General features: G+C 50.4%; 17 protein-coding genes across 45 annotated transcripts; 10 read left to right on the forward strand and 7 right to left on the reverse strand.

Annotated features, from left to right (window-relative positions):
* The first annotated feature begins 11,470 nt into the window (after window positions 1–11,470).
* Window positions 11,471–14,386, forward strand: ARSI (arylsulfatase family member I). The gene is made up of 2 exons (XM_050905469.1): window positions 11,471–11,806; window positions 12,947–14,386. Exons 1-2 carry the CDS (start codon window positions 11,487–11,489, stop codon window positions 14,346–14,348), a joined length of 1,722 nt encoding a protein of 573 aa, XP_050761426.1. The 5' UTR covers window positions 11,471–11,486; the 3' UTR covers window positions 14,349–14,386.
* A 7,066-nt stretch (window positions 14,387–21,452) lies between these two features.
* CAMK2A (calcium/calmodulin dependent protein kinase II alpha) lies at window positions 21,453–52,381 on the forward strand. 5 transcript variants are annotated; one of them, XM_050905512.1, is made up of 18 exons: window positions 21,453–21,514; window positions 27,291–27,385; window positions 31,273–31,332; window positions 35,289–35,343; window positions 35,675–35,740; window positions 37,273–37,345; window positions 37,726–37,828; window positions 38,417–38,500; window positions 39,141–39,235; window positions 39,655–39,777; window positions 40,563–40,646; window positions 42,032–42,078; window positions 43,944–43,974; window positions 48,276–48,308; window positions 49,399–49,447; window positions 50,772–50,847; window positions 51,677–51,771; window positions 52,149–52,381. In XM_050905512.1, the coding sequence occupies exons 1-18, from the start codon at window positions 21,453–21,455 to the stop codon at window positions 52,379–52,381; spliced, it is 1,464 nt and encodes a 487-aa protein (XP_050761469.1). The 5 variants fall into 5 exon arrangements, with proteins under 5 accessions (XP_050761469.1, XP_050761468.1, XP_050761471.1 ...); XM_050905511.1 differs by having other exon boundaries at window positions 42,032–42,074; window positions 43,934–43,974; XM_050905514.1 differs by lacking the exon at window positions 48,276–48,308.
* An 8,734-nt stretch (window positions 52,382–61,115) lies between these two features.
* Window positions 61,116–74,365, reverse strand: SLC6A7 (solute carrier family 6 member 7). Its single transcript, XM_050905273.1, has 14 exons — window positions 74,333–74,365; window positions 68,538–68,718; window positions 67,698–67,829; window positions 66,886–67,120; window positions 66,215–66,353; window positions 65,800–65,934; window positions 65,003–65,106; window positions 64,309–64,433; window positions 63,810–63,922; window positions 63,596–63,727; window positions 63,171–63,270; window positions 62,704–62,804; window positions 62,305–62,472; window positions 61,116–61,322 (listed from the first exon to the last, which is right to left on the reverse strand). The coding sequence occupies exons 1-14, from the start codon at window positions 74,363–74,365 to the stop codon at window positions 61,116–61,118; spliced, it is 1,905 nt and encodes a 634-aa protein (XP_050761230.1).
* Window positions 74,366–81,181: 6,816 nt separating this feature from the next.
* CDX1 (caudal type homeobox 1) lies at window positions 81,182–94,066 on the reverse strand. Its single transcript, XM_050905525.1, has 3 exons — window positions 93,640–94,066; window positions 81,597–81,742; window positions 81,182–81,388 (listed from the first exon to the last, which is right to left on the reverse strand). Exons 1-3 carry the CDS (start codon window positions 94,064–94,066, stop codon window positions 81,182–81,184), a joined length of 780 nt encoding a protein of 259 aa, XP_050761482.1.
* Window positions 94,067–102,675: 8,609 nt separating this feature from the next.
* PDGFRB (platelet derived growth factor receptor beta) lies at window positions 102,676–137,035 on the forward strand. Its single transcript, XM_050905110.1, has 23 exons — window positions 102,676–102,921; window positions 116,744–116,821; window positions 118,359–118,655; window positions 119,055–119,324; window positions 119,611–119,738; window positions 120,060–120,234; window positions 120,826–121,018; window positions 121,231–121,346; window positions 121,899–122,025; window positions 122,186–122,397; window positions 123,153–123,247; window positions 123,539–123,671; window positions 124,097–124,201; window positions 124,311–124,421; window positions 124,802–124,955; window positions 126,376–126,542; window positions 126,805–126,923; window positions 128,123–128,245; window positions 129,669–129,780; window positions 130,068–130,167; window positions 130,287–130,392; window positions 130,899–131,137; window positions 131,646–137,035. The coding sequence occupies exons 2-23, from the start codon at window positions 116,773–116,775 to the stop codon at window positions 131,794–131,796; spliced, it is 3,282 nt and encodes a 1,093-aa protein (XP_050761067.1). The 5' UTR covers window positions 102,676–102,921; window positions 116,744–116,772; the 3' UTR covers window positions 131,797–137,035.
* A 3,423-nt stretch (window positions 137,036–140,458) lies between these two features.
* CSF1R (colony stimulating factor 1 receptor) lies at window positions 140,459–162,188 on the forward strand. 2 transcript variants are annotated; one of them, XM_050905544.1, is made up of 22 exons: window positions 140,459–140,837; window positions 141,204–141,404; window positions 146,430–146,675; window positions 147,490–147,774; window positions 148,322–148,458; window positions 149,227–149,386; window positions 150,265–150,454; window positions 151,529–151,644; window positions 151,916–152,036; window positions 152,716–152,906; window positions 153,504–153,616; window positions 155,710–155,836; window positions 156,326–156,430; window positions 156,763–156,873; window positions 157,142–157,304; window positions 157,893–157,993; window positions 158,136–158,254; window positions 159,024–159,146; window positions 159,268–159,379; window positions 159,693–159,792; window positions 160,407–160,512; window positions 161,036–162,188. In XM_050905544.1, exons 2-22 carry the CDS (start codon window positions 141,356–141,358, stop codon window positions 161,165–161,167), a joined length of 2,907 nt encoding a protein of 968 aa, XP_050761501.1. In that variant the 5' UTR covers window positions 140,459–140,837; window positions 141,204–141,355; the 3' UTR covers window positions 161,168–162,188. The 2 variants fall into 2 exon arrangements, with proteins under 2 accessions (XP_050761501.1, XP_050761500.1); XM_050905543.1 differs by having other exon boundaries at window positions 140,823–140,863.
* Window positions 162,189–163,210: 1,022 nt separating this feature from the next.
* Window positions 163,211–184,351, reverse strand: HMGXB3 (HMG-box containing 3). Its single transcript, XM_050905240.1, has 20 exons — window positions 184,213–184,351; window positions 183,355–183,502; window positions 182,761–182,935; window positions 181,768–182,331; window positions 181,024–181,122; window positions 178,722–178,853; window positions 176,220–176,632; window positions 175,684–175,859; window positions 175,287–175,384; window positions 174,645–174,743; window positions 173,924–174,073; window positions 171,934–172,235; window positions 170,318–170,445; window positions 169,565–169,696; window positions 169,108–169,292; window positions 168,285–168,504; window positions 167,053–167,186; window positions 166,539–166,655; window positions 165,894–166,106; window positions 163,211–165,307 (listed from the first exon to the last, which is right to left on the reverse strand). The coding sequence occupies exons 1-20, from the start codon at window positions 184,319–184,321 to the stop codon at window positions 164,837–164,839; spliced, it is 4,065 nt and encodes a 1,354-aa protein (XP_050761197.1). The 5' UTR covers window positions 184,322–184,351; the 3' UTR covers window positions 163,211–164,836.
* A 19,268-nt stretch (window positions 184,352–203,619) lies between these two features.
* LOC127022113 (neuropeptide Y receptor type 2-like) lies at window positions 203,620–204,798 on the reverse strand. Its single transcript, XM_050905542.1, has one exon. It carries the CDS (start codon window positions 204,781–204,783, stop codon window positions 203,620–203,622), a length of 1,164 nt encoding a protein of 387 aa, XP_050761499.1. The 5' UTR covers window positions 204,784–204,798.
* Window positions 204,799–224,499: 19,701 nt separating this feature from the next.
* On the forward strand, window positions 224,500–231,146 carry LOC127021915 (zinc-binding protein A33-like). Of its 18 annotated transcripts, none has more exons than XM_050905264.1 (7): window positions 224,500–224,528; window positions 225,281–225,555; window positions 226,171–226,266; window positions 227,937–228,170; window positions 228,579–228,598; window positions 229,376–229,491; window positions 229,600–231,146. In XM_050905264.1, the coding sequence occupies exons 2-7, from the start codon at window positions 225,283–225,285 to the stop codon at window positions 230,142–230,144; spliced, it is 1,284 nt and encodes a 427-aa protein (XP_050761221.1). In that variant the 5' UTR covers window positions 224,500–224,528; window positions 225,281–225,282; the 3' UTR covers window positions 230,145–231,146. The 18 variants fall into 18 exon arrangements, with proteins under 18 accessions (XP_050761221.1, XP_050761205.1, XP_050761207.1 ...); XM_050905248.1 differs by having other exon boundaries at window positions 224,502–224,603; XM_050905250.1 differs by having other exon boundaries at window positions 224,502–224,598.
* A 4,544-nt stretch (window positions 231,147–235,690) lies between these two features.
* Window positions 235,691–296,174, forward strand: FLT4 (fms related receptor tyrosine kinase 4). Of its 2 annotated transcripts, none has more exons than XM_050905186.1 (30): window positions 235,691–235,748; window positions 257,891–257,987; window positions 264,187–264,461; window positions 268,731–268,843; window positions 269,724–269,886; window positions 270,134–270,273; window positions 270,975–271,143; window positions 271,934–272,051; window positions 272,701–272,852; window positions 273,599–273,761; window positions 275,620–275,764; window positions 278,376–278,484; window positions 279,578–279,937; window positions 280,187–280,333; window positions 280,996–281,127; window positions 281,413–281,519; window positions 281,823–281,958; window positions 282,767–282,871; window positions 284,403–284,516; window positions 284,755–284,843; window positions 285,140–285,287; window positions 285,863–285,957; window positions 286,304–286,426; window positions 286,855–286,966; window positions 287,339–287,438; window positions 287,885–287,990; window positions 288,940–289,079; window positions 289,775–289,895; window positions 290,681–290,766; window positions 292,147–296,174. In XM_050905186.1, exons 1-30 carry the CDS (start codon window positions 235,691–235,693, stop codon window positions 292,364–292,366), a joined length of 4,143 nt encoding a protein of 1,380 aa, XP_050761143.1. In that variant the 3' UTR covers window positions 292,367–296,174. The 2 variants fall into 2 exon arrangements, with proteins under 2 accessions (XP_050761143.1, XP_050761144.1); XM_050905187.1 differs by having other exon boundaries at window positions 235,702–235,748; window positions 292,150–296,174.
* Window positions 296,175–299,324: 3,150 nt separating this feature from the next.
* On the forward strand, window positions 299,325–349,794 carry RNF130 (ring finger protein 130). Of its 2 annotated transcripts, none has more exons than XM_050905314.1 (9): window positions 299,325–299,767; window positions 299,842–300,132; window positions 309,585–309,779; window positions 323,065–323,315; window positions 326,771–326,842; window positions 328,689–328,771; window positions 335,590–335,686; window positions 337,665–337,869; window positions 348,665–349,794. In XM_050905314.1, exons 1-9 carry the CDS (start codon window positions 299,695–299,697, stop codon window positions 348,772–348,774), a joined length of 1,377 nt encoding a protein of 458 aa, XP_050761271.1. In that variant the 5' UTR covers window positions 299,325–299,694; the 3' UTR covers window positions 348,775–349,794. The 2 variants fall into 2 exon arrangements, with proteins under 2 accessions (XP_050761271.1, XP_050761272.1); XM_050905315.1 differs by lacking the exon at window positions 348,665–349,794 and adding exons at window positions 339,944–340,037; window positions 342,962–343,145 and having other exon boundaries at window positions 299,691–300,132.
* Window positions 349,795–357,190: 7,396 nt separating this feature from the next.
* TBC1D9B (TBC1 domain family member 9B) lies at window positions 357,191–380,312 on the forward strand. The gene is made up of 22 exons (XM_050905034.1): window positions 357,191–357,308; window positions 360,001–360,111; window positions 363,074–363,192; window positions 364,274–364,502; window positions 365,138–365,396; window positions 365,943–366,150; window positions 366,283–366,495; window positions 366,659–366,820; window positions 367,433–367,583; window positions 367,989–368,203; window positions 368,958–369,075; window positions 369,792–370,077; window positions 370,748–370,877; window positions 372,059–372,157; window positions 372,987–373,055; window positions 373,851–374,091; window positions 374,468–374,533; window positions 374,688–374,759; window positions 375,177–375,227; window positions 376,316–376,363; window positions 376,816–376,922; window positions 377,848–380,312. The coding sequence occupies exons 1-22, from the start codon at window positions 357,191–357,193 to the stop codon at window positions 378,538–378,540; spliced, it is 3,765 nt and encodes a 1,254-aa protein (XP_050760991.1). The 3' UTR covers window positions 378,541–380,312.
* An 833-nt stretch (window positions 380,313–381,145) lies between these two features.
* On the forward strand, window positions 381,146–384,994 carry MRNIP (MRN complex interacting protein). Of its 2 annotated transcripts, none has more exons than XM_050905035.1 (7): window positions 381,146–381,205; window positions 381,292–381,351; window positions 381,613–381,710; window positions 382,892–382,961; window positions 383,269–383,405; window positions 383,668–383,770; window positions 384,262–384,994. In XM_050905035.1, exons 1-7 carry the CDS (start codon window positions 381,146–381,148, stop codon window positions 384,865–384,867), a joined length of 1,134 nt encoding a protein of 377 aa, XP_050760992.1. In that variant the 3' UTR covers window positions 384,868–384,994. The 2 variants fall into 2 exon arrangements, with proteins under 2 accessions (XP_050760992.1, XP_050760993.1); XM_050905036.1 differs by having other exon boundaries at window positions 383,668–383,755.
* A 480-nt stretch (window positions 384,995–385,474) lies between these two features.
* On the reverse strand, window positions 385,475–390,147 carry SQSTM1 (sequestosome 1). Of its 3 annotated transcripts, none has more exons than XM_050905292.1 (8): window positions 389,922–390,147; window positions 389,600–389,695; window positions 388,536–388,765; window positions 388,261–388,417; window positions 387,700–387,786; window positions 386,921–387,165; window positions 386,450–386,657; window positions 385,475–385,787 (listed from the first exon to the last, which is right to left on the reverse strand). In XM_050905292.1, the coding sequence occupies exons 1-8, from the start codon at window positions 390,097–390,099 to the stop codon at window positions 385,630–385,632; spliced, it is 1,359 nt and encodes a 452-aa protein (XP_050761249.1). In that variant the 5' UTR covers window positions 390,100–390,147; the 3' UTR covers window positions 385,475–385,629. The 3 variants fall into 3 exon arrangements, with proteins under 3 accessions (XP_050761249.1, XP_050761248.1, XP_050761250.1); XM_050905291.1 differs by having other exon boundaries at window positions 387,700–387,789; window positions 389,922–390,146; XM_050905293.1 differs by lacking the exon at window positions 387,700–387,786 and having other exon boundaries at window positions 389,922–390,146.
* A 7,308-nt stretch (window positions 390,148–397,455) lies between these two features.
* On the forward strand, window positions 397,456–450,367 carry MGAT4B (alpha-1,3-mannosyl-glycoprotein 4-beta-N-acetylglucosaminyltransferase B). The gene is made up of 15 exons (XM_050905431.1): window positions 397,456–397,577; window positions 433,794–433,973; window positions 434,666–434,806; window positions 435,652–435,785; window positions 438,674–438,720; window positions 440,842–440,955; window positions 441,389–441,464; window positions 441,842–441,956; window positions 442,720–442,850; window positions 445,821–445,928; window positions 446,888–447,081; window positions 447,479–447,557; window positions 448,022–448,109; window positions 449,121–449,233; window positions 449,341–450,367. The coding sequence occupies exons 1-15, from the start codon at window positions 397,481–397,483 to the stop codon at window positions 449,362–449,364; spliced, it is 1,641 nt and encodes a 546-aa protein (XP_050761388.1). The 5' UTR covers window positions 397,456–397,480; the 3' UTR covers window positions 449,365–450,367.
* A 991-nt stretch (window positions 450,368–451,358) lies between these two features.
* Window positions 451,359–458,974, reverse strand: LOC127022090 (leukotriene C4 synthase-like). Its single transcript, XM_050905506.1, has 5 exons — window positions 458,917–458,974; window positions 454,540–454,639; window positions 452,590–452,660; window positions 451,782–451,863; window positions 451,359–451,506 (listed from the first exon to the last, which is right to left on the reverse strand). The coding sequence occupies exons 1-5, from the start codon at window positions 458,972–458,974 to the stop codon at window positions 451,359–451,361; spliced, it is 459 nt and encodes a 152-aa protein (XP_050761463.1).
* A 6,580-nt stretch (window positions 458,975–465,554) lies between these two features.
* On the reverse strand, window positions 465,555–486,864 carry MAML1 (mastermind like transcriptional coactivator 1). 2 transcript variants are annotated; one of them, XM_050905237.1, is made up of 5 exons: window positions 486,496–486,864; window positions 475,318–476,730; window positions 472,710–472,979; window positions 468,692–468,806; window positions 465,555–466,546 (listed from the first exon to the last, which is right to left on the reverse strand). In XM_050905237.1, exons 1-5 carry the CDS (start codon window positions 486,862–486,864, stop codon window positions 465,555–465,557), a joined length of 3,159 nt encoding a protein of 1,052 aa, XP_050761194.1. The 2 variants fall into 2 exon arrangements, with proteins under 2 accessions (XP_050761194.1, XP_050761195.1); XM_050905238.1 differs by having other exon boundaries at window positions 475,318–476,727; window positions 486,496–486,843.
* Between the last annotated feature and the right edge of the window lie 723 nt (window positions 486,865–487,587).

A 487,587-nucleotide genomic window follows, 5' to 3' on the forward strand; every position in this document is an offset into this window, starting at 1 on the left:
GGAGTCTCATCCTCCCCCTGTCCCAGGAGGCCGGGGCAGCGGGTGTGGGCTTGACGGCATCTCCGGCCGTGAGCTCCAGCCAGCTCCCTTGTAACTTCGCCTGCCGCTGGGATGGGAAGAGTCTGCAGTGCAACAGACAGGAGGGTGGCTCTGCCAACCTCTGATCTTATCTGCTGGTGAGAGCGGCTGTCGGGCGGGGAGCTGGCCGGAGCTCCCTGGGAAGGACGGGCTGCCTGGCCGGAGAGCCGGGCACTGTTTTCCCATGGAGCATGGCTTCGTTTTACCTCTCATTCTGTTGCAGGAGCGTGTGCGTGCACCAGTGCGTGTATGGGTATGGTACATTGGGATGTATACTTGCAAATCCCCTCGTTCCCATCTGTTTCTTATGCTGTTATTGATAGAAGGATGAGGGGAGAAAGGGGTGATTGCACCCCTGGGTGCTTCGGGGGGTGCCCGTGGGCCAGGGACATGGGGTGCTGGGGTGCAGCCGTGCAGCGTGATGTGAAGGAGGGTGTGTGTCCGGGTAACACGGGCTCTCTTCTTGCAGCTGCAGCTTCTTCACTGAGTTTATACTCCAAGGAGATTCTTCTGTTTTCTCTTTAAAGACTAGAAATAATTAGATGCTGCTTATGAGTAATCGCTTGGGCTAAACAGTCTGGTTTCATTTAAGTGGTCAGTATGAAATGCCTCATGATTTGGTAGGGAAAAAAGTAAGAAAGACTCCTTCTCTCTCAGGCTCCCAGGAGCTGCCGTGGAGTTAAACCCCACCTTTCCTCGCCCACCTGGGACTTGCTGTGAAGACCTCCTGGAGGGAAGAGGGAAGGGCGGTGAAGATGGAAGAGGGGCTGGTTATGCTGAAACCAAGGGGGCTGTGGGGTTCGGTGGGGAACGGCAGATCCCACGCTTATCTACAGCCCCACAGCAACACGCAAAACAGTCTGCTGCCGCTTCCCAAGCCAGAACTGTGAAAGCCTAAAGCCAATGTTAACGACTGGCTTGCAACACGCTGAATTTTACAGTCCTCGGTGAAAATTGTGACAGTAAATCTGCCTCGGGCTTCAGTCGTTAAGTTGCCCTCAATACCACAAAAATCCTTGCAAATTTCGTGTTGACTTTGGCCGTGCGAACACCACGCTCTGTTGCAGTGTTAATGGCAAAAGAGATTTTCGAGGCCTTGGACGCGGCAGCGCTGGTTTGGATGAGCCGGCGGCGGGGAGCGGATGGAGGGAACAGGCTCTGTTTGGTGCGTTCAGCACATTTTATCAGCTTATCCGATCCGTAGGCAGATGAAACAGCACAAGTCAGGCGGGGTGAGAAGAGATTTCCCAACAGGGTAAGCAGGCATTTGGAGGCAGGAGGAGTGTGGGAACAGCAAGGGAGAGGAAGTTTTGGGACCTGGGGCTGGGGAAGGCTCTGTGCCCTCCCTGCCCGCAGAGATCCCGGGCTGCAGGGCAGGACCGCTCAGACCCGGCCGGGCTCTCCAGCCGTGCCCGGCGTCCCCCTGGACAAGCTCTGTATTTGCCCCGTTCCTCGTGCCGCCTGGATGTGGAGCCATGACGTGATGCATCTCAGAGATGCAACGCTGAGGAGCTGGACTAGGGCTGGCCTGCGCAGCCGTTCCCACGTTATCCTTGCAGCCCTGGGCTCCGGTCACCTAGTAACTGTGCGTCGGATCGCACGGCAGCATTAAATAGGACCGTGAACCCTGCCGGGCCCCGCATCTGCATCGCCGCGGCTGGAGGCTTGGCTCTGGCAGCTCTGTGGTTGCCAGCCCGCAGCCCGTCACGTGCCGCCAGGGCAGCTACGGAATCCGTGCTCGTGCTTCCCCCTTCCCAAATCCCCCCCATCATCCTGGATTTAAGTCAGTCCTGTGGCACCCGGTGCATTGGGAGTTGCTTTCAGCCTGTTCAAGAATCAACTTCTCCCCGCTTTAACTTGGATCCTGGGGCTGATCTACATCCCCTGCTTTCATTTAGCTCAGTGTTTAGGGGAGCTGAATATGGGTTATACCTTTCCATTTATAGTTTTAGCAAAGTGTGATTGGATTTTGTTCCAGTCATTTTTTATCTTGACTAAAATGTCGGTTTTGAAGACCTATTATTAGCAATTTTGTATAGCTTCTGGATTACTGCAGATAATCATGAATCACCCTCTGCAGTATTGATATAGGTACTTTAAGCCTCCCAACAACCACCCTGTAAGTTATGCCTGCAGCTGAGAGCAGAAAACCCTTGATGGTAACGGGTGGGCTTGAAATACGGGGATGGCGCTCCAGATCTGGCATCTGCAGAACACATTTGTCTGCTGTCCTTGCGTGCGACAGGAGTCCTGGTGCACATGCCGTGGCTCAGCTCCAGCTCCCAGCACCAGCCCGGGACTTCCAGCCCCTTCCAACCCCTTCCCCACATTTTTCCTGCTTGGTGCCCACGTTTCCTTGCAGGGTCCCCCTGCACTGGGTTGGGTGCTTTCTGTTTGGGTAACCGCATTTCTTTGCTCGATCTGGTGGTTTTACTGGTGCCTGGTGGGCAGCTGCCTGTGCTGGAGTAAATACAGCTTGTCCTGACCCACGGCTCCAGGAGGAGGCTGCTCCAGGCCCCTCTGCTTTGAAATGAAGTTGTTTCCACGTATCAATCTCACCCTGCAGAGTTTAGCTGCAAATGCAATGTGCAGCCCCCAAAGAATCACTCCCTGAGTTTTCCATTCAAGTGAAATACTCCAGTGTGCTCCCCAGTAAATTCAGCTGACGGAAACTGTTTTTTCTTATTATTATTTTGGTTCGTTTCCCATTCGGGAGGGAAGAGTCCAAGCTCCAGAGTTTAATCCTAGATTTCTCTGCTGATGGAGCTCATTGCACAGCTAGGAAAGGAAGCTCTGGTAGGCTTTGGGCATGACTGATGCAGCAGCACGGTCATCCTGGACATCTTCCCTTCTGGTTTAGGTCCAGAAGTCAGACAGGTCTCTGGGTTTAAACAAGGACCTTCTGGTTTGATTCATCTTGGGAAGCAATAGCAGCAACAAGGCTGGTGCGTTACAAACCCAGGGCAGAGGGGAACGCGAACGCTGAGCTTTCGAAGCTCCATCCCTTCGTATCTTGCTTTCCACCCTGATAAAATGGCTGTGGGCACCCTGGGCCTTCGAAGAAACTTCAAAGGAGGCAGCACACCCTCTCCTATTAGCAGTGAAGGCTGATGAATAATAGAGTGGACCCACCCACCTGTGCTTTAATCTGTCATGTTCTATGGAAATTAAGCCTTTCTTTTACAAGAAGGCAATTTGTGCTCTTGGCATCCTCAGCTAGAAAGAGCTCTCATCTCTCCTGCTGGATTATTGATACCTTTTGTATTAAGTAATGCAATGTCTAATTGGGCTTTTTGCCTAGTCTGAACCGCTCGCCAGCCAGCGCTCGACAGAACTGAGACCTTTTGAGGTGGCGGGAGTGGGTGCTGCCAGCACCCGTGCCCAGGGCTCACCGCTGCCTGCGGAGACGGGGTGGGCAGGGGAGAGCCGCAGGCGCCCGGGGTCTGGCCGGCCGCGCTCCCTGCCCTCTTCCAGCTCCAGCGGCTCGGTTGTGGCCAGCCTTGATGCAAAACCCTTTGAAATGCCCCTCCTGAGCCTTCTGCCTTCCTCTCCTGCCAAGATGGAAAACAACCCTTGGTGCTGGAGGAGAAGCAGCCCCTCCACGCCAGCCCCCCGGGGTGCTGAGGAAAGGTGTCCCCGGTAAACAGGCGGCCGTTCGCCCTGCTGGGTTACAGGTGGGAGCCCGGCCGGCGCGGGCAGGTGTGTTTTCCTTGCGCTGAACCAGGGTTATAAACAAGCAGGGCGCTCAGGCCATCCTGCCCTGCCCTGCTGTGAGCTCCCTCAGCGAAAAAGGGCTCCTTGTCTGGGGCAGGCACCCGAGCCAAGGCGGGGAGCGCCAGGCTTCATCCTCCTCCTCCTCCACGCCTTGACTCAGGGCGGTGGGGCAGAGCTCTGGGCAGGCGTCCTGCCCACCGGCCGTCGCATCTCCTGCCAGCCAAAACCCACCGGCTGCCTTTGAAGAGGTTTCACCTGAAAGGGGAGATGGAAGCTAAGGGCAGACAGGAGCCAGGAGGCTGCCCAGCCCTGGGGAGCGGGTGGCCGGTTCCCCGCTGTGCTGTGGCTTGGGAGGGGAGCCAGGACCCCGTTGGGGTGTTAGGAGGAGGTGGAGGGGTTGGGGCTGCTCCCCTGGACGCAGGAGCGTGCCGGGTCCCTGGGTACCTGCCTGCCACTGCTGCTCCCAGGAGGAGAGCAGCCTTTCTGGGGGCAGCGATGGTGCTTGTCTCGTGGTGAGGGGGCAACAGCCCTCGCCTGTCCGGGGGCTCTACCAAAGGCGCCGGGGTGCAGCCCGGTGTGGCTATGGGATAGAGGGATGTTTGCCAGGCGGGTGCTGGGAAGAATTGCTCTTTCTTCCCCAGCCCGAGTGAGGCTGGAGGTGATGCCAGCATCTTGCATACTTTGAGGATTGAGGAGTTTCTGTGTATCCCATGATAAATCGTGTCAGGAATGAAGGTGGGGGAGTCCAAAATCAATAGGCTGGGGAAGCCAATGTCAGGGTCACACAACAGCGCTGCCAGAAACCAGATATGCTAAATGCTTAAATCCTTCCTTCCGCCGCCTTGGGACCTTCTCTGCTTCAAAGAGAGCCCTTGGAGGCCAGGGAACCGCTGACTCTTTTTTTATATATATTTTTTTTTTAGCAAAGGTCAGTCCTTCTGGAAGGTGTGTGTGTGCTGGGGGCAGAGCAGTGTCCACCCCAGGAGCTTGAACCATGAGAGCCTGATGGGACCGGGCACAAACCCACCCACCCAGCGTGCTCTCTAGCTTTCCATCAAACGCTGCCGCACGCAGGCAGGTTCCTCGCCTCCAGCCCGTCCTGCCTGTGAAGTTGGCAGTTGACTCGAGTTGCTTCCCCTGACGTCCTCTCCGAATCCTGTGGGGATCCACGTCGCAGTGCATCCCTGGTTCACATCAACCGGGAACTCTCCAGCCAGACTGCCAGGCATCACGCGAGCTCCAGGGCTCTGCCGGGAAGCTGCAGCGGGGAGCGCCTCGCTTCCAGGGGGGGCTGGATTTGGGGCTTGGGAAGGGGGGGCAGGATGAGGAGGGAGAGCACCCAGACGATGTGGAAAGCTTGCCATAAGGCATGGGAAGAAAGGAGCCGTGCCAAACCCATGGGCTCCTCTCCAGCTCTTCAAAGCAAGCACGCCAGTCGTTAGAGAGAGGAGAGGAGAAGGCGGCGAGCTGCAGTTTCCCGGGAGGTGGGGAAAGGCGAGGGGAGGAATATTATATGAAGGAAGGGGAGTCGATGGACTGAAGTCTCCTGAATGAAGGGGAAGGAAGAAAACAAACGTGAGCAGGAAGGCGTAGAAGTCATTTCACGGGAGAATTTGCAGAATCATTGAGATGTATCATCAGTGACCAAAAACGGAAGAAAAATTCCTTAGCCTAAGAGACAAACTGCTCTTATTTAGGGCTTTTATTTCGTATTATGCTAGTGCTGGGCGACCGGGAGAGGAGGAAGGGGAGTAGCAGTGTTTTGATCGGGAACAAACCCCGGCCAAGCCCAACATGTGTTGTTAGAGGCTATGGTTTACATTAGAAAAGACTCTAATATTGTGCTACGGCTTCTAAGTGCGTTTTGATGATGATGATTATTTTCAACTGCGCAAATGGCATGAAATACAGTCAGAGTCTTGAAAAAAAAGGCCTTTTGGCTCCAAGAACAACATCCACCAGTGCTGCCGAGCCCTTGTCAGAGGGACGGCTGATGCTCTCCTCTCTGCCCCATAACATGCTATCCCCCCGTGGCTTTGGCATCCTACGTCATGGCTGCTGCTGCAATGTTCCTCGTTCTTTTAATGATGATGAGGGTTGCATAAGCAGGAACTGATGCAGATTTGCTGTTTCCTCCTCCCCTAGCTCCAGCTTCCAGAGAGCGAATTATGGTGTGTTCAAAAACCTCTGAGTTCCCCCAAACCAAGCCCCATCCCTGTAATCTGGTCGAGGTCTTGCCACAGCGGTTGCCGCTAGAAAATCGGCTTCTACCCACAGGGTCCCTGTGGCTGGAGACAGGGAGGTGCTGGGCTCGGGGTAGGGAAAATGAGGTCCTGGAGTGGGAAAATGTGATTTTGGGGGCTGGCGGGGAGGAGGCAGGTCTCGGCACTGCCTGGCAGAAATGCTGCCTGCCCGCTGTGCACCAGGGAGGGGAGACGGTCCCTGGGGATATCCCTGGAGGATAAGACACCAGGGGAGCAAAGAGCACTCATGGCAGGGAGAAGACCAGGATAAGACCATGATCCATCCCCAGGCCAAGGACATGACAGCCAGGACCTCTTGGAGGCTCCCAAAGTCAATGGAGAGGCGTTCGCCTCCAGCCCCATCCTCTGCTGAGCTTGGGACCGGCGATTCCTCCAGCCTCCTTCCTTCCCTGCGAATCGCCTGGCTGCCCTCTCCTCTCAGCCTTTTTTCCCCCCTTCTAGACAAAATAACAAGCTCTCTCGTTCCCGGGACTGCTCCCTTCTTTTCCAGGCTTGCCTAGGCTCTTTCATCGTGCCAATAAAAAAGTAAATGCATCACACGTTGGCCAGGGAGAGCGGAAACCCTTAAACATCTAAGAGGCGAGAGCAACGCGCTGTGTTTTTTCAAGGCCAGGCTCGGCTCCCCGATGCCCTGTTAGGTCAAATGTCTTGCTCTGAAGAAGGAGAGAGGGGACTTATTAAAAACCTTTCATATGTCTTATTTTTAAGGTCCCGTGTCGGCAGGCCGGAGGCCGAGGCGTGAGCGGGGCTGCCGAGGGGGAAGGGCACCGAGCCGGCAGCGTGCAAACAGATTGTGCAATATTTGCCTTGCACAGAGGTCCCATTGTAAAGCCTGGGAGTTCTGCTTTCAATAATTCCCCTGCCATAATGCCCCATTGATGGCGAGAGAAAGGCAGTATTGAGGGCTGAAGGGGCTCCGGCCCCGGGAAGGGTTAAAAAATAAAGAAAAGAGGGGAAAAAAAAAAAAGATTTGAGGCTTAGTTTTAAACTTTGCTGTGTGGCCCTCATGGCAGATCGCAGGCGCTGAGAAATATGCGGAGCCTGTTTGCATAACCCCGTTTGCAGCGAGCGCTTTCGGAGCCAAAACGCAAGTGCGGCCGGAGCCGGGGGGCGGTGGGGAGAAAAAAGCAGGAAGGGCTGTGATTATTTTCATTCTTGCCCCAGGCCACATAAAATTAATAAAAAAAAAAAAAAAAAGAGGTAATATTCAAATATTTGGTTAGAGAACCAGCTGTGCAAATGCGAGGAGCTGTGCCAGCTGCAGGGACATGGAGGGACCTGGCCCAGGCACTGGTCAAGGTTTGCTGCCTCTCAGGTCATGCTGCCGGGTTGAAAAGCACCAAAAAGGAGCATAACGGGCTTTGGCTGATGGCTTTACCCTGGCTGCTCTGTGATTTCTCAGTGTGGGGGACTTGGTCCCAGCTGGAAAGGGTCCGCAGGCATGTGGAAGTGCTGGGCTGGGGTGCGGGTGGGTGATGCTCTGGGTTGGGGAAGCTCGGTTGGGGTGCGGGTGGGTGATGCTCTGGGTTGGGGAAGCTCGGTTGGGGTGCAGGCGGGTGATGCTCTGCTCACAGAGCTGCTGCCGGCCCCGCAGCCGGCACCTGGCTCACTCAATGGGGCTCCCCATCACCTTGAACTGGTAAAACCACTGCGGATCAGGCTGGGAGCGAGATTCAGTATCTTTTGTTGCGGCAGATGATGTGACGGGGAAGAGCGGGGGTGCCTCGCCTGGGCAGATGCAGGACCGAAGCAGGCAGGGTCTGCCGGCTGGCTCAGCATCCATGGCCAGGCCAGCTGCCAGGGGAAACCTCCCCATTGTGCAATGCACTGGAGCTCTCCAAGGAAGCTCCTGACTCTTGAGACATCTTTGAGGGAGGCTGGACGAGTGACTGCCTTGAATTAAGAGTGGTTGGGGGGGTGGCTGCAGGCCCTGAGTACTTTTTCCATCCTTAGACCTTGTGATGCATTAATCACCGGCGGTGCAGCCGGCTTAAATCATCCTGACCCTGAAACTCCAGAGTTGTCATTTCTTCCTCTTCCTCCCTTTCCTCCTCCTCCTCCTTCCTCCCAGCTGCTCCCACCTCCTGCCTCCCCATCAGATGGTTTCAGCGGGGCTGGTTTGAGGGTCCCATTGCACCCCATTTCTCCTGGGATCTAGAGCGGTTTCTGCATACCCCTCGCTGCTTTTCACCTTTTTATAATTTCTTGGAGGAGAACCCAGGCTGTGCATCCCCCTTGCCTGGGAGGTGTCCGTGTGCTGCTGGGACCCAGCCAGCTGTCCCCAAACCTTCAGAGCAGGGTCACTGCCAACAAATTCACTATTTGTTCACCCTTCGGCTCTTGGAAAAGCTCCTTGAGCTGAGTTAACCCTGATGTTTCCTCCCCAGACCTGGGGCCAGCTCGGACCCGCCACTGATTTCCCTGAGCTGGCTGCCCTGGCCAGGCACAGAAGGTCCCCTCCCCGTGCCAGCACGTACCCACATCTCTGGTGTTGGCTCGTTCCCTCCTTTCAACCCTCTGAGCTCTGCCCATCCACAGCAAATTAAATTCAGGGCGACTGTCCCAGCCTGTGCTTCCTCTGCTGAAGAAGTGAGCAGGATGCGACCCACTATGTGGCTGCAGAAGCTGCTGCAGCAGCAAATCCATGCACCCGGGAAGTGCTCAGCTCTGCTTTTACTCCTTGGAGGTGGGCTCCAGCCCTGCTCCTGCGGTCGGCGCATCCCTTCTGCTGCCCCCCTCCTGCACCTCCCTCCCTGCTCAATCCTCCAGCCCCAAACAAGACGCAGTTTATCAGCGGTCTGTGCTGCCTTAAACACACTTTCTCTGCTGCATCTCAGCCCTGACATCTCCAATTTCCTCTGTAATATTCACCCAAACTGACTATTATTTATTATTTGGAAAGAGCTGTGATTATAATCCCTGGCAGTAACTCTGTCTCCAGTCCGAGGTATGCGTGGAGACATGTGTACGGGGCTGCAGGTCGGGATGCTCGGGGAGTCCCGCAGCTCCAGGTAGCTCAAGGAGGGCACAGAGAGGTCTCCCCAGGCTGCAGGGATCCACCGGGAACAGTGGAGGAGCACACAGGACCCAGGAGCTGGGGGTCCTGAACACACCCCACCTCTATTCCCCTTCAGTCAGGTCCGTTTTTTTCCAAGAAGAGGGAATTGTTCAAAACTAAAGATGTCAGGGGAGAAGAGGGAGACGTGCAGGAGGCAAGCGAGCAGTGGGAAGGAGCCAGGGGAAGCGGGAAGAGGAGCGGGCAGAGGAAATGAGTGATGAACCCCCAGGGATTAATCAAACCTCGCTGAAGGGCTCGACCCAGCCCTGCCGCGCTCCTTCGAGCGAGCAGGGGTTACTACCAGCAGAAAAAGGCGCAGAAAACAGCTATCCATCCCTGCCTCCCAGTCCTGTCCCACCGCACCCCTCCCTGTGCTCCTGCAAACCCCTCGAGCCCCGGCTGAAACGGGCTCTCTGCCTGTCCCTGTCCCTGTCCCCTCTGCCTGTGTCTAAAGCCAGGAGGGAGAAGCCCACCCTCCCTTGGCCTTTCCTGGGAGTCACCCCTGTCCCTGGGCGTGGGGAGCCTTGTGCTCCCTCCTGTCCACTCCTCCACAGTGCCTGGGGTCCCGTGGGGCAGGGGGGAGATGTGGGGCGCGGGGGCTGGAGGTGTCAGGGGAAGGGCAGTGCCTGGGGCAGAGAGTGGGGGGGGAACCCAGGGAGGGGATCCGGGAGAGGGGACATGGAGGGAACCGGGCAGAGGGAAGCCTGGGGTTTGGGACCCGGGGGGAGCCCCAGGCAGGGGGCCGGGGGCCCAGTAGCGGGAGCCATCTGGCTCAGCTGCTCCCCTGAGCCAGCCCTTGCCTAAGTGCAGGCAGAGCCCCCAGCGAGCCCCCGCCGCTGCAGCCCTGTGGTCCTAAAGGCAGGCAGGGTGCGCGGGCAGGGGGGGCTCTGTTGGGGGTCCCCTCGGGTCCCCATCAGTACACTGCAAGGGACGGTGCGGTCCCCAAACAACCACAGGGCTCAGCTTCTGGCTCTGCCAGGGGTGGGTGAATGTGGGTGGGTTTGTGCTACCAAAATCCCCCCTCCTGGACCAAGTCCTGCCCTAGGGAAAGTCGAGGGGGCAAGATGTGTGCCAGGCGTGATGGCTTCCTGATGCCTGATGAATGCTGGCCCTGCGAAAGGAGTTACACAGGACCATCGCTCATCTCTCCCAAAAGCTCCCCTGAAGCATCAGAGGACCGACCTGACCCCTTGTCCCAGTACCCCAAGCTCAGACCAGTACCCCTGCATTGGCAGAGGTCTCTAGTTCACACCAAACCTTGCCCCTGGCTGGCTGTGGCCATGGCCAGTACAAATGGCCCCTCTCTGCCTCAGTTTCCCCAACTGGAAAATGGGTGCAGCAGCACCCGCCGCACTCTGTAGTACTCTGCATGCCCCTGGGTGGTCTTATTCAACACTGGGGGTGTCCCAACAAGTTTTTGCAGCTTCCCCTTGCCCAGGATTTATTTGGATGGTGATTCTGGCAGCACGGGCAGCTGGCCCCAGCAATCCTTCCCGGGCACCCAGCCCTTCCTGCTGCCCTCCCCGGCTGGATGCTGCGGGGGCTTCAGCTGAGCATCCCACCAGGGCCCTGGCCCACGTGTCACACGTCTCGGGGCAAGCAGGGAGGAAAGCGTCGGCAGCTCGGGGAATGCCACGCTTAGGACCCTGCACGCTCCGGGGCTTCCCAGCTTTTTCCTGGAGCTGCTGAGCTGGGAGGGGCCGAGCCTGCAGCTCCCCATAAACCTGGCGGCGTAGCCCACGTCCCGGGCAGATGTTGGGACTCTCTCCCTTGGAGCGGAGGGTGGGAAAAGGAGAGGGCGGCTCTTCCCCGGAGAGTGAGGAGGAGAGCTCGACACCTCTGGGCTTGAACTTTAGCACCCTCTTCCGCAGGAGTTTAAAGAAAAGGATCGTCGTATCCTGAGTGAGCCGTCCGGATAGCCAGGCAGGCGCAGGGCTGGAGCGGAGGAGAAGCCAGCTACTTTTCTCCAGCGAGGTTTTTATGGGGTTCTTCATAAAGAAATAACACCAGCGAGAAAGCGCCAAGGAGCTGGGGAGTGTTTCTAGCGCTCGGGACGCTTGGTGAGCGACTCTGGGGCTGCCGTTAATCACTGCGAGGAGCCCGTCCTGCCGTGCAGATGTGTTTGATTGGAGCGGCGCGAGGGTTATTTTCTTTTGACTGAAGGCAACCCAGCCCCGGCGGATTAAGCTCTTTGTGTGCGCGTGAGTGTGCCTTCATGGGAGCTGCTCCCGCAAAACCAGCTGCAGGGGTTTTGGGGACCATCCCCTAGGTCGGGGGACTCTCCCGGAGGAGGGGGAGACCTCCTGTTTCCGTTGCTCTGAGATGATGCCGGGACAGTAGTTCCCTTCACAGGCAGCGCAGCGTGCTCCGGGATGGCCGTCTATGCCCTCACGGGCTTCTCGCTCGTCAGCCTGCTCAGCTTTGGCTACTTATCCTGGGACTGGATGAAGCCCAGTTTGGTGGCCGACGTGGCCACGGACCCCATGGAGAAATTGCTGCCTCCCGCCTTCGCCAGGCCACCCCACATCGTCTTCATTCTGACCGATGACCAGGGCTACCACGACGTCGGGTATCATGGCTCAGATATCCAGACGCCAACACTGGACAGGCTGGCAGCGGAGGGCGTTAAGCTGGAGAACTACTACATCCAGCCCATCTGCACCCCGTCCCGCAGCCAGCTGATAACTGGCAGGTAAGCCAGCGCCTGCTCACACCCCACTCGTGTCCCCCCTTCCGTCCCTTCCTTAGCTCTGCGAGGCTTAACCCCAGCTCGCTGCTAGACAGATGCCCCGGTGTATTGGCAGATGATGGAGATCCTCCAGAGAAAGGCATCTTGCTGGCTTTCTCTAGAAGGCTCTCTAGGTAAATGGTTGATTTTTGCATGAGATAAATAGCGGCACATGGTAAGGCCAAAAATGCGGATGCCGTTGGGTAACGGACGTCACTTTGGGAGAGGGTGGTCCCTCACGAAGAGCTGTGTCCCCAGGGCAGTCCCATGTTGCTGTCACACTGGCCCTTGGGGATTTGCTGCCGGGCTGTGGGGTCGAAGGATCATTCTCCCCTGCGTCTACAAGTCCCTTGGACCGTGCTTTTCCTGTGTGCACGTTCAATGCTGCACTGGCCAGGGCAGGCTGGATGCTGGTCCATCACCCTTTTCCATGGAGGCACAGCCAGATCTTCCCTGATCCTGGGCCCTTCTGCCTCTTGGGACAGATGGGGCTTTCCCTGGAGCAGGGCTGGGAGGTCAGCACTCACCGTTGGAGGCAGAGTTCATCAGATCATCTCCTACTGAGGAGTGGGCCCCGGGGATGTGCCTATGGATGTGGTCACCTACTGCCTGGGTGTGGTGGAGCCCACTGGGGTCCAGTCAAAGGTCCTCTCTTCTCTCCTGGTGGCTCTAGAGGGATCCCAGGCATCTCCAGGGTGTGCAAAGCAGGGGAGGGCACCCAGGTGGGGCACTGCAAAACCCTAGGGATCAGTACGCAGCTCTTGCTTGTGCTGCCCAGCCCTGGCAGAGCCCAGCGAGCTCCCCTGGGCTGGCAGCAGCGGGGCCAACTGCTGGTGGCATCCTGGGAGAGCAGCCCAGTGGGCTTTTGAGATGTCTGCTGAGCCCCCTCTCTTTTTTTTTGCATCTGCTTTTGGTACTTTTGGATGGATGAGGAGCTCCCTGTCTCTGGCATGGAGCCAGCATGGAGAGCCAGCTCCGTGGGGTTGGGCTGGGTGACACGGAGAGCTGCATGCATTTGGGGTCTCCGGTACATTAAGTGCCACCATGTCCCCACCCAGCACTGCTCCCCATCACCATTGATTCCTCCTGGCTCTTCCCTGGCAGGTACCAGATCCACACAGGGCTCCAGCACTCCATCATCCGCCCTCGGCAGCCCAACTGCCTGCCCCTTGACCAGGTCACCCTGCCCCAGAAGCTGCAGGAAGCTGGCTACTCCACGCACATGGTGGGCAAGTGGCACCTTGGCTTCTACAAGAAGGAGTGCCTGCCCACCCGTCGGGGCTTTGACACCTTCCTGGGCTCCCTGACAGGCAACGTGGACTACTACACCTACGACAACTGCGACGGGCCGGGCGTCTGCGGCTATGACCTGCATGAAGGGGAGGACGTGGCTTGGGACCAGAGCGGGAAGTACTCCACCTTCCTCTATGCCCAGCGCGTCAGCAAGATCCTGGCATCCCACAGCCCCAAGGAGCCCATCTTCATCTATGTGGCCTTCCAAGCGGTCCACACACCTCTGCAGTCACCCAAGGAGTACATCTACCGCTACCGCTCCATGGGCAACGTCGCTCGCCGCAAGTATGCCGCCATGGTGACGTGCATGGACGAGGCGGTGAAGAACATCACCTGGGCCCTCAAGAAGTACGGTTATTACGACAACAGCGTGATCGTGTTCTCCACTGACAACGGTGGGCAGACCTTCTCTGGGGGAAGCAACTGGCCGCTACGGGGCCGCAAAGGGACGTACTGGGAAGGGGGAGTGCGTGGCATCGGTTTTGTCCACAGTCCCCTGATCAAGCGCAAGCGCCGGACCAGCTGGGCGCTGGTTCACATCACGGACTGGTACCCAACTCTGGTCAGCCTGGCCAGGGGCAACCTGAGCAACGTCCCAGGCTTGGATGGCTACAATGTCTGGCCTGCCATCAGCGAGGGCAAGGAGTCGCCACGAACCGAAATCCTGCACAACATCGACCCCCTGTACAACCACGCCAAATACGGCTCCTTGGAGGATGGCTTTGGCATCTGGAACACAGCCGTGCAAGCCTCCATCCGGGTCAGGGAGTGGAAGCTCCTCACTGGTGACCCAGGGTACAGCGACTGGATCCCCCCGCAGACCCTGACCAACTTCCCGGGGAGCTGGTGGAACCTGGAGCGTCTCACCGATGGCCTGAGGAAGTCCGTGTGGCTCTTCAACATCACTGCCGACCCCTATGAGCGCTACGACCTCTCGGACCAGCGCCCAGATGTGGTCAGGACCCTCCTGATGAGGTTGGTGCACTACAACCGGACAGCCATCCCAGTGCGGTACCCTGCGGAGAATCCCCGGGCTCACCCAGACTTCAACGGAGGCGCCTGGGGACCTTGGGCCAGCGAGGATGACGGGGAGGAGTGGGAAGGCATCGGGGAGCCCCTGAAAAGTAGGAACAAGAAGAAGAAGTGCAAGATCTGCAAGCTGCGCTCTTTCTTCCGCAAGCTGAACACCAGGCTCATGTCCAACCGCATCTGATGGGAGACTCCCCCAGCATCGACCCAGCCTGGCCAGGGTGGAGCTCCGGACGGCAGTGCCGTGGGGTGGGAGCGAGGGAGAGGGATGGACAGGGAAGTGGCCAGCACTTTCTTGCTTTCCCTTGCTCCAGGGTTCACCCCAAAACACCTCTCTTCTCTGACTGGACTGGTGGCCTCAGGGATGTGGTCCCAGGGGGCAAGGAAGGGTGATGCGGGCTCAGCCGCACTGCTCGGCGGTGGTGTACAAGTCTGCTGAGCTGGGCTGGCCCATGCACAGGCCATTCCAAAGAGAGAGACCTTTTTTCTCAAGGACTCTGCAGGCAATCGCAAGCTTTAAGTGTTGGCTGTTGCAACGGCAGGAGGAAGCGCGGGACCCTGGGGTGGCGATGCAGAAGGGCTGGCCAGCCTCCGCAGCTCTGCCTGCAGGTTGTCCCTCTCATTTCCCTGTATATACGTGCTCCTGACTTTCTGCCTGCTGCCAGGCAGCTGCCTCCTTTGCTCTTGCTCTGGGAACTCAAGGGCCTCCCCCAAACCCAAGACCACGGCGTTTCCCTATTATACTTCTTTGTGGAAGGATAGATTCCTGACCATGGATGTCAGACCTGAGACCACCATGGCTGGACTCAGCCTTGCTGCTACAGCGACCTCACGGGGGGCCATGGCTTCTCCTCTCCACTGCCTTGGGGGGCTAGGAGCAGCCCTGGTGAGAAACTACGGCCCACAGAGACTTGGTTGGATGCACTCAGAGGACAGATGGTTCTCCACGGCCCCCCATTTGGGAGGCAGGTTTGCCCCAAGCTCTGGTGGACTTCACGTGGGTCAGCCACCCAGCAGACCCTTTCATCCACAGTTCTGCCTGGCCGGACCCACCATGTGCATGGCTGTAGGCACCCATGTTCCTCCCCATGCATCCTACGCATCCGACCAGCCAACCACCCCCAGCTGCCCCTTCCCAGTGCTGGGGCTGTCCCCACGTCTCTGCATCCCCACTGTTGAACCTGGGGCAGAAGGAAGATCTCAAGAAGGTCTCTGCAGAGGCTGATGTGCTGCTCTGTAGCTGCAGGACATCGAAGCCGTGGCGGGGGGGGGACACGATGGGGATGACTCCCGCCTGCCAGCGCCGCACCGCGTCCCCTCGCCGCAGATGGGTACCGCTCTCCCAGCAGCGCACGCGTGGGGGGGAAACACCTCCCCATCATCCGCCTGCCATGGGGAGCCAGCCCATGTGATTGCCAGGGGCCAGGCAGCTCGGGAGCCGGGGCAGCCAGCAAAGCGCCGTGCCCCCGCGCCTTCGGCGGGGTGCGAGCGTGCATACGTGCGCTCGGAGGAGAGCTGGCGAGGATGAAAGAGGGTAAATAGCTTTAAAAGCGTTTTGGATGCATGGTGCATTTCCATTTACACAATGTGTTTTACATTTCTCCCCACAGGTTTCTCTTGGTGCAGCGTGTGTAGGCGAAGGCCCTGCTGTGAATTTTGAAAATAGTTATTTTTGTCTCTGGAAAATGAGGCCCGTTAGGACTTGTCAGCTCTTGGATGAGCAGTGTGGGCTTTCTTTTTTTTTTTTTTCCTTCCCCCTCTCTCTCTCCCTTGCAAAATAACATTCATTTAAAATCTGTCATTGAAAGATGTGACAATTGGCAGCGTGCACACTGAATACCTTTCAGTGCGCTTTCAAGCCCTGTGTGTGAGAGAGGGACGGGGACGGGAAGAGAATGCAATGACACGTTTGTATTTTTTTTTTTTCTTCTTACTCTTAGCTGGATTATTTGGGGGAATTGGGATTTTCTACAGAAACAAAGAAAAAAAAAAAGCTGACAGCAAGGCAGAATAGAGGAGGCCTCTTGTAGAGATGGGAAGGAGTTTGCAAAGCCAGAGCATGGCAGTGTGTGCGCCGGTCCCAGCTGCTCCGTGCACGCCCATCACCGTACCATCCCGTCAGCCCCCCGCATCCCTACGGGCACGTCCCCTGCAGTGGCATCAAGGACAGGTTTCAGAGGGGGACTCAGCTCCTCCATCAGCCCCGTCTCCACCCCCGGCTCCCTTAGCACATCGCTCCATGGGGACCGGTCCCCATGGCATCACCTCCGCTGAGGCAAGCCCCGGGAGGATGCTGCACATCCTCGAACTACCTCAACTGGCCAGCCTGGTTCCCTGGGATGCGCACCACCGGTGTGCCCGTCGGCAGCGGGGCTGCAGCGCTGGCTGCCATTTGGCAAAGCCAACCGGTTGCTGAATATAAAGCAACGCTTTGCTGAAGAAGAGGAGGCTGCTGCAGGCTGAGCCGGAGCTGAAGGAGGGCAGGGGGTGATGGCTGCGGAGGGCTCAGGCACGAGTCATGGCAAAGGGGGAACCCATGCCAGAGGGAGCAGGACAGCGGGGCTGGCCGTGGGGCGGCGACAAGGCTCGGGAAACGGCTTTCATTTCCATATTTATATAAACGCATCCAAGTTTAGTTCTTCTTTTATTTTTTTTTTCCTTCAAAAATGGAAATTTCCATGAAAACATGTTCGATTTTTCTCCCTTCAGTTTTACTAATATCGCCACGGAAAGGTTCATCTGGTCTTGCTTCATTTCCAGTTTCTGATCTGCTGGGCTGATGCCGGGTTCGCGCAGTCAGCCTAGCCATAGCGTTGGATCTGCATTCTTTTTTTTAATTTAAAAAAGTTGCATTCTGAATTTTTACAAAAAGGAACAGTTGAAGGAAAGTCTTAGTCCCCGACAACAAAGAAGAAAAGTAGTCAGGAGCATCTCTGGGTGCTTGGTGAGTGCAGAACCTCCAGCCTGAGGACAGCAGTTGTCCTTCACCGCTGTTTCCAGTCCCACTGTATCTGAATGCTGGGCTGGGAAGGGGCAGGCAGTGGCTGCCACATGGGCTCCCCGTCCCACCACTGCTCATTAATGGTCTCTGTGGGGAAAAACGCAGCAATGTGCCAAAATCCCATGTTTTCACACAGTTCAAGCCCCTTGGGAGTGCCTGTGCGCTCTGGCTGCCAAGGGGTTAATGCAGCTGGTGCTCAGGCAGCGGATCTCCCTGCCCGGCCCTGCTGCTGCACCCAGGAGATGTGTTTGCACAGACAGGCTGAGCACTCCCCTCCTTCCCAACCACCCTTCAAAGAGCCGTGCAAGCCCAAGGCTGCTCCAGACCCCGGGCAGGAGCTGGGTGCAGGATGGGGCCCTGCGGAGGGGATGGGGCAGGGGGATGCATCTGGGGCCATCAGGGCTCTGGGCTGGGAGGAGGCGAGAGCAGGGTGGGATGGAGGGGTAGTGTCTGCCTCTCCTCTCCGTCGGGATGGACTGCTGCCTCCACCCTGCCAGCTGGAGGGAGTTGGGATGGGGATGGGATGGGGATGGGATGGGGCAGGCAGGACTGGGGGTACCTCGGAGCCTCTCCAGCCCTACAGGTGTCTTCCACCTGAGAGAGGGAAGGGAAGAAGCCCAGTAGCAGGGAAGGGGATGGACATCTCAGCAAACGGCCGTGGTGGGAGGGCGGCAGGGCACCCTGGGCACCTCATGCTGGCGAGAGGGTGCTCTGGACCAGGGGCTGTATCTTATGCCAGGCAGTCGCGTCCTTTCTCCTTCCAGGGGTCCGGGGACGTGTGGTTTTGCAGAGGTTTCTCCCCACGCAGAGCCAGCGCGCGGTGGCCCCATGGAGCCGCATAGCACCTGCTGGGGGTCCCCAAGTATCCATGGCCATGTCCGCAGGAGGGTCCCTGCCCATGGACCCTGGTGTTGGGGAGAGGGTGGCCCTGGGGACACCCTGTCCCAGCCAAAAACAGTTTCATGTGGCCACAGGAGCGAGCACTGGAGCCCTCAGGGACAGGGCACATTTGCAAACACAGCCCCAAATGTAAATCATCTCTCCTTACCATGGTATTTATAATCTTTATCTAAAAATAACCCCAAATTCAGCTTCCCAGAGGACAGCAACTGAGCATCCCCCAGACCCCAGCTTGTGTGTGAAACTGTCCCAGTAATTTTGGGATCTCTGCAATATGTAATTCGCAGTCCCACTGGTTTTGCGTGCGAGGCACTGCTGCAAGCCTCCCTGAGGCCCATGCAAGCCCCATCCCCTGGGAGGAGGAGGGACCTGCTGCAGCCCCCCACGGACACGCTGGTCCTCCTCAAGCCCCGTGGGGCAGCTGCCCATCCTGTGTGTTTGGGGCTCGGCATCAGACCTCAGGTGCCCGTCCTGGGGCAGTCCCATGCTGGGATGCAGAAACTAAATATCTGTAGTTAGAGCTGGAGCAGGCATGGGGAGAGCAGGAGGCATTTCTGGAGAGGCAGCCCAGTGATGGAGAGGAGACGCTGGGGATGAAGGTCTCCATCAGGCGGCCAGACCCGAGCACGGCAGCAGGAGAGCAGCTTGGCTCTCCAAAGCCCGGCAGGAGCAAATCTTGGGGTGGCTGGGAACAGAGATATCGGCTGAGGAGAGACATCCGAAGAGGATCCTGAGGCCTCTGGGAGAGGGCTGGGACTGCTCCCCTTCCCCAGGAGCTGATGGGAGAGCCCCCAGCCCAGAGGGGGAAGGTCCCACCCAGAGCTCCTGCTCCCCATGGGTTGTCCCCAGGCACTGGCGAGCGGAGCCACGCAGCAGTTCCTGCTCGGGAAAACATCATCGGCAAAGCAGAGCATGTTCAGCACCCAGGAACCTGACACCCCCTCACCCTCAGAGAGGGAAAAATGCCAAGGAAGAGGGAAAAAAACTGAATAGAGAGGACAGCAGGAAGGGAGAAACCCTTCCTGGAGAGCCATGTCTCTGCCAGGCAGGAGAAACCTGGGCAGGGAGGCAGGGACCTCACTATGGGCTTTGCCATCGCTCCCTGCCCCGGGCGAGGGGTTCGGGGCGCGGGGGTCAGGGGTGCAGCGGGGGCCCTGGGGGGAAGGAAAGGACGGATCCCTCCTCCTGGCTACAGGAGCACAGAGAGTTACGCGTGTGGGGCTGAACACGTGTGCCAGCATGCGGGTGGGCATGGGAAGGAGGGGCAGGTCACACTGTGACACCCATGGGGACACGTACGTTAGCGCAGGCGGGAGCAAAGTGGGGGCACGCAGCTGCCCACGGGCATCCATGGGTCTCTGGCTTGGGGGGCTCTTCCTCTCGCCCTTTGGCTCCGAGGGGCTGCGAGGGGCTGGCAGCAAAAAGCTGGAGGAGGACAGCACTCCCCTGAGCATCTGGCTGCACTAGCCCCCACGGCAGCCCCCCGCCTCCCGGCACAGCCTCGGGGGTGGCGAATAAAGCCCCCTTTTGCGTGGGAGCGGGATGGGAAGGAGATGTGCATGGGCAGGGAGGTGTTTTGGGGACCATCGTATCCCCAGGGCACAGATTACGTGCGTGCGTTGCCCTCACACCAACTGAGGGTGCCCAATGTGCTCTGCCTACGTGGTGGCATTGCCAGGGTGGGTCTAGAGGCCACCAGCTCTTGGGGACCACGGCTCTGTCCCCTTGCCTATGGGTGGGAATCGGGTCCCTGCCCTGCCACCAGGGCCACAGGGTCCCCTGTGGCTGGGCCACGCGGGAGCAGGAGGCTGGATGTGGGGATGCAAAGTGGGGATGAAGGTGGGTAATGGTGCAATTAATGGAAAAGCCATTAGACCTTTCTCCTCCTCCCCCTCTTCTTCCTCACTCCGCCACTTGCTGTCCTCCTCCACTTCCACCTCCTTTCTTCTCTCCCTCTCTCCGCTCCTCCTTCTCTCTCTCCTTTCAAAGATTTCTCCCTATTTTTGTCTGGTTAGAGCCTTTTCTTTTCCTTTTAACTCTTCCATGGCAGCCTGAAAGGGAACTCAATCCATCTCAGCTGCCAAAGGCAATGCTCTTCTGGCTGGCAGCGGGAGCCTGTTCTCCTGGGGCGGCGGGGGCTCCTGCTGCTGCAAAATCATCCAGAAACGGGACAAAAGCTTAGAAGAAAGCTCTGCTGGGGGGTCAGAAGGTGGGAGGGTGCATGGGGTGGTGTAGATGCAGGAGAGGGTGCTGGGTGCCCCGGGAGTGCTGCCAGGGGTGCCAGCAGCAAGGTGGGCTCAGAGGGAAATCTTTCCCCCACAGTCTTGGACCTCGTTACTCTACTTGTATTGCCCTTTTTGTGCTTTTTTATGTTAAACGCAGTGGAGAGGTGACTTGGCAGCAAAAAGCTCAAGGAGGGGGGCAGACTTTCCTCCTACCCCCACTCTGAAATCCCCTGTTTTTCTGCTCCGGCTTGGGCACCGCAGGGAAACAGCAGCCCAGGACCCAGCCTTTTTGCCCCCGCTCTAGCTGTGCTTTAGGCCAAGTCGCTCACCCCACAACAGGGGGGACCCATGGGACCTGCTCCCCCGGCAGCCCTGGGGCCAGTGGGGAGAGCCGGCGGGCAAAGGGGGGAGTGGGCAGCAGCTCCCTGGCGCAGCCAGCCCTCCCCTGCAGAGCGATTGGGGCCAGCCCCCCCTGGGGAGCCCAGCTGATGGCGGGCCGGTTTGGGGACCTGGGGACCTGCCATGGTTTCTCCAGCCTCTCCTGACACACTTCTGCTCCATCTGCTCCCACCCGCCCCAACCCGCCCCAGTGTGTCCCCCATCCCGCAGCCCCCCAGGCCCCGGAGGGATGCTGCTGCAGGCACCAGCAGGGCCTGTATTTTGGGGGGGGGGGGGAAAGCAGTTGCCGGGGTGACAGCATCCTCCTGCAAAATGGAAACCACGGTTTCCATGGAAACCCTTTTTGCCCCAATTATTCTACCACTGCCACGTCCTTTAATTTGCCTTGAATATTTGCATTTTAGACTTCCCCCCCTCCCTGCAGCAGCCAGGTGACCCCCGGGCAGCCCCCGGGGCCGGGTCCCCAGCAGGGGCCTGGTCCCCATGGGCGGGTGGCGGGTTTGGGAAGCAGTTGCCCCGGCAACAGAAACAGGGCGTTTCTGGCAGCGGTGGTCGCCATGGGGACGAGGATGCTGACGAAGGCTTGTGAAGCTGAGAAGACAAATTGCCCTCATCATTATCTGCGGGCTTGTCAATCAAACATATTCCCTTATTTACCTCGGCGAGGAGAGAGCCCCGGGAGCACACGGAGAGGGAGGGAGCGAGAGGAGAGCTGCTTGCCCCAAACTCCGCACTGGGGAGGGAGCATTTCCAGCCCCTCGGGATGGCCACCATCACCTGCAATCGCTTCACCGAGGAGTACCAGCTCTTCGAGGAACTGGGCAAGTAAGTTGGAGACGGGGCTGGGATGCTTGGAGTGGGGCTGTGCCCTGGCTGGGGAAAAGCCTCAGTGGTGCTGGGAACCACCAGAGACAGGGGAAAGGAGAAAGGCACGGAGCAAACGCTCCGGGGAGTGGTGGTGGGGACTCGGGTTAGGATGGGAGCTGCCAGCCCCAGCCCTACCCGCTCCGTCCCTTCCTGAGTTCGGGTGGCTGCTGATGGGTGCTCGGCCAGGGGCTCGGGTAACCCCAGGGGGCTGGAGCTGCCCGGGGAGGGGGCGGCTGCCCCTCTTATGGAAAAACTGCTCCTGAAAGAGGATGCTGCCGACTCCCCCGGGAACTTCTCCAGCCGGGAGGAGGGACGGGACAGCGGAGAAGGAAAGCCAAAGCGGTGGGCGCCCCTCACATTTCTTTAGGGAATTTCTCTGTGTGGATTCACCGGGGTTTGGTTAGTCCTGCAGGAGACCTAGCCTGCTTGGCAGCCCCCGGAGAATCCCGGCAGCTCTTGGACAGACCCGGGGTCTCTCCCACTCCTGCCCCTGTCCCAGCGTGAGTGCCCCCCGGCTGAGCCACAGCCCTGCCTGACCCGACTCTCCTGCTGGGGAGGGCTCAGCTCCGCAGGTCCGCCTGTCATCGCGTGTGCCTGGATCAGGGTGCATGTGTGTGTGCATGTGTGTGCAAACAGAAATGCCCATGCACAGCGAGGCGATCCTGGGGGCCACTGAGCATCCCAGGGTAGAGCAGGAGATTTCAGGTCCTCTGTGCGGGGCAGAGGGATGCTCTGTGTCTCACCGAGCATGCGGCTGTAAAACGGGTGCAGAAGTGAGCAGGCATGTGCCTGTGTTTTGGTTTCTGTGCCTTTCTTTGGAGCTGGTGTGTAAATCTGGGGTGTGTGGCCACGTTCCCCTCGGAGCGGCTCGGCGGCGTGGTGGCGAGCTCGGGGTGCCTGTGCCGGATGGCTGGTGTCTGTGCTTCAGCTGGGCGGCTGTGTCCATCCGTAGGCAAGAGCACTTGCTCCAGCCCCGCAGCCCCGCATCGCCCGGGTGCAGGGCAGCCTGCGCCTCAACGTGTGCCTGCACGCGCGTGGGCGTGCGAAACGGGGGCGAGGGAGGAAGGAGAGGACAAAGATGGAGAAATCAAGAGGCTGAAACAGAGGAGGACTTTGTGCCAGGCTGAACGCTGTTAATATTCCCCAGCCAAACCGGGGGACCAGGTTGCTGCTACAAAGTGCAGCTCCTTGGAGGCGAGCAGACACCCTGGTCCCAGGACATGCACGTCCATCCCCTTGGCATCGGGGTGGCTGCGAGGGGCTGGCGGGGAGCAGTGGGTCGAGGAGCAGGTCCCTGCAGTGGGGACAGTCCCAGCTGGCACTGCGGGCAGGGAGCTGGGCACCTGCTGGGGAGCTGGTGGCAAGATAGGGTTTGGGACCTGCTTTTTCCAGAGGTTTCCTGGCTTCTCTGGGCTCTGAGGCTCTGTGGTGGTGGCAGGGGGTGGGCAGGGGGTGGGCAGGAGAGGCAGCGGCTGCTGGGTGCCTGCGGGGAGGCTGCTGAGCCCTGACTGGGCAGACGTGGCTGTGGGGATGTGGAGGGGAGCTTGCAGGCCAGGCACGATGGGGGAGGACCAGGAGGGCTCCCGGAGGCGTCTGGGGTGCGACACTTTGCTAGGTGGGTGCCAACACAGAGGGCTGAGCACCCAGACTAGGGGGCTGCCTGCACTGCCCAGCACCACGGTGTAAAACCACCTTGACAAATGCATTTTAACATGTTCACAAATAAAGGAGCAAAGCTGGTGCAGTGGCTCACCAGCGCCCTGCGAGCATCGCACTCCAGCCCACCCGACCTCCCGGGGTGATGCAGAGGCAGCGTGGCTCGGCCGGCAGCTTGGGGCAGTGTCCCCAGCTTGGAGCATCCCACAGCTTTCCCCTCCACTCCGGGGGGCAGGTACCACCGCAGCACTGAGGCGTGTTCCCGCGTTAGGGGCTTCACCGGGCTGGTCAAGGCACTTTGGAGCCGGTCAGGGATTTTCCAGTGGGATGGTTTCCGGCACATCATGGCACATTCAAAAATCCGCAGTTTCCCATGGGGAAATTTCCGCTTCGTGGGCTTAGAAAGGGAAATCGGGACGAAGCGCCGCACCTCTGCTCTGCTGCGGCAGCCGCTCATGGTGGGAAGTGGGGTTCCTCCTCCAGCGAGATGCTCCCGGTGCCGGTCAGGGTGGGGGCATCCCGGCAGGGGCGAGGCAGGGTGGGCAGCACAGCTCTCCCCCACCCAGACCCCGAAGGGGAGCAGCATCTGAGCAGGGGCTCGGAGCAGAAAGGCTCCGTCTTGAGTTTGCTGTCCCCAAGGGACTGGGACAGTCTTCTGGGGGGGACACTGGGTGTCCCCAAGCCTGGCTGGCAGGAGGGCAGGTGCTGGGTGCCAGGCTGCTGTGCCCACTGTGCTCCTTTGCCATCTCCTCGGCTGTCACCCATCCTGACACCCAGGCAAGCCAGGGGTTTAAGATGCCGCACACCTAATGGTAGCACCACGACAGGGCTTTGTGGGGAGGCGTAGATGGGGAGGGGGGTCTGCAGAGCCTGTCCCGTGGGGCATGAGCCCTTGGCACAGGGAGGACATCTGTCCTGAGCGGGGGACATGGAGCTGGGGAAAACCCGCTCCTGCAGCAGCCCTGGCAAAGCCGAGCAAGTGAGGGGCTGCTCCGATCCCCCCCACCGCCCCACGCTTGCAGGAGGTGACCGGGGCGAGGGCGGGGGGCAGCAAGGGGGGACACGGGGAGAAGATCCTGCCCACGGCCCCCCGGAGTAGGACAAACATGAAGTGCAGCTCCATCGGCGCCTCCGAATCCGCCCCCGCGGCAGGTTCAGGGAGAGGCTGGAGACAATTACCGCGCCGAGCGGTACGATCAGCCCCTCCGCTCCCGGAGCTGCAGGAGAGGGGTTTTATTAAAAAGGAAAAAAAAAAAAAAAATAGAGAGGAACAAAAAATCCCCAGCCCACACTCTTCTCTCTAGAAAGGAGATAAAATGCCTCGGAGGAGGAGGAGGTGTTGAAGAGAGGGAGGGCGACAGCAGCGCAGCTGGGCGCTGGCAGGGAAGGTGTGAAAAAGGGAGAAGCGGAGCATCCCGGTGGCAGAGCCGCTGCTCGGGCTGGCGGGGGGAGGCCGTGGGGACAAGGCATGGGGTCATGCCTGGCCCAGGGGACCAAGGGACAGGGGCTGCAGAGACCCAGCAGTGCCAGGTCTTGGGTCTGGAGGGACAGGGCTGGCTGCTGGGCTGCAAGTCCAGCATCACCCTGAAATGGCAGCCGTCAGGCACCCTACCCATGGCCCTGCGGGTGATGTACCCATCCAGTGCTAAAACTGGGACATGCTGTCTCGTCTGGGATGAATGCCCCATCTCCGAGCCAGGCAGAGATGGGGGCCCCTGGGTGCCACCGGGGTTGGGGTCAGCCCCATCCAAAGAGCCAGTGCCCTGGGAGGGAAGGGACCCATGCCGCTGCCCACAGCCAGGGAACAGGACATATCTCCTTCCAAAGGGGTTTCTTGCACCAAGATGGGGCTGAGCTCCCTGCCTGGCACTGCCTGCACTGCCTGCACTGCCCCGCGAACGCCCGGTGCAGGGGGGGATGCCTGCATTTGTGGGGAAGGAGATGCTGGATTTAGATGGAGCCAAGGTGGGATTTTTCCCCCAGGCTGGGAAGATCCCACATGGGGCTGGGAAGCGCGGGAGCAGCCTGGCACGGGGAGCAGAGCCTGGCTGCTGTGAAACAGCCAGCGGGGTCAAACACCCAACATGGGGTGATCCCAGCCAGCACAGACCCCCTGAAGGACCCAACTGGGAGTGGGACAGGGCTATGACAAGCGTGCTGTCCCCTCCACCCTCCGGGCTCACAGGGTCTTGCTTGTGCTTCACGGAGCACAAACAGACATTTGGTTTTTGTTAAAAAGGCCCAGAAGAGCCAAAAGCCACGAATGCAGCCGGGGGTGTGAAACCCTGCGCTCTGCCGGTGCGGCACATCCCGTTCCCAGCCACTGCGTCCCGCTTCCCTTGGCTCCCCCTTCCCCGCCATTCAGTTTAGCTCGAATAAATGGATGAGTGAGTGGTTGTGGGCACTGGGACCAGGAGTGGCGGGGGGTCCCCAGCCTCCAGGGGGTCCGGGACACCTACATCCCTCCAACCCCACATCAGGTCCCCCAGTAAAACCCTGCGGCTGGGGTAGAAACCGCAAGCTGGGGCAGTGGGCGCGGGGGCTTCCCTGCTTGCCGCACTCACTGCTGTAGACTTCCCTGGCACTGCAAAAGCAGCACACGTGTCTGTCTTTAGGAAAAAAAATAGGAAAGATGGGTCACAGGGAGTCACAGGAGCCCCCAAATCCCGGGCTGTGCGGGGTTCCCGGCAGGATGGGGAGAGTGGCACTGCGGGGCTGGCGAAGGCTCCGGTCTCCCCCACCCATGGCAAGCTGCCTACGAAGCATTTTGCCCCCTCTTTCCAATTAGTCCCCCCCAGACTACAGGGATCTTAACAGCTCAGCTCTTCCAGCAACTAGGATTAAATGGCAGGATGGGGAGGCTGGGAAGCGCCGGGATGCTGTTCCCCTGGCTCCTGCCCGGCACGTGCAGTGAGCGATGCTCTGCGCGGCGGTGCTGGGTGCATGGGCTGCCGGCTCCGCTGGGGCTCCAGCCCCATCCCTCTGCACCCCGCCGCTCGCCTGTTCTCCTAAAGATCACATTCAGACTCAAATTGCCCGTCTCCACCCGCCCCCACCGGTAAAATCAATTATCCGCCGCCACTCGCCAGCCTGCGGCCTTTTATTCCTCGGCAGGGAGCGGGAGCGGGGCGACGGGGAGCGGGGAGAAGGTGGGGCGGGAGGTGGGATTGCTTTTGATAGTTGTTATTTTAGCGATTGGAGGGGTTTGGCAGGAAAGGGAACCTGGTTGTGCTCAGCAGGGCTGGAAGCGTGCGTGTGCGTGTGTGTGTGTGCAATGCCGCAGCTCCCAGCATCATGCCGGTGCGCTTTCAGTGTAACGAGCTAGCAGGGCTCGGGGTATGGGGTACGGGGGCAGAGGGACTTCTTTGGAGCATCCCAAGCACCCGTGCTCGTTTGCCTCCCAGGCCCTAGGAGACCCTTGCACGTTGGCTCACACGTGTGCAAGCTGTAGCAGCATCAGTCCCAGTCCAGCTCGGCTCCAGTGGTCCTCGCTCGCAGGGTCCCCTGGGCTGTCCCTGCCTGTGTGACAGTTTTGCAGCCGGGGGGACCTTGCACCGCTCACCTGCACCCACAGCTGGTGCTCGCACCCGCTTCTGCAAAGTGCTGCTGTGATTGCAAGGTCTAGAGCATGCAAAGCCACACACACGGACTAAAGTGAAGTGGCCGAGTGCTGCGTGGCAGCTGCAGCCATCCTGGTGTCCCTTGGGAGCCAATACGCCTGGTAAATCACTGCCCCTTCTCTCCCTGGGGGTAGGTACGGCAGAGCCTGGGAGGGAGAGGAGGAAAGGTGCACGATGCCTGGGGTGTCCCAGGGAAGCACGGAGGGGGGAATCCTGCATTCATCCCCAGGTCTCCCTGCGCCTGCCCCCATCATTCCCCAAGGACAGCAGTGCAGGGAAGCCAACTGAGAGCTCTACATATTTTCTCCAAGCCCCTTCCCCAGCCAGCACCCATCCCCATCCCCAACCTCATCGCCATCCCTGTGGCTGCCCCTCACCCCGCAGGCACGTCAGGGCTGAGCTGTGCCCTTGCCCGCACCAAGCCCTTCACCTCTCCCTCTGGCTTCTCATCTTCCCAGGGGTGCTTTCTCCATCGTCCGGAGATGCGTGAAGGTGTTGGCAGGACAAGAGTATGCGGCCAAGATAATCAACACCAAGAAGCTGTCTGCTCGAGGTAGGTGCTGGGGGTGTTTTCGGGGAGGCGAGAGGCGAGCAGGGTTTGCGGAACGGGAATTTGTCCCCTCTGCACAGCGCCAGGATGATGCCTTCAGTGTGCGGTGAAGTGGGAGGTGTTTGATGTGCGGTGGGGGACCCCCTTATCCCACCCTGTCTCCACTGCGGTACACACTGAGCCCCTTGATGGGGCGAACATCCCGAGGAGATGTCTTGGTGGCTGCTCATTGCATCCCATCCGATCACAGGGATGCACCCACAGCCTGGCTGTGCCAGGGCTCTGGGGGGCTCCCGGACCCCAAATTGCCTGGAGGAGCCATAGGATCCCATTTCTCTCCCTGAGACCGCCCCCCCCCCACCCTGCACACCATGTTGCAGCAAAATGATGGTTACAGCCTTGCAGCAAGTCAAACTGCTGCCAGCCTCGGGCGCTGGGTAGCACAGTTATTTTGGGAGCACCACCTTCCCTGAGAGGGCCCTCGCTGTCCCCTCATCCCCGCTCTCAGGGGCTGCGGGTTTCCTTACTCGTGTACCTACATCAATGAAACGGGAAGGTCCTTCAAGTGGGGATTTGATTTCCTTTCTACCTGGAGATGGGCCCTCACCCCTTGCTGCTGTCTAATTAATCGCTCCGGTGGAGCACGTTGGCTGCTTTGCTGCTGGAAGAGGTGCTGGCAGGTCTGTCCTGGCTGCTCCTCGGGGCAAGGCTGGGCTGAGCCAGCACAGAAAAACTTCAGCCAGCCCTTGCCCCGAGGCAGGGACCCCAGGCATCTGGCAGAGGAGCTGCAATGAGGAGGATGGAGAGGATAAGACAGCAGCTGCCATGTCCCCAGCTCCGGCTTCTCCTGGCTGGGTGCGTCAGGGAGCACAGGATGGGTGCTGGGAGCAAGCACCCTGCCGGGAGGGTTTAATTAACTCCCTCCCTCAGTTTCTCTCCCTGATGCCACTGCTCACCTCCGAAGGCAAAACTGAAACACAGAAAACGGTGACAAACTTCTGTCTGACCTCAAATTAAACCAGTGCTTTGCAATCTCCCTCCCACAGCGCTGCCAAAGTGGCACAGCACTGATGCTGAGCCTCCCCCAGCTCCCCCCAACGCCGGCCCCTGCCCCTCTCGGGGGATGCGGACCATTCTCTTCCTCCGAGGCTGAAGGCTCCCAGCCCGGGGCAGCCGGCCGAGCTCTGGGCAGGGTGTGCGGTGCTGGCCTCAGCACTCAGCTCCTGCCTGCGTACCCCAGCTGGCAGCGGGGCGGGCAGCAAACGCCCCCCAGTTTGCAGGGCTGCCTGGAGGAGCAGATTGAGCTGCCTTCCCTCTGCTCCCTCCTGCCTCCGCTCGCCTGCTCCTGCAGTTTGCCCCTCTCCAGCCTCTTCTGGGGTTTGCACTGTCCCTGCAGCGGCTCTGTGTCCGTCTGTCCCCTGGAGAGACCTCGCCGGGGTTATTTTCCCTGCTCTGCCAGCTGAAATCACCAGCTGCTTTTGCTAAGAGTCTTGAAACCACCATTTCTGCAATGCTAGCGTGGGGAATGACGCTTCCCCAGGCTGGGAGCAATCCCCAAAGGGGCACGAGGAGCCACTGTCCCACGGGGATGTGCCGCTGGCTGTGTCACACGCAAAGGGCAGGAGGGCAGGTGTGCACACTGGGATGTGCCGTGGGGAAGAGCCGGGGTTATTCGGGGCTGCGTCCCCAGGTGCTGCAGCCTCACGGGCACGGCAGCCTCCTCCGCACCCGCACGGCTTCGCCCTTTGAAGGCCAGCTGGAGGTTTTGGGGTTTGCCCTGCCGGGGCATCACTGCTGGGGACTGCCCAGGGGTCGCTGGGCAGGGGTCCCTGGTCCTCACCCCGTAGGGATGAGCTCCTCTCCTGGGTGCTGCTGGACACCCACTGCTGTCTCCTTCCCCTTTGGAGGGACACCATCTCTGCCCCCCTTTAAAGTCCCTGATCCACTTTCCATTTTGCCTGGTTTTCGTTGGTGTCCCACCCCCTCCCCGTGCTGTTTGTGGTTTATCGAACATCACCAGCCTCCCGGTGTTCCCCGCCAAGCCGCCTGTGCCGGGCTTTGCCTTCGCAGGCGTTTTGGTGGCGACAGATTGCGAGGGTACAAAGAGGGGGGCAGCGGCTGGGGGGGCCGCATGGCGCTGCTGCTGCTGCTGCTGCAGCTCAGCCGGGGAGCCGGAGCCGAGTCGGATGGCTCGTGGCAGGGAAGGGATGGGGCAGCCTCCTGCCCCCCGCCAGCGGCCACACTCGCCCCTGTGCAGCCGAAGGCTCGGCTGGCAGCGGCATGCAGGCACACGGAGCGGTGCCGGGACCCGCTCCATACTTGGGGTCACATTCACCTCCCTTTCCTGTGATCTCTGGCCTCTTCTAAGCAAGCAAAGGAGCTTTACTGGACACCAGCAATGCTGGGCTTCCCCACAGGCCGTTTGGCCCCGGCGTCCAGGCTGCAGATGGGGAAACTGAGGCAGAGAGTGACAATCAGTGACTCACCTAAGATCACTGTCAGGCAGGAGCAGAAGAGGGGGCAGAGAGCAGCTCCCCCGTTCCCCAGAGAAGGGCTTGCCCCACTGGTCACACTGTCCCTCCATCCTGTCCCTGTCCTCCACCCCACAATGGATTTTGGTTGTAAAAAGCAATAGCTTAAACCCCGACCTCTCCCTGTCACCCCGTCCCACCCTGGGGAGATTGTCCCACGCTGGGCGAAACACCGTGGGGAGCTGAACAAGGCCACCGAGGCGGTCCCAGCCTTCAGCTCCTGGATCCCAGCACAGACTGCAAAACTCGCCCCAAGCCCTGGGGTGACTTGCCCATGCCGAGCCCCGCTGTCGCTGGACGGGGGATATTGAGCCCTGGGGAAGGCTCCAGCCCCCGCAGGGAAGGGGCTGTGTCACCTTCATGTCTCAGCGGTCGGAGACACCCAAGGTTGGTTTGATGCAAAGCAAGACTCTGGGGTGTGAACCTGCAAGGTAACAGCGATAGTGCTGAGAGACGAGCAGCCCTAATTATATCCTCGCTTCTCCCGGCTGCTGGGTTCCTGCTAGCACGAAATGCCTCCAGACAAGGCACCTCCGTGCAGGGTGGCTGGGTCAGGTATAAGGAGGGAGAAAAGTGCAGAGACAGGGAAAAAGAAACAAAATTATTTGAAAATTCATTCTGGGCTGCCCCAGGGTGGAGGCTTTTTTGGCTCAGCTCAACTTGTCTTGCCCAGAGCTCCGTTGTCTCACATCCCCGAGCCTGGGGAAAGCCGGGAAGAGGGACCTGTGCTGCCTGTTTGGAGACAGGCACCAGAGCGAAGCAAATTTTCAGAGCCAGGGTTTTGTGATGTAGGAAAGCAAAGACCCGATGTGAAACGGCTGGGGATGGAGAGGGGGAGCGAAGCAGATAGCCCCATTTCGGCTTGACATCTCTCACTGGTTGGCTCTATCTTCGACTGTTCAAATTGCACCATGCGGGGCCAGAAACGCCCTTGCTGTTTGTCTGTGCTTGGCTGAATATGAGAAAATGGAACAGGTACTGCTGGCAGTGATAACTCAGGCAGCTCCGGGGTTTTCAGCAGGTGATCGGGGGTTGTTGAGCAACAAGAAGGGAGAGAGGAGCGTGAGGGATCATCCAAAGCCCAGGACTGCCCATGGCATTGGTGCCTGGGGGCTTGGCTGGGGGCTGCATCCATGCTGGGATACCGCATCCATGCTGGGATACCATCCATCAGGCCCTGATGCTGAACATATCCCTGAACTCTTTAGCAAAAAAAAAAAGGATGGGTTTGCTCCTTGCCAGCTGCTCCATCCCCCCAGGTTTGCTGTGCTGGCAGCTCCTCTGAGAGAGCATAGCAGGAGCTGAGAGCGGTTTATTCCCTTTCCCCAGACCCTAATTTAGGGCCATTGCCTCTTTCAGATCACCAGAAGCTGGAACGAGAAGCCCGGATTTGCCGCCTCCTGAAGCACCCCAACATCGGTAAGCGCACCCTGCTCCTCTCCAGGTGAGGAGCCGGGCAAATCTGCTGATGCTCCATGCCCGGCTCCACTGCCTGCCTGCCCTCTCGTGCCCCCACCAGGGCTGGGGGGTCCCCACCAATAATTCAGCCCTACCTGCAGCAGCGCAGGCTGTTTGTCCTTCCCTCACGCTCTGGCCACCGTCCCAGAGACGGAGAAGGGGCTCAGTGGCAGCCTGCTCTGTTGATCCGCAGAGCCATCCCTCCTCTTCCTCACGGGAGGCAGCATCTTCAAACAGGGTCATGGGAAGAAAGGCCTCCACCGAGCGCGGGGGGATTGAAGTAGGTCCTACCTAACCCACTTGGCCATAGCTCCCTCAGGGAGAAGCAGGGCCCCAGTAGTCTGCAAGGGACTATTTTTACTCCTCTCCCCCCCCTCGGGTGCTGTATTCCTCTGCATGCTCCAAAAAGCGGCTGCAGCTCCGAGCAGCAGCAGCGCAGGGCGTGTAGGAGGAGCGATGGCGGGGGGAAGCGAAGACTTTCCCACCGACCGTCCATCTGAGAGTAGCCTCCTTCAGAAAAGCTGTTTCAGGAAAGCTCCTGAGCCCCTGCAAAAGACAAAAATAGGCCAGAAGGAGAGAGAGAGGGGAGGGGAAAAAACTGCAGTAAGAAAAATCCCAAACCCCAGCCCTGAGAGTGATGCTGATGCAGGCTGTCAGTCTCCTGGGATGGTCCAGCAGTGGGAGTGGGGATGAACCCCCTCTCCCCTCTGCTGCACCCAGGGATGTGCCAACCCCAGTGGGATCCTGCAGCTTTTGGGAAAGCATTTGTGGGTAGGACAGGAGCTCTGCAGCCCTCGCATCCCGAAGATGGGACCTGGGAGATTTCCCCTTTGGCTGAGCTCCTCCCTGGCCCCCTCACCGCTCCCGGTGGCCTGGATCTGTCCCTCGCCAGGAACTGCTGCAGCAGAGCCAGGGAGCCAGACCCAGGGCCACTGGGACCAGCCACGTGGCTCCCACCCCATAAATATTTCAGTTCGGAAAAAGCCTGTCAGCTTCCATCTGTCTCAGGCACACAGCGGCATGGCAGGTCTCCCCTGCATTGCCGGGGCACCAGACCATGCAGGATCCGGCCGCTGTCCTTCCCCCTGCCTCTGCTCCGGCCGATGCCCTGCACAGGAGCTGCCCTGCCCGGGTCCCGGCGGCAAGTCCAGCCTCCCTCGGTCAGAGCAGCAGCCGGGGCCTTTCCTCTGCACCAAAATACACGTGAGGATTGCTGAGACCTGAAGGAAACGCACTGCAAAGTGCGTGAATAGCAGGAAATGCTAAAAACGGAGGAACCCACCCCAGGAGGACTTGCAGGATGGTAGCTGGGCCATGCAGCCGGAGCTCCCTGGGCTCCCTGCCTGGCCCCAGCTTTTCCCTACCCCTGTCTTCCTCCCTTCTTCATCACCTGCCCGTGGGGCTGGCAGGGTCTCCAGGGACAGAAACACCTTGTCCTGCGGTTCAGCCCTCCTGTGCCTTCTCCCCCATCCCTGCACCACGCCTCGCTGTTTGGCCGTGACCTGCAGAGATGGCAGGCTTCGAGCAACCCTGCTGCACAGGGCTGGAAGGGGTTAACGGCATGAGATCCTAACGAGCCCAATCTCGCTGCTATTTATACCCAGGAGGCTCTTCTCCACCCCCCCACCCCACACCCTCACCCCCCCCACTGCTCCTGCTGCCTGGAAACTTGGGCTCGCAGCTTCCCTTGCATGCAGCACAAGCCAGCTAATTACCCACCCAGGAGCTGGAACGAGCTGTGCCGCTGCAGACCAGCCCTAATGAGAGGAAGAGGAGCCACCGCTGCCAGGGGCATGGGGAAGGGGAGGCAGAAAACCCCTCTCCATCCCTCCTTGGGAGAAGCACCCCAGCTGCCGAGGGGCTTTGCTGGCCCCTCACTCGTTTCCTGCAGCGAGGTGGGTCCCTCTGTCTCCCGTGGGAATGCCGTGCTGCAGCTGTGATCCTGGAGGAACCAACCTGTGCTTTGCACCGTGCCTGCAGGAGAGCCTTGTGTAGAAAACCATGCATGGGTGGTGGAGGGCAGGTCCAGGTCCCCAGGATCCCACAGCACATCCACGGCACCGGGTGATGTATTGGGGGAGCTGCCGTTTTCCAAAGCTGAGTGTCCTTGCAGGGAAGTCTTGCTTCTCAGGGGAACTTTGGCTACACTCAGCCCTGGAGTTTTAACTCCAGGCACCCATCGTCTTCGGACCCTCAGTGCCGAAGCTGTGTCCCACTCCTGCCTTGGCTGTCGGCGCTGAGCTGGAGTGGTTTGGCCGTCGCGGCTCTTCCTGACTATGGTCAGTAACAGATACTTGCAGAACCAGGCTATATTTAGAGCAGCTGCTCCTTCTTATACCTTCTTAGCTCCTGGCAGCCATGGGCATTGGGACTTCCCCAAGCAGGGGATGTATCCGGACCATCTGCTTATAGTTACGCTGGCCCTATCCACACCGAACTTGCCTAATCCTCCTTTGAACACTTTGGCTTCTGCACAATCCCAGGCACAATATCCCCAATCCCTCTCGGCTGAGACGAAACAGGAGGAAATCTGTTTCTTCCAGCAGAGGAAGGCAGAAAAGCTGGGATTATGTGTCAGAGAAAAACAGGGAGCAGATACCAGTGTCAGAGCACAGGGGATGTCTATGGAGACGGGTAGTGGGGAAGGATAACCAAGGAATAAGATGAGAAAATTGTGTCAATAGACAAGACCATGAGAGAGACCAAGAGGAAAGATGCCGTCCAGCTCAGCACACCTCCTCTGCCCCTTGCCCTGGCCAGGGTGAGGCGATGCCGCTGGCAGCTTGCTCTTAGCAGCGGCTGGATCTGCCCACCGAGCTTCGAGGGAGGGGTAGGACCAGCAAAGCAGCGTTTGCTGGCCTGCGAGATAAAAGCGATGCAGCGCAGCGTCTGCACTCGACGTTGGGGCTTGTTATCTACCCTGGCTCAGACTCGAGTGTGGAGGATGTTTACTGATTTAGCTGCAGTAAAATGGGCTAGGAGCAAAAATTCCCACAAAATTCACTCACCTGAACGTTTCTTTTTCCTCTCTGGTTTCCAAAGATCTCAAAGATGTTGAAAGTTGTATCGGGCTGAAACCAGGTGAGCAGAGAGGAAGGGTTAAATATTTACAGCCTCAAGGAAATCAGAATAAAATATGATGTGGAGGCCAGAGGATGCTGGACCAGTCTTTATTTATACATCCTACCTGTTTCTGTGCCTGTCCCCTCGCTGCACAGCTGCCTGCTAAGCTGTGAGCAGGGATCTAAGCCTGAATAACCAGAACCCAGCTGCAGGGTGGCAGGTTTGCACCCGGCTGTACCTGGCAAGACATGCCCGAGGGGAGAGGGTGCCCCTCGGCATGATGAGTGGGGCGAGATGCCAGCCCCATGGGAGGAGACAGGGAGAGCGCTTCCTCCAAAGGAAACACATCCCACGATGATTCCTGGATATCCCTGACCTGAGACCTCCCAAGGAGAAAAGGAAGGTCACAAGCAGAAAATAAAAAAAAAAGCCCCATTGGTGCCAGGGCTGGCAGCCCAGCGCCCTGGCTGAGCTCTCCCTGCGCCCGGGCACCTCTCCTGATGGGGCAGAGGGTAGGCTGGTGGCACCCGTGCCTGCAGCCTGCCCAGCGCCCAAGATAGCCCGGCAGCTGCCTGGGACCTCGGCCAGGCACCAGCCCCAGGCAGTCCCTGATTTGGATGTGACCTTTGAGCCTTGCACCGCTGCCCAAGGCTGGGGCCATGGCTGGGGTCCCCTGTTGAGTGGGGACCCCCCCCACCCAGCCAGCGGCCATAGCAAGAGGAGGAGGAGGGAGGAGGAATAGCCCCGCTCTGCCCTTCTCCAGCTCCTGCTTGTGCCCAAAGGGGAGCAAAGGCATTCCTGGGGAGCAGGGTGGGAGCCAGGCGTACCCCGTAACCCTTCTGTCTCTGCTGCAGTGAGGCTCCATGACAGCATCTCCGAAGAGGGCCACCACTACCTGATATTTGACCTGTGAGTAATGGTTAAATGCGTCTCTTAATCCACTGGCAGCTGCATGCTTCCATCCCGGGGCGATGCGCCCTGCACCCCTGCAGCCCCCCCGACCTTTTCCCTGTCCTCCACCTCACCCAAGCCTTTCCTGCAGGCTGGGTTTGAACCGAGCTTGGGTCCCCCAAGCCGGGCAGAGGGCAGGTCCCTGCCCTGCACCCCCAACGCTCCCCCCGCGCACGGTGCAGCGGCATTTCGGGGGGGTTTGCCAGGGCTGAGTGTGCTGTAAATCAATCCAGCTCCCTTGCAAGCTGCGCTGAGATGGCCGAGCATGACTCCCCCCGTTTTCTCGCAGGGTCACCGGCGGGGAGCTGTTTGAGGACATTGTGGCCAGGGAGTACTACAGCGAAGCGGATGCCAGGTGAGCACAGACACACGCCGGGCTGCGGAGGGGACAGCAGTTGTCCCCTTCTCCTGCGAGCTGCTCCCTCCCAGGGTCCTACACATCTGGCTTTCTGCAGCATAAGCTCCTTCCATGCTGGGAGGTGTTTTACAGCCGCTCTGCAGCACGTACTCATAAAACAGATGTGTAGTGCAAAAAAAAAAAAAAAAAAAAAAAGCTCTTTTTAACTCACTCAGCTCCTGTGCCAAGAAGTGCGTGTGTTACCAGAGAGCTGGTCCCCGCCTCGAACCAGGCAGCTGCCAGCCATTGCCTGCAGCATCCTCTTTCCCCAGGCTGATGGCATAGTCCACATCTGACCTCCCTGTAAAGGAGCAAGGCATCGAGGCTCCCTGGGCTGGGGGCATCGGGGCTGCCCAGGCAGGGGACAGCGGGGCTCCCCAGGCTGGCAGGGAGGAAGCCCAGCATCAGGCTGGTGCCCCAGCCAGGAGCGTGATAGCACAGACACCCCACAGTCCTCACCCTTGCCCCTTGCAGCTGCATTACAGTCATTTGCAAGTGTTCCTCTGGCATTTACCACTTGAAAGTACTACGGAGGAGCAGTCAAGACAGGCTGGGTGGGAGGATGTGCTGGAGCTCCACTCCCTCCCACGCTCCCGCTGGCACTTTCCAGGTACCCTGCTGCAGAGGCAAGGGGCTGGGTACCATTTCAGCCACCCCTTTGGTCCTTGCAGCTCGGCCAGGGGACAACATTAGCCTCATTTTTTTGAGGGGACATGATTTGGCCCTCTCCAGTCTCCAGATATCACTGTGCCTCTTGGCTTTGCCCCCAGGGTAAGCATAGCCCGTACAAATGTCCGAGGGGGTGGTAAGCTCTACGCTACCTTTGTCTGCATGGAAATATCCCTTATTTCTAGGCAGAAAGCAATCTCATTTAATGGACTGCCCGCACTTACAACCCATCCACTTATTAGTGTCATACAAATAAAATAAACTACAGGTAAATAAACACCTTCTGCCTTGCACACAGCTGTTTTGGAGCAGAAGTGATCATCGCCTCAGTCTTTTTCCCTTCCTTCCTCATGCATGCAGCAGAGCTGGGGTTTAATGAATTAGATATATAGAGAACAGACACAGTAGGAGCCACCCGTGTTAGAGGAGGCCAGGGAAATGGGGCCAAAGCGAAGGTTACCTCTATGTCTGAGGAGAACATCTGCTTTGCCTGGGTTTGGAGACCAAATCTGGGCTGGCATTGTGACTCCACTGCTGGTCTCCAGCTCCCCCCCCGCAGTGTTGCTTCTGTGGGGACCCCATGGGCTCCTGCTTGCTGCAACTGGGCGTCCAGCAACTCTGGTGGGGTCTTACTGGGTTACAACTGCTCTCCATGGGTGTGTGGCTTTCGGTGGAGGGGGACGCTGAGCTGTGCGGCAGGGCTGCTGGTGGGAAGCGTGATGGGGAGAGGGGCAGGGGGGATGAAATGCAGCCGAGTAGAAGTGTCTAAGGAAACTCTGCCTTGCTGGCCACTTCTGTGAGCTTTCTCCTTTCTCCTGCAGCCACTGCATCCAGCAGATCCTGGAGGCCGTCCTGCACTGCCACCAGATGGGGGTGGTCCACCGGGATCTGAAGGTAGGAGCTGCAGGGGAAGGGCCTGTGGGAGGACGTGGGGATCCCATCTGTGATGCAAAACCCTGTGGAGCAATGCCCCGCGTCCTCCAGAGCAGCTGAAACAGCGGGCAGGAACACCATGTAGGGCTTCTGGAAAGCCACAGACCAAAGACCAGCTCCGGGGTGAAACAACACAAGGGAGAGGGGGTAGGGAGGTCCTTGTAGTCCATGGTCCTCTAAGGATCCGGGGACACCGGGACACACAGCATGACAAAGCAGTTGAGGAGCACATCCAGAGCCCTGGCCTTCCTCCGTGCTGTGCTGGGAAGCACCCCCCACCCTGTGACAGCAGAGCCCCCGGGGGGCTTTCGCTCCTCGCCAACCCCCGTCTCCTCCTGCAGCCTGAGAACCTGCTGCTGGCATCCAAGCTGAAGGGTGCTGCTGTCAAGCTGGCTGACTTCGGCCTTGCCATCGAGGTGGAGGGGGACCAGCAAGCGTGGTTTGGTGAGTAGGACTGGCCCGAGGTGGGGCATCCTCTAGCCCTCATTGACATGTTTGTTCAGGGGGGGTTCCAGGAGGGGCACACATCCCCAGGACCTGAACCCTGGGTTATGGGAGCATCCCAGCAGCACCAGCCCGGCAGCACCAGCCCCGGCAGCTGGCACAGCAGATGAGAAGGTTGATGGCTCCAGCTGGAAACAGCCCAGTGTTGATGCAGGGCACAGGCAAACAGCTCCACAGGGACTCGGTTAGTCACTGAGATGTGCTGGTGAGCTGGACAAGCCGGCAACAGAGGCAGACCCCAGGGGAGGAATGCCTCTTCCAAGTGCTGGAGGTGCGCGTCAGAGCACTCCAGCCTTATATCACTATCCTGGGGCTTGGCTGCTGCCACTGGCAGAAAGCCACGGTTTGCTCTGCTCTCGGGAGTCACAGAGGTTTCTGGAGGGAGGGTGCCAGTCCCACCGGGTCGCTGTGTGCCAGGGCCAGGGCTCTCGGCTTTTGTGGTGCCTGGCCGGGCACCAGGCACTGCTGGTGAGCTGTGCGGGGATGGGGGCTGCCTGCCGGCGGTGCGTGACAGGCTATCTGTCCCAGGTTTCGCTGGCACCCCGGGATACCTCTCCCCCGAGGTGCTCCGGAAGGACCCCTATGGCAAAGCCGTGGACCTGTGGGCTTGCGGTAAGTCAGACCGGGGCTGAAAAGCTGGGAGTGGACTGGGCTGGGCTGCATGGGATGAGGCAGGCTGTTCATCCAGCATGTCCTGAATTGCAGTCACTAGACACGTCTCAGGGAGATCAGGGAGAAGGATTTACCCGAGAGGGAGGTGGCACAGTACCCTGGGCTGTCCCCTGAGCAGCACCCTCTTTCCCAGTCCAGTGGCACCCTTCTCTGAAGGATCAGCCTCCTTGCTATGCACCCAAAGCCCTCAGGCAGGGGAGATGATGGCCCTTTTCCCCTGTGGTGCCCTTGGAGTCAGGCAATGGCTCCACGCAGCTGCAGCCACAGGGGAGCCTTCTTCCACCTATGATGGGGAGGAGGCATCGCCCAGCCCTGCCGGGGCACCCGGCTTGAGGCTGTGCACGCTGGCTGCCAGAGCCATGTGTCTGGATCAGCCACATATCTCCCCAGCCGCTGAGCACATCAGCATGGAGCTGGACCCACCCGCAAGCCTTTTGCTTTTTAATCAGGGAGCAAATCCTCCCGTTTCCCTAATTTCTCAGTTTCTCTGCTTGAGTTGGGCCAGTCCCCAGGCTGGGTCTGCTCATACCTCCAGCAATGAACTCTCTCCCACTGATCCCACGTCTCTTCTCCCGGGCAGGCGTCATCCTCTACATCCTGCTGGTCGGGTACCCACCCTTTTGGGATGAAGACCAGCACCGACTCTACCAGCAGATCAAGGCTGGGGCTTATGATGTGAGTGGGTTTGTCTTGCTCACCCCCTTTCACAGTCTCGCCTGTCTCCTGCTGTCCCTACCTTGCAGTCTGCTGCTCCAGAAGAGCAACCAGGACAAATTCAGTCAGACAGGAGCAAGTTTCTTTCCTCTGCTCTGGTCACAGGGTTGGCCAAGCTGCCATGCCCAGGTGCACACACTGGCGTGTTTCAGGTCCACTTTGCAGGACAGATAGGTCTTGTCCTGGGCCTTCCACCTTTCTCCCTCCAGCTCTGCTCTCCATTTTTCCAGCTGGCAGCTCTTTCCAGTTGCTACTGTCTCTCCAACCTGTCCCATGGGCAGGAGCAAAGGGTTGCGGGAGAACCAACCTAAGTGCAAAGGGGCTTCTGTTCCTTCCGTTGCTCCCTGCAATCTCTCACCCCGGTCCCTTTGCTTTGGCAGTTCCCCTCCCCTGAGTGGGACACGGTCACTCCTGAGGCGAAAGATCTCATCAACAAGATGTTGACCATAAACCCGTCCAAGCGCATCACGGCAGCAGAGGCTCTGAAGCACCCCTGGATATCGGTGAGTTTGGTGGCACTCACCAGCTGGGGTCAAAGGTCTAGACATGTGGAGGTTCACAAGGGGGGAACATCTCACTGGGGAGCACAGGTTATCAAACATGCTGTCCGGCTCTTTTCTCCATCCTGGGAAGATGGTTTCCTGGCATGGTTCCTCCCAGTGCTCTCAGAGCAGCCTTTTCCCCGAGGCTTTACAGCAGAGAAAAGCCCAGACTGTGAATGCAAACAGCATGTCCTAGGGGAGCTGGTGATGGGAGGGACACACATGTTCCCAGCCCTGGTGGGGACAGGCTGGTTTCTTGGTGTCATGCTGCACTGGGGGGGGGGCCTTTCCTCAAGGATGGTGGGAGCAGGCTCATGTTTATCCATCCATACACCCCAGCAGCAATCCCCCCCACCCCTCGCTGCACCCCACTGCTCCAGCTGCCGGTTCTCACTCTGAATCAGCTCCTAAAGGCAGGAGGAGTCCCCGGGCTTAACCCTGGGACCCCACACCACGTGCAAACCCTGAGCACACTGCTAAATGTGGCCGGTCAGTTGAGAGGTTAACTCAGGGGGGAGCCAGCTCTTCCTGCAAACCCCACCACCACCAGCACAGATCCTGCTGACTCCAGAGCTGCGATCTCCCACTGCCTATTAAAGTTTTATCTGCTGCTGCTGCTGCAGGCAGCTCTAGCCCATGCCTCAGCCGCAGGAGACTGCACACGTGTGTGTGTGTGTGTGTGAGCGGAGCCAGGGGAGCCCCTTCCCCCTCGGCACCTGCTCTGAGCTGTATCTCTCTCCTCCCAGCACCGTGCCACCGTGGCGTCATGCATGCACAGGCAGGAGACGGTGGACTGTCTGAAGAAGTTCAACGCCCGGAGGAAGCTGAAGGTAACTCTCATACTCTCCAAGCTGGCTGCAAAATGCATGATCAGGTCATTCATGGGTTTGTTCCCCGTGTGGGAAAGGACAGGGTGGTGTCTCTGGGTCAGCGGTATGGGGGTGATGGACATTTGGGGATCCCCATTGTGAAGAAGGGAAAAGAGACCGAGTGGGGTGGTGGCTGCATCTGGCTGGGGTTCCCAAGTGCTTAGAGGAAAGCCATGGTGAAGGAAAGCACTGAGTCACACAGCTGCCCTGGACACTGGGGCAAGGACTTCCCCACTGGAGTCAGTGTCAACAAAAGCTCCTCTTTGGGGCAGGACATGGATCTGAGAGGCACAGTGAGACCTCTTCGCCTGATGACCAAGCCACTTTGCAGCCAAGGAACAAAGTGATCCATAGACAGGCAAAAAGCTCTGGCTCACCCACACCAGCAGCCCCACAGGCTTTCCCTTCTCAGATGCTGCTGTGTGCCGCAGCCTGGACCCCCTCTGAAATCACCATCTCCCCAGGCTTCACTGTCGAGCTGGAGCATCTCCCTGAAGCACCCATCTCCCGGGTGCTGCTCAGCCTCAGCTGGCAGCACGGCGCTGGGAATGGGCTCTGGAAATTGCAATGCCTCCTCCAGAGCTGGAGACACAGAATGGGATGGCGCTGATCTGTGCCGCAGTCAGAGCCATCAGCGCTCCAGGCCTGAACGCGATGTGGCACAGAGCAGTACAGCTGCAGGCTACTAACAAGATTATCAAGAAAAGAAACTGGCTATAAACTATTATTACTTTTCAGCTAGACAAGTAATCAAATTAGTTCAGGCATACACTTCAAAATAGTAATCCATTACTGTAAGCAATTAGTCCAAAGTAATCTCATTATCTGCTGAGCAACTAGTTAGTAGAGTCAGCTGGAAAAGGGGAAGCATCTTTATGAATGTTATTTTGCGGTGGTGATCTTTGCGTGGCTCCCATGAAAAATCCCTGCCTGGCTGCTCTTAGCTGGCACGGCTTTAATTGCAATTAAATCCGGTTCCGCTCCCGGTGGCTCCCCTTGCCGCCAGCTGCCAGCCCCGGTCAGTGGAGTCGTGCTACATCTAGGGCAGGGTAGAATGAGACCGAAATGCGCCCTGGGGATATTTAATATCCCTTTAATCTTGGAGGGAAGGCAGTTTCAGAGAATGCAACCCAACGCCCTGGTGCTGGGGATACGGAGTCGGGTACCGAGGGCTGCTTTTGATGGCAGGAGGAGAATATCAGCCCGTGGGCCAGTTTCCTTCCAGCGAGGTGGCTGGGGGACAGGTGATGAGCAGGGCTTTCCTCCCCCAGGGCTGGGGGGAGCGGCAGGGGTGCGGGGGGCCGGGGCCCAGCACGCCCTTTCCTTCTGCTTTCTGTGTCTTTCAGGGAGCCATCCTCACCACCATGCTGGCCACCAGGAACTTCTCCGGTAGGTGCCGTCTCTGGGGTTCATCTCCTTGTCTTACAGGGTGCCCAGGGCAAAACCAGCACACCCATAGGGTCCCTGGACAGCCGGCTTTGCCTCGGGTGTCACAGGGGGCTGAAGTTGCAGCCTGGTGCCTCTGGGATGTGTGGTATTGGGTGGTGGTCCAGACCAGGTCACCTGGCACCTCCAGGCTGGCTGCTGGCTTGGGGTGCAAGAGAAAAGGTGTCTGGCTGAAGCACAGCAGTCCCCAGAGCTTTAGGTTTTGGGGGTTTGTATGTGCCCAACCATTTGGCTTGTGCCGGGGTGGGGATGCGGGTGCCGGGGACAGCCAGGGCTCAAGGCAGCTGGTTTTGTGTCCTCCTGGAGATGTTTGTGGCTCAGGGAGAGCATCCTCTGCACCATGAAAGTGTCAGAAAGGTCCCTGGGTGCCACTGCAGCCAGATGGCAGCAGGGTCCCTCAGGTCTCTCCCCAGGCAGGAGGGCGCTGATCCTGCAGGGCCCCTGACTCTCCTCCTGCCTCCCTACATCCCGAGGGCTGCACGGAGACACAGGAGCAGGGACAGAGTACGGCAGCCCAGCCTGCGCACCGGGAGAGGTCTCGGTGCAGCCACAAGCCTCCCTGCCCCAGTGCTCTTGCCAAGAGCTGTCCCCTCTGGGGATACTCTGCTGCCTCAGAGCAAGCCTTGTAGCTGGGATTTCACAGGCAGGGATCAGCGGGTCCCAGCGATTCCCAGGCATGGAACCAAAAAGGAGCCAGGTGACTGCAGAGCTCATCCGCTCGCTGTCACCTCCAGCCCTCCTGAGTGCTGGGGACGGCCCCGGCAGAGGTGCTGCAGCGGTGGGACAAGCCAGCCGAGCCCGGCATGCCGGCTGAGCGGGCTGGTGGCAGCTGCTTGGTGTTAGATGGGTGTTTCGGGGTGCTTTGCCGAGGCACCCCAGGAGTCAGGTGTAGCAGGTGGGCAGGGAGGAGATGGGGGCTGCTGGCCCAGCCAGGTGCCGAGGGAGAGGGCTGTGGCCAGGGTTGGTATCTGCATTTGTCGTGGGGGGATCGTGCTGACACATTTAGCACTTGTGGGCAGCGTGCGGCAGGGCTGGAGGAGTCCAACAGCTGGGGGGATCCGGTGTCAGGCCCCGCACCAGGAGACGCGGCGGACACAAAGCATCAAAGGGCAGGAAATTCAAAAGCATCTCTCGTAGTGCTGCCCGTCCCACGCACAGCCCAGGGGCTTGCCAGTCCCCCCTGCCCGGCAGCACGGCAGGGCCAGCCGGTGATGGAGTCCCGCATGGGGCTGAGCCCCACCGATCCCACCCTGCTCCGGGGGTGCAGGGGGAGCGGGGTGGCTTGCGCAGCCCGGGGGCTGGGGCAGTGCCGGCAGCGGTAGGTGGGCACTGGGGAAGGCGTCTGCTTTTCATCATTGTCAAAATGTGGGCTGCAGCTGTCGGGCCGGCGGGCCGGCAGCACATGATCCCGGCAGCATGGGGCTAAAATTAGAGGGCGGCAGGCGGGCAGCCCATTCCACCGCGCTGTGCCGTGCTCGGTTGCCAGCACCCCCGGGCCGGAGCCCGCCTGCCGCCGGACAGCCCCGCCGGCCCCCTCTGAGCTGCCCCGAGGACTCGGCGTGACATTAGGAGACGGGTCATGCCCCTGGCCGAGAGCTGCTGGGGCAGGACGGGACGGTGCCGGCGAGGTCACCCCTGAGCTCGTGGGGATTGCAGCAGCGGTTGCTGGAGAGAGGACAAAACCCACTGGCCGGTCCCGCGGGGTCTTGCCGCTCTGCCACCCGGCACCATGCTGCTGATCCTCGGCCTCCTGGTCTTGGTGCCCTGTCTGGCTCTCTTAACCTCCTTCCTCCTCTCTCCAGGAGGCAAAAGCGGTGGCAACAAGAAGAATGACGGCGTGAAGGTAAGCCCCCTCCCTGCTGCCCTCTCCTGCCTGCCCCTCCGCTGCTGGGGTGGCGGTGGGGGTCTCTGTGCCCTGCCGGCGGTCCCTGCAGCACCCTGCGCTTTAAAGGGCAGCTGTTGGCCTGGCTGTCCCGGTGTGTCCCTGTGCCACCAGCCTGGCTCCTGCCAGGACAGGCAGTGCACAGGAGGCTTTGCAGGGCAGCGAGCGAGGGGAGCGGGCTGGTGCTGGAAGGGTGCGTGGGGGGAATTCGCTGCTGTTTCGTTGCCTGCAAAATGCGCTCGCTCCTTGCAGCCCCCAGCGAGGGGGAGAGGCTGGACCAGGAGAGGGGACAGGGGACAGGGGGAGGCAGCTTTGCAGCCCGGAGCCACGGTTTCAGCCTGGCAGCAGCCGTCCGCCGAGATGGGCGGCTGCATCTCCCACTTGCCCCAGCACGCGTCCCACTGCGGCTGGTGGGGCTGGGCTTGTCCCCCAGCTCCTGTCCCATCCCATCCCCAAGGCCTGGTGTGCTGCTGGGTGGCACACGGGTGCCTTTAACCCTCTCAGCAGCACTGCTGGCCCCCCGCGCCCTGTGCAGACAGAGCAAACGAACTTGGTGATGCTTGACGGAGCAAATGGCTTAGTGATGCTCTAAAAACAAGCCAGTGCTTGGAGGACCTTGTTTTTTGGGCTGCGGAGCCCTCAGGTTCACCTGCCTCTCTGAGGTGGGGCCACAGCTCTTCTCCAGGACAAGGTGGCTCCCGGAGGCAACAAAATCCTGCTGCCGAGCAGCTTCTTCTGATGATACAGAGATGTGGTGGTTAACAGTGGCTAGCGAGCTCTGTCAAACTGCTCCTGCAGGAAGGAAAGGCCCATGTGAGGGTCTTTCTCTCCTTACCGTGTTCCCTTCATGAATACAAGCGATCACTCAGCAGGGGAGAGCTGGTGTGATCACATCCCCCATCGCAGGGCAAGGTGCAAGGTGTCAGGCAGAGCTTTGGGAGCCCGACTGCAGCATGGCCGCTCTTCTTCCTCTGGCCCTTTCATAGGCACCCAGGTGTTGGGCTCTGAGGGGCACAGGGTTTTGGAAGAGCAGAGCCCTCAGCTGGCTTCTTCCCTCCTCAGTCCAAATGGTCAGTGGAGCCACAGGTCTGGGGATGGCTTGTCTTTCTCCCACTCCTTCCAGACCCAGTGGCTGGGACAGGCCAAGCCTGCAAGGTTTGAGCCCGTGCACAACCCTCCAAATCTGGGCTCAGCTCCACAAAAGACCGTTCTGGCCGTGCAGCGTTATTCTGCAACATGAAGCTGATGGCCTGCATTGCTATGAGTGGACGTTGCTTTGAGCCATGGTGTCACGTGTATGTCACGTGGCTTCCAGGACAGGATTGCTAGTTTTGGACAACAGTGCTGGCACAGAGGGGACAGGTCCCACGGGAGTCACAGCAACTCATCTGCGAGCCACTGCTGGCCTGTCCTCTGCTGCTCTGAGGTCCCAGCTGCTTCTGGGAGTCACCTGAGAAGTGACACCACAGGTAGAGCTGACTTTGTAGGACTTGCTGGAGCACAAGTGAGGGCAATCAGATGCGTTTTTAAGCTGTAAAAGGAGAGATTGGAGGATGGAGAGGCTTCATCAGGCACAGTCCTGAATCTAATTTTCCAGCAGAAAGGGACGGCCTTGAATTTCATCTCTAGCATCGCAGGGATGGTGTGGTGGTAGAAGACCACTTGCCAGCCCAACTTGCTAACGATGCTCCCTCTTGGTCTTCAAAGTAGCTTTGAGGATGGATGTTGTCCTGGGAAGAGGGGCACTTGCTGTCGTAGCAAAATAGCTAGTTTGGGTAAACAGCCTTCTGGCCCGTCACTGAAACTCAGCAAGGAGAGTCTGGTTTCAGAGCGGGATCAGAGAGACTGGTTTGTATCCCCAGTCCTCAGCCCCTCGCTGGTGAGAGGGGAGCAGTGAGTGAGGCTTCATCCTGAGTGCAGTCTACCAGCCAACACTCAGCTCAAGAGCATGTACAAGATCTGGAGAATGAGTTTGCTTTCCTATCACCCCCTTTCCAACAAGTGGAGGTAAGACAGCCTGGCTAGATGGCCAGGAAGGTAGACGAGGAGAAGACAAAGTAGAGGAAGGCTCATTCCCAACAGGTTGCTTGTGTTGGCCACTTTCAGCGTTACCATTCCCACCTCTCACTCACCTGCTCAGCCTAGGGGGACTTGCAGCGTAACCCCCTCACAGGCGCAAAAGGACGCTGAGTGCTCTGGACAAAGCTTTAATGGCCACCGTGGGCAGGTGGTAGGTGCCAGGGCATTGCTGGGCAACATTCATCTCTTTCTGTCTTGCTGGAAAAGCGAGGCAGGAGCCTGGAAACCTGCCTTGGGTGGGTGGGAAGGTGGGAAGGGAACGGTCCTGCCTGCTGAGAGCAGGGCTGTAAGTCAGGCCACGTGGTGTGGTTCATTGTCGGAAGAGTTGGGTCCCCATTTGGAGAAACCTGCTGGACTGACTGTCCCCATGAGAGCAGGCAGGTCCCAGGCAGCCACCCCTGCCGTTCCTGCCCAAAGCTACGCAGGTGGGCAGCAGATAGCTGGTGCTGCCCTCCAGCCTGCCCGCACAGCCCTCCAGCACTGGGATGGTGCTAGCCCAGGCTCAGAGGGCTCAAAACTCACCCTCCCAAGGAGGTTCCTCCCCTACTAAAAGCATTCATGGGACCAAAAATCCCCCTCGAGCCCTGCTCTGGGGTCTGTGGGAGGTCTTCTGGTCCCAGCAGCTATGATACCTTCACTGCCCTGTGTAGTGTCACATCTCGTCACATTGTAAACTAATGAAATCACTGCCCCATGTCGCATCCTGTCCCGTCCTAAATTAATGACCCACTGCCCCGTGTTGCATCCTGTTACTGTATGTCCAGACTCGACGCGGTCACTGCTTTGTGTTGCATTCTGTTGCGTCTGAAATTTCTGCAGTTTACTGCCCCGTCTCATGTCCTTGGGTAGCAGAAGCTGTCAGCCCTTCCTGCAGACAGCCCGACTCTGGCGGCTCCGTTTCCCATGAGGTTCCTTCTGAAATACCGCAGCTCACTCTGCCCTTTAGGACATCTGTTGTTTCGGTGAAGGAGGGGCGAGGATTAACGTAGGACCTAGCGAGGGAGGGGAGAGCTACACCGGCAGAGGGGGAAACTCAGTGACGATGCTGGTGGGAGCCAGTTAGGATGTGAAAGGAGCAATGAGGGGGAATGGATATCAGCAGTTTTTGTACTGCAGCCCACCCATGCTCCCTAACGGGTCGCTCCATGGACTTTTCCAAGAGATTTGCACTGTGTGTGCTGCTTTTCCCTCTGCAGGGCAGGCAGAGCCGGTGCCTCGTTAAATACGCTGGTAAAACACTGTGTTATTTGGCAGTGCAGCTTCTGATTCCTGCACACTGGTGTTCCCAGTCGCTCGCTGTGATTCATCCTCTGGGAGCTGGAGGTGGAGAAAGGGCATGAGGCCGGTGTGCACATCCCCCATTCTCCTGGCTAGATTAAAGATGGAGATGGGGAGCAGAGCACAGCAAGGAAGGAGAGTCCAGAAGTAGTTTGGGATTGCAAGCAGAAACGTGGCTATGGGGTCATCCAACCCAAAAGCCTTAAAGCCTAGTGGTAGTTGTCAAGGATGGAAATAAATATGTGCATGCATAAGGTCTTCTCTTTGGAGGAGACTTGTCCTGATTTAAAGCACTGGAGCTGCGCTCAGGACAGCTTCCCACACAGCGTGCCTGCCTTGCAGGGTCAAGTAGCAATAGCCATGCTGGCTTTAAACCAGCCAGCTTAGTAGTGGTCTAGGTCCAAAGCTAATTGAGCATCTCCACACTAGTCAGCAGCATGGGCAGATGCACCCAGAACAGCTCCAGAGTCTGTAAACATCAGTACGGCATTCACACCGGGCACAGGGCTGTACAGATGGTGGAGCTGCCTTAGCTTTTCAGTGTCCCACTCCTGTTCCTGTGAGCTTGCTGGCCTGGTCACAAAGCCACCAGAGTGGTCATTGGCTCCTAGAGGACTCCCTTTTGGACTAGCCAGGTCCTTGGGATGAGCAACACCAGAGATTGTGGCAGGTCAGGAGAGAAAGGTGCCAGCAGGAAGGTGGGGAGGGAGCTGGCATGGCACCACCAGCACCACAGCCAGCGGCATGTCCCTACAGGAGCACCAGGTTGCCCCCCAGCGCCTTTCGTTTGCCCCTCCACGAGGACCACGAAGGGTGGCTCAGGAGCTGCTGCCTCTCACGTGCTGCTCTCTGCCTTTCTCACTCTGTGTCTCTTCCTGTTCCATCTCTTCTCCTTGTTTTTCCAGAAAAGAAAGTCCAGTTCCAGCGTTCAGTTAATGGTGAGTGTCCTTCGTCTTCCTCAATGCCGATATTGCTGGGCCTCTCCACATGTTCCAGCTTCCCCCGTTTTTGGAAGTTACCTCGGGGTAGGGAAGAAGGGACACCGGGGTTGGAGGGAACATCCTCAAAGCCGTATCACCCACAAACCCCATTAACAGGGTTGGTGCAGGCACTTGCTGGCCACCAGCTGGTGGGAAGCCAGCCCTGGTTCTTGCTGATGGGTTCTCATGCCGTTTCTCCCAGTTCTCCTGACTCAGGTCTGCAGGCTGCATCGGTCCAAGGAGCCTTGGAGAAACACCTTCCATGCCTCTGCGGGGACTGTATGGTCATGGGACACCTTGCCAACCTACATCGGGGTATTATGGGTAATACATAAGCAAGGCTCTGCTGGGAAGAGCTAGCAGAGCCATTGCTCTAGCTCCGCTAGCAGAGTCGCCTTGATGGGGCTCCTGCAGAGAAATGGGGGGTCAGTACCCCCCTCCACCCCAAATCTGTGTAGTGCTCAGCTGTTTCTTGAAAGAGCTGTGTCTCAGCCTTCGGTGGTCCATGTGGGTCTTGGAAGCACTCTGTTTTATTGTACATTTCTCTCCCTACTCTGCGGTCAGTGTGGTCTCTCTCACTCCTGCACAGTCCCCTCTTTCTCATCCCAGCTCCTCCTCGCTGTTAATTTGTACATCTCTCTCTTTATCGTACAGTCAACATGGTGTCTTCCACCCCTGCACAGCCCCTCTCCCTGCCCCTCCAGCAACGCTCCTAGGAACCCACCAAACCCCCCCGGACCTGCCCCTGTCTCTGTCCCCACAGGTGTCGGGTAGGAAAGGCAGCGCCGTTCCTACGAGACCCTCCACAGCCCAGCTCTTGTGCCCTTGGCTACAAGGGGTGGAGGTCAGGGAGGGCTCTGCCAGCGCTGCCCTAGAGCTGTGGTTGAGGACGGGTTGGACCTGCTGGCGTTTTCCTTGGTTTCTGTCCGTTGGCACAGTCGAGCGCTGTGGGGTCGGACTCGGGGGGCTGTCGAACACACGAGCTCTGTCTGGGGTGGGGCGAAGACCCCTCTCACCGTCCTGTCTCTCCTTTCTGTTCTTTGCTCAGGAATCATCGGAGAGCACCAACACCACCATCGAGGATGAAGACACCAAAGGTACTGGCAGGGGCACCCAGGGAGGTGGGCAGGCTGTTTCGGAGGGGTGCCCTGGGGTCATTAGTCTGGCCACCCCTAATGAGATATTGGCTGCGGTGAAACCCACCACCATTGAGCTGCCTTGGGGCCCTTCAGAAGTTGTGTTAACTCCTTAGGTGGTTTCACTGCTGGGTTGCTGCCACAAGCAGCTGGGGCATTGCTGGCGAGGCGGGGGGGGGGGGGGGGCTCCCAAAACCAGGGATGTTCCCTGAAAGCAGGTGTGGAAATGGCAGAAATCTGCAGGGATAGCAGCCCGGCTGCCTGCTCCTCCAAAATAAATGGCCCTTTGGGAAAAGCCTCCAGGGGAAATCCCTGCCTCCCTCCCGCCCGCCTGCCAGAGCCAGCTTTCTAAGAATAACTCAGGGAATAATTTATTGGTGCTAATTTGTAAAGTCTCTCGATGGAGCGGTCTCAGCACAAAGCAAGATGGACTTTGGCCTGACGTGAGACTTAATGGGACACTTGTCCTCCTGGGGAAGGGCTCCCTGAGAGCCGACACAGAGGCAGGCAGTGCTCGGGAAGTGATGGGGGTCCCTCTCCTCCTTTCTGAACGACTCTCAGGAATGTGCTCCCTCTCCTTTCATTAGCCACAACACACAAAAAAAATTAAGCCAAGCATGACACCGATTTGCATTTGAAGCAGAGCCTTGTTAATAAGCCCAGGGTTACCTCTGACAGCTCCTCCTGCATCCCGGGGAGCCAAACCCGCTCTCGCAGCCCAGTCCCTTCCCAGATGAGCCGGCAGTGCCCAGGGTGCCCAGCAGCAGACACACGGTGCCGTGCCCTTCGCGGGGTCCCTCCTTGTGTCTTCTGGGGTGGCTGTCCATGTCACCCACCTGTCCTCCTCCCAGCTGAGACTCTCTCCTCCCATCTCAGAGGGAGGTGAGAGCATCCTTGGTCCAGCTTGCTCTGGCTGGCCCCTGCTGTGAGTTTACGGGCTAGAAGGTCCCAGCTTGGCACGGCTTTGCAGCCAAGACGAGGCTGTGCCGACTTTTGGGCCGAGGGCGACTCACCACTTGGGGATTAACCCTTTTGCTCTTTAGGAAAATACAAGGGTTTTCAGTTTTGCCCTGACTTGGGAGGTCTTTCCTCTCTGGGGGTGAAGAGCCCTTCCACACATCTCTCTCCCAAGTCGCTCTCCTGCTTTTTCCCTCGACAGTTTCCAATGTCCCCCAACATCCTGCAGTCTGTTTCTAATGAGAAAAAGATGTCTCACCGATACTGCAACACCAGCACTTCTGGTTTGTTTTCTCCTTTTATTTTCTTTTTCTCTTTAAATCAACAGTACGGAAGCAAGAAATCATAAAAGTCACAGAGCAGCTGATCGAAGCAATAAGCAATGGCGACTTTGAGTCCTACACGTGAGTGTGCGCAGTGCGGGTTTGGGCCAGGGTGGGGGCTCAGCCTCCCGGAGCGGGTGCTCTCACTGTGACAATGCAGCCCGGGAGGTCTTACTGCTGCTCAGGGCAGGGTGACCAGGTTGACATGGTGGTGGGGCATGGAGACCATCCAAGAGAAGCAGGGGACATCAGTTTCCAAACCTGATGCTTCTCTCACACTAAACTGACCACATCTCTCTGGTCTCATTGTCATGGGTGAGCCTATTTTCTGGTTTGCAGAAAGATGAATAACTGTAAACGTGATTTGTGGTGGAAAAAGGAACATTGCATCCATGGTATCCATTACATCCAGATTGCCACAGGCTGCTTGGAAGTGTAACTGCTTTCTACTCGCTGAGCTGATGCTCTTCAGAGTACACTTCTTCGGTGTCCAAGGCCTATTTAATTAGCATGTCTGAGCAAGTGCAGGTCTTCATCCCTGCCTCAGAGAATTGCAGCAGGGATATTTTGATATAGAGCAGAGAATATGAGTTTTTCCCTGCTGTTTTTCTTTCTTACAAAGAAGGCGTCAGTGTTTAGGGTGGTTTAATTGGAGACGGTGACTGATGGAGAATTCACCCTGCCTCGTTGGGGTCCTGGCTGCAGTCAGTGGGCTGGAGGTGAGGTGGGGTGGGCTTCATGCAGAGTGCAGGGATGAGGTCAGATTTCTGCTTTAATTACTTGCTGGTGTAGAGGTCTCCTTGGTCTCAGGCTGACGGAGTCATCCCGAGCACGAGCTGTTTGGGTTTTGCAGGCTCTCATGCCAGAAGCAGTGAGATAACTGCTCCCTTTTCTGTCCCTGCCTCCCCAGGAAGATGTGTGACCCTGGGATGACTGCCTTCGAGCCCGAGGCTCTGGGCAACCTTGTGGAAGGCCTGGATTTCCACCGATTCTACTTTGAAAACCGTAAGCAGCCCCCTTGCCTCCCGAGGGACCCTTCCCACCTCCCATGGGCCCGGCTGTGTCTTGATCTCCATCAGCTTGCTGGAGAGAGGAGGGTAAGGGTGGCTTTGGGAGCATCTCTGGCTGATCTGGAAGATCCCAGCAGGAGGTGAATCAAGCCTGTTAGGTCAACTGGGGCCGGGCTGTACTCAGAGGAGTTGTTTGGTTAGCTACTTTCTAGGTGGACCCATCCTGAACCTACCTGTGTGGCATTTACTCAGCCCCTCCAAGCAGAGAGCCTAACCCAAGCATCTCCCCTTCCCGCATTGCTGCCGCCCTGGGCAAGAGCCACCCAAACTCCTTCCCCTGCCTAAAGCCACTTGTACTTGTCCCCTCTCCAGTGTGGTCCCGGAACAGCAAGCCCGTGCATACGACGATCCTGAACCCCCACATCCACCTGATGGGAGACGAGTCCGCCTGCATCGCCTACATCCGCATCACGCAGTACGTGGACGCGGGAGGGATCCCCCGCACTGCCCAGTCTGAGGAGACCCGCATCTGGCACCGCCGGGATGGCAAATGGCAAATCGTCCACTTCCACAGATCCGGCGCGCCCTCCGTCCTACCGCAGTAAGCCCTGTGAGGCTCCGGGGATGGGGCATGGCGGGCAGGGAGGGGACGGTGCGGGCTCCTTGTGCCGTCGAGGCTGCAAAGCGGGTGGGATCCTGCCCCGAGGATCCGCGGTGGGGAGGAGATGGCCGATCGCTGTGAGATGGCAATGGGGAGAGGGGATGGTCTGCCAAAGGGATGGTCGAAGCAAACTCCCTCTCTTCCCGGTTTGTGTTTTGCAGCTGAAGCGCGGTCCTGCCCGTGTCGGGTTTGTCACTGACTGACTACCAAGGGGAGACCTCCTCCGACATCTTCACCTACGGGACTTTGGCTGTTGGCTCTGCTGCTTGGTTCCCGCTGGAATAACCCCTCGCTGCTCACCGCACACATGCAACGGCCCCGCCGGCGCCGCGCAAGCATCCCATCGAAACCCCCCCCACCCCGCCGGGGCCATGGCGCTGGGCCCCCTTCCTGTGCATGAACCAAGAAAAGAGAAACCATGAACCTAAACCCGAGCATCTGGCCGGTGAGATGACGCGTGCTGGGGTAAAGGCCTCCCACCTTGGCTGCATGGCGTTGGTGGGACCCCCCACTACCTGGCACGTCTCCTGAATTGGGCTCGGACTCATCACCCGCCTCCATCCCCACCTCTGCTGGGAGGCCCCCGAGGAAGAGGAGGGCAGGGGGGCAGTTTTGAGCCGCTCTCTGCCGCACCCTCTCTGCGTGCTGGTGGATTTTGCTTTGCTGCTATCAAGGTCCCCATCTGCCGTTGTGGCTCCCGCCTGCTCCCGACCCAAGCTCCCGCTTCCTGGCAGCCTTGGCCAGGGAACCACGATTTAAACCCTTTGTAAAGTCCATATTCCACGCGCCCCCGGGCGAGGAGGGCAGCGTTCGGATGGGTGAGTAAAGGCTATCTGTTTATTTTCCCTTCCCAGGAGCGTAGGCTGGCTCTTTCCCAGGAAAGCGAGTAGGTTTGCGCCTTGGCTCTGGGCGGCTGCCGTGTGGAGGGGGATGCTCTCCCACCTTCCTCCCTTCTCCCTTTGGAGCAGGGACCGGCGAAGCTGGGAGAAGAGAGGAGGAGAAAGATGACTGCTTCCTGGCACCACATCGGCGCAGCCGGGACCAGGGCTCTCCCAGCCATGCCGTGGCGGTAGCATCACTCCTGCGCCCTCCTCCCCACCCGCCACCCAGCCTGAATCCTTTACCCCAGCACCCAGCCCCGCCAAGCACCCACCCCTGCCCCTCGCATGCAGCACCCGGCGCTCCCCCATGCCCGGCTCCCAGGCTAGGACGGGGACGGCTGAGCTGGCCACCAATTTGGGGTGCAAACCTCCATCGCCCACACGACTCCTTCCAGCGACGATGAGGAATGCAAGCTTTATAAAGTAACAAAACTCTGCAGAATCTGATTGTGCTTCGAAGAAAACAAACAAGCCTTTAGCTGTCTTCTACTTTGAGTGCATGCCTTTTTATAGGGAAAAGAAAATAACCTACTGTGTATTTCGTAACTTGATTTTGAGTATTTGCCGAAATGGATCTTTATGTAATAACTAGAAACATTCAACTGTTTAGGGCGGGGAGGGTGGGGGGGATTTTGGGGGGTTGCTGTTTTTCGTTGCGTTTACATTTGGAGAGGGGTTGCGCTGCCATGATGCTCCTACCAGGGGTCCCGCGGCTGCCAGCCCCCACCCCACGCCACGGTGGCTCGTCCCATCTCATCCCATCCCATCCCATCCCACAGCACCGGGCAGGTGAAGGCACCCACCTCCCCGGGGCACCCACCTCCAGGGGCACCCCCCTGCCCCGGGCGCCTTCCCACACCCCACGGGTCTTCCTGCAGGGCAAACCCAGGCGGTGGCTCTTGGGGAGCCACTGGGACATGACTTTCAGGACAGAAGACATGGCCGGGAAGGTGAATTTTGGTCTCACCTCTTTGCCGTCAGGTAGAGGTCCGAGGGTGGATATTTTTCCGGCAATTCTTCTGTTTCTTGTTCTCTTTTTTCCTGACTGGAACCTCTTTGCCCGTTGATGTGAGACTCCTGCAGCGCTGCTGCCCTGGGGGACTTTCTGGCTGCACTCTCTTCATCTGCATGGCGTTTAACTTTCTAGACGGTGCGTGTGTTGAAAAACAAAGAAATGAACAAAAAACCGCTTGTTTTGGACATAAAAAAAAGGAAAAAAAAAAAAGAAAAAAAAAAGGAAATGTTTTCTCCATGTAAATTCTGAGCGTGTATTTTGCCTTTTCTGTGGTTTTGAATGCTTTGCTCTCTGTTGAGGCAGGGACGGCTGCCGTGCGAAACGCAGCCACATCCTTGCAGACTGCAAAAATATTTTCCCACTGGATGGAGGGAAAGAAATCCAAACTGCTGGGGTATGAGCAGGCACCGAGAGGTGTTTCGGTGTGTCCCGCTGTGCCGGTGGTGCAATGGTTCTTGGTGGTGTGTGTAGGAGATGCCTTTTTGGGGGCAAATCACACAGGTGCTCCACGGGTGCAAATGTGCGTCCCCATGCCCTTGGTGGACCTGTGCTGTTTGACCATGGAGCTGCGCTGGCTTGCAAGAGATGGCCCCAAAGCAGGGAAATCCATGCAGGGAGAGGATTAGCTTTTAGGGTAGAGTTTGGGTGTTTTTACAGATCCGTTTTTCTTCCTGTAGTCATGTAGTGCTGAAGTTTTTTTCATTTTTAAAGGAAGGACTCAGCTCTTTCGCAGTTCTCTCTCTCCCTCTCCAGAGCTGGCTCTGAAGCCAGCCATGGTGAGTGTCTCATCCACCTCCTGATGCCCAGGCTCTCCGGGTGGCAGGAGCATTTTTGGGGATCGGTATGAGATGGGTGAGGAAGGAGGAGGTCACGGCAGGGCTCTGCATGGGGGCTGTAGGGCAGACGCCATTTCAGCCTGGTTTTGGAGCTGCTGATAGCTGTAGACCCCGAGTGGGCTGTGAGGGTGAAGCTGCTCCAGCAGCCGCTACTGGAGAAAGGACTGGGACAGGGGGTGTGGTGGGGTTTGCTGGGGATGACGGATGAGATGCTGGGGTAGATACAATCTCCTTTCAGTGAGAGCCCACTTTGGGCAGGCACTGCTAGGGAGGAACATCTTGGTTTCCAGGAGGGCTTTGAGGTGTCTTCTTGGAGGTGGTTTCTCCTCCTTGAGGTTTCATCTCTCCAGGGACAGGTTCCTCTGGAGGCAGCTGGATGTCCTTGCAACACCTAAAATGCTCCCGATCCTTTCCAAGGGAAACAGAGTCTGGGATTTCAACTCCTTCTAGTCTTCCAGTCAAGCTGAAGCCTGACCAAGGAAGACCCAACTTCCCAACCTGCCCACGCTGGCAGCATTAAGCACCTGCACTTTAGGGGTCTGTTCTGCCCGGTTTCTCTTCCCCACCTCACCCTGCTTCTCCAGAGCTGCTTCCTGTATCCCCAGAACATCTCTGAGCAAGCACTGATATACCACCACCCTTTCTTTCAGTAGCCATGGTGAACAGCTTCTGTCTCTGTCTTCCTTCACATTTCCTGATTTCTCCTAAACTTGCAGGAAAACTAAAAAAATAATCAACTGCCACCGTCCTTCTTTGGCTCGCAGAGCCGGGGATGCTGCCATTACGTCTGTACTTTTAAGCTGTTGGCACTGTCCCTGCCACATGCTAACTGGCATCACCCCAACAATCCCACCGTGGTTCTAGGGATGACAAGGTCCAGGGCATGTTCCCAATAAGCAATATGGACAAGGCCACCTTGTTGGGATGGATTTTACCACCACGGACTTCCTATCCCCATCGGCCTCAAGGCTGGAGATCAGGCTGTGGCACATTTCATTTCCTGGTACAGACAGAGCCCGACTCACCTGGTCGCCTGGCCGTCTGGGTCAAACCAAACTCAGAAGTCCTCCAAACGGATCATCTCTTCCACCTCTCACAGACCACAGGGGATATCCGAGTGGAAGCACTTGCTGTGGTGGTCTCAGGCTCCCAGCTCCATGGGTGGGCTTGGGAGTCACCTGTTTTCCCTTCCTGGCTGCCAGGGTCCAGCTGTAACATCATCATTTCTCAGGTCTTGCTGCTGCGTCCACTCTGGAAGAAGAAGAGGCCACTCCTGGGCCTCTGCTCTTTGCTGGAGGAGCAGGCGCTCCGCTCCTTACCCCAGCCAGGCACAGCTGGGAGAGCTGTCTTTCCCCGCCACCCCAAATAAATGCCCCTTCCACCAGGCACCGAACCCCATCTGACCCCAAACCTGCCTCCCCTCCCTTTGCCCTCCACAAATTGATGCCCCCATGGAGCCCCAGAGGTTGGAGCTGCAGCAGCAGCCATCTGCTCCTGCTTTGAGCTCACCATCTGCTCTGCAGCCCATGGCAGGATCGCTGGGGAGGACCAGCAAACAGCAGTGCCGTGTCTGAGAGGGCAGCCGCACAGCCCCATGGACCAAGAGGTGTCTGTCAGCAGAAGATCCCATAACCATCTCCTCTGATCATCCCAGGAGCCGGGCTAACCCTTCTTCCCCACCGCAGGACACGTCTCATGGTGTACACCACTCTCTTGATGCAACAACCATCCTCCTGCTAGCAGGGTAGAGACCTCGCCGTTACCCATTTCCAAAAGTGCAGGTCCCAGCCCATCCGTACCAGACAGGGAAACCCAGACGTGAACAGGCTGTGGGAACATCAGAGGAGGGGCTGGTGGCCCCTCTGCCATCCGTCCCCCAAAGGCCACCCACCGGCTCTCTGCCCCTCGGCTGAATGTCCTTCCCGCCTGCAGATCGACAGGGAGTGGGAGAGGGGGTGGTGGAGGGGACTGTATCGAGTGGCTCCTTCCTTCTTTGGGTTGTTGTCCCTTTTTTCTAACTGTTGCACAATTTTAGGGCTTTTGTAACATTTTTTGGACAAGCAGGGAAAATATGTTAACAGTGGTTTAAGAAAAAAAAGAGATATCTCTCTTATATACTATATATATAAAAAAATATATATACTTACAGGAAATCTCTATGGAAATATTTATTTAAGATGATTTCAAAAAATATGTTATAATTAAGAGTATACCAAGCTTTGTCACGTAACAAAAAATCAGGCCCCGGAGAGGGGTAGCTGCCTGTCCCCTCGTGTCTGTCAGTCCGTACGGTTGCAGCTGAAGCCTTTCTCTTATCTTTTTGTAAGTGCACTCGGACTGCTGAGCAGTGTGACCGTGTTGGATTCAGCGGGAGCTTGAGGTGGGGGGAGGGACTGATTTTGTTGCCTTTTCCTTTGTTTTTTTGGAACCTGTGGCTGTGAACAGAATGATCACTGCTCAAATCGGATGCTCTATTTGGGGAGGGTGGCAGGGGGACCGGGAGCGGGGTGGGTGCGGGAGGGAGAGCAAGTGTCAGTTTTATTCTTGGTGTTCAAGTGCAATAAATAGCTACCAACTTCTGAGCATGGAAACGGATGATTCTCCGTCACTGCAGTGACTCAGACCGTCTGCCACCGCCTTGTCCCTCCGTCACCGCGCTCCTGTCCTCGAAAGCATCACGGCTGGGATCAAGCCTTGGGCGGGGGCAGCAGGCAGCCGGTGCTTTCCTCCTGCCTGCGGGATGCTGGTACCCTGGGCACTGCCTGCCCCTGGCCACCATCATCATCGGGGCTTCGGGAGAGCCTGGGGCTTGATGTCACCCCCAGACCTGGCTCACCCTTTCCCCAGGGAGAGGAGTCTGGGTGCTGCAGGTGCCTGGGAGACCCCATGAGCTGCCCGGGGCTGGCTGGGAGGTGGGGGCCGAGCTGTCACCCTTGCCCACTGAGCAGCAAGAAGAGTTTTGGGGGAGCTGATGCTGCAGGGTGCGGGGCACAGAAACCCCGAGTCGAGCCCAGGATGGGTTTGGGGGCCTCCCAGGGGCAGCTGCCGGGCTTCGCCCATGCAGGCAGGCTGGTATCCTGGGGGGGCTGGGGACGGGCTGCGACAGTCCCTGTCCCTGCCCCGCATACCCCAGCCCCAGCCGCGGTCCCGCTGCTCGCCGGGGGTGCCCCCGTTGGGACGCGGGAGCGGCCCCCCCCCCCCCCCCCGCCCTGCCATGTGCCGCGGTCCCAGCAGGTGTCAGCACCAGACCGCTCCTGCCGCCGCTGTCACCCCCTTCCCCAGCTCGGGACAGGCAGGGCGAGGGGCAAAGACCCAGGCACCCCCCGGGACTGCCCCTGTCCCCCGGCCACCCCTCCCTGCCCACCACCACCCGGCGGTGCCGAAGGGTCTTGCGAAAAGCCTGGGAGAAAGCCCTGGGCTCTCCGGGAGAGCAGCGGGACACGCTGGGAGACCAAAGCGGCAGGAGTGGAAGGGGGTGCCCATCTCCGGGGATGTGGGGAGGATGGCATCGGACCCCAGGCCATGTTGCAGTGTAGGATACGGATGCACCGCCGGTCCCGGGAGCAGGGCGTGCTGCCACGAGCGAGTCCCACGCCTCTCTGTCCACAGCCACACACGGCCCAGGGGACATGTTCTGTGGCTGTGCCACTGCCCTGGCACCTTTTGCCCTTGGTTTGCCCTCGCCGCTGTCGGCTTTGCTCCCCACCACATCCCCGGCGTAGTCTCTGCTCTGTCCTTCCCGTTGCTCTGCAACACAACACTGATTGATGGCAGCTGCCAAGGGAGAGCCCAGAGGATCCCGGGATTACAGGGGGGATTTGGGGAATGTGGCAGGGCCCCATGCAGGTAGGAAAAGGTCACAGACATGCAGAGACCGCACCAGCTTGGTCAGCCCAAGGCACCTCCATCTCCGTGCCGTGGGAAGGCGTCAGGCTCTCCTGGTTGCTCTGGCACATTGTGGCCGGCAGCGACATCATGAAACACCCGAGTCCGTCACCCACTCCATCACACCATGCAGACCCCCGTGTGTGCCCCTCCCAGGGCCAGCCCAGGCTCCCTGGCCAGCACCCACAGTGATGGCTGGGCAACACCGTGACCTCCCGAGGCCTCCTGCTCGGTAAATAGTGTCAAGGTTAGAGCGAGGGATTCATTGGGGCCATAAATGTTTATGGCAGGCCCTCCCCGCTCCCCAGCCGCCACAGCCTGAACTTTCCATCAGCGACACTTTTATGGCCGGCCTCTAATGATTAACCCGGGGGCTAGCGGCTGAAGGTGCTTTGCAGCGCGGTCGTGCTGCCAGAGCCCCACGCGCCCGGAGAAGCTGGGGCTGGGGGACCCTCATCATCCCTGCGGGCTGCAGCCATGGTGGGGTATGGTGAGGAGGACATGGAAAGCCATCAGTGGTCCTGCAGGGAAAAGGAAAGGCAGAGCTGGCTGGGGAGGGAGCTCAGCATCCCCAAGCATGGGGAGGTGGGGAGGCAGGAGGAGAAGGTGTTGGAGCTGGCCCTACGCTCTCAGAGGGGTGAAGGCAATAATTAAATCTCCTCCACTGTAGGGAAGGCTTGTTAAGGAAAAACCACAGCCTTGTACCAGCATTCACCCTGGAGGCTCAGCCCACGGCACTGGACCTAGGGCTACGTGGCCCATAGGGTTAATAGCCCAGTGCACCGGGGCCACATGCATAATCCAGATATAAACCCTATTTTTTCTGTTTGTCTTGGGTTTTTGGCTTTTACCTGACCAGGACAGAGATTTGCAGGACAAAGCCCAGGGGGGCTGTGCCCCCCCATCCTTGGAAGCCCCTCTAGATGTGCCCTTCTTGCATGCTGAAGACCCCCGAAATAACCCACGTAGAGGCTGTGTCACACACTGCTTTTTAATGGCAAGCCGACGGTACATGGGAGAAGGCGCACACGACACCGGGGTGATGGGGACTGGCAGCGTCGGGTCCAAACAGCCCCGTCCAGGAGCAAACTGGCACCCCCCAGGCCAGCAGCGTTGGCAGGAGATGGGGTCTCTGGGACGTGGGCCCCGGGCTGAGCTACCCCAAAATCACACGCGGGCACTGAAACTCAGCTCTTCACTTTCCCTGGGAAAAGCAGCACCCAGGGCTAGGGACAGCCCTCGGATCCCCCTTGGGGATGGAGACAGGTCCTCCTTTGGCACTGGGTCCAGCTGAGACCTGTCCCTGACCTCCTGCAGACATGGGGAACAGGTCACCCAGCCTCTTCCCTTCCTTCAGCTCGCCCCAGCCCTGCCAGGCACCACAGGGAAGAGCTGCCCTGACCCACAGAGGTCCCTGGGGGATCTACAAGCTTGGAAAGGCCCAAGCTGGTTTGTTTATAAAGCTTTTTTTTTTTTTTTCCCCTTCTAATTGTTTTTAACTGCTCATTTATTAGGTCAGATTTCTTCAGCAGGATACTGATTTGTGCTGGTTTTGCTGGAGTATCTCCGTGTGAGCGGAGCGCACCGATACACACTGTCCACAGGGCATGGAGGATATTACAGTCCTTTCTCGCACGTGTTTGTGGGTTATTGGAGTTAAATACACAGGAGCAGAGAACAGACCAACGCAGAGGACCTCCTCCTCCCTCCCGCCTCCTGCAGCCCAAGCATCCCTGCAGCCTGAGCATCCCTGCGCGGGGAGGGCAGGGCCGGGGCCAAGGGTGGGAGCGGGGCAGCCTGGACACTTGAACCAGACGCTGTCACACGAACGCACAGACTCGTCACACAGCTTGCCACACTGAACAGAAACACCTCAGGGACACGGGGACAGGCAGCAGCTCTGTCCTGGCGGGGCTAGGGTGGTGATGAGGAGGCCGGCAAGGTCGGCAGCTCCCGACTGCTCCCCGAAAGACCCCCCACGAGCTGTCCTGAAGTGCCGCAGTGCAACCTGTGCAAATTGGGGGGGTGAGCCCCCCCCAGCCCGCAGGACGCTGGGTCCCCTCACATCATAGACTCCTCCTCCTCCATCTCCCGGTCCACCTCGATGGCCGTGTTCTCGTAGCTGGTGATGCCCCCGTATTTCCGCATGTGGACCATCAGTGGCTTGGGGGACTGGCTGCCGGCCAGGCTCGCCACGTACATGCCTGTCCGGTTCTCCTCCAGTGACGGGCCCCAGTCCATGGTGGGCCGGCTGGCTTGCTGGACTCGCTGTGAGGAGACAGGCAGAGGGAGCACGGGCACCCTGCACTGGCACCCCCTCTGCTCTCCCGCTAGCACCCCCACCCAGCAGCTCACCCACCCCTCCCAGGGGACAGTGTGCTCTGCCAGCCCTGAGGGACTGGAAGAGCCCCCCAATGAGGATGGGATGGGGCCAAAAGTCTGTCCTGAAGCTTTTTGGGAAGGCAGCTCTGTATAAGTGCCCTGCTGGGGTCTGGGGAGGTGTTCCGGTCTGCGGGTGCTGGTGGGGAGGGCTTGCAGGGGCTAGAGGTTATTGTAGGGCTATGGCCCTGTGGGGGGGGGTTAGAGCCACCCAGGCAAGGGGTTAGGCTCCGCCAAGGTGGTTCCTGGCCATGCCACCGTGCCCACAGCTGTGCCAAGCCAGGTTGCAGCCAGCAAGTGCTCCAGCCGGCAAGTTGCTGCCTGGGGAGGGCAGCAAGCTCTGCTGCCTCTGCTTTTAACAGCCTGGGGAGAGCAGCAAAGCCCAGCTGGGGCTGGAAAGGCTGTGAGCAGCCAGCAGCTCCATAACCTGCTCCTGGGTGAAGCCTTGCAACAGAGGGGTCCCACCTGTGCTGCCTGGGTCTGCCTGCACAGCCCGGCAGCTGCCCTCCTTGCTCTGTCATTGCTCCTGCAAAATGGGTGCAAAGTCCCGCGTGCCCATGCCCATGCCCACCCCACGCTAGGGACAAAGTACTTCCCCACAGGGCAAGGCATAGCAGGCTTCTTTTGGAGGGGGGATGCCCAGAGGGCTGCCCCTTGGGAAGCAGCATGACACAGTGCCTGCCTGGATGGAAATGCCCTGGGACGTGCCATCTCTCACACCCCATGGGCGGCAAGGCGGGATGGGGACACACACCTCCAGGAGAGAGGATGCAGAAATTGCGGGAGGATACAGGCTCAGCAGGGGGGCCGTGGTCACCCCCACACATTTCTGGGGTGCTTCCCAGCAATGCCGGGCCCCAACACCGCCTACCTCCCACAGCGTCCCTTCTTCTCGGAGCACGGCCACCACCATGCCCACGGGAATCGTCAGGCAGGAAAGGACTCCCATGAGGATGCCTAAGACCTCAGCCCAGGCGGGGAAGCGGTAGCTGCCGTACTCGGAGGGCTGGTACTTGACGATGTTGTACACCAGCAGAGCCTGCGGAATGGGAAGAAAGTGAGGACAGCCCAGAGCCCTCTGAAGGTCTCATGCTCAAAAAAGGCCTGGAGATGATGAAGACCTCCCAGCAGACCCAGAATGGTCCCTGGGACAGGCAGAGACCAGCAGGAGATGCCAGCAGAGTGACTTGTCACAAGGGGAGGTCACCTAGGGATGCTGGCACCACTGCGGCTCTCCAGCACCATCCAGCACCTCAAGCTGAGCAGTTACCATCATCGTTGCTGGGGACAGGACCATCCAGCAGGCTCTGAAGTAGGGCCCTGGTCTGAAGCCCAGCATCATGTGGACATCTCGGCAGAACCTCTTCATGCCTGGAGGAGGGAGAGGGAGAAGGACTCAGAAGCAATGATCACTCCCTCAGAGCCTGGTGTCTGTGCCAGGCTGCCCTGCACTGACCAAAAGCAGTGGTTTGCATCCCCTACAGCAAAGAAGCATCTCCCCTCCTAGCTGGGAGATGCAGGAAGGGGGGCCCAGCTGGTGCTGTCTGGGGGACCAGGCTCAGCACCCCAAATATCTCCGGAGAGGTGAATCCAGTGATGGCCAAGAAGAAAGAAGTGGTTGGAGCAGACGTGTTTCATGCTCCATTGCGAGGCTGCTGGCTCCCCTACCCTGTAAATCCCTCTCTCATACAGACAGCCCGCCCTTCCCCGTGTTCCTGTGGGGACAGACCCCCTTACCATAGACACGTGTCACCACGAGGCAGGTTGTGATCACCACCACCATGAGACCAAAGCCAGCGCTGTAGTCATCCAGTAGAACCAGCCAGTACATCCCACCCTGTGGAGGCAAAGCACAGTGGCCAGCATCTCCGCAACCATCGTCTCAATAAACCCTCACCCATGTCCTCCTGTTTTTGGGGACACATCCCCTTAGCCCCTTTGTGAGCACTGGGGAAGACAGCGGTCAGGCACCCTCAGGAGACATCACTCTCCTTCTGGGGTTGGTGCAGGGACAGGAATAACGCTGTGTTGCTCCCCTTGGACCCCAGGCTCATCAATTGTCTCTCTTCCACCTTGTTAGCTGATGTGAATACACATGCCTCTGCACTCTGTAAAATGAGGCCCTAGTCAGTCCCCACGATGCATCCAGCCCATACCCTTACCTCTGTTGTGAGGATGAGCCCCATCAAGAAGAGGGAGATGCAGATGACAGCTGAGAAAGAAGCTTTCTTTGGCCGCAGGTAGTAGGGAAATTCGTCTGTCACTGCTGTAACGATGGTCTCCATAAAGGCAAACTGCATGCAAAGGAGAAGAGGGTCCCCTGAGCCCCCCGGGCTGCCTGGGCACCGTGGCTGGCTCGGTGGGCTCTGTCCTTACCTGGCTGTCCAGGCCCAAGGTTAACAGCATGAAGAAGAACAGGAAAGACCAGAATGGAGAAAGGGGGAGCATTGTCATGGCCTGGGGGTACACCACAAAAGCCAGGCCAGGACCTAGGGGAGGCAAAGGACAGCAGGGTGAAACGGGGGTGACAGTGCTGGGCATGGGGGGATGGAGGAGAGGAGAGCTCAGCAGAGCAGCACCACGGCGGGGACTTGCCAGGGCTCTTGCAAGGCGGGCAGGAGGGGTCCTGCAGCAGAGGGTGGAGAGGTGCAGGAGAACCAGCCTGCTCCTTGCTCAGACCTTTATTAGATATCACTTGGTGTTGCTCAATGTTTGCATGGCAGGAACTGGTCTCCCCCCTTCCCTCCCCCTGGCCAGCTGAGCGTACATCTTCATCCCTCATGATGACACCCTCGGATACCTTCCATCTGGAAGGGATGCTCCTCAGTGCACCCGGGCAGAGGGTGAAGGAGAAAGGGTTTTCGTTTGGCCTCACCTGCTTTTGCCACCTGGTTAACAGGGACCCCAAGTTCCTGGGACATGTATCCCAAAACAGAGAAGATGGCAAACCCTGCCAGGATGCTGGTGATGGCATTGCCCAGGGTCACTATGAAGGTGTCCCTATAGAGGAGAAAGAAGATGCTCTGAACATGCTTGCTCCTTAGCACCCACGGCAGTGCGTGGTGGCTTTGCCAGCCCTGGGTGCCACAGTAAGGTGACCCATGTGATTCTGCTCCAGGCCCTCTCTTGGTATGTACTTTCCAGATGCAAAAGGAGCATATATCTAGTGACATGGGTTATTTTGGGGTTCCTCCCAAGCTTGCTTTCCCCTGTGGAGGGGATCAGCCCAAATGTCCAACACCCAGGCTCCCCTCTCTGCTGGTGACCTGCAACAGATGCCGGGGACAGGACAAACATGCATAACTCTAGCCTCAAATATCCTCGGCCTTCAGCATCTAGAGCCCAAAACTTCTGAGTCAGTTGCTGTGCCTTGATGCTTAGGAGAATTTTCTTCCACAGATGCCTCTGTCCCTCTCGAGCCTGTGCAAGCTGCCAGGTGCTCGGGCAAGGAGCAGTGCTGGGTGACTGTGTGCTGCACGGTGTGCTTCTGCGAGCTTTGAACCCATCAGCAGAGGTTTTCATGGCTCCCCTCAACCCGTGATTTTTATGAGACAGCAACTGGCTCCCACCTGTAGATATTCTGATGGAAGGTGTTGTACGAGGCAAAGGTGAGGAGGCCCCCAAAGCCTACTCCAAGGGAGTAGAAAATCTGCAGAGCTGCCTCAATCCACACCTGGGGAAAGGAAACAGGTCTGAGGAGAGCAACGGTTTGGAAACCTCCTCCTGAGGAAGAGAGTTGGAAATATGCTTCCCCAGAGCCCCTGGCACAGCTTCCCCAGCCCTCCAGGCACGCAAAGCCCACGGGGTCTTTGCCTTTCCTTGCTAACATGCTCACCACTCATAGTGGGTCAGCTGGGTAGTGGAAGGGCTAGTGAGAGTGTTTTAGAGCCAGCCCAACGTGGCATTAAATGCCCTTGTAAAACTAGGTGGTCTCTGCTACCAACACTGCTGACCCAACGAAACTCCCTGCTCCGCACACTGAGATTGTTTGAGAAAAAAAGAACAGCCAAATCCACCACGGGCACCCATCGCCACCCCCCAGCCCGTCACAGGGGCTGGGCTAATCCTGCCCACGGTCCTGGTACCCAGGGGAGGTGGTGAGCATGCCGTCCCCTGTATGGAGAGCCAGAGATGCAGGCACGGGGCTGGGCCAGGCGGGAAGACCATTATAGACAACGTGTGGAGCAAAGACAGATTGCTGAAAGGCAAATACTTTTGGTCTAGGAGCAACCAAGAGAGAGGACTTCGGGTCAGGGGGTTGCCAGAAAAGACACCCGAGTAAGTGAACTGCCTCTGTTGCATGCTGGAGGTGGCAGGAGAAGGTTCATTTTTGTGTCCTGAAAAAATTGCACTAAATCCTGCTCACCTTCGAAGACAGCAAGTGATCAAACTGGGGTGTGAGGTAAAACTGGATCCCCTTCCATGCCCCCTCCAGGGTCACGCCACGAATAAGCAGCATCACCAGGATGAGGTACGGGAAGGTGGCGGTGAAGTACACAACCTGCGGGAGAGCAGAGCCAGCTGGGAGAGCCAGGAGCAAGAGCATACACGCTTGCTCCCCCCTAGCCCCATCCCTGGGATGGGACACTGCATTACCCAGCATCACCCTGCAGAGCTGGGATCCTTGGGATGCAGCAGGACCAGTGGTGTCAGCCATCCCCAAAGTGGCCTGTGTCCAGCTGATGGTGTCTATGGGTCTCACTTTCCCAGATGCGCAGAGAATCGCAGGCACTGGTGAGCATCGCTATAGATCCCCCCAAAAGAGACTGTCCCCCCCTTACCTTGCCAGAGGATTTGACTCCCTTTAGGATGCACAAATAGACGATAGTCCAAGAAAGGAGCAGGCACAGACACAGGTTCCAGCGGATCCTCCCAGGATCCCCGATCCCAGAGCTCCCTTGGATGTGCAGGACATACCGGCTAGGGCGAAAGGAGAACCGCTAATGAGCGGCCACGGGCACCCCCTGCCTTCTTTCAGAGACCCTCTCTGAACCTAGCAATGCCTCTGCTGCAAAAAATAACCTTGTCAAAAATCCCAGCAACGAGACAGCAACAAGGCGCTGGCAGCTATTTCCCAGGGAAAGGGGAGCGGTTGGTGTGATTTCTCCACCGTGCGTTAAAGAGCCCAGAGAGGATGCCTGGCAGCTTGAGAGCAAATTACCAGCTGGTCCAGGCATGGGATACATTTCAGTCTAATATATCTCCAGGCCAGCAAAGCAGCACCAGATTATGGACACCTCCCACATCCCAGGGACATGATCCCTATGGCTAAACTGAGGTATCACCCACAGCTGACTCCAAGAGCCCATCACTGCACCCACAATGCCCACCATGGGTGTCCACCATGCCATGAGACGTGCAGCACAGACCTTCACCCCTCATGCCATCCCCATGCTCTCCCCGGCTGGATGCCAACCATGTCCCCACGGCCAGGTCGGGCTGACCTCTTTACCTCCAGTACTCCTCGCTGGGGCTGACGGTGTTGGTGATGTTGACGGGGAAGGTGGTGTTCCCCGCCTTGATGACGTGGTGGTCTAGGCACAGGTCGGTATTCCACCAGTTGCCGCAGTGCTGCCAGGGCAAGTCGCTTGTGAGGGATGCAAAGAGGTAGAAGAGAACGTAAGCAATGATCATATTGTAGTAAATGGCCACCAGGGAGACGATGAGGATCGTGCCCATGCCAACGCCTGGAGGAAGGAGAGGGTAAAGAAGGAGTGAGCCATCTCTCTGGAGCAGAGCACATCCAAAGCCAGGGTCAGACACTGGATCTCAGCAGCCAAATGTTTAACCAGTCAGACGTTCACCTGGTGGGAGGACCGTCTTATTGCCATTATACCCTCCGGACATGCCTTCTCTGAATTGATGATCTATTGCATCATACAGATGATCTTACTCCAACTTAATGTTGAGAGTAAAAGTATTTGATTTGACCTTTTTTTGAATGCCTTATTCTTACCTTTGTCTTTAACAGTCATTGCTTAGCTTTGATGCTGTATTTTGTACACTAGCTGGCTTAATAATTTTCATACAATTTCTAGAGCTGGTCATGACATCCAGAGCCTCCAAAGACTGATAGATCTCATATGTATCTTGCAGCTAGTAAAACAGCTAACCCAGAAGTCCAGCCTGCTCCACCTTCCTCCAGGATTTAACCTTTGATTCTAACAAGAGCTTTGAGGATCATGGGACCCTGCTGCTGGTCCATGTCCTCATCAAGCAGCTCTTCCAGAGGCCCCACAGAGGCTCTGGACTTCACTCACGCACCTTTAAAGAGAGGGCTTATCTTCCAGACAGCGAGTGGCCCCAGGCTGGAGAACTGGCCAAGTGACAGCTCCATGAAGAAGATGGGGATCCCGCAGATGGCTAGCATGATGAAGTAAGGAACCAAGAAAGCTCCTGCAAGAAGCAAGGAAAAAACCCAGAAAATAACACAGAGCAAACACCTAAAGCCCATCTATGACAGGGAATAAAGTTCATTCAACATCTGTGGCCCTGAGGGATCTACACCAAAATCTGGAAGGTAGCAAGGGGTGGCAGCTCACCATCAGTGCAGGAGGAAGGGGCTGTGATTCACCCGGTGCCATGCTTCCCCCCCTACCCCCGAGTCTCTTTTCTCCTTGCATCTTTCACAAACACCGTGAAATTCTCCAGTTATTATTGCATGTGACAAGCAATTAATCTGGGAGTAGTTGAACAAGCTGGGCACTTTGCACCATCACACTGGGCTCGTGCATTGCAAAAGGCTCGCTCCCCTCCTTCAATACCTGGGAAGCATCTGCTGACCCTGCTGAGTCCTGGAGGACACCAGGCTGAGAACCTATTGGAAACCAAGAGGGATGCTCAGGTGGTACTCAGTCCAGCATGGAGCTGGGGATGTCTCCAAGGCCATGAGTGCAGACATGAGCTGGTGAGTCCCTTCCACGCATGGGTACAGGTGGTTAATGCCCTACAGCAAGCATGGGGGGCAGGAGGAGGCTTCACCCCACAACAACGAACACTACTTCCCAGCCCCGAGAAGGTGAAGGGGCATCTCTTCAGAGACACGTCCCACCAGCCCAGCTCAGTGAGGGGGAGACATGGCTACTCCAAAGGATGCCCAAGTACCTCCTCCATTGGTGTAAGCCCTGTAGGGGAACCTCCAGACGTTTCCGAGGCCCACGCAGTATCCGATGCAGGAGAGGAGGAAATCCAGCCGCCCCGTCCAGTTCCCTCTGTCTTCCGGGCACTCGGAGCCCAGGTCCCCGTCCTGGCTGCTGGGGCTCACCAGGAGCTCTGGTGTCACCGGCTGAGCAAGAGAGTAGGGGATGGGACAGGGCAGCCGAGTGTCGAGGGAAGGAATAAAAACAGGGGGGAAGAGCAGGAGAGAGGGATGGAGTGCTGAGAGCTCGGGTGTGAATTTGTGACCCCCAAGACATTTGTCCCTTGGGGACACCCTGTCCCAGCAGCTCTCTGTGCACCACCTCAGCTGACATCCTGCTCTGCTGCTGAGCAAGGAAAGGGGATAAATGCGATCCCACATGGCCAGAGCTCCCCTGGGAAAGGCAGGATGGCCCCGGTTCACCCTGGGAGGCCAGGACCCATCTTGCAACCCCAGTTTCCCAAGAAATCCTTTCAAGGGGTCGCGATAAACTTTCCTGATCTCCTGCAGAACATGGGTGTGAGGACAGCAGGGGAAGAACCACCACCAGCGTGCCAGGGAGTGCGACACCCCAGCCCCACGTCCCCCCTGCCATCCGGGGCACTTGGCTGCCATTAAATGCTCCATGCGTTTTTCACGCTTCTCCAACTGCCAAAAGCCTGCACTGTGGGGATTTAGTGACGCGCTCCCAGTTGTCCCTGCTGAGAGAGCTCCTTCCAGCTTTCCTAATCTGCCCTGGATCAGCGAGGCACAGGCTCTTCAGCAGGCAGGGGATTAACCCATTCCCTTCCTCCCCGGCTGCCTCAGCTCTGCAAGAGGGAGGTGCGAGTCCTGCAATACGCTTAGGTTGGGGTGATGCACCGGGAGGGCTGGTGTTTGTGTCTGTGTTTACATCAAGTCTGCAGTGAGATGTTTGGTCTGTCTGAACTTCCCCAGCCTCCTGACCTTGGGAGAGTGGGGAAGGCATCCCCGCTGGCTCCCATCCCACCAGCAGTCACCAAAGATGAAAGCCTCAGCCAGGAGCTGAGATGAGTGAGGATGGTGAGATCCCAATGCAGATATCCCCTCGGCAAGACTGGGCAGCAAAAAGGAGTGGGATGAGGATCCTGCCCCTGTGCCACTGCGTGTTGCTGTGCTCCTGCCTGGGAGTATATCAGGTTCAGCTGGTATTGAGGCACAGAGACAGAAGGGTGCTGGGGTCCCTGGTGACAAGGCACCAGGACCAGGGCAGGAGGAACCCATCTGGGAACCTTCCCTTCTTCTTGGGCTCTCAAAAGAAAAAAGCAGCCACCTCCATGTCCCTGAGTTCACCGATTGTAGGGAACAAGCCCATGGGATGTGGCTGAGGGAGAGAGGCCTGGATTTGAAGGGATCAGCCAGAAGGAGTTGTGGGTCCCCCTGTACCAGTGTGCACATGTGCTCAGAGCCCACAGCACACCTCCATCCCCCGGGAGATCAGAGCTGGTTGGTGAGCAGAGCCCAGCGCTGCCCTGCCACAGCCCCCAGGGAAGGTGGCAGCCATCTACTCTCCTCCTCATCCTCTTCTTCCTCTCCAGCTGGACCACAGGATGCTCTTGCTGCCGGTTCCCATGGAGACGAGGAGCCGTGTTGCCGATGGCTGCAGGCTCCCACCCTTCGCAGGGTGCACCCCGCTCCTCCAGCCGCCGGCACCGCACACGTGCTGCTCGCAGCCCGAAGGCACCAAACACGGAGGCGAACCCGTCCCCACCCGGAGTGCAAACCCCTCGAGGGACAGGACGAGCCGGGGCAAACTCCTCCCAAAGCCAACCTGAAATGCACAGCCCGAGCAAAGATGTTACACTAAAACCCACCATTAAAAGCCCATCCCTGCTGGATGCCGTCACAAGGCAAGGGCCAGAAGAAAAAGCTTCAGAAACACAGGCTGAAAAGTCAAAACGTGACCCAAATATAATACTGCTGCCATAAAACCATTGCTACCTGGCAGCCCTCCTGCAGCTGTTTAATACAGTTGTCTGGCTTAGCAACTTCTCCAAACCATGGCCATGCCTGCTAATTAACCCAGCGCACACAGCAGGCATGACTCGCAGCAACCTGTGTTTGCAGGTGATGGACAGACTGCTCTGCAACATCCCTCCCAGAAGTTTCAGCGGCTAAAACCTGTATTCACAAAGGTTCCTGGCAGGCAGTGACAGGAGCTATGGGACCATCACAGTTTGGTCTTGCCCAAAAAAATACTTCCCAGTCCCTCATACTGCCTGGGGAGCTCTCACTTTCCAGATTTGCATCACAGAAAAATAGCAAGCAGGGATGCTGGGAGATCATTAAATCCTCTCACCTAATTCCTGCACCTCTGCCTGAATCCTAAAAAGCTGCAAGAGGGCACCGGTGGAGCTGCGTGACCTGATTAAATGCGGGTGTCCATCCATCAGATGTAGCATGGGAATCAAAACAGAAGCAACAAAAAGAAAAGAAAGGAACCAACCGGGCCTTTTCCAAACTGTACATGGCCTGGTCCCCGTCTCAGTCACCCTTTTCAAAGGCCATGGGATGTAGTTTGTCACCCGTGTCTTGGTGATAACTGCCCCCCTTATTAATACCTTTAGCTGGAGCTCTGCAGGTTAAATTTGGGACCCCAGGACAGAAAGCAGAGTCTGCTCAGGAGTCAGATAGACCCCAAGGATGGTGACATTGCAGTCCCCATCGGGCAGGCTGGGGAGGCACGGGCCAAGGATGCTGCTGGAAAACACACATGGAGGCTGCTCCATGACTGCAATGCCCAAAAATGCCCCGAGTCATAGCCTTTCCATAGAAATCACAGAAAACCTGGCCTATTTGCCTGACTTAAAATGAATTGAAAAATGCAATATTTAAGGATTCCAGCCCATCTTTGTCCCAAATAGCAGAGAGATGCATACCTCTCTGCTTCAGGCTGCTGGAAATCTCACACACCAGCTCGATTCTAACCCTTTTTTTAGGATTATTGCTCCCTTTCAGCCTTTGTCATAACAGGAATTTTCTTTTTCAGCAGCAGGTGAAGTGCTCTAGTGCTACAATATTGCTCTAGTGCTTTCCACTGTCAACTGCCATCTTTCAAACTGGGCTCCCGTCTCACGGTTATAAACAGACGGGGACTAACAGCTCCCTTGGCAACCACGTCCTCTTTGAACACAGCATCACTTTCCGTTATTCACCAGAAGATGCTCCCAAAGAAGTCAGCAAAGCAAAGGTCACCAAGAAGAAAAAGCACTTTAGTGTCTGTCAAGATAAGAGCTGGCTTCCATAATGAAATTGCCTTGTGCTAATTATTTTCTGTAAACCAGTTTACTTAAACCAGTGCAAAACTCAGCTGCATACGTGAAAAGCCAGCCAGACTAAAGTTACTTTTTCATCATATTTTGTCTCCTTTCAAACTGGCATTGTAGGGTTATTTTGTCAGTGTTTTGTGTGTGGACCACAGCCTTTGATTGGGAGAAATGCCACCCGACACCAGATTTCTCCCCTGCGGATCCGAGCCATGTGCGAGCACAGTGCATCTGTAAAGTGTGAGTCACTTCAGATTAGTTTGAATTGCTTGTTAATCTCTTCGAGGAAAAAAAAACAGCATAAAAATTAATTCAAATGTAATATTGCTTAGGAAGTGAAGTAAATAAAGCATCTCTGTGGTGTGGAAGAGCCCCTTGAAGGGATGCACTAACCCGTTTCCCCCAGCACATGCCAGGAGAGGGAGCAAGCGATGCTGGAGCCAGCACAAGGGGTTTGGGGGCTGGAGATTGCTGAGGCTGAAGCAAACTCATTACAGCGATGTCTAGAGCACAGGGAGTATGCACAGCTGCAAGTGCTTACAGTCTTTCATCCGAAAACCCTGGGGAAGGAGCGGAGAAGGTTTGAGGCAGTTTGTGGCAGGCAGAGGAGGGCAGCGGCTCAGGCAGGAGGATGCTGCTCGGCAGCCTGGCTGGGTACGGGGAGGGACAGGCCAAATCCTGGTTCTCACCGCTGTCCTCTGTGGGCTTTAGCCTGTTTCTACCAAATAACCCCCAAAGCAAATAAGTAAACAAATAAAAACCATTCGCTCAGCTCTTCTGGAAATACTGTTATGCAAAAGCCAACCTGAAATCCTTAGAGCCTGAGAAAGATCTTCTCTATTAAAGAGGAATTTCCATATGTCTAAAACACATCTGGTGAGAAGGCTTAAACCTCCGGCTCACCAATGGGAAGCGGATCATAATGAGAGGGAGAGGAGGCTGTCGGGGTCCCGGGGCAGGAGCTGCAGCCAGGGCTGTGCAAACTCCTCCATCGGCTGTGGCCAGCTCTGGGCAAGCCTGATGCCAGGCCCTGGTCCTCCATCTGGAGCTCAGCAAGAGTATTTTTGGGTAATGAAGGACAGCAGGGCCCTGAGCAGCACTGGGAATGGGGAAAATAACTCCAGGGATATCTGCTTTCCATTCCAGCTGATCACTGTGGGACTAAATGAATTCCTCAATAAATGTTGAACAGGATCACCAGCAGCAGAGAAATTAAAGTATCTCAGAAAGCCTTTGGAAGGCACAAAGACAACTTTTAATGGATCTTGCAGTCACAATGTCATCTGAAAAAGCAATTTGTAGGAAAGAGGAGGAGAGGGAAGAGCCAGAAGATGCCTCCAAACAACAGCGGAGAAAGGTAGGCAGCCCTGAGGCTGCCAGGGCCATCAGATAGCTGCTGGCTTTCACCAGGCCACTGCTGGCTTTTTTACATCATGTCCCAATATCCTAGGAATTTCCTGGCAGGGATGAAAGTCTCCTGGGTTTTCATTCATCTGAAGGCCAGCACAGGTTAGAGTGACCCTGCCCTGTGGTTAGTGGGCATGGTTTGGCAGAGGGCAGAGCCCAAGGGGCTCACAGCCCTGGGTCGCTGCCCGGGATGCTCTGGGAAGGGCTGACCCACCGACAGCAGCAGCGTGTCCCCATGAGGGAGCTGTGGCTGCCAGCCTCTGCTACCCTGCTCCACCGTGTCCCCATGCAGGACGGGCACGAGAAGGGGCTCAATCTCCGACGCGGGGAGAGATGGGGACTCAGAGAGCCTGGTAAGAGCAAAGCGGCAGTGGAGGGGAGCCTAGGATAGGAAAGCCCGAAAGCTAGGTTTAAAAAGGGTGTCCAGCAGGATATAAAAAGGGTTTCTAGCTCTGCCAGCTCTGCCCTGAACCCAGAGTTCAGGGTCCAGCACCACCCAGACCCCTTTAAATCCTACAGAGGAGGAGGAGGCAATCCAAGCTGCAGGTGGGAAAGCCACTGCCCAGCTCCCTGTGCTCATCCCGGAGGGGGGGAACCCCTCACCACCCCTGCCCGAGACCAGGCAGTCCCCGGCACTGGTGGGAGCAGCGTCCCCGGGGTGCCACACCGCGGGGAGCCAGCTCTGCCCCCGAGTGCCCACCCACAGCCGCCCAGCCAGACACAACATGAATCCTTGCCGGCAGCACCTGCTCGCAGGGGAGGGATGGGAGAGAGCATCCATCCAGCCGGAGCGGGCAGCAGGCAGCTCTACCCGCAGCGCAGGGCCTCCGTGGTCGACTAATTGCAGCAAGGTGGGAGTGGTGGTTACAAAATGCCCCCCATCCCTCTCCCCATGATCCCACTTCAGCCCCACGCACGTACACGATCCCCGTTTGCAATCCCTGCCAGGGAAAAGTCTGCTGGCTGTACACGGACACTCCCTGGGCAGGCGATGGTGGGGTGATGGGCATGCCTTGTCCCCACTCCCCGGCTCCCAGCCCTGGGGGGCACCCCCGCTTCCCGGCTCTCACCTCCCGGAGATGCTGCTGCCGAATCTTCTTCATCCCAGAATCCTGTTGCTATGCGCTCTCCGCTCCGACACTTTTTCCTCTCGCTTTCTCCAGCGATAGGGAGGGAGCAGGGGGAGCGGGCGAAGCGATAAGGGGCAAGGAGGGGTGCCACTTCCCTGCCCGCTGGGCTGGTGGGGCAGAAGGAGGTGGGGGCACAGGGGGAGCAAGGCTGGAGGAAAGGTTTGCCTGGAGTTGAGGATGGCTGCGTGCTGAGCAGGGAGGGAGGAGGGGATGGCTCTTGGCAGGCTGGAGAAGGGCTGTCTGTCAAATGCACCCCTGCGGGGAGGGAGTGGGGGGGTGGTCCGGGACCTCGGCCCCCCGCCGGGGCAGCAAGGAGGAACGGCTGCTGCCTTACTCATGCCACGAATGCGTCAGGTCTCCCTAGGGATGGACCTGACTTTGCAGGCGCCCTGCTACTGGGCACCCCGGGGGTCCCACATGCCCCAAGCAGCGGTGGCAGCAGTGCAAGTGCAGATACCGAAAGCTCCCAGCATCTTTCTGTCTGGCTCTGAGCTGATTTTCCTATGGCAGGACATGGCTGGAGCCTGAGCAGGTCAGAAGTGACTTCTCCCCATGCTGCCCGAGCCCAGTCCCCAGCCCAGGGGAGGGGGATGCTCAACAGCCATCGCTCCCTTTGGGTAGGACCAGTGCATCTCGCTGTGCCGGGGGCAAGAGCAATCCTCAGGCAGGCTCCAGGGTGAGCAGCTGAGTCCAGCATATCGTGGGCCCAATGCTGGAGCACAGGTCACATCTCCAGGGTTCAAACACCCCTGTTGAGTCAGCAGTGGGATCCTACAGCCCCAAAGCCCAGGGAGATGCCAGCTTTTCCTCATCGTGCTCAGTCAAATCCCCAATGAGGTGGCAGAGAGCTGACCTGTGGCTTCTTCTCCCACTTTCATGGTGGGAAATGTCCCCTGCGGGACTGCAGGAGGGGACAACCCCACATGCCCCAGGGCCAGTGTGGTACCAGGAGAGCTGCTGTCTGCCTCAGGACCCACAGTAATGCCTCTTTCCCTTGATAATATCCTCTTGTCCTTCACTTTCTCCCTGGACTGTGCCCAGTCCATCAGGGTGTGTGTCCCTTTTCCTTGCAAATGCCTTGCTCCAGCCTGCCCCAGACCTGTCCCCAGCTGCTTTGCTCAGGTTTAAGGCTGAGCAGGCAGCACTGGGGATGTGGAGGACAATGACAGGGCTGGGACTGAGAGGACCCAGCCTGCCCGATGTAAGAGCAAATCTCCCTGACATCTAATGGCAGTCATGCTCCTACAGCCCTCCAAGCACTCCTGAAAATTTTCCCCAAAAGGAAAGGGATCCCGAGCATAAAGACACATTTCTGCAGAACCCCACATGATGAAGTGGCTCAGTGTTTGCACAGTGGGTCTTTCAGAGCTAACATTTACCCAGATTTCCCAGCGGGAAAGGAGGAAGGAGCAAACTATATAACCCAACAAACATCTATTTTCACACACTCACAACTTCCTCAAAAAAAAAAAAGTCTTTGGGAACTCACTCATCCAGGTTTTACCTGCCTTGTACTTACGCATTGCTTCTCCCTTTCCTGGGATGCTGGTGGGGAACGCTGAGCCCAGAGCTGGCCAGGCTGGTGGCTGGTGGCTGCGGTGGGCACTGTCCCAGCCTCACCCTTCCTGCTCAGGGCAGGGATGCTTTGTTTGCCTTTCGTGCCTGTGTGATCTGAATCACCCCTTTGGCTTTTTCCCTCGGGATCCACCTAAAGAGAAGTGTCCCACGGCCACCGCCACGGCATAGGAGGGGAGAGGCTGGTGCCACCTCGTTACAGCTGCCCCAGCCCCGTGTCACCAGCATGGACTGAGCCCTGCACAAACCACCCAGCCTTCCCTGGGCGGACTTCAAGCCCCCATCTTCTTGTCTCCAGAGCAGTATTTGCCAGCAGAGACATCCAGGGCTGACGCTACCCTGAAATGTCCGTGTTGATACCGCTGCTGGTGGGATGCTCTGTATCTGGAACTTCCTTTTCTGGTTCAGCTGGTGCCGCTCTGGTAGCACCATCAGCTCTCCATCGCCTGGGACCGCCAGGGAGTAGACATCCCACCCCAGGCATCTGGGGTGCTCCAGCATCTCATTGCAGAGCTGGCTGGAGTCTTGCATCGCCCTGGAGCCGACAAGAGACCCACCTCATGGAACAGCACCCACCAGAGGCAGTAGGAGCCAGAGGGGTGTTTCTGTGAGGAGCAGTGCAGTCCAGGGACCCCAAAAACCCCAGGAGAGCTCAGGCGGAGGACAGCAGTGTCCCACAGCTGTCCCCATGCCCTGATCCCTGAGGCCCCAGCACTAGGGAGCACACATGGGGCTTGCAAGCATTTTCTAGCAAGCTTTGCCTTCTCCCACCCCCACCCCTGAGCCACCCCTGGGACATCAAGCAAACCTTTCCCTTCCCATGGGCTGAAGCACGGGCGGAGCGGGGTGGTAGGGCTGCAGGAAAGCAAACACGTGTCTCTCCATCCCGATGCAGTGCCCGACAGGCACTGGCACTGCCCACACTGCCTGCCATCAACAGGAAAAGAGAGGGCAGCACACAGGCTGAGGAAACACCCTTGCCCACCCTGCTCGGGCAGCCCACCCGCGTCCCGGCGGCAGCCGCCCAGGAAGAGGCGAGAAGGTGGCTGACAGCAAGATGGGACTGTGCCCAGATCCTCTCCGCAAGACACGAGGAAGGCGACAATGGCAGCGGCACTCTGGTTAGTCACCGCTGGGAAGCGTGCCATGCCGGAGGCTGCTGGCAGGCTGGCGGTGTTTTTGGCCACCTGGTGTGCGTGGCCTTGTTTTGATGACGATTTCAAGATTTCTCTGAGGAGGGGTGCAGCCGGGCAGCGGGAGCTGGTGGGATGCGCAGAGGAAGGAACAGGAAGAAACTGCGGGGGCTTGTTGGGGACAGTCCCCACGGTCCCCTGGCCATGGGGCCAGGCTGTCCCCGTAAGGACCAGGCTCTGTGTGGGGCTGTGCAACTCGGGAGGCAGCTGCTGCAGGTGCTAAAACTGGGTGCCTGTCACCTGCCGGGGTTGCAACCGTCAAGGTGACACGTGTCCAGGAGGTTTGGACCAAAGATCTCAAAGCTGGTGGGGACATGGGGTGCACCAGCCCCTTTCCTGGCACGGGGGGGACCCCGCAGGGCTCGCCCATCCCTGCCCATATGATGGCTGGAGGGAGGCAGGGGAGGACATGAGAGCAGGGACGCAGCAGATGCATTTCGTCACCTGGCCAAGGGGCACGTGTGTGTGTTGGGGGAAGGGGTGGCTGGGTGTGTGGGCGCATTTATTGCCTCTTCCCGCCAGCGCTGGCTCCCTGTGCACACACGGGCAGCAGGGACCCAAGGGCACAGCCCACGGCTTGCTGGACTTTTACCCTGCTGTGCAAACAGGCAGGCGCCAGATTAGGGTATCAGTTGGAATTTCATCCTGTCAACGGCACCCACAGCCTCTCTGGGCGGGTGGTGGAGCATCTTCCCTCTGGCCTGGCCCCTCGCCCACCCACTGGCACCCCAACGCAGCGGGTGAATTTGGGAGATGCATGTTTCGTCCCCCCCAGGACTCTGTTCCCCTTCATGCTTCCCCCTTGCAAGCGATGGTGATGCTCAGGGCAGGGGTGCCACCACCCCATCCCCTTCCAGCGTAGGATCCCACCAGCCGGTCCCCATGGGGCAATGACAAAACTGGATATCAAAGGCAGGCGAAGCCTGGCGAGGGAGAAGGATGCGTGTGGAGGAGCCAGCCCCTGGCGTGGGGACCACTCTGGAGTCTCCATGCAGAAGTGGCCCCCGTTTCCCCAGTCCAGCCCAGCTCTTTGGGCAGGTGGTCCATCCAGTCGCATCCCTTTTCCCATATGGCACCAGCTCCTTTGCCTTTGCCTCCCCCAGCCTGTTTTAGCTCCTGATGCCCCACGTCCCCTTGCAGCGGTGCAGGGAAGTGGTGGTCCCACGCCAAGGGCAGCCGAGGCACCGTGCTGGTGAGCGCGGGGTCACCAGGGTGCAGCGGTAGGTGCAGCTGCTGTTGCAAGGTCAGGAAAAAACCCTTTGCTCTGTCCCTCTCTCTGCAATGCCACCTCATCCTGCCCCTGCTCCTCCATCTCCTCCACCCACGAGGACTTTATCCTGCATCAGGTGTCCCTCCACAGCCACCTGCCCTGCCTGGGCACCTCGGCACGCATGTCCCCACCTCTTCCCAGGCAACGCTTGGCACATTTTGGGGCTGGAAGAGGCATTTTGGGCAGGGATTTGAGGGCAGCCCCTTGCTCAGTGCCCTGCAGGACCAGGGGGACGTGGCTGGAATGGAGAGAAGAGAGTGTCGGGCACCGATGCCAGCTGTCCCAGGCACTATCTCACATCCTCGTTCTCTGTTTGCTCTTCTTGGACAAGGAGGATATTCAGCCCATCAACAGCCATAAAACAAGATTAGAGGCCAGGAGGCGCCAATGGGAGGCTGCCACGTCTGTGGGCAGCTGGCCTTGTTCTTTGGCCTCCGCCAGCCCGAGCCCAGCCTCACCCTTTCCCCGGCTGCCCCCGGGGCTGCGAGTTTGCAGCCGCTGGGCTGCCGGGCACGGCCAGCCCTCTTGGTGGCAAGGGGATGGGATGCGGCCGTGCCACGCCATGGTGTGGGCCATGCCACTGCCAGCAATGCCCCTGCGGGATGGGCATACCGCGTGCTACAGGGGCAAGGCTGCTGCGTCAAGACATCCTTCTGCACCCTTTTCAGCGCAGCTGGGCAGGACCCCTCGCTCCTGATGCTGGCTGCACTCGCAGGCATCGGTGCTGCGGGCATCGGCGCCGGTGCGACCCCAGAGCTGGCATCCCTCCCCTGCCGCAGCACCGCGGGCCAGGAGGAGACAGCAACAAACCCGTGGCGCGCGGGATTCCTGCTCGCTTTTATTTTCACCGATGCCTAAAAAATAAAAAGCAAAACCAGTTCTGCCTTATATACAGAAAAACTGAGCCAAAGTCCCGAGCCAATGCAAACATTCGTCCTGCACCTGAGCGCAGCTGGCAGCAGTGGCCGAGGGAGGTGTCACCAGCCCCCGCGGGAGGGAGACCCAAATCCTACAAGGGCTGGAGCAGGGCAGTGGGCACAGTGGGATTGCAGAGACCCACTTGTAAAAGCCAGAGCGTGCCTGGGCACCTTGTTTTCTGGGCCAGGAGGGGCTGGGATTAGTGCAAGGCTGGTGGTGGACATGGTGGCTGAGGGATGCGATGGACAAGCAATATCGGGTGTGATGCGAGGGCTCAGCCGGGCGCTCTGCAGGCAGCAGGGGACATGTCTGCTGCTCCACCTTTCTGGAGCTTGAAGAGATGGTGCTGGGAAAGGCCATGCAAGCCACCATGCAAGGCTCATGCTCCCTCATCCCTGTCTTGGTCTTGGGAAGCCGCTGCCCAGGAGCACCCGGCGCAGGCCTGAGCAGGAGCCGCAGACCCTCCTGTGTCCCAGCTGTGCCCAGCTGGCCTTTGGGGCGTCTGAAACTGGGCTCTAAGTTAACCCAGGCCAATACAGTAGTCAGGACTCAGCAGGATGAAGGGACATTTCAGTTGCAGTTCACCAGCAGGAAAAGAGGGGTATTAGTTACTGGCCTAGGGCACACAGCGGGCAAGAGGTGGTGCAGTGCATGGAGGAGGGGGGAGACAGGGAGAACAAAACCTGGAGTCCTTTGGGTTTTGAAGAAAATAGGAAAAAAACACTTCTCTTTTTCTGGAAACCACCTCTACATCACCTAACACCAGCCTACGTGCCAGCCTTTCCTCTGCCTGAGATGGCCCCTGCCCACCCTGGGAGCAGCTCCCGGTGCCCACGGCGGCTGCACTCCCTTGGAGCAGCACCCCAAAGCTCTCCCGGTATTGGCCCTTCTGGACAGCCTGGGGCTGGTTCTTGCACCCTGTCCCGATGGCAAACCTTCTTGTTCTCCTCCCCTTCCCCATGGGAAGGTGGTCTCAGGGTTCAGCAGGGTGGTCTGTCTCCCGTGTGCCTGTGCCTGGCTCCCTTCTCTCCTCTCCCTGTGCTCCAGGTGGAGGATGGCTGCAGTGCCGCCTTGCCATGGCACAGCCGGGGGCACCGGGGCTGCCGGGCACGTCTCCGTGTGGCTCCTTGTGGCTGCAGGGCCAGAGCTGGGGGTGCAGGAGCAGGTGCTGCCGGGGTGGCTGGGGAAAGTGGGTGGGGAAGTGTGGGGACTTTTGCCAAGGACGTGCTCCAGCTCGCCACCATCACCGTGGTTTGAGGGAGTCCCCCCTCGGGTCCTATGGCTGAGGGTCCTGCCTGGCTCCCGCAGTCCAAATCGCTCTGCCTTCGGCACACCTCTTCCCAGCATGGCAGATCCAGGAGACCAGCTCAGTGGAAGTTTGTTTTGCCTTGAGTCCAGCCAGGTCTTTTTTCTAGTTCAGTCTTGTTCAAACTGCCCCAAAAGCACCAGGCAGCTGGATTGCCAGGAGGACCGAAGGAAGCGTCCTACCAGCCCCACCTGAAGCACCGTAGGAAAGCCATCCTCCACCACCACCCCCTTCCTTCTGCTGACATTAGGACCTTGCTTTGGGCTACAAATACTAGAGACCAGACCGGTGCATCTTTCCTACAGGAGAGCAATACTACCTAACCTATGGTTTTTACGTAGGAGAGAGCCCACCAGCCCCTTGGGAAGGTCCCGGTGCCACCTCGCCCAGCCTCGCTGGCCACCTCGTTGGTTGAGCCGGGGGCCATCGTGTCTTTGGGAAGGGGCTGTCACTCTTCAGAGCACACGGACCGGCTGGGCTCTGCTGCATAGTGCTTATCTCTTGGTGTCTATAGCTGGTGAAGAGGGTTAAGGCATGAATTCTTCCTTGATCGTCAGTGGAGATGAGGAGACGAGGTTTGGGGCACTGCTGCTGCAGAGGCCTCCGATGGGTCCCAGCGTGCCGACAGCTGGTGGGGTTGGTGTGGTGGTGCTGGTGGGCTGGCTTTGCTGCTGCATCTTCTTTTTGTTCACCTTCCTCTCCTTCGCCCTCCGATTTTGAAACCAGATTTTCACCTGCAGAAAGACAGAGATGGCGATGCAGAGATGGGGACGGATGCAGCCAAGGATGAAATCCTCAGGGTCCCCTTGGGGCAGGGAGGGCATCCCAGAGTTTGGAAGAGAAGGGAGATCTGTGGAGCAAGGTGGGACCACTGCTGCCTGCTTGGGCTGCAGCCCTTCCCCTCCCCAGCCCCATCTCCACCCGGGACATGGTTTTCCTGACCTGCCGTTCGGTGAGCCCGAGAGCAGCGGCCAGCTCGGCCTTGCGGCGGATGGTGATGTAGCGGCTGTAGTGAAACTCCTTCTCCAGCTCCAGGCGCTGGTGGTCCGTGTATACCACCCGGTACTTGTCTTTCGTCCTGGTCTTGCCTGGCAGAGAAAGCAGAGCAGGGGTGAGCTGAGAAGGGATGAAGAGGAGCAGTGGAAGGGCAGGAGCATCCCCAAAGGCATGGAGAAGATACACAACCACCTGTGGAGAGCTCAGGATAAACATGGCGATGCCCTGGGGACCAGTGGAAAAGAGAGTCGTGAGGCTCCTGCTGGAATTAATGCCCATCCTGCGTAGCACCAGGGTGTTTCTCCGTGTTGAAAAGTACCTGGGCTTTGGGGAAATTGCTTGGTGGAAAGAGCAGGAGGGATTCAGAGGCATCCTGAGAAGATGGACCATAAATCCCATGTGCCATGACACACTGTCCCCGAGAGGAGCAGAGCTGCAAGCCCTGCGGTGGGCTGAGGACAAGGTGCCTGCAAAAATACAGCCTGGGAGTGCTGAGGGAAGCCCAGTTCTTTGCCAGGAATCCCAAACCCAAGGTGCCATCACTTGAAGGCACACAGATCAGGACAGGAGAAAGACGGAAAACCCAGGGATGATAGCATTTTTCTGCCACCAAGAGGATTATTTTCCTTCTCCCTGTACCGAGCTAAGACGGAGGGCAGTGCTTATTCATTTGGTGCAGTCTTTAAAGATGCACTGGAGAAAGCCCACATGATGCCCAAGCTCTCCTGGGGACTGGCTCCACGGGCCAGCGGTGTTTGGCCAAAGCCAGCCCGAATCTCGCCTTGGTCCCCCCCAGATATGGACAGAGCTCGGGGCCATCGAGCCCCACATCTCTGTGCACACAGATGCACATCCCACGGGACTGCATTTCCTGCATAGCAGAAAAATACAGTCAAAAATAGCCCAGCCGTCTTCTCCATTAGCTCCTTCGTTAATCCACACACACATGGGGCGAGCTGTGGAGCAGGAGCCAAGGGCTTGAACTCTGCCTGGGCTGGGGCCCGCGGCGGGTGTGGGTGGCACTTCGAGGAAGGACGCCCATGCCCGGCAGTTTGCTGACAAGTCCCTGGTGCTTTCCTCTGCAGAACAGCCCATGGGTGGGGAATAAACACAGATGTGAATATTTGCTTCTCCACCCAAAATAACAAAATCCTGTCCCGGGGCGTCAAGAGGGACGGAGCCGTGCTTTCAGCGGAGCAGCCACCGTCCTTCCAACTGGGAACCCAGCCATTTGTTTGCCTGGCAGACACGTTTGCCCATCTTCTCCTGAATTTCTGCTGGTGAGAGCAGTGCTGCCACGGGAAGGTGCAGGAGCAAGCCCAGAACAGCTCCGTGGATTTCCCCAGGGCTGCCCTGCGTGTACCAGCATGGACAGGATACTGCCCATCATTGCTGCAGATGTGCAGGGAGGGATTTCTAGTGACCCAGCAACCCGTATAACCTCACTTGCAGCCTGCTTCCCCCAGGAAAGGGGATCTCTGTGTGCCTGCCATCCTGTTCATCTGTTCCCCCTAAGGAGTCCTTGGCACATCAGCCAGTTTGGGCCAAATCGGGTGGACATTGAGAAGTCTCAGCAATATTATTAAATTCTGACCATCCTACTGGAAGCAGGAGTTTGGGTGGCGCAGAGCAAAATTGTGCTTCAGAGACTCCAGAGTGGACTCGACCCTAATCAGACATCAGAGAATCTCCACAGAGCAAAACCCCAACCCCCAGGCTGCAAAGCTGTTTCTCAAGTAACTCCATTTTATTTTTAAGAGTGTCTCTCCCCTGCTTCTCCATTGCAAGGAGATGGGAACTTTCCTAAGGCACTTCTTATGCTGAAAGATAAATGCAAAAGAGCGTCAGAGACAGGACAACCCATGACCATGGTACGCTGCGAGTGGGAGAGGGGCTCCCTGGGGGTCATTTCCCTCGCAGCATCCCATGGGATGCAAAAAGGCAGCTGGTTTTCTACTAAATAAGCAAGAGCCAGCAAAGGTCCAGCTCCTGCCATCGGCCACTGAGCAAACCACGTGTGGAAGCATGGTGGTGGAGGATGGCTTTCCTACGGTGCTTCAGGTGGAGCTGGTAGGACGCTTCCTTCGCTCTGCTGGGACTTGACCCTGGTGCTCCCAGGCACAAAAGCAGCAGCCCCGTGATTCAAATTATCACCCAATTTCCATGACTATGTCCTCCTGCCATTGCTCCTGGAGGTGCTGGCACAGGCTCAGCACAACGTGAGCAGGGTGATGGCCGAGGGTTCCAGCGCGGTCCCCAAGAAGCATCAAAGGTCTCCAGCGATCCACAGAGGAGGGTAGGAGCACAGCAAGGCTGCAACGCAGCCAGGAATAGAAACCAGACTTCCCAGCACCAGGGCTGGGCTTTAGCCACTAACTCATGCTTGAGAGATGTGATGAATTCAGTTACCGCTTTTAGAGGGCGGGGAGCCCAGCTCATCCCAGGGCTGTTTGGAAGCAAACACTTAATCCCTCCTCACCACCACCGAGAGCAAACCTGCCTCTGGCCACACAGGGTGACTCTGCAGATAAAAACAGGGTAAAAAAGGTAATTTGATTGAGCAAGATGTGTATGGAGATGTCTGCAGACGCGCGGCTGAAACGCAGCGATTTAGTGTGCGAGGGGTCTACGGCAGCATTGCTGGGCGTTTGTCTCCTCTTTGGCACACATCTGCTGTGGTGGCTCGAAACAAAACCGACCGTGGCACAGTGCCGGGCTGGAGCGATGCCGGGGCACGTGGCCCACGCAGGACCCCACGCTCTCCCCTCGCTCTCCCACGGGGCCCCTGTCCTTCCCGTGGGGTCGCTGCCGCCTCTCGCCACCCCGCAGGTGAAGGGTTCATCGGCATGAGAAGGACTTCTGCATCCCAGCCCAGGAGGGACCTGTGCTGAATTTGCAAACACAGCGATTCCCAGGGAGTTACAGAATAAACCAGGTGCGCCGGCCGAGTTTTATGCGAGGTTTAGCAGCTCCGTGAGAAACCGGGCTCCCTCTGTCTGCTCCAGGCTCAGGGACTCCTACAAGTTTTTTTCTTTCTCATATAAATTTATCTTTTTTTTTTTTCATTTGAAAGCAAAAACCTTTCTAAAGAGATAATGACTTTGAAATGATCTTATCTGCAATATTACTATTTGAATACCACTGCTTGGTGAAAAAACAGCTGGAAAGCAAAGGAATTGACAAATAAAGTAAAAAAATAAATTAAAGAATAAAGAAATAAGGCAGTCTGTGAATACCACATATGCCATGAATTTCAGCAGGAAATATTATTTCCTGCTGCAGCTCTAAATAGATCCATCACAGTTTGTTCTTTGTTATTCCCTCTTTACTGTTCATCCTTGATGAAGCCTCTGCTTTGCCTCAGGTCTGGCAGGTACCCGGCTGTGCTGGTGAACCGTCGCTGTGTGAGCTGGGCACCAGTCTCTCGCTGCCCAATATCAGGTAGCAAAGACTCAAAGCAGAGTGCTCACGACCAAGCCAGAGATGGAAAGTTATTCATCTCGACTAATTGCTGGTTTCGGCGATGTTTGCTGAATTCGGGAATGTATTGTGGGTGATTCACAAGGAAAAGAAAAGGATTCGCAAGAAATACTATTGACAATGAATAATGCAACTGCCTTGAATATGAATGCTGGGTTACACTTAACTCTCTCCTGGAGACTTTTTATGGCTCTGTGAAAGGAAAGAGGAAATTCAGGACGAGCCAGCCCGGCTCCTTACGGGGAGCCCTCATACCTACAGGGAAAGCCCGGTGCCGCAGCCGGGAGCATGGCTGAGCAGAGGGATGGAGCTGCTCCTGCATTTCCAGCGAAGCCCAGCGGAGATGGATCGGGCTGTCCCACAGCCGGGATAGCCCAGAGCTGCTGCTGCTGCTGCTGCACCGGGAGGGAACGCGGATGGGGTGCATGGGGTGCAAAGGGGGTGCTGGTGATGCCTCCTAGCATGGCCTCTAGCCCCTTCCAGCCCTGCTATGCATTTAAAGTCCCTTCTGCTTGTCCCCAAAAGACCAGGCAAAGGAACTGCTCTGGCAGCCAAATGGAGCCATTCGCAGGGCCAGTGGGAATGGTTTCGGCTTTGGGATCAAGGCAGGGCCAATGGCTGTGTGGGGAGAGGGTATCGTTACTACTGTTAATGTATAACCCTAATAGCACTCACCTGAGCCGTGATTAGATAAGGGAATAGCTTTAATGTGCTGTGCAAACCCCAAGGGACACACTCCTGAGTGTGCACGCACAAGCACTTGCACCCACGCGGGGGGACGAGGTCCTGACCCCCAGCCCGGATCCGCTTCCCAAGGCAGCCCTGCCCCGGTGACAGGGATGCTGGAGCTCCTGCCCTGGCCTGGGTCAGGAGCCTGGCAGGGGAAGGGAAAATCAAACTAGATCCCTGTGCCCACCATCCCGGGCTCTGCACCCTCATGGCCACAACAGAGGCTGCCAGGGAGGTGGTAATTCACCCTCTCCAGCCCTGGCCTGCCCAAAGGATGGCTTTCAATAAGAAACCGTGCCCCAAACACCCTAACAGATAGGCAATATGGGATATTTTGAGGCTGGTGTTGAGCAGCTCTAAGAACAGCTGGGAAGGGGCTGGTTCAAACCAGGGAGGAAAGAGACTGCGGGGTGGCAGTGGCACCCTGGGAGGAGGTGGAAAATAGCGAAGGAGCAAGAGCTGGCATGTGTTATATGGAACTTGTCTTTTCCCCAGTCCTACAGAGCAATGCACCCAGCACGGTGTGCCCAGCACGGCTAAGAGGGGATCAGGCCAGGTCCAAACAGAGGATCCCCATCTGCGGGACACAGTCCTCCCAGCCACGGCAGAAGCAGCACAGCTGCCAGCAGCGAGGAGCATAAACCTGCACAGTTTTCTAAAGGTCTCTATTTCACAGGTCAAAGCAGCTCAAAATTGCAGCAGTGGCAAACCCTGGCTCCGTGGGAAGCCGCTACGCAGCCATCAGGGCTCCGATCAGGGCAGCCGGGGTACGGCAGCCCCGACCCACTCGCCGGAGCCGCCAAGATGAGAGCCCACCGCGGTGCCGGCTGTCGCGCCCCACCGCAGAGGTCCCGGAGGCCTGGGGACATGGGCGCGTTGCATGGTGCTTTGCACAGGAGGTGCTGGCGTGAGGGACGGAGGTGTTGCTGCCAGCCCTGTGGCTGCTCGGCGGCTCTGCACGCCCCGCTGCGCGGCGGCTCCTCGCATGACTGGCATGAAAAGCCTGGGCAGCGTGCTCCCGGAGCCACCCTGCGTGGTCTCACCTTCCTGGCGATGCTCTGGCCATGCACTGGCTCCATCTGTACAGCCTCGTCTGCCCGTCTGTCTCTACTGGGTGCCTGGTTCCACACTATCTGATGGCACTACAATATTTTAATGCTGAAAAACATCAGGTGTGAAAGTCCCATCACCAGTGAGCAGCAGGGAAAGAACTTGTCTGCACTGGAGTTAAAGTGCAGCAAGATGGGGTGCAAGGCTGTCCCCCTCGGGTGGGTGCTTTCTTTCCATGATAAAGCTGCTTTATTCTGAATGAGCAGCATCTACTTGCAAAGCAGATAAAATCCTCTCATCCCAGAAGAATCAGTATTCTATCAGGATTTGCCATTCCTCCCCAGGGAAAGCATCAAGGAAAACTTTCCCTTACCCCCAGCATAGCTTAGGCAATGCTACGGACAGAGAAACTGAGGCACAGAAGCAGTTTCAAACCAGAGTGGAGTCCCAGGGTCAGCGCCGTGGGCTCTAATTGCTGGTGGGACTCCCTGGGCAGCTTAACCCCCGGTCCTTCTGCAGCTCCATGGGGGGAAATCCACCCCCCCACTGCAAAGAGGGGGGCAGTCGGCAGAGCAATGACTCATGACAGAGAGGGCTCCTAACGCTCAGGAGCCTCCAAGCTGGCTGGAGCCATCCTCATCTGGCAGCCAGATGTGCTCCAGCTGCCTCTGTGCAGAGGGGTCGATGCTCCCTCTGCCGAGCAGCAGCGACGGCAGCCGCGCTGCGCAGCGGTGATGCTGATGCTCGGGACAGAGAGCCCAATTCATTTCACTGGAAATAGGAACCCCAAAGTCTGCACCGACAGCAGCAGGGGCTGAGCCGCCTGACCCCCTCCCTCTACCCCCCCTGCCCCACACTTGCTTGCTCCCCTCCTTTCCCCTCCAGCTCCAGCAGCCGCCCCAAAGCACCCGCGCTCCTCTGTGGCCGGGGAGGGGGGATAAACCTGAGCCCCCCACCCTCCCCGAGTGCTGGGAACCAGCAGGTCAGGGTTTTCACAAGCCTTCCCCTTCCCGTGCATGCTTCAATATCATCAGCTATTTTTCCTCTGCCACAGGAAGCAGAGGGGTGATGGATGGGACGACCGACACAGGGCGAAGGACCAGAGCCATGTAGCTTGCCTTATTACAGCCAGCAAGAAACGAACCCCTCCGGAGGGCAATCCTTCCCGAGATCCCTGCCTGAGATCATTCCTCTGCCAAAGGGCATTGGATTTAGAGAACTGCCGGGTGTCAAAAACTGAGTGAAAGGAACCACCCCCCATACATACTTAGTGTCTCTGTGCTGCAGAGGGAGGGGATGCTGGATGAATCCGCACCCGATGGACCCTGCCGAGGCTCCCTCAGCTCTGCTCCGGGTTGGAGAAATGGGCATTTCAGCCATCAGGGTTGAAGGCAGGACTCATCTGTGCCCAAGGGCGCTGGGGGCCCCTCCGAGGAGCCCAGCCACCCTCCTACCCCCAGGGTAGCTCCTTGCACGGCTGTTCACCTGACATTGACCCAACCTGGGGATTTCTTCCTGGTGCCAAAGACTTCAGAGCAAACAACCATGCTCCCATGGGCACCCACTAGCAATAAAACCTGATTCAGCTTGGTACATCATGCACTGGAAATGTTTCACTTACAAAACCGCGCCACTTATCCTGATGGCTTTCTAGTCTCCTGCACACAGAGGATCGAGCTCTGTGCTTCCAAAAAAGGCTCACAGCTTTGCTATAAGTGAATGTGTGTGGCTGGGGGTTGCTTGCCTGAAGGTTATGGGACTGGCAGAGCCAGGAGGCAGAGACCGGAGCTCGGCACACGGCACAGCCACGCAGGGCTACCTGGCTGCTGGGAAGTGGCAGAAACACGTGGGCAAAGAGCCGGATTCGGAGAGCGCAAACCGGTGCACAGGAGAACAGGCTGGTCCCGGCTGGGCTCCGCGCTGCCGACACGATGGGACAGGGCCAGATCTGCACCCGCACCCACACGCGTGGGCGAAGGCACCCCTCCTGCAAGCCTCATCTTCCTCCCAGGAGGTGCAAACCCCAAGGGGATGAGGAGCAGGTTGCCAGTGGTTGCAGCGAGCCAGCGGTTCCCCATCACAACCCCACATTCTTGGACAGGGAGCAACACAACAGGAGATGCTTCAACTTGGGGCAGCAGCCTGAGGCTGGGTGTTGGGGCAAGCATTTCCCAGCCCTGCCGTGATTCAATCCTTTATTTCGGCAACTGGCAGATTCCTTCAGTTGCTCCCATGGTTTTATGAATGCCAAGCCAAGTGTCGCTAGCCAGGCTCCCATGCCGGGTCAAAGACCGCACCAGCGCGGGAGGGCGAGGATTGCATGCGGGCTGGAAACAGCCCGTTTCAGAGCATTGCCTTCACGCCGGCCCCATGGCACTGAACCCGGATCCAGCTCATCCAGATCTGCCACCTGGCTGGATTTGGCCCGGCTGTGGCAGGAGGAGGAGGACGGCGAGGTGGTGGTGGTGCCGCCTGGACACTGGGACTCCTCTCCCACTTCACAGCCCCATAGGGCTCAGCCCATCCTTACTGTGGGGCAGCGCAGGGGAAGGATCCGGCCCCTTATCCGGGCGATCGCAAAGCTAACAGCACTGGAGTGGGCGTCCTTGAAGGGTCCCCTGTAGGAAACATCTGCCATTGGCCAGAGGTTTGAAGTGTCCCTCTGCTAATCCCGGGGTATTAGCCAGCCAAGCCCATCACGTAGGTACCGCCAGTGCTCCAGGGAAGCCCTTTTTGTTCAAGGAAAGTCAATTCTAGGAAAGTTTGAAAGGCCTGTACCTTGGCCAGCAGGCTAAGCAGTCAACAAACCCCAGCTGGGGCCAGGAGCAGGTTGTGGGTTAATAATTCAAGGGGAGAAGACCGATGGGGCCCGATGCACGCACACACCGAGTGACCCGGGGGAGCAAAGGGTCTCATGGGGAGCGGCCATGTCCTAAAGAGGGGTCCCTCATGCAGGGATGGACCAGGGAAATGCATCGTCCTCTGGCCACCACCATCACCCCAAAACGTACCATGCATGGCATGAACCCCGCCTGTCCATGGAAAATGTTTCTCTGTCTCATTAACAGGGTTTTTACTCTTTCCTCCAACTTTCATGGACTTGACTAGGGCTGAACAAATAGAGCTGGAAAACTGAGCTGCAAATAGTGAGATGGAAAACTGCATACCCAGCAGATTGCCACTCGCCCACGCTCGGAGCATCACTGTTTGCTCTCCATCACCCCAAAACCTACCCAGGCACCACGGGCACTAATACCATATGAAGCCCCGAGCACGTTCACCTCCCCGAGGGATGCCCCAATTGCACTTTCACTTGCAATATTTAGCACTGTGGCCCCAGCTCGATTAGTGACCTAAAAGCCAGACCCGAGGCAGTATCTGAGGATTTGCATAACTAACGAGCAGAGGGTGAATTTCAAAGTTCAGCCAGTCACTGTTTCCAGCGACCTTCCTGAGCTTTTTATAGAGCCGGGGTGCAATTCACAGGGAAGTTTGCAAATAATTGTGAATTAGGAGGAAGCATGAGGCTCTGACACGCTGCTTGCTCGTGAAGATTTTATGAGCAGAAAAAGAGGTGACATTGGAGAAAGAAATGAGGCCTGGGGACGTCTTCCAGCTTGGTTCCCTTTAACTCCCGATTTCCAGCGACCAGCCCTCTGGCGTCGCAATCCCTTCTGCGGGGTTATCTTGGCTCAGCTGAGTGAAGCACGCACGTATTTAGCAACAGGTATATAAAATCATCCCCCTGTAAAGCCTGACTCTGCAGTGAGTCACTAGGAGATTTCGCATTGATTTTTCTCGGGCTCTGGATCGTGTTTGAAGAAGCCCCCAACACACTCATATTCCCTGTGTAACATTTTCTCTTACCACCGCACAGCTCTTTCCCAAAAGCTTCCAAACTATGGCCAAGAGCTGTTTATACAAGGCAAGACAGAGAGGGAACCTTAATTTACAACCCTCTGAAGTATTATGATTTATAGCAGTCACAGTGAAACTGTTGATATTTATAGCAAAAATGTCTGCGTATTCATTTCCTATTCCCACTGCGGTGAGATGGGTAGTTAATCAATCCAGACTGATTAAAGTCCAGTTTATTGATTTCAATAAAACAATTCATCTAAGAATTTCACCCTTATCTGTGTCAAACCCATCTCTGCCCTGCTGTCTTTCAAGCTTAATGGAGAAAGGCTCTTTTTTTATTTAAAGGGCAGCCCTGGAAAACACGGGCTGCATCCCACCATCTCCCAGCACACGATCCCACCATGGCCGTATCCTGCAGCCGCTTAGCACCAGCAGCGCTGGGCTTGGACCCAGCAGAGACACAAGGATAGGTCCTTAATCTGCAAGTGCCTTAAAAAGGGACCTTGCTGGTCATCCGACCTGGGGAGCACCACAAGAAAGGGGCTTTCACCCCAGCACCCATCCCCACATCGCTGGGGCTGAGCTGGGGCAGCTCCTCCTCTGCATGCAAGGGGAACAAGGCTGATTTATTTCTCCCTTTGTATGTATTTAATCTAAGAGATACAAACTAAGCAACTAATGATATTTTTCCAGAATTCAATCAACTCAATTGTCGTCTAACTCAATCAAAGGCACTTTCAAGCCCCTGTTTTATCTCAGCCCCACTGCTGGGTGTAAAACTATGCCCTTGATCCAGAGGAGAGGTGTGCTGATGTCTTTCTCCCCTCATTAATTTTCCCTCCCACCTCTGTCCTCAGAAGAAACCGAGATGTTCGGACCTACAAAACCTGCAGAAGTGGCGGGGTCCCAGCTGCATGGGAGGGCTGCAGGATCACACCCCCCTTCCACCCCAGGGCAGAGGGAAGCCCTCAGCCCTGGCACGCCTGTGGATCTCCATCACTGGGTATGGAGGGAGGCATTTTTCCTAAATAGGTATATTCAGTGCTTAAAATGGGCCAGGAAATACCAGCCTGCCTCTCCCCTCCTCTTTCCAGACCGGGGCCGTTTTTTTCCATTTATCGGGATGTTCTGCCTGCTCCACTGCAGCCACTGGTCCTGCTGGGACAGCCCCATCCCCGCCACGCGGATCCGGCGAATGTGAGGAGCTATTTTCCATGCTGAAAGACCCCAGGCACCTCTGCATGAACCCCTTGCACGATGGTCTCTGCATGGGGCTTGGCCAGCGGGGAGCCAGAAACAAGCCTAAAATTGGAGACACTTTGCAAACTGGGAGCCCTGGCCCCCATCCCGGGGATATGGGGCGGCGGTAACCAAAAGCAAACTCGCCCCCGAGAGATGCCCAGAGCCACTCCTGTAGTGAGTTGGGCCCCAGCAGGGCTCTGCGGAGCTCAAGGCCAGCACAGGAGAGGGAGAGGGGTGGTGGGTCCGGGCAAGCCCGGTGGGCAGAGGGTCCTGCTGCGGGCAGGACGGGTCCAGGCTGGGCTGGCAGCGGCAATCGCAGCCTGGAGGGGAAGATGAAAGGGCGCGGGCAGGGCAGGACAAAGGGCCCCGCACCTCACCTCGCTGCCAAAGGAGCCGGCCACCATCTCCATGACAAAGCGAAGCCCTTGTCAATTTGGGCTGGCCCCAAGGGGGGATCTGCCCACCGCCTTTGAAGTGGGCAGCAGGACCCCCCCGCCCAGCGCGGGCAGGGGGCTGGGGTCACCCAGACGCTTCCCCCCCACACCCCACCCGCCCCACCCCCACTCCCAGGTCAGGAGTTCAGCGGGGACAGGACCCCGGGGACAGGGGGACAGGACCCTGGGGACACGGCGACAGGACCCTGGGGACAGCACGAACGCTCGGTGCTCACGCCAGCGGTAGGCGCAGGAGCGGGGGCACCCGCTCACGCGATGCACGGCACCCACATGCTGTGCACACGCACACACGGCATGCTGCACCTGGAGCACCCACATGTACCCTGCGCGTGGCACCGTCCCCAAACGCACCGCACTTTGCACACACACTACGCGTGCACACACACACTGCACCTTGCACCATCCTCAACACACAGTACCTTGCACGCGCACATTGAGTATGCAGCACCTCCTGTACACATTCACTGACACTATCTGTACAGCAAGCCCCATATACACATTCTACTTAGGGTACCTTGCACATGCATGCAGAGCCTATAGCACCTCACGCGCACTGAATACACCTTACATACATACACACAGCACATGCAGCACCTTCCCTCCACGTGTATACATATGGCACCTTTCCTGCACATATATACACACACACTACACATGCACGCAGCATAAGGCACCTTGCACACACATATGCACCCCCCCATACACGGGCTCTCACACGCAGCCGCACGCTGGCTTACAGCCGCAGCCCCGCACGCTCACCCTCACACATACGAGACACCCCATCCAACACCCCTCGGGGCCGGCAGGTCCCCGGAATCCCATGGGTCTCTGGCTCTGTCCATCCTACCCGGTGGTGGCAGGCGAGGGCAGGGGTGTAGGGGCAGAAACTGGTCGGGGAAAAGGACTTTCCAACCATATAACCCCGGCTGCCAGCAACACGGAAGGACGGTACTCTCCCTGCCCATCCTCGGCCCCTGCCACCTCGGCAGTGGGGTCCCCCTGCTCTTTGGGGACCGGGTGCCATGCCGAGGGCAGGCCAAGCATGCTGTCCCTCCCGGCAGTCCCCATGCAGGGAGAGCCATGGAGCAGGATCCAGCCCCGTGGGACTTCAAGCCCAGGGATCCTCTGCACTGAGGAAGGCGCAGGGGTGCAGGGCTGGGAGGTTTCCTTACCACTGCTGCTGGTGCTGGGAATGCTGCGCCTCATCCACTCGTACGGGGTGCGTCTCTGGGTGTTAGGGGAGAGCTGGGGGACCGAGCTGGTGATGGGTGGAGGCAGGAGTGCAGAGCCCGGGGGCTGGATGGGGTTAAAATCTGGGGGGCTGAATCCGAACTGCCCCGGGCTGGCTGTGGAAGGCATAGCAGTGGTCCCGTAGGAATGCCAGTCCTCCTTGGCAGGGGTGTAGGGAGAGCCCCACGCGGCTGCCGGCTGCCCATGGTGTGGGTCGTTGTTAATCCCCGGCACATGGTGGTAGCTGGCGAAGTCCGAGTACTGGGGCGGCCCCGGCACATAATTCTGAGGGTTGAGGTTGAGGCTGGGATGCCGGACGGAGCTGGGATACATGTTGGTGTCCTTATCCAAAAGATAACCTACATACATCTTCCCCGGCCGGCTCCGCACACATGCTGCGCTGCCGTGCCGCCGGCTGCGGGCCGGGTTTGGTTTGGCGGGGAAGCGGCCGCCCCTCCTTCGCCGCCGCTCACCTGGGCGCCTTGGGGAGCTGTGTCCCGGGGCCAGGCACCTCCCTGCCCACAGGCTTTTATTGGGCCCAACCTCTCGCAGCATTTGCATTGAAAGGCAGGTTTGCATTTCAAAGTGCAGGAACCCCAGCGGGTGAGGGGGGCGAATTCAAACCTCCTACCCCGGCTGCAGGGGGGTCGAGGCGGTGGGTGACCCCGGGGAGCACCAAGAACCCCCTGTCCCCTCCGCTGTCACCACCCCACAGCTGTCCCCATGCCATGCGCCATGGTCTCTTTGTAGCAGCCGGCTTTGGGGACACTAAGGCATCGCGGGTGTCGCCCGTGAGGATGCCCCAAGGGAGCACATCCCATCCCTGCAGCCATCTGCACCCGAGGAGCAGGGTGCCTTGGGTTGAGCCCTCATATTAAAGCCTGGCTGCAGGCAGGGGACAATCTGGGCTGTGCCTGCCATCAGCCCTGTCCCCACATTGGGGGACACCAAACCCTTGCCCTGGGGTGATGCTGTCTGTGCCCAATGCCAGCATCTGCCTGATTCGGAAAGGGAGGGCTGGTGGGAAGGGAAGGCTCTGGGTCTCCCTGTGTTTACTCCATCCAGGAGCAAACTCACCCCTCCAACCCTGACAGCAAAGCTCAGCTCGGCCCCAGAGAGCGGGACAGACGGACAGACAGAGCCAGCTGTGTACAGGGGGAATGCCCCCACCATAGACCCAACAGGGAGTCTCTGGGTTTGGACGTGGCTCCGACAGGCTCACAACCCTGCGGCAAGAGGAGTTTCTCGTCTGTTTTCTCTCTTAAAGGAGCAAAAACATCCCCATATGTTTTCTGATAGGGAAAACCAAGCAGAAACGGGACCCTCGTGAAGCTGTATCTGCCTGCAAGGAGGTGGCCACTGGCCAGAAACACCCCCCAGCAGAGATCGCCCACTCATCACCCATCAGGCCAGTCACACCTCCGCTCCGGAGGGGGACGAGGGACAGAGGACCAGCGCTCTGCCATGCCACCCCCATCAGAAACCCCCATCATCTGCAGCCGGGAGCTTCCTCCCTGCCACCGTCCCCCCTCCCTGCCAGTGTCACACCCCGGCTGCGCTGGCCACCACCGCGTAGTCACAGTTGTCATTTGTAGGCTGGCTTTTTCTCCTCAAACCGAAGCACAGCCCCGCAGAGGCCCCAGAAGGGTGTTTTGCCACCTCCCCAAGGCCACCTCTGCCCTTTTCTCCGCAGCAGCCCCTTCCCCTGCTGGAAACATGAGCGAGGCGAGGACTGGTCAGTCCTCATCCTCCTAGGACAGAAACAGCCTGGAATTTGACAATACGAAACAGAAAAAAAAAGCAGGGGAAAAAAAGATTTAGGACGAAATTGAGAGGAGGGGATAAAACAAGAGACTTTCAGAGCTTTTCCTGATAGCAGATATGAACCTGGGAGGTGTTTCCAGTGTGGGATTGCCTCCCAGATTTGTGGGGTTAAAAGGAAAATGGTAACAAAACCAGCAAAGCCTCTCTGACTTGAGGAGCTTAGTACATTTGATGCACAGCTGTTTCTTGCTTTCCCCCCCTGCAGCCGATGGCAGATGTCCCCAGCGTTAGCTGGTGGGTTGGGGACGGCACCTGGCCACCGGTGCTCCCTGGGGCCCTGCTCGCTCCCACGCCAGCCCATCCTCCCCATGACATCCTGAGCTCTCCCATGTTCGTGGAGGGATCGGCGCGTCCCCGAGCCGCCGCAGCACTGCTGTCATCTGTTTGCTCAAGGTGGACTTTGCGAGAGCTCGCCGTACCCACCTTGCAGCCCTCCCGGCTGCAGCCAGGCCAGGCTGCTGCCATTCCCACCCTGCAATCAAGCACGCCGTGCTGGAGCCATAATGGGGCAGCACCCCCAACCCTGGAGCTGTGGACCCGCAGCAGCTCTGCATCAGTCCTGGGCACCTCGTCCCATTGCTCCAGCCCCAATTCCAGCTGAAACTGGGTGAAAATATTACACAGATGCCCCTGTGCCACATCCACTCCCTGCAAGGACATGGGAGCCAGGATGAAATTGAAGGAAGATGGAGTGAGAGGTAAGGGATCTGGTTTGCAAGAAGGGAGCAGAGTAAAACCCCAGCAATGGGAAATCACCCCCAGAGCTGGCATCACCCAGGCTCTGCCTCCCGAGACCTGGCATGGCCAGAGGTACCATGAAAGGTGAGTAATTTGCAGCATCCTCTGCTCCCCTCCCTGTGCCACCCAGCGTCCCCGGCCCGTCGCCCAGCCTTGTCCTGGCTCCCTCCCTCGTGACAAAGGTGACTGTCATGACCATCCCACCAGCTGACAATCTCAGCTCACGCCACAGCGCAGATTGATTGATGCACCATATAACCCCATTTATCCTGGATTTTTCCCAAGGTCTCAGCACAGCCATGGCTTTGCTTCAACAAGAGAGCCAAGGCCGCCTTCTTCCTCCTCCTCCTCCTGCCAGCAAAGAGACGCTGGCTCAGGGAGTGGGAAAAAAAGAAGAAAAGAAGAAAATCCACCCTTGAGCGGATGGTGGGAGGTACGGAGGAACACAGGTGGCTGCTGGGTCCCGGCTCAGGGACGGCTGCATTTCAGGGATGGGAGATGCTGGGGTTATTCCTGCCGCTGGCTGTTTCCTGCGGGCAGTGACAGGCAGCCCAGGCCCCCCTTTCCCTTTTCCCAGCCCATGGAGCCGAGGCCAAGGACTCAGGCAGCTGCTGGGGACTGGGGGGGGTTCAGGGGTCCAGGGGCAGCACCCCACACCTGCATCCTCCCCATGGCAGGTGAAGGGTTCAGCGGGGCACAGCATCGCCAGGTGCCTGCTAACAGCCGTGCCACGAGCTCCCTCGGCGTGGGGCAAAGGGGGCAGGGGAAGACAACTGGGCCATAAAGATTCACTGACGATAACTTCCCTCTTTTCCTTTTCTTTGGCCTGTTTATTGCTGGTGGGGATTATGGTTGGCAAAATTTATGGTGGGGAAGAGCCAGGTGAGGAGCCCTCCACGGGCTCCCCTCCATGGGCTCCCTGAGCAGCATCCCAGCTTCTAGAGTGGAGCTGAAGGGTGCTGCTGGGGACCCCCGGTGCCCTAGGATGCCACCCGCACCGGAGTCCCATGGGTGAGCAGGTCAGGGGCTGCCAGAGCCCGCGGGGTTCCCCAGCCGGATGAGAGGAGGTGGCAGTATCCTCTCCATCCACCCCAGAGACCCCCAGCACCAAACCCAGCCTGGGGAGCTCCAGCTAGTCCTCCAGACCTGAGATTCCTGGTGGAAACCAGGCAGATGCAGCAGAGAGGGAGAGCAGCCAGGGTTCCCCCGACGCTCCCTGGGGCTCGGTGCTGCTATCCGTGATCGAGTGATGCCATCTCCTGGAAGCAGGAGGGCTGGGGAAGGGAGGGCCGGGAGGTCCCAAGGGCCAGGCTGCAAGCAGCTATCACAGATGGAGCAGGTTTGCAGGGGAGACCACCCCACCACCTCCTCCTCCCATGGAGGAGGCGCTCACCCCGGGAAACCAAGCCCTGCCTTGTCCCCCGGCTGGCTCTGAACCCCCACCATGGTTTCAGCAGGACAGGGAGATGCCCGCAGGGGGTCGAGTAGGTGCCTCCCCTCGCTCCCCTTTCCCCCCAGAGCCTCCTGCCCCACCACCTCCCCAGCAGCCCCATGGGCCCATGGCCTCCCCACTCCACCCAGCCCCTGTTGCTCCCGAAGGCAAACCTGCGGCCTCAGACCAGCACATCCCAGAGCTGTGTGGCCCCACGCACACAGCCAGCACCTTCCTCCCATTCCCCAGCTTCTCCTGCTGCCCTCCTGCAGCAGGAGGAAAAGGAGAGCAGAGCATCTCTCCTATGCATCATTCCTGCCATACACCTTTGGAGCAGCATCCCAGAGAGCAAGGGAGGGATGGGGCAAGCACAGCTGCTCCACCGAATGCCCCAAAAGCATCCCCTCCTCTCTGGCAACGGAGACATCAGCACAACCTTCTTGCAGAGGACAACACCCGGCCCCAGCTCCATCAGCCCTGCTGCAGACTCCTGCGTGCCCTTTGGCTTTTCCCAGATGCCTGAACCGCGTCTCTGCTGGCATTTGTGTCCCAGAGCTGAGGAGGGCTCTGCAGAGCTGGTCCCCAGAGAGATGGGTGCTGGACCGGGATAGCCCAAATCAATGTGCTGCCAGCACTGATGTATAGCCCCCCTCTCCCCTCCTCAGGGCTCAGTGTCGCTCTTCGGGATCTGGATCAGCTTTCCTGGCAAAATGCAAATGCCACAAATCTTGGGACTATCCTTAAGAGGTCATTGGGGACAGGGACACATGCTGGCATCTCCTATTGCTTTCTAGCATGTGTGGGGCCCCCGCTTTCATGGGGTTGGTGATGTGATTCCCGCTGCACCAGCACAGAGCTGGGTGCTCACCGTGCAGCCGACGGGTGCTGAGCACATCTCACCCACCCAGCCTGTGACGGGAGATGTGGGGTCCCAAAGGTGGCCGGGGCCTGGCGGGGAGCGTCCTGGCCGTGCTTTGCTCCTTTGACGCATTTCAGGCACTGCGTAAGCAGAGGGTTAACGATTCCCACATTAAGTGGCTGCAGATGTGTGGGAAAGTCTGGGGCGACCGGACGGCATCGCTATTAGTATTCACCCAGGAGCCTGCCGCTGCCTCCCGGGGCTCCGCGGAGCACATTTAATACCAAGGCTCATCGTGGGGGTTAGGAAGAGTGCGTGGGATGGGGGCGGAAAGGCCCTGAGGCGGGGAAAGGTAACGGGCTAGCATCCTCTGCCGCTGGCTGGTGTCTCCTCCAAGCGCCCGAACCCAGGGAATGTAGGGGATGGGCCAGCATCTGTAGGGACACAGCACCGTATGGCATACGGCTCCGTGCTACCTCCTGACACCACTGTCACCCTGCGGTGTCCGTGGCCGATGTTCATGGTGCTGCAGGATGCTCCCCAGCCCGGGATGCTCCCCAGTGCGTTGTGCTTGGCTATATGGTCACTTTGGAAGGAGCCCAGCACTTTCTGCCTCTCCTTCCTCCCTGGGCACTGCTGTCACCCACTGCCACCCTGGCAAAGCAGGACCATGCACAGGGTAGCGGTTCCTCCGGAGGCCAGGGCAGAGCTCTGGAAAGGGCTGGATGAAGCCTCCTTGCAGCCCTCCCCAGGGCCCAAGAGCTGGATCCAGCCAGGAGCAAGTGCTGGCAGCTGCCGTGCCGGATGGGTTGTCCAGATGTGGTGCCATGCTCCCCGGCACCCGCCGCTCCTCTCTTGTGGTTTGCGGCTCGACACCACATCAGAGCGATGCTGAAATTTCTGGGCTGAGTTGGAGTTGATAGAGGCTCAGAGGAACCGAAGCCAGGGGCGAATCTGGCCCTCGTTAAACCTTCGGAGAAGTGGGAAAGGCTGACATCTGCTTCTTCTTTCATACCTCCCTCTCACCTGCTGGCACATGGGACCTGTCGCTGACTCCAGCACGGCCATTCCAACCATTATGTTGGGTCACCTGGCTCTGGCGTCTCTTCTCCACGTCAGGCGTGGGATATGGGCTTTTCCCTGTGGTCCCAGCTCCGCCTGGGATGGGGCAGGAGGCTGGAGAGCTGCTTTTATCCAGGTGATGCCAGAGCAGTCCAAATATCCTGGAGTGTCCCTGTCTCAGTGGCTGCTGTCCCCACCAGAGACACTGCACTACATGACCCCAAGCCCCCGCTAGCACTTAACGATGCTTATTCAGGCTGGAAATCTCAGCCGAGAGCAGCTCTGGCAGCCCACATTGCAGCTGTCCCAGCCCTGGGGGAATCACTAAGTCCTGCAAGCGCCACGAACGGGGGTGCAGGCGCCAAAAATAGAGGTGAGCAACGAAGGGGGGATGAGGCAGAGGTAGCTGAGCTGCTCCCTTCCGCCCACGCGCTCGCACAAGCGAGTCCCTCCGGCTTTGGTGCTTCCTCCGAGCTGGCCTTTCCCAGGAGCTGCCGTAACCCTGATGTGCTGTTCCTAAACAAAGTGCGTGGCCCTGGATGCTCCCGGGGGACATACAGCGCGGGCCGCCGAGTGCTTGCCGGGATGCTGTGGGCTTTCCAGGTCTCTCCCAGCATCCCAAAACAATGAACCCTGGCCTTTGCAGACTTCTCCTGGGAGAGGGTTTTGTTTGCCCAGGTTGTCCCTGCTCCCAGCCCAGGAGTGAGCATTGGGGTCATCCGTTTGCAGGGGGGAGAGGAGGGAATATGTCCCACCTTGGGATCAGGATGCTCTGCCCTCAAGCATGGTCCGTGCTAGCTTTTCCACCCCCTGCTCACCCCAGGTAGCCCATCCCCGTAACAAGGGGCCCAGCAGGATTGTACCAGCGGGTTTCTCCCTCTCCCGCTGTGTTGGAAGCAGTGATGCTGTCCTTGGAGGGGGGACGCTGCTGGGAAATAGCTCTGCTGAGCTATTCCCAGCAGCCCGCATGTCCCCGTGCAGGGACTCGTCAGACACATCTTTATCCCTTGGGAAAAGTGTCGGGAAGAGCCATGTGCGCAGCACATCCTCCCTGCCGCCTGCCCCCCATATGAGCCGCTCTCACGCTCGCTGGCTCCTCTTCTGCACGACAGACCGTCTCTGCTCTGGGGGGGCTGCCAGGGCCCCCCAACACGTGGCCGCCACCACATCTGGAGTCAGGGAATCCGGCCAGCCCGGCGCAGGGGAGCAGTGGGGTCTCACCCAGCCATCACCACTTCACCCCCCCATGCAGCCCGGTGTAAGAGCCCCTCCAGCTCCTGGGGGGCCGCTTCTCCAGCATCCTTCCTTTCCCCGGCTTCCCTCTCCTGCCCGGGCTTAGCCAGGCCCACACCTCCCCTGCCCTGCCTGCGGCTGTACCTGCCTGGCTGCCAGACCCTGCCAGGCACGGAGCCAGCATGCGAGCCCCACGCAAAGTGCCGCTCGTTGGGTGCGGATAACCGGGGGTGCCGCAGCCTGGCTCTCCTCACCCTCCGCGGCTGCACAGAATAAAGACCTTCCCCTTTGGTTTTTCATTGGTGTGAAGAAAACATCGAGATAATGGGCGATAAGCGGCAATCTCTTGGGTTCATCCAGCCAGGGAATCATTAGCTGTGCCCATTGTGCAGGCGTTCATTAGCAAGGCAGGAGGGGATGAGTCTACCTTGCAAACAAGCCAGGAACACAGATTTCAGCGGTGTTGTCTTTATGGGAAGGGCTTTTTCATTCTTGGAAAGGAAAAAAAGAAAGATAGAAAGGTATCTTTTCAGGGGAGTCTCCTTTTTCAGGATAGCCAGTGCATTTTTGCAGCTTCTCTTGTTTGGATCAGACAAAAGCACATCCCCAAGATGGAAACAGTGGCAAGAACTGATGGGTCAAGAGACAATTTTGATCCAAAGGCCTTCTGCACCTTGTTACAGTGCCGAAACAAATTGCAAAAAAAATCCCCGTTTGGACAAACGATAATGTTTTGCCTACTGAGAGATTCTCAGAAACTTTAATTGAACTCATCAAGGTGTGGGGAGGATTTAAAGCAGGTTCATCAGCTGGCTTCCACCCCCCCCCAGGGCAGGAGGGGTGCAGGACATCTGAGATGATGGCATGGCCGAGGTGGAAACTCCTGCCGCATCCCCCAGCTCTGTGCCCCTCAGCAGCCCAAACGGCCTCGAGTCCCCAACCAAACCCACCCTCTGCTGCAGCATCCCAGTTGCACAAGACCTTTTATTCTCCTTTCAAAAAAAAAAAAAGGACTGGGAGGGTGCGTTGGTGGTCCCTGAGCAGCCACGGCCGGCCGGGGGTCAGCGGGGCAGGAGGCACAGTGCCGGCACGGCCCGGCCCGGGGAGGCGTCCGGGGGGAATACGCGGAGTCGGTTCAGTACAGGCCTTCTTTAATAAAAACATGAGTCAGCTGCTGGCGTGGGCAGCGGATTTTCTAAACATCCCCTCATATCCTGAGAAAGGGGAAAAAAAAAAAAAAGAAGAAAACAGGAGGGGGGGGCTTGAGGGGGGGAAAAAAAAAAGAAAAGAAAAGAAAAAGAAAACAGGGAAAAAGGCCAGAATTGAAAGCAGACACAGGGAGAGAGCAGCCCCTTCCCTCCGGTTTAAGGAGGCGAGAGCCGGGCGGGTCCGGGCTCCTTTTGTTTCCCGTTAGCCGGGCCCTCTCCGCTCCCCCTCATCGGCAGCCTGCGGCAAAACTCCCCTCTCCTTGCAGCCACTTGGGCCTCTCCTCCTTTTTTAAAATTTTTTTTTCCCCGCATCGCGCTCGTCTGCCGGGCTTTAATCGCAAGTTTTGCTCTGCAAAGGGTCCCGCAGAGGGTGGAGGGAGGAAGTCGGAGGGACTCCGCTCCTCATTGGCGAGGCAGCCTCCCCCTTCTCCTCCTCCCGAGGTCTCTTTTATTTATACACGCACACACACACACGCGTGCACATCCCTCGGCCCCGGGGCTTTGCTCCACGCTGGGGCCCGAGGTGGCCGGACCCCCTCCCAGGTGGGCCGGGGGCTGCCCAGGGCGCTGCTGAGATGCACTAGAGGAGCAGGGCGAGGGCTTGGCTGCAGCCCAGCCCTGGCACAGCCTTGCCTCTCCTTTTCAGTTTATTTTATTTTTTTTTCCCCTCCTCCCCTCCACTTCATTTCTTCCCTCTCTTTCTCCTTTAAGTGGAAAAGCCTTGCCAGCTGGGGAAGGCTGGGAGGGCAGGGAGAGCCTCGGCAGGCAGCAGATAAAGAGTGCGGAGGAGGAGAGGAAGGAATTTCGGGGCGGCCAGCGCCCGTGGGACGTGCGGCACAGGCGCTCGCCCGGTGGGACCCTGCCCAAGGTAAGTCCTCGCGTCGCCCACCCGGGTGCTGGCTCGCCCTCCCGCTCTGCTCTGGCTCTCCAGCTGGGAAACCTCACGCTGGAGGTGGTACGGACCCCAAGGACCCTCTCCTTGAGCCAGCCCGGTTGCTCTGGAAGGGGCTTTGCTCCCCTGGGACTCCTGTTTTGGGCTGGCACTCCAAAACGCCCTGCCAAGCCCTGGGGAAGTGATGTTTGGTGAAGAGCGGCTGAGCTCTGTGGCATCCCATGGGAAAAGCCATCCCGTCAGCTCTCGCCAGATCCTGGACTGGGATGGCTGCGGGGAGTCAAGGCGACGCTGTGGCTGTAGGGCAGGAGGGGGGACCCCGCTGCAGCGGGAGCGGGGCCCAGAGGATGTCTGCTTCTCCATGGGGAGCTCTCAGTCCTTCCCTGGATCGGGAGGTTACCCTGGCTCTCCCAGCCCGGTGGCTGTGGGAGGGCTGGGATGTGTGTGGGGAAGGGGCTGCTCACCGTCCCCAGCGAGACATCTTTTAGAGGCGTGAGTGTGCCCCACTGCAGAGCAGCGTCACTGCAGCATTAGACCGTCCGAACACATCCATGGTCATCCCTAAATGCAGGGTGCTCCTAGGACCACGCCGCTTCGGTCTGTGCCCTTGACGAGACTCCTGTCCCCGTGGGCCAGGCCAAGGTGGAGAGGGACGTATGCAAGCCCTGCTCAGGGCCTGTGCCCTGGTGTGCTGGGTACTGGAGGAGGGAGAGCCTGGTAAAACCCTTCTAGGCATGGATGTGAGCAACCACTCTGCTGTCCCAAGAGCCCAGGAGCTGAGGGCCTCCAACAGGCTGGAGCTGGTCTGGAGTGAAGCTGTGCTGACTCAGGCAGCCCCGACAGCCCGGGACAGGGGGTTGCATGACCTGCGGGGCTTCGGTGCTCACACTGGGACCATTGTGGGCTCAGAGCATCCAGCTCCTGCACTCACCTGCCGACAGAGAGACTTTCAAAGCAGGACTTGTGGTGGAAAGGGATGTTGTGCTGCTCCATCCTTGTGCCAGAGCACCTGGGGCTTCTGCTAAAGCAGTGGGCAAATAGCTAAAAGTAGTCAGTTTGGCATGCAAACCCTGTTTGCAGGGGCTTGGCAGTCCCAAATCTTTTCAGAGGGTCTTCCATCGATGACAAGGACCAGCAATGTTGAGCCCCAGTGCTCCCCAGGGGCCATTGAGCTGTTGGTTGAAGGGTCATTTCCCCCTCAACTCCTGCAGGACAAGGTGTCTGTGCACCCCATGCTCTCGGGAAAGGGGCACGTTTCATTCAGGTAGCCGGAGCCAGTGGCAAAGACGCGGCTCTGCCTGGCAGAGGGCACTTGCTGGGCTGGCTTGGAGGGGGAGCCACCAGGTAGGCACCCGGTTGGCAGCCAGCCCTGGGCACGGTCAAATCACTCCTTGACATTGATGTCACCCAGGCTCAGGTGTGCTGTGGCCCCCGTGGCAGTCACCAACCCTGGGCAGTGTCCCTGGGTGCAGGAAACACCCCCAAGTCAGGCGGTGCATCAAGAGGGGTCAGTGTTTTGGAGAAGCATCAAGTCCCAGCGACCCATTTGCAGCATGCAAAGGGCTTTTCTCTCTCCCTAAAACCAGCTGTCCCTTCCTCCAGCTCAACAGCATGGAGGGTTCTCGCTGAAGGAGCAGGCGGAGGGACCGCAGCCACCCAATTACCTGCCCTTGGCTCATCTCCCGCATCCCCGCACAGGGCTGGGGGTTCAGGGTGCCCGCAGTCTGAACACAAGCACAGCCAGCTGTAATGCTGCAGCCACGGAGAAGTTAGCCATGGCTTGTTGTCCAAAGTCCTGGGCATTTCTAGCGGAATCCTGCAGGGCTCTGGCCTGGGCTTGGTCCTCTGCAATCTCTACATTAACTGCCTGGGCAACAGACGAGCGCACACACTAAACTCTGGGCTGGCACCAAGCTGGGTAGGCAGCTGGTGTGCGGGCAGATCGGAGCACGGGAGGATCCCAAGGGCACCGGGAGGAGTCCGGCATCAACCAGGCAACAGGAAGCTGTGACAGCATGCTGCTGTTAGGAAGGAAACGTTAAATGGCTGTGCGTGATTTTGGGAGCTAAGAGCCCAGGCAGCTTGTACAGCGGGAAAGGATCTGGGGGCTATAGTGGACACAAACCAGATTGCAGCGTGGTGCGGGGAAACCCGTAGCTCTTCCCGTGGGATGCGCTGAAAGGTGCACAGCTGGAGGCAGCGTCAACAGGCAGGGTGGAGGGACCGGGCCGTCCACAGCAAGTGATGCCGAGCGCTTCAGCAGGGATGCACACGGAGTGGAAACGCTCGGGGAGAGCAGGGAGGGTGATCAGAAGCCCAGAAGAGGCTGCAGAGGACTGGCGGAAGGGTTGATGGGGCTCGTTGGTTATTGGTTGTTGTGGGGAGGTAGCACACACTCTTCATGCATGGGAAAGGTCATTGCAAAGAAAAAAGTTAGCTTTTAGGGGAAATGTCTGTAGGTTTAAAGACATGAGGCTGGGTGCCTTCAGCCCCACAGGTTTCAAAGGACATGTCAGGCAAACCTCTGGCTGGGGAGATGTGGGCACTGCAGCAAGGCAATGACCCCATGATTTCTTTCAGCCTCATTTTTGATGGCTCTGTGACAGGATTTCCAAAGTCTTCAGAACAACATTGTTAGGAAGAAAAGAGCACTGAGCCCTTCTCCAAGACTAGGGCAAGACGAAATTGTCTTAGTGAGCACCAGAGGAAAGCTGAGGTTAAGAAATGCTCTCTAGCTGCGAGAGCGATGCCGTGCAAGAAGAGACCATGTTGGCTGGCCGTGGCATCACCTGAATGACGGACAGGTATGACCGGCCGCTGCCGGGGGATCCGGGCAGGGACTTCTGCGCCCAGCTCCACCCTGGGGCCAGGCAGTCCCCCAAGGTCTCATGCTGAAGCGGGATGGGATTGCAGTGGTGTTCATAGGGTCAGGCTCCGGCGAAGCGTCTTCCCGGGATGCAGCAGCAAAGGGCAGGGAGCAGAGGACCCGCACAGTGGCCGAATCCCGTGGGAGCGCAGCTGCCGGTGCTGGGCCCTTTGGCCCAGAGCTGAAGGGAGCTGGGGACCATGCGAGCTCGGGGCTGGCTGGACACATCCTATCCCTGTGAGGGAGGATCCGAGCTGAACACTTCGTGGAGTTTGTTTGTTTGTACTTTAACCAAGGGAAAGAAATCCCCTGGAGAGGAGCTGCAAGGGGAGGGTATAGACCGGGTATTGTTTCCTGAGAGGCTGGAGCGGCTCCAGGAGGCTCCTTCCGCTCCGCCAGGCAAATTGGACATAACGAGGCTTGTTTCAGGGGTGGCTCTTTCCCCTCCTCCTCTCCCCAGTTGCCTAATTAGGCTCCCCGAGCCAAGTGCACCTCTGCCCTGCTCCACTCCCACTGGGACACCTCCTCCTGGAAGTAAAGTGCTTTCCCGGCACCACAGGGAACACAGAGCAGACCCAGCCGGGAAAGGGACAGGGACACGTGATGGGGATGCACAGAGGGGTGCTGGGATGGATCACGCACTGAGCAAGGGGGTCCCATGGGTCCATCACCCCGCTAGCCTGGTAAGCAGGAGACGTACAGCGATGCGCTGCCCCTCACACCCTGCTTTTTCATTGTCCCTGGGCGCACACCCGGGATGCAGGCTGTGGCATGCCCTGGTCTGTGTTTGTACCCTTCTCCTGCAACCACCGACTTGCAGAGCCAGAGGACCGTGGTGTGGAGAGCCTGTGCAGGGAGCAGGGAGCTCACAAAAGCTCCCACAGAAAGGCTGCTGCCAGGAAAGCCAGGTTGGTGTAGTGTGAGTGGTGTATGCCCTGCACCCATGGATGGACTTGTCCTCTCCAGGGCATGCCTGCAGGGTCACCAGCTCATCTGTCCAGGTCTCTGCTAACACCCATCCTATGCTCTTTCCCAGGCTCAGCGAGAACCAGTGTGTGATGGGGCTTGCAGGAGGCTGTGGGGTGCAAGAGCAGGAGCAGGGAAGGGTTGGAACGTGCAGGGATATAACCAGGGCGCTGCGCTGGCTGTCAAACCCTGGGCTGCAAACCAGGAGACAGATGGAGTAGGAGGTACCTTCTCCCTGCTATGGAAGGGGACTTCTCAGCACGTCCCCGTGGGCAGCACCAGGGCTGCTCGGGGGGACGAGGCTCCCAAAGCAGGCAGGAGACAGGCAAGCCTGCCCCTCAGTGCGAGGCCCCATCCTGCCGTCCCTCTGCCTTCCCCCTTCTGGCCCGTCTACCATGCAAAAGAGTCTGTGACTGAAATCTTAATGCTACCAAGACACAGTAATTGGCACCAATTAAATTGCTACATTCATGTTTGAATTGCTTTAACTGGCGAGACACACTGTCTTATTTATACAAAAAAATATGTTTGCTTGTGGGTTTGTCTGAACCAGGGCCAGCAGAAAATACACCATTTCGAGCCCCGCTCTCTGCAAGCGCATTCTCCGCTCGCAAACTGGAAGTCACCTCGGTTTCAGCCTTTGCTGAGCAAATGGTTGCAGAACAGAAACCCCGCTTTCCTCAGGGCCGAGTGCTGCCGGCATTGCGAGAGGGGTCCCCTCCTCTCTCCCTGCAGGCAGCTGCCAAGTTTCCCTCTCCAGCCTGGGAGCTGTTAAGGAGAATATGGTCTGATTCAGGAATTCCTGGTGTGGGGAGCAGGACTCGGTGCCCATTTTAAAGCTGCGCTCAGGGGAGGGCAGGGGGTGCTGGCAGCTGCCAGCCCCGGCGCCGCGTCCTGCCTCGGCTTCTCCTCCGGAGGATTTGTGGGGTTCTGGGGGCAGGGGCTGTTTGCAGAGCATGGGTGCAGAGGGGTACTGATTTTTGCTCCATGACTGAGGGGAGAGGAACCGCTGGAGGTTATAAAGGACCCTGCATGCAGGATGGCAAGCACAGCTCATGCTGCCTGGCCAGAGCACGTAGGAAGAGGTTATCCAGAAGGGAGGCATCCCTTGTGCAACCTGCAGATGCACAGGGAATGTGTTGGCTTTCTGCACCCCCTGCTCCAGGAAAGCTCCATCGCTGCCCCCAGGTCCTGCTGTTATATGGAGGTGGGGGTCAGACCCTCGCCATGTGCGATTGCCTGCTGGGGGTCTGACCCCAGATTGCCAGTGGGCAGGAGGGGAGGCATGGGAACGAGGGTGGCTGTCGCCAGCACTGCAGTTCGGCTGTCTTTGCAGTCCTGGCGCTGGGTGCCAGCACCCTGGTCTTCCTGCCCCACAGGTGAGCTTATGGAGGAGGGGGCAGGATCAGCCCCCGGCACCAAGAGCTGCACTAGCAGCTGCATTTTGCTCCCTCTCTGGAACCCAGAAGTAGCAGGGCCAAATCAAACACAGCCCCCCTCTGAAAGCAGCCTCTGCCCTTTGTACCCCAGTACTACCTGGTCCCATCCTCTCCCACCCTGGCCACAGTGCCAGGCTCCTATCCGGGTCCCACAGATGGACAAAGGGTGCCCTGACCGCAGAGCTGGTGAGCGCCTAATCCTGGCCACGAGAGCCTAAAACCCCAGAACAAAGTGATTAAGCTCGGGTCCCTCGCAGGCAGCCGAGAAGAGAAGAGCCGATGCATCCACGCAGATTATCTCCTCCTCCCCGGCAGATCCATGTCTCAGGAAAATTTTCAGAGGAGGATCAGATTGCTCATCCTTTGCTGGGATGTGGGGCTGGTAAGACCACAATGCTCTGACTGCTCCTGGGGCTTTGCAAAGCCCCTACATCCTACTAGGGCTCAGGATGGCTCTTTTTCTCCTCCTGCCTCCATCCCCCTCCCCTCGCAGCGGATGATTAGCGGTTAATTAGAGCCAGCCGGGACCTTTGGCTCCAGCCCTGGCCCCACCATAGCAGCCACCCTTGAATAGCAACCATGAGCAGGTGAAGGAGATGCCGACGTGCTGGGGACTGTTTTCCTCCTCGCGTATACCTTAGCAGAGTGCTTCCTTTGAATCGCTGTGGGAAGGCAGACACGGCTTTCTAGCAGCCGCGGCACAACAGCGAGGAAAGCCCTGGGGGTGCCAGGACATGAGGTGAGCAGCCAGGATGGTGCCCGACCCTTGGTCCCACATCCCCTGCTTCCCCTCTCCACTCTGGGGGGCGGTGGGAAAAAGCAGCAGGCGAGCGGATGGGCTCTGCTCAGAGAGGAAAGCCCCATCCAGCCCCACATGCTCGGGAGCTGGGACCCTCGAATATGCCAGTTTGGGGGTGGAGGGGCCAGAGAGCTCTCTGAGTCACTGCTGCCGGCCAGCCCTGAGGCTTTGCTACCCGGTTGGAGGGGCAAGCGGTGAAGCGATGCAGGGAGCTGCGTGGGTCCTGGCCTGTGGTTTGGGTGCCCTGCAGCCACATTCATAACTCGCATTGCTCACATGCTCGTGAAGCAGCGTGGTGTGTTCTCCCGAAAATGTCATTGCTGTCAGGGGCAATGGAGAAGTTGGGGGACGGTCATGGGCAGCCCTGGCTGGGCTCTGTTGCATCCTTTAGAGCATCCTGCTGGAGAAGGGCACTGGGAAAGGCTGAAACGCTCCCAAGGGGCACATTTGTGCCTCCCCTGGGTGGTCATCACACTGCAAGGGGTGAGCCCCAAGGCTGAACAGAGCCCTGCTCCCCCCCCCCAGCGTGAGCATCCCCAGTTGTGCACACCAGACTTCAGGGCTGCGCTCCAAAACACTGGCCAGCCCTGAGCACCACCACAAACCAGTCCCAGCACCACCACAGGCCAACCCCAGCATCACCATGGCTCTCGCACCCATCAGCTGCCCGAGGGAGACCAAGGTGGGCAGGATTTGGCCAGGGCGAGGAGCGGGGTATGCAGCAAGGGACAGCCAGGCGCCGCATTGGCCTTGCCCAGCACGTGGCAGCCATGCCTCCCAACACCCCCATCCCTCCTTCCCTGGCCCCAGGTGAGCTTTGGTTCTCGCCCAGGGTTTTCCCACAGCCCTGGCCAGGCTCTGGGGAGCAGCGCCGCCGGCCCCGGGGCCCGGCCTTTCCTCCGAAAGCGGAAGCGGGGGAGCATGCGCGGCCGAAAGGGCCACGAATACCAACACTCGGGGCTGGGGGATTATTTATAACGCTGGCACCTCTCCAAACAGATGTTTCGTTTTATTTTGAACTTGCACTAAATAGGTCACTCGTTTCCTCCATCTCCCATGGGCTTAAAATGGAGGGGGAAAGCGGGGGGGATTAGGGGTGAGAGAGCGGGGCTCGCCATGGTCCCACGTCTCCCTGTGCCCGCTCATCACAGTGATGCGTTGCGGAGAGCCCATGGCTGGAGGTTTGCTGGATCACATGCGTGGACGTCACAGTCCCCCTGTGCTCGGAGAGGGAGGATGGCCACAGCCGAAATGGGGCTGCGTGGGGCTCACCACCCCACCCCATTCCTCACATGGCTGACCCCAGGGCTGCTGAATCATGCCACTGGGGCTCAACGTGGACTCGTCATCCTCCCTGGCAGCCTCCCCCCCTGCTTCGGAGTCACGGTCCTCATTTTTGGCTTTCTGACAGATGCTGTCAAAGCCCACGATAGCCCGTGGCAGGCTGGCCCAGAGGAGGCTGGCTGTGCTAGCTTATGTCCTGCTGACTGCTGCAGGACCAGCGCCCTCATGACCACACAACCACCTCCTCCAGGTGCCACCGAAGCTGGGGACCAGGATCTGGGGTCCTGGGCAGGGGCTCCAGTCACGCCAGCCCCGTTCTCTGCAGCAGAGGCAGGCAGGAGAGCCATCCCCACCTGTGGGCACGGTGGCCCTGAGCTTGTACTGCCCCAGAGGTGGCATCTGCCCCTGCTTTGACCATCTCCTAGAGAGCTTGGTCCACACCAGGGTTGTGGCTTTAATTACGTCTTCACAGACCAAGGAGCTCTGGCAAAACCGCTCAGAGGGTTCAGGCATTTGCAACGCTGCCTGTGAGTGCTTGTAAAACCTCACCTCTGCGTGACTAAAAGAAACCCCCAAACCCAGGCATGCTGCAAACTGGCACCCAGGGCTCTCAGCATCCCTTGGTCTCACCAGCGCCTCGGTAAAGCCTCAGGACCCCCTTGGCGCTGGCAGGTGGCCAGGCGAGGAGGGTTTTGCCCCCAGGCGTTCATCCCTTGGGCAGGGATGGCCTGTGGGACCCCGGGGACTCCCCAGCCCCTCTGCTCCTCAGCCTGGTTTCAGATTTCCTACCTCTGCGTTTTATCAGCAGCTGTTTATGGGCCTTGAGACGACAGGCTCCCCATGTGTGTGCCCTGCCTAATTCTAGCCATGTGCTGGGAAAAAGAAAAAGGGCTCTGTGATGATAATCTGGCCTGTGAGTAAACGCGGTGTCATGGGAGCCAAGGGACCCCAGAGGAGAGATGTTGCAACTCCGGGCGGTTCCAGCCGAGGGGAAAAAAAAAAGAAAACGCTCAGTTTTATTTAGATTAAAGGGTGGGAAAGAAGCAGTCGCGGAGGCCGGGGGGAGGGTGGCAGAGGAAAACAGGACAGGCCAAGGAGTTTCACTGCCGGACAAGCAAGGTTTGGGTTTCAGGGGTCGCCAGCCTTTGCTCAGGGAGCTCTTTGCCTTCAAAAGCGGGGGACGGTGCCCCCCTGGCCAGGAGAAGCCCTTGCTCCCTGGCTGCGAGCGGCATTGATCATGGGATCCATACGGAGCTTTTTTTATTGCATACGGGCACCCATGATCTCACTTAATGACTCAGATGCGCTTAGACAAAGAAGAAATAAAGTATATTTTACTTCCCGCTAATTTGCACCAGATGTCCCTGGCCTGCTTGGCAAGACAGCGGGGCCGGCAAGCATTGTGGGAGCGCCTGGAAGCGCAGCCCCAGCAAGAAAAGGGGCTAGAAATAGAAAGCCAGAGGAAGAGAAAGGACCGGCGGCTATGTGAGAGGCCTGGCTTCGCTTCTCCGCTCCTTCCTTCGCCATGGTCGTGCTGCCGCCAGCCGAGATGCTCTCGCGGGCTGGGCCGGCGGCCAGCACCTCTGCCCAGCATCGCCGGAGCAGGGAGGCTCAGGCAAGGGGAGCACGGCCGGGGGAGAAGAGCAACATGGGGCAATGGATGCAGGAATTGCCCCTGGAAATGCAAATGGGGTTTGCTGAGAGGAGGCTGTGCACCCCGATTTCCAGCAGACAGCACATCCCCTTGCTGGTGATCGATGGTCTGTAGGGACCAGAGCTCCTTCCAAGGTGGCTGTTAGGGCAGTCATGGCTGTTCTCCCCCTCCCCGGCATGCTGAGCCATCCCCTTCCCTATGCACCAGCTTTGCAGGCTGGTTCCCAGCTCCCACAGCTCTGGGGGTGCTTGCGGGACCCCCATACTGGTTCTCCGCAGGGTATTAGTGGTTGTGGAGGAGAGACGAGAAACGTGGTCTAGGCAGGCTCAGGAGGAGGTCAGTGGATCAGGAGGGTCTCCTTGGCGTGGATGCCCATCTGTGTAGATCTCCCCTGGTTTAAGGCAGTTGCAGGGCTAGAAATGGCCCCGTCCCACATGACCAGTGCTTGGGGATGGGCAGTGCCATGTGATGCTCGTGCCAGCAGTGGCTGCCACGCATGCCAAGATGCTCTGCCGTGAGCACTGCACTGTCCACATGCTGGGAGCAAGCGTAGAGGGAAGGGGGCTCAGAGGTGTGGCAGGGCACGCCGAGCAAAGTCAAAGGAAATTCTTGCCTTGTTACCTAATAATAGTCAAGACTGAGCCCACACAACATATTTTGGGCATTAGCAAAGGCATCTTTGGCTTACTAGCATCCTTAAACAAGAGATAGGTCTGGAGTGGGGGAACAGTAATAAATCAATAAGGTTTGGTGATGCTTGAGCTTCTTAGCAAGGCACTGCAAAGCGGGGAGGAGTGGCAGAGATGGCTGAAGGAATGGTCCTCCCTAAATACAGGTGGGACCATCCCCAGCAGAGGCTGGATGCAGCTCTTCCTCATATCCAAAACCCTGGGCGTAGCCCTGCTCCCGCTGCAGAAATTCCTGTCCAAGTTCATCAGCCACAGAGGCATCAGTCCCCGGCCGCTGCTCGCAGCAGTGAGCGGGGGAGTGGGAGAGGAGGCGGAGGAGAAAGCTCAGCTGTCATCAGATTTGGGATGCAGGAGAAATGGGAGCGGGCTGCTCTGGAGAAGCTGTGAAGTCATGAGATGGGGAATCATGAGACTTGAATCCCGGTCCTGGCGCAGCCGTGGCCCAGCCGCGTGGCCTTGGCCGTGCCGTTTGACCTCTCTGTTCTGGCCCTCTCGCCCGTGTCTTGCCTGTGAGAACACGGCTCTGTGGGCCATCAGAGCCCGGTGTGCCCTCTGCACGGCGCTGCTGCTGCTGAGGGATGTCGGGGTGCCCCCGTTTATCCCATCGCCCCATGCAACGTGCTGCAAAAGCACGAGGCTAGAGATGCTCAGGCAGGCTTTCAGCGGTGCCTGGCCCCAGCCAGCTATGGGATGCTTTCGTTTCACCAGTGTGGCAGTGGACTGGGAAACCCGACAGCCCCGGAGCTGGCTCAGCTCTCCCTCGTCTCGCCTGCAAATGCCGCTCGCTGCTCTCAGCGTCCGGAGGAGGAGAGGCCACCGGGGTGCATTCCTACAGCCACGCGTGCAGCGCGCCGGCCGGGCTGATGTGATTACAGAAGAGAGATAAGGACAGACAACGTGGCTGTGTCACCAGGCAGAGACGGTCGCCTGTATCTGTGTCTCGTTTGGACTCAAAACCCTCCCAGACGTTCACGGTCCCGTGGTGCCCAGCTCCTGGCCTCGCTGGGCAGCAGCGTGGACGCGAGCAGAGACGCGGCGTGCGAGCTGGCGGGGAGCCGTCCTCCCCCGCGGTGCTCAGCAAAGGCCCAGTGTGGCCCCAGGGACCCGAGCCCCCAGGAGAGCGCAGCCACCCCACGGGCATGTGGGGCTGAGTGTGGGTGAGGGGCTGCATCGCCCAGCCAGCCCGGCCTCTCTGTGAGCCAGCTGACCTCCTGTCTCCTCTCCCAGTCAAATTCCTCTTTTAGAATAATAAACAGTGCGGCTCAAGAGAAAAGCTCCCTGCCCTGCTGGGCCAGGGATGGCTTGCCTTCGCATCACGGTGCTGGGGAGGGACAGAGGGAAGGTCTGTACCCGTGCTGGCGGGGAGGAGAGGATGGTGAGGGGTATAATGTGGGGATGGAGAGCTGGGATTTCAATGCGGCGGCTGCAAGGTGGGAGGCTGCCACAGAGCTGCAGGGCTGAGTGAAGGGCGCTGGATGTGGCATTGCTGCAGGACCTTCCTGGCCTCCAGGCATGTGCCAGGATGGATGGAGGCAAATGGTCCCATGGCTTGAAAATGTTCAGGTCCTGGCCCGTGGGAACGATGTAGGAGTCTGAGGGCTCCGTGGCACCCTGCTCACCCATAGGGCTGGGAGGAGACAATCCAAGGCAGCTGAGCATTGTGTAAGTGCCTGTGTTTGGGTCCCTGGGTGGGATAACGTCTGGGCGCCTGCTTTCGGATCACTGAGTGGGGCTGCACCCACCTCAGCTCCTCTTTGTCTGGCACTCATAGGGTGCACCTTATTGCTCTTGCTGAGAACAAAAGCTGAGATTGAGGAGGGAAACAACAAGTGCTCTGAAGGCTGGCAGTGAGCTGGATGCGTTTGCATCCCTTGTGAAACGCCTGTGTGCACCCACATGTGCAAGCACACATGTCTCTGTGACAGGGAGAGGAAGGTTTGTCCTTCTGCTAGCCAGGCTCTGTGTGCGTTCTGCAGGACAGGCAGAGCTCAGCATCTCTGAGCGTGCCTCTTGCCCTGGCCAGAGCAGACAAACAAGGGAGAGGTCACCACTCTTTCCGAGACGTTGCCACCCTCCCACTCTGCTTGGGAAGCATCTCCAAGAGAAATGCCTTTCTGCAAGACCAGCAGCTTTATTAAAACCAGCTATGAACACAGGGGAGGCAGCCAGAGGCAGCAGGCGGAGGCTGCAGGGCTCTCACTGCTCGCTGAAGCAACACCCATGCTAGCCTAGCACCAGCACCCACCCGCGTCCGGCTCCTCGGCTCTGGCAGAGCAGTGGTGTGCCCCATCAGTGATCCTGTAGAGATCACTGGTGGAGTGAGGGACCTGTCTGTGTGGGTAGGGGAAGCCAAGATCTTGCCTGCAACAGAACTAACAGTGACAGCCATGAAGTTGGACAGGCAGCTAAAAGCTGGGCATGAGCTTGGGAAGACCTTAGCTGCTGGCAGGCAGGTATTTGGGGTGGGATGGATGAATACAGCCTGGCTTGTGCATGCAGGCAGGGAGGGGTGAAAGGAGAGGATCCCAGTTGTCCTTACAACCTTGACCATTGAATAATGGATGAATCACACACCTCTGTAAAGGAGAATTGGGAAACAAAGCTAATTGTTCTTATGGCAGTGCCTTGGGGGGCAGCGAGATTAGGTTGTCCATCCTCCTCCTCTCTCCTGCAGGCTCGTGCTCTCTGAGGGTGGGTACAATGAGGTCACATTCATTTACAGCCTGAATTTCAGCTCGATCCTTTCATCCTACCCACCCCCAGCTCTTCCCCATAAGTGCTCTCATCCCCTCTGGCAAATGCAGAAGAGAGAAGGAGTCACGGATGGGTTTTCTGGAGGGGGGAGAGGGAAGCTGCTGAATAAGCTGGAGACCTGGAAGGATTTGCTGGTAGATCAGACTTTTGTTGAGCCAAAGCAAGAGAATAATAAAAACATCTGACAAGCGCACGTCATTTAAAAACCATTTCCTCCTTAACATCAAGCAGACCAGGAGGCCACTCCAGGGCCAAGAGGCAGCAGAGCCGCTCAGTAAGAGACGGTGCCTGGGGCCAGGTCAGCAAGTCCAGATTGCCACTAGCCGTCCTTGTGCCTGGTGAGCAGCTCCCCAGAGCACTGTGCGAGCATCACGGGGTCTTCTCCTCAGGGTCTGCCTTGGGAGCAGGTTCAAAATGCCTCTTGCGCTGGGAGAGGGGAGGTGGCCCAGTGGCAGGGCAGGAGCTCAGCCCCAGATTGCAGCGTGGCTGAGCCATGAAGTTCAGCTCCATGCGGGAGCATCCCCAGGTTCAAGACTACTGAACTCATTTCCCCCCCAACTTTGTCCAGGCACAGAGGAAACCTTTTGCCCTTACTCTTCCTCTTGTTAGCTTCTTCATTTTGTTTTTCCAAAATACTCATCCTCATCCCTGCAGGTGTGATGTTACCCCATTATACGGGGGACAGACCCCACTGCTCTTAGGGAGCTCTGGCCTCATCTCTTCTGGGCTCTCGGTTTGCACTAGGGAGGGCTGAAAATGCTTGGTGGAAAAGATTCCTTGAGAAATATTGATAAAAGGGTTTTTTAACTAAAAAGCCCTCTTAGATATTCCCTTAAATATATATATTTAAAAGTTAAATGCAATAAACTCAGTTTTTTGTGGAGTTTCTTTGAGCTTGTTTTACTTCATTGGAAGGAGCAGAAAATGCGGGAGGATCTGTTTTCTAGCAAGTTTTATTTCACTGGGACTGAGGGAAGCAAAAACTAAGGGAAAAAAAGGCAAGCAGTAGAGCAGAGGGAGGGAGGAAGGCAGGGCTCTGCAGCGGAGGGAGCGGCATTTCAAGCAGAGATGAGCAAGAGTTGATACAACTGCTGGAGCCTCCAGCAAAATCCCTGTTTACCAGTGGGAGATGCCTTAGAAACAGCTCCTTCTGCAGATCCAGCGTGAGGGGGAACCAGCCCCCCCGCCAGGAGGGGAAGGCTGAAAACTGGAAAGAGGTGGGAGTTTCTGAGGTGGAGAAGGGAGCCTGGGGCTCAAGTGGGGGCTCGGGGACCCCCCTGCCCGGGGTGGCCAAGGGACCCCTCCTCTGCCGGCAGTGCTGCGCTCATCCCGCTTTGCTCTTGGCAGGATACGGCCACCGAGCCACGGAGCCCGCCATGCTGCGCCCCTCTCTGAAGACATCTCTCTGGCTCCTCATCGTCACTGGTGAGTGCTGTGGCTGGGGAGGATTGGGCCCTACGTGCAGGATCGGGCCGTGCGCGGGGATGCTGCCCTGGGATGCTCACTCCAGGGCAAGGGGGAGGAAAGGGGCAATGCCGTGGGGAAGCACAGGGGTGCACAGCGCGCTCCAGGTACATCTATGCCTCCTAATGACTGGGGTCCATGGGCTTATGCCGACCCAATCCTATGGCGGGGTGGATGTAAAGTCCCCACCTGCTTCATGCTGATGCACAGCTGGGTGGAAGAAGGAGGAGACCTTTGCAGAGGGAGCACTGCCCCGTGCGCTCAGCCCTTAGCAGAGACCCGAGAACCCACCTTAGCTGGACGTTATGGACACCCCCACAGCAGGAAGGATTCGGTCAGACCACATATATACAACAACCCCCCACAGCAAGGCAGCAGGGCACCTGGCTGCATCTGGGCTGTTTACAGCATTGCTGCGAGTCCCTGGGGGCTGTCCCCAGCTGCCCTGCCCACCCATGGGGACACTGGAGAGGAGCACATGTCCCAGCCCCACTGGGACATCTGGGCAAAGGGTGAAGCAAGGAAGCTGGGAGAGACACGGGGAGCCATTCAGGAAGACCTTGCCTGCTCTATTGCTTCCAAAGGATTTCCTGCAAGGTTTTGCTTTCATTCTTTTTTCACTTTCTTGTAAACTGACATTGTTTCAGCCTAGTCTGTGTCCCATCTGACACTGTCCCTGTGGAGAGGCAGCCAGCAGAGCAGGCAATTGCCTCATCTCCTCCTCTCCCCTTGCCCGCTAAATGCATGGCCTTTCCAAGCCTTTGAAGGTGCATCTGAGACCTACCTCTGCCTTTACAGAGATAGGCTCATTTTGGGGTCAGCAGTACTATCTATACTGTCAGCTCCCCAGGCCATCTAGACCAGCTCACAGGATGCGTAAAAGCCAAGAATGTGAGCAAATATGTGGGGGAGGCCTAGGTCACCCCCATTTCCAGCCCTGTCCTCACCAAGGATGCCCCTTGGGCTGGTGCAACAGCATCGCAGCATGGCTGCCTCCCAGCACAGCCCTGTTCACACCCACAGTTTCAATGGGTGCCCCAAATCCCTCCCAAGCCAGCCTTCTGCTCCTCACCGCCCAATGACACTGGGCAGCACTGGGTGGCACCGAGGGTGCAGTTACCTTGCAGAAAGGTTGGACGGGGGTACACATAGTTAAAGCATAAAATGGGGGGTTCTCCACCCAGCATTGCCACAGACAACATGGGCAACTTTGAATATTGCTAAACCCCGTGATGTCTTATTTCCTGTGCAGTAAGGGTTTCAGGAGGTACAGGGAATGAAGGATGACCCACCAAGGTCTAGGTTGACAGGACATTTCTGAGGAGAGCATGTGTTTGTCAGTGGTGGCTACGCCAAGGAGGACAAATCCAGGAAGGTTATTTTTCAGTGTAAAGGCTGACACTACAAACCAAATATATTGGCATGAGGTTGTGCTCCACTGTGCTTCTCCTTGGATTTCAGAGGAATCCAATTTGATCTCATCTCCCTCCTCTCCCAGGTCTGCTGGAGGTAACGTCCGGGGGCAGCAGGCTGCACATCGAACCCGAAGACACTGAGCTTGTACTCGGCCTCCACAGCACCTTCTCCCTCTTGTGCTATGGGGATGGCGCTCTGGTCTGGGAACGGGAGGGTCAGCCCCTCACCGCCTCGCTGGAGCACAGGGATGGTGTCTTCATCAGCAATCTCACGCTCAGGAACGTGACGGGCCGTCACACTGGGGAGTACACGTGCACCTACAGCCCTGACCAGGCTCCAGAATCAATGGAGAGGAAAGCCCTGTACATCTACGTTCCAGGTAGGGGACAGCATGTCCTTGTCTCTGCATTTCCACAGGGTTTAGCAAACAGGAGAAAGAGTGCTTTGAATTATTGTTCTGTCTCCAAGCACCCAGCCTCCGAAAATCCTTCCTCCCATTGCAGGAGAGCCCTCATGGCAGGTCATCTGGCTGTGGCATGTCATCTGGCTGTGGCGTGTCTCTGGTATGCCTCATCATGGGAGAGGCCCATATGTGGTGTGTTGGGACAAGTGGTGGGGGAGGCAATGACAGCTCTACTTTGCCATGGGGAGTAAGGGAAGAAGCATCCCACCTGTCTGGAGACGTAGCCCTGTGTTGGAGCAGTCCTGGAGGAGCACAGAGCAGCCCTGGTTCAGCTTCAAGCAGCTTTCTGTAACCAGTGTTCCCTCTCTCCCACAGATCCCTCCCTAGTCTTCCTCCCCACAGTCACCTCCGAAGAGCTCTTCATCTTCATCACGGGCTACACAGAGGCCGTCATCCCATGCCGCGTGACCAACCCGCAGATGCAGGTGACCCTCTATGAGAAAAAGGTGGAGAACCCCATCCCAGCTGCTTATGACCCACAACAGGGATTCAAAGGCTTCTTTGAGGATAAGACCTATTTCTGCCGGACAATCGTGGATGACCAGGAGATGGATTCAGACACCTTCTACGTCTACAGGATCCAGGGTGAGCTGCCATTGTCTTAGCATACCTGTGTACCTGCTGTGGTTGTTCCTTCAGCCCAATGGCAGGAGACAGCAAAGCTCTCCCCCTGTCTCCCTAGCGATGCCCCTGATCAATTCGGAGGCTGGATTTAGTCCTGTCTCCATTATAGAATGGGTTCTGCCATAGTGTCAGCTCCATCCCTCAGGGAAGAGACTTTCCAGTGGACCAGTACACCCGGGATAAATGGGCTGGGTGCCCACTCATCCCTTCCTTCATTATTCATTCCTTTCTTTCACCTTTCCCACAGTCTCATCTGTGAACGTCTCCATCAGCGCAGTGCAGACCATAGTGCGTCAGGGAGAAAACGTTACCCTGATGTGCACCGTGAGCGGCAATGAGCTAGTGAACTTCAACTGGGATTATCCACGCAAGCAAGTGAGTGCTCCAGCCCCAGCCCAGATATCCTATGGCAATCACTCGTCAATATCCTAGGTGAAGCTTCATAGGAAGCTTCACCCCATGGCAGAAGCTGTGGGATGCTGCTGTTGCCACACAGGGAGGCTTGATGGGGACATCCTTGGGTTAAGGCTGGCTGTCTCAGTGGCCTCTGATCAGTGCATGTTCCCTGTCCCTATGGCAGCCAGACTGGGGTCCTCTACCCCCTCCTCCTCCCTCCCTGTGAGCCTGGCTTTGTAGCTCCAATGGCAGAACATGCTCTTGACTTCTCAGACCATATCTCCTGTCCCCGTTGTGCAGGCAGGGAAGGCTGTGGAACCAGTGACCGACTTCCTGCCCGGATCCACCCACGAGATCCGCTCCATCCTCATCATCCAGAACGCGGAGCTGGAGGACAGTGGGACCTATGTCTGCAACGTCTCCGAGGGCTACCATGAGAAAACAGACCGGAAAGACATCACAGTCCATGTGATCGGTGCGTTGCTGCCCACGCGCCCAAAGCCAGCGAACCACGTGGGCGTCCAGGCAGGATGCCCCAGGGTGACATCCTCTTCTCTCTGCACGGCCTCCAGCTCTCTCCCCTCCTCGCCTCTGCCCTAACTGACCATGGCAAAAAGCCAGCCCTCACCCCATGTCACCCCTGCCCTCTTCTTGGCTTCAAAGCATCCCAAATCTCCTGCCATGGCTTTTGTGACCCTTTTAGACACTTGCGGGTATGGGTAAGAGCTCTTTTGCACTGTGCAGGGCCAAAGCGATGTGAGGTCATATTGTCACCTCCCATCTGCATCTGTCCTTCTTTCGTGTAATTTGAGGGAACCTGCCCCATCTCCACAAGATAACAGCCTTTTCCCAGCATGCTGCCTGCCCCATGAGCTACTCTGCTCCAGTGTGGCTCTGCACCCACTCTCCCCTCGGACACAAGCCTGAAGCCTTGAGGGACGGGTCTGGGGCTGCCCACCACTTCTGGGTGTTTGGAGTGTTTTGTTCCAGATCCATGTTTGTCCAAAGGGCTGGAGAGGGGGTTGTTTCTCTTTCTGACCCCCCTGTTCCTCCTGCCCCCTCTCAGAGCATGGCTTTGTGCGCTTCCACACCCGCCTGCCCAGCACGGTGTACGCCGAGGTCCACAAGAGCCGCACCATCCAGGTGGAGGTGGAGGCCTACCCACAACCCAGCATTGTGTGGCTGAAGAACAACAAGACATTGACCATGGAGAGCAGCAGCGAGTTCACCATCACCAGCAGGAACCTGTCAGAAACCAGGTGAGGGCCCATCATTCCTCACTGGGGTGCAGGGAGGGGATAATTCACAAAGCAACCTCTAAATTGCTGGTCGGACATGGCTGGTGGTTGAATGCCTTTCTGTGAGTGGATTTCGAGCATGCCTCAGATGGGTGGGAGCTGGTTGCCTCTGAGCATTGTCAGTCCCTAGGTACCTTCCCACACCCATCACTCTGGGACTGTGTCTCCTCCAGGTACCAGACGGCTCTGGTGCTGGTGCGGGTGAAGCAGGAAGAAGGAGGATTTTACACCATCCGGGCTTCCAATGAGGATGATGAGCAGGAGCTGTCCTTCCATCTGCAGATAAATGGTGAGGATGGGCATGCAGACATGGGGCTGAGGAGTGTGGGGGCAGTCTCAGGGGATGGCTCCATCCTTTGCCACAGGACCCTCAGGCTGAAGCCCTTGTGCCTCTGACTACAGCTCCGGAGCGGTTTTGATTAAAGGAAGAGCATTCAAGCAAGAAACATGCTCATTGGAAATATCTCACACTTGGTCTCAGAGCAAGGGGGACAGGGAGGCAGTGCAGACACCAGCAGCTTGGCCAGACACCAGGGCATGAAGCCCTGGCCCAAGGTAGCAGATGCAGAGATGACTGCACAGCTCTGATGTCCAGGACTTTCCCCTGTGCTCACCTGTGCTCTCCAAGCAAGCTAGATGGGGGCAGGTGTCCTCCATAACCCCCTCAAACCTTTCTCTTTTTGCTGTTAGCTTTCAAAAATAAAACACAATTGATGTGGCAAGTCCTACCTCACTGTCTCCTCACCCCCAGGCCATGTTAGGGGTACAGTGGAATCACATTCCCCTTCCATCCTGCAGTCAGAAAGGAGGATTAATTCTCATCACTGTCTCTTGGTTTCAGTGCCAGCCAAAGTGGTGGATCTCAAGGAGAACAGCAGTGCCAGCAGTGGGGAGCAGACTGTAACATGCTCTGCTGAAGGCATGCCCCAGCCGGAGATCAGCTGGTCTACTTGCAGCGACATCAAATGGTAAGTGGAGTGATGGAGCTCATGGGAACAGCTGGACTTACATTTATTAGAATAATAGACTATTATTTTATTGTATTCTGCTGGCCCACACGCCCAGGCATCCCATGATGGCGTGTGGTCCCAACTGCCTCTCAGGTGCCTTTATCCTCCCCTGGACCAGGTGCAGCACCAAGGGGCAGCCCACCCGGCTGCTGGGGAACGAGTCCACAGAGATCGGTCTGCAGACCAACACCACGTACCATGCGGAGTTGCAGGTGTACCGTGTGAACAGCACCCTGCAGCTGCACAGGGTGGACGAGCCCCTGCTCCTGAGATGCACCGTGCAAAACTTCCTGGGCACCAACTCCCAGGACATCACTCTGGTCCCACACGGTGAGGGCTGAAGGAAGTGTTTGAGCCAGTGGTGTGGAGCTAGACTTTTCTCTCCATGTCTCCAGCCTGGAGGTGCTGAGAGCCAGGACTGTCCTCTGATGACTGCAGTCCTCAGAGGCAGGAAACCTGGGTATTTCTGCCCAAAACGAAGCCTCCTTTGGGTTGAGCAGGAAAGGCTGCTCCAGGAGGAGTCTGGAGCCCTTATGTCCACTGGCCATGGACATCCTCTTCCCACCACTGGCAGGGTCATGCCTCCAAGGAGGCAAGATGAGAGTGCCTGAGCAGGTCCCCAGTGTCTTGTTATTAGCCCGCGGGTCACTAGATGGTGCCACGGACTCGAACATCCATACGCTGAACATCCCAAATATGAGGAAGGATGGTCTAAGCCCAGGCCCAGAGCTGCCAGCTCTCCCCCAAGAAAACCAGCCCCTCTAGCTCCTTACACCCTCTCATGGTCAAGCCTCTCCCAAGGCAGCAAGCCCTTCAACAGGCTGTAACAACCCATCACCCCGTTATCCCTGGGGTGCTGGCCCTGCAAGTGCTGGGCAGGAGAGGACAGGGACTGCCCCCATCCAGAGGAGAGCTCAGGGTTGATGTCTGGGGAGGGAGGCATGTAGCAGGAGGGCGACAGTGGCTAGAGGAGAGAAGGGGAAGGGTGCAGGGACCCCTCTGCGCTGCTGTCCCCTCCTTTCCCCAGGGTACTCAGGCCATGCAGAGGTGGAGGAGTCTGACTGCTGTCCCTGTTATCGTTGTAGCCTTGCCATTCAAGGTGGTCATCATCTCTGTCATCCTGGCCTTGCTGGTCCTCACCGTCATCTCCCTGATCATCCTGATCGTCCTGTGGCAGAAGGTAAAAGAGGAGAGTGTTCCCAGGCTGCCACAGTGGTACCCCTGTGTTAGGGTGGCTGGGAAGAGCAAAGCTGTGAGCTCCTGCTGGCATGGGCTTGATGATGTCCCACCCTGCCAGGGTCCATGGGCCTCCATCAGTCTCTGCATGCCCCTGGCATCTGTAGGCAAGATGGAGAATGAGGCAATGGCTGCAGGGACCAAAGACTCCCTAACAAAGCCCATCCACATCCCCCATGCCCTCTCTGACCCTCAGCTTCTCAGATATCTCTTTTCCCTTTGCTCCCCTTTCCAGAAACCTCGTTATGAAATCCGCTGGAAGGTGATTGAGTCAGTCAGCTCCGATGGGCACGAGTACATCTACGTGGATCCCATGCAGCTCCCTTACGACTCCAGCTGGGAGGTGCCCAGGGACAAGCTGGTGTTAGGTAAAGGCTCCGCAGATCCCGCTGATGGACTCCTGGGGTCCTGGCTGTCTGGGGGTGATAGGTTTGGGATCTCCAAAAGAGACCAACCCAGAAAAGGCACAGAGATCCCTGAAGATACGATGTGGTCCTGGGACAGAGGGACCATCTGGGACCACGGTGGGAGGCCAGCTGCCCCTTTGGCATGAAGCACTGGGTTATTCCTGGCTATCCTTTCTTGCAGCTGGCAGCTCCTTCCCTTCCCAGTCAGATGGAAACCCCAAACATCAACCCCAAACATCATAGCTCACGACCACCTCCATGCCCACCAGGATGACTGCAGCAAGGCTGGTGTGGTTTCAGACAGGGGACTTGTCTTTTCCAAGCTCCTCTCCTCACCTCTCCTCAAGGACCATCACCAGCTTTGTCTCCTCACTGTTTCTTTGCAGGACGCACTCTCGGCTCCGGCGCCTTTGGACGTGTGGTGGAGGCAACAGCCCATGGCCTGAGCCATTCGCAGTCCACCATGAAAGTGGCAGTCAAAATGCTCAAGTGTGAGTTGTCCCCACACCATACCTTTCCCCCATCCCAAAGCTGTGAGGCCAAACAGTGCCCATGTGCTCCCCTCCTTGCCCTGCCGCTAACACTGGCTCTTCCCAACAGCCACTGCCCGGAGCAGCGAGAAGCAAGCCCTCATGTCCGAGCTGAAGATCATGAGCCACCTGGGACCTCACCTCAACATCGTCAACTTGCTGGGGGCCTGCACCAAAGGAGGTAGCTGAGCCTCGGGCGCCTTGTCTCCTCTCCCTGCTGCCCTGCGCTGTGCTGAGGAGGAGAACTGTCCTCAGAGAGAATAATTCCTGTTTTCTGGTTCAGAATGATTCACCCTTCCCCTAGGAAAGCCTCATGGGTCTCTGAAAGCCTTTCTTTCCAACCTGATTGAAACTGAGAAGGCATGTTTCTGTTAATCCCCACCTCCCTTCCCAAACACAAATTTCGAATCCCAAAAATGCTTGGTACCAGAAAGATGGCTTTTCCCCCTGGCCCTGCCTAGATGTCCTGCAATCTGGTAATGTCCCTGTGGGATGAAAGTTGCTGCCCTGCAGAGCAAGCGGGGCCAAGGCAGGGCTGACGCAGGTGCTCTCTCCCACCAGGGCCCATCTATATCATCACTGAGTACTGCCGCTATGGGGACCTGGTGGACTACCTGCACCGCAACAAGCACACCTTTCTGCAGTCCTACGGCGAGAAGGCACGGCGAGAGGCAGAGGTGTACGGGAACACCGCCAAGGAGGACCATGTGCAGAGGTACCTGGAAAGCAGCACTCTCCTCCTCCCTGGTGCCTACCCCATCCTATCCCCCGTCGATGAGGGAGGCTGGTACTGCCAGGAAGGATACCTACATTTCCTCCAGACCAGTAAAATAAACGCTGGCCCAGCACTGGGACACAGCTGGCTGCTCTGTTACCTTGTGAGACCAGCCCATGTGCCAACCAGCCACCTCCAAACAGCTCCTGGCAGACAGGGAGCTAGCAGAGGCAATCTGTGTGTCCTGGAGGCTGAGTTTGCTAGCACACATGCTGGCTGCTCCATGCCAGTTGGGAATATTCCCTGGCATCATTAACTTTATTGGCATAACCATAGCTACACATTGAGTACAAAGACGAAGGCTTTTCCAACATGTCTTAACCCTTGGAGACCTCAGCTCTGCATTTTCAAGGCAGGTTGCGCTGCTACCGAGCCTAAGGGAGAAGTGCTAGAAGGAGTGCAGTTGCACAAGAGGTGCTACAAGGAAAGGGAAACGGTCCTTCGTCCGGTTGCAAGCTATAAGGGATGCAGGCACATCAGCACAGAAAAACGGTCCCATGGGAACTTAGAAAGCAGCATTTCCTTCCAGCACACCAAAACAATAGTAGAATAGAGCCGTGTTAGGACATCAGCACAGCTGCCCTCTGCACTTTCTGCTTGAAGGCAGCTGAGATCCTCCTAAGCACTAAGCACAGTCTCCCAAGCCCCTGGGGACATGCCCCACAGCTCTGGCCATGCAGCAGGTTTCCATTGCCCAGTGCTGGCACGTGGAAGGCCTCAAGATGCTGCTTCCCAGATGCAGTTGTTGCTCACTCAAGGGAGAGGTGCTCAAGGGTGCAGATGTTTGCTGATCCAAACTGGGAAGGTTTAACTGTGGACAGAGGTTTGTGTCCTGCCTGCTCAGTTCAGCCTTCTCCAGGCCAGTCCTGGCCAGCCTGGGAACACGCACAGCCAAGGTGGAGGGTTTTGCCTGCCCACTCTGGCTTGAGTCTCATGATCTTCTGCCCTGTGGGCGCCTGTGGAGCTGCGTGGCCCTGGCTCCCCTTCCTGCCCTCCCCAGTGCCAAGCTTGTGTGCTGAGCCAAGCCTGTGCGCTGAGCTAAGCCTGTGCTCTGCCAGGCAAGGTGAGCATGAGAAGTTTCAGCCTGTGGGCAAGGACACCTGGAGACCTGCAGGGGAATATGGCAGGCCTGTTTAAAGCTAGCGCTGAGGACACCTGAGCTGTTAGGTGGTGGAAGGAGGTCTCCAGTGCCATTTGCTCTTCTCTGCATGCATGATGCAGGGCTTCTTTCCCTGCTGTGTGGGACATTTCAGTGCTGGGGCTGAGAGTTCAGGAATTGCAGTCCCACAAATCATTGCCCCCATCCCCTCCATCTCCTCCTCTCCTCTGGATCTGAACAGCCTCTTTGCTTCCCCCCCAGTCACCTCTCCTTGTCTGTTGAGAGCGATGGGGGCTACATGGACATGAGCAAGGACGACTCCCTGGATTATGTGCCCATGTCTGACATGAAGGGTGAAGTCAAGTACGCTGACATCGAGTCCTCTAACTACGGCACCCCATACGAGCTGGACAGCTATTCCCCGTCAGGTAACAGCACAGCCACAGCGGGAGGGAGAGGTGCTTGCACTTCGGGGGCTGGATGCCTTTGCTTGCAGAGGTGGATGGTCCATATGGCAAAGGTCACCTTTGGGATGAGTCCAGCAGTGGTGGCAGATGCCCTCGTGATGGGAGCTCCCGGCTCTGTTCCTTTGTTGCTAGAGACAGAGCAATCCCCAGTGAGTCCTTCCACTGGCAGGCAGCCCACGAGTGTGCTGAGTAACGCCAACATCCATCTCTGCTTGCCCTCCAGCTCCTGAAAGAACAGACCGGGTGACGCTGATAAACGAGTCTCCACTCCTCAGCTACATGGACTTGGTGGGCTTCAGCTTCCAGGTGGCCAATGGGATGGAGTTCCTGGCTTCCAAAAATGTACGTATGCCGGCTGGTCCACAGTGCCTGCAGCACTGGAGGCCAACAATGCTCTGCTGTGTCCTGTGGTCAGCTTCTGCTCACTGTCCCTCTGTCCATGCCAACCTCCTCGTGGGAGAAGTGGCCATGCAATTGAAGAGCTGCTGACCACTTCTCTTTGGAAACACAGCCCTGGGGATCAGCATGACTATATTTGCATGTGACAGCTAACCCTGGCTTAGATCGAGCTTCAGACCTCAAATTCCCTGACTCTGATCTCCTCCCAAGCCATGTGCAGCACAGCTGTGGTGTTATATCATCCCTATTTACCAGGATGACCAAACAGTGATAACCTCCCTGTGCTAAAGCACAAGCAGAGCTACTGCTCTCTATGGACACCCCTATTGCGCTACATGCTCTGAGCCCCCCAGGCCTCATCAGAAGTGCTTGTTTAGTGGAAAGTAAGCCACCACAGAGGACTAGGCTCTGGGATTTCCTAAGGTTTGGCTTAGCCCAGGGCAGGCAGTAATATAGTTGGACCATGTGAAACATCACACAGGGCAGGGCTAAGAGAAGGGGTAGGGATGGCATCAATAACGTGCAGAGAGAAATTCCTGGCTCTATGCCTCCAGCCAGACAGTCTGATCCCCAAAAGTGCACGGTCAGTGGTCCCCTGTGGAGCACAGAAGAGGAGCTCACAGCTTCCCACAGCTTCCCACAGTCACGCTTTACAGTGGCATAATATCACCGTGCTTGCTAGTAGTGTCTGGCAGGGTCTTGAGCAAACCTCAGGAAAACATCCAACATGCTGGCAAACCAGGAAGCACAAGCTAGGCTGGTGTAACTCTGATGTCTTCAGACTGCTGGATTGGATTGTCCAGACAGAGATGGAGACATCCCCTCCTTGCCAGTCCACCAGCCCCCTTGCTTGGTCCGGCCCTGGCAATCCCCTCTCTGCTGGGTTGTTCAAATTGCCCTTGCTGGATTTGTATGCCTACTGCTGTCATGGAGGTAGCAGTCCAGGCGAGCAGTGAAAATGTGGTAGCTCTGCTAGTGGCTTTGAGCCATGGTTGTCCCTAGAGGTGGAGGAGATGCCTCAAATGATGTGAGGTGACTCCTGTCCCTGAAGCCCCAGAAATGGGCTAGTGCTGGAGCTGGGCTGCTTCCTTGGGCTGTCTGGGGGCCCCTCACAGTGACAGTGCCCTGCCTCCCCCCTACAGTGCGTGCATCGTGACCTGGCTGCCAGGAACGTCCTCATCTGTGAGGGGAAGCTGGTGAAGATCTGTGACTTTGGCCTGGCGAGGGACATCATGAGGGATTCCAACTATATCTCCAAAGGCAGCGTGAGTACCAGGAGCCATGCAAGCCCCTTCTTCCCGGGGCTCTGGGCCTGGCACCCTCTACGTGCTCCCCCTGTGATTCACTTGTCCATCATTGTGCCCAGGGGTGGTGACAGGGCAGGACTCCCAGGAGACGGTGTCAACAGCCAGCCGTCCTGCACCTGATGTGCTCTGCATGCTGTGGAGTAGTAGAATTGCATGCCCATATCTCCAGGCTCTTACAGAAGAACCTGGGCGGCAGCAGCAAAACTAAGGATTGTCCCCTGTACAGCCCATCACTGGCAGCAGTGCTGCATCCCTTCCCCGCACGGCACTGAGTCCGGTCCTGAGCTGCAGGCAGGAGGAGTGCAAGGTTAGGCAGCTTGACAGTGCTGCAGTGAGTCACTGCCCACTCTGGGAAGAGGTTCACAGACTTCTGCTCTAACCACTAGACCACAGGGTAAGAGGAAGTGTTTTCCTGCGAGCAGCTACTTTCCAGAAAGACGTCTCCAATCTTTCGAGGCAGGAGAGGATGAGGCTGTAATTGAGCTTCCTCAGAACCTCCCCTGTGTCTTCAACAACAGCGTGTCCACTCCAGCCCTGGGGCATTTGGGAACGTGCAACCCCAAGCACAGGAGGCCATGTAATTCCGAGAGAAACTGAGGCTAGGGGAGCTAAGAGTGGAGCCAGGCCCCTCAAACCCCAATCTTTATCTGCTCTATCAACTGCTTAACTTCGCTCGTGCTTTCTCTCATTTGCATGGGATGGCAGACAGGCACTCAGTGCCTGGGCAGGCAGACCCTCCTGCAGAGGGGCTGGGGTTTTCCAGTCCAGCCTTGGCATAGCTGCTTTTCCTTCCAAAACGGGAAATGAAACCGGGCCCCTTTGCAATCCTTCCTGGAGATTATTTTAGTATTCATTGTGCAAGCGAATCCCAGGAACAGCACAGCCAGTGCTGCATACAAAGCTGGTCAAGTGAGGCTCCTTTTCGTGTATCACTCTAAGTAAGAGCAGGAAAAAGCTGGATGTGTCCTTCGGCTCTTTTCTGGTCACCCATAGCCCTCTCCAGCCTGGTCTCAGGTTTCCAAAGTCCAGATAGGCACGGACTCCCTTCAGGAGTGCTGTGGTCATGTTGTGCAAGTCAGTGGACTCCCCAAGAACTAGGGAACAGAGAATGCACACCATAACAGCTCATCATGGCAGACAGTGATGGAAACGGATGTAGCACACCCACTCTCTCCTCCTGCCTGCTGGTTTCATCCTGCACAAGGAAGGAGGAAAGTGGTCCCTCTGAGAAGTGGCTGACAGCAGATGTCAGCAGATGTGTTGGGTCGACAGGCAGCTCTGAAGGATCTTCTCTGGTAAATTGGGTGTCAAGCTCTCATCCGTTGAAACAAGTGCTGTAGATGCTGCTGACTCTCTTCTTGTTCCATTTTTTTCCTCTTAGACCTTCTTGCCCCTTAAGTGGATGGCTCCAGAGAGCATCTTCAACAACCTCTACACCACTCTGAGCGATGTGTGGTCCTTCGGGATTCTCCTCTGGGAGATATTCACTCTAGGTAAGTGCCCTGGAGATCATGGTGGTATCTGTAGGTCTGATAACATGTTAGCAGGATCCCTTCCCAGAGACAATAGAAATCCACTTCTAATCCCCAAGTCCCAACCTTACCAGTCAGAGTAGCACTTCATTCCCTGTCTCCTTCTTTCCCATGCTGACGTTGCCATTTGAAAGTGAAATGAAACAGGAAAGGTAAAGAAAAAAGGAAACCTTGGTGTGAAATGCATGGTGGCATGGGGGTGGCCGGCAATCCACCAGCCTGATTTCCTGCTCTCCCTTTACACCCAGGGGGGACTCCATACCCCGAACTGCCTATGAACGAACAGTTCTACAACGCCATCAAACGTGGCTATCGGATGTCCAAACCCACCCACGCCTCTGATGAAATGTAAGTGCTGCCCATACACGTTTGCCCTGGGCCTGCCCTACACAAACTACAGAAGCATTTCTGCCTCTGTTTTCCCCACCCGCTAACTCACCAGAGTGCTCTCTCTTCCCTCTTGTTAGCTACGATATCATGCAGAAGTGCTGGGAGGAGAAGTTTGAGATCAGACCATCCTTCTCACAGCTGGTGGTGCTTATGGGAAACCTCTTGGTGGATTGCTACAGAAAGGTATGTTCAAAGGACCCTGCTGGAGGGACAGAAGAGGGTCCGTGCTCTGTGGAGGATGCTGCCTTGATTAGGGCCCTCAATCAGGGTTTGGAGATCAGTGTTTAGTGCTGCTGTGCCAGAGGATTTTGCTGTGACTAAGGCTGCATTAGTTTGAACAGCCAATGAAGGTGGTTTGGGCATCCTGGGGACATTGCTGAGACAACTGGCATTGCCAGACAGGCAGCTGGTATCTCAGCAACTGCGGAAATCAGAACTGGCAGGAGATCAAAAACCTGCCTCCAACTGTTTGGTATTTTGGAGCTGTGGAGTTGTGCCCCTGATCTCTCCCTTAGGAAATGTTCATGACCTGTCTTTGGTGGAGTCAGGGTAGCTGAACCCAGCTAGAAGATGCCAGCCCCTCTAGCTAGAAAAAGCCTAGCAGACAGGGAAAGCAAATACAACACAAGTGCATTTTCTCCACTCACAAGACCTTCCCGTTTCTTTGGTAACCTGCCCTGCGAGAGCAGAGGTACCAGCAGGTGGATGAAGAGTTCATGAAGAGTGACCACCCCGCTGTTGTCCGCACAAGACCCACAATCCCCGGGCTGAACAACGCCAGGCTCACTGCCAGCTCCCCCACCAGCAGCATCCTCTACACAGCCGTGCACCAGAACGGGGGCGAGAATGATTATATCATCCCTCTTCCTGACCCCAAACCCGAGGCAATCTGCGATCTCCCTCAGGAGGCCTCCATCAGCCGGGCCAGGTAAAAACATTGCTTCTGAATGTTGTCCCTTCCCCTGACTGCCCAAATCTGAAAACAGGGGCCTCAAGAGGAAATGGGGATGCTCTGCTGAGGGATAGACCAGGGGTGGGTTTACCAGCAGAGAAGGAGGGCAGTGTCACTGCCATCTGAGGTGCTGTGACCTTGCGTGAGCCCACAGGGATAGAGATGAACCAGAGGAGCTGGGACATGAGCTAAGATAGGGGGCCATGTCACATCGTCGTACGTCAGACAGCACAGCTCGGGACAAGCGACCCCACTCACAAGGAGGAGGGCACACAGGGGCCCACGGTCTGCAGAACCCAGCCAGCTGTTTGTCGTTTGAGGGCTGAATAAACCCAACCGATATTGTCTGTTCCCCTGTGGAAAGCTACTCAGATAGAGTGGGGCTGCTGCGAGCTCAACGCGCTTCTCAGCTGTTGGGAATTCTCTCCCACGAGGAGACTTGGGACAAGGCACTCATTTCTCTCTCCCTCTTGTGTCCCTTCAGCTCTATGCTGAACGAGGCCAACACATCGTCTACAATATCCTGTGACAGCCCTCTGGGCCTCCGGCAGGACGAGGAGCAGGAATCTGACCCACAGCCAGGCTGCCAGGAGCCGACCGCAGGGCACCAAGAGGTGGAGGAGAGTTTCCTGTAGTCAGAGCTGGGCTGACTCTGCATCTCCCTACGGAGAGGCCAGCTGAGGGGCTGACCCAGACGTTACAGAGAGCCATGCTTTGCGCTTTTACGTCGGGACATCCCCACCTGTCCCAGCATTCCTCCTTCCCTCCTGTCTCCCAGTGTTGCGTGGGGAATTAAAGACTTTTCTCCATTGCCATCCCCTTCCCCCTTACAAAGAGGTGGCTCCGTGCAAGCAACCTTCCAGATCACTGCCACATCCTCCTCAGTGATCAAACCACTGCAGGAGGGAGACATCTCACAGACCAACATCTTCTTTTCAAGTGGAAGACGTGGGTTGGATCTCCACAAGAGACGCCACTTTCGGCATTGCTAAGATGATACTCCAGCCTCTTCCCCCTCTATGGCAATGAGTTTCATCTCCTCTGCACCAGCACTTCTCTGATGGTCTCAGCACCAGCCACACCATGGTTCTGTGAAATGCCACCGGGACAGATGATTTGCTTGGAGCCCATTGCTGGGGTGTAGAGAACCTGCAACACCAACCTTCAGCTGCTGGAGATCAAGAGTACATTGGGTAGATTCTCCTCCAAGCACAGCCAAGTCCTGGAGAGACCAGCCAGCGTCTCAGAGATACTGAATCACCGTTTTCCTTTCTTGACAGCTCTTCCACGATGGATAGAGCGTCACAAGCACTACAGGTACCCATGGCTCTGGGGCACAGCTCTGCACCCACCTAGAGGTGCTGTCACACCCTGAACCTTTTTGTGCCCAGCATGGCACCAGGAGCCCCAAGGGCATGCCAGGAACTCAAAATGCTCTCACAATGACTCTGTTGTAGTAACAAAGAGGGCAGTCCAGTGTTGTTCGTGTCATCTGTGTGGACACTAAGCTAATTATTCTCCGTTGAAGATTTAAAGGGAACAAATATATTAATCCACTAGCCAGGGCCAGTATAAGGAAGCAATATGGCTATTCATTAATCTACTGCCACTAAGCCCAGCTCATCTGCTGGGAAATCATATAACCCTGCCAGCTGCAAAATCTTTGTGCCTTACCTTTGGGAAGCAAGGGCTCCCTTTTGATAGACTGTTCATCCGAACACCCTTTCTCAGGATGGGAGGTCTCACCAGTCCCTCCTGAGTCATAGCAAGACTATGGGGAGCAATAAGGATGCCAGAACACCCACCCAGGGACATCTCAAAAGAGAGAGAGGGAGAGAGGCTGGGAAGCTGAACTGTATCTCACACCCTGCCACTTTCTGGGGGCCAGGCATAGCCACTTGCAACCTGCCAGGGCTGCGGATGAACTGTCATGGGGAACCAAGCAGAGCAAGAGGAATCAGGGAGGCTTCCTCTCTCTTGGAAACTGTTTTGAAGAATAAAAGGGCAGAGACCTTCCTCCTGCTTCTCACCTCCTTCCTCGCTTCTCACAGGCAGGCCTGGGACTTCTTGTGCTCTCAGCTGGCACTTGAATGAGGAGACTCAAAGCAGGAGGAACACCAGGCTTTTGAAAGCAGTTGTGAACCCCACGTCTGCAGAGATGAAAGCTGGACCCCAAAAACTACAGGTCTGACACCACAGAAACTAGCAGGGTGTTTTTCTGAAAGGAGAAGTTTTGCCTTGCACTGAGCTCTGTTCGCTGCATGCCCCCCACTCCCATTAACCCCTTCATTGCCCTACTCATGCACATCTCTGTGCATCCTACAAAAACTGCACAGGCAGGTTTACAAATTCAGAAATTCAATCAGCATCTTGCTGGGCTTCTGCCACCTCAGAGCCACTGAGAATTTTGGTTTTTTTCAAAATACAAAACTTCTGCCAGAAATCCCCAGAAAAACAGCTTCTGTTTTAAGTTGTCTATTGTTGCAATGCTGCCATTTATGCAGCTAAAAGAGGAGTGGGTGTTTTGTGGGCTGATGTCCTTGGTAAAATGTGAACATAAGAAATAGCACTTTTATTGGCAGCCGGTGGAGTATATTTTCAGCCCGTGTGGTTAGATTCCCCACCATCCATAGGAAACACACTGTGAATGACAACTGTTTTTCCATGTTCTGTTCCTCCTGCTTGTAATGAAGGAGCCATCTTCTGTGGCCACAGTTCATGAAATGATCCTAACCGCAGAGAAGCAGTAACTTATGAGATCCTTGGGGTCAGACCACTTCATTTTTCTAACATGTAAGGTGCTTGGTAGGATCCGTGTCACTGCAATTTGAGCCCATAGGATGGCACATCAGATCATCCTAATAGCCCCTGTCCGCACCAGCTCCATTTTTAATTTGTCCTTCTCTATCAAAGGTGACCAGAAGTACCCAGTACTCCAGGTGAGGTCAAATCTAGACCTCACATAGGGCATTAATAGTTCTGGTCTGTACTGGATTTGACTTGCTTGGTGCAGCTTTGAATAATGTTGGCCTTTTCCCAGCCACAACATACTGGTAGTTTGGAGTCATCCTCTGACCAATCTAAGCACCTACGTCTTTCTACTCTTGCAGCATTTCTAACCAAGATACTCCCCGCTGTTCCAGACATTGGGTCATCAGCACATTTTGTAACAAACTGTTATTTTTGGGCTGGACTGACTAATAAAAATATTAAATACTTCTAGCATCAAGAGCAACCCTAGAGAGCTACTTTTACTACCTCCGTCCAGCCCAAAGATTTCTGCATCAATTAACCCCTTCTCACCCTCCCTTTGGCCATTTGCTTATTTACTTTACAAACCCCATACTAAACTCCATCTTGTACAGATTAATTACTAATTAAATTACTAATTTCGCACTATCAAATAGTTTCCACAGACCTGAAAGAGGAGATCTATTTCTTCCCTCAGGTATCCTGTCCTATTAGCTGGGCATTAGCTACACTTGGATGCCTATTGTATTTTGTCCCATTTGTAGATTTATTGCAATTATTTTTTGGATCAAAACCTGTTCTGGCTGCTGACAGAGTGCTAACCCCACCTCCCTCTTCCTTCTTAAAGTAGGTACGCCAGACTTTTTGCAAAATGGTACCATTCTCCACTCCAGAGAGATATGACCAAATATTTGCCTTTGGCCCTGTGATTGCAAGGGCCAAGTCTTGCACTTTGTGGTACTTTCCTGTCCTTACTCAACTATTCCCATCACCATTTAGCGAGGGCATGCACACCTGCTACAGCGAGCAGATCTTCTCAGCCAGGGACAGGCTGGCAGCTGGGCAAAGCCAACGTGTTTTGCTAAGCAACCCTGCAACTCTCCTCAAAGAGAGGGCTTGGCAGGGCTGAGGCTTACAGCAGCTCCCCAGACAAGCTCTCTCTGTTCGGGGAGCCAGCTCCAGCCCCCCGCTCCCTCTCTCTCTGCTGCCGACATTCCAGTCCCTGCGTGGCCCGGCGGGTGAGGGCCAGGAGAAATGGTCGGCTGTTCTGGGCCCATCAGTTTTGTAACCGTAATTTCTCCAGTGTGACTCTGAAGGGAACCGGTCCCTCCGGGTTTTTAGTTTTGATGATCAGTATTTTTGTTTGGGTGGTTTTTTCTGTTTAGAGGTGGACCCAAACTGAGCCCCCCAAAAAGGGACACATGCCACAGCTTGGGCCCATCTCTAGTGCAATATCTTTTATTTGTAGATTATATTTTACTCTACAGCTGTTACATCGTTATCAGCACCAGTATATGCATAATCCTCCTGCCAGTCACTATTTCATACATACCTAAGTGTATCCCAGAAACTAATGCGACACTCTGGTGTCTCTTTCCACATTTAAGATGCTTCTCAGACTGATGTGTGCGCAGGTTTTAATCCTTTTGTCCTTCTCGGTTTGAGAGTGTTACTATTTTTTTAAGCGAGAGTGTCACGTTTAGTGTTTGTTTGTGTCGTGTTAAGAAATCTAGAGCACAGCGGACTTTACTTGTAACTAAATTGTCTCTGTTCACCTGCCAAGGGGACTGTGGCGGAGCCCCATGGGGACGGGAGGCAGAAGTGCAGCGCAGATGTGCAGCCAGGAGGAAGTCAGCCAGAAGTGAGAAACGGCTCTTCCCCTTCTTCCCAGTCAGGGCTCTGGGCTGGGGGAGAGACAGCACCACAAATACAGGGTACTGGGCAGTGGGTTAGGTTTTGGCTGTGGGGAAGCCCGAGGCCTGCCTGTGTAAAGCTGGGCAGATCTGGAGAAGGGGATTTCACAGATGTCTCCTTTTGGGGGCTTTTTCTAAAATGAGATGTCAGCTAATGTGCTAAGGAGGCAAACCCCATGCTCCAATGCACAGGCGCAAGGAAGGGCTCTGGTCGGGCTCAGTGCTTAGCTCAGGTCCCAGGATCGGTGGTGGCCAGTTCACAATGCAAACCACAGGATCTCCCATGCAGACAGGAGAGCAGTGGGCTGCCAAGCAGCCCCAGGGAGCCCAGATGCAGCCTGGCTGCGCTCCCACTTGGAGAACGTGAAGGTTGCCCTTTGGCAGCCCTCGGCAGCCTTTTGGCAGCCTTTGCCCCGCCTGGTTGCACAGGCAGAGAGCAGCCAGGGCAGCTGCAGGTCCTCACTGGGCGCTGGGCAGCTCCTGGGCCATGCACAGATCCTTCCCACAGCACATATCCCAGCCCTGGCTAGATGCTGAGCAGCCAGCACTGACTGTAACAGTGGAGGCACCATGTTGTCTGCAGGACTTGCCCAGGCAGGCCAAGTATTGTTAAAAAATCAGATTTCATGGGCCAGCACATGGGCTGCTGGGCTTCCAGCATAATTCTCTTGTTTCACCCGAAGGGCTGAAGTCTCTGGGACATGCCAAGATGGATCCAGTTGGCTTTGGCAAAGGCAGGGGAACTGCTTCAGTGTAGCTCCAGCAGCACTTTGGAGAGATGCCTCTTGCAGGGGTGGGAGGAGGCAGGGAAGCCAACTCATGCTGGGAGGCCTACAGCGTCCCATCGTTCCCATCCTTTCCTCCTTAATGGATTGCACCAGAACTGCAAAGCTTGCCCAAAGCGTGCCCTCTGCCCTCTCCCCCTCCTGCTGTTGCTGGCATCACGCTGTTACTCTGCAGCATCTCTGAACAGAAGCAGCACCTGCCTCCATGCTATCTGTTGGAAACCATCCTGAGGGCAAAGGAAAAAACAGAGTTCAGAATAAGGTACCAAAGAGTTAACATTTTCCTAGGTTTACAGATATATTTGTAGGATTTGTACTATGTCACATCTATAGCCATGAGATATTATTTTTATGCTGTAAACTTTTACAAATACATTTTTAAAGAAAGAGTTTAAAAATAAAGGTGTTTTTCTTTTTGCAAAGTTCCATCTCTTCCTTTGTTTGCCTGGTTTTGGTTGCTCCCACTCAGATGGGGCTGGGAATACAGCTTAACCATGTCGTGGGTGAAGGCTAAGCATGTTAATACGCTGTGCATGACCCCAACGCTTAGTGAAAGCCAAGCTGGGAGCCAGGCAGAGAGAAGCACAGCAAGGCAACAGCTGAGCCCAGAGACATGGTAAGGAAAAGGGGCTGCGAACAGGGCAAGATCTGCCCCGTCTCTGGTAACTGGCTAGCTTGTGGGTCGTGTTGCACTGGGAGGAGGTGGGTAGAGGGAAGGACACTGGGAACAGTTCCCATGTGTATCCCCAGTGCCTGAGGTTTGGGCCAGCAGCCCCAAACAAGGGCTCAACATGCTCCTTGGGACCATTGCTGGGTCTGTGCTCAGATCAGGGTAGGGATGCGGGAGATGCCAGACTGAACAGTGCTGGGCTGAAGGAGATCGGAGACACCACAGCGCTGTTGATTTTTCCATATAGTTTAATAGCTCAGGGCAGTGGGAGAGGCTGGAGGTAGCAATGGGGCAGGGCACCAGCAGGAGCCACACTGCAGTGCACAGGGCTCCCCATGTCTGGCTCTCCTCCAAGCTGGGTTCTCCTCCCCTCCCTCTGGGATGAGGAATTCGCTGATACTCTTTAAAGATGCAACCCCAAAATACTGGCTCCCCACACTACCTCTCCCTCAGGTCCACAAGTCTCCCTGCTTTCCTCCTGCTCCCCTCACCTTCCCCCAGTCACCTCTCCAGAATTGCTGGGATCCCCCAGCCCCATGAGAGATGGGCACCTCCTGAGTCCAGCACAGAGTTTTCTCCTCCCTCTGGCTCCAATGAAACTGCTCCCCCCGAAAATGACCCCAGGCTGCTGAGAGAAGCTGTTTGCAGCCAGCTCTGAGCCACATGCTTGGAAAGCCCAGGGTTGCTGCGAAGAGGGGATTTTGAACTGAGGTTCAAATATATCAATGTTGACCCTGTTTTCAGGCTGCATGATGCAGCCCCGCTGCAAGTGTCCACTGGCAGCAGTCGTGCCTCCCTCAGCTCCTGGAAACCCCTTGTGTACCCAAAGGCCCAAGGCACTGGCTGCAGCAGGAGACAGGTCCAAGTCCCAGCAAGGCTCCCCTTTCCAGCATGGCCTGTCATGGGCTCCTGTCTTTGCTCAGTTTGCCAGAGAGGAGGTTTGCAGGCTCCCCGACCAGCTCAGGCTGATTCTCCCTAGATACGCTCTGAGTCACCTGGCACGGCTCAGCCACGACAGGCAGACAGGTCATTTTTCTCCAGAAGCTGAATCAGCAGGGAAAAAAAATCACCTCGTCTCCAGAGAGGCTGCAGCAAAGGCTTGGGGGAAGCAGGGAGGGGGAATTGGTAGACCTCAGCCCTGAACCCAGCTGGCTCCAACTGCCTGATCCCTGCCTGGCAGGCCTTTTGCATGTTGGGATGCACCGAGGAGGGGTCATGGGGCTGGGAATGAGCAGGCAGATATGGGGACCCAGCAGAGCATTTTTCCCACCTCAAAACAAGTCTCCTCTCCAGTGATGAGACAGGCATCTTGTGGAAGAGCTCAGGGAAGCAGAGAAACTCAGACCGCAGAGACAAACCCTGGCCTGCTGCAACCAGGGTTTTTAGCTGTTTGGGTACCAACAGCTCACTCGGGACATGGGTGTTTCATGTGTGTCCCTGGACTGCTGCAGGGCAGTTCAGGCAGGCATGACACTATGGTCAGCTGTACTCAGTGCAGGGGTCCTGTAGGGCTGGAATGGCCCAGCCCCACTCCCAGCCTGGGAAACAGGTCTGAGCTCCCAATGCTCCCAACCAGGGCTCACAGCAGCCTCCGCTCTCCCCTCCACAGCCAGCCTGCGGCCAGCCAGGCACTGAGCAAGTCTCGTGCCATCTCCCAGCACGCCTTCCTGGCCATCGGGGCCTCCACAGACATTCCTGGGCTTCAGGTGACTCAAAGTAAGGCTGCAGCTCCTCTGAGAGCATCCCTGCCCCTTGCTCAGAGCTGCTTGGGCACATGAGCCCCAGCAGCATTCCTGTGGCTGAGCTGCTGCTTGCAACCACAGGATTTGGGGTGCAGCCTGCAGGCAGGAAGAGATGGCCACCAATGAGGGAGGAACCCCAGCAGACAGCTTGTCCCACTGAGCATCCCCAGGTGTGCCCAGCCCAGCTTGGGGATCCGTGCGTACAGGCTGTGACTTGTCACCTGTGGACCACTGCCATCAGAGACGCTCTGCAAGTGGCCTCCTCAAAGAGAAGAAGGGAGGCTGAGAGATTGTTTCCCTTCTCTGTATTAAACCTGTCTGGTTCAACAATTTTTCACAATGGTGAGTCAGTTCTCTCTGAGCTGGCATTTGTTCCTGGAAAAAAAAACCAAACAAAAATTAAAAAGAAGAAGGAGGGAAAGAATAATCAGGCAGACGTCCTCAAAAGGAGGAAAGAATAATCAGGCTGACGTCTCCTGTGGCCCAGCCGCTCAACAGCCCCCCAGCTCTGGGCAGGAGCCCCTCAGCACACCACGCTGCCTCTACTTCATGTTCTTCTTCCCCACATCCTGCCAGGAAAAACTGCTGAGAGAAAATCTTCTCTGTCCAAAAGCTGCCTTTCCTTCTCTCTGGACTCCCTCATGCTCTCCAGCCATCCTTCTGGCCAAAACCAAGAGCTCTCTCCACGTTCCCATGACTCTTAGTCATTTTCACCACAGTCAGCTGTGCTCTCATCTCTTGGCCCCAAGACTTTGTCTTGCTGGTACCTTGCGAATTGTCTGTCCCCTTGGAGAAGCCCATTCCGTCTGGTTTGTGGAGGCATGAGGGGCACTCCTCTGCCTGGCACCTTTGCGTTGCAAGTGCAGATTCAACAGCTACCTCTGTACAGATATTTTGGACGAGCCCATCTCTTTCTGCCCACATTTCGCAGCCAGTGTCCCTGTCACCTCCCTGCTGATGGGACTGCAGCTGGGTGCAGCTAAGGCAGAGTCCTCCGGCTTGCCCGGGGCAGGATCTTCCTCCCCTGTGCTTCCCAGTGCTGTCAGGTGGTAGCCGTAACTTCCCACCCCAGAGCTGCCATGAACTGTCATGAACTTCTGCTGCAGCGTGAGGTTATCCAGAGATAAAGTGGAGAGCAAGGGGCACCCTGTGTCTGACTTGACCTGCTAACATCTTGCTGACTTGAGCATCCCTGGGAGAGCTGTTTTGCTTTAAGCCTACCCTCACCCCCTGTTTTGGAAGAGGCATGGTCCAGGGGAGGGTTAACGAAGTGCCTAATTACTGCTCCCAGGTGCCTGCCAGGTTGTCAATTAGAAAACAGCTTCAAAAAGCCTCCCCACCAGCAAGGCAGGAGGACTGGGTGGGATGGGGTTCTGGGGAGGAGGGGTCCTTGCTTGAGCCCTGTGGTTGCCTGATGGTGGCAGGGTTGCTGTGAGCCTCAGGCGTGGAGGTACTGGGAGAAGAGGAGAGCTGGGGTTCCCATGTGTCCGCCATCCCAGCTGGGGACAGGGAAGAGTCTGCAGCTGGACCCCAACATGTCTCCATGCTGGGGAGGGTGGTGAAGGCTAGCCTGCAGCTGGCTGGGCTTGACCCTGCCTCTGCACGGTGCTGGAGTGGGGCTTGGAAGTGCTTCCCTCTCTGCACCAGGGATCATGCTCTTGGTTAAAACAGAATAATTTGTCATCTTCACAAGCGTTTTCCCACCTGGGAGCTGCCCCAGGCTGAATCACCTTTGTGGGCCTGTTGTGGGGGAGTCGGCCATGTTCCTGTGTGGGCCCTCAAGACCTGAAGCCAGCAAGAGCCACTGGGCCTGAGGTAAAATGGAGTCCCCTGCCACCAAGGTGGGTCCCAGCCTGGCTCTTTGTGTCCCCAAGCAAGAGTGCAGCAGTCCCTGGGGGTTTCGGTGGCAGTAGCCAGGGCAGATTGGGATTGTCCTGAACCCTGGCATGGTGCAGTGGCCCCTGTCAGCCCTGGGGAGTGGTGTGGGGCTGAACCCCGCTCTGAGGCAGGGTCTGTGGCCACCCTCGCTGAGGGTGGCCCCAACAGTGAGGGGGGGCCTGCAGCAGGGTGTGTGCATGGCCCCACCTCTACCAAGGGGGTTTGTCACCAGTGACGTCTCAAAGCATTGCTTTCTTTTTTTTTTTTCCCCCTCCCATTTCAAAAACAAACAAACAAAAAAAGGGAATTTCTTAACTTGTGGTCAACTCAGAAAGGAGAAGCTCCTGCCGAGGGAGCGCTGGGGACGGTGCTCGTGAGGAGAGGCACCCGCTGCTCGAGAGGATCCTTCAGCCGCGTCCCCGCTCCACGCTGGGCGCACCGCAGTGCCTGGGGACATGGGTCCCACTCTCCTCCTGCTGCTCACCGCATCCGGCGTCTGGCACGGTAGGTCCACCAGCCCCCCCCGAAGCCCTACTGTGTCTCCAAGTCATTCTGGAGCAGTTTTGGGATGCAGCAAAGGTTTTCTGGGTGTCTGGTGTGAGTGCTCCATCCCTCCTCAGGCGAGGAGGGCTGACAGCCTTGGTGGGGCTGGGGACAGGGCAATGCTGACGTTTGGACTAACGGGCACTCGGCTCACGGCAGTGGAGGGTGAAGCTGGGCTCCCAATTGTGTCTACCAAAAGCCTGCTGTGGGCTGGGACACTCCCTGCTTCTGGAGGCTGCTGCATGAAGCAGCCACTGCTGCTGTGAGCAGATTCAAGGAGCCTCGGCACAGGTAGGGAGCGGGCAAGAGAACTTGTCTGCTCCTTGGCACGGCAGGGAGAGATACCAGCTCTGCATTTAGTGCAGACTTGGCTATAGCAGCTTTCTGAAGACCATCGAGAGCTGGCTGTCATTATAGAGGGAGGACAGTGGTGGAAAGAGGGTGCGTTGCTAGTCTGTGTTGGCTCTGGAGCCCAGCTGTGCTGAGGGCTTGCTCCTGGCTGCCTGCAGCACTGCTAGGGTAAGGCTACAGGGTATGGAAGGATGCACATAGCATAGGAAGAACCTCGGCAGTGGAGAGATGGGAAAGGGAAACTTCCCACTGTTTAGGTCTGGGCGAGGGTTAGGAGGAAGGAGAGGTTCAGCAGAAAGTGTGTCCTGGGGAAAGCTGTCTGAAATAACCGTTTGCCCAAACGGGGCAAGAGCTGGAGATGCTTGGCCTGCAGGTGAAAGAGTTGGGGAAGTTGGCTGCATCAGCACCTTTCAATGCACCTTGTGTCTGGTTGGAGATGTCTGAGGATTGCTGTTTTCTGGTGGTGCTGGCATACACAACAGGGCTGTAGAGCCAGGATGTGATGGAAACAGAACTCAGGCAGCCAAGAAGGGAAAGGTGAATACGCCTGGTTTTTGAGGCTGTGGAGATGGCCAAGAGGCAATAACCCATCAACCTCAAGAAAGAGTCACTAAGCCTGTTTTGAGGTTTGCAACCAAACAGACAGAAACCAGTGTTACTAATCTTACGTCTTAAGTGCTGGCAGCCTCTCAGATCTTGTGTGGCACTTTCCTTCATTTTCCTCTTGAGCTTGCTTGGGGACACAATGAGACTCTGGTATGAAGTCCCCCCCTGGAAGGGGGCAATCTTGGGGGAAAGCATTCAGCATGTAACAGGGAGGCAGCATATTGCTATTGAGCCACTGCAGTGTTCATATTTTCAGCCCAGGAAGTTTGCATCCCTCTTGCTGTTGCACTGCATGGTGTTTCACTTCAAGTCACATCTTCGACATGCTGAGCAGGCTTTTTCCAGGTCTGCTGTGCTGGCAACTGGGTTGTGAAGGCTGCAGGGTTTTTAATTTCTGATCTTTTTTTTAAGATAATAGGGACTAGGCAGGTCTGATATAGATTTGTGAGAGATCGTAACGATATCTGTCAGGATCTCTCCGAAGGCTCCTTGAGGCACTGGGCAATGCAGGTCGCCAGCTGTGACATCCTCATCAGGCACTGTCTGCCATGGCAGGGCATTAGACACACATTTGTCTGAGTACCAGCACTGTTGGCCATCTGCAAAAGCTGCAGCATGCCAAGGTTGTCCAAAGCAATAGCCTCAAGCTGGAGCCAGAGCTTAACTTCCTTCTCCTACGTCTTGGATTGCAAGTGCATCTTCTGAGAGTACCCAGGGCTGATGTGGTATGACCATTGTGATCTGGGCTCTTGCTGGGGGAGTGTCAGGGGCTCAAATCCCAGCTTCAGATCAAGCAGAGGAAAGGTTTGAAACCTGATCAGCTCACATCTCTGTTCTTGGCCATCTTGAGAGGTCTTCCTGGGTTTCCTTTTCTTTTCTTGTTGTGGATGAATCTAAACCTCTGAGGTAGAAGCCCCAAGCAGAGACATGATGAGCACCCTTTTCCCCACCCCCTGCCCCCCAGATACTGTAGGTGACTCCGGGGAAGGTGTCCTCAGAAACCAAGCTTTTCCTTGGAATCAGTGAGGGGGCTCAGGCCTGGTATGGGTCCCTCCCAGGGCCAGACCTTATCCTAGTTATCCCCCAGGACCAAGTCAAGGTCCTGATGACTGGCTTCTGTGGCAAGGTTCTTGAGCCTCTCTGTCTTACCAGCCTTCACTTCTCCTTCCTCACCATTTCCAAACCCTTAGCAGAGGAAAGTAATGTTTTGGCTGGCATGGGAGAGGCAGGGACAGAGCCTGCAGCTGTAACTAGAGGTCATGGTTACACAACCCAAGTGTGGTAAAACCTTTGGCCAGCAGTTACTGGCAATGCTGCGGAAGCTGCTGGAGAGCAGCAGAGAGACATCCTTGGGCTTCGTGCAAGATTGCACACTGGTCAGCAGGGAGAAAGCCTCCCCCACCAGCCCTGCTTCCCCATTCTGGAAAAGGACCCACTGGTCTAAGTCATCCCCAGCACACACAAAGGAGTGGACGCTTGGGTGGCCTTCACCTGGCATTGTCCTGCATTTAGTGTCTCTGCCCCATCTGTCCTCACTCCACTTGTGTGGTGGTTGTGCTATTGACAGGAGTCTCCGGTGATAGCCTGAAGGCTGCTGGCTTCTTCACTGTTATGGAGAGCACCTACCCTGAGCCTTTTCTGGTCATAGCATCTCAGGAGTAACTGGAGGCTGATGACAACAAGGACACAGAGTGACATGACTCTTGTCTGTCTTGTCCTCCTGCTGTGGCCAAACCAAGGACCAGTTACAACATGGTCTTTCCTTGAGCCAGTTTGAATGCAGCTATGAGTCAAAGAGCTTGGCTCCCCCATTAAACAGTGCTGAAGCCTTGGACGTGGAGGGATAGCTGAAGCAGAGAGTAGGTGAGGGAAAAGCATCCAGTGATACAGAGTAAAAGCAACAGAAATGTGTCAAGCCCCGCTAGAAACACACAGCTTAGCAAAAAGGGAGGAAAGTCATACCTCAGATACGTGGAAAATGTGGCTTTGCAAAGGATTCTGGGATATATTTTTCTCTGCTCTGGGAATAAATGAGGCTTCTCCTCTTTCCACAGCAAGATAAAAACATCACTGAAAAAAAACCTCAGGGAGATAAAATGTCAAATATTCCGTGTTCTGAAGCTCCCTGTCCTCTGCTTCTTCCCACAGGGCCAGCGAGTTTGATCCAGGCCTTGTTTGGGTTTCCGCCGGGCAACTGCATCATTGTCACGCACCAGCAATGCCCTCCAGGGCCTTGAGTCTTGTATTCTCAGCCCTTCATTGCACAGAGGGAGGCATCAGCTCAAGACTGCTTAAATGATGCTCTTTGAGCTCTGATGAATGGGCTTTGGTGTTACAGCCCTGAGCGCAGCTGGTAGCACAGGACACACATTTGTACCTCGGACATAGTCTTCCTCACCAGATGAGCTGTGAGCAGGGGTGGATGAGGATGGGTGTGTGCTCCTTCTGCTGGCTATGTTACAGGGACAGTGTCCAAGGCAGCACCTGGGAACAGATTTGCTTTAAACTGTCTTTTCTACCCATGACCATGAGCAGCCTTCTCTTCTCTTCTCCCTGCAACAAGGGCTGTAACATCTGGCCACTACTCCCCTTTCCCCTGAAGGATATGCAAGTGTAGCTGGACTAATGGCGCCATTATAGGGTGCTTTGCCCTCTCCCACTTCCTGATGAGTTAGGGTGTTTATTTTCATTTGGACAACAAACCTTTCAACTAAAGAGCTCCTGTGAGTCCAGAGCAGTCTGCTGCAGAGTTTGAGGCATCACAAGACCAAACTCAGCCCTTGTTTCTGCTGCCACCACCCCGGAGGAGCACTGCCTGCAGTGACCTCCTCTACAAAGAGCAACAAATGGATAAATTGGGCAGCTACCTTTATGCTTACTATTATTTGAACCTGAGTGTGTGTCCCTTTAAGATGTGAGGGTGGGTTAGCAACCGGGAAGGAAAGCAGAAGTGGGAGAATAGCCCTGGATAGGGGCCGGAGTGGGGTGCAGAGCCCCCCGAGCACAGATAGCCATTTGCAATGTGTTTCCTGTCCTCCCCAAAGGCCTGGCGTGGGGGTGGCGGTACCACTTCTTCCCTAGCCCTGCGGCACTGATTCATTTCTCACTTCCCCCCACCCTAAATATAGGTGGTGACTCAAAGAACTCGCTGATGCGGCAAAACAGGGAAAAAAATATTTCCTTCTGACACTAAGGGCTGGAGTGGGACCCTGGTTCCCCTTTATTCAGCCAGCAGAGAAGCCATCTTCAAAGTAGAGACGGCATAAGAAATCCAGCTGGATTGCAATGCCAGTGTCAGCATGGCCTGGTGTGCTGTATGTACAACTGCAGTTTTGGGCTTTCATGAGCCATCTAGCTTTTCTGTGCCTCAGTTTCCCATCCCCAAATATGAATAATAATACTGACTCACTTCATAATGTTTTGATGGTATCTGTGAGGAAAATGTACTATGTGACTCTATGATAAAGCATAAGTAGGTGTCTTTCGAAATCCAGTACCCAGCAACCAAAAAGCCAGTCTTCCCAGAGGGCATACACTGACCTCCTGCTCTGCCGAAGCTTTCCAGGTCTGTTCTAGCTCGTCACAGCACCAATGCAACAGAGAGCCCCATCCACTAGACTTGGCTTAAACTTCACCAAATGGTGTTATGGGCTAACCAAGTTCATATAGTAGCTCCAGCTCTGCCACAAAAGGAAAACTGTTGCAAGAAGAGGCAAAACCCAACAGGAGTAATTTCCAAGGTAGCAGCTGGCCTAATCAGCTCCAGATGATTGTTTTTTCTGTCCCAGTGCTCTAAATGTTCACTTGTGGGGTTTTCTCTCTTCCCTGAAATTCATTCCTTGGAGTATCAGGCCGTATTGATCTGGTGGGATGGAGAATGGCCGGAGTGATGCAGGCCAAAAAGCCAGTTTGAATCCCAAGCCTAGCGTCTTCCTGATGCTGAGCTACTCCACGCTCAGCAGTGTGAACTCCAACAGAGCATCTTCAGGGATCATTTTTGCATCCTCATTCTTTCTCTTTCCTTTGTAGGCTCGGCATCCCCAGTGATCAGTCCTGACCTCCCTGCTCTGGTTGTCAGCACAGGTGATCCAGTCATCTTGCACTGCTCAGGAGAGTCCGAAGTTAAATGGACAAGCCGAAAGGATACATTCAGCAACCACACCAGCAGCACGCTCAGTATTCCCAAGGCCACTTACAGGGATACAGGCACCTATAATTGTGCTTATGTCAACAGCAGTGACAAGGGCGTTGCAACTGTGCATCTGTTTGTGCGAGGTAACCATGCTTCCCTCTTCCCACATACGCTGGCAGAACGGCCTCCTTTCAGGAAGCACGGCCATTAGACGGGTCCTCTGTGTGGCTCTGGTTGTGTGTGTGTTTGGGGAGCAGTGCAGGCTCCTAGTGGGGCAGTGGCTCACTAACAACCATGTGAGCCCACATAAAATGGGGCCTGTGGCTGAAGCACTGGGGTAGAGTACAGAGCTGCATCTCATGCATATGTGGGAATGGCCTGGACCTCTCCCTCCATTTACCTTGGCTTCCCTTGCTGAAAAAACAAGGATGAAAGTCTATTCAGTTTTGTAATGAGCAGTGAGATCTGGAAATCAGAGAACCGTATTGCCATTACCCCAGCTAAGGGCGAGTATCACATGAATCGCATCCTCACAACATGACCTGAACCCCAAATATTCTTTTACCCCAGAAGAACTTATGCTGTGGTAGCTCCACCACTTGAGTTCACCCCTTCCCTTGTACCAGAAATACTGTCCTGGACAGGGAAGCTGGAGGTCTGATAAATAAAACTAACACCGTGGTGAAAAGCTTAATTAGAGGTGAGTATACTTCTCAGTCTCTCTTGCCTGTGTACATTTGTGAGTTGATTGCTGTGCTCTCCTCAAATGCCTTAGCTGGAATTGGGCTTGTTGTGTGAGTTTTTGGAGACTGAGTCAGGCAGGCATTGAGCAGGGCTGCCCCAGCATCGAACTCCCATTGGGCAGCAATGCTGGAGACTTGCCTTTGCTGGAATGTGTTTCTCAGCTTCGATGCGTTTTCTGATCCCATTCTCTGGCCTACCTTGTCTCCTCCGCAGATCCCAATAATGTGTGGTACACCCCAACTTTTCGGATCTTCGTGACCAAAGGTGGTAATGCTGAGCTCCCCTGTCTCATCACGGCCCCCGAGTATGGATCCAGCGTGACTCTGATAATGGATGACGCCTCTCATCTCTCACCCGGGACCAACTATTCTTTCAGTACTGAGAAAGGAATAACACTTTACAATGTGCAAAGCAAGCAGAAGGGCTTTTACCGATGCCAAGCAGTGATAAATGGAAAAATAGAGAAGTCATCAAGAATAAGACTGATTGTGGAAGAAGGTAAAGGTTTGGGGTTGCTGCTGTCCTCAGGGAGACAGCAATATCTAAGCTGGCCACAGCAGATAGTTAAGGAAAAGCTCCTCTCCAGTGATAGGAAAGACCTTCTGAACCTGCAATCTTTAAAGGGTATTTAATAGAGGCAAAATTCCATCAGCTTCTGGCAAATTGGCTCCTTCAGGCGGGTCTCCATGGGTTCAGCAGTATTCAAATCTTTGCAGGCACTATCACAGAACAGAGAAAAAAGTCCACCTATCTCCCTGATGTTCTGCAAGTCCTCAGGCCCTGATGCTCAGGATGTAACCATGGCAGAAGGTTCCCCTTCCCTTTCAACCCACAGTGCTGACTGCTGTGCTCTCCTCCACCTGTACTGCTTCCCATAGACACAGGCACAGAAAGGAGTGATGATCCCTAGGGAAGGAGAAGGTCGGGGGTAAAGAGACTGAAGAGGTTGGAAAGGAGAAGTTCGCCAGGCCCTGGGGAGTCTCCAAAGCACACAGGGTCATGGTACCATCTGACGTTGAATCTTTCCCTGCTTGCCTTTGTATAGCACTGGAGAAGCCTGTATCAGTGATGATGGACCCTATAGACCATGTGCGAATCGTGGGCGAACCTTTCAAAGTCACTTGCAGAGTAATTGCTCCTTCCCACAAGTACGACATCAGATGGGTGACAGCAGCAAAGAGCGTAAGTTGAAGTGTGCAGCCTCAAGGGGGTATCGGGCTTTTCTGGAAACCAGCAGGCATAGGGTGGTAAAAACTGTCCAGACCCAAATCACCTGCAGCAAAGCCTTGAACTGCCCAACCAAAGCAGCTATTCAAACAAGCTGTAGAAATCTGAATATGGCCATCCTTTCCTTGGGATGACACAGGGTTAAGAAACACCTGCCCATTGTCAGGATCTTGCTGCAAGAGAGAAGGAAAGTATGTTGTTTCGGCTGAGTTCATTGAGCAGGAGCCACAGTACCTACTAAGGCAACGTTTCTCCAGCCAGCCCTGCCAGGGCTTATAAAGCAGCAAACATGTTCAGGGGACACAGTTCCCCAGAGAAAAGATGTGGGTGAAGAAAGGGAATGCATTTCAAAATCTCTGTTGTGCTGACTTTTAACTGCTAGATGGTTAGATAAGGTTTGCTAGAAGTCCTTATTATATCTGATGCCTTTATTAAGGAGTTGAAATAACATGCAAGATACGTTTGGATCATACAATATAAGGCCAACTTGCAGTCAGAAGGTTGACAATAGCTATAAGTCTAGCTGCTGTGGAATATCTGCCCTGAATACTTAGGTTTAATATGCCTCTTGGTCTCCACACAGACGGCTTTCAGTGGCAGGGGCTCTTTAACAAAGCTCAGTAGCCCAGAATGGGGAGCGGGGGGTGTATGTTTGTCATAAATATTCAGTTCCATCCTCTGCCCTTCCAAGAAAGTGCCTGATGTTCCCTCCCTGCCTGACAGGTCAGGAGAACTAAAAAGCCTAGCTTTGAAAACGAGAACTACTTCATCAGCGACACCCTGTCCGTTCCAGCAGTGACCATGGAAGATAGTGGGAAATACACTTGCATAGCTAACAATTCAGCAGGATTCAGGAATGCCTCGACAATGCTTCAGGTAGTAGGTGAGTGCTCCCCCAAAAGGCCAGGAAGGTGTTGGCTGAATCACACCTAGCCTTGAGTATTTGCTGCTTCTGCCTCCATCTTGTTCCTAGTATTGTTGTTGGAAACATCATTCTTGCTTGTGCCTGAAGGCTCACATGAGAACTGTGGAGCTGCTACGAAAGGAACTGGTGTTCCCTTCACGTCTTGAGGGGCAGGAAGAAATTTTTTTGATTCTGGATGAAAAATCAGAAAGCTCTTCTCAGTTTATGTGTGTTTATAAACAGCTTTAAAACAAAAAAAAGAATTGGGCAAGGTTATGCTGAAGACCAGTAAAGGCTGGCTGGAAGGAAGGGCAAGCCACATGAGCAGAGTATGGATCTTTGTCTCTTCCAGTAACAGATCCACATAAAAGGATTCAGGTCTATTACACACTTGTTTGTATCTCAAGACGGAAAACTCATCCTCCCAGCTCGTAGGCTGGGGTTTGCTGATGACCCAGAGCTGCTGCATACCATGGCTCAGAAAGAGGGCTTTGTCTGAGTTGTTTCCAAGTGAGAAGCCAGGAGTTTAGCTAAGGGGCCCATCTTCTATAGACGATCAGGAGATACAGTTTTAGCCTCATCACTTATTAGGACACAGCATGTAAAATCTCTTTGCCCATGAGTTCACTAAGATTTTCTAGCTCTCCTCAGGCAGAGTGTAATCCAAGCTGCCATGACAAAGCAGCAACTTAAAAGTACTCCTTTGGCAACATAATCTGTGTAATGCCTCATTCCCTCCTGCAGTCTCCCAGCTGAGGCTGCCCTTTCCAATAATGGTCCATTTATGAAGCTGGTATAAGCTTCTTTCAGGTCTCTGGACATGCCTGCTGATGGTCATGCTCTCTTCCATCCTGCAGAGAGAGGTTATGTGTTCCTGACCCCAGTGCAAGCCACCAGCCAGGAGGTTGCTTTGGGAGAGAGTCTGAAGCTGCAGGTCCACGTTGAGGCTTACCCAGAACTTCTCCACTGGGGCTGGGAGCACACAAACCCCTTGAAGAACTCTGGGACCACCACATTCAAGGGCCAAATGATCTCTGGAAACAACTGGTATGTATGTGCTCTCTTCTACACTGGCCATGGCATGTTTCCGACAATGCTTTCCTTGTGAGACAGGCAGACTCCATGCTACTGGCTGACAGAAAACTCTCTGGTTTTAAAGAGGGGAACAGTTCTGCCTTTCTGTCTTCTCTTTCCAGTATTATTAGCAAACTGCAGTGAGCAGGTCTGATCAGGTCAAGGAGGACACCACCTTGGTGTCTAACTTGGCAGCCTTCTCTTTAGAAAACCTTGTGGAAGTCAGTATCACATTTGTGGTCTGGTTGTTTAAGTTCGCGCTCTCCTTGCAGGAAGGAATTGCAGGGGTGGATGAACAGTACAAAACACTGAATTCCCTCACTGGTCCTCAGACCTGTCCCATGCTCTGCGGTCTGGAGAGTGCATGTACCGAGCAGCACTGTATGCCCCATGTCAAGAGAAGCCAGAAACATCATTATGTGGATAAGAACTAATCGAGGGCACAGGCTTGCTCTTCCAAAGCCTACAGCCAACTGAGGCCAAAAGGAGACTGCAAGAAAGAGAATCATTCCATTTGTTGGGGAGTTTTGGCAATTCCCCTTTCATTTTCTTAGAAACCCAAAATAATCCACAAGAGGAACTGTGCCACTCAGCAAGCATGACAGTTTTAGGGCGACTCTTTCTTGCATCAGGGTCTGAGAAATAGGCTTGGGGCAGTGGGCAGTAGGGACTGTGACTTGATGGGCTAAGAAATGGGAGGAATAACTCCTTCTGTCAAAGGCAGAAGGACCAGCATCCTCTGGCCCTTCAAAGGCAACGATTTAGATGTTAAACTCTTCTTTCTGAGCATTCACCCACCTGTAGCCTTTCAGAAGTGCTGTGCGCTTGGTGGCAAAAGGTCTTCCTCTATGGAAGATCAGACCCTCCCTGCTTCCCCTGAAGAAGCAAGTAGCAGATTCCCCTCATGTGCTGGGATTAGTGCTGGAAAGTGTTCACCCACTCCTGGGCACAGGAAGCAGCTGCGTCTTGCTGAGCAAAGACTGTGTGAGTGCTTCAGTTTCCTCAGCACAGCTTTCTTCATGGTACTTACTCTCTCTGTGTGAGCAGGTATAACAACACGCTCTTCCTGAACCGCCTGCAGGAAGGAGAGGGAGGTCTCTACACCTTTTATGCCCTCAACAATGAGATCAATGCATCAGTTACCTTCAGTATTTCTGTGAAATGTAAGTGCTTGGCATTGCCTGGTTTTTTTCACCCTGCTTGCCCTGGGGCTGCTGCCCAGCTGGCAGCAAGTATGGTGGGGTACCAGGGTGCTTCCAGCCTGACACCCACAGGACACACAGCCAGACTGCGTCTGGGACCCAGCCCAAACCTATACGTAGCACAGGGGTTCCTGATGGTTTATTGTTGCACACACGGAAAGTAAATCAGAGCACAAGGCATGTGCTCTTCTTCTGGTCGTAGCACTCACTGTTTATCTGCCTTCCCCAACAGCTCCTCCAAGGGTCTGCAAAATCAAGGTGCCAGCCAATGACTCCAGCATCCTCCAGTGCATGGCCATTGGCTACCCTGCCCCACGCATGGAGTGGTACCAGTGCCCCATTCACTCTGACAGGTAAGAAGTGCCCAGGAGATTGAGCACCTCCAAGGTGTGCACTTGCCCTTGCTATGCTGGCATTTGCTGAGCAGCACCATGTGGGCTTGCTTACAGAGCCTGTTCAGTAACAGCAACAGGGATGTTGCCCTGCTAAAAAAAGAGATTCTTGAGGACTGTCTGAGGAGAGGGGGCAGGTACTATTCCTAAAGTCCTGAGCTTGAAGTGTTTGGCCACCTGTGATTCATGTTCTCCCAATGTTTGTCCGAGGAACATGTGGGTCCTTTGGAGAAGTGCCTCAATGTAGGTTGCTGTAGAGCTCCATCCTGGCTGGTCTCAGTCATCTTTCTGAGGCCTCCACAGGTCTGAGGCTCTGCAGAGCACAGGCTTACTGAGCTACAGTGTGATGGGAGGCAGCTGCAGCTGCCTGGACAGGGGTTGTTGTGTCTCAGTACCAGCCCCATTCAAGGAGGGAACTGCTGCCACAGCTGTAGCCACATAAAGGCAGTTAAGGCTCTGTCTATACAGGGCTTTGATGTTTGGGGAGAGGTCTTTTAGTTGGGCAGTGAGTAACATGTCTCATAGAGCTGCAACCCTAATTCCCAGTGTCTCCTCTCTAGTCTGATACAGGCACCAATTCACTTATGAGCAAGTGTGCTGCAGAGGAACACTTATTCTCTCCTGCTTGGTGTCTCTGCAGATACAACGAGGACTATAGGTTGCTACTGAATGACTCCAGTCCCCAGGTGGTGAACATGTTGCCCTTCCGAGAGGTGGAGGTGGAGAGCGTTGTCCCGTTCCAGGAGCTGGGTGCCAATTTCACCTTCTGCTGTGTGGCCATTAACAGAGAGGGGAACGCTTCTGACATGTTTCACTCGCTCACCATCACCAGTAAGATACAAACTGGTAGCTTGGCAGAGTGGGGGAGAATTTGGGGGCTTTTGGGGGCCCACCTTCCTATACATATATCCCTATTCTCTTGCAAGAGAGGTGGAATAGATTCCACAAGCCCTCTGTCCTCACAGGAGGTGGGAGGCTTTGACATTTGGCAGTCCTAGGAGCCATGTGGGAATTGCTGGCTGGGCATAGCGTGGTACCAAAGGCTAAGCCACGCCATGAACACCTTATAACTGCAGGACCTAGCTCCAGGGTGCAGCGCAGCCAGCTGCTGCTCAGCCCACTGGGGTCCAGTCGTTGCATCTTTTGATGGGACTGTTCTTACTGGACAGATCTTGGTGTCCAGTCAGTCTGACCTGCACCTGGTGCTGTTTGTGTGGAAAGTGGGGTGCACAGGAGGAACCACTGCAGCCTTGAGTTTGGCATCAAGAACTTCCCTCAGTTGCTAGCAGCTCTTTTGGGTGTCTCTGAGGCCAGCACCGGGTTGCATTGCATACGGGGGAAGCCTAAGTGAACAGCTGGGCAAAATGCTCCCAGAGATCGGATTGAAACAGGAGTGTTTTACTCATCCCTGTTTTTTTGCTCCTCCAGGAAATGTCATGGCCCCCCCAAACAAGCTCTTCAGCCCCATTCTCTCCACCTGCATAGGCACATCGGTCCTGCTGCTCCTCCTACTCCTCTTCCTCCTCTACAAGTACAACCAGGTCAGATTCCCTGTTGCATAGCAAGGGCTGCAGGGCCGGCCCAGCCTCAGAGACCACACGGCCTCTGCTGGCAGCCACAGGCAGGGAGCATTCAGCTTGGAGGTACCAGGCAAGCTACCTCCCTCATCTCCACTGCCTCCCAACTTCACCCAGGAGTTTCCTGCTGCAGGGCAAGGCTCATGCACCAAACCCAGTGTGTTAGCACCTCTCCCACCCTGGTCCTTCAGTCTTGTAGCCCAGAGGTCAATGTGAATATTCCTCAGTGCCAGACAAAGGTGCTCATTCTGTGCTGTCAACTGCAGCTGATTTTGCTCTGGTCACCATGAATCCACAGACCGAATTAAGGAGAAAAGTGATTTGCAACTTGCATCTACTTCTTATTCTCCTCCCTGCTTTATAAAAAGCAGTCTTTATGGGGAAACAGGATGATGTTAGAAGGCGTTTGTCTCCAGGAAGACTTGGTCACTATTTTTATACAAGAACTTGCCCCATTTTCTCTGCAAGACTCATCTTCAGCATTTGGATTCCTTCTCGGTTTTTTCCATAAACTGTACCAATCAATAGCCACCTCTGCTTCATCAGTGGGTGAAAATCTCCTGTTTTTCAGCTCTCCCTTTGGCACTCTTCCTTTGACAGCCCATCAAGGCTGCAAATTTTGCAGTGGAGTTCTGGTGCTGGTTGTCAGAAGATCCAGCAGAGCCCTCTCCCAAACGAGCACCTACAGCTTTACAGGCAGAGCTGTCTTTGGCCAGTAGTCCAGAGAGAGAGAGGTGGATGGATGTGTAAGCACAACTCTGAAGAAATAGCTTTCAGGAAGGTCTTGCAAGCCAAAGAGAAGCGGGAAGTGTTTATAAATAATCTTACCTATCTGTCTCAGCCATGGGCTTCTTGAGTTGTGGCTGATTGCTGCAGTGCTAGGTGAATTGTGGAGCAGAAAGCAGCAGTGCTCACCCTGGAGCAGAAAGCAGGCATCAGCAAATACACTGAGTGCATGTGGCATTCTTTATGAGGGACCTCCACCAGAAACTGTGCTTCTTGGAGCATCCTGTCTGGCCCTTTTTGGACAGCCTGCATGGGCACGGATGTTCAACTCTCAGGCAAAGGAAATAGAAGCAGTGTGGGGGAGAAAACAAACAGATGCTTTGCATCAAAACTGCAGGTGTTTTTGCCTCAGTTTTTGTCCTTCATGCCTGTGCTAACCTAGCTTTGAGCATCTACCGATACACTGCATCTTTCTCTGCATCTGTCCAGGGGAAGTGGTGAGGGGAAGCATTTCAGCACACACCTCCCAGTAGCTGGGACATGAGGCGATTCATCGCAGCCATGGACACTCCACCCATGCTTCCTTGTGCCTGCCTCGATGGACCTGAGACCACCTTTGCCACACTGGGGTGCAGGTCCTTGCCTGTCTCCTTGTACCGGAGCAAACGCCATGCACAGTATTCTCATGCCAAGCTATTTCACTGCCTTTTCTGTATTTGTGCCTCCAGCCTGGCTCCCTAGGCCTCTCGACATGAATGACACCACCTAGCACAAGCTGGTAACTGCCTCTGCTCACAGGCTCCAGCACTACTTCTCTCTGCCTTGCATGGTTACTTCTGCCATGAGATTCATGGAAAAGAGAAGAAATTCTTACTTCTCTTTCTCCATTTCTTTTTTTCCCCTATAAGGGAAGCGGGGCTGGGCCAGCTCCACCGTTCTGCTGTGCTCAGCAACCCAAGGTAGCAAGGAAGGAGATACAGTGGGGACATCTCCCTCCAGCACCAGCTGGGCACTGTCAGCTACTGGTCTGGTGGGACATGCTGGCTTTCCCAGCTCTGCCATCCCAAGTGAGGGCAACGGGCTACTTTAAGTGGAAGAGGCAAGAGAGCCTCCCTCAGTCATGGGTGGCGACTTGGAGGGACTTTAACAGCAAAGGGACTGTCCAGACAAAGCCTCTCTCACTCAGTCTAGGCTCAAAGCAAGAAATACTTGGTGGGCTGAAACCTAAGTCTTCCCTCTATGCCTACAGGGTGAAAGCTAGAGTGCATGCTGGGACTGGGGAACCCTCAGGACTTTGGGAACATTGAATAACTGGAGTCTCTTCCTTACAGAAACCCAAGTACCAGGTGCGGTGGAAGATCATTGAGGCCTGTGAAGGGAATAACTACATCTTTATCGATCCCACTCAGCTGCCATACAATGAAAAATGGGAGTTTCCCAGGAATAACCTCCAGTTTGGTAAGAAACCTTCCTTGCTGTTCGCCTGGTGGCATGCAGCTCACCACAGAGCTGAAATGCTCCGAGGGACAGAGCCAAAGCAACTGGGCAATATCCAAAGCTGCATCCGGATATTACAGCAACATCCTTAACCAGGCCTCGCTGCCCTCTTCCACACAGGGTGGCGAATGTTAGGGTACGACCTCCCTCCAGCCCTCCATTGCTCTGAGGAAGGTTGAGAGGATCATGTCCCTCCTCCTGCATCTGGGGTCATTCCTAATGCATCGAGCTGGTGAGCCCATGTTTGGACATGGCCTCTTTCATACCATCTTTGCTCACAGTTGAGTTCCCCTCAGATATTAACCAGCTCCTGACTAAGGGATGTGTCATCTTGTCTGGGTTCAGCAGGAATCCCCTCCCACCCGACATCCTCCTCAAGGCTGTGTGCAGGACAACTGCTCAATCTCTTTCTATAAAGCATCTTATAAGCACTTTTTTTTCCCTCTGCAGGAAAAACTCTTGGAGCAGGAGCCTTTGGAAAAGTGGTAGAAGCCACCGCTTTTGGGCTGGGCAAAGAAGATTCGGTCCTCAAAGTGGCTGTGAAAATGCTAAAGTGTAAGCCCAGAGCAACTTGCAAAGGCTGAAATCCCCCAAGCCCCTTTGGGCAGGGTGTAGTGTGTGTGTTCACCGTGTGTTGGTGCTCCCAGGCTGCAACACCTACTTTTTTAGATGTTTCTGTGATAAGTATTGGGTGCTGAAATCACGCTGCTGTCATTTTTGTGGACACACGTGGCCAGAGGCACAAACAGAGGACACAATTTCCTCTCTGAGTGTGTCTCCTCCTTTTGTTCCATATCTCTGTGTACACCTTTTTCTGTCCTCCCCTTTAATCTCTTCCTTGTCCCTCCCTCACTCCTTCACACAGCCCTTCTCCTCTTGTCTTGCAGCATCGGCAGACACAGATGAGCAGGAGGCTCTCATGTCTGAGCTGAAGATCATGAGTCACTTGGGACACCACGAGAATATTGTTAACCTGCTGGGAGCATGTACCTATGGAGGTAGGATCCCACAGCCCTGCTTCCCCCATGGACCCTCCCATGGCCCGCTCCTCTGAGGCTCTTACCTCTCCTCAGTCTCACAACAGAGATAGCTGATGAGCTCAGCAGTCTTTTTTGAACCTGTAACTTTGCAAGGGCCTGAGGGCTGGCTGTTTCCAGACGTGCTTATGTGCAGTATGGGTTCTGCTGCCCTTCCCACGGAAAGCAATCCTCAGGACAGGTCACAGTAACGTCATTTCTTAATGAACCCTTTCTGCCTCTCTCCCAGGCCCAATCCTTGTCATCACTGAGTACTGTCGCTACGGAGATCTGCTGAATTTCCTGCGGAAGAAGGCTGAATCCATAATTATCCAGGATTCTGCCCTGGACACCTCTTTAGACAGTGCTGCTGATTACAAAAATATTGACCTAGAGAAGAAATACATCCGCAGGTAAGAGCAGAGCTCAAGTGGCCACAGGGCTGAGCAGTGCAGGGCCTGGGTACTTGCTTGGAGAAGTGTGCAGAGAGCTGCACTTGCTGGAGGTGGGGAGAGATTAAGGCCAAAGGTCTGGGGACTTGCAGAGTACCAGGATGTAAAAGCCACTGGGGTTGCATCTGTTTAGACTTGGTTACAGTTCCAAGTTTTTCAAAGTCTTTGACAGCAGTCATTGAATATCCCACAATAAATCCAGGTTTCAATCCAGTCCGCCCTCCCACAATCTGGAATCAAAACTTTTTGGCTTCCTGCACTGTTGGGCAGGTGGGTTTTGTAGGACAAGAGGCTGAGTGCTCCCCATCAGCCAAGGGCAGTCCCTTGACAAAAGCGGAGCTGTACTTGGAACCCCACACCACAGGGCACGTAGGTCACCTTTCCGAATCAGTCTAAACGTTGACTTTCCCTTTGCCCTTAAGCCTCTAGCTAAGCCACTTCCTGCAGGCAGGGATGTGGTTTCTTCTCTCGGTGGATGTGGAGAAGGGCAGAAGGTACGGCTGGAGGGTTGCTAACAGCCTGCCTCCATCTCTGTTGCTTCTGACTCAGTGACAGTGGCTTTTCGAGCCAGGGTTTGGAAACATATGTTGAAATGAGGCCTGTGTCATCATCATCATCTTCAGCGTCATCAGATTCTGCGCAAGCCAGGGGTGAGTTAAAGGCTCATTTCTGTGTTATGATTTCTTTATTCTGGTGATCCTGTCCGGTTTAGCCCCAGGGAACCAGGATACAGCATAGCTTGCATTATTCGCCAGGTTTGCAGCAACTCTAAAACTTCGCTTTGAATTTCAGGGAAAAGCTCAGAGGAAGAAGATGAAACCAGGGAGGACCTCCGTCCCCTCAATCTCTCGGACCTGCTACAGTTCTCCAGCCAGGTGGCCCAGGGCATGGCATTCCTCGCATCAAAGAACGTGAGTGCCAAGAGGACAACTGCCCCCAGCACCCCAACTGGGAAACGCCAGTCCAGCCAGCAGGCACCAGCCATCCTGTCTGCATGAGGCTCGGGATGTTTTTGGATGGGGTGGCCAAGCTCAAGCAAGCTGCTGCTGGAAATGGGCCTCTCTGCTCCATTTGTTGGGTTCAGACATGCTGGGCCATGGTGACTGGTGTTCTCTTCAGAGCCTTTGTCTCCCATGGGCTCCGGGCAGGCCATCACGGCAGGGCAGTGTTACGAGCGGGAATCCAGGGCTGTGCATTGTGCTAATCTCAACATTTTCTCCCCAGCTTTTACATGAGGTCAGGAACTTTGATGTGAAGCTTTCTCGCATTGGCAGCTTCCCTGCTGCCCCAGGGACAAGGAACTGAAAGTGGCCGTTGAGCTGTCTGCCAGAGCTGGCGCATTTAGAGTATCAGAGAGTAACCGTATGACTGTTTCAGAGATGAGGACACAGTGTCAACAGACCCTGGTTCTGAGCCTCCTCCCATGGGGAAGATGACAGCTCCATGAGTGATTAAAGGACATGGCATGAAATATCACAATATCTTAGCATTGCAAATGAAGTGCAAGAGAGCCCGTACTCCTTGTACATGACACAGTGGCTCTTACACGGGCTTTTCAAGCAGTACATGTTCCCCTTGCCCCTCTAAGTGTTGTTTCAGTGACAGGCCCGGGCTGTAGGGAATTAGTTGGGACTGCTGGGGGATGTTGGCTGGGTCTCAGTTGTGCTCTCTTCTCCCCAGTGCATCCACCGTGACTTAGCAGCCAGGAATGTGCTCATATCAGATGGACGAGTAGCCAAGATCTGTGACTTCGGCCTGGCCCGTGATATCATGAATGACTCGAACTATGTTGTAAAAGGCAATGTAAGTAATTAAAATAGAGACAAGAGAAGGTACAAGGGTAGGGTGCGGCTGGAGCACGAAGGACAAGGTGTAGCATAAGCTGCCAGCCTGTCCCAGTCTGCAGGACTCTCTGCTCTTCCAGGCCCGCCTGCCCGTGAAATGGATGGCCCCAGAGAGCATCTTTGACTGCATTTACACAGTGCAGAGCGATGTGTGGTCTTACGGCATCCTTCTCTGGGAGATCTTCTCCCTTGGTAAGAAAGAAGCAAGCTTGCAAATCTTTTTTGTTTTCCATGGCTTACCACTGCTCTAATGTCTCTGCAGAAAAGTTCCCAAGAAAGGAGGAAAGTTGACAAAAATCTAGGTTTTATCAGGGCTATAAAACACTGTTATGCTTCCAGAGGGACCATTAAAAACAATGGATCCTGGATGATTTGCTCTCAGAACTCCCTGAGAATGAGTAGCACTGGCTGAGGCGATGTTCCAGGCTGCCTCTTCCCACCCCACAAGGCTGGAGTGTTAAAACCCCTGATCTGAGAGCCACCTCTGCTCCTGTTGCTGTCACAGGTAAAAGTCCATATCCCGGCATGGTGGTGAACAGCAAGTTCTACAGCATGGTGAAGCAGGGATACCAGATGGCCAGGCCCGACTTCGCTCCCTTGGAAATGTGAGTGGATGCGCTGAGAAGCACACAACGGGTGACAGCATGGCTGGAGCCGCTTCGTGGGGAGCAGGCAGGGAGATGGCACAGGGACCTTGCTCACAGGTCTGCCTGCTGCTCCCAGGCGTGTCTGCCCTTGAGGTTCACGTTGGATCCTACCAGGCTGCTCCTCGCTCCTGTAGGAAAGCAAGACCTGGGGCAGTCTGTTATGATGCTCCATCCAATATTTCCTGTTTATGGACAGGAAGATGGGAGAGCTCATGTCTACATTCCTGAACTTTGTGGATTTTTCTCTTTGTCTGTCAGCTACTTTTGACCCTAGGACTGTGAGAAGACAAGCCGGAGTAGGTTACAGGAGGGGAATGAGTTTAACCTTAAAGAAAAAAGCACTGGAGGCACAAAGCCCCTTATCGATAGATGCTCTATCCACTTCTGTGCTCACCTGTCCCTGGCGCACTGCACATGCACTGACTATGGGTTTTATAGAGAGGAAGACAAGGGACTGCTCAGTACTGTGTGCCTGAAATACAAAGCGCTGCAGGGAGAGTCTGGGGGTGCAGACCCTCCAGCAGCTTTGCAGCAGCACAGTGTGACCGCCCTGTCCCCGTTTGGCTCTGCAGGTACAGCATCATGCAGGCATGCTGGAGCCTGGAGCCCACACAGAGACCTACCTTCGACCAGATCGGCTGCTTCATCCAGAAAGAACTGGAGGTGCATAAGGAGCAGGTGAGGACCTTTGAAGAGAAGGGGGAAGGGAGATATGCTTTCCCCCTACATGAACATAGCTCCTGGACAACTTTCCTGGTGATGTCCCTTACCTTTAACTGATGGGAGCAGTTTAGTGTTGGTGGAAAGTGCAGAGAGGCATTCTGATTTCCCCATGCTGAAGGGTTAAGTCACTCCCCACCATGACCAAAGGAGGCTGGACAAAGAAATACAGCTGCTTGGCAGCAACTTCTATGGGCAGCAGTATGGGTAGCCATACGACTACCAGTGCAGCAGCCCTGCCCCATTCCCCTGGATCTGGTGTGCAGCTGGACAAAAGGTGCGCTGCCTTGTGACTAGCTGTCCTGCAGCTCCACAAAAGCATGGGCATGCCTGTCCTGCCAGCTAGCCATGCCCTGTGGGCACAGCAAAGGCTAGTGTTGAGTTAGCATCCCCAGCTGGTCATGCATGCAGAAACAGATGTCTTAATCATTGAAGGGACTGAAACACACTTGGGGTGGGTTTGTTTTGTTTTGCTTTCAAGGACTACACCAACCTCCCCTCCACTGCTGAGGAAGACAGTGGCTGCGATACCTCCGGCTGCTGTGAGGAGTCCTGTGAGCAAGAGGAGAGCGGCCAGCCCCTTCTCAAGAGCAACAACTACCAGTTCTGTTAGCTGGTACCATCACCCTGGGGTAGATCCCTGTCCTCCCGGCTCTGCAGAGTGCACAGTTCTGTCCCGCCCTAGGACACAGACACCTTCTGCTTTGGCTCTCCTCTCTGTGCTTTCTGAAGTATGAGTGTTACCAAGGACAGCACTGGAGTGACTCAAACCAAGACTCACCATTGGGTTCCTAAGGTCTCATCTCAACTGTAGCATACAGTTGTTAGAGATGGAGCGTGTTATCATCCTACAAGGTACAGAGAGGTCCCTGGCACCTGCCTCCCCACCTTCCCCTGGAGGAGGCTGTGGGGTGTTTGGTTTTTGTAGTCTTTTAAAATGCAAGTTGCAGCCAAGTAAGATATTTCCAAAAGCCACTCTCATGACTGAACCCTTGTGTTTTATGAGCACATTGTGAACTAAGTCCTGAAGCTGGAACTGTTCCACACACCAGAAGCAGCCCGCTTTCCTGGTGGTCCTGCTCTCTTCCCTTTGTCAGTCTGACCCTGGATGTTGCAGAGTGAGTGCTTAGATATAGGTAAAGCCTCTACTTAGCATTAAATATGCATTAACCTCTACATTTCCTCATGCAATCTACCTCTCTGCAGCTGATGCTTCTGCAGGGAGTGTCTGGAGTTGAAGCAAGCCAAGGAGACAACCCCAGGGTTATGTGAACTTGTGCCCCAGTAACAGGACAGAGGGGCAGTTATTTCTCAGGTAAAATACAGAAGTAACCAGTGCTCTTCCATGTGAGCACTGCACACAACCCCAATCCAGGAAAGAACGGCAGCTTAAACAGATATGGAAATGATCAACATAACACATATCCTACAAAACTTCTGAATTATTAAACATGTAGCAATCACTGCCTTTGTCATGATCACAGATATGCTCTTGTACATATTTTCCTGAGTGTATTTTTAATAGTAGAGCTGAGGTAATTTTTTTTTCATAAGCTAGGGCCTAATGCCCTTAAACTTACTTCTCATCTAGCTCTTGTTCAGGGTTACTAATGCCACAGCCACCTGGTCCTGTGAAGCTATCAGAAGTAGCTAAAGAACCTTCTTAGCTTCACCTGACTTGGTGGGTAAAGGATCAGTATTCCAGGTACAAGCACTGACAGGGCTCAGGCAAACTACACTGAGACACAACTACTGTGTGGCAGGTGGCCTTTGTCATACTGTGAGCAGTTAGTTACATTGTAGGCCACTTAAACCTGGTTTTATGCTAACATCAAGTGATTCATTCCTCCTTACTAAATAAAAAGCTAATGTATTTCTATCTGTCAGCATTATAAAGAATAAAATGTTTAACAAAATGGGTCTCTTCAAGGGCTTTAAGGACTGTTCTCAGAGGGGAACAGATCAGAGCACAGGTGGTGCACCAGCCCATCCCCTCACACCCTGCAACTCTGCTCCAGTTCCTCAGCCACACTTCTCATTACCAGTTCTCAAAATCATTCAATCTTGTGTAATGCAAAAACTTATTAAAAGCAAGGTTTTAAAGCACTTTGCTCTGACTGGCCCGTCTGTAATTGGGCAAAATGAAGTAGTCCCTGTGCATGGATATAATGGGGGAGTAATTTCAATTGTGATGATGGGACATCCGACAACGGTCACTGTGTTTGCTCCTGTAGCAACAGCTTAGATGGAGCAGGAGCTCCAGCCCAGGCCCTTCAACACATCCCAAAGAGAAGTTACTGTCACCTGCTGCAGGCTTTCTCCTCTGAAAGTCACCTCAGGAGCTGCCCTGTGCAGGGAAATGCAGAACAAGAGCAGGTAGACCAGGGGAGTTGACCAGGGGAGCTACTTTCTTGCCACTTCGAAGAACTATACCTTAGCTCTATTTAGCAGGATAACTTTATTTGACACTCTGGTGAGGTGGCCCAAGCAATTTCTTGAGCTGCTCCTCTCAGAACGCCTTGCTTCTGAGAATACCAGGCTTTTCCCCACCACCATGGCAGTGCGGACTGAAATCGTGGTGTACATGCACACTGTGTTTGTGCCCTTTCCCACTGCAGTCCTCCAGGTCTTGTACACAAAAAACAAGTCACTTGGCCACAGTTTCACCCCAAAAATTGGAGATAATTTATTAAACTTTATCACTGACTGAAAAAAGTCACTATGTCTCTTATAATAAGTTAATGTTCTTAACAGAAAAACCCCAAGCCATAATTACTGCATTTGCTCAGACTTAATACATTTACTTTAACAGTACGGTACTCAATAGGTTCCCCTTCACAGAAGGGAGTTTTCAACCACACCGCAAGCCTCTGAACCTTCCCCACTGTTCACTCAGACAAAATAAACTCCCTGGATGGCAACTTAGCAGTCTAGCACCCCGCTTCTCTTCTCTGCGGGTCACAGCAAACATCCATCCACCTTCATCACCAGCAACAGCAAAAGGGAGCTAGCAGCAGACAACGCACACAGCTTTACAACCGCAGCCCAAGATGTTCTTCAGACACGCTGTAGGGGCAGAGGTCTCAGCCCGACTCCTCTCAAGGAGCTGATAAAGCAACCTGGGCAGCATAAGACTTCTCTAACCCACACAGCGCTGTGTGGACACAGGCAGGGCAAATACGACACCTGACAGAGTGCTGAGATTGCACACGTGGACACAGCTCTCCCAGCGCCTCCTCTGAGGGCGGAATACCGAACCCTGCTCGCTCTGGTGACGCTGCATTCATTGTTCCTCCTTGATCCCACGGACAGTCTTTGTGATTCTGTTCTAAGGGCAGGACAATAGAAATGCAAGTCCTTGAACAGAATGAAACTGCTAAAAAAAAAAAGTGTCCAGGGGGACAGCACAGAAATTTTGAGTGTCCTTCCCCTTTCCGCAGCCACCGCCTTGCACAGCGCTCATAGAGCCCTCCAACAAGCTTGGTTCCCCTGGGGCTCGCCCAGCAATTCTTACCTACAGAACATACAGAACGATTTTCACTCACTGTATGTTTCAGCTTCTAAATTATTCGTGCTCATGTGAAGGGACAAACAATTCTAGAAACTGTCTGCAGCTGAAGCACCCTGGAGTGCACCCTGGACCCACAATCCTGGACCCAGGAGTGCAGCCTCCAGGGAGGCTCCCCAGATACAGCGTGTTAAAGCTGCATGCCTCCTCCCCCTCCTCAACTGAAGACTCCTTGCAGCCAATGCATGTGAGAGCTCTGCAGGATTTCCAAGTAGGAGTCAGTGCCCTGAACTAATCTATTCAGAACATTTTGGGGGAAATCTTCTTAGCTGTCTGCCTTTCATGCCTGCTCCCACACCCCCAGCCCTGCCACCAATATGCACAAAGAAGTCAGCAAGCAAGATTCAGAATTAAAAAACCTGTGCGCTTGACCATGCACACTCCCCACTACCAGAAATGCCTCTCCCTTCTCCACTCGCCAGCTGCAGGGAGGGCCACGTTTCACACCACTGAGCCGTGGGTCCATCGCACACCTCGGGAGGCACTTGCAGCCATCAGCAAGGGGGGTGACAGACCCATGCTCGCAGCAGCTATCATAACACTATGGAAGCACACAGCTCTTTGGTCATTAACAGCAGTCAAAGCCACCAGCATCGCATCTCCAACCTGTAAAAATAAACTCTCAAGCCAGACAGCTGCCCAAACCTTGCAGATGCTGGCCCAGCCCACCCATCCACACGATCAGAGAGAGAAACCAACATGTTGTTTTGTTACTCAGCAACCTCTATCATCCTCCTGCTTCCCCTCTTCATCCTCTTCTGTTTCTGTTTTAATCTGGGCCACTCCGAGCCGGTAGAGAGCATCGCGAATTACCACCTCCCCAGGCTGGCAGCTCTGTACGATCTCCTGGATCTGCCGATTCACAATTTCCCTGCTGGTGAGGAAGTCCATGAGGCGGTTGTACAGGTAATAGTGCGTGGCGTTCTCGAAGGTGATGGGCCTTTGGCGGATGTTGCTAGTTTTGCTGTCATTGATAGCAGCGATGATGGCACTGTAAGGCTCCAGCTCTCGGCACAGGGAGATGCAGTGATGCCGAGCCGTTGGATCTCGGTGGCTGTTCTGCTCCGAACCCGTGTGAACAATTCGGCGTGCCGACGACTTGGTGATGGGGTGCTGAACAGAGTGCTCAGCCACAGTCATGTCTACGCTGTAGTGCTGGTCTAGCAGTTCAGGGCAGGACACATACTGGGAGAGAGAGAGACACGCACCAAGTAGAACATGAAGCAACTTCCCGACAGCTAAGACGACAAAACTACCATTTGGCTGAACTCCAACCAGCACTATGACCCAAAACAGTGGAAGGCTAACTGATTCAGCCTTCCCCTAAACACCACAAAGGTGGTTCTGTACACTCGCTCCCTCATTCGTATGCCCTCAGAGATAATCCCAAGGCACTAGCAACCCTCTTCCTCTCCCATTTCTCAAGTAATAGCAGTAGTTTGAGAGAAGTGAGCTGCTGTGTCAAAATAAGCAACGTGCTCCAAAGTTCATGATTTGAACTGTTACAATGCACTTCCAGCACAGCTCTTCCTATTAAGGAGCATGAACCTAATGCCCCAAGCAACACGTAACCCTTTCCGCTACGCTCAGAAGCTATGCACTGGCAAAGCCATGAGTCAGGAGACACTTATCAGGTCAAATTATCTTGAGGCACAACACAGGTTACATATACTTTTTTTTAATTTTTTTTTTTTTTTTTTTTTTTTTTTAAATCTCACGTGAAACTTTTCCATATTGGACTGGCATGGCAGAGTGCAAAGGCGGACATAACTAACCGTTGGGGATCCATGGGGTCAGAGAAGCAGCCCTGGTTTTTCCCCCACATCTGAGAAGTCAGGCCAGGACAGGAGATGTCTGCACACAGTGCCACTGAAGAGGCTGTATCAACAACATACACTGGAGGCCAGTGACGTGAGGAAACCAACAAGTCCACATGATCTCGGGCATTTTCTCCTCTTACTATGTACTTTGAGCCACACACAACCTGGAAAGAAAAGGATTAACACCAAACAGCAGAATAAAAATGAAAACTTATCGAAAAAAATATAGTCTTATAAAAATTAAGCTTCCTTTCAGGTATTCCAGACAATTCAGTAACCAGACAGTTACTTTCTCTAAAGATATTCTGTTTCCTCCTCACTCCTCATACACATTCACTTCATCTTGTTCAGGAACAGGTGATTTTCAACTCCACCTTAGCAGCAACATGAAAACCAGACTTCAGACCACTAGTCGATCTTGAAATCTCCTGCAGGACTGCTCATACTCCAAGCCCCCGAGGCAGTGTGTTTCATTCCCAAGGCTCAGAGAGGCCCACTCCATTGCTTCCATTTAATGAGGGAGTTCCACACTGGTAATTCAGATAATAGTGAATAGCAAGGTAAGAAAAAACATTGCTGACTCCAGCCTTCCTTACCTGATGTGGACACACTTTGTAGATTTTCCCTCCTGTGTGATGAGCCGAGGCTTGTGTGATGCTTGTCCCATTCTGTACAAACTCATAGAGAGCCAGGAGGGAGTAGCAGAGCTGGTCCTAGAAAAGACAGGTCTCAGAGAAAGTCTGTATGTGGCTAAAATTAATGGATGCCTCCAGAGAGGGAGAAGGCTGCAGGCAAGGTCTCCCAAATCTTAATTTGCACTTCATCCCATAACTTCCTAATCCCACACTCAGTGCCGTGAGGATGATAAGCAATTACATGATGCTGAGCCTGTGACAAGGTAATTACAGGCTTCCTTTCTTCTAGCCCACAAAGGTTCATTTAGCTCACCATGTGTAAGTTATCCTGTAATCTGCAGGCACTCAATTCTAACCCATTCTTGCCCTTAGTGCAGTCAGATGAGAAGTTAGCTAGGATGGCAAGTGTGAATGAGGGAAAGACAGTGAACACCTCCACTCCTGCAGGCTTGTACGTGGGCAAACAAGCCATTACCTTTGTATCTGAAGCCTCCCAGGGGATGCCACACTGTGTCAGAAAGCTCTGCAGCTCTTCCTCACTGTAAGAGCTTATCAGCTCAAGCCTGAAGATTTCTTCCTGAAGGAGCCTCACCAAGGCACTCCCATTACCTGTAAAGGCAGGAAACAAGCCTCAGCACTCATTCTCAGGAAGGGAAGTCACCAAAATAATTTCTTCTGAAGACTACAGAAGCGGAGACCACACAACCAACTGCCAGCAAGAGAAAGCCATGAATAGGCGTATTTCCAAAGCGTGACACAGCCCACACTTCTCTCGAACCCTTCGCTAGTGAGGTCACCACTCTGAGCCCAGCAGAAGTGCAGACTCCATGAGCACTTGCCTATCCTATTGTTTGTAACCTTTAAATGACTGGTTGGACTGACGTGAGGATAAACAAGTGACAGAAGAGCACAGAGAAACGTGACTGCAGCCTTCGGACTGAGCAGCTCCAGGCTTACCCTTCACATCTCCTCCCTGGCTCTTTCTCCGGAGCTCCACTTCCACGAAAGCCCATGTAGCCCTTCTGCAGCTCAACTCTCTAAAACAGCTGCAGCCCTGTCTGCAAAGCCAACTCATACACTTGTTAAGCTTGCACAGCCAGTTTTCCTTCTTATACTTAATACCTAAACTGTCAGGGGAACTATGTGCTAACTAAATTTAGCTCTCATACATCTGAGCTTATTCATCTCATGGTTTCTTGTTACATGCAGTCAATGCCCTGGATATACTGAATGTTGACAACACTGATCAGGACTAACACATCCATCTCCTAGTCTTTTTTCAAGTTCTGTAAAAACTTATTCACCCTTTATTGAGACGGTGATATTGAGATACCGAGCACTGCCTGCAGCTTTCACAGTCCAAGTATCAGTCTAACATGAAACAAATACTGACTGGCATTCAAGTTGTGCATGCATCCCTCTGCAATCAGACCATATCTCATTTGGGGTGCAGTGCTCTCATGTCCCCCCATGTCTCAAATGCATCAGAGCACACCCGTGCATTCAAGCTTCACTGGGCAGGCCAAAGCTCAAGCTGCTAAGTATCCTGAGAACAGCTGAACTCACCCCAGCATTCTTGCCTTCTCGCAGCAGACATAACTTTTAAAGAGTCACGCAATCATCAATTCTCAACTCTAAACATCACCAAAAGACTGAAGTCACTGCCACGTAAAGCACTCCCTTAATAAGCACAACCTCAGCAGTTACCTGGGACTGGCTGTGCATCCAGGTTCTTGTCCTTCTCAGTATTGATCACCATCGCTCCTCTCATCAGTGGAGGGAAGAAAGGAGCAACAATAGAGGCATCAAACTTTGTGATGGGGATGCTAGAAGGAAAAGCCACTTGCTCAATCACCTCTGTCTCCATCGTGGACCAGAAGTCTTCTACATTCACTTCACTTGATGGCAAGAATTCTGGCCAAGTAAACTAGAAAGAGCAAGAAACACACTGGTCAAATACAAATAACCGTAGTTCATTTGACAGTTTTGTGTCGGCCTCACTCAAGGCCTGAGGACTACGCAGGAGAGTGCTCAGCCCAAATATAACAAGACGACTTCGGGCTCCTAGAGTTCCCCACAATCACTTTTCGTTGGGTGAGAGTCAAAACCATTTATTTGACATAAAAGCCAGACATGCTGCATACTACTAGTAGGGCTTTTTTCCCCCATTAGAGAAGACAGCATCTCAAGGAAACTGCTTGAGTTTCCTTGAGCAAAAAGAATGCCTTCATGTCAAAGGAAGAAGGCCAAGTTCAGCAACTTTCATCCAAGGTCCCTACTGTCACAGGCTGCTGGACAAAAGCTGTGGTCCAGGGACAGAGGATCTTGTTTTCCCCAAACCATACATCAACACCTCTAAGAGGAAGTGCAGGCATCAACCACTCCAGCCACATCCTCTTGCCAGGCATCAGCAGAAAACTGCTTACAAAGGTCTCATGTAATTATCGTGCATTATGAAGACCAGAGTCAGCAAAAGTCATTATGATCTGCTTTGAACATGAACAGGATGTGAAGTTTGTGAAAAGCCTACCTCTGTATTTTTCAGTGCCAGGACATTTTCCACATTCCTCTGGGCTATTTCCACCTTGGGGGTTATGCCACAGATTCCACAGATCATATCATTGTAATCCCGGACTGTTAGGCACTCAAAGGCCCAGTAGCCATTGCACAGAAGTTCCTGGAGCTGAACCTGCTCTTCAGGGCTCAGGCTTTTTTCTGAAAAGAGGACATGCCACTATTACAGCTTTCACTTCCTAAAGTCAGTGGAGAGGTAATAGAACTCTCCTACGCAGAATAAAAACAAACCTGTCCTCCAGAGAATTGTTACAAAGAACTGGTCGCAGAGGTACTGTTGGATTTAGGAAGTGATTTAACAGAAACATACCACACTGGAATAGGTGAGTTTTGCCTTTTTATAACCTAACAATCATCAGCAGGTCACAGTTTGGTGTAAGTGTTATGGTAAAAAAACAAGAAAGAAAACCCACCAGTTTGCTCCTGAACAGAGTCGAGAATATTGCCAACAGCCACCCTGGGATCCTCTCCAAGTTTAATGTGGTTTCGGATTGCAAAGAGAAGATCCAAGCTCACTAGCAACTTGTTACCCACATTGAAAAGGCCTGCAGTTAAAACCAGACAGTTATTGTCTGTAGGGTTCCAGATCTTCGTCACAAGAAATGTATTGCTTACTGAAACGCGACATACTCATACGAGTACGGCTCAGAAAATAATGGAAACATGTGGATAGTGCTTCTGGGACTGTTCCCTCTGCACATTAGCAAGATTAGCTCCTTTCACAGACTTGCCTTTAAATTTAAAAAGCTACAAGGAACAGCAGCCAATCCATCTCCTCAGCTCCACGCTGCCTTGCAGGAGGCCCACAGTTACTGCCACTCAAGTCTCACTAGTCAACACTGAGAAGCAGCACTCTGCAGAGATGTCTTTGACTGTGATCTCAGGGGTCGCCTTGCAGAACTCAACATTTACCACTTACACAGAGGAGACCTACACCGGCAAAGCAAGGCACGGCCTTCCTCATCAAAGCATTCGTATGTGTTTTTCCTGACAAATACAGTTTTACTTGCAGAAGAATAGTGCAAGTCAAAATAATTCCAGTTTAATACAATGGGGCAGGGAATAGACTTTTCTGTGCAAAGACAATGCCCTGATACAGTCCCAAGGCTTCTGAAGGGTTTAGACTGTAGTCATGCTGTAAGTTGGCATGCTTACATTTTTCCTACCTGTGTAAATATCAGTGAAGCTATGGAGGGCCAGACACTGCAGGTTCAAGCACACTTTGACCTGAGCTGTAACCACCTGTAATCTATTAGCTGTCAGCAGCCAGCACTCCTGAGGACCAGCAAGGGAACTGTAACAGACAACAAAAGACGACTCAAAGTGTCAAGCCAACAGGTTTTTCAGTCCAGTCCTGCAGTAACTTAAAATGTTCTAGTTGAGATCAGTTCATTAGTATGTCAGTCTAAGCCAGTTCACATCATTTCACACCAGAAAAAAAAAAAATGTTACATTTTAAAACGGATTCCCCTGGCAGAGTCAGGTCACTGCTCACATTCTTTTAACAGCACTACAGCATCTCTCCAGCTCCACACATTGGGCGCGTAGTATTTGAGAGGTGGAGAAAATCTACAGCCCCAGCTGCCCTGGGAGAAGCATCAGCCCTATTGCTGTGGGGCAACAAAGAGTGACTAGTAACACATTCTACCTGACAGCCTGTCCCTACACACACAAAGATTCAGAAAGGCCCGCTCCTCTACAGTACAGCTGCTGAGGAAGAAGTTCAGACGGGAAAATGCCAGTTGTGCCCTAGTGGCAGAAATATAGCTGTCCACCTGAGAAAATAGGAATCAAAGTCAAAGCGAGCTCCCTCCCGCTGGCAGGGATTTAATTAGAGCCTACGCAGGTACACGTGAGAGTCCCACACTCAGAGCATTGCGTTCAGAACATTGCAAAGCAGCTCAGCATTGAAGCAAGGATTTACAACGCACAGGCTGGTAAAGTCACAAGGTGAGGGACAGGGTGCAAGACAGCACTGTTCTGCAAAAATTACTGAGTATAAAAAGTATCTCCGCTGAAAAAATTTCAATTAGTACTAGCCTGACCAAAGCAAACATCCTTAATTGGTATCAAGAATATCTTTTTGGTTGAAGAAAGAAACATAACAGTAAACTACCTGACATTTTGCTGTGGGAAACATTTCAGCTCAGGCTTTTGGCAAGAGGAGGATGTTTGGCAGACTCAGTGAGGAGATATCTTACGGGCTTTTACACAAATCTAGTTAAGGTAATCTACCCTCTACACCGGTAATTTCTGAAAGTCCTTCAGGTTTCAATTTGAATATTTATTCCAAAAAAGAATTCACTCAAGCCCACGCTAAGCCATGCAAAGAACAAAAACATCAAAAGCAAAAAGATCCACACAGGAAATATTCAGATCAGGAAGAGAGAGAAAAGGGAAATCACATAATGCACAGCTAAATCCCACAATTTTGCCTCTGTCAGCCTCAAAACATCAGACTGGGAAACAAAGAAGGGATGACTAATGAAAACATTCCGTTTCAAGGAAAAAAAAAAGATTACATCTAGACTTAGCAGTCACTCTTTGATCAAGCTCTCCTGCTGTATGGAAATGGTAACTATGACAAACTACACTGCACAGGAGAAACAGAAACAGCTTATCACTAACCAGCTAAACCCTTTCCACATACTTCTAGCTTATTCAGTGTCACTTACACCAGCTTCAGTACCAGCGTCTAAAGCTAATATTATTTCAGGCACGCTTGTAACATAGAATATCAGCACAAGGTTGAAAGAGTCACAAGTCTAAAACAGAATCTTACTTCTGTCCCCCTTTGAACAATGGGCTGTTACAGAGGAGGCACTGCGCAGACGGAGACTCATAGTAGTTTGACCAGGAGGTCTGCTCTATGGTGACTGTCTCCTCACTCACGTTGGACAGGATGAGCCGCGAGCTGTTGAGTTCATGGATGAGCGCGAAGACCTCGGCCAGTTCCGATTCATTCTCTGGGATCTGCATTACCTTGCGCAGCAACTGCAGGGTGGATTGACGCTGGATCTCTTTCTGGGATGGGGTTAGGGGCTCGCTGGTGTTCAGCACATCAGCCTGACCTGGACTGACCTCCTAGAAAGCAAGTCAAACACTCACATATTCAACTAGGCAAGCATGGGGATGAAATATTAAGAAGCCCAAAGAAGTCATAAAAAGTGGCAGAAGAACAGTAACCTTTGTACCCAGTAGACTTGACTTCTACTCCACTGCTCAATCATCGACTCCAAACAGTAGCTTCAAGCCTGTTACTTCACCAAAAAAACTTTATTACAGCCCAGCCTTTCAAGAACTCCTATAATACTGCTAGATCATCACAGATTTGCCACTAAACCGGAGTCTTAGTACAGAGAGGGAGGATCAAGAGGGTGAGGATAACCATCAACAGGTATATAAACACTTCAATAATCCTGGCAATAGCCACTGCCTTTCTCCATAGGTTATCAAGCACATTCTCCTGTATAACATGCTCAGACAGCCATGGCAGTCTGCACACCTCTCCAGAAGCTAGAGAAGACAAGTGCTAAATGAGAGCTAGGGGCTGCGATGTACAGAATACACTAATCAATTACAATTCTTCAACTATAGTCCTCGGACACACACACCCCCCAACACACATATGCTATCATGACAAAAATGCACAAGCACAGGAGAATCAAACTCTAGGTGGCTCAGAAGAACAGCGAGAACGCAAACAGGCTAATCTGTTTAATCACTTAAACTCTTCTGCCAACATTTCAACCTGTTTTTCTGTCTAGTCTAGCAATGAGATAAATGATCAGTCCAAAGCCCAGAGACAACAATGAACTGTGTGATAGGAATGTTAAACACATCTAGAGCCAGAAAACAAGAAAAAACTAAATGAGGAAGAGACAAGCCACATGCCTCTCAAAATGCAAGCTGAGCTAAGCGCACTGCTGTTCCTTACACAGCTGCTTATGTGTGAGTTTCACACAGGCCATTTCTGTTTGTTTGTTTGTTTAAAAAATACTACACAGAGTTATGTTCTTCAAAAAAAAAAAGCAGGTGGAAGAGTCATATTACCACATAGACTAAAATGTAGTCTGTCTACATGCTGAGTGGGCATTTCAGCTAAGAACAGGACAGCTCCTTTGTTTTGGTTTTTTTTTTTTAAAAAAACAAAATAATTCTATATGAGAAAAGCTAACTTTTGAAACTTCAAATGCAAAAAACCCCAAACAAAACCCAGAATTCATTATTTACTTCCATGTAGAACAGCAGACAACTGAAAAACATCTTTCTACAACAGAAAAAAAATACTACATCCAGAAATAAATTTAGCCTGGAAGTAAAGTTGCACTACAAACCCCTAAAAATAGGAAGCTCTAATACAAGATGTACTAACTTAATTGACATTAGCCACAAACTGGTCACAAAGCAGAGCATACTTGGGAGTTTCTTGATGAAGTCTGAAGTTCAACAAAGCTGACACAACAAATGTGACTTTAGGGGTGATTTCCCCAGCATGTACTGACACGCCATAAGCATTTTTAAGCTACAGAGACATCCAGTGGTAGAACTGAGTGCACTTAGTCTCATTCTCAGCCTGAAGCACCACTGTTGCAGGAGCTGGACAGTACAAACATCATAAGTATTTTCAATAGGACATTATTCTGTTAGAAAAGCTTACCATAATGAAAAAAAAAAAAAATAACATGTTCCCATGGGCACTTGCAAACTAAGGTACTTCCCTGCCCACCCCACAATAGCCATTTGATAAGACAAACTATTCTGAACCTTACCAGGGATTTTGCTGTTTTCTCAGCTCTGTCTTTGGCAAGATTGTATCCGCAGCTTGGACAGATTCGTGGCTTGTGCCTGTTTGTATACACATAACTACAAGATGGGTTCTTGCATTTCCCTCTGCCACGTGATGTTGCCAATCCCAAATCCTGAATGACACAAAAAAGATGTTTGATAATCTTGACTTTTAGATGCCTCAGACTTTTAACGGTTGGACTCGATGATCTTAAAGGTCCTTTCCAACCTAAACGATTCTATGATTCTATGCCAACAAGATTCTAGAAAAGTCTGCTTGAATATCATATGCTTTTTCCCCACTTTAAACGAGGTGTTATAAAGGTCAAGTAGCAGGCCCTGTCACTTTGCACAGAACACTTTAACTGGCACTCAAACATTCTGGGGCCAGTTCTAGAGACCACAAACACTCGCACATTAAATTCATCCAGAAACCACTGATCCTCCTTGCTGAACTCGAGGAGGGGATGGGGATTATGCTAGAAACATGAAGAAAAATCCAGTTCTTAACAAGGTCCCAAACATGACTGCAACAGAGTACAGTCACCCTGGATTAGGTCAACAGATGACATACAAAGTACAGATTGTCTCACATTAAACATGAGATACATTTCTGCAAGTCAGTAAAACGAAAGTCACAGAACCATCTCATCCCAGAGATGACACTCCCCACGGCATAAGTCAGACCATCTGAAAAACTCTCACCAAAGTTACAGTGCAGCTGTACTTGTAGGAAGGGAATACGTCTGGTTTGACCTCCACTACTTTAACCTGAGATGCCCTGCTGGTCAAAGCACTGTGGAGCTAGAGATTGAAAGCAGAAAAAACAACATCCATGAGACACCTACTACTGAATACACACATCCTGTAAGCAATACCTATTAGCATTTCCCCCCCCCAATAAATTAATTAATGTTCATTTAATATCAGAAGACTACAACACGCTGTCTTGCATACTAAGGCATTACAATTCAAACAGAAGTACTGCAGCATCTTGGCATACTCAGTCATATTTCACAGGTGAAGGACTCAGTACTCAGTATCGCATGTCAGATTATCAAAGCACTAGCAGATCCTCAAAACATCTTCTGGAAGTAGCTGGGAGGTTCTCAAAGCAGCCAACAGAAGGATTGTCCAACAGCATCTCTCAGTTCAGTTCCTACACTCAGCCATCTAGCATTCATGCACCTTCCGAGCCGTATCATAAAAACTGTCAGTCACAGATCTCATCATCATAAGGCTGCTACATTTTTATGTTCTATTTCTCACCACTCAGGTCATATCCCTCATCTGGGGAAAAAACAACCCAGGAAAATAACACACATTTGAAGAACAAACCATAGGTACCTTTCTCTCCTCGGCACTTGGCGGCTGCAGAATCGACTGGCCCAATTGTTTCAGCGTACTGGGCTTCAAGCCTGATGTTCTCACAGGGGAATGCTTGTCTTGGGAGAGGGAAAGGGATGCAGCAGGTTAGATATGAGAAAACAGGTCCTGTTTCATTCTGAGATCTTTGGTAAATGCCACCATAGTCACGTGAGATTTTTCCTCTGAACGTGAAATGACCCAAGCAATTGTTTCATGGCCCATTTACCAGCACTCTCAGTTAGAGAGAAAGAGTGTTTTTTTTCTAGCATAGGTCACTATCTCCCTTCAGACATATCTTACTATTTGACAAAGACCACTTCAACATGGTGAGGAAAGACAATCGCTCCCAAAGCATACCAGAGAATACTGCTTTTACCGGTATTCGCAAAGGCCTGTCTGTTGCTAGGCTGCTCAGTGCTGGCTTCTCTCCCCACACTGGCTGGTGCGGGCAGAATGGCTCGCATGGGCCTTGCTGCGGCCAGCAAGGAGGTCTTGGGTCTTGGTTTACTCTTTACTTCTTGTCCTTTGTGTGAAGCAGCTGGAGCATCAATCCTGAAAGACAAGATCTACAATTGGAAAAAAATTCCATCGATTCCCCCTCAGCCTCGATTTTCTTCTCTTCCCTGAACTGTGCTTTATTAGCACAATAATCACAGCTGTTGCAGTAGAAAGGAGAAATAGTGCTACGGATATATCTGCCCTGTGATTACAATTTAATCGTCACTTTAAAAAAAAAAAATTAGCTCTGATGGACAAAATCTCAAAGGAACAATCCTGAACTGGCACAGAACAGACAGCAAACAGAACAGGTCTTACAGGAAGCACTGCCAACAGCCTTCAATTTCTTGGATTAGTCCCATCAGCATACAACAGACATCATACACTCCCATAACATATGGAAAACCGACTCACCCCATTGGCTTTTTTGCAGAGGCATTTGGACTTGGCACCTCAGAAGACGGTGGCATCCCCAGCCCTACGCTGTCTTTTTCTGCCTGCTCTGAAGAAGAGTCTCCTTGCCGTTGGCTCTCTTGACCCAGCATCACTCCAACAGCACTCCCTCTGTCTTCAGCAAGCACGTTGTTTGCAAGAATGTGAGCCTCAGAGATGATCACTTCCTCCCACTCCGTCTCCTGCATTTGCCCTCCAACAGGTACAGCATTCAGCAGCTGGCTAACAGCTTCAGAGCTTTCCAAGGCAGACTTGGAGGTACTCTCGCTAACAGCTGCCGGTTCTGTGAATACCGACTGTTGACCTCTTTTAGCTGCCGGAGTTTTAAGAGAGGTGCCTGAATTTGGCTCAGATTTGCTTTTTGGTTGCTTTTCCTGGAAACAAAGAGGTAGCCACATTACAGAGCTTTAGGCTTTCACAGATAAGTAAGTTCCCTTCACATATGCCAGGTTTGCCATGGCCTACTTAATGCTGGATCAAAACAGCAAAATCCTAAGTGTTTAAGCAGTGCGTTGTACGAGAGCAGAAAGATATCATCTCCTACGACAGCAAAGTCCTTGTTAACATTTTATCTAGCCTCCTGGCCCTTCATGTATTATTTTTAGACACTGTTTACTTTGAAGAATCAGTCTTTCTTAAACTCCCTTAAATATCACCATTAGCATCAACATCACAAACTCACCCACCACCCTCTGTAACAAGGGCCCACCTCCTACGCTCCCCTTTCATAGCTTCTGCTCTCTGATGCTGTCTGTTCTTCCACACTATTGAGGAACCACAGGGAGCTAGGTAGAAAACTTGTATCTTTTGGATACATCCATTCAGAAAAGCATGCATTTGAGCGAGTCAGGAAACAGAAGTACTTAGGAAAGTTTTTTGACTTTAAGAAAAATGTTACCTTCAAGACTAAGGCTACATAAGCCATGTATTGGGGTCAACGAAGGTACAATGGAACACTGAATCGGTAATATGCAAAAAGATATCAGAAATGGAATCAAGAGTTTCTGGCATGATAAACACATTAATTCTAAGCTCTCTACAGAGTTCATACTCAGAAGGATAATCTAGGTTTTTAAAAACAAGACATCTTATAACCTAGTCCCTTTCCTTTCTAAGGAACAGGAAGGTATGTATACATTTAGTTTCAGTTCTACTGCTGTTATTACTGGTTAAAAAAACCTGCTGGTGCGTGTTTTTCCCAAGGCATGACACCATAAAAACAAGTGGAACCGTTTATGCAAATGTGTTCCCAGAAGAGAATAAAACTGAAAGACAGAAAGAAAACTCCCTCTAAAACCTTTCAGTTCTAACCAATGTAGGATTTAACAGGAGCAGGCATGCCATATTCAGGCAGAAACATGTTTTTTTCAGTTAGCCATCTATCTACTTCAGCAGGTTTACAGAACAAAAGCTAAGATGCCATCATCACTATTTGTATCCTACCACGCAGGAAGCCCAGCCATCAGCTCAGACACTACAGAATTTGTAAGCTGCCTAAAAAAGTTCTTGCCCCTAAACATTTAATGGATCTAGACACAAAACAAAGGAGGTTCAGAACAAATCCACATAAAGCCACTGAATGTCAAAGCAAATTTTCACACTGAGAACATCCTTTAACTTGTGCCTGAGGAGCCTTGTTTCAGACAGAAATGTAATGAATGCACATCTGTTCAGAACTGACTAATTACCAGGACATTGCCAAGGTTTAAGGAGCAAGCGTTTTTTGCTGTATACAGCTAGTAGAGATGCCAATAACTTACGCAGAGTAGGTATCATACGGAGAAAGACTTTTCCACTCAAACAAACTTCACAACTCCACCAACACCTGGCAATTTCCTTTCAGCCAAAGGTCAGAACATCATGAATAAGACACGCAGCCATGAGTCAACAATACCCAGCAGCACTTCAGCTTCCACTAGATCAACTTTATTAGCTAGCTCCCAAAGGATCATATACCTACTATAGTTGAGAATTGTTCCTCCTTTCTGTTGAAAAAACAATGCTGAAAGACCACAGAAAACCTCAATTTGTAGAAGAACTTCAAACGCAGATAAATTGCCACAAAACAAGTGGTTCAACGAAATTCCTGAGCTTAGCTAGGGCTGTAGCAGGAAGAACAGGCAATGCCTTCCAGTCACAGGAACTATAATGCAGGCAGAGGACCAGAAGAATGTGTATCCTCTCAATGAGAGTTACCAAATGCAGCCCCATCTATTCCAACTGACACCATTACAAGTGGCATCTTTACCCAAGGCGTGGTGATTTCGGGTCGGTCTGTCTCACCTTGGCCAAGTGTCCTCTGCAATGATGACCTGCTCCAGCACAAGCATTGGAACACAAGTGCAGGGATCAATTCTGGCATATCTGACCTCCTGTGCTAGATCTACAGGTCTAGAAATATCACAGGCATTCACTAAAACAGCACTTTCTGTCTGAAAATCAGGGAAGGAAAGGCAAATTTACCTTTGGGATCCATTTCCCTCCTAGGAAGTTCCCACATGTCGGGCATTTTGGTGGCTTATGCCTGGTGACGTAAGTGAAGGAACAGCCAGGATTGGTGCAATTTCCATGTCCCCTGCGAGTATAGGTGGTTGTCTGAAACAAGAGTTGTCAAGAATTTCTCTACAGAGCTGAAAAACACAAAGCTGTTGTCCTGGTTTCAGCTGGGATAGAGTTTATTTTCTTCTTAGTAGCTGGTACAGTGCTGTGTTTTGGATTTAGTGTGAGAATAATGTTGATAACACTCTGATGTTTTAGTTGTTGCCAAGTAGCACTTATCCTAAGTTAAGGACTTTTCAGTTTCCCATGCTCTGCCAGCAAGCAGGTGCACAAGAAGCTGGGACGGAGCACAGCCAAGACAGCTGACCCGAACTAGCCAAAGGGATATTCCATACAATAGAACATCATGCTCCATATATAACAGAGGAGAGTTGGCCAGGAGGGGCCGATCGCTGCTCAGGCATCGGTCAGCAGGTGGTAAGCAACTGCATTGTGCATCACTTGTCTTTTCTTGGGTTTCATTTCTTTTTTTGTTGTTGTTATATTCCTTTTCATTACAATTACTATTACATTTTATTATTCTTTTTAGTATTTTATTATATTTTATTTTACTGTAGTTATTAAACCATTCTTATCTCAACCCACAAGTTTTACTTTTTTTTCCGATTCTCCTCCCCATCCCACTGGGGGTGGGGGGAGTGAGCGAGCGGCTGCGTGGTGCTGAGTTGCCGGCTGGGGTTCAACCATGACAGCTGTGCTCATCGCTCCCTTTTTCCTCGTAAACACTTTACAAACGTTATTCAGCAAATCACCAGCCCTCCACTATTATTCCTTTTACTGATCAACCACCACACAGCTGGATCAGAGTGAGTCAGCACCATAACTACTCTGAGTCTAAATGCTCAGTCTATACAAGAGCCTTCAGTATTATCAGAATTTAGATCAAATTGCAGAGCAGAGATGAACAATGCATATAACCTACTGGAGAAGTTAACCGTGCATTTACAGTGATGTAACAGTTCTCTTATGGATATGAAAAAGTCATAATAAGATGGTATAAAAATGATTCAAACAGTAGTCCACAGTGAGGCAAGATGTGATTAATAGACTCATGTCAATGGGGTGACAAGACTTGAAGACAAGCACTCATGACGTAGAGGCAGTTTTCATCAGTAATTTGTTGTTGTATGCAGTGGTCAAGTACTCCCTGGTGCTTTACTGTAACTTGCCATAAACTACTGTAACACCAGCAGCACCACCAGGCACTATTTATAAAGACAACTAAAGCAGAACCTGTCACCTTTGCCAGGACAACTGCATCTACACATTGAGTTTTTGTCAGCGCAGCACTTCCCAGTATTCTGTACTCAACACTCCCGAGGGAGCTGTTGTGCCGTAAGTCCCTAACTAGGTACATTTTTTTCTAGAAATGCAAGTGCTGCTGTCGAAGAAATGGGACAATTTAAGCTAGGTACTTCTCAGGAACAAAAACCTGTGGTATTTCCATTCTCCCTAAGACACCTAGAGGAATATCACGCTATGCACCACTATAAATATGTGCAGTGTTCCACCAGCTGGAAGCATAGAGGACCTGGAAAACAGGATTTGATGCTAGCTTATACAACACAAGGAGCTGCAGTGCTGACTGTACAATGAAGTCCTACAATGACTACAGAAATACAGGTGGTTGGAGTGGTTAGTTAGAGAAATAATACTATTCTTCCTCATGCAACGGGCCACGCAACCTTTTACATGGCTTCTCAAAACCTTAGGTCACTGCTCCTCTCCTGCCATGTGGCCAAAGCGACAGCCATCCATGAGACTGGGGAGCTCATGTTTTACCATCACAAAAGCACATTCTTGCCCTCAAAGGGATGGACACTGGCATTTTATGAAGACAAATATGCACCCAGGTAGAGGATGTGGATGGCTACACAGACTCTGCAAAGGGCAACACAGAAACTGATGTGGGCCAGATGTGTTGTGATAGCATTATCTACTCCATTTGTTTCCAAGAACTCCTTGAGGAAGAAGGCAGGAGAAATAGGCCCCTATAACACACTCTAGGAAGTCAGAGACCCCCATCAGCATACATAAGGCATAAAACCAGGGACAAGAAATATATCAACTGACATGATGACTCCAAATTGGATTATCTTTAAGAACTGAACCATGATCAAACCCGTCCTACTCTAACATCTTTAAGACAAACCTATGGTAATATATCCATACCTTAAAATACCATACAAGACTCTGAATTTCTTACCAATTTAATCGACGCTGGGTTCTCCACAACAGAATGAGCTGGCAAAGGTAACATAATAAACTGTGTAGCAGGTGTGGAGGAGCTACTCTCTTCAGTATCCTAAAATGAAGTCAAAGGGAAAATACATGCAGAAAACAAGAGACATGGTGACCTGTGTCCCACCCTCTCATGAACACTACCATTGAACATATGTCTTAAGGACTGATGAGACCAGAAAGCAGGAAAGAGGAGCAATCATTTCAAAAGCAATGGCCTTACCAGGTCTACTCTGGAAATTACCAAACTCTTCACAGCTTGTAATTTAAAACAGCAGATCCAGTTCTTCACAGAATAACGTTTTTTGTAACCGATCCCTAACACCTCAACTTAAAAGGACTCCCTTCTACCTCTCTGCAACCAAGAAAACAGCTATCAGGAGCACAGAGGTAACATTTTTTTCTCCCCAAAATCTTGTAGTCCAACTGCGGAACCCACCCTAAGTACTGTTATAACAGACAAAAAACCTCAAGGAGTCACCTTAAGACACAAGTGATATCAGCATATGGCAGAGTCAATCTGCAAGCAGAGATGCTGTAATCACTGAGTTACAACAGCTGCTGTTTCCCTCACCACTGAGCATAAGCACGCTGGGCAATACAGGATCTCCTGCAGCCACCAAGGATCTGAAGTAAAATGCATTAAACAGCACTTGGACATTTCAGGTGAGACTCTGGCAGGAGTCTGAGTGTCACTAGAAAAACTTACCCTCCCAGTCACCACGGTCACCACAGACACGCCATCTGAAACCTGAGGACGGGCCACAGCGATGCGCCCGTTGGAGATGTCTGTGGAGCTGCTAACTAGAGTCTCTTCAATAACTACCCGAGCTGTCTGATACGGTTGCCCTTCTATTTCCAAAGAAGCCTCATCCAAGAGGATATCTCCAGCCACTTTCTCTGTCACGGGCGCAACATAGTGAGAGAGAACCTCTGACGCAACCACTTCTTCCACAGCATCTGGCTGACCAAAGGAAGCAGTCTCTTCTGCTAGTCCTTCAATGGCAATGCACTGCTCAGAAATGCCAATATGGCTCGAGTCCACAGAAAGGATGTTTTGCACAGCATCACGGGAGACATTTGTGACATTACTAGAAGCCGTTAACCCTTCGGACGCTGCCTGACCCTGTGTCACACACAGTTCCAGCGATTGCCTGCTCCTGTCTTCTTGAAGAGTGGTTTTGGGAATAATTATATAATCCGAGCGAGGAAGAATCTTACGGAAACCTGGAATGTCTGGAACTACTGCAGTTCGAGTGGACACCTTGGAGTTCTGTTGGCAAAAACAGAGCATGGAATAAATGAAAACAAGAAAAGGAAGAGATTCAGTTCTCAAACCTGCTATCTTAGTGCCTAAAGTTCAAATGGTTCCTGAAGTAGTTTGCTGGGAATTTCTCCACATGACATAGCCTGCAGAATCCCTCTCATCCCTAGATTTATCATCCATTTTACCATCAATCACCCTGATGACATGACACAACAATAACTACCATCCCCGTCAGCAGGTACTAGACATATGCATCTTGAATTTCAAAACATTATCCCTCGACTGAACAGAAGGCAAAAGCAAGAGGAATACAAATACTAAGCAGAAATACAAACTGGAATCTGCAGTTAAATGATCCCCCCACACACAGTGCTGTGTAAGCAGTTAAGTGCCTCTCTCTTCACGTGGCAAAGAACTGCCAGAAAGATGACTTACCGGGTCCAATCCCTCTTTCTCTAGCTTGGCTTTCTCCAAGTAATAGCTTTTTTCAGCCACACTGAGCAACCTCCAGCTCTCACTGATCTTTTTGTTGATTTCAGATTGAGGGAGGTGGGGGAGCTCTTGCTGTACTTTCAAGTAAATATCATAATAGTAGAGGAGGTAAGCAGATCTGAAACACAACCAGAGACTGAAACGTTAATGTCATTCTACATAAATTCCTTTGGAAAAAGAAATCCACAAGGTTTATGTCTGTCTCAAGGTCAAATAACAAGCATGTTACATTCAACCCTACTTGTAAGTGCATTTTTTAACCAAATGAAAACTAAGATTCTGGGGAGAACCTCTGAAGTAAGAATAATTTGCCTTAGGCTTTTTCTCTGAGGGTACACAAACTTTAGATGGAGCAAGGGTAGCACCTGTAAAGACAAGGATGTCAGAGCAGGCCCAAAGTGTCAAGCTAATGTTTTATATATGATGTTTTACACTATGAAGCATTCCAAGTGTACTGCAAAGTTCACTCTTATCAGAAACAAGGAAAACTGCTCCCATACCCTACACAGGAGCTAAATGAAGACAGAAAGAACTTACCTAGGCTTTTTGGCTTTTTCTCCATGATCGCCAGTACTCTTATATTTCTTCTTCTTCTTAGACGGCACTGGTGATGCGTAAGTGTAAGTGCCCTCTATTTCCTCCATTACCACAGTTACTTCAGTGCCATCATATGGAGCCTCCATTGCTAAAAATACATATTTTATGTTACGCACTTGCCAAGTTATACAACATTTCTCCCAACAAAGACCGCTCTTAATCACCTTTGTAAACTGACATCATCACTGGCATGTAAGTTTGACTTTAACCAAGATAACTGCGTGTTAGCTATTTATCTATTTTTAGAAGAAAACACCTTTATTACTATGACCTCAATACCATCAGTTCAGTGCAGACACACTGCATCTGCACTTAAAAGCTGCAATTCCCCAGGAACCTCTCAGATAAGTTTAGTAATCTAGAGCAAGCCTTACGCCCAGCAAGCAGGTGTCCAGCTACCAGATATCACGGCCACGCTCACAAAAGCAAGGCCAGAGGCTGAATAAGCATGGAAGCCTCATAATCCTCTTACCCACTAGAAGATCTCTGGGGCTCCTCGCTTAACACCGGTGACAGCTCCAGCCTCCGGGGCGCTGGGAGGCAGAGAGGACACAAGAAGCCTCCGGAGATAAAGGGCAACACTGCCTGGGTTCAGGTGCAGCCCACGCAGGACCCGCACCTCGGCCCCACGCAGTCACTAACCCTGGGCAAGCCAAAGCCCGTTAAACCGAGGTCCCGCCTCCTCCACAGGCGACGCGGAGCGGCGGGGCCCCCTTCGGCCCTGTTAAACCTTCCCCCCCGGCCCCCTCCCAGCTGCCCCCCCCCCCGAGGAAAGGCCCTGGCGCCTCGGCCACTCACTGGGCAGCACCGGGGACGAGCGGTCGGACAGGCAGCGAGCTGTGGTCACGTCCCAGCCGGGGCGCAGCGGCGCGGAGGAGGCAGCGCCGGCGCTACGGGCCAGCCGCATAGAGGAGAGCGGGCGGACGGGCGGGGCGAGGCGGGCCGCCCCGGCATGCTGGGCCGGCTGCCAGGCCGGGCCCGGGCCGCGGGTCGGGGCGGGACAGCACCGGAGCCTTCGCCTCGGCGGCCACTCGCCGCCGCCGGAAGTGTTCGCGGCAACAGCATCCGGGTCGCGGCGTGACGGCTGGAGGGGGCGGGGCCACGCCGGTGGGAAGGGCGGGGCCGGGCGCTGGGAAGGGGCTGGCCGGGACGGTGGCCGGGAGGGGTCAGTTTTCGTGCATGTGCGCGGCGTCCCCTCGCGTTGTGGCGGGAAGGAGCGCGCGGGGCTGGGGGGAGAGGAGGTGCGCGCGGCCCCTGTTCCCGCCAATTCTCCTCAGGGCGGCGTCTCCTCAGGGCGGTGCGGGGAGGCGGGAGCTGGTCGCGCCGGGAGCGCAGCACCATTAGAGCGCAATTAGCAAAGGGCTCAGGCCGCTGGACGCGGGGAGTGCTCTCCGCCTAAGTAGCACCATGTTCTTAGGGCCTTCAGTGGTGCTAGGCAGGCTTTCGGTCTGACTTCCCACAGCTTTTCTCCCTCCTGGTCTCCTCGGAGCAGCAGGTACAGGCTTGGCCCTTCCCCTCGTGAAGCCGGGAGGCGCCAGGGCGAAGCTCTGCTCCTTGGCTCGGATAATGTCAGCCCGCCAATGCAGTCGGTCCCGCTTCCCGTGCGCGGTGATGAGGCAGATGAAGTGGCAACCTGAAATTCAGATCCAGCTGAAAATCCAAGAAAGCTCAGTGCCACTCGACTAAGGTGGTGGTTGTTCCGCAGCCAGCTGGTTGTAAGGCCAGCGCTGTTCCGCCACCTCGCCATGAGAGCCGCCAGAGATCTTCCTGTCAGGAAACGTGGTATCGCCCCGGGTGCAATAGCCACTCCAAGTATTCATGGGATCCCAGCATTTCTTTATCAACATTTCTCTCTGAGTTTTGAAGAATAAATGTTTCCGTACACAACAAAGTAATTGTTTTCTCGGTTTTCATGAACACTAAAAATTAGCGTTTTACTCCCCAGGGAATAAATAGCCCCAAAGGGCTCTCTATCCGGAACCCTCTTCCTTTGAACCTTTTGGAAAGCGGGGTATTGTGCAGCTATTGCTTTAACACGTTTTTCAAATTACACATTTTGGCTTTTTTTTTCTATTCATGTCTATTTCTGTGTTTTACATCATGACTTCTAACTTTAGAGAAATGTAAACCACATCTATCTCGTGTCTTCTCAGATCTCGGAGGAGCAGAATAAGGGCTCCTCTTGTCTAGTAAGTCATTAATAAAACCCACAAAGCAGTGATATGACAGCCAGTATTAAATCTGCAACCCGTTATTTATTCTCCTGAAGTCCTGCAGCCATTTATGTGCTCTGCTAGTGTTTATGTGCAGTAATTGGTGGCAAACTGTCTGTTCTGTGTCAAACGCTGCGCGGCTTCATCCAACCCCTGTACTTTCCCGAGGCTCCATGCTTTTATTCGGATCAATATGTGACTGCTAGAATTTTGTTGAAATTATTACCTAGCCAAGTATTTGGGGAAAAAAGGGCTCATTGGCTTTACAGGACTAATGAACAACTGAAAAAATAATTTAAGAGAAAAAAAACTTGAAGGAAAGCAGCTGTGTTTCCCTCGTCGTTCATGGAGGAGTTTCTCACGGCATGTATGCTGTCGATGGCGTTAGAAACTCAAACTCTTTCCTAAATTGGACATTTTGACTTTTCTGTGGACATACAGCTTTATCTCAGAAAAATGATATTAACAGCATGTTGTCGTGGTTTAACCCCAGCCGGCAGCTAAGCACCACGCAGCCGCTCGCTCACTGCCCCCCCACCCCTGGGATGGGGAGAGAATCAGGAAAAAAAACTCGTGAGTTGAGATAAAGACAGTTTAATAGGACAGAAAGGAATGAAAAACAATGATAATGATAATAATAATAATATGACAATAGCAATACTAAAAGAATTAAACTATACAAAGCAAGTGGTGCACAATGCAATTGCTCACCACTCGTTGACCGATGCCCAGTTAGTTCCCGAGCCGCGATCCGCGCCGCCCGGCCAACTCCCCCCTGTTTATATACTGGGCATGACGTTCCATGGTATGGAATACCCCTTTGGCTAGTTCAAGTCAGCTGCCCCGGCTCTGCTGCCTCCCAGCTTCTTGCACACCTGCTTACTGGCAGAGCACGGGAAACTGGAAAGTCCTTGGCTGAAGATAAGTGCTACTTAGCAACAACTAAAACATCAGAGTGTTATCAACATCATTCTCACACTAAATCCAAAACACAGCACTGTAACAGCTACTAAGAAGAAAATTAACTCTGTCCCAGCTGAAACCAGGACACATGTAAATTATTTTAACTATGCTATAATAGTATTTTGAGGAACGGGGGAAGCTGCTGTGTAGCGGTATCTGTTGTAAGCCCAAGGAAGGTTACAAAGGAGTACCTGCTGTGTCAGGAGGGGAAAGGCACTCTCCTGCCAGGACACTTTATGCATCAAGAAATGAAAGGTAACGGTGGAGATTACACAGGGATCTCCCTCTTCATTTCCCTGATAAAGTACAAAGGCCACTTTGAAGGAGTTCAAAAGACAGCCAGGCACACTGAACTACAGCAGGTACCAGCGTTTACTTTTGAAGAGTTGACTTCAGAGTCTGCTTAAATAGATGAGAAATCGTAGCAGATTATTGTTAGTTTCATCCATCTCCAGCTCCCTCATCTGCAAAGCCTTCCAAGGCTCAATCCCTTCTATTCAATCAACACAATGTTGTCATGCAAGCAATGCGGGGCTGAGGCGTCTTTTCTGAGTGCGATTTGACATCATCTCTGTGTCAGCCCTCAAACAGCACCAGTTTCCAAGAGGCTTTCATGACACCAGCCCCTGAAACAAAAGCTATGTGAGGCTGAGACAGCGCGGCAGCGAGGAGGAAAACACTGCCAAGAACTTCGGAGGGTCATTTTCACAGTGGAGGTGGAGGGCTTAAAACCCCGATGGGACCTACTCTGAGCTTTGTCTATGGTGAGGGAGGCATGCAGGGGATTTAGGAGCAGTCAGGTGGACCTGTTATCAGCTATAGTCACCAGGGACGGTTTTCATTAGTCCTTCTAAGTCATTTTAAACCTCCCTGAGATTTGCTAGGACACTACACTGGTGACCATGGGCTCATGCTTTGCTTTGAGAGTAAAAACACACTGAACTAGTTCCTCTGTGGCTCTGCACACATCTGCTATAGCTCCCACTTCACCCTGCCGTCCGTGGTCTTTGTGCTGATAGTGATGGCAACAGCATGATCGAGCAGCAGTCGGAGGACTGGAGACAAAGAAGGAGCATCTGTCTGTCTGTAGAAGGGTAAAGGAGCCCCTTTTCCCTCAGAAATGTTGCAATGAAGATGTTACTATTTTTAAAATGGCACCAGTGGAAAGGCAAAAAGGGATTTGTTATATTTCTGATGAATTCTGGTATGTTTGGGAGCTGTTTGCAAGAACAAACATCAGGGATCTCAGAAATGTTAACATTTTCAATGTTTCTAATTATATACACAGGTTTCAGGGGGGCGGGGGTTACAAAACAACAAGACTTTGGCTCTTAAATGTGGCTGTCTTTATTGAACAGGTAACTGACAGCACGGAATTATCGAACAAGAAAAGGGACCAAAAGTGATATACTTGATTTAGGTAGCAAAAGGTATCTTCTTGTTTTATCCAAAACAAAGCAGCCGTTAAACTGATAGAGTTATTGTACCAACCTCTCATTTAATCTTCCAGGATCATAAAAATTTCAATTTCTCTGCGAGGCTGCTATAGCCACATGTAGTACTTGGGGTTTCTGTGTTTATAAAACAGAACCTGCCTCTCTTCTTTGGAATTGCTTTGGTTTCTGAGTTGCCGTCCAGCCAGTCTATTCAACAGCAGTCACACTAGCACATATTTTACAGTAAGTGAAATATGTTTCTTTCAAAAAGGTTACATAAAACATTTTCAAGACATTTATTCAATGTTTCCTGAACAATAAAATAGGAGCAATGATTCGTATTACTTCTCTGTTCTAGTTATTTCAATAAAATTGTTAACAAGGCTTAGAGGTGACCTTCATATTTTAAACTAAAATTTGATCTCTACACGGTTTTCTACTAAATGAGGTATAAAAGTGTTCTATGTTAAGTGATGAAAATAATGAAAGCTATGAGAAGAGGCACAGTTAAAAAGACTGTCTGCAGAGTTCATGAAGGAGAAGAGAAACCTAGTGATACATCTGTGTAAAGTAATGAACAGTACAGAACAGGCTAGGCAAGCGTTCCCATTCCTTCTTTATTGGCAATAAAGAAAAGGGGATAGCTTTTGAAATTGAGAATTCTAATTTCATTCAGATTTGGGAAGTGAAATTGAAGCATAACCATTCAAAGCTCACAGGAAGAAATACCTCCAGCTTTGCTGCCAGTTGATCACAGAGCAGCACAGTACATCAGCAAGTATCCAAAACCCACTAAAGCTTCACACGGATAGTGCACCCATCTAGAAAACTGCCAGGATAAACGAATAGGAGCGTAACGACTTCCTGTTTAAAGAATAAACTCACCACTACCTACAGGACTAGGAAAGTTCCCCCAGGCCCCTTATCACCGTTAAGAGTCTATTAGAGAGGGTTGAATACAGTGCTGGTGGCTATTAAAGGCACAGTCTTGACTAGGTCTGACGCTTTATAGGGTCCTGAATATATTTTCTTTAAATACACATTTCTGTCCTACTCATTTCTTTCCCCAGGAACATCAGGAATAATGTGTCATTGTCGCTGTTTTAGCTGGAGTTCTCCCCAGAGAGCCAGAAAAATGGTCTTGCCTCAAGAAACAGATTCTGAGTTTCCTCCCACTATCTCTAAGTTGTGTTCACTATTTACTTGCAAAAAAAACCCAGTGGAGCCCTGAGATGCTGCACGGTCTTTCTGTGGCACACTCATGACAGCGCCCAGGCCCTGACGCAGCTGCGGAAGAATCAGCCTGGCAGAAAGCAGGCGTCCCGGACAGTGCAGCGGCTCCGCAGTCCCTTCCAGAGCAGGCAGGACTGCCAGCCAGCACAGGGGCAGGCCGTGGCGGCACGGCGGCTCTGTGCTCCGACAGGAGCAGCGCCTGTGTGAGAGGAGGGAGTCATTATCTTCATGGTAGGAAATGAAAGTACGAGACGGAGCCAGCACAGGGCTGCACGCCGGGCCTTACAGCTCATCCCCAGAAAGCACGTGAATGCTGTCCTTCCTGCCGCTTGCAGCTGCAAAGTGTTACTATTTTCCAGTGTTTGTGCTGTGCTGCTCTCTCTGACAGGACGTACTGCTGTATTTCATTACAGTTTTGTTAAGTAGCGCATAACATTTTTCTGAAATCAAGATAACAGCCTCCTTTCTTTAATGAACATGTTAATAATTTTGATCCATGTTGGGTTTTTTTCTGTTGTTCCCAAAGCAGTGTGTTTGCTCAGATCCTTTCACAGCTTGTGAAGTACAGAAATGGGTTTCACTGAATGGTAAATACATTCATTAATAAGGAGCTGCCCCTTATGGAGGCATCACCTTATGAAACCCGTGTCCTTTGTGCCGAGCCTGTTAAGTATGACAAGCTTGACTTGGTCTATGTGGTTCGTGAAGGAAAAGTTACTCAAAGACTTGGCATTTGGGGCGGCAGCTCTAATATGACACCTTACCAGCAACAGTAGTGCAACCTACTCGACAGCAGTAATTAGGTATGTGATGTGAGGCGAGTAAACACCGCTTCTCACTCCCCATTTCAATGATGAAAAAACTGAAGCGCAAAGAGATGAAAAAGAATACCTGAAGACTGATATCTCACAAACCCACTGAAGTCACTCACTGGCTGACACAGATCGTTGATTCTAACCCCACCTCAGTCAGTTTGGGGGAAAAAAAAAAAGCAGTCCCAGGTTAACAAACAGGGAATGACCATATAATAATGACATTTGTAAAGACTTTCCCCACCTGTATCCTACAGCTTTCTGCACACCTGCATCCCTGAGAGTTCAGAACAGTCATGGGTGACTTTTGGGATGCCCTAAAATATTCTCAACCCAAGACCGGTGAACTGATCCAGATAAACATCTATTCCTATCCCTGTGAAAGGGCACCTTTCAGCACCGCTGCCCGTAGCCACAGCCATCTCCGAAACAGCAGGACACTAGGGTGGCCCCGCACCGTAACTTAATTCTTTCTCAGAAATGCACAGCCAGCGAGGAAGGGGAATCTTCGAGTCAAGGTCTTGGCCCATATTTTCTGGCTGAGACTATCTGAAGTCTTTGTCTACGATGCAGACAGAAGACCCACATGTCATGCACACGGCTGTAAATTAGCCAGCATGGGTAGGGATTTGGTAGCTGTGTAGCTGCAGCAGCAAGCTCCGCTGAGTTGGGTAAGATTCCTCAGGAAGACTGAGCCTCACTGTGTTGCAGCAGTGCTGGTCCTCATCCCTGCTAGATTAAAGCTTACTCAGAAAGGTTGAGAGAAGCTATGGCCACACTTTTCACTGCAGCATGGACATAGAGTAAAAGGCAGCACGGTGGCAGGAGTGAAGGCAAGAGCCAGCAGCTAGCTTCTCTCCTGGCACAACACAGCTGGTTGCCTGCAATAAAGGGTAAAGCTTGACAGGGCGAGAGACAGCAGAGCCTTCTCGGAGCTGAGCTGGGATTGCAAAACGAGCTCCCTCAGGAATAAACTCCACTAATTTCTGGTCCCAAAGCAGCGACGTTCTTTTCTTAATCTTGCCTCTTGGAAGATAATTAAATACATATTTTTTAAAAGATAGCCACCAGAAGAAGACACTCCTTGCACTCACATCTTCCCCTAGAGATACAATGGGAGAATGAACAACAGGAGAGATGTGAATCACTTAGTGCTATATTGGAAAGAGCTCAGATACTGGTACAGTTAGTCTGGGATATATATGAATCCCTCCATATGATCCATATGATATATGTGAATCCCTCCAGAGCCTTGCTCATTCTCCTGCTCTGCAGTGTACATGAAAACAACAAGGATCTGGTTTGCTCTCTGATGTCACGTTTGAGGTACGTCTGGGATGCTGACAGTGTGTACCACTGCTGGATCTTCAGTAGTATGACTAGGAAAGAAATCCTCCAGCTTCCCCTTCAGTGGTAGCTGATGGCTGACGCCACACTGGTGCTCTGTGACAAGCACTGAAGTGCCACGCGCCCCAGCAAGGAGGCAGTTTTCTTGAATATAAAAAGCAGCTCCAGCTGTCAAATACAAAAGGTGCAATCCTGGTCTCTGTGATGTTAATCTGGTTTGAAACAGACCAACTGAGTGGTGAATCAAGTACCCTGACAGTTCATGTTTTCACAGTGACATTCAGAACAACTGCATCTCCTGGTGTTTTGAACAGGATAATACCATTACTGAGTGCAATACTGTTAATCTTGTCTCCACTCTCCACTGAAGGGGAGAACATCAAAGCTTTAACATCTGCACCTCCTACCTGGTATCTATCTACTGTCTCTGCCCTCTCCCCTCCCTGTTCCCTAGTCCATTTTGAGCTGAAACCCTTGCCTTATCACATTCAGCAGTTGTCTGTTGATTACAAGAATTAAAAGAACTTTGAGCTGTGGCTCAGCATGCACGACAGAGCATTTCTAAATGTCTGTAAGTCTCTGGCAAGCAGAACTCGGTGCCAGGGTCTCTTTTCATATAACGCCTTGGAGTGACTTGGCATATTCATCACTCTGGAGGGTCGCTGAACAGACCCTTAGCAGCGCAGTTCACGTGCAGAGACACAGTCAAGCTGCCTCCAGCCTTCAAAGCTCCAGTGTCTTCTAGAGGTTTTGTGGAACTGTAAAGTAGGATGATATCCAGGAATGAAGTCACATCCCCATGCTTCCTTCTAACAAGTGCTGGCTTGTTTATCTGATCCCCTCTGATAATATACCGCAGGAAAGTCCCAGCCAAAATCATTTCTTTGTCGCACTGTAGGAGCTGCACCTGTTTGTTAATGCCAGAAGGCATCTGTCTCATATTTATTAGTACAACCACATGGAAATAGAAGGAATGAGTTCTGTATAGCATCGTGCTAACCATGAAACTCAAGAAGTCCTGGCTATTATAAAAGGGCTACAAATATCCAAGCGACAGTTTATTAATACAGCAGGTTGAGCTAACCTAATGCCTACAGTACAATAGAGATAAGAATTTTTAAATCAAAGTACACTGATAAAAGAGTGCATATCCTTGCAACTCTGGGTTGAAAACATCAAATCTGCACTGAGTTACAACCACTGCAACAACAAGGATATATTAAATTCTGTTTAGGAACCTCATTTTTAACTTGCTTTTATAAATGACCAGTCATCTGAATGCATAACTGAAGAATTTTTGCCAGAGAAGTGGCATTCTGGTTTTTGAGTGGGCACAGTGAAAGGTGTGTGAGGAAGGAGGTTATTCATTTATTTCTCCTAAGATGGTGCAGGGTACCAGAAATATCAGAATACATGGGGGCACAACCAGACCTGATGAGAAGACTGTAACGAAGGGGAAATACATGCTGAGAAACAGAAAGCAGCTTCTCAGAGTAGGATCCATTCATCTATGGAGTGGCCCTATGAGGAACCAAGGGGAACCCTTGACTTGAAACAGAACTCGAAGAGACAAAACAGTAACGAGTGCACTGGAGGGAACAAGGAGATTCTGCCCCAGCTTTTCAATTTGACAGGACTCCCGTGCGGCTGGTGCCATGCCCGTTAGTGCTTGTTAATGAGAAGTCTCAGCCAGAGCTCAGACTTGTGGTTTGTCTTTAATAGTGGAGAATTAGGTTAAAAATTCTGGGGGGGACACACAAGAGCCTCTAAGGAAAAAGAGAAGAAGGGGCTGCTAACACTCACGTAACTACTGACATCTTTTGGGGTGTCCTGTGGTGAAGGGTAACTTTAAGATACAGTTCCCTAGAAAGCCAATTACCCTTATGCCCCATGGCTCCAAAACTCATGAAGTGCCCATGGGGTAGAAAGCCCCATTGAACTTTTAAACCACTTGATGAATTTCAACAAGGTTTGACAGAGGGGTCAAGGTCTCCACGATGTTGTATTTGAAAAGTTTTGTGCAAGAACACAGCAGGTAGAGAGAGCCACTTGGGTGAGCTGACACATTATTAGACACCAGAGAGACAGGCAGCAGGCATAAGGCCATTAGGAAACCTGGCTTTCCTTGTTCTGTGGCTCACTGAACCAGTTGCAAATATATTTGTTATGAGTGGCAACTCACACTTCCAAAAGGAGCAGTTCAAACACTTCCCAGGGTAGACTCCAACCTCTGAGGAACGTGAGCCACTTTGAGACCCTTGAATAAAAGGGTCGCAAGTAGGGGGTGGGGTGGGGGATTATTTTGTTAAAAAAAAAGAGAAATAAATGTCTCCACTAATAGTTACATGACAGATTAGTGAAGACATGATCTGATCATAAAAGCCATGACAGCAGGTTGCTTTCTAGCTTCCTAATCTGGCTGTGATAGATGTTCTGCCTCAGGAGGTCACCTCCACGCTGCTCCTAAATTTAATTTTTTGTCTTGCTGATTACTGGGGTATGCACACAATGTTGTAAATTTGCTTTGTAGCCAGGGTGCCCCATCCTTCTCTTCAGGCTGTTCACTGATGCTGCAGCCCAGAGCTTGTAATCTTCCAAAGTGGTTTCAGCAGAGGAAGCTCCTTCTTCCAGTTGCACACCTTAGCAATCATCAGGGAGGGAAGCACAAGACAGCACAAGACGACAATAAGAATTGGCTAAAAATTGCTTTTTTTTAATTAGCTTCCTTGGAACAGAAAACAACCGTGTTGGTATTTCTTTAGAATCATTCTTGTCCAAACAATTCAGAAATGCTTATCAGCAGTGGAGCAAAGCCTGTGGTCATCCTTCAGTCAATGCTCATACTCCACATTGAAAGCAGTAGATGCTGCTGAAAAATTCCAGGCACTGTCGCCATTAAAAACCCTCCCACACCTGGATTCACAAATCATTACTTTTTTGAGAGTCTGGAATCTATATTTACCCCTGAGATTTCAAAAGTTGCTTTTCTCTGAGTATTTAACAGCGCTTTCCAAGTAAGGTCCTTAATACACAACTGATGGAAACATAATTATTGTAAGATGTGTTCAATTATGCTTTTTACTGCAGTAGCGCTATTCAGCACATACGACATGTTTTACAAGCCTCTGGGTGCTGCACTTGTCCTGTTTCGTGGAAGAGGAAAGCAAGGCTCAGCAGTTTAAGATCAGCTCATCTAGGATTTGACAAAGCTGAAAGAGAGAACTAGCTGAAAAGAATTTTACTTTCTATCCACAACACAAGGAAATACAATGTAAGTGCTGTTCCTTGAGGCAAAGTGGAAGAAGTAGCAATTAAAGGTCCCCTGAATGGGGCATACCAGGGACAGTGAGAAGTCAGCACTGCCCTGTGTTGCTGGTCTGCTGGCAGAGCTGTTTGCTCAGGCATCTCGGTGGGGCTGGGGACTGCAACCTCTTCCACCAGTGTCACAGGATCCAAGAGTTGGGGTCCAGCCACAGCCTGAAGGTTCCCTGGGCCTGTTTGGAAATGAAAGGGGGTAAGGAAGTGACTGCTGAGCTCACAGCGGTGATGAGGAGTGCAGAAAGCTGCCAGGCAGCACAAGAAATAGTCCTGAGGTTGACTCAGAGAGAGACACATTTGCAAGGCACCAGGTTCCTTGGGAAAGGCAAGTTTGGACGTGATGACTGTGGCCTCCTGTTGCTTGTGTCCCTGTGTCCTAGAGAGCAGGGCCGCATGCATGGTCATGCTATGGACATACCCAGAGCTGCACACACGAGGCAACACCCACAAGGTGCAAAACTCCGCGTGACTGATGCAACTTGTAGGGAAACTTTTGCCTCATAGTTGTTTTCACCTGTGAGGGCTTGAATAATGCTGCAAAGTGCTGCTGCTTTTACCCGTGTAGAAACAGCCGTTGATGAGTCAGAACATGGAAATAGCTCTGCTGACAGCGAAACAAAGACCCTGGTCGCCTGCCATAGTGTAGAGGCAGTCAAACTGTTTAGAAAAGAGCAGTTCCCGATTGTGCATTCCAGTATACAGAGTGATTGCTCAGGGAACCTAACATTTCTGCAGAACCTTTTTACCTCCTTCAGTCCTCTTGTTTACCTGCAAAACTACTGGCTGTTGAACACAGAAAGTCCAGAGGAGAGCAGCAAGAACAGAGGTACAGCAAATGAGCCCTCTGAGGAAGGACAGAAAAAAATGACTTGGTTTAGTCTGGAGGGGGTGGAAGATATGCATGATAATACCCTCTAAATATGTAAAGGTGGGGTATAGAAGGTAATAAACTATTATCTGTGTCTGCCAGGAGACAAGAAGTAATAGATTGCAGTAAGGGAGATTTATTGGTTAGATATTAGGAAGGGCTCAGAATAGACTGTGCAGGGAGTGAATGAAATCTCCATCACAGGAGTCTTGGAAGGGATGAGACACTCTGCGATCAGGAATGGTTTAGCCAGAGGAGTTCCAACTCCCGTTTATTTCTCATGATCTTTTCTTACACTATTCTTATAGCATGTATATGATTAAAATACCCCAGAACATCTCCCTGCTGTCTGAGAAATCTATGAGAAGTACTTTAATTGCTGCATTTCAGAGAGAGAAGTTCTTGCCAGGCTGTTCTAGCTGCTTGGGTTGCAGTAAGATCAGCTCATGTCCTTTCAGTGACATAATTACAAAGATCAGGATTCCAAACAAACTATTCAGTATTAGCGACCCAACTCACTGATTTTGCATGAAGCCAACTGGAATTTCACACAACGAAGGACTGCAGTGCCAGGCAGACCTTACAAAGACCAATGAACCCTGTGCTTTAGTAAGAGGTCTTTGCCACCATAGCAATCTCGTGTTACTGCACTCCTTGAAGCAACAGACAATTTCAATCAGTCCTTGCCATGCTAGTTTTGCTATCTTAGCTTTATTTAATTGGGTACTGCAGGGTTGTCTCGGAGAGTTGAGATCTGCACTTTGAAACCACTAGATTCTTTTATCTAACCTAGGAAAGAGAAATGGGATTTCACATAGCAAAGTTGTCAGTAACAAAACTGGACCAAAAATGCTGAACCACTGCATAAATGCATTAGCTGGGGTCCACTTACACAGCCATCTGCTGAGTTCAACCTTTGAGATTAGCTCCCAGCAACTGAAGCCCTAAATTATTGTTTTAATAATCATGTCTGAATTCCTGTCTGAAGTCAACTGCCACTGCAGAAAGCAAGTCAAATTTTACTCTGGCCTCATTGCCTGGGTTTGCTATCACTGTGTGTACATTCACCAAGCCCTCAGGTTTGACTGCCCCCTCCCCAGCTTTCGCATGCAGATCTCTTGCTGATTCCTCTTTTGAAGGTTTTTGTTTCTGGTGCTCCAATCTTGGCTGACAGGAATGCAACCGTGCTGTGTGCTGATCGCAGCTGGCAGGTGGATTAGAGCACATTCAGACGGCTGTGAAATGCCTCTGCGAGACAGAAATGGCAGAACAATGGATTATTTCACCATGAAGAGCCCAGAAACTGATGCAGACAGTCACGTTGAGGAGACAAGCTGAGGAGCATGCAGACATAAAGCACTTTTTGCTTCCACGAGCCCCAAGAGATCTTCCCAGCTCAAAGTTTTGGGGATCTGCTGCCAGTTCCCTTCCTCCTCACCTAAGCTGGTTGATTTCTCTGAGGTGCAGGATGTTCTCAAATTCTTCCAAAAAACGTGGGAGCGACAGTTGCCAAGTAACAAAAACTCATCACTCTTTTCCTGAAATGCACAACTCCTCCTTTTTCTGTTTCGTAGAATGGACAGATGAAGCTGTGATTTAGGACACTAATCTGGGATCAGGATCATTTGGACCCCAGTCTTGCCCCTGGATAAATCTATCGGTTACAGAGTTCAAGGTGAGGTAGGGATCTGACTGCCCTTGTGGCTCTCATCTTCAAAAACAAAACTGGGGATGCATTTTGTGATTCACTGAACTGACTCAGTGACCAGTATAATGAGATTTCATTAAGAATACAGCGATGCTGCAGCCAGGGAGAGGCAGCCTGACATTTTATCAAGAGGTGTCCTTCCCCCACACGTACCTAAAAAGCACTCACATGGTTGATCTCGAGCAAGGCTGGAAAAAAGCTGATAGATCCCACTCCTTCACAGGAATTATGAGCAAAATTCAGCCCATTGTGATATTTGTGGAACTAGAGGAGGTCCACAGAAGAGCAAATAAGATGATCAGGGATGAAGAAGCTGCCTTCGGAGAAGATGTGACTTGAGCTAGGAGAGGAGAAACCTGGAGAAGGAGGACAGCATCAAGATTTACAAAATGAAGACGGCACTGGGTAAGCACTGGTTCAGCTGCTGTTCAGCAAGTCCCACAGTACTGGAACCAGAGGGCATTTGCTGAAACTAGTAGGGGATTGGTTTTAACAGATAAAAGAAAGTACTTTTTTACACCAGGGGGAGTGAACCTCTGGAACTGGCTGCCACAGGAGGCTGTGGAAGCAGACAGAATTGTCAGAGTCAGGGAGGGATTAGACAAAATCACAAACAAAAAGTCTAGAAATGGATACTAAATGGTCTAGACAGAGATGTCCCCTCTAACATCTCTAATACAACAGTTGTGACTGCTGCTAGGGGTATGAGGAGAATGGACCACTAAAGTGGGCAAGTTAGCATGCTTTCCCTAAACAGCACCTTTTATTGCCTCGATCTAAGGCAGAACACTGGACATGATGGATCCAGGTTTGCTGTTACTTCTTACTTGACTCTAGTTTGATAGAGACTCTGTTCTTCCTGCACCATGGCAGAGTTCCTTCCCCTTTTGATGTTACTCATTCTGGTCCCGATACAGCCAACAATCTACCCCACGTTCCATAAAGAACTGTATTAACCTCCAAATTTCGTCCAGGGGCTCATCCTCTCCTGAATATCTTGAAATCTTGTTCTGTGACCTGTTTTTCTTCTTTCTTCCACACAGCAGCAAGGAGAAGCACCTTGTAGCTGAGCTGCCTGTGCATCGAAGATGAATAGTGTCTGAAAGTTTGTGACACATCAGCAGAGTGACACGATGACAACTCCATGCTTGTGCACTTCAATAAGCTAGTTATAAACAAAAGGGTTTCTCCTCTAATGTTCACAGTCTTTGCTACCACACTGGAGAGGACTGAACTAATGAAGATCTCCTCCTGTGAGCTCCATGAGGCATCCGCACTATTCCTTCCGTACTCATTACACTGAGCAGAACATAGACCAGAAAAAGCGTTCTTTGCTGGCTATAAATCATGAGTGACACTAAGGTATTGCTATTAGCAGCAGAAAAATGCTTTCCTCCCACAACCTCATTCAGCCCCGTATACATACAACACTTTTGCAAAGGGTGCTGGGGTGTCTGGATAGAAAATTAAATAGAGGTTGTGTTGTCTGAAGATAAATTGGTACCTCCCTCGGCGTGTGTGAGTGACTTTGTCTTTTTCTGATTTGTCTTTTGACTTACAAAACACTGAGACTAGAGATAACCATGAGCTTTAAAAACCTAGCCTTCTTCCCCTCCCAGGCCCTCCTGAACAAATCCCGTCTCTGAAATAACTCAAAGAGAAGATAAATGTTCTGGCAGCAATATGCAATATTATTTTTGGCACTTGAAGAATCTCAAACTAGATAAGGGAAAACTGAAAGGAAGACAAAGCTCTGTTTTTTCAAATGCAAGGGACCAAATTCCGCTTACCCGTATGAACGCAGAATCCTTTCTTTTTTCTGGATTATTGCAGTAATTCCTGATTTTCACCAGGTTAGCTGATCCTGAGGCCTTATTTAAAACCTAGCACATTCAGAGACCCTGGTGAAATCACACAATAACACAGCTGAAAGACAAAGGCATGCAAAGAAAGCGCCAACTCCACAGCTTCTGCCCTAACAAAGGCTAATTTGGTTTCAGACCATGTTAGCTGTAACAATGATAAGATTAACACCTGATACCAAGGGAAAAGCTGAGCTGTCTGTGACCTCCTTCAGCAGAATAGCACTCCAGCCCCTCTCGTATTAGCATATGTTAGAGGAACTGCTGCTTTCTTGGTCTAGTATGTATTTCCCTACAGAGCCTTTGTGAAAAGCTCAGAGCAGTGTTTCTGCCGATACATTTGTGGGCATATTGAATAAAACATGCGCCATTTGACATTGTTTGCTTGGGCTGCCGTGGGTAATGGGAGAGGGCACATGTTACTGCAGGGCAGAGAGCCACGAGGGGATGGGTCTGGTCTTTACAGCAGCAGGATGAAGCGCAGGCGTACACAGGAGTGTGTCACATCTTTGATTCTAACAGAGCCCTGACCGAAGGACCCAGCTCACCCTGCGTTGATCTAAATGCCGGCTGTATATATTGCCTTAAGACAAGGAAAAGTAAAAAGCCCAAACCTTTGCTCTCTTTACGCGCATTAGCTTGTTACAGACGTATATGCTTTGGAAATCAAATGGGAATGGATTTTCAGAGCAAACTAAGTGTTTTAGAGGCAAAATGTCTAGTGCTCAGAGAGCCTCCTGTGTCCAAAGCACAGCCTTTGCTCTGCAAATTTCAGTGTGCTTTGTCAAGCCTGGAAGTTTGGTAAGAGACTCTGGGACTCCTGAGAGCTCTTAGAGCAGCCTGTGATAGGGAACAACAGTTATTGATGCTGCTGTTTTTAAATGATGATGTTGCCGCATCTCAGCTGTTCTTGCATTTGTCTGGCATGTGTGTAATGGCTGCATGGGATAGTTAGAGGCATCCCCACCTGTGGTGTCTATTCAAAGTTAATCATCTGCTAGGGGTCACTTGGCAATTAAGAATTGTTCAGTGGAACTTTTTTAATACAAGATTTGTATGATGTGACCAGAAAGAGTGTCCTACCATGAGAAATAGGGTGTTTCTCAGGGAATTCAGAACCTCCCTCCTAAAAGGTGTGAAATATCGTTGAGTCAGTTCAGTGAAGCAGGATTTTGAGAAGGATGTCAGCAAGAATCAGCAAGAGCCCGGAGGAAATTTGTTTGGTCACCAGGGACAACACCATCTTCCAGACAAGCTTTGATGAAACACTTGCTCATTTGCATTTTTGTCACTGTGTTTCTAACTGTGATGAAATACCTTATCCCTATCAGCTGTTGTGCTATTGACATGAGTCATTGCATCCCACGTCAGTAACACCAGGGCCAGCTCTGCAGAGCGGAGCCTGGCTTGGGGGGCATTCACTGATGCACCTTTGGCAAGGAGCAGGCAGTGGGAAGATGCCTTTGACTCCAAGAATATCCGTAACTACCAGAGGATCTGCCCTTCACACCAATAGAGCAGGGTCATACCCTGTCCTGAGCTCTAAATAGTTTAAAGACTTAAAATGCTTCTGGTCTTTGGTTTCATGGAACTGATCATGTCAGTAAGGCCATCTTTAGCGGAGTGTTAATATTTGGGGAACCTTCATCTCCAACAGATTTCTGTTTCATGGAAACAAATTCATTCCTGTCTTCTATGCAGTCATGACAGTCTATAACATACTATTTATTTGCCCAAATCAACCTTTAGTAAGAAGGTTTGCTTCCTTGCTCTCCACTTTCTCTTGTTCTGTTTGGCAGTGGACACTAGGGCCACTTTCCCTCAATACAGGCATTGTGGTTTTCCACAGGGACATGTATACACAACTGAGAGCTGATTTCCCTGCCAGCAGTGGGTGTGGAAGGTTGTAACTTTTTCCAATGGCAAAGAAAAAGCAGCAAGCTCACAGGCAGAAATCTGTCAGTAAAGCTGCACAAGTGTATTAACTAAAGCAAACAGAACTTTGCTGTTACACTTCAAGTAAATAGTTCCTCCTTCTCAGTTTGCTCCACCATAAAAATCCTTCTGCCCTATAAATGCCACTGCCAGTATTTATTTGTGAAGAGCTGGGATCTATTTATTTATTTATCCATATTTAGTTTAAAAGTCTGGGCTCAAAATTAAACAGTCATTCATAATGTCATTATCTGCCTTGCTCCGCAGTCAGATACCGTGTGTGGTGTCACAGGACAAAACCTTTGGCAAGGCCCCTAGAAGAGCAATTTAGCTCCTCATCCATCTCAGCTGGCAGTGTGATTGGCTTCAAGCTTGCATTGCTGAATGTGTTATTTTACTCTGACATATATTATTGAGTGTTAAATCACTTTCTGAAGTGTTTATTGGTAATAGTTTAATTCTTTCTACTCATTTAAGCTGCTTTTGAAACATAAACGTTTCCTTGTATCTTGGGAGTTTGATGGAAACATGGGGAGATTTCCTCAGGAGGACGGATTGTAGAAATGACCAGCTCATTAGGTAGGGACAGAATTTACCAGTGCTGTGGAGGAGAATATCCTCCTCCTTCCATCAGGATGAAACAGCAAACTCCCACCGCCATGCCACGGCACTTCACATGGGAAGGTTTACTTGTGTCTTGGTTCTCCCATCATGTCTTGGCCTGTCAGGAAGCAGATGACCCTTTTACTGGAACATCAATGACTTCCTGACAGGGTCTTCATAGATCCTGAAGCTCCCTGAAATGAAAAACGGGCTGTGATGTGCAGGATCAGGTGCTGGGAAGGTTATTAGGCATCAGCATGCCCGTGCCTCGAAGTGTGGAGTGTGGTCTGCAGCCCCTGCCTGGCAGTGATGTCTCTTGGGAAGGAACCAGAGACCACTTTCTTGTACCTATTTAGGAAAATGGAGCAGAGGATCAGAGAGCAGAAATAAAATCTAGTGTGGCAGTTGGAAGCTGAGCTGGAGAACAAGGGCCAGAGGCAGGTCAAGCTGGGGAGGAGGCAGGAGAGCTGGATTTTCAAATAAGCCCTGTGACAATTCATCTCTTGAGGACTCCAGATGTGACAGCCCAGCAGCCTGATCCAGGCTGGTGTACTCAGTACTGCAACTCCCCTTACCTCTTGTCCTTGCTCCAGTGAAGACCTACAAATCAAAGTTTCTCTTTTCTTTTTATCTTTAATGAGGAGGTCTGTTGAGTCTCTTTCCTGCATCTGGGAGTTACTTTCCAATCTGATGAACACTGACTTCTAGAGACAACACCAATGACGAGCTGCTGAGATCACAGTAGCAATCAAGGCTCCTTTGATGGCAGAGCTAAAAATACGCTCCCCAGCTGACATAGCCTTAGGGAGGAGAACACATAGTTTGGTTTGAAAGAATACATCTTCCTTTGTCTCCATGTCTTCTTCTGCCAGAGGATGCCACACCTGTGACAACCATGCAAGCAGGTTACATCTGTCTTCTGAACTGAAGCACCCATGTACAGACCCATACTACCTCCAACCCCAGAAAGAGTAAAGCTTTAAAACCCTCTGAGTGCCTTGGAGAATTGTGTCATTGGCAGTTTTGCCTCTCTGGTCATGCTGGCACCCGTCAAGTTATTGCATGGCAGGAGCCACATCTTAAGGTCTGGAGGAAATCACCTTTGCCAATCCCCTAGGTTCAGTTTCAGTCCTCTTGATCAGCTGCCCCAGCTCTTTCCTTTCCTATCTGCTTCTCCGCCTGCTCTCCTCCTTGCTAAATCCAGGGTTCTGGCTCACAAGCTCCCTGGCTAATGAGGTGTCCCCAAAGCCTTGCTTTGGCACTTGTAAAGGAAACTGTGGTAAGTCGTGTCACTGCCACCTCCTGGGCTTTCTGAGGATGAGAGCTCATTCCATGGGTTGCAAAAGCAGATTCATGTAAATGCTGTGTAAGACATCATGCATTGCCCAGCTTCAACCTGCACCAGCCCGCTCCCTTCCCAGGTCTGTGGAGGGATGGCACTAACCAGCCCGTGTTTGCAGAAGACTGTAGGTCTCCCTCCCTTTGGAGGCATTAGCTAAAGATGGGTCATTAAGGCTTTTGAGTAGGAGACGTACAGATGAACGAGCATACACAGTAAAGGTTCTCCGTTTGTAATGTATAATACGTCAGTGGGTAAAAGGTTGAGCAACCCACTTTGGCAAATGAAAATAGCAAAAAGGGTGTATTTTGCTGGCTAAATGAAAGCCTCTGTGTGTAATTTTTCATGCTTCTGCATGCATAACTTGAATGCAGAGAAAGGAAAAATTCATTTGTTTGGTCAGACAGAAATACACCAGATTTATTGATTTGAGAGATACAGGGGCTATTTCTACGTGGCCGCAGTAGCTATAATGTTTTCGCAACACAATGTTCCACGAAAAAAGGCATTTACCCAAGAATGTCTCTGGGCTCAGTCAGCCTCAGTCCCGGAGGTGGATGTCCCATCCCTAAACCTCTGTGGGCAGTGGTCCATTGCCAGCAGTCTGTTTGATGCTCCCATTTAGGGTGTTGGCCCTGAAGATGTACGACCTCCCTCTAACTGAGCCTTCAGTGTGGATGCTTTCTGGCTTGTTCTGGCAACGGAAGAACATAAGGAAGCCGTTGCGGTAGTTCTTGTTCATCCATCCGTAGAGCAGGGGGTTGACAAATGTAGAGCACATGGCCCCGACGTGGAAGACAGTGTACAGGAGTTTGTACTCATGGAAGATAAGAACCAGGTCAAGATCAATGGCAAGCTGGAATATGTGGAAGGGGAGCCAACAGACTGCGAATACCACAACTACCATCACTAGCATTTTGGTTGTCTTCCTCCGCCGGCACTGGTTTTCATTCCTAGAAGTGGGACTGACATGGTTTTTCAGCTTGAACCAGATCCTGGTATAGGCATAACAAATAATTGCAAGAGGAAAAACATACTGCAGCAGGAGCATGGACAGACTGTAGATCGTGGCATCTCTGTTATTACCAGAAGGCCATTTTTCTGAGCAGACAGCCATTTTGAGGTTGATGGATGGGATTTCCTCATATCGATACTCTCTGAAGATGGCCAGAGGACCTGCTAGGACAGCTGCTGCTAGCCACATGACAGCTATGATGGTGAAGCTGAGCCTCTTGGAAATCCTGCTGTCCAGGTGGAAAACAATACACCGATACCTATCCAGGGCAATCACAGTTAGGGTGAGAGTGGACACATGGACACTCAGAGCTTGAGCATAAGGGACCAGGTGACAAAGAACAGCTCCAAACTTCCACTCATCCAGCAGCGTGTACACTAGGGTGAAAGGCAGACAGAGTGTGTCCACCATCAGATCTGCCAGGGCCAGGTTAGCTATGAAGAAGTTGGTTACGGTCCTCATGGTCTTGTACTTCACTATGATGTAGATGACCAAGGAGTTGCCAATGAACCCCAGCAGAATGATGAGGGAGTAGGCGGCAATCAGAATGACCTGGACCCCCAGGATCTTGGTGCTGTCCATCATAACATTGCGGGACCCAGAGAGATCCTGGCTAGGAGTGACAAAGTCATTGGCATGCCAGCCCTGTGGCAGCTTCTCGTCTAATGCGGTCTTCTCCACGGTGAGGGTGCTGTTGGCTCCCTCCAACGGTCCCATGCCTGGCCTGAGACTTTCCGTCAGGAGGAGAGGGAGGTCTGGAACACAGACACAGCAGAAGTGAGAGCACAGGAGACAGCAGAGCATCTGCAAGAACTGAGACTCAAAGGGCATGTCCCACATAGCATTTCGGGCTAAACAGCAGCGGCAGTGACATCTTCCTTCCTTCTCCCATACCCCCCATCCTTCCTCATGCTGAATGGCCTTTCAGCTCTCTTACACCTCCTGTTAGAGCCTATGATGAGCTGAATGCCGATTCCCCAAGGAAAGGTCAGGGGAAAATGCAACTTTTCACGCAAGTTTCTGAGATTCTGTTTATCTGAATTGAAGAGGGAAAAACCCCTCAACCAGCCAGGGCCCGACTGGTAGGTCCTGACAAGATCTCCTGCTCATGGAGCCCCTTTGCACGCTGCCTCTCCTGCTTCTTCAGGCTAGGCTTTGCAAAACCAGGAAGTCGCTTCAAACAAGCCAAAAATTTGGGACCTCTTGGGGCTGACAGAAGAAATCGATGATGGTGTCAGTCATCTTTGATGAGATTTACTTCCCTACAAAAATGCCCTTAGTCCTAACTCCTTAAGAACTAGGAAAGGAGAAAAACAACAGGACACTCTCAAATTCAAGGTGCTTTTCTCCACCTCCCCACAACAATTTATTTCCAGACTGTGCACCAGTTTTTTTTTCAGTTTCTTATTTCTCACCTCTCTGGGTGAAAGTATCTGTCACCCTGTCTCTGCGTGAGTCTCTGCCACTGCTCCTGCTAGTGATGCTACCACCCAAGACTGGTACCCCCTACTCCCGACCCCTGGTAATGTGGTTAGCATAACTAACACCATTTTGTGAGGCAAGCAGCCACTCTCTGTGACCGAGCGGGGCACGTATTCATTCCCTTTCCCTCATTATCAGGTGCTGAAGGTCCTGTGAACCAACTAGACAAACCAAACAGTTTTCATCTTCCCCTCCCTGCCAGCCTCAAGGTTCCTGGGCGCCAGGACGATTACTCCCTTCCTTTGCGGCCTTGAAGGTCCCAGGCACCCGGCCAGGCAGGTATTGTTGATGACCCCATCACAGAACAGGGAAGCATGACAGCACACAGAGCACTGTCCATAAAATCAAGCTGTTGTTACAAGTCCTAAGTGGGGAACTGCTGGACAGTGAGACCCGTGACCCCCCCATGGCCAGGGACACCCCCACTGTCCTCTGCTTCCTCTGAGGATTGAGTGACTCATATTCTTTTATAGGATTTTCGAGTCTAAATTATGATTGTTATATTGATACAGCAAACCATGTATTAGGATTTGACATGATCTGCAGAGGGTCCAGGTGATTATAAATTATAGGTTAAGTTGTATTATAAATTCTGTATTACTTAGATGATTAGAAATCTTAAGTTGTATTATAGATTCTGTATTACGCTACTTGTAGATTGTACTACATTGATTCTGCTTGTAGAAATCCTGTGCCGTTCCAGTCATAAATTCTGTGCTATACTAATCATAATATCCTGTTAAGGAAATAAAGCTTTAATTGTAACCACGATTTAGTGCCGTCATCATTCTGCCAAGGATCCCTAAAAGAACCTGTCTGTCCCCCGGGTGTCAGAGACACCCAGGCATCCGCCGGCTTTGCAGAGGAGGGAGCTCCTGCAGGGACGTGCGTGTGCAGGGGGCAAACCGCTGAAGCTGTGAACAAGCCTCCCGCAGAGCTGTTGCTGAGCGTCCAGGCACAAACAGGCCCGAGAGCCAAAGCCCCAGCATCAGTGAGCCTCCTGCCACGTGGTGCTCAAACGTCTGCGTGAATATGGCTTTGGGAGCAGAGAGCCTGAGTGATGAGCCAGAACTGACTCCGTCTGGAACCTGTGGCTGGCGTTTGGTGCCATTGTAACAGCAGAGTGTTGTCACGGCAGGGTTTTCATTCAGTCCAAACACAGGAGGAGAAAAGCCAGCTCTGTTACTGGCTCCTTCTCAACCTCCGTGTCTCAGAATTGCTGCTGGGGTATGCGGAGAGGGGTGAACGCGGCCCCTCACATATCCCCTCTCCCCAGCACTGTGGGGGGGCCCCCATTCCCACTGCACACTTGATGAAAAGTAAGCAAAAGTCATCACTCTGCCCAAACAGGGTGGTCTGCAGAGCATCATGTTTTCTGTGACCTGCAGAGAGGGGGGATAACGCCGGCCACTGAGGGAGGGAGGCAGAGGGCTTAAACGAAGCTGGGAATTAGAAGCAGACTGCTGGGTACCTTTTCAACCTCCTTGAGGAATGAATTGCTCTGGGTTTGTACTGGGTGAGACAGGGACGCTGCTGACTGGGTGCTGGTGGGCTTCCCGCAAGTCCCCTGCCCTGCAAGCCAGATGTTTAAGGACAGCCTGTCCTTGGGAAGGGAGAATGCTTTCTGTGCAGAATACCTGCATTTCAGCTAGTTCCTTAAACAAATAGCATAAAATAAAGGTGGCAAGATGGTAAAGGTGGCAGCAATTACATTGCAATGAATAATAAATGGCTGCTTGTTCTTTCATTGCTCCTCAGAGCAAGGGTTGTGATTCCCCCTTGGGAGCTGCTCCTAGGAATCTGCCCGGCCGGCTGCAAACCCGGGCCCCTGCGGAGGCCCAGCAAAAGAGCTGCCTGTGGTAGACCGTCCCTGCTTGCACACTTGCTTTCTCCTGCCCTCTCCATGTCCGTTGGCTTGCCTAACTTGTTTAACTCTGCTGGCCGATTTATGCCAATGATTCCTGTAAATGAAGTTGTTGGGCTCAGATATACCGTGATAATGGAGACCATATAGCTACCGCTAAGAGGGTAGGAAGGTAGCTTTAAGCAGCAGGAGGGAAAAAATGGGTGGATTTGCTTTGCTTAAGGGTGATCTCAGACCTCCACGACACCACTGCCCCAGCCCTGGGAAGGGTAACCCCAAAGACCAAAGGGAGGTCCCAGCTTCTAAGGCAGGAGAGAGGAGCTCAAAGCCGCCCCACGCAGCCGATGCAGTGGGAAACGGAGCAGGGGAACAGGCAGGGCCCCGGGAAGGTGGCACAGCCACAGCCTCTTCGACAGAGCCCGACCCTCACGTAGCAGCAGCCCAGCCCGGAGCCTCTCCTCAGACACCCGTGCTGCAGCCAGCCCCAAAGCAAACCTTACTGCCAGAAGAGCAAGGTCGCTGAAGGAAACAGAGCAAGGGCTAGGCACACTTTCAGTGGCTGTGCTTTTCCTGCTTGCTCTCCGTCTGGGCTTTTATACCTTCGAGATTGTCTAGCATTACTTTATCACTATCACTTGTTATCCCCTTTTCTGTGGCTTGCCTGTCCCATTTACCTTCAGTACACAAGCCCTGGCACGACACCAGTCGACACTCCCTTCCCTTTTTCCCCATCTCACCCACCAAGTGGCTGCCGGTTCCCGTGTTCACATCTCAGGCTATTTCCTTTGGCTAGAGACTGGCAGCTACCCAGCATCTGAGAGGAGCCAGGAACATCATGATTATTGGAGCTGTTTTGCTTCCTAACAAAATGGCCTTAATGGACTTATTATTTGATTTGGTTTGCTTTGGTTTTTTCCAAAGGGGAACTATTAAAAATCAATTAAGGCATTTTAATTTAGAGACAAAATGGTCGTATTAAATGTTCCCACTCCAGGGGCTGCCTGGAGGTCGCAGGGATGCTGCTAGGAGTGGACCGAGGTCCATTCCAGCAAGTAATGGTGCTGGCATATGTGTAGGCTGCTGCCAGGCGCACACTCCCGTGCACAGCGGGTCTGCCAGGCTAGATGGAAAAATCCTTGGAGCTGAGAGCCAACTGCTTTTAAGAGAACAAAACAGCAGGGCAGACCAGGAGGCAGAAATACTACCCTGAGCCCTTTCCTCTGTGCTGCCATGAAGGGACGCAGAAACAGGGCATTGCCTGGATCCTGCCCTCACCCTCTCCTCCAGCTGAGGTTCAGCCTGAGGCAGGGCTGGGACCCAGGGATGGCTCCCAACGAGGCAGAGAGCTGTTCCCTGTGCCAGCAGCCTTCAGCCTTTGGGAAGATGGGAAGAGCAGGGGGAAGCACAGAGGAGTTGCGAAACCTCAGCCCTTCGCTGAGCACACTGCTGTCGATGACTGAGAGGGACACTGACCACCGTGACAGTTCCAAAATCCATTCATACAGAGGGCCTAGAGTAGGGACTCACATGCACTTCTGCTTCCTGGGGACGCCCCGGCTCCCTTGGTGTCCCTGCTGCAGCCCCAGGCATGCAGCCAGCCTGGTCCAGATCTGTCAGGGCACATCCAGACCTGGAAGAGCCATCTGCAAAGCCTGGCAGGGTTCAGAAAGCAGGGCTGGAGGGGTGGGCAGAGGGCTGGAGAAAACAGAGCTTGTTAATTAAAATTCCTCTTTTTGTCCTAAGCAGCGAGACTGGGGTCGCTGTAGTCAGCAGGCACGCAGCATGGGGACAAGGAGTGCAGAAAAGAGGGAGGTAAGGACAAAGATTGCTCAGAGCGTGGCCAGGAATTACAATTCTATCACAGTTATCATTGATTTGAAAGGAGGGAGTGGAGGGACTTGGGCCAGCCTCTGCTCTCTGGCTAACGACAGCCACAATCTCTTTCTACAGCAGCGCTGGGGTGTGAGGGCTGAGGCTGATGAATACTTTCATGGCTTGGCTCACTGATTTATTCCATGCTGTGTCCTTCCTCCAAAGCAGCTCAACTCCATGGAACCCCTTCCTCTCCAGCAGCCCAGTCTGGAGCACTGACTCATCTCATCCCCACTCCCATATCTGGCAGCAGTCAGGTGTCCGTGTCAAGGAGATCTGAGACCATCCCTCATCACCAGAACCCGGTTTTCACTCTGGGGCAAGCCACCTTCTACCACCTTCACATTCCCCTACAGCACTCGAAAGGCAGCAGTGTTCAGCCCTGCACCCCACAGCACAGCACTTAAGGGAGGAGAACACAATAAACTGAGATATGGAGGTTAACCAACTTGCCAGAGGCCACACAGCACATCCACGGCAGGGCTGGGAACAGAGCCCGAGTTTGCTAACTCCAGCCTCCTGGAGTTCACCACCAGAGAGGACTCTGCATCTCTCAGGATAAAACCTGAACATAGATTTCAGGAGCTGCATGCAAATGCAAAATGTGAGTGATGGAGGGGAAGGAGTTTTGCCTTCTCTGTGCAATAGGCTGGTTTCAGGACAAACAGCAGCTCTGGGATGATTCCCTGAAGCCAAAGAGCAGATAGAAATTGTCCCAGGTCCTTTCATCTCCAGTGAAGGGGTGATTGCCCTACTATGACACTATGGCAGAAGGGAAGACCTCTGACCTGCCCATCATCTGCTGCAGCTTTGTAAATTATCTATCCAGATCAGGCCCATTGGTGCAGAAACCTAATGGCATCAGACACGCATTGCCACCCCTGCACTTACAAAGCTCCGGGCCCTGGAGCTGCTCCTGGGGGACCCCAGCGTACAACTGGCACCGGGAGACAAAGTGCAAGGAGGAGGAGATACACCAGGGATTTCTTGTGGTTCCTCACTCTAAATATTTGCACGTCCCTGCCTAGGCTGGAGCCACGGAAGACTCTGAAGGGGACGAGGCAAGGAGGATGCCTTAGTCACTCAGCTCAGGACAGGATGAAAAAGAAGGTGATGAGAAGAGATCCGTTTGGCAGGGATACATGCTTTCTCCTGGAAATTTCTCCTACAGAAAGCAGGGGGCAACAGTGCAGGGCCCTCTGCCCTGTGGGACGTGCCATGGGAACAGAGCAAGGCTGGCTGGGAGACAGGGCTCAGCGGGTGACGCTGCGATGGAGACACACCAGTTGTTGGGGCTGCAGAAGGGAAGAGACGGCTTGGTGGAAGGATCCTAGTTAACCTGGGGAGTCTGTTACCTCCTGAAATTTGGGGAGTCTGGGGTAGATGAGACAAGGGAGGAGAGGGAAATAACAACCCATTAACAGAACAACCAGGGAGAAAACCCAGAAAACTGCTTTGGGACAGACCAGAAACTCTGTAGGTGAAATGCAGGCTACAACAGGACTACAAGAGGCTCTCTCTGTTCAACAATTAACATGCAATGAGTGCAGAAAGAAAGCAAGCACCAGTTTTCCTCCTGCAGTCCCCTATCTCCCTTTGCATCTCTCTCTCTGAGGGCGCTGATCTCTGGCAGCGAGCCGAGTGCCAGCAACGTGTGCAGTCCCAGCATGGAGGAGCTGACGGGAGGTTTGTACCAAGCTACGAGGAGGCAGATTGCAGGAGAGATCAGGATTTCTCAGACAGCCGAGCACCTCAGCCCCACACCTGCAGCACGCTGCTCTGTAGCTGTATGTGCCCGGTTTCTGCAGCTCCCTGGAGCAACCTGCTCTCCTGACTGCTCTCGCTCAGCATCCTGCTTCCCAGACTCCCTGCTTCTGCTCGCGGACCGTTCGAAACTCTCCTGCTGGTATTTCTTGTTCGCTTTCTCTCTATTCCAGCTCTCAGGGCTGTCAGTCCCTAGATTCAGTTTCCCAAAGATGCTTGGAGCTTTTTTGCTTGAACCATGTGGCATGGCCAAGACCTGGCCCCATCTCAGCCCTGCCGCTCAGACGAGCCCTCCCCGACCCACCTGCAAAGGCCAGAGCGTCCTCCTCCTTCAGGAACCGAGCCGCTCACCTCGAGTTATCGTCTCATTGCTGGCCAGGACAGAGCGCTTGGTCCTCTCCACTCTCTGGGAGTCAACCTGTGGCAAAGGGGTGAAAAGCACTTTTCTGCAACTGTCCTCGGAAAAGCGAGGAAGTCAGGCGAGGATCTGGGCTGCCGGAGGGTGCTTCATCACCGGGGGTAGCTTCGGTACCCGACCCTGAGCATCTGGAGAGCACCCTCTTGCAGGGTGACTGACAGCCCCCGTCTCACAAAGCTGGATGCTGTGTTAGCTCCTGAATGAGAGAAAGGCAGGGAGCGTGTGTTTAACAAACAGAAATGGAAAGGGGGAGGGAGCCTGCTGCTGCTGTTTATACAATGTTCAGCCACTGAGGGGCTTCTTGCATCGAGGAGAGAGAAGCTTTTCCACCACATCCAGTTCCCTCTCCAGGGAGAAGTGGTGGGAGCTGGAGGTCTGCAGGCTCCTCATCTGTGCCACTGACCTGGGCAAGTGTCCATCTGCCCTCGCTCTGCAGCTCTCCCATCTGCTCAGGTTTTAAACTCGTTTGGGACTGGCACGGTCTTGTCCAGGGGTGGATCTCCCCTGCAGCAAGAGGTCTGCAGGTCCTGCAACTCAGCAGAGCCTTCGCAGACCTCGCCCTATCCTCCTCTGCCTCAGTGCTTGTACAGCACCTTGCACAGAGCAGGCTGCTGCTGTGGGACAGGCCTTCGGGTACTCTTGGGGTGCAAATAAAAGTAATGCCAGTGGCTTTAGCCACTTGGCAATGGCTCGGTCTGTTCCAGAGCCAGGTTCAGTGTGGAGCTAGGAACCCAAGTGAGTTTCTATTTTAGGGCTTTCAGCACTGTCCACACACCTGGAGCAACAGAGAGGGAGAGGCACAAAAGCAGCATCCTCGTGTCCAAATCTGCAAAATCCAAGCTTGCCGGAGCCCAGGAAAGCACCCTGAGAGCAGCACAGGGAAGCAGGAGAAACACAGCTCCCTACCTGGCCAAAGGTTTTGTCTTCAAAGAGAAGAAGTCAGGTGTGTTCCCAGCATAGGATTTCCACCACAGGCATATGAGTTTGCAGCTCACCTGGGTTAGGAGATGCTCCCAGAGGTTAGGGAGGAGGAGGACACTTCTCCTCGGCTTTGAGTATGTACAGCTAGAAGTTTATCAGAGGAGTCTTGCTCTTCTCCCCCACAGTGGACTTTGGTTTCCTTTTCTTTGTGAGAACAGAAACGGGGAGGGTTTTCAACCATTTTTCTGTGCCACAAAAGTCAGGATACACCAGGAAAAAGAAAATGCTCCAATGGCTTGGCAGAAAAAGGAGAGTGAGAACGTGCCTGAAGTAAGTCACACGGAAAGTGGTGCTTGAACCCAAGACTCAGACAAGGGCCCTCATGAGTCCCATCCTTCCCCCTCCTCTCCCTGTCTCCCTTTCAGGAAGGAAAGGGGTCAGCACACCGGCGCTGACAGCCAGGCAAATCCAACAGCTGCACTAGCTGGATTTTTGTGGGAGTTCTGTGTCCTCTCCCCCTTCATTTTCCCTGAGGCTGTTGATTTAGCTGCTCTGGAAGGCTGAGAGTGGAGGGGAGCAGGACAAGACAAACCCGCTTGGAAGGGGCCATTGCTGTCTCCCAGCAGTCCGTAGGGAGAGGCAAAGAGCAGCTAATGGGACGTGAGTGGTGCATGCTATTCCCCATATTCCTGGTGGATGGATACTTCTCTCCAGGGTCCTCAGCAGTGGATGGTTGATTTCTGCTTGAGAGAGAGATTTTTTTCCTCCTTTCTCTTCTGGCGTATGATTTTTCTTGCCCCTTCCCCAGAGTCCTTTGCTACAGCTCCCCACTCTTCTCTTCCCCAAGCTGGAATAAGACGCCTGGGGAAAAGGCAGTGATTGACAGGAGAGAAACTCGCTGCAGCCTGAAGCTGTGAACCTTCATCAGGACCACGGGGTGAATTCCAGTCATTTTTGGCATGTGGTATTTGCTGGATGACAGCAAATCCAAACTCTTAAATCATGGATTAGTCGGCGCAAGTCCCCAAGACTGTCCTCTCCCACGGTCTCAGGGGTCCAGCGGAGAGGTTAGCACCAAAACCTGCGATGCTCCCAAACATCAACTCACCTTTTCAACCAGATAACTTAGCTGAAGAGCCCCTGTGTGCTTGGCAGAGCAGACAGAGCCTGGGAAGGGAGAGCTGCCCGTGATCCATGGTGATGCACGCGGTCATGAATCGTCCCCCCGCAAGCGATCCTCCTGCGGCACGGAGCAGTGCAGTAAGGGAAGGTCGAGCTCTCAGCACGCTTGGGGTGTCACTCCGACTGGCAGCCACCGAGCCGGGGTTTGGTCCCCGCTCCCTCCACGCTCCCCAGCCCTCTCCCCAGGAGCCAGGCTCTTCTGACGGCACTGCAGATGCAGGCTGCCTGCCAGCCTGCTAATCTCACCCAGCTACAACATAATTACTGCTGGCGGCGAGTGCGTGCAGCATAGCCCTGATGCTGCCCGGCCCTCGGCTTCTCGGCAGCTAAGGGACACCCGGGGTCTGCTGTGCCAGAGCCCCTCACCCTCTTGGTGGGTCAAGAGGAGCAGTCGTGGCACAGGCTGTGGCAGCCTGAACACCGAGGTGCAAAAAGACCTCCTCACGCAGCTAACAGATCCCAAAGCAGCTGAGGGTCTTCCTAGCCTCAACCAGCAACTACACCCTGAAGTACAAGGATGGGGAAATATGAAGATGGTCCCCTGCGTTGTTCTGGGGTGTGGAAGGCTGCGCAGCCCCGAGCAAAGGTGCCAGGGCCCACTGCGTGCACCATTGTAACCTCAAACCCTGGGGTATTTGCACATGCAGGCTGGGTACACACAAACACCTGCAGGGGTGTCCAGGGAGCCTCGTGTCCTTCCAAACACAGTGGGGTCGTTCAAAGGATCTTTGCAGCCCAAAAGCCTTTTCCCAGTGGTTGGGCTTTGATTAGGCAAAAGCGAGTCTGCTCACCCGCTCTTCTGAGAATACGACAACGAATTTTATGCTCCAGGGAGCAAAACTGATGTCAAAAAGCTGAGAAATGGGGCAGAGGAGAGGACTGCCTTTTCATCAGCCCATAATCTGCTCTGCCTCAGAGAGCAGGCAGGTCCTCGGTCTGAACACCTTGCAGCTGTAAGCCATACTCTGTAGCTCAACTTCTGTCATAAAAGCAAGGCATATTATCTGATCGCTCCCTGGGAGAAATCTCTAAGAAATCTGTTACCAAGGCTTCCAGATGCTCCAGTTCATCCTGCTTCATCTGGAGTAGCAACACTGACATACTTAAAAAAGCAGCTTTTCATTTTTCAAACATCTGTTTAATTCCACCTGCGTGTAACCAAAATATTTCCACTGCTCCTTCCTGCCCTGTCAAGCCTGTGTTTTGCTGAGCAGCCTCAGAAGTATCAGCATGTTGTGGTAACACAAAAGCCCCTTTTCCATTTGAGCCCCAGAGTTCACGGATGCAGTGGATTTGGGAGTCTGTGATGCATTTGGGAACTAAATTAGCCACAAAGCTGCTCAGAGGTGGGAGGGAGGATAGAAAGCTGTCTGCACCCTCTCTGAATTTAAAAGCAGGTTCTCATTTCGTAACTGCTTTTTGTCCCCATGTGAACATTTCTGGAATTAGTGGAGGAGCAGAGATAGTATCAGGGACAAGGTTTTGCTGAAATACCTGAGCGATCTGGTACCACAATGAGAGGCACTGAAGAAGCAGGAGGAGAGATGAGCGGTGTGGGTTGGCCTGGGACTGCCACAGCTCTGCTCTCCTTCAGGGCAGACAGAAGACGGGGGTGCTGAGCTGAGCGTGTCTTCAGGACGAGGGTCAGTGAGCCAGGAAAGAGGAGGTTGTATGGAAAGAGATTAACGGGGTTTGTGTCCTGCTGAAGAGGACACACATCACCATGCTTCAGCTCCTGGCAGAGCTGGGAGCAGATAGGGACGGGGCTCAACTTCGGGCAAACCCACAGGGCTCATTTGATTAAGCTGATTAACGCCGAAGAGGGTTTACCTCTTCCGCTCCCTTCCCACCCCTGGATCTCCCTCCAACACACAAAATCCCCTTGATCATCCTCACATCAGGGCAGAAGGACTCCGGGCAGCTCGGCAAGGTTCCTCCAGGCAGACACCAGTGCCTCTGAGTCCAGAACTGCGTTTAGCTGCCGTTTCTGCAAGTCACCGCACTTAAAGCTTTGCTAATTTATTAGAGGGTTGTTGCTTGTTGTTTGTGTACCGAGCCAGCTAGAAACAGCTTCTGCAGAAGAGCATAATTGCAGTCAGATAAGCTCTTCAGAGCTGGGATTGCAAAAATACGATACATTGTACACCAGCAGTTGTCCAGATAAACTAGAAATCCGGCTGAGTTTTTGGGTAGGAGCGTGTTTCCCTGTCTGCCACAGACTCCCTGTCTGACTTTGGGCAAATCCCTTGATGTGTCTCAGTTCCCTGTAAATAAAGGAGGTGATAAAAATGCTTCACTCCGGCGCACACACACACGGAGCAGTGGGCTACATGCACTAAGGGGGACTGGGTGCTTGGATGTGCGGTAGCGGCAGCCTTGCTAGGACAGCTGAGGGATGACACTTTTGCCCCGTGGGATTTGTTTCTAAGTTGCCCATCTCATTTAGGCAGTGCGTTCTGCAATCAGGGTCTTGCTCTCCCAGGCTGGATACTCCTCCTTCATAGTCCCACGATGAAGTTACAAATCTGTGGTCAGTCTGTCACTCTCAAGATGACAAACAGCGCTATAAATGTTGGGTTGTAGCAACGAGAGCAGCAGAGCTGGATGTGCTGATGGCAGCCCCAGCCTAAACTCTACCTAAGTGTCAAGACTGAAGGCGATGCAAGCGCCTGGGAAAAATTCAGGGCATGGCGTGTTTTCTATGGGCTTGGTGCTGCCAAAAGGTACCAGGTTGCCAGGAGCTGAGATCTGGTGCTCAGCACCACCGTAGAGGCAGCAGGATCGCGTTTGCTGCTTCACTACCTCGCTCCATCTTTCCCAGTCCTGTGAGGACCCACATTAGCCGGTCAGCAAGGAGCAGCTTATCCACGCCATGCTCAGCTCTGCGGTGCCGGGCCGGCGGCAGTGTCGGTGCACACTGGCACTGCTGGCAGCTCTTCACGTCGGGGCAAGGGGGGGCAGATCCACTCCTGATACCGACCCAGGGATTTGGCTGGGAATCCATTTGGCTCCATGTTCCCCAGAAACGTGACTCAGAAGCCACCGTCTGACACTGAGAGGTAGGTATGACACTGAGTGCCCCAGGAGAAAGAGCAGCGTCCCCAGGGTACGAGCGGAGCACGCACAAGCCGAGGCGAGACTGTGCTGGAAAGCACAAAGCCTTATAAAGGCAGTGCTCTGGGTTTGTCCTTCTTTCAGCTCTTCCAGGCGATGAAAAGGACAGCTCACAACTCTAATTAACTGGAACACGCTAATACCACTGAGCTTCCCTGGCCAGCAAATTTGGCACGAGGCGTGTGGGACACTTTCCAAACAACTGCTCAGGGGAGCGCGTGCCTGCAATTTATTATTCTATGAGCTGTGTTTCCTCTCTGTCTCCACTGAAGAGCTCAGACCAGACACATGAGGGAGGTGAGTCTGGAGCCTGCAAATCCACTTCGAAAGCCATTTCATGCTGGAGGGAGAGGAGACTTATTTCTCCCCAGGCATTAAAGGTATTTAAGGTGCCAGGGGAAATACGGCTTCGCACAGCATTACCTCTGTGAGTGCTCAGGACTTCCAAATGCCGCAGCATGTGGTGCTCAGCTTCCCACGGGGAAAACCACGTTCCTTCAGGGTGACATTCACTCTGGGCAGAAGATGCGCTGCCTCCCATGACACCCTCGTTCGAGGACCAGAGCGGCGTGCATCGTCATTTTGCAGAGCGAAGCAGAGGAGCGCAGCCAGCCCTGGTAGCCAGAGAAAGGAGAAAGGTAGCAGGGCCCCTGGCGCCATGTCTCCAGGATGGGTTATTCTCTGTTTTGACAGCTGTCCTGGGCAAGGCAGTGCCCCGGCTTATTCCCCTGGAAAAGGAGGAGGAAGGAGCCTGCCTAGCTCCTATTACAAATATATCAGCCTGTGAACTTTGAATGGGGAGCAAAGAGCAGGGCTCTGAAAAAGATCAATTCATCCCCATGGTAAGATCATCACTCTCGGTGTTTACTGTGCTGTCAAAACCGGAGGCAGAAGACGCAGCCTCCTGAAGGCCACCGCCTGCCTCTGGCCTTGGCTTCAGCCTGGCTGCCTCCCGCGGCGGCCCTGACCCCGGGGCTGTTCAGGACAGCTCCAGCACAGGGCTTGGGTGGCAGTGAGCTGCCCGACCGAGCACCGCCACAGCCTCACCAGTACAGACACCAGGAACGGGTCAGAAGATTTGCGCAATATTCCCAGGACCACGCTGGTTTGACCACCCATCCTTTCCCCTCCTCGGGACCGAAGGACTCCTCCTCCCGTACTCCTCCCCATCACCAACATTCTCCTTCATGCCCGTGCATTCCCCCTCCTCAGCTGGCCTGCCCCTCATCCTCGGCATCACCTGCAGCCGTCGGCTGCGTGGCTGGGCATGGCACCGTGTGTTACCGAGGGCACTTTTCTCCCTGGTCCCTCCCCGTCACATCAATTGCAAACATTTGTTGTTATGGTGACAGCTCCAGAAGGAAAATATTTTTGAGGATCTTCCAGATTTTTTAACAAAGATATAGCCACTTTAATTATTTTCCTTAAAGGAGATGGTTATCTCGCTGAATGGCAACTGAATTTCTTTCATTTTGTTTCTGGCGACCACTTTGGTAATGCTCAGACTCCAGCTTCACTGTGTGGCAGTAAGAAAATGGAAGGGGAAAAGGTAGAGCCAAGTGTGAAGAGCTGCTTTTAAATCCTGCCAGGGGTCACAGGAGGGTGCCTCCAGGCTGAGGCTGCCGAGCTGCAGGCAGTGATGAGTCTAAGTTTCTCCAAAATGAGTGAGATTTTGGAGCACATCTGCATCTCTCTCGGATAGCAAAGTCCAAAGTAAATAGCAAGGGGGAACATTTATGCCCAATAACGTGTGCTTTGTGTGAAATGCTGCACTGAGAGATATTGTTCTTGTGGGGTCTTCTACAGAAACATCCCTTGGCTTTTGAAGGCTGCATAATGGTATATGAATTCTCCCCATCTCCACTGAATGGGCTGAAGACTTTCATATGTGACATCAGGGGGTGCTGCAGAGAACTGGGCTCTGTGCCCGACTTTAATGCAAGTAATGAATATAGCAAGCAGCCTCAGACCAGCCAGGGGAAAGCAATCTGGGGATGTGATGTGACCACAGGGCTGGGTTTCATGGCTACTGTGTTCTGACCATGGAATATGGATGCTAAGCAACAAAAGACTTGAGCACCTTGAGCGGCCAAGCCTGTCCAGCCCATTTTTGTAGGGTGAGCTCATGAAGACCTTTCCCACATCCCTGCTGTGCAGAGCTGAGGTTAGAAACCTCAAAAAAAAAAAAAAAAAGGAAAAATCCACATGCTTCAGGCCCTGCAGAGGCAGCTCGACACATCTGTGAATGCTCGGCAGCCTCACCATGAACCAGGCATCCAAGTGCAGGAGAAGAGCATTACGGGGCATCCTTCACCCGGGGACCAGGTAACAGGCTGACTGGGGAGCTGAAGCATGACCCATCACGGTGAAGCCTGAGAGGACAAAGCTGTTTTGGCCAAGCCCTGTGCTGTGTGTGGAATATCAGAGGGGTTTCATGCATAGCTCAGAATAAACAGGCAAACAAGCGGCAGCTAGAAATGTTAATATTTGCAGAAATCTCCCGGTTTTGGCGCCTGGGTGTGGGGAGCTGAAGGACGCTGGTGGAATGCAAACATGGATTCCTGGCTGCCTGGAGGGGCGGCATGGGGAATCTCACATCTCAGCGTGTCAGACCGCCTGGCGGGCCGGCTCGTGATGGTTTACACGAGGAGTCCTGGGGAGGGAGACTGGGCTGAGAAGTTCAGCAGCCATATGAATCTTGTCCCTAGGAACTGAGCTATTTGAGCATCCCCAGGAAAAAAAGCCATGATTAAGCAGTGTTCATCCTCCTGTGCCTGCTCCAGGACTTGTTTCCTACATGCCATCACCAGTGGGCTGGGGGTTAAACCCTCCCACAGCCCCAGTGCCCCCAGAGCCATGCAGCATCCAAGGGCTCAGAAGAGCCCCAAGTCCCATGGTGCAAACTCCCTCCCTCCATGTAGTAGGAGACGGATTTGTCCATGCTGATCCCCAACCCTTCTCCATGAGCTCCTGGACACACGACGGACAAAATGACACAAACCTTTAGACCACTGGCTTTACTTGACCTGGGTCCTTTCCTGGCATGTTTGGGATGGTTTGAACCTGCTCAACACCTCTCACCATCTCCATCTGGCTCTTATCTGGACCATGGTTGCCAGTTCATGGGGGTACTTGGGGCCAGTCAGATGCCTTCAGAGCACAAGGCTCTGGCCTTAGCAAAACAGCGGTGTCATTTGGGCCTGGGAAGAAAATATTGGCAAATAATGGCCTACCCTTTGGTCACCCTCCTTCTCCAGCTATTTATCCAAAGATATCATATCTCAGAGCATTGCTTCATTTCCTGCTCGCTTTTCTAACTGAGGCCTTTAAATCATGTCCCTGCAGCTGAGGTCACGGAGGGATTCATTAACAGTGATGCAGCTGTTACCTTGATTCACCTCATCCCTTCTTCTTTCACTTTTCTCTTTGTTTGCTGCTTTCCCTTTCCATTTCTTCCTCCCTCCTGGTCTCAGCGCAGGAGAGAGCTGGCAGGAGCCCACCGAAGCGGAGCCTCCTGGGGTGCAGCCTGCTTTTGGGGGCATCGGGAGTCTGGGGATTTCTCCTGGACCGGCAGCACCACACTCCCTCCTGGCCAAGGATGCTGTGGGCAGCAGGAAGGGCTGGCTCCAGGCTGCCCCATCCTCACCCCCATAGAGTCCTTCCCCTGGGGCTTGTCTGGGTCAGCACGTGGAAAAGACCAGGTTTAATTCAGCTCAGTGCCTGAAATGTGGAAATAAGGACCGCTGAAGGGTCCCGGTGTAAGGACAGAGGATAGGACTGATAAGTCTTTTCACTGTGTTTAAAACAAACTCCCACATGTGGGCTTTCAAACCCCGGTAGGCAGGTGAGCTGGGAATTACCAAGTGCTGCTGCTCTTCGTTCCCTTACAGCCGCACCAAAACCACCATCTCGCCCTGATGTCTGTGGCTGGAGGCCACCCTGCCTCCAGGTTTCCAGTCTGCAGGGGACAGGCTGGTGGGTGCAGGGGGGCACAGACCAGCGAGCACAGGAGTCACCCGCTGAGGGGCTGCCCAGCATCTCTTTGTTGCAGGACCCAAGGGCTCCAGCCCCAATTTACCCCTCTCCCCCCTCCCCTGCCCCACGGCCGGGCACCGCTCAGGCAGAGCCATGGGGGAGAGCGGGATCCAGAGGAATCGAAGCCCTCGGTGTGTATTTGTACTCAAACCAAAGCGAAACAGGGAAATCGAAATGCAAAGGTTCTCAACCCCTGTTGAGCTTTCCTGCCTGCGTTTGGAGAGCCGACACAAGGGACTGATAGTGCGGATCAGCAGTTTCTTCCCCTTCCACTCATGTATCGCTGGGAGCCCAGTGAAGCCCTCCAGCAGCCGGACCCACTGCACTTCCCACTTCATCCCCCTCCTTCTGTAAGGCCAAACAGTGCCTCTGACACCCGTCTCCAAGAACACATGTTTACTGCACACAGTGGAGAACTGTGAAGGGTTTTGGACCCAATCCATGAGCTTTCAGCCAGACCCTTCCCGATCGACGTTATCCTTCATCTCCCCAGTGCATAATCAGGCTCTCCAAACACAGCGTTCTCAGGTCCCAGCCCAGAGCTTGGAGCCTCCCAAGAGGAATACACTAAAAAAAGAAAGAAAAACATTACATTGCCAACTGAAGCGAGTGCTGAAAGGAAGGAGATGCCAGGAGCACTTAAACAAGAATTCGAGACCAGGGGACGCTCGGGTGTGTGTTTTCAATCCGCAGATGGGAGACGTGTTCATTGGGAAATGACTGCCACTCACTGTTAGCTTTAGACCTCGTAGTTGATGTCCCAGAAAGTGAAATGGCCATGACAAGGACATCCCCGCCTGTATTGGAACTTTCTTCTGGGATTGATGGATTAGTGTCGTGCGTGGTAAAATGGTGCCACTCCTCCTCTGCCTCCAAAACCGGCGTTTGCAGCTCGAACCTGCAAAGATGGAGATGAGCAATTGTACGTGGGCGATCGGTCCTGTCGGCAGCAAGGGGAGTTATTTGGGAAAATCAAGTCAAGACATCAGGGGGTCCAGGACTCCCTTGGGTGCTGTGGGGTGTCCTGCAGCACCTGGACCCAGCTGGCAGCACCATGCTCTGGTGCAGAGCATCGCTCCCATGAAAGCAGCATCCCTGCCAGCCCCGGAGGCAGGGTATCCACTGGCACGGCCCCAGCCCGGTGCCGCAGCAGGGGGATGCTCCTGCTGCTCACACTGCACAGAGTGCCCAGGACCAGGCTCCAGCTGGGGCTAAGAGAGGAGCTGACGGGGGAGCTCAACATCAGCTGAGCTATCCCAAATTCTGCTGTTTAAGGGTGAAGTTTCAGTTATCTGGCTACAGAGGGACTCACCTTCTCCAAACAACAGGCCTGCAGCTGCCCTGGGGTGCATGGAGGTGCAGGCTGAGGGCTGTCACCTCCCTGGGCTCTGTAACCAGCCCCGCGGGGGGGGGTGAGCTCTCTGAACACAGCACAGATGCTGATTCACGGGGACGCCTCCCAGCCCTGATGGCTTGGGCTGCTGGGGAAACGTAACCTTTTGCAGCACATTCCAGATCTCTGCTGAAAAGCAATTATTGATGTTTTTTTCCTTTGTGCAGAGCCGCACAAATAATGGAGCATGGTGCTGCAAGCTGCAACAGGACAGGGAGCAGCACCCTGGCTCACCCGAGGCTGCATGCCCTGGGCTGGGCATCTTGTCTGCTGGTTTGTGTGTGTGTCTGTGTGTGTGTCTGTGCATAGTCTATAAAGCCTCCTGGAGAAACAGTGGCAAAGCCAGGAAATCAGAGGCTGGACACAGATGACGAAGCCATTTCCCTCTCAAAAGGATGCACCTAAGCAGATGATTCAGCTCCCATCCAAAATCCATGAGTTCAAAGCCAGCTATTTCTCAGGGATTGCTGGCGCGCGGCGGGAGGATGACACGTAACGCCAGCCCCTCTCCCACTGCGCAGGCGCTACCCACTCGCACAGCGGCTGCAGCGTGCTGGGCTGGCAGCGGTCACTGTTCCTGGCAAGCCCCGGCCTGTTCACACGGTGAGATCCAGCCTACTGGAAGCACAAAACTCCATAAATGTGGGGAGTGAGGTTTTGCTGCATTAAGTCACAGCTAAGCGGAGATTGTTCGGTCATCCCTGGATCCCTGTGTTATCCCTAGGTCCCGGTGTCACCATCCTAGCAACATTCCCAGGGGGACCCCACTGAGTTTTGCAGTGGAGGGGGGAAAAGGGCAGCAATGGGAGCAGGTTCAGCCTGCTGGAAACAATTCCTGCCCAGCGAGTGCTTCTTATCCCCCAGCACCCGGTGAGCAGTGGGGGCTGAGCATCCCTGTCCCACTGCCACTATGGGGACCAGAGGAGGGTGCAGCCAACCCCTGCCTTGCTTAACCAGCTGGAGCAGGTCCTGAGCCCACAGAATAACTGTGTTGGGGCTGGCAGCATATTTGAGCATGGTCTGACCTTGTTGGTGTCCACGGATGACGCTTGCTTGGCCACCCAGAGGCCTCAGAGCACTTTCACAGCAGCCCACATCCTCCCCCATTGTCCACAGCACCTCCTGGAGCTCAGCGTTTTCCCTGGGGGCACCCCCACCCCACCCCACCCCACACACTCCAGCATTCACGCTGCCTACGCCAGGGCTCTGCAGAGCAATGGTGAGAAACGAGGAGCTTCAGCTTGTCACTGCTTTGTGCCGGGGCGGCTGCAGGAGGCTGCCTGGGGTGCATCTCGCCTGCCCATGGCCAGCATCCCCCAGGACCGATTGCTCCTTGTGTAGTCAGCGACGCTCGAAGTCCAAATATCAGCGCGGGGCTGTGGCTGATCGTGTGACCCCGAGGGGCTGGTGGAGACAAGGGGGAGGCCAGTGCCTGCAAGCAGGGATGCTGCAGCCACGTGCCAGTGAGCAAGCACACACAGTGCAAGAGAAAGCCGGGGAAAATGCCTCAGACAAGCAAATGAAGATGGGTGGAAACATTTTCTGCATTAATTGCACTGCTTTAATGGTGAGAAAATGCAGAGCAACAGCAGCAGGAGGCAGGCAGTAGATGGACAGTGCCTAGCACATCGACCCTTTGGGGGGATGCTCTGCTTCTAACAGTGGTTAGGAGATAGACGGCCTGTGCAACTGTTGCTTGTCCCTGTGTCTCCGCTCCTTTTGGTTTTATTTCCTTTACTTTCAGTACTGAAAGCTTTTTCTCACATGTCCGCCAGCATTTACTGCTTGCATCCCACAACATCCCAGGGCCCACCATCCGGTGACCACACAAGGACGAAAACCCTTCCTTCTTTCTTTGGCTAACAAGCCTGCAGTCCTCGTGACTGCTGAGTGAAACCTGAAGCCGTGACCCCAAAGCATTGCTCGGACTTGCCCTCTCTAGGTCCTGTGACTTGGAGAGCTGGCTCAGTTCCTGCAAGCTTCAGACCTCTGGCAAAGGGAAACCGGGGAAGAGAGGGGAAGGCTTTTCCCCGGGGCTCCTTTCTACGCTCTCGTTGCTGAATACAGCAGCGGGGCAGTGCAGGGGCAGTGCAGTACAGGAGCAGTGCAATGCAATGCAATGCAATGCAATGCCGTGCCGTGCCGTGCCGTGCCGTGCCCGGTGCGCAGCACGCGCCCTCCCCCGGGCGGCGCGCGAGGCCCCAGCAGATGTCCCCGCCCGCGCACACGTCACCCCGTCACATGCCAGACCCCCCCGCCCGGCCCTAGCTTCCATCCAATGAGCGGCCGGGCGGGCGGGCCGTCCGCACGGCGATTGGTCGAGGCGGACGTCAGTCCGCGGGCGGGGCGGGGTGGAGGCTCCAAGTTCGGAGGCTCCGAGCTGCGCGGTGCGGTGCGGTGCGGTGCGGTGCGGTGCGGTGCGGTGCGGTGCGGTGCGGTGCGGTGCGGTGCGGTGCGGTGCGGTGCGGTGCGGTGCGGTGCGGTGCGGTGCGGTGCGTGCTCGGCAGGGCTGGCTGGAGGGGCATGGGGGTCGGAGGGGAGGGGAGGGGAGGGGAGGGGATAGAGGGGCGTGAGCACGGTGCGTGCTCCGGGATCGCGGGCTGTACCCAGGGGAGCGGGGGGTGCGTGGTGCAGGCCGGGGTGCGCAGCTCAAGGCTCGGTCCCCGGGGGGTGCAGCGGGCTCTCGTCAGCCCGGGGCTGGGCCCCCTTGCAGCCGGGGGGCTGCAGCACACGGCACCGCCAGGCTGCCGGGCTCTGGGGTTTACCCTAGAGCTCCCCAGGCTGTAGGGTGGCTGCTTGCAGCCCTGGGGCCAGGTGACCCCTTCCCTGGGGCCCTGTCAGGGACACACGGCCAGTCCCTGTTAGACACTGTGAGTAGTCTTGCTGAAGTAAGGGGAAAGAGAAAGTTGTCCTTCTGCAATGGGAGTGACCCTTTGCCGGGATTTCTCTGTAATTCCCACTGTTTGGGGCTTTCCAGGACTGGATGTGCCCAGTGCAGCACCTGGGCAGGTCCTGTGCCTTCTGCCCAAGGTCTGGTAACCAAACCCTGCCCCAGAGCACCCAGCAGAGCCCAGCGTGAGGAGAGGCGGGAGTCTGCTCTAGCGCAGAGGGAACGGGATTTTGGGATGGTGGTGGCAGGAAGCTCAGGGTGGGACCTGTGTGCCAGCAGGGATGGCCGGCAGGAGCCAGGACCGCAGCCTGCGGGAGGAGCTGACGTGTGCCATCTGCTACGAGCTCTTCAGCGAGCCCGTCATGCTGGACTGCATGCACCACTTCTGCAAGGCCTGCATCCAGGGCTACTGGGAGAGCTGCGCCCGCGTCCCCTCCTGCCCACAGTGCCGCCGTGAGTTCCCCAGCCGGGCTTTCCGCACCCACTACCTGCTGTCGGGGCTGGTGGAGAAGGTGCGGCGCTGCGGCTCCGTGGAGCACCGGCACAAGATGCAGGTGAGTGGCTTCTGCCCGGCTGGGGGAGAAGGGGACAGGCGCCATGTGAGCCCTGTGCAGCCACTGCAAGCCCACCACCCCCTCCTCCCGCAGTCAGTTCCCCTGCCGGGGAGCCCCCTGCGTGCCTCATCTGACCCGAGTGCAATGACATCTGTCTCTTCCTGATTCATTCCCTCTATTTCCTTCCAGCTGTCTGTCTTTTGGACACTTTCTTCTCTTGCACTTGTTTCCCTCACTGCCATACTTGACTTCCATTGCAGCCTTGTTGTTTCTCACGTAGGGACCATGCAGCCGGGGGTGAGGGCTGCTTGTGCTGGGTGCGCTGCTTGAGGGGTCAGTCGCTGCACAAGTCAGTTCACAGCACACCGGGTTTAAACCTTCTGCGAATAGATATCCCAGGCTGGAGCTCCTAGTCTTAAAAATAAATTTGTTTCCTTATGTGTACACACATATAGTTCTCAAGCCTATGCATCAGGTGCTTTCTTCTCCTTACTGCCTTTATAAGAAATCCTGTTGCAGCCTCCCTCTAATGCGGGCCTCAGGAATTGGGATTGCTCCTGAATCACAGCAGAGTAATGAAATGGTCTCCTCACTTTCTTTTCCTCGTTCCTGCAGAAGCACCTGGAAGACGCTTTGCAAGCTCGTCAGAAGGAGATGGAGAACTTCTTGCGAAGGAAGCGTGCGACGCAGGAAGATATCTGTGGCCTGACGGTAATGCCCTGTGAGAGCTGCTTTTTGTACAGCCTCTGGGTTAATGTTTGTAGAGGATCTGTGTATCACTTCAGCTGAGATTTAGCTCAGCTTCCTGTAAATATCTAACAAACTCCCCACACGTAGGCCAAAGCCCATCACTACTGAGTATTCAGTGGAGGCTTTGGGAAGAGGCATTAAGCACTTGTTAATGCAGCGTTTACAAGGTGCATTGGTGCAGCAGAGCCGAGACAGGGTGAGTGGTGAGAGCTGTCGGCTGGGCAGGCTGTTCTGGCCCTGCAGCACTGCCGCTTCGGGAGTGAGTTAATTCTTGGAAGCCCTAAAATCCTCTTGTGTGTCTGAAGGGGTGGCGGCAAAGCTGAAGGAGCTGGGTGAGCAGCAATGTTGGCGCTGCAGAGAGCAGTGGCCTTGTCACAAGGACCGTGTTTGGATTCACTGGGAAGCTCTGAGATCATGTGAGGAGCCTGAGTGCTCTTTACGGGCTCGAGTGGCACCAGGCTGCCTGCTTGTCACTGATCAATGAAGCAAGAACAGCCACAGGCTGACTGTGCTTCCTTCTTGAGTGACATAAAAGTATTAAGAGCTGAGGAAGGAGAGTTTAAGGAAAACAGAAGTAGTTCAGAGGTGAGATAAGTGATGGGAGACTGTCTTCTGACCGGAGTCTCTGATCCCCCTGCCTGCACTGTTTCATATCTCTATCCCACTGCCAGATTTGGAATAGACCTTTGAGGTTGATGAAGAAGTATTAGCAAATAAGCACATGCGGCTGATGTCCCGTTGCGGTGGAAGATCTGACTAAGAGGGGCTTTAAGAGTAAAGGAGCAAACTGCTGATCTGAACAGGGAGGCCATGCCCATCCTCTGTGGTTCTGGTGTGTCAGCACAAGCACCTGCTGGAGCAAAGGGAGGCTGGGGTGCCGTGCCGGCTGGTGAAGCTTCAGATGTACTCTGGGGGAGATGGGTTTCCTGCTGGTAGAAAGGGATGTGCATTTCAGGAAGCACTCCTCAAGAAAATAATGAGGGCTAAGGTTGCACTCGGAGATTAGAAGCTTAAAGAGCGGGGAAATAAAAAGTCATTGGCTGTCTCTTCTAAACAGGCAGGAAGGCAGTGAGAGCACCATAGGGTTGGCTGGCTGACTAAACAGCTGGAAAAAAGTGACCTCTGAAAAGAGCTGAATGGGATTTTATCAGCCTTAACTACAGAGATTAGTTTGTGCAGCTCCCCCGCCACTCCCATACAAACAGGAGCCCTGAGAGACGGAGGCATCAGAGAAAAAGAGCAAGTTACCAGTGTCAGGCAGCTCTGCCCAGGGTCTGGCACGATGTGAAATAAATCCTAACTAACCTGAACAGCTGAGTCTGCAGCTCCAGAAAGGCAAAAGAGCTCCAGTCTTGCACACAAGCAAATTCCTGGTGGTGTGGGAAAGGGCTGTGGGCTCCCACTGTGGCTGTGTGTAAGGATTATTTTCTTTTTTTTTTTTTTTTTTCCTTTGGCTCTGCAGCCTTGAAAGTTGTCCTTGTGTCCTGTTTTCCACCCAAAAAGTCATGGCTATGTCTGAGACTCTCTAATTTCCAGGACTCTGTAAGCAGAGTAACAGGCCCAGCCATGCTGTGCACCTACTTGTGTGTTGTAGCTGCCAGGCTCATCTTCTGCATTTTCCCTCTGCTCAGAAGGTGTCTGGGGAGCTGAACTTCAAGATCCGGGCAGAGTTTGCCCGCCTTCATCAGATCCTGGAGGAAGAGGAGAGAGCTGTGCTGGCAGATCTGGGCGAAAAGGAAGAGCAGTCTCTGGCACGGCTGCACGGGGATGTCCATCGGCTGGAGGAGGGGATGTCGGTGCTGCAGAGGGACATAGAGCGCATAGAGCAGACCCTGAGCAAGATGGAAGAAGTGTCGTTGCTGGAGGTGAGTGTGCTGGGCTGACCCTGGCAGGAGGCTGAGGGATGTTTCAGGATCTGAATTTGGGATGGGGAGAGTCCTAAACAACAGCACTAGGCTGTACCTGGAAGTCATTCTCGCTGCCGTCCCTCCGGATTGTCTACCCAATCCCTTGGGGTCTGGAGGCTTTAGCCACAAGGGATATGGTGATCTCTCAGATGTGGTGGGTCTCGGGAGCCTTACTCCTTCTCTGTCACCCCTGAGAAATGGCCTTGGCCCCAGTGCCCAGTCAGTTTCCCCCCAGGGTGGGGGTCCTGGTAGGTTGGTTTCCTCTCTCTGTGCTGTGTGGCAGCAGGAGGCAGGACAGGGAGCTTATTTGTGCAGCTGCATGAGTTACGGACAGTGACTGCTAATTCTCTCTGCTCCTCATTGCAGGTGGAGAGCCTGGATATCAGGTACGTGTCTGGCATGAAAGAAGCTGATTCCCTTTTCCAGAGCTTATCTCTGTCCCTGGCTGGGACCACATGGGGAGGGATCTTACCTCAAGTTTTAAAAGATTGCTCAGCAAACTGCTGGTGCTGTGCTAGGTCAGGGCTGGTCCCCAGCATGTGTTGGATGCTCTTCCCAGGGAGCATGCATGTCGAGATGGCTGGGCTGGATGAGCGGGTGGAGGAGATGTGCTGGTTTGGAATGAGTGCAAGAGCCGTGCATGCTACAAGCGGGAGCAAGGCTGATGCCACGGACGTTGGGTGCTTTGGCTTCTCCCTGCCCTTTCTTAGCTTCTTACAACTCACAGGGCTGCAAAACTGACCCCAAGGTGCAGGTTTGAGTGAGGCTGCAAGTAGCTGAAGGCCAGAACTGCCACAGGGGAGCATGTCCCTGTCCCCTCCCTCCCTGGGGGCTGCAGTGGGATGCAGCCTGGCTCTGCAGGCCTGGCCTGTTCACCCATGCAGGAGTCCTGCTGGGGTGTGCTGGGCACTGATCTGCCGTGAGTCACCGCTCCACGAGCGGCACTGCCGGATCTGTCTTGGTCCGCAACACCTCTGCCCCGAGCCACTTGCCGTGCCGGGGATAGTGCCGCATCAGGCAGAGCAAGCAGCTGCCAGGGAGGTTTGTGTCCCGTCTTTACCAAATCTGTCGCACGCAGTAGCATGCTGTAGTCCGGACCGCGCTCTTCCCATGTGCCTTGCTAGCGGCATGGCAGAGGGGTTGAGTGCCTCTCTCTGCCCCAGGCCCTCAGTGCGTGTCGAGACCCAGCCTGCCTTCAACCTGGAGCACTACAGGGACAGCCACAGCGGCCCCTTGCAGTACATCTTTTGGAGACAGATGCTGCAGTCCATCTGCCCCGGTGAGCAGATCGGTGCGAGGGATGGACGTGCTGGATGGTGGTGGGGCCAGGGATGCTCTGCAGAGGCAATATGCAACTGATAAAATGCCATGCTCGATGTCTCCACAGCTCCTGCCCCACTCACCTTCGACCCTGAGTCAGCCCACCCCAACCTGGTCTTCTCCAGAGACCTGACAGCAGTGACGGAGAGGAATCAAGCCCAGCCTGTCCCCAGCAGCCCCCGGCGCTTCCGTCAGTGCGTCAATGTCCTGGGCTCCCAGACCTTCGACAGCGGCCGGCACTACTGGGAGGTCTGGGTGGGCAGCAAAACCAAGTGGGATCTGGGGGTGGCCGCCGAGGCTGTGGACCGGGCAGCGAAGGTCAAGCTGTGCCCAGAGAACGGCTACTGGACGCTTCGCCTGCGGAACAGGACGGAGTACTGGGCCACCGCCACCCCCTGGGTGCGCCTGGCTCCCCGCCGGCCCCCCCGGAAAGTGGGGGTCTTCCTGGACTGTCAGGAGGGCACTGTTGCCTTCTTCAATGCTGGGGACATGTCCCACCTCTTCACCTTCCACCAGGTCTCTGCAGAGAGATACTGCCCCTTCTTCAGCACCTGCTTCAGCGACGGGAGGGACAACATGGAGCCCATGCGCCTCTGCCACCTGGCCCTGTGAGGGGTGAGGAGGAGCGGGGTGCTTGGGGGACACCAGCCTGGCTCCTTGTCTCTGCTGGCTGGCTGCCTGGGGCCATGCTGGAGGCCAGTTCCGCACACGCAGACATGGTGGGTGTTGGAGGGGCTGTTTTGGTTTCAGTTTTGGGAGGAAGGAGGGGGATGAGTTTCTTCCCAGCTCCCATCTGCCCTCTCTTGTCTGTGCCATGGGCTGCGGGTGCCATACTCCATTCCCGGAGGTGCCTGGCACCCCTTGAAGAACAACTTTCCATGCCTGAGCATTGCACGGTTCAGTAAGTGCAGCCACAGGGCTGCAGTGCAGGTGGGCGCAGGCTGCTTGCACCTCCCAGGCCTCCATGCTCCCACCCGTAAACCCTGGGGAGGAGGGGAGGAGGGCAGCGGTCACACAGCACCATCAGGTGCCTCTTGACACTCAACTCTCTGTCCCAGTGGTGGGATTCCTCTGCTCGAAGACCTTCATGGGGAAGGGCTCTGGGCCGGCGGCAGAGGGAGCTCAGTGCACAGCGTGGGATCCATCGCAGCCCCGGGACTGCGGCACTGCCTTCCCTCTACTCAGTCACCATTAAAGCTCATTAGAAAGACCGCTGCCTGCTGAACCTGCTCATGGCTTGCATGTTGGGGGTAGGGATCTACTGCACTGGGGTGTAGCACGGCCTGGGGGGCACAGAGCAGCCCCCTGGCCCCTGCTCCAGCTCAGGCTCCTTCCCTGTGCCTGCAGCATAGGAGGCACGAAAGAGCCACCGCTCTCACTCGGCCCTTCCTTTGGAGCGCTCCCTGCACATCTTGCAGCGGCTCTTGGTCTTTTGCTCACCCCCCTGTGTCAGGCTGCTTGGGAACAAGGTGGGGGTTTGGCAGCCCCATGGGGTAGGGCGGTTTGTCTGAGCCCAGCCCTGGCCTTAGGCTCCTGTGTTTTAAGATTCAGCCTCCTCTGGCCTGGCTGAGTCTTAAGGATTTGTATACATGAAAAATGCAAAGTCCCATTTCAGGCCAACTTCACAAAAGCCGGGCAGCCTTTGCTGCTGGGAGCAGGCAGTCCCAGCACGGCTCTGCCCGTCGGCCCCACTGGCAGCACTGCCCCTGGGGGAGGGTGGCCTGGGGCTCCTGGGGGGGCAAGTCGAGTGGATTTGGCTGCTGCAGTTTGTTCCTCGGGGAGTGCTGGCCGTGTCTTTGCCTCGCTCACCGGGCAGCGGAGTCGACTTGAGGCGGGAGGTGCTGGGGTGGGTCTGAGCCCGGCTGGTGGGAGCGATGGGGGGAGGGAGGATGGCAGTGCCAGGGGTGGGTGGGATTGTCATGTTTATCCCACTCAAGTCTACTCCAGGGTCAAAGCAGAGGCCAGAGCTACCCCAATTGTGCATAGCCTCCAGTGCTGGCTGGAACCTGCAAATGCCTCCTCTGCAGAGGCTCAGCTTTCTGTGCTGTGCTAAGGGCCAGGCACGAGGGCTTTCCAGCTCCTCGTGGAGCTGGCCACAGGGACACTTGTCAAAGCAAGTCCTTCACTGGTCATCCCCTGCCCAGCGGGGACAGGACAGGGGGCCCTGTCCTCCCACGGTGCCATGAGGGACATTCCCCCTTCCTGTGCACCACTGATGCAGTGTGCCAGGGCTGGGCTCTGCTGTAGCACCTGGTTTTGGGGTTGCCTAATGCCTGTGCCGGAGCGGGGGAAGACTTTGTGCTCAGCCGGAGGGGAGGATGACCCGTGCAAGATGCCCGCAGACATGCCCTCCTGTGCAGGAGCACCGAGCAGACTGGGGCTCTGCAGGCATGGGGTGGAGATGGGTGCAGAGGAGAGCCGGTTATTGGGAAGCCGCTGCTCTGTGCAGCCTTGCTCGGGGGGTCGGGTGTGCTTGGAGGGGATGTCAGGGGTTTCTGCTCCCTCCCAGTCCCCAGCTGGGCTTTAGCTGGTGAGTGAGCTCTGCTCCCTCCCTGTTGAGCCCCTGGGCTGGACTCAGCCTCCTCTCCTGGCTCCTGCCTTGTTCTCTTGCTGCCCCCCAGCCTCAGCTGAAATAAGAGTGGAGAAGAAAGAGCTGTTGGCTTGGAAATGCTGCTGTGAGCGGGCTTTTCATCCCCCCTGCAAGGGCTGGGAGCCTCTGCGGGAAGGTGAGGCTGGTTTGATCGCAGCAGGGAGCTGCGGTTGGGGGGGCTGAAACCCATCGCCTCCCCGACCTGCCCCGAAACCGCAGGCAATTAAGGCTGGGCAGCAGCAGGCAGCAGTCCCCGGAGCACGAGGGGGAGTGGATCTGCCAGGCACTGGCAGGCAGCGAGCACAGCCGGGCTTTGGCAGCTGCCGGCAGGGAGGAGGGCAGCCGCCAGCTCCCGCTGCCCACCGCTGCCGTGTGCCGCGTGGGCCGGTGTGGCGGCACGGGCTGGGAGCAGCTCGCTGCGACGTGTGCCAGTGCCATCGCTGCCACCTCCTACACCTTCCCCTTGCCAAAGGCAGAGCTGGAGAGCAGCGAAACCTGCTTGTCCCAAATCCCTAGGCTGAGCAGGCTCCCGAGGAAGCACGTCCTTCCTCCTTCTCCTGCCGGGCTGTGTGCGGTGGCCATGGCGTGCCGCTCCCAGACAGAGCCGCGTTTCAGGGTATAACGTCCTTGCCTGGCCCTGCTGGCAGGGACGGGCTCTGGCAGGAAGGCTGGGGCAGGCAGAGCCCCTGCCCTGCGTGCAGCATGTACGGCGGCTCCTACGTGCGGGGAAAACGCTGCTCTGAGCTGCCGTACGTGCAGTGTTAGCCCAGCAAGGAAATACTGCCTGCCGTTAAATGCTGTCTGAAAAATGCATTTCACTGATAAACCGTAGCACCGCGGAGTAGAAACCACAGGCATGGTGTGAACGCAGTGACCAGCTGGGCCTGGCCCTGGGTTTGGGCAGGAGGGGATGGGGATGGGAGAGTGGGCACCGTGGGGGCGAAGCACCCCTCTCTGCTCCAGCGTCCGGACTCTGCACCTGCCAGGGCTGGCTCTTGCCATCTCCCCCCAGGACCAGGCTGTATTTTCCTTACAGGTTACCTTGTCGTTTTGTCCCTGAGTATCCTCAGAGCCACCCTAGTGTGCCTTTCCCATAGCTGTGCCTGGGGCTGGGCAGTGTCCGGCAGCTCCTGCCCTGGCCCCCTGCTGCGACGTGTCTGTGTCTTTATCCTGTGCTTTGGGGAAGCCTTTGCTTCCTCGGGTCCCCCCACGTGCTGGAACGGGGACAAGATTTTAAAATAAGATCCTTTTGTTTCCCAGGGTGGCAACAATGGAAAGGTCCCATCGGTCCCACAGTCACCCTCTGTTTGTGATGGAAAATTCCCCGTCGTCACGGGGCGAGCCCTCCCCGGCGTCCTGCCGTTAGATGGCAGCGTGGACGGGCTGATCCTGGTCACCACCGCCTGCACGGTGCCACATTTGGACTGCAATGGATGGAGGATGCCAAAATCCCTTGATTTTGGGGGTGTCAGAGGATCCTCCTCCCCCCAACCCCAGGTCAGATCCTCTGCTCTTCTCGCGCTCAGCTTCTCCAGGCAGCTCTTCGACTGTGCCTTTTGTCCAGCATCTCAGCGGTGCGATGTGATTCATCCCTCCATCACTGTCCACACCTCACCACCTCGCTGCTCATCTCTCAGGTGCACGATGACCCCTGATGCTCACAGTGGTCCCCAGCGTGGGTACGCTGCCGTGGCAGGGAGCCCCATGGCTGCCCGATTTCTGATCACACCCCCCGGCACCGGGGAGGGGTCTGATCCTGCAATCTCAGCTCTTCTCCCTGCGGCAGTGGGCAGTGCTGCCCCTCTGTGCGGTCCCCAGCTCTGCCTCATCACCCCATCATCATGACGAGTTTTAAAAATCTCTCTCCAGAAACTTGCAGGGGTTTGGGCACCCACCTGGGACGGAGGGACACTGCCGCTTTCTGCTCCTTTGGGATCAAGGAGGGAGGTGGTCCAAGATGAGTGTGGTGAAGAGCAATGCAGTCGGCGCTGTCAGGGTTAAAAACTCACTAATTGGGCTGGGGGGAGTCGGGTAAAATAAACTCTGTGGCTTAGAGTTCCTGTGAGGGCTCCGGGAGAGGGACAGGGTGATTTCTTCCACGGGTTTGGCAATGAGAGCAGTTGAGCGCACAAGAAGTTTTCATGCCTTTCGAAGCCATGAGCACATGGTTCTCATTCAGGCTTTTTCTTCGCTGTCTGCAAGCATGCCTAATTAATAAGCCTCCGGGGTGCAGCGTGGGGACGTGTTAATTTATCTATGCAGCACTCGTTGGGTGCACAGGCAGCTGGCCAGGGCTGTGCCCGCTGTGCCACCGCACTCCCAAAGCTCTGCCATCGCCTCCGCCTGCAGCGTGTTCGCAGTCGGTTCGCACCAAGCTGCAGCCGCCGTCGCTGGCAGCGGCAGCGGTGTGGGGGCAGCGCCGCTGGCACGCGTGGCGCGGCACCGTTCTGCTGCCGACGCCACGGTCGCGTGCATGGGTTTCGGTGTACACCTGCCAGAGAGGGGTGCGTGTGCCACATGTAACGGTGCTGAGGGGGCAACGCGGCTGCCCCACGCTGCTGGCAGTGTGCACGGATGGACGGCATGAGTGGGGGCCCCTAGTGCACCCCCAAATGAGTAGAGGTGCAGGTGCGTGCACAGAGGTGTGAGAAAGTGCGTGTGCACCTTTGTGTGCCCCCGGGGGGTGCAGGAGGAGTGGGGGTGCAGGGGGTGTGTGCCGGACTGCGTGCCTGGGTGTGTGCGTACAGGTGTAAGGTATGGGCTTTGGGGGGGTGCACGCAGGCATGAAGGTGTGTGTGCAAGCAGATGTGAGATGTGTACGTTCACGTGAGGTGTGTGCACACCGGTGTGAGAGGGTATTTGTGCGCGTTCCCTCTGGTCCGAGAGGTCGGGATGTGCACCCAGACGCACACGAAAGAGAAGATGTGCGGGCATGCGCACCCAGGCGCAGGGTGACACGCGTGCACACGGACGCGGGTGGGATGTACAGGGGCACACGCGGGCGTGCAGGGCGCGCGTTTGCATGAGTATGCACGCAGGTGTGCGGGCGCTCATCTGTACCTGCGGCCGGGATGATGCACACCCGCGCACCCAGCTGCGGGACACCCTTGCACCCAGTTGCAGGGGGATGCACACCCACGCACACAGGTGCGGACACCCTTGCACCCAGCTGCAGGGGGGATGCACACCCACGCACCCAGGTGCGGGACACCCACGTACACAGGTGCAGAGGGATGCACGCACCCACGCAGGTGCGGGAGGGTGCAGACACCCCGCCGGTGCCCGGAGCCGCAGGTGCGCCCCCCCCCCCCCCCTTCTCCGCCCCTCCCGCCCCGCCCCGCCCCGCCCCGCCGCCCGCCCGGCGCCCCGCGGGCTCGGCGGAGGGCGGCGGGCTGCCCGGGCGGGCGGAGGAAAAGGAAGCGGCCCCGGTGCTCCCCGCCCGCCGCCGCGCGTCGCCGTAGCTGGGGCGCGGCGGGAGCAGAGCTCGGGCGCGGGGCGCTCCGCTCCGCACCGCTCCGCATCGCTCCGCTCCCCGCCGCCCCGCACGGACCTGCCCGCAGCCCCGGAGATGAAGAGAGTTTGCACGCTGCCCCTCTGGCTCTGGCTCGGCATTGTCTCGGAGGCAGGTGAGCGCCGCGGGGCTGCGGGCTGCCCTGCCCGGCCGGGGCTGCGGGCTGCCCGCTCTGCCGCCCGCACCGCACCTGCGGGCGCGCTGAGGGTGGGGGGCTGCCCCGGCGGGACGGGACCCAGCGCTCCAGCCCGCATGTCCCCCAGACCCCGCAGGGACCCGCGCACTGCCTGCCGCGGCGTCTCTCATCCCGGACGGGGATGCGTCGTGCCGCGGCGCTCCCCGCCCCGGGGTCGCCCATCCCGAATGGGGACCGACACAGCCCGCCCCGGGGTCCCCGGCCCCGACACAGCCCGCCCCGGGGTCCTTGGCCCCGACGGGGACGCGCCGCGGTGCCCGCCCGGGTGTCCCCGACGGCTGTGACAGCGTCCCCGCAGCGAGAGGACGGGACAGGAGGACCCTGCTGCCGTTCCTGCGGGGTCCGGGGCCGCGGGGGTGAGGCCGTGGGTGAGCCCACGCCGTGCCCGTGCCGCGGGTGTGCTCGCTGCAAGCAGGGTGGAACCGCACTGGACTCTAGCAGGAGGGATTTCTCTGCGCGGGGAAGCGCCCAGCCAGGAGGGCAGACTGGAGGCCGGCTCCCTGCTCTGTTTATTTATTTTTTCATGCACGGAGTCATTAATTTGTGAGCGCTGGGCAGCGCGTTGGGGAGGAAGGCGCGAGGAGGCCATGGTCCACGCGATGCCGTCCAGCCTGCCTCTCCCAGCCGGTCGCTGGCAGCTCTGGTCCGCCTGGGAAGTCACGCAAGGCAGATCCTGGTGAACTGCTTTTCCTTCCCATAGCGCTTCTGGGGCAAAAGGCTGTTGGGCAGCGAGTCGAACCCCCTGGCCGCGGCTTGGGTCAGGTGGATGTGGGACCACGGCAGAGATGGGGCTGCAACGTCCTTCCAGAGAGCAGAGACAGTGGGGCAGAGCAGAGCTGGGTGAGCGCTGCCAGGGCAGCAGGGATGAGGCACCAGCCCCACAGCTTCCCCCAGGGAAGCTCCTGCTTGCACGGGTAAAGCATTTCCAGCCTGGATCAGAGCGAGACCGACAGAAAGTTAGTAACACTGGAAGGCTGCAACGTGGGGAGATGAATTTTGGGAGCATAAATAGAATTTTCTGTAGCCTCAGCTCAGTGACTCACTGTCACTGCTGGCGTTTGCTGCCGTCGTTGAGGTGAGCTCATGGGAGGGCTGCAGGTCTGGCCGCAGAGGTGCGGTATGGACAGCATCACCGGCAGCAGCACTGTCAACCTGCTCTGCCCAAAATGCTGCTGATGGCTCTGGTGCCATGGGGCCGAAGGAGCCACCAAGCTGCCGGAGCTCAGGAGGAGCTCCGGAAGGCAGGGCAGAAAGGGACCTGCTGCTGGTGGCATTGCGGCGGGAGCTGCAGCTGTTCAAAGCTCTCTTGTTAGCAATTTGTAAAGCATCGTGTAGCTGTTCTCAGGTTCTTTCATCTCCTGGAGGTGTGGGGAGTGGTGCTTGGGAGGCTCTGGCCAGCACGGCTGCGTGATGTGTGGGCCTTGTCAGCGCAGGGCTGCGCAGAGCTTTGAAGCTCTCCAGCGCTGCCTGATTAGTGCAGCGATGAAGGGAGATGTGGAGCTCAGCTGGGGGATCGTACCCTGGGGATTTGCTTCCTCTTCTTCCTTTCTACCTGAGACCAATTTGTCAGTGTGTAAAGGACACACAAGTTCCTCATTAACCATAATCCTAACTGGGTGCAAATATTTGCTTCCTTTGGAAGCAGGGATGGGAGCGTGAGACTGTTCCACCTGGGAAGGGTGAAATTTTCATCTCGGGATCATGAAAGGTCTGTTCTGGCTCTACGTCCTGCTTGTTCCTGCACCCCAATACCTAGTTAAATGGGCCAGCACTAGGAGGGGATGCCGTGTATAAGAGCACACAGTCTCTCCCTACGTCCCAGCTCCACAGTGCTCCCAGGATGGAGTAGAGTTGGGGAGCTGCCCTTTGCAGGCAGTGAGATGGGGGAGCAGGCAGAGGTTCAGCCCCAGCATCCCAGGGCGTCTTGGGGTAACCCTTTGTGGATGGCGATGAGAGCGTGTGCTCCCTGAGCTGCCGTGCTCTGGGTGCAGAGCAGCGCTGACCACCCCACAGCCAAATAATCCCGTTGGGGACTCTGGCTTGCCACTTTCAAGAGGATATGCCCTTTGCATGAGGGAAGGGCCCGTGCTTGTGTAGGACCTGAGCCGATTACGTTGGCTGCTGCTGCCTGCTCTCCTCTAAGATCACGCGGACCTCCCCGGCTGGGTGCTCGGACAGCCCTGCACTGACCGTGCCAGCAGCAACATTTGCCTTAGCAGCTGGGATTTGCAGCAGTTGCTTTATTGCGAGTAATAAACATGGGCCATTTCAGCAACACCCTTTCATGCAAAAGCTCGCGAGCGCACAACAAACCCCGCTCTGGCTTAACCCAGTTCCTTGTCAGCGGTGAAGCAGAGCCAGGGCCTCCAAGGAGGAGGTGGGTGATGGGAGGGATGCAGCCCGTGGTCCCCGGGGGCTGCTGAGGAGGGGGCAGCCATGGTCCTCATGCCCCGCCGTCTGCTCAGGGACGATTTCGGATGAATGGGCTGCAGCTACCGCCCTGGGATTTGGCTTGGGCATGGGAAGCCGCGGCTTGCTGCCTGCACAAACAGCCACGAGGGTGTTTGTTGCTGAGCTCAATTTGACGTCTGGTCGGGGGGACACTCCCCTGGCAGCACAATGTCCCCAGCCAGTGCAGGCAGGGCGGGAGGGGGCTTCCTCCAGCGTGTCCCACCCCACTCTGCTGCCTCTTGCCGGTGGGCTTGCTCCACGCAGGATCACTGTCCCCGGGGTGTCTCTTGGCCCCGCGTTGGTGTGGTGTTTTCCAGGGCAGGCGTGGGAAGGGCAGGTGCTCCTGGCCAGCGAGGAGGGAACAGGCTGTTCCCGGCGTCCCAGGGCAGTTCCTGGGGAGGGAAAGGGAGAGCGGGATCCCACGGGAACGGCAGCAGGAGGGGGCCGTGGCCAGGCGGCAGTTTTTCCAATGCCGTACAGGGCATCCGCAGCACTCGGGAGGTTGCTTTGCAGAGTGGCTGCCGAGCAGGAGGGGGCTCTTGATGGGTCCCCAGGTCTGCCTGGCTCTCAGCAGCTTTGGGGAGCAACGTGAGCCCTGGAGATAGCACCCATCCCGCCCTCCTTCTCCCCAGCCACTCGAGCTGGCGCAGCAGAGACGTTTCCAAATGGCCATGGCGTCTTTGCATTCAGCCTGCTGGACTGAAACAGCCCCAAGCAATGGGGGATGGGGGGGACTCCCTCACCCTCAGTTTGGGGGGCTGTGTATTTAAACCCAGAGGTGGGGGAAAGCTGCAATAAGCCTGGGGTGATGGCGATCCTGGGGGGTCCTGCAGGTGTGGGGAGAAGCAGAAAGCCCTGTGACAGCCGGACCCCGCAGGCTGCACTGCCCAAGGAGGGTGGGGAGCCGGAGCGGAGGAGCAGCGGTCGTGGTGGTTTCCGTGTGAGGAATGACTAAACGTCACAGGGCTCTTCCGCTGGGAAAGACGGGCTGGGGCATTGCGACAGAGGGCTGCAAAACCACGGCTTGCCTGGAGAAGGCAGTTCCTGGTGGGTTCCCGTGCTGGGAGGATGCGGAGCGTGGTGGGGGGCCGGTGGCCTGTTGCATGCCGCCATGCAGCGGTGGAGCTCGTCGCCACGGGGTCTTGTGCGTGTTAGACGTTTGCCTGGGCCCATGGGCAGTTGTGCATGGAAAAATACACAGGTTTGCGAGGAAAATATCCACAGGTGGCTAGTTAAAGCTGAAAGCCCCTTTTCCCACCCTGGACTGTGAGCCAGAGGTGCCCAGTGCCATGTTTTGCCTTGACCTGCCCCAGCTACCCCTGCGCAGGCAGCTCCTGCAAATCTCCACCTGGGCGAGGGGCAGCAGGGAGCCGGGCACGCAGCCCCCGAGGGTCCCACGCCAGCTGGGTGCCATGGGGAGGACTGCGATCGTGTGGTGCGTGCCAGTGTCTGCTGGGGAGACCAGAGCTGAGCCTTGCCCTGGGCCAGAGCTGGAATTATCTTTTGTCCTTCATTAGGAAAAGAAATACTGCTGCAGCTGCACTGGCATCTAGTGACTGGTTAAATTAATTCCAGGGGTTTTATTGCCTCTGGCTATCCCAGACCTTTGTTTCTTGTTTCACGTTGTTAAAAGAGAGGGTTAGCCGGGTCTCAGGGGGGCTTTTTCTCTCTGGTCAAAATAGTTCTGATGTTTTCGGCACACAGTATTATTGCCCATCTGCGGTGCCTCATTGTTAACGCAAAATAGTGGAAGCGGAGATGGCCTGTGGTCAAGTTGGCAAGGAGGCACGAGCCCTTGAGCCCAGCGTGACCGCTCGTTTTGTTGAGCGGCTGCGGGCAAATCGCTCCATCTCTAGGTGCAAGTTCAGCAGAAGGAGGGTGAAAACCTGGCCCTGCGGCAGCCAGTGGTGAAACTCCCACTAAGTTTTATAAGCTGAGGATATTAAGCGGGGAGTCTCTCTTGGAGTCGTTTCCCTGCTGAGGTAGCAGAAACAGGTTTCAGCCAGTGACTTGTATTTCACCTTACAACTTCTCCCACGTGTGAATTGTTTTTCTTGCTGCGTTTCTGCCCCCTCCTTCCAGGGCGAGGATCTCCAGTGCAGGCTTTGCAGGCCAAAACTGGAGGTGCCGTGGGATGGACATCATGTGCTAATGAGGGAGGATCGGTTTAGGGGGTCAGGAAAAGACTCTGCACCGGGGAAACGCAGAGAATGGAGTGGTGGGGAAAGGCAAGAGATACTCCAAGGAAGTGCTGTGGTCTCCCCTTCTCTGAGTACCTAATAACCAGGTGGATGCTGCTCCCCTGCTCTGCTTCTGTGCAGTGAAAGGCAGAAAGGACCCCAGGGCTATCCCCAGAAGGACCATGAGAAAGGGCTGAGTGGATTGCAGACCATCCTGGTCCCCGTTACTGATGGGCAGAGCCCTGGAGTGAGCAGAGAGAAAGAGGAGATGAGATTTTACCTGTCTGCAGCAGCCAGTCCAGAGCTGGTTACAACTCTCGGCAGAGCCTGGAAAACCCCAGTTCGGTTGCAGAGGGATAAGCGAGAGAATAAGCTTGGCCCTGCTCCCGGTCTCAGTGCGTGCAAAGAGGGAAGCAATCAGAGTAGCTCAATGATGCTTTCGGGACCCGTTGCTGCTATGTGAGATGCAGCCACCCACCCGCATGCAGGCACGGAGGAGTTAAGCCTTTTCCTGGCCGTGGCTCCAGTTGGCTGTGCAAACGCCAGCCGGTGCGCCGAATCTGCCCACCTCGATCTGCGGTGCTATCGCGGTGACACAGCACCCATGCACCATCCCGCCATGGCCACGCTGCACAGCATGGCGAGGCTGCCCACCCAGGCAGGCTCCAGGGGCCGGGGCATCCCCCTGGGGAAGGGTTAAGCGAAGACGAGCGGTGGCGATGCCAGGCTGGGTGTCCAGGTTCTCCCTTGGCGGAGGTCAGCGGTGGTTCATGGGAAAGGAAAAATTGGCAGCTGGGCCGGATGTCCCTGCATTTCCCCTCTTCCTGCAGCCGCCTGAACGACGTTCCTTATTTAGCTTTCCTGACGGACAGGAGGAATCTGATGGCGGAAACTGTCACTGCCTGATAACAGCTCAGGGACCCCTTTATGATGGGCGGCACGGCAGGGAACAGGGCAGCGCTCCTCCTCGCCAGGAGGGGAGAGCCGGGCAGCCCGGGCTGCCCTTTGCACCGGGTTTTTGGGGGCGGCTGCGGGTAGGGAGGGAAGGGCACTCGCGGACCTTCCCTTTGTGCTGGTTTGTGTACAAACCCCCTCAGTGCTATTTAAAAGACTCTCAAGGCCAAGAAGCGATGGCGTATATATATATATTATATTGGCATTTTTTTCTTCTTTCTGGTGAGGCATCTGAGCTGGTGGAAAGGGCCATGGATGGGGAGAGGGGAGGCATGGAGCAAAGCCATCGTGCCAAGGTCTGAGACCAGGTGAGGCTTTCCGTTCACTGGCCATGAGGATGTGAAGGGATGCTTCAGCAGGAGCTGGGAGTGATGACCAGTGCCAGGAGTTGAGCATGCATATCAGTACTGGGAGCGGCTCCCATACAAGTGTGCTCTGACTGAGCAGATGAACACTGCAAAGGAGATGTTACCGCATGTTTTATTGTCCCCAGCTTTCTCTCATGTAGAAGATGGCATCTTGCTAGTGTCTGAGCCATTCTCTCATATGAGCTCGTGGTGACCAGCCCCAAAACCACAAAAGGTCCTGAAATACAGCCTGTATTTCAGTGTATCCATTGATTTTTATTTTGCACCTCTGGAGGCCACCAGGCTGCTCCCATACCAGTAAGAGCATTGTTTCCATGGCAATTAATGTATTTAAAAAGGGCAGAATGTACAGCAAGACTGTATTTTTTTAAAGAGCAAGCCCTAAGCAAGGCAGCCCTTGCCGATGGAGTGGACGTTGGACTCTTAGTCTGTGCAACGCACAGATTGGCATCGCTGTGCTCCGCCTTGGGATGCAGGGGATGGTGAGCAGGCTCAGCTGGGCTGAGTGGCATGGGGCTCACATAGACCTGTGCAAAGGCCATGCTATAGCCTTGCAGCCCTGAGATCACCGGCCCTCTGCTGCTCAGAGAGTTTTGTGCTCCCTGGGGTGGTTGGAGCTGCATGCTCCAAGGTACGCGTCTGACCGTTTCAGTTTTAGCTGAGCAATATTAAAAACCTCCCTGCAAGACTGAAGACCTCAGCAGGAACTCACAGGAATTTTCTGTGCTCTCTGAGCAATCTGCTATATGACCAGGTCACCTCCCTGAGCATCCGTGAGTTGCAGGATAGAGGTTTAGGTCATCAAGCGATGCTGGTACCTGCAGGACCAAATGCTTCTCACTTGAGCTATGTTCAAATTTCTTTTGTGTTTGCTTTCTGTCATCAGGCGGCACAGGCAGGGAGGTTGGTGTGAAGGGAATTGCTGTATCAGTCCACTTGTGTTCATATATTGCTCTGTCAGTGCCACAGGTGTGTGCGAAGCTGGTAGACGTGGGAACGAAGTAGGAGCTCCTGCCCCAAACCCAGTGCATGTTTTGGATGGCCACGCTAGGGATGAGGTACCCATGGGGGATAACAGGGCTTTGCATCCTCCTGGCTATTCTGAGGCAGAAAAAGAAGCAAAATTCATATTGCAAGTTATTTCTTTAAAATTATATGTGTTTCTTATGGTGTCACTTCCTAGCGTGATGCATAGTCGCCATTGCAGCGAGATGAGTTAACTTCCTGCTATACCTTCCTGGGCAGGAGTCATCTCACCCAGTCCCCGTCACATAAAAGTTTAGTGTATAGCCTAAGGCACTTGCGCTACTTTCAGCAGGGGGGAGAAAGGCTTTTTTGGAGGCACTCCATCCCATCCTCAAAGAGGTGTTGAAGGAATTGCCTTTGGGGAGGTGATGGCTGAGACTGCTCCCAGCCTGTGAGGTGTCCGCACACGTGCGTGTCCCCAGCACCAGCACTGCCCCTCTGCCACGTTGCGTTTCACCCCACGATCCACCCTCTTCCTCGCCGGCTGCCCCAGCTCCCTCCACCTCAGCAGCTTGCAGCTGCATGAGGGGACAGGCACAGTCTGGTGGAGGGTAAAAGGAAAGAACAGCATCAACCAAAACAACTGATGGCCCCAGCCTCGGGAGACGTGGCCAGGAGGAGGCCGGGAGGTAGTGGAATCATGTGGAGTGAGCAGCAGACAAAGGAAGGAAGTTTTTATTACTGGGCCAAATCCTGAAGTCCTTCAGTTGTATTTAGGCCAATGCCTCAATGATTTCAGTGGAGACTGGTCTGAGTAAAGAGAGAAGAAAGGGCTTCAGGATCTGGCCCCTGGTAATTGTGTCACGTGGGAAGCTTATAAAGAATTTGCAAGCTCATGATGGCTTTTCTGAGCGGCCGACTCTAGCCAGCGAGCAGCGCCTATGGCAGCCAGGCCTCCTGCCTGGGTCACCGTCCCCTTCCTCTCTGGGGATGCAAAGCACCCATCCTGCAGCAGGTTCACCATTTCGGCTGCTGGCAGGGCTTAACGGGGCTCGGCAGACCCCTCAGGGCCCAGCCAGGTGCCCCGAGTTGGGTAGTGGCTCCACAGGTTTGTGAAGGTCTGTCTGCATGTTCACAAGACCCAGAAGACCCATGGAGGGTTTTGGGGTCCTCCATCAGCTGTCTGAGTTACGGAGGCATGTGGGCTCTTCATGCGGCAGGGAAGTCTGTAAAAGGTTTACTGGTTTCATGTGTTCCCCCCCAAAAAGCTACAAAAAGCGCAGGGCTGCGTAGCAGAGCCTGGAAAACCCTCCCATCAGTTTCCCCGCATGTGGAAGGTCCCATGTTGGCTGGGGGAAGCGTGTATGTGTCTGCACAGACACACGTGTGTGTGCTGACAGCGAGGTTCGGCTCTGGGCTTGGCTCTCTGTCTGTGACTTGTTTTGCCCACTTGTGAAATACTGGCATCTGCTGAGATGGATGTTAGATATAGTGACCTAAAAAAATAAATACTGACAAAAGCAAGGGTTGAGTCAATAGTTTCCATGGACGACAGTAAATCTTGATATTTACTAAGGCAAGCAGGTTGGGCACAAATTGTGGTTTATACTCAGATTTGGAAACTGCCTGCTCAGAGTGATGGCAGCAAACACAATCGCATCCAGCAGAGGTGACAGCATCCAGCGCCCACAGAAATCCATCACTCATGCGGTGGGTTGTCCTAGCCTGAGCAGAGTCCCCAGTGAGGTGTAATTTGGTCTAAGTGGCCATCATCCCTTCACCACGTGGCAGTGCTTCGCCCTTGGGAAGCAAAGGGCAGAAGTTTAACAGCATGTCCTGAAAGCGTGGCGGCCGGCTGTGGTGTGGGATGCTCCCACCGGAGATGCATGCATTCACACCAAGAAAATCTCCACAACGCTGGGCAGGCAGTGCACGGTCCTTGTGCTGGGATGAAACACAGGGGAAGCAACCACCTTGCCTGCAAATCGAGTTACCCAGCGACACCTTTGTAAAGCAATTTAGCTAATGTAGCGTGCATCTGGGCCTGATGACTCCTCATTTGGTTTGTTGGCTGTTGCCAAACTGTCAGACTCAGGAGGTCCTGGGCTGCTGTCTGTAAGTGCTGGCTCTGGCAGTACCACCAGTGCTGGGATGGGATCAGAGCATACCCTGGTCTTCACCTCCTCTTTGTGTCATGACGTCCCAGTGCGCAAGTGAAGGGGAGCCGCAGCATACCCCGTACTGCCCCGTTCTGGGCAGACAGGCTCAGACTCAGTATGTGTCCCCTTGGGTGACAGTGTTGCGGTGGGATTTTCCCACTTGGTCAGGTAAATCCACCACATTTGCTTGCTTATGTGCTACAAGGACTAACAGAGGCAATCAGAAGGCATGGGTGGTAGCTTGGTGTCCCCAGTTTGAACACATGACGATGGATTTTGGTGTCCCCCAAACCTCCTGTGTTGCGAGGCGGGAACCTTTCCGATGACATTGGTCACACCAGAAGTGCATCCAGCCCAAGATGCGATGCCGCTGCTACGGTGCCTGCGTTGCCCAACGTTGCCCCTCCACAACGCTCGGCATTTCACAATATTTATGGCCGCTCCTCACCCTTGGCTGCTTAGACAAATAAAGCCTAATGCAGCCTGAGGCAGTTAATCCCTGGTTCTCCAGCCTCCCAGCAATAACAAGGCCTGGGTGGCATTTCAAAGAATGCACTGGGGGAGAGGGGGAGCGCCGGGATCTATTTTTTATACGGCAGTGGAAATACAAGCCTGCCTTCATTGAAGATAAGTGACGTTGGCCGGGCTGAGCTCCTACTCAGAGGTTATAGCGGTCATGGAAGGCAGGAGACTCTGCACGGCGTTGGCCCCGCAGTAACCTTTGCCAAAAGAAAAACACTTCTTAATACAATAGTAGATTTAAAAAAATAAAAAAAAAAAAAAAAAAATAAACAGGGCCCCATGTGAACTTAGGAAACCTGTGCTGGCGTGAAGAGAGATGCGCATGGTGACATGGCCTGAACAGCACCTGGAAGGGCTCTGGCCCCCAGACCCACATTGCTTGGAACGGGAAAGGGCCTGTGTCTGTCCTTGGCCCCTTGGTCCAGTGCGGTGCCGAAACAGCCCTGCTGCCAAATGGCTTCTTCTGCCTTTGTGGTCCAAGCCAACGTGTCTTCCCTTCGTTCACGCCTTGACTTTCCCGTGGGGCTGGGAAGGCCATCCCCAGCCTCGCCCCACGGCTCTGAGCGGCACGTACCTTGCGGTGACCAAATAGGGACAGCCAAGGAAGTGAGCGTGTTGTCTCTTTAGCACAATTTCCCTGTTTAGTACTTGTGCTCCTTTGGTGGAAGTCATTAGCATATGTAAACGCTTCCTTCCCATTACGTCCGCTTGCGTGCTCTCCCCGCTGAGCTGCGTGGCAAGGGAAGCACCTTTGAACAGGAAAACAACAGTCAACCTCTGAGTATTAACAGGAGAGTAACTGGGTGTTTATGAAACTTGGTAACCCTCTTGTAAGCTATTTTTAAAAAGCAGCATAAGGTATTTTAGCTTACTGGCCTTCAAATAGCACCAGAGTACGATACTGCCATTTAGGCTGGGTGTTTCATTGTAGGAATTGTGCTATGATATACAAAGTGTGACATTTCCAGCTCAGCCTTTCTTGGAAGGAATTAAATTAGTTTCATAGCTGCGTGAGGGGTGTTATGTGGAGGTGGAGAGAGAAATCTGTGCAGATGTGAAACAGCCAGCTAATCTCAAGTGACGCGAATGCCCCGATACACTTTGGCTCTCAGAGATGATGATTATCATCTCCTGCTGCAGCGGGTCCTAGCTTGTGGTCACAGCTCTGTGCCAAGAGAAACCGAGAGCGTGTGCATTTGTAACTTGCCATCGATGCCCTGGACAGCCCCAGGGGGCTGGCTTTCTTCCCAGTGCCCCGAGTCTCTCCATCTTCAAGCATCTTTGCCGGGCAGGGAGCAGATGGGATCACTGACCGCGGGGTGAGGAGCAACCCAGAAAAGCCCTATGTGGGGGGAGAGCTTTGCTGCGCTCTCTAAAGCCTGTCCCTCTTGGGGATCCTGCAGAGAGCAGAGTAAGATTTTTATTAACCGCATCAGGGAAGGCTCCGGGTTTGGCCAGCTCCAGCTGCTCTCAAGGATAGCAGAAAGCCAAGCTGTGCAGTGTTTTCCAGGAGGGTTGAAATTTCTTATGTCCTACATTGCTGTAGGTGTGTTTACCCCAGGGAAATGCACCTCCTGTCCTGCTTGCGCAGACACCAGGAGGGCTCTTAGATCTTCAGCGAGCGCTCAGAGCTCTTCCAGCAGCCCTCTCTGCTTGTGCACGTCTTGACCTCGTACCTGAGGCTTCCTTCCTCTGCCACTACCTCTGATGACTAATTCTCCTTTGAAGAGCGTGTGCCTGTGATCTTCCTGCCTCCCCTCGTGCCCACCCCGTCAGAGGCGGCAGAAGGGGTCGTGCAGATGTGTGTGTGCGCACGTGCGGGTGTGCATGCGAGAAGCTGTGCCGTGGAGGAGGGTTCATGGTCTCCCGCTCCCCAGGCAGCAGCTCTCTCTCATGCCCGTGACCACTCTTCCCTTTGCTTTTTTATTGTTATTATTATTTTTAGATTATACTTGATGCTTGAAAACCCTGCTTTGATAATCAGGAAGTTTAAATTCCTCCTGCACTTTGCTTGTGCTTGCTACTTTCTGGACCCATCCACATCTAATGTGGCTTTTTCGTGTTGCATTGGCTCTGGGATAAATTAATTTTCTTTGTTCCCTGTTATCTTGCATTAGAAGGAATAAGGATTCCTCCTTTCTTGCTTGAGTATCTTTTTTTGCAAGCCAAAGCAGCCCAGTTCCTGCTGCCCTACCCTCTGTGGCTCAGGCAGGGATGGAGGTACAAAGAAGCTGCATGATGGGCTTGCAGGGAGCCTGGAGCAGATGGGGAATTGAATCCAGGTTTTCCAAGGTCAAGATAATCATCTAATTGCAAAACTGTTTTTTCCCACTTACCCTGTTCATCAGCTTCTCTTGCACTCAGCAGCTGGAGATCAACTTGAGGATGGGTTGTGCCGCAGAGGAGAACAGGCACTGCCAGCTCCAGGGCAGCTGTTTGGTTTGAGGGCTCTGTGTTGATTTCAATTCACAGCTAAGTAGCAAACATCTGGATGCAAACTCCAGGGACACAAAGATGGAGGAGCAGGTCTTTTCCGCTTGGCACGGTGCCTCCCAGTCCGGCTGCATGCCTTGCAGACCCCTGAAAAAGCCCAGCACGGTCAGCCTGGCTGCAGCAGCCTGGGCAGGAGGCAGGCAGGGTCCGCAGGCTTTGCTCACACTGGGGAAACCTGCCCTGAGTGGGGTACGGGGATTTCTTCAGTGTCCTGCTCAGCCTGTCCATAAGGCAACAGTCTTGGGAAGAGCGAAACTTCAAAGGCCAGCAATTAAGCCCACACACATCAAGGAAAAAGCAAACCTGCGACTCGCTTCTTTCTTTCCAAATGCTGCTGCCGTTTTCTCTCTGTGATCAGTGCCGACCCTCGGGCTCTGACTTCCCGGTCGGCTGCCTCTGCCTCCTCATCTCCCAGCAAGAGTCGGATGCTGAGGCGTCGCTTAGCTTGAACTCCATCTTCCCCCAGTGTCACATTTGTGGCTTGCTTTGGTGGGAGCTTTGCCTGAGCCTCTGGGAATGGCTCATGATGGAGCTGTAGTTAATGATGTCCAAACTGAGGGTCTCCTCTCCGCTGCTTCTCAAGCTTTTCCCTTCCTCTGTGTCCATGCAGTGAAGCCCCAGTGCTGCGGGTGGAAGACCCTGCCCAGGCACTGGAGCTGGTCCTGGTTCTGCCCAGGCTGTCACCAACCTCAGTGCAGGCAGCTGGGGCACCGGGAAAGGGGACTATGCCCTGGCGTGGGCAGGGGGATCCTGCCCTGACGCACCCACTCTGTTTTGGCAATGAGCGGTTTAGAGACTCCTAGACCTGGATGTCTCACCTGGATCACTGTGTGTAAGAGCTGGTGGTGACTTGTCCTCCAGGAGCTTATCCCTCTCTTTGGGAATCTCTCTGTGGGTATCCCACAGTGACAAAATCCACAGTTTAGCTGAGTTGCATGAAAAGTACTTTGTCTTCTGCCTCGTAACTTCATCAGGTACAGCATGAGAAGCAGCGGATAATAATTTCCTTTAGTCGTTTACCCCTTGTCACTGTATAGGCTGTCATTTCTTCTCAGTGACCAAAGATGTCTCTTTAGTGTCCCATGGGTTTGTACCTACTGCTGCCAGAGGTATTTCAGCCCAGTAAAGCCCGCAGGCTTACACCTGGATAGACACGGGGTGGAATTAAACTCTGAATCCTGCAATGGTCAGGCAACTCCTGAGTAGTCCCAAATAGGTTAATTGGAGGTAGCAGCAGTACAAGCATTTCCCAAGCCACTTGGCCAGAGATCCCAGGGCCCACAGGAGGGGTGTCCCCAGCCCATCCTGGCCATCCGTTTGTGCTGGCAACGCCTGTCTGCCACGTATCACATTTGGACCAACACTTGTTTCACACGAGCTGTGGACCATCCGTTGCGTCCCTTCAGGTTAGAGATGTAATGAATGGTGCTAATTCGTGTTACCAGTCCCCTAAAGCCATCCGATCCCTCTGCTCTTTCTACGCCACATTAATCACATCCTGCGGGGGCAGAGAATGTGAGCAGGGCAAGATTTTTGAAAGAAGTAAATTAAAACAGGAAGAGAAGCAACCTGACAGTCCTTAAGATGTGGGAGGATAATTTTAATTGAGTTTTGCAAGGGTTTAGCCATGCAGTTAATAGGGGCCACTGGAAGAGGGGTGGCTATGTATGCTAAGCAGGGCGGCTCGCCTTGGGCTCCTGCAGAGCCACGGCGTTGGCAGAGTGGGAGCTGCCACAGGCATTTTGGCAGGTCTGAGGATTTCTGCCCCTTGGGGAGTGAATCCTGTGGACAGAATAGGTCCTGTTCCTGTCTGAAGGCGCTGGGCTCCCCCTCCCCTCCCATGCATCCCGCTGAGCCAGAGCTGCCCTCCGAAATGTCAGGGAGAGGAAGCAATCCTTGGCTTGTTAGTTTCTACAAGGAAATAAAACGCACAGATGGCTTGAGCATCCTCTATCTCAAAGGCAGGAAAAGGATTCTCCGGGCAGGAGCAGGCAGCCAACAAACCTGGAGCGATTCAGGGAATGGGGGACCAAACAAAGCGGCGTCTGGCCAGCCCCTGGCCAGCAGCAGAAAGGGTGGGCCGGCGGCCCGCCGAGGGGAAACGAGCTCTCTGATGTGCAGGAGCATCCCTCGCCCGAGCGAGAGCAGCAAACAGCCGGCTCCCCTGGGGCCCGGGGAGGCTGCTGACAGCAGAGATCCTGGAGGAGGTCTGCAGGGTGGCCCCGGCTGACCCACTGCCCCAGGCCGGACATGTGGCTACCTGACAGAGGCTAACTTTGGCTCAGGACGTAGCCTCTCGGGGAGGATGGAGTAGGGAGCGAGAGCGGGGGGGGGTGGTAGGGAGAGGAAAGACGGCAGGAGACAGAAATGCAAACATGGCCTGACAGCCGTGGAGCAGGGGGAGGGGAGGAGGAAAAAGCAGGGTAAACCTGGCAGGATGGAGCAGGAAACCGGGCTGGAGTGAGGCAGGGCGATGGTGAGATAGTGCTTCCTGCGGAGGGAGAAAGGCAGACAGATAAACACTCCCAGACAGGCGCTCGTTGAACCCTCTTTGGGATGCTTTGGGATGACATGGTGGCAGGTCCCTAGGGCTTGGGTGGCTGTGCCCCTGCAGGCCAGAGTCCCGAAAGCAGGTGGCAGCATGGTCGGGCATAGCGTGCAGCCCTGCTCTGCTGCCTCAGGGCAGCTGGCTTGTGAAATACCCTGATTTAAATCCCTGCCTGGAGGCACCACGGGACCAGGACAGAAGGGTACAAGGGTAACTTTGCTCCTCAGGACAGCCCAGCTCTCTTGAAAGTGGCTCCTGCTTTCAAGCTCCTCTGTTTCTGCCCCTGATGAGACTGCCAGCTTGGAAGTCCAAAAGCCGAAGGAGCCCGGAGAGCTCGTGACTTTCTTTGCCTCATTCCCATCAGTGCAGGTGGTTATGAGATTTTTGTGCCTTGCCAGAAAAGAACCAGTTAATTAAAGTTGATGAGCAATGAGAGGCTAAATGGACCCATTGGGGTGCACGCATTGAGGCCAGAGCAGCCTTTTGGACTGAGGCGACAGGGCTGTTTGGCCGGACCCGCAGGCGCTGGATGCGTGGCCGTGGTGCCGTGGAGTGCCAGGGGCTGGGGGAGCCGAGCAGAACGCCCAGCCTCGCGGTGCTGCTGGTCTGGCTGTGACTTCTTCTGCTTGCGTCGGGACCATGCTGCCATCGCATGATGCGCTGCTCACGTCTCTGCCCACCCCATCCCGCTCCCTGCTTGGCTGGCAGGCAGGGGGATGCTTTGGCTGGGGTCTCCCCTGGCTGCAGGCGCTGAGCTGGAGGAGAGCCCTGATTTTTGCACTCCCCAAATGCCCTGTCTGTTTGGACACGTGTCCTTCCTCCTCACCTAGCATCGCTGCAGACCCACGGTGCTTGGGGCGTCTCTGAGGCTGGTGCCAAGAAATAAGCATTTCCACCAGCTCTGGTGGCCCCTTCCTCAGCCCTCATGTTGGTCCCTGCTCGGGGGCTCCTGCCTCCATACACCAACTTACCCACAGGTGGCTCGGGGCAAAGTTAATGTTTCGTTATGCTTTTGGTGTTGGACAGGAGCGATCAGACACCCAATAATGATGATCACCTCTGTGTTTGTGAGTATAGTTATTCCTATAACTATTAGTCCTTTGTGTCCCCTGAAAGAGGACAGCCTGCCCCGGTTGGGGCAAAGGAACATCTGATGCCTTGGGAATATCCTCACAAAATGGTGAGGACACAGATCCACCACACTTTGATTTGGTGACATTTCAGGGCTTTGAGGTCCATGGATGAAAATCTCTAGACCAGAGGAGTGTTGTCTCGCCATTGGCATTGCCCACGGTGAGAAGGGGAAAGGTGTTGCCCCAGGCCTGGATGAGCTCTTGATGCGTGGGGGGTCAGTTGTGTGGCTGGGACAGTGATGCTGCGGTAGCACAACACAGGGTGCAGAGGGGCTGATCCTGCACAGAGGAGCACAGCCCCTGTGTTTAACCCCTTCTGGGACAGGTCTGAAGCAATGGTCAACCCTGGGTTGGAGAAAAAGGAACATCTTTCATGAACCCCATAAAAGCATGGACCTGCTTCCTTTGCCCTTTTGCAAATACATAGTTTTGGGGGGATTTCCAGTTTTCTATCATTATTGTTTTTAATTTATTCATTTCTTACACCTCAGCCTGTTTCCATCTTGCCCATAGAACACTTTAGCACGCCACCTCTCCGTTTTTCCCCCAGCCTCACCATGGGCATGGGTGGCTGTCACCCTCCCTCACAGTCCCTGGGCACAGGCTGCTGGGCAGAACCTGCTCCGTTTTCGTGTGAATTCCCGCCGTGGTTTGGGGCTCGCCCTGCCCGCTGTGAGGCTGGAAAGAAAACACGTGGTGTTTCATCCCCACGTTGGCCGGAGCCTGCCATTCATTTCTCAGCCTCGTGCAATATCTCACCTCTCTGCAAAACAAGCCTTCCTCCGTGCTGGTGAGCACCGGGAGGAGGAAGAGGAGGAGCTGACAGCCCTACGTCCAAATTCCCCCTGCTGCTCTGCCAGCTGCCTGCTCTTTGCGTGACGTGACACGCTTTGCCGCTCCAACCCACAGCTGGATGCTTGCCCCGTGCATGAGGAGGAGTCGCTACGTGGGGGAACTTCAGCCCTGTAGGTGGGAAGTTGGCCCGGCTCTGCCTCCGGCACGTGGACTTCCCGTGTGTCTGTGGGCGGCCGCGGGTCCTCCAGCACCAGGCACCAGCACAGGGCAGGTGGGGAAGAGGTAACTGGAGCAGAGGGGGAAGTTGGCACCTGCGGTGCTGGGGTTAGTTCCTGCGGGACAAGGGGAAATGGTGCACGTGCAGTTTTGCCAGCAAATGCTGCTGATTCGGACAAGCCCAGCCTGGAAAGCCAGAGGAGAGGTCTGCAGAAAGGGCAGAGCAAGGTTTCTCCTCCCTCTCCCCCAGTGCCAGCTATTGCTGTTCTTCTGCATCAGAAAGGGTCATTCAGTCCCTGTTTCCCCAATTGCCAGCAAGGTACCGGAATTTTATTGCTGGCTGTCCAGGAGCAGGTCTTTGCTCACAGAGTAACTGTGGTGCGTGATTGCATGCCTAAGTGCATGCCTTGCCCTGCTTGCAAGGGGAGAGCCCCACCACTGGCTTTGCAGCCTGCAGGGGCAGCTTGGGACAGCCAAAGATTCAGGCTGGGGGTAAAACCCAAGGGAAATGGGAGACACTTTGCAAGATGAGCCACATCGGGCTATGTGGTAGCACTGGGCCCTGAGCAATCCCAGGGCATTCAGAGTGCCGTTGAGCCCCAGCCAGGGACAGGCCAGAGCAGCTGCCTGAGCCCGGCGAGTCGGAAGAGCCTTATCCGTGGTGCTTTGTGTTGCAGACTCGGGATGTGAGTAAATTCAGGGGCTCCATCCTGGAGCCTCAGTCTGGGGATTCAGTTACCTGGTACATATCTGTTAGAAATCCCTTTTGTAGAAAATGTCCAAATCTCAAGTTCCTGCCTTGCTTTGTCGGGATGCTCATTGACTGGGAATTTTTGCCTGAATACAGCAAAGTAGAGATGGGGCGGTAGCAGGGTCAGGGTAGCTTTGCTGGGGGAAAGGACACTCTTTTTTTCCCTTCCAGCTTATCTTTTGCCCCAGTACAGCACTGGGGTGGGCAGGCTGGGTTGGGCTGGGTACGCAAGGTGCAGGGAGACAAGCGGGAGCATGTAGCCTCATCTGGACCAGCTTTGCTCCGTGCATGTTATTTTGCAGCTCTGGTCACAAAACCCCGAAGCAGTAAGTTTGGTGGCAGGAGCATAAGCTGTGCCGGTTAGCTGGGGACACGCAGCGGCTGTGGCTAGAGCGATCCAGTCCAGCGCCGGGGAAGGAAGTCAGCGAGAAGGACAGAGTGTGAACAAAATCCCTCTCCGGAAAGGCACCCTGTTAATCAGTCAGCGGGGCCGACTCAGCAGAGAGGGAGGGAAGGGGAAGCGGAGAGGGGCTGAGGTGGTGTGGGGGGCTCAAAGGGAGGATCCGGTGCAGGGCTTCCTGCGAGTGGAAGCAGATGGAGGGTGGGAGCCGTGTCGTGCCATGCCATGCCGTGCTATGCCTGCATCTTCACCCACGCGCAACCTTTGCACGGGTTTCCAAAGCCATCGCTCGCTGTGGCAGTGCTGACTCTGGCACAGACGCCGCTCTGCAGTGATTTAGCCGTCTGCAGCCATCGCAAGGGAAAACCAGGCCCAATGCAAGGCTTTCCCACGATGTGCTCAAGGGTTGAGAGGTGAGGTCAGGCACAAGGCTGAAGCCTGCGGGCTGCTCGGTCTCTGCGAGATGCCCTAGGGTGGGTAGCACTTTCCAGGGCAAGTATGGCTTCCCCGTCAGGTAGGGAGAGCCCTGGGATGCCGGACGCCAGCGGGCAGCCCTGCTGCCATGCTGAGAGCAGCAGTGATTTCAGGGTGCAGAAAGAGGCAGAGGGGGCTGGAGAAAATGAAGGAGCTGCCAGCGATAAGGAGAAGGCCCTTGGTGCAGCCTGGCCCCTTTCAGAGCCGCGCGCCGAGAGATCAAGGCTGGGAAACGCACTTCTCTGAAAATAGACAAGGTGTGAGTGGCTGTGGGATCCTGCTTCCTCTCCCCGCATCCCATCAATCCCCCTCTGTTTATTTTAATATCCCGCTGCCAACTTGCTTGGAAACCATCTTGAAAAAACAAAGCTCGCCGGGGCTGCCACATGCCTTTTTAATTACATTAATGCTCTCCCCGTGCAAGGGCGTGATTTGGTGTGCACGAGAGAGCGGGATTTGCTCGGAGGGCTGAGGAGATAAAGCATCGCTGGGGTTGGAGGTGGGGAAGGAGGGACTCGGAGGAGAGGAGACGCTCCATGCTCTGGAGACATCTCCCTCGCACCCTGGGATTTGCCAGAGACAGAAACCATCTGTATGTCGGTTAGCAGAGATTTAATGGCCAAACCCAGCACCAAGTTCAGTGCTGGGGAGAGTGAGACACAGGAGAAAGCCGTAGCAGGGCACATGCTCCCTCGGGGAGGGAAAGGGCAAGGGGAGCAATGGGGTGGATCCCCAAGCACAGAGAGGGATGGAGAATTTTGGGGGGGAAAGCTGATGGCCTTGAAGATGCTTTTGCAGGCTGGGAATGGCTCTGTGCATCCCTTTGCCTGTCCTGGGTGCCACGGGTGACTATGGGTATTGGCATCCCAAGATGCCAGCCCCAGTGTGGGGCGTCGGGTGAGTAGTGGGTCCCCAGCATGAGCCAGTGCCTGATGCGGGGAGTCCCCAAAGCTCCCAGCAGCCTGGGGCCAGCGAGGAGGCTGGACGGCCGCGAGAGCCGCCCGGCACTGGCTGCCAGCAGCGAGAGCGTCCCCAGCCGTGCGCCGTGGTGCTTTCGGAGGGAGCAGTGGTTCCTTTTCCTGTTGTACTCGCGGAGGGCCACGGACAGGATGCATCTGCAGGAATCCCACAGCCTCAACCTGCACAGATCGTACTTTTTCTTTCTTCCCCTCCACCCCCCGGCGTTGTTTGCTAACAGGTCACCAGGCGGCACGTGAAGGGAGGCAGGGGGTTATTTCTGCAGCCATCCTGCTCCACCCCGCCCCGAGCCCAGCAGTGGGGCAGATGCAGGGCACAGCATCAGCTAAGAGGCTCCTGCCACCTTGGACTGCTTATTTAGTGGTTCAAGCAAGGGGGACCACTCCGGTTTTGAGACCCAATTCGGCGCCTGTCACAGCCATCCCCGGGGATTGCTGTGCCAGGGTTTTGGGGATTAGCTTTCTGCTCGCTGCCCCAGAACACTGACAGGATGAGAGGGTCTGCTGTCCCCAGCCAGCCCCATGGCAAGCCATATCTTTTGCATTTTGGGCTGAGCACCATGGAGGTGGCAGGCACCCCCAGCCGCTTGCTGGGGCGATGGACTGGCAGGCTGTGGCCATCTGGAGAGCGGTGTTTGCACTGGGATAAGCGTGTCCGGCATTAATAGGAAATGCAGCTTAGCGGACAGATTCCTTCCCCCCTCCCCCCTTTTTTTAATAAACCTCGTTACATTTTGAAGGGATTTTACCAAAAATGCGGTCATTTATTTTCACAGCCCCAGGGCACATTTTTGTGTGTGACATCTGACGTCCCCTCCCTCAGGGAAGGGGAGGTTGGAGGCGCAAGGCAGGGTGTCCTCCATGGGGGCCAAGCACCACCCGGTCCCAGGGGCCATGGTGACGCCGACCTGACCCACATGTTGAATGACGAACGATGGCAGTTGTTGTCATTGAGAGGGGTGTCTGTAGGACGGGCCGTGGGGAGCGGGACCCCCACGCAGGCGGAGGTGGGCCAGGGCGCCCCTGGGCTGACGCCGCCTCACACGGGCAAGGGAAGAGGAGGCGGGGGGAGATGGCCGGCACCCCGCCGTTGCCATGGGGGCAGCCGCGGGGACACCATCTCGGAGCCGTGCGCAGGCGGGAAGGAAGTGGAGAACAATCGGGGAGAACAAGGCCGGCGGCCCTGGCCTGGCCGTGCCGGCGGTGCTGCTCGGCACGTCCCTCCGCCGCCGTGTCCCCCTCAGCGGCCTCTCCTGGTGGCGATGGACCCTGGGCACCCTGGCTTCTCCACGGGCCTGGCTCCTCATGCCGCACCTCAGAAGCCTTGTGTCAGAGAGGCTGGCAGCCGTTTGGTGTCTCTTGGGGCAGGTTTCCCCATAGAGAAACATTCATCACGTGGCTCTACCACAGGGCTTCCAAGGCCTGCTGTCCTCAGGCCACGGTTTTGGAGGAGAGGCATCATATGGCGTTCCTGCTGCTTGTGAAACCCGTGTAAACACCACGTCCTTGAGACCTCTCCCTCCCTGCCAGATCTCTCTGATACATGGGTTTGAATGTAACGATGGAAGGAGACAGACCTGCACAGAATGCAGTTGCAAAAACCTCACGTTTCTGTAGAAAATCGAGCTAGCAACAGATTTTTGCATTCTTTTCTTCCTTAGCATTTAGCATCTACCTGAGTCACAGCTTCACATTTCGCAACTTTTTTTTTTTTTTTCCTTCTATTTCTGGTTAGTTTGCTTGCTTGTTTTTGTAGTCACCGAGACTTTTCTTTTGAATTATCTCACGTCTCCAGAAGCTGGAGTTTTAAGATAAAGATCAGAAGTAATGACAGTCAGCAACACCGTGCTAATGAAAAACAACAGGTACGTCTCTGAGGGTAACCGGTACTTCGAGATGTTTTGTCCATGAGGAGTTCGCTTCGGGTGCGTGTCTGGCATGCCGGAGATACAAGCACACAAGAAGTGGGACTCTCCCAGACAAAAGCTGGGAGAAGTGCATGATAATGTTTAACTGCCTGTCCTTGAGCCTGGATAATTTCACCCCTGGAATGCCTGTCCGGCTGTGGTGCAGGGAAGGGTGCTGCTGTAATCCACAAAGGTTTGGTCCTGTTTGGGTGACTGCCTGTACCCGAGAGTGCCCGGCAGGAGAAGGGCATTCAGTGAATGCCTGCTGGCTCCTGAGAGCATCTCTGTACAAGTGCAAGAGATTTGCATTTGTGGTATCTGGGCACCCCTGATTACAGAAAACTACATGTGTATAGAAAAATCTCCTGCCAGACTCCCTCCAGGTAGCAGATAAGATCATTTCAGGCCCTAGTCCAAGTGAGCTCAATCTCAGTCACCTGGTGAGGAATGGCCATACCTGGATTCCCTGATTTCTGGTCTTCCATTCTTTTCTCTGGCCCTCATCTGTGCTAGTCTGGCTGTCTGGCCCTGGCCCTAGAGCTGTTGCTGAAGAGCTGCTTGCTAGAGCCAGGAGGGCTGCAAATGAACCACTTGTGTCCCAGTGAGCCAGCATTAAACTCTCTTGTAGGAGCAGACTCCTATGAGGTGTTTCCTTCAAGAGGCTTTGCCTCTCTCTGGGCTCATGATGCCAAGCTAGCTGCTGCCCACAGCGATGGGTCCAGACTAGCAGATGTCTGCATTATCCCCTCTCTCCTTTCGCTCCACAGATCTGGTGAGCAGCTATTCTATGACCCCCCCTACTCTTAGCATCACCGAGGAGGAACACGTCATCAACGCCAAGGATACGCTGACCATCACCTGCAGGTAAGGCGCAAGCAAGCGTGGCTCTGCCTAGGCTGCTCTTACCTGGTAAGTGTTGGAGGACCAGTCAAGGAGAGCCCACCAGGGACACCTTGGCTGCAGTACACCTGCAAATGAGCACGGCTGACTAGAAATCTTCCACATTCACCAAGCGTGAATTCATCTAATTAATTAATTGAAAAAGAAGCTGAAGATGTCTCAGAGGAGATGGTGATAACCTCTGCTGTAGTCTTGCAGGCAGAAGGAAGATAGAGAAACATTTGCTTGATCTGATAGCTTCCTTGTAAGCTCTTTAGGGAAACTGGCCTTCCTAACTCTCCTTGTGTTTCTCTGATGTTGCTTATTCTCACCTCATCAGGGGCTGCTAGGGTTGTAGTTCTGTTTCTGGCAAGTCATTTTGGGGAACGTTGAGAAATATCCATGAGAGAAGGCAAGGCTGCACTTAGTGGTGGCCGTGAGAGGCTTCCAGCTTTTGTAGGAAGCTGGGATTTAATGCTCTGCCTTGTACACATGGCGGTGAAGAGAAGCCCTGGCCAGGCCAGGCGAATAACTCTGTGAGAGGAGCTGAAGAATCTCTGGTTGTTTTGGAGACTGTGGCTCTGAGAAGATAATGTGCCTGAACTGATTTATCCCATGCTGGGACACTTGGCTGTACATGTTTTCAGCACTACCCCCTATCTTGGAAAGAAAAAAAAAAAAACCAACAAGTGGGAGAATTGACCAAGGTCAATTTTCCTGACAAAGCTGGAGTTTCCCTTCAGCAGCTGAAAGTAGATCCATGCTTGGGATCTGAGTGCTAGGGTCCAATGGGGGTATAAATTCAGCGTGGGCCTCAAATGGGTGTTTCTCCATGTTATATATAACCATGGAGCAATTACTGAAAACACTTGGCTGGCATTGTGTTCATGTCTTGTCACAAACATGTTTAACTTTTCCTGGAACAGATGGCATTGCTTTTACTTTGTGAATCAGTTCATAGCTAGGGGAGAGGGACAAAGGAAAGGTTGTGGCTGGCCATACTGAACTGATTTTACTCGGTCTGGGAAGCTAAGCAGTTGTGGGCTTGTTCATATGGTGACCTGAGGAGCCACGGTGTGTGCTAGGTTGTAGGAAATGCGTGAGTGGAGGACTGTGGTCAGCCATATAGCTGCTGTGGGAGGCATAGAGGAAGAGGAGGGAGTCTGGGGACTCCAGTGCTCTGCCATGGTAGTTCTCTCCACAGAGGGATGTGGGAGCTGACACTCACTGTTAAAACCTTGGAAGAGGGGAGATTCAGTGAGATTATTCTGAATGAGCTTATAATCAGGCCAGACCCTTTCTCAGTAGCGGCCCAGGGAGGGACACAGAAAGTGGTTTCAAGACTGTGTTGCTTGCAGATTGAGCCAAGGCTAAAGGACATACTGAAGTTAGAGGTGTGGTTAAAGAAAGCGTCTTCTGCAGTCACGCGTGAACATACCTGCGTAGCACCATGAAGTGGAAAGCCTTTCTTTTCGGGTAACCCTCCTGGACTGCGGACAAGATTGCCCTTTCCTTGTGCACTTGTTAGGTATCGATTAATATGAAGGAAATCACATGAAGTGAAAAAGAAAAAAATATTATTTCCAGTGCAGACTCTGCATTGCCTGCCCTTGCAGGGAGCATCGTACAAGCTACAGAGTCTCTCCAAGTGGCAACAAGCTCCCTGTTTCCTGCTGCAGTGCCAAGGCTCATCTTTCAGGCTCCCTAGGCAGCATCCGTACAGTGCACTGGCACGGTCACGGTCACAGCTGAGATAAGGAACACCCCTACCCCTGGCTCCCAGGTGCTATGCAGGACTGAGCAGGCCAGCCGAAGAGCAGCAGGGCCATCTGCAAACAGTACTAAAACCCATGCACCCTCTGCCCATGTTGCTCCCTGGCTGCCCCCTGCCTCTGCATCCTGCTGTCCCAGATGTGCTCCTCAGGGGCTGTGCAGTGTCCTTCGCACCATCGGCAGGTAGGTAAGTCTCAGCATCTCCTGCATGGCTCAGAGTTTCTCCTTCTCCCTCTGAGCTCTCAAGCCTGTGTTTGTCTAATGTCTTGAGGAGAGGATTTTGACTGTGGGACACTATTACTTCATTTGAATGAAAAGTAAATCTTTCCTGGTCCCTGGATCTCTAATTACACCCAGCTGCTTCTCCAACCTCTTCTCTGGACCATGGCCCACCCTGGGAAGACCTGGCTTGTGTTAATGGGAGCTGAAGGGAAAAACATGCAGACCACCAAGAGAACAGGCAAAGGAGAGGGTGGTAGGGCAGGGTAGGGCAGAAACAAATACAAAATCAAATCCAGGATCCAGGGATTTCCTGCTGAGCATCGTGTTGGAGGTGGCTTCAGTTTGACCCTGGTCTTCCCTTGAGAACAATGTCCTCTGGCTGCTCTTCGAGCTGCCCTGGAGCCAGGAGTACGGGCCTGCTTGAAGCAGTGCTGCAGCAGAAAGCTGAGCTCAAAACCCCCCGCGTGAGACTCCCTGGAGACCTTTCAAGCTTCACCCACCGAGTGTGAGAATCCCGCAGCCAACTATTCTCTCAGGCTCCCTTGCAGCAGCCTGGATCTCACACACCCGCAGCTCTGCAGCACCCCTCCTGCTCCGCAGCCCACCAAGCCTCATCGGTGACCAGAGTCCGTGCTAGGCCATGGGATAAGTGATGCCTCTGGAGCTGGGCATGCTTAGCAGACACCCAAAGACACAGCACACCTGCAAGGAGCCATCAGATGCTGGGGCTCTGCTTTTGCAAATGGCATCACATACAGGCATGTTCCCTTGTCACCCAGCACAATGCACCCTTGAGAGGTCCAGACAGAGCAGGGGACCAGTGTAGGAGTGTTCCCCAAAATACAGATCATGCCGGTGCTGGCTGAGAGCCCCAGTGATGTTTTGATCTAAGCATGTGGCAGAGCAGGGCAGAGGGGCTGATACTCACATGGACAGTGCATCTTTTATTAGCTCCCATCCCGAGAAGGAAGGAAAGAGTATTGTGAATCCCTGCATTCATGCCCTCAGCAGCCTGCGCTGGGGGAAAGCAGAGAGCTTGTGCTGTTCCGGCTCATGAGTATTGGAGCAGAGCCCACAGGAGCCGGCTGCACAACAGCAGAAACCTCCGGAGGGATCAGCTTGGTCCTGGCTGTGCCAGCCCAGCCCCAGCCATCCCATCCCATCCCATCCCATCCCGCAGGTGCTGGGCACTCAAGTGGAGAGGGAGCATCACCCAGCCATGGTATTTACAAAAAGAGGGGCAAGGTTGTCCTTTGCTGCCCAGTGACTTGTTAATAGAGCTGACTCGCAGTTGCTTGCAGATGCACAAACCCTACTCTGGCAGAGAGGAAGTATTTGACCCCGGAGCCCTCTTGGCTCCCGTGGAGGAAATGAGCGCTATGGCAGGGCTGAAGGAGCCTGAGGATAAGGCAGTGCCCCACCATGACTGCTCCGGAGCACTGTCTGGGGACACACAACACCTGCTGCTCTTTCCTACACGTGTGTGACTGCTGTGGACATCCTCTGTGGTGCTGAGGGGGATCCAGCTAAGCCACAAAGCCACAGCCAGCTTTGCCCATCATACTACACTTTGGAGCTTCAAAGAGGATTGAAGAAAAGTGGTGCCAATTGCAACATCTCCCTTGAAGAGCATCTGTCCTGAAAAGATTTAGGAAAACAGCTGTGGAGAAGCCTACAGTGCATCTATTTCCAGCTGGCATCAGCAGGCTCCATCACCCAGAGGCACATTATCACAGAGCTGAAAGAAAACAATTTGGGAACAAATCTTCAAAGGTGACAGATAGGAGGGAGGGAATCATCCAAACTGCTGCCTGGACCTTTGCCCAAATGCAGAGGGTGGATTCAGAAATAAATCCAAGTGAGCCTGGCCTGCCCTCATCCCTGCCTTCTTCTGGTCCTCTTAACACGCCAGCGACGCTAACTTGGACTCACACTAATGCCTACACCTTCTGTGTCCCTACTGAATCTGGTCAAGCAGCACATGATGCAAGGAATGCCTTAGTTTAGAGCTGCTCGCGGGCTGGTCAGCAGGTCTGTTTGTACTGGCCCATCCGTGTTTATATAAATATGTGTCACTCAGCTACTGCTAGCCTTGATGGTTAATAAAACAAGTGGATCTGATAATGCGTGAAAATCCCAGTGGGTAAACAAACAGAAAGCGGAAACGCTGGAGACTTGTACAATTACCGTGCTCCACGTGGAGCGCCAAAAATGCCTGAGCAAACGCAAAGGGCTTTGGGGCTCCTTTGTGCAGTCGGGGTCTGAAGCTCTCGGCTCTGGGTTGAGAGTGGGGCCCGCCCCACGGTCTGCGCCCATGGGCACAGCAGCAATGGGCATGGCAAAGGCCACTAAGTGTTACTGGTTTGGTGGTCAGATTTACTATTATTTTCCCTGTGCATGCATAGGATGGGAAAAACTCAAAATTCAAGAGTCTTATTTTTATTGAAGTGTTCATGAGACTCTGATACTTTGGAAATGCCTGCTAGTGATTCATGGACACAAGCTGCTGGAGCTGTACTTCCAGTCCTGCCTCAGGCACTGATGGCATTTTTAGTGAATGCAGAAGTTTGAGCTGGGTTAGAGGGGCTGCGTGGCTGCCCCCAAGGGCACATCACTGCCTCCAGAGCCCTTGTGCCTGGTGACACGGAGACAGTGCAGCACACTGTCTCTGAACTCATCCATGGCGACCTGGGCAGCGGGAGCTGGAAGAGAGCAAAGTCTGCAGGAAGATAAATCAGCTGCTGAAGACAAACACAAAGGGGCAGGTCTTTCCCCCACGCTTGGACAGAAATCCTGTCCTCATTGCGTCTGAGCCATTGTGCCCTCCGATGGCACCTTATCTCACTTCCTCCTCGCTGTCCCTTGCTGTCTGGATCCAGCTATTGGTGACAGTCACGGTCTGGCTGCACTTAAAAGCATCTGCCTGCAGAGCTGCCCTGGCAGAGATGCTGCGTGTGCCAACATGCCTATTCCCAACCTGCATAATAGACGAACCCAGTTTCCCCTGATAGAGCAAACAGTGCTGGCAAAAGGCCATTTTTACCCCCACAGCTGTCTCTTGTGATGTCGTCTTTTTTCCCATTTCTTTTTTTGCACATTCCTAAGTGACTTTCAGCTACACTGGCAAACTTTCAAGTGGGGACTAGGCCTTCCTCTGAAAGGGGCTCTGATTTCGCAGAAGGAAACTTCCAGCTTGGAATAAAAGCTTGTTTTGTTTGTAGTAAACAAGTGCAGTTATAGCAAGCTATGGTGGTGTGCGTGTGTGCGTACACGTGCATATGCAAGCCTCCCGCTCTGGAGATCCTTGGCTATATATAAATACACACGTGCATGCTCTGTCTGGGGGTTTCTTGCAGTTCCGGGACTTTTCCGTTTGTCTTTGGGCCGCTGGTGAACAGGCTCTGCGGTCGTGCCCTCGGAGAGGTGTCTGTAGCTCAGTGTCTCTGCAGAGGTGGGAAGGGGCAGCAGCCCCAGGCCGGCTGGGGGAGCGTGCCGGGGGGTTGAAGGGGCTGCAGGGTGCTGTGCAGAGCAAGGGAACCCCCTCCCACAGCAGCGGGGAAGGAAACAGCTGGCAGCTGGACAGAAGGCAGTCAGCTGAGCCTCCCCTTGTTTTCTCCTTGCTGTCTTTTATCCCTGACTCCCTCCTGCTTTTCCTCTTTCTCGTTTTCTTTCCAGTCTGCTCTCCTTCCCTTATTCTCCTTCCCACTCCATTCATCACACCACAAGCCCCAGCCAGCAGCTACACTGAGCCAAGGGAACTCATCACATCCGTGTGTTTTCTTAATAGCTCTGGATCCTTTTAATAATGAGAGGGAACAGAGAATAAATGGAGCCTTTCCCTCAGGGCCCTATGTGGCTCCCTGTCCTGGTATCAATACCAGCAGGACAAAGTCATGGGAGGGGGAGACCTGCTTGTGAGTGGGCTGATATCTTACAGCTTAGCATGGCCAGAGAGGTGGCCTGGGGAAGGGGACAAGCCTCTGCTTGCCCAGCGATTAGTGAAGCTGCTTGCCATTTCCTCGTGCCTGTTTTTCTCCTTGGAGGATGGCCGTTCCTCCATGCCGCAGCCCGAGAGCGGTGGCTGGCTGGGCCCTGTGCAGATGTGCGCAGAGTCACACAGGGCAGTTAAATCCTCACCGCATTCACCCTGCTCGGCCCAAAGCTAACTCTCCTATCTGCCCGTGTCTAGAGGCCAGCACCCCTTGGAGTGGTCGTGGCCCGGGGGCAAGGTGGACCCTGCTGGGAAGGAGAAGGAGACCGAGTTGGTGGCCTCAGCAGCCCCCAGCAGCGGCTGGGCAATCCGAGAAGACGACTGCGAGGGGACCGGCATGAAGCCATACTGCAAAGTCCTGGTGCTGACGGAGACCCAGGCAAACGACACAGGTTACTACCGCTGCTACTACAAGTACATTGATGCCAAAATCGAGGGCACCACGGCGGTCAGCACCTACGTGTTTGTGAGAGGTAAGAGCCATCCGGCAGTGTGCACCTTCAGGCTGGGGGAGCTCGGGGCATATATATGCCAGCATAATATCAGAAAGATTAAAAAGCCCGACATGCCCCACGGCCTCCCAGGGCAGAGTGTGGCTGCTGCAGGCTCAGGGAGGGGGCCAAGGGCTGGCTCCCTGCACTTCGAGGAAACCAATATCCGTCCATTTCTGGGGGATGGCGGCAGCGCCTGGGATTCAATTACGTCCCAGCCCGGGGGCATTGCTCCAGCCAGGCTGGAATGCAGGAATTTAAGGAGTGAGAGCCAGGCCTCAGAGACCTCCACCGCTAAAAAAAGCACAAGAGTTAGCTTCTGGGCAGCTGGGGGCTCTCCGAGATGCTAGCGGCTAGGGATGACAATGTTCTGCAAAGCTGAGACTGAGAGGGAGAGGAGGAGTGGTACAAACATGCCACGTGCAGCCGCCTCCTGTCCCCAGGCTTGATGGCCCTGGAGCCGCTCCACAGTGCCAGACCCAGATGCTCTTCTGGACACTGCGCAGGGGCTGCCCACGCAGGCAGGATTATGAGATGTGTTTTGGAGGAGGAGGGCCGTCCACCAGGCTTGGAGCTGAAACCTCAGCTCAGCAAGTGGCTGCAGGGCCAATACTCAGTTTCTCCATGCCCCAGGGGCTCCTCCTCCGCCATCTCACTGCTCGCAGCACGCTCCAGCAAGATAAACGAGCGCTGTCCCCTGGAAACAGTTGGCTGAGCTATTTCTCTTTCCGCCCCCATTTATTAGTTGGTGCAGTTGTCACGAGCCAGGCAGGTCATGACATACAAGATGCATTTTTCAGAAGTCCCAGGGCAAAGCCAAATTTGCCTCTGCAACTATGCAGAGAAAAATGCAGGGGCAAATCAGAAAAGCTGGGCAGCTGCTGGAGAGGAATTGAGGTCTGTTTGGGCAATTGCGTCCTCTTGCCATGGGCTCTGCTGCCCATCCTAAAACAGGGCAAAGCTTCCCTGGATCCCAGACGTGTTGTGAGGAGACGTCTGTGAGTTGGACAGGGGTGTTCAGACACTCTAGAGTGTTGTATCAGGATGGAGGCAGACAACTTCTTGTTTTCAGCCTGTGTAAGTACAAGCTAAGAAGCTTACATGCAGGGAGTGCTTTTGCAAGAGCCTGATTTTCTTTGTGATCCAGCAAATGCCACTTTGCCCCCTTGTCCACCTTCTCTCACCTCCAGCCTCATCTGCAGCTCAGTAATGGCTCTCATGTTTACCAGAAAGCAGCAAGTGTGCACGTGCGGTGTAGCTTAGGGGCAATAAATCCCACACTATCAGGGCCCATGGGATTCACAGTGCCTGTGGACAGCGTGTGTGCAACGGATCCAGCCAACACCTCACAGCGTTGCTGTGCACATGGCTACACAGCACATGTTCGTACTCATTCCAATCACGCTGTGCCCTGTTATGGCTATCGAGCATCCAGGAAACCTCAGAATCCGCCTTTCCAGACAGGACAGGCTTTCAGGCAGGAGAAGGGACATGTCAGGAAAACCCAGGCATACGGTAACTGTAGCCATTGCAGAACATCCAGATAAAGCCCTGCCTGTTTCTGCTGAACTGGGCTGCAATGTGAAACTGTCCCTGGAGAGCTTGGAAGGGCTGATGTAAGTGTCGGGGATGTTTGGAGACAGCATGATCAGACCACAGGTTTATCCATCAACCTCATTTCTCATGTTAAGAGCTTGGTGGAATTGCCAGGAACAAAATATCTGTGCTTGGCTTGAAAAATGGGTTCTTCTATATTTTACCTGCAGCTCAGTTCTCAAATGAACTCTCCACACATATGTCTCATTTCCCATGTGTCTGGTTAGGTGTGTATTTTACTACAGCTACAGATAGCACTGTAAACATACAGAATGCCTCATCAGGGTAGAATAGGATATGTACAGCCCCCATCTCATAAAGCTTAGCATATATTAATGAAGAAGATGCTAAATTATTCCCATCCGACCCATTAAGACAGCCTTATAGAAAATATGTGATGTGGTCAGAGAGGGGAGTTAGTGCATGAATCACAAGCTCATTGGCAGCAGGACCAGCCCAGTAAATCAGTTCGTTCTTGGCTGCCATCTGAGCTTGGAGGGGACCTCATAGTCTCTCACCTCTGGCAGTTGTGCGCCTCCTCCCTCTCACATGCCCAGGGCTCGGGAGAGGAATGAGGAACATGTTGACACTCAGAAACAAGTCTGTGATTTCAGAAGACAGCAATCCTGTGGCAGCACAAAACCCCAGGAAATAAAGATAACAATTCTCTGGGCAATCCGTATTTTCCTAAGAGCTGACCAACACGCTTCCTATGCATGGCTTGTTTCACCTAAGCTGTGGAAAAAAACACTTCACCCAGAGTAGGTCTTTGCAGCATGACTATCACTGAAACAACAGCTTTATAGATCAAAAATTAAAGGAATTCCCTTATGCACTTAACAGTGGGAGCACTGGGTTGGATTGGGTTGGGCCCAATGTGATTTGAACAGCAGGATCCCCAAATGGGGACCATGACCAAATTCATCTTTGACTTGTCATTTTAGATGGCTTTAGGGGTTGGGTAGCAGAGGGAAGGAGTCTCAGGTTGTACAAACAGACGTCCTCATGCTACAGTCCTTTGAAATCAATCGTTTAGCCACAATCCAGATGAATAAAGAGTAACTTTTAAGGCCACTGGGATCATCTGGTCGGATTCCAGCATACCAGAAGCCATAAAATCTCCCCTAGCAGGTCCCTGGGGCAGCCCCACGTCTCCCAGATGGGGACCCACCACCTCCTTATGGGAGCCCCCTTCACCCAGGGGACAATTTCTGTGAACAAAGCCAATCATGACCACGTGCTGGATGGACATTTCCAGAGACGTGACTCTTACAGAGGAAAGATGCTGGCAACACCAGGCATTGGAGACACTAGGGACCAGTCTCTATTCGGAGCATCCTGTGAGGCATGTGTCCCTGTCGAAATGGGCAGGCAGGGGCTAATACTACAGAAGAAATTATCCGTCAGCGAGGCACTGCCAGAGGACACCAAGCAGCCTCGCAATTCATTCTCTTCCAATTTTGTCTTCATCCCATTTAGTCAACCTGGGTGGCTGCTGATTCTATGCCCTGTTTGGGAGAGTCCAAAGAGTAGAAAAACCCTCAAATCAAAAGCGCTGCCAAGCAGACAGGTGAGCAGGTGCCTCAGCAGCAGCTGGCATGAGGCACTGCAAGACAAACCTTACCCTTACTACCCTCTGGCTGGCCATGGCTTAGGATACAAGTGTATTTTGCATCTTGGTCTCACCAGCTCTTTCCAGTGTATCTGAGAAAGAACCAGAAATGGGGTCCGTGCTGCCCTGTTAGCTTGCCATCTCTTTGGGATCAGGTTGGTCTTTGCGCTCTGTGTCTGGATGGCACCTGGCATGATGGGTCAGGGCCACGACACATCTCCGTTACATGCTGCCATCAACTCTTTCCACCATGGAGCCCCGCTTGGGCTTTTCTCGTTTGACACAGGCGACGCACTGAGCAGGATGGGGCAGCCCCTTCTGCAGACACTCTGCTTCTTGGCGCTAGCTCCGTGTGGAGTTTAGTGTAATGTCCCTGGCCTTGCTACGTTGTTTCACTGATTAATTTTGGGTGGTTTTGCTCTTCCTGTCAATATTTGTGCTTGCAGCAGTTGGGAGGCAGTGGGGTGGCAGCCCTGGAAAGCTCAGCTCATCTGTTTATCTGCCGGCTGGGATGGCTGCAGGATGACATCTGCATACCATTCCGCTGCAGATCACTTCCTCGCCCTGGAAGGTCGCGCTGCCTGCCGCTGCACCAGGGCGGCACAGCCCCGCACTGTCCCTGCCGTGGGGCCACGCACAGTCACCAGCTGGGCAGGCGCTGAGCCCAGGACGAGACCTGCCGGTTTCACAAAGGGTCGAACCCAGGCAGAGACCTTGAGGGGGCCAGGAAAGGCGAGGCCATTTCCAGCACTGCCCAAACGTCACACAAGTGCCGCTCCACCGGTATGATGTTTGGTGTGGAGGAGCCGGCTGGCCCAGGCACTCGCCTCGGCTGCTCCCTTTGCATTCCCAAGCTCCAGGTGTCTTCTCCTCTGACTGTCGCACGTTGCAGATGGGGCCATCCAGCTCAACACCATGCCCTCTGGCAAGCTCATGCTGTGTTAAAGAAAGCCAGAAAGCCTCCTTTTCTTCTGGTTGGTCCCTCTTCCCGGTTCTTTTCTTGCCCCTGTTTAGTTGTTCTTCTCCTTATGTTTCTTCTTCAGATTTTGAACAGCCATTTATCAACAAGCCAGAGACCCTCCTCATCAGCAAGAAGGAGAACACTTGGGTACCATGCCTTGTGTCCATCCCAGATCTTAACGTCACACTGATCTCGGTGAGAGCTCGGCCAGTGGGAGACTCTGGACCGAGATGTATTGCTTTTGTTCTGCATTTGTAGTTGCCTGAATGGAAGCAGGACAGGCACTGCCGGGAATGGAAAATGCATGGGATACATTTTGCATGGAAAGTACAAGCCACTGGCTTCCTCATTTTATTTGCTGGTTGAAGCTGTGCTGTCCAGTTCCCTTGGGCAGACCCCACGGGTTTCCTGCCAACCTTGCTTCTCTTCCCTGGAGCTCTATGAAACAAAACAAGACTTTGTTTTAATCCCATTTCCCCACAGCATCCCCTGTTTGCTCTAGTCTCTGTGATCTACAAACCCTCTAGGTGGTCGGCATCCCTGCAAGGGAGGAGGCTGCAGCCCTGGGGCTGATGACTAAAAACAACTCTGTTATCAGCTTGCTTGTGCCTTTTTTTTTTCTTTTTTTTTTTTTTTACAATGCAAATACATCCTTCCAGGATGAGTGTTACTATTGTACAAAGGCCTCCAGGGACTCTCTGGGGGCCAGGGGCCTTTCCCTTGCCCGGGAAGGACACTACCCAAGGTCAGCACTCATCCCGGTGGGGCTGATGTTTGGGACATCAGCATCAGTTTCCTTAGCTATCACTAGAAGTTTCCATTCCTGGAAGTCTCTGGCCCACTCTGCAGACGGAGAGGCTCATGGTGCAGGATACGGCTGCTCGGGGTATAGAGGAGGCCGTGATTCCTAGATGACAAACCCTCAGGGGGGAGAGGGCAGGAGGCCAGCACAGCATGACGCTGCATCGTTTCTTCCCACAAAAGGGATGTGTTAGCCAGCGTAAAGACTGGAAGGGGTGGGGTGGGAATATTGTTACCCTCTTATTTCAGTTGGCAAAAATGTTGATTTTTCCAGCAAAATTCCCTCATCCACCCTGACGGGAAAAGCACTTTCTGGGACAACAAGAAGGGGGTGCAGGTACCCACACACTTGATCAGGGACTCCTTGTTTGTCCAGTGTGAGACTGTCATCGGCAAGAAGGTCTTCAAATCCAATTTCTTCATCATCCATATAGCAGGTGAATATTTGGGAAGGTGCAGGGGGACAGTTTGGATGACTGTGAAGTCCATCAGTGTGGCTCATGGGGTGGTTATGGTCCTCTCTAGTTACACAGACTCTGCATGGTGCTTATATCTCCTCTACTGTGTGCCAGACAGAGATACAGCAAGCAGCAGGCGATCATACCCAAGCCTCCTGTAACTTCATAGTTTGACTCAAAGAGTTAATAGGTCAGAAATGTCTTTTCGTTGCCTCTTCCGCATCAGGGAGCGAGCTGTACGACATCCAGCTGTATCCCAAGAAAGCCATGGAGCTGCTAGTGGGAGAGAAGCTGGTCTTGAACTGCACTGTGTGGGCCGAGTTCAACTCTGGCGTGCGCTTCCAGTGGACTTACCCTGGCAAACAGGTACCAGCAAACAGAGCAGCTCCCCATGAACTGAACCGCTTCCCTCTGAGTCGTCCCTTCCTGCCCCTTCATTGTTCCTCTTCACATCATTGGCAGGGCTCTGCTTCATGATCCTAACCATGCTGTGCCCTGGACATCTTGGTCAGAGTGCTTTCCCATTTTTCTCTCCTGCAGCAGAAGGCAGGCAGAGGGAAGACCCCTCTTCCTGGCAGAAAGCACCCTCCTTGCCGAGGTGTTATTGCTCTGGGGTTCTCCTGGGCAAACACTGGCTTCAATTCCACCAGTGCAAATCCAGAGCAAACATCACTGGCTTAAAAGGAGCTATTCTAGCCATGCAGCTCTGGTTACCAAAAACCTTCAAGGAGGACCCCTCCCCACTGTGTTTTCCCCGTTGTAGCTTCTGGCTCTTGTGAACAGCTCCCTGAGGGCATCACTCTGTTCATGTACCTATAGGGCTCGCAGCCTGGTGACTGGGCTGCAGATCAGAGCAAAACATGTGCTAAACTCTGACCCCAGCCTCAGGCGGTCAGTCACACAGGGCTTGTTGCCTTTCCATCCCTGAGGATGGCAGTCAGTGATGGAGACGCCTGTCCAGGGAGAGGCAAGCACTGGGCAGCAAGAAGCGCAGACATGAGGAGCCCATCTGCACAGCCCCATCCTGTTGACGTCTTTCATCCCCTTCTCTCTGTCATCTCCTGCAGACGCAGCGGGCAGTGATGGAGCCCGAGCGCCGGTCCCTGCAGAGACACACGGAGCTCTCCAGTATCCTGACCCTCCACAACGTCAGCCAGCAGGACCTGGGCAAGTACACGTGCACCGCCACCAACGGCGCCCAGATGCTGGAGGAGAGCACCGACGTCATCGTGCACGGTACGGCGCCTTCCACTCCCTCACAGAGCCACAGCCAGAGCCGAGCTGCAAGCAGAGCAATCCCTGGACTGCTTAGGCAGTGCCTGGCCGAAGGCTCAGTAGAGGGGCTCCTGCACCTCCATCCCACTCTGCTTTAGTGAGACCCAGCCTTCCTCCAGTCCCTCAGCCCTTCTGCGCTCCAGCACCACACTGGGAGCACGATCACATTCAGCAAGGTGCCAAGATGACGAGAGAGAGAGATGCAAACACCAAATTGGCCCAAATGTCAGTGGGATGGCAGGACACACAGGTCTCACGGCCCTGTGGCAGATGCAGTGCCCCTGTGGCATGGCTGGCCTGGGAGGCACCCAGCTGCGGGTGCACAAGGCACCATCGGCACTGGGCAGCTGTCTCCTGGCAGCAGAAAGTCACGGGGCAGCACAGCCTCCCTCCGTCCCCAATGGCTCTCAACAGCGAGGCAGAGGCAGCCCTTCAGCTGCCAGAGTCGCAGCACTGTGCTGGCCTGCCTGGCCCTGCCTGGCACCCACTCCCTTCTGCTGCAGGGAGGGGGCCCTGCTGGGAACCAGGATGTGGAAGAGGGGCTGGGGGTCATATGGGCAGACAAGGCAACAGTGGATTTTGGTTATTTTGACGTCATCGTCGCAGAGAAGCAGTCATTTTCAATGGCACTGCCACAACACCCCGCCTGTCCTTGGTCCTTGGTGTGGGGCCCTGTGGAGAACAGCAGAGCTTGGTGACAGCCTGTCCCTTTGTGCTCTCATCTCCTCCATGCTCACCTTCTTTCTTGCAGAAAAGCCCTTCATCAATGTGGAGTGGAGGAAGGGCCCAGTGATAGAAGCCACTGCAGGAGACGAAGCCGTGAAGCTGCCGGTGAAAGTCGTAGCTTACCCCCCACCAGACTTCCAGTGGTAACGCACCTTTCTTAGCCTGAGCCACCTTCTCCTCTCCTCCTTCCCTCTGCCAAGTAGGGAAGCCTAGCCTGGCCTCCTTGCCAGGTCCCTCTGTGGCCAAGATTGTCCCAAATGTCACTTTTTTCCACCCATGGGGGTCATTTCTCCCACCTGCCCTGGCTCTCAGCTGCACAGCTTGCGAGGGGATGAGGGAGAAGGAGGTGATGGGGGAGAAGCAGCAAAGGTCCTGGCCTGGCTTGGCAGCTCTGTGCTGTCTGGAGGGGCCAAGTGAAGCTCCCACAGGAGCTGCCCCTCTTGTACCCCTGCAGCGGGGATCATGGCTGCCCAGAGGAGCAAGAGAGTGGGCCAGGTTGTGCACTGCATCGTGCTGCACTTCTGCCAGAGCTGGCTGGGAGCTGGGAGCTTTGCACCTGCGCACTGCTCAGGGCAGAGCTACAACATCCCTAACCCCACACACATCCATACGAGACAATGCGCAGACCTGTAACTCGGGTCCAGGGAAAGCCCAGGGGTCTCTCCAGAGAGGTCCCCAGTGCTAGCAAGGGGCCACCCTGACTGCACTCTAGTGGGGACCAGCAAACCCCTGCCCAGCTGACAGTGGGACACTTCCTCCCCATGGCTGCATTTTCTCTCTGCCTCCCCGCAGGTACAAGGACGGGAAGCTAATTCCCAAGCAATCTCAATCTTCAATGCAGATCAAGGATGTGTCGGAGCAGCACGCTGGGACATACACGCTGGTTCTGCGGAACAGGCTGGCGGGGCTGGAGAAGCGCATCAGCCTCCAGTTAATCGTCAACGGTAAGGGAGGGGACCAGGGCTGGGGCCGGGGGGACAGTACTGAGCCCATGGCCCCAGTCTTTGGGCTGCTCCAAGACCAAGGTCCCCATTGCTGTCCTAAAGCAGTTGGTACCTACCTCATCTCCTTCTCCCCCATTGCTGAGGGATGCTCTGGTTACAGCAGGGCTGGTTCCTTGTGGCCTGGGCGATATGGCACAGTTTTGTTCCTGGCTCCATCGCTCTGGGCAGAATATGTCCTTGCTCAGGGGCCATTTCCCAACTGCAGTTGGAGATGCTGCTGAGGGTGACCCTGACTGATGCGGCCTTGAGTGCAGGGCAGCTGCAACACACATGGAACCTGGAGCTGGAGCAGTTCTTCTGGGTGGGAAGCTCCCAGGGAGTTTTCCCCTGGCAGAAACTGGTCCCTGTCATGCAGGAACCAGATGCCAGCACAAAAAGTGCTGGAAGGGCACTGCTCCTTGGAGATTTGTCTCCAGCAGGCTCTGTAGCCCTGTGCTGGGGGCTGCCAGACAGTGCTTTGAGCCCTGCAGCATCCAGACAGTCATACTCTGCAAAGGAGTCACTTGAATCTGCCTAAGTATAACCTGCTCTGCCTTGCAGGCCTGAGCTCCCCAGGAGCTGCCCTGAGAGCCATAGTGCTTTAGTGCCCAGTCTCTCTATAGACGGGCCTGGGGAAGGCTGTGCCTGGTCTGGGGATGCAGCAGCTGAGCCTGCGGCTGCTCACAGTGTCACTCTGATCCTTGCAGTTCCTCCGCGCATCCATGAGAAGGAAGCCTCTTCCCCGAGCATCTACTCCCGGAGGAGCCCCCAGGCCCTCACCTGTACGGTCTATGGCATCCCAGCGCCAGAGGTGATCCAGTGGCAGTGGAGGCCGTGGATGCCCTGTCGGATGTTCTCCCGACGCAGCCTGTAAGTGCCGTTTCTTCCAACACCCATGTCTTACCAGGCCACCAGTGTGGCATTATGGGGTCCTTGGGCAGCGTGGCTGTGTCCCAGACCCCGTCTCGCTTGTGCTCTCCCAGCCATGATGGGGCAAGAGGAAGACAGCATCAACTGATAGCTAGGAGCACCGTACACCCACTCGCCCTGTAAAGAGGCAGATGGAGCCCACCGGAGACACTTGTGCTCCGCATGGGAGTTTTGCCCAGCCTGGCTGGTCACAGACACCAAGTGCTTCCACAGCTTTCTCTGCCTCCTCGGCAATCTGCATCCATCAGGGGATGTCCATGGCCTGGCCACACCTCACAGCACCTGCAATAAAACCGCTGACCACTGTGCTAATGGGGAAACTGAGGCAGATTGCAGGAGAAATTGTCGCAGCCCCTTGGTGAGACCCTGAGACAGCAGCTGGGGCTCACCTCATTCCTGCCCTGAGGTCCCTGTGTTTTTTTGGTCCTTTGTCTTCTGCTGGGTAATGATGGAAGCAAAAATGCTCATAGGCAGGGGAGCGGAGCTGCTGTGTGCGGGAAGAGTTGCTGAATCCGGGGAAGCGCCGGATCTCTGCCAGCTGCCAGGATGGTTTGCCAGGACGGTGTTTGTGCAGGCAGCACCAATAGGTAGGCAGGAAGGGTGCGTGCCCACTGCCTGTGCCCTGGGAAGCTGGGGCAGCACCAGGCAGGGCTGCAGTGGCATTCTTTAGCCTCACAGGAAGAAGGAAAAGGGATGCTGGGCAGTTGTAGCCAGAGCAGGCAGGGTGGAGGACATCAGGGTGCCTGGAGGAAACCAGGTCCTGCAGTCCTGTGCAGGCTGTTGCTCAGCCAGGGACGCCAGAGAACTCTCCATCACATGCAAGTGCACTGTGGCCCTGTCAGGAAGCAGAGGGGCCCATGAATTATGAGCACTGTCTCCCAAGGCCACCATATTTCTGTCTAGTGTAGCTCCAGAGGATGCAGGAGGCTTCTTTCAAGCTTCCTGTTGTTTACACAGCTCACCGATGTGCTCGCCCCGCTGAGCGCTCTGCCCTGCACTGCCAGCACGCGCCCTTGCCACTGCTCTTGGGCGCTCAGCTCCCCCCTGCTTCCCTGTCACCATAAGCCCTCCCTCCACACCTCCCACCCTGGATCTCGGGCAGACCCTCCCATCTCCCTGCCCCACCTGCATTTCAGAAGCACCCTGCAGGCTGCAGCATCCCGGGTCCCTGACAGGTTAGGGCTCTTCTCCCCCCTTGCCTGCCTTAGCCCCAAAGAGGTGCTACCATGCCCCTGTGAGATACCAGCAGAATCTCTGCTTGGGATGTTTCCCTCCTGATTTTTGTTGAATTGGGGCAGCAGGTGCACCTTTGGGTAGTGCACCCTTGGGTAGTGCACCCTCGGGTGCTGCACCCTCTGCTCTCCAGGCCAGCACCCAGCCAGGCTGTGACATCCCTGACTCACAGTCCCAGAAGGGGTTTAAGGCCTTATTGCTGAGCAAAGTGGCATCAAGAACTGCCCCGGGCACACATGAAAGGATTTCACTCCTGTCTTTCTCCACCCCTAGCAGGGAAGGATGAAACCACAGGCCTGGAGATTAAGACGCTGCCTGGGACACCAGTATCCATTCTCTGCCTCAATTTTCACATCCATAGATAATGTTTGCCTCACTAGTGATTGCAGAGCACCCTTATAAAGCACATTAGAACTGTGTAACCAAGACACCCAGGAAATTTTGCAGTCAGAGGACAGGGGCGTCAATTCTCAGACACAAAGGCTATTTTTGCTGCCTTCTTCCCAGCTGACCCTCTCTCCATCTCTCTCCTCTTTCTCCTGCTCCTCCCCGGCTGCTGAATTAGCAATAGCAGGCACCGGGCAGCAAGGCGGCATCAGCGGGACCGGATGCCCGAGTGCAAGGACTGGAAAGATGTGTCGCAGCAGGACGCGGTGAATCCCATCGAGAGCATTGACACCTGGGTGGAGTTCGTGGAGGGGCGGAACAAGGTGAGGCCATAGCCCCAAGCCTGTCCTGGAGCAGGGAGCTGGAGACAGGCACCCTTGGAGGGGTTCTTTGTGATCAGCCAGCAAAAGCGGCCTGGAAATGAGCATGGCAGAGCCAGATTTGTGGAGGGCTTCACACCTCTGCTTCTAAAGTAAACCATCAGCGACCGTTCCCAGCTCTGGGGCTCTGCAGTACCAGGCAGCCCCAGGGCGAGGGAGAGCTGTCATCTTTGAGAAATTACCCTGCGTCCAGAGAGGCTCCTGCTGGGGCTGACTGCGCAGGAGGGTTTACACGGATTGCTGTTGAATGCAGGGCACCCAGCTAGGGAGGGCATGGGCGATGTGTGCTGTGGGGGCTCCCGTGGCCATTTCTGAGGACTCCTGCATGAGCTGTTCTGCGAGAGCCAAACCCCGCAGAGCCACCTGGGCAGCTGGGAAGGGAGAGCAGGAGTCACAGACTGACCAGGAAATCTCTGGCCTCGGGAATGTGCGTGTGTGTAGTGGGGCATTTCATCCAGCTGTCCCCATCCCGGTGGGGTGAGGGTGGTATGGAGATGCTGGCGTCCATCCGCCGTGTGTTTCTGAGTGAGAGCACGTGTGCCCCACAGAGCCCACTTCTCCATCACAGCATTTCCTCTCTGGAAGGAACATCTCTCCCTAGTTGCAGCGTGTGACCTGCAAACAGCCAGACACTGCTTGCTGCCTGTTTCTGTCTCTCTAGTAGCCGCAAGTGTCAGGTCTGCGCCATGACGGGGTTCCTGTTCCTGCTGGTGTCGGGCACCAGCCGCTCGCAGAGGGATGCAGAACAAACAAACGGGCCCCTGTTTCCGAAAGTCACTTCCTGTTTTCCTACACACCTCCAAAGGCACTTCCCGTCCTCTGGCCTGGCCGGGAGTTCATCACTGCCAAAAGGGTGGCAGGGGCAGACGCTGCTCCTCCCAGAGCAGCCGAAGGGAGAGGCAGGGATTGGTGTCCCCCGGGGGGCAAGCAGGGGTGATGGGAGCTCCTGGGTGAGAAGCCCTTGTGTCCCCCTCCAGATGCGACTCTCTTCTTGGTCCCTTTTGATCTTTCCCTTTTTTCCTCATTCTCTTCCTCCTGTTCCTCAGCTGTGTCCTTCTCATTCCATCTATTTGGTTGTAACTGTCCTGGAGGTCCAACTTAGTTTGTGCAGCCCAGCAACATGCAGGAGCTTTGGGAGAAGAGAGCTCTTCCACTTGCGGTGGGATGCTACGTCCTCAAATCTGCTTTCTGTCCCTCTCCTTTCTGCCTGTCTTCTCATACCATAATCCTCTGTTTTTTATTCTGTCTGGAAAGGCCAGAATGAGCCACAGGGTGTGCAGTGCACAGCCATGCACTGCAGACAGCAGGATGATGTCAAATCCAGAAACCCCAACTCAAACGTAACAGTGCAGGTTGGAAGGAAAATCCCCAAGAAACAGGAAAGGCAGCACACAAAAGTGCCAGCAATAGCGTCACTTCAGCTGTATTGAATAACGCCAAGAAACAGAAAAGGCAGTGCACAAAAGTACTAGTAATAAGGTCAGTTCAGCTGTATTGAATATGCACTGAATGAATGACACTTCCTTCTGATTAACGCAAGCTAATGCATTGCGACTTAGAATGGAAATGCTTCCCAAAGTCTATGGGATGAATAGTAAAGGCAAAGTAGTTTCCCTGTAGGAACACAATTTTTTTTGCATTTTAAACATTGTCTCTTTAGAGGGATTTTTGCATGTGATTACCTTGTCATTTAAACTGGGAGGGAGGAGAAACCTGTGCTTCAAACTGCAGATCTCCTCTAAGGGGAGTGCTTGTAACACATTTGGCAGCTCACACGTGTGCAGTGTGAGCCAGGAGGAGAGCAGCCTTACTCCCCAGCTGCCTTTCCTGGCTTATTTGGAGGCAGCATCTCCTGGGTCCGTGCTCCCAGGACAGCAGCCTGGCTGTTTGCCCAGTCTTAGTCATGTCTTGCTGGAAGGAGGGAGGAGGAAGCCTTTTAGGACTATGTCTATGTACACTTGAAATTTAAAGGGAGAAGATGACAGCTCTTCCTGAACTGGTGAGAGCTGGGATGCTTTCACAGGTTTGATTTCCCCTTATGGATAAAAGGAGTGCTTGCAGGTCTGTGAGTACCTGTAAACTCCACTGAACTCTGTGGACACTAAGCAGTCACCTCACTGCAGAGAGCTCAGGGAATCAAAGCCTTGGTATCCTTTCCCTTTCTCCCCACTGTTACAACGCTTGGCAGGAGCTTAGCCATCCCCTCAGCCCTGCATCGTGTTCATGTCCTCCCTTGCCGGCCACAGGCCTGTCCCCATGGTGACCCAAGGGGCTTAGCAAGAAGTTTGCTCCCATGGAGAGGCATCTATGCTGGCTGGGCTCTGTAAAAAGGAACAGAGATCAAGAATAAAACCATGTTGCTGTTGCTAGAGCCAGCAGATGAGGCTTGAAATGCACAAAGGGATATCGAATAAGGGGCTATTTGCGCATAACCCTTTCCCAGGTACAGCTGCCGCCTGGGGCCAGGCTTGCTGTGTGCTTTGCTGTCTGCCAGAGAGCAGCACCCATCCTATTTCTCTTCCTAACTCCTCCTTACGCTCTCTTCCCCCATCAGACAGTCAGCAAACTGGCCATCCAGGAGGCCAACGTCTCAGTCATGTACAAGTGTATCGCCTCCAATAAAGTGGGTCGAGACGAGCGGCTGATCTACTTCTACGTGACCAGTGAGTACTGCGGACATCCCCTCCACCTGCACCAGCTGAGCTCTGTGCTTGAAATAGGCAGGTCCCTAGACCTGCCGGGTCCTGTCATTCACAGTTAGCACCTTAAACAGTCGCCGGGAAGCCAGCAGGAAAGCAGGGCTACCCCAGAGCTCTGCTGAGTGGCAAAAGCCTGGAGCCCTGGCAGCGGTTAGCGCAGGCAGAGTTTGGCAGACAGACCTGGGGATGAGCCGGCGCTGCCTGTACCTAAGTCCTGGAGCAGCCCTGGCAGGTCCTGGGCTGGGGATGTCCTGCTGGCTCAGGCCCAGGCAGCTCCCTGGGCTGGGGATGTGCCTGGTCCAAGAGCATCCTCTAGTGGCACTGCCCGACCCGCTCCCAGGCAGGGTCCTGCTGGCCCGAGCCCCTCAGCAGGGTCCCCGCGGGATTTTGATGGTGGGAGGAAGCTGAGTTTGTAGAAGCCAGAGCCCAGCAGTGTGGGCTGGAGTCGTGGCCCATATGGGGCTGCAAAAGCTTCCTGCCAGCGGTACCCCGTGCTGGGGGAGTCTGTCCCTGTGCACTGGGGACAGGGAGCCCAGCAAGGGCGTAGCAGAGGCTTATCTTCATGCCTCTCTGGACAGACTCCAGAAGCCTGGGCTCATGGCCCTCATAGGTAGCTCCTGTGCTGTCAGAGCCACCAGCTTTTGTGGAGGCAGATGAACATCTGCAATCGCTGCTCCAGTAATGCTCTGCGTGTGCAGTTGTTCAGCCTGGCTGTGTAACTGCCTGCACGTGTAAAAGCAGGCATGTGTGCAATCCAGAATGTTGCAGCTGAGCTGAAAGCACTAACAGCCTAATTCAGACCTCCCAGACTTGTTTCACTCGTGACCCCATCTTAATTTGACTCTGGGACTTCAGCCTATCCCTTAGCACTCACTGGGTGCAACTTAAGCTGTTGGTCACTAGAAGTTTGTATGTCACAGTTCTGCTCTAGATTGGTTTCCTTTACCCTGGCTGAGGACAGGGGAGTCTCAGAGACCTGAGCCCAAGGAGACAATTTCATTGTGTTTGGCAGCTCAGCCATGGAAACTCATTCACGTGTTCATTTTCTTCCTGAAAGCCATTCCAGACGGGTTTGAGATTGAGTCCCAGCCCTCGGAAGAGCCCATAGAGGGGCAGGACCTACAGCTGAGCTGCAATGCGGACAACTACACCTACGAGAACCTGCAGTGGTATCGGCTGAACCTCTCCAAGCTCCACGATGAGGAGGGCAACCCCCTCGTGCTGGACTGCAAGAACGTCCACCACTATGCCACCAAGATGCAGGGAGAGCTGCGCTTCCAGCCCGACTCCAACGATGCGACCTTGCTGCTCACCATCCCCAACATCTCCCTGGGCGAGGAGGGAGACTACGTGTGTGAGGTGCAGAACAGGAAGACCCGGGAGAAGCACTGCCACAAGAAATACATCTCTGTGCAGGGTGAGGGTCCAGAGGGCAGGCGGGAGTGACAGAGGAGAGCTGGTGCTCTTGCTGCCATCAGCTTCCCAGTCCATCCCCAGGGGAAGCCACGCAAGAAAGCTAAACTCAAGGTGGCAAAGGCAGGGCACCTGGGTTCTCAAGACACCCTTCAGCAGGGGTCAGAGACCCAAAGCCCCCCAGGAACACAGATATTCTTTTGATCAATCAGTTTCCCGTTTTCCTCTCCTCCTCTTTGTGCTGCTCCTCCAGCCCTGGAGATCCCCCGCCTCAAGCAGAACCTGACAGACATTTGGGTGAACGTCAGCGACTCCATAGAGATGCGCTGTAAGGTGGACGGCAACCACGTTCCTGAAATCAGCTGGTACAAAGACGAGAAACTGGTGGAAGAAGTGTCAGGTACAGTGGGCTGGGGGTAAATCAAAGGCAGGGCATCATGTCCAGCGGCTGGAGAGCTGAACACTGCTGGGTTCTGTGAGTTGCTGTGCCCAGGCAAAGGCACCCATTCTCTGAATTGGCTGAACTCTGGTCTTAATCATGTTCTATCCCAGTTTGATGCAGTCTCACTGGCCAAGTCTATGCCCTAGGGCCTGGCTCAGCACTGTCTGTGCATATGCACATTGAGCTGGAGAGCAGAGAGAGATAAATTATTCATCTTCTTACTCTCAGCCCAGTGTCTGGCATCTCTGCTCATGCAGGGACCAACCCAGATCCCATGGAAGGAACATGGGAAGGATCCAGGCACGTTGCAGAGAGAAAGGAACAGGTCCTGGAGCTGAAGCAGAGCTTGACACACCAGCTGGACTGCCTGGGCACCGTCCCCATCCAGCATTGTCTGCGGTGGTTTTGTCCCCTCCATACACTGCCTGGGCAAGGCCCCTCCAGGGTATTTCTGGGGCCATCAGGCCACAGAAGAGAGCCTGTACCAGCTGATGCAACTTCATTCTGCCATCTAAAATGAACCAGCCAAAAAATAGGAGCCTTGTTTTGAGCCTGAATGAGTCCAGTATACTAATCTCCCCTCCCTGTGAGTGACCACTGCAACCCTCCATGCCTTACAGGGATCGACCTGGCAGACTTCAACCAGAGGCTGAGCATTCAGAGAGTGAGGGAGGAGGATGCTGGGCTCTACCTGTGCAGCGTCTGCAACGCTAAGGGCTGTGTGAACTCCTCAGCCAGCGTCTCTGTGGAAGGTACCAGCAGCCACGACACCCCTGGGTATGAACGGGTGGAGTAGGAGTGTGGCCAAGGTCCCATGCCTCTTCCCTGTGACACCAGGCAGCAGGAGGCAGTAAAAGCCCCTGGGCCTTGCTGGTGGCATGGTGCTCTCACAGGAGGATCTGTAGTCCAGAGCATGTTTAGCTCAGGCAAACACACCTCCCCAGTGTCCCCACATCCTGAAGCAGGCCACAAGGGATGGGTGAGCTGGGGCACAGAATGGGAATCTCTGAAGCTACGATTTCCCTCCCATCCCACAGGCTCTGATGACAGGACCAATGTGGAGATTGTCATCCTGATTGGGACTGGGGTTATCGCTGTTTTCTTCTGGATCCTCCTTATCCTCATCTTCTGTAACATCAAAAGGGTACGTGACTGTCTCTGTCCCATGGCAGGGGAGGTGGCATAGCAGGGCTTGGGGCAACACCATTGCTGTGATGTGGGGCTATATGACAGCATGCGCTAAAAGGAGGTCATTGAGTTGATGCTTCAAGTGCTCTCACTGCCAAGGACAGGGTGCATAAGGGCTGTGGTAAAGGAGGTGACGGGGAATGGCCTTTGCCAGGGGGAAGCAGGTCAAGGCAGGCAAAGGAACCAAATCCCCTCTGGGAGTCAGCACCCAGTGCAGGGAGGGCATCTCCTCACCCTTTGTGTTGGCTGATTCCTGCAGCCTGCCCACGCAGACATCAAGACGGGCTACCTCTCCATCATCATGGACCCTGGCGAGGTGCCCTTGGAGGAGCAGTGCGAGTACCTGCCCTATGATTCCAGCAAGTGGGAGTTTCCACGAGACCGCCTGCGCCTAGGTGAGCCAGACCCCCTCCCTGCCACTGCACACTGCAGCCAGGGCTTCCCACCAGCCCTTCAAACTCACCCTCCAGGTTTCTTACACACCTCTGTGTATTTAACGCCTTCTCTCTGCCTCGGGCTTCCCGTCTTCTTCCCCAGACTGTCCCTAGAGCCCAGCTGTGCCTGGGAAATCTCTTTGGGTCTGACTATGGACAGGTCTGAGCCAATTGTAAGCCCAGACTCTCCCAGTGTACCCACACAGGCATCACTGAGACCAGAAGACCTCTGGGCATGCTTTAAAACACATCCCCATATTCTCCAAGTGGCAATCTGGACAGAACAGCCCAGTCCACAGCAGGTACCCTGAGTTCAGGACCAGGATTGCATCCATTATCCTCCCCATGCTGAGACACCCACCTTCAGTCTCTTCCCTCTGTCTGGGAGGGTTAAAGGGCTGCAGACTACCTTTGAGGCACAGTGCAGTGACATTAGCCCTGGCTGCTCTGCTGCAAGGTGTCACGTTTACCTTTCCCACACACTCTGCTTGAGGGCAACAAACAGCCCCTCACTTCTGCAGGGCCATTTCCTTCCTCTGCTTTGTCCATGCCAGCTCTGTCTCAGTTCCTTCCATCATCCTTTCTCTTATTCTCACCGACAGAGCAAGCAGCCACCTGGGCAGGGCACACGTTCCACTTCTTCCCTTTCCTTTATGATGTTTTTTCTTTCTTCTTCCCATGATTTCCTGTTGGGATTTTTGTTTTTTTCATTCCATTCTGCCTGTGCTGCACCTGCCTTCCTTCACGCTGCCTCTCTCCTTGCCCATAGGTAAAGTCCTGGGTCACGGTGCCTTTGGGAAGGTGGTGGAAGCATCAGCATTTGGGATCAATAAAAGTAACAGCTGTGAGACTGTAGCAGTCAAAATGCTGAAAGGTATGTGGACAGCGAAGCAGAATATGCAGTCTGTGTGGACAGCAAAGAATGAGGCATCTGCCAGGGAATGTCGACCCTGTAAATGCCTGTCTTTTGCATAAGGCATTTGTTGAAGCCCTGGAAAATGTTTTATCTCCCACAAGCACTCCTGGGTGCTTCTGCTTGAGCCAGCCCTGAACTAGGGGAGAGGAGCTGGAGCCAGCCTTTTAATTTATGGCTTTTTGGCCTCAACACAGTTGATCCTCTTGGCCTCCCCTCGTGGATGCTTTAGCCCCATTCAGCTGCAGTAGGAGGCAAGTGGCAGAGCAGACGGCAGGAACTTGGGGAACTCAGCTTTCAAGGAAAACTAGCTGTCTGCAAAGGCAAAGAATGAGATCTGTCTCAAAGGACGAACAAGAATCCAGAGCCCCTCTTTGGCAGGTCACTAAAGGAAGTGTTGCTCTCAGTTGCCTTCTTCCAAATGTGCCTGTATTTCATGTTTATGGGCCAGGTTCAGAGCTGGGTAAGGAAGCAGGTTGCAGCTCTTACCCAGCTCTGAGGGCTAAATTGGCTTTGCATCCAAAGCCTGGTCAATCCAGAGTGAGATTTTAAGCTTTTATAGGCACGCTTTCAAACAGGCATCCAGAACATTATTCTGTAATTTGGCACCCAACAAAATACCGAGGCAGTTTCTGGCCAGCAGTGGCCTGTATGTGGAAACCGAGTCATGGCTCATCTCAGCAGCACTTACCACTGCAAGTGTACAGATGACCTGCACAGCAATTGCAGAGGGAAGCCTGGCCATGCGCGGTTGCTTTACAGTCCTTTGAGGCATGGTTCTCACCTGGCCCATCAGCTGCAGTTCAAGAGGATGCTTCTCTCTCTCAGACTAAATTTACAAACTGCCAAGTGAGGCAAAATGCATATGGGGAAGCAGAGAAGTATGGAAAAGGCATACAAAACCAAAGAACAAACCCTGAGGGTAAAACAGAGGATCAAGAGTTGGTGCGAATTAGGCACTCTGAGAGAAAATGCAGTACAGAGAGCTGGCAGGGGCACAATGCTGTGTTTGCCATTGGAGAGGAATCATAAAAAGATATTCTGGGTTTGAGCTGAGGCAGCTCCTATCTTCAGTTGTGATCAAAAGACTTGGATGCCTTTTGTTTCTAATTTTCCTTCAAATTGTTTTATGGCTCGTTATCTCTGTTTGGAGGCCAAAAGGGCAGAGATTCAAACGTGTATGTAAGCCTCAAGTGATGTTTTTCCCTGCACAACTATCACAAGGAAAAATCTGTTGGGCACAGGTTGTGTTGTCCTTTGCTCTGGGTCCCTGCACCTGCAGGGAGCATCCTACGTGTTACAGCAGGGATCCTGGGATCTCCAGACAAGGCTCTGACATTTCATATGGAAACATGCAATAACAAAATGTACCAAGGCTTTGGGGTCACAGCCTCCTCAGCAAGACTCACATTAGCACTCTGCTAAGAGAAGGGTGGCGAGGGGGAGTGAAAAGCTGTGAGGAGGTGTAATGACATGGTCTGTGTGTTTCCAGAGGGAGCTACCGCAAGCGAGCACAAGGCACTGATGTCAGAGCTGAAGATCCTCATTCACATCGGGAATCACCTCAACGTGGTGAATTTGCTGGGTGCCTGTACCAAACCCAATGGTAAATATCCCAGAGCAATAGGCTGTGCCTCCTCCCAGAGATCAGTGCTTGTCCCCTGTGCCCTTTCTGCTGGCCACGTGTGTGACCGCAGGGACATGTGGGGATGTTATCGGTGTGCCTGTGTGCACTTAGGGCAGGTGCCACAGCTCAGCAGGGCTGCACATAACATGAGTCGGGGCAAATTCTGACCATCCCAAGCCCTTACCTCTTCCCCTGACTTTTGGTGTCTTCTCGCCAGGTCCACTCATGGTTATTGTGGAGTTCTGCAAGTATGGAAACCTCTCCAACTACCTGCGGACCAAGCGGGAAGGATTCAGTCCTTACAGGGTAAGTAGCTTCCTTTGCCCCTAGGGACCTGTCCCATGTCTAGGGAAGGAAGACACATAGCCTGAAACATGATCTGACAATGGGACAAAGACACCCTCTGTCCAGCAGCACATCAACTTTACACAGTGATCTTGGTTCATGTGCACATCAGGGAAGTAATTTCTTTCTGCAATGGAAGATAGGTGCTTCCAGGCCAGAATTACAGTCTAAGAAAAGGAAAAGACTGTGCAGCTCTTGGGTGCAGGGGTTACAGTGTGTGTTGCCTGCTGAGGTTTTTGTTTTGGTCTCCTTGCCAGGAGAAGTCTCCCAGGCTGCGTATTCAGGTCCAGTCCATCGTGGAGGCAGTGAGAGCAGACAGGAGGAGTCGTTCTGGGACTAGCGACAGTGCTATCTTCAACCGCTTTCTGATGCACAAGAGCCAGACAGCACAGCCGATCCAGGAAGGTAATACTCCAGCCTTGGCAGTGGCTCCTCACCTGGCACACCAAAGAAATGCCAGACTTGGCTAGCTTGGGGAATGGGTAGGGCATGACAATGGGGAGCTGGGACCCAGCCTTGGAGTGGATCACTCCAGTGTTGCATGGCAATTCCCTGAACAGGGCTATTACAGTCATCTGTTGTCTCTTGTAATAGACTCTCAAAACCTAGAAGGGAGGATTAAGTCCCTTTGGATTTTTTTAGCCTAAAGAAAGGAGAATTGAGGGGGATCTCAGTGGGTCCTGCCTAGGACAGGAATGATGAGCTGACCTTCAAAGTCCCTTCCAGCCCTGTTCCCCACAACTCTGTCTGACTGACATGTGCTGGAGGCTGGACTCATTCTCCTCATACTTGAGCAGGTTCCTGCTGTGTGCTTTTTGCCACCTAAGCAGAAAATCCTAGAGGGGAGCTGGTTACTCCAGTTAGCACTGAGGACTAGCTGTATCTCACCAAGGGGCTGGTTGTATCCCACAGTCCTGGAGAGAGGCAAGGAGGACAAGAGACCACTCACTGTCTAATCATTTTCTTGTACTCCTGGACAGTGGACGACTTGTGGCAAAGTCCCTTGACAATGGAAGACCTGATCTGCTACAGCTTCCAGGTGGCACGTGGCATGGAGTTCCTGGCATCCCGAAAGGTGAGTTCACCCTTTCCTTTGCTCCCCTCTTCTTTTGTGCGTGCCTGACCAGAGAAGGCCTACCTACAGCCACTTTACAGGTGACACACAAAGAGATTCAGTGATCTGCCTCACACTTCTCAGGAAGTCTGAGGTAGCCCTGTGTACACAAAGACGGGAAAATAATCTTCTTGCATTTCGTCCTCTTCTTAACCATCTCCTTTTGAAATTTTTATCTTTAGCTCCTTCCCACTTCCACCATTACCCCGTTACAGCTCAGGTTCGCGAGGGGAGGGGGGTGCTCTGTACTTTCTGATGGTGGTTCCTGTCCCTCTGATTTTGCCCCTTCCTCTTCGTGTGCCCTCAGTGCATCCACAGAGACCTGGCGGCTCGCAATATCCTGCTGTCAGAGAACAACGTGGTAAAGATCTGTGACTTCGGCCTGGCCCGGGACATCTATAAGGACCCCGACTATGTCAGGAAAGGCAGTGTGAGTGCCATCTTCTCAAACGCTATACAGATTAGGCCCCCTTGAGGTGTTCATAAACTACTCTGGGGATGGAATAAACTGAGGAAAAGATGAAAAAGGAGGAGTGGAACTGCTTGTGTGGCTTGGACCAGGAACCGTTGGCCCAATGATGTATGTGCTGTCCTCCTCCTCCACCAGCAGACCCTTCTCCTTCCTTCTGCCTCCCAGCCTGTCATTAACTTTCTCTTCTTTCTTTATACTCTTTCCTCCCCCTTCCAGTGTCTCCATCCCTCCCTCTGGCCTAACCAAACCTCCATTCCTCCATGGAGAGAGGAGCAGGGCTATCGGCTCTGCTTTCCTTTCATCCTTTTCATCCCGTTGCTACAAAAAGGGCTGTCCTGGGACATGTCCCTGACTGAACGCTTGTGCCATGCCTCTCCCTCCTGCAGGCCCGTCTCCCACTGAAGTGGATGGCTCCAGAGAGCATCTTCGACAAGGTCTACACTACCCAGAGTGATGTCTGGTCCTTTGGGGTCCTCCTCTGGGAAATCTTCTCGCTAGGTGAGTGCTAATGACGGTCACATGCTGCTGAGGGAGACCTCTATTCCCATGTAGCAGTTCGGTGGCTGAATCTGTGCAGGAGGCCCTGACACTCTGAAGAACATGTAAGGAGTGATGGGAAGAGACGTCAATGTAGGCAAAAAAAATAGAGAGGCCATATCCACCCACAAACAGAGTGATGGGGAGACAGACATGCAAAGGTGGCCTCCAGCTCACTGAGGCAGAGGAGCCTGTCTCAGGCAGCACCAAGGACTTGGGCTGTATATGAGAAGTGACCACATCTCCCAGTGTTTTGGGAGGAAGGGCAGTCTCAGAAGGACTGGTTTCTGATGGCACATTTCACGTTCCCACACCTCTTCAAACCTCCTTTAGGGGCATCTCCGTACCCTGGAGTCCAGATCAACGAGGAGTTCTGCCAGAGGCTCAAAGATGGTACCAGGATGAGAGCCCCAGAGTATGCCACAGCAGAAATGTGAGTCGGAAACTTCACGGATCCCAGCATAGGGCAAGACAGGCCCCTCTGTGGGATGCAAAGACCCTTCAGCCAGGGTGGGGGATGAGACAACACATCCTTCACTCCAGGCAGCTGCCTGGAGGGCAAGCCAGATGGGTTCGAATCAGAGCTATCTAGGTACCCTTGCATACCCGCACCAGGATGGGTCTGTAAGTGGGCAATGTGCTTTCCAGCTCTGAAGGGTATCAGAGGTGTCCAAATTAGCTCCTTGTGCACCGTTACATTCAGCGCATAGTGCACGAACCCCCTTCCAGTAGGTCCACGTGGCCAATGTGCTGGGGGGTGCCAAGCTTTCCTTCACAGTGCAGGTACATGCTGTCCCAGTGGGCACCACATGGGTGGGAGCTGCAGAGTCGGGTAGGAGGGGGGTTCTGTGGCATAAAACCAGCATCTCTTCTTGGCAGTTACCGTATAATGCTGAGCTGCTGGCACAGCGATCCCAAGGAGAGACCAACTTTCTCCGACCTAGTGGAGATACTGGGGAACCTTCTTCAGGAAAACGTCCAGCAGGTGAAAACCTCTCTGTGTCCCTGCTCAGCTCCAGACAGCTCTTTCTTCTCCCACCGCTAGCTCCCTCGCTGTGCCCTCCTCTGACTCCTGGCCAATGCAATACCTTTGCGTAGGCTGAGGGATAACACAGGGTTTCCTGGATCAGAGAGGTCTGTTTCCCAGAGCTAGTGGAGAGCTCATTTCTGTAGTAGGCCTCTAGCTGCATCCTAATATAGCTCCACTCCTTGCAGGGTGAGTGCCCTCTCAGTCATCATTCCAGTATTTCCATCCTAATCCGCAGATGATTATTTGAAATTTTTCAGCTGAGTCAAGGCCCTGGCACTCCTGCCTCCCACACACCCACATAATGAAAACCAGGACTTCACCAGGGTTTCTGAAACTCTATCCTCAGATCTAAATGTCAGGGCCATGTGAACCTAACAACTGTTCCATTACAGCGGTCAGATATACAAATTTCTGTGAAACTATTACTAATCACTGCCATGCAGTAACTCACCAGGACTTTTAACTGCGATGAGCATGCTGCTCTGATTTTAACGTTTTCTTGACGTTCCATTTCGTAAGACGATTGCTAAATGCTTAAATATGAGTACTGTCTCATCCTGACGCCCCTGATTTTAACCTTTCAGCACTGGATTCGAGCACAGGCATGACTAAGCCACAATGACGTGCCCCCGGAGCACAGTGCTCTGTCCATGTAGGCTAGAGAACTGTAGGTGCCGTAGGACTGGGTTGTTTCCTACTCACACACACCTCCATGCACCTGCAACACTCGCAGCTACTTAACGCAGAGGGCACAGAAATCTCCAGCCAGTATTTTGTCCCAGAGAAACAAAAGACATAAACCAGAAATTTTCCTCCCCAACTCTGACGGCTTCTGCTTGTAGAGCCCTTTCTTGTGGGAAAGCCTTCCCCTTCTTGTAAGGCCACTCACTGTTCTTCCTACCAGGAAGGGAAGGATTACATCCCGCTGAACGACTCTCACAGCTCAGAAGATGATGGTTTCTCCCAGGTGCCTTCCTCTGCCCAGCAAAACTCAGATGAAGAGGACTTTGACATGAGGATACGCTGCCACAGCCTAGCAGCAAGGTGAATCCCCTCTGAAAAGGGCAGAGAGAGCCCAGCGGGCAGCCAGCAGCCTGAGCTGTAAGGGAGCCTGAGGGATATGGGGAGAACCCAGTAGCAAGATGTTGGAAAAATCCCAGGTGATCAGGTGTGATCCAAGCATTTAGGCCATAGCATCTTGCTTATAAAAGCAAAATGACTTTCCTTTGCTGATGAGAAAGAGCCCTTGATGTGTAAGCCTATGACATTCCTTCTCCTGCCTCCAGCTACACTGCCAGAGCATCACGTCCCACTAAAGGCGTCATGGCCCATCAGGTAGATGAGGAAAGAAGGTGTCAGCTGAGTCTCTGCCGTTCTGCTAGTGCAGGAGCTTCATCGTGTCTGTTCCTAACTAACCCAAACAATTAGGCCTAGGCTTCTCGTCTCCGGGGAGCTGTGATAGTGTGATGCCTGGGATCCATATGACATTACTCTGCTTACCCAAAGTGCAGAGGTAATCAGGGCCTGATGTGATCAGGAAGTCTGGGTGCTCCCCACTGCAGAAGTAGTATGGGGTTAAGAGGCCTAAGGTGACCCCATTCCCCTCCCCAAATCACCATTTGGCTCATCCACCTCCCTGCATGCTTTGGTTGCACGGAGAGAAGGTTGGGTTCAGGTCCCGTTTATTCAGGACATTGACTCTGTTGGTTTTACTGAATACAGTATGCTTCTGTTGCCAGATACTACAACTGTGTCTCGTTCCCTGGTTGTTTGACGGGAGGAAATCAGATCAGGTGTCCATCCAGGATAAAGACATTTGAAGAGTTTCCCATGACACATACAATGTACAAGGCACACCCGGTGAGTAGCATCCGAGTGGGGTTGAGCAGGGGGCAAAGAAATGTTCAGCTGTTTCCTGACACCTTTGCTGTTAAGATCGTGGAAGGAAGATCACTCCTATCTAATGTCAGTCTGTCTGTGTCATTCCTGTTCAGTCCGTCCAGTCCTATGCACATTCATTTCTCCACCTGGCACACAGGGGTTTCTCTACAGCACAGCTCATACTGCCTGTGAAATAGGGAGGTTAGATCTACAAGCAAGGACTACAAAGGACCTCAGAGAAGAGCCTGCTCTTCACCCTCCTCAAATCTGTAAACATGGCCTGGTTAAGCATACTGAAATGCAGCCAGGACTAGGTAAATCCAGAGTGCTTGTCTGCACCTCCCCTATTTTGACCCACACAGCAGTGTGCAGTAGGAGCCTCCCTGGCCTCTCTGAACTGGGCTGGTACTTATATCTTCTATAGTGGCAAAACTTAAGTCATCCCCTTAGTCTCAGAGGAAAATCTCACCTCTCACAGATTTGATAGTAATACATTTTCCAGGCAGGGAGCACTCTTTTTTTTTTTTCCCCAAAAAGTAGCACTGAACTGCACACACAAATCCTACCTTTGTACGTACTGCTTTTAAGAAGGCACCTAAGGAAATCAGTTCCAGCAAGACCATGGAGCATGCTGGTAAAGTGCCCCTACTCCTTTTTTCCCATCACAGATACACATGATCTCATCTCCTGAATGATTCCTCCTCCCTTCCCACTCTGATCAGTCGACAGGGATGTTACTGATAACTCCTGTTGCTTCCTTCCAGGACAATCAGACAGACAGTGGGATGGTTCTGGCATCTGAGGAATTTGAGAGGATAGAAAACCGACACAGAAAAGAAGGTGGATTCAGGTACTCCTTAAGTCTAGCCGCTCAGACCTCCCTGCTGCCAAATGCAGTGAGATCAGGAGGCAGCTCTTGGTGTCTCCCCATAGGATATACCTCTTGGGGCTCTCAGCAGCAGCAGGGCTGTGGGCCCTGAGCCAGATAAGTCCATGCACACATTAACGAGAGGCAAAACGCACAAAGAACAGACCTGCCTGCTGCTTCCTAGGGTTTAAAAATATAAACTGTGCCCATTCAATGAGAATGCATCCGTTAAGATCATGAGGCACAGTGGAGTGATGGTGTTAATAAGACTCTTAATGCTTAGTGACATTTTCTGGTGAACTGTGTCAGGGCTTGTTGAAGCAGTGGCAGGTGGGACGGACAGAAACTATGTGGCTGCCACCTCCTTCCCCCAGCCCTGACCCATGTGGTACAGGGCCCTGATGTGGCATTGCAGGGATGGTACAGGCCTTAGGACTTCCCACATGCCGGTACTGAGCCTGGCAGGTTGAGCTGGCACTCTCGGGGCTGAGGATGTTATGGATGGTTATGTCCTTGCCCCAGGCTTGGAAACTGGGCGAGAACCTGTCCAGCTCATCTCTGCTTGGTGCCAGAGGAGTCTGGGACCTTGTCTCCGTGACAGTGTGTTGAGTGAGCCATGTCAGCTCATGTGTAGACAAGGCCAGTCCCAAGCCTCTTCCTCACCTCCTCTGCCTCCCAACATCAGATCAGACTGGTCTTTGTCTTTTCCCTTAGCCATAGCCCTGTGGCCTCTCTGCTGTTGTATCAGACCGTCTCCTGCTTCTTGTCCGTGTCCTCTTTTCCCTAAGGCACGTTCCCGTTGTCTCCTACACCATGGGCTAGCTGGTGTCCCATCTGTTGGAAAACACTGCCCTTAAACCTCTCCTTGAATGTGGCCCTGCCCTTGCTTTTGTGACTTCTTGCCAGTCACCTGGTATTGGCAGGCGCTGAGATGGGGTCACTGATTTCCTCCCACATCTTCTTCATCATCTTCCTTCATTTCCTTTTGCCCATCCTGGCTGTTGGTTTGTATCAGTTTCTGTTAGTCCTGCCAGGTCTAGGAGCAATTGAGGAAATGTCTCTTGTCTCTCCCTGCTCATTGGGGTCCCAACCCTTCCCTGGGCTTCCCAAAGGTATCTAGAACAGCTGAAATAACTCTGTCGCCAGGTTATGTGCAGATTTTTCACAAAACGTACAGGCTGTGCTTAGGTTTAGAGCAAGGCCTGGTGTTGTGCTTTGAAATGGAGGTGTAGGTCCATTCCTGACCCTGCCTCTTCCTCGTGCATTAGCAGATGATGTGTCCTGAAGGTGGGATCTCTCTAAGCAGGACAGAGGCTTTCCAGGAGTGCTCAGATTGATCTTCTGTGTCTCTCTGCCTCACAGCAGTAAAGGGCCCAGCCGAACTGCGGAGCTGCCAGGGGAACAGTCGGACCTGCGGGGCAGATGTTGGCCGTCGTATGGGTCCCAAGTCGGAGGCCAGACTTTTTACAACAGTGAATACGGGGAGCTGTCAGAACACTCTGAGGACGGCAGCTGCACCCCGCCTGGAGAGGGGGCCAGTCCCCCCACTCTCCACGCTTCCTTCTTCTCCGAGCAGTACTAATGGCATCAGGCCCTGGAGGCGCCTGCCGAGGCATCCCTTCACACCCTCCAGGCACGTCATCAGGGTCACTCAGAGCTTCTCCTTCAACCTATGCCCAACCCCAGCAGGGAACCTACCCCGAACGGATGGGGAACACCGATGTCCTTGGAACCGCAGCACGATGGCCCACGCAGCACCTCCAGCTGCAGCTTCCTCGTGCCGGGACTGGAGAGAGCGCCTCGCTGATTCCTCACGTTTCTTTTCTTCCTGCAGCTCAGACAGATGCATTCTGCCGGCGAGTGGGTGCCTGTGTTCAGCACTACAGCACCTTCTGCCTAGCATCCAGCCTCCACTCAGATCAGCTTCCCATTCAGAAAGCCCATTTCAGGTCAGATATAAATAGATCTGTCTTAGTCTCAAGTTTCTTCCTGGTGTGCAGCCTGAATGTTTTTCCTTGGATTGCTTCTTCCTCCTCTCCTCATGATGTCAGCTGCTGAGCTGTGGAGCAGAATCAAAGGGAAGAAATCCCTAGTGGTATTAGCAGCAAGAGCAGGACATTTTGAAGAGGTGTATGGAGAGATCCCGAGGGATCTTTGTAAATGTTCACACTGTTCATTCCGGGTGGGTGCCAGCCTCTCCATCTCCTCTGCAAGCAACACCCACACCCCTCTCATCTCTGCTGGGGGGAAACCTGTCAATCTGCCTTATCACCAGGATTATTTTAGCCATCTCAACACAGCTAGTGCCGAGTAGGTCATCAGCTGATGGCTAGAGTCCTCCCAGTGAGATAAGTATCAACTCTTTTTGCAGGCCCTGTGCAAAACAGGGTTTTATATGATCTGTGCTGGGAGCAGTTTACTCACAGGTCTGCTGCTCTCGCCTTCCCCTTCTCCCAGAGCAGTGCTGAGATCATTTGTTGCTCGAGTGAGAAATTAAAGCAAAGCTGTGTTAATTTCAGCTGGCTTCTAAACATAGAGCGAAAATGGGTTGTTTGCTGAGAGGAAAAGGATCAAAGTGGTAGGGAGTGAAATGTTTATTTTCAAGTTGCTGCAAGGGTTTTGGAAACAATGGAAGAACAATGCTCCAGCAATGATGTGCCCTGAGTTGCATCCCCTTATGTGTTGGCATCACTGAGCACATGGAGGGCAGCATCTGGCCAGGGCTCAAGCCCCAATTCTCCTGGATGGACAGTTCTGCAGCATGACCTTTCCTGTTGCCCTAGTTCCCTGGCTCTAAGGAGGCACTCTCTGCCCAACAGGCTCCTCTCCAGTTTCTGTTGCAGAGCTGCCAGCACAGCGTACCTGTCTCTGGAGGACTGAGGAACATTTATTTGCTGAGGAAACATCTCATCACTTGGGCCTTTTGTTTCTAAAAGGTACCACGTGAATTCAGAGCTCTGGGGAACCTCCGCAGCCCCTCTCTACAGATTTATGTGCTGCTGCCTCACCACTTCCCACCTACTTCTTTCCATCCTGTTCACAATCCGAGAGCTCAGCCGCAGAGCACGGTTACGTCACCGCCAGAGGAGTCTGGGTGAAGAGGCTTGTCTGAACAGCTTGTCATCATCTCTTCTCCCACATGCCCGTGGCTGGCAGAGCTCCTTGCACCAGGGCATCTCAGCGCCGGGGAGTTTCTGCTTGCAGGCCACACCTCTGTGCACAGAGCCAAGGGTTTGGTATGGACTTTTTAAATTGTGTTTCCTGTCAGACGTACTGCTTTCCCAAACTGTATTTCTTTTCCAGCAGAGGGTTTTATGTGTTTCCTGACGTGAGCCTGTGAGTCCTTATGGATGACTTTCCCAAGTCTTAATTATAGTTCTCCGCACAAGTGTAATAGGGAGATTTATTTAGCACATGGGAAAAGCATGCCTGTCATTCAGATTCTCTAAGCCTGTGCAGAGCGCTCAATGTTCCCCTCCCTTTTTGTGTCAGCGGGATGACACGGCTCCGATTTCCATGGCAAAAAGAGACACAAAACCAGACCAGCTTGAGCCAAACTGGCTCAGGATGTGGAATTGGAAACTGCATGTGACAATGAATTCCCTGACTTCTACTGGTGTCCCCTGAAGTTGCCAGGAATTGAAGCATCTTTAAGTAATTGTTATGACTCAGTAAGAATCCTCTGGCAGGAAATGCTGGAGAGCCAGGCCAAGGAAGTAGGACAGCCAACAGGGCGTAGGCCAGACCAAATTCTCCTGCCCTCATCTTGCCCTGGTTTTTGAACTGGTGGTTCCCTTGACAGAAGGAAGGCTGCACGTGCCCCATGCTGCTGTGGGTCTCCACCAGCATTCACATGGGTGGAAGGTGACAGACAGCTGAGCTAAATTCAGGCTGGTCGCCGGGTGATGTGCATCCATACAACCCAGGCTCTCTTGTTTCCAGTGCTTCACAAACAGTTCTCTGCCTGGAAACACAGCCCTATCTGAGAGAGGGCCCAAGAAAGAGGCCTATAAATAAAATAATAGTTGAAAAACAGAATTCGAAAGTAGCTGCAAGTCCTTGTCCATATGTGAGGGATAGAAACGTACTAGCAAAGCCCGACACTTGCAGGGCACTGGCAGGATTCCTCAGCAGAAGGGGGACAGAGGCATCTGAGTGCTCTGGCTGGCTGTCAGCCCTCACAACCAGCCGGGACAGCTGCACTTTCTCTCTAGGTTCAGCTGTAAATTGCTCACAAGCATCCTTGTGGAGAAGGGTTACTTCATTAGAGCCATTGTTAACGATCCCCTGCTCCACTCTGGGGAAAGCACTGGTGTGACATCTGATTTTTGAACATTCCAATCATTTGACTCCACAGAAGTTTATTTTCTCTCTTTTGCACCATCTTGGTGGGGGAGTGGAATCAGATCCTATTGTATCTGCGTCAACAGCATTGCATGAACAATGCAGCCATGATACGAGCAAACGCTGGCTCCTCTTCAGACACTCCTGCTGATGAAGAACAATTGTAGTGTGGGATATTGAAGAGCTGTTGAGACAATTGTACTTTCGCTCTCTTAAAAGTATACTAAAATTAGAGTGTACAAACCTGACACCCTTCCCCACACTCTTGCATTATTTCTGGCATTTTTTTTACAGTCTCCAGATAAGCATGAGCATGAAATGAAGCCAGTCCGTTTTGGTTTTAAGATGTGAGGCAAGAGTGTTGTCTTTCCACAGCGACAAGGGAGTATTTCAACTTTTAAAACCCAGGGTTCAATAATTGTGCCTGCTCTGTTCACAATGCACTCTCTGTTTTGTTTTGTTTGGGCTTTTTACTGGAACTCAACATTGAAGCTAAGCTATTTATCATCATCCTCGTTTAAAATGACTGTTCCCGGTCTACGCAGTCTCATGTTTCCTTACAAAGTGTTGGTGTTGAGAGGACATTCCTCCCTCATGAAAACAGAGCGTTGGGTCCCCTACTTGCAAATACACGTGTGTCTCTGAAGAAAAACCTGTGTATCAAGTAACACTTCATTTATATTGCAATATTTTAACCTGGTACCTGTTGTTGCTACAGCAGCATTCAATGTTTCAGTGGGCTGCCTTCGAAGCAAGTAGGTTACAGCATGGGTTATGTGTGAATACAAAAGTGTGGTCTGTGTGTGTGAGTGAGTGTTTTGTGGGTGAGTGTGTGGGTGTTTGCATGTGAGAAGTTTTCCTACCAGTGAGCGTATGTGAGTGTTTATAACTCACGTTGAGTCTTGTCTCTGGAAGTTCACGGTTATATATCAAACCAGTTAGAACACTGCTTTCTTTCCTCTCCTCCTATAGTACTTGTTATCCTTTGTCATTAAGAGTTTTGTTGTAATATCTAAATGTGAAAATGAATAAAGTCATAACTGGCAGCTGCTCTCTGGTTCCTGGAGGCCACCGCTGCCCACGGGTGCTGCAGCACTCCGCTCCCGGCTCCCCACACAGCACCAGGCAACGCGACTCTGGCCCAAGCAATTAGCACATTTTGGTTTTATTATTTTTACTTTTGTGTCCCTTTGCATTTCCCCGCATCCTCAAACAGCTGGCCCTTGTGGCCTTTCCATCCAGGATGAAACTCGGTCTTTTCTCATGATGAAGCTGGATACGCTTTGGTTAAGCTTGCTGACAGGAGCCGACGGCCCAGCACCCAGCCCTTCGCCCCGCCACCATGTCCCACAGATCCGCGCCCCTTCCTCACCGCCTCGGCCCCGGGGGTCTGGGGCCCCCGCGGCCCCTCCCGCCCTCCTTCCCCACACAGCGGTGACGGGCGCCGGGAGGGACCAAGGGCGGCGGAGCTCCCCCCCCCCGGATACCCCCTTCTCCTCAGCGCACGGAGCCCCGTCCCCAGACGCCATGGCGAGCCCCTCAGCGGGCAGAGGGAGGCGCGGCGGCGGCGGCGGCGCCCCGCAGGTGGCGCCCTCATCCCGGCGGCGGCCGCGGGCACCGGGGCAGAGCCCAGGCGGGAAGATGGCGGCGGGGCTCGCCGCGGGCCGTTGGCAATGTAAAACCTGACAGGAAAGCGAAGGGCGGGTGTGAGTCATGGGCGGGATCTGGGCTGAAGGAAATGTTCGGCGCCCGGGGAGCACTGGAGATGGAACATAAGTGGATTTATGACCATTTCCCCCCAAAAAATCACCAGGAGCCAGAGTGAAACCTGAGGCACGGCTCCCTCCTCACCCCTGTGGTGACCTGTGAAGACTTCAGTGCCATTTATCTGCCAAAAAAAAAGCCCCCTTAGGAGCGGCCACTGGCAGAGGCATGGCTGCCCTGTGCAGGGTGGGGAGACGTGGAGACATCCCCTCAGCTCCAGTCTCTCCACCACCGGGTGAAAGCAGCCAAAAGGGGACCTTTTAACTCTCCTCTCCCCATCCAGGGACCTGTCCGTCTGGGGAATGAGGAGATTGAAGGTGCTCTGCTCATGAAATAATCCCATTTTCGTGCACGTTGGAGCAGCGCTCGGCCGCTCCTCTCCTGCCTCCCAGCCCGACGGGCTGGGAGGCAGGAGAGGAGCGGCTGAGCACTCGTGGCCCCCGGCGTGTGGCACAGAGCAACTTCCCGGCTCTTGCTCCATGACGAGGGATGGGACCAAGCGGGCGGCCCTCAGACAGGGAGTCGAGCACGGCAGACCGCCTATCTCCGGCAGAAATGTAGCCCACAGGAAACCGGACAGCGCAAAATGAAAAGCAGCCTTTTCGTGTGGTTAGAAAAGGGAACTCGGAAGTCACTGGCTGGGCCCTTCGGCTTGTTTTGCTTCTAACGTGGCCAGCGAATGTTTTCTCAGTGCTTTTCAAAAGTTCTTTGAGCTCCTTCTCTGAAGGTCAATGCAGTAATAGCAAGCAATCCTTCAGGTTCCTAGGACTCCCTGGCCCCTTCTGAGGACATTTCAGCAATAAAGCACATGACATTGCATCGAAACGATGCAGAGCTCTTGCTGCTGAAAAATCAAACTCCTGTCTGCACTGCAAGAACGACGGCTCTGAAACATGTTCTGCATGGTGCGGTATCAGTGTGTTTGCCACGACGCTCGCCCTCCGGCTGGGGTGAAAGTTTGGGTGAAACATTGAGGGGCCATTAATGGCATGCAGTTCCTCACCCAGCATTTACCAAGAAGAGCAAAATTTTAAAAAAAGTGGAAGCAGAACATTCAGCTGCTGCTTCAGAAACATTTCCTGGATTGTACTGACATTTCTGTAGAGCTTTTCATAAACAGCTTCTCAGAGGATTTTACAGAGCCACACGCTACATGCCTTTAGCAGAGCCCATAGGTCCACTCTGCTCCGAGACACAGGTTTGCAAGCCTGCTGCTTTCCTTGGGAGTGGCACGGGTGTCTCTAAGGGCAGGATTAGACCCACCGCTTGCATCTGAACGAAATGAACAGACTGTGCTTCGATGGTGTTATCTTACATGCATATGCGACCAGGTGCGTCACAAATGGATAAACTCCAAAACCTTCCAAAAGAGAACAGTTTAATAAGATGCTTAGGTTAAACAGCAGGCTTATCGGAGGGCCTTCCTGAGCAGCTGGGGAAGTCACCAAGGAGACCGTATCTCAAAAGAACAGCAGCACAGCTATTTATTCAGAAATTTAGAAAATATCCTAACTCACAGCCCTGCAGTACTTGTTTTCTTTGCCGTAAATAATTTTCAGATTGTTTGCCTTTCAAAATCCGAGGTGGTCATCGCATTATTTTTTTCTGTCTCCAAAGAGGCCAAAATCCTTAAAACTATGATGTGAGTTAATGAGAGAGTAAGTCATCAAGTCCTGTTTTACAGTATTTCATGGGATTAATATTTATTAACATTTGAGTGTTTGTAAGCTTTCCCATTGTAGTATGCCAGAAGCAAGTAACTCCAAATGAGGTAGGAGTGACCAAACCCTGACACAGAGGCTGTGCTGTTCCTGCCCCAACAGCCCTTTCAGTGTTAACTGGACAGACTGAACACACCCCACCGCTTTTTCACACATACAGCCCTTTTCCCCTCCATTTCAGGCACACTTTTAAACCATCTCCTACTCTGGAAATTAAAGATGCTGAGGAGCCATAGGAGCCCATATGTGTCCCTATATCTAATTCCTTGAGGAACTGCAGGTCGCTAGAGCCAAGCGTTCCTTACAGACGTCGGTGAAGCACCAGGAGCGGCCCAGGCCCAGCACAGCCACCCTCCCATCCCAGCTCCCACCACCGCTCCCACCACCGCCATGGCTGCCCTTCTCCACACCGCCACGCCCATGGTGACGTCATACCGGAGAGCCCCACCCCTCCGCTAGCCCCGCCTCCCGCGGGCGTGGCTCTCGCCCCCAGCCCCGCCTCTCGCCCTCGTGGCGCTGGGCGGGGCGTGACGCGCCTGCGCAGTGTGAGGAGCGCCGGGCTGCAGTCGAGGCGCCGGGCGCGGAGCCGGCGGCCGAGCGCGACGAGGCTGCGGGAAGGCGCGGGGGCCCCGCCGCCCCCGGGACGAGCCGAGCATGGAGCGGCGGCTACCGGCTGCGGCCGCCGGCCTGGGCAGCGGGATGCGTCGCCCGCCGCACTAAGGCGGCGACGAGCCCCGAGGCGAAGCGAGGCGGCGCGACGAGCCGAGCCCGAGGCGAGCCCCGTGGCCGTGTGTGAGCGCGACTGAGGCGGCAGCGGCGGCTCCTCCTGGCGGCCTCCCCGGGGCCGGCGCGGGACTGTGCCGGGAGGGGGCCGCGGCGCCGCCTCCTCCCCTCCCCTCGCCCGGCACGGGCAGAGGCGGGCGGCCGGGGCTCCCCCGCGGCGGCGGGCGGGCGGCATGAGCGCGGCGCTCTGAGGGGCCGGCGGAGCGGGGCTCGCCCCGAGCAGCTTCCCCCGGGGGCCGCGGCCGACGGATCGGACTCGGCTGGGACCTGCCGTGACTGCCCTGGCTCCTCCCATGGCATGAGCCCGTGCTCTCCTCCCCGCTCCGCCTGCTTTTGGTCTTTCTCCGCTCCTGGGCTGTCCGATGGGATAACATACACCCGGGCGTGTGGGGCTCGGCGCTGCCGCGAGGGAGCGAGGGAAGCGGCGGAGGCAACCGGTGACGGCCGTCGGCTCGCCCGGAGTCGAAGATGAGCTGGCAGTGCGCTCGCCAGCACCGGAACGGCGGCTCCTCCGTCCTGCTGCTGCTGCTGCTGCTGCTCTGGCACTGCTGGGTCCGGCCGGCCGGCGCCGACAACGCCAGCCAGGCGTACTACACCGCCCTCATCAACGTGACGGTGCTGAGCCCCGAGCGGGGCGGCCCCACGCTGCTGAGGATCGACCGAGGCCGCTACGGGCAGGATTCCCCCAAGGTGGAGGTCAAGGGCCTGCTGGTGGCTCCCGTCCCCATCAACGGAGGTAACGCTTCCTTTGCAGCCGTCGGTCGCTTGCTGTCGGGTGCCTCCTTTATAGGGTGGTTGGCCTTTGAGCTTTGCAGACTTGGCTAGAGAGCTCTGACAAAAGATGAGGAAGAACTTGCCCAGGGGAAAATAAATACATTTAAAAAAATCCATGATCTGAGAGTGCTGGTTTTAATAACGGCTCTGCAAAGCATAGTGCATTTTCCAGCATGGATCCCAGTAGGCTAGTCATATTGAGCAATGAAGGTGTTATTTCTACACTAATTACAGGGAGTCGGTAGTGATAGTTAACAGGATTTGGTTACAGCGTTGCCATGAATCTCGGAACAGCTGCATAGCTGTCTTACTGTGATAGATATGCATCTGGATGGCTTTTGCAGCTGCATGAAGTCATGACTGTTCAGTGTACATTTCTTAAAAATGCTGTTTAAGCCGTCCATCAAGACTTCGAAGGACTGAAGCCATCAAGCTGTTACTGTCATGGCCAGTCCAAAATGCGTTTCTTTGTGGTACTGAACACTGCGTAGTGCTTCCAAATAAGTTTTTTCTTTTTATTAAGTGAAGCTGTTGTCCATCGATTTTTTTCTGACAGATGTTGGGTTTTATAGAGAACACTAATTTAAACAAGTCAGCGTATTGTCTTGATTTTGGCCTGAAATGAAACCAACCGCTTCAGTCGTAATGATGTGGGTTTAGTAGTATCTTATTTTGAAAACCCTTCCTGACATTATCTAAACTGCCATCTTTAAGAAACGGACCACTTGACGGATCACAGTGGTCCCAACCTGTCCCCTGGACAGTAAACCTCTGAATAATGCATTAAGGGAAATAATGTAGTCAGTTAAAACTAGACTCTAAGTGGTGAATACTGAGTTTTTCAGAAGAATTGATAACGCAGAATTACTGTGTTATTAAAAGCTTTTGAGAATTTACCAAATCTTAAGATCAGGAAAATACTTTGATGCTTTTTCAGAACAAAATGCATCCTGCTAGGCAGCCTGCTATAAGCTTCTAGTGTGTATGAAACAGACTGTGCATCAGCAGATGCTTGACAGTTTCACTGAAGCTCAGTTTCATTAGCTTTATAAAGTGTTAACTAGAATATATTAATATAGCATACTTTTGAGTGGAAGGGTGAGGAAGCTGAAATCGTTGAGGAAACAGAAATCGTTGAGCAAGTCTACTGTAAAATGATTTTCATTTGTACTTCAAATCCTACCTTCACCATGCTCTCAGTCAGCTATCATCAAATATGCTCAGTCTTTCTTTCTGCTACTTCCTGGTGTTCCTGACTTACACACACCCCAACCACCATATGAAATCAGGAGGCTGTCCTGAAAGTGTTAGGCATGTAAACGCTGTTATTGCAAGTAGTATTTTTAGGGTTTTTAAAACTGCTGCCTTTTAATATATGCAAGGTATCAAAACACGTGATTTTTTTAGTAGCTGCATTATTTGTCAAGAAAAACTTTTAATATTAATTACTTTTAACCTGCTTGTGTAACTTTTTCTGCTTTCTTCTGATATGGTCTTCACTAAAGTATGATTAAGGCATTGAGGGTGGCTGACAGCATTTTCACTGGAACCTAATAATGAGAGAAGAGCTAAATAAAATTCTGAGCAGTCCATAAACAGCATTTTTATACCTTGCTACTAAGTATTATGATGAATAACTTCAGTGAGAAGGCACAGCAGGAATTGTGAAATTGCAGACCTCAATTTCTGCAGTTTTGACACGCTGCAGTCATTAAAGCTTTGCCATCAGTTGTTTGGGAGATTGTTTTGTCCTTCTGTTTGTCAGCAGAAGACTGTTAAAGCAAACACTGCAGCAGTTGTCTTCCTTTAAAGTTCTTCTGAATTGTTCGATGTAGGTTGTTATATAGTATACATTTTATTTGAATTTTGCCCAGCCGTGCTTCATGTGGCTTAAAAATATTTCAGGTAGTAGGGAAGACTGGAATATTTTATGCTTTTAGTTAAGATGTTCTTGAACGCTTAAGGGTCTTACGTTTATATTCTGCTTTTTTATATCTAGATTTGATAAAAGATGATGCTGTCTTGCTGAAAGTAATTGCTCTAATGCCTTTTTATCAGCCTGTTAATATTGCGGTAGAACTTGTTTGCGAAATATTTTTTTCTAATAGCTCTTAAGACGAGTAGGTAGCACCAGCCTCTGCTGTTAGAGCAGTAAATGCTCTAACCCAGCTCTCATGTATCCTAAGAAGAAAAGGACTCTACAACTGTTAACAACTGTGTTTGAAGATACCTTGACTTTGAAACTGCTTTGATGTCAAGCATTCACCCATTTATGGGCTATCCCTTGAAATTTCCACAAATGTGGGTGATCTGTTAGCACCTTGATGGCGTAGACTGGGGCGTCCATGTTTTAGAGCTGAAATGTCCTTAATGTCACATTTTTGCGTGCTGTGTTAACATCCCTTATTCATTGCCTGCAGGGAAATAAATGAATTTACTAATTTAAGATTTAGGGCCAATGATCTACTGCTGAACATGCACCACTTGTAATAGCACAGCCTATGACTTTAAGTGTTGTGCTCTGTAGTGTTTTTTGTTAACTTGTGTTCTTGAACATGCCCAATATTTTATACACTACTTCTCGAAGTTGCCAGTCCATGTGAGTACACTTCCTTTAAATCTCAGTGCAGAATGATATATTCAATCACTTCTCCTGTTTCTTTAGCAGAATTTCTCTAATCGAATTTAACCTTGTCATGTTAATACATGTATTAAAACTCTTTCCCTGTTCTTTTTATAGACCTTTGTATGAAATTGATACTGGCTTTCAAAAGCAATGTTCCCTTGGAAGTGATATGGCAGTAATTCGCATGACCGCTTGTGAATGTGACTTGTGAAAGTGTAGCTCCAGCGAGCTGTCGGTCACAGTTGGCCACTGGGTGTAAATGCAGCACCTGTGTATGCATCTCTTTCCAAGTGCCTTAAATGCACAATAGCAGCAGAGTTTCTCTATTAATCTCTCTTCCGTTCTTCCACTTCTAGTTCCTTTTCTTACTTCCTCTAGCTTGTTAATCCTTTGTCAAGACTTAAATAATTTCATACTAGAAAAGCATTTTAAACAGCTTCTGGATATGAAGATTATCAAAAAACGCTCCTCTTGTTCTGCATGGAAGGATAATAGTGAAATGCATCTTCACAGCCTGATGCAGCTTTTCTGATAGTTTAGTTCAGGTTTGTATCATCTCTTCAGTGAGGTTACTGAGCATTTCTCATTCAGTCCCATCCTCAGTTATTTGTGACTTTCTGGAACCATGCATTTCTGCCCAAACTTCTCACAGTAGCTGCCTCCATACTTGTGGCAGAGCCTGTACATGCACCGTGTAAGCATTCAGCCCTGTGCCACTCCAGTGACCTCCGCTTTTAAGCATCTTTGGTATTAGGTGCCTGACACCAGTTGTGGTGCTGACCTTTAGGTGTCGGGCATATTCCTCTTGCTGTGACAAATCAAGCTAGAAGCCATTGAAAACTCACTTTAACAGTTCTTGGTAGAAACTGCAGTGCTTTGTGGCTTAGTTCCCTCAAAAATGTTCTCCATGGTGAACAGGACTCTTCTGTAACTTTTGAGTCTGGGTTATTACATGTCATTCTGGGTTTGGATACACAGTTGAGAACTGGAAACATCAGTTCTGTGTGCTCTCAAAGTCCTCTTGCAGATGGTCAGACCTTGCCGGGAGGTGAGGTTTTGTGCACCTTGGCTGGCTTGGGTAGCCGGGAAGCAGACAGGGTGATTAGGACTGGAGATGGGACTGATAGGAAGTGAAATAGCAGCAGACTCAAAGCTAAACTTGAAAACATTAAGACTCACTGAGCCAGTAGGTCAGGAACGAGGGGGTGAGGGGTGATGGAAAGGGGCTGGAGTCTAAAGGGCATGTGTGGAGGTGATGGTTGTATGGAAGCTGCATTGGAGAAAACTTGTAGAAAGGGGAGAGCTCTGCTGAAGGGTAGTAGGATTGTGGCTGGGCAAGGAGACTGAGAATTTGAGGAAAAACATATGTTACAAAAAGGTGGAAGTGGGGAAGAAACAATATTGGCACAGTGTTAGGAATGGAGGTATATCTTGTGCATGGTACTGTAACTATAGCATTTTGTAGCATCTGACACTTCATAAACATGTTGTGTGAACAAGTTTTAGTTGCAGAAGGTTTAAAATACCAGTTTCCTGGTAACTGCAGAGCTTTAGGTAACATTCAGACAGAATTTTGTGTTCCTTTCTGGCTCAGAATCCAAAACAATAAGCTTTAGGAAAATGCAACAAGCAAATATATCAATAGATTAGTGGAAGAAAAATCTTGTGCCATGCATCCATCCTTTACCATTGGTCTCAGTAACCAGCTTAATTAGTAGTCATTAATTGATAACAAAAATGGAAGTTATATATTGGAGTTTATAGGCATAATTGTAGTATACTTACTGAGCTAACAAGATTAAATCTGAACTATTACAGGACTCTTCTCAGCTTCAGTGATTTTCTTTTGTTTAACTTCTTCCCTGAAACAAGATTACCTCTTGTTCAAAGAGTTTCTTTTAGTGTTTAAGGTAGCTTTAGTCAAAGCAATTACCTGAAATAGCTCTTGAAAATAAAATACCACTGTACATAACTCATTGACACAACTTTTAAAAAGTGGAAATTATAACTGGCTTGAATAAGGACTATATTGATAATAACACAAGTAGTAATGCGTTGAAAGAAAAGATACATATTATACATATTAAACCCTAACGGAATAGCAAATAACTAGTACCCTTCCTTGAAATAAGAATCAATCAGTGCTGCTGTGTTGCTTCTGTAAATTTCCCAGCTGAATTCCTTTTCTGGAAATTTTATCACAGGATTATAATTAACGTGTTGCACAAGGCTGGCTGTTTTGTCAGTCAGGTGTGCTATGTAGCACCTGCCTGGGCAGTGCCTGCTGCAGGGAGGGAATGCTTTGGGGCACAGGCTGCATGGGACTGCATCTTCCCCTGTGCTGTTTTCTTTCCCAATGAGTCTCTTGATCTGCTGCCCCCCAAAATATTGGTGGTGCCACTCCACCTATTGTATTACAGTGATTGAAGGTCAGACTTTAAAATTATTTCTGTATGTGTAGCTGGGACAGACCAGCTCTGGCAACTGGTGCTGGTCTCAGAGGGCAGAGTATTAGCTAAGATGCAATCAATATCAAGATATCTGACCCTTTTTTTTTTTTTTTTTAAAGGGAAAAAAAAAAAGGAATAAAATAGTTAATGCCCAGGGTGTGGGATCATGGCACTGGCCTTTTTCTTTGAAAAGGGGACAAAGTCTGATAACAGTCAATGCAGCAACCTTGGCTGAAGTGGGACATCACAGCTACATTCTAAGTAACACAAGAGCAACATAAACGCACAGTATATGAGAGAAAGCAAACCCACTCATGGTTCAGAAGTAGAAGGAGACAGTCTGCATTCAGGCAGGTGTGTGCTTACTTCTGACAAAGCCTCTGACAGCTAACCTGTTAATTTCATTTTTGCTTCCACAAAATGGCTATCCCTCTTATAGGGGGAAGGCTAAAGGACCTGGTCAAGCAATTGGAAAAGATGAGGGGGCAAGTACTGTTGTTGTTTTAATGTAAGCTTGCCAGTACTACTTCAGTAGTTGAGGAAGCCTGGTTGGATCTGTTGCATTATTGTTTCTTACACATGAATCCCTAAAATGCTGTCACAAACATTAGTCCTTTAGCAGGAAGGGCTCTTGAATTTAAAAAAATGCTTAAGGAGAAACAGTTATATGCAAGTTGAGCTGTCCTGTGTGTTCTGCAAGAGGAAACTGAAGCTCTCCTAAAGCTGAGAACAAACATGCAGCCTAATGGTAGATACTTAAATTGCAGCTGAGCCTTCTGTAAAGAGGCTCTTCTGTGGTGTTGGGGCTTACAGTAGGAAGGGAGATATTTACAACAACGTTGTACATAGCTCTTTAACCCAGTGGGCTGCCACTTCTAACAGAAAATTGGTTATTTGCCAATACATTCATGGTACATGGGTAGACATGGAGAAAGGAAAGGCAGAGTAAATAACTTATATTTCAAATAAGCCAGAAGAGTAGCACACCTATAGGGAAACAGATGGCTTTCTGTATGTTTATATCTTCCGAAATTATGAAATTACATGAGTGACTTCTGATCGTATCTTTTCATGTGCAAGTGATTTGTTTTAGAATAACTTTAATTTAATGGGAAGTTGCTTTTCATTCTGGCATGGACGTCATCCAGGTAATACTGGCAAGCCCTAGTCTTTTGGGTCCTAACTGGACTTTGGACAACGGAGCATAGATGCCATGATAATGGAGAGCTATCGATGATGATTCTTGCTGACACTGTTCGTTTATCTGTGTCCCTTACAATGCCAACAGATGTGCCTGGCACGTTGGTGTATAGCAGATGTTTTTAGCCAGCTCTCTATGCTAGAAGAGTGACTGTGATTATAAGGCTTGCACTCTTTTCAGAGTGTATTAAGTCTATTGAAAAGACGAGCAGAAAACCTCAGACTTTCCACTGTTTTTCCTGAATTTTATTTAGTTAAAAGTGAAAAGATTACTTAACGTTTGTGCGGTGTAATAGGATGCTAAAGTAAAGAAAAGAGGATTGTGACTTTTTATTAAATCTCAGGTGACTTGCAGTTACTCAGTTCAGGTTTATCTAAACCAATCAGATTTTCCTTAATGTTTTTGTATTATTTAAATAGTGCTAAAATAATATTGTCAGCTGTTAATTTTTCATTGGGACATACTGGATTCACCTCATCAGGAATAACATGCTGTATGCATTTGAGTGGTGTTTGTTGGTCTATATCTGGAAAGCTTTTATCTCTTAATATCTTGTTTCCTAATCCTGTTGCTCCATCCAGTAACATTTCATAGCTCTGTCCGCAGCTGGGAGAGACTTTGATCTCTACCGTGGTACAAATTTTGTACTACTTTTCCCACAGATGCAGTTTCTGTTATCTCCTACTACTTTCTCTGTCAGTTTTTAAGATAAAAATTTCAAGCTCTACAAATTTAAAGGTGCGTACATAAATTTTTGTAAAACTGAACTATATCACAGACTTTTGAGAATGCTGCCTCCCTTTTCAAGGTGCCTTTTGCCTTTTATTGCTTTTATGATTTTTTTCATTCTAATCGCCTATTACCTTATTTTTGTGGCCATTTTTGTTTTCACTTGATATTTTAGTTTTGAGCGTGATTGTACTGAAGCAAACTGTACATAATCCATAGGATTACTGTTCTTCATCCATCCTATGTATTTTAAGTAAATTTATGTTAGCCATAGTGTCTACTTTCAGAGTTATTTTGGACAGTTTGAGGAGATTCTGTGGAATTGTGGCCATTTGTTGCATGGTATTTTCCAAAGGATGTGTCACACCTGAGATTCTTGAATATGATTTCACTGGAGAAGGATGGGATTTTTAGCTTTCAAGGCTTGAGAAACTTCCTATCACAGTATGCTGGTGCTTTCCCCCTCCCACATTTTTAAGTGGAAATGTTCTGAACAAGGGGAATTGTGCATTAAACTGCTTTTATCTTAACAGAGGACATCAAGGTTCGTTGCATATGTGCTGTGTTATGGTTCTATCACATTTTCAAAAAGGACTATAATTCCTTTAAAAAAATGTACTGTTCTCTTACATTTAAGACTACAAAGACAAGCTACAAAAGTGGAGTCGATATGAAAGTGCACTCCTATGATCGTTGCTGTTCATGATGGCTGTCACCAGTGCTCCAAAACGATGTGTGTGGATCAGTGCTAGATAGCAATTTCCAAAGGGATTCAAGTAATAATGTCAGGGCAATTGAAGAAAATACTCTATAAAATTCAGCTTCAGGCATCTCTATTTCAGATTTTCCCTGATCCCTGTATAAAACAAAAGCACAAATACAGAAATACAGCAAATAGCCCTCCATGTCTGAAATGTCTAATACAGCCTTGAAAAACAATTGTGAAAAGGATGTGCTTCTATCTGGCTCCCCACCCTCCTTCCAGGGGAACAGGGAGAGGCACTTCTTGTCCAAATTAAGAGATGCAACGACTTCCTGTACGACTGCCACAATATAGCTTCATCTGCACTAGTTTTCTTTAGGCAAGCATAAGATTTTCTTTCTTGTTTTGGAAAAGATCCTTTAGCTATTTAAATCTCTTTTGTTATAGATTTTAACCTGAGCTATGTTAAGCAGAGAATGCTTAAAGATTTTTTTGTTTTGTTTCCAGCTAATATCTTAAACTGGGTATTTTTTGTGGTAGATCTTTTGCTGAAATCTCATAGTCTGTGCTGAAGAACTCACTTCTTTAAAAGGAAAAAGTTATGGGACACTTAATTTGAATTGCTCTTACGAACTGTAATGTTTTCAGAGCTATTATGCAAATAAATTGTTTATGTCTTGAAAAATCACTGTTTATCCCAACCATTTTTAGTAGCCAAAGATTCTTATACTCTTGGCATTTGAAAGGGTAAATATATTTGTATTATAAGTTGCTGTTGGCTCTAAATTTCTAAAATCCTTTAATGATATGGCCAGTGTTTCAGACTAAACTGCGTGTTTCCAGTTGTGTGAACAGAAATGTCTCATCGGTTTCAGCAGCTGTACTGCAAAGTTACCTTCTGCGTTGCATTTTGTGCCTTCTGTACATAGCTCTGTGTGGGTTTGGGTTGTTCCAGGGTACATTACGGACAGAAAGGATAAAAGAGCTTTGCATACTGTTGAATTCAGACATCTGGCATTTGCTGTTTCTATTACTCTTGCTTTATACCATCAATACCTGTTTAGCTGACAACTTGAGTGCATCGTATTTGCAAACCCGTTTGTTTCTCTATGAATTTGAATGCACTTCCTTGTAGACAAAATGTGCCTATCTAAAAAGCTGATGTTGGCTGCTAGAGTTTTACAAGATCACCTTTTAATATTGTCCTTTTTTTACAGTAGTCTGCACGTAGCAGATAACTCTGAAATCTTGTTTTCACTACCTCCTTTGTTTAGTTATACTTCCCACTGCAGTGATATTTATGACTGCATTAGAAAGAAAAAAAAGTTACACTCCCCAGAATGACTGATAAACAGCTGTTTCCTAAATGCCTATAGCATATGAACCATATTCTGATGTTTTTCAGCCTCTAGGCAGGTATTGATTCAAATGTGAATTCATTCTTCTAGCTGCGTTAGAGTTAAAAATAGCTTGTGTTAGTGAGCCTAATTCTTGAGTATATAGTCACAGCTTTCAATGTGTGAGACTTGGTTTTTTTAAAGACTCTTTTTAATAAGAACGCAGTTATCTTTAGGCTTTATTAACAAGAGGATAGTCACTTCCTAGTGCGTAACAGTTAAGTAATTCAGCAAAACTTGAGTTAGGTTTTTTTTTTTTTGCCTGTTTGAACACATTGCCATCTGTGTAAATGTATTTCCCATTTCAGTTGCAGATCGCCTGGGCTGTGACCCTCGAACACGTTTCCAAGTTCCACCAAACACCAAGCAGTGGATTGCTTTACTACAGCGAGGAAACTGTACATTTAGAGAGAAAATACTGCGAGCAGCTTCACATAATGCCACAGCTGTGGTCATTTACAACAATATATCCAGTGAAGAACCTGTCACGATGACTCATCAAGGTAAATAAAATGTAATCTCTTTCACTACAATTCTTTTTTGCCCAAGTACTCTTTTGCCATATAAACTATCGCTAAAGAGCTCTTGGCAGTGCACAGATGCTATTTGAAATAGCCTGTTCTCTAATGATGTTTACACATATGCAATATAGCAAAATAAGCCAATAATTCTGAAAAGTTATTTTCCTTTAGTGTACATTTTATCCAATGAGGAAGAGTTTCCTCTGCAGTGGGGATGTCGGGGTTTTGGAGTGAGGAAATATCTGTAAGATGCTAGGAGCAGTCTATTTCAAACCTTTCTGAAGAAGAAAAGCTAACATATAATGGAAGGTCTAGAGTTTTACAAATCATCTGTACCTGAAGAATTTTTATAGTAGCATGTCTTCAACTGGCTGTTATCGTGGGGACTTTCAAATGTTAACAGTTATATCAGGATCTGAGCTTGCATGCTTTTTTTAATGACAGTTTACAGAGGGTTCTCTTTTTACGATGTGTCTTTGAGTGCCATACAGGAATCAACAAAACTTAGTGATCTGGAAAGCAGTTGCCTCTGTAAGCTGTCTAGAATTAGACTATGGCTGGTCTAGAATAATGCTGAAAATCTGGATTTCTACGGATTTCTACTTTTTTAGGGCTATCTATGTGTAAAATTTCACTGTTACTAGTGAGTTACTTTAGCTGGTGGGAGCCTCATATGTAAACATTTTCCGTGGTTAAAAATTATTTTCACAGTTCTGATAACTACATTTTTCATTTTTCCCAGAAGGTTTTCTCAATTTGAAATTACTTAGCTTAATCAAAAAAGGCATATTTCTATATTTGATGGCTGTACTGCTGGCTGATTTTTTTTTTTTCCCCTAGAATATTTTCAATCCTTTTAAGCATAGGGGGTTGCTTGGAAACTGGAATTTCCTAATTATTGCTCTGCATATTGTCACACAATTAGAATTGAATTCTTTTACTAAAGAAGTGCTATGGTTGCTTCTTTCATTTTTACATGGGAAATGTCTTGTGGCTGCTTCTGGTTTAGTGGGGTTTGACCTTCCCAATTCTGTATACCACAGGAATTTTCCAGGGAGACTTTGACCTCTGTGTAGCAATTCAAAGCCTGTTCACAATCCATTTTTATCTTAGGTACCTTCCTTAAACATTTTTGCAAGTAATCTGGAGGCAAAAAGTCCCATATTCTAGTGAAACACTTTTTACCACCTTCCTTTTGTGGTTTTTTGCTACTTTTCTCTCTGCTGATGTAATACCCTCCCAAACCTTCCACTGTGGTCTTGCTTTGAAATACCTGTAAGATTGTAAGGTCTGCAGTCTCTGTTTAGCAATGATTTGTGACTTCTCCTGTGGCCTGGAATACCTTACTGTGGCAGAAAAAAAGACTACCAATAACAATACAGCATTGTTTGCTCTATTACGTGTTAAATCATATAATGGGTTTGATTATAACTTTAATACCTTCTTTCTTGTAATGCTGTTAGATTTGGCAGGTGCTTTTATAGCGATGGGATGGTGTCTGTCTTTTGTTACAAAATCCTAGTTCACTCGGTGTTTCAGCTCTGACGATCAGTGTGTTCCCTTTGAAACTGTATCAGTAGGTCCAGTGGTTCTGGTGGGTTGAAATAATGTCTCAAGTTATACATGAGAGCTGCTGTTGGTAAAAATGGTGTCTTGTAAGCTAACCAGGCAACTGTTTGGATACTTGGTATTTGGAAAAAAGCTAATACTGCCTTCAGCATGTTGACTTCCAAATATTTACTCTTACTCACTGCAAGCTTTAAAAAAATGTTAATTACTGGAGATGATGCATATTTTATCTTTGGGTATTTGAGATACTGGTTTTTAGCTGCATGTACTCAGTCCCTGGTATACTGGAACCTCTGTCACTGATTGGGGCGGTAGGCACTACCTCAAAATTAATAGTGGACTTGAAGTGTTCAAACTGTGCTACAGACTAAAAGTAATTATCTAGGACTGAAGTACCACCTTAGCATCACACTGTAATGAAGAGGAATGTCGCTCCACGGCTTTTGTTTTGATTGCATTATGGTCATGTAAGGGACCTCCTTAGCAATCTGCACTTTGCAGAGCTTCCTATAAATAACTTCCTGTTTGCTTGATGTAGGAACTGCAAGTCTGTGTAACTGAGACGTAGACGAGTCCTTTGGTGTTAGTCTCGGCACAGGGAGGGTTTGGCATCCAGCATTCCCCTCAGTAAGAATTATTCCAAGTGGGATATAGATTCATGAGCCTATTCAAACAAATGTTGTGTGTAAAGCAGTCTTACAGACATTCAAGGCGCTCTCTGGTCTTCCTTTTTCCGCCTTTTCAACCATATCATTGCTTGTATGCTTTTTAGGTGGTGAATGACCATATCATCTGCTAATTAGATATTATGGTGCGCTACGTCTCTTCTTTTTAGTATTTTCTATCCCTCAAGGTCGGGAGGAGTTGACCGTGTGTATTTGATAGCTGTTCTGCTGCTGATTCAGTTAAATATGTGTTAAACAGAGTTGATATAAAGTGAAAATGAAGGTGCGCCACCAAGTTGTTCTTACTTCCGTATGATGTCTAGTGCTGTGTAGTATTCCTCTTTTCTTTTAAAAATACGTTCTTCACAAGACAATTTTGCAACTATTATGATGACCAGGTTCATGGCTCTACATTTTCTTTCCATAGACAGGTGAAAGTAGACCTTGTGTCACGTTATAGCACTATAACATAATTTTTATACTGCTGCATACCAAGCTTTAGGAATGTTCTGGCTTCCTGGTGAAGCAGAGAGGAAAGCGGCGACTGCTGATTATGCACACTCTGTGAACTGCACGCTTTCCCACTTCGATATTTGCATGAATTCCAAAAACCCACTTAAGCAACATCTGTGCTAAAAAGTAAAATATTATATAGATTTATGTATGTTGCCCACCTGCAGAGAGGTGATTCCCTATGAAAAGAGCTCAGTAAGCGGTTCTCACCTATGGGATTAATATTTTATCCAAGTTATTTTATGCTTGAACACACATTTGAAAATTTTAGTCTTATAGAAATTTGTTCATACTCAACATATTACTTAGCAGAATATAAATTCCTTCTGGTGGCTAGATAACAACTGCCACTCTTGAATCAGTCTATCATCACTGTGTCAAATGAACAGTTTCTATTGCTAATATCAGAATTTGCTTTTTCTTGTGTGGTAGTCCACTAAGTCTCTGCCCCTTCAACTTCAAGTTGAGTTTTAAAGTAGGTATTAACCTCAAGGAGTTGGTGCACATAAAATAACCTTATTTTACACATTCTTGTAGATGTCCTCTATCAACCTAAGTGAAGGACATCTTTCCCAGCATAGGTTATGTTAGACTATGATATCACTGACAGGAAGGCAGTTTTATGAGTGGTTTTGCTTGCTACTTCTGTTAAAGCAGAACAAATACTGTCTAATGTAAAAAAGAGCCTATGTGGTAGAGAAAATATGTAGTAGCTGTCTCCTTCATAATCAGTTATGGGAATAGGAAGGAAATGCAGGTAAAATAGCATTTTAATTCTTTTTTTTTGTTTGTGTATGGTGGAGACAGTCCTGTCAAGTACAAAATAGTTGAATTTGATATTGAACTTCTGTATTAAAATCTAGACTTTTATTTGGATTTGTAGAAAAGAATATAAGCCAAAGAAGACTCTGAAGTTAAAATTTCATACTCAGAATTTATGGAACAAATATAGACAGAAAAAGGTAAACAAATATAGAAGAGAATGTCAAAATGAAGTTGCTGGATTCCAGTAACTGCTGTTTATGAGTGCTGAAGAAGTATTTAAACAACTTCTAATACACCACCTTTTTCAGAGGATTTACCTGATACAAGTAAATCTTTTAAAGTCTTTAGAACAAGCTGCAGAATTCTCATCAGGATCTATCTTCATTGCACTTCTAAAGAAACAGTGCATTTGTTTTCTGCAAGAAGGTGTTTCTGTTCAGTGATGGGCACAGAAGGTGACGTTCTCCTGCTGTAGTACTGTGGGAGACCTGCCCAACACTGGCTCCCAGAAACAGTTTCCTTTCAAGGGGAGGATTTCTCATGGCCCTGTATTCGCTTAAAAAGCACAGTAGCACAGGAAGCAAGGTCTGTACTTGCTTTGAACTGTGATAAAACTGGGTGTATTTTGTGTGGATTATTTTAGGGCACTGGGTCAGAGGCAGAAGGGACAGGAAGTAATTTGGAGTTGTTGCCATCTAATGGCTATTCCATGTTCTTGCCCTAAGTCGGAGTGGGTAGGGTAGACTGCAGAGATCCGGCAGTCGAAATGCCGCTCTCCTCTGTTGTGGCACTCTCACTGCATGCAGCACATCTCTTCCTCTGCTGCTTGCCTTTTTCTCACAAATGTCTCTTTATGTAACTGTAAGCTGAACTGATGCGTGAAAGCTGTGGCAGGGTGCATTGCAGATTATTTTGCACAAATGTGTGCCGACGAATATTTCAGCTCTATACCAAATCCACTGCAAAACTTTCCCTACTTTTAATCCACAGCTCAAAACTAATTTTATTGTATATTACAATATTGTTATTATAACTTACTAATTTACCCTGAAATATTAGTGAAAAGGAGGGAGAGATGAGTCATTAAAGTTGAAGCTTTAAAAAAGGCAAACAAATCAGTAATCTAACCATAGTTTACATGTCTTTGATCATTTTATATCGTTTATATTTGCTAATTGAAACTGTGGGGAATAAGTGTCAACAGCATTATAGTTAATCCTGTTTCCCACTGCATTTCTTGGAGGTGTATCCATGAGGAAAATCTGTCACACAGTAGATGGAGGTGTCTGACACTTAACGAGACGTGGAGAGGAGTGTGTTTGAAGCACAGATTCTGGACCATAAGGAAGCACTTGTCTCTTCAAGACAAGCCAGGGAAACCCCTTTACAAAGCTAACATAGCCTCAGTGCCTTGCAGAACTTCTTACCAGTGTTTCTGTGTGGTATATGCCTCATCCACAACTGAAATAACAGCAGTTAGGCTCATTTTTCCTTAGCCAGCTGAAAGGGTAATTAGTTCTGTGACTGTGAAAAGGCCCACGGGACTGTTAGTGACTGTAAGTAATTACATTCTTTTTCTTATCCAAAGTCTGAGCTCCAGCAGCAGAGTAATTCCCAAAATCTATGGATTCAGTGGAATCAAATTTATGATATTAATCTATGAATATGCTGTTTATGAAGCTCTAAAAGTGTCCTTGGGTACGGTTCTCTTGCCATTTCTCTTTTGTGCTTTGCTGAATTTGTTTGGAATGACTGTCCAGATTGATGGATCTGTATGGAAGTTGTCTGTAGATAGAAGAAAATACATGAGCATGACAGATCACCCTTTTTAGAAATCCCTGGGTTTTTTAGCTCCAGCTTCTGTTAGTGGGAATACAAACTGCTATCCAGAAACAGCAAAATGGAAGCCACCTACTAGCACCTAGTCACACTACAGAATGCAAGGTTACGGAGACTTCTAGTCATCAAAATCCAAGTGTGTCTTAAATTGATGAATGGAGCAGTAAGGTCTACATTACATTAATATTATTGCTTAATCAAGACACTGACACTGTAATCAATGATTGGGTGTTAAATCCAGATCTAAGGTAACAGGTTTTGGACATTGTTTAGAAGTATACATGAAGAAAGGTTGTTTTCAAATGAGCAGAAATATCTTTTGAAGATAGAAAAACGTATTTCGGAAATAAGTGAAATTGTAACATGAGGAACCTTTTTTTGGTAGTGTGTCATGTGTTAAGATTACACCATTTCCCTAGTCAAAGCTTTATGTGACTCTTCTGCTTTTTATTAATTTGCATTTGTTCAAGGTTTGAATATAAAATTTGGTCTACTTTGTTAGCATACAAATACCTTAACAGTAAAAGTATTCATTAAATAGAACTGCAAATGCAGTTTACTCACCATAATACATAGTTAAAAGCCTTGTAAAACTATGTGAGTGAAAGAAAAAAAAAAATCTGTGCACAGATTGTGGAAAGGAGATGATAAAATTACAAATTCCTTTGTACCAAGTTTTTTTTATTCTTCTGGCATTATTTAAGTGGAATGTCGGTTTCCTTTTCAAAAAAAAAGTAGTGCAAGTAGAAACAAAGAAGCATTGCTAAAAGAGAAAAAAGTTGTGTGAAATGTCTATAAAATCATTACAACATCTGTCTGCTTTTCCCGTATCTAGGCTTGGTTTTCCCTAGTGTAAAGAACCCAAAAGGTCACATGCATTAAAAAATATATATAAATATAATTCCCAGAAGATAAAAGTCCTTCTACAGAAAGGGAATATGTGATATAAGTAGAATGATCGAGGCAGTGAAAAGTGGGGGGGGGGGACGACGACAAAACTCAAACCCCCGAACCTAGTGTCCTTACCACTTTAAGTGAACTCTGCTGCAGTTCTAGTTCTAGAGATGTTTGAATTCTCCCTTTGGGTGCTCCCCCCTTCTCAGCCCAGCCATGAATCTGTCCTCCTGGTGCCCATCAGAAACAGCTTATTTTTGCTTTCAAAAAACAAGATGAGGCAGAGATTCAGGAACTTGTGGGAGTCTTAGAGAAGAGGTGGGTGCGTCTTGTAGCTTGATAGAAGGATCTTAATTCTTCTGACAGTGCTTACTGTCATATGACTTACGATAGAAGATAAGGAGGAGCTCTGTGGGTGAGGTTGATGGAGAGGAAATGATCTGCAGTGAAGCCGAAGTCTAACGCCTCTCTTCTACATACTAATACTGTATTGTATCTTTGAGAGACTGTAACTGTCGGTTTTCTTGAGTAGGGTACGCTGGGTGTAGCAGAGACAGATGGACGTTGTCAGGCTTGAGGAAATGCAGGGGCATAGCTCCACCATCTCACGTGTATCAGCGTGATTTGGACTTGTGAATGAAGCAGGAAGGTTTAACTGTGACTACCTGTTTTGATCTTATGCAGATTTCTCCTTAAGCAACATCTCCCTGAGTGTCAGAATAGAGCAACTGGGTTATGAAATAATGTGTCAGCAGTTGTCATCTACATATGGCCCAACTGTTGGGCCATATTTCTCAACTGATTTTGCTGTTTAGCTCTCCTTTTGGGAACTTCTGGTCATAGATTATGAAGTTGGTTGAAAATATGGCAAGAACGTTATACTGAGGCATTGTTTCTTGTTTAATGAAGGAGAGTGGGCATTGGAAAGATCATTTCTGCTTATAAGATTATTATTTATCACCTATGGACTTAATTAAATGTGCTACAGGCTAGCACAACAAGAATCTGATTAGGCTTTAATATGTGTTTTGAAGTTAATTGTGTCACACCCATCTTTGGAAAGCTACTCTTGCTGTTTCTGGGTTTCTAATCATATGCCTCAATCATATACCTGTTTCTCTTAAAGGAGCAGAACTTTGTGAATGTCCATCACATGTCTATTAGCAGTACAGCAATGCGTGGTACTTTGCAAAATACTAAAGTGTATGTGATCATATTTAGAGGGCATAGTGCAGTGCCCTTTCTTAGCCTGGCAGAGTAAAATCTGTTGAAGCTCTTTTTGCTGCAATCAGAGAAGTGTCTTGAGTGTTCTTCAGACATAAATTGACTGTATTTCGGTTGCAGTTCATAGAAGCCTGTTCCTCACTGAACTTGAATATCTGCTTCTTTGTACTCTTAAGTAGACAGTCAGAATTCAAGTTTTAACCTCAGCAGCTTTTTTCTTTCCCAGGTTGTTTTGCATAGATTTGTGTAGCAAAGACTTGTGATTTCTGCAAATATCCGCTTGATGTTTTGGGATAGCTAGTTGTTCCACTGGTTGTATTCAACTGATGCGTCCTGTGAAAGACTAACTTTTAGGTAATGGTTTCATATACTGCTGTCCTTTACAATTTTTCTCATGGTAGTGTTGTAACATCTGTTCTAGTGTCTGACACTACATAAAATAGGCATCCTAAAGTAAATGTTTACATACAGACAAGAACTCAACATTTTCAATATTATAAAGGCAACAGGAAGACAAATGTTTTAAAATGCTATACGGTGTCATTTAAAAATTGATGTATATTCTTGGCATTAAATTCTTGCCTTGCTTAGAACTAAACTGACAAATATTACGGGTTTTCCATGTTTTCAGAAATACTTGATTTGGGACATCTCAAACAACATATTTTACTCTTGAGATTGCACTCGTGTGTTGACAGCTTGGATGTGCTCTTGTTTACTTTCTGATTAGATCAAAATAAAAATATGTGCAGCTAGACCTGTTTTAATCACTCTGAAGATATGCCAAGGCTCTTCCTCTTGGTATCCGCTTTTCCAAAAGCGTATTTTAGAATGTAAGACTTACTCTTCACGACTAATTTCTCTGTTTTGTATCAGACTAAAATTTTAAGGTATCTGAATAATTTGTGTATTTTTCCCCAATGTTGTTAAGTACTATGGAATTTATATTTAAAAGCTGTGCTCCCCAAGCCCACCTTTTCTAGCAGTGCAGCTCTGCATACAGCTCAGTGTCTTTTCCCTTTCCCTTACGTCACCTTGTGGGTTCCATGGATTATATCCTCTGTGGCTAAATCCCTTACCTTGTAGGGGTAATTCTTGCTTCTGCCTCTGCTCCCTTGCAGCTCAGATGTCTTCTGGTGTTTTCACAGAACTTGCTTGGTCTCTCAAAACCTCATGTATAACCATAGCACTTCATTTGTGCTTTCCTGTTTTCTTTGTTGACGTTTTGTGGGCTCCCAAATTCTGTTGGAGTGGTTTCACTGTTACTTAATGTTATTCCAAGAAATCTGTCACTCACACTGATAGGACTGATCCCTTTCCTGGGTACTGAATAGTGTGTGTTGCTGTATTTTTATTTCGGATATAACGTGTTCAGAAATGCTTAGCATACAGTTACAGGATTTTAATAGAAGAATAGGGAAGTCTGGTTTGTGAAGATGGGCAGTTTTATTTCCAATTACATTATCATTGTGATGTTCCGATTGTTGCAGTGGAATAGGCAGTGGCATTTCAATATCTGAATCATGCCCTGAATCCAGCCTGCAAGTGACTGTCTGCACCGTTCTTTACCTTTATTAGGAAGGTGAGAATTTTTTTTTGCTTTTTTTAAGGAAGTACTCTGCAACTTCCACCAGCAGAATTATTCAGATAAATGCGTGTTAAGTTTAGGTTTTTCAGAATGAAGTCATGAAAGGATTCAGTTACAATTAAATATTGTCTGCTATTTAAAGAGAGAACGATATTCTTTCACAAGCGTGAGATGAGTGCAGTCTATCTGCTTCATGCTGTGTCTGCAGCATCAGCAGACGCTATCAAAGACAGGAAATTACAAGGACTTTAGCTGAAAGTATTAGCCATTAGAAAAATGCTAACCTTTGTTATGAGTGTCTGACTTAATTCTCAGTTCTCTGCAAACCTTGTTACATCAAATCAAAATAGTTCAGTGCTTCTTACAGGTGGTGCAACATTTGCCACGCTTGAGATGGGATCTAAGTTTTTGCCCTCCCCATCTGCAAGAAGGTGGTTTGAAGCATTGCAGCAGTAGCAGCAGTTTGGTGCCAGGTTGCTCATATGCCCAGGAGGAATTGTCTCACCTGTCCTTCAGCTCAAGTATTGACCAAACAGCTGCTTGGGCTGTTCACAAGCCCAGGAAAAAAGATCAGCTGTTTGGCAGTTGCATTTTGCCAGACTGCCATTCCCTGCATCCTCCAAGGGACTGTAGATGGATGGAAGGTGTCTGAAGTCTGCTCTTTGAACCATGCCTGTCTTTAGCTTGGTATCCTGGCCATAGTTATCCATATTTTGAGCTTCAGACAAACATTTTGGTAGTCAAGAATCAACAAAACAAACACAAAAGGAAACAATTATTTGCTTGTGATAGGACTATAATCTTTCTTTGAGATGACTTTTTATTGACTTTCTAAATGTGTCCTTTTAGAATTGCTACAAGATATGGATAGATGAGTGAGAGAGCAAAGCAGTTTCCTTAGGAGCTCTACAGGAAACTTCTGGATGTTGTTGTTTTTCCCGTCTTCTTGTTTTTAGTGTCATCTCAGCTTTTAAGTCCTTCTCTCTTCTCCTCTTCCAACATAATATTACACAGATTTAATGATTAATTGCAACTTCATCCCTTTTCATACATAAAGTTGTATAACTATCGTAATTAAACATGCACATGCTAAAATTGCAAGCTAGAAAGAGCTGTCTGGGCTTGGATGATAGCAATTAAATGATTTATATTTACAGGCATCAATATTTATCTTATGTCTACCGTCTGTCCTAGCTTGTCATCTGTGGTTGAGTATGTAGTTCATTGGCTTTAGCTAGCATTCCAGCTTCTTTTCTCTGGACACTGTGTTCTTGGCTGAGGAGAGTATTGCTTTTCATAAGATTATATAGTAAGACCACATTCTAACTTTTACAAACACTATCAGTCTTTCTGTGTTCACCTGAGGATGTATTTTTCTGTTTAAGTTTCAGAAATGCAAGGTTTCAAGGTGCTTAAAATAAATGAGTCACTGTCTCCTCCTGCCCCCAATTGTTCTCAAACAGGGAGCTCTTGCTAAAATTATTTAGAGTGATGCCCCTGACAAAAATATGGATGAACCAAGTCCCAGTTTCCACTGAGCTTCAGTATGTTAAACAGGCACAATTTATTTTTCTTTTCTGCGTTTCTCCTTGGCTCTTGCAGGGTCAGAAGCAGCAGTAGCACTTTGGCTGTTCCCAGTTGAGTCATTTGGAATGCAAATCACTTTGCAGTGATGCCAGAGGTTCCCTTTGTGCTGGGCTTTATATAAAATGCATGACAGATTGTCAGCTTTGTCACATTCCCTGGGCAGCAGGGAATAGGTAGAGGCTTCAGCTTTTGATTCAGACAGAACTGGACTAGTATCGGAAGATCTTGGTCAGCTTTGCTTTGCAGATAACTGTAAATCATGTCAGAATGCTACATTGAGTGCTTCTGACTGATATTTTGATACTAACATAATTCCTCGGTGCAAATAAATACCTACTGGGGAAGCTTAGCAGAACATGTGCTCTGGGGAATACAGTCCCCCCGCACCCTTCCCTGCCTTTCTTCACTATCCGAACTAGGTATGAAGAACAGAAGTGAAGCCTAGGGAAGATATCAAGCGGTATAAATTATCTGCTCTTGATTGATCTTGCACTATCTGAGCTGCAGGGTTTCAGGATTGCAGGAGCACGTGCTGCATCTACGTACAGACTTTTGCAGGAAAGGTGGCTCTTGTCCTGTAATTAAGTGCTGCAAGTCTGGGCAGGGACTCTCTTCCCAACCGGACAAATAGGAATCAGAGTAGATTCCCCCTGAAAATAAAGCAAGTGGTGGATTTTTACTCTGTTTCTGAGCTTTGCTGCCTATTAAATATCTTGTTTAGTTTGCATGAAACCAGACTCAGTATATCTTGAACTGAAGTGTCTCTGGAGAGCTGGACTAAAGTGGACCTCGTGTGAATCTGTGGTATACTAGTGATTAAATAACTTGTATCCATAAATTGTGTTGGGTTTTGGTTGCTATTCAAAGCTTTTGAGTTACTGTGACACTTGTTTCAAGAATACTCATTCAGAAGGAAACACTAAACATTCTTTTCCTAGTTAGACTCATGTTCCTAGGACAAGGCATGAATGTCTTTACAATTTCAATTTTAAATAAAGAAAAGTTGAAATTTCTTGGGGAAAACAATTTTGGGGCTGTGGAATACTTTTTTAATTATTGTGCAAATCTTAATTTCTGAGATTATCAGCTTTGATTCTTCTGAGTAGTTCTGTCAGCACAGTCCACAACACCAATGCTAGGGAACTTGCTCTGAAAACTGAGGATAGTGACTGTAAAAGTTACTATTTGGCGTGGTGAATAGAAAGAGTAATGAGATAACATTTAAGACTGTTACACAACTCTAGGACCCATTTTGGAAAATTATACAGCTGTCTGGGTCTGTCACCCTGACTTATTGTGCCCTGGGTTTCAAAGAGGCTGCTCTTTTGGGTCTTCTACATCATTTTGTGGATACAGTAACTTCTTAAAAATCAGATTTTGATTAAAAGACTTTGAACAAATTCCTTGTGTTAAAATAGGACCTCATGTTCTCTCTTCACTGTCACACTAGGTTCTCTGTAACTTAAATCCACTCTAAATCCAGAATCTCAGTGCTGAAGTCGCTTGCATTATATAGTTCCTCTCTGAGGGAATGTGAATTGGAGCAAGCAGATGGAGCAAACAGATGAGCAGACTTTGCAAGCATTTTCAAAATAGGTCTTGAAAGAGGTTTTAGTATAGGAAGCAAATAGATCTGGATGATTAAGAATGGCACTCATAAGGCTTTTTTCTTTCTGGCTTTGGTTTTCCTATAAACTTTGCTTTCTTTGAACTTAGATCAGAATTGCCCTGAGCTCAATATCTTTTTTTTATGGGGCCTCTGCTTTTAAAACATAGGTGCTCTCTCTGCTCTGCAGGTGATTTCGTTCTTTTTCAGCAAGTCTTGTGGTTTGATTCTCTTACCCTTGTACCAATAATTTTCCCTTTGGGACAGGAGGTAGTCTAGAGGCAAGACACTACAAAAACCAGATGGGCTACACATTCAAAATGGAACTGATGAAGCGGACAGCCTCTTTGCGATCTTATGAACCGTGTCTTTATATGCATGATAAAATCAGCACTCAAACTTCTGCCAAGTTTTTTCATTTCTCTTCTACTTTGCAGCCAGACTTACTTGCTTTACTTTCACTTCTGTCTGCAGTGATGTAGGTAGAAGTTTGGCTTTGTTGCTTCTCTGTTGGAATTGTGATTTGCAGGTCCTTGACAACCTTGGTGGCATGTGAAAGCCACATAACCATGCAGGGGAACTTGCATAATTCTCCGGAGCAACTTGTATTGTGTATACTAAGACCACTCTAGCAGTATCGTTGAACTAATCTTCTAAATGTTTTTCTGTGAGTTGCCTATTTAGGTATTCACAGCTTCAAATCTGGAACGAATGTACTTTTTAAAGCTAGTTCAGACTGCACACAGTAATTATAATGTGGGAAGTACTGTGTAACCACCAGCAGAGATCTGTTACTATGCGTGGAGCTGCAGACAATTTGCACGTTAATGCCCTAATTTGAAAATCTGGGTTTGAAGGACAAGCCATGAATTGAGTGCCCAGTAGCATGTTCCATGTACCACAGATGGCTTAGATTAAAATCTCTAAGTTGTCAAATGGCTTTGCATTTGGAAAATCTTATGAGTGGCATGCCATGTTAATTTTAAATGTAAATTAAAATTTTTTATCTTTTTATAGGAACTGGAGACATTGTTGCTGTCATGATTACAGAATCAAAGGTTAAGGAGATCCTGAATTACTTGGAAAAGAATATCTCTGTCCTGATGGCAATAGCAGTGGGATCCCGTGTTCCTCCAAAAAACTTCAGTCGGGGCTCTCTAGTCTTTGTGTCAATATCATTCATTGTTTTGATGATAATTTCTTCAGCATGGTTAATATTTTATTTCATCCAGAAGATCAGGTACACAAGTGCACGTGACAGGAATCAGGTAAGGGGACTCTTTTTTTTTTTTTTTTTTCCTCTGAGTTCTAGAGGTGATATTTCTGTATACAGTAGTAAATAGAGAACAAATAATTTCTAAGGAATGTCCATCAAACTAGTGTTCAGAACCTCTTTGTTCCAAGGCAAAGCATATTGCCAGACAAGGATTTTTATATAGCAAAGTGTTTTCATCCTGAGCAGCACCAGTACAAGATCTTATTACATGACAGGAAAGAATAGAACTGAAGCAAAATATTTGGGGTTTGATGAATATAAGTCCAAGAGGAAGATAGATTCTATGTTGGCTGAATAATACATACTGTATGTATGTTGGGAATGGGGAGGAAAGTTAAATTGTGAATGAACTTGTGTAGGGGAACATAGAGCTAATGTTATGAATTCTCTCCATGTTCTTAAGGATAGCCTCAGTAATAGTTAAGGTAATTCAGAAGTTGTATAAAGGTATTTCCAAACTATAATCTGTCATGAATGTTAGGGTAAGAAAACTAAGATATAGAGCTGCTTAGTGATCGGTGTTAACTTTCAACTTTATTCAAGAACACAACTGGTATGGACTGCCTAATTCTCCTGGTCATATATTTTAAGTAAAATTTTGTCCAATATGCCTTTCTTACATTCTTTTTCAACTCTTAATTTGTTTAAGAACTGAATTAAGTATGGCCTTACTCAGAGATCTTGACTAAATCAAGTCATCAACTCAAATATGGATTAAACTTTAGAAGTAAATGTTTTACTAGTGTGGACTTAATGACCCACTGCCTCCACAGTGTGCCTTGGCTTTTATTGAGAAGGGTCAGTAAACCTCAGGAAATCCACTGTGCTCTCTTTGCCTTTGTATCTCTCTGTCAAGGCTGACTTACAAAGCTTCTGATCTCTAGTCACTGTCCCCCTTTTCCCCCTGAATTTTAGCTAATACACAGGAGCTCACTGTGAGGCAGTGCTTTGGTGTTTTGTCAAATCTAAAGCAAATGCAAACTTATAAAGCCTCAGTTGTGACAAAGGATTTCCTTTTCAGTTTCTATAAATAGTGTCTGATGCTGCAGGTCCCATGGGCATCCTGTAGATTTTCCTAAGGATGTCATTCTTAAATGACCACACTGTAACCGGTACTTAGTGTGGTCCCTTGGGATGGTGAAAGTTTAAATATAACTGTTGCTCAATGAATGTCTGTGGAATACTAAATTGTGCCTTCTGCATCCCCTACATGGTTCTAGGCTTCTTCCAAATGTCCATGTTTCAAAACAGTTGCTCCACGGGGAAAGGGCTGTTACGACCTTTTTTCTTTCTTTAGATTTTTACAAAGGTCAGGAGAAACTTGATGAAAATTTTATGTGGTTTAAAAAGCTGAGCTTATTAAACTTTAAGAAGGTGGCAACAGCTACAGGTTATTTTTAAAGAGCTTTGAGAGCTTTTACCGAGAGAAGGCTGTACTGTTAGTGATGAAATAACTTGTTTTAGGCTATGATGTTGTTTTTAAGTTATGTTGAGGCACACTTTAAAAAAAAAATAAATAAAAAACATGCTGCGTTTTGTAGATAGTGCAAGTAGATACTGGTATTTCACATCATTACTCTTGCGCACTTCCGCCAGAGTAACTTATCAAAATAGCAAATCCTGAGCATTTCCAATGTTAGCATAAAAAAGTATTTGTTAAAGTTAGAAAATGGAAGAGATGGATCTCTTAAATGGAAGGGATGAAAGTTATTGTTTAGCAAATTTATTTATATAAGAGAACATGTATACATTTTTGAAGTTTTGCTGAAATATTATACTTCCAATAGGAAAATAGTCTTTCTTTAAGATTTCTTGTAGTGCATATACAATCATATGCAGTACAACTAAATATAAATACTACCCACAATTACTTAGTTGGTAGTGTTGAGCATTTAAGTTAAATGCCTTTTCAGCCTTGTTCCTTTCTTAGTAATGACACCTTTGGTTGTGCAATTAATATCTACTGCAGCAGTGTGCCAGTGTGTTCTGTGTCGTTAAGTACTCAGGCCAATATGCTTGTTCCAGGACATGTAGTTTAGATTTGCTTAAATTGACCAATTTCTCACATGTTGAAGTTAGGATGAGATTTCTGACTTCAGGAAGCATATAACTTCCCCATCCCAGCTCTGTTTCTGATGCTGCATTTCCTACATGGGTACTCATTGGGACTGAGTATCTGGTTTTTTTTTTTTTTCCAAATCCATGCTCTAAAAAATATAAAATAAGAGCTGTTCTTCTGTGGAAACCACACCAAAAAAAAAGTGCTTATCTAATTCTAGAGTAACGGCAGTACAGTTAGTTGTAGTGGACTTCTGAGGTCTTTGTGTTTCTCAAATAAAAGCAGCCGCCTTAATTTCAGTTTGTGTGCAGAGAAAGTGTATGATACAGGGCGGTACACCTTATGAAGGATTTGATTTTCAACTGTATAGAAGGTGGGCACAAAAAGCGCACATTTGTTTCAAGCTATATGGGAGATTTTGATAGGTGCAGTTTACGTTCTCAGAAACAACCTGTCTCGTTCAAGAACAGAGTACTTAGTACAAGATGGAGGTGAAGGATGAAATACATGAATTTCCCTTTTTCCAGTCAATGTAAACCAAATCTGATGTCTCATGTTCCTGAAATAAGAAGACATGAGCTTTGTTCTACTCAGTGCCCCATCTCTGGGATCCCACGGACCAGCTGGCAAACAGCCATTCTTCGTTGGCTGGGAACTGGGCATTGAAGTTGGAATCAGCACTTGAATTGCAGAAATGGCTCCTTCCATCCAACAGTGATGGTCATAAAAACAACATAACAAAAAAAATAGCTTGGCCTCTGCAGTCAGATTGAGGTTCATCTTCAAACCAGCATTCATTTCAGCTTTATTTAAGTCTGTATTGGCTTATTTAGATTTCGTGATCCATAATTTTTTTTCTTTGTGAGATCCTGGTGGTTTCAGGTAATAGCGAGAGAGAAACTAGGTTACACTGGGAGGATCTCTTACGTCTCAGAATAAGATCAGCCTGCTCGAGGAGAAGGGGGGAGGGGAATAACTTAAGCTTAAGAAGAGAACAAGGCATATATTACAGCACACTGAATAAAAAGCAATATGAACAGAATATAACAGAAATCGTCGGGAGGGCATGTTGCTTCAGCTTTTATCCTGCGGGCTGGGTTTGATTAGTTTTGTCACACAAATGTCGGATCACTTTTGTGGACTTTTGTATGGTCCATGAGGTTTATGCCCATGCTTATCGAGTGCATTTGTGGGCTCAACTGTTGGGTTTTTTCTTCCTGACAAATCTGTGTGCTTTGCTGTGTATGCTTTTTGTCTTATGTGTTGGCCTACTGCCATAGTGTGTATTGCAATGTTAGTATTAAGCCCGAATAAGTCATTATAAAGGATAGTAATGAAGCTTGATTATCAGGGTTAATTTGTGTTCTTTTCTTTTATCACTTTATTAGCGTCGTCTTGGAGATGCTGCCAAGAAAGCCATTGGTAAATTGACAACCAGGACAGTAAAGAAGGGTGATAAGGTATAATAATAAGATTTCAATGTGGTAAACTTGAGCATCATGTTTAATTTTTGCCAAGGGAAACAATCTCAGTTTTTCCTTTCTGCTTCTGATTTATGACTTTGCCTTCCTTGTTGGAGGCTTGCTTTGTCCTGTGGCACAGTATTTTGTGTAATGTTTAGTATTGATGTATGCTGTAAGTCTGTACACTTCAAAGAAGCTTAAATGCTGCTTGCACTCCATCTGGCAACTGTGACTGAGAGTGGTTTTGTGTGCTAGCTGGCTGGGGGTTTTTGCTGGTAGGAGTACACAGGGCTAGCATTGTTTATGTGGAATTCTGTAAGCTTAGAATCATTCCATATGTAAGTTGTGTAAAGTAAAAATAAATTTAAAAGGCAGGTAATAAAGGACAATCTCTTATGTAAAATATGAATATCCAGTAATCTGAGGGGGAGTATAAACAGGTATTTCATTAAAGATAGTAAGTGTTACTCCAAGAATATTTCTTGCCAGTATACAAACTAAAATATATAGTGTGTTAAGACCTAAACTTTTTCCACTTTTATGAGCAGTACTGCTTTGTCTTTGATTCTGAAAGGAAAAAACAGTCACTTAATCTTGCTTAATTTTTGCTCTTTAATTTGCAAAAGGCAAGGGAATTCTGGCCGTGATTTGATTTTTAAGAGAAGATTATTTCCTTGGGCCTTTTTAGTGTGATTCCTTTTTATCTTTCTTATCAACACTATCAGCAATGGAAGATTAGGAAGCGATGGAAAAATTTTCTTCCAGAGAGAAGGCAGAAAAAATGTCTTTCTGCTCTTTCTCCCTCCCTATGTAGTTTTATTTCAAGACAGCCCACTGCACTAAATCTTTTCTGTGGGTATGGGAGTACATAGAGATAACGGGAACTTTTCTGTATTAAAAGAAAAGATGCTGTCATCTTGACAGCATAAATTCAAAACTGGCGAGTGACGTGTGAGCTGCAGTACAGACAGCATGAGATGCACATGCAGGTGAACAGAGAGTAGGAGAAAACCTGTCCTTCATCAGAGCAGCCCATCAGGATTCTCTGCATGCAGCACTGACTGGTGCTGACCGGGGCGGGGCTATTGTCGTGCTGTGGTTCCTGTCTCTGTGTCTTGCTGGTAGCTTGCTGGCATCGAAAAGAATAATGAACTTGAACTAAGAGAAAGCATGGTCTGTTTTGTGTCACAGGCCCAAACATTTTAAATATATATTGCTGATGCCATATCTACATCCAAAGGAAGTCAGCCCTTTTTCATTAGAAATTTTAAATTCTCATGCTTAAAAAAATAAAATAAAATTTTTAAAACCCCGTAACTTCTGGAAAACAGATAAAAGAGAGGAGCCAGTCAGTCAGTGATCCTCATCTTCATGTCTGGATAAGAATGAGGATAATTCTGCAGGTAAGCAGCAGACAAAAATATGGGACTACTCTGAAATAAGTAAAATTTGCTAGTTCTGGCTATAAAAGGGAATCCTAGAATTCTTATCATGCCAAAAAGAAACCCTGAATAAAACAGAAGTTTTAGCTCCAAGCTGAAGTAAAGCCCCTAGGAAAATCGCCACTATATTTTATAGTGATTCAACTGAATATTAGAATCATCTTAGGCCTCAGCTTATGTTTCAAATGATCATTTACCGGCTCCAAATGAGGGGAGAGTTTTGTATATATGAGATACAAAACCAATAACTGGGTTATTACTTTTCTTTCTCAAGTCGTGTTGGAATGTATCTTCTTAGTAACAGCCACTTGGCACAATGCAGTTCATGTACTAGTCACAACTACTTCTACATTTGTCATAGCCTCAACTCTTGACTTGAATTTTCATTCTTTTCATTTTAGGAAACAGACCCAGACTTTGATCATTGTGCTGTCTGCATTGAGAGTTACAAGCAGAACGATGTTGTTCGCATTTTACCATGCAAGTAAGCTAGTAAAGTTGCTTTGTTTGGAAACTATTCTTTCTTTGTGCTCCTTTGCTTCATTTCATGTAGTATGTGCATTGTAATTTACAGACACATTTGTTAGATGTTTCCAGTCCTAATAACAGCCACTTTATTTTAGACTATGATACCAGAAGGTGTGAAGGTGGGTGCTGGCACTGTTATGACAGTAGAGATTAAACAAAAGATTATGATCTTGAAGATGGGCAGTTTGGGCATATTGGCAGTGCAGCTATTAAGATTGGGGCGGGGGGAGTGCAGATTTAAGGACCAAGCGGTGGGTGGACACAAAAAACTTAAGTATAGTGAACCAGGTACAGCTGCAGCATTCTGCGCAGTAGATGTGCAACATTGGCTGCTGGTTTCTGAAACGGTGTAGGAAACTGAAATGCAGTCTTTCCAACCTTCATACCTCTTCTGACATCAGTCAGCTACTGTGCTATCATCTGTCTTTGGTCTCTCGAGTGCCATGTGTTCTTGGCTTGTGCCTGAAGATTCGTACTTGCTGGATATTCTGCATTGGTGCTTAAAATATAACAACTTCCTCCTCCTTTTATGCCGTTCTCTTGACATTTACAGGTTTTCAGTTTGTTTCCATTCCACTTCCATTCTTGAGTTGTTTCAGGATATTTGCTCTGAGAGATGTTTTTAAGTACTTTTCCACCTGGTGATTGGTTTTGATGAATCAGTACATTTTGGTAGCCTTAAGTGTTACCAAGGACATCTTTCCCTTGTATTCTGAAATGTAAAGCTTTCTCCTTATCTCCAGACACAAAAAACACATGTAAGTTATGTTGTATATATGCAGCCAAGATCCAGTAATTTGGCCTGTGCTTGATCCATAAATAGTGTTCTGCATGATACTGTAGAAGCAACAAAGTCATGGTGTTGGAGTCAATCTTCAGTTACGCAGCAGCGCATAAGAGTTCATTATTGGTCTTCTAAATCCTCCTGCAGGCTTTTCTGAACAGCTGGAATATTTTTCTTCTAATGCATAATGAATTTCTATCATCATAAAAGGAAAACAGTATTATTTTATCTTATTGATCAAAATATGTGTGAATTCTACATCTGAAGCCAAAAGTTTAATTCAGTTTACTTTCTCTATGTTCTTTACCTATTGGACTGTGGGAAACAATGACCTGTTTTAGATTCTCAGTGCTGTTGTTTAGTTGATATACCCTACAAATGTTTGTTTAGAAACTCCCATTAAAATATTTGGGAATAGAAGAGCTTGGTCTTAGATCTGTGAAGATTTGGGAGCTTTTGGTCATGCAGATGTGTGTGCATTTCTTTTTTATGATTCAGTCATTTTTACTCAAAGATGATGTCCTCTTGCCCTAAAAAAAATGTACTCCCAAGTATTAAGTAAAGATTCCAGAGTTATGTCCTATATTGTAATCTCAAGTAAAGCTTGCATATGTGGATTAAGCCCTCGTCTTTGATTTATGTAGAGGATTATTTGGAAATTAGAAGAACTACTTCTGGAAACTGCACACCAGTTTTGGACCACTAAGATGATTGTTTGATAAACTGCCTCTTAAGAAAGCTTCACTTCTGTAGTTCAGGGTGGTACTGTGAGGGTCAAGGATGTGGAATGGAGGTTCACAAGTCCCACTTCTCTGTGCCTTTCTCTTGATACTGAACAGAGGTCAGAGGGAGGTCCTTGCCAACGAAGAAAGAATGAGTCTTCATCTGGTAGGAAAGCATCTTCTCCCACTAGCACAAGGCAGAGTTGGGACTGAAAGTCAACTTCCTTAGTTAAACAACTGCCACTGTCCAAGCAATGGATATGTTACTAGTATCAGCAGATATGATACAGACCATTTAAACAAGATGATAATTGATTTTTTTTTTAATTAAAAAAAAAAAATAATAATTTTAAAGTCCAAACCTCCCCCAGTGCAATCTCCCATGTAAAGGAGATATCAAGGCTCCTGTGTAGATCCTTTTCTGTTCTGTTTTTCACAAGAATATAAGGTCAGTGAAGGCTCAGATTACATTCCTGCTGAAGGCTGTATGACAACTTTTATGTTTGCTTTCTACTTCTCTTTTTTTAAATCTCACTTTTCATCTGCTGCAGCTCAACTTTGAGCTGAGCACAAAACCATCTTGGCTAGACAGAAACATTGAGATGGATACTTTCCACAAGACATTTTTATATTTGTAGATGAAGAGCCAACCAGTACTTGCAGAGGTGAGCCCAATAAATTTCAGATTGCATGTAAGACTTTTTTCAGTCCTCAGCATCTGAGATGTTTCTCCCCAAATCTTGTTTTGGAGGTTTAATGCCTTTCTACTTCCTGATACTTTAACCTCTCATTTTAGTGCAACATGCAAAGTTAGGTTGAAAAACCAAAACCAACACCACACACACACACACACACACACACACAAAAACTACAAGAGAGTCTCTAGGCCAGATGAGAAAATAAATTACAAGAAAACCATGGACAAAATGGCTCGACCAGGAGGAAGCAAATGAAAGGCTAGAAGTTTTTCTTACTGTGCCTGTTGAGGAAGCTGTAATCATTAGACAGTAGGAATCACTGACATATGACATCCTTGCTGCTTTCATCAATTTAAAAGTAGCATTTCCCTTTGGTACCACAGTTGTTCTCTGCAGTTAAGTATGGTCTGTCACTGTGCCTCAGCAGAGAGGGGTCTGGTCTGGGCAGACACACAGCGGGCAAAAGCTACCAGCAGCTGAGCAAGTTGCACCTAAAATTCTGTAGTGAAACACCGCATTTGTGGTGTAAAGTTTTGTGGCAGGTGGGAAATTGTTAAAATGATTGCAAACAATGCAGTTGAATTTCTGTCATTCATTTTGTGCTTCAGAGAGAGAAATATGTTCAGTACCAGCAGCCTATGGACATACCTATAGCTTTTAGTGCACAGAGGGATAAGGCAGGCATCTGTCTTAGGCTTACAAGCCTGAGGAACGTCTCTGTCTTTTGTGAATATCATTATGTAAGTTTAAAAATAAGTAGAGTAAGCAAATGTAAGAAGGATTCTAGCAAAAGACAAACCTCATGGACAATTTTCTTTGTTCAGATAGTTTTACTCTACCATCACACCACTGCATCTAGGAGATGAACAGGCACTAGGGGAAGAGTGATCAGGAGGGGGTAGTGTGAAGGACTAGTGAGAGATAAGGGAAGGGGAGAGCAAAGTGGCAGGTTAGAGAAAAGCAGAGTGTGACACTGGAAAGGGCAGAAAGATGGCCTGGGAAGGAAGGCATTTACAAGGCAGGAAGAGAATTAAAGGAGTGTTGAGTATGTTAAAATAAATGGCTCTTGAGCCAAATTCTGAATAATTCTTGTACTGGGGAAGAAGGGGGGAACTGACAAAAGCGTCTAAGCCAGATTTTCATCTGTTTGATTCTGTGCTGCTGCAAATAGCTGCTTTTTTTTTTGCCCTTTTTTTTGTTGTTGAGAGCAAATTAACACAATATCTCAATGCCATCCTTTACTGCTTACTGCAATGCCTCTGCACAACCCCATTTTCTCTGCTACCTGCTTGCAAGGGCAGTCTCTCTTTTCCCCCAGCAATACTACATATTTGTGGAAAGCACTGAGGCTGCTCTCCCCTGGCATTGCCTGCTGGGAGAGCGGAGATGTGGCACCTTCCTCCCTGCTGCAGCAGGCCAGACGTCTCTCCTCAGCTGTGCTAGCTGTAATGGGCTGCCTGCAGCAGGGCAGGAAGGACCTGTGTGCTGCTTGCTGGCCTGGCTGGAAGGTTTGTGCCCCAGGGCGAGGCAAGCAGCTGCCTCCAGCTGTAGCCAAAGATGCTACATGCATGCTTGTTGATGCTACAGCAGCATGTTGATCAGGTCCCTTTGGTGGGATGCTGCACTGAGAGCAGGGAAGTGTAGTGAGCTCTTGGGAAATGGCACTTGTAAACCTGTTCAAACCCTTCTTGTGTGACGTGCAAATTCAGAGGCATTACACCACCAAAAGATTTCTAATTCACTTTTTTTCTCTGTGAAATGCTGCAAAGAAGCAGTGTTGTACAACAGAGTTGCCGTTACAGTGTTTATTACAAGCTGGAGGGCAACTGTCTTGGTTATGCTGACAGAGTGGAAAAATACCTGCAGGTCACCTGTTTGGAGTTATGCCTGCATAGGAGACTCCTTCAGTGCTACCAGCCTGGCTGCCGGCCATGCTTCCTCCAGCCCTGAGGCTGGAGAAGCAGCAAAAGCTGTGTCACACTTGACTCCCCGGTGTGTGGCTCCTGGGGGAACGTCATCAGCTGCTGTGACCTAGAGCAGCTTGCTAGGAACTCTTCAGATTTATGGTCTTGGAAAACAAGTGACAGAAATATGAAGATGGAGAAGGTTTATGATAGCAGAAAATGCAAGGGCTTACTTTGTCAGACTGAGTTTTTAAAATAATTCATGTGTTTACTATCTTCATTGCTGTATAACTGCTTTTTAACTCTTGCAAGCAGAGAAATCCAGACAGAGCCTGAGCCACAATGATGGTATCGGCAAGCTTTTTAAGGAGTAGATAAACTGCACAAGCAGTAGGCAGAGCCATGCTGATCTAAATCAATAAATAACCTTTGGAGAACTGTACTTTTTTGAAACACATTAATAAACATCCTTGAAGGTTTAGGAACTAAAAGCAAAGAATTAAGAGGTCACAAAAATAGTTGAGCTGTTTTGGTGCATTTGAACTATATCAAACTACTAATGACTCTTTAAAATAACTCATAATATTTAGTGGATGCATGTTGGCATCCATATCAGTCGCCTGCTTCACTTGATCTGAGTGCTTCTACAGCACTGATTAGCCGATAATGATATATTAAAGCTGTTTTCATATTTCTGTGGAGTCTTGATGTCTGCTGTTTCCCAAAATACTAGATTTTCAGGTTTGTCCTACTCTAAAAAAAAAACAGACTTCAGAGAATTAAAAGGAAACATAAGCAACTAAAAGCCATGATTTGCCTAACATAGAAAAATACATCTCTATTTCAGAAGATTTCAAACCATTTTCTATCACCCAGGATTTCTAAACATTGTTTCCTGTAGTTTTGTGAGCAATAAAGGGAATGCGTTAAGACCTAATAACAATAGAAGTGAGTCTGTATTTTGTGCAATTATTTGAACAGTAAGCAATGTACATATCCTGTTTTTCATGATTGCCGTATTGCTAAAGAACACAGGCCAGCAACGTGACTAGCTGAGATTCTGTAAGTTTCTATTCCTGCAATAGCTGGGATATAGATAAGCAAAGTTCTCTTGCTCCCTGTCCATCTTCTGTTGACTATATTATACTGTAAGTCTATGCATCTAGTTAGTACCGGTAGGATATATAGTTGTAGCTGACTGGAACCTAATTATGTTGATACAGTTTAGTCCCTCCATCAGTCTTTACTAGCCATAGACAAAACATAATTATATACTGTCTTCTTCCATGTTCGTTAACAATTTCAGGAGGCCTTTCTCTCAGGTCGCTTTCCAGAGATTTAAAAGAGAATTATCTTGGTAACATGCCTCATTTGGTCTCTGGTTTTAAAATCCCAAGGGATGGGGAGCAAAGAAGTCCCAGACCCCATGAGGAGCTTACTGAGGCGCAGGGCAGCAAGTATAACCTGAGAAAGGAGAGGACAGAGTATCTCAACTTTATGCTGCCTTGGGGGCATGCATGACCTCTTACAGACCATGCTGATGCCTCAAATAGATGGCAAGAACTCCTTGTTCTGCCACTGCCCCTTCATCTGCTGGTTTCAGAGCACAGCTCTTTGCTGGGTAAGCAGCCCTTGTAATTGCTGATCTTTGCCGTGATCACCAGTCTGTTGTGTTTGGGTGTGCCTGCTCTTACTGGCTTTTTGCTGTGCAGTCAGTGCCACTGGAAATGAAAGATCTGGGTTCTTATCGTAGGCTTATTCAGACTAGGTTATTATAAGTGTTTGCTAAAGCTGTATTGTGTAGAAAGTCTAGTGATACCCATTTCTGCCATGAATATGCTCTGAAAAGTTCTTTGCCTTTTGAAAAGCCAAGAGGACATTTCCTTTAATTCCTTTAACTTAGATACGTTGTTTTGGTCTCTGCATAGCCCTTACTTGTTATATTGGTTTATATCAATCCCAACACTGTTACATTTATATTGCTGTATGTGACTAAGATTTTTGTATGCAATGTAGGTGGCGATTCAGACTGTTTTCTATTGTGGAGTTCCCTGCTGAGCAAGTAGAAGCCCAGTTTGCCTTTTCATCTTTGAAAGATTCTTCTTTTTATGACCATCATATGATGATGGAAACGTTTTCCTTTCTGATATCAAGAAATACTGATTATAGGAAAAGCCTTCTTTTTACTTAGATGTGATAATTATAAAAGCCCTTTCAAAATCAAACATAAGTGTGTTTGGGTTGGTTGCACTGACTTTTGAATAAAATTGACTGCTGGTGGATCTGTGCTCTTCCTACACAATTTATATCCAGGCTCTACATAGAAATTGAGACAAGGCTTTACACAAGGTTATGGTGGGGATTTTGTTACCCTAGTTACTCTGCCTATGTGCATACTCATATCCACAATAAAAGGGGGGGGGGGGGGGGGGGGAATTTTCCTTTTAAGTGTTTCTTCCTAGTTGAACTATTAGTAAAGGGTGGCAACAGCAAGCAAGAGTTTTTAATTTTTTTTCTTATTGCAATCAGCACAGAATACTGGCAGTTCTAGAACTTGTTCTGCTGGCTTAATTAAAAAAAGTTATCTAAAAGTTTGTTAAAGTAGTTCTCATTGTATAAAATAGAATTGTTTGCAAATTATATATGTGCCTTCTCTGTTCTTCTAGGCATGTTTTCCACAAAGCTTGTGTGGATCCATGGCTTAGTGAGCACTGTACGTGTCCAATGTGTAAACTGAACATTTTGAAGGCACTGGGAATTGTGGTAAGTTGCACTGTTGTGAGCTCTTCTTCCTCCCACGTCTGAGACCTAGAACAGGAGGAATAATTGTAGGAGAGAAAGAATCATAGCGTGGTTTGGTGAAGCGACCTTAAAGATCATCTAGTTGCAACTCCCCAGCCATGGGCAGGGACATATTCCACTAGATCAGGTTGCTCAAAGCCCCATCCAACCTGGCCTTGAACACTTCCAGGGAGGGGGCATCCACAACTTCTCTGGGCAACCTGTTCCAGTGTCTCACCACCCTCACAGTGAAGAACTTCTTCCTAATATCTAATCTAAATCTACCCTCTTTCAGTTTAAAACCATTACCCCTTGTCCTATCACTACACTCCCTGATAAAGAGTCCCTCCCCATCTTTTCTGTAGGCCCCCTTTAAGTACTGGAAGGCTGCTATAAGGTCTCCCCAGAGCCTTCTCTTCTCCAGGCTGAACAACCCCAACTCTCTCAGCCTGTCCTCATAGGGGAGGTGCTCCAGCCCCCTGATCATCTTCGTGGCCCTCCTCTGGACCCACTTGAGCAGGTCCATGTCTTTCTTATGTTGGGGGCCCCAGAGCTGAACACAGGACTCCAGGTGGGGTCTCACAAGAGCAGAGTAGAGGGGGAGAATCACCTCCCTTGACCTGCTAGTCACGCTTCTTTTGATGCGGTCCAGGATGCGATTGGCTTTCTGGGCTGCGAGCGCACATTGCTGGCTCATATTCAGTTTTTCATCCACTAACACCCCCAAGTCCTTCTTGGCAGGGTTGCTCTCAATCCACTCATTGCCCAGCCTATATTTGTGCTTGGGATTGCCCTGACCTTGCACTTGGCCTTGTTGAACTTCATGAGGTTCGCACGGGCCCACCTCTCAAGCCTGTCAAGGTCCCTCTGGATGGCATCCCTTCCCTCCAGCATGTCGACCGCACCACACAGCTTGGTGTTGTCGGCAGACTTGATGAGGGTGCACTCAATCCCACTGTCCATGTCGCCAACAAAGATGTTGAAAGAGGGAAAGGTGTTCCAGTACCTTACTCAGAAAGCGTTTGGGTTTTTTTTACCAATTTATTTGCCGCTGATAAAGCTGATTTGTTGTTGTTCTTGTTCCTTTCCCTGGTTGGTCATTGAGAATATATTGTTATATTTCCATTTGTAACAATTTTTTTATCTACTGGAAGTCTACTAGGTTCTCTATAATCTTCCCTCTTCTCAACTTCTTTCAACCCTTCTTTGTTAAATTTACTCTGTAAATCTCTTGTTCCTGTTGTGGTCTCCCGTAGACACTCTTAAATTTGCTTACATATTAAAAGCCATGCCCTAGCCAAGGCCAGCAAGTTTTTCTCAAGCAGCTCATGGCTTATGGGATCCCTGAGTACTGCTTTTGTTGACCGGTTCACAAAGGGATAGAAGTGAAGAACCTCAAAGAGGATTTTTCCATCTTTCCCATATGAGGAAAAAATTATTAGGTGGGAGCAATGCTCTTTTCAGAAGAAAGAAATAAGGAAGAAAGAGAAAAGCATATGAAGATACTGTATAAAGCAACTTTTGAGTCAAGCCAGTGAGAATAATCAGGCCTCCGTTTTTAGCTGTGTCAGTTGCAAATTTGCACATTTTCTAAGAAATAGTTACAGATACATTGTGGATGACCTGGTTTTGCAATTAATAACATACCTGGATTTTTAGAGGAGGATACTGTAGAATTTGGTGCATGTCATCATTGCTCATGGTAGTAAGCCATACAGGCTATGATACAAGCATATTTGAGTCCCTTTCTTGAATCTTAATCCCATTTCCTGCTTCTTTCTTCATCTCTTTAAAGTGGACTGAAGGTGCAACTTCGGACAGAACTTGCTAATTCGTGTGTTTCTCTCCTGTGAGGACAGCCATAGCAGCTGAACAGTGTGTGTGTGGTTTACTCAATTTATAGGTTTGCTACATGTAGAATATCCATCATTGTAATGTGGAATCACTTTTTTTTTTCCAGCCAAACGTGCCATGTACAGATAATGTAGCCTTTGACATGGAAAGGCTCACCAGAGGCCAGCCAACTAGCAGGCGATCAGCACTGGGCGATTTTGCCAATGACGGCTCTCTCAGCCTGGAGCCCCTGCGCACCTCTGGGATGTCACAGCTTCCACAGGACGGAGAGCTAACGCCAAGGTCAGGAGAGATCAACATTGCTGTGACAAGTAAGTTTTCTTTGGCTTCCAGTACCGTTCTATGGTTTTCCTGGTATGTGGCACTTGCTCTGCTGTAGCTCTGTGCTGCAGGGCCATGGTGAAAGATTTCCCTGCAGGGACAAAGGTGACCTCAGCGTCTCTGTGAGAGGCATGCGCTCCCTATTGAAACCGATAAATCTAGGTACGACAGTGCCAACACTTTCATTATTAATGGTATATCCATTTAGATCTGCATGCAAAGAACACTGGATGAACCAAAATGGCAACAAAATAACCCTCCTGAATTTGGTAACCAGTACGAGAAGCTGGATTGCCAAAACCATTATTTACCCTTTCAGAATATTTTACATGCAATAATTTATACAAATATAAATATTTTAGGTGATTACTATTTCTGCAGACATTTTTTCCCCTGAGAACATTACTACTGGAATTCTGATGTCTCTTAGCAGATGGTTTTTCTTACTTTTTTTAATTCACAAATTTTGTATTTGACGTACCAACATTTGAGTATTGTCCAAGTGTTTTATGACATCAGAAAACTGTTCCTGCACTGCTTGCAAGCTCTTACCGTAAGAACAGCCTGGGAAGTTTCCACTCACTGGATTTTACCTAGGGTTTTTAATGTACAATAGCACTATAATGAATACAATGTGTGGAATTGCATCATTTTTCCATATACTGTACAGTCCCAATTTGATGTATGAATGATTGTTTTTCTGGCTGAATTGCAAAAATAGAATCCATGCAGTACAACAGTCTAGTTTTCTCCTTGTATTTTGCTTATGTGCATCTATGATGTAGATTTTGAATTTAGTGACACTGTTTGCCACTGATATATGTATAAGAGGCAGTGTAGCTGATACAATGCATTAGAGTGTTTCTTTAGATGCTGTAGCAAAGTAGATGGTTCACTTAAAAAAAAATCTCATCTTATGAAACACATAGTCCGTATCCAGAAATGTCCTGATCTGAGAAGGAAAAATCCACATACAAAATCTAGATTCTTTACAAAGCCATTAAGTCACTTTGTCATGCAGTGTTCAACATCTGATTCATCTTATATTCCGCTCTATTGAGCAGAGAGCAAATCTGTCTGTTGGTGTGCTGCTTTCATTGTCATGAGTGGGAAAACTCTGTAGTTTAACTGAAACTTTTCACTACTTGGTTTTACAGAAGGTATTTTTACTGTCTGTTCCCAACTGTAGTACTGCTCTTGCACAGATGGGATGCCAGGGTAAAACAAGAAATAATCAGCAACAGTTCATTCTGACAATGTTTATAAAATAAAACTTTAGAAAAGGCTGTTCAAATGTTTGAATTTTATGGATGACACATGCATTCTTTGATGCATGAGAGTTAAACCAAAAGCCATATTCAACAAAAGTGTTTGTATTCCGAACTATTACTATGTGCCAAATTGATCTTGAGAAGGGAGAACTTTGAATAGTGAACACTCTTTAATAGCCTTCTTTACATACAGACACATTAAAAAATAAAAAGTAGTATATACACTAATGTTGACATTATTTTTCCATGTTGTATTCCTGTCTATTAAATGGAAAACTTGTTTTACTGTTGAACAAGCTATCCTATTTTTTGTTGGTTTTTTTTAAAGTAATGCTATAGCATTTATTCAGGAGGGAGGGGGCGAAGACACAAGTTAAGTGTGAAAGTATATTGGGTATGCTTATGTGAAGAGCTGCATCTCAGCAAATCTAAACCAACCCTGACAATCTTCTTCTTTCTGACTTGGGGGCGGACAGAGTTTTCATTACATTTTTCCCTTGTTCCTGCATTTCACTTTACATTGTTAAGTAATCTTTCTTTATCACTAACCCTTGGGCTCAGCCAGGAAATATTGTTGTGCCATGCTTTTTTTCCACACCTCTCTCCACTTCTTCTTTGCTAGCCTTCTCCAGTCAGTAACTCTGTGGCTAACCTCCTTCTGCTTCACCTCCTGGTGCCAGTCATGGCTTAGAAGCCTCTTGCCTTCCGCCAGTGGTGTTTGAGGGAAATATTGGCATCGCTTTGACATAAGCCTTCTCCCACGAGTGATTTCCTCCCTTTCCTTTGTCAACAGAAGAATGGTTTATTATTGCCAGTTTTGGCCTCCTCAGTGCCCTTACACTCTGCTACATGATCATCAAAGCCACAGCTAGCTTGAATGCTAATGAGTAAGTAAATATTCAGATGTTTCTATATATTTCTGGTGGGTGTGTCATGGACAACATTGGGAACAAATACCAAGAGAACAGAGAAGGGGAAAAATGCAGTTTTCAAAGAATCAAATGCCTTTTCTGCTTTTCTCAAATGTAAGTCTCTCTGTTAACAGTAGGTTCCAGGGTAACATCTAAAGTCTCTCTTAATTTATATTTAGCTGGATTGTCTGAGGAAATCTCCTTGCTAAGCAGAGACATGGAACAGGGAAAAGAGAATATTTATATTCAGTTTTTGATCAATGGTCTAGGTAAACATTAGATTTCTGCCATTAAATCCCCATGTTCAAAATTCGCTTGGCAGAGCCAAAAATTACTACCATCAGTTACCTTTGACAGTTTTCACCTCAATTCCGTAGTCAAATGTCATTAAAAAAAAAAAAAAATCTGATTCCTAGTTGGCACACTTTCGGCTAAGAAAAAAGATATTTAAATAGAAAACAACCTTTTTTTCTCTTAGGACAGGGAGAGATGAAAACAATGAATACACTACTGTTTCTTCTCTCAAGTGAAGAGAGCAGACCAGTCTTCTGGCCTCTCATTTTAGTATGCTTAAGAATTGCAGTCAAAGGAATGCTTAAAGACATCCACGCTTTCTTGATTTTTATAGACACCCCCAATGCTTCCCTTCAGACAGGCTGAACAAGAAGTGACTCTAGCGCGTGACTTTCAGTCTTTTTTTATAGTTCTGTGTATGGGCAAGTATAAATCTGTTCCGCAGATATATTAACTAGGTACATCTAGCTATTTTCATTTAGGTGTACGGAACATCTGGGCTCATGATATATATTTAATCATAATTTATTTACTTGGGGACGGAAAGTTTCAGCATCTTTCTTTGTCTCTGAACATCTTGATGCAGCTGAGTTTCCATTAATGTGTTGATCTCTTACCAAAGTGGGGTGAGATTCAAAGGCAGTCTCCTGTACAGCCTGGAAGTGTAGCTTTATAAACCTAATTTTTTTTTTTTGAGATGAGAGCGAGTAGTGCTTTTTTTGTTTTCATTGCTGTCTGGAAAGTATAAGGTGTCCTTCTCAATAAGATGGAAATATGTCTAATAGTCTCCAGTGTAAAATTTTAGACAGTCTCAAGCTAATCTTCAGGAGGGGCCATAATAAGTTCTTAGAGGTTTTGGTCATCAGGGACCTTTGATTACCGCTAATTTGCAAATCTTCCTTTCCTCCTCTTTTCAGATGCTAATTCCAAAAGGGCTTAATGAAGAAAAGTTTTAGAACTTCAAATAGTCCTATCAAGCCCCCTCATTACTTTTTTTTTTCCCCCCCCATTTGTCAAAATCTTGAAATTGCAACTATCAGTCAGCAACTTGGCAACATAGCTGTAGCTGAACATAATTAATCTGCGCTGAAAAATAGCTTGGGAAAGCATGGAGCAAGATGAGTTGTGAAACGGGAATGTCTGTGTTTCTGGGCATTTCCACATCATTAGGAAGATGACAAAGGAACTGTAGCCCATGTAGTATCATCCAGATGTGGGCACTGATAGCAGTTGCATTTCTGCCTTGCCTTGCAACTCTTATTTTTGTTGTCATTTGCTCAGTCGGATCTGGGCCTATTTTTACTGAAAGGGGAAGGTTCTTCACATTGGCAGTTAGGGCTTCCAGCAAAGTGTTTTCACGGTGATGTTGCCTTAGTACAAACAAAGGGCGTGCTGATGTAAGGAGAGCTCCTTTCCCCAGTGATAGGAATGAAAATGCGAGCATATACAAGTGTATACTTTGAGGCAGATTAAGAAAACTAGCAACTGCAGAAACCAGAGCTGCCAAAAATCACTTAGGTAACTGAGGTACCTAGCTGTAGCCTTTAACCTCAACAGCTTTTCAACTGAATCCTTTGGGATCTAAGCAGCCTCCACAAGTGCTGATAGGTTCGCCTACTCATTTTAGACAGTTTAAAATGTGTATGTATGACACTAATGCTTAGATTTATTGTTTCATTGACACCTTATGTTCCCCAGTGCCAGACAAAACATTTCCTGTGCTGAATATCATGCCAAATATATGGCAGCTCCCTCTCACTGCGATTTCTATTAAATGTCATAACAGCATACCTGCTTTTTATGCTGTTCTCCATATCAAAAGCAATGCTGGCATACCCTACATTTGTTATGGTAGTGTTTCAAGAGGAAGCTGAGGGGTTTTTCTTATCAGAAAACAACAGTAGCAAGAATGAGGCCATATAATATGCTGATGCAAGTAAAAGGTGCCAAATATTCTGCATTAAAACTCACCTAAAAACATGTCCTGATCCTTTTTTTCTGTGTCCTTGCCACAGCTTAAACATATTTATTTAGCGCAATAGTTCTGGAGTTGTGTGTGTATATACCTATCTAACTGTGTATATATATGTTTGTGCATATGTATATATACACACACACACACATGCATTTTTAAATAGTTCCTGATAAAACTAAACATTGTCTAAGTGATAAGAAGATAAGGAACCAGCTGCTTTCTCTTGGTCTCATAATATTAATGCACTATTACTATTAAATGATTTAGGTAGTGATTTAAAGGAACAAAAGAAGCATATTTTGCTTTGCTTCTTAGGGAACAGTCAGAAATTACTGTAAACTGTGTTTTAAAGTCCAAAAAGCCCAAATGTTCGATAGCACCACTTAGAGAAAGTTTTCCATAGCAGATGGGGTTTCCTCGAAAGTTTAGAAGTCCTAAAACCTCTGACTGTCCTGTCTGTTTTACTAGTCCTGTAAGAATGATATAAGGAGCACAGACCTCTGTTAATGCTCTGGCCTTGTATAATTAGTCATTTCTCACTAACTTACTTTTACAGGAATTTTTTTTTTTTAGTATTGGCAGTATTAACTTTAATATAAATATTTTGTTCCTTTTTTTTTCTGCCCCACAGAGCAGAATGGTATTGAAGAAATGCTTTCCGGCTGATTGCCTTGGAGAGAGACACCTATTTTTATGCATCATTTATCGATCATGCAGCACAAGCAATTATTTAGTACATTCTATTTTTTCATAAAATTTGCTGATGCCAAAGCTTTGTATTAAGGAAAAAGTGAAGAAATAAAAAAAACTTTAATTATGAAATCTTAGTCTGTGAGAATTTTATTTTTCTTGGACTTTCTGTGTTAGTACTTAAGTCTGTGACAGCCTTTTGTAAATTTTATAAGGTGCTTTTATTTCCTTTGAATGATTTCATCTTTGCAGAGCTGTATTCTTCTCCTTTCATTTTGGGACACGCAAGCTAACAAGTGGAAATCTCACGCAGTGCCATTCTTATGATGCCACCCAGCACTGAAATGACTAACAACAGTATTATTAGCAATCGCTCCATACCAGCTTGTTAGGGGAAAAAAGCTGGGCCAAGCATTCTAGTATATAACAGGCTTACCTTGACTCCAGATGAGAATTAATTTGAAGTAAGAACATTTCCTCCATTTCTCCTCCTGTAACACTCCTGTGTCACACTGGGAGGATTGCAGTATGATTTTTGTCTTTGGGTCAGGCATTGCTGAAAGTTTGCAACACTGTTTTCTCGACATACAAATCATAAACCTTTTCTGTCTTTTGCTTTCACCCCACCCTTCTTTCTGATAAAAGTGAAGCTACTCTAAACCACTTCTTCCTTCCTAATACCAAGTGAAAAGGTAGTGTTTTCCCCTGCTGTCATCTGGGGATGACCTCCTTTCCTGTTAGTGACAGGGTTTAGTTTTTGTTCAAATTCAGATCGTGAAAGATTGATAATGGTCTTTACTGTAATGTAGAAACTCTATGCAAACATGTCCCTTCTTGCCATGGTTTTTTACTGGTGAGGAGGCAGGGGGAAAACATCTCTCTTCGCTGTCCTCACTCAGGCTGTTTCATGCACATTTACTTATGCAAGCAGTGTATGAGTAATTTCACAACAGTCAGTTAAAACATGCGGATCTGATTCGCAGCCAAATGCTGATGCTTGAGTTAATGAGATAGGCAGGGGAAGGTAATAAATCGGTAAGGAAAATATAATTGATAGAAGTTAAAACCTATTCTGTGTTTGGTGGTTGTTGTTGTTCTCCTATCAAGATGTAGACATTTGAAACTTAATGCTTTCTGATTTAATTAAATGAACAGAGAGAACCAATTTTACCGTAAGATTTAATTTTTTTATGTACTGGGAAATAGGGGATTTAATTTAATTTTATTTTTATGTATAGACACTTTTAGAATTTAGGAACACAGCCAGAGTCTACATTAAAATAGTTTCTTAATTCTTATCTGTCCAGCAGGCTTCAGCTGAGAAGGCAGCTTTTATAATAAAAAATGAAGTATGTGATAGCTTCAGTACATTTAATAGAATTATTTTTCAGTGCGTCCTTGTGAAATTTTGAAAGAAACATGAAAACAATCAATAGAGTGGTAAGTGCATTTTGAAAGACTGGAAAACCCCATCGGACTTTCTCATGAAGAGCAAAAAACCTCAAACATACTGTGTCTGAGGACTGTGTCCTTGTAAAATACAGTGTCAACTGAGTGTTGTTGCCAAAAATGGAGGAATGTGTTAGAGCATGATTTAGGGTACAGGCTATGAAACAAAAGGGTGACATTTTTTTTCCACCCATCTCTCAACAGCAATAGTAAAATTGATAAGCTGGTGCTTGTCTCCTGAAACAAAAATCCTTAAGTGCTTTTTAGTGCTGTCAGGAGGGATGCGCAGGGACAGCCCGAACAGCGTGGTGACCCAGATGCGAAAGGCACCACGAACAGTTCCAGTTCATGTTTCTTCTACAGAACAGCAGCAGCAGTTGAGTGATATTGGGAACAAAATGGTTGACAGGGCTTCTAGTGCATTTCCCTCCTTAGAAGATTTAAATAACCCAGGGCCATCTTTTTTAATCTTTCTTTTGAGCCTCTAACAATTGTCTCAACAAAGTGTTAATAAAAACACAGTATCTGCTAGGTTAATTACAGGTCAGGTTAGCAGTGTAAGTTTATCCTGTTAATGAAATAAATATATTCAAAGATGGACTCTGCACCGTCCCAGAAACTCATTTTTTGGACTCTGGATAGACACAGGAAGGAAATTCCCAAAGTTTTTGTTGCCTGCCATGCTTTTAGATATCGACACATAAAAGATGAGTAATGTTACTCTCATATGCATAATCATTATAGTGAGAGGAAAGGAGAAGAGCTGGTCCCTCTTTCCAGATGTTGCAAAGATGGCAGGACTGGGCTGGCAGAAGGGTGTAATAGGGTATAGTTCAAGAGGGAGTAGCAGTGCCTTGCTAAACAGCTGGCTTCAAGGAAAGGATACTTTAAGAAATAATTCTGCTCTGTTGTTCCTTAACCGAGAGGGTGTCTAAAACAGATTGTCTGAGATAGGGAGTGTTCTGATCGGATTTCCATGTTAAGAAGTCATTGTGCCGGAGGAGCTGTGGAGGGACTGCAGCTTGTGGCAGAAGATGGCCCTGATTAATGACTGAGGGCATTAAAATACTTTCAGATGGAAAGGGAACACCAGATGGTACTTACTCCTGAAGCACCTACAATGCTACAGCAATGCTGTCTCTCTTCAATTTTTGGCCTTGGTGTTGTGCCCACTTCTGTAGCATCCTATGGTAGGTATAAAGATCAATTCCAGGGTAGTATGTTTATTTTCAGACTCAATACAAGTTATCTGACAAGTTCTTTGTAAGTATATAATGAAGAATAGTGGCAGAGAGCACTGAAGGATTCATCTTCATGTATTAAAACTGAATGCAGACTTCCCATTTGTTTTCCATACCTAAGGGATAAATCTTGATCTTTCTTGGTAAGTGCAAAATAGGAAGAACAGATTCATAAGCTGAATGTGGAACTGAGGATGTTTCTACTTGTCCTTAAAATAGATTTATTCAGTAAATTTATCAACTGGACTGATGCCACATTTTTAAACAAACACTAGCAGTTTTCTGCATTAAGATGAGCGTAGCTGGGTCACTGTGCCCTGCTGACTGTTTCTCTAGCCATAAGTTGTGGGCAGTGATACCGACCTGGTTATTAGAGCCCCTGAAGATTGAGTGTTGAGAAGCACTGAGCAGCAGCTGGATTTTCAGCACTGGGCAGGCTGCACTGAATGGTAGAGGAGAGAGAGATTTAGGAAAAGAATGAATGATGTGTCCCAAAAGTGGTATGAAAGCCAAGAGATTCGTATCTGTATGGAAACATGCAGCCTCCCTGGAAGTGGGTGGCTTAAATTTATTTTGCCAAGAAGGAAGAAAACATCACAGTAAAGAATTTTAGAGGTGTTGGATATACAGTGCCTTTTTCCAGATTAATTTAAAATATTTGTTGTTAGATGATCTGTCTGCCTGTTGATTAAATCTCTCCCTTGAATCTGCTAGAGTGGAAGTCTGGGCGCACACAGAGGAAATGATGGCCTGGGCTGTCTGCTTCCTAATCCCTTGTTTGATTTTTGTGTCATACAAACAAAAGCAACACCAAGCTTTTAGAATCCCCTTTGTTTCGTTTCAGCATTGGCTATTCAGTATGTAACATTTCAGCAGGTGGAGGAAAAGGAGATGAAACATCCAATATCCATGGCTTATTTCAACTGCAAGCTGAGACTCGGTCATTAAAAATTAAATGATCCTGACCTGTAACACATTTCAAGAAGAATCTTGAAATTAGTTTTATCTGGTATAATTTCGAAGTAGGTTCAGGTTTTTTTGTTTGAAGACAGACTATGATCAGCTGAAAGTTATAGTTCCAAGTTTATGTTCCCTCAAAAACTCAACCTTTTTTTTTTTTTAATTTATTTTTTATTTTAAGCATTGCCCAGTTTTAGAAACCTGTAAATTTGGGAGAGGGTTCAGATCTAGAAAGTGGGTGTTCATCATCCCCTACGGACTGCTTCTGCAAAGTATATTCCAACACAGTACACTTCTTCCAAATACCTGGATATATCCTCCTGGCAGAATGAGCAATTCACTCCTATGCAATGTAACTACTAATTTCACTCTTGTTTCAGTTAATTACAAGATCAAAAATTAATTTGCTTATGAGAACCTCCCCTTCTCAGTGCGAATGGTGGAGTGAGCATGTGTACTGGCTTTTGGTGATAAGAGAGAGGTTTGGAGGGGGTTTAGGAAACTGGCGGCAGATACGTTGCCCAGCTTCAGTTTACTGCTGTTGTTAACAAGGATTTGATCCGGGCACACAATTCCTGTACAGCTCAGGCCAGAGTTTACTGCAAATCAGGATGGCGGCTTGCTGTCACAGCTTGCAAAATGAGTTTGCATGGAGCCCATCTACAGTGTCCCTGGCTCTTCCAGCCAGTGCTGTTACGAGGCCTCTGCTTTGATAAGTGCAAAATTCATCTTCGCTTTTGCTCTTTCAACAATTGTACGTGTTTGATTATAACTCTTAACTTTTTAATCCTAATAAGGACTTCTTTTTTTTTCTTTTCTGAGTCTCTGTGTTTTGAGTGAGTGGGGAAGGAGAAAAGGTGTTTTAGACAGTAGCAGCTGAATTCTTCTTCCCTCATGTCTTTTGTAAGCTCTTTATTTCAGAGCATAGGTAAGGGCCTAGGCTGGACTCAAAATTTGGCAAAGAAAGGATTTAAGCACCTAAATTCTGCCAGGGCTAAAACTGCAATCCCCTAAGTGTCTTTCTGCACTGATGCCTGAAACTGGAGGCACCTTGGTTTGCTGAGTGCCTTATTGGTGAACTTGGAAGCTTTTCAGTTGCCTCCAATTTGGCTCATGTGGCTGCCTGGTGTATTGTAATCTAAGCAGCCTTGCTCCCAGCTAATCCCTCCTGGGATCAAGAAACAGAGTAATGAAACGTTCTGGCCAAGGGCCTGATCTGATAGATGCTTTCAGAGAGAACCGTTTGTACAGCAGTAGGGCTGGGCTCCTTGCAAAACACATCTGTGGGTTTGGAGAGCCACGAGAACGCCAGACCGCTGAGGGGAAAAAAAAAAAAAAGAACTTCCATTCCCCACTCTATCAACAGCCACTTGGTGCTTGTTTCAACTATCACCAATGTTGGAGAAGAGGGTTGGGTCTCCTTTGGTTCTGTGTAAGGAAATATGTAGGTGCCTATTTCTAGAAGGTGACTCCGGGTGGATGGAGGTTGCTGAGCTCTGGAGGAGGTCAGGCTTTCAGCAGTATCAGTCGGATGATCCTCGGTGATCTCCTTGCTCAGCCTGCTGATTCCTTTCAATCCCGTGCCCGGAGTGCTTTGTGCTGGTGCACGGCATAGGGAACTGAGAGCCTACCAAAGGTTTCTGGGTTTCTCGAGGAAGCACGTGCCTGCTTTACAAGGCTGTAAATCAACAGCAAGCACCGAGTGCGAAACTCCGGCCTGCCCCAGCCTTGCTCAGACTTGAACTTTTTTATCTGAAAGAACCATTTGAGGTGGGATTGTTCATGCATATGGAAGGCAGTTGCTTTGAACTGGCAGGGGAGCACATGAACGGAGGTGAACTATTTCATATGGCTGTTGCTCGTTTGCATTAAAGGGTGACTGTTTTTTCCATGCATACAGTGTTTGCAGTCAGCACCTGTGTTCAAGGATGCTTTACTCGGTCCTTACATTGTTCGCATGTGTTCCTAACGAGGTTTTGTTCTACTTCTTGTAGGCAGTCACTTCTTTCATCGTAACTCTCTGTCCCCTCGAAGCCTGGTCTACGAGAGCGAGTTCTCAACCATCGAGCCTGCCTTGGACATGTATGACGAGAACAAAACCTGAAAGGAATCCATGCTCTTTCCTGGCCCTTTTTCTGTTTTTTTCATTTCTCATTCCTATTGTTGTGTACTCTTTCCATGGATCTCCTTTGTCTGAAGAAGAGCTGCTTTTTCCAGAACACGAACCCGCCTTCTCAATTGCAAAGATGAAGACCAGCTGTGGTGGTTTCTGAGGGTGGCATCTTTGAGCTGACAGAGTTGCGCGCAAGCAAGATCGTCTGATGGAAATTGCTGAGTAACAGCATGGGGAGCTGTGTCGGTCCAGCCGCGGCAATGCAGAAGAGGTTTTACGGTGGTCCTAAGAGTTTGTGTTGTACTGCAAATGTGTCTCTTACACAGGCATCTGCTGTTTCCATATTTTTAATTGTCCAGATGGTTGGGCAATGTCAGAAAGGGAACTGGTTGTAGAGGAGATGGCCAGTGACTGGTAAAAGCACTCGTATATCTTGGTCAATCCATAACCTTACTGTGAAATAGCCCCTTCTGAAAGGGACCTTTATAAGTGCATTGAGTTTCCTACAACCCACGTAACCCCGGACAATAGCAAGCCAGTCTGACGTTAAAGCTGCAGAGAGGACCTGCATTTGCAGCAAGATTTCGAGGAACTTAATGCTTGGGTTTTTCTCCAATTCAATTGAAGCAGGAGAAAAATGGCCTACACAGAATATACTTTTGGTCCTTCTGTGTGCTCAAGTCAAGTGAGTCTCTTTCTATGGAGAGGACGTTCACAGAACCAGCACTTGATCTACCTGAAAACCATTAGACTTTTTGAAATATGCAGGAATCTAATTAGCTTTCTTTCTCACTTAACTTTTGGGGGGGGTGGTGTAAAAAATCCACCAAATTTTTCACTGAGGTTTTTTAAAAGCCAGCATGTTGGCATTACACAGAGAAGAAAAGAGGTAAGCTTCTTATCCTGTTCTCCCATTGAAATCTGCAACAGTTAAATAACAAACATGTTCTCTAAGCCGTACCCTTTCCCACTGACATCAATAACGGGAATGCAGAAAGCAGAAGAAGAAAGGAAAGCAGCAACTGCTTTGACATGCTGCAGGAAAAATCAATTTTTACTGGCATGTGACAAAAGCGGTGGGGAAATGAGTATTGTTTGCAAGCTTCTGAAAGAGTAATGCAGAAATGGAGAGCAAGAGAGGAACCTCTGGAGTTAAGTCATCCACAGCGTTCCTCAAATGAGCAGACGTGGAGGAGCGAGCACTTCTGCTCCACCTTTTCCTACCGGACAATGCATAGCTGTTTAATGAATGTTTGGATTTTTCTCCATTGCAGTCTAAGTTACTGTAGGTGTAGAAACACATTTGTGTCCTTGTAATGTGAAACAAAGCTTCATCCTCTGTATAGGAATGTTGAGAAATCAGTTAAGCCAAAAAGAAAGGTAAGACATACCCTACCACGCTTTAATTTCATCCGCTTTTGCTACAAGTGGGGGAATTTCCCCTCCTTTATTATGTTTTTTAATTATATAGCAGTCTGCTTGACTGAAGTGTGGTTCAGCTGTGTCTTTAACACGGACATTTAAGAGAAAAAGAAAAACCCAGCTCTGTAAAATGAGGAAATGATCCTCTTTGAGCGTGCTTTGACTTTTGTTGCTGTGCGTCAGCTTTATTTAATCTGATAATTCAAGAGTGGGTGGTGTGAAGTGTAGGGAGGTTTTTCTCATAATACCCACATTTATATTTACCAAATGCCCTTTTGTTGTCATTCAGCTCACTCTAGAAATATGCTTAAACCCCAAACTTTTTAAGAGCACAATTTTAACACCCACTTTCTCCTACAAAGCAGAAGTGAAGGTCGCAGAAAATGCCAGCCGGTGGCTTGAGCAGCAGCAGGTTGTGGCCAGCATCCTTCCTCTCCTTGCGGATGTGCGAAGCGGGGCAGCTCCCGACAGCGCTGGCGAGCCCAGGCAGAGCTCCCAAACCCGGCCTGGCTGAGCTGTACTCGGGCACGTACAGGACTCGGGGGCGGCAGAAAGGCTGATTGAGCAACCCCTGTTTTCGTAATTACATCTGTGAGATCACAGCAGGCAGACACGTGAGAGCGGGGGCCTTCCGAAAACAAATGCCCGAGAGAAAAATCATCATCTCTCAAGGATGTTATAGGGCTTGTATTTATCCGTGGTGGGCAGTCAGGTTACAGTAAACTGACAAACACCTGGGTGTTCATGGTTAAATCCAAAAATGTCTGGGTGTCTCCAACAAGCATGCAACAGCCTACCCTGTGCCGCAAGCCCTGGCCACCAGCACCACGGCGAAAGCGCCAGCTCGGTGCAGAGCCCCGCCAGCGGGGTTTTGGGTAGGACAGCCTGTTGTAGCACTGCGTGAGGCGCGGATGCTCCGAGCAAATCCTTCTTGTAGGGGCTGCCTCAGCGCAATGCAGGGATTTGCCCCAAGGCCACCGGGAACGTCACCGGGGCACCATTTCGTCACAAAACCAAAACTGATGGTTTCTCAAGTCCAGCTGAGACCGTTTGCACCAGCTGTGTATCAGAGTGTACAGAAAAGCTAGAAAAGGCATGGAAATTAAAAGAAACATTAGAAAGTACAAAGCCCCCAAAGACAAAATGATAAATAATGTCATTTATATTATGTTAAATCTCCTTATTTCTAACCTAACATCTTGGTTTCAATGGCGGGGAGGGAGGGTTTGCCTCTGATTGTGGAGATCAGCGTCTGGCATAGTGATATAAAAATGGATTCGTGCTGTAGCATCTTGGATAAGGGAGCTGACAATTATAATTTACGTCCTGGATTTGGAAAATCTTGTAACACTGGAAAAATTAAAAGCTAGTTCAAACAATTGATCCCTACGTGCATGCTGGGACGTGCCGTAGCAGGCGTTCTTCTAGTCGTATTTAGGATGGGGAGGAGGCACCACAGCAACATGGGTGATTTTTCTGGGCTGTGCTGGTAAGTTTGAGGCTTTTCTTTTAATATTAATTGGTATATAAAAAAAGCTTGATGAGCATCGTTGTTCTTGTTCTGCTGCAGTGGTGCTGTGTATGGTTGAGTCATTTCATAGAAGTAAAATATACTGCAATCCACCGAGAACTGTAAGTGCCAGTAACTTGGAAAATCATTTTTAAGGTTAAAAAAAAAAAAGTGCTTTTTAACAGAAAACATTAATTTTATGACTTCTACATATAAAAAAAGCTTTTATCTCGAAGTGTTTCCCTAAACTATTTAAAGCCTAGCACTTCACCTTCTCTTTCCCGTCCTCCTGTTTATGAAAGTTTTGCATGTTCCCGTAAGACATTTGTAAAATCAAGGTTTGCTTGTGTTCTTAGAGGATAATTGCCAGTAAAAAAAGACTGTAAGTGTTTACCTATAATACTAACATTAAGTATTAAATTTGAAGCATGTTAAAATTTACGTAACGACACTCACAATTACTCCCTCCAGTGAGCTCATGTGTTGGTATCTGTTTGCACTGTCCCCTTGCTTCTATGATGCTTGCCTTGGCACCTGAGGATGCTATAGGAATAGCCAGATATCCTACATAAGCCAAAGAAAGACCAAAAATAGTTAAATAAATGTGTTTAGGACTATGTTATGAGACTTCTACACATCTTCTGTTTTCTTTAAACACGCTCATGTAAAACAGTGCAAAGGCTTGGGAGAGTCAAGAGCTTTACCAGCTACTGAAAAGCAGAGGGAGGTCCGCAGGCGGCAAGGGTCACGCTGAGCCTCCAGGACTTGTTTAGCCTAATTTAGGTTTGAGATAATGCCACAGTCATAGGTCATGAGCTGAGGGATGAAGGCACCAGGGTTGAGCTGAAGTTCAGGCAGCTCTGCAGCCTGATTACTGGGGAGTGAGTTGACTTAATTGTTAAAAATATGTATTTTTTTGCTTAGCTAATAGTCATCTGGTTTTTACAACGAAGAAAGCAGCGCACAAGCCAAGGCACGGCAGGGCAAATACAAGAGCCATGGGGCTGCTGCCAGCCCTGTGGGGTGGGGGGAGAAGGGCAGGAGGGCTCAGGGCAGGGACCCCAGGAAACACCTTGAACTTCACAAGTGAAGCTTTCGCTCCTTTTTCACACCGTGTTACACATCCGTATGTGACCTAATTTTCCAAGCCGAGCCACGCAGAAGAGTGCGTGATGTGCCATGACAGCTTGCATATGTGTTGTTATATTTAAAGGTATCTTCACTTTTTTCCCTTCCCTGCTAGACTCGCTGCACCGCAGGGTACTGCCGTAAGGGCAGCCTGTGCTCCGGCATGCTGGGTGGAAACCACTGAGCAGGGGAGGGGGTGAGAGAGGGAAAGATGCTCCAGTTAACCAGATTGGGGGAAAATCAGGAGAAAGGTAGACTGTACTTCTGCAGGTTGGTGCTCATTTCTGCTTTGTTTCCAATGTCTTTGAAATAATCAAGAGAAAAAGTGGTACCCCCCACAACCCTTCCTCATGGGATACAGTGATAAGAGCAGGGCTCTGGCCAGGATTTTGCTCCCAGCGCGGGGCTGCGATGCTGTGTAACCCCCAGTCGGTGATGTCCTGACCTGTTGACCAAAACCCTGACCTCGCAGGGGCTCATCAGGTGTACCCGGTGCTTGTGAAGTGCTTTGGGGGGATGAAAGCCACTTGCACGAGCATTTGCAAAGCAGCACTAGTCGACACCTTTTTATCTGTCAGTTGTTTGATCCTTTCATTCACCTACTCTTTTTAAAAGCCTGTAATGTGCCCAAACACTCTTAATTCTCCCCAATTAATCTCTGCCCTTCCACCCCATCAATTACTACCGGTTTCCTCCTCCTGAGAGCCAGGTGAAGGTCCCCGTTGTGCAGGCACTGCCATCCACCCAGGCTCCAGCATCTTCTTCTTCACCGTGCCATCACCATGCTGGCCAGCCCCTTGAAGGGGATTCATTACTCCAAACCAGCATCACGGTCCGTGGGAGCGCAGAGGTTCCTGGTGGGTCGTTCTCGGCCAAAGCAGGCTGTGTGGGACATGGGCTGTTGTTGTGGGATGCTTGTTCTGTGGATCCCTGCATGGAGCATCCTTTCGCTCTTCAGCCTGCTAGCCTCATGGAGATGCCCAGATGAGCAGAGATGGATGTATAGGTTGTGCAATAATGTCTGAATATTTATTCTTTTTATGGCAATAACGTCCAGGGTCTCTGGCGTGGGGGCCCTGTGGTATAAGGTGTTGCCCAAAAATAGTCCCTCCCCTAAAGAGTTAATAATTAAGTATTAATATTCCTGCAAACAAAGACGTACATAGGGTTTTATCGAAAGTTGAAGCTATTTAGAATGATTTCATTGCAAGGCTGAGGTGTAACACGAGCTAGTGTCATTGCAGCTGGGACTGGGGTTTTGCAGCCCAGAAATCCACTAAGGTGCTGGACGCGCACATGGAGGCTCCCTCGCTCCTGCTGGGCACGGGCTATTCCCTTCTCTGCTTGCATCCACCCACAGCTCGCTGTGGCTGAGCCCCTCAGGAGCAAGAAGCTGTTTAATCTTTGCCCTGAGCTCAGCGGTGTGCATTTGCGGCACCATTTGCCTTTTTTTTTTGCTGCTTCCCACGTGCTCCAGGGCTCACCTTTGCTTGGCTCTGACTTGGTCTTCAGCTGCTTGAACCCCTCAGGGGCACAAGAGCCGTTAATTCCCAACAGAGCAGCTCTGCTGGGTCGTGGTAACAGCATCGGATCTCTAGATTTGCTCTCGATCTACCGTGCCTGTGTCTGTAACACCCTCTGGCTGTCTCAGGCAGCAAAGGCTGTATCTGCCCGCAGCCTTTGCACGTACCTGGGCTGCATGGGGAGGATCTTACAGAAAACAGCTCAACAGCCCAGCAACCCTCCCATGCTCTAGCACAGGAAAGCCCAGGCTTGAAAATAAAGTTGATGCTCTTTGCTGCTCTCAAGCCAGGAAAGTTTAATAGGGCGTTTGGGGCCATTAAAGCAAAGCTCCTGTTTGCAGGTTCGTGTGGTTCCTGCACTGCAGCCAGCAAGGCAGCGTCCCAGCCTGTCGCCTGACAGGGCTCGCTTTGTGTTTGCGCTGGAAGGTGCTACGTGAAAAAGAAGCCGCCTCGGTTGCCACCACATCAGCAGGTAGACTTTTTCCACCCTGTATGTCTAGACTTAACTCCCCGCACTGGTAAGATCTGTTGCACTAGTCCTGTAAAGGGGAATAACCTTTCTGAGCAAACTGAGTGATAGCATCGCTTTTCTGCTTATCCAGTCAGCCCTGCTGCAGTTTGCAAGTAGATGTTAAATACTAAAAGCTTCTCTGTACGACCGTGCCTATTCGGGATCACCTGCTTGAGGCTGTAGCTAACTATGCACAGAATCCACCAAAATGGGATCATTTTATCCCAGCAGAGAGGGGACACCCCAGCCTTTTGGCTTGGGAGACTGCAGCAAACAACAAAAAAAACCCCCAATTTGTGTGCGTGTAAAATGAAAAGTCTGTTTCAACTGGCTTGCTGCAAGGTGGACCATACCGGTGTGACCACGTAACCTAAAAACGCCGGCAGCTCCCAGGGGTCTGGCCGAGCGACGGGGACGCTGCGGGGATGCAGGCGTGGTGGGCGGTGCGGTGCCCTCCCGACAATCAGATCTTTCCAGCCCTTGTGAAATTGTAGCTTGACAGCAGCAGAACTTCTTGACATGTTTTGATGTAAGTATAACACTGTATTGTAGTTGCGTGGTATATGCCAATATGTTAATAGTGTATACCGAATAGTTAGGGTTTGCTAATGTACTACATTTCAATAAAAAGCAATTTAAAAATATGGAGTTTGTGAGCTTGGTGTCTCTCAAAGTACAGGAGGATGAGAGCATCGCCCAGTGACTCCAGTCCCTCCACTATTTCTTATATACATATCTTAGAGGACAGTGCGGAACAACATTGTCAAAAGATCCATTTTCAGAGAGGATTTTTCCCACTCTGCAGTAAATATTGTTTTATTTTGCTATACTAGTGCCTAGAAATCTCAGGCCGTTAAAGGCCACATGCTTCAAAGTGGCTTATGAAGATACAGGAGACACTAATCCACGTTCCCACAGCATTTGCCACCCGAAAGATGGCACATAGCGCGCAGGAACAGAGATAGTAACACAGAGAAGGATCCTTCAGCAGCATCTCTCAGTGCTCCAACTCTTCCTGCAGCACGTCCAGCCTTCAGAAACTACCGGGTTGCTCCCAAACACAGCCGTGCCATCAGGATGAAGGCAGAGCCTTGAAAGCTCAGCCAGCTAAAAAATATTTATATTACAGTAGTGTACAAAGGCTCCAGCTGGGATTAGGGCACTGCACTAACACAGAAGATAGATCATCCCAGGGTTAAAGGATTTATAGCCTAGAGAAAACACGGCATTCCCGCCATCCTGGGAGCTGGTCAATAAGCAAGGAGATGGTAGATGACAACGTTTTCTGCTGTTGTAACACTTTCAGGTTTTGCAGGGAGATTCTCTAATTGTTATTAAAACAAGAATAGCGGTTCACTAAATTACTGAGAAGCTGCTCTGTGGCTAAGAGATGAGAAGGAATTGCATCTCCTGCTCTCCTGTTTGCTGTGGAGGCCATCCTTGGACTGGATCACCAGCCCCACGTGGGCTCCAGAGCCGCAAAACAAGGACCAAAATGAAGCTGGCTGCCAGGAGGGGGATGCCGGGCCCCCCGTCCCGGCGGGGTGCGGGCTGGCTTGCCAAGGCTGAGATGCTGGAGGTGCATGTGCTTCGCAGCAAAAAGGGTGAATGAATTCCTGTCTCCCCAGAGGCGAGGTGAAAGCATTGCCAGCCCAGGCGGGAGAGCTGGACGTGTCCCTGCTGTGCGGGGGGCCGGGGGCCGCAGGTGAGGGCAGCAGCAAGGGCAGCAGTTTGGAGGAGGCTGTAGCCCCCCGCAAAGCTGCGCTGGGAGCTCCCTGCTGATAAATTACTGCGTGTACAATGGGAAGGAGCATTTAAATAGTCTTGTCTTAGTTAATGGCGGCTTCAACGGGTCCCATGGGGCTGCAGAGGAAGATTTTTCATTTGCCTGATGTTTTACTATATAAGCACATTACTCCTGTCAAATTCGAGCCACCCTGGCGAAGGTCTGTTCAGTGCAGGGTAGTACCGAGAGGCAGAGGAGGGGACCCGCTCTGCAGAGGGCGGAGGTGAACCCCAACTGCCCACCGAGGACGGTACCGGGAGGTGGCACTGGCCGCACTCCGAGGAGCGGGGCTCGAACCCTTCACCTCCCGCTGCACCGCGCCCTCGCTCCCGCGCCACGGCGGCAGCTTGGCACCGCCCCGCTGCAGTGAGGGGGCCGGGCCGCTAGAGGGCGCCGTGGCCGCCGGGCGCCGGCGCGGCCCCGTGACCCGGCGGCGCGGCCCGGCCGCTCCCCCTGCGCCGCCTCCCCGCTCCGGCCGGGCCGAGCCCAGCCCCGCCGAGCCGCTCCGCCGCGGCGGCCCCGCCACGATGTGGCTGGGGCCCGAGGAGGTGCTGCTGGCCGGCGCGCTGTGGGTCACGGAGCGGGCCAACCCCTTCTTCTTGCTTCAGCGCCGGCGGGGACACGGCAAAGGGGGCGGCCTCACGGGTGAGGCGCGGCGGGGCTGAGGGGAGGCTCCGGCCCGGCCGCGCCGCCTCGGGGCCGGCGCTGCGCGGGCAGCGGGGCGGGGGGGGCTCCTGCCCCGCTGCCGTGTCCCCGCAGGGCCCGGCCCGGGGAGGGGGGGGGTTTGAGGGGCCGCCCCAGGACCGCGGCGCGGGTCCCGTCAGGGCGGGGCGGGAGCTGCCCGCCTCGGTACGGCGGCGGTTGCGGGGCTGGAGCTGGGGAGGGGGGGGCCGGGGGGGAGATGCAGGCCCCGCCGGCTGGGGTGAGCCCGTTCCGCCTTTCCCTTCGCTTCTCCTCGCTGTGTGTAACCCCCGGAGAGCCCCCGCCGTCAGCGCCCGGCCGCTGGGACGCCCTCGGTGCTGTGGCAGCTGGCGGCGAGCGGCGGCCGCTTCCGCGGCACCCGCGGAGGTGTCGGCGCCTTGCCCCGTCCCTCCGCCCTCCTGGCAGGCGCCCGCTTGCCCCCGCAGTTGGTGGGAGCTGCGGGCCGTGCCGGCTGCCTCCCGGCTGGGTCTGTGCAGCGCCTGGCACTGCGGGGGGGTGTTTGCGGTCAGGCCTCCCCAGCGGTGCTGCTGCACAGGGAGGACAAATAACTGTAACAGGGGTGGCTGGGATCTTCTTCTTCCCTGGTCAAAAATGGCTTCTTGGTCAGACTCGTGTTGCCTTGAATTATTGAGGTGTTTTCTTTGTATCTTTGCTTTTTTTTTTTTTTCTTTTGGTGTGGTTTTTCAAGATTTAGAGGATGGAAGGAAGACGCAGTTTTTAATTAATATCTGTGTGAAAATTGTGCTGTGCTTGGGGCGGGGGTGAAGTTGTGTAGGTGCGGCCCAGTGAAAACTGCCCCTGTGTGCCTGTGCCTGATAGCCATGTTTGGTGACAGAAACTGTTAACATAACTGTGACCAAGGCACAATGTTAACAACAACAAAAAATCCCCTCACTTTTAAAACACCCCATTTATGTGCAAAATGCTTACACAGTTACGTGAATAACAAAAATGTGCTTTTTACATTTGTGAATTATGCACAACCAGTCCTGTTAACCAAATACTAGCTACAGAAATGACGCAGCTGATAAACATCCTTAGCATATTTCATCTTTTCACAATGTTCAAAATTATTTTGAATTACTCTGTTTTATGTATCATAACTCACTTGTGTAATTTTGCATGTAGGCATTTAATTGTATTCTGGAATTTCCCAGGTTTTTACAAGAAGAAATGACACCTGTGCTATTCTGGAAACAATTAAACTGATAGTTTCTTAAATGGCTGAAGCTTTGAGCCAGTGTACTTCTTGAGCTAGTTGAGCTCAGTGAGAGAGTCTTCTTCAGCGCTCCTACATGTTAAAAGCCATGTGTCCTCCTTAAGGAGCTGTACAACTGCAAGTTGACATTTTAGACTTAGAATGTAGATATTCAGCCAAGCTGGAAAGGTGTTCAAGTTGCTGTCGTACTCAAGTTCTTAAACATATCTTGTTACCAGTCCATATGTCAATACTTGACATGTTCGGTATTATTATGGGAAGTATTCAAAATGACTTTTTAATCTGTATTCTGCCTAAAACTGTACACAAGAAACCTAGAGCCAAAACTGAGATCCTGCTGTGCTGGATACACACGTATTTGTTTTAAGGATTACCGGATGAGCTTGCTATGGATGGTGTTTCTCTTGAAGTATGATCAGTGGTATATTCCTAATCTATTACTTGCTTTTGGATAGCCAAGAGAGATAAAGGGGAGGAATTACCATGTTTCATGATAATGAATGAGGTATGGATAAGTACAGTTTGCTCAGACTTGCCCAAACCATAGGGAGTACAGCAGGGAATTGAGCCTGGGCCTCCCAAATAGCGATCCAGAGGAGCAACCATGCCCCCTCTCTAAGTTCTAATGTTAGAAAACTTTTAATCATGAGGATGTTGCAAAATTAATTTGCATTAAAGATGCTCATAGTACGTTATCTAGAATAACAAAGCAAAGTATCATCTTAGATATTTATCTAGTAAATAGTCTTAATTGAAATAAATGGATTTGCTTTACAAAGTCTGGTGGCTGTCAGCATTTATCCTGGAAGTGCCTGCTTTTTTATTTATTTTTATTTTTTATTTAACATCATATAAAAATATTTTAACTTCTGTATTACCAAATTTTGATTCTCTGCCTTCTTTGGTTAACCAAAGTACTTCTAGAAACATCACTGAAACCCGTGAGTACCAGTTTTTCTAGAGTTATTTGATTCCATTTTGGATGAGTTATATCACCTACTGTTTGCATAGGTGATGCTGAAAGGTACAGCGTTGAAAACTCTTCTGTGTTTTAGTTTAGTAGGCTGAAAAATCGCTATTAGCAACAGAAACCCCACAGAGGAAAATACATTTCACTTTTATTAGAAAACTCTCCTAGGAAGGCAGAGGATTATAATGAGGTTTAGTAGACATTTAATTGCCATCTAAACTTTATCCATTACCAGTGGGATTGGCTGTAGTCGGTTTGTAGGTAATTTGCTTGCAGTGACTGGATGTATGTCTTCATTTTCTCGACCAAGTTCCATTGGTCTTCCATCACAGAGTACATAATGTGAACATCGGTGGTTTTCTGTGGTGTTGGTCCTGTATTTTTACTTAACCCAATTCTTTGTTTTGGTATTACATTGTTTTAATTTCTCTCTCTTTGCCTCCTAGGTCTTCTTGTGGGAACATTAGATGTGGTTTTGGATTCCAGTGCCAGAGTTGCCCCATACCGTATTCTGCACCAGACTCAGGACTCTCAAGTGTATTGGGCAGTGGCGTGCGGTATGTATTGATGTGACTCTTGTCGGGGGCTGGATTTGTGTTATTCTATTGTCTTTTTGGTTCAGATGATCAGTTATCCTGCATAGGAGTATTCTGTGACTGCTCAGGAAACTTTCTAGAGCTTCTGGTGGGGTAGTGGAAGATGCCAGAAATGACAAAAATTCTCAGTGTTGTTTAAACTGTAGTTTAGGAACTTAAGGCTCTGTAAAAGCTTCCGTTTCTGCAGATGTTATGAATGTTCTTTCTTCCAAGGTGTATCTGTTTGCAAGGTCATAGTGAGATTGTTCAGAGAATAAAACCGTGATGATAAGATTGCTGTGGGATGATGAGTGTTGTGCCAAAACCTGCTTACCAGGAACACAGTACAAGGTGGGAACATGTAAGGTCATTCAAGGTGCCAAACACTCTTTGGGGAATCTCTTTACTGTCTTGATCCAATTTTTTTTTTTTTTCTGTTATAGCTATAAAATATATTACAATAATATTTTTTTAAAACATCAAGAATCCTTGGCCTCTTTTACTTGAGAAATGTAACTGCTATATTAGAATATCGTGGTACAACCTTCTAATATCTGGTGGTGAACTTTGATTAAGGCTTTAGGTCCTACTGGTTGCTAAAGAGAAAATATCTTCAGATGTATTTGTTAGACCGACTTTGTTTATAATAGGAATCTTCACTTCTCACTTTGTGGTTGAGACGTAAAATCTGAGCATGAAGTAATCATTTGCTAAGCCCACAGATGCTGATGTCTTGTTTCCCCTATTCCCATCTTCTCCCCAGGCAACCGACACAATATTCTCCCTTGCAGAGCTACTTGGTTGTGCAGAAGAGAGGTTTAGAAGTTGCTGTGTTTCACAGAAACTCAGTTTCCCTTTTGAGGAAGGTGGAGGCAGAGAGGAGGAAAGACAGAAAACAAAATGGCAGGCCAGAAACTGCATAGAAAAAAGCAGAATATTTAGTGGTAATTCTGAAATTTTATAGTATCTTGACACTCAATGAGTGTGTTAGTTTTGTACAATTTCAGGAGTGTTTTATGTGATATCCTCTATTTCTCAGTTACTTTTAAGTAATGCAGCATGGTAAAATGAGATGGGCGATATAACAACCGAACGGAGTTTGATAAATTATTATACTGGAGTAAATATATTGTCTTCATCCAAAGTATTTTTTTAATCGTATCTGGTTCTCATTTTACCGTCAAAGTAAGAGTACTGGCATTCACTTGAAGTTATAAAATGTGTATGGCGCTCTAGTTGAAAATGCATGTCTTTTATTTACAGTTTATCATGTGTAAATACTAGTGGGCATCATTCTGGTCATGCACGCAGCTTCGGCCTTTCAGCACTTTGTTCTTACAACTCTCTTTGTAGGAAGTGCAGAATTCTACTCCTTCATGTATGTCATTCTAATGTTGTTCTTAGGAAGACATCAATTATTGAGGCCTAGCTTATTTTAGCAATTTGTCTGCTGTCACTTGGTGAGAGATGCAGCTCATGAAACAAAACAGAACACAGACTTTATTCCCTTGCCATTGTTGCTGGACCTGTGGTTTTTTTCCACAAGCAAAGCATCCTATAATTGATAATTCTGTGCCCTTAAAATAAGCCATTTCGTATTACTCAAAATCATTTATGCTTTAAAAACTTTGTCAGATGGCTAGGATAGGTGTCAACTAAACTTATACACAGAGGCAAAAGAAAAAATATTTGTTGTCTAATCCATTGGGCTGTACACGCAAACTCAAATTCATAGCCCTGCAGTCCTTTGAGACAAGACAGCTTACTTGCTTCTAGTTTTTGGTTTCAGGTCCTGGAGTTATTTTTGCTTATGAAACCACAGATTAGCTGGCATTGGGTTTTGTGGTTAGGTGTCCAACTGCAAATACGTGAAGACTGTTTCATTGCTGGAACTGCCTCTTAAAAAAGAAAGTCAGGTAGGCCAATAGCCGTAGTGAACTGCTTGTGTTGTCTGCTGCTTTCTTCTTTTCCATCATTAACCACACTGAGGGGTCTAATGTACTCGCAGAGAAATTGAGTAGTGGGAGGCATGCTGTTAACATTTTTAGATATCCCACTGCTTTTGTATGAAACTTCAGAAGATAAATTTACTGGAATTTGGCAAAGAGAAACTTACCGATGTCTTTGACTTGCATTTAAACAGATTTCTTTTTGTCTGCATTTAACGATTTTTCTTATCTTGTTAAAAAAAAATGAATTGTTTTTTTTAGTTCTTCTGCTTTTTTTTTCTGTCTACAAGAGAGTATAGTGATAGCTATCAATAGAGAGGAAGAAATCTTTTAGTAAATACAAATCTTTGAAATAATTAATGGCAACTAAGGCAACTTTCTATAGAAAAGTTCTTTAAATTGGTTACACGGTGAAGCTTATCCTTTGTGAACTGTTGTAGACTGTATGGTTACAGACAACTAACTGTTTGATATAAAGTTTGCTGAGACATTTTTATTTAAGAAAGCAAAGAACTTTCTGACATTAATATTTTGGTTGCTTTTTGTTTTGGAATTGTATGTTCTCTGCTGACCATTGCCCGTGGAAAATGGACCCTCTTTGTAGGTGTAAAAAGTTCAGTTGTTCTGAAATTCAAGGTTCTTCTGAAAGTTCATTATTTTCGTTCTAGAATACCAGGAATTAAAAGAGTACTTCTTGTCTGGAACATAAGAATGCTTTTTGTCTGGGAAGAAAACTGTGTTTGGTGTGCACTGGCAAATAGGATGATCTGTTGGTAGTGTGCTGATTATCCTTGGTGGCAGTGGAGACATTTCATTAGAAACACAATGTTGGTGTACATAAAATATCCTTGACATGTATACAGTTGGTGTGTTTGATTTGTCCTGATCACTGTTGGGTAATTATTAGTTTCCTGCTGTGAACTTGGAGGAAAAAAGACCTTGTTCTAATTTCTTTTTTCTTTGCTCTTCCCATCATCTTTCACCCCTTCAATTAGGATCATCTCGTAAAGAGATCACAAAGCATTGGGAATGGCTGGAGAATAACCTACTGCAGACTCTATCCATCTTTGATAATGAAGAAGATATCACCACCTTTGTCAAGGGCAAGATACATGTAAGCGACATGTTTCCCTGAAGGACTTCCAGATCCTGAGAAAGAATGAGGAGGTGGTTTTAAGAATTTTTTACCCTTGGGAGGGAGCGAGCAAGAGCTCCATTGCAAAACTTCTCTCTGCTCCCTTTTCAGACATACATACATTTGAAATTGTCATGGAATGCATGCAGTATTATCAGCATCATGTTGCAGTCATAACACTGGACAAATGTATTTGGAGGGGGAAAGGTTATGAGCAGTAGATCTCAAGGAACAGCCTGCTTAGGATGCTCCTATTAATTAAAATATAATACCTCTTTAAAATCATTGCCAATTATACCTTTGATGCAGAGAGAATGTTTAACAAGGGTTTATCTAGCAACAAATATGGGAGAGAGAATTGTAGTTTGCAAGCAATGTACTTGCCCTGCCACCATGGTCTAAAAAGCATCTAGGTTGTAAAGGAACTGCACCCCAACTTGCACTGACTTCCGAGTCAGACAGGTGTCTCTGCTTGTTGTGCAGTTAACACACTTCAGATTCCCAGCCCACAAATTCTCCAGAGTAGAAACTTATAAATACAGGTTTTTTTTGAACAGCAGCAATTTGAGTCTTTTCCAGTACTTCAGTCAGATTCTTTGTGTTTTCTCTGTGCGCGTCTGTGTGTGAGAGAGATTGTGGTCATTCGTTTTTCCTTCTGGCCAGTCAAGATCTGACAGACTGCAGAGTTCTGCCCTTCCTGGCAGATGATCTTCTTCCTGTTGAAGAAGCATGTTTGCAAGTGGAAATAGGCTTCAGTTCTCCTGCAGGGTGTTCAAAGTGTTATCAGGCCAGCCGTGAGAAACTCAGTCAAACGTTAAACATGAATGCTTGCTGCATGCGTTCAGGAGTAGATCCCAGATCATAGACTCCCACACTATCTGACTGCTCTTTCTACATGTCTTTACTATTTCTCTAGTGTGACAGGAGAAGTGATAACTGCTGTGTTGCATTTCTTCTGTCTGTCTTCCGGATTGCTGCTGTGACCTTTTGCTGTATATTATGTCTGTCAGCAGGCATGTTCCCTTCCATTTCTTCTCTCTCTCCTCCCATGTCCTTTCAGGGAATTATTGCTGAAGAGAACAAGAATGAGCAGCCCCAGAGTGAAGAGGATCCAGGTAAATTCAAAGAGGCTGAACTGAAGATGCGGAAGCAGTTTGGGATGCCCGAGGTGGAGAAGTTGGTCAATTACTATTCCTGCAGCTATTGGAAGGGACGTGTACCCAGGCAGGGTTGGCTGTACCTCACCGTCAATCACCTCTGTTTCTACTCCTTCCTGCTGGGCAAAGAGGGTGAGTTATAAGCCTGCTAGTTGTTTTTCTGCCATTTCCCATCATCTTTTTGATGCAATTGATCCTTTGTGTGAACTTTTTTAAGCTGACAGGTTTTTTTCCTTTTACGAATCCTTTGAGCTCTAGCTCAACGCATAGATCAGTCCTTGCTCTCATAGGCACTTCAGTGATGTTTAGACTGAATGCCTGAGTCATTTTTCAAAACATTTCTCAGGTTGTACTAGTACACCTGAAATTTTACTTCAACTGGATTAGGGAACCAAGCAATATTTTTACCTTGGTGAGTTTTATTTGGAACCACCGCCAGGACCCAGTATTTACAAAGCTTGAACACCTGAGTCGAAAGCTAATTTGCTGGAAAGGAGGAGTGAAAACTTGAGTAATTGTAGTTGAAAGCATTTACTGGATGGGAGATAGTCCTTTGGAACTGCATTATTTCTAGTCTAGGTAATCCCAAAGATTATTTCCAAGTATTTTTGGAGAACACAGTAAAAGTATGAAGAAAAGAATTGTCCATGTGTAAGAGGGGAAAAATGCTGCTACACTGAGAGCTTACTGGCTGTTTGAGCTTAATTTCTGATTGTTTGTTGTTTTGCCTCGAACTGTAATAGTAGGTTTGTTTTTTTTTTTCCCAGTTACACTGGTGATCCAGTGGGTGGATGTAACCCAGCTAGAAAAAAATGCTACACTGCTGTTCCCTGAGTGCATTAAAGTAAGCACAAGGGACAGTGAACTTTATTTTTCCATGTTTCTAAACATCAACGAGACATTCAAGCTGATGGAGCAGTTGGCTAACATTGCTATGCGGCAGCTATTGGATAATGAGAGCTTCCTACAGGACAAGTCCCTCCCGAAGCCCAGGAAGCCGCTTAAGAACATCTCTGCGTTAAAAAGGTATATGTTTCCAGCAGTGAGAAGACAAGACAGATAACAGGGGATTGTAATAATAAATCTGCATTACTGTGTAGCTCCCAGGTGCCACTGGGGTTTTCTCACTCTAGGGGCTGCATCGCTTAGTTCAGTCATTAGCCCTCTGCCTGTTCTTTTTTTTTTCCATCCCAAATTGGTACTGAATTCACATACACCCTCGTGTCTTTGTTGAAGTTGAAGATTTATAAAAAGTAATATACATTTGTATTGTAGTAAATCCTCCTGCTGAGGACTGTTCTCTGCAGTTTCAGAATCTGATGTAACATTTAAGTTTCGCAGATGCACTTGCATATTTCGTCTTGTATTGCAGGGCACACCTTGTCAGTGAAGCATGTGTGAAGGCTGAAAGAGGAGTCAGATAAGGGGTGGCATCTCAGTTAGAGAAATGAATACTAAGAGTACACAGCACAGTCTGAAGGTTGTGATTGGAATGAACACTTAACATTAGTGTCTGAGTGGGTTTTTCAAGTGAGGAAAAACCTCTGGGGACTACTCTTTACTTTTCCCCAGAGACCTGGATGCTCGAGCCAAAAATGAGTGCTACCGTGCCACTTTCCGGTTGCCCAAGGATGAATGCCTGGATGGACATACAGATTGTACCTTGTGGACACCATTCAACAAGATGCATATTCCTGGCCAGATGTTTGTTTCCAACAATTACATCTGTTTTGCCAGCAAGGCAGGGGAGGCCTGTCATCTCATCATTCCTCTCAGGGAGGTGGGGATTTCTTAGCTGTATGTTAAGACTACAGGCCTTTCTTGTCTTTTGTGTGCTTCTATCTTTTGTGCAGTGCTTTATAGATAATGGAGAATCTGCTAGATCCAAATGGCCCTTGTCTTTGTCTTCTAGGTGACAATAGTTGAGAAAGCAGATAGTTCCAGTGTCTTGCCCAGCCCTCTGTCCATCAGCACTAAAAGTAAAATGACCTTCTTCTTTGCCAATCTGAAGGACCGAGATTTCTTGGTACAGAGAATCTCTGACTTCTTGCAGAGAACACCATCCAAGAAACCATGCTGCAGCGACAGGGAATGGAAGTGGAATTTGGCTGATCCTGGTTGCGAGGTACTAAGGAAATAGCTGGGAGGAGCATTTGTCAACTTCTCAGAGTAATGCTCCTTACAGTATGTTAACAGTGCTCATTACCAGCAAATGCTGTCTCTTTGTTAGACAATTAGCAGAGGAGGGAGGCTGCCTGAGTTCGGATGCTTTATGTTCTGTTGTTCAGGAGGTTCCAGAGTTGCCTTCCAGCAGCCCACTTGCAGTTAGCCCCACATCTGCTCTCAGCAATCGACCTGTCAACTTCTGTGCCGGGGAAGTGCCAACAGCCTCGCAGGGACTACTCAAACTCTTCAGAAGAAATTCTGAGGAGCTCTTGGGACCCAAAGGGGTAAATAATATTTTACCTTAAAACAATTAACTCTATTAGTTTGCAGTAGGTTGCAGATTTCCTGTCCTGCTCTAAGACTGAAAATGCATTTTATCCCTGGTCAGTCCTGCAGTATCACTGCTGTGTCTGTCACAATGATAGTGCTGCATAGACGTAACCTGACTGTCAGCTTGCTTTATCAGTACTAAGATACGTGAGATACTTGACTAGAGGCTGAGAAATCAGTGTTACTGTGCTTCTGGGATGTAAATTCATGTCTGTGAAGAACTACTTTTCTTCAGATCAAGAAAGCAGAGAACTGGTGTCTCTGCTTGCTAGTTAATTGTCTTAGACCATGGTTCTGCTTGCATTTATGTAGAGATTTGCAAGGTGTTATGCCGTTGCACAGCTCATGTTAGCATTGTAAAGGCTTGACTTTAAGTAAGGTCAGAACTGATTCAGAACAGTGTAGATTAGCATACACGCTTTATTCAGCAGGAAGAAGAAAGACTTTAAATGTCACAGTGCATTTCTCTTTGTGAAGTGTAGGCCTGAGTATACCCAGAAATCACCTGTCCTACAAACACAAAAATGCATTAATCTCCTAAAATGGCCATATTTGTTTCTGTGAAGGCAAAGGAGAAGATGAAGGAAGAGTCTTGGAACATTCATTTCTTTGAATATGGGCGAGGGATGTGTATGTATCGCACTGCCAAGACTAGGGAGCTGGTACAAAAAGGAATCCCGGAGAATCTTCGTGGAGAGCTGTGGCTCCTTTTCTCAGGTAGGATGTTGTGCTGGATACTTTGACAGCTAGCAGGAATAAGCTTTCTGCACATCTCAAAGGAAAAGGTATAAATCTTAGCTCATTTCAGAAGAAATTAATCACAAGTTAACTCCACCTGAATGGTGCTTCATGGTGTTTTTGCCAAAAATGCAGTTATCACAGTCCTGAGATGACTTTCTTTATGACCGTAGTAGCTCTTTGGCCTCCTTTGTCTGCATTTCAGTGTTGGGACCTAGACTCTAACATGATGATTTAACAATGAGTTTGTTACTATACTTTCATATCTATTTGTAGTTGGTGAGTTCATGTAGTGCTTCTGGGCTGCCTTATCTCTGAAACTGTGGGCATAAAATCTGTATTCCAAAGCTCAAGAGGTGAAGCAGTATTTGTTTGTTGTTACAGGGGCTTGGAATGAGATGGTGACTCATCCTGGTTACTATGCAGATCTTGTGGAAAAGTCAATGGGAAAGTATAATCTTGCTACAGAGGAAATTGAGAGAGATCTGCACCGTTCTATGCCAGAACATCCTGCCTTCCAGAATGAGCTGGGAATTGCTGCCCTCCGGAGAGTCTTAACAGCTTATGCATTCAGAAATCCAACAATTGGGTACTGTCAGGTAAGAAAGAAGTCTTAGACTTGTTAGTCATCCTGCACGGTGACCGTGACTGACTTGGACTTTTTCTGCAGTTTTTTGTTCAGTTTCAGGCTTTTCCTTCATGCTGTCCATGTGGTGGTGTGAGAGTAGGAAAAAAGTGGTTATGTTGCAAGATCTCTTAACTATCCTTTGGATACAGCATTTAAATAGACTTTGCATATTTCTGTTAAGTGTAATGACAGAGTCTTTTACTGGTTTTCCTGCTAAAGCTTTCCCTAGTTCAGCAAAAACATCTTCTGGTTTCATTAAAAAGAGCAATTAAATCGAGTAAGTGATGATGTACATGGGCAGTATATTGAAAACTAAGCCAATTGCTGGTTTGGGAAACAATTCAGTGGAAATTCAGTTTCATTTTGTGTATTGCTCTGGTGTTAGAGGTTCTCATTATGTTGTTCTGTTACAACCAAATTGTTACAAAGCTTTTTATGAAAACTTTGAAAATTATACTTAGTCACATTGATTAATGAAAGTGCTTGACAAAAAGTAGTTGTATTATTTGCTGCCTCACAAACAGAGGAACTGAAACAGGAAGGTAAATTGGCTCAAGGTCATCTATTGACTCAGATACAGTAAAAGCTGGAAATAGATGTGACTCAGTGACAGTTTTGCAGCGTTCATGCTTTTTTAAGTTTAGCTGGTCTGTAATGACAGAGCTTTCATGAACATCTTCATGTTTCTCTCCTATGTCTGCATATTTAACTCTGCTGGCTCGTAGGCCATGAACATTGTTACGTCAGTGCTGTTGCTGTACTGCAATGAAGAAGAGGCTTTCTGGCTCCTAGTGGCTTTATGTGAGCGGATGTTGCCAGATTACTACAACACAAGAGTAGTGGGTGAGTCTTAGTCAAATTCATGCTGGAGCCTGGATTTTCAGCTACAGTTGCACCAGCATCTCTCAGGAACATTTTGTTGTTCAGAATGAATTAAATGTGATGCATTTTAAAGATGATGAAGCACAACCCTGTTCCCTTTAAAGTTGCAGGTGTGTGATGGAGACGTAGGAAGAGACACTACAGGCTACCAAGGTAGTAGTACTACCTTGTAGTAACAAGGAAGATGAAGTCACTAAAAAATGGTAGCAGGAGGGACCATTAGCAGTAAGGAGGCATATCTAGAAGAAAATTATTGGGTTATTTTTTACCCATCTGAATGATGTATTAAATCTTTGGAATAGGCTCCCAGGAAAGGTTAGTGAAAGCACCGCTTCATGGGCTTTTAAAGTTGGTCTGTGTAAAAGAGTATAGTTTGATGTAAATACCATAATATCAGTAATCCACCACCCCTCCTTTCAGGGAAGATGCATAGATCAATGAGAGATTCTGTTTCTGCATGGTCTGCAATGTAGGAATAGTCTCTGTCTAAATATGTTGTTTTTATTGAGAACAGGGAACAAATCTAAATAAATGTGTTAATTTTAGTTCTGATGTTAAGAGGCTTATATGAAATTAAAGTGAACTCACACTGTTTTGTTTAATAATTGATTAGCTTGGGTATAGTACCATGATACCACGAATTTGAGTTCTACCATTGTTTTTGTTTGTTTTCCCAGGTGCATTGGTGGACCAAGGCATCTTTGAAGAACTTACACGAGAGTATCTTCCACAGCTGTCAGAAAAGATGCAGGACCTAGGAGTGATTTCCACCATATCCCTTTCCTGGTTTCTCACTCTCTTTCTCAGTGTCATGCCCTTCGAGAGTGCCGTGGTCATTGTCGACTGTTTTTTCTATGAGGGAATCAAGTTTATCTTGCAGGTGTCATTGGCCATACTTGATGCCAACATGGAGAAGTTGTTACAGTGCTGTGATGAAGGTGAAGCCATGACTATTCTGGGCAGGTACTATTCATTGTTCTTATTTATAACTGAATAGTAACGGTACCCTTTTCGTCATCATCTCTTTCTACCGAATTCCATTACATAGCAGGTCAGAGATAACACTCTAGGATGAAACTTGAGCTCCAGAGAGGTTTGCTATTGCTTTTACAACAGCTGAAATTAATTTTTGGCTCAAGTATGGAGGAATCCTATATTTCTGGAATTGTTTGCTTTGCAGCGTAATGCATTGCTGCGTCTCAGTTTGAATTTCAACTCCAAAGATTTTGTTTATCCAAAATTCACAGAAGAATTCTGATTTACTATTAACAACAGATCCTGGCAGGAATGACCTTCTAGAAACATAAAACTTTATCAAGCAGATATCTCTCAAGTCTAGTAAATGTATGATTTTCTTGTTTGAAATGTGAATCTCTTCTATGTGCAGCAAGATCTTCAGCTTATGACTAGGAGCCCACTTTAAAAAGAGTAGATAACCCAAAAATAGGGTGAAAATCAACTTTACTTCAGATACATTGAGGGTAGCATTGCAGGTTAGCTGGGAAAAAATAAATTTTCCTACATGTTTAGATTAATGATACAAAGAAGTTGGGAATGATGTGTTTAGGATATTACTTCTTTTCCTGGACACTAATCCTGGAGTCTTGCATCTGTTCTGTTTTTTCCCCCACAGATATTTGGACAATGTAGTTAACAGACAGAGCGTCTCTCCCCCTATTCCCCACTTGCATGCCTTATTGACGAGTGGAGATGACCCGCCACTTGAAATCGACATCTTTGAACTCATCAAAACATCCTATGAGGTAAGGTTGTGGCTTAGTTTTTGCCCAAGAGATTTTTCTCTACTAACATGCAGTTTTATACTTTGTGCAGCCAGAATTTGAGCAGTGTTCGTAGCTTGAGGTGCTTAAATTGTGCAGGCGCAAGCCATTAATCCACCTGTTTGGTATGAGTAGAGCCTAACACTGTTGGCTATTGCGGATTACAAAGAGTCTCCCCAACACCAGTAGAGACTAAAATGAAGACTGCAAATAAGTAAAAATTACGGACCAGAGATTTCTTCCTGCTTTGCCAAAAATGTCTCCATTCTTACTTGTATGTGAGGATTGTCAGTGCAAGGGAGTTGGGGAGGGAAATTCAGGGTAAAAATTGTGAGTTATACTGCAGAAACATGGAAGCATCCCAGTTCATGTGCACAGGAATCCTGTTCTGTGATCCACATTATAGTAATAGGAAGGTGACCCAAGAATGGTGCCAATGCTGTTGAAATACCTCTGCACTGGTGGAGGTGTACCTCGTTATTCATATTGGGAACAAACTCATAAGAAATTTGTATCTGAATGATGGAAAGAACACAGGCAAGAGAACTGTTTTTTGACAGTTCTTCTCTGCTACACTGTGGTAAATGTGGACTCATTTCCCTTTTTATCTCCTGTTTTTCATCCTGTCCACTTCCAGCTGCTTACAGGTAGGCAGCTATCATTTTGCTGGGTATTTTGTTTCTTCAAATCTACCATCTCTGTTTGTTCTTGGTTTCTTTTGTAAAAGAATGTCACCAGATTAATCTTACTTGTCTGACCTAGAAAGTAGAAAAGCCTCTTAACTTTGGTGTTTCTAGCTGCATCTCATATGGGTCCTAGAAAAAAACAGGGCTGGAAGGAATGACAACCTATCTATTCTCTTATCTCTGCCACAGTACAGGATCTGTCTTTCTGTCAGTCCTGACAGATGCTTTTTCAGCTGTTCTTTAGAAACCTCTGATGTTGGATTTCTCATGAATTCTGAGTGACTTCTCTTGGAGGACAGGGGTGAATAGGGAATAGAGCTCAATTTTTTTCTCATCTTCTTGCTGCTGGTAAAAGGCTTCTAGGCGTTTTAGATCATCTCTGAGGGGATAGTACACTTGTTAAAGAACATGTAATTGAACAGGGGTTGTTCTTTCTATAGGAGATGATATTGACCTGGTCTGCTTCCTTTCTTGTAGAAATTTAGCAATCTGAAGGCAGATGACATTGAACAAATGCGTTTTAAACAAAGGCTGAAAGTGATCCAGTCTCTGGAGGATACAGCCAAGAAGAGTGTGGTATGTGACTTCCAGATTGAATGAGCTACCAAATGGCATATTAATGGAATGTGTCTTGCTGTGAGCATCTAGAAAGTTTGCGCTGTAGCAGACCCAGTTTTAAGTGACTTAAAGAATTGCAGTTCATGTGAAAAATGGATTTACTGGCTTGCATAATGGATTTTCAGTTTTCTTCTTCACATGGTTCTAGTTAATCTAATAAAATGGATTGAAGTGCTAGGACATGATTGAATGAGATATTTGGCATGGAGGGAGATAAAAACCACTTGTAGGCCTTGTAATAGTCTCCACTGCCTAGTGCTGTCTGTTTTACTGCTTGCTTGGAATCTTTGAGAAAAGCTAGCTGGCAGATAATTATTTTCCTGCCATGTAGAGAGTATGCTAGTGCATTAGGGAATTTTACAGAAGGGATCATGGCCAAAAAGGAGTATCCATATCTATTGCAATTATCTGCCATGTCCTAGGTGGAGAACCTCATCCATGTGTTTCTTTCACTGTTGTTTTTTCAATGCATCTGAGTCAAACATCTGAAGATAAAAACAAGAGGGAGGGGCAACACAGTCTGCACAGTCAGGTCTGCACAAACAGGAAATATGCGCAGTAATTTTTTCTAGCTGCTCAAAATGTCAGCAGTTTCTGCTTGGCCAGAAACTGTCTTCCTGACCCTGTAATCCATAGCAATGGGAGGTATTAGAATGGTTATTTTTTCCCTCCCGTCCTGTGTCATTTGTTTTCTTCTCTTCAGTGTTACACAGATTTTTCAGTGAGTCATATTTAACTTTACTAGCTTTGAAATAAACTGTTCACTCTATTTTCTCCCTAACTGTAGGTCCGAGCTGTGTCTAGTGACATTGGTTTCTCTATTGAAGAACTAGAAGAGCTGTATGTAGTGTTCAAGGTAAGAAGCTAGAGTGAGGAAGAATGTGTTCTGACACAGAGAGAACAAACATCAAAATAAGTTGAAAGGGAAGCAATGACTTTGCTTTGATTCTTAATCCAACCTGTCAGAAACAGATGTGACATTCTGTTACACATGGTGCCAGTAAGACTGGCCTTATTACTATCGGATTGATTATTTTTGGTTTTTTTCCCTTAAAGATGGCCAAAACACGTTCACAGTATTTGAACGATACTCAGAAAGAGATTGTGGAGTCAATGGAAAGGAGTGTCACATAGTACTTAGAAAGGAGAGCTAGGATTGACTGTTCCTCAATTTTTATTCTCAAGTTTGCCATTGACTTGCTCTGTAATTGTGACAAAATTACTTAAGTGCTTTGCCTCTATTTATCAATGTATGTATTTTTAAAAGAGTGATGCTACCCAACTGCATTTGCCAAAGTCACTGCAAACTCAGCTGCATTGTGCTACAGACTCAGAGGCTTAGTTCTAAAACCTGCATATTCCCTTTGCAGTAAAGCCTGAGTGTCATTTCGTTTAAACCTGAAATCATGTTTTTTGTATTTTTCACTTAAAATTGTTCTTTGTGCTTTTCATGAAATCCCTGTCTCTTCCTTCATTTCATATTATTTTGTAGTGAAGTAACACTAGGAATAATGGGGGGAGATAAACAGCGTGTCCTGAAATGTCTCTTCGTTGCTTACTCGATGCTATTCTTGAGCTATAACAAAGTCTCCACTCCTGTGGGTTGTTGTAGTGTAGTATAATCTGACCTGTTAATCCTTTCTCTCCAAAGGCAAAGTATCTGATGAGCTGTTACTGGGGAAGTAATCGTGCTGCAGCTGCCCGCCGAGATCAGAGTTTACCCTACCTGGAGCAGTATCGCATAGACATGGAGCAGTTCAAAGAGCTGTTCATCAGTTTGACCCCCTGGTCCTGTGGCGCACATACGCCTGTGCTAGCAGGGCGTTTGTTCCGGCTTCTGGATGAGAACAGGGATTCCCTCATTAACTTCAAGGAGTTTGTGACAGGGATGAGTAAGTGGTGTTTTTGGAGACGATGGAATATTGCAAAAAATGTTTCTGTCCTTTTCCAAGCAGAGAACTAAACGGAGATAGTGGTGTTTGCACTGTCATGAGGGGTGGGTCACATCCTTCCAGGAAGCCTCAGGCAGAACAAAAGATGCCTTTTTGCTGCTAGGCAGTCTCCCGTTTTGGGAAACGGTAGGTGGCAAACCAACAAGATGCAGCTTTGCTGTGGATTTCTTTACTGCTTCTGCGCAGGGCTTTGTGCAGTGAGCGTTTACTCGTTGCATGTGAACTCATTCTGGCTTGAGCCTGTGAGCAGAGAGTGATTCTTTATCCTAAGTGCTATTTTTCTGAACCTTTTTTTTTTTTTTTTTTTAATTCGCAGGTGGGATGTACCACGGGGACCTCACTGAAAAACTCAAAGTACTCTACAAACTGCATCTGCCTCCTGGTGAGTGATTGCTTCTATATGCTCCTGCTATTGAGCATGGTCTGTTCTGACATGCAATTGAAAAGGGATGCCTCATGAATTTTGCTAATGAAGTGGGTGATACTGCTGTTCAATTAGCTTAGAGATCTTAACATTTCGTTCTCTGTAAATACAGCTCTGAATCCAGAGGAGACAGAGTCTGCTTTGGAGGCCACAAGTTATTTCACAGAGGATGTTACAACAGAAGGTAATGCAACACTGCTGCCTTTACCTCTCAGTTTAGACAGGAGTTGCAGCGTAAATCCATGTGCTATGAATAGTGATTTTATGCAAGGCATGGTCTCGTGGTGGCAGTATGTTAAGATGGCCGGTGTGTTTGAGTTCACTGTCTTTGTTGCATGAGGGGAAAGAAGTTTGGAGCTTAAACTCCTCAGTGCCCATTTCATGCAGGACACAGCATGCTCTGAAGCACAGTCATAGACTGCTGAGGCGGAGCAGTGTGCTTTTACCAGCCCCTGTCTCCCACCATGATTTAGGTTTTTCATGCAAGTCTCATTGTCTCTCTTCTTGTTTTTGTTTCCTTCTCTGTGTCTGTCTATGTCTGGCCTTTTCTTCTGTTTTATCTGGGATATTGTCCCCTCAACCCCTTTTTCTGCTGCTCAAGTATCTCCTTTTGTCTCAGAGCTGGATTTCTGCCTGCACTGTGAGTCTCAAGGTCAGTCCATGGATTATGTGCATGCATTGAGCATGGCTATAATGCTGAGATCATCTGCCAGCACCAGTGTACTACTTTAAATACTCTGAAGTTGTTGCTGCTGCTCCTCTGACATGACATTCCCACTATGAATAAAGTGCTATAAGTAATGAGATATATTTCAGTATATTCTACCTATTGAGTTTCAACCTTGGCCAAAATAGGTTTTATCCGGCTTCTTTCACTGGAATTTATCTCATCCTAGAAACTGGCGGGCAGAAAATATGCTCAGAGCAGAGTGTGGGGGGTGCTAGGCTTGCTGGCCTGGATAGATGATACCTGTGCCTACTCCACAATCTTCTAATTTAAAGGAATAAGGATGCATGCCATTGAATTGTAAAACTGTTAGTAGACTAATTTACTGTATTTCTTTAAAATATAATTTTAGGGATTGTCAAATAGGAGGTCAAAGTATGTCAGTTGTGCTAAATGTCTACCAAAATGTAATAGTGCTCAAAAAAAATCTGAGTAAGTACAAGGGGTAGTTGTGCCGTTTGGTGCTAGGTGACTAACTTAACAGTCTGAGTTGAGCCAAGACTTCCTATATAGTCTAGTGACAATTATAGGGAACCAGAAGCGAGGTTTGTGAAGTTAGACTGCAGATTACTCCCAAAGTGTCAGTTCAGTCAGTGAATAATGGTGAGTGTAGATATTAGTCATATATATACTCAGTAGTGGTTTGGGTTTTTTCCATTCATTATCTTGCTTTGGGTAACTGAACTTCGTTGTCTTTAAGCCATCACATTGCTTAGCTGTCTTTCATATCTGTGTTTCACCCTTTCTTTTAAGAGTTCTGCCCTCTACCTCAGCTCTTTAACCTGTTTTTCCAATGTGGCTTTTTATCCAGTTCATCCCGTCAGCCTCTTGCTTCCATCCTGTTCTGTTCACTCCTCCAAACATGATGTGGGAGTGTGAGATCTAACTTACATTAAACATATTCTTGTATGATTTTAATTTGTATATGAGTTGTCCATAAGACAACTTCTTCATGTGTTGTATTGCTGAAAGTCAGCTATTAATCATTCTTTTACAATTCCGTAATTTTTTAGAAACCCAAGAAGATAAAGAAAGGAGAAATGAGAACGGTCCAGAAAAAGGTAATTTCATCATAAATAGACCACATTCTAGTCTTGTCTCTCTCATATTATGAACTATTCATTGTCCGTTGCTGTATCGAGGAGACCTTTCAAAGTGTCCCTCGTGGACAGAGGTAAAGTGGGATGTGAGCTGGGAAATAAATCTCTCTTATGCCTTACTGCTCTGACTCTTTTATATACCAAGATCATAACATTTGTAAATCATGTTTGTTAAGTGGTCAGCTCACAGAGTTCATTTATGAGAAGTCAAGCGGATGCAGCAGTGTTAAAATTTTTGCTCTACTGAGCTAGATCAGATAAACCAGCAGAAACTGATGCAGCCTTCCTGGTAGATGCTTTCCTGAACTGTCAATAAAACCTGCTTGCAGCATGATTTTTGCTGGCACAGCGTTCACTTTTTAAGTCTGAAACCATTAACCACCTGACAGTAGTGGCTTGTTCTTGCCTTGCAGAGGAGAAAGGTACCAGTCCACAGGACTATAGATACTACCTAAGACTGTGGGCCAAGGAAAAAGAGTCCAAGAAAGAAACCATTAAAGATCTCCCCAAAATGAGCCAGGTAAGAACTGAATGTGAAGATTTCCGGTTAGATGACTGACAGCTTAGTGGGGAATTCAGCAGTATGTGCAGCCATTTTGCCAGCATTCTCGGTCCTTGCCAGTAGATTGCCCTGCTGTTCTGGTCTGGTGAGCTTTAGAAGCCTCTAATTCCACACGTTTGTGTTGAATTCCTCAGTGGACATGGACAAACTGCTTTGTTTCCACCAGTCAAATGTATTTGATTCTCTCTGCCTCCCAGACCAATTTTTCCTGTAAGAACTGCAATCTGTGTTTTTCCCCTCCAGAGCAGTATGTTTCAAATATGCCATCAGTCATATAAACTTGTTTGGCTTTTTTGGTTTTGCATTGCCTGGAGTTACAGCTGCTTGGTGGAGAGCAAAGAATGTGGTTACAGGAAAGAGAGTCTGATGACTGGTGTGATCTTTTCTGTCTCTAATTTCCTTGATGGGTGCTACTTAAACCAGTTTGGAAATGCTTAGAAGCTGACCACAAAAGAGTAGCAGGACAGAAGTAAAACTTTAGGTTTTCTCAGATGTGAATATGTTAGTATTCTGTTCATCTGTCAGCAAAAAACCCCACCACTATTAAATTGCTAGCTGTGTCTCAATTTAGCTGCTACAGCAGAGAGAGAAGATTTTGCCTGTATTGGACTGTTCTGAATTAGTACAATAAGTTGCCACTTACTTGGTGGGGAGGCAGATAAACAAGGAGTCAGTCAAGACGGTGCCTGTTGCTTCATCTCAAGGAGCATCTGGACGACGCTCTTAGTCATAGGTTTTGTTGTTGCTCCTGCGAGGAGCAGGGAGTTGGACTCGATGATCCTTATGGGTCCCTTCCAACTTGAGATATTCTGTGATTCTATGATCTGCCACTGTCAACTTTTTTCAGCCTGAAGTATGATTTTTTGGTCTTTGTCTTTTAAAGGAACAATTCATAGAGTTATGCAAGACCCTTTACAACATGTTCAGTGAGGACCCAGTGGAGCAAGAGCTGTACCATGCAATTGCCACTGTAGCCAGTCTCCTTCTGCGAATTGGGGAGGTTGGAAAAAAATTCTCCAACAGGCCCATGAGGAAGTCTGAGGACTGCAAAGCAAACAATGCCCAAGATCCTGTGAGTGAAGAGGAATCACCAACATCTGAACAGAGTCAGAATTCAGCGGTGGAGCAGCAACCCCAAGCTGACCATGAGGACAAAACCTGTGGAGATGCTCAGCCTGAAAAAACACAGCAGGAGAACCAAACTCTAGGAGATGGGTCAGGGGAAGGACAAGGCTCTCCTTTACAGCTGCTATCAGATGATGAAACCAAAGATGATATGTCCATGTCTTCCTACTCCATGGTCAGCACAGGCTCCCTGCAGTGCGAAGACATTGCAGATGACACGGTCCTGGTTGGTTGTGAAGGCAGTAGTTCAGCTGCCAGGTATGGTAGTACCATTGATACTGACTGGTCCATCTCCTTTGAGCAGATCTTAGCTTCCATGCTGACAGAAACAGCCCTTGTAAACTACTTTGAGAAAAAGGTCAACATTCTGCAAAAGATCAAAGATCAGAAGAAGGTAGAGAGGCAGTTCAGTTCATCCAGTGACTATGAACTTTCCTCCGTGTCAGGGTGAACTCAAGAAAGCAGGAATTGTCTTTGGGAGATGAAACAGGGAGATAACGTGGCAGATGGCAGGATGGTTTGGTATTTTACGTTGGGGGTTTTTTTTTGTTTAATCAGAGACCAGTAACTACACAATTACAATAGATTCCAATCAATAAGGGGCTTCTGACAGTGACTGTTTTGTGTAGGTGCTTCTTTGGCTACTCTGGCTGACAGAACTAGATTTACATTCTCAAGAGCCATTAGAACCTAATAGCCCCTGACATATAGAATTACCACCATAAATTACGCATGTCTGCCTTTTGCTATCTTTATTTTAATGAAGTTTTATTTCAGACAGTAACTGCTCCTTGCCTGCCCTTGTTTGCTGTAGGTTCCTGGGTAGCTTGCAAAGCAGATGCAGCCTGGCTTGAAACCACGTTCACCTCTGGCTGCCAATCTGAGAGCTAATGCAGTGTAGTCCAGTGCTATAGGACCCTGACCTATAAATAGTCTTGTAAGTTCTTCAATGCTGTTCTGTGACTCAGCAGCTATAATGCAAATGTGCCCCACTGCTCCCAGCACCCTAAGATCTAAACACAGACATTTCTCAGATCTGCAGGTTTCTTTCAGATGTGATTTGGCATTTTCATAGTGTATGATCACGTTCTTTCTCCTTCAGCATTCAGGAGTTTTCAGACAAACGTGGTTTTCTAGCATTTGCTTTTCTAATTCTTTGAAAGCCATTGTTTTTAATTTGTCTCGGAAGCCACAAGCTCCTTGACTTCAGTGCAGAAGTAATATTAAGTCAATCAATGGGCTCATGATGGTTACAACGCGGGAATAAGTTCCTAAATTAGAAGTCAGTGAGTCAGCCTCAGCGTTACAGGGCAGTGGCACGCTGGTCTGCTGGACTTTCCTTGTCGGTACAAAAAACATTCATTGTTTCTTGCTGATTCTGTTTTTACTAGCTAGTGATGGGTCCAATTTTTAGGAGGACCCCTAAAAATACTCTGATCAGTCAGCCCTCACAAATGCTTGGGGCAGGAAGATGTGCGGGAGTGTTGTGCCACCTGCAGCTGCTCGGTCTGTCCTTTTTGAACATCTCCTGTACAAAGAGTCTAGCAATGGACGTGCTCTTAGAAACTACTACGCAACAAAGGGCATTTGTATGTAAAGAGGAAGAATTCAAAGCAGTGTGGCCCTCTGCCATCAGCCCATTATGGGAAACCTCGATAGACTAGATCTCTTTCCAGTTAGAGACAAAATAACTGGGAGACTGAGTGACTGCTCTTTTAAATCAATTAAGAGCAGAAGAAACTAAGAGTTAGCCTTCCAGTAGTAGGGCGTGTGCTCCGAGGAAGGAGAATTAATGCTGTTCCTACAGATAAATTCATCTCAGTACGCAGGCATCTGCCTTGCAGGGCCGGAGCGAGAGATGCTGCTGCTCGGCGAGAGCAGACCCCGCACTGAAGGCAAGGTTTGCTACAGCTTTTGGCTGGCATTTGGAATATAAAGGATGGGAAGGACACGTACAGTCGGATGTTCCCATGTAACACTACTTGGTGTGCTAGTCAGTGTTAATTCCTCCTTGTGACATTCTCTGTATGTATTCACAGCTGGTACATATTTCTTATTTCTCTGCCTCCTCTGTCCTGTATCACTGGAGAGCAGCCATTAGTAAAACTGCTTTTACTAATTATTCAGTAATTTATTGTAATTTTTTAAAAGTACAAATAATACATGTGATTTTACACTGTCTGTCTTATCTGTCATGTACTCAATAAATGAACCAGAATCCTATAGGCTACTTTGATTGCCTTTTATTTCTCTGAGCTCATGGAATAGTGCTTGTTCTTTGTCCATGGTTGTTACCTAAAAGAGCAGACTTGGTGTAACTGGAGTCTGACTTCTTTTTTCCTTTCTTTCTTTCTTTCTTTCCTTTTTAAATTTTTTTCTTTTTTCTTTTTTTTTCTTTTTTCCTTTTTTCATCTTTTTTCCTTATTTTTCTTTCTTTTTTCTTTTTTGTTTTTTCTTTTTTCCTTTTTTCATCTTTTTTCATCTTTTTTTCCTTATTTTTCTTTTTTTTCTTGTTTTTTTTTTCTTTTTTCTTTTTTGTTTTTCTTTTTTTCCTTTTTTTCCTTATTTTTTCTTTTTTTTACTTTTACTTTTTTCTTTTTTCTTTTTTTTTTTTAAAGTATATTTACTTTTTCTATAACACAGACTGATGCAGCTTCAGGTGGGTGCAGACATGACTGTTGATTATGCAGGTGCAGACACGAAGTGTTTTTCCTCCTGGAAGAAGGTTACTTTTATTAAACAACACCCACGCTGCCCTCGCAAACTTTCCTTCTGTCGGCTGCGGGGCGCTGCGTTAGGTCTTCCCGTTTGAAGACAGCTCGGGCCGGTTAATTGATTCTTTTTTAAGACGGGATAAGAGGCTGCTTGTAAAACAGCCTGATGCCCTAGCTGGGTGATTTGTCCCTATCGATATGTAACGCTCGCGATTGCTTACCAATGCACGGCGCCGGGGGGAAGGCTCGGCGGACTGGGGGGCAGAGCGGGAGACTCGCTGGTAGCGGGGGTGTCACGTGGCCGGAAGGCGCGCGTTGCCATGGCGAGGGCGGGCGGCGGGAATGGCGCAGCGGTTCTGGGCGCTGCGGTGCTGCTCCTGCCGCCTCTTCCAAGTGCAGCAGGTGGGTGCGGGCCGGGCCGGGGAGCGGGGAGTGGGGAGCGGGCAGCGGGCCGTGGGCCGTGACTGACCCCCTCTGCGCCCTCCTAGGCCAAGCGGAGCGGCAAGTGGAGCTGCAGCGTGTGCGGCCAGCGGCAGGCGGTGCAGAAGGTGAGGGGCCGGGCCGGGGGGGAGGCCTCTGCGGTGGCAACGGGAAGCCCGGAGTGGTGGTGGAGAGCCCTGTAGGGTGGCAGTAGGGAGCCCTGTGCAGTGGGGAGCCCAGTGTGGCAGTTACCCGTACCCGGGGCATCACACGCTCAGCCATATGTGCTAACTTTAGTTAGCACTTCAACATTACCTGGGGTGGAGCCTCACTTTGTGCTGTTTCCTTCTGGCTGCTCCCTAAGCCTTGTTTTTATTAATTTTTTGCAGGTTTACGGCCAAGGGTCTGGCCTGGACTGTAGGCACCATGTCCAGAAATTAAACTTGCTGCAGGGTGAGGCAGAGGAAGCAATTGGTTGGACATCTCGGTAGAGTGTTTAATCTCTATCTCCTTTTTTCTTTTGAAGTGCTGTGTCTTCACACGTGGGTGCCTGTTACCTAATTTGAGCTCACAGGAGGGTTTTCTGTCCTGTTGTAAAGCCATGACACGTGCCGGTTTTGTCGTCACCTCACAGGAACAAGCTATTTGTTGGGTTTAGTGGCATGGTTTTTTTGACAAGGAATTTTTTCAGATAAGTTTAGTTGATCAATAGTGTGTGTTGGTCAGGCCTTTAGCCATTAAAATATATGCAATAGGGTTTGGTTTGGGATTTTTTTTTTTTATATTGGTCTTATTTAATGTTTGATGAGCTGACTGTGGAGATGTCCATCTTACAGAGTGACAAGCAGTGCAGAGGTGCATCCTTAGAGAGAAAACATCCTCCGCTCTAAGCTGTTGCTACCTAACTGTTGGCATTCAGGGATTTCACACTGTGAATCTGTTGAGTAATCACTGCTGCTATTGATAAAAAGACTTGTTTAGTGCAAACATTTGGGTGTAATTCCTGCTGTTGCCTGGAAAATCTGAGTAGCACTTTCCTGTTTATTTCATTCCTGAATCTGTTTACAAGTCGCCTAATCTTGAACTGGTCTTGAACTGGTCCAGCTTCCTTTTTACGCAAGGTTATTTTCAGAAGTCAGTCAAAGCTAGTTAGATAACTTAGTTGTGTATATGCAGTGCTTCAGGGTTAAGCTTTGGGAAGAAAACTCATTGTTTGTTCACTTTATCAAAAAGGGTTGCTATTTCTAGTCTCAAAACATTGTGAAATTCAAAACATTGTGAAATAACTTCCCTTTTTCCTTGGTTGCTTGGGATATAATTAGTGGGTTTAAGCTGTTGTCCCAAAGACACGCTGTTATATCCCTAGTTATGATCAATTAGAATTTATCATTTCATGATTAGCGGCTTTAGATCAAACTTGCTACTCTATTTGTATAGAAAGGAGGGCTACCCTCTAACTAGACTTTTTCAAGTATTTGGGCAATATATCTTGCAAATCCTTCGTTTGACATCTGCTTTTCTGTAGATCCTTTTTTTTCTGATATGCCTCCTATCTGGTGTTCCTATCCATGCTTTCTATCCAGTCCCTTGTGCTATGACTAGGTCATTTGAAAATTATAAATTGATAGAAGTGGGTTCTAGAAACTCTAGTTTAAACCTCTATTTTAGGTGCATAGAAGACTCTGTAAATGACAGGAAAAATACAGCAGCCCAACGTGAAGACAGTTCGATCCAGCAGGTAAGATAGCTACAAAGCTGAGGTATATACCAACCCATACTGACCTAGGTGAATCAAAGTGAAATTAGTGATCCCTTTATATGGGTTCAGACAGCTGAAATAGTGTCTATAATCAGAGAGGCTCTAACAGAGAGAGAATGAGATGTATACAGAAACTCTCTGCTCCACCAGGATACTGAACCCGGGAACACAATACAGGAACATGTCCTAAACTGACTTGTGATTTGAGGCATTCAGCACATACATAACAATGCCAAAAATGAGAACCCTGTATTTTGCTGTTTTCAGTAATTCTCCAATGTTGTAGGAGGGAAGGGCTGAAGTCAGTCGCTGGAGTAAATATCTGGACGAGGACAGTGAAGATCAGGCAGATGGGGAGGAGGAGGCAGGTACAGAAAGGCAACAGTTCTGTTCCCGGAGGAAGAACACTATGGAAGAACAAAGGTACAGAAAGAACTTTTTTTTTTTAATTCCTGCCCCCGAGTGGTGACACTTTGGTTTGGAGGTGTGGGAGGTAGCTCATCTCTCATAGCTGAGCAAAGCACAGGTTGCAGTGTACGACCTGAGCTGAGCAGGGATTTGGTATTTGGGGGTAAAACTTCTCTTATTGCTAGAGCCGTGCATTTTATGAACATTTCTGGTGATTTGTGAAAAAAATTCACAGTGGAGCTAATCTGTCCTCTTTGTGAATGGTTTTCTTGGCCAGGAAACACCAGAAGAGCTTCCTCTCCAGTGATGTTCAGGGGTATGCAGAAGAAAATGGAGTTTTCCAGCTTGCCTACCAAGCCAAAAAGGTTAAAACCGCTGAGGTATTTTAGTTGTAGAAGATGCTTCCTACCAGTAAAACAAAACAGTGTTCTGACCTCTTTTGTGTCACCATAATTTTGAAATTTTATGAGTCTTCCTCTGTTCTTCTATTTGAATGACTGAGGAGAAGAAAATTGTGTCAGGAGTTTCTCCCTGAAAGGTTTTAGTCAGGCAAAAACAATGCCACCTTGTGTAGGCTGAGTGGTTGAGCCAGATTTCTCCAGCACAGCTGCAGTCTGTGTTGCTTTGCCTTACTGAGCAGTGGCACCTGTGTAGTATGCAATCATTAAGGTTACTGTGATTACCTGCAGTGCCAGTGAAGCTGGCCTGAGTCTTCACAGCCCAGAGTTCATACGCCCACCCGGCACATCAGCCTCAGCTCTGCCTCAGAGGGCTGGTGAGAATTTGGGTGCATTTGAAGGACCCGAGTGCTCTTTCTTTGCCTGCTTCTGTGCAGCTTGGATTTATAACCAAGCTCTCTTTTTTCTTACAGCGCAAGAAATGTGTAGTAGCAGTGCATGATCAAGACGATGGAGATGCTGTTTCTGGAGACAGTATGGTTTCTGCTGTCTGTGAGTCCGTAGTGCCTGAGGAGAATATGCAAACCCCAACTGCTTGTACTGAACCCTCGAAGTGGGAAAAATTTCTCTCATGTTCTGACAGCTATAGTGAAAATGCTGCCAGGGTCACCTTGTCACCACAGGAGGGCAGTGGAAGGCTGGGGCTACACAGCACCACTGCAGCAGATGCTGGTGTGGCCAGTAGATGCTCAGAACAGGCTGGAAGAACTCTACCTCCAGGTAGAGGTTTTCAATTTAAAAAGTGTGTTGCTAGCACTGAGCAGCTTGCCTCGAAACTGCCTGGCACCATGGTGCCCAGAACCAGTTGCTCAGTTGAGGAGGATATGTTCTTCAAAGAGCCTCAAAGCCAGTCAATAAGGGCAGGATCTGGTGGTGTAGAAACAACTGCAGGAAGGTGCTGTTTGGCTAGTGTGAGGAGGGCAAACACCCTTGTTAACTGTAATGCTGGTCCAAAGCCTAGCAACATTTCTTGTGAACACCTCTTCTGCACAGGTGATGAGTTTGATGATGATCTCTGAGAAGGCATCTTTGGCATTTCTTTCTTATCTCTATATTTGGTATGTTGAGTACTGAGGCAAGATTTTGAACTGAAGGTGGCTTTACTCTAAGCCTTACAGAACTGCACTATTAAAGCTGTTTACTTGCTTTATGGCTGTGTTTGGGGGAAGGGTATGAGGGTGGAAGAGACTGTCGCAGTGTGCAAGTACTAAGGTTAGTGTTGTCTAGCAACCTCATCAGCTAGAAATAAGAATGGAAGTAGGTCAGCTTGGGAGGGAGAAAGCTCCCAGGCTCTAAGGATTCCTGGCCAGTACAATTAAATTCTGTGATTAACTCCCCATTACAAACTACAGCTCTTTTCCCCTGTACTACCTCTTTGTTTAGGTCTCCCATAGCAACCCTTTCTTTCAGAGCTGCAGAGCAGGCTTCAGAGCCAGCAAAGCATCTGATTTCTCTTCAGAGGTGTAGCCCTAAGGGTACACCAAGATGCGTGCAAAAAGGCAGGCCTACAGTCCTGGGCTGCCTCCCTTGCATAGGGAGCTGCTTGATGAAATCACATGCTCTCTTAACTAAGTTACAGTAAACAAAGTAATACAGTTGTGATATTTAAACACTCACACAGACTCATCACAGGAACTAGTATTTATTTTTCCTCCATTCTACAAGCAGTTAGGAACATGAGACAGAAACCCTTAGCAGGAAGAAAGATGAACCACTGAGTGAGTTGTACTGCATTGTCTGCTTTCAGTTAGAAGGAAAAGTGCTTTTTGTTACACAGACTACTACAAGTGAGGTGGCTGCTTGGAATACTGGATGGCATCTAGTGCTGCCCCAATGTCGCAGTTCTTTGTCTGCAGGAGTCGAGTGAGCCATCCACCCTCATCAGAGAAGCCCATAGAGAGCATCTGGGACAGAGATTCAATGAGGCGAGGGTCTGCTTCTGTTAAGAGAAGAATAGTTTGAAGTTGAAATATTTCATGTAATTGACAAACCAGCCAAGGCTCTAATACCACACAGTAGGTAGGCTGGCACTAATCCTAGTAAATCTGGCATAGCTGATTAAATGCTAGAAGACTTGCCCTCCTGGGAGACAAAGGAAAGCATATGTTTGAGATAAAAGACACACAGCAGCTAAGAAAACTGCTGCGTCAGACTCAGCTGGCCTTGCTGTAGGACTCTGCTGTTGATCTCAGTTAAGTGGCCTTGTATACTGTTACTGGCTCCCACCAGAAAAATGCTGTCTTAAAGCCACAGGATGTACTAGTCTGCATCCTGCATTAAAAGGCTCTCTTGAAGCATACATAGCAAGGACGTGGTTTAGGATACCACCTTTTTTCATGCTGCCCAAATGGCATATTAGTCTAAGGTCAGAAGTCTTCTTAGGACTTAGCTGCCCACATTCAAGAGAAGAACCTGACTGTCTCTAACAGGGTGCAAGAGCTGCCATACCTGCTAACACAGTTATGGACAAGTTTAGCTCTAACTTATGTGACCTTGGTTTCTGTCACCTCTAAAAGCAGGTCTGCTTATGTATGTCAGGCAAGTTGGCAGCTCCTGAGTGAAAATTGTTCTCAGCTATGAAACCTGCACACATTCTCATACCTGGTGGGAGATGTGGGTAGAGTGCAGCTTCTCGCAGCCCTGTGGGTCCTGGCTGGGGAGGATCCTGAGATACATCCAGGGAGCTGGGACCCTCTGTCTCTGGCATTTGCAGAGACTGCAGTTCACCTGTGGAAGGATCCACTTCTTTGGAAGATAAGTGGGTCCAGTCCTCATCACCCCCTGATGAACTGCTGGACTCACTGTGTTCCTGAAATGGAAAGAAAAAAGGTCCAGGTGCTGCAGTGCTTTCCAGGTAGGATGCATGCTCCTACCACCTGCCTTTAATACAAAGAGTTACATCCACAAGAAGTCCCACCACCTTTGCTGTAAACCTGTAAAGCAAAGGTGCTGTATATCACTTAATCTGCTGACATCTTAATATTCAATCCCACAATGCATGCTAAATGATTATCTTCCTTTTTAGTAAAGCCTCAGCAAGCATTATTAAATTAAGTGTCATAGTTCTCGTACCTGGGACTGGAAGCTGCCATCTTCCATTTGTGTGGGCACAGGATCTAATACCATGTCTTGTATCTGCTCTGCAACAACATTTACTTCTGTAGCAGAATCTGTGTTATTCCAGTCTGCTTTGGTCTGAACATTCTGGTTAAGAGTACTGCTGCTTGACTCAGCATTGTTCTTCTCTTGATTGGGAGAAGCAGGAGTCACTTTGCTTCTCTGTCCTCCATGTTCCACATCAATGTCAACTTCAATACCTAGAAGTGCATTTGAGATGGAGAAAGTCTTACAGAGATTTTTCCAAAGCACAGTCCTAAGTGAGCATGGATCAGTCCTGGTCTAAACACTGTACAGTTTCTGTAATCCTACAGTTTGCCATGTAGCATGTAGGAATTAAAATGCAAAGCATTCTTTAAACAAAAAATAGTTAAGCACCAAATAGTCATCTTCCTCTAGACAGACAAGCCATACATTTGGAGGGTCAGGGCAGACAATTATCTATGTCCACATAAGCCAGGCAAAATCCTGAGACACCACTGACTTAAAATTAGTGTTACAGTGGTGACATGTTAATGAAATTTTTCCTCATTTCCTCCCAAAGGAGGGCTCTGAAAAGGTACCGAGTGGCTGTTCTAAGCCTAGGCATTATTAGTACCAGGAATAAGTTAAGCCTTTGAGGCTTAGTAGCATGAGGTAGTTCCAGTATCTGTCACAACAGCTGACCACTGTTCCTGTTAAAAGGACCTTTAAACCAGTCTCAGGGATTGGGATAACAATTTTAAGTCACTTACCCAGGGGGCTCAGAAAAGCTGCAACACTCTCCCCCACATTCTTTAAGAAGGTGACATTGGGGTCCTGAGGCTGGCTGTTAGTAGAAGCTTCTAGAAAAACAATTTCTGTTAGCACACATAGAAGCTCAGAGGGAAAGAGCACCTACAGAGCATATCCCCGTGCCATCTTGGTGCTGATTTCCTGTCACTCACATTCACTGCACAACAAAGGCAGTACAGAGACAAAAACTAACTCTGAGCTACCTCTGGAACAGAAAACCAGTGGCATTAGCATTGTTAAGGCTCATTAGCCATGCTGAAAGGCAGATCTGGAGTAGTGACATGCTTAACCCAACAGCTCAGCTTGGTTTGGTTCCAGATACTCTCTCTACATCCTCATCAATTACATGGGCCCAAGCATGCCTTAAAATAATCCCATGCTGTGCTGAAAGGTGCTAATTATTTCAAGCAAAGTAGATTAGTTCCTATGTCTATTTTTCCACCCGGATTCTAGCCTGTGCTGCAGAACCTCAGCTAGCCTGACTCCACCACCCCCTTGTTTACCAGGGCATCTCCTCTTACCTTCTGCAGTGGGTGGACTGGAGGCCACAGCACTGGCTTGGGCTTGTTCAGAGTTTTGGCATGGAGCTGCAGGGCCAGGATATCCCCAGCAGTGCATCCATGGGAAGGGTGGAACACCATGCCGCATTTTACGGAGCCAGCGTCCTCGGGGAAGCCACTGTAAAGGGTAATGTTCATGTGACTGTTCACACGGCCAGATTCTGAGTAACTGAAACTTATGATTTAAATTTGAGGAATATCCCATTCATTAGTTCCCCTCCATAGATTTTGCTCACCTCAAATGGATTTAGCAGTGGACTTTGAAACATCACCATGTTGTGCTCCTTGTGGATGCCTTTACCCTCACAGGTGCTGCACAGGTCATAGTCTGGACAGACAGTGCACTTGAACCTGGCACCCACCACCGGTCCTTCACAGCCATCACAGATCACATTGGGGTGCACCATGTCGCGGGGAGGCTCCTGGCTGCATTGCGAGCGATGTTCCCGCCTGCACTCCTTTTTCTCTATTAAGGAAAGGAAACTTTGCATCAAGAACGAGGTTACTATTTAAGGCTGGAAGTCAGGCAGAGGAGAAGGAAGCACAAACAGCCCTTGTCAGGGCAGTATTGACTTACTAGGTCAGTTTATTTTTACACTGGCTGCCAAACACAAGCTGGGGGCATGTAAGAGAACTTAAACCAAGTGCGAAGGGGTTTTGCAAAGATACCTGCTCCTCAAACTGAGCATGCCTTAACAGTCTCTTGGTGTGTTTATTTTAGATTAGTACTGCACTACCCCCTTTGGCTTCTTGTCCTACCTTCCTAAGCACTGCAAGAACAAAATGTTTCTGGAGAGGGAGTTAGGAAGAAATGCCAGGAGGCATAACAGATGAGAACAGGGACAACAGCCGCTGGCTTGTGTGACTCATTAGATGGACTGCAGATAAAGCTTTGCAGGTATCCACATGAACAGAAGGGACTAGGGAGCAACTATGTGCTGAATAAGCTGGAATTAAGGCTTCCTAAGGCATTGTTGTGAATACCAAAGGTACCAGTGCCAGGCAAGCGTTTCCAGGGAGCCAGCATGACAACAGTGGCTCGCATTGGGCCAGCTGAGATGACAGGGCTAGGAGGAAACTTGTGATCTGTTTACCCCACCTCAGCAGGGAGGATTCGTATTCTGGCATATTACCCTGCCCTTTATTTAACCTCCCCCCTGAAGGCTGCAGGTTACACCAGGCCCCTGAGGACAAGGGGAAGGGGCCACGGCTTGCTTCTCCCATTTTCGGAGGCCTGCCAGCGAGCGCACAGTGCAAAGCCGGAGACCTGCTACCGCCCTGCCCAGCTGTGCAGTGTTACCTTTGACGTAAACACGAAAAACACCGTCCTGCACATAAGGCATCGCCATCTCCAGCTCCTCATCAGTGGAAAAAGCAATCAGGTCCCCGTCTTCATCTAGAGAGGGTAAAGCACTGGATTAGGTGCCCGGTCAGATGTCACGGAGGTGGCCTGTGGCGGGGAGCCCGGGGGGCTGCAGGGACACCCCGGCCGCTGAGGCAGTCCCGTGCCCTGAGGCCTTCCCACCCCCCGGGGCACCGATCTCGGGGCCTGACCCGCCGACGGTGCGGGGGCGGCCCGGCCCGCGGAGAAGCTCCCCCCCCGCCGCCTCCTCCCCGCTCACCCTTGTAGTGCATGCGGAAGGCGGGCGGCGGCCCGGCCCGCAGCAGTCCCTGGAAGAGCTCGGCGACGCGGTCGTGGATGGCCTGGTAACGGGCGGGCGGCGGCAGGGAGAAGCGGCGGATCTCGCGGGCCGCCTCCTCCTTGCCCAGCAGGTAGGCTTTCACCGTCAGAGCCGCCATGGCTGTGGCGCAGCAGGAATTGCCGGCGGGAAGGCGGGACGGTGGCGGGCGGGCGGACGGCGGGGCGGGAGCTGGCCTCCGCGCCGCCGCCTTATAGCGCCGCGGGGGCGGGGCCCGCCCGCCTGGCAACGCGCTCGCCCCGCCCCCGGGCGGCAGGCGAAGGGTGTGTCTCCCAGCTCCAGGCTCCGCCCCCGTCGCCCAGGCTCCGCCTCCTGGACGCCAGGCTCCGCCCCCCCCCGGTTCTAGCTCCCGGGGGTCCGGGCTGCGCGCTGGGGTCGCCTCCGTTCGCAGCGCCGTGGGCAGGTTACGGCTGTCATTTTCTGCAGGGTATGCTCGTCGGTATGTTGTCTGCAGCCAGAAAAGTCTGTGAGTCCTTGCAAATGCCCGTCTTTGCCTCGGCCCTGCTCGGCCCCCGTGAACAGTACCTGTTGCCCGGGTTTGCATCCCCAAACTGCAGTCGGAGCGCGGCGATTTGGGGGCGCAGGGCCGCGCTGATCACAAAAGCATCAGCGGTGCCTGAGCAGCAGGGAGCGAGTGCGGTGTCGGTGCCTTCTGGGTGGCCGCATGGCCTCTGAGACCCACCGGTGGGGAAACACGACACGCTGTGCACCACGGGGCAGCCCCCGGCGGAACTGGTCTCCATCACTGCCTGGCAGTAGCCACCAGCATTAGCCAGGGCACGTGCTAACACAGCACTCAGCCATCCCGGTCCTGCTCGTCACCTCCATCTTCTGCATTGAGGCGAGAAGGGACAACCCGGCCAGGTGACGGAGGTGGGGAGCCGTGCGCCGGCCCCGTTCCTGCCAGGGTGGCAGTACCCATCAGAGGGGTTTGCATGCTCAGCGTGACAGGAATAACTAACTCTTCAGCTAATGCTCTTCCCTGAACCCAGCGTTTCGGAAGGGGGGGGCTAAAAATAAAGATACTGTTACAAACACAACTGACATTGAGGAGGATGTGCTGGGGGCTTTCCAGGTTGGTTGGCAGCAGTATTTTTTTGCAGATCAGATACAGTTGACAGGCCTCTTAATCTGGCCACAGGAGAGTCCAGCTGGCAGAATACACCGTCTGTGCCATCCAAGTGTAATTAAATAAAGATGGATCAATGATTATTAGGTTCCTCGTTGGTGTTAATTTCCTCTAACTCAAGGGCCTGATACTCTGACTCTTAGTGACATATTTCTTGGTTTAAGAAAATAAAAACTTAGGAGAAACTGTGTCATGATTTATCATCTTCTGCAATCAAGAGAAGGATAAGTTTTAATTTCCACGATGAGGAGGTAGTTTATTTCATGACCTAAAGTATGTGTGTTAAAACACTTGGCCTTCCGTATAGATACATTTTTGGCATACGTGTGGCAATTTTGAAATCGCAACACTTTTCTGGAAAATAGTATTCACAGTGGAAAGGGTTGCCCTTTTTAACTTAAAAAGATTTCTAGGAATTTCGATTTCTAGGTATGACACAGCCAATATTCCACCGTGAAGTGATGAGTTAAAGTTTAAACATAAGTGGATTCAGGTTTAAGCATGAATGATGCTGTGCAGGGAATGATTCACCAGCTTTTACAGCACGAGATATCGAAGGGTTTGGGTGCACAGCAAAGGTGTTTTGCACTCACCTTCCCTTTTGCCTCTTTGCTGTGTGCATCCTTATTTCTGAAAATGTCTGTGAAAGTTGCTGGCTTGACATCATTGGATTATTTTTTTTTCCATCAAAGCAGAAGAGGGCCCAGTGGTAGCAGGGCATGCAGTACAGGACACCCTGCCAGTGTCGTATCTGCCTCGCCAAGCAGCACCTCCAGCATGTCCATCTCGTGTCCTATTTCTGAGGACCCCAACGGCCACTTTTGGTCTCATTTATAGAGCCAAAGACTTGTCTTTTGGGACCCAGCCCCAGCACATTCATTCCTTAGGCACCGAGCTGCTGCTGTCCCAGACAGGACCAATTCCTTATTCCCCTCTCTGTCACTGCCTGGGTGTTTGAGGCACAGGGGGTTGTCCCCAAGTTGCTGGGGGCTTTCAAGCCAGTTGTGTCTCCAGATTAATTGATGCATTTATAATTATCAGGTGATGCATCAAATTAAAACCAGAAATCTAAGTTTTCCTCTGTGTGAACTTTAATCCAGTTGGCAAATATGGAAGGGGCCAAAAGCCAGAGGGAATTTCCCTTCGCCTGGTGGGGCATGCTGAGTCACGCTCAGCTTTCTGGCCGTGACATCATGCACTTTTACAAAACATAAGGAAAACAAGGCTTTCACCAACCTGCTGTTAGCTTACCTCACCGATCACGGGACAGGGGTGACTCAGTGAGTCATCTCCTCCTCCTCCTCCTCCTCCTCCTCCTCCTCCTCCTCCTCCTCCTCGAGGTGGGGGATTTCCTCCCAGCAAGCCCTTCTCCGGTGCAGACCTCAGACCTCGCTCTCCCAGCGTTTCCCATTGCCTCCAGCCCTGGGATGTGCCGCCAGGCGGTTTCTCAGCCCCCTGGAGAGGCCATGTGAGAAGCTGTGCTCTATTCCCACATATATTAACTCGGGATGTTTTTCCCTCTGTTTGCTGGAGGATCCGGGTTTTGGCACTCTCAGCGCAAAGCACTGGCTGCGTGGATGTTTTCTTATGGTTCTTTAGGAATCCCATAGCATCGCAGCAACCCGTGCCCAAAAAGTGGTTTGTCAGCCCTAGCTGCTGAGCAGCCAGCTTCACAGATGGATGTAGCAAAGGAACAGCAGAGGCGATGGGAAAAAAAGCTGTTCGAGTTTAAAATTTCAAAGTTACAGAGGAAAGGCTCACAAAGGAGCAATTAGCGTCCCTGCAGTGCTCTGCTTTCTCTCTACACCCACTTTGTGCTGGGAAGTGTTTAAAAATATTTGGTGAGATTCTTGCTCTGAGGGCACGATCACCAGAAATACTCCTTATGTCTAAACTTTTCATGTTCGCAGTGAAGTCCTGGCGGGATGAAGCGGGGGCGGGGAGGGGGAAGGGGGGGGGGTGTCCAGTCTTTTCCTTGCTTGCACACCACAACAGAGGCTGATGATGATTTTCCAGAGGGAGTTCTTCCCCAAATCATCACTCCAGCCTGAGGCCCCCATCACTGCCCCGGCACTCCCGGAGGGCTGCCGTTTAGGTAGGGAGGGGAAGGTTTGGGAAGCAGCCCCTGGCTCGAGCAGAACGGTGTGCGGTGATGGAGGGACGGTGCAGAGCCGCAGCGGGCAGGCGCTCACCGGGCTCACAGACCGAGTGCCGTGGTCCATACGCTGCTGCGGTGCCACACGCTCCTTCCAGAGGCTTCTGGAGAGGTGCAGGATCCTCCAGCCGCGTCAGGTCAGACACTGGTGACTCAGCCCGGTCCCGTGATGGCTTCCCTCCTCTGCCAGCCCAGCGAAAAAGCTGTTCGCCGCCTCCGAAGCAGAAACCCTCCTTCCTCAACAGCGCAGGCAGAAGGGAAAGCCGAGAGAGGTTTTTTTGCTGTCTCATTTTTGAGTTCGAGTTTTCCTGCAGGTTAGCTCTGCCACGTCAGGTGTTTACACAGGCTCAGCACCATTGCTCATTGGTGTGATGTGAAACTTTTAAGGGCAGAAAACTCTGGGGCAGTTTTTTCATTGAGACAGAGGAGCAGACAGGGAAAACGGGTGGAGAGCAAGCACAAAGTACAAGCACGCTATGGATGTCATGCAAATACGTAAGGATTTCATGTCCCAGAGGTGAGAAAGAACTTTTTGCAACCTACACGAATTGCTTGGGGTGACTGTTGCTTTGAGAACCTGACTTGTAGCTTTTGCCCTGAATTAAAGCACCAACATGTCAATACATCGAAGGTAAGCGCCCTGTTGTGATCTTCATCTCTTGTGGCTAAGGAGAATTTGGAAGAATTTGTACTGCAGTGAAACAAGCCCTGGTGATGTTTGAACACAGCAACCTGTAAAACACATAGAAAATGAAATTACTTTGTTTTATGAGAAAAACAGCAAGTGCTCTTTGCTTAAAGCAGCCCAGGAAGGACCAAGCCTGACCTGCTCACAGATGGGCCAAACTCCAGAGCCAAGCTCTTTAGAGAGCTTGATAAAATCAGCTATAAATCTGGATTACATTTTATATCTAGACCTAATAAATGTTTTCTCTTTCTAATTTTTGTAATGGCCTCAGGACCTGTGGATTGCTATCAGAGCGCTTTCTGTGGAAGGCCCTCATTTCTGCAGCGCGCTCAGTATTGCCAACATCAACTGTTCAAAGATCATGAGATCACCTTAAAAAAACATCTTCGCTCTGTTTATTTGCTGCTGGGGTTTTGAGTCTCTGCAGTTCATATTTTAAACTTTGCTCTGCAAAAGGGCCAAGGCTCAAAACTTGCTTGTTAAAAAACAGAATAAAAGCCAAAACTGGGATAAAGAGGAAGGGACTTCAAGAATAAAAGGGAACTTTGCAGGTCGGATATAAAAATCGCAAGTGCTGGCAATTTTGCTTAGTCCCTCATTTTTTCCAAGAGAGCCCAAGGTTTTTGTCATGCGAGGGTGGTATAAAGCTCATTCATTTCTTCAGACTTTTATGAAGACAAAGTATAACAGCAGAAATTAGATTAAGCTTTATCCTTGGGAAAGAGTCTAATTAATTGTCTTGGAGATATTATTAATGTTATTCTGTTCTCTTCCGCTGCAGACACACCATGTATCCCGAGCCATAGGAGCGTTTCGCACATCTGAAAATAAACAGCCAACATCTAGTGCACTAAAACGTGTCATGTTATTTCTCTAAACTCTTTAATGGCAATAGGTTTTCACACGCCTTTCCCACAAGCAGCTCTTACTTGTCTGCCACCTCTGGAGGGTTTTTGCGATTAATTCCTGTGAACCCTCTGTTGGCTCCTGGGTTTAACAAGTAGGTTTAAGGCGAGAAAGCAAGCAGGCTGGGTGGGACAGAGCTTCTGGGGCTTGTTTTCTTTGCTCTAATGGTGAAAATGCTATTGCTGGTGTGGTTGAGGCTTTACCTGCAGCCGAGGAGCGAGTTACGGGTGGGTGTGCTGGGTTGGGGGTCTGAGCCTGGGGACGTGGCTGCTCTCTGTCGAGCCGATCAAGCGCTCAAGGGCTCGACTGCTCTGAGACACAGGACCCGCTGCTGGCTCACGTTCTGCAGGTGATGGTCGCTTGGGCAATGCCCTGCAAGATCCAGGTAAGGATGCACGGATCCAGCCTCCCTCGGTTTTTCTCCATATTCCCAAGAATGATGTTCAGCGCATTTGCCTACTCAGGGATGTGCCTGGTGTGAGCAACGGTCTGCGCTGGGGCCCCACAGCTCCTCGCTGGCTTCTGGCAGTGGAGGCAGAAACTTTTGGTGCCGTCCAAAGGGCTCCCTCTGCCAATTTCCTTCCCAGGTTTTCTAATCACCAGGAGAGGCCACTTCAAGATTTGAAAAATGTGGTTTATTTTATAAACCAGAGAAGAGTCTAAGGACACAGGTAGCGACAAGACCATCTCCTGCAGAAATGGGCAATCCGTGCTTTTCCTCATACACATGTATGGCTTTCAACGAGGCACATGTATCGCCCAGAGCACCTCGAGGCAGCCCCTGCACCCACCCCTCCTGGGTGCTGAGCTCCCTTCACCCTTCACCTTTCCAGAAGGAAATGGAGCGGAGGCCTGAGGACCCGTTTGCTGGATTTCCCTGTTTCAGAAGGATTCCTGCGTCGGCTGGAGCGCTGCCCGGAGAAGCCGTGCCCGCGGAGCCCGGCTGGCTCCCAGCGCATCCCTGCCGGCCGCCTGGGCCGGCTCCGAGGCTGCGTCCGAGCATCACCGAGCGCCTGCATCGCTGCTCCTGCCTCTGGCACAGGCGCACGCTTTGCTTTACATTACTCCCTAATTGATCCAAACATTTCAAACAACAGACTTTGATCACTGGAAGCCAGTCCTACAATAATTTACACGTCTGAGAAATATTTACTCACTAAAAGAGCTCTGGGGAATGGAAGATGACAACTTTAGCTGGAGGAATTACGTACCCATGTATGGGGCACACAAGCTGCCACCTCCTGTTTGACCTCACGAACAACTGCAGAAGCAAGTTCAGGCGATGAAGGCATGTAAATTCAGCATTTCGAACCCAAGCTCGCTGTACAGCTCCTCCTGGTCTATAATGAAATAAAGCCAGACCCATTAACAGAAGAAAACACAAGCAAAATAATTTTTAAATCTGATTTCTTCTGTCCTTCATCTGGGCAAGCAGCTTGAGACCGTAACCCCTGAATGCCAGGTCCTTTGGAAGAGTGATGATGTCCTTCCAGGCGGCAGCTTCCATTTGCGATCTTCATCTGGCATCGATTTTCTCTCAATGAACGTTAGACGCTGTTTCCTTAACCAAGATGAAACGCTTCTGCGGAAATGGCAGCGAACAGGCGCTGCACGGCTGAGGGGGCTGCTGCCCCCCGACCTCGTCCTGCACAACCCCCCCTCCACAGCTGTGCACACCCCCTGTATGTAGGGCCATGGGGACACCCCTGTGCATAGGGGCTGAGCACACACCTCTGTCCATAGGCACCCATGCACACCCCGGGTGTTGAGAGCCATTTCCACACAGCCCGGTGCGCAGAGATGGGACACCCTGTGCGAGGGTCCATGCGCACGCCCCCATGCACAGAGATGTGTGCTCCCCCATGCACATATACAGGTGCACGTGCACACACCCACACAGACGTGTGGACCCAGGCGTGCACGTGCGCGCACACACACACACACACAGACATATGGACCTGGGCGTGCGCATGCACACACACACACACGTGCATAAACCCACGCAGGCACCCATAGATATATATGTATCTTTGTGTGGACATATGCATGTGGACAAGTATGCATGTATACCTCTATATGAATAAGCCAAGTGTATAGGTATATACATGTATATATGTAACCCATGAACGCGCACCTGTGTGTGCGCGTGCACGCACACACGCGCACGCTCACCCGCAGACACACTCACACGCACACACACTCACACACACCCACCCACACGCACACACACTCACACACACACACACTCACACACTCACACACTCACACTCACACTCACTCACTCACACCTTCCCGCCCCGCTGCCCGCGGCCTCCCCGCACTCCCCCGCACGGGGGCGCCCTCCGCCCGCTGCCGCCCCGCCCCTTGGCCCCGCCCCCTTAGCAACGCCCCCTTGGCCCCGCCCCGCCCCGCCCGCCCGCCCCGGCCCGGCCCGGCCCGGCGCGGCGCGGCCCGGCGCGGGGGCTGCGTGCGGGCGGGCGGGCGGTGCGCCCCGCGGTGCGCCCCGCTCCGCTCCGCTCAGCTCCGCGCTCGCCGGGGCCTCCGGGGCCGCCGAGGCCGCGCCGCGCCCGGGACATGCGGCCGCCCCCGCCGGCGAGGAGGCGATGAGGCTCCGCAGCGGCACGGCGCTCACGCTGCTGCTCGGCTGCCTGTGCGCCCTGCTCTCGCTCTCCTGGTACGGCGCCTTCGGCGGGCACAAAGGTAAGGGGGCTCGGCCGCTGCCGCCGGGGGGCCCTGGGGCCCGGCCCCGGCCCCGCCGCCGGGGCTGGAGGAGGGGAGGGTGCTCCGGGAGTCGGGCCAGGCTGGACCCCGGGGGTCCGGTGGGATCCGGAGCCGGGGCGATCCTGCGGGACCCGGGGGATCCTGACCGGCAGGATCCTGCTGGAGCCTCTGGGATCCGGACCCGTCGGGATCCTGTGCGCCCCTGGCCCCGCGGTACCCCTCCAGCTCCCGCGGGACCGTGACCCGTGGGACCCCCGGTGCGGGCGTGTCCGTGCCCAGCAGGGCGGGAGGTGCCAGGGCTGGGGGTCCCTGCTCGTCCCCGGGGTGCGCTGCGGCCTGGGGCGCCCACGGAGGATCGGGGGGCTGCGGGGGACGAGCAGGCTGTCGTCGGGGTTGGGGTGTGTTGGGCTTCGCTTCGGTGATGCGCTTCTTTGCACCCCCACGTTTATGGTGAAAACCTTCGTGGGCGAAGGGAACCACGCGGGTTAAATCCCCGTGGGGAGGTGGTGATGCCAGCAATTGGGGGAACCCCTGGGCTGGGGGGTCTCAGGGCAAACTGGAGGTGAGAGGAGATCTGAGCAGCCCTTCCCTCCCTGCGCCACACACGGCTCTTGCAGCTCAATGCTGAGTCCCTTAACTTAAGTACATGTGGGACGGGTGCGAGGGCTGCCGGCTTCGCACTTAAATATCGGTCCTGGTTTTGCACTGAGTAGGCGGCTGCAAATCAGGGGTGCAGGGCCCCGTCCTGTCGAGGCTGCGGGGGAATCCCGCAGAGGTATCGCAGAGATGCTTGCCACTGGTTTTTCCTGACAACATAATAGTTGCTTTTCCCCGTCCTGTCGCTCACTAAAGCAGCGCACTGGATTTATCCAGGCCTGGAGGACAATTCTGGTAGTTGCTTCTGAATTGTCTATCTGTCTCATGTATGGGTGTGCAACCTCTCACCCCCGTGCTAGTCACTCAGCTATTCCAGTTCCTGCAATTTTAGAGGTCGTTAAAGGCAGGCGGTCCGGCTGCCCAGCCCTTGACCCTCTCTTCCCACTCGCCGTATAAGCATCTCTCCCCGCTGCAGGTGAGAAGCAGCTTTTGCTGAGCGTAAGACGTGACTTGATGGCTTTGCAATCCCTCGGCACACCATGCACAATCACAAGGTGCAGCTTGCGCGTGGTGCAAGGCCGGCGTCAGGGCTGGGGCTTCTGGGGACAGGGGAGGTTATTTTGACTCCGATGGGCAGGATGACATGAGCCCATGTAGGTGCCCATCCAGCCCAGCCCCTTCCCTAGCAGCAGGGCAGGAGCGCCTGGGACGTGCCATCTTCTCCTGGCAGCTGCGGGTGTCTGACGGGTGGCTGCTTGGACTTCTCTGCCTCGTTCATCAGCTGAAGGGCTCTCCTGTCGTGCTGCTAACGTGGTTTAAATCCCACCAGAGCTGCCTCCCCGCAGAGGTTTGGGTGACAGGCATTTGTAATGCAGGGGTACCACCGGTGGATCGGTTAGCTTCTGCTGGTGGGATTTTTAACTGGACAAAATGTTTGCACAACCAGGTGGTGGTGTATCTTTTCAGTCAGAGATGCTAGACTGTGGTAAGTTGTGCAGGGGCAGAGGAGCGCTTTGAGAGCTGCTTTCTTGTGGTTACTGCTGAGCGATTGCTTTGCTCATAGCTCCCTCCCATAAATAAAGTATAAGCAGCGTGCAGTGCTGCACGGGCTCCGAGCAGTCACTCCTGGTTTCTGAAGCAGGGTGGCCAACTCCGCTAGGTAGTCTGTGCCATCTGGACTGTGTCGTCCTTTGACTCACTTTTATTTTTTAACAAGCAACTTTTCCCCGTTGCTCATTCAAGTGCCAAAATAATAACCTTGGGTACCACTGTCCCTGTCCTTGGGAGGACCCTCCCTGGGATACGCGTTTTCCTCTGACAGCAACAGATTGTGACTTGCAAACAGCGATCACTGCAAGAGGTCACAAATAACGCAGGTCAGGCTGTGTCAGCACAGCAGGTTTCCGGCTATTATGATCATTTACGTATCAGGCCGTTATTCAGTACAGAGCTGGAGAAGACCTTGAGAGGTCATTCAGTCCATCTCCTGCCCCTACGCAGGACCGGTGATAACCAACCCCTTCCTGACAGATGTTTATCGTATTCATTCTTAACAACCTCCGATGACAGAGATGCCTAAGCTCCCCGGACAATCTCTTTGACATTTAGCAGCCCTGCCATTAGATTTTTCTTATGATCTGAACAGAAATATCTTTTCCTTCAGTTTGGTTTCATGATTGCTCTTCTTTTTCCATTTATTGGGCGCAGGCAGGAAAGTTCCTTCCCTTCTTCTTTGGAGGAGCCTGTTAGATATTTGGAAGTTGCTACCGTATCTCCCCTTACTCCCTGCTAATATAGATTAAACCACGGTAGTTCCTTTGATCATTCTTTTTAGGTCTTGTATTCTTGGTCTGCAGTTGTTCTTGTTAGTCTCTTCTGGACTGCCATCTTTTGTGAAGAGTGATGCTTAGCCTGTGATATAGGACTGAAGTTGCTGCCTTATTTTTGCTCAGAAGAATAAGGGATTACTTCAGGTCTTTTACATACAATGATCCTGTTTATACATCCCAGTGTGTTTGCTTTTTACTTTTGCCACAGATGACTTGTGTTTGATTTTTTTTTTATCCCATTGACCCTTCAGCCATTCTTCTCCAGAACTTTTCCTGCTTTTCATTCCTCATCTTCTATTTGCCTGGTTAATTATTCTTACCAAATCGCATTACCTCACGCTTGTCCTTGTTGAACTGCGTCCTTCTTTTTTTTTCAGACTGCTTCTTCTAAAGTGTCAGGATTGTTTTGAATTCTGATCTTGTCCTCCCACGTGCTTGCAGTCCCTCTCAGCTTGGTGTAGCCTTCAAAGGCAATCAGCATGTTTTCTCTGCCATCAGCCAAGTCGTGGATGAAAATACTAAGCAGTATCAGATCTGGGATGGGTTCCCGTGGAACCTGCTTCAGTAAGGTCCTCCCAGTCTGTGCTCAAAGAGCAACGACCAGTTCACCGGTGGTCTTCCCAGCAGTGGTGTACCCGCCTTCAGGTGGCTCAGTCCAGCCCCTGCATCCCTAGCTGTGTTATGGGGATGTCCCGTGAGACACTATCAATCAGAGATGTCTCTGAAATCTTTGTTTCTTCTCCCCTTCCTACAAGTCCTGGTACCCTGTCGCAGAAAGAAATGTGATAGATTTGATGTGATTTGTTCTTGATATACAGAGGTTAGCTCTTGCTCAAGTCCTCCTCGTCTTCTAAGTACTTCAACTGAAGTTAAACTGATTATTCCATAATTTCCAGGATCCTCTTTATCCCCATCCCCTTATTTTTCAAAGACAGGCTTCGTGTTTGCCAGTCCTCTGTAACATCATCCATCCCCTGTGAGTAGCTGGAGAGAATTCCCAGTGATCCCGAGCTCCTCATATCATTGCACTCTGGGGAAGGCTGGCAAGGTGTCCGCGTTGCCTCTGATGGGGAATAAAATGATATTAAAACACATGTAAAGCATCGCAGAGCCTGCTTGTCTTCCCGCTCTGTGTTGGGAGGACAAAACAATTAGTCAAAGAAAATAAACCAGGTCAAACCAGCTCTAGAGCTACTTTTCTGTGACAAATGCAGGGTTTGTTTACCCACTAATGGTGTTTTGCCGTGCTGTGGTTATTAGTAAAGTTTTGACCTCGTGGTCGGCAAAAACAGATGCTGCCTCTTTCCAATTATAAACGAGGTTTGAAATAGTCTGCTGGAGTAGGAAGAGAAGGGCAGCCTCAAATAGCACAACCAGTCACCCAGGCAGCCGACGTCCAGCGTCACGGGGTGGTTCGGAGCTGGACCGCGTGCTGTGCATCATGGTGGTGGGTGTCTTGGCCAAAGTTTAATATTCTCTCTTTGCCGATTTTAGGTTTAAGTACGGTTTAACTTTCCAAAACCAACAGCTGTCTTGGAAGTAGCAGCTGCCTTCTGTAACCTGCTGTCATGAGGTGGGCCTGTAGGGTTTAACTGTGGAGGGCGACTGGCAGTCGGAGGATCAAGCGTTTGGGAAGGCACGGGCAGGCTCGGGCGTTAGCATGCCCGACGTGGGGATTACAGGGGGTGTTTTACTGACGGCTCAGTAAAACTGAGAAGCTTTCATGACTTTAGATGTCACAGGTGCAGATGGAACGAAGGCGAACAATTTAACCTACCTGCAATTAAATTGTGGTTTTTTTCTTTCCAATGATGAAAACTGTTCAGTTCTCATCCATAATGTTTGTTCGTATCTTGACTGACCAACCAGCCATGTACCATCTTCCCAGCCCTTCTCTTTGCCCCTTGCAGCCTACCGCAGAGCTATAAATGCTGCAGGATATTTGGGGTTTAAGTGTTTGGGTTTTTTTTTTATTGACTAGGAAATTCTAAACCTTGTGTGAACCTTTTAGGAGACCCTCGACATGCTGCCCCTTGGAAATGCTGCGTTTTGAGGTTGGGATTGCACCTCCAGGGTACGGCTGCATAGCTCAGGGTGGGCTCTGTACCCACGCTACCTGTGCAGCCTTCCCCCAGCAGGTTTCTTCCCCCTCAAATTTTAATGATTTATAGTTACCCAGTACCAGCCAGCTCCAGGTTTCCATTGTAAAATCACAACTGCAGGCACCTCTGTACCTGTAGGTTTGCCTGCGAAAGCGGGGTGGCTCTTTGCATAGTGGCTTCACACCCCTAAGAACAGTTTTGGTTGTGCAGTATTTGGAATGCTCATCCCGTGGGAACTGTTCTTCCCGTGGGCGTTGTGAAAGCGCTTCAGAATAGATGTGCACGGCTCCTTGAAGGACTTGCCAGTCGCATCCTGGGTGGGTATCTTGGTGCGGGTCTGAGCGCGGGGTCTCTCCCTTGGCTTGCGAACGTGGTGGGGAGCGGGATGCCGGGGTGTTGGTGATCGTGGGGCACTGGCTGCAGCGTGGACGTTGCTCTGGTGGCCGTTGCAGCGGGGCAGGCTCAGGCAGCGTCTCCGTAAAGAAATATTGCTTGTTTGGTGCTGCGCGCAGCGGGATGCTCTGCTCGCTCGGGGTGTCCTTTGTGGGAAGCAGACTTTGTCCCGGAGGGATGTTCCTCTGAGCGTGTTTACAAAGTCTTCTTATATAATGCATAAAAGCCGTGAACGCTAATCCGCTCTAGAAGCAGCAGAGTCAAAGCTTGTGATACTGCTAAATACGAGCCGTATCTTGCGGCATGCGGGGGTTCCCGCTGCTTTTTCATTTCTGTTACCCGCACCAGCTTGACTTCAGTTTTTTGTAGTTTCTTTGAGGTCTTGGGCACAGGCTGCAGCTGGACTGGTGCGAATGAAAGCTCTGGTCTGAGCTGGGCTCGTTTCACTGCAACCCTTGGAAGCATTTACGAGGAGGAGCGATGCCGGCAGCAGACCCAGCGTGTGCTTCTGGTGGCGGAGGAGGTGCAGGCGGGGACCTGGTTGAGGAACCGTAGAGTTTAGCAGTCTATCATTAAAATGCATGGCGAATAAAAAGATGTGCGGGAGCATTTCTGAGAGCCTTTACTTGGCTTGTGTGGTGGTCAGCAGACCTTGTGTGGAATTGGTGGCCGGAATGCAGCAGCATTTGTAAAATTATCCTGCATACGATTTGACCAAATTCATCCCAAGTGTGAGGAACGCCATACAATCTGTTGATACGCATTTATCAAAATAAATCTTTCGTTGTCTGGAGTCACCTGTATTTCTGTTTTTATTTCTTTGCTGGTCTTGTTAGGTCTTTAAGCTGGGCTCTTGACTTGTACTACATGTGCGCTTGTCCATGTCCCATTGCTGCTCCAGCAATAAGAGTTGCAGTTGTGTGATGGAATTGAAGTTACTGGAAGTGGAGACTTGGATTCAGGTCCCTGCCATGCCATATCCCTCCCAGTCTTGGGAAAGTCGCTCAGCTGGTTTCATGGCTCAGTTCCCATCTGCTCTCTTGGGACAGTGACATCTCTTGTCACAGGGGTTTGGAGGACACAGCCACGCTTCTGTGACAGCGGCGTCTGTGTCAGCGTGTTTGAGCGGAGCAGGCAGAGCAGGTTAACACACCCACACCCAATTACATCAAATATTTCTCTTGCTTTACTGCTGTTACAGAACAAAACCCTTTCTCATTTGTGATTCCCTTTGATTCATCTAAAACAAATCATTGATTTGTGCTTATATCCTGAATGTTCATTGATTATTCACTTAGTGTTTAATGTAAAACACATCTATAGCTGGCTAGTTTAAGTGAAGCTGCCAGTCATCTCTAGAAAGCTTTGAAGCCTGCTAAGTGATGGAGAAAGGCTGCTAGCAGGCTACTGCAGGTAGGCTTGGGTTATCCATGGTTCTCCCTGTTCACAAAACCCAAACCAGTCACCAAAGTACCAGTTTCTCAGTTCATGGTGTAAAGAAACACGAACAAATATCCGTCCTGGGGCACCTGGCTCGGCACGGGCATCCACAGCCACCCGGCACTTTGCAGGAAACCTTTGCAGAGGTGGGGCCAAGCCACCTGCCTAAAAGTATTTAGAGATGAAGCTTTATGTTTCACGTGAAGATTTTCCATATCATTATCGTGCCAATTCTAATGTTGATGTTTCGTGTTTCACGAGACAAAGCCTGAGAGATTGGCGGAGCTCGGTGGGTAGAGAGGGCTGCTGCGGCGGCAGAAGTCACTGGTCAAATTAAAGGATTATGGAAACTATTAAAATAAACAAAGGGCTTCAGCGGGGGCTGGCACGTTAACGCTGTTAGGAGGAGAGGCTTTTCGGGGAGTGCTGATCAAGCATCTGCTTAACAGCTTCCTGATTCGGGGAGAGGATTGTTGTCTTTGATGGAGGGAAATACATTTTTTTCTGCCTTTTTTATTTGAATTGAAGTGTAGGGGGCTTTTTATTCAGAGACGCCCTTCTTGGGTTTGTTTTTGAGCTCATGTCAGGCTTCTCTTGCAAAGCAAGAAAATCTGGGAGGAGCAGATTTCTGTTTTAAATCATCTCTTTCTGTGTTAATTGTGGCACTGGCCACTTCTCCTTCTGTTTTTGTCCCGGTGTCAAGTCACATTCGAGTCTCCAGGATCCGTGCATTAGCATGGACACGTCTCTGATGCACAGAGACGGCTCCGTAACTCCATCTTCCCTCCTGCCTGCCCCTGCCTTGGAGTGACTCCCCTAATATTTAAATATTCCTGCCCTCTTGCACTATGTACAGGATAAATACTTACCTAAAGGTTAATCTGTATTTTGAAGTAACTAGACACATTTGTGCGAGATGTTTCCATTTCTGCTTATATTAAAGTGGACAGCAGTAGCATTAAAATGTAAATCATTAGGCTTTAAAGAAGCTTCTGTGCAAAACTTAATCTCCACTTGTCTTTTATTTTCGTTATGAGTTTTGTTGCATTGCAGTGTTCATTTACTTGTAACTAAAATTGTCTCACTGGTGGTTTAGGACTTGTTGGTAGCGGGATGGATGCTGAACTGGGGGAAGAGCACAGTGTCGGCTTGTGTCAGTGCCGCTACCTGGTCCACACCTATTCCTCAATGAGTTTTTAGACCATCCTGATCACATTTTCAAGACTGCCTTACAGCACATAGTTTTTCTTCTCTCCCTGTGATGGTGAGAGCTTTCTGGAAATAAGATTTAACCTGGAGACCCTTTTTTGTCACTCGCTACTTGTACGTACACTGCAATAAATCCTCTATGTATTGTCACTGCTCCGAGGAATTTCATGGCTTAGATAGGAGGCCTGTGGTACCAAAAAAGTTGTGTAGCCTTCAGAAGCCCTTGTAAATAATCAAAGAAACACTTCCAATACTGAGATATGAGCTACTTAAGATATGTGTAATCTGCATGTTTGTATAGCCTGTTTTAGTGGAAGCATAGTAGCAAGACTAACCCTGCCAGTACCAAGAGCTTCATACAGAAGAAGCTGGAGAAGTTTTCTGAGTGAGGACTAAATTGCTGCATTCCTCCCCAAAAGACAGGCGCTCAGGGGAGCAGAGCTGCTGTGTGGTGTCCCCATGGCGTGTCCCCATGCTGGATGTGAAGAGCAAGAACAATATTTGACTGTATGTGTTGCCTGGTGGATGGATGGACCTGGACGGTGTTGGACTCTCTCAGACTCAACTACTGCCACAAACAAATACCTGTCAAATGAACTATTCAGTTAATGCTGGCAAAAGCAGTGTGGTGGTCTCCCCTCCCTCCTCTCTGCGCCCAGACTGTGATCTTTTGCTTTTATTTGATCTTGTCTTCCGTGTTTTAACTGTTCCTTTTTTGTGCCATCTCTCATTGTGCTCTCTCTGGAGCTGGCTTTGATATCTTTTCTCTTTGTCTTCCATTTCCCTTGGTTTCCTCCCTTCCTTCTTCCTTTGATGTTGCAGAAAATGGCCAGGATGGACATCTTCCCACATGTCTCTCCCTCTCTTAATCTTGTCCAGTTCAAGTTATCCACCATTTGAGGAACTTCACCAGATGCTTACCTAATGGTGTGGCTCCGTTAACTCCAAGCAACGATTTTGGGTAGAAGCTGGTAAAGGTTGGGCTGCCTGGGAGGAGGCGGTGCTGGTCCTTGCACCGGGTGTCAGGGGTTGCTCCGAGTCCATCTGGGTCCCAGGAGGGATGGCGAGGCAGGGCGCAGCCCCCCAGGACAAACCCTCTCGGTTCCAGAGCAGGGACGTGCCGTGGGGATGCTTGCACCGGCATCGCGCCTGGGCGGCTGGCGCTGCTGGACGGTGAGAGCTCATCCCGCACCTCGCGGATGGAGCTTAAACTAAATTGAAGGCAAAGCAAGAATCGTGTTTAAAAGCAGATTAATTTGCTGACTTTGAGGAGTGAGAGGTATTTAGAAAAAAAATTGGAAATGCAAATTCTAGCTGAGCACAAACTTCGTCATTTGATGGCAGAAATTCTCTGCTTTGTCGTGCCAGTGAAGCCGCATGAAACATGTATTTTCCCTGAGCTAAAGAGCTGACCTGGGTGGGGGAGGTAAGTACCCAGAATGGTGGATGAGCATAATTAGGACATGGATTGTGGGTTGGCTCCGTATAGATCAGTTTGTGTTTCGTTAATGTCTGGTTCCACCCTGTCTGTCTGTTTTATTAGATTAATTTATTACTTTCTGAAAGTGCCTCTCCAGTGAGCTAAAATATCTATTTACTGGAAGTATTTTGTTACCATGAAGAAGTGTATTTGGCTTGTGTTTGGCAAATATTAACTACTTTCTTGTGTTTCTTTTGCAATTTAATTGTCTATTTATCTTGGGTATTGATTGCTGAAGGCCTTGGTAATTATTTGCTGATTTTGGAAATAATGATTTTAAAGGCTCGGATTGCTTTTGTAATATTAATCATTACCTTGGTGTGCTTGCCTCAAAGGATGGGATCTCTCTGACGGCTCCAGTTGCAATGTGGACATTTACTGTCTGAAACCATGCCGCCGTCTTAAAATAACAAAATCGTTACTGGCGTTTTGTTCCTGAAACTAAGCAGATATTTGCAGAGACGCAAACCTGGCAGTCGCAATTAGCTCACAAATTTGCTGTTCCTGTTGGCGGGAGTGGCCAAGTTCTGGAGTCAAATAAAAAGATAATTTCATTTACTTGCTGCTGTTTCACTCTTTCCAAATTAGTGTCATGCCATATTGGTCTCAGCACTGGTGCAGGGTTGGTGGGGAAATGGGCTGCCCCTCGCCAGTGGCGGCACGGCAGCAATGCAGCGTTGCTTTGTGGGAGAGAAGCAATACTCCGAAAGGGTGTTACACTTGCAAGTAAACGTGCTGCCGTACAGTGGCACATCTTGCTTTGGGGGAAGGTGAGAAATTGGAAAGTCTCTGCTGGGAGCTGAGTAATTGGCACCTGCTATTATTGTGTCCCTCCTCCCCCTTTTAATAACTTGTTTATAAAGATAACTCTCCCACAGATCTCATTACACAGCCATAAAGCATGCTTTTTTAAAAAATACATGTATTCCTATTCATGTCAGGTCTGAATACCTACCTCCTTATGTTTCTAGAAGGAGGAGGGATAGCTTTTGCGTCGTCCAGGCATCTTTACTCACTGCTGGGCAGACTCGCGGATGCCCAAGGGGAGACGAGCTGTGTCCTCACCATACCTGGAAGGAGATGTAATTCTTCCATTAATACAAAACCTGGCAGGCGGTTAGAGTGTCTGGGAGGAGAATTTTGTCTTCTTGTTGTTTTAGGCCTTGAAGCAAGGGACTGTGTTGGCTGCTTGAATGATGCTGGCTTTATCTCCATCGGAGCTTGCATAGTGACATACATTATTAGAGAGCACGAAACACGACATTTAGCATACACCCCTGGGATCTCTTAGTGCAGTGAATCCCACTTCTTTCTCTAGCATCAAGTGATTTGTTTAATTGGTTTTAACAGTTTCATCCTTGTTCTTTTATTAGTGGATCATGGCACAAAAGGAAGCTGGGAGCATTTTTGGATCCTGTCCTGGGTAATTTGATGACTAAGTCTTGTTGAGCTTCATCTCTGTGCAGGTGCAGTGGTGCATCTCCTGCAGGGGATGCGATGGGAAGAGCATCTCCTCCTCCTCCCAAACGCACGTGTGGGGAAGGAAGAGGAGGAGAGGGCAAAATCATGTCCGTGACAATTGTTTTCTGATTCTTTTCATCACCTTACAGAACGAAAATGATGAAAGGAGCCTCTGAAAAGAGGGCATTGCAGCAAGCCCTGGCAGGGATGTAATCTCTTTTCTTCGTACCAAGGTATAAAGATAATTCCAATCGGGATTGAAACAGCGGATGGCAAATAATTCTTGAACAATCCGCTTATGGTGTTCCAGGATGCGAATGAAAACCACTAATGGGATAAAGAAGGATCTAGATAATTATCTCGGCTGCATTAAATCCTGTCCTTTCAGGAGAGTACTCTTGTGTGGACACTAATTTCATGTGTATGAAATGCTAAAGCTGACTAGACATTTTCAGAAGTTAGCTGATTCCAAAATAGCCATCATCGCTTGGTGATCATCTATCTTTTATCTACCTGGTTGGTCCTAATAAATCTGATTTCTGGTCTCTGCTATCCTGTTTTCTTTTTTTCCCCTCCCTGCGGCAGGTTAAAGCTGTGACACGCATTCTCTCCGGGGCGGATTTGAAACCTCCTTCATCCTTTTCTTTTTTCATTTGGTCTGCTGTTTTGGGAGACTTCCTGGGGTTTTTTTTCCCTTTTACAGCTGGTAATGGTGTTGTTTTAAGTCTGACGGAAGAGCTGCTTGCAATATTAAGGTATGCAAGATATTTTTTAATTTGATCCATTTTTTTGCCCCGGCAAGAGCTCTGGCTTGCAGTGCGGGGGATGGCACTGTGCTCCAAAACAAATCCAGTTGTACAGTCAGTTAATGAGGCTCTTGTTGTAGGCTCTTTGCTGCCTTTGTGTTTGAACCTAATGGGTGCCCCATGGATGAAGTGGAGGATGGCAGGAAGAGAAAGGAACAGTTTTGTATTGACAGCAACCGTGACATTTGCATGGGGTCGGACCAGTTAACAGCGTTCAAAGATCTGCGTTACGGGATCTCTGTTCCCTACGACCCTGTGGTCAGAGGAAATCTGCTGTTTGGAGGTATGGGCGACAGAAATGCACTTCTAAGCAGCGGCTCGTTCTTCGTTATCCCCCATCAGCTGCAGGCAGCTGCATTTGCCAGCTGTCAGAGAGTTGTTTCTCTCCAGCCTCACACTATGCGAACTGAGGCATGCCTGAACCGGCTGCAGCATCCTTCTGTGAGCCAGGCTGTGCATCCGACAATGGGAGCCAGGTCTGGGGACTTCAGCTGAGACGGCTGCCCACGAGCTGTCCTCCAGCTGGAGGAGGAGGATAGGCAGTCAGCATCCCTTTGCACACTGGAGGACAGATGCTGTGCACGGCTGTCTTGTCGGGGAACAACTCCATCATTCACTGCATGGAGAGTGCCCAAATGTAGTTTCTCAGCGGTAGACCCTCTCGAATCACAAGGTTCCCATCTTTTCTTGCTGGCATGGCAGTACAGTTAAGGTTCAGATGTCTTTTGGAAGTACAGAAGGGCTTCCTTGCTTTTAATGAGAAGTCAAACAAGAAATGCTGTCCTGTCCAAGGTGGACTTGGGTTTCCAGTCTCCTTCATGTGGCACAGAGAGGCTACAAGGGCCAATCTTGCGCTGAAATCCAAGGAGCTGGTATGTCTATTTTTGCTGTGGACTGGAAGTTGCTCTTGACACCAGATTTGCCGTTGACACCACCATGAGCTGTCACTTGCCTGTCCCAACCGGAGGATGTCCTTAGAGGCACATGAAGCACAACCCTCCCATACCAGGCTTGGATTTGGGACAGGTAGCCTGCAAGAGGGTCTGATATGCAATTAGGCACATCCAGATAAGGCACTTGCCTAGTAGGGCTGCGTGTAGAGAAGAGAGTACATGGGATCCTTGCTGCCTCTGGAAGGCTCTTTAAGAAACTAATGACATTTAAGAAATGTGGTCACCTTTCATCTTGGTGACATGCTTCTTTGAACAGCAGCTCTTAAACTGAATTGCTCACACAGAACAGTCAGTATCAAGGTTTCTTCGGCTCCTGGTAACAGTTACGAGCCCTGTGGCTCTAGGAGAAGGGCTGAACTTTAACAGTGGTGCCTGGCACAGGCTTTTCCCCTAAAACTGCCGACATTCTGCAAGAGGAGTCTGGTGAGGTCTGGCAGTTGACCCCTAAAAATCGATTGATTGCTGTGTAAGGCAAGATATCCATCTTATCTCTGAGAACACCAGCCCTCCTACATGTTCTTGACTTCCATAGAGATCTTAATGGGGATTTTTACCTGGTTCTTGATATCACTACATGGCCTTTGAATGAATCACTCACTAAGAAATCTCATTATTTGCTCCTCGTTAAAGGTGTCTGGTTAGCTGAGTTGCTAGTTGAAGTCTCCTTTCCTCAACCCTGTGCTGTGATGAAGTGGTACCTGGAGCTGTTGTGCCAAGTGTTACCTCCATAGAGCATAATAAACTATCTTCTGCCATCTCCTGCTTGGATGAGTTGTACCCACAAAGAAACAGTGTGTTTTTCTGGATGTCTGCAGAGCTCTCTGTGTGTGCATCATTCAAGTCACTTGAGAAAGGCAGATAGTTCACATCTCTTTGGAAATCTGTCAAGACAGTGGCAGATCGCTTAGCCTGAGTGCTGTTGTCTGGGCTGTGGTTCATAACTTCTAAAATGCAGGTCAAGAAGTATTGCTGTAATAAAGGTCAGGCAAAATGACGACCTTTAGCCCTTCATGGCAGCTGTGGGCATCAAAGGAGGTATTTTACTGCTGGGATTGAAACTTCAAGCACTCATCTGTTGTTCTGGGGCGCTGGTTAATTATTCTTAAAGCCTTCAAACCAGAGGTGGTTATTTCTGCAGCTACCCCTGATGGTGACCCCGTGGTGCTCAGAAGCCCCAGCTGAGAGCAGGGTCCTCTCTGGTGTGCCCTGAATGTGCTGGGTGCATGGGGAGGCCTTCCACATAGCTTCACCATGAAAGGCTAGGCTAGGAGAAGTGGGTCCGTGTAGGTGAGGCAGTCATCAGTGGCAGAATTGGCCCTTTAAAATCCACTCTACTCATCAGCATCATTTGGTGACCAAGATTGCTGCAGTGCCAGGGACGAGCGTGGGGGTTGTTTGCATCAGACTTACAGATTTGGCGGAGAGGAGGAAAGGGGAAGATGTTGGCAAGAGAGGGCTCGTAGGTGGGTAAAATTTGGGTTGCCGAACAGTGCAGAGAAGGTCAGGAGCTTCTTCTGTCTGCTGTGTGTGGCGTAGCGCACAGGTGAGAAGGTGTGGATTTATTTGTACGTGCACTCTTGTTTAGTTTGGCTTCCAGAAGTCCTTATCCTCCTGCTGCCAGCTTCCTCTGAGTTGCCCTCTTTCCCTCTGCTCTGCCTACGTTTCTTGCTGTGATTTCAATTATTTATAGTATTTCTTTTCCCCTTAAACTGCTCCGCTGCGTGTGCACTATTTAAGCAGCTGTCGCTTCCCAAGCCCATTCCGCTGATAGGTGAAGAGACGATCCCTGTGCGTACAACTCGTTAAGAGCATTTCAGGGCTCTTCAGTATGGGCAACTATGTGAATGTAAAATTGCAGTTGGATCTTATCTTACAGAAGGTTTTGATTGTGGCTGGTGAAATAATGATCTGCTTATTAATGTAGAGTAACAGGAGGAGGCTGCCGAGGGTAACAAGGGGAGAGGAGGAAGAGTTTTGCAGAGGAGTATGCCCCCTTTTTTTGGTGAAACTTAAGCAGCCTGAAACAAGAGGTGTATTCTCCTCTCAGTTACATCAGTGTGCATCCGGAAGAACCTCGTTAAAATAATTTAATTTCTTTTTGACACAGGCTGGTGTCACAGAGAGGGGAGTCCTGGGTGACAGGACTCTGGTAAGCCAGCAGGCTTACTGGGCTGGTCTGAATTCATAGTCGAGGCTGGGAGAGGCAAGTTTAGCTGTTCAATTTAGTACTCCCTCGTTTCTACCTCTGCAGTATTAAGCTTGGAGAATAAGCAGAAAATGTTTAAATCCCTTTCTTCATTGCTGCCATGTTCAAACTGAATTAACTCTCATCCAAAGGAAGCCTGCACTATAGGAAACATCTGCCGTGGTCCAAATTGTGTTTGAGGTCGGAATTAAAATGTATGTAACTGTTCAGTGGTGAGCAATGAATACACAAATCCTGCTCTTTGCCAGCAGTTGTTTTGTGAGACATGATTTGTACGCTTCCCTTGTACCTGTGCGGTTACACGAATGTGCTACTGGAATATGAACCAGCACAACGTGTCTCAGGAAATAATGATTATAAGGTGAAGCGGCTTGCTAGAATGTCAAATAATTTCTTATTTCAAGCTTACATTTTTATTTATTTGTCTTCTACAAACGGTGTTTCTGGAGCGTACTAGTAATTGATGTGAGGTTGTAATTGTATTCATGGTGCATCTGTGTCAGGGGGCAATATTTATGTGCAATGGCTGCTCCGTGAAATATTTGTTCTCCTCTTGGTTCCTCCATCCAATGAGCTGACATAAGCTCTCAGGGAAAGTACGAACAATTTTTAGAGCTGTTCTAGATGTAGTCCTTACAGATTTTTTGATTGTGTAACTGAAAAGAGCTTTTGAAAAGATAGAACAAGTCTCAGGTATAGACTGACCAGGGAGAGGCTGGTGCTTTGCTGCATTTGATGAGCTTTCAGTCTGCTCAATTAAGAAAAACTAAGGCTCCCATTTTATGGAGTATTGTCTGAGGACCGGGACTCTTGGGGCGTATTTGAGTGCCTAGGCTTCCTTCTGGCTTCTTTTGGGTAAAGACCGTTCAAGTCTGAAAAAATTGTTCAAGTTCTTTAAATTATGTCCCATCTTTCAGTGGGAATTGCAAAGATAATTGCAAAATAAACTGAGGACCGACTGACAAAAATGAATAAGGCAGAAGTTTGAGCGGCACTTGGTGGTGTGTGCTAATGCCGTATTTCTGGTGCACGGTGGCAAACGTTGGTACCACATGTATTTCAGAGGTTAGTTACATGATACTGCCGAATTCCTGATGGATTAATGGACATTTTGGTTCAGACTGACAGCTCCTGAGGCCCCAGAGCAGCAGGGTGAGGGTGGTGGCACCAGACTCCTAGACTTCAAGTGGATTGATGAAAAGCAAAGCCCTCTGCAAAGTTGCTGTGAAATTCAGCCCATTTCAGAGGTGGGAAATCAAGGCACAGGAGGGGGTCTCAACCCCCCCATAAATCCCTTTGAAACCTCCCTCTGACCGTCCCTCCTGCAGCCCCTCAAACACAGAAGCCGTGTCTACAGAAGGATGGGTTTGCATTTCTCTGCTGGCACATTTGCTGGTGGAGGAATGGCATTTATTGGGTTGCTCAGGGAGGTCTACACTTGTACTGGGCTGGAAAGTCTGTGGGGCTCAGGGCAGGGACCTCGAGCGCTGCGGTAGCTGCCGGGAGGACGGCCGGAGAAAGCATCCACGCTGCAGCATCTCGCCCCGCTCAGCTGTATGTTCTTCAGCAAGACTCCAGTGCTAGACAAAATACATATGTGGGGAGGCAGACGGTGCCAAAGCAGCTCCAGGAAAGCAGCAGTTGGCCATTAATTTGCTCAGAGGTTGGGTTGGGTGGATTGATTCTGCTGCTGTGGAAACCCAGGCGGATGAAGGGGCAGGAGGACAGGGGTGGTAGGTCACACCAGAGTCTGCTGTCAGCGCAGAAGAAAGAGGGAGATTTTTATGTTTTGTGGCGCCTCTTTTCCTACTTTGGAAAAAGCTTCCTTTTTATGTGCCTGTGTAAATGCTTTATAGCCCGAGTGCTGTGACTTTGAGTAGTTCCTCGGAAATTGATGGTGAATTTTGACCACGTACAGCCGGTGTCTTTAAGTTCCTGAGGATTCTGCTCTCAGTTTGTGATGTGGTTTTTTTACTGCATTTAAATGAGTGATTTTATATAATTTCTGAGTATTGGCATGCTTACAATCACTTTCTCCTCTTTTTTTTCTTCTGTTTAAGCTTGGTTTTTCTAAGGGACTGAAGCTGTGTCCTTCTTCCCAACGGGTTTCAAACTCCTAGTCTCGCTTTAGCCCAATTGGGCCATGGTGTGGAAATCTCAGAGGTGATCTAAAATCCTCCGGGTGCTTTTGAAGGTAGCCAGGAGGGCAGAAGAGAGAAGGTCTGTTGGTGGCTCTGCCGGAGGACAGTATGAACTCCTCCGTCAGACATGGGTGAATCCATACAGAAGGTGTTATCTTCATAAAGCCCCAGCCACAAGAAATGCTTTAATCGAAGCTTTCGGTTGAGTGTGAGGCACCCAGATGTTGGGTACCACCCCGGGGACGGATGTGGTGGGGTGGCCGTGGCCACCACCGTTCTCTGCGCTCGGTCAACAGCTCAGCCGATTCCCTCATGAAGTCCTGCCAAGTGCAGAAAATAAACAAGACCAAGTCTGTTTTTTCCTTCTCGCACCTCTAGCAAGGGTTAGAAGTAACCACAGAAATAAAATAATGGGGTTTTTTGGGGTTCTTTTGTAATGGCTCCATCCATTTCAGTATTCCTCCCTATGGCTAATGCCTCATTCTCTAATATTCGTTGCTCCGACTGCTTTGTTTTTCTTCATTGCAATCAAGATAATGCAGTACAATATTGCACTAAGAATTTCAGCTATTCAATTACCTTTCAGAAGTTGACTTAATTGGCTCTTTAAGTGATAGCTCTCTATTGTGTGCAATCAGCACGACTCAAGGAGGGAGCAGGAAGAGGATAAGGACTTTGTTTCTAATCAATAAATAAAGGTCTTTGAAATAATACCACTTGCAATTTGTATCCCCGGTTAAATTACGCCGAAGATGATAGTCTGCGTGTCCCTTGCGGAGCATGGCTATAAGAGAGTAATAAGCCTTTGCTATCAGCAAGCATGCGGACTATTTTACTCCGTGTTTCCTGCAAATCCAGTTCTCCCCTCGGATTTTTTTCCCCCGAAATATTAGAGAAAAAACCAAAACAAAACTGGTGCAGAGCCTGGCACAGATGGTTTGGGAAAGTCTAATATGTAATGACTAATCATTTATTTTGCACCTCATAAAGTATGCAAATGAATGTGATACCTGATGATAAATAATTCAAAATGGAGATGCAAGGCAAGGGGAGATTATAGATGGAATAAATATACGGTAAACCAACTTTAAAAAAAGCAAACCCAAAAGCCTAAGCTCTCCTTCAAGCTATGATCCATAGAAACAGCTGCTTCTTGGTGCAGGTTTGCCTCCAGTGCTTGAATCCAAGGGACTTTGGGCCAGCAGAATTTCTAGAGTTTGCAGTCAGGATTTGGCCAAAGCTACAAATCTCAGGAGCTGCCGCAGTTCTGTGGCACCTCAGGTCATCACTGAGCTTATTCCTGCCTTGGTTTAGGCAGCAGCAAAACTTTGTCAAGCAAAGGTTTCTTTTAGAAATATTTTTTTTTTCCTAGTTATAGTGGGGTAAAAGTGATTGGCTGCTTCATACTTTTTTAAAAGCTAAAATTACTAATCATAATGAATGATTTAGTCCTAATTAAAAATATTTTGAATCCAGAAAGGTCTTCCTGAGATTGCAAGAGGCACAAGACTGGAAGCCACCCTCAGTCCCCTTACAGAGGCTGTGCTGCCGCTGCCTGGGACAATTCCAGCTCCTGTCACCACGGCCCCCTCCCCGAATCCATCTCCTTCCCAGCCGCAGGGATAGGTGAGAACTGCAGGTGCAGAGCTGAAGAGAGCCGCAGATTTTAATGTTTAAGCATCCAGCACACTCCTGGGTACAGTGCGTGTCTCTGCACTCCTTTTCCAACACCTTCTGTTTGTGTAGGGGGTTTTGTTTTATTTGGGGGAGCGACCAAGGGATGTTCTTTGCAAGGATCGGCTAGCTCTGACCAAGCTGGGATTTAACTGATTAAAGATGCTTCCTCCTTTGCTCACTGCCCCATCCTGGTAAGAGATGGATGATTGCCCTTCAGTGCAATGTCCTGACTCTTCCCCCCTGTTCTTGCTGCAGGAGGGATGACGATGGTGATCCAGATTTATAATCCTGCACTGAAGGGCAGCTTTAAGACCGTTTCACGTGTTGGCTTGTAGTAGTTTTCACAAAACTGTGGAGGTAAATTGAGCTTGCCCTTTTATCAGCTGGAAATGGTGACGCTACGGTGTCCTGGTCCAGCTCAGCGTTAAGCATGTCCTTAAGTTGCCAGCAATCTTCTCCTGGCAGCCGCTGGCTGCTGTCAGGCGCCTTCGTGCCCAGACACCCTGACAAGGCTGTGTTTGTTAGCGGAGAGTTGGTACGGTCTTGCCTCGGTGGAGAAGTGGAACTGAATGGTCATTTTGTGATGACGGTAATTGCAGCATCCATGTAGTTTCACCAGCCAAGTGTTTTACTGATGATCCGAAGTGCTGGGTTGATTCTGTATTGACTTTGCAGAGCACCGTGGTGCTGGGAAGGTGTGTAGCATCTATTTATAAGATGCAGTAGCTGCTGGTTTGCTAGTAATTGTGTCTGTATTGAGTTAAGCAATATAGGGAAAGAAGGGCAAAAGAAACAACTTTTTTGTTGTAAATTTACTCTGTGGCTTCTTTTGCTCCTGGGAGGGCCTGTTATGATAAAGTCTGATATATTTTCACATCTGCCTATGAAGAATGTAGGATTTATCTTTCAAATGAAATTTGCCTTGCTGCGCTGCCAGCAGGTCTTTTTTGAGTAGCTATTTTTCTGAAATATAACCTGAGAATTTGTATTGGCTTAACACTTAAAATGTAGCCAGGGGAAGATGGAATATTCATCTTTATTGTATTTGTTTCTCCCGTAATGAGACATTACTGTCTGTCGTAAAGGAAGTGGTCCCCGAGCCCAGGGAGCATGCCCAGTTATTTTCTGCTTGCTCCATTAGCTCGTGTGCAGACCTCCCGATTTTTTATGTGCATGTGCTTTTCTACTTGTTTAATCCTGCCAACTGCTCTTCTGGTTGGAAATCCATTTCTATAATGCTTGGGTATTATACAAATTTGTTGAAGCTCTTAGTGCAGATAACGGGGGGGGTGAGGCTGGTTTGCCCAATCGTGCTGTGCCAACTTTCTGCTCTCCATCAGTCACACAGAGAGCTTTACACTGCAGCTCACTGGGGGCATAAAATGCACACAGTAAAGAAAAGTAAAGTTTAAGGAACAACTAGAGTGCTGTAAACATCGCTTGGGTTTTGATTTACGAAGTCCAAGCACAGCACAAATTGTATGGCTTGCTGTGCCCTGTGGAAATCTCTCTTTGTATTCCTTTTTTGAAAAATTTCCATAACTAGTAATCATGGGATCGTAGCAGAGAGCCCTTCTGTAAATAGCTTTTTAGTCACCACTGCTGTTTACTATTACTCTGTACAGCACGGTAATCGAAGCTCCTCATTCACAGGAATATTCATAATGAATTGCAGCATGGATGCAGCCCCGGATTTCGGGGGTTTGTTCTGTGCATGATGCTTTGGGGACCAGAGCTGGGGCGGGTGAGAGGCATCTTCTCTCTCGGAGCGCTGGATGTGATTTGCAGTGTTTGTGTAGCCGTTTCCAGCAGAACTGAGCACATCCCTGCCTGTTGTACTGTTCTGGTTGTTTTAATCTGTTGAATTTATCCGTGGCACTTTGCCTGGTGGAGCGTGGTGGGAATGTTGTCAGCAGTGGCAGAGAAGGATGCCAGGCTGCTTTTTTTTTATTATTTGTAGTGAAGCCATACGAAGTCAAGCCAGGGCCTCCTGGCAAGGGTTTAAGTAGCTCTCAAGCATGCACGTACCCTTTGTTTAAGCAATGGAGTAGGTGACCTGCTCAAAGTTTAGTGTGAGTTTATATACTTGTGTTAACTTCTGACTTAACGATCCAGTTTTATTAAAAATAAAAGGAACGAAATTATTCTGGCACACTTTGATAGCTACAGCATTTGGAAACTCTTCAGCTTCTTTCTTTCTCTTTCCTGATTTCTTCCCAGGAATAGTTGCAACACTTTTCTTTTTTAGGACTTTGCCCTAATAATTACATCCGTGAAGATCCGCTGGGATGGGTTATCCCACAAGGAGGGTTATGCCCTTAAATGGAAAATAAGCTGCCGCAAGAGCTAAAGTTTGGGAAAAAATATTATTGTGGGAAAACTAAGTTGCTAGATGTGTTATTCCGTCTTGTGGAGCTGCACAGTCAGGAAATGCTTGTTAGCGTGGAGAGGAAATGCTCGTGTCTTCTAAGGGCTTGTTGCATGCTTTTTTAATTGTTGTTAAAATAGGAAAACATACCTAAATACCATCTAATATACCCTCTGTAAAAGGGACGGGAGGCATGAGAAAACATTCGAGGGAGATGGGGAGGCCAGTCTTGCTTTATGAACTCTTTAATTTATTTGCTGGCTCGTGCTCCCTCCCTTTCCCCCCGCAGCCGGTGGTGATGCAGGTCCTCTCCAGACTGCCCAGCCGGTTCCCCGGCCCTGCTGCCTCTCGGCCAACGATTTGGGCTAAATAATCCAATTAAGCTTTGCAGCTTATATAACTCTCTTGGCTTGAGGCAGCAGCCGAACTGACAGGGATACAAAACACATCTGGAAATAGTGTACTAAACATACTACCATGGCCGGAGCCAAAACAATTTGGACAAATTTGCTCATACGCACAAGATGTCCTTTGAACAGCAAGACGTGTGCATACGGTCTCCTTGCTGAAGAAGTCGAAGTTAGAAAATGCTCCTATCCATAAATCGTTGCCCTGGCTGGGAAACTTAACTGGCTTTTCTCCTCTCCTTTTGCCTTTGGAAGATCATCTGGCCCTTCCTCCAGCTCCAGAGGATCAGCCAGTCCGTGTAGTACACTGATCATAAATAACACGTATGTTTATGTATTTCAAAGGTGGAAAGGACCTCCAGCATCGTTTCGTCTGACTTCTTATCTGATATCCATCATGGGAATTGTTTTTTATTTAAACTGAAATGTAACTTGCTGTAGAACTGGAACAGAGCTCCGAAGAAACAATCAAGTTTTTTTTCTGAGAATTCATTATATCCCTGGTAATTTATGCTAATGGTTAATCACACTTACTATTAAAATGTGGGCATTTTACATCAGCTTGAGGGTTGGGGAGAAAGAAGAACTCAGCAATTCTGTATTTCAAGTAGTGTGTCCAGCACAAGCTTCGAAAAAAACCAATGCCCATGTTAGCACTCCCAGATGTCTGTTCTCCTGTTGATACCCATTACTCTCAGCAGGGAAGTTATGGGCATTAGCAGCAGAATGAATTTCCCTTCATGTGCAGCGATATGCTCTTATAGCTTCGTTTTATAGTCTACTGTCTGATCTTAAAGTAAAGAATTTATTTGTCTTTGCAGGTGTGCAAGGCTGGTTTAACACTTGCGTCCTGCCCGTTCCTGGGTGCTTGCACGGCTGCCTGCCCAACACCTTCCAAATCTGTGCTGGGGAAAAGATGTAGAAATGCCACCTCTGAAATCTGATATGCCACACACGCAAACACACACAGAGCTGCTGGGCTTGTCCTCGGCAAAACACGTACAGGGAATTAGCTACAGCCAACGTGCACTGGCGAGGTTGCAAATGAGTGGTGCAGGGATGCCGGAGGTGGTTTGGCAGAGGGTGCGTTTCGGTCCCGAGATGGGATGTCACTGGGGCACAGCGATGCCGAAGCAGCGCTCTGTGGCATCCTGACCCCAGTTTAGCTTTTGAAGTGGTTTGGTCACTTCTGGGCGGTGCCCGGGGATATGCACCTGGGCAAAACCCACAACGCCGGAGAGGTGGTGCAGAGCGCCGGGCGGCTCTGCTTGGGGCTGCCCCGGTCTGCACCAGTGTAGGGCTAATAAACACTTGACCCATGCTGACAGCGTCCAGGATCCCTTTGGTATCTTTGCACTAGCAGGGCTTACTCTGGTTTGTTATGGAAAACAATATATTTCTTCCAGTGTACTGATTTATAAGGCTGTCAGAATGCCCCTGCTCTCACCAGGCTTTGGACATGGCTGTGGGCGTCTTCTGCGACTATCTTCATAGTCATAAATACCTATATACGGAGTCATGATCTTATAGTTTATACATTTTGGTTTTTTTCCATGGTCATAAAACTAAATAATGAGTTCCCCAAAAGAGGCTGTGTATCCTGAACCACTCCTCCCAGCCTGTGACAGAGGTGGGGCTCACCTGTCTGCATTGCTCCTGTTCAGACATGGGTTTGCTGGAGGTGACGACACAGCTCTGCCTCCACTTCTTCCACATTGCTACTGTATTTGACAGACTGACTGCCCTCTCTTGATGTTTTATCCCTAAAGAAGAAGAAAATTGGATTAGCTTTCTCACAGCAATGCACAGCGGTGATCCTGGGTAACAAAGCTGATCTATGCATGGGAAGCTGGGTACGAGGGTAAGTTATTAACGGGGGACTCACCCAGGGTGATTTGCTTTATGGATGTCTGATAAAAGCACTCCAAAGGATGAACTGATCACTAAACATTTCTTCATGTGCTCAGATGACAGTTTTTAGTACTTGAAGAGGTGCTGAGCAGCCCGGGCGGCCAGTGAGAGACCATTTCCAAAGCGATGTTCGGATGCATCGGGGGTACCTAAAGCACCCAAGTGCAGAAACGGCCTCCCTGGGCACTGCAGTCCAACAGTAAACCTCTTTGTACAGAGGGAACAGGGGCTCGAATTGAGCTCTAAATACTCGTGCTGCAAGTTTGAAGGGCAGTTTCCATCGGGGTGAGTCGCGCTGCTTGTTTTCCCTGTGTCGTGCCGAGCCTCGCTCCCCTGCGGTGGGATTTTCCCTGGGTTTTGACCTCCTGGCACCCCTGGGACAGCCAGGACTGCAGCGAGCCGGCTCAGGCCCTGCATTCTGTCACTCCCACTGGTGTCATTTGCTGTGATTTCATGCAGTTTAACTCCTTCAGTATGAGCTGTGGCTTTGCTCAGCTGTGCTTGGGGTTCATCTTGTGCAAAAGCCCTCTCCCTCCTGTGCCTTTGCTGAGCAGCTGTGGCCCCTCCAGAGCTCTGTGCTCTCACTTGTCTTCCCCTCACACCTCCCCGAGTTTAAAAATATCTGGGCTCTTGGGTTGAGCATCTCAGCAAATCCTCCTGTCCCAGTATAAAACTGACTGATCGATTGATTTCATCCCAAGGAGTGGCTGGGGACGGCGGGGTGCTGCCGGAGGAGCTGTGGCTGGATGCTGCAGCGCTTTGCTCTCAGGACAGCCCGATTCAACGTCGTCCTGCACATGCTCCTGTGAGGACGTACGGCTGCACTGGTGCTTTCTGGGCTGCGTGAGATGCAACTGTTTAGTCGTGGAAACCTGCATGGGCTCTGACACTGTTTGCTGGGCGCAGCTCGTGGGTTCCAACGAGGAGACAGAGGCTCTTCTTTCAGCAGGCAGCCCATCCATCTTGCATTCTTGCAGCACCTAAACATGTCAAATTGAATCTTTCTGTAACAGCTTCCCTCTGGGTGGAAAGTCTGGAAAACTGAGCCACAGCAGCCCACATAGCAATTAGTGTTACCTCATATATGCCACCAGTAAAGGTAACGGTGTGTGAAATACTGAAAACCCAAATGCATTTAAATAGGCATGTTCGAAGGAAATGAAAGGTGTGAACTGCGCATCTCCACTCAGGGAGCGTGAAGTGTCCTCTGCCAGGACTAAACAGCACTTTAGGAATAGTTGTGAAATTAAGCATAAATACCATGGTCTCGTGGTCGCAGGCTACGGGAAGCACACCTATTTTTGGAGGTGGTAAGCAGCATGCTGTAAGGCTCAGTGCATTGTCTTTAAGCCATTAGGTAAACCTGAGATTGCAAGAAAGCAAAACCTCTAGGGATGTGGTTTCACAAGCCATTTAAACTGCTCTCCATTCGGGCTGTTGTCCCAAAGGGCACCCTAGTTCCCATGTGCTTCCTTTGCACCACTGGCTCTGTCAGCAGGATGACCTGGCCGAAAATTAAGCCTACAATGAGGATGCTTAATTTTCCAGCTGGATCAGCCCATGGATACAGTGGACTGTGGAGCTGCATGGGTGTTGGTGCTGTCTGTCTTCAAAGTGCAGGGAGCGCCCTGCCCATTTTGGCACGCCTGGCTTGAGATTGCCGAAAGCCACTCGTGATACCCTGCCTGGAGCTTGGCATGGGGGAGTGGGAGATGCCAGTAATATTTCAGAGCAGCAGCTTGTTGAGAAGCTTTCGGGCATCATTTAATAAGCAACCAAAGGTCTTAGCGGTAGGACACCTGCGTAGTCAGCATCCTCCTCCTCCCCCAGCTGTTTATTTTCTACCCTTGAAATGTCCTGCAACCCCCACCTTGTGCCGTGCCATCACCAGCATCTGTGTTGCCTCGCAGCAGAGCCGATCTGCTGGAATAATGCTGCTGCTGCTGCTGCTGCTGCTGCTGCTGCTGCTGCTGCTGCTGCTGCTGCTGCTGGCACGGGGCTGGCAGGCAGCTCTGCAGCTGAACTGTTGTCGGATGTGGAACCAAGGCCTCCTAGCTCTGGGTTAGTCCCTGTGTTTTCGAAGAAGGAAAAGTTAAATTACTGCAGGTTGCTGTTCCTGGCAAGTCAGGAACTCCATCTTGTTTGTACTTCCAGTGACGTATTTTCTGCAAGGGGAAGAAATAAGGGGTTTTTTTGCACTCTAAAGCAGGCTGGTGTGGTTTTGTGGGAGGGGGTGTCGGCATTATTTGATAACCCTTTCTCATGTTTTCTTGGCTGCTGAATGAGAAAAGGGAGAAGCGGGTCTCCCTACTCTTTTAGCAGTATGTTTTTCTTCCCAGGAATTATCCTAGCATATAAAATGAAACAAGAGCCCTCAGATAGCATCAACACCTATAGTTGGTCTAAGTGTGCTATTTAATGGCAATATCTTGTTTTTTCTCTGGAGAGAAGAAAATGTACCCCATTAAGTGCTCATGTTACAAGCCTGCACCCTGGGGGCTAAATATTTCAAATATTAATGCTGAGTAATTTTTAAAAGGTTCTGTATGCATTTATTTTAAGCATTCTGCAAATTATTTAAGACTACTAAGACAAAATGCAATTCAGATCAGCTCATCCCGTGATCAGTATGCGGTGATTTAAAAATCTGCTTCTACCCACCAGCACAGTCGTGCATCTGATCGGGCATTGGTACAATAGAGAAACTGTAATCTGTTTGCTGCTGCAGATCTGTAGGTAGACAAGATGTACAATTTACATAGACAGTGGAGCGAAGGGAACACTCTAAATATCCTTTCACTCTCATACAGTTGCATGCATTGCAAATGAGTTACTCTATTGGAAAAAGAAGTCAAACCTGACTTGCATTGAAGTTCTCAGCTATTAACATCAGTGGAGCCAGGGACTCCAGCCAGAACTTCTGTGATTTCCTTGATATCCCTCTGACTTAGTACATCGGTCTAACTTTTCCATATGTGTTCTCTGATTTATAACACAGCAATACTTTGTTTTGCTGTTGTAAAATTCTTTCATACACTCAGCCGTGCCAAAAGCTTCATATGTTATTGATTAAACAAATCCCCCCTGTTCCAGGATTTCGGCTGTTCTGAGTCTGGTGGTAACATTAGTGGAATGACGAGTGCGATGGTCGATCCTACAAGGAGGTGGGGAAATACAATGTCGCGGCACTTATCGCTGCTAATCAATAAGCTATCCTTCAATTTGCAAAGTGGAACTGCTTTTTCCACCCGCCACTGCTGCATGTCTCCCGAGATGGGCTGAGCTCGTCCATCAGCCGCAAAGTGCCGGTGGCTCCTGGTCATTTGTGGGGGGGATGAGGATGGTGTTGGATTTTAGTCATGTTGGGAGGAGGATTAACAAGAATTTCATTTTGACTCCTTCACAGGCAATTAACGACAGCTGCTGCTAGAGAAAGGGTGTGATGATTAACACAGTGACCTTTGCAAAGAGCAGCTTCCCTTCTTGGAGGGATTCCTTTCGGATGGACTTGCGAGCCGTTAGCACTAGGCACAGAGTGGGATGCATGGGCGCTTTGGGGTTCGGTGGAACAAGGTCTCTGTTTCACTATTAACTAAGTTGTAATAAAAAGGGGTTTCCTGTTAGACTCAAATCCTGTTGCTGAGCTTCAGGATTTTCTGCTTCTTTAAAGCTCCAGAGTTTGGCCTTGCCAGCACCCATGGGAACGCAGTCCTGCGCGCTCCAGACATCAGCTGTTTCTTCGGGATTGTTTTGGTTCATGCGATTTTGCTCACTAGCTTTGGTACTTATTGTGAGAAGGCGGCAAAAGGGAAAAAAATCCAGTCTGGAGGTTTGCAAGTGGTGAGAGCCAAGCAAATCCAATTTGGGTTTTTACTGCATGTGATGGTTTGCAATCCAGCGTGAAGCTGACAGCCACAAGTGACAAGTAAAACAACCCATGGCACAGCCAGCACTGAGACCAATGTGCCTGGACCTCAACAATATGCAGACGAGGCTGCTGCAGGTTCCTGCAAGCGCATTTTCAATACAGGAGAGCAACACGCTTTCAGCTGCGAGCCTGTTCCCGCTGCCCTTAGGTACCTCTGAGAGCATTTTCCCTGCCTATGCCATGGAAGGACGGTGCATTAGGCAAGTGCATCTTTTAAACCATGCACAGGTTTGCTCGGTCAGAACTGACCATGTGTGCAAGCTCCCAGCCTTTCCCATTCCCCTTTTTCCCCCTTTCTTTCCACCCCTCGCCCAGGTTTGCCTGTGTGATGTGTCCCCTTAAAAATCCTGTAGAGCTGCAATTATTCTGAGGTTTAATGACCCATGATTTCTGTAATGCTTTATTTTGTTCACTTTCAGCATGTTTTTATTCCCCAATCAAATAGAGTATTAAAAAACCCACCAAGAACAAAGCCTTCGCTTTCCATCTGAGAGAAAAATGCTTCGAAAGCTGTATTTGTGCTACACAGGTAAATAATTAGATTGCTAATGAATTAGCTTTGCTTTGAAGAAGAAAGCTGCAGTGTTCCTAATTAAGTTGTGAGGAAAGACACAGAAATTTGGGGTCTTTCTCCCAAATAACGGGGAAAAAAGGGACTGCCAACCCGGATGAGGCCGGGGACAGCTGGCGGGGCGGTAGTTTACTCCATCTTGGTGTCAGCCCCATCTCTTGCTGCCTCTGTGCTTGCAGCACCTTCCAGCTCTTCAGCGTTGTTTAAATTCCTCATTTCAGTGTTTTTTCCATGGCAGTGAATTCAGAGAAATAATATGCTTTCTCTGTGCAACACATTTCCTTTTATCAGTTTCAAATTAATATTTGAATTGAATGGTTACTTACTCCTATATTTTGAGACAAGGCGAATGGAAGTCTGTGATATATTTTAATTATATCACTCTATTTTATATGCTTTTCATCATGAGCCCTATTATTATGCCCATCCTAAGATGAATAATCTCATATATTTTTTTCTTTCCTCACAGAGCAGGGTTTTTTTTTCAGGCCTTTGATCATTCTCATCATCCTCTTTTAAAGCTCCTTTTAAGACTGTAATAATACTCTTTTTCAGATGAGGTGAAAACTATTCTGGGATTAGGCAGCATCATTTTAATAATGTTATAATCTTCATACTATTATTCCCCATCTCGTTCACTAAGCAGACTAACATCTTGTTTGCCTCCCTCTCCATCCCCCTGTGTTTTTTTTCCCTGGATCGCTGCTGCCTGCAGAGCAGCATCAAGACACCCTGATGCTCTGGTCTGCTTCCGAGTTAATATAGTTAATTAAGAACCATGTGAAAAATACCTTGATTCCCCTCCGATTAATTTGCATCTATCAGCTTTGGCGTTAATTTGCCATTTTGTTGCCTTTTCTCCTGGTCATTTGCTTCTTTTCTGGCTTTGACGAACTTATCTCCATGTCAGCTCTGTATTTGGCTACTTCATAAATTCATCTCCTTCTCCAGATCCTCACTAAATCTGTTAGACAGTGGGTTTAATACCAATCTGTATCGCTTCCTCTTGATAGTTAACCTTTTGCTATGATGAAAATTCACTATTTAATTCCGTCTTCTTTCTCTTTAGATCAATGGCAGTATTTGCCCTCTTCCCTTCTCCTCCTTAGCTGTTTTGCAGCAAAATGAATTGCCATCTGATTTCTCCGTCTCATTAAATCCCTTGAACGGGTTGATAAAACCCCAGGAAAAATCGGAAGGACTAGTTCGTTTTGCAGAAGCCAATGGTGGTTTATACCTACTGGGAATTTCCTTGCCCGCCAGTGCTTTTGTTTGCCGCACGGTAAAACCCAGGGGATTCGCAGTGATCTCGGAGCTCTTTGTATCGTTCAGTGTGATTCACCCATGGAGCTGGTCTGCAGAAAGAGATCCCAAACGAGAGCGGTCTGACGGCTTCTGCTGCCTCCTCTGCCCTGATCCGAGACATTTTAGGCATAGGCGATGGGCATAGCTGTTTGCTTTCCTAATTTCTGAGTTTCTACATCCTTGCTTTGGAGCCTGCATCCCTCCTGCAGCTCCCTGGGGAGCTTTTTGGGTCTGGGTGCAGGCCCCCCTGCAACTTGCTCTCCTCCTTGGAAGGGGAATTATAATGTTCACCATCCGTGTTGTAGTTCACCATCCCCATCCCTGAAAACTTACTACTTAGGGCTTTAAAAGCAAAAAAAAAGCTTATTTTTGGAAGAATCTGTGTGAATGTTGTCTGAACTGGATCTCAAATGCAAAAAGTTGCTCCTACTTTGGAATAATAAGACGCAGGGTATATGTATTTTCCTCACTCCTTCTGAGGACGTATGTGCTGAGACAACGTTAAACTCCAGCGAGGAGACGTGCAACAGGAGATATGATCAAAACCTACTGCTGCAAAAAGAAGAAATGGTGACTTAAGGGTGCCCACGTTCCCTGGGTAGAGACCGTCAGTGGAGAGATGCATTGCATTTCTATCTCATTACGCGGAGCTGTTGAAGGTTGTTTTTAATATACCACAGGCTCTTAGTAAATGGCTATATTAAACCACCCCCCCACACACACACACCAGATTGCAGCTGGTGGAAGCACTTTCTTTGAGGATCATTTTTTCAGACAGGCTGACTTTTAATAAGCCTCTTGCGCCGGCTGATGTGTTAGCTCAGCGTGATGGTGGTGTAGTGGGATGCTAAAACCCAGCCACCGACCCAGGGGCAGTGCGAGAGCCTCCGCAGCGCTGGGCTGAGCGGCTGGGTGGGTGCTGGCTGTGAAGGATCGCTCGTGCTGCCGTTGCCCACCCGGGCAGCCAGCGCCTTTTACTTGGTATGGAGGCTGGGTACCAGTTTTTGTAACGTGCTGTAGACCCTGACGCTGCAGAACATGGTATATGGTGCTTGAGCACAGGCTCTAAGTTGGGGCGTAGAGATGGCAGCAAGATGTGCGTTGGGGTGGTGGTGGCATAAAAATGCATTATTCTGCCCCGATTCAGGGTAGCACACACTGTAGGTAGCGACTGAACTGAAACAAAGCGTAAATAAAGGGCAGAGGATGAACATAAAGAACTAAACCATAGCTGCTGGTTTTGATGGCTGCTTTGGCCACCCGTGGCTGTTATGGTGACTCTGGGCCTTGTCCCATCAGTGCCAGTGCCAGCACCATTGTAGCACAGCCCCTTTGCTTTGAGCTGGGAAACCCACGTGCTGCCTTCTTCCTTCCTTCCCTGTTCCCTGCCCTGCCTGCCACTCTCCGCGCCTACAGCTATTTTCCCAGTAATAATGAGCTTTCTAGTGGTACTAAAAACTCTACATTCCATGTTACTTTCTGTCTTGGTGTTAATTGCAAATTATAATATAATAAAGAAACTTGAAAAAGTTTCTTTAAAAACTTTTTTCCTTTAAAACCTTTTTTTCTTTAAAGAAAAAAGTTTAAAGAAATTTATAATAAAGAAACTCAAGGTGTATTTTTATAAGCAGTGGCTAGAAAATGTCTGTTTTGACTCAGTATCCAGGTGGTTTGGGACACAGTGGAGCTGTAAATGTCACGTAATGTTTACTGAATAAAGCATCCGTGTTTGCTGTGTGGTGATGGCACTGCTGAAATGCTCTTTCTTTCTGTGGGGACGAATCAGCCCCCAGCAGCGTAGCTGCAACTGCTGGAGCCTTTCGGGAGGTCTGCCCTGCCAGATACCATCCACTCCCTGAAATCTGGCCTTCACTGTATTTGATTTGTTGTTCGACATGTCTTGGTGCTCAATTCCTTAATGCAAATCAAGTTCTTGGTGGCTGCATATATCCTACACTGCCAAAATATTTATGATTTTAAAAGACGAGTCTAAGACTGGGAACAATGGTCTGCTGGCTCATGGAAGGGGAGACGATGTATCTCTCATCTTGCTCATCTTACAGGAGCATGGTTAGTGTTTCTTTAGATTTGAAGGAAAAGACCTGCTGAATCTTCATCCTGCCTGGCAAGGGCAGTGACTTTTGGGGGGTATTTTGGATGCTGAACTATCCTCTCTTTTTCTTTCTGCTACTTAAGACACTATTTTTACTGTCACACCTTACCTGTAGCTCCACATACCCCAGCAGAGTCGCTTCCCTGTGGCTTTTTGGGGGATGCTTTGGGGTTTTGTTCATGGTGAGTCTCTAAAGCTGGTCTCTTCCTTCTACAGCCGAATAAGGAAAGGGCAATATTTTGCTTGTAATGGTATAAAATGTTTATTGTAGAGTTACTGCCGATCCCTGTGTACCTGTGTGCAGAGTGTGTAACGTGTGCTACACTAGCCATCAGATTTCCATGTAAAGCAGGACTAACCTTTTTCGCACCTCAGGAGCTGAATTTAATTCACCAATACGGTGCGGTAACTCCTTATATCCATTTTAATGGTCTGGTGAAATTCTGTTAGCAAAATACCTAATGAATGTTGCGATTCAATCAGGGCAATCTAGAGTGTAATGTGTGGAGCGGTGCCAGCATTATATAAATCATTAAACATCAAAACGTACAAAAAAAAAATCCCTAATCATCATCTAACTCCAAGAGCGCCTGTAAATGGCTGGGGACGAAGCCAGGCGTGGGCAGCGCAGGCGCCAGGCTGGGACGGGGACGGTGGTGAGCTGGGGTGGGATGGCTTGCCAGCTTGGTTCCCCGTGCTTCACTGGTTGCATTTTTGGATAACGTAGATGCTGTGGCACGGGGAGGCGGTTGTTTGCGTCCTCTGGAGTCCCCCCAGGCCCTTGCAAGTCCTAGAAGGGGAATGGTTATTAATTAAAGAGGTGCTTTAAAGAAAACGAAGGAGCATAGTCGTTGCAGAGAAGTTTTCTGTAGACAGTTTAGTTTTCTGCTCCAACTCCATTTGTGTTGTGAACTGGGGACTACACTTTATTTCGGCTGTTTTGGCCCTGGGAACTCTTGCGGCACATGGGTCAAAAGGTGCAGTTGTACTCTTTAAGCCAAGATTTTATAAAGATAAACAGTTTAGAGGTTTGGGGGTTGTTTTTAGTTTTTAAACAAAGTCTCTTGAAAGTCTTCCTAATGAGAAGCAAATCCAGCTAGCAAAGACTCTGCATTTGCTTTTGAAAAGATTGAATTGGAGGGAAATCTCTGGCTTTGGCCACGGTCTGCTCTGCTGGGAGAGGTTATCTGTGGAGAACAAAACCAAAAGTAATTGGTCCTGAAATACGGACATGTTTAAAATGCACTGCAGGCTCCCTGGGAGGTTGGAGTGTGATTTGAAAGACTAATGCAGAATACAGAATTATAACATTCCTGACTGTATATATAGAGATATATATATGGATGACTGTGTGAGATTTCAAGGTGGGGATTTTATCGGCACTGGTCTGATTTTGTGCCCGTCTGCTGGTTTAGGATCAGATTAGCTATTTTGCTTTCACTCAAAAACTGAAAATGAATAAGCAGAGTGAATGCAGATGTCCCAGCCGTCGCCTCTGCTAGCAAACATGGTTTGCACTTAATAGTCACTTAAATAAGAACGAAGCCACAGAATTCTCCATCACGGAGAAATACTTTTTATTAAACGGATGCTGTCTTGGATGGACGAAAACCTTTGGGAAGGCTGCAGGAGATCAGCTCTGCGGAGCCCACGTAAGGCTCCTGGGGAGCAGCCCCACCAGCGTGTGCCCATCCACTGCACGCTGCTGCATCCTGGCTGCTGGGAGAGGAGCCCGTTCAAGCCGTCTCTGCCTGCTGCTTCACCAGCAGTTCGCGTTGTTACTCAGCAAAACCCAGCGCAGGGATCTCAGCTGGAGGCTGGAGGCCTCCAGCTAAAAAACACGAAGCTTGGCAGCCGGGGCTGGGCGCAGCCGGGGCGAGAGAAGGGAGCAGAGTGGGGAGCCGTTGGTCGGCGAACGATGCTCGGCTGGACGCTTCCTACGGCCGCTGTCCCTCCACCGCAGGCTGCTCCCCCCTCCAGGGATACATCCCCCCAGATCTGCTCTGGTGAGCGCCGGGATGGACAGATGGCGGCCGGCGCTCAGCTGTGCCCAGCCCTGCCTTCTCTGGCCTGCAGAGAGCCGGCTTGTATGAAGCTGCTCGATGCGCGCTTGGAGCCTTACAGCCAGCCTGGTTCTAAAGACGGCTTGCGAAAGACCGTTGAGTGCAAATATTAGGGACGGCATGGTGTGAAACATGCTATTTGCAGGGCACTGGGCGTGCACGGTGTGTGCTGCAAATACTAGAAAGTCACCGTTCGAGAGGTTTTTTGGTCTCCCACGTCTGTCCTGCGGACCGTCACCTAACACCGACTTACTTTCTTTATTAAACCAGTATATTTTAAGCCTGAAGCAATGTGTTCTCTCTCAAGGAAAAGTAAGCTGAGTCTTTTTTTTTAATATAGTTATAGCTAGGAGGTTTTATCTTGCAGTGCTTGAGTCTGGGGATATTTTAAGAGCTCTGCTATCTTGTGCTGGGAGGGAATACAATAAATATGTAGATAGGGAGTGCTGCTGCTTTGAAAGGTAAGTAAAGGGTCTGTGCTGAACTGACACTAGCTGAAAAATTTGTTCAGCCTAATTAGCAGCAAATCACTTCTGTGTTCAACCTTGCTTGTAGAGATGGGAGCCAATTCCCCTCCCCTTATCCCCTGCTGCCCTTCGCGGCTTTTCAGAGCCCTCCCTCGCTGAGCAGCTGAGGGTTTTTGCGAGGACGGCAGATCTGCATCCACGTGTCATTGCAGACCGATGAGTGCAAAATGGCATTACTGGAAATTCATGGGAAACTGTACGCCCATCTTGGGCTTTGTCTCAGACTGTTCAAGCTGTCACGGGAACCGGTCATGATCGATCAGCTTTTAAATTTCATGAAATTTTAATTAAAGAATGGAAAGCCTACGAAGACATCATAGGACAAGAGCACTGGAAACAAATACAATTTCACTTCCAACCATTAGCCAGAAAAGCAGCAAATGGTTGACTGCACATCACCATTGCAGTCTAATGAAAAGTACAGCTCTTGGCTTCGGCGGGCAGGTCATTAGTGACTGAATAATCAGTGACATTTCCCTTCTAAATCTGACACAAATGAAGTGCAGCGCTCTGGAAAAAGCCGTTAAGTGCAAAGCCTTGCCTTTACTCTGCTCCAGGTATTGCAGAACAAGATCTAATGGCAGCCTTTAGCTGTGATTTGGCTTTGACAGCATCCATGGGATAGTAACCCACCAGTATGCCGAGAGCCAAATGCTTCCACCCTTGCACAAGCACGGTTCCTGCCATCGTGTCGTGCAAAAACAGAAAGGGAGACTTGTTCCTTGCTGGTGTTCACAGATGCAGCAGGTAAAAGATACAAGTAGGAAAACCTATAATCTAGAGTACTGGGAAGCTGAAGGGTATATTCTTATGTCTGAGAAGTACCAGCAGGTAAAGGTCTAGCTCATCGTGGAGTCAATTTAAAGCCTGACATCCTCCTGTGAATTCTCATGGCAGCTCCCAAAGCTGTGTGTTAACCTGTTTTTCTGCAAATTTTTAAATGTTTTCTTGATGGGAGTGGAAAGTGAGCAGCACCACACAGGAAAAAGGAAGGACTGGTCTTGTTTATGTCTATCCCTCGACTTTCTCTGAATAACGTGTTGTCAGATGGACAGAGTAATCAAATGGGTGTAACTTCCTCTGCTCCCTCCCCGTGTGCCAGTGGCTTTGAAAATAATGCTGAAAGGTTAATAGGAGCCAGACTGCCTTGGGGGGGGGGGGGGTCCCTTGTGTTGAAGCAGTGAGTCTTTAAGAAGTTTTTTGGGGGGGAAGAGACCCCATGGGGGAAACTTTTCCTAGGCAAAAGCATTACCGGGAGCTGGACTGGGAAGCACTGTTGTCTTGGAAACTCTGTTCTTTGGAGCTGGGTATGTCTGATCTTCAAAATTCCTTTTTCTTTTTCTTTAGGGACCCCAAAATAGAAGTTGTCAATGCAGTCAGTGTATCTTTTTTCAATGGCTCTGATTTATATTTAGCCATGTGTTGCGAAGTTCGAGTGCAGTACTTTTGGTCATTAGCTCTCCTGGTCATGTTTGGGCTAAGGGTCTACTGTTCAGTGGATGAATCTGTTATGGGTGTAGTCCTGTGAGTTATAGCCTTACTGAAAACACATGAGTGACCACAGATAAAAGTGTATTTTTAATGAGTAGTTTCATTAATAATGGGGTAAAAAACAGCCCGGGAAAGTTCATTAATGGCTAACCGATTCCACTCCCAGCTATTATATAGTTAGTTCTAGCTGAAGGCTCTCGACAGTTTTGTTGCTTAAAAAGGGCATGGTGATAACATGTTGTTTCAAAATGAAAAGCTTTATTACCCTATCAAAAGTTTCTTTTTTACATATTACATTTGTGATGCATCCTTAAGGTGCATATCCAAACATTTGGATTTATATAAGCATCCAGGCAGCTATTGCCATGTGATATTCTTTATCCTGCTGTGTTTCAGAGAGGTTAGATTTCCAAAATCCTTTTTGGCCGTTAGAATTTGGGACTCTCTTCCAAAGCTGGAGGAGGTGCTGTCCCTGCCCTCGTCTCACTGCAGAGCAGCATCCCCCTTAACCAGCATCTCGCTTTCCATCACTCGGGGTCATCCAGGAGATGCCCCATGCCATCTGGAGAAGGCCTTCAAGATGCTGTCCAAGGTTTCTCCGGAATTACCCACTTGAACACCCTTTGACAGGTGCTCTTAAAACTCTTTCCTTTGTGTGCCATAAGGAAACCAAAGCAAAGAGCAAGGCGATTAAAAATACTGATATTCCTTGGGTTTGTCATGGCTTTAACAGGCCATCACCACCAGTGCTTTCAGTTCTTTTTCACTTCACTCCGGTTGCCCGCTGCTCGGTCCAGCGGTTGCCATCTCACGCAGCCAAACTTCTGGAGCTACAGAGAGGTACAGAATATTCTCATAAAATTAATGCCAGCAGCTGACTCCCCTTTTCCGAGTATATAGTGAAGAAGAACACCACGCAACTTATTTTTTCCTGTGTGCTTTGGTCACAGAGAACCAGGTCGTATTTCTATATGACCTGGAAACCCAAGTTAAAGAGAAGAATGGCAGTAGCTTTTTAATTGTAGTTCTGCAGCTTAAACTGCTCGCTCTCTCCAGCCCTCTCACCGATGGGTGTGTGCTGGACCACAGCTCCCTAAATCCATGTTTTAAGGATTGTGGAGGTAGGGGAGGTATGAGTGATGGGCATTGCTTTTGAGGCTTGGAACCCTTCAGAGCGCGGAGGAGAAAGAAAGCTTCTCTCTCTTTTCTATCCCCAGGTGACGTTGTGGACATCTACCAGCGGGAGTTTCTCGCCCTCCGGGACCGACTGCACGCAGCTGAGCAGGAGAGCCTGAAGCGCTCGAAGGAGCTCAACCTGGTCCTGGAGGAGATCAAGAGAGCGATCTCGGAGAAGCAGGCCCTGCGGGATATAAACCGGACCTGGAGCAGCTTATCTGGTGAATAAACAGAGAAGTTGAGGATCTCGGGCTGTTTTGAAGCAGTTGCTAATGAGGAGGTAGAGAGGTGTGCGTGCGTGTGCGTGTGTGCAGGGCTATGGACAGGACGTGCTCTTCTCTCCCCCAGCGCGAGCAAATTGTGAAGTTCGGAGGGATTTGGGAACTCTTAAACTCCTGTTTAATTAGAGGTGCATATGCATCATTAGACATTGAGGTTTGCCTCTGCTGAGGATATTCGCCAATTTGCTTGCTTACAAGTTTTGTTTTTTTTTCTTGCAAGTCATACATGCCGTTTCCTATGGCTGTATTGAATCCATATGGAAAATGGGTATCCGAAGAGAGGGGGGAGGAAGGAGTTAGGCTGGCTGAGCACCCCTTGCCAATTTATTTGTTCTTTTTGGTTTTTTAAGTTGCTCAGTTGAAGAAAATTGGATCTCTACAGAAAGATCCGATTTGACCTTCATTTGATCTTCATTCTCCCCACTCCTTCCCAAATATTTTGGGACTTCTTTAAGGCCCTCATGGCTCCTGCTGAACTTTAATTGGGTTTGTTGTAGCATGTTAAAGGTTGGCCTGATTTTTTATAACCCAGCAGTAGTCTCAGGTGGCCAGGCTGCTCTAAAAAGGCTTTTCGCCTTGCAGTCTCTTCCTACCTGCCATGCCTTGCAATTGATTCCCTTTTCCTTTTTAAGACGAAACCAAGTTAAAACTGTGGAATATCACCAACAAGAATGTGCTGCACCTTCCCACCATCTTCCATCACTTGCCACATTTGCTGTCAAAGGAGAACAGTCTGCAGCCAGCCGTGCATGTGGGACAGGGGCGCACTGGAGGTAAATGGGAATTAGTGCTGCTTCTGGTGCTCTTCCTCACCTTGGTGCCTGTCCCTTCCCTTTCCTCCGGGCCTGGCTGTGGTACGGATATGAGCAGGACTAGAGGAATGGCTGCATGCATCATGCAAGCTTCCTTGGTATCGTGACACGCGGGGTGGGTAAGCCATGTCACGTCTGCGAGTCTACAGGGGAGTGCTGTCTGTGCTCTTGACTGGCACTAAAATGTTCTCAGTGCTTCTGCCAGATGTTTTTTGCTGCTTTCCATCTCCAGAGTGCTCTAGACTTTGCCTGGAAGGTGGTCAGATGAAAGTATAGTTTGCAGGGTGCTTCATGGAGACTCTAACCTGTCTTAGGAGATAAATCCCATCTGGAATAGGACTTTGGTTACTAGACGATTCTGCCCTGCTCCCAAATCCCAACCCAAAGCCAAAGACCTGACTTGCCCCTCCTAAACTGAGGTGCTTCTGGCCATGGGAGGGGTTTGGAGAACAAGAGTGGTCTTGAAGTTGCTGTTCACAGGCTGAAAAGGCCCCTAGGAGGGGGAGGAGGTTTGGGTGTTTTCTTAGACATCAGTCTTTCAGGGAGAAAAGAAAGAGTTTATCTGACTGCCATGGGTGCCCTGCCAGCCTGGCGCACTGGGGTGCTGCTGGTTGGTACTGGGCTGGGAGACAGGAGTATGGGAACCCTACATAGCCCAGGAACCCGCCAGCCTGCTGATCACTGCTGGTTTTTAATGACGGAGCGTGGCACCGAGCAGGTGAACCATGAGGTGGTCATGGGAGCAGAGTGAAGTGTCTTGTCCCAGCACACCGCCCTCTCTAAAATCTCTCCGTGGCCCTGGGCAGTGTCCGTCGTGATGGGAATCCCCAGCGTGAAGCGGGAGGTGCATTCCTACCTCACCGACACCCTCAACTCCCTCATCTCAGAGCTCACTCAGCAGGAGAAGGAGGACTCGGTCATCGTCGTCCTCATCGCTGAGGTAAGACAGAGCTTTGCCTGTTTACCCCATTTCCCTGGCCCCCATCCCATCCCGCTGTCTGCCAAACTCGGTGCCAAACAGGACGGCTGCCCACCTGGAGGCCAGCTCTGCTGCTTGCCAGGGCAGATAAGCCCAGCCTTGGGCTGCCGTCCGACCAGGATCATTATAGAATCATAGAATCATTCAGGTTGGAAAAGACCTTTAAGATCATCGAGTCCAACCGTAAACCTAACCCTGCCAAGTCCACCTAAGTCTTTTAAATACCTCCAGGGATGGTGACTCAGCCAATTCCCTGGGCAGCCTGTTCCAATGCTTGATAACCCTTTCAGTGAAGACTTTTTTCCTAATATCCAATCTAAACCTCCCCTGGCACAACTTTAGGCCATTTCCTCTGATCCTGTCACTTGTTACTTGGGAAAAGAGACCAACACTCACCTCCTTAGGTGCGTCCTGCCCAAAATGAAACACCGGTTGGGCCAGAGAGGGTCAGGATGCGAGCAGGCAAACACGTCGCGTTAGCAGCTGCCAGTGTGGCACGTGCATTTATCTTTCTGATCTAAATTGTGATGGCTCTTGCAGGGTGCTTGAGTGGTTATTCCCAAAATGTGCTGGAGTGGCCCCATGGCCATGTCTAGGGGACCTCTCAGACCTGCTCCTGAAGCAGCTTCGTTTCTCCGCGTACCTGTAAGACAGCACTAACCCCCTCTCATAAATCCAAGAGCCCACTGATTTGGGGCTGAGACTAATATGCCTCTTTGTACTGGTGTCTGGAGCCCAGAATCAGTTGCTGAATCCAAGGGCTAAAAAGCCTTGATACATTAATCCGCAAGAGCTGCTTTTATCTGTGGGTTTAGATGGTTATTTTTCTCCATGGCTTTCCCCTCAGGATTATTTTCTTGAGCCTGAAGTGCATTTGTCTTAATTTCCAGAAATCTGGTAAGAAAGATAAACCTCAGTAGCATGTTACTGGGAGCAGAACGAAGATAAATGTCTGGGTTTGCTGCCTGTTTACCCATAATTTGACGTTTTGAGTAGCATTTGGCCTTCGGGTCTCTGGCTGGTATTTTGTACAAGGAGAAGGTGTGCACAGATGGGTGCAGCCCAAAGTGCCCGGGACGAGGTTTGGTCCTGGCCGTCATTTCCCTTTGAGGCAGGACAGTTTTGATGGCTGTTTTCACAGCGGGTGAGTTAAAGCATGAGAGGTTTTAAGCAACTTGACCAACAACATCTCCTGTCTTGCACTGCAAAAATTTAGTTGACTTGAAAATAGGGTGCACACTGTGATGGCAGCTGCTGACTTTCCATGTGTACCTGTGATGAGGGAAGTGAACAACGAATAAATTAATTCTGATACCATGAAGTGCAGGAGCACACGCGCCATATCCCAGTAACAGCGATGGTAGTTGTTGCAGATCACCACTGCCGTCACTGTCCTCTCTTGCCAAGCTTGGTCTTGTAGCTACACGTCCTCCTTCTCCAAAAGCGTCAACCACCGCTGTGCCTGCTCTGCCTCTTCCCAAAGCGTTTCTTGATGTACCTGCACTTGGCATTGCTTGTTAGGGCTCCTCAGGCATGGGATGAAGAGTAAATAGTGGAGAGGGTGGTATGAACCTGGAGCGGACGCTGGGTAACGTGGAGACTCAGGGCAACGAGTGGAGCAAGTGAATGTCCTTTTGGGGATGGGGACTTCTCATTTCCGAGTGCCACCGCTAACCACCGCGGCTGTCATCCACAGCAGCTGGGCTGCCTGGGAGAGCCGGGGCTTCCTCGGCTGGTGGAGGGGAGCCCCGGGGCAAGCTGGCTGGCATGGCTGTCACCAACCCGACGTTTCGGTGGCAGCCGGGCACTTGGAGCGGAGCTGCATGTTTGCTCCCAAAGCCAGGAGCATCTTTCTTGCCTTTGTTTTTCCTGTTGCTGTTTTCTTGGCAGCGCCAGGGTAAGAAATCAGTCGAGCACCAGGAGCCTGAGCCCTGTTTGGGAAAGGGCCCTTTTTCCTCTTGAGAAAACCCCCCGTTGTCACCGTTCCAGCATGGAAGTGCTGTCCTCAGCTTGTGACACACATCCCCGGCATCTCACTTCTCACCTCTGCCTGGCGCCGAGCGCAGCGGCAGCTGGTTCCGACTTCTGCGATGCTGCATCTGCAGATCCGCCCGGGACACACGGTCCCGTGATCCGTACGACCGCCCAAAACAATGCCATCACCAGGAAACAGGCACAGTTTTTGCTCCTGGGTCTCCTGCCCTTTGTTCTTGGATTTTTGTTTTCCCGGTCACTGTGCAGATGGTTTCTGTCGGTGCCTGTCCCCGTGTTTGCACTTATCTCGCCTGCAGATAGCGGTGTGCGGCGCTCCTGACCTTTGCCTCCCAACTGTTATGGGTTGCCAGGTTGATTGTGGGAACAAACTGGTTTTTTAGGAAGAACAGTGTCGAAATGAACCTGAAATGAAAAATGCATGCTTATAAATAGACCCCTCTTTTTCACAAAAGGGGTGGAGATCCTTTTCTGCCAAGCGTATTCGCTGGATGAAAGCCAGCGGCTATAGAGAAAAAAAAAAATTAGCCCAGAAGTTAACGCTTTGTGCAAACGCTTGGTGCTGGCAGGGGCAGAAGTGCCAGGAGAGCGCGTGGGGACGATGTGCAGGATCTTGAGTCCTTTGGGGTAGATTTTGGTGTGCGATGCTTTTGGTTAACGCTGGCCACAAAGGAGGGCTCCTAGGAGTCCATCAGCATGGGGAGAGCAGTTAAACTGGATAAAAGGAGACATGAAGATGAATGAAGATGGTACAGAGGTGCTGACAGTACTCCCGGGGTGCGTTCAAGGTGATTTCTGAGCCACGGGGGCACAGGCTGAGGCTGAAGGATCTAACACTGCTTATCTTTTGTTTCCAGACAGATCCGCAGTACACAGCCGGAGTGGCAGAAAATATCAAAAACTTGTAAGCACTTCCAAATGACTACAGCGGTACGGTCTGTGCCTGTAGCGAGGCCAGGGAGTGGCTTCATTAAGGAGAAAATACACACTTTTCTGCTTCCCTTTTGTATTTTTTTTTTGTTTCTTTGATTTTTTTCCTGTTCTTAAACTCTGGGCTGTCTTCGCTATTGCCGCTTCCACTTTCGGCTTGTTCTAAAATGCATCCCATATGTAGCTTCCAGTAGGCTGCTTTGTGCTCGCAGTATTTAACACACGCGGTCATGCCGTTTCATTTTGCTCTTTCTGTCCTGTGGTGTTGCGAGAAGATGGATTATTTAGATTTCCAGCAATCCTGGCAATTGTTTCTGTGTCTAGTGCAGCCCTCTACCTGCTCTGCGAAGTCAGAGCAACTGGGCAGTGTGGTAAGCACACCCAAATGCTCCTGCCTTATTTTGCTTTAAAATCCATGATCCATTTTTCTTCCCGCTCCAGCCTATTTGTTTTTCCCTTGTTCTAGGCGCTAGTTACATTTGTCTCTCATGCTAGCTGCTGTTTATGTCTTGGAGTCTTACTGGCTTTTGCAGCTTCGTCTGTGGCTGTTTAAGCAGAAGGCGGTGATGGATTATTAACCGTGAGCCGGTCCAGGTGTTAACAGCATCAGAGCGCGGAGGCAAAAGAAAAAGGTGGTGAGAGAAGAGGCTGTGACTCCCGTCCAGCTCCTGCGATTGCATGTTTCCAAAGGATCGCAGTCGCCATAAGAAGGAGATGCAAAAGGGCAGCACATCCTCCCAGCACCCTGCATCCCCGAGCCAATGATGGGAGAGGGGCTGGGACGTGTGCGGGGAGGGTTGTGTTCCCCAGCACTTGCAGAAGAGCTGAAACAGAGCCCTCCATCTTGCTGTGCAGGAGCTGGCAGAGCTCCCCTCCTTCTGCCTGCTGGCAGGAGGACGCACTTATCGGGGGATAATGGACTGATTGTCCGATGGATCCTGATGAAATTACTGGGCGCTGCCGCAGAGAGTGCTTCTGCATAGAAGGCCTGAAACTTTAATTGACTTAATGATTTGATTTCTCGCTGTCCCCCTCTCCAGTGCCTCCTGCCCTTCCCTGATTCACTGAAATTATTTTTCTTCCAAATTGAATTGAGGTGGCGTGGGGCTAGGGCAGGCTGAGCTCATATCGCAGGAGGGAGAAAGCCATTGCTGCTTCGGTACAGGTTTTGTCAGCTCAATGAGAAGCTTCTGTTTCACTGCTGCCTGAAGAAGGGAAGATTTGAAAATGTTAGTTGAAAATCTTGCCAGTCCCAAGGAGGGAATAAGGAAGGGAAAAATAAGTGAGAAGGTTTTGGCAATCTCGCTGCTTTGTTTCCCTCTGCCCCATCTCCCGTCCTCCAGGCTCTGCACAAACAAAGGAAATCAGCCTTGCACCAAATGTTCTCAAAAAGGCAGTATAAAAATAACTGGTTTTCCCGCTTATCTCTCACAGTTACAGTAATCTCTGGGTATTGCTTGCAAGGCTGTTGTAGGTACCTATTTTTCAGATGGGTGACATTTTTTTCTATTTGAGTTTGACTCTTTAAAGGGTTCCTAACTGCATTATAGGGAAAATAGATGCTGATTTTATCAGCGTATGGGAACTAGGTAGAATTCCTGCTGGCTGTCCTAACTATAGCACAGCAGTGTTTTAAGTAACTTATCAGAAATGCATCACATAATCTCTGCAAAATGGCTTTTAATTACTGATGCATTTGGAAAATCTCTAAATGCTGGTAACGCCAGCAAGTCCTTTCTTTGTTGCGCCAGTCTGCAGGTCCGTTTAATCCTGTAGAGAGTACATGGTGCTCACAGCTGGTCTTTAAAGCTGACCTGTGTGTGCGTGCGGGAGGGAGGAGGGATGCTGGGGGGAAGCACGCGAATGTGGGGCTATTAGAGACCGTGGGAGGGAGAGAGCAGCTTTAAAACTCCATGGCAGTCCCTGCTGATGTCCTTTGGTGAGGCCTGGAAGTGCACTAGCTGCTAGGGAAGTTTTATCTTAGAGGCTGTATTTTTTGTTTGGTTCTGCAGCTCAGTGTTTACCCAGCAATTTGGTCTATGAAATGGTGTGTCAGACATGGAGGTATTTGTTTACTGCTGCTTTTCTCCCTCAGATTCCCAAAGGAAATACACTCAGGTCTCCTGGAGGTAATTTCCCCGTCTCCGCATTTCTATCCTGATTTCTCCCACCTGCGGGAATCCTTCGGTGACCCCAAGGAAAGAGTCAGGTAAGAATCAATGAGCTTAAAAACAAGCAAGCCCTGAATTAAGTAACTACAGCATCTCCCCCCCTGACCCCAGCAGGGAAAGCCATTCTGCAGGGCCAGGCGAGGCCCTTAAACTTGCTTTATCCAAGAGCTGGAAGGACGCGGCGGGGAGGGTATGAACTGGTATGAGCTTTGCAGGGCTTGCCTTGTGCTGCGGTGTTTCCATCACCAAGCAAGGGGGTCATTTTAACCCAGCTAATGTTCATTTTGGAAGTCCCTGAGTTTTCCAGTAACTCTTAGCTGACCAGTTTGAGACCAAAATGGAGAGGCCATATGCCATCCCTGCCTCCAAGAGCTGTCACCTTCCTGGCTTAAACCCAGCCTCGGCTGGCTCCTCCGAGCAGCCTGGTATCCGAGGAGAGATCGGCACTCCCATCGTGTTTGTCTCTTGCAGGTGGAGGACAAAGCAGAACCTTGACTACTGCTTTTTAATGATGTACGCCCAGTCCAAAGGCATATATTACGTGCAGGTGGGTTTGGTGCTGGGGGCGGAGGGGAGATGGGTGTACCGGTGAGTTCACTGTGGCTTGTACCCAGCTGAGAGAGGGCAAAAAGCCCGTCCAGTTGTGTGATGCAGCAGAGTGGGAGCGGGTTTTAACCAGATAGATTCAAAAGCTAGGTTTCTAAGATGCTTTCGACTTGGAGACTTCCCGCCTAGGGAGGGCAGGAATCCTTGTCTCATTTACCTGTTAGATTGGGCGAGAAAAATCTGCTTGGAGCATCTTCCAAAACAAGCTAGGTCTGTGCCAAAGCTTTCCTCCGGTCTACGGTGTGATTGCTCTGCACAGAGAGGCTCTTACTGGAACCTGGATGTGTCATTGGCACTGAGTGTCCTTTCCTCTTGCAGCTGGAGGATGATATTGTGGCCAAACCAAACTATCTCAGCACGATGAAGAACTTTGCCTTGCAGCAGCCCTCCGAGGAGTGGATGATCCTGGAGTTTTCTCAGCTGGGGTTTATTGGTAATGTTCTCCCCCGCTCAGCCCAGTCCCATCAGGCACGGGCACAAGCGCCTGCTGGTTCTTGCAAGCACTTATGCTCTTGGTCCAGTGAGTTGTCCCCACAAGATGGTAAAATACTTGGACTTGATCCCTCCCTATTTTTGCAATGATGACCCTTGTGTTTGCACAGGGGAGAAAGATCCTCACAGCTGGTAGTGCTGATACTCACTTTTAATAAAAATAAACCTGGTCAGTGGCCCAGCCGACAGCCGAACAGCTTAGATGTGACCAGTAGCTTTTAGGCTGGATGGGATCTGGAGTTGCCTAAGAGTGTGCAAAAGGAAGTTTACATCAGCACAGAACTATTTTGGGAACAGCAGTACATGGTTGCAGTAGCAGCTTGATCTGTTATTTTGGATACTGGTTTGACTGGCTTAAAACGTACAGTTTTTGGGGCAGGAAATGGTCTGTCCTGCAGCTGGCTGAATGTTTTTCATCCTTATTTCTCCCTACTGAATGGAAGAGTTTTAGACCTTTTGATACTGTTGTGACCTGTGAGACACTAATGCTTTCTAATTCTGCGATGAATATTAAATCCGGAACTGTATTAGCAATGCCAGCAGTACTGGTACATAAAACAGAGCTGCATGCTATTTCCTTTACGTAGAGAGATGGACACATCCAACCTCCACAGCCCAGTCTCCCAAGTTTTTTCTTCCCAGCTCTGATTCTTGACTGTTTCATACCGTAGCTGCTCTCCCTTCTCTCTTTCTTTGTGCTGTAGGAAAAATGTTCAAGTCTCTGGATCTGAGCTTGATCGTGGAGTTCATCCTGATGTTCTATAAGGACAAACCCATTGACTGGCTGCTGGATCACATCCTTTGGGTGAAAGTCTGCAACCCTGAGAAAGATGCGGTACGTAAACAACCTCTGTTGAAGGGAAACCTTCTGTTGTGTGTGGGCAAATGTACACTTGCTCTGTTTCTCCAGAGGATCTTTTCTGTGAGCTCTGGTGCTAACTGACTTTGCACTGAACCGTGCTGTCCCTGTGGAGTGTGCCGTGGGGTGTCCTTGCGGACTGTGTAAGCAAAGACCTGGGAGTTCAGGCTTTTGTAGTCTGCAGCTGCCAGAAAAGGCATTATTTCTGCATCTAAGCACTAACAGGCTATTCCTCCTCCAGTCCTCGAGGAGAGTAGCTGTTCCCCATTCTTCTGTGTTGTTTTGCATTCTGGTGTGCTTCTCCCCCTGAAGCTGTTCTGCACTTGCTGACTATAACCCCAGAATAACCCTTTGGCTCTGGGCTCGTGTGCCGTACCCGCCTGGAGCACACATGCAGGCTGCCCAGAGAGCTCACCCCAGATGACCCAAGAGCAAGCCCGCCGTGCGTAGCATGCCAAAATGAAGCCAGAGCACGCAAAGCTCTTGTCGGGGTTTCTAGGAGGGTGCAGAGAGGTGAAATGGGCTCCGTTTTCATGCTGCCATCTCGTTTGCGGAGCCGTATCTGCACGAAGCCTTGCAGACAGCAGCACAGAAGCCCCCGTGCCCTGTGGAGGTTGTGTTTGAACTCCCATCGGCGGCAGCAGCGAGGGGCTAAAGCAAGTGGGAAGGGCAGAGGAGGAGTGTGTGTGACAGCAAATGTAAGCTGAGCTCACCACCAGATACTCTCCTGTCTCGTCTCTGAACATATTGTATTTACTCATACGCTCGTTCGCCCTCCTCCCCCGGCGGAGAATGAGCAGCCGAGTCCCCGTGCAGAGCTTGAAGCCAGTCGCTTAGGACAGACCTCATGGCCACAACTGCTTTGTGGTGGCAAATGGCAGAGCAGGTGGTCACTCTGGGGATAAATACTGTATTTCTGTGTTGGGGGCACAGGGCATCCTCAGGGCTCTGCCGAATTGGGGCAAGGATGTGATTTAATTTGGCCTGATCCCTGGCAAACGCCGGTCCCCCATGTGCAGCAGGACTAGTCTCAGATGATGTCCGTCGTGTCCTCCTGGCAGTTCAAACCATGTGCTCAGGTGTGACAGAGCAGTCCCCAGGCCTGTCTGGCAGCCCCCACGGTCCTCACAGCCATGGGGGAAGCCGGGGTGGCGGGATGCTGGGATGGAGCTGGGAACGATGCTGCTGTCTGTGCCCCCGCCTTCAAAATCTTCAGCTTGAGCATTGATTAAATGCAGATCCTGCACCACAGGATCATCTTCTCCTTAGCTCATCTTCACTCATCTTCTCCTACCTGGCGGAGCCAAGGTTTTCCCAGGGGAAACTGCAAACCTCTTAAATGTGTTGCCTTTTTTAAAAATTAACCTACTTTCCGTGTGGATTTCTGGCTCCTTTCCCCCACTGTTTGCATGATTAACTCTGCACAGCGCCCTTTCAAACATGACTTTCCCTTATAAATCCCACTGTGCAGAATCAAATTGGTAGCGGGGAGGATTTGTCTTTTTGATTGAAAGTTTGTTTGACCTGAGCTTTTGGTAAGTGCTTTGCCTGCTCTGGATATATTCTGCTCTTTCTTTTTTAACTAATTTTAGATTTACCTGGGGTAGAGCTGTGTGAAAGGATGACCTTCTTACCACCAGCAGAGCCATTCCCCCTCCTGGCTCGACTGAGACAACGCTGCTTTCAGCAAATGCTTCTTTGGCAGAAGGGGAAAAGGGGAGAAAGAGAAATCCGGAGATGCTGTAGCTCCTTCCGTTCCCCTTCCTCCTCCTCTCCCCATCCAGAGTGAGATCAGACCTGATTGGGGTTGCGTCTAGGGTTGCTGGCAATGAGTAGGGTCTCTCCCATTACCATGGCTAGTTTTAATTTTCTAATGTAACATGAGCTGGATTAGGGGATTATCTCCTCTGCAGCTCGCAGGGGTCATGCCTGGAATTTCCCAGCTCCCGGCGTGGTGGCGGTGGCCCGTGCGGGCAGCCCATCGCGGGGGCTCAGTGTGGCTGGCTTTCCCCGCTGTGCCCTGCCTGGTGCCAGGCAGCCGGTGACGCAGCGCCCGGCAGTGGGATTTCTGCTGGGGTTTCTCTTGGGTGGGAGGCTGCAAGAGCAGATGGTGGTAGGGGTGTGCATGCATTTCTTTTCTTGGAAAAAGCAAAAGTTGGAAAACAAATACCCTCTCCCTCCAGTTTCTAACCCTGTATTTTTGTCCTGCTCCCCCAAACTGAGAAAAATGACCTATTTTTAAAATGTGAGTTCTTGTCTCCACGCTCTCAGTGGTTTTCCTCTTTGTCCTTTATTCCCTCTCCATTGTCTTTCTCCCTCCACCCCATGGAAAATCACTGGCTGGATCAGAGTTGCATCTCCAACTTTATTTACGTGGTGGGATGGGCGTGAAACAGCCAAACAGCTTTGAGAATGGCATGTGCCATATATCTGCTTAACAACACCTGCCAACAAACTGAAAACTCTGCCCGTCTGAAAAGAGCCTGCACTTGCTACCTGTTCTCTTAGGCTCTGAATCGTCCCAGGACTTACTGTACCTTCAGACATCGGTGATCCCGAGCTCTGAGTTGTAGGAAAAAGGCTTTCCCAATAAGCCAAGGACAGAAGAAACTAAATTCTCTGGCTGTCCCTACCTGACAGCACAGAGGAGATTTGCTCAGCGTCGGCTAAGCTATGCTCGGCAAGGAGAAATTTGGCACTTGAACCTGGGCACTCCAGCTGCCCAGCAGAGCGCGGTGGGTGAGCAGCCGAGAGTTATGGTCACGTTCTTCCAGAGTGCGTTTAAAAGCCCTCTTGCCAAATGAAAGCCAAAATAACACAGAAGGGCGTAGAGATGGAGAGGCAGGGATGTTTATCACTCCTGATGTCCTTGTCCGTTCCTCTCGCGGGTCACAGTTGACTGCAGAGGTTTTAAGCATGGGGCACTGCGGGATTGTCTTGTTTCAGAAACACTGCGACAGGCAGAAGGCAAACCTGAGGATCCGCTTCAAGCCCTCGCTTTTCCAGCACGTGGGAACCCACTCCTCCTTGGCTGGGAAGATACAGAAGCTGAAGGTGGGTACCAGCTGCCTGTCCAAGCCGCAGATGGCCTTTCTGCCAGGCCTGGCCTGCAGGCACCTGGGAACTGGCTGCTTTTGGGGTGGGGACATCAGTGACAGCAACTGGTGGGATGGTGGCAGCTGGATTTTTGTGCAGTGGTTGTGTTTTATTCTGAATTACAGTGAGCTCATGTAACTCCTACTTCTCAGAATGGCAGTGACATGTACCAAGAGTCGCTGCAAGCTTTTAAGCCTTGGTACTGGTCCTGGCTGCCCAACCTCAGTGCCAAACCATGGTCCGGGCAAGTGATTTCAAAGCATCTACTGAAAAACCCTGGAGAGACCTGAGCTGGTCTGATTTCCTTCCCACCCCCCTCCTTGTTCCTGGGATTTGCTGATAGGCGAACTAGAGCTTACTGTGTAAGAGCTTAAATTGTTTGTGTGTGGTTAAACATCAACAAAATCAAGCTTCCCACAGCTATACGTGCAGGACCCATAGACACGCATCCCTGGGCTGTGCTCAGTCCTGTGTCTGTCCAATCCCCAGGTAAATGGATGGTGTAATCCAGTTTGTATCGCAGTGCAGTGCCCGTCAGGCCGTGTAATCCAGTCATTTCATGCTATCGTCAGCCTCCCCGCCACCTTCTCCTCAGGTGTAAGGACTGTTTGCAGAGCTCCTAGGGCAGGGACACGCATCCAGGGACACTTGGACGGTGAAAGGCTCTTTGGTGCTGGATCAGATTGCAGAGCAGTGGTGCTTCTCTGTGCTGCCTCTCCTGAAGTTGTGTCCTCCTGGGATCCAGCCATGCATTGCCCTGTCTGGTGCCTTCCCCCGATCACTTCCATCCCTCGTCCTTCTGTGCTGTGCAAATTGAGAGCTTTTCATTGGCAGTGCCTTGTTGCTGGGACCCCTGTTCCTCACGGGCGAGAGCAGCTCATGACCCTTTTCTGCCCTTTTGCTTTGCACCCACCAAGGACAAGGACTTTGGCAAGCAGGCCCTGCGGAAAGAGCACGTCAACCCTCCTGCGGAGGTGAGCACCAGCCTGAAAACCTACCAGCACTTCACCTTGGAGAAGGCTTACCTGCGGGAGGACTTCTTCTGGGCCTTCACTCCTACTGCCGGAGATTTCATCAGATTCAGATTCTTCAAACCACTCCGCATCGAAAGGCCAGTGCTTGGGCAGGGGTCGGCAGTGGGGGACGTGGGGACAGCCTGGAGCATGCAGCGACACTTTCCTTTTGCTCTTCTGGCTCATGTTGAATTTCTTGCCTGTCTCGTGCTTGGCTGCCCAGGAGGGGGGAGCGGGGCTCTTCCAGGGGGAGGATAACTTGACCCTTTTTTGGTGGGGCCGTGTTTGCCGGAGGCCTTTGCTTTCCTGCACTTATGAGCAGTCCATGATATAGCTAATCTGGTGCAGGTCTCCTTCCAAACCGTGTGCCCGTGGGCTTTTTTGGGAAGGTGCCTGTTAGGTTGAGCTGTTTGATGGTCCAGCTGGGGTGAAAGCCATCACGTACCCCCCCCCCACACTCAGTGTGGGTTTCCATGGCTTTGGTCTCTGTCACAGGTTCTTCTTCCGCAGCGGGAACATCGAGCACCCAGAAGACAAACTCTTCAATACGACTGTGGAGGTTTTGCCATTTGACGTAAGTGTTTTACTGAGAATTGAGACGGGGGTGGAGTGGGAAGCAAAAGAGGTTTGAGCGAAGGGAACTGCTTAAAGCCGTCAGGAAAATCTTTACAAGATTCGAGTGCCTTTGAGAGGTGCTGGCTGGGAGCCAGGGGGGTCACACCTGGAGTGGTACCACCTCGGGAGCGGGGATGCTGCGCTGAGCAGTCACTATGGGAGCCGTCCCTGCCTGCAGAAGGGATGCTCACATGGGTGGGACAGCTGCAGAGGAGGAGACGGAGCCAGGATGGTGCACTGGAAGCAGCAGCATGAGGGCAGCAAATATCCTCTTGTTTTGGGGCATGAGGCTCGGGGTGCCAGGCAGGGGGATGAGGTGCCAAGGGCTGCTGGCAAGGGCAGCTCTGGAGTTGCTGCTGTTGCTTGGGGCTTTTGGGTGGCTCTTGCCACTGGCCTTGCACAAAGCTCCTCTCCTTCCCGCAGAGCCTGCAGTCGGATAAGGAAGCCTTGCAGGAGGGAAGAGGTGCAGTCGTCAAATACCGCAGGACGCCGGATGGCTACATCCAGATAGGTACAGCGGGGTGCAGGGTGGTAAACTGCCTGCTGGGTTTGATAGCACAGCCCATATCCTCACCTTCAAGTGAATCAAGACCTTTAGTGCTGTTTGCTTGGCAAAGAGTAATTTCTGCTTGCCAGGAGCCAGGTTGGAACAGGATTTAATTGTCACTGTCTCCTCTGCTCCACTGGCCTCCCTCCCCTCTTAGACTAGGTGTCCTCTTCAGGTAGTTTTCAGTCCTACATTTCTGCCTTTCTCTGCTCAGAGCTGGCACCAAATTTTTCAGATTATCTATTTGCCTAACCTGGTATTAAAAACCTCCACAATGGGCGATTTTGCACTCTCCCTCCACAGCCTGTCTCGGTACTCACACCGCTTGCTGCTTGGACTTTGTCTCCTGCCGCCTGAGCTTGTTTTAGTGCTTGTCCTGCCCTTGGATAAGAATGAGTGATTGCAGCCTACGGGGACCCACTGCTGCGTGGTAAAGCCCTGGTGTCCCTACCAAGACTTCTTTTTTTTTTTTTTTTAAATAGACAAATAAAAGAAAAATTCCCTGGCACTCATAGCTTTTTTGCCATTTTAGCTTTCCTCTGCATGCTGCCTGGTTTCTCCCAGTTGCATTTTCAAAAAAAAAAAAAAAAAATCACATGCAAAAATGCAACATAGCAACAGGCTGAGACCTTGCTAGACCTCTGGATATAAGACTTGCCTCCATGGTGTGGATCCTGAACTGACATTTGTCTCTTACAGGACAGTGCTGCCATCAGGCCACTCTGCCCCGCTTTCGCACAGCAGTGATGTGTAGCCAAATACTCCCCATTTTGTTTTTGTTTAGCTGATTTTTTTGTTCCCCTAAGTGTAGCATTTTGCACTGTATTGATGTCCATGCTGCTGGTTTTCAGCCCGTCTCGTGTCGGGGAGCTGCGGGCAGAGGGTGCTGCTGCCATGGCTGCTCGTGGTCCCCCCGGGGATGGGGCTGGATGCCAGGGGACCGTCCCCGCATCACCCGCGTGCTTTCCCCGCCAGGCTTCTTCTCCAAGGGCGTCGCAGAGGGTGAGGTGGACCCGTCCTTCGGGCCGCTGGAGGCCATCAGGCTGTCCATCCAGACTGACTCCCCGGTGTGGATCATCTTGAGCGAGGTAAGCGGGGCTTCGTCAGCAGAGGGATGGCCCTGCCCAGCCCTCGGCCCGGGGCTCCCCGCCGCCTCCCCCTGCTTCTCTCTGATCCCGGCCCTCTCTTCTTTCAGATTTTTATCAAAAAAGTGGAGTGACACAGGCGTGAGGAAGGGTGGACACGCATGGATCCCCGGTCCTGCTCCCTCTCCTCCCGCTCCCTCCTCCCTGCGGCGCCTCGCCCAGGCACAAGGACAGCACGAGCCCGGCTGCCGGGAGGCGGCACATACCGATGGGCCTTGGCAAACCAGCTGCCAGGCCGGCACCACCATCCCCAGCCGGTGCTGCGGGGCCAGGACGTCGTCTTCTCCAGAAGAAGAGCAAAAAGCAAAAACCAGTATCCCGTGCAGAGGGCTGGCTTTGCTCCCCTCGGCAAGGCCCGGGCGCTCCCTCGGCCCCTCATGGGTGCAGGCTGCCGTGCATGCCGCTCGGGCCACACTGACACAGGGGACAGTTTGGGGTCGGGATGAGCTTTAACAAGCGTGGGGACGAAAAGCACCTTCAGCCCAGGACAGGGCAATCTCGGGCTGTGTTTGGGGACAGGGGGGGGCTTGGTCCCATTGTGTCTTGCCGGCTGACCCCACAGGCGTGCTGGGATGGAGACGGCCAGGGACCGAGGCCTGCCTTTGTCCAGGCAACAGTTCTGGCCACAGCTGAGGATTAAGTGAGGGTGAAGACTGACCCTCCTTCAGCAGAGGAACGAATCCAAAGGGGTTGGAGCTATGAGTATGGCAGGGAAAACAAAAAAAATAAAATATGCCACACTGTGCCTGCCAGCATTGAACACAGCCCCTTAACTCACGGTGAAGTCTCCAGTGTCTTCATGCCTTGAGATTGAGTGCAGAAACCATCTTTTTAAATAACTATTTCAGTTATTGATTGGTGTGAATTTGGGGGGGGAAAAAAGCAGAAGTAGCCCAGTTCAAAAATAGTAGGGATTAGTGTAAATCCCAATGTCTCTTCAGCTATACACTGGAATGCATTATACTACTTTAATGTGCTGTATTTTTTATTATTGGATACATTTGATTTTTCAAGTACATCTCTATATATAAATATATAAAATAATGTGCACTGTAATAAAAGCTAAATTCAAACCTTTGGTGCGGCAGTGAGAGTCACTCGCAGCAGGGAAGCACTTGCTCTGGCTCTGCCCGCCTGTTCCCCTCCCCAGGACAGGTGGGCATCCCTGGAAGCCAGGGACCAGCTGTAGCCCCTGCCCCCAAAATGGAGTCATTCCTCAGCGCTCACCAATACCCGATACTCCCAAAGCATTGCTCATGCTGGGTAAAGCACTTAGAGCAGCCCAGTGGGAGACTGGTTATTTTTTTCCCCAGCACCACAGGAACCTTCACCAGTTATTAAAAAAAGAAAGGCAGGGAACAAGGAAGGTGCTTGGGCACCTGTACACCTGAGGGTGCAATCGTGGAACAGCTGTCTTTCTTACAAAATACGTTGCTTTTTTTATACCCCCATACAACTTAGCAAGGAGCTGCCTGTTTGATGCCTGCTTTAGTTACCTGCGAACCCCAAGTCTGCAGTGCAGGCTTTTTTCCCCAAATGTGGATACGGTTTTAGACAGGTTTACCCATCCTTTCAAGTTAGTTTTAATTGCAGCAGCTTTTCCCCTGCAACCCAGTCCCCTAACACTCAGATGTTCTCACACCCAGTCCCCAAGCACCTTTGACAATCACAGGTGATTTCTACTGAGAAAAGGAGTTTATTCTTTGTATATCCATGGTGTGATCCTTCAACATAGATCATTACAGCAGTAAGGAGGAGTGATGACAGCGTACAGGTAAATCCATGCTCTGCGAGGCAGAGCCAAAGGTGTTAGAGGTTTTAGAGCAGACAGTGCTACAAAACCTGGCAGTGAAGCCCATCAGCAGGGGCAGAGGCTGGGCAGCATTTGCTTTCTAGAAGGGAAATTATCTCTGAAGAGTGGAGCTTCACGAGCAGAGGAGTGCCAGCATCCACCACCCTTCAAAGGCAGGCACAGAGCTGGGGAGATACTCGGTCTCTGACCATGCCACCCAGCTCCCTCCCATCCACCAAGAGTGCACACTGGGTTTTGGGAGAGCCGCGGCCCCTCTCACCAGGCACCGAGCAGCTGGAGGGGCCACGCCAGCGCTGCCATCCATGCGGAGGAGCGGGGCAGCAGGAAGTGTGCCAGGAGCCCAGCCACCGCCAGCCCCAGCAGCAGCCAGAGCAGCCGGGCGCTGGCGTACAGCGGCCCCAACCTGTGCGGGGAGAAAACACCGTCAGACGCCGCCAGCCGACCCGGGGCACGAAGCATGCTGGCAGGGGCTTGGCGTCCCCCACCCTCCTTCGAGACTGTGCCAGGGAAGAGGTGGCGTGGCCACGAGCGCATGGAGGCAGGAGGGGAGGAGGAGGAGGTGATGCAAATCTGCCTTCAGCCCCACCCGCAGGAAGGAAACCTGCCCCAGGGGCCGCATCCTACACCCAGCCTCCCTGGGTTGGTTTAGGGTGCCCACAGCCCCAGCCAAGTACTAACCGTCCCTGCGCAGCCATGGTGTATCCCTGGAAGTACTTGAAGCGGGTGTAGAGGTACAGCAGCCCACACACCGCAGCCACACCTGCAGGGCAGAGGGGAGCTGAGTCCTGATGGGGCCGGGGGTCCGTGGACGCTGCCGGAGCTGCAGCCCAGCTCAGTCAGCCATGTCCCCGCTTCCCCCTGCACATAGGGCATGGCCACGAGAACCAAAGGCAGAGGAACTCGGCTTTAAAACGCTGTGGGAGTTTAAATGGGTTTTCTTCCCTCCCTTTTTGTGAGGGATGAACTTCTCCGCTCCCCAAAGTTGCCCTAGGACTTAGGTTTGCAACGCTCCCTTCCGTGGTCCTTCCTCGCATCTTCCCCGTGGCGGCAGTCAAATCCCCTAAACCCGCTTGGTACAGGATGGACGGTGGATGACTAATTGCGTTATGGTTTCTCGTTCTGATGTAGCAATTTGGGTATCATGTTGCAGCTCTGCTTCAGCTTGCTGCCGCCTTGGCACCACGTGCCAGCCTGACCTTATCTAAGAGAAGCAGCGCCGGGGGACAGCCAGGCTCCGGCGAAGGAGCGAGGGCTGCCAATGGCACCAAACCTCTCCTCCGGGCAGGAGACCGGCTCGGCTGCTACCAGCAGCTTCATGCACGCTGGAGTTGGGGCACTCCTCGGTCCATCTGGCCAAAGGGGAACTTGAGTAACAGCCTCACGGGTACAGAGAGGACATGCCTGAGTCACAGTGGGATTTAAATTGGGGTTTTTTTGCTTTGTGCATGTGGTTTGGGTTGGCTTTCCCCCCTCCCGTCCCCCTTACCTTGATGGAAGAAGATTCCAGCAACCCAGAGGAGTGAGATGAAGATCGGGAAGTACTCTGAGCAATTCACCCTGGTGAGAACCAGAGATGGGAGTTAAAATCGCATCCTCGTATGTCAGAGACCGGTTAACCAAGGCCAGAGAGGCGAGCTGGATACGCACGTCAGAGCAAACTGAAAGGGCCGATAGGAGGCATTGCTGTGCTGTGCTGTGCTGGGGAGAAAGGGCCCTTTCTGCGACCAAGGACACCCAATATCTGTATTTTAGAGAAGAAAAGCACCCAAACAATGCACAGCGTTCACCTCACCTGCATTCACATGGACCCTGCAACGACGAGCCATGGCCAAGATGGAGATTTGTCTTTGCTGGACCCTCAATAGGCTCCATCCTCAGCCCCGCGCACAGCGCCTTCACAGACATCTAGTGCAGCTACAGCTTAAAAGTTGCACGGGTAGAGGTTGCTTATAATTATTTAAACAGTTTTCTCTTCCCCTTGGGTGAGCACAGCCCAAATTTGGGTGTCACACAAGTCATGTTCCAAGAAGGAGCCTTCTCCCAGATCGAATTCAGGAGAAGGTGATCAGATCTGCAGCCAGGTTTTCTTTCTTCTTTTTTCTTTTAGTGACAAAAATACAGATTTTCCACAAGAAAGGACGGTGGGAGCTGCGCTATTAAAGACAATGGTTTTGTTTCTCGATTTCTCCTACATTTTACCATTCCCTAGGCAATTTAATCTTAAATTTGGCCAAAAATTTACCAAGCCTCGGGGAATGGAGCCAGACTGGGAGCTGGAAAAAGTCTGAAGAACCTTACACTGCAAATGCAGTTTGAGCCTCAGCAAGGGGAGGCTGCCGGGTTTCCACAAGTGAGTAATAAATCAATACCCTTTTCCCCCCCTCTTTTTTTTAATATATCAAAACAAATTATCCATTTGTATCCTTTTCCACAGGGGAAAAAAAATAGAGGAGGGGAAAAAAAAACACAAGGAAGAAACATATTCTCAAACCCGAGTTTGCTGAGGTCACTTTCTCCATAGAATATAGCGGAGGACTTCCCGGCACGCCGCAGCCCACAGCACAACTCGGTTAACGCACAGCCCAGTATTTAATTAAAAGCCACATCAGCAGCTACCCAGCTAGCAAAGGCTGATGCCTCCCATGCAGGCTGGCCTTTCACTGCATCGCAAAAGGACCGAAGCAGGTGGTTTTGTCACTCCATAAATGTTTCCTGCACGCTGGCAAGGAAACGCAGCTGCTTTGTTCAGGATTTAGCGCCGTGCTCGAACTACCCTTCAAACCAGCTCTGGCCAATTCCTTTCAATTGCTTAGAAAACAGAGCGACTGAGATGAAAGATGGAATCTGGTGCTTGCTGGAAGCCGAAGGGATCTGTGAACGTTTCCAGCTTAGCTCCAGCATTGCTCTCTCCATAGGAACACAGCAAAAAGAAAGCCCTCAGCACGGGCCCGCGAGTGCCGACTTTCACAGTACAATGGCTTGAAAAAAAGGAAAAAAATTAAAATGTCCTTGTAGCTGGTTCTGCCAGCAAGGCCCTTTGCTTCATTCAACAGCAAAAACTTACAAGCAAATATTAGGCTATTAAGATAGCTTCAGCTACTCTCACAATTTGGACCCAACGTTAGTATTAATGATTATAATGCATTAATGCTCAAGCACCTCTTCCATACAGCCACTAATTTGTAATTTGGCTGCCTCTCACAATGCCAGAAGCAGGATTATCGTGGATGGACAGAAACACTCCAGCCAGAGCAAAGTGCTCCAAATCAAAACTCAGACCTCTGCATGCAAAGCATTAAAAAAAAAAAAAAAAAAATCTAGTATCAGTAGCAATAAGTGAAAAGGTGACTTGAGGGTGACTTCAGTCTTTCCTGTTAGTGACACTTGACTCAAGTCATATCTAGATGGATTCACCACAAAAAAGTCAAAATCTTACTGAGCTCTGAAGATCCGCTCAAATTCAGGGTGACCTGTTGTCTCGGGAGGGGAGATCTTGTACTTCCGCCGGGCATAGATCACCTGCAGCGCAAAATAGGCTAAAAAAAGAACACAGGAACCGTAACAGTCCAGCAGTGTTTTATTTAGCCAAGCTTTATCTAGCTGGGAATCAAGCAAGTGGTTAGAGGAAGAGCTGATACTGCCTAGGTTCATAGTCCAGGGCTGTCACGCACGACCTGGAAAAAACGTGCCATTTATTTCACGCTCGTACTTTAAATTCAGCTTTGGTTATCCTGGCAGAGCACCTGTGCCGCAGAGCCGATGTGCTGGCTGGCGCTTTGCATAGTCTCACCCTCAGCGCGCAGCAGCGGAACCCTCGGTGCTGCTCCCCAGCAGATCAAACGCGCCCTGGTCCTGCAGGAAGGCCAGCAACACACGCTAAAACCTCACCGAGTCCACACCCCATCACAGAATTATTCTTCTTTTTCAATCTTGCACTCTGTATTTAGAGTATTACTACACCCTCAGCCAGTCTGATGGGAACGATGTGTAACACTTTCCGCTATACCCAACAGGTGCAAAGCTTTTATACAAGGATGGCCCCATGTCACAGAGCAGCATCCAAACTGTGAAGCACTGGGATATCGCAAGTCCATCAGAGATGCTCATAATCATGGCAATAGAAGGAAATGGGGAAGGGGTTGATTATTTCTTCCACTTCATTCCTGCAGGGTAGCCCCAAGGCTCGAGCAGTTCAAGGAGCAGACATGCTGCCAGTGACTGCTATCAGCCTCTGCCAAGTTTGGGCCGAGGTACTAACTCGGTGTCTGCTACATCGCTCCATTGTACATTTGTAAGGGACATGGAAAGTCACTTCAAAATGATGAAAACTTGTTAACATGAAGATTTGGACTGTTTCACTTTTTGATGCATGTTCTTACTCCCACGGGTGATTGCTGATGTTTCAAGTGTTTATATTTAGGTGCACTACTATATTGCTGCCTTTATTGAAAATGAGAATTTTCATACAGGACAAAACTAAATTATAAAAATAATTACTTCGGTGGCTGTGGCAGCGTGCTGCTAAGCGAGTCACTTGGATTAGCAAGGTCCTAATGTAGCAACATTTCCAGAGCATTGAACAGAGAGACAAAGAACCAGGCTGCAAGGACTGCCTTGTGGACTGTCTTATTCTAACAAAGAAGATAAAGGCAGAACAGCAGGATAGAGAAGGTAAAGTAGGGACAGATGTCGCAAGATTAAAGACAAGACATATCCATGCGTGCCTGCAGAAAAGCATTAGAACGTATGTAGAAGAAAAGGGAATTAGAAATGTAAATAATCTGATGCTATGTGACCTGTCATTGAAATACACATAGACATTCATTTAAGAAAACATTTGCATGTTCTAGTGCCTTCCACAGTGCGTGCAGTGACCCGGCCCTAAACCAGAGGTGCTGAGAGAGGAAGGTGGGGAGGAACAAGTATGCTTCCCCACCGATTCGTTTGTAGCACGTTGATCACGGTCGAGGGTGAGCATATCATCCTGCCCCTGAGATCCGGCAGGATGCAACACAGCATCCTCTCTGTGAAACCAGACAGCTAGGTCTGCAGTAACGCACAACTGGCAATTCAGCAGCAGCTGGCAGAGCTCTGGGGAGAAAGATGATGAAACCATGAGCCATTCCGTCACCTCCTCATCACATCAGATAAGCACCTCTCTCTTACGCAACTAATGCTCTCAGGGTCTCATCCCAGCCGCCTCTCAAGAAATGGACTGAGCTCAAGTTACTGCGTCATGCGCAGCTCTGGCTTGTGGCGCAAGCCTGACCATGCTGGGCAACGGTCTTCATCCTGCTTCGTGCCATCTGCACCCTTCCTAACGTAGCATTCTTGTGGCTGATGAGCATGGTAAGAATAATTTCAGACCCAGCCTCTCCATCAGCTGCATGCTTAACATCTTGCTTGTGTACAGGGGCAAATATTCAGACAAGTCCTGCAACAGATCCCTTATGCTTAGGGATAGATAATACATAAAACCACCACCCAAGAGGAGCAAGAACCTTTCGGAGGACGGCTAGCTGTCCTCCAAACCTAGCGTACGGGTGAAGCATTAAGGATGCAGAGCCACCCTCCAAAAGCACTTCTCAGAATGAGGTGTTGAAAAAACAACACATTGCACAAACTTTCAGCATGAACTTCTAGGGAAAAGAGTTCAATCTTCTCTGCAGAACCTTTCAAACTAGTTTCTTGTGATTCACGTCTTCTGGTTAAATGCCTGTGTGGATTCCCATGCAGCTCATAGGGGCTGAGCTCTCCCTGCACTTTGCTCCTCAGTGGAAGTATCAGCCAGACCTTCACTCTCTATTTGATTATGTCCACAAACTTGCCAAACCATATTATAGCTGATATCTGCCACATTTGACTGAACCTGGCAAACAAGCTCTGTGTCTGACAGACAGTGACATTGCATAAACTTTATTTCCTTCAAAGCCGTTAAAAAAAGGGGGAAACCCCCCCAAAAAACTGTGGTAGCATTGTTCTGCCCTCTGGTACAGCGTTCGACACAGGGCAGGGGCACATATCTACAGAGCACTAAGCTCAGAGCTTTGCTAAACTGAGCATGACCAAATTAAAAAGGAGAAAGTTACTTGAAAGAATGTGGAAACTGTGGGCTCCCAGAAAATTAAGAAGAGGGGGGGGGGAAAAAAAAATCACTGTACTAAGCTCAGCCATTAAATTACATCTCCTACATCAGGATGTGATGGAAGAGTATTTGTACGTATAGTGCACATCAGTTTTTAAGTGCTCTGCCTTCTCAGAATGAATCTCAGATCTGTAATTGGCACACAGAATGTCCTTTCAAAAGATGCAAAAAAAGCTGCTGCACAGCTCTGAATCAAGGTGACATTAGCACACATATTTCTTACTACTGGAGAGAAAGGAAACACGTAGTACTTTGTAATTGCTCCTTGGCTTCCCACAGAGACCATAAAACGAAGCTGCTTTGTCCGATCTAACGTAGATATGAGGGTGCCAAGGCTTGCTATTTATCTGCTGGCTTCACACCTATGTATGGTTTGCATAGCACGATGTAACTTTTAAAAAAATACTTTAAGTTCTCATAAACCGAATACATTTGAGACAAAACGCTATCTAGGGATTGGCTACTGAGGGTTTCCCCATGAAAAGGGCTTAGCAACGTTTCCCTAACTCAGTTTCAAGATTTCATGTCTTCTCTTTGCACACTAAACGCTCCCTCCATCCCCAAGTAGTTTAATAACAAAAAAATTCATAAGACTAAAGTATCTTCCATTTGTAGTTGCTGATATTTCTCTGTAAATGGTTTGAGGGAAATTACTGATAATTCAGAAATCTTTAACTCTGTTCTTCGAGTATTTGTGTTTTAAGTAATGCTTATATTAAGAAATTTATCATCTGATGGCTAAAAATACATCAGGCTGCTCAGAGATTCACATCCATTTGTAAGCAAAGAGGTGCAACAGCTTTACAGTAAATTAATTCAGTAATTAAAAAAAACCCCACAAACCAACCTTCCCTCAGAGAAATGTGAAGATTTTAATAAAATGGGGGCTCTGTCCCTATCCCAGGCATGGGGAGCGTCCCCTTCCGTGACCCTCCTGAAGCCCAAGGGGGAGAGGCCTTTGCCCAAAGGACCCACAATTAAACACAAGAGGTAGACAGAGCTTGGCAACACTCCCGCTTCTTTCTAAATGGTCTAAACCGAACGCATCTATTTAAATTACGAGAAGTTGTCGAGTTTCTTTGAAGATGTCTGTGTCTATTTCTGACCAGAAGGGCTTGCATTAGTTTCCAAATTACTGTGTGCTGTCAACTCATCTTGTCATCTGCTCTGTGCAGCTAAGCTATATTGAACATATAACAATCTTGGTCACAGAGGAGAAACACACATATACATGACGCTCTTTTCTATACACATACGATGTATGTTTGTACACTGACCTCTTCATCAGCGTATTTATTAACCTGCCTTTATTTTGGCTACCTCCAGCCACTCTAAGTTACAAATTACCAGCTAAAATTCAATCACAGAAAATACTTTAAAGACATTGTATTGTTGAAATTGTTTTAAGTTTAAAAGTAAAACTTAAGTTTCGTCTCCTCCTAGGATGCTGGCTTTGAGGTTTGCGGATCATTTTAGTCCCTATTAAATAATGAATATCCTCAGGGATGACACTTCCACCATGAAAGGCCGAACATTTGCATCATTTTACCATGTTGGAAAACACAACTCTCATTCCACAGAGACTCCAAGTAAAATACAGGAACCAAGGTCCACAAAGTCCAATATAATTAGCTTAATACTACCTAGCATTATATAAAGGACATTTACCTTGCTCCAGGACTCCCAAAACTGTGACAGTGGCCAGCAGGTCTATCTGATTTCTCATGTTGCTGACTGTGGACCAAAACCCTAGCAGGCTGCGGTGAGGACAGCTGCTCTCCAATCCTCTCTCCAACCCTCCCACTACCGCAGGCTCTACACCAGAGCCTTCTAACTCCTCTGCAGCAACACGTGTTTCCTCCACCACACCTTAACTCTCTCCACGCCACACCATCTTCCAAAGCAGCCAGCCATCAGAAAACATCTATTCCAGACAAGTGCCTTGTGCTGAACTCCGTAACAGCAAAAGTTTTGCATGCACAAACTGTGAAATTCTTGCAATTACATTTACAGATTTTGTACCATGATTGAATTATACGTTGCCAGCAACTGAAAGATGCTGGGATTTTTTCCAGCCCTTTTATTGCTAGTTTTAATCAGCTCTAAAGCATCTAAATTATGTGCAAGGTTGTTAAAATTATTAACAAGCATTTACAAATTAATGACTTGACCTTCTGCTCTTATTCCAAGTAGTGGAGTTGACCACGTGAAAGATTTTCTAGACTTCAGCTGGAATAACTTAATTCTGTTACTGGATTCTGAATTTTTAAAAGAGCATTCAGATATTTTATCCTATTAATATTGTAAGTTTACCAAGTAAGAGTGTGGTTCTTTTCTAGTGCTTAGTCACTTTTTGTAGTTTTCTGATGTTTTTAAAATTCTGCAGTACAAACCTTTTCCTGGCTAGCATATAAAAGAAAAGTTCTCAGTTCTGACTGGAAGCCAGCAGAAGATGTAGAAACACACGGACCCTCAGAAACGTTACACTGACATCAGAATTATAATTGTAAAATGTAAAACTTGAAAAACAGCAATATTTTAACCCTGAATAACTTTTCTCCCCACTCCACAAAAGCAAAATATGCATCAGCTCAAAAAGTTATCCTGTGTTTTGGAGCAACTTCATATGGATAAGACTACTCTGACTTTGAAGTTTTTAAAACCAAAAAGAGAGAAAAGGTATCATTCATTATCAGCTAAGGTTTTCCCTTAATTTTGGTGAAGAGAGGGGACAGGATATGGTCGAGCCATTGCATTTCTCTCTGTATAGTCACACACACAAAACCTCAGTACAGAATTTGTGCACAATACCAAGAAGTGACCAGACCTACAGCATCTCCCGAGTGGGATGCAGCAAGTTTGTTCTTCTGGCATGGCTCTTCATCACCTCAAAACCCCATCGTGACAGCTTATCAAGTTGAACGTTTAATTAATTCAAATATACAATTGTACCCTTTTTAAAAAAAACCATGCATGTAGAATAGCAAAACCGCTCCCTTTCTCTGCAAAACCCTCATACGATGTCACTTTAGACTCTCCAAGCTGCTAGCAGACCCAGACTGAAATAGAAATAAAACAATTAACCTTAACAGAATCTATTGGTGACCCAAGATTTCATCTGGGATGTCTAATATAAAAGACAGAGGGGAAACGTCACCAGGAGTCTGCTTCTGCTTACACCATTTCAACAAACAATTCAGGCTTTAGAAAACACTTCCATTACAGATTTACATTAGCCTCAGGAAAAACACTAACACCAAGGGGAAAAAAAAAAAATCCATTTCTGAGCAGAGGTTGGTCACAAGTTACCAGTGACTCCTTAAAATCTTTGGAAAAACATGCATGTGCCCGTCACTTCAACAGGGGACACTTTGGGAAATGTCTGTTTTACTCAACATTACATACAATGCAGCACTTTTAATGGGACAATAAAGCAAAAGTTAATAAAGTAGTAACTTCTTAATAAGGTAGTAACTTCACAGTTCTCCACAGGCTAGAAGCAGCTCATCCTGGTATTGTTAATTATTAGTATATTTGGTTCTTTATAAGCTTCTGAAGTTACAGGTCCCCTCCTCCCCCCAAACACAACTCAAAACTTGTAGAGCAGGCATATACTCAAAATATACTCAGATAAGTCAGGATGCACTTTGTGAGGAAATCTGAAGGCTCTGAGCTGGGGCCTTAAACACAACAGCTATATAATAAGACACCAACTTCAATGCTTGGAGAAGGATCCTTCAATGTTTGAAGCTGATTACATAGGGGGATGCTTGAAATTACAGTAACATGTAAAATGAATACACCCTTAGCAAGAAACACGTCATACTTTGCAAATTCTTCTTTATCGCTACTGCTAAATCTGTGGTTGGAGAGATCTGTTCGTTTAGAACTTAAGACTAGATATCATCAGTTAAAAGGTGCACTTGACAAACAGGAAATACTACATAAATAACTGAAGCCTTGGTTCTGCTGCAAGCAGTGTGATTCAGTAAGAGAACTGCTTTGAAATGTTCAATTCAGACTAATTCGTCAAGTAGTAACTTGTTAACAAGAACATACTAACATCCAAACACACATCACTAAAGCTAGGCTCCTTTGGGCATTGATGGAGCCACAGATTGTTGCTTTACTTCTAACCAACATACGGGTAAGTGTCCATCTTAAGAGGCTCAACAATCCAGCAGGGCCTGAAAGAACTATTTTGCCGTTATTTTCCACAGCCTCTTCAGCCCACCAGCTCTGCGCAGCGGCTTAGGGACCTTACGGCTTAAGCCAAAATCTTCACGCAACTTGCTGCCAGTATTTTGGTCCTTGTTCAGAAATATTAACTCATGCTTGCAGTACGTGTTCCTCAGTTCTCAGTTTGAGGTTTTTTTTGTGTGCCATCTCTGCCCACATCAAACAAACATAATCTTTGTCTTTTTACAAGTCTCAAGGAAACCAGTTTGAACCTCTAAGGCCTGTTATTTTGAGGGAATCCGAGCATATTTTTGGAACTCTACAATTTTGCACATGTGAGGTCTCAGTAGTTATTAACATCTTTTTCACTAGTAACAACCACCTATGCAGTCGTATCTCCTAGCTTAAGGCCTACAACTGCATTAAAAAAAAAAAAGCGCAGCGGCAGTGGGTGTAGCATAAAGCCTCATTTTCAAAGTACAGTTTTCTAAGGCCTCTTTATCCAGTTCTGGCCTGTTTAAATGGACTTTCTGAAACCGTAAGAATTGGTAAGACACAGCAGAAGAATTTGAGCCTTAGTAACAGGCTGACCAAAACTGTGTGTTGGGATGAAGGGAACCATCCCGCTAGGAACAACAACGTTGCACTCTGCTCAGCTTGCACAAATGTATAAAGTCACACCATGTATGTTTAATACACTAGCAAAATATTTATTTTATAATGATAAAACAGAAGTGAAGGATTTCTTTTTGGTGTGCACCAGTAATTGTAGTAAAAGAATAAGGGGATTAATGGACTCTTTATACATTTCAATGACAAAAATTCATAAAGGTTAGCATCAAATTCAACTGTTCTCCATTTACAAGCATAAAACTTACCATAATACCCCCCAAACACATATATAAAGAATTATAGTTTTAAAATCTATAAAAAGTAAAAAATATACAGTCAGAAGATCTAACTCTTATTCAAATCTTTAATATAAAATTGTAAACATTTATTTACACAAAGGAAATGTGTGTAACAAAATTTTGAGCACCCTTTTCAATTCAATTGTGGTTTTTGGAAGGCAGTGGATGTTGCACAGTGACACTCTCACCTTTCCCACCCAACCAAAACCGCAGTTTATAAATAAAGCCATGGGCGGCTGGCTAGGTACAGTTCAGGGGAGATACATTTTATTGCTCTGAAGCTGCAGCAAATGGAAAGCCCAAGTGCATATATAGACAGCTACATGTTAAAGGGCATAAAGGCAAAGCCCAGCCCTACCCATGCACCTATGTACATCTAAACCGTATTTTCATTTCCATTGAACTGTTTCAAGTTTGTTACAGTGATACCATTTTTCCCACAGTCTGATCGCATTATGTGGACAGGGACCAAAACCAGAAGCGAGGGCTGTTTTTTCTGTCAGGTTAAATGCTGTTTGGATCCTGTTCACATATGAAGACCAATGGGCATTATAAGCCAGTTTGCCTAGAATCACACTTAATTTTACTTCAACAGTACCATGAAAAGGCCCTGTCACCAAATCTAGATACCTTCCTGAACAAACCCTCCGGTCAAGCAGGGCAATATCCACCTTAGCTTCCAGAAACAGTGGAGGAAAGAGTACATCTGCATTTTCCTGGACATTTAGCTAGATTGCCTTTTTGGTAGTAATAATGCAAACAGCAGATGTTCTTTTCCTCCAATTAAGAAATCACAACTGGATGGACTGTATTTTGACTTATTCAGAACAAAGTCTGTGTGCAAAATCTACTGGAAAACGTAGCAGATTTCACCACGACCTAAACAGGGAAGAAAGAAAAGCTGAATCCTACTACCCTGTTATTTCTCTCAAGTGTTTGTAAGGGGGAGAAAAAAACAGTGACATTGAAGGATGTCACTTGAAATTATGAGGTCCCAAGCACCCCCAACAGGAAGGGAAGGCACACTGGTGCAAAGTTAACCCTTAAAAATAAAAATACAGCAAACACTCCTTCCCCTGCCATTGCTAGTTTATATCTATACTCTTCTAATGACACTTACCTTGGACCAGTTTTTGGTTTAACTTCATAGTAAACCAAACTCACTAGCTCTTTTCTTTCTTAGATTGCCAGTATAAGGAAAGTTAGCATCAGTTATTTGCATCTCAACTACTTATTCTAGAAAATATCAGAAGTGTCAACAACCAAAGTCACTAACACCTTCGTCTTCCCATCCAAAGACAATCTTTATGTTATCTTTTCAAAAGCTCTACGAGGGATTAAGTCTGCTTCAGTGAAGTTTTATCCACTATTCAACGGTGGGATCCACTGATCAATGCACATCTTTCACCAACAGTTCAACATGATACAATATCAAATCTGTTCAACAGAGCGTAATTCATCCACACTAGGTAAGTGTGCTGGACAAACCATGTTCCATGCATATTTGGAAAGGGTTAAAGTATTAGTGTTAAAAAGCAGTTTTTAAAAGTGCAAATTGTCTCATAAAGGAGCTGCAGATACAGTAAAATATTTTCCTTCTTTGAAATCAATGTTATCCTTCACTTCCCTTCACCCACTCTGGAAAAAACCCTCTCTCATGCATCTCTGCAGTGCAGAAAACTCCTGAAGAAGCCAGTCTGTGTTGAAGGAAATTGCTTTTAAATCACAATGCTGGGTTTGATTAGAAAGTTTAAAGGAGTTTTCCAAAAAAGTGGATTTAAAAGGGAAGAGGTATTTGTGCATTTAAAACAAAAGCTTTCAACTTTATTTTCATTTTAAAATAAAGGTTAAGGCAAGGTGGTTTGTTGGTGGATAGGGGATTTTTTTGGTAGAAAGTAAGGACTTTGGAACACTGACCGTTCCCATTCTGGTTTTTGTCCTTTCTGGGACTGACCCCAACATATGGTTAAGAGGTCTCCTTGGGCTGAGCTGAAGAACCAGCATCTGCTTCAAGGGATATTAAAGAAGTAAATCCACCAGTCTATAGAAAGATTATCAAACTCGTAACCCAGTATTTAAAAAAAAAAAAAAAAAAGTATTTAAAGGGGGAGACTTCCATATTGGAGCAACCCTGATACAAGTATTCTCCCAGGCTGCCTGTGCTATTATTGCTGATAAGGACTTTCCACCTCTCAGCCAAATTCTTTTTTCCTCATTTTTATCCTGAAGTGACAAAGTCTTGTGCTCATTGCATCATTGCTAACTTCGGGGAATGAACTGATCTCAAAAGTTAGTTTCACTTTTTACAACAAAGAAAACTAGATGAGCTGTCATGAAGCAAAGCCTTCATTTAAATACAACTACCTTTGGAAATAAGTTATGAAGAAACAGGTGCAAAGTAAATGGCTTTACAATTCATCTTAAACCTACTATAGTTTAAAAGTTCTCCCATAAGAAATTCCCCCTTTAAACACAGCAAGGTATAAGCCAAGAACTGTGCCTCTCTACAACAGAGTGCAAACTGCAGCTTAAAAGACTACAATCTATTAAGACGACTACCTAGACTAACTGGCCAGGTTTTAATACTTTCTTTCATCTATTACCAGCATCTAGAAATATTTACTGTGAAATATCACTTGCTTATTGAGAGTACAGGCACATGCTTCAGCGATGGGGAAAAGAAACAATTCAAAACATTTTGCAAGCCTACTCAGGTGCATACAGCCTCTTCTCAAATAAAAAGTCAGAAGTTTGATGGACAGTACTATAATAGCATGTCAAGCTATGAACAAGTAATGATTGCAAGTAATAGCTGCAGGAGACTAAGCCCTAAACACAATTTGTGCAACTATTTGCTTGCTTTCTGCACTATTTCTGTGGAATTTTGTTTTATTTTTAAATAATTAAAAAAATTTAATTTTAGAACACTGCAAGTGAGATTTCTGAAAGGCTGGCTAGGACACGCACAATATTTTTTGACCTGTTCAAGTGTGCGACTCCTTAGAGACACCAAGATAAAGCGCACTATTCCTGCAGACCTGCTTGGTGCGCCATTACCATGTATCAACACTCATTGAGAAGCAGCTCCAGTCCCTTTCCCAACCATTTACCTCTAATGCCTGCAAGTCTCCTCAATGCCACAGGTTTTTTGGTCCAAGTGTTGTTTATATTTCATGAAATAATTAAAAAAGTAGAACCCCCACCCCCGGCCCCATTTTAATGAGTTCCTAACAACTCATCCAAATCATTCATCCACTCCTCTGAAGTCCTGTTTTTCAGCAAAGAGTCTATCAGATCTGTGTCACCAGTTAAGTTCTGAAGTCCATTATTGCCCGACTGGCCGCTGTAGGCAAAAGGCAGCTCTTGACTGGTTGTCCTCACAGGGTACCCTTGACTACAGTGCAGATTACCTCTGTTGGGCATTTGCTGATTTGGATTCTGGTTGAAAGCATTCAGATCTGGAACGGTCTGGTTCATGCCAGGCAAGACTTGCTGTGAGGGTACCTGCTGTTGTGTAGGTGGGTTTGTCCGCTGCTGCGCACCTAAAGATGACGACAACATCTGCCCAGAGACGGCAGCATTCATAGAGGTCATCGGTCTGCTGGTGCTTAGGCTTACCTGAGGCATTCCTTGGGCAAACTGTTGGTTGGCCATCTTTAGATGAGTTTGCTGCATGTGGAAAGAGGAGCTGGCAGTAAATGGTCCTAAGCCACTGTTCGCTTGTGTCTGGTTGTTAATATTAGGGATACCTTGGTGTTGCCAAGATGGATTTTGAGCCCCCATAGCAGCTGGTACTCTTGCCATCTGCGGCTTAGATAAGGTTGGATTCAGTGCACCTTTATTGTGCTGCTGAGAAATACTTGAGTTTGCTAAGGTATTCTGCCCATACCCAGCAGGAACGGCAGCACCCTGGCCCAAGCTGCCTTGTCTCTGCATTGGTGGCTGTCCATTGGCACTCTGAGTTGCGTGCTGGGGAACCATCTGTGTCATACCAGATGCCAAGTTGTATAATCCCCCTCGCTGAATGTTTTGCATATTGGTATACTGAGTCACCCCTCGATCCTGCTGACTGGAGCCCGACTGGAGTGGAGGAACAGAACTGTGTCCAGGTCCCATCTGAATCATGTTCTGGGTCTGAGGAAACATCCGTGGACTACTGGAGCTGGACTGTCCTAAATTACTGACCCCGGGCATGGCTGAAGATGACCCTGAAATATGAAGAAATATTTTGTACAGTAAATACCTCAGTTCAACCAGAGCCAAGCTAGACTTGCAGACACTATAATCCAGAACGGAGGTGCAGCTGCGTTTGTATAAACCAACCTATGCAACCAACACACAGACAGCAGTACTTTAATTAAAGAGTGTCAATTGTTGCTCCAGTTAGCACCTCCACCTTGATCTCAGACACAGATATGCCAATGTCCTAAAAAATCTGAATACCACTTCTAAGAGTTCAGCATCATCAATTTAAAAAAAAAATTAGACTTTAAAGGCAGGACTCTGTATTTCTTTGTGAACAATGGTATACACACATACTTTGAATTGCATGCACAATTTGCTAGGCTGTTAAAAAATACCACTTACTGCACACATACAGTCAGTTATTCCGTGCATACACTGTGTATCTCTTATTGTACAACTGTAGGGTTTCCAGTCCTGTGTTTTCCCAATTCCAGAAATTTCTTCTATTTTATATAAATTTCAGAAATTTTTGGTCAAGTACCTTTTGGATTTCCACAATGAAATATTCGCTATGTTAATATACAATGCTGATAACCAAGCAAGATAATTTGCAAAAATAAGTCTTCTCAGCAAACAAACAAAGTCCTTTGTTCTTGTAAATTCTGAGTAAAAATAGTTTCTTCCTGTAGAAGAAAGAGCCCCCTACTTAAAGGAAAAAAAAGAATAGAAAAGCACTGTGAAGTGTAATGCATATAATCCCCCCCACTTCTTACAGTTGACCAAGGGAAACCTACCTACACTAGTACTTTCTCTACTTTCAAACCAAAAAGTAAGCTGCAGAATTTTTTCATATTTTAAGATAGCTGAGGAATATTGGCTCTCCATTATTATTAATTCAATTTTTATTCAAATATAGTTCAAATTCTATCAAATGAATTATCAACAAAGCACACCATAAAACCACCAAAGTTATGGGGGGGTGGATGGGTGGGGGAAGAGTCTTACTGGAACACTACGGTGAAGAGGTAGCACACATACCAGGATTTAAGATGCAAAAAATAGTTACAATCATCATAACAAGGAAAAAATAGTTTCAATAATACTGATGTTCATTATAGCAAAACATACTCTATTTCTAACAGGTGTACTGCTGTATTTCTGTAGGAAACTGGCAGGAGAAAAAAATGTTTCAGTGCAATATTTGAAGGATGCTACTGATCGCTGTGTTAACACACAATCCTTTTGTATTGGTATCAAGCTTTCTCAGTTAAGTAACAAAACCCAGTCATAGCTCTACTAAACACTGTATAGTCACCAACACTGTCAGAATGAGGGTATCACATTTCTGTTTGCATCTTTTCCCTTCAGTATTTATTTCTGTGGGAACACAGAGAGTAAGGAAACAAAACGAAGGGAATAAGCACTTTTTTGTACTCTAGATTTATGAAAAAAGACAAATGGCTTCTTGATGCCCTGTTAAGTAAGGATTTTTCAGGTAAGGAGATGATTTTTTTACTGTTCTCTAGTTCTTCCACATTCATGAAGCTATTCCAGCTTAACAGTAACAACATAATTTATTTATCAGCGTTAATACACTGAAGACATACCAAGCTGCTTCTCCTACAAAAAAACAAACCATGTAGGACACAAACATGTAATGAAGAGAATTCAAACTGCATTCCCTTCTAAAGGTAGCAGGGATAAGAATATTAGAGAATTTTAAACTCATCCTAGTAGATGAGAGAAATAATACATCACTTATTTTTCTTAAATGAGGGCCTGTGATAGATACAAGCAGTAGCGATGTTAGGCTTAAGAAAAAAACCCTGAATCCTAACATATGAAAGTTAAGGAGAATTTACAACCTGTAAAGGGAAATGGTAGTATAAAAAGGCCTTTAGACCAATGAAGGTACTTAAAAAATTTTACCCATTTCCAAAGCAATATTAAGAATCAGAAGCTTAAGTTGTCCCAGATATCTGGGACAGGGGAAGCTGTTGATTTGCAACTGAATCAGAGTATAGGTCTAAAAGTTTCAAGGCACAGTGACGTGGGAATATGTTGTAATAAATTAATTAAAAGCTATCCAATCCAGGAAATTTGAAGACATCTTGTTTTTCACTCCTGGTATTTTTTCTGCCATTATTTCAATTGCCATGTTTACTTACCTGTGAACTGTCCAACCTGTTGCTGGTATGGATTCTGCGGTTGATCCTGATATTGGGGAGGTGGTCGAGTTAGATGCCGCTGCAACTGTTGCTCTTGCTGCTGCCGTTGTTTCTCCTAAGAAAGGTCCAATGCAAGACAATTAGAAAACAAGTCAAGCTTTTTCCAAGGGTGACTATCTTGGAAAAAACAAGCTATCTGCATACTTTCATGCGGAGCTAGTAATTAAAGGGGCTTCTGCAGCCTTAAAGTCACTTCAGACCTTTGTTCTCAAGGTTCAAACGCAGTCAATTTAATCCGATGAGTGACAAGACTAGGAACTCAGAGACAACAGGACAACAGCATGTATTACAGGAGTTATTGCAATGCATGTCTGAAGCCTTTAAAACATTGAAAATCTGAGATGTTAGTCTTTTAATCAGAAACATAATCAACAGGTATTTTTAGCAATACTCTAAAGACACTAACAGGTACAAAAAGAGCAAAAGCGAGTGTGTATGAAAAAATTCACACATACTTTTTTGCTCTTTACCCCCAGATCAATTTATTTTAGACCTCTCTTTAGAAATTAAAGTACAAGTCACAAATATCATCAGTTACACAGAAAAGTAAAAACTGAACATGTAAATATTTTCTAGCCCTTGTTTTCAAAAATGAAAAAAATATACACAAACCCAATTTCTTACATACCACAGGTTTTCCTAGAAGATTATGGAAAACTGCAGAACTAAGTTTATAACAGAAGCTATACAAGTTTTGTAACCATTGTTCAAAACCATTTTCTTAACAATGCACCAATCAATTGAAACAAACCCTACTAATGATTCAAAATAATCTTGCCTCTTTAAAAGCACATTCAACCCGCACCTACTTTAGGATAAAACCATTTGAAAAATAAAACAAGCATATTTTCTATTAGGAAACTTTTGGGGAAAATGAAATTTAAAGCCTTGAGGGGAATGTCGAGAGTGTATGTACATGCACTAATAGTACACTCTGAGATCTTGACAGCGTAAACAGCCAACAGGCTGCTTTTACAATATGAAACGTATCAGGCATAGTATTTCTGGCTCTTCTTCCACAGATATCTTCAACCAGACTGAAATTCTGAGATAACTATGTAGTGATACAATGCACAACTACCTACTTACCTGAAAAGTTACACAGAGCACAGAAGGGGACAGAAATTCCCTTCCAAGAGTACTGGGGTGAAGACACAAGCGATAAGCCTTTAAAGAAGAGACTAGTGCAATGTAACAAATAGGTACATACACACTACTACCATCCTTTTGAAATGTCTACAACTAAGAAGCTGTTGAGACATGCAGAGGAATGAAGAGGGCAGGCTGCCTGACAGAAAGGACCTGCTGCTTGCAGGACCAGTCAGACCTGAAAGAGGCTGACCACAGAAGCCAAGAAGAGATGCCATAGTTCTGAGAGAAACCAAGAGCTGCAGAATCTGGCTCGGGGAGGGGGGGGGCAGGGGGAGGAAAAAAAAGGAAAAAAAAAAAAGATGCAGAATACCAAATGCAAAGACAGCTTTAGAGTGGCAGGGAATAGCACTGAAGCTACCCGAAACTGTAATTCTCCTGCAAAATAGAGATCAACTGATTCAGAAATCTTTTTATAAAACTACATCCAGTATCATGTGTATCCAAAGAAATAAGTATCAAATTAGAATGCTAACAAGATCTAGCTTGACTGGGCAGCACAAGGCCAAGAAATGTGGCAAATGCAGTATCTAAGTCTGTTCAGCTCCAAAGCAAAGTTGCTCCTTATTTGGCATCAAAGTCCCAGTATTACTATACAAAGATGCAAGTCATAGAAGTTAGTCGTAGTTGCCATAACTAGGACAGGAATAAAATATTTTCATAATACTGATATTTACTACAGCAACATGTGCTGGCTAAGGAGAAGCAAATAGGTAGGGAAAAAGAAAATATTTCAACACTGTGTTTGAGATATGCTACTTATCACCCTGTTAATACACCGCCCCACTGTTCACAGACGTCTGACACCTGTTAGGTCCATTACTTCGCTAAGGAAACCTACTGGGCCACAGCTTTAAGAGCTCTAATAATCACCATTCACCAGTGGTGCAAAAGTACAAGCAGGATACCAACACCCCATATTTCCTTTCTCCCCCTCTTCTTTCAAAGAGTACCTGTTCGTTAACATTTTGAAAGAGTAACAATTAGTAATTTTTCACATTTGATATTAACATACAAATCATCAAAAACTAAATAATTTACTAAAAAAATATTGTATTTATTTATATAAGTTTATAGATCACAGAACTCATACAGAAAATATGATTTTATTGATGATTTGGGCGTTCTTTGTCCTTCAGTCTTTGACAGTATACTTCCACCCTGATATTCCCTTAGCCCAAATTGCACTTTTACCCAAATATCAAAAACGTATCTTTACCTACATTCATACAATTTTCTTTAAAACATTGCCAACCACATTCTTATTTTTATCTACACTGGGTCAAGAACTGAAGGGGCTTCTCTGTCACCTCAATCTAGTCCTCAATTTTAATGGAAGTCTCCACGTGATCAAAAAAGCCATTCGCTAGGCCTTGGCACAGCCACAGCTCCACAATAATGCAGATTGTACTACACCCTTCCCCTCAAAATGGGCTTTCACATATTTTCAGTTCAGAGGAGACTGTATCATTTCCTTCTTTCTTAAATAAAGCCTCTGATGGACAGTTGCTGCAATAAAAGTTAAGGTGTCCCCACACCCACAACCATTACCTGACCTTCTCTCACCACCTCTATTTTCCAAACTATCATCACAGTGAAAATCCTGGCTACCAGGATAACAACTCCCAACTTTAAAGTTGAGAACACTGAGATTTATTAGGTTCTAACAGCGCTGAAAAATAAGGAAATTACACATTCCCAACTGTCATTAGCTGAAGGACTCCAGAGCATTTAAATTTTTATTTTTTTAACATTTTTTTAATTCTTGGGGATAGATGCAGTTCACATTTTTTTCCATTAAACCACTGGCTCTTTTTTTTTTTTTTCCATTATCCCCAAAGACAACAGTTTCCATGGCTCTTCCCTCCACCCATTATCTTCAAAGACAAAACTTTTCAGCAGTACAGATGATTACACTTTTTCCAGAAGATCTGAATACCAGGTTCTCCCTCCCTAGGTCTCAAACCTTCTTTGAAAATTCATCTTCCCCTTCTTCCATACCAGATATTGATAATTTCTCTGGATGTACAGTGCCAGTGCCTGGAACATGCCTGCATGGACTTCTAAAAATACAGAAAAGCCCTGATGACGGCAATAAGGCCCTTTGGGCTGATTCCCAGCTGAAAGACTTGCAAAAGGTTTAAAGCTTAGAAAGGTTCACACAAGGAGCCCATTTCCCTGAGAGAGGCTAAAGCAGCTTTCTGCAGTATGATGGACAGCAGAGTTAAATTCTTTTGGCAGGGTAAGATGCAAGTTGGACGCAGATGTCTAATTATTTTCCCCAAATAAACAAGTGAAAGATGTTTTAAAATTTGAAACATGAACTGCTGTGGATCTCAGGGATGAAAGGCAGAAGGCACAATGAGCTTACAGAGTCCCTTGCTTATTGCTTCCATTTTTAAAGCTCTACAGAACACATCAGCAGTATCCCAACCTTATCTTTTATTTTTGTTCTGATTCCACGTGCCTTTCTTCTTTCACAAAGAATTACACCATCACTGGTATAATACATTCTCTCCATGTAGGTATGGTCTTGTATTTTCACACTACTCAATTCTACCTATTTTATTCTTTTCATTCACCACAGTGCCTTGTAACAACAGAAAAAAATAAGTCTCAGCAATCAAGTGCTACATGTTTGGGTTACTTTTATAGAAACATAAAACAGCAATTATACTTACGATACCAAAGCACCTTGTAGTTTACATCCCCTTTTTTCTAACGTGATAACTGTTCGACAAAATCTCAAATGCTGTTTCATCCACCAAAGCAAATCAGCGCAAAGAAAAAGACTGCTGTGCCCTCTCACCTGCTCAGCCAGAAGATGTTGCTGTCTCTGCTCCATTAGGAATTGCTGCTTCTGTTGCTCCATGAGCAAGTGCTTTTGTTGCTGCTCTCTCTGCTTCTGCTGGTCCATCAGCATTTGGTGTTGCTTCATCACTGCTGCTTGCTGCTGATTGCTGAGATAAGGTGGGTTGCTGTGGTTACCTGCCATGGAGACATTGGGAGCCTGGGCACCCACGCCAGGGCCCGGGACAGAAACAGGAACGCGAGGAACGTTAGGAGAAGGGGTTTGATCCTGCAGAATATAGAAAAAGTGACATGAGTTACAGAAAGAGGTTAGCCCTCCAGAATTTAGAAACTGTATGTAGTTACACAGATGAGGAAAGGCACTTTCATGGTGATGACCACGATTTGTATTAATTTTATCATTTTACAGGATAAGGAAGAGAGACTTTATAAACAGTCTACACAGGGAGGGGAATCATAACACATCTCAGAAAAACAGAAATTGTCAATTATTGCTTATTTGTATATTTACACTATTAATAAAAATTAGATCAGTTCCTTGTATTTTGCCATCTTTATGCAATAGCTCCTACACTTGTGAAGCTTCTAACGGAAAAGGCAAAGCATGACACAGTTTCCAGTTCAGCTAATTAAAGACAGCCAAAACCCTATCTATAAAGTGCCAGACACAGAAGTGACAGTTCGGAGTTAAGGTCAGAAGCTCCACAACATTAGGAATAGAGGCTTTAACTTCAGTCTCAAAGTACATCCCAAAGTCCAGCTCAAACAGGTGAGTATAGCTCTGTGTGCTTCTGCTCAGCCAGAAGAATGGCGCCAGTTACAAACAGCACTTCAAACACACCAGCTTCAGTTTACTTTGGTAGCAGCTTTTCAAACACTACATTTTAAATTTTCATTATACAAAACATTTATTTAAATCCTGCCTCTTCTGTCAACATTTAATTCAGCAAGTGTTTATGCCTCCCCTCCTAAAGTTGCTCTTCTTAGTATCAGAGTACTTACTATTTGCAGGTGAAGGGGAAGAATGCTATCACTGATCAAAATGAGTCTTAACGTACTTTTCCAGCAAGCCAACCATCACCATATTCCATAGAGAAAAATACTACTACAGATAAGACTGTTATTATTAATTTTTCATAAGTCTGCTTTTTTTAGAGATTGGAACTTGGGATCAGCAAAAATAACATGGAAAGATTATCATTCAAGATCTGATACTGTCCTCTTTGTACCGGCAAATCCATTTGAAATTTGACAATTTTTATCATTTTTAAGCACAGTTCAGCCTCATTTCTAATTACGCAAACAAATACTGCTTTCAAGTTTAGAATTCAGCTAATGGATTCAGCTGTTGGTTCTCAGTCTCTGCAGTCTTCATAAGAAATCGTGAGCCAAATATAGGTAATGCTGTGCTAAGTTGTTCTATATGCAAGCTTTTGAGAAATTCTCCAGAAGCGTTCATCAGTATTTCTGTTAATTCAGTGCAAGCATGGCAGTGTAGATGCAAGGTCACCCTGTTTTTCAGTGAGGGGCAGATGTGACATACACAATCATTTCTACCCTTCCCCTTCTTCTTCCATCAAAATGTCATTAGACTGTTACTTCTGCTAGCTTTGAAAGAGATTAATTTTTTTTGTGCCTTATGAAGCACACATTGATCTCAGATTTTTATTTGTCTATCAGTGTGGTCTTTATCACAGACTAATCAGATCTTTTTCAAAGGTTTTTTGTTTTGTTTTGTTGAGGGAACATATTACTAGAGTTGGATCTCCAACAGCTTTTGCTAGAGGAGCTTTAATCCTTGTAACAAAGACCCTTTTTTCTCAACAAGCCCTCTAGTATGTGCACTGCAGGCATGTTACAGAATCCCAACGAGTCTATACCTCCATCCACTACATAAATTTTCACCTGCACCATACCTGTAGTATCAGTTATATATAAGGCAAAGAAGCACCATCTGGAATTTTCCTTTAAAGGAGAACCTGAAGCATATTGCTTCAAGCAGACAAATATTACTATTACTCGTTCTTGAAGATTTATTTCTCTCCTATCCTATGCTCCCCCAATCCCCAGAGACTTAACCAATAACAAATTCTTAGATTTGAAAATCCCCAAGGAACACCCAAGAAATCAGGAATGCAGCCCCCACTTCCATCTCTTCAAAAAAGAAGCAACCAGAGGCATGTCTTTTTATAGTAAGCCAACTCTGACACAAGTAGGAAATCAATGCTTCTTTGAGAACACTGTTTAACACTACAGTTTTACATGAGTTATTTTAGGCAAAAGTTTACAAAGCATCTATTTATCTTTGTAAGCAGAAGCTTCTATGAAGCGTGACATAATTTGTTGCCCACAAAGTATATTAAGCTGGAAATCACACATTACCACATAACCTAGAACCGAGTATTAAAAACTGTCCCCACTGGAAAACAGAGTTCTTGATTCTTGTCTCAGCTTATTGCATATTATCATTTTCTTCTTTAAAATCATGTGGCAACTGTTTTGAAACAATACCAAGTAATGTGTCCTCTAGCCTTACCTATCCAACACCCTCTTGCAAAACCTTAAATCTGCTACTAAACAAAGGTAACAAAAACCAGAACATTCACCTGACTGTGTGGTAGTCGGTAGGCAATGTTTCCAGACTTGGGTTTCAACAGGATCATCCCATTTTGGTCATCGCTCACATGAGACAGCGGTGGCTGCTGGCGCTGTTGTATGTATGCCAACATGGGAGTCTTGTTCTGACCAGGTACTGTAACCCCCTGTTCACATTCTGCTTTGTAATGTGAAAGAGGTTTGGTGTTCCCATAGTCTAGCATAGAGCCTTGACTGTTCACAGGGTTCTGGTTCAAGCTGTTTTGCTGATGACCCAAAATGTTCACGTGGTAATTGCCTCCAGCTCTCGGTGAGCTTTTATTTCCCATATTAGGCATCATGAGTTTCTGATTGTTGAAGTCTGGCTGGTAAACCGATGGGCTGGTGGGATTTTCCATGGTATATGGGACAGCCAGTGGACTATGAGAAGGCCCAGACTGTTGCCATGTAGACATCTGATTTGTCTGGTGGACTTGTGAAGCTTGCTGCTGGCTCTGCAACATCTGGTCTCTCTTCTGCTTGGCAGCAATCTGCTGAAGTTGATGAGCAGAAGACATTTCTTTGGCACTTCCTGCACCCTTCCCAGCTAACAACACGTTGGGGAGAGGCCTCTGGACGTTCTGAGAGTGGTTTGATGCCTGCATCATGGGCTGATTAGGATTTTCAGTCATTGACTGACCAGAAGGCTGAAACATAGCCTGAGAACTACCAACCACTGGAGAGGCGGCACTTACAGGTACAGAAGCAGCACCAATAAATGCTGGACCTGATGAAGTGGATCTCACCTGGGGAGATCCCATCTGTTCCTGTTCAAAGGGTGCTGGGGAAAACTCAGTCTTTATGTTAATATCTTGTGGCAATGGAGTCTGTGCAGCTGAATTTGAAGAATCTGCATCTTTTTTCTCTTCAAAGTCTTCATTAAAGAGATCCTTCATGTCTTCATCGGGCACTGATCTATTAAGCTCCTCAATAAGTTCCTTCCATTCTTGCTCATTAAGATTAAGATCAGGCATCAAGTTATTCTGAGATATAGATCCCCCTGCTCCAGCAATCATACATGGAAGATCATCTACGGGCTCCTGCTTCAGCTCTTTGTTCAAACTCAGAGGAAATGAGTCATCAGCATCACCACCTCCATTCATTTGCAGGCTGGAATCTGGAAGACACTTCTTGCTGATGCCATCTAGCCCCATCGGATGTTTTCCATTAAGTTGTAAGGTATCTCCGCTGCCAGATTTCTTGTCAAGATGATGGAGTGGAGACACAGGGGGCATTCCATTGGAAGAACCACTCACTCCACCAAGACCATCATCACGACGCAGTTTCTTGGACACAGAAAATACATCACCATAGCCATTCTGCTGGTCTCCATTCTGAGGGGAAGCAGCACTATCAAGCTTTCTTTTCACAGTCTCATGGAGCTGCTGAAAAAAAGGAAGGTTTTAGTTATTTGGTTTTATGTTTCACAGATTAGGATTTTTATTTCTTACCAGAACATTGTCTAGCTCTGAATAAAACATTTTAGGAAAAAAAGGTTAAAAAAAAATAGGCTACATCTTTGCTTTGATAAGATTTGTTTTACAAGTCATCACGAGATGACTTCCTTACTATAATCTCTTAGGATAAACTTTCAAAAATATATATTATATCAAAGAACCCCCTCCTTCAAACAAAACCAAAAGCTGCCATGCACTCTGACAACAACAAAAAGCTGCGAAATGGCTGTGAATTGGAATATTATGAATTTTCCTATTCAAAATGAAAAAATATTGAAAAATGTTAAGATTCAAATTTTAGATGAGAATAAAAACCTGTATTTTATTTGGCCCATATACACATGGTATAATTGTTCTGTAAGACTGCTTTATAAAGCAGGCTCACATTTAAATATCTAGAGAAAAAGAGAACCATTTCTCTTGTGATTATAATTTTTGGAGAAGAACTACATATGTAAATTTTGTACACAATCACATTTTTGTCACTAAAGCAAAACCAGTTTATCACTAAGCTACCACTGTTTCACACTTATGTAAAATGCAATTCAGAGTTCAGTCAATTCTATCACAGCAGAGTAAGTTTATTCCTTTCCTCCTTTCTCCTAGAGTATTTGCCAGCTGCTCCTCTCTGCACTACGACCACCAGAGCCCCAACCAGCTCAACAGTTGGCTTCTCATAGCTAGTGAATGTAGATATTCTTTTTCTTGTAGTGCCACCTAGAAGCAACCAGAGGGTACAGCAACAGTTTTACAACGAGAGTTTGAGAGCCTTTGTTCAACTTCTCTTTCCTGGCAGCATTCTTTCAAATATAAAGTTCTTTCCATTGACCTCAAAAACATCTGAAAACAGAATTCATGCACACATCAAAGATGACTATAAACTTTTCCTTCCCTCAGGTGCATTCTGTAAAAAAAGTTCTGCTTTGTTTGTGCTGGAACACTACACCAACGCAGACAAACCTGTAGGGCAGAGACACTGCTGGAACAGAAGGAAAGCTCCCATCAGCACCCCTGACCTGTACGAGATGCCTTTGTACATCTCGGCAGGACACACGAGGAGAATCCCCACAAAAAGCCACCCATCTGAAGCGTGGTTCACTGAACAACAGTTCTCTCAAATGGCAGAAAAGCAGCTCATTAAACAAACCTCAAGACAAGTATGCTTATTTTAATATTACTTGCAGTCTCCACAACGCAGTCCACTAACCCTTGGGGAAAACTGTCTCATCCAAGAACAAACAGGGGAAACCTCAAGATCTCAGCACTCAAGCAAGAGGCTGTATGTAGAGCCAGCATAAATTATCAGAAGAATTTTACAGCACTTGCCTGGGCAACAGCATGCTTTGATTTAAGGACAGAAGGACTGGTTCACAGTTAATTGTTGTAATTTTTTTTTTTAAACAGTCTACAGTTAGCTGATCTTCAGAAAAAACACTATTTGTTTAATGCTTGCATAGGTAGCAGCAAAATCTTATTTTTATCTGAGGGATAGACTGCAGCTTCCCAGGAGACTATGATCTTCTAGATGGTTCATGGAAATAGCAGCAGAGTAGTGAGATTAGCGGAAGACCTAGTAGGACGAGGCGAGGTGTGCATTTGGAGAGGAGGTTGGAACTTGAATTCTCTTAATTTGAACATTAGGTCTACAGCTTGGATTAACAGATCTAGAGTGAATTTTTCAAATACCAACTCGAAAGAATAATGGAAATTTACTTTTTTTGTAAAAAGGCAAAACAACAGAAAGCAAGGAAGCCTCAACTCAATCACATTTGGCTTTCAGCAAGTTTCCCATTGTCTACTTAATACTCCAACTGGGAAAACCGAAGCTCAAGGTGGATGAGTAACTTCCCCAAGGTCATATGATGAGTCAATCACTCAAAGTTTGGGAATGGATCCTCCTTAATCCTAAATCATTAAGGAAAAACACACTCCCTGAAAACTGACATAAAAGTAATAACTTAGTTTTGTACACTGAACATATTCTTCTCATAGCTGAAGCAAATTTCTATATTAAAACAGAATATATGCCCATTAGGGTCACAGCTGTAATTATAATTCATATAGACTACTCAAGGCAACTAGGATTTTGGTAGCATTATAGCTATAATTGCACACAGCTTTTCACAGGCTGCAAAACCCACCTGGGTTGCTGGAAAAATATTCCAGAAGTTAATGTGTCCTAAGGTCTTTGCTACAGTACTACACCATTTGCAATACATGCAGCTAACTAGTCTAAGATTAAATCATCCATGCTTATAAACTAACACTTATTGTAGTCTAGAAAAAGATACAGACCCCTAATATCCATCACAGGCTCTTTCTGTCAATAAAAACACATTGGAGCTTTCATATCTATACGGGTTTAAACAGTCATAACGCTCAGATATCTGATTCTTGGTGACATCTTGACTTTAGTTGCTCTAGGCAAAGTCCTTCTTTCACCTAAAACTATATTCCCTTGTCAAAAAAGGAGATTAAAGACGAAAATAACTTTAATAAATTCACTAATGAAGTAAAATTTGGGGGTGAATGCTTCCAGCCTTGCTTCACCTCAGCTAAATCTAAGATTATTTGAAAGATATCCTACCTGTACATGACAGCCAGTAGACAAGTAGGAAAGAAGAAAATCTGCTTATCTTCTATCCATATCAGAAAAGATTGACCCCAGTTGGTAACCCGGATACTTAACTTCTGAGGTTTAGAAGCTATTCACCAACTGCACTTGCATCCTAGTTCACTTGTCACATTAAAAAGAGTCAAAAGCGTACTTGGATATTGTAGCAGTAAATCTACACTGAGATTTATGCTAATGTAGTTAGCTATCTACAATACAGCCAGGTAACCAGCTTAAAAATAACCTAGTAACAGTGTTCCATTTTCTACCTCCTCTCCTCTCTCAAGAAAAGACAGTGCCGTAAAAATTTGTGGCAGCCAAAAGTTACAGGTTCCTTCTCCTCTGCCAGTAGAAATATATCTGATACCTTCTATTTACTCATGTTTAATTTTGAGTAACAGAACCTGAAATTCTCACACCAAATACATTCATATAACTACTCTGCAAATAATGCAACTTTCTTATGTGCATTTCTTACATACTATCTCAGCTCTTGATTTCCTAACAGAAAAAGAAATACTAAATTCAGTTCTTCCCCAATTTGTCTGTGTCTATCCAAATAATCTGGTTTTGAGGAAAAAAATAACAAGGAGCATGTGAGATACAAGTCAGACTGCAAGCTATCTACATATCCAGCTGCTCCAACAAAGTTCTCAAGGCAAGAAAAACCTGTTCTCTTATGCCAAAACGCAAAAAAAAAAAAAAAAAAAAGAAACGAAACACTGACAAAGTAAAGCATAGCTTGCTACTCACTAAGAAAACCCCTTTAGCTTTAATTTTATTGTCTACTATCATTCTGTAAGGCATAGTGGCCCTCTGGTATGCTGTCCATGGTTTCCTTAGCAGAATCAATCAGTTTTATTTATAACACGAACCAATCCTTTCCATTGTCACAAGATCAGATACAGAAATGCATTCCCATTTTCTCAGCCTACTCAACTTGCCAACAAAAGATGAATCTCCAAGATCTCTGCTATTTAGCTTTGCCTAAAAGTATTACCCCAAAAGCATTTATCCAAAGTATTTAAACCAATATAGGAACAGTGCAAAGAAAGGAATGTAAGCAGGCCTCAATCCTTTGGCCCAAGACAGGACATACAGTTTCTCAGAGCGCCACTGAAGGGCCATAGGCTCCACCTCCTCCACCTAACATCATCAGAGCTGCATTTTACACGTGTGAGCAAAATAGACAGTCCTCAACATGGTAATAAACACACTTACTTGGCAGAAGCACACATGCAAGTCAGGCCATAACTGTGGATTCCTCATGTGAGGAACACAAACTGATAAAACCCAGGTGTCATCCATCACAACAAAAGGGGTGTCCAACACAAGCAGCCTCTGATCATATAATTCACAGTACATACATGCTATACTTGAGTAGGACACAGGACCACAATGCCAGAGATGGATGCGTGCCCAGTCAAATGACAAGGCTTCCATCAGAAAATGGACAGCACACAAATAATTCTGATAAGCTATATTCAATCTCTCTCAAACCCACCAATTTTACCACAATGATGCTCAGCCATATTGCGGTCTTACTGCAGGGGCAAGTTGGCAGGCTTCATAAAAGCTGTCCACAAACTACCATGGAAGCTCAACAAGAAGAAATTGGAAAAGCTTTAAAACTTCATCTACAGCTTTTCTGTTAGCACTGGCAAAGTTCAAAACTTCAGAGTCCAGTGCAGTGCTCTCTTACTGCCTTGATGGGAAAGGGGGATGAATCACTGATCAAAACAGTGGCACAAAGTTGTTCTGGTTTTTTGTTGTTTTTTTTTTTTAAAAAGAGAAAAAGATTATTCCAGGAATCAAAACATCAGTGTGAAACACTCAATACCTGAAACTAGTTTTAGATAATAATCTGAAACCAATGACATTTCAAGGCGCTAGAACTTAACAAGCATGAAAGTTTAGTTCACATTGTTCGCTTGAACACAAGAAGTCCTTCATAATGCAGAATTTTTAAACTGAGGACAGTCAACTAAACTACTTGTGTAAAAATCCAGTAATTTGTTATACTTTGAGTCCTGTAACTGAAAACAGTAAATATATATATATATAAAAAAATAGAAACTGCATGCCAGTTTCATATTTTCTGAAAAAATACCTAGTGAACATGGCAGAAACAAAACTTAAAAAAAAACCTGGTTTTTATACTGTGCCTTTTAGGCTCCATATAATGTTCATGTTTAGTTTTTTAAAGCATCTGTTACAGAGATTAAAATATTCTTACAGGATTCAATAGAGCTTTTTTTTTTTGCATTTTATTTGGAATAAGTTTACCATTTCAGTCTCAGAATTAAGTTATGTCTACAAGGATCTGTCATTAAATACCAGCAACGGAAATATAATGCTGGTCATTTTCAAAGAAGAAATGCTATATTACTTTAGAAACATAATAAAAATCTAGTTCCAATATGCCTCCTAGCTAGATATCAGCATTCTCACCTACAAGGGGAAACCAAAATAGAATATATCCATTTTTCTGCCATGGACATGGTACTATTGCAGCACAGATAAGCTCCCATGAACCAGAGCTTACACTAGGTCCTCTATAAACACAGATTCTCCTCTCCTGCCTGGCGAAGGACAGGAGCAACAAAGATGGCAATCTCTTAAGCTGGAACAACAATGCAAATATCAGAAATTGTAGTGTATGAATGTTGGATAGAAAACATAACATTTTGACTACACAACATGCTAAGAACTCCCCATGTACCATGCATCTATCCACAGCTTCTGAAGTTGCACTCCCCCTGCAAGGAAAGCATTTTATTACCCAATGTGTTCCTGCATTCCACTGTGTTTTCAGAACCAAACTGCTGGACTGATTTTAATTTTGACTTTTATTTTAATTCCGACTTTTAATTCCAGAAGGCTTTTGTATTTGGGTGACTGCCTGCTGGAGTGAAGAAGGGCTGTGGATATGCACATCTATAAATATCCCAAGCCTGCATTAGTCACAAGGGGCAGCTTCTACTACAGGAATTGTTCTGCTGAATCAAAAAAACTGCTGTGCCTTCAGCTGCAATGCCGGATCCTCCACCTCACTTGAACTTAAACAGCAGTGGCAGATCAGTCACTCCCAGATCCTTACAATTTAGGAAGCATCACTGCATATCTAACTAATCTAGTAAGGGAAATGTTTCAAACATACAACAATACCTCGCATAGAATTAAAAAGAGACAAAGAAAAACCTGTCTGAGTTGTTGGGCAACAAACTATCAGACTTGTCAGCAAAAACAAACAATGGTGGCAAGACTACACTGCACTATAGTTACATATAAATAACGTGGAAATAATTTGCTATTTTTGTGGTAAAACATAATTTCACAATTTAACACCCTATACCACAGATTAAACAAAAATGAGGTCTTCTGAATTGTTACTGTACCAGCCTGAGCTTCGTTAGTGGAATGCTATTAATGCTTGTCAGTACAATCCAGGCAATCTATTCCCTTTAATTTATTACTTTAGGTCTTTTAACCAAGAAACATTTCATTGTTCTCCTTATACTTAAATTTCTTTTTAAGCTTTTTACTTGGTGCCTTTGCTTAAATTAGAACTCACCTATTATTAATGTAAAAACTTCTATCGCTCCCAAATAAATACTGGTCTGCTCTTCAGCTTTAACACAAAGCATTGCCAAGACAGGTCACCGACTAGACCTTCTCTGCCCATTCCAGAAATACTGTTTGTGGTTTTGTGGCAGTCCTAGTCAAAGCCAGCCATCTACACAACAACTGCTCTCAGGTGGGGAAAAAAAACAGTAAGAAACAGGGAGCAGGTCTCCTTCCAAGAGACCACATCATAAAACAAGGAGTGGAGATGAAAATCCAGATCTTGCCATTCTCCTCATTCACATGTCAACAAAACACTTTCTGTTCAGCTCAGTGATACACTACGTTACAGTCTATCAGAGAAATACCAGGAAGCCAACCTTTCTACCACAGAGAATTTAAACAGCGTTATTAGAATGAACTTTCTCAAATCAGAACCCGGCAAAGAGAAAAAAAATGTTCAAGGGGACAAGTCCTGTCTCTTCCCAACTTCCCTGTTCCTCAAAAATATAAGATTAACACAACAGACAATACATTATCCAAACATTACGCATCTTCTACTTTGAACAGAGTCTTAATAACATCATCTTAAACAACAGAAATGTGACGTAAATTTCAACATTTGAATTTTCCATTAAATAACGGTCTCAAAATTAAAAAAAAATAGGAAGCTAACAAGCTTTTCATCTTTTTCCTCAAATGAAGGACAGGCCTACATGGTGCACAAATCATCCAAGGTATTTCTGTATCAATACTGTATTCGCTTGGTTTTTCTGTGGCTCAAATTTTAGAGCTGCTTAGTAAGAAAACAAAGGAAGAATCTGCCCCTTGCTTCTGCTTGTAAGCAAGATCCATCCAACTCCAGGATCTAAAACAGAGAAAAGACTAATGGAAGAGAAAATATCTGATTTTGGCCACATGAAAAATCATACAAGACGGTAAGAAGGGAGTGGCGGTGCTATCCTGTTCCCCATGACTATTCCGAATTTGCAGAAGATGCTCTGAAGTACAGGATCTGGGAGTGCACACATTGTCCACTGTCCACACTTGTGGCAGCGCAGCTTCATGTCCTTCTACTACAAGCCCTCTGATGCTAGATCATAAACCCTTTACCTTTACATGAGTTGCTTTCTCTTTCAAGGAGCAAAATAAATGCTTCACTAACTTTCAACACAAAGTACCAGTTTCCAAGAGAAGATTCATATGCAGCTTCATGGAAAACTCTGGATCGTAACAACAGTGATAGCTGTTATAATGCATGTTTCACTGATCTAGCAACATTCTTCTGAAAGGAATGTGTCCAGGATATTTTCAAACAAGATAATTTTGGTGTTCATCCAAACTTTATTGAATATTGTAAACCAAATCCATGTCCTTCCCATACAAAGCACACGCTTGGTCTTGATAACAGCTACATGATTGCTAGAGGTAAAATACCAACCTACAGAGGTACCTTTTATGCCAAAGGAATGAAATTAGCAGCAGAGGTTTTTTGTTGTTGTTGTTTTTCAAAACTTGAATTACTAAGCAAACCAACTTTATACCCTAGTAACGAGGTGATGAATCAGCAGCTGCAATTAAGCTTACAGTCATGTATCCTAGGAAGGAAACAGCAGGCCAGCACGAGGAAGAGTCATTCATACACTAAAACCCTCTTCTGTTGTGTAAATTGGCCACTGGCAGCAGCTTCCTGTACAAGAAGGGCTTCCCCAGATGTGCAGTGTATTTCAGAAGCTCACTGCTGTTGAGAGTCCTCATTATAATGGATGCTAATTAGATCAAATCCACATCCAAAGCAATTTAAAAGAAACACCACCAATGAATTAAAGCGTCTTTCTTTTAGAAGATCAATATGAAGATGTGTGGTGGCAGTTTAAGCAACAGGATTTCACATGCTAAAGAGCTCTGTGTGTAACAAAAATACGCATTATTAATGGATAGAGCCCCATATGCAAAAAGCCTTAGAGCCCAGACAGGAAATAAATAGAAATCCCACCAAGTCTTTAGACAATAAAATACGAGTTTGAGTCATTTTTGTTCTGACACAAGTTTACATTCAAGATCAGTCTACTAAACAACAGCTACCCGGAAAGTTTTACAGAATCACTGTCAGGAACGCACAAGGCTTCCTCTCTTCCTCAAGTACCCTTCTTTAATGACCATCTGAAGTGCTCTAACTGTGTCACAAGTATCTTAGTCTTCAGAAAAGTCAGTATGTCCTAGATTCTCACATGTATATTAGCAAGAATAGAAACAATTCAGCTGAATAACATTTTCAGTTCATCTTGTAAATAGTACAAACTGCATACATGTGCCTAGCGTTAGTTACATTAAAGCTGACATCGCTATGCCCCACATTTCACTATTTCACATCATGTCCAGTCACACCCAAGTATACAGCAAGCTCTATCATGGTTCCATTTTAAAAACTGTAACTAAATGAGGCCCAAGACAGCAGAGAATCACATCCTCCTTCGCTTCTAACCTGATCAAACACACATACCATCTTAAAAATATGATTTAATCTATATGTTAACCTGGAAGTGTCTCAGGTTAATCCAGTGTCCCCTTTTAAAGACGCTCAGAACAGGACTGTATCATTTTCATGCAGGCCACCATTTAGAAATACCTGCTTTCAAGAAAGAGGTATTAAGACAGGCAAGCTTTAAGAGGTTATCCTACTAACCTACATTACCGACGCATTAGTACACAGCAGTATATTTAAAGGGCTCAGAATAAGTTAAGCAATAGCTATCTTGATATACAAACAGGGCTGTATGAATATATCCTGACAACCAGAAATGCTAGAGAAGCCAGAGAAACATTAAGATTTTGAGCTAAGCCAGTTTTTAATGGGTGGAGTGGGATTCCCATAGCGTTCACACCCACTAGAGTGAGTAGCAAATAAGTAGTGCCTTTCCACTTAAGTTCTTTCCAGTATGTACCAAAATCAATAGACGCATTATTTGTCTTAAAAATTTCCCCTCAGTAATAACCATATCCTTATCAAGTGATTCCACTAAACCCTGACAGCCTAAATCAAAGGCATAAGCAAACAAGCAAACAAAAAATCCAACACCACCGCAGTATTAATGCTCCTCTGACAGTTTCTACAGGGACGTTTTAGGTGAATTAGCCAGAAACATAATTCACAGAACGCTGCTCGGAATGACTGTCACCATCACAGGCGGCCACCCCCTACTCCCACCTCAACAGGCAGCAGTTTTTATGTACTCTTCCAGCATGCAAGGGTGACAAGAGAGAAAATAAAACAGCCCTTATCAGCTGCAAAGTTGTAACAGAGCAGACACGAGTACTCCGCAAAGCAACACCAACCTCAGCCCTCCCACCACAAGCCATCACACCAACCGCGAGAGCTCGTTTTCCTTCCTCCATCCGGTGCCAGCTCCAGACGAGAGGTCACGGTGCCAGCCGGGCACAACCATGCCGACCGCCGGCTCCCTCCACGGCCCCAACCACCCCGGCCCCCGACCGGGAACTGGCCGGCCCCTTACCGCGATCAACGTGCTGCTGCGGCCGTGCTGCTCGCCGCTCGCCGCCTCGGCGTCCAGGCCATTGGCTCCGGTCCTGTCGGCGCTTCCCGCGACAGCAGCGGCGGGCGGAGGGGGCGCAGGCGGCGGCGGCGCCGGGGGCGGCTGCCGGTGCTTGCCGGCCCGCTTGGCCTTGGCCTGCAGGCAGCGCTGGTGCAGGGCGAAGGTTTGCTGGCGTTCCAGCTCCAGGCGCTCCGGGGAGACGGCCTGGTAGCGGGACTCGCAGGCGCTGTGGTGCCGCCGGCAGAGCTCGATGCGCCGGCGGAGCCGCTCCATCACCGCGCTGTGCCGCGGCACCACGAACTCCGCCATGGGGCAGGGGGGCAGCACCATGGACCGGAGAGCGAGGGGGGCGGCCGCCGCCGTTCACCGGCTCCTCACACCGGCCCCCGCCATGGCGGGGGCTCCCCCCCTCGGGCCTTCCCCGGCCTCCGCCGCTCCTCCCTCTCCCGCGGGCCTTACCTGGGCTCCCCGCCGGGCTCGCCCCCGCCCCGGTTCCTCCCCCCGGCCCGGCCCGGCGCCCGCTCCGCTCCCCCCCGCCCCACTTCCTCCTTCTCCCCCGAGGCCGGTGCCGCTTCGCTCCCCCCCCTCTCCCTCAGGCCTGCCCGGCGGCCGCTGCCCACCCCCCCGGGGCCCGGCCGGAGCCCGCTCCGCTCCCCCCCGGCGCGGCGCGGCCCGGCGGCCGCCGCTCTCAGGCACGGGCCGGCCCGAACCCCCGACTCCCCATTGTTATCCGCGCCGCCGCCATCTTGAAATTGTTTTTCCCCTCAAGAGCCGAGTTGAGAATAAATAGGCGGAGCTTCCTGGGTGGTGGGCTACGTCACGCCGCGTAGCGCGTCACGAGCCCTGAGGGACACCCCTCCGAGCCAATAGGAAGGCGCTGAAGCGCGAATTAAGCAGCAGAGGCGTGGGCGGGCAGGGCGGCTATCTGGAGGCGGCCTCCGGCGCGTTTAAAAGGCACGGGCGGAGAGGGGGCGGGGCAGCGACGGCGCAGCCATTCAGGCGCGCCGGAAGGCGGAGCCAGAGGTGATTGACAGGAAGGGGTGAGCAGCGGCG

This window comes from Gymnogyps californianus, chromosome 14 (genome assembly GCF_018139145.2).
Source record: "Gymnogyps californianus isolate 813 chromosome 14, ASM1813914v2, whole genome shotgun sequence".
Taxonomy (NCBI): domain Eukaryota; kingdom Metazoa; phylum Chordata; class Aves; order Accipitriformes; family Cathartidae; genus Gymnogyps; species Gymnogyps californianus.

Coding starts and splice junctions, on each gene's coding strand:
- ARSI (XM_050905469.1), top strand. CDS start 11,487: ATGGCCGTCTATGCCCTCACGGGCTTCTCGCTCGTCAGCCTGCTCAGC. Junction 11,807..12,946: donor AGCCAGCTGATAACTGGCAG/GTAAGCCAGCGC, acceptor CTTCCCTGGCAG/GTACCAGATCCACACAGGGC.
- CAMK2A (XM_050905511.1), top strand. CDS start 21,453: ATGGCCACCATCACCTGCAATCGCTTCACCGAGGAGTACCAGCTCTTC. Junction 39,236..39,654: donor TCAAGGCTGGGGCTTATGAT/GTGAGTGGGTTT, acceptor TTGCTTTGGCAG/TTCCCCTCCCCTGAGTGGGA. Junction 42,075..43,933: donor GGCCACCAGGAACTTCTCCG/GTAGGTGCCGTC, acceptor TCCTCTCTCCAG/GAGGCAAAAGCGGTGGCAAC.
- LOC127022113 (XM_050905542.1), bottom strand. CDS start 204,783: ATGGGACCGTTGGAGGGAGCCAACAGCACCCTCACCGTGGAGAAGACC.
- CDX1 (XM_050905525.1), bottom strand. CDS start 94,066: ATGTATGTAGGTTATCTTTTGGATAAGGACACCAACATGTATCCCAGC. Junction 81,743..93,639: donor TCCCAGCACCAGCAGCAGTG/GTAAGGAAACCT, acceptor TTTCTCTGCCAG/GCAAGACCAGGACGAAAGAC. Junction 81,389..81,596: donor TCGGGCTCACCGAACGGCAG/GTCAGGAAAACC, acceptor GTCTTTCTGCAG/GTGAAAATCTGGTTTCAAAA.
- MGAT4B (XM_050905431.1), top strand. CDS start 397,481: ATGAGGCTCCGCAGCGGCACGGCGCTCACGCTGCTGCTCGGCTGCCTG. Junction 433,974..434,665: donor GACCTGGAGCAGCTTATCTG/GTGAATAAACAG, acceptor TTCCTTTTTAAG/ACGAAACCAAGTTAAAACTG. Junction 447,558..448,021: donor TGGAGGTTTTGCCATTTGAC/GTAAGTGTTTTA, acceptor TCCTTCCCGCAG/AGCCTGCAGTCGGATAAGGA.
- LOC127021915 (XM_050905264.1), top strand. CDS start 225,283: ATGGCCGGCAGGAGCCAGGACCGCAGCCTGCGGGAGGAGCTGACGTGT. Junction 225,556..226,170: donor AGCACCGGCACAAGATGCAG/GTGAGTGGCTTC, acceptor TCGTTCCTGCAG/AAGCACCTGGAAGACGCTTT. Junction 228,171..228,578: donor AAGAAGTGTCGTTGCTGGAG/GTGAGTGTGCTG, acceptor TCCTCATTGCAG/GTGGAGAGCCTGGATATCAG.
- SQSTM1 (XM_050905291.1), bottom strand. CDS start 390,099: ATGGCGGCTCTGACGGTGAAAGCCTACCTGCTGGGCAAGGAGGAGGCG. Junction 387,166..387,699: donor AGCTTTTCTGAGCCCCCTGG/GTAAGTGACTTA, acceptor ATGCACTTCTAG/GTATTGAAGTTGACATTGAT. Junction 386,658..386,920: donor ATGGCAGCTTCCAGTCCCAG/GTACGAGAACTA, acceptor TTTCCATTTCAG/GAACACAGTGAGTCCAGCAG.
- CSF1R (XM_050905544.1), top strand. CDS start 141,356: ATGGGTCCCACTCTCCTCCTGCTGCTCACCGCATCCGGCGTCTGGCAC. Junction 141,405..146,429: donor CGCATCCGGCGTCTGGCACG/GTAGGTCCACCA, acceptor TTTCCTTTGTAG/GCTCGGCATCCCCAGTGATC. Junction 147,775..148,321: donor AAGACTGATTGTGGAAGAAG/GTAAAGGTTTGG, acceptor GCCTTTGTATAG/CACTGGAGAAGCCTGTATCA.
- FLT4 (XM_050905186.1), top strand. CDS start 235,691: ATGAAGAGAGTTTGCACGCTGCCCCTCTGGCTCTGGCTCGGCATTGTC. Junction 269,887..270,133: donor CTTCATCATCCATATAGCAG/GTGAATATTTGG, acceptor CTTCCGCATCAG/GGAGCGAGCTGTACGACATC. Junction 284,517..284,754: donor TGCCTGTACCAAACCCAATG/GTAAATATCCCA, acceptor TCTTCTCGCCAG/GTCCACTCATGGTTATTGTG.
- HMGXB3 (XM_050905240.1), bottom strand. CDS start 184,321: ATGCGGCTGGCCCGTAGCGCCGGCGCTGCCTCCTCCGCGCCGCTGCGC. Junction 174,074..174,644: donor ACAGCTGCACTGTAACTTTG/GTGAGAGTTTTT, acceptor TGTGTCATTCAG/GATTTGGGATTGGCAACATC. Junction 166,107..166,538: donor ACAAAGTGTGTCCACATCAG/GTAAGGAAGGCT, acceptor TTTTCTTTCCAG/GTTGTGTGTGGCTCAAAGTA.
- TBC1D9B (XM_050905034.1), top strand. CDS start 357,191: ATGTGGCTGGGGCCCGAGGAGGTGCTGCTGGCCGGCGCGCTGTGGGTC. Junction 363,193..364,273: donor TTGTCAAGGGCAAGATACAT/GTAAGCGACATG, acceptor ATGTCCTTTCAG/GGAATTATTGCTGAAGAGAA. Junction 370,878..372,058: donor TCATCAAAACATCCTATGAG/GTAAGGTTGTGG, acceptor CCTTTCTTGTAG/AAATTTAGCAATCTGAAGGC.
- MRNIP (XM_050905035.1), top strand. CDS start 381,146: ATGGCGCAGCGGTTCTGGGCGCTGCGGTGCTGCTCCTGCCGCCTCTTC. Junction 381,352..381,612: donor AGCGGCAGGCGGTGCAGAAG/GTGAGGGGCCGG, acceptor AATTTTTTGCAG/GTTTACGGCCAAGGGTCTGG. Junction 383,406..383,667: donor AACACTATGGAAGAACAAAG/GTACAGAAAGAA, acceptor TTTCTTGGCCAG/GAAACACCAGAAGAGCTTCC.
- RNF130 (XM_050905314.1), top strand. CDS start 299,695: ATGAGCCCGTGCTCTCCTCCCCGCTCCGCCTGCTTTTGGTCTTTCTCC. Junction 309,780..323,064: donor TGTCACGATGACTCATCAAG/GTAAATAAAATG, acceptor ATCTTTTTATAG/GAACTGGAGACATTGTTGCT. Junction 337,870..348,664: donor GATCAACATTGCTGTGACAA/GTAAGTTTTCTT, acceptor TACTTCTTGTAG/GCAGTCACTTCTTTCATCGT.
- LOC127022090 (XM_050905506.1), bottom strand. CDS start 458,974: ATGAGAAATCAGATAGACCTGCTGGCCACTGTCACAGTTTTGGGAGTC. Junction 454,640..458,916: donor TTTGGGAGTCCTGGAGCAAG/GTAAATGTCCTT, acceptor TTCTTTTTTTAG/CCTATTTTGCGCTGCAGGTG. Junction 451,864..452,589: donor TGGAATCTTCTTCCATCAAG/GTAAGGGGGACG, acceptor TCTGCCCTGCAG/GTGTGGCTGCGGTGTGTGGG.
- SLC6A7 (XM_050905273.1), bottom strand. CDS start 74,365: ATGAAGAAGATTCGGCAGCAGCATCTCCGGGAG. Junction 66,354..66,885: donor CCCAGCGAGGAGTACTGGAG/GTAAAGAGGTCA, acceptor CTTTCGCCCTAG/CCGGTATGTCCTGCACATCC. Junction 62,805..63,170: donor CGTGGTGACACGTGTCTATG/GTAAGGGGGTCT, acceptor TCCCTCCTCCAG/GCATGAAGAGGTTCTGCCGA.
- PDGFRB (XM_050905110.1), top strand. CDS start 116,773: ATGCTGCGCCCCTCTCTGAAGACATCTCTCTGGCTCCTCATCGTCACT. Junction 116,822..118,358: donor CTGGCTCCTCATCGTCACTG/GTGAGTGCTGTG, acceptor CTCCTCTCCCAG/GTCTGCTGGAGGTAACGTCC. Junction 126,543..126,804: donor GGACAGCTATTCCCCGTCAG/GTAACAGCACAG, acceptor CTTGCCCTCCAG/CTCCTGAAAGAACAGACCGG.
- MAML1 (XM_050905237.1), bottom strand. CDS start 486,864: ATGGTGCTGCCCCCCTGCCCCATGGCGGAGTTCGTGGTGCCGCGGCAC. Junction 476,731..486,495: donor GCAGCAGCACGTTGATCGCG/GTAAGGGGCCGG, acceptor CCTTTTTTTCAG/CAGCTCCATGAGACTGTGAA. Junction 466,547..468,691: donor ACAGGTTGGACAGTTCACAG/GTAAGTAAACAT, acceptor TTCATATTTCAG/GGTCATCTTCAGCCATGCCC.